Raw genomic sequence first — 576,716 nt, forward strand, 5'->3', positions numbered from 1 at the left:
CTAATTGGCAATTTTAAAGACAGGTAGGGCCAACAAGGTCTCCTGCACAGGGATCAACAGACCTAATACATAAGGGAAAGGGAACTCCGGGGATTAATACTATAATGTATCTATTATCGTATTTTTAAAGGAATATATGTAAAAGAATAAGCCACTTAGAGACTCTCATCTCCTGACTCAAAAAAAGTACAAGCTTTGTTTTAATGTTTGTTTTTTACTTAATATAAAAGAAGTTGGGATTCAGTATATGATGTTATTTTAACCCATTTAAGAACTTTAATGTGAAACTACTCAATAAATTTAAATTCATTGTGTTTATCCAATTTGGGTGTTTTCTTAGACTGAATTAAATTGATTTTTCAGATGTGGGAAGAATTAAATTTATAAGCAGCTTTTTGTAGTGGGATTTCAGTTCCATATCGACTATAAACTAAATGTTTGCCGTTACTGACCAATAATTGATTGTAAAACATGCAGTTGATGCACTCTGATTGCATTCAGAAGCTTAACTCTACTAAGGACTGATAACCTGAGGGGAGAGGGAGCACAAAAAGGAAAATCAAAATCCTCTTACCATGTGGGCGATCAGTAGCAATATACAGAGTTAACATTTCTTATACCTCAATCTATACAGCTTGGCTGTTCCGGTAGCATATCTGCCAAAAAATTCCATAGCCTGAACATTCAAATGCCTAAAAGAAATCATAGAATAGGTTAGATAATACACGTTTTCTGGACCTACTCTGGCCTATCAAAGGATTTGAGTAGATCCCTTTTTCATAGAAAACTCTTGGGAGATAATTATAAAAGAAAAGGTGTCCTTTCCAACACCTGACACCATCTTTTGCTTGAGGGGAAAATTTGGGGTCAGGATACATTTTTGTTTGCATAAAACACTTCAAATTTTAAAAATACATTGTAAATCTATGTAAACTTCCATTAGTGATGAGCATAAGCTTCGTTTTGTAGAAAAAGTGAAGGTAACTTCAAATGTAGTTTATACACAAAGTATTTAATCAGAGCAAAGTGTCTGAGGAAAAATATACATACATTACACACTATGTTTTCTTTGGGCTTATTTCTGTAAGTGAGATTTTTAAAATTGATTTAATTTTCATATTTTGAAGGTATGAGTCACATTAATTTGCAGAGCCACATTTTATCTATTCAAGATCTAGAAAATAAATTACTTTGTGCATTCAGCACTCTGCTTTCCACTATCATTTACTTCTCACCATCTAATTGTGCAACATGATGATCTGCTTTAAGGTTAGCAAAGTTAAAGTGGAAACTGACCTATTTGTAACATAACTAAGTTGCTGGTTAAAATGATGTTTGGAGAAAATTGCAATTATGAAATATTTTAATATTTTCCATCTTTAAAAATCTTCAAGGAGTTCACGGTTAATCTAGAAAGTTCAGCAGTTGAGATGCTTACAACTGAATGGGAAAATCTTTAAAGATTTTTCTGAGTTCTTGAATCTATAAAACCTTAGGAGTAAGAGACAACTATGAATTTCTCACAAGTGCTTGAAATTGTACAACAAAACTCCTACACTTCTTAGAACACCCAAATTGGGTTCGTCCTGGCTTGGAACACAGCCACCGTCTCTCCAAAGGATGAATAGTAAATTATCATTTTAGGAGTTATGATACTCTCTATACACCAAATATGAAAATAGTTGCTAGAGAATGGGAAAGATGGATACAGTTGCCATCCTGAAGATGTACAGATACTGGAAGAGGACTAATAAGCACCTATTTTCAGCTTTGCTCCAAAAAGCAAAGAGCTATACAAAAAGATAAAAGAAACATGTAGTACAATAACCAACTTTTCTGTTTATACAAATGTATCCGCAAGTGTTCTTCCAATGTGCATTACACACAGAGAGGGAGACATGTACAAAAGGTAGACTTAGATATTCTCAGTCATGAAGAGGAGTTGGCCAAATTAAAACTGATTTTTTCCCATACATCGTCATATTTTCTGAATACTGAAAATTGAGTGGCTATCATTTTTGTAATTAGAAAAACAATTCTTTTTTTTAAAGTATCAGGTGGCTTTTCTTACATGAGAAACTCAAAGTATAAATAAAAAGAACAAAATAAAAATGCATAATAGGAAACCAGGATACAGATCTTTCTCCAATGGGAAGGAGATCAAGAGACTGAAAGAAGGGGAAGGGAAGAGAGGAGAAGGGAAAGTAAAAAGAATTAAGATGTGACATGCACATGTAGCACCTCTCCAGACAAATGTAATCATTATGTACTACAAAAATGTGCCAATAAAACTTTATTCAAAAGATAAGGACAAATTCGGGGTTTTTTTCTTCCAAATGTAGAATTTGACGATATCCAGACAATGCAAAAAAGCATAGTACTTTGACATCAGGGTCTAATAAGAAGAATAAATCCTGCTCCTACCCAGAAACTTGGCATGCAATCATTGCCAGTATGCCACTGAAGCCTCTCAGTGGGGTAAGTCCTCCAGAAAAGTCCTAAGATTCTTGCCTATAAGGTAGTGAGAAGAGCAGTATCTATCTTACAGTGAAAATTAAATGAAAATTAAATGGCAGTCCAACTGCTTAACTGTATTTAGCACACAGTAGGAGCTAAACTAATTGAGCTAGTCTATGTCGGCTCTCCAGTGTTTATGCCTATTTGTCTTCTCCTTCCGCTGACTGAGGTCTTCTGTCGTCATGCTTGGAAAACAACTGGGACACGTTTCCTAACAGGTGTGATAAGATTGTGCATTACAGCTGTCAGCAGAGAAGCAGGGCGTGCATTCCTTTTCCATAAAAGTTATACTAGGAGCAGGTATATTTCCTTTCGTCCTTAACTTCTGCGATGGTTATCAGTTACAAATCACTGCTTATTTGCTTTTGTCTGGACACATAGAAAGGCCCCTTCTGGTAAATCAGTAGAAAGGAGATATTTTTCTTTAAAGTATTAATAATTTCTTAGTAAAAAAAAAAGATGACATTTCAGAAACTCTAACTATAAGGCAGTACAAATGATGCTATTCTTTGACATTTCAGCAGTAAATTGCCTAGTTCTATTCACACATACATAATCAGCTACCCTAGGGATATCTGTGCCAGCAACTCAATATGGTAAATAAGGTCCCCAAAATCAAATGAAAAGGTGCCAAATTATAAAACTTAACTAACTGTGCCCAATTTTAAGAGATTGTATACATAGACATGGGCTATATTTTTTTCTTTCTTTCTTCTTTTTTTGTCTTTATTTTTATTTTAAAGATGGTAAGATTAAACAGAACAAAACATCATAAGAAAACAATTTAAGAAACACAAATTTCAAAGCAAGGGCACTGGAGATCTTCACTGTCAATCATATTCTCTTGTTTTCTTCCAAATAGTTGGCCATATCTTCACACACAGTGAATTCATATCGAACAAAATAGTACTAAACTGATCAGAACAGGATGATGAAGGCATTTTAGGTCTTCAAGACCGGACAATAGGGAAGTCAACAATAACTGCCATAATGTCTCTCATTCTCTTCCAAATAACTGTCCATATCTTTACGTATGTTGAAATTAAACAAAAGAAAATAGACTAATATCACTCTGAACAGTAAATAATAGTTTTGCCAGATTTTATATCATGACACTATGGAATTAGCATGGGTATCTTAGTGTCTCTTTTTCTTCAGAGTGTCTGTTCATTACAGCATGCATTATATGATCTACTCTCGTAAATTGTTTAAAAGTTCTACACATTCGTGAATCTCTACATGTATACCTATCCTTTCTGTATTAGAAGGAAAAACAAATCAAAACACAATAAATTCCTAGAAAAACATGAAATGAAAAAGACATATACAACCACAGTACTAGGTGATCTATAGTGGTTACTATGATGTCTCTTGTTATTTTCAATAGAATTGTCTATATCATCAGGCATAACATAATTGAACATAGCGTCAATATTAATTAAAAAATTGGAGACATTATAGAACTTCAAAAGCAGTTAATAATCAAACCAGAATGGGTATCCTATTGCATCTTGTTGTCTTCAGAGTAGTTGCCACTACTCTTAGACTTTATTCAAATAAGATCAGTCATAGTAAGACAGTGAAGTAATACAGGGCTTCAGGTTAAGTTAATAGGAAATTAAGGCTAGCTACCTAGTATATCCTGCTATTTTGGGGACAGCTGTCTGTGCCCTCAAATGTAATACAAGCAGACAGACTAGAACAGAATAAAAATCAAACTAAATAGAGTAACAAGACTAATGTGGCTTTTAAATCCTGATACACTATTAACAATGTCTTCTGCCTTCCTTTTTAGACAATTCCTCCCCTTTCCCTTTCTCAGGGTGTTTGTACATTTTGGGTCCCACTAACTCCTTTAGTTTTTAGATTAGGGAGGTAACCCGCTATCTACCCTAAGTGGTTCTGAACCTTTTTACTCCTGAGCTTGATCTTGAGCTGTATTCTTTTACGCACTAAAGCCTCAAGGTTTTCCTCCTTATAACTGAGTAGTTCTCCACTGCACAAAAGTGTCATGACTTTCCAACCTATCTGCAGCTGGATAAGCTGTCCCTATTTCTCTCGGGTTCCCTGTCACATGGAGCATTGTTTTCTCATCTTTGACTTTTGGTTCATTAACCCTCTTTCAGGTAGATTATATTTCCTATTCAGAGCATCTCGATGGACCCTGTCTCCTGATCTACTCTGCCTGTGTTTCTTTCTATTAGTGTATCAAGGCCATCTGTGTTAGACATTATAGCCAGTCTTCTCTGCCTCATCTCTGCTATGCTATTTTTCTGCTGTTGGTTGTCTACTTTTCTCCTTTATTCCACTGTCTGCCCCACTCATTGAAGCCTCTCTGCCACTGTTGCTGGAATCCTGGTGACTTTTTTCTCTCTCTCTAGAATGTCCTTCAGTATTTTTTGTAGGGTTGGATTAGTGGTCACAAACTCCCACAGTTCTTCTTTGCCATGGAAATATCTTGTTTCTCCATTAATTTTGAAAGACAGTTTTTCAGGGTACATCACTCTGGGTTGGAGGTTATTTTCTTTTAGGGCATAGAATACTTTGCTCCAAGCTCTTCTTGATTTGATGGTTTGTATCAAGAAGTCTGTCATGATTTTGATGGGTTTTCCTTTATAGATGATCTGTCTCTTTTCTCTGACCACTTTTAATATTCTATTCTTGTGATGAACTTCTGGGATCTTGGTTATTATGTCTGGGGATATTATATGTCTGTTTTAGTTATAGCTGGCTGGAGTTCTGTATGCCTCATATATCTGAATATCATTTCCTTTTCCTATGCTTGGGAAGTTTCCTTAATTATTTCTGTGAATAGCCTTTGTATTTCATCTGTGTTTACTCCTGCTTCTTCACTCATGTTTTTTATTCTTATGTTATAGATCCTCTTGTCATCTTCTAGCCTTTGTACTGTTACTTCCTGGTTCCTTGTTATTTTTAAGAAATCTTTCCTTTCGTGATTACACATCTATCTTCAAGTTTTGAAAGTCTAACTTTAGTTTCTATCAAGGAATTTTGCCAGCTTTCAATGGAGTTTTTAATTTCCTGGTATTCTCTTTGGATCTGTTTCATATATTCTAGATTTTGTTTATATTCTTCATCAAAAGTTTCTCTCCTTTTTCTGGGTTCCTCCATTCTTCCATCTGTGTCTTTTTGAGAGGTGCTTAGCATTTCTTTTATTAATATTTTTATATCTTGCTTCACTTGAATTAGAATTTCAGTTTTAAATTCATCTATAAGCTCATGAAGGTATTTCTTTATGTCTGGTATGCCGTGTCTGATATTGCATGTTTGCTGCCCTCAATCTCTCCTGGATTTATTTTCTCTGGGTCAGCAGCTGGAGGCTAGAAAAACAATTCTTAAAATATAAAATAATCTTAAACTGGACATTAAAATGTTTTTGTGTTTTTAAAAATTCATTTGTCATCAAAGGATTAGAAATCAATTTCTAATCTAAAAATCAAATAGAAAATATAACTAGTACGATAAATCCTGCATTTTTTCATATATTATCTGCTCTATGTTTTTAACATAATTAAAGAAGAATAGAAGGTAATGTTACAATTTGTATTCTGGTCTAAAATATTTCTTGGCTTCTAAACACTATGGTGGTAAGTATTTTAAAGGCATGAATGAATAAAAATTTTACATAAAATCACAAGTGCTGCTATCACAAATACAGCTGGCTGTGTTTAGAATTTATGTCTCAATATTTTCAAAAACCAACAAATTTAAATGTACCATGGAAGTTAATTACTTCCACGGCATATTTCCTGTGACCAAAAACAAGAAAAAAGTTGCAAATAAGGGCAGTTTGCTTACTCTCACTGTCTTACTGAACAGTATTTGTTAACTTCAAGTTACTATGCTGAACATTAGGTGTTCAAAAACTAAAACGATTAATTAACAAGAAAAGATAGTCTTATATTTTAAATGTGTGAGATATTTGAAAAAACCTTTGCAAAATGTATCCAGGTGGACAACAAGCACAAGAATAGGGTTTGACATCATTCTATATCAGACAAATGCAAATTAAAACTATATAACATATCTACTTAAATGAGTAAAATTAGAAGGCTGGTCATACCGAGCATTGGTAGAACTGTGGAGCAATTTTAATGCTCACTAATGACAGCATAACATGAAGTGACCACTTCAGAAAACTATTAAAAGGTTTTGTTTTATCGAGTTTTTGGTGCTAGGGATCTAACCCAGGGCCCCATACATGGTAGGCAAATGCCATATCATGAGCTATATTGCCAAATCCCATTAGATTGTTTCTAATAAACTAAAACATATGCCTAGCCTATGACTCAGAAACTTCACTTTTAGGTACATACTGGGAAGGAATGAATGCATAAATCTCCAGAAAGACACATATGATAATATTAATATTAGCATTACTCACAATAGGTCAAAACTGGAAACAAATATTTACCAATAGAAGTATAATATGAACATACAATGCAACACTAAATTACCATAAAAAGCAACCAGCTGGTACACACAGATGAGCACTGAAAATAGCATGTGGAATGAAAAAGAACACATTCAGAGTGATTCCATTCAAGAACAGACAAAATTAATACGTGCAGCAGAAGTTAAGATAGTGCTTACTTGGAGCAGACGCTGAAGTATTTGTGGCTACTGAGTGAGGAGCACAGGGAAATTTGTGAGATGATTGAAATGTTCTGTGTCTTGATCTAACTAGTGGCATTAGAGGTTTATGTACAAGTAAAAAGTAACTGAGCTATTGACTTGTAGTTTGTGCATTTTACGAATGATGATTATAATTCACTTAAAACATAGATGTCTCAAGAAGTAATAACAAAAATAGCAGCACAACTTAAAATAGCTACATCTTGCAAGTGGCCTCCGCACCCTGGCCTGTATGCCCATCAAGAGATGCATGGACAAAGAAAATGTGGTGTTTATATACAATACAGTACTACTCTGCCACAAAGGATAAACTTGAGTCATTTATAAGGAAAAGGATGCACCTTGAGACCATAATGTTAAATGAAATAAATCAGACACATAAACTTGATTATATCATGACTGCTGTTATATAAGAAATCCAAAACATAAAGAACAAAATGAAAGATGATAGGAAACAGGGAGCTAGACCTTCTGCAAAAGGGAAGGGGACCAAGAGAACAAGAGAGGAAAAGAGAGGGGGTGAAAATGAATTAGCACGTGTTATGCCCATGGACCAACTCCCCATTATGAATTTAATCACTGTATTCTGATAACCTGTACTAATAAAAATAAAAAATAAAAAAACCAAGGTATAACAGGATTGAACTATTATTTAAGTGGTAAGCACAATAATACACTCAGTGAACAGTGTCCACAGATCTCAGAGAATGAGTCAAGAATTCTGCCTGGGAATCCCGGTTCAAGCATACCAAAATCAGAGGTGGAACTCATGCAGTTATGGCCTCGGCCATCCCTGGTGAAACCCTGGTGCACAGGTAGGGTACTGGGAGGTGGTGTGGAGACTTCAAGAGACAGAGAGCTCTTCGGGTTAACTGGAGCATGCTTTTGCAAAGGACTCTGGGACACCAATCACTATCTAGCCTGCGGCCTGGAGATGTGATCTCTGTCTCCCACATACGTGTCCCATGTTCTGTGGCACAGCCAAGCAGGACCCTCTTCAGAGTCCATGCCATGAAGTTTCAACCTTCAAAACTGTGAACTAAATGAACTTCTTCATAAAATTAGCCTGTTTCAGGTATTTTATTGTAGTAATAAAAAGTAGACTAATACATTCCATCTCTTCTTCACTTCTACTGACACCACCTAATACTAGTTCTCATTTGTTTTTTTATTAGTACATAATTATCATATTCATTATGGGGAATTTGTACCGATACATAATATTTCTTAACTTTTTTCCATTCTCCTTAATGCCCTTCAAACTTCTTTTCCTCTCTATTTACAAAAACTTTGTTTTCCACTTTTTCTTCCATTTTCTTGTTTTTAATCCCTTTTCCCTTCCTTACCTTCCTCTTCTCCCCTTCCCATTTGAACAAGTTCTTCTTACTTCCCATTATCTAGCCTTCATTTTGTTTTTGCTTATTCTTTGGGTTTCACACACAAGAGAAACAATACAATATTTAAACTTGTGCATCTGATTTATTTCACTTAAAATTGTGATATCAAGATACATCCATTTACTTAAAAAGTCTCAAGTTTAACCTTCTTATGGCAGAGCAGTACTCCGTTGTATATAAATACCACATTTTCTTTATCCATACATTTGTTGATAAGCACATGGGCTGTTTCCAAGATTTAACTGTTGTAAATTGTGTACTATCAATGTGGTATGCATATATTACTATGGTATGATGGTTTTAACTCTTTTGGGAAGATCGCTAGAAATGGGGTTAAATGAAACCTCTAGTTTTAGTTTTTGAGAGCTCTCCATACAAATTTCCACAATAGTTATACCAATTTACACTCCCACCAACAATAAAATAGGGTTCTTTTCCCCTATAGCCTCTCCTGAATTTGTTACTAGTTGATTTCTTGATGGTAGCCATTCTTTCTGGAGTAAGATAGAATCTCTTAATTTATATTTCTCAAATGAGCGGTGATGCTGTACATTTTTCATGCATTTATTTTCTCCATATTTTTTATCTGTGAGTGTCTACTTACTTCAGATACACATTTTTGGATTGGCACTTATGTCTGTAACATTTGGGCAAATGCTTTCCCAGCCCCAACTGCACCAGACTCAACTACTCTCGTCAGGCGTTTTTGATGCTTTGGAACCCTTCAGCGATTCCTCCTCAGTGCCTGTTATATTAAGAGTCATTTTCAGCAAGATTTACCAAGTCTAGTGTAATCTGGTTCCTCCAATACTACTCCAGAAAGAGAAATAGCTACTAAGTGACGGTAGTGCTAAAGTGATACAGGAGCACTGCAATGCTTAGCTTAACTGTCCTTTAAGAGTTTTTCATGGTATGCTTCCAATTGATTTTAAAAATTTTATAACAACCCCGGTACCGATAAAAAGGAAAAAGACAAAGAAAAATTTTATAACAGCTCTAAATATGTTACCTTCAGGGTTATTTCTATGTAGAAATCTACTGTGGTCTTGGGGGCTGGGAATTTAGCTCAGCGGCATAAGTGCCTACCTTGCAAGCAGGCAGTCGTGAGTTCAATCCTTGGTACTGATAAAAAGGAAAAAGACAAAAAAGAAAAGAAAAAAGAAATCTACTGTGGTCTGAATGTGCTTATTCATTTATTCAAAAGCCATTTACTAATCATCTTTTCTGTGCTCCATATAAGAGGAAATACAGAAACTTGCACTTTACCTTCAAAGGAGACATCAAAGCCTGAAATGTACAGACATGGAGATTTCTGGGTTTTTTAACTACATAAAAGCCTTCTCACCCACTGGAACAAGCACAACAGCCCTGTCAATAGGTCCTGGGATACAGACATAATTCCCACAGGGAACACATGAGTTTTGCTAGAAAAAGTCCTGAAGCAGAATTCCTTGGCATTATTAAAAAAATAATAATAATAAAGGCAAAACCTTGAAAGATGAACCTGGTACTCCCTCCTGTTACAGCCATTTAGAAAATACTTTCCCTCTCTTTTTATCTCACGTTTTATTAGCACTATACATATCCTCTGCTATAAGTATCAAATTATTTTTATAAGTCTAACAGCATTATTTTAAAATAAGGCTTTGACCTTTAGGTAGAAACAAGCCCTTACTTAAATGTCTGTATCTTTAAAATTAATTTTATTTCCTTCTAGCTAAAAATCACCACCCAGTGACTTTTTAAAGCACCTAAGGTCAGTAGTGCTGTCTACTGAAGAAATAAAACAGTACCAGGTTAGCTTTCCCATCATAAAGGCCGATCCCTTCGAAACATCCATTGTCCACGTTTTGTATCATTTTTTTCTTTTTTCATTACAATCTCAGCCTTTTGGTAATATTTCAAAGATATTTCAAGCATAATTTGATATGCACAAACCATCAACTTTTCCAAAGATTTATAATCTACAATTTTAGAATTTGGTTCTTCTACCTTTGCTTTTTAAAAAAAACTACACTAATCCCTTGACAGATTTCCAATCTGTGACAGTGAGAAATTTATTTAAATAATCAATTTAGTAGAGCATTCTTGTTTATGTTGAGTATTTTGCACTAATACTTAGAATGGTTTTAAAATGTCATCCAGTGAATATAAAATTAAGTGCACTGTCTCTTCTCTAAGGAGACACAGAAGCTCCAGCAGACTTCACTGAGATGTGTGGTATGCAGTGGCATCCCTTCACTGCAACAAGCAACACTGAATGCAAATGACAGAGGGCTTTGCATTTTACCTCTGCGCTTACTACCTGAGTGTACAACCTTTCCTTGCCTCCCACTTGTGCAAGGTCTCTTGCCCATACCATCACTGATCATACTAAGACTTAATCTTTCTAAAAATTCCACTGTGGTATATGCCGAATATATCAGCGGTCCCCACATCTTTGGCACCCAGGAACAGATCCCTGGAAAAACATTTTTTGCCAAGGATGGGGCAGAAGAATATAGGGGAGGGGGTGCTTGGGATGATTCAAGTGCATAACATTGATTATGTACCTTATCTCTATTATTATGACATTGTAATGTATGCTGAAACAATTATGTAACTCATCGTAATGCCGAATTTGTTTTCCTGAACTACATGGTTCTGGTTAGGGGTGATTGGTAACACTGATACCCAAAAGGTGTTGCTTATGTCCCGTCTACTCCATAATCCCATTTTGTTTGCTGTCATTGCAGAAAACCTTGCTTCACAATGATGAGATGTTGGAAGCAGAAGCAAATTTTTCAGTGTTTTTGTGGTAATCTCAGGATATTCTACCTTGACTTCAATCCAGACAGACCTCAAGTTGTCCCAAATATACTTTTCAGGTATCATTTGTTATCTCAAGCAATTTATCCTCTTCTAGCACTGATGGAATCAATTCATCTGGCTTACTCACAAACCCACTCCTTCCCAGTTTGGGGGTCTTGTGGTTAGGAAGTAACGTGCAACTCTTGAAAAGTGAGTTAGGTCAGCTGGGAGAAGAAAAGTCCTATCTCAGTGCCTTTCAAATTTTCTGCCAATGTTTTAAATGTTAAAAATATCAATATTCCCTTGTCACCCCATAATTTTAGTTTGGCTTTGATGCATCCACTTTATCTGCTGACTGGGACAAAGTTATCATCTCCCCTGAAGTGACATTAAGTTTGCTGAGCAAGTTGAGTATATAACATGACTAAGCAAATTTTGCCAGTCATCGATAGCACTGAGGAATGCTGTCAGTGATGACTGTTTTTCTGTAGCAGCTCTCACAACTCAAAAACTCTTGCCAGTGACCTGCCTTTAAAAAGCTATCTTACTTTTGCATATAAGAGAAGATGTGCATGTTCTGCCTCCTTATCACAGAATTTTGTGAACAAACATAAGTTAAGGACATGTATTTTAATGTGGTTGATAATACTAATCACATCCTGGGAAACACTGTTAAGTTCAGGTGACATTTTTCAGCATTTTTAGCCTGCATTTCTCTGTGAATGACACAGAGTATAGATTCACATTCAGAATCTATTTCTTTGACCCAGGTAATTTAAACAGAAAGCATCCTGCATGGCAACTACTCTGTCCATGTATATACTGACATGCAATGACCAATTCAGTTCTTCTAATACATAATCATTCAAAGTCTTAAATGGTTCTGTAGCTGTGATATTGGTTGGCAACAAATGTGGACACTACATATCATCCTGCTAAAAAACATTCTGCAAAAACAAGCATTGTTGCGTTGGTGTCAACATTGGCAAACTTGGGCAATCAGGATTTCATACCATCATGACTCATTAATCTTCTTTAATATTTGTACCTCAGTAGTCTTTGCTATTTTATTAATTTGCCTGGGCTATGTACTAACTAAAAGAGGAGCAGGTGCAACTTTTTGAATTGCAACCTATAATGGTTGATACACTGTGTCAACTAAGAAGTTTAGAAGTTTAATGAAGCATCCTAGCAGGGGGCCAGAGTCCTCACTTTGTAAACATCTCATCCCATGCAAGAGGAGGGGACTGAGATGGTGTGAGTGTTACACCCACCCCAAGGGAGGTAGATTGCTTACAAAATAAAGAAGGAAAACAGGCTTGCTCTCCCCCATTTTGCCCTTGGTGCTTTTGCTGCCTCTGCCACCTGAATTGTTACCCCTCACCAGTGCCTCCCTTCTTTGAAGGCAACTGATTATGGACTGAAACCTCCATAAACTGTGAGCTAAATAAATCTTTCCTCTCTTAATTTTGAGTGTCAGGTATTTTGTCTCAGCAATGAGAGAAAAGTATCCAAGACACAGCCTTTCCTAAAAGTTCATGAAAAATCTCCTTAACCTTAGTAGCAAGCAGGATTAGAAATGAGCTTAGCCACCAAGAACAATAGTCTCAGTACGGACATATTTGATGAAGTGTTGCTCTTCAATAATTGCCTTTGTTTTATGTTTTCAATTTTCACTTTTAAAAAGTTCTAAAGATGACGAAGAGGGAAGATGGTGGGTCAGTAAGCAGCAAAATATGGGAGCCTCTCTGAGAGAAACAGTTCAGATGCTGTCATAAAACATCCTGGAGAAGACCAGACAAAGGAGATGGATCCTCTCAACCTAGGAAGAAACTAAAGAGAAAGAAAAAAAATCATGAAGGAAGGCTGTAGCCAGACTCGCTCTCACCGAAATTAGTCCCACTGTGCACAAAATGCCACTGCACTTCGGAGAGGCAGGTCGCAGTGAAGTCGGAGGTTGGCAAGCCTGAGGGCCTCGGTGGGAGGAAGCAGTTGCAGAGGGGAGGTGGAACAGAGAGCAGCGCTAGGCTCTGAGATCTGGCTCAGAGATCCATACTGGCTCGCAGTGAGTGCATGGGAATCAGGGCTCCCGTGGGAGAGGGTGAGGGAGCCAGGTGGCATTTTGGAGTTGGGCAGGGTAAACCCAGAACCAGAACTGCAGCGGCTTCAGTCAGCCACTCCTAGCTCAGAGCAGATTGGTGAAAATTGCTCAGGCTGAGTCCTATCTCTGTGCATGATCCAATAGCAAAAGACAAGGTCTCCCTGAAACTACTCTTGACCAACCCAGTCTGCACAGCACACCCTAATGTGGTGAAGACTCCCAGAGTTTAACCAGCTCAGAAGGGAGGGTCCAGCCCACCCTGCCCCTGCTTGTATTTCAGTGGCCATCAGCAGACTGGGGAGGGCAGCAATCCCTAGCCAGCACTCTTCAGAGTAATCATGGCCAATACAGGATGTGCCAGGGACCCCCACTGTCCACTTGTCTGGAGAAAACCAGAAACATGACAAGAGGAAGAAACAAAAGAAAAATCTCCAGCCCCCAACACAAACACTACTGGCCTTGGGCAGGTAAACACAAAAGAGTTCAGGTTTGCACACCTGTGCTGTCAGAAAAAGCAGCATCTGACATAACGATTATCTTTATGATACTATAAAATATGTAAAAACAGAAATTCTAATACAAGTAAAGAAAGAAATACCAAAAATAATAAAAGAAATGCTATGTACCTCTCAAGAAGACACAGATGGGAGAATGGAGGGACACATAAAGAAGAGAGAAACATTCAATGAAGAATGTAAAAAAAAGTCTAGAGTACATGAAACAGATTCAAAGAGACACCAGGAAATTAAAAACTCCATTGAAAGCTGGAAAAACTGCTTGAAAGAAACTAAAAATAGACTATCAAACCTTGAAGACAGGTTTGCAATGTGTGATCACAATAGGAAATATCTCTTAAAAATAACCACAAACCAGGAAGTAACAATATAAAGCTTAGATGATGACAAGAGGATCTATAACTTAATAAAAAATGTGAGTGAAGAAGCAGGAGTACATACAAATGAAATACAAATGCTATTCACAGAAATAATTAAGGAAAGCTTCCCAAGCATAGGAAAAGAAAATGTTATCCAGATAAATGAGGCATACAGAACTCCAGCCAGCTATAACCAAAATAGATCTACATCCAGACATATAATAATCAAGATCCCAGAAATACAACACAAGAACAGCATATTAAAAGCTGTCAGAGAAAAGAAACAGATCACCTATAAAGGAAAACCCATCAGAATCATGACAGACTTCGCAACACAAACCATCAAATCAAGAAGAGCTTAGAGTGAAGTATTCCAAGCCCACAAAGAAAATAACTGCCAACCTACATTGATGTGCTCTGCACAACTAGCTCTCAAAATCAATGAAGAAACAAGATGCTTCCATGACAAAAAGGAACTGGGGGAGTTCATGACTACCAAACCAACCCTACAAAAAGTACTGAAGGACATTTGAGAGACAGAGAGAGAAAGATTTCGAGAACAGTGACAGAGGAGGCGCAGTGAACAGAGCAGTCAGTGGGATGAAGGGGAAAAGCAGACAACCAACAGCAGAAAAATAGCACGGCAGAGATGAAGCAGAGAAGATCGGCCATAATGTTAACATGCATGGCCTTGATACACTAATAAACAGAAACACAGACAGAGTGGATCACGAGGTAGGGTCCATCAAGATGCTCTATGTAAGAAACATATTTAACCTGAAAGAAGGTTTATGGACGGAAAGATGAGAAAATAATGCCATATGTGACAGGGAACCAGAAAAAAGTAGGGGTAGCTCACCCATTAGCTACAGACAGACTGGTTGGAAAGACATAACACTTTTATACAGTGGAAAACTGCTCAGCTATAAAGAAGGAAAACCTTGAGGCTCTTGCAGGTGATACAAAATGTACAATGCACCCTGTGAAAGTGAACGGGGAAATTAGGATATATATATATATAGTAACTCTTTTTGATTTCCTATTAACTTGTTTTGAAGTCCTGTAATACTCCCACGATCTTGTTTTGACTGATCAAACTCTGTTCCATTCTGTATGATAGTATCAAGTTTGAAGACATAGGCAACTACTTTGAAGGCAATAAGATTCACTAAGATGCCCATTCTGGTTTGACTATTGTCTTCTTTGGAAGTCCTGTAATGTTTACAATGCCTAAGTTTTATTGGTCTTGTTCTCTACTGTTTTGTCCAACTTTATAATATCTAATGAGATAGACAATTCTTTTTAAGGAAACAAGAGACAACGTTAATAACCATTGTTGATAACCTTGTGCTCTGTTCTACACCATGTGCTATGTCTATCCTTAGTTTTGACTGACAGCTTTGTTTTGCCATATTTGACTTTATTCTCCCCCCCCCAAAAAAGTAATAAGCACTAAGGAGTAATAAAATCCAAAATGTGTAAATTTTGTTGTAAAAAAGAGAGGGGAAAAAAATAAAAAGAGCTCTAACGGTTATAACAGCAAGTGTGTTTAGGGGTGTTAAATAGCTGACTATATCAATGTTTTTGGATCATTGAACACAGCTGTTTGCAGTCTCCCTGTTTGAATGTCCATCTTGTATTCTTTGATACTGTGATTTGAGCAACTATTTTCAAGATGATAATATGTAATCTATTAACAGGTGATTTCTTACTGTTATGTTTTTTTTTTTGTAGTTCTGTATTACATGTACCCTTACACCGCTTTGTTTTGTTTTGTGTTTTTCTCTTTTTCCTCTTAAATAAAATAAAAAAAGAAAGAAAGTGAAAGGGGAGGAGCTGTCTAAATAGGGAAGGCAGAGGAAGGACATTGTTAATCTTGTATCATAATTTGAAACCCATATTGTTTTCATCACTCTGTGTAGTTTGGTTATATTCTGTTCTAGTCTGTCTACTTGTACTAGACTTGATGGCATAGACAGCTATTCCAAAGACTGCAGGATATACTACGGTAACCATTTTTAATTTCCTATTAACTTAATCTGAAACTCGGTATTGCTCTCACTGTCTTGTTTTGACTGATTCTATTTGAATCTGTCTTGTTCGATCACCATCATGTCTTGACTGATTTTATTTGAATCTGTTATATTTGATAGCATCAAATCTGAGACTATAGGCAACTACTCTGAAGACAATAAAATTCACTATGATACCCATTCTTACTTGACTATTACCCTCTTTTGAAGTTCTATAATGTCTTCAATGCTTTGTTTTTATTGATTTTATTCCATAATGCTATGTTCAGTTTTATTGTACCTGGTGATATGGGCAATTCTATTGAAGATAATAAGAGACATCATGGTAACCATTGTAGATCATCTTGTATTGTGGTTTTAAATTATGTACTATGTCCATCCTTTTGTTGTGAATGACCCCATTTTGTTTTGTTTTGTTTTCTCATTTGGTTTTATTCTTTTCAAAATTAAAAAAAAAGCTCTAAAAACTTGTCTTTTAATGCAAGGTAGTTGTTCTCCATGTGATAAGCAATTCCAAAGGTTTCATGGCTTTATTGGATAGCCAGTTGCCACTTATTATACAAGTTGAACCAGAGAATGTCATTTGTTTATTGCAATGAACCTATCCTTGGTTAAAGGATATTGAGAGGTAGGGCAGGGATGGGTCAGCTCATGGGTTGGAAGTATAGGCCCTTACTTTGGGCTCTAAGTTCATTTTCATGGAAGGTTTTCTTACCATGAAATAAGAGATCGGGACCTCAGCCAATCACACCCACAAGAAGCATATGTTAGGGTGATATGAATCTTTTTCAACGATTTGTCCCCATTTTAAAAATCACAGAGTTATCTTTTGTCTTATATATTTTTGCTTCCCCCATACTTATTGAAAACTTTCATGAATGCCCAGTACAGATGTAAATTACTCTCTCTCTCTAATTCCATTGCCTTCATCAAATCCAACAATGACTCATTATGGTTGAAATGTTTATTGAGAATGGATGAAAAATTACAGCTGGTTGAACAACCAGAGGGCCTTTTATATTATAATGAGAAATAAACATTGAATTTTGGTGGTAGCAAGCCATGTACTGCCTTTGAACAGATAGTGCATGAATCTGGCTCCAGGAAAATCTGAAGCACTTATTCAGGTTAAAGTGAACCAGAAATGTTAACAGCTCAGGTCTGTGTTTAATTTTAGATTCAGTGTCCTCATTATAGGGTAAAAATAGAAATATCTAGATAAAATTACTGTCTTGTTCTGAAATAAAGCTGGGAAATAAGGATCTGTGATTCCAGTGTGCTGGAAAGCCTTTCTCAAAACAAGATCTTTATGAATTATTAAGCATACAAAATGATGAATAAGGATGATGTTAAATTGTATAATATGTTGGAAAAATAAACATGGTTTTGGGATTTTACAAAAAAAAGTGCTGGAAAAATGGGTTTGAGCCTTTGAGAAGGAAAATAGTCTGACATCTTTCTATCAGAATTCCAAAAGTAAATCATCAGGACTTCTGCAAATAATTGGGTTATTTTAAAATTTTTGCATTTGTATTTTCATACCTATCTTGCCATGCCCCAAAATTATTTTCTTTTTTACTTTTACAATGGTAAAGTAAAAATATTTACATATGAAAATGTTATTCTTAAAAACTAAAGCTGATCAAAAAGAAACCTGATCTTTTTTTCTCTCTCCTGACAATGAGAGAGAAATGTTTTTTGAAGAATAAAGGTTAAATAAATTTACTGGTCTACCTTTACCTTTTGACCAAAGTGTTTCTAATATTGTATGTCCAGTTGCTTTGCTTCATTATTTGATGTTTCAAATAGGCCAGAGTGAAATCTAAGCCAAATGTGCCCCTTACCTCCACATCCCAAATCTTAAGCTCACATAGCAGACAGTATATTAACATGGAAGACTGCTATCCTTTATTTCTTGTATCTATAATTACTTAAAGAGACAATGACTAGCCTCCATTTCTGATGGACAGGAGGTCTGTTTAAAAACACCTCCAATCACAATCAGCTGAGAAAAAGAGAGACCCAAGAAGGCCCCCGTGCAAGGCCTGGCCTCTCCAAACTCCCTCAATCACAGCTGTTGGATATGGCGGGGGAGAGGAGGGCTAGAATCTTAGAATCTCGCCTCTGTGTGGGACAAAACCAAAAGAATTAATCCTGCTTGAAATAAAAGTCAGTAGAAACTATTTTAACTCACCTCAAAGAATGACAAGGGTCAAACATGAATAAATACATATTTGTGTTTCTAATTGTTAAAGCCAGATAAATGAAATGTTAGAACTAGAGAAGTGGTTTTGAAAAACTTTAAATGCTGGTAACAGAGGAGTAATATACTGTTACTACTGTAAGAATATGACTACAAAGATAATTCAAAAGGCAGAAGCTAGTCAGATAGAAGAAAGCACAGATGTGATGTTTGTTTTCTCACTCTTCGAGGATTCTTAGGTATTGAAGTCAGAGTTTATACAGAGAACAGTTACATACAAGACACATAATTCAACTTATTATTTTATAATACTCATCCAAAGAGTTATATACAAGAAGAGCAGGAAATCTTTCCACACACTAAGATCCAAGGAATCCAGTTGAGAACCTGGATCTCAAAGTAATATCTCATATAAGTCAGTTTCACAGATCTACACTGGGAAGGCCAAGAGATCAGCGGTCGAAGCTAGAAAGTCTGTGCCAGCAGGGTGAAGGATCTGTGCAGCAGGCTGAGAGTCTTGCACTGGAGCCATGAAGTGATGTTCAAAATAAGGGCCAGAGCTCCTGCAAAAAGTACTACAGCCATCCTCGGCAACAACAAAAGCTTGAGCTCCTCCAGTGATGAGTTCATGTCAGGAAGCCAGCGTGCCAAGCTTTCCTGGAGATTGAACAGCACACATCTTCTCCTCAGGAGCCAGAAAGCGCTAAAGAGCCAAGCTCCCGCAAAGTGAACTGCAGTCCTTCTCAGGGACAACAAGCTCCCGAGCTCCTTTGAATAAGAACAACCAAGTTCATAGAAGGAAAGAAGCTCAACAAGCTCCTACAAGAAAATCAACAGCAACAGGAGAACCAGCAACAGGAAACTCTTCCTTTCCAGTTCTCTTTATCTTGGCAACAATTCTCAGGTGGGCCTTCCATGCCCAGCACCATGCTGATTCGGTTCAGCTGGTGTTATAAGTTGACCACCAGTTATGAATGCACCACAGGTATGTTTATGATATATGGAACACATGCCAGCACTACAGACAGAGGTGATGTTATAGCCTAGACTATTTCATGGGAGTGAGCTTTGACAAAGATGCCAGACTATACTTCTCTCCCCTGAGAGCAAATCCCTTCACCACCCCTCCCATACTCACCATCTTCTCCCTTACTAAAACAACCAGCATGCCATAATAAACATAACATTGGTCAAGAGAAGACAGAGTTTTGTATACTATCTTTAGGAAAGTCTCATTTGTGGAGCTGACCTATCTTTTCTGAGCACTTGAGATGTCTGAGGTAGGAAAGTCTATAATTAATCAGCATTTGAAAGCCTCCATCAGAATGTCATCACCAAGGATACCACCTAGAGGCAAGTGCCCTCAAAGGCCAGTACTGAATCATCAAAGATGGGACAAAAGCAAGATCACATAGTCTTGGGAAGAAAAAAATAGCTCTAGCCACACAAGATAGTCTAGGTCCTCCGAGTCTGTGAAAATAATCAAAATATAATTCTTGTTAGGTGACATGAGATATGAGATAAGAGAACTCAGGAAAAGCCATTGATACAGATTTGAATAAAATGACTGACCACCTACCTCCACAGTGCATGTCTCACCCCTAAGCCTTGTGTCTTAGTCACTTTCGCTGGGAGAAAGTGGGAGTCACTGGGAGACAATACCAGACACCCACGACTTTTTTAGCTGATGGTCTCAGGGCGCGGCTGGCTGGCTCCAGACCAGAAATGGCATGGTAGAAAAACATGGATGGAGGAAAGCTGCTTACATCATGGTGGGCAAGAAGCAGACAGGGAAGGGAAGGGCCGGGAACAGAGATCCTGCTCCATGCCAGACCATGCTCCCAGTGACCCAGTAGTCTTCTAACAATACTCTAGCTCCTAACAGCAAGTCAGCTATAGTGTCCCCATTATGAAGTCACCTTCCAAATACATCAGGCTGTTGGGGCCATTTTAGACCCACACCCTAAAACCTTGATACATGGTGCCTCCCTCTCTCTTAAAGTTTCCTCAATAGCAATTTTTCCTCTTGTTTTATGCCCAGCCCAAAGACCACCTTCCTGTAAGGGTCACTGTTGGATATAACATCTATCTGAAATTTCTTTCCGGAACTCTTTGCTGCAATTGTTGGTCATATGCACTTTCAGTCTCCAAGAGTCCTGTTTGCTAGCAATTTAGTGTTACAAGTAGAATACAGGTAAGTGTTGATGATATAGCCTGTTACCACTATGTAGAAAGTCCAGGTCCGGGCTTTACAGAGAAATCACATCTAGGATAATGCCTTCCCTACTGACTTGCAAAACAGCCTGGGGCCAAGCAAGTAGGGGGAAATCTAAATATTTGAAATCAGGCCTGCCTTCCAAATATGTCATATAACTTCTAATTCATTTATGTAAAATTACCATATATACCAATATGTTAAACATGGGTTGCAGATATTTTCAAAGCAGTGGAATATAGTCTCAAGCCCTAAACAGAAAACTAAGCCTGATATTTTATTTCAGATGACACAAGAGAAATTCTAAAACGTTACAGTATCTCCAGGTCATCTTCATGGAAACTACATGGGAGGGTGGCTGGCAGTACCCTGAGTCCTATCATCTACTTTTAATTACTTAACTTTATATACCTGAATGTGAAAAGTGAAAGTTTCAGAATGATCTAAGATACTGTGTGATGATGTACAATAAGTCAAAGGACAGAAATCTCAGTTAGCCCTAATGAAATTATCCAGTCTCAACTGCAGTTTAAACCAATCTAAACTTACGTAATATAAAATACGCCCAAACCAAAATTTTTAAAAACTAACTATACAGCTGAAATCTGGTGTGAGTTGGTATTTCGAACTGAATTACTATATGTGTTTCCCCAACCAAATTCGTATGCCTTAAGTTCACTTTCTCAAAATATGACTGTATTTGGAAATAGAGTCCTGAAAAGAGGTAATTAAGGCTAAGTGAGGGTGGATACTAACCCAATGACTGCTATCTTTATAGAGAGAGAATATTACCATAGAATCAGACACAATGAAAAGGCCACTTGAAAACATGGAGAGATGGCTATTTACAAGCCAAGGAGAGGGCGTGGAAGAAACCAACCCTGCCAACACTGTAACCTCAGGCTTTCATACTCCAGGACTGTGAGAAAACAAATTCCTATTGTTTAAGCCCCCTAGTCTTTGGTATTTTATTGAGCAAGCTAATACCGTTGGCTCAAGGACATCAGTAAACATAAGTAAATATAAATACCAAGTCTAAAAAGCACAGTTGAGCTCTGATGAAATGGGAACTCCTGAGATGTCACTAGTCACACCTTCTCCACAGGCATTAAAAAGTGCTGTGAGGACATCAAGCTCTATACAAAAGACCCAGAATGAGTGTCACAGCCAAGTCAGCCTCCACTGCATTAACTGTGTTCTGTAAGGAGAAAAGTTAAAATGCCACCCTATCTACCAACATAAAAAATTAAAATCACACAATAGATGAATGTTTACAATAGCCTCTCAAGAAACATGAGTGTATTCACAAGGAGTAGGAGACCTCTGTGTGCAGTTACCAAATATGCCATCCACACAAAGGGACTGGGCTCACACGGAACCTGATTCATTTTGTGAACTAACTACTTTATATAATTTTCCTCCTTTGAATGACAATTTCATTTTTCTTGGGACAACAGCATTTATTAAGGCAAATAAGTCCTGCTCAGTAGGATTCTCATCCTTTGACGCCTCATTGTATTATATTTTATACTTCTAAGGACACTAAATTTTACACTATAGAGGGAAAATGTGTATGTTTGCTTTGCCTCGACTAGTGAGCAAGAGCTATGTGTATTTTGTCCAATCAATATTCAATAATATTCATTAATTAAAATTTAGTTAAATTATTCCTCAATAAGCCTCCAAAGTATAATTTTGCATTTTAGGTCACAGTTTAATGCAGGCCTTTATGAGAAACTTGGGAAAGCTGGAGTTCACACTGGGAAAGTCGTGAGAAATGAGTTTGGAAGAATTACATAAATAGGCAGAGAGCCTTAGCATTTAAGGGACTTGGATTACACTCCGAGGATGATGGGATGAATTTGTAGCATTTTTCACATTTTTTTTTTAAATTAGTCTGGGTTTCCTTTGAAAGATGGATTCTAGAGTTGTGACTAAGAGAGGAAGCTGGGGAAGGGGTGAATTCGAGGAGTCACAAGTCTGCGTTTTGCAGTCTTTGTAACTGTGGGACCCGCAGAATCTCTGCCAAAATAAGGTGTGTGCCAAACGGTGTGAAACGAGGTAAGGTGTGAGGTGAAGGTGGCAAATTTGGTTTTTCTTTTTTTAATTAAAGTATTAAAATAATGTAATGTAAAGCAGTTTATTTTAAAATGTATGGCTTGATATACTAATACAATTTCCACCCAGATCAAAATAGCATTTCCAGATCTTCTTATGCTCTTAGACAAGAAAATAGGAATTTTAGAGTGAGGATCAGCCGGATACCACCTTAACCAAGCTATCAAAGTTAACATCAAGGTTAAAAACGACACAGGTGGACCCCGTGCACATCTGATGATGCACTCAGAGGGCAAAGATGGCCTCATACTCTTTAATGTTTTCCATGCAGCGTTGTGGCATGTGTCTCCTACCAAAGGCATGCTATTTGGCTGTTCTAATCAGGAAAGAAATGATGCTCTGCCGATTTCTGGGTCCAGGCCTTAAGCAGATGACACATCTTTCTTTGTTCAGAAATATTTGTTTATGGAACCCAATCACCATGCTACAAGAAGCCCTTGCTATATGGACAGCCTACCTGGTGACACTTTGATCCAACAGTCTAGATCCTGCCCTAAGAAAGGGCTGTCATGAGCCCTCAGATGACACAAACTCCAGATTCAGGTACATGAGAGATCCAGGGAGAAACTACCCAATTCAGTAATGAATTGTTGTTTTAAGTTACATGGTTTTGTATGGAGCAGCAGATAACTGCAAGCAGCTAACACTAAAACTGCAAGTGCCACAAGACTTGAGACTTCTTATCTTCTGTGTTATATCCTCAGTTTCCAGGCAAGTGTGTAGCACATAATAAACAGATCAATAAATATCTGTGATTGATGAGTAATCAGCAACATTATTAGCTTGATAAAGTGACTTGAAAAGCTACTTCTCTTTTTAACAAAATATTAAGTAAAAATATTTGTCTTCTTTGTGCTTAATGAGTTACTAGGACAAGCAGAGAAAGAAAAAAATCACAGTAGTAATCATATCTACATTCAGAAGTGGGTCACACATTTGCCCCAATTAGAAGTGGATCTCTTAAAAAAGAAAATATAGTAACCTAGATTTTTTTTTTTTTTTGGTCTTTTTCCTTTTTATCGGTACCGGGGATCAAACTCACGACCGTCTGCTTGCAAGGCAGGTGCTTATGCCACTGAGCTAAATCCCCAGCCCCAGTAACCTAGATATTTAAAACCTAATGAAAGATGTTTTTTTGTAGTTTTAGAATATCTGGTTTGTCTTTTTAAATTTTTCTTTTGTTACTAACTTTAGCTATTTCAATAGAAGCATCAGGGCCAATGACAAAACCAAAATATATAACAAAATACCCCAGGAAGAAGAAAGACAACTTTTTGTTTTGGCAATGCTGCAGCACTTGTTTAATATTTATAAGGCAGAATTTCTTTCTCTTCTTCCCCATATTCTTCTCCCCCTTTTTTCCCACAAGACTTTTTTGTACTAGGAATTGAATTCAGACCCTCACACTTGTCAGGCAGGCTCTGTGGCACTGAGCTAAATCCCTGGCTCACACGAGGTATTTTTAAAATGGCATTTCCACCTCTAAGCTCTTTATCTGCAGCGATAGTATTAGTTATAGACAATCTGACAGGAAAATAATTGAATATGTAATGGCAAGTAGCCTAAGAATCAAGAATAGATTAAGAGTTTGTGACTCTACACAAGAGTTTCTCAACACTAACAGTAATCTAAACATGTTTCTCATATGGGTAAAAAAAAGTATCTGTTCATAAATATATGTCAAACTTTCATGATACATACCATATGTCAAAAACAAGTTAATTTCTAAAAAGTAAAATTAAAATGTTATACTAATGTGTAACAAGAATCACTGAAAAATAAAATTACCCATTAGTCAATTGACAGGCACCTAGGTTGTTTCCATAACTTAGCTATTGTGAATTATGCCACAAGAAGCATGTTTATTCAGTAAAGAAAATGTGATAAATACATATATACATACACATATCAATACATACAGTCATAATTTCAAATGATAAAATTATGTCAATTTCAGGAAAATAAGTGGAACTAGAGATGATCTTGTTACACAAAATAAGCCAGACTCAGAAAAACATCTCATATTTTCTCTCATGTGTGGAATTAAAGAGAGAAAGAGAGAGAGGAGGAAAGAACATAAAAATAGAAAGATTATGCCGGGCGTGGTGGCTCATGCCTGTAATCCCAGCATTCGGGAGGCTGAGGCAGGAGGATCGTTGCAAGTTCAAGACCAGCCTGGGCTACAAAGTGAGCTCAAGGCCAGCCTGAACTGCACAGCAAGACCCTGTCTCAAAAAGATAAAAAAAAAAAAAAAGTAGAAAGATTAACCAGGAATAAACAATTCAAAGGCCACACAATGACTATGAAGAAGCAAAATTTAAGAATAATAAATGTTAGCGAAAAAGCAGGGGTCAACACAAATGAGATACAAAGGTTATTTACAGAAATAATTACAGAAAACTTTCCAAGCATAGGAAGAGGAAATGGCATACAGAACTCCAGCTAACCATAACCAAAACAAATCTACACCCAGACATATAATAATCAAGATCCCAGAAATTCAACACAAGAAAAGAATATTAAAAGCTGTCAGAAAAAAGAAACAGATCATCTATAAAGGAAAACCCATCAGAATCACGACAGACTTCTCAACACAAATCATCAAATCCAGAAGAGCTTGGAGTAAAGTATTTGAGGTTCTGAAAGAAAATAACTTTCAACCCAGATTGATGTGCCCTGCAAAACTATCTTTCAAAATTAATGGAGAAACAAGATACTTCCATGACAAAGAACAGATGAAGGAATTCATGACCACCAAATCAACCCTACAAAAAATACTGAACGACATTCTAGAGAGAAGAAAAAAAAAAAAAGACCATGGTTTCAGGAACAGCGGCAGAGGGGGCTCACTGAGTGGGGCAGATAATGGAATGAAGGGAAAAAGTAGGCAACCAACAGCAGGAAAATAGCATGGCAGGGATGAGGCAGAGAGTGTTCACTAATAATCACTAATATAGATGGCCTCAATTCACCAATAAAATGAAACACAGAGTGGATCAGGAGACGGGGTCCATCAATATGCTTTACACAAGAAATATACTTAATCTGAAAGAGAGTTTATAGACTGAAAGTCAAAGGTGAGAAAACAATGCTCTATGTGCCAGGGAACCAGAAAAAAGTGGGAGTAGCTCGCCCATCGCTGCAGACTGGTTAGAAAGCCATGACACTTTTATACAATGGAAAATTACTCAGCTATTAAGAAAGATAACCCTGAGGCTCTTGCAGGTAAATGGATACAGCTTGAGATCATGCTCAGGGGTAAAAAGGTTCAGAGTCACACAGGTGAATAGCAAGTTGCCTCCCTAATCTATAAACTAAAGGACTTAGTGGGATCCAAAATGTACAATGTACCCTGTGAAAGTGAAAGGGGAGGAACTGTCTAAAAGGGAAGGCAGTGGTCATTGTTAATCTATTATCGTGATTTGAAACCCATATTGTTTTCTTTGTTCCATTTGGTCTTATTCTGTTTCACTTTGTCTAATCATATTATATTTGATGGCATGGACAGTTATTTCAAAGATAACAAAATATATTATGGTAACATTTTTTATTTCCTATTAGCTTGATTTGAAGTCCCACATTGCTTTCACTGTTTTGTTTGGACTGATTTTATTCTATCCTATTTTGTTTGATAGTATCAAGTCTGGGAGTTAAGCAACTACTTTGAAGACAATAAGATTCACTACGATACCCATTCTGGTTGGACTATTATCTTCTTTTGAAGTCCTACAATGTCTCCATTTTAGGATTCCATTGTTTTGTTTTTATTGGTTTTATTTTGTTTGCTTTTATTATGCCTGATGGTGTGAACAATTCTTTTGAAGGTAACAAAAGGCATTATGGTAGCCACTGCTGATCTCCTTATATTTTGTTTTTAAGTCATGTACCATATTCATCCTTTTGTTCTGATTGACTCTGTTCTGTTTTGTTTCATTTGGTGTTATTCTCTTCAAAATTAAAGAAAAAATTGAAAAAGCATAAAGACTATTCAACAAGAAGAAAAATAATCTTTGTATAGTTCATTTAAATTATTGAGTGATTTATATTATGCTTAAGAAGGAGAAAGGAAAGAAAAAATTGGCTATATTTCCTATACAATATGCCAAAGAATATGCTAAAATTTCTCAAATATCATTAATTCACAGTGGAATTTTTACTACCAAACATAAAGGTATTAAAGTTAATATTTATTCTTCTGTAAACAGAAGACTTGAGGCTTATTTTAGAAATATATTTGTCCTCAGTGGTCCTCTGTGTTGCCACATGAGGACGTCAATAATCCCACACAGCTGGGGATTTAGCTCAGCGGCATAAGCACCTGCCTGCAAGCAGGCGGTCGTGAGCTCGATCCCCGGTACCGATAAAAAATAAAAAAATCCCACACAAAATCCTCTTATTAGTTTATTCACTTCAGAAGCACAAAGACAAGTCATTGTTAGCCTTGTTAGCCGCCTTTCCTCTTTCAAAATTACATACCTTTCCAGAAGTTTGTTCTTCCACGCAACCAAGCCATTTTCCTGCTCACTAAGGCCGTTCCCTTTTCCTTTCACCTCAACTTTCTAGAACCGGCTTAATTTCCATTTGGAATAATTTTTTTCTTAAATTAACTCGTCTTTAGAATGACTTCTCTATGGCCTTTCTTGTCACAGCAAGCAGAAGAGGAAGAAATTTGGTGTTACCTTATATTCACTTGAGAACATAGATTAGTTTTAAAACTGTGTAACTTTGGGCTGGGGATTTAGCTCAGCGGCATAAGCACCTGCCTGTCAAGCACACGGTTATGAGTTCAGTACCAAAAAAATAAAAATGTATAACTTTAATTTTGCACTGAATTCTGTGCTATTGAGCTTTTCTACTACAACTTGATTTATATATGCCACCTTGCTATCTAATCACAGTATATGAGAACTGGCCCCAACGTACCATGAGACTAGAGAAAACAGGCAGGTAAATCCAAATTGCAAAGAGTATAATTTACTCAGAACTTATAGCAGAAGCATGGCCTTGGATGGCAGCAAGTTCAGATGGATTCCCACCAATTAGGTCAGAAAGATGGGGCTTACAACATAGTCAAAGAAAGAGAGACTTCACCTAGGAAAAAATGTACCTGGTTCATTTCAAGCCAGTATCAAAGAGTTAAGCATATGCCAGGGATCAGTGTCTGATCCTAAAGCTTCATATACTGCTCCAACGGCTTTGATGATTCATAGTACACTAGAAAACTATTCATGGAAAACCAACCAGGGCTACTCAGGGCAATCATGATGGTTATCACCGAAGATGGCTGTGGCTGGGTCAGGTTGAATCCACATACTCTATTCCTTATGACTGGATCTTATGATCTTACATCGCCTCTGTCCTGGCATGTGCTGAGTCTGTGAGGAGCTCTAACATTGGAAAGATGCTATCAGTAAGACTACTCGTCTGCCTTGTAGGCAGAGTCCCTAGCAACAGTGTAGACACGAAGAGACAGAGAATAATTATGCAAATTACAACAACAATCAATTTTTTGCACCAGGCCTCCCAGAAACTAAATCAGCAACCTAGTATGCCTCTGAAGGATAGGGTCAGACGAGACATTAATTTGAGTTTTCCTTTATGTGACTGACATTAGGGATGTATACAAAACTGTTTGGTAATAGCACAGATTCCAAGGAAAATAGAAAAAGCTATAACTATAAACAGAAAAATAAATGTTTGGTAGAGATCTGTAAAAGTAAATATGCATTACCCAGTAAAACAATACTAGTAGTCATTTCTGTTCCACAACACTCCAGCAGCAGCTGGGGACTGATGTGGTACAGCGTACCATACAATGGCCCCCAGGACACCGTCCATAAGTGAAATAGCATCTCAGACCAAGAGGCCAAGTGTAACAGTCCGAGGTGTTTCCTATAGCCTACTCAGGGCAAAAGCCATAACCACAGGTCAGAGTTAAGCAAGGTCAACAGAGACCAAATTAGGGAGGCCAGAGACTTCCATACCTTGGCAAGAAATAGGTGACTCATTCATGGAAGCAGCAGCCACCAGAGCAGTGGTGGTGGACCTGGGGCATCCAGCCTGCAGCAATCGGTTTGGGTCACTGAAAGCTCTAGAAGATTTGCCATGAAGCACTAGAGCATCCCCGCTGAACTGTTCCCTCCCCGGGGTTTAATGTTGGTGGTATGTGAAATAGCAGTACCTTTTGCACACCAACTCTGGCAGTGCAACATCTGGATATTATACTGCCTGACCAGAACCCGGGAACTCCTAAGGCGGAGGCTACCGGCCTGATGGTTTACCTCCATTAGCACTTCTCCAGTGACTTCAATTCGCCGGACCAAGCTGCGGTTGCTTAATACCGTCTGTATCTATGGCTTTAACAAGCCATTTTCTCTCCATCAGTCCTTCTGTTTAGGGGTTATACGGCAGATGGAAGTGTTATGTTGGGGACCCAATCCTAGACAGCGGGTCTTATGAAGCAAGTGTCATGTGGTGTGAGTATCTATGCATCACATTTAAGTTTCAACACCTTTGATTGTGGCAGTGTAATCAGCTAAGAAAGGCTTCTAAAAGGCCAGTGGACGACTGATTGTTCCACTTGTCATTGTGTCACAGTACACACTGTCCAACTGTCACTGTGAACAACTACCACCCATGGTTCGTGATGGTTATTACCGCCCAAAACACCCACAATCTTGCCTGTTGGCTGCACTGTTTTGTTTCAAACCAGATAGCATCCACAGCACATTGCACTGTAGCCGCAGTCCAGCCACTCGGGTTCCCCCTGCTGGCCAATCTATGTACCAAGCAATTTCAGGTATGAGGGAAACCTTGTGCACTCTGAGATTACAGGCAGGCACTGGTGTGGCTGCCTGGGGGGGGGGGGGGAGACAGTTTCACAGTTAACCCAGCCCAACACTCTTTGTAGACTGCAAGTTAATAAACTACAGGAGAAGATATCACACTGTTGTAAAATATGTGAGCCACTTATGTAGAGTAGGGCTTTGCACTACGGTGCACACAGATTGGGGAAGAAGTATGATCCCCCACCTCCTTACAGGCAGGCTAGACCAATAAAATCGTGGTCGCTGGCTCGACCTGTACCAGGACATTGTCCTCTCCTAGAATCTGCTGTTCTACAGGGATTAATCTAGTTTCAATTCCCTTCCAAAACTGTGACCAAAACTCAGAGACTTTTATCTTTGTCATTCTTGCCAGAAAGCCCAACTCACACCATCTGCTACACTCTTGACATCTAATTGCTTTGGCATGCCTCATAGAGAGGTGCCCACAGCCTTTCCTTAAGCTGTCAAAATCTGCCTTTTCAAATGTGTTCTGCTAAGGAGCTGTCAGTGTCTCCTGACTCCCCTCTTAATCAGCAGACATAGAAGACACAAACTAGACAAGGAACACAACGGGGCCAGTAACTCAGGAGCCCCCCCAGAAAGCCTATACCTGCTTTTCTGCACAGGAACAGGAAAGGTTCGCACTTTAGCACTCATTACACCTGCAGTCCAATAGGTCTTACCCGAGCAGACCACTCTGAGGGACTTCATGGTGGTCAGGGCCCAATCCTTGGAGTTGACAGCCATCTCCTGTCGTCTAAGGGAGAATAATCTTCACCAGTCAGATTGCTATCATCAGTATAATGAACTCAGATGAACAGTGAGGTCCTGAGCTCCGTAAGGACTGTGTAGATACCTGAGGACCATCCTCCCTCTCCCCTCTCAGGTGAAGACAGACTGGCTCTGCAAGTGTGCTGTGAGAAACGGTAGAAAGGCATTAGCTAAGTTCAAGCAGCAGCAGAGTGCAGGGAGGATCTGATGTTTTCCAGTACCCCTGAGTAATGTTAGCACCACAGCATGAGTAGCAGGTATCATTTTATTTAGCTCCCCAGAGCTAGCAGTCAATTCTGTAAGCTCCATTTGGCGGGACAAGTTACTGAAGTGTTACGGAAAGGGATAGGTTATTGAAGGCACTGCGGGCAGATAGCACAATCACAATCTGCTCCAATTCTTTTTTGGACTCTTTGCTCTCCGCACGCACATCTGACAGGTATCTATTACCCGCCTAGGGGCAGGCAGGCTAATGGGGTCCCAATTTGCTTCCCCACTTAACACTGCCTTTGCTATCTGAACTTTGGGTTGAAATTCCCCCAGAGAGCTACAATTTTCCTAACAGAATACCCACCCCCAGACTGTTTAAAGGCACTGGGAGGGTAATAACAAATAAACCGTTGGAATTCCCTTAGTTCTTAGATGTAACAAGGCCTGTTTCTCCAATGGTCTTACCCTTATATCCACAGTGACTGCCCAGGGCCCCAGAGAACGTTCTGGGCTGCCATCAGTCAGTGTACATTTGGCATCTCTCTCCACCACAACAATCATCTTCCCTTTGTTCTTGGAAAAACCTTGAGTTCCACATGAGGCCTCTCCTTGCCCCTATGGGGTCTCCATCCCACCTTCCCAAGAGGGAAGACTGCATTAGGCTGCTTATCTTTTCTCTGAGGATGACACACAGAATGAGCCAAGTGATACCACATCTGCTTTCTTGGTAGCTTAGCTGGCTCTCATTTCTCTTATCTTTTTTCTCTTTTTCTGTCAGGCTTTGTGACAAGGTACACCTTGTTCTGACCACAGTCCTTCCTAGCCTTGCACACATTATTAAAAATCCTGCCTGACAATCAAGCTGAAAATAAACAGAAAGAGGCTCACACAATTCTCTGACATCTTATGACAGCTTATTTTTCATTTTGGCCATAAAATTGCTTTATCTAGTCCTTGAAACACCCTGGCATAAATGGCTTGTTGAATGCCCAACCCCCACAGAATGCTGAGGGTGTAAATGGAAAGATCCCCTCAGCTGGCCACACTTCCTATCCAACCTATAAGGGAAGGTTTCTTTGTATCTGCAGGCCTTACGTAGACACTGCCTAAGGGCTGGAGAGGTAGCAATCCTATTTTCTCAGCTCTTTCCATGCCACAGAAATGCCACCCCTTTCCACGGCCCAGTCACCCTCTAAGTTAGACTCTCATAGAATATTTGTTTTACAGTTTTTCATTGGTTTGGTGGCACAAGCCTGTAAACTCAGCACTCAGGGTCTCACTCTGTAGACCAAACTGGCCTTGCACTCACTCTGTACCCGCCCTAGGCAAGCTGAGAACTCATGATTCTCCTGCCTTAGTTACCTACCCTCAAACAATGAAAGGAAGGAGGGAGGGAACGGAGGGGAAAGAAAAGAAAAAGAGAGGTTGCAGTATTCAGCAGCGCAGCAGTGACAATGTGGCTTCTGCAGTAGGACGGCTCCCTCTTGTGCCTTTGAATACTCTGCCTTTGACTTGTATTGCATTAACAGCCAAGTGGAAATGCAACCCGCACAGGCAGCAGGGCTGGGGGAGAGGAGAAGGGTTCCAATCTCCATTCTTCCCTAGGATTCCAGTTCTTTGCATCCCATCCTAATCTTAAATCATAGCTGACACTTGATTTCTCTTCCAGGTCTTTTCTTGTAGGTTTCTAAGCTTAGTGTCTCGGTTTTTCCATTTTCTCAACCAATTCAGTTATACATAATCTGTAAACTGAAACGCTTTCTCTAGTATCTTTAATGCTCTTGTTGCAGCCTGATGGGAATGAACTGCCCAAAACAGTGGCCATCTCACTGTAGCAACAGTCCCCCAGTGGCACAGTGGCATTCAGTCAACAGCTGCTCCAACCCAGCAAGTTTAGGATACATCCATAATCACTGGTGACTCAAAGGATGTAATGCAGGCACCCTCCCAGATGTGGTGGGCGGCTAATTCAAGAATGTCTGCTAATGCTTCTTCCCCTGGGCCACTGCCTTATTCCCCTGGCTGGCTCAGTAATGGTTTTGGTGGATGGGAACTAGCCCCAAAATGTATGCCACTGAAGCAAGAGGCAGGTAGATCCAGAACTGCAGAGTATCATGTATTAGGGATACACGAATAGAAGCATGGTCCAGATAGTAGCCAGACCAAGTGGTCAAGGCAAAAGTGACTTTATTTGGGCCAGAAGGTACCTGGTCCAGGTAAAGCCAATGTCCAAGTCATACACATTCTGGAACTAGGCACCAGGGTGTGGATATGAAGTTCCACCACCAGTATACTGGTCTCAACTACATATAGAAGTCTGGGAAACCATGCAGGGAAAACCAACCAGGGATATTCAGAGGCAATCACAGTGGTTAGAACTAAAGATGGCTATAGTCTTGGTTAGTCTTCCCTCAATGTTGAGACAATAGCTAACACCCCAAATTAGGGAAGGAACAGTTTATTAGCTCCTAGTTCGTGGAGGTTTCAGTCTGTAATCATCTGGCTGCAAGGCAGGATGAGGGGCAACAGTTTAAGTCAGAACACAGCAAAAGCAGCAAAAGCGGTGGTTGGACGAGGGGACAAGCCTCTTTTCCTCCCTTATATTGTAAGCGGGCTACCCTCCCCTGAGCGTAGCACTCAGACCATCTCCATGCCCCCCTCCTACACCAGCTCTGGGTGTTTACTAAGTGAGGCCTCTGACCCCTGCTGAGTCACTCAGTTAAACCTTTCAAACTGACACAATGAACAACCTAGAGGGCAGGGGCATGTCCTCTACACACTAGGTTGTACAACTGCTGAGTTACTTGGTTAAGCTTCCAGACTTCTCAACTGACACACGTATCAACCATTACAAGCTACAGTCAGGTGAGGCTGAATCTGAACCCCGTTCTATTGCTGGGGAACTGACAATGGCAAAATGTATCATGAATTAGTGACCCAAATGTTCCGGATTTAAAGCTTTGGATTTCTGTTTTTCATAGAGAATTAGACCAAATACATGTTTCTGATATTTTATTCCGCCTAGTAAACAATCCACTTATTCCTAAAGCAGAGGACATGCAATTTACAATGGACAGATCTTTGTCTTGAATTGTTTCATGGACAATGGTCTTTACCAGGACAAAGACAGTAACTCCCAAGCAATGAGTGATGCCTAGTTGAGATGCGTGGAACCGTGTAAGTGCTTTAGATTTGCTCATTTCCTTACATTTTCAACTGTTAGCCATAAGCCATCTTTATGCACACCCCCAAACCCCAAACTTTGACCCACCTTAGTTCTGTCCTTCCAAATATACAGAAGCTCCCCCGAACTCCTTTCCTATTTAAATGTCTAAGGGCATTGAATACATATGGGAAAAGGATGTCTGTGCTCAAATGTTTGTAGGCCGAAAAATATCCTCTACTGTATAGTGTATTCCTTTAAACAAAGGGTATCTAAGTGATGGTGACATGCCAGATGGTGACGCAGCTGAGGCAAGATAGTTATATCCAGGTCCCCAAATGGCCTTCAGGACTGCTAACAGAGCCTTCTGACTGGGATGCACGTACCTTCTATGGGGAGGCTGCCAACTCCACCGCTGTGCTGCAGTGATCCCTTTCTTCTGCGGTAACTTTTTTCTTTATCAGCCACCTGGATCCTAGTTCTGGCAGCCTTCTTTCATCTTCTCCTGATCTTTGCTAACCCAAATATTACCTCAAATAATTTTTTCTTCTTCCCTTCCTCACCACTCAGAAAATTTCCTTCTTTCAAATTTCTTCAAGATTACTATTCCATCTGTCCCCTGCTCACCCTGCTTCACAATAAAATTTGGTGGAAGTCCACTTGCACATATGATTAGCTAGCTCACACTCCAAAAGTCGCTGGTTATATTTTTAAGGCATTCCTAGAACAGTCTCACCCACCCAGTCACCAAGCTTTAATCAGCAAGCACTGAAAAGTAGTCCTCTTTCAGGAAATCTGTATCTTGCTCTTATGAACCTACAAAGGCAATGCAGTGTAGCACCCAGCAGCACAAGGCTCTGACAGCAATCTACCAGAGTTTAAATCCAGGGTGTAACACTACATAATCTTTGAAGTTACTGAAGCTCCTTGTTCCAATTCTCACTGTAAAATGTATTTTCCTCATAACAGTGGCAAATATTAATCAAATGCATGTGTAAAGCACCTTAATGCCTAGTAGTTACTCCTAAAATGCTTTCATTTATTATTACTTATTTTGCAGGTAAGGACAATTCTATGATCACATAGTAGTGGTGCTAAGACCAAGGTTCCCCAGGTTTCCTAAATGGAAACTCCACATCACTACCCAATTACTGTCCTGTTCGTAATATACAATCATAAATAAAACTAAACAGCAGTGCAGCAAGCTAAAGAGTGACATGGGAAGTACTTTGTGTGATACCAAGTAATAGAAGCTGTATTTACAGGTACCTAATCACACAATGTAGATGGCTCAGAAACAGCAGTACTAGTGATTCAACTACTAATCTTTACATAAAGCAAAATGGTTTGAAGTGACTTGCAGTTTTAAAATATAAATTTACACTAATTAAAGTTCTCTTGTTGTTATAAAAGAACTATGCTATTGAACTAAAAATCATGTGACTCTTCATTTAACATTTAAACTGTTACCATATTCCCAAAATAATACATTACTTCTCTTTATAACAAATTTGTACATATGATTAGTCATACTGACACAGGAACGATGCCTAAACAAAACTAAAAGATTTAAAAAATACTTTCTATAAACAATCTGAAAAGGCAACAGAGCTCAATAAATAGTACATTCTCAAACAGTATGCTCTCAACATTATATACTCAGTGATTTCCATAATATGTTAAAAATGAGGAAATGGACAAGGGAATGAGATGTTCACATAAGCAAAATAATTTCATGATTTGCTTCATTTTGACTCTATTATGTTCTTGTTTTCAGGAGAAAAGTTCTTGACTTCAAAAGTAACAAAATACTTGAGAAGGGAATTTACATCTTCCAGTTTTAAATGGTATTCTTGTGCTATTTTCTCAGCAGTCCACGTTTCTGGATAAAGTTTATGATTATTGAGAAGTGTCACAGCCTCTACAATGGAAATTTTGCCCATGGGAATGTTCTTAATGTCCATGCCGAAGTGATGGCCTTTTGGTAGTCTGAATTCCTTTGGCTCTTGCTGTGTTGCAGCATCTTTTACCTAATATCAAAAAAAAAAAAGACTTTTAGGATAAGACTTGGCATCTTTTTACTTTGAAAAAACTTGTATTTGCACACCTGTGCAGAACCTACTGATTACATTTTTATGGGGAGCTGGCACATGTCTACCCCACATCTTAATTCTCTCTCCTGCCGCTCCTCTCCAGCCTCTCCATTCCTAGACCCCTCTCCCACTTGCAAAAAAGCTACCTCCCTCATGTCTGTCATCTATCCTTTATTTTGTCCTTTAAGTTATTTATACTTTGGGTTTCTGTTTTCACATTTCTCAAATCAAATCTACACTATTTCTCTTCCAAAAATTATAGCACACGGTTCCCAAAACTGTGTTTTCCCATTACAATGAGCTACAGTTTGGCAACACTTTTTCCATATTCTCTTTCCATTATTCTAATTCTACCATCACTAGGCAATTTAGGTAGTTCTGGAAAAATAAATACCATCTTAATAAATACCATTCACATTATTTCACACATAGACTGACTATTGCTAATATACAAATCTGAAATCCAAAATGCTCTAAAATTTTGAGTGCCAACATGACACTCTTAAGTAGAAAATTCCACACCTACTCCCTATGACAATCACAGTCATAAAGCAGGCATACCAAAAATACTGTATAGAATTACCCTTAAGTTATAGTAAGCATATAAGTTGCATATGAAACAAATGAATTTTGTGTCCTATCCTCCAAAATACATCATTATGCATATGCAACTGAAATAAGCCTGACCTCAAACATTTTAGACAAGGTAAACTCAAACAATACACTGAAAGAACAACAAGAATGCTTAGGTTAAAAACTGCACTTGCTTTAGAAAGGCAGAATTCTGAAGCTGTCCCAGTAGCTTACTTGATCTACTCCATTCTGTCTGAATGCATTTCATATTCAATGCCCCAAACTCCTTGAATACATTCAAATACTGCTAGGGATCTCGTTTCTTCTGAGAAAACAAACTTAGTCTCCCTCTAATGTAATTTACACACACTCTCCCCCGCCCCCGTCTCTCTGACTCACACTCCATCTCTGCATCTGTGCTCCCTGTTCCACTCCTATTACCCAGCCACTCCAATCAGGTTCCTGTTCTTTCGCTTTCACTGTACCTGGTATACTACTGCTTCTTGGAAAACACTACTACATTTTTAAAACCCCAAACTCACTCCTTTGTTTATAAGGAGTTTTTCTCCCTTAGGTTAAGGTTTAAAAGACAATATTCGTCACAGTTAATGACTTCCCAGTTGCTTAATTCAGAGGCATTTTCAGACCTTATGACTCACTACAGCATCTAGTACATCTGATATTGCGGACCACAACAATTTGGAACCTGTAACTAACTTCCCTTTGGTTTCCATAATGTACCTCTTAATTTTCCATCTGTTCTTTAGTGCTTCTTCCATTTTTTGAGTGTGATTAACTCAATCAAAAGATGTTACTTCCACTTCAATTAACCTATAAATTCTAAATCAATTACACACAAAACTCAAACAGGGCTTTGCTACTCCTTAAATTGTAATATGCTGAAATTCTGGCCAGATTAGGGTTTTACAGTTTATTTTCAATTGTATTATTTTGTATAACATATCAGAAATAATCCTGGAAATATTACTCAGTATTAGCTTAAAAATATGACACACAATGCTCTCAGTCTTCCTGTGTCATTAAGCAAAAATGCCTGACATACTGGACAGAATTTTGAACAGCAGTAAGTCAAAAAGTCAGAAAGCACATCATTCACTATATGACAGGGACATTACCACCCATGTCTAAAGACATCACAAATCATTAAGAAAACTATGAACTGCTCAAAACAAAAACGGGGCAAAGAACTTGGGCAATTCAGTTTTTCATTAGCACCAAGGAGTCATTTTAGACTTTCTAATGCTTCCTGTGCAATTTTGATACCACTGTACACTTCTTTATATACTATATGTATGTGTGTTTTATATATTGAAAGTTTATTTTTTCACTCCCCAAGAGCCAATTTTCAATTGTATTATTTCGTATAACATATCAGAAACAATACTGGAAATATTACTCAGTATTAGCTTAAAAATAATTTTTACAAATGTACATCAATCCCTGTACTTTTTATGATAACTGAACCATTCCAATTACCAATCGTCTTATGTTTGTTTTTTATGGTGCTGTGGATCGAACCCTTGATCTTGTGCATTCAAGGCAAAAACTATACTACTGAGTCACATCCCCAGCCCCTATCTTCTTTGCTTCTATGAAAATTGTATTAATAATTATGTGCATACAACTTATGCCTATGCATAGCTAGTACCAAAAAACTTTAGAATGGAAAAAAAAATATGGAAGTTGTCAGCACTTCCTTTTCCTTTACTCAAACTGTTCATCTTACCTAGAACCACCCCTCTACAAACTTCGATCCATCTTTCAGTGTCACTTATAGATGACAGAAGGTATCTGTCATCCTCCAATTTCAAACAGGCCCTTTTGATACATTCTTACACTGCTTATAATTATTTGTGTATGACTGTTCATCTATTTAATTATTGTGTCCCACATATCACAAGCCTCGTGGGAATTAAGCTCTAAGATTGTTTTTCATCACTATAACAAAGCATTTGTAGATGGTACTTAATTACATAAGGACTTGCATATATTATGTGGATGAACACAAATATTATATGGATTACTATTGCTCATGTATTCTTTGATGCTCCTAATTTTACATATCCTATCTGAATACACCTTAATAAACTAGTTATTTGCATCCCACAAACCCAACACTAGCAGAGTCTTTAAGATCAAACTATATTTCAATACACAGAATTTTAAAAATTATACTTAAGTCTACCTTACTTAATCCTACAAATTCTGAAATAATACCAATAACCTACATAGATGTATTCAAGCAGTACTTCCATATACCTTTAGAATTTTAGTAAATACCCAACAATCAAGGCTGGTGTCCTGTCTGGACCACTATGCTTAAACTTTTGCCAAAGCATTGAACTCTGGCCATAACTACTCCAACATTTTTACACTTGCAAAGAATTCACTTTTACCACTTGCCATATTTCTCTTAATCATTTCCCCAGTGCCCCAAAATAAGCTATTTATTTACTTAAAAACCCATTACCACCTGGGATGATACAGGATCTTTGGAATCAACATATACATCTTTTAGTAAAGACAGCAGCTTTTCATTTTTCCTCGCAATTTCTCTCTCAATTTCTGCATGGTCTAAGGACAAAAAAACAAAGCAAAAAAAACAAGTCACAATATTAAAAAAGGAAAAATTTCCCCTAAGTTCCTGCACACTTAACACAAAGGCCACTTTCTTTTAAATAATCCTCAGGACAGCTCGGAAAGCACTTTAGATATCCTTCTCCGAAGACTCCTGAGAAAACTTGGGCTGCACACGAGCTGATTATCTTAACCCGTTCCAATCTTCTCGCCACGTATTAAGTGCAACAGCAGGAGCAGCGGAGCAGCAGGAGCGAGGCGCGGGCGCCCACCTTCCGCGGCGCTGCAAAGGACGACCTCAATGTCACTGGTTTAGCGCTCCCGCCCGGTCTCCGGGCCGAGACCGAGGTCGCCCCGCCCTGCGCCCCTCGCCAGCGGCTCCTTGCACAGCTCACCGCTCTTTTGCTCCCGCAGGACGCTCTGGGTGGACGGGTGCCTCGGGGCCATGGACGGCTTCACCTTGCTGATTTCCCGCTCCGCTCGGTTCTCTAAGTTGAAATTCCTCACCGCCCGACTCACCCGAGCTCCCATACTCCCTACAACATGATGCACCCAGATTCCCGACGCACGTGGGTGACCTTTGGGCGCACCCGCACCGCTGCGGTCAAGCGGGGCCGCGCGCTGGAAAACAGTGGCGAAATGTGCGCGCGTTGCCCCCTGCCGGCCAGGAGGCCATATAGCGCGTCCCTGCCCTTCATTACCGAGGCGCGCTTCCTTCCGGGGCCGAGCACGCTCTGCCGTAGGGGCGGGCTCTAGTGGGAGAGGCGGGGCCGGGGCCTCGGGCGGGCCGCAGTTCTGTGCGCTGCCCAACCAGGAGTCGTGGTTGGCTCGGAGGCGTGTCCACGTCCGGCCCCGCCCCGCTCCCCGGGAGCGAAGCTGGAGGGGTACAGCTGCTGGGCTACAGGTTGCTGAGGACGCCTCGCAGCGACGGGGCACGTTGATGTCCAAGTCGGCTCGCAGGTCATTGCCGAAGATCAGACAAGCGTCTAAAATTCCCCTTTCCTGCTCTTGTGAAAGGAAGATGAGGGAAGGATGAACATTCTCGATGAATATTTGTTCTCAGTCGCTTTGTTTCTATGCCCCTTGTTTTCTTGAGTTCTTGTCTGATGTATTTCTCAGCCACCTTTTTCTCTTTTCCCATTTTCTTATATTTTCCTTTTCCAACTTATTTAACCGAATTGTATTCATTTTAGTTACACTTCCCTGCCACCTCTCTGTTTTTATTACTAATGTGATTTACTTCTGTATACTGTTGAGCACCAAGTCATCCTGTTTGGCTTTCTCCTATGGTCTTTTTTTAATTTGTAAACTTGAAAGGTAGTTTAACTGACTGACAGAAAGTCAGTACATTCTGGAAAAAGCACATCTTACTCGTTCTCTGCCCTTCTCCCTGGCCTCCACCTCTTCTCTCCATTTCTGATGGTTTCTTTGATGCTTAAACTTCTTTATAGAAATCCTGTGACCAATACAGAATAAAAGAAACCCACCCGGACTGACTTTTCCACAAAGTCTGCTTTTAGTTGTTCTCGGCTCTGCTTAGTAAACTAAAATACACTGGTTGTTTTTCACTGGTTTATAGTGAAAAAGAAATCAATATACAGATCAAATTGAAATTTAAAAATTGAGGCAAAGGGACGGGTTTTAGAAAAGTCGAGTTGTTAAATGTAACGCTGAATCATAGCGGAAGCAAGGAATATAGTTTTCGCTACTGATTATCATGGCATGTTTTTACAAGGTTTGGTGTTTGAAAATTCTGTTCGTTCTCTGACGGAGTTAATTTGGAAGTTATCCTGAAGGTGGCAGGCTGCTCCAGGATATCCGTTTTCTAGACAAGCATGGATGTCCATGAAGTTTCCTCAATGTCTCTTATGCACTCTGACAATTATGGTAGCAATTCATTCACAGCCTGTTACAATATTTTAAAAGTGGTGATTTTGTTTTCTTAGAAATCCCACCAAACTTCAAACTGCATAAAAACAGTATTGGAAGTTACACTGCGTAAGTGATCACAAAATGAAGGAATTCTTTAAATTCCCATGTTTAGCAGGGAGGTTGAATTTTGCATCCTTAAAGAATCATCTAAATGTGAGCCAGCTGCTTCACCCGGCTCCGGTCCGGTGCTACTCTAACCATGTGGTATTCTGTCTCTCAAGGAGCAAAATAGAAGGCAGATGTGTGTCACCAATGTACATTTCAGTTCACCCTTTGAGAATCATCATAGAAATAAAATCTGAACCATAAATGCACAATTAACAAGAAGTCTATACTTAAACCCTTGGACTTAGGTGAAAGGGCTGAAATACCTGGATTCCTCCAGGAAGTATAACTAGACTGATGCTCAAAATTAAGTTTCCACCAGATTAACTTGCACAAAGTTGACTTCTGGCAGCAGCTTGTTCAGGCAGACACAACCTGCCGAAGGCCTGCGTTCAGCTTGGGGATCCTACTTGTCTTTCTGTTCATTTGACATTTATTCAGTACCTACTGTGTATTACAGTATGCTAGATACAACTGGAAACAAAACAGATAAAAATCCCTGTTCTTAATAAATTCGTATTCTATTCTGTTGGCAAGACCCTGGGTTCCTTTCATTAATATCTTAAGATACTCATTCCACTCAGATAAAAGCTTAATTGATTGTCTAGTTGTTGGTCTGTTTGTTTGTTTTAAGATAAGGTCTCTCTTGTAGCCCAGGCAGGCCTCAAACTCACAGGAGTCCTTCTGCCAGGGTTGCAGGTGTTTGCCACCATGCCCTGCTTAGCTCATGTCATTTGTGCTACTTTCCATTTTCTAAACAACTAAAACTGTGCTGAGGGCCAGGGATACAGCTTAGTGGTACAGAGCCTATCTGGAAAACATGAGGTCCTGAGTCTTATTCCCAATATTAAAAAAAAGTGGGGCGAAAAAAGGCAAGAAAACAAAAACTATGCCAAAACCCTGTAGATGAATGAAAGAGATAAAATAACTGAATGACTAAAAATAGACTCTTCCAAGATTTTATAAACATAGAAATATTCTAAATTCAATTTTTGATGGCCGATTAGCATTCCTGGCAGTAATGGATTCCTTGAGGTTGGTGTGTGGATGAGAATCACTTGCCTAGACTCTGACCATTGGATGCTCCTTCCTTCAGTAGCATTCTGTGTCTTCAGTGGATTGCAGATGCTAAACCTAGGAGACAGGTGACTGAAGGAGCCCAGGGCAGACTCCAGAGGTTCACTAACCAAGTCCCAAACCTCTAGGAATAGCACAACAGGATTATGGAGGAATGACAGCCTGCAGAGGTACAGGTGTTCACAGAGACAGAGACATCCTCTGAATAAGACCTCTGGGCCAGGACTTCAGTGCAGGAGAAGAGTCCAATTTATGCAATTTACAAGGTTCCCAAGCTTTCATAGTGATGTTTGTGAAACCTAGGAGGAGGTTGGGGCCGAACAAATGTGGCCTTATACAAATCTAATGCTCAAACAGAGAAACACTAGATCTCATAAAATTACCAAGCAGTATTTATGCTCAGAAGTCTGTTTTGTGTTAGTTTCCCATTGCTGCTAATAACTTGCATAACACAATCTATTATCTCTCAGTTCCAGAGGTAAAAATTACCATAGGTCTGGAGAGGATAAAATCAAGGTGTCAGCAGACTTGTCTTCCTCCCAGAAGCTCTAGGGAAAATCTCTTTGCTTGCTTTTCTGTTTCTAGAAGCTTCCTGTACATCTTGGTAGCCAAAACTTACATCATTGTGTTGTCTCATATCCTCCTCTATGATTAACTTGCCTCCCTCTTTCTCTTTTAATGCAAATTACATTGTACCTATGTGGATAATCCAGGATAACATCTTCATCTCAGTATCCCTTATCAAATGTATAAAGAACCCTTTGCCGGGTATGGGCGCATGCACAGGTTAGGGGGTTAAGAGATGAACATGCCTGGGAAGCCACTGTTCTACCAGCCATCACTGGAGGATATCCAGATCTGCCAGAATCCCTGACCAAATCAGTGAAGTACAAAGATGGAGTCTTGGAGAGAATGCCTGGTACACTTCATTCAGCCCCACAGAGCTAATGTTACAGTGAAGCCATGTGATCACTGAAAGAATAAAACTGACTTAATTTACCACCACGTTAGTTCTGAACACTGCACGGAGATCTAGTTCTTACAGCCCAAATCTCTCAGATCCTCTGGAGAATTTGCATCTGTCAATCAGCAAGCGTATGAAACTCCCTGTATGTAAAACAGTGTTAATAATTATGGGATCTTAGAGACTCCAGGAGTCTATTGCTCTCCATTATTTTTCTCACAGCTTCCCCGTCTTTCCTTTTTCTTTGCATTCCTTTTCCTCCTTTTCTTTCCTGGCATCCACTTGTGGAATGTGGGCAGTCCTGGAGAAGCCATTTGGGAGGGAGTTTATCAATTTTCTGGACTAGAAAAAGACAGCTATATAAAAAAGAGGAGAGAGGAAATAGAGCAACAGCTGCTGGAAAAAATGGGAGATGGAAACGGAAAGGAACAAGAGAGCTGAACTGTGGCTGTGCAAATCCACATCCCACCACAGAGCTGAGGCTCTACACTCAGCTCCTGTTCTTGAAGCTTCTTTCACCAACTGGTTTCTTCAAACTATTTAGAAGTTCTTTGAAAAAATATTTATCAATCCACTACCAGAGGAAAATACATGGTGTCTGCGTATGCGCATTAAATATATTCATTAGGAAACCGGAAAGAAGGAAATTAAGTAAGTTTGAAGTAAACATTGAAGTCAAAACACAAGAAAGAGAATATTGACACAACTCCAAAAACTGTAAAGGGCTGAAGAGAATGAAGCAGTTAATTATATAGAAAACAAATCCAGTTGATTGAGACTATAACATCCATCATCATTACGGAATCAGTAAGAGACCGTGGAATTTTTTAGAAAAAATATATGAACACAAAATTAGTGAAATATTTTAAAGTTAAATAAAACATATATGCAACTTCCTATACCACTAAAATGTATAGTCTTTTCTTGTGTGACTTGCTTTTATAGAACAGAATGTGATAAATATGAACAGAACAGAATAGGGCATTGATACAGAGGACAGACTAGAACAAGACCATCCTGTGTTTACCTACATTGTGAAAAACTTCACTTAGGAGACAGGAATGTGAGATTCTCATGCTGGTCTTCAAGAAGCAAGCTGCCATGTTGCTAAGCATCTTGCCATGTTGCTAACCTATAAAGAAGTCACATGCAAACAATTTCTAGTGACTTTAGGAAGTAACAGGAACCCATAAGGGACAGCCAGCAAGAAACAGGTATCACAGTACTATGACCATAAGGAACTAAATTTTGCCAAGAACCCTGAGAGCCTACACACTCCTGAAATTAGTGTAGCCCTGTTAATACTATATAGTCATTTCAAATGACTCCCAGTATAGTGTATGTTTTGTTTAACCAAATTCAACCTATTATCACTAATAAATTTAGCCAGCTGGGAAGTAAAGGAAACTTTTTTTACTTGATAAAGGTTATAATTTAATTTACAAAATAACATTTGATTATTATATCGAGTAATGGAACATTATCACAAGCCCAATAAACCCAATATCCTCCATAATTGGTTATATTCAAGATTGAAGGTCCTAGCTAATAAACAAGGAAAATAAGAATTATAAATATTATATTACTTGTTCATTTGCAAAATCAGTGCATCTATCTCTGTAAACTAATGAAAGGATCATTCAAAAAACTGTTAGATGTAATAAATGAATTCAGTAACACAGCCAAATAGCTAGCTGCCCCTTATCGAAGTTGTATAATATAATGGCCAAAAATATCATTGATGATAGCACAAAAACTACTACACATCTAGAAGTAAATTTTCTAAAAAGTGCAAAGCTCAAACCATAAAATCTATGAAAGAACATAAAGAAACACACATATGGCTAGACATAGTGAGTTCCTTGTGATATAAAGTTTCAATAGTGTAAAAAAATGTCAGTTTTTTCCAGGAATTAATCCATATATTCTATACACTTAAAAGAAAATTAGGTTGAAACTAAAATTCATCTGAGAGAAAAGATTTTTTAAATAACCAATAAATTTTCTAAAAATTACTAAAAACTTGTAAGGCATTAGAAGATAATGTAAAGCTTCATAGCATGTTACTGATAGTTAGACAGAACAGACTAAAATAGGGCCCAGATAAGTCACTAGGTATAACAGCAACAAGACCAATTAAATATATACAAGATAATGATTAAAATGGCCCAATGGAGTGGGCATAGTGATGGATGTCTGTAATCCCAGCACTTGGGAAACTGAGGCAGAAAACCTGAGTTACTTAGCCTGACTTCTCGGAAAACAAACAAACAAACAAACTAAAACTATTTCATAGGGATCTAAAATAGTTTTCTATAAATGGCCCGCTGCATTTCCAGTATTTAACATGTTCCTTTACTTCCCATTCCTTTTGTAACTGGGCTATATTCTTTCTCATTCCAGTTTTCCCTGCATTGGACAGTTTTCATAATATATCTGTCCCTCCACATTCTTATAGACTTGCTTTTTATAGAACTAAAAGGTGTCTTATCATAGTGATTTTGGTCTGATTCAATGAAGTAATTTTAGCCCTCTGGAGCTATTTAATCAATACCATAATTCCTCTTTTTCTTGACTATAGAAACTATCATTGAAAATTTGACTAGTGGGAAAAAATGTGAAAAAATATATAAAACAAACAAAACCCAAGAATTAATTTTCATTTGAAAGATTAGAAAACTAGGGAATGTGAAACAGGGGATTCCAGAAGGCCTTCAGAAACATCGGAAAAGCCAAGTTGCAACAAGAGCTATTTATCTCGGCGGATGCACCCACCTCAGAAACTCCGGAGCTAGGGCGGTCTGCCTACCTGCAGGGCTGTTACTCTCCCTGTTTCCTTAGCAGCCATGGTCTGAATATTACAGTCATCACAAACAGAATGGCCCCAGAGAGACCTACACCCAACTGTTGGTTTTCACACTTCCTGACTACATGATTTTGCAGTAATCTCTTAGGAGACAAGGGCAGCTCTGGGGATCTCAGCAACAGGAAAGGACTCAAATCTGGCTGGCTTCTGCTGCTAGATTTTTTTTTTTAAATCTGGCCCAAAATTAAATTCCCAAGCAAGATAAATACTAATTGATGTGGCTTAGGTCATGGGTATATCCTTTGGTAGAAATGGAAAATTAGCTGTCTCTACCAAAACTGCATAGAGGTGAGGACAATACAGACAGAGATGGCACACCGTGAAAATGTTCCTGTCAACTGCTGAAATTAACTGCAACAGCTGTGCCCTATGATTTCATGTGTGTGATGAAGACTTATTTTTGGACCTCTGTTTCTGGCTTTATTGGCTTAGTTTTTAGATTCAACAGTGTTGTATAAGTGGTCTTGATTTTAGTTCTGGGCTATGCTTTGCAACCCATCTTATCTCACTGTTTTAGAGAAAACAAATCTGCTGCCCTGATCATGTTGTGCTGGGTCACTGTGTAACTGAGGCCGCCCTATGATGAACAAGCCAGGCAGAAACACACCCAGGAGGGACAGGGGTGTCTTAACTACCCATATTTAGGGATAGGCTTAGCATTAGAATCCAGTGCTCTTTCCTACCGTGGTAGTTGTTTTTCCATCCTGCTATGGTAATTGTTTTTAGTCTAGTATTTGGGAAGTAACTAATAAACAACAGACAGAATTAGTGACGGGATACTAGCACACGCAGAAGAGTTGGGAAGTGTGTGTTTTTTGTGTTCAAAAATTATGATTTGGATGCATTAAAGACTGAAAAATAAAATGTCAATAGTGATGGTCTGCTGGAATTGCAGAATTAAGATATTTAAGAGTTTTCAAGTGGAAGACTTTAACTTTACGTTTTTCCACAAATGACAGGCAGGAAAGAAGAACTAGCAGAAAGAGGATGAGAAATATGTACCAGGTCTTCATAGACAAGCTATACTTTGTTTGGGTATGAGCCAGTATCCTTAACTGGAGCTCTACTCTAACATGCCACTTCTAGTTCTGTGGCAGCAGACTCTCACCCTGGGAATGAAGTCTATATTTTGAACAAAGAAATAATTTACCTATGTGCCTATACCATTTTCACTATTGATTTTCCCACTATGTTCTGTGCACCTTACCACGGTCTCCTTCATTTAGAACCACGGAATGACAACTGAGAAGCCTCACTCCCAGGACCTCACTATTGCAATTCTTCCCTGCTAAGTGAAGGAAAGGAGAATCATCCAACAGAAAATAATGCAAGAAATAGCCACAATCTACCTTGCTCTAACTGAATCAGAGAGATTACTCAAAGGAGAAATACCCAAAGATGCGTTTATATGATAGAGTGGAACACTGATTTCTTTATTCGTAAGACTGAATATTTACACTGTTTTAGATAAGTATTTTTTATGAGCAGTCTAACTTGTGTTATTTATTTCCACTTATTCGCGCTCCATTTCTAAGTACATTGGAAGACCTATGGGGCTGCAGCATAATCACTTGTCTCTATATTTCTATAGCACTTTATATGGTGAATTGCAAAGAGTACATGATTAAAACATGTTACTGATAATAAAATGCAAGTTTATAATTTTTGTTTATTTTTAAAATCAACTGCAGCCTAATGGAAGTTACTGATTTACTCCTCAATTTTTGCTGCAGATAATCCCTTAAGCCTTTTAGGTAAATCCTCAGTATTAATGGAAATATGATTTTAATCTGGATTATCATGAGGCAATTAGCTTTGACACACAGTTTGTTGATAAAATCACAGAACCATAAAACTAGAAAGAGACTCAAGCAGATGCTGTCCTGGATAAATAATTGTTGGTTTTACTGTAAATACTACTAGTTACTAAAACTATTAATTCTAGGTGAATGTGTATTATAAAATGAATTAGCGAACTGATAAATAATATCATGAGATGAAGCTATATTTTAAATCTTTTCCAAGCTTATGCTTTGTGTATCAAGTGCTTGGGCATTCCGCATTCATTTTTGAGGGCAGCTGTGACCAACTACCATAAACTTAGTGATTTAAACAACAGAAATTTATTGTCTTACCATTCTAGAGGGGAGGCTTCGGAGATCAGAGTGTCAGAAGGCTGCTTCCACCGAAGGCTTGAGGGAGAAACTGCTCCATGCCTGTCTCAAGACAGTTTGCTTAGGCTTTCAGTCTGCTATAACAAAACACCATGGCTTGGTGGTATATAAATAGTGAAATTTTATTTTTCAGTTCTAAAGAGTTAAAGTGTAAGATCAAGATGTCAGCATAATCCAGTTCTAGTGAGGGCCTTCTTTCTGTGTTGCAGACTGCCAGCTTCTTATATTCTTACATGATAGAGAGAGGAAGAGTTCTCTGCTGTTCCTTTCATGAGGGCACAGATCCATTCACAAAGACTCCACCTTCATGATTTAATTACCTCTCAAGTATTCTACCTTCCAATGCCATCACATTGGAGGTTGGAATTTCAACATGATTTGGCAGGAACACATTCAGTCCATAACACTGCATCTTACCTAGTTTTTTGGCATTTGCCGGCAATCTTTGATGTTCCTTGGTTTTTGGAATCACCTTTCCTTTGTCTTCATCTTCACCTACAGTTCTCCTTGTGCACATGCTTATTTTACCTTTTCAAAGAATACTAGTCATACTTATTCCAGAGCCTCTTACTCTAGTATGACCTCATCCAAACCAACTAAATAAATAACTAACTAAATAAGTAAATAAATAATAGGGTCTAGAATGACCCTATTTCCAAATACATGCACATTTCAGAGTCCTAACTGGGGGTTAGGATTTGAACATATGGATTTTTGAGCATATTTTTTAACTTCCACAGAGCAGGAAAAATGACTAAGGTAACCTGATAAACATTCACTGGGCCCCATTCTGCTGGATGACATTACAATCCCTTAAAGCCAGATGCAGACCTAGACCTGCTCTCACTGTCACTCCTTGTCCGCAGACCTGGAGAAGCCTGGTCATGACTGACAAAGAAAGCAGGCCTCAGTCAATTCAGTGCTCAGCCAAGAAGCAGCTGGGCAATTTCCCTTCACAATGCACCCATTTCCTGCAGAGTTATGGAGGGTGTATTACCATCTGTTGTTGGGGCAAAATACCCAACACCCACAGTTTAAAAGAGGACAGTTGGCTTTGGTTTATAGTTTCAGAAGTCTCCAAGTTTTTTTTTTATGGTCAACCAACTTCAAGGCAGAAATATCATGGAGGAAAGGCGTGACAGGGGAAAGCCACTCACCAGATAGCATCCAGGAAGCAGAAATTAAAGGGAGGAGCAGGGATGTGCGTGAGTCCTTCCAGATTGCCCTCAGGGAGGTGTCTTCTGCCCAGGCCCATGATCAGTCACTTTCCAAAAGCCCTATTCTGAATCCATGAGACTTTCAGGGAATATTTTAGGTCTAATCCTGAGAGGACATAGAAAGACAATAGGCAGTTAGGACACGGACCCAAGTGAACTGAGGTCAACCTTGGAAACTGACATGCAAGAGACAAAGGCTTAACAAAATCTATCCCTTCGTATCAGTGACCTTGCACATAGCTTCCATTTTTGTACCCTGCACTACCAGAATCCACTACAAAATTTTAAAAATGGCATCCACTAGTGGCATACAGCCTCATTTCACACTCCCACCACCACCAAATTTCCCATCAAGATCTGCATATAAACCCTTACACTTAGGTGTTTGCAGAGTCCTTCCTTGGAGCCCCTTCCAGTTAGCGAGAGTTTTTTTTTGTTCAGGCTAGTAAACTACACTCAGTTCATTCCTAGTGGTATGGACTTCATCAGAGCTCTCTCATAAGCCTTCACTAAGAGTTAATCTCCTGGTTGGGACTTTTATGTCCGTCCACCAGAAGGGCTGACATTCTCTTCTTCAGATGCATCTTGATAGATTTCCAAGGCTAGGGATGAAAGGGTTTTGGCCCAGACAGGACACTGTAGCCAGGAAAGCCTCAACCGGAAGCAGGAGCCCCTATCTCCCCTGCCCCTAGGAAGTTACCTGTGACGCCATCTTCCTGCCCCTGGAAATTTACATATGGCGCCAAACCTAGGACCAATGGGCTACCTGTGCATCCCTAATGCCTGCCTTAGGTGCCACCCCAAACGGAGGCTATTTACATGCCCCCACGCCACGTGTCTGCCGGAGAGATCGCTGGACGCCAGTGGTGAGGGTGCCGGTCATCTCTCTCCGTGTTCTCAGAATAAAGGCTGCTTTTTATTTTATACTTCTCATCTTTTGGAAATATTTTTCACCTTTTGGAAATAATCCTAGCAAGGGACAACTCAGGACTCTGGACCCTTTGACCCCCAAGGACCACCCATCCAAGCATCCATGGTACTAGGACTTAGCAAATAGTCCCCTGGACTCCCTGAGGAAGATTTCTTATCCAGTCAGCTCTGAACATCAGGATAAAGCTGCAGAGGTTAGCCTTGGGATCAGAGCATCCTCGGGACAATTTGCAGAGACTAACTATCACAATCTTTTCAACCAGGATCAAGAGAAGGTGAACAAGCAGGACCAAAGATATAGGAAGAGGACAGTCTTTTTAGTGGTCACCTTATAAGGTCACTCATCCAGTGGCTCCCTAGAACCTTTCACAGGCAGATACTACAAATCTGAGAACTCAGGACACTTCAAAAAAGAATATAATCACCCTTCCCCCGAAGCTTATCCTGATTGCCAAGGGGACCATTGGAAGGCTGTTATTTCCCAGGGAAAAAGGTTCCAGGAGCCAAACAGGTCTGACATAATGGGCCAGCAGGACTGAAAGGGCCTACGACCTGCCTTTGTGGCTCCTAGGACACTATTGCCCTCCAGGAGGCCTGAATAACCTTAACTGTAGAGGTTTCAGAAGTCAACTTTCTTCTCAACACTGGCACTGCTTTATGTGTCCTTTGTCTGGCTCCCTTTCTCCTGCTATCAAGGCCTTGAGACGGGTATCAGGAAAGACAGTTAGTCATAATTTTCATTTTTTACATTCTCCTTAAATTCCAGCTGGGGAGCTCTTCTACTTACTCATTCTTTTTTGGTTATGCCAGAGAGTTCCCTCTTTTGCTAAGATAAGATCTAGTTTGAATGGAAGCCACTATCCTAATAGCTCCAGGATACATTTTTCTGTTCCTGGAAGAGATTGAGATTAACCTGAAAGTATGAACATCAACAGGAAAAATCACCTGGGTCTTGACTATTCAACTAGACTATTCAAATCCATCTTACAGACTCAGTCTCCTTTCCACTCCACAGAAAATGCACTCTAAGGCCAAAGGCCAGAGAAGGGCTAATAAATACCACCAAAATTTAAATCCCAGAGTCTTCTGATGTCCTGCAGTGTCCTTTGCAATTCCTCGATCTTGAGAGTCCAAAGGACCATTGAAGAGTTGGAGGCTACTACAAGACCTCCAACTTATTAATGGAGCTGTGATTCCCATATATCCTGCAGGTCTTAAACCCTATTCACTACTGGCCCAGATCCTTGGGAGGCCCAAATGGTTGACAGTGTTAGATCTAAAAGGTACCATTTTTGCATTTCTCTACACTCAGACTCCTGGTTCACATTTGCATTCAAGGATCCCTCAGACCTATCCTAGAGAAAATTGGCAGATAGATTTTTACCCACCTTCCTAGAGTAAAGGGGATTCAGTTCCTCCTGGTCTTGGCAGACATTCACTGGGTTGGTAGAGGCATTTACCTGCAAGATTGAAAGATCAGCTGAGGTGGTCCAAGCTCTAATCAAGGGGACCATCCTTTGATTTGGCCTGCCTCAGGGGCTCCAAAGTGACAGTCCCACCCTTCAGTGCCACAGGTACTCAGGGAGTCTCAACAGCCCTAGAAATACAATCCCAACTACACTGTGCTGAAGAGCCCAGTTGGTAAAGAGGGCTGTACTTAAAAATCTGTCTTTGCCATTTAAACCAAGAGACTAGGCTTCCTCAGAACACCTTCATACCCATCCATCTCCTTAGGACAAGGAAACCCCCTCAGCTAGAGGGCCTCAGTCCACTGAGACACAGTTGAGAGATCCTTTCTTATCAGATACTTCTTACTAGATTCAGAGGTAACTGCCCAAATTAAACACATCATTCTTTTGTCTCACTTTTAGAGGCCCTTCATGGGAGCACAGGTTCAGTCCAGAGAGAACAAGACCCCTCTTTTTAACTGAGGGGACCTGGTCTTAGTGAAATCTTTACCTACCTTACCTCTTCCCTGCTCCAGTGTGGGAGGGCCCATAGGGTAATTCTTTCCACCGTGTCAGCAGCTAATGTCTCCGGTAAGATTCCTAGAGCTATCATTCTCACCTGAAGCTGTGATTAGTGGGCCAAGAAAGAGTCACATTGAACCAACAGGAGAGGAACTGCTTGTCAGACACTTCTGTGAACCAGTGGAAGACTTGAAATCACTCTGCAAAAAGACATCATCTCCTTCTCTAAAAGGACTGGCAGGGATGCTCTGACTCATCCCTGTTCCAGCATCTGGGCATCTGATTTTCCTCTGGTGTCTCTTAACCTTCCTGGAGGGTGGAGTCACTTTTGCTGATTAGTAAAATAGGTTTCTTCCCTTTAGTTAGAAAAATTAGCCCCATACTGAGAATAGATGATCCAAAGCTGATCTCAGGGTTTCACTTCTCTCTCCTATTCCCTTTTCCTCCAGTTTACCTTTCACCTCCTCTCTGATCTACAGTGGCAACCCCTCCCCGTCTAGCTCTGCCATACCAATAGACACCTTTGTATTTCTCATACATGAAATATGGTCCAGGGACCTTCTTCATCCACCCAAACCTCCTCCTTTCATCTTCGCATTTACTGTAAACTCACCAACTCCATCTACCATCTCCATGCTGCCTGGGATAGAATACTTTTATCACACGCTCAGTTTTACTCATCACCTGCTTAATCAGTCTAATCCTACATAAGCAAAAAGCTGCTGGCTATGCGTCTTTCTCTACTGCTCAGTCCCACCATGTGATTCATTTGCCAGCCTCCATCCAGCCCCAGATAAAGGCAAATCTGCCACCCACACAGTCAGTTGCAATTCTCAAAGACTGTGCCTGGAGTCCATGACCTTGCTCACAGCTCACCTCTCAGCTTAACAACTTCAAACCTTCTGCCACTCTTTCACAGGATCCCTGTTTATATACAATAATATCCTAATAGCCACCTGTTTCACTTGATCTCTTGAATAGAGACTAAAGGCATCTTCTCCCTCTGTGAGAACTCAGCATATTTTGCCTGCCTATTAACTAGACAGGTACCTACACTTTAGGATATTTGCCTCCCCAAGTAGACCTTCTTGAGGGTTCCCAGCTGATTCCAGTTCTGATCAAAGTGATGAGCACCCAAAATTGAGAAAGGGCAATCCAACTTGTCCTCTGATTCATAGGACTTTGGATAACAGCCAGGCCAGGTATAGGGTGAGCAGGGCTCACCACATCATTTACTTACTTCAAGCAACTCTCTTTTGACCTTGCTGAAAGTTTACAACAGATGGCACAGAGCCTAACAAATAGATTCACTAGCAGCTGTGGCTCTACAAAACCAGAGGGGACTAAACCTCCTGAATACTTTAAAAGGGAAACTATACCAGTTGCTAGAGGAGAAATGTGGCTTTTATGCTAATCAGTCTGGAGTAATAAAAGACACAGTATGATAGCTAGATGACTGTGCCTCTAAGATTCACCAGGAATTATCTGAGTCAGAGGCACTCTGGTCAGGTATCCGGAATTGGGTATCTTGATTGCTTCCCTCAGCAGAGCTATTGCTCATAGCCTTACTGTTTGGGCTATGCATTCACGATTTCAGTCAAATCGGATTCTTCTCATTTGACAGCCTTACAGCTACAAATGATGGTAAAGATGGACCCACCAATTGGCATTTCTCTTGGTTGCTACTTGGGGCCTTAGATAGACCTCATAGGGGTGGACCCTCACTGCCACCTTGCGATTGCCCCCTGTTAGCTGAAAGCAGTCAGAATGACTGGTGACCCTGCATCCCTAGTGGCAGTTAAGTGGCACTTAAGGATTGACTAAGAGCAGAAGATAGAGTTGGCACTTAAGACAAGGTCCTGAATAAACTGAGAGAAGTCCTGGGAAAGTGACATGCAGGAGGCCAAGGCTTGAGTCGGCCCCCTTGATGTCAGAGACCTACTAGTGGTTTCAGCCGCATAATTGCATTTTCATATACAGGTCACCAAAATTGCCTGCCCATGACAAACTGCTTCCTTTCATGTGTCCACCAAAATCGCCCACCAAAATCTGCATACAGAACTTCAGACTTAAGTGCTTCCATGACATCCTCCTTTAGAGCCTCTCCCAGTTAGGGGGAGCTTTTCTTTGTTTATTCTAATAACTTTACTCAGTTTGCTCCCCACTACTGTGTCCATGGACTTCATTCTTCATCATCTCCAAGACAAGAACCCAGAAGGAAGAGAAAATTGGTATCAATCCCAAATAGAGGGAATTCAGACTCTGCAAGTACTAGAGTTTCAGGTCCTAAGCCCCACATTAATCAGTCATACTGCATTGAAGAGGGGAGAGTTTTATTAGGGTATCTTCTACCATTGATGACCAAAGCATGTTTCAGGTTGGTCTTTCTTTCAACTATTAATGAGAGTATACATTCCGAGTTTGGAAGCTGAACAGGCAGACTCAGGTAAGACAACACCAAATGCTGTTCAGTCTTCATTCTGAGCTCTGTGTTGAAATTCACTTTTGTCATTAAAGTTCCTGCATGAGGTTTCTTGGGCACTTGATCAATTGTTAGAAAAGCTGACTTCTTGTTTTCCTGTGGTTCTTATTTTTTTCTTTTATGCAGCCATGATACAGGCAACTTAGTATCACGTTCGTTCAGTCAGCTGGCATCTTCTATTTTTCTTCCACTGTACTTCATTGCTGGAAAGAAGTAAATGCCTCTCTATCACTCAGCCAGATGCCCATCTGTTCACTCAGTGGAGCCATGCTTCCTTCTCTCATCAGCCACGCTGCAGAATTCCTGACCTCCATTGATGGCTTCACGTAGCCTCTTCTCTTCTGTCCATTTGCCATTATTTGGTGGGTACTTCCTACAAGTAGGATTGTTTTACTTTAGATTTCTAGTTACCTTTCAGCTCTAGACACTGCTCTGTCACCATGTTCTGTGCAGCTGTCAGGCTAGCCCTCCATCTCTTTAAGCTGTAGAAGAGGGTGATGAGTACATGCACACTCTGCTTTGGACTTGTATGCTGAGTTCTTTCTGCCAGGAAGAAATGGATGATGGGGAAGCCATACCTACACTCTCCAAAATGATGTTGCCTGGCTTCCCGCACTTTCAGTTCATATGACAAAATGGCAGGTAAAACCACCAAAACACTCTTGCAAAGGGTCATTTGCTACACAACTGTTATCCTCCCATTCTGAGAGATGACATCAGCTGTTTACAATAGTTTCCAACGGTGTTATTAACAATGTAAGTGAAAATTATAGCATCTGGTACCAAGTCTCCTCTTATTTTAAAGTTTTTGGCAATGCCGTGATAGAAAATCTACCAATTTCTTCAATTTACTAAACATCAAAAAATTATCTTTCTGAGAAGGGTGTGTGTGTGTGTGTGTGTGAATAAAAATTGATCACTATCTCTATCAGCCTCATCTTTCTTTTTTTAAAATTCTATTTAAAAGGAAAAAGAGAAAAAACAAAACAAAACAAAGCAGTGTAAGGGTACAAGTAATACAGAACTACAAAAAAAAAAAAAACCCAAAAAAACAAAACAAAACAAAAAAACAGTAAGAAATCACCAGTTAATAGATTACACATTATCGTCTTAGAGATAGTTGCTCAAGTCACAGTATTAAAGCATACAAAGTGAACATTCAAACAGAGAGACTGCAAACAGTTGTGTTCAATGATCCAACCAAAAACATTAATATGGTCAGCCATTTAACACCCCTAAACACACGTGCAGTTGTATCCTTTAGCGCACTGTTTTTCCCTCTCTTTTTTACAACAAAATTTACACATTTTGGGTTTTATTACTCCTTAGTTCTTATTACTTTTTTTTGGAAGAGAATAAAGTCAAATATGGCAAAACAAAGCTATCAGTCAAAACCAAGTATAGACATAGTATATGATGTAAGAACAGAGTACAAGGTTATCAACAATGGTTACTATAATGTCTCTTGTTTCCTTAAAAAGAATTGTCTATCTCATTAGGTATTATAAAGTTGAACTAAACAGTAGAGAACAAGACCAATAAAACTTAAACATTGTAAACATTACAGGACTTCCAAAAGTCTCATCTTTCTTTGACAAGGGTAATATTTTGTGTGACAGGGAGGGAATAGAAGGGAATTCCTGTTATGTTCATAAAAACCATTTATATATTTAAAAATGACATCATTAGATCACTAGACTTATAATCAAAATTCCCTGCCATACAATACTGTGGCTCTTATCCTATGTATCCCCCCATCACACCTAGAAAAGGATGCTTCCAGGCAGTTTCTTTCACACCCCATAGAAAGACAGTCCTGGTACATGATGCTTACAACTCTGCCAGACTGCTACACTTGGCTTTCAAGTCAGAGTCAGAGTCTCTCTACAGTCTTTGTTATTGTTTGTACCAAAATATTCCCCAAAGCCTTTTGGACTTTTTGGAGTGGCTGGATGGTGGGAGTGTGTCCTCGTTTATGTTGGTGGCCCCCAGGCCTCATGCGCTTGCATTGTGCATTTGTGATTGATTCATTGTCTAGCTCTTGGACTGATGGTGTCAGTGCTACACCCACCTAGGGTTGGAACCAGGATGCAATTTAATGGCAGGAAGAAGCTGCGTCTCTCTCTTGCTGGTTCCCATCTTGCTGTTTTGCAACCGCCATGCACTGTGGCCCTGCCATGCCACCCTGCCTTGGAGCCAACTGAGTACGGACTGAAACTTCCAAAAACTGTAAGAAATAAACCTTTCCTTTTCCAGCTTTGGGAATCAGGTGTTTTGTCTCAGTGACCAATAAAGATTAACTAGGACAGTGTGATACTTAAGAGCATGTGTTAACTGGCTTAGTCTATTTCTTGGGTTGCATAGTTCTAGGGTGGCTGAGTGGATTTACTGAAGATGGATGCCCCACCATGGGTTGGGTGGTGCCTGAGTGGAACCAAAGGGAGAGGAAATGCAGGCTTGCTGCCTGATGCCTGCCTTGCCATAGACTGTTGCTCCTCTGCCATGATGCCTTGCCTTGTAGCCAGCTGACTATGCAGTGAAACCGCTACAAACTCTGAGCCAAAATAAACCTTTTTCTCCTTTACCTTGTGGTTGTTGATATTTTGCCCTGGTAGCAAAAAAGTAACTGTAGCACAATACACATCTACTCAGGAAAATTGAAGCTCTTCAAAATAGTTTGTTCCTCTTTCACTTCATTATTCCATCCAGCTGGAAGCCTACTGGTGCGTCCTGCATTTGAGTAGGTCTTCATGTGTCAGTTTGCTGGCCCTCATGTGGGTCATCTGTAGACACACCTAGAACTATGCTTCACTCACTTTGGCACGTTGTGATTAACGGTCACACTGCCTAAGCTCTTTCACCTTCTCCCCACAGCTTTCACATGTCTTCAGTATCTTTACTTACAATGATTATCAACAAGTTGTCTATATATATATTTTAGTTCTATTATTACTTAGTCATTTTCCTAACAGCATTTAAACACAGTCAAGTGTCCTCTGGTTTAAAAACAAATAAAGTTTTCTTGCTACTGCCTTATGCCCTGTATATCTTTCGTCATAATTTTATTTCCTTGAAAGAAGTGTTTGCACTTCACTTCCCTGCCTTCCATCACTGCGCACTCCATGGAAAGCAGGCTTTGATCTCTATCACACCAACAAAAGTGTTTCTATGTACTCCCAAACTCCAAGACTACTAAATCCAGTAAGCACTTTTTTGTTCTTCTCTATTTGGTGACTTAGCAGTATTTGGCACTGTTGCCTGAGTCTTTATTTTTGAAATTTTCTTTTCTCAAATGCCTCTCTAGTCCATCCTACATTTCTTTGAGACGCCTTCTCCTCTATTTGCTGCTCACACATGGATTTCCCCAGTGCTTTGCCCGAGGCTGTTGCATTGCCTCCTTCTATGCTCTCTTTAAGGGAATCTCATCCTTTTGTGGGTTTCAGTTTTCTTCCTTATCTTGATCTCAAAATACGTCCCCTCGTATCAATCCCATTGAGTCACCTGCCCTCTAGACACTTCCTCCCGAGTCACCAAGGCCTTCAGAGGCAACATTTGAACCTGAACTCATCATCTTCTCCCTGCAGACCTGCCCTTACTCCCGTGTCTCCCAGCTCAGCGATGGTCATGAGTGTACTCCAGGTGCCCAAGGCAGAAACCCAGGTAGCAACCTCCATTCCACCTCCTTTTCACCCCCTGCATCACTCAGGGTACGTTGCTCTCATCTCTTTCTGGATTACATCCTCCACACTGACTTTCTTCCTTGGTTTCCATACTGATTCTGCACTGACCCTTTACAAATAAGCCAATTTGCTTATCATCCTAATTAACAACCAAACAAATGAACCATGCTTACCGGCTTCTACATTTCATTTCATCACCTTTTACTTGCATCTCCAGTCAATCAGTTTCCTCTTTTTCTGAAGCCCACTGGGACTACCCTCTATTGTTCCTTGTGCTGGAACTTTCTTCTCTCCATTAACCCTTAAAACAGACTAACTCTTGCTGTCTCCTCCTACCCCTCACTGTGGGTTATGGTTTAGATCTAAAATGGCCTCCAAAGCCTCCTGTGCTTGGAAGGAGCTGCATTTATGGAGTATCATAGCTGACTTGCTGTGAGGAGCTTGGGGCTCTTAGAAGAGGTGGGTCACTGTGGGCTTGCCCTGGAAGCACGGATCTCCTTTCCTGGCTCCTCCCTTGGCTCTCTGCTCCCTGGCTGTCATGAGTAGGGCAGCTTGTCTTCTGCCCACATCCTTTCAGCATGCCACCAACTATGACAAGACTGAAACTTGTAGAATGTGAGCCAAACTTCTGCTCCTTTAAGTTGTGGGTATCAGGCATTTTGTCCCAGGGGTGATAAAAGTGGCTAAGACATCGTGAAACCTTGCACAAGCTAACTTCACTGTGCTCCTGTCTTCTTTTCTGTAAAGAAGAGTTAATAATTCTATATCTGCCTCATGGATGTTAGAAGAGCTAAGTAAAATAGAATATTTCTAAGGGTTGAGGACTTAGACTGAAGCATGGAAGATAATAAGTATTATTACTATTATATTACAAGACTCAGAATATTTGTCACTATATCTAGGACTCCTTGCCTTTTGAGAAATCTCAATAAGGAGCCTCTTCTGAGTACTCCATATGCCATTACCCCAGAATTGTATTTGCCTGTTTGCCTGTCTCTTTTATCCCTCGTTACAATACACACACACACACACACACACACACACACAGACACACACACCACCACCACCACCACCACCACCAAAACTACCATCATCATCTCTAAGGTAGCTTGACAGCCCTGTAAGAACAAAAACCGTAACTATCATTTTACTACAGTATTGTTTTCCTAGAAGCTCAAAAATCTTTGGTGACTGAGTGATATGGGTGCCCTACATTAACATAAGCAGGTAGCCATAGAATACATCATGTGATAGCAATAATACATTGAAATCATATGAAATCTGTCTGCTTCTGCTAATCTCCCTTTCTAAGTGAGCTCTGAAGTTTTTAAAATGTGGATTGTGGCTATCTATAATTTTGATAGAATTAGAAAATGCTGATAACAAACTGTCGTCTTCTGACATGCCCTCATATTTAGGTACGTCATAATTCTGCTTGTCCTTGGCCACACCCCAGCAACTCTGAAATAGACTCCTGCATATTCTCCTGGAGGTTAGAGGCTACTCATACAAAATTATGATGTATTTGGCCTTGTAATTTGTCAAAAGTCCCAGAACTGTGAGTTCTAGCTTGCAGCTTGGTGCTATTAAATTTGTACCTACTCAGTGGTGTACAGCTAAACATTTAATATGTTGTTCTCTGCCAAGGAAAAGAACCCTAATTTGCGTCATTTGTTCATTTTCATAGGGTAAAATAGTCTTACCTTGGCTGATGTCAACCTGATGTTGCCAAATGCCTGAAAATTTACCAGTAACCTTTTGCAACTGATACAAGGTGGCTGCAGCATATCACAGTCTGAATGAGTCAGTGAAAGAATTATATGCAATTTTTATTTTTAGTTTCCATGAAGAACTATATCAGAGGATATAGAGGATATCAGAGTTAGCTGTCCAGAACTGGAGAAGAATTCTGAGACAAAGTGGTAATTTTGAGAGTCACTTGAGTCAGATTATCTCTAGCTTTCCTTGGCATAGTTGTACCTCAGCTACTGGGGCTCTCACCATAGAAATCAAGCCTGATACTGTCTCCTCCACCATCAAGGCAGGCAGATGTCCATGTCCCAACCTGCAATCCATGAGAACATTAACTTACACAGAAAAGTAGAATGATGGTTACAGATGGAATTACAGTTGCTACTCAGCAGACTTTAAAATAGATAATCCTGGACCAGGGATATAGCTCAGCAGCACAAATGCCTGTCTGGCAAGCACAAGGTCTGGAGTTCAATTCCGGGTACCAATAAGTAAATAAATATAAAATAAAATGTATTATCTTGGGCTCTCTAGAAGAGCTCAATATAATCAGAAGGGTCCTTAAAAATAGGAGAAAAAGAAAAGCAAAAAGATGGCAACATAAAAAGGATTTGGTCCCATTTTTGGCTTTGAAAATGAAGGAAGGGACCATGAGCAAAAGAAGGGAGAACCCATGAACAAAAGAATATGGACAACCTCTGGACACTAGAAGGTGACACAAAAAGATTCTGTTTTACAGCCTCCACAAATAAGGCTTATCCACTAAGATTTGAGTAGTATTCCGGGGAGACTCATGTAGGAATTCTAAGCTACAGAGATGTAATATAAGAAGTTTGTGTTGCTGTAAGCTTCTGTATTTGTGATAATTTGTTATGCCAGCAATAAGGAAATAATACAGATTGCACATTGCCAAGAACCCCCTGTACTTTCAAGAATTTACTTAATTTTAACTCCTTGTCTAGTGGGCTCCAAGGCATTGACTCTGTTACTTTAGCTATGATAATTACCCGATCTTCATTTCTCCCACATATTTACCTTCCCACAATTCATTGCCTTTCCTTTGTTTTGTCACTTTCCCACAACTTGTCACTCTTCGTAAGTCTTAGTGGTAGCATTGAATGCTGCTTGCATTTGAAATCTGATTTTCCCAAACAGACTGTGGTTTGTCTGCCTCCCCACATCACTGCCCACTTATAAGGTACCCAACCAAGTTGTCCCATGTCATATCTCACAAGAGGACTTTATCAGTATTAGCTTTAGAGCTATTCCTTGGATATACATGTCCACAGCCCTCACCATGTCCACATTCCTGATGCTTAAACCGTACATCATTACAATGGCCTTCCTAAGGCCCATTAGGAAAGTATGAATGTCACCCATTGAATAAAAAACACCTTGAATTGATAATCATAGCTTCCCATAGCACTGCCTGACTCTGTTTCTGAAGGCATTTCCTCTTATTTATCTACTTAAGCTTGTAACTCAATTGTAATGACATATACAGCTACTTTGCAAATCTCTGCTTCCTATTTCTATTCATTTTTAAATCCACCCATCTTCTAACAAATATTTTTTGGGTAGTTACTGCTTTTGAATATCTATATTGGCCATGTTAAAGGTACAAAAAATGGGCAAAACAATGAATTTCCACTGAAGTGCTTACAGTCTAGTAGAGGACACAGAGAAGTTCAGTAAAATCTAGCAACAGGTGACAGTGATACATGTCTGGTGACCTGGAAGCTCAGTCGAAGAAGTGATAGGGCTTTTATTCTTGATAATTTTATTCGCAGCTTGAAAGCATTTGTGTCTTAGGGGAAAGGTAACTGAGCTTGGGGGCTGGAAACCTGGGTTTCAGCCCAAACAGTACAATAATTTCCTGATTAATTAGGTGAATTATTGAGTCTCTATTCATGAAAAAAGGATATATAGCTACAATCGAATCATATCAAGAATTAATGTTCTGTAATCTGAAAAGAACTCGGTATATATCTTCCCAAGTTTACTTTTGGAGAGGATCATGCAATTTTGACATATAATTTATTTGGTACTGAAGATAACTCAAAGCAGCAAATACAGAAAGAATACTTTGCCTTCCTCTTTTCTATCTAAAAACCCAACATAAATTTAGCTTTGTGAAGGGAATGCCACATCCATAACAGGAAGAAAACGACCCTTATCATTGGAGACAGAAAGTCAGCAGTGAGATTGGTCTACACAAACAAACCTTCCTAAAATTACCCGATCTTCATTTCTCCCACATATTTACCTTCCCACAATCCATTGCCTTTCCTTTGTTTTGTCACTTTCCCACAACTTGTCACTCTTCGTAAAAATGATATATATGTGTTTGGATGCAACCACTTCCTTGATTCTTCAAGGATGGCCTCTGAACACATAAAAATTAAAATGTTAACATCAAATAAAATGTGTATGGCTTTTCTCCTAATAACTTCCCTCTGGTCAGTTTTCTTATGGTTCATTATACTATATTGCCTTATTAAATTGTAAGGTTTTAAAGACTGGTATATTAGTCAAAATTCTTATGTAGGGAATGATCAAACTCAAATTAATCAGAAAATGACAAGTTTGCTGCATGTAATAACAAATCATGGAAAGCTTAGGGATGGCAGTGGACTTAGGATAAATCTGGAGGCAAGAACTGAACTCTCTTACCCTCCTGTCTACTTCTCTTGGCTTCCTCTCTACTCCATTCAGAGTGACTTTATGTCATAAGACGGTTTTTCCTAGAGAACTGGAGGCTCCCAATTGATGATCTACAATGTTTCTGTTTATGAGTTTTGAGTTCACTATGGTGTGCAAGTGGTAGTAATTCAATTAATATGATACTTTGAATTTGATCATTTCCTGGGCTAGTGATATACATTACTATAGTTTTGAAATGCTGGGTACCAGAAGAGTGCTACAACACCTCATGAACTTCTGGACCACAACAGCAGACAAGGGATATTTTACAGTGAATTGCATTATTAAGTGTTGATGTTCATAGGTTTTATGTATTAAGTATATTTTTGGATTATGATATTTTAACTGAGTTGGGTTTATTGGGATGCAACCCTATCATAATTCAAAAAGCATCTCTACTTTTTAGCCTTCAGAACAGACAAAGGAGTTTCTTTCTCCATCTTGAATTAAAAATATTCTTTGGGAAGGTCTAGTTTCTAGTTGACTTGAGTTACACGTCAAACCCTGGGATCATGGTAGTGAATTCTGGTACTAGAAGAAGGATGCAGCCAGAGAGAGATTCTGGTAACAGAATACAATAGCCATGACAGAGGCACTAGTTCTGTGCAATGCCTCAATCACTATGACCTCTGTAGAGGACACATCCTGTCTTATATCCTCTAGAACCCAGAAGGAAACCTAGCAAGGTGTCTTGGTGTTCATCATATCTGGGTTTATCAGGAAGACTGTTGGATGTATTCTTCTCTGTAACAGGGACCAATTCCTATGATGTGCTTAAGAGTTTTCAGGGAGAAAAACATCAGCCTAAAGGAGGAGAATTTTTGTTTAAAAATATCAGGGGACTGAGGTGATTTTTGAGGCCAGAACATCTGTTATTCACATTATCCCTGAGCCAGCTTTCTGAGACTCAGGTCTGGGTCCAGAGGAGCTGTCAACTGCAGCATATTGAGAGGCGTGGTGGATTAACCAGCGATCAATTTGGAACAGTTGACCTGAATTAGTGTGGTCCTGGAGTGGGGCGGTGGAAGCCTATCTGAAGATTGTTGCCAACAGCAGAAAAGCTGAACTGGAGAGAGAAGACGATGCCGTTGATTCTCCAGAAGTTTGTCATGCTGGCTTTCCTGATAGGAACTCAAGTATTCTCATGGTTGGAGGAACTTGGATCCTTGCTGTCGCTGAGGATTGATGCTGTTTTCTTCGGGAGAGCTCTGGTCCTTACCTTAAGCATCGCTTCCTGGCTCCAGTGTAGATTCCTCAGCCTGCTGGCACAGATCCTTCAACCTACTGGTGCAGACTTTCCAACTTCTACCACTGATCTGTGGGCCTTCCCAGTGCAAATCCTTAATGCAGACTTCCATGAGACATTGCTGTGGGCTATAGGCCTCCAGCTGGACTTGTGGAGGACATTGCAATGGGCTCTAGGTCTTCATCTGGACTCGTGCAGAACATCATGGAATCCAGGCCCTCAGCTGAATTTTTTGGGTCTCTAGTGCCTGGACAGTTTTCCTGCACTCCCCTGCATTCAACTCTTTGGGTGAACACTATGAACTAATCCTACAAGTTATACATCCTGTATTAAATTTGTTCCCCTTGTTATAACCCTGGTTACAACAAGAGGTGAGACCAGAGAATTCACTGTTGGGACTGTCCAGTACATTGTAGAATGTCAGCTGCATCCAGGATTTGCCCTCTGAATGCCAGTAGTAGTCTCCTTTTCACTTTGGCAAAACAATAATGACTACAAACATATGCCCCCCTGAAGGATAAGCTCACATTTTTGCTGAGAACTATTGCCCAGAAAGAAGAAGAAAGAAAAAGAAAAAGAAAAAGAAAAAGAAAAAGAGAGGGCTGGGGATTTAGCTCAGTGGAGTAAGTGCCTGCTTGGGAAGTGTGAGGTCATGAGGTCTAACCTGGTGACAAAAACAAAAAGAGGAAACAAAAACAACAACAACAACAAAAAAAAAAAAAAAAAAAAGAAAGAAAGAAAGAAAAAGAAAAAAAAAAAAAAAAAAGGAAGCTGATGTTCAGCGCTTCCATGGAGTCTCATTGACAGCATCTGCAGCAAAAGGACCGTTTCTTCTTCTCTCCAGAATGCACTGACTCAATGAGCTCATTGATAAAACTCCTTTATGACAACTTGAAATAAAAATTGGGCCTGGGATGCTGGTTTTTGCTGAGAGACATTTGGAACCTGTAGAAATACTCTTGTGTTACTTTTAACAGTTGTTATGATCTATTTTCATCTCCAAACTGACGTGACCTGGGAAGTATTAGTCAAATTTTAATGAATGGGTGATTTTAATGAATGAAGTTAATAATAACAATTTTTTTCTCAATGTCATGTTTAAATTCATTCATTACTATAGTGAGATAAGAATTTTAGAACCATCAGGTATATTAATCTACATTATACTGTAAAACGGTGATGAACTTTCTGTGAAAATTGATCCCACACAGATAGTTCTAAGATTAGAAACTAAAATTTTAAAATGCATCACTGAATATTCAGTTTTAATTCCATGATTGGTGGCCTAAATATAGGAGAGAAAAATTTTAAAATAGAGTCCAGGAGATAGCTTTGCATTCAGTGGATCATTCATCATTTTTTAAAAATTGTTATGCCATTAAAGAAATATTAATTATTTTAAAATCACAATTTTGATTCTACCTGAAATAAGTTTTAAATCTGTAATTGGGAACAAGAAGGGATAATAAAATGAAGTAATTAAAAGAAATAAAATTCCCTCCAATTAATGATTCCTTTAAAACACAGACAAAGTTAATAGCTATGTTTTGCCTGTGCCTCGTCCCTGGCCCCTTATTGCAGTGAGAAGAGCTCACCGCTTACTTTGGGAAGCACTTGTCCATCCCACAAGGGCCTGCTCCTCCCTCCCCTCACCCCAAGCTCAGTATTCATGAGTGCCAGGGGCCAGTGAGGGAGACTCTCCTGGGAACTTGAATCTCAGATGGAGTGAAGTTACGTGGGTTCTCCGTCCTGCTGAAAGCTGAAGTTTGTAGGTTTTGCTTTCCAGTCATTCACTTGTATGAGTCATCGAGGACCTCTCTTTTGTTTTTGTTTTTGTTTTTTTGAATTTTATTTAAAGAAAGACTAAGCAAAACAGAAAATGGGTAGAAATAATACATACTTTCAAAGAAAAAATAAACAGTAAGAAATCACTAGTTACAGATTGTCCTCTTACAAATACTTATTCAAGATACTAAAGTGGAGCATATAAAGTGGGGATTCAAACAGTGAGATTGCAACCAGTTCTGTTCAACTATCCAACAATAATGCAGAAATATGGTTATCAATCCTATACACTTAAACATACATGCAGTTATCCATATCTTCAATTATGTTGACATTGAATAAACCCAAGCAGGCTAATATCACTCTGAACAAAGAATGATACTATTGCTGGGTGTCACATTATGATCCTCCTGGATCAGAACTGGCTATTTTAGTGTCTCTTTTTCTTCAAAGTATCTGTTCATTTCATCATGTGTCATAAGATCAGTTCTCATAAATTGTTTATAGATTCTACACATGCATGAGTCTTAACATGTATTTCTATCCTTTCTATATTGGAGGGAAAAACAAAACAAAGCAAGACAAAACAAAATATATTCCTATAAACACATGAAATGAAAAAGATATATAAGACCATTGTACAAGGAGTTCTATCATAGTTCCTGTGTTGTCTCTTGTTATCTTCAATAGAATTGGCTATATCAGACATAGTATAACTGAATATGTCTGTACATAACAGTATTAATAAAAACACAACTTTGTAGATAGTATAGAACTTCAAAAACCAGCAGTTTTCAAGCCAGAATGTGTATCGTAGAGTCTTGTTATCTTCAGTGTAGTTGCCTATGCTCTCACACTTGATACTATCAATCATATCAGTTTTGAATAAAATCTGTCAATACCAAACAGCAATCAAACAAATCAGATTTAACTAAGATCAGTCATGATAAAACAGTATCAGTCACACAGGACTCCAGATTAAGTTAACAGGAAATTAAAGATGATTACTGTGCTATATCCTGATGGTTTTGGGATAGCTGTCTGTGCCCTCAAATCTAATGCAACTACACAAACTTGATACAGAATAAAAATCTATCTAAGCAGAGCGGTGCGAATAATGTGGGTTTTAAATCCTGATACACTATTAACAATATCTTCTGCCATCTTAAGACTCTCCCTCCCCTTTCACTTCCCCAGGGTACACTGTGCATTTTTGGGTCTGAACAAGACCCTTGGTTTTAAATCGGGGGGGGGGGGGTCTGCTATTTACCTAAGTGGTTCTGAACCCTCTCTCTCCTGGACTTGATCTTTAATCATATTCCTTTACCTATTAAAGCCTGTCTTTCCAACCTATTCACAAATACTGGTCTAGTTGCCCCTATTACTCTCTGGTTCTCTGTCACATAGAGCATTTTTCTGTCATATTTGATTTTCAGTCCATGTACTCTTTTTCATGTTAATTATATTTCCTATAAATAGCATCTCGGTGGACCCTACCTCCTGATCTACTCTGCATGTGGTACTTTTTTTTTTAATTTAGTGTATCAAGGCCATCTATGTTAGAGATGATAACCAACCTTCTCTGCCTCAATTCTGTTATGTTCTTTTTTTGCCATCAGTTGTCTGCTTGTCTTCTTCATTCTGTTTTCTGCTTCATTCATTGAGGCCTCTCTGCCACTGTTCCTGGAATCCTAGTACTTTTCTCTAGAATGCCATGCAGTATTCTCTGTAGAGTTGGATTGGTGGTCGCGAATTTCCCAAGTTCCTCTTTGTTTGGAAGCATCTTGTTTCTCCATTAATTTCTAGAGACAGATTTGCAGGGTGTATCAATCTGGTATATCAATCTCTTCTTGACTTGATTGTGTTGAGAAGTCTGCCATTATTCTGATGGGCCTTCCTTTATAGGTTATCTGTTTCTTGTCTCTAACAGCTTTTAATATTCTGTTCTTATATTGAATTTCTGGGATCTTGATTATTATATGCCTGGGTGTTGCTCTGTTTTGGTTGTAGGTGGTTATAGTTCTGTATGCCTCATACATCTGCATATCATTTCCTTTTCCTATGTTTGGGAAGTTTTCCTCAATTATTTCTGTGAAAAGCCTTTGTACTTCCTTTGTTTGTACCCCTGCTTCTTCATTCACATTCTTTATTCTCAACTTATAGATGCTCTTGTTGTCCTCTAGCCTTTGTATTATTAGTGCTTGTTTCCTTGTTATTTTTAAAAAGATTTTCCTTTCATAATCCCACATTGCAAACCTGTCCTCCAGTTTGGATAATCTATCTTTAGTTTCTTTCAAGCAGTTTTGCCATCTTTCCATAGAGTTTTTAATTTCCTGGTAATCTCTTTGAATCTGCTTCATGTATTCTATATTTTCTTTATATTCTTCATCAAATTGTTCTCTCCTTTGAGTTCCTCCATTCTTCCATCTGTGTCTATTTGAGGGGTGCTTAGTATCTCTTTTATTAATCTTCTTATATCTTGCTTTACTTGGCTAAATATTTCACTTTTGAACTCATCTATGAGGTCCTGAAAGATATCTCTTTATGTCCACTGGTGCCATGTCTGAAATTGCATGTTTGCTATTCTCATTCTCCTTTGTATTTACCTGTCCTGGGTCAATGTTCTCAGGGTTGGGACCTGGGGACTTTTTCTTGTTACTTCCTTTTCCATCTTTTTTGTTTCTTCCAGGAGACCCCAGTTTCTTTCTTTATTGGTTACAATTCTTCTGAAGCATGCTGGCTAGGTGACCCTTCCCTGCAGTCTGCTAGTGAGTTGCAAACAGGGGCAGTGTATGGTGCCCTCTGGATCAGTCAACCTGCTGAGGCCTTCACTGTATTAGTGTGCACTGCCTCCCCTCCAGGTCAGTCAACCTGCTGAGGCCTTCACTGTGTTAGTATGCACCACCGCATAGGGAATTGATTTCAGATAATTTATTTGGTCTCAGCCAGGTCACGTGATCCAGGCCAAGCTCACTCCACCAATCCCATTTCGGAAGGGAACAACTGACTAAAGTCACTGCTGCCTGTTCCTGCCAGTCCTGCTTGGTCCCAGAATGTTGTCTGTTGGAGGCCCCTTTTCTGGAATGGTTTTATTTTAGTCACTCACCACAGGTCAATGCAGGCTCCCTGCTAGCTCAGCTCTCTGTTTGGCTCACTAACCCCTGACCTCAATGTGACTTCATTTCCAGTGAGTCAAAGTGGGGGGGATTTCCAATGGCTTGGTAAGTCGCTGCCACTTGGGTTTAGGCACTGCAGTGGGTGCACTAACCATTTATCTGTTCCAATAGTAGCCGTGGGACTGTATGTTTGATTGGTTCTTCTCACCTTAGTTTCTTCTTGGGATGAGAGAATTCATCTCCCTCTGTTCAGGACTCCCCTCATTGTATTATGTTGAATTCTAAGTTGACTATCTCAGGGAGCCTCTGTAGCCAGCTGTTATCTATCCGCCATCTTTGCTCCTCCCTGTCCTTTCAATGAAATATTTTTTGCTTATGAAAAATTAGTTTCATTTCTTAAAATGGAGCCAAAGAACTTTAACTGATATCAGATACACAACTCTGGCCAAAACGTATTATGACTTAGTACTATAGCTAAAGAGAAAGGAGGAGGTTCTGGAAAAAAAATGGAATGAGAACTAAAATATGAGTATCTTGGGACTTAGTTGATTTAAATGTTGCAAGTGTGGGCTCTATTTACATGAGGTTCCTTTCTTAAAAATTTTTCTACCAATTATATATAGGTATAGTTATTTACCAATGTGATCTGGTTAATTTCAGGACTCCTAAAATGTTTAAGCAATTTTTTTCTCTTCTTCTTCACCCTCTGTGCTTCCCCCTCCTCACACACCCCTGCTCTTCCTTTTCTTTCTTCTTCTTCCCATGCTGGGGACGAACTCTGGGACTCTAGGCAAGTGGTATACCACTGAGCTACATTTACTAAACGATTTTTTTCGGTGATGCTTACTATTTTTCAGTAATGCAAGTCAGTGTTATCATACCCATTTTCATAGGTTGACTCTAACAAGTGGAACATTTTATTTACTAATGAATTTAAATATTATAAATGATATTCATGATTATCATAAAGATTATAAAAGGTACCTAATGGTATAAGTGGAAAATGAAAGATTCATGGCATGCTCTTGGCTTGAGAAAATAGTTTCTTACCTAGAATACTTATAGACATAACTTAAAATGCTTTTAGTTTTTTGTGTTTCTTAGTACTCTGACCTGTTGCCCAGTCAATCAAGGAAGCCTTCATATAATAATAGTTAGTGGGGACAGGTCAAGGAAATAAGCAAGCAAGCAGTGATACGAACAAACCGGATTTGTTTGTGGACTTGAGTTTCAGAAGGCCACGCCTCCAGGGTAAAGCAGAGGTTTACATGTCCAGAAGAAGAAAGGATTTATGGGAAAAACATGATGAGGAAAGCAAAACTCATCAACTGGGAAAACTGGAGAGGTTTCCATGGGTGTGATGATGAAAGTGTTACTGGGTGGGGTATGGACTAGCACTGTCTCCCGTGTTCTTATTGTCTCATTAAATGAATTAAGACAATTGGTGAATGTAAAAACAGCTGCTTTCATGCAGAAATAAGAAAAAGAAAAGAAGAACAAAAGAAGTTCTCAGGATAAAAAAGGGTGCTTTAAAGGAAAAAGAGAAGATATTTCTTGTAAGCAGAACAGAGCCCTGCAGGAAAAAAGGGCAGTGGCGGCAGTCAGTTGCTTTTTTATCCTCTTTGATGGCTGGTCCAGGCGGTCCCACTCCATTTCTGCTGGAAGATGGATACCAAGTGCCAGGTTCACATGTTCTTGTATCAGAAGATTGATACCATGTTCAGGGTTTGGCTTGATCTCAGGAGTCGCTGCTCTGTGCTCATGATTAATAGGCCTCTTCAGTAGGCAAGTTGTGCCCAATAGCTCCAGCCATGTTGCTGTGCCCTAGCCTCTTATCAGTAGCTAGTGTCAACTTAATAAAGAAGTATGATCCTCAAGGCCAGGATAATGGGCCTGGTTAGGAAGAAGAATCCTGGGCCAGGGGTACAATTAGCAGTAGAAATACCATTCTCTACCACTGTCCCCCAGAACCTTCTGACTTCGTCTTCATTAAGCTGAGCTCAGCACTGTGTCCCACCACAGTAAAACATTCAGCAGGGGAAGGGACCCATCCTGACCCTTTTGATGGCTAGGATCTGTGAATCCCTTGGGTCAGAGAGTGGCAGAGTGTCAGTGACAGTGGTATGACAGGGTAGGTCCCAGAATCTTTATGTATGTGAGATTGGAGCCTGAAATGAACTCATTTCCTCTTGAACCAGTAAGATGGAAAACAGTTACACACACAACTCTCTCTTTTCCTCCCTTCATATTTTACCCAAACTAGATCAGATTATACCAACTGACTTTCAATTTGCTGTTTAAGAAAACTGATATACCTTTGATGTCACAATGTGAAAATCAGCAGTTAAAAAAACAGCTACTTAGTATCCTCATATTTTGACTGGCCCCTGATAATACTTCTGTAGTTTTGTCTCTGTCACTCTGTCCTCCTATTTTTTCTTCTCCTTGGATATTACTAAGATTTTGGCAGATTTGTACGTGTATATAACATAGCTTGGTTGTTTCCCCACATCAGCTCCTTCGCCCATCCTGCTCCGTAGTTTCACGTTTTGCAGGGTTTCAGGGCATATAGTACACTTCGATCCTATTTGTCTTTCCTATTACTTTCCCCTCATCCTTATTCTTTTCATTTTGCTTAATAAGTCTCCCTTCTACTTTCTGGTCATATTTTTTAGATTATACAAACATATTAGGGAAAATATTCTATATTTGTCTGAGTCAGGCTTATTTTTCTTAACATGGTGATTTTTTTATGAATGACAAAATTTTGTGTTTTTTATTGCTGAGTAATACTGTATATGTACAATATTTTCTATTTTGAGTCATCCATTGATGGGCGTTTAGGGTAGTTCCATGTCTTGGTTATTGAACATGGTGCCACAATAAACTGATATGCAGGTATCACCATGACATGCTGACTTTAAATCCTTCAAATATATAGCAAATATTGGCTTACCTGAATCAAATGATAGCTCTATTTTTGAGAATTTGAGAATTTTCATATTGATTTCTGTGGTAGCTACACTAATTTACATTCCCATCAGCAGTGTAAAAAGGTTCCTTCGCCCTCTGCATTGACAATCTTTTTATGTAAGATTTTGAACTTTTATTTGAAGTACACCTAATTTTTAGAGGCTGAGGTGGAACAAAAGATACATAGAGTTTTAAAAAATGTAAATATTGACAAGCTGTCCTCCAAAATGTTCACTTTCACTCTCATTCGCATTTACCCACCTTCTTTCTAATATTAGGTATTATATTGTTTTGTATTTTTGACAATTGGATACATGAAAAAGTATGATTGATTTTAACATTGCCTTACCCTAACAAGAGCCCATTTTCTATTTTGTCTGTACCTCTTTAGTAATGCATTTAGTCATGTAATTAAAATATTTATAGGTAGGGATTATTTTCTATTCACTACAGTAAATTTTACTAAGTTCCTATTACATGTCTAGTTGAATAGAATGAATTAGACTGAAAATATCATTTGGTACCACAGAATGTAGCAGGAAAAATGTAAATTTCTAACATTTTAACATTAAACATTTTCACAATGATATATGTGCATCCATGTTTATAGCAGTACAAGTTGTAATAACTAGATTTTGGAAACAACCTGAATGCCCATCAACTGAGGAATGGATAAAAAAGATGTGGTATTTTTGTACAACAGAGAACTACTCAGCTATAAAGAATGATCACATTGAGATTTTTATAAGTAAGTAGATGTAACTTGAGACCATACTCATAAGTGAAATCATCAAACTCACACGTGTAAATACCATACTATCTCCCTAGTGTAAGAAATGGTAAGAGTAATAAGATACAAAAGTCTCAATAAATACAGTGAAAGGCTAAGAATCTGCTCAAGGGGGGGGGGATAATATCTCGGGGAGAAGGAGGAAAAAGAAAAAGGAAGGGAAAAGAAAAAATATCTAAATTTGTATAGACACACGAAAGATAGCTAAGATGATTATGCTACAAATTCCATTAAGTTCATAGAACAAAGCAGTTAATAGTCATAGGATTAAAACAATTTTGCATGTTTGTGTCAGGTGACCTGAGGAACACTTGAAGATCACTATGTAAAAATATCAAACTTAGTTCTGTCCCTACTACTGTGTTTTGAAAGTCTGCCTATATCATTATTGTTTTGGGCTCTTTGCTATCGTCATTTGTCTTTTTTGTTTCTTATTTTTCCAGTAATGTTTGTTTTGTTTTTCCCTCTAAAACAGAAAGGATAGGAATACATGTAGAGGCCTATACATGCATAGAACTTCTCCTAAACAGTTCATGAGAATAGGTTATATTATGTGTGATGGAAAAAACAGCTACTTTGAAGAAAAACAGACTTATGGTATGCATTGATGATTCCATATCATTATGTGTGAAATCCATGAATGCTTCTATTTTGTTCAGAGTGGTTTTAGGCTGTTTTGTATTGTTTAATTTCAACATACATAAAGGTATGGACAGCTATTTTGAAAAGAACCAGAGACATTATGGTAGCCCATTGTTAATTTTCATGTTGTGTGGTTTTGAAGGCCTGTAATGCCTTCATTACTCTGTTTTTATCAGCTTTATACTATTTTGTTTTGGATGAATTCATGGTCTGTGACGATATAGACAACCATTTAAAAGAAAACAAGAGACATTGTGGTAGTCACTGTAGCTCTCCTGCTGTGCTTTGAAATCTGTGTCATACTGTTTTCTTCTGATCTGCTTTGTTCTGTTTTGTTCTGTTTAGTTTTACCCTTTTTAAACATAAAATTAAAAAAAAAAAAACTTTCCCTTGGCACAATTAGGTTTGAGTGATGCTGATTCCTATTGAATAGGATGAAAAAGCTACAGCACACACCCATGAGTAGTTGAATAAACTGAATTATTTAATTTAAACACATCTTAACTCAATAAATTAGCTAGAGTTATTTGTGTTTTCTACTTGAAAACTGGAGAGTATCTGCCAGAAATCAATTTTCATTTTTGGATAATACTGATCTGTTTTCTCTGTTAGTATAGTAATTAAAAATACGGCTCAGTGACTCTTAATGTGATAGAAACCCTCAATACCGGCCTTAGGAATGACACTGAACTTCCTCACTTGCTATGGGAAAAGGCTGCCATGAGAGGGGTTTGCTCTGAAGTAGAATAAGGAACTGGGATATAGTCATTAGATCATACAAAGCTTGTAACACTAGATTTGTTCTGTGCTTTTATGTCTTTGTCCATGGACAAGCTCACGATACATGAAAACAACAACAAAAATGCCACAAAAGCTATGATGTTCCAAAACATTTCCCAGAAAAAGATAAAAGTAAGTGTTCCATACTCAACCAAAGACTAGTGAAAGAAATTTCCTTAGTGTGAGAACTCAAGAGTCTACAATACCCCATTGTTACAGGGGTCCTGCTAAACGAATTTCCCTAACTGATTTAACCTGGTACCGTATTTCCTGTTGGGAAGGTATTTTCCAGCTGCTCGCTGTTCATTTTTCTTTCTTGAATCTCACATAGCGCTGTAATCAGTGTCCTACCCTAGCCAACTTGACTGGCTGAGATGCCAAGTTAGGAAAACTGCAAGAGGGAATCTGGATTGGGAATACAGTGTAAAGAGCAATAGATGGGGTTCATTTATCCCAGCAAGAGTCCACTCATGACATTCCTGCCCTAATTATCTCGTTTTACTGCTTTCCTGCCCTCTGAAGTTACCGTAACTCCTGATGACTTCCCAGCCTGGTCATCTAGGCAGGCCTCCATCCAGTCTGTCTCTACTCTTCTACTAATTTCCTTTTGTTTAAATTGAGTGAAGCAGTCTTCTGTTGTCTGCCACCAAAGGACCCACACCATTTATTTTCTTCTTCAGTTTATCTCTTAGTATGACGACTGAAACAGAGACAGTATCTTCTTATTAACAACTAAAAGCCCTAACCTAACAACATTGCCCACCACATTCTAAGGACTAACTTTAAAAAAAAAAAAGGGTTAAGCAAGTAATCACTAAAGAACAGCTTTTAGGAAGCATCGTTTTTAAAAGTTATTTTCTTGAGGAGAAAGAACCTATTTAATGGTACACGAGATAGAAAGTATCTTAAATCTCTTGTAAGGGAGCAAACTGAGAAATGTCTGGGCTGAGGGCCTGGAATTTAATGGTAGGGTACTGCGGTTGTCGGTGGTTTTAGTGCTGACTACGCTACTGTGGAACCAAATAAAATTACCCTTTCTCATTCCACAGGTTCAGGGCTTCTGTCCAGCGCTGAGGGGTTTGACCCCTGACATTTCTTAGTCCCCCTGAGTTTGTTCCCAACGTTACCGTGAAACAGATTATCCTAAGGCCTTCGGGGCACTAGGCGCAGAGGCAACTTGAACTTCACGAGTCAGCGGGTCGGGGGAGGGAAGCCGAGGGCCACCACTCCCCGCACACCAGGCTGGGGTCACTACGCAGTTGGCACAAACCGCTCGATGGCCCTGGCGAGGGAGTCCGAGGCGCGCTCTGCGCTCCACCGCGTCCGCCTCGGCAGGCTCCGCAGCTGCAGCAGCCGCCCGGACGCAGCGGCCAGCAGCGGGTCTGCAGCTCGGCCGGCCGGGGGAGGGGCACTTCCGGGAGCGCGGGCGCGCGCGGCGGGGGCGGGGCGGGCGGGAGCGCGCGCCCGGCGGGGGCGGGGCGGGAGGGGCGTTCCGTGCGCCGCCCGGCGGCCGTCTCGGTGCGTCTCGGCTGACGCTGCGGCCGGGCTGGGAGCCGGCCGGGCCAGCTGCGGGGCTGCGCTCTGGTGCTTTTTCTTTACTAGAGGACGCTCCTTCCCTGCGAGGGAGGCGGGGGCGCGCAGCGGCGCGCGCACTCTGCATATACACGCACAGACACACGCGCACACACACACGCACGCACACACACATCCCGACAAGAACGCTAGCACGCGGGTCTCCGCTACCGCAGCCCAACCGGCCGAGCGAAGCTGCTGCATTTATCTTAACCCGGTCTTCGTGGGGCGAAGCAGAGTCATTGTGCATCGGGGAGAGCCCGGTGCTGCGCTGCTGCAGACTGCTCACCCCATCGGGTAAGCCAGACCCTCTCCTTGAAATCAGTTTGGGGTTAGTGCCTGCAGACCCGGGGAGAAGGCGGGAGGCTGCTGGTGTGCAGAGTGTGAGGGACGTGGAGTTGGAATTTCAGGAGCTGCAGCCTCTACCAGCGGCCTCTACCAGCGTCGTCTAGTGGGAGCAATTACTACTCGGGTTACTTGTTTGCCAACCCTGGAGTTGCTCCCTCTTTCTCTCTTCCTCTAGCCCAGTACGCACTATGTTCCTTGGTTGCCAAGGAGACCTGCTTAAACATCAGTCTTGGGACATCAATTGAAAGAACTGGTCTCTTAAACGATGCTGTTATGTATTTTGATTTTTAAAATAAGATAGACACGGAGGACCTCGTGGCAGTTTGACATTCATTAATTTGCATTTAGGCTATGTTTTCATTCAACATCAGGAAAAGCTATAATTGCACTATATGACATGCTTTTAAAAGGATTCATCAGATGAATTTTTCAACAGATCGTGTCTTGAATCATAAATTATCCTGTTCTGGTGATCTTATAAAGAATGCTGATTCCAATTTAAATCCCGTTTCCCTCGATTTCTAGTTCTGATTTGCAGGTGGCTTAAGCATGATTACCTTAATAATTAAAATAGATGATTTGCGATTCCCCACACCAGGTTGATTTTCAGCTGTAAATTGACCAGAACAGGAGTAGGCATCTGTGAATTCCTCAGGAACAAGTTAGCATTCATGACGTGCATCTGTGTTAACATTCTATATGTACTGTCTTGTTACTAAATTTTCCCCACCTTTGCTCATTTCTGAGAATATTTTCTTTCAAACCTTCTGTTGACTTGTTGAGATATATTGATATAGATATAAAACAATTATTGATAGAGATATATTGATAGAGATAGATATAAAACAAGTACAGTGGCTTCACACTCCATTCTAAGCTTTCAGAGCTCATATTAAATGTGCATTTTTTTTGATGTATTGGATCCTTTACTAAAACACTAACAGAGCCCACAATAAGATAGAGACCTTATTTCATAGGATCCTCTAACATCCGGGCCGCTAATTCTGTTTTGAGGCCTTCCATGCTAGTGGGTAAACTTGTAACACAGCTCTTGAAGTCTTCAGCAGTCCAATAACTAATTACACTTTGCACTGATTTTATACTTCACAAATACAAATGACTTAGTAAAGATTCACTGCCATTAAAGAGTTCATTTTGTTTCTCTGTGATATCTGTTCATCTTTTCTACCTTTTGATAATGCAAAGGACGTAGTATTTTTTAATTTAGATTTTAAACTGTCATATGGGATGTAATAGTATGAGGAACAAGGAAGCCAAGTAATAACTGAGGTAGGAAAGGAGGATTTATGCAACTCACAGAGTGCTGTGAGATAAACAGAATGATAGGTATTTTACATTATAGTTTATGTATCACTTTTCATTTATTTCTTTTTTAAATCCTCATAATAACCATGAAGTCAAGGAATTATCCTCAGTATAAAGCTCAGGGATCCAAGACTTAAACCTTTTGGAAGGTCAGAAAGCTAGTGTTGAGGAAGCTTAAAAAATGTGTCTGCATAGAAAATGTGTGCAGGGGTTTGACAAGTGAGACAGAGGAGCTGAGCAACCTGGTGAAGGGGCAGGGAAGGTGAGTGTGGGCTGCAGACTCTCCAGCAGGCGAACCTCCGGAAGGAGGGCAGTTCCTACTGTACTGGAGTTGTTGCCCAGGTCTAAAACCATGTTTTTCAGGAAAAACAGAAGGTTTGAATTCTTTTATGTGAAGTGTTCTTAATTTTAAATGTTTGTCTGAGCTACATGTGGCCTGTGTGTGATCTGCTGGTTTGCAATCCATAACTACTGAGGTGTCACCCAATGTAAGCTATTATTCTCTAATAAAATACTGGAGTGTCTCAGTACATCCATCATTATAACAGTGATCAGGAGTTTTCTGGTTTTAATATTAAAGTCTAATAAATGTTCTACATTGTTCTTCAATAAAAAGGTCCACATTTCTTTCTGAGGTATCCTGCATCTCTTTGTTATAGTTCAAAAAAAGACAACAAAGCATGAAGAGCTCCAAAATAGGAATTTTGAATCTGATGAAACCAAACCATTTGTAATTTAATACTTCTTAAGCTCCTGGATTAAATTTTTCTTGGCACAGAGTCAGGATGTATAGAAAAGTTCAGCTGAACATAGTTGTCCCTTTGTATCTATTAAGTTCTGTCAATCATTTGCAGATCAAAAGTATTTGGACTTGAGATCTTAGCCAAGGGGACATAAGGCACAATGGCTACTTTTATTTTCTATATATAGTAGGAGTATATCTTACAGAGGAAAGACCAGAACAGACTCATTAGGAGAGATAGAGAAGTCATTGACTTTTTCTGGTGATCTTGAATGGGAGAGATCTGTTTCAGGCTCATAATTCCTACAGACTTTCATCAGCCAACCAAAGCATCATAACAAAAAGTCATGTATGAAGAATTAGGTCTGCTTATTCAGATTCCTAAAAGGCTGTAAAAAAATAAAGGAAGAAGACATATTTTTCATGAATCCTTAACGCAGAAGAAGGACCAGTGAACAGAGAGCCTACAACGAAAGGTTTTTAGCGCTTTAGAAGCAAAAGAAATCGCTGAACTAGAAAGATCTTAATTGGACTAGGATGCAGGTGAATTCCTGTTCCACTGGAGATTAGTGACCAGCAAAATCTCCCAAATATTTTTCAAATCTAACAGAAAAACTTCAGTCACGTAGGACAGATATACAGCTGACTGGGAGCTGTCTATGGATCCATCCAGCCATCAACACGTACATACCCACATGTATATGTTATTACTCATTATTTTTTTCTGTTTATTGAGTTTGGTGTTTATATTTGTTATTTCATTCTAACTTATTTTTTCTTTGTAGGCTTTAAACAATATCATAGGTTATACAAGTTTTATTTATTTTAAAAATATATAATTTTAAGAAGTATACATTTTCTTCTGACTACAGATAATATTACATATCATAGGTTTAGATATGAGGTATTCTCTTTGTTACCTGTAAAATAATTTGTATGTCCAGGTTTGATTTTTCTTCTGATTTTTAACCTATAGATGTTAATTTGTGAATGATGAGTATTCTCTTTAAAAAGCACTTTGAAAAAATGTATATGGAATACTTTATTATTATTCATAAACTATGACAATTATTACATTGCATCGACATCTTATGAGGCATTGTAAATGATCTAGAGATGATTTAAAATGTATAGTAGGATATGTATATACTATATACAAAGATTTTGCCATATTACATAAGATACGTGAGTATCTATGAATTTTGATGTCTGGTGGAGTCCTAGAACAGTCCCCCAAAGATGACTGAAACACAGCTGTACTTTATTGTAAGAAGAGGCAGAAGAAAAAGTTGATTAGAAAAAGGAGCATCCTGAGCTGTTTCAATGAATACCTCTTATTAAGGCATTAAGTAATTGGTTAGGACCCACCACAAAATATTGAAGACACCATAGGAACAAAAACCATGGACTGAAAGGGAACATTCAGTTCTAGTACTCTGGCCTAGAAGATGCTGTTCACTCCTTTAAGCCATCTGATAGTGAAACAAGTACCATTTGAAAAGCTGCCGAGTTCTCATGTTTTTACAGAAGCTACAGAGATACCAGGGGACTTCACTGCAGCAGGAAGTCTGGAAAGAGTATTGTTTTATTTATATTGTTTCTTTTGTGGATTCAGAGACATGTAATTTGAGAGGGGGCCAAAAGATGTGAACACTGACCTCTAATGGTTCACTTGTTCTAAAATCACCCTCTAGGAGGATGCTTTAGTAGTAAACGAAAGTATTTCAGTTTTCATTTCATGTGTTCACTCATAGTAAACAGCTAGGTAGGTGTTAGTAACAAGCAAGCCTGATACAGTCTCTGCCTTTCAAGGATTCATACTGCTCCTGGTGGAGCCTTGTTGACCCCCTTTTGTACTAGATTGTTTCCCCCAATTTCCTGTTGAATGCGCAATGCCCTTATATAATAGGTATTTTTTCCATTTTACTGATGAAGCCGACACTATGTAAAGTTAAACTGGACAAATGAAATAAAACTAAATAATTAGTCTCTCTTTACATCACACATCTTCTCTGCCCATTACTCGATGGATAGTGTAGATACACACATAGATGAGATTTTGAGGGAGTCAGGTGTTCTACAATAGAAATGTGATTTCATTGAAGCACAAATACAGGGAAAATAAATATTCTGACTCTGGAGATCAGTTAAATCCTTTGAAAGAGGCAGATTAGTGCTGGGTTTGATGATTGGGTCTGATTATGTTAAATGAATATTTTTCTTAGCTGTTGAAAGATGGGAGCCTCCGCCAGACAGTCAGGTTGGACATGTGAGCTGAGAGGATGATGCTGGTGCTCACTGACACTGATGAGCTGATTCTGGCTGAAGGGATGCTGACAGCTGTGGGAAGTAGTACGATCTTCACAGGGGAGTGTGGCAACAAGACAGAACAGGGGGTGAGTGGAAAAGATTAGAAGAAGGTAAATTAGAGACACAGAGAAGCCTTGCAGACACAGAGGAGAATCTGGAGAGTGTAGTACAGTTCTGAGCGATCTGAAGACAAGGGTAAGGGACAAGTCATAGATGTGGCACCCAGGAAACAGTACCCATGACCTGTTATGGTGTATGTGAATTTTTAACACTCAGTGGCTGTCACATAATTGGTTTCATGAGATCACTTTTGTTTCAGAAGAGCATGGAGAGTTATTTTATGTGAATTCAGTCATAGTGGACAAATATGTACATTTTCAGAAACAGGAAAAGAGATTTTGGAAAATTAGATGATAAAAGAGGTGATCATTTTCTACAGATGGAGCGGCCATACTTTGTGTCGAGACAAGTCAGGAAAAATGTGAACTGTCTTTTTAGCTGTTTGCAAAACTATACTTTCTTGAGAGAAAAGCCTTTGATAGCAGGTAAATATCTGCTGTTGACCCTTGTAAGGTCAACATTCTTGTTGGTCACCAGAATAGAGGTGAAAAATAATAAGCAAGTGAAGTTAGACTTGGATTTAAGCAATAGATCTGCAACGAGGGTCATGGAGCCTCCTTTGAGAATGATGGCACATAAAACAGAAGATGTTAGTGCTGAAGTATAAAACTAGAAAATTTGACGTAAGAATTCACTTTAAAATTGGAATGATTTTAATTCCCATAAAGTAAAATATAAGCCAAAATGATGGTTTGCCCGTGAGAGACACACTTGATAACTAATAGAAAATACTATGGCACCTTGGCTGGTGGAGTAGAAATAAACTTGGCTGGGTCCTGGTTTCCCTCCATTCTCATTGTTTCAGATGTCTTCTGGTTTGCCGAGTTGATTTTTGGAATTTACTCTAGAATATCTTGTTTTCCCTCTTACTAAAAATTAATAGGCAGAATTAATTTTGCCTTTTTCCTGGCCCTAATAAGTCTGATTGGGTCCTTATTGCCGGACCCATCTTGCCAAGATCTTTACTAAGAGGTGCTGAGGAGGAGGAAGTGCTTACCTTTCTTTGTATTTGATTTCTTTTTGCCCTGTTTCATATGTGCATTGCAGTGCATTGATGCATTTAATTTAATTTGGCTTAGACATATGGTACTATCAATTTTGTGAAAAATTTAAAAGGCATTATGCATAAAAATAATAGTTTTGTGAACTTCACTTGAGTCAGATTAGTTTTGATATAGGGGAATGAAACTCCCGACCTACTGTGTTTGGTACGAGTTAGTGTTCTCTAAAATCGAAGAATGAATTTTAGGGACAACAGAGGTTAAGAGCAGAATATATTTATCGAGAGAAAGTTTCTGTCTGAGAGAGAGTCAGAAGGGGTCCCGAGCGGGTTGCCAAGGAGTGTCTTTTTTTAGGAACTTTTATAAATCATGAGGTTAGATTGATCAAAGGTGGGAAAAAATGGGAATTTGCAAGGTGGGCATAAGGCGGGACAAGACTGTGGTCAACCAATAAGATTCATTGCTCAGGTAAATTGATTAAATTAGGAGCCAATGGGGGAGTGAGTCACCTACTAAGTGGGCATGCTTAACAGCAGTGACTCTTTCTGTAGGGGGATGGGATGCTGACTCCTGACTTCCTCAGGGTGATAGAGAACTATTTGGACTTGGATCCTTAGGATGTGGTTGTATTTGCTTTGCCTTTTGTTATGAGATCTGGCCCACAGCAGGTGATTGTCTCTTCCAAGGCTGCAGGGACCCTGAATTTCTGCTCTGGCTCCTTTGAAGGCCCAACCCTGCCTGCCTGCCTATAATATTTCTAACTCAGCTGCCTGTAACAGTTTCACATATGGCAAAAACATTGAAAGCTGTAAATTTATCTAAAATAGCTTTTTCCCTTTGCAAGGTTGAAATCACAAACCTGATAAGATGATTTTTAAATGAAGAAGGAAAATCTTTGGCAGTTTTTGTGGACTTCTGACAACGTTCTCTTGCATACTTTGAGGCATAATATATTTATTTTCCATGCCAGATAAGCCAGTTCCAGGTATTTTGAAGCAAGGCCACTTATTCCCTACACCTGGCAGACACACAGGGCATTGATAGAATAATCACATCCGGGCTGAGTGCTTCAGTAAGAACAGGTTTGATGTTAATGGCACAGACAATAAGAGCAGTGGAGGAGGCATTTTGTAGTTTTTTTGTGACACAAATTTTGAAACTTCATTTTAAATCTTTACTTAGAAGCCTTGATATTTATGGTTTTAGTTCTACAATTGAAAGCATACCAGAAGAATATAAGCCTGGCTCTAAGCATTAAATCTGGTTTTATAAATCTGTTAAATTTTGGCTCTGTGATTTGCAGCTCAGTGACCCAGGTCTCATTTTCCTCATCTTTAAATGAGAAATCTGTCACCTGAATTGGATGGTGCCAGTCCATTTTCTGTTACTATAACTGAGCACAGCAGAGTCAGCAATTTGTAAGAAATAGAGGTTTATTTAACTTGTGATTCTTGAAGACAGAGGTTGAAGAACATGGTGCCAACATCTAAGGAGGGTCTTCCTGCTGCGTCCTAACTGGACAGAGGGAATCACATAGCAAGACAGAGCAAAACCTTGCTAACGCCAATCTCCCTTCCTTTAATATGAAGTCAATTAGTACAGTCATGGGGCTCCCACCTTCAGGATCCCACCTCACCCTAATTGTCACCCAATTGTAATCACTTCCAAATATCAATGCCGTTTGGGGGATAATTCTGGGGGACACACCCAGACCATAGCCTAGCGCTATTCTCAGATTGTGCTACATCATAGAAACATCTGGCACAATGCCTGATGCATAGTAAAATCTCAGCACTAATTCCTTCCCTTCACCATTCCTGCTACCCCTCGGCTTTGCCTGCCTCAGAGTGATGGTGGAATTCATTTAGACTTCAGGCACCATATAAAATGTCTAAATCCAGGGAAAGCCAGCCTTAGGAATCCGCTCGCCCCTTTGTGTTACAGAGCTTTGAGGGACACAGCACCCTGCTCGGGTGGGCTTTCCCAGGAAAAGCATTGCATAATCTTGGAGCTAATGGTGTCTTTCCTGTTTGATAAGCATGTTCTTTCCTGCACCTCCTGGAGGTCCTGTCTAGCCCTGGAGAAAAGAGGGGAGCTCAGTTTCCTTCTACCTAGGCAGCTCTCAAGGTTGTATTACAGGATTTCTTTAGGGGTTCTCGTGTCCTCTGTGCAGTTAATAATAGCACCAAATACCCAGCGGGTACAAGCTTCCTAGCCTCTTTGCAAGGTCAGTTTTTAGTTGTCTACATCTTTCTAGACAACTAGGGGTTTCCTTTCTTGATGAATTATGTAAATTTTGTGAAAAGGTCAAAAGCTCACCAGGCTCAAAGAAAAAACGTCTTTACATTCTCTTTCAAGTCAGATAGGATTATTTTTCTTCCCAAAGAGAATACTTTCTAGTTAAATCTTTTTCCCCCTTTGCTTTTCTCCCCCAGCCCCTGCTCAGCAATTTCTCTTCTTTGAAAGTAGCAGAGTAACTTCTCTGCATTTTAAATATCATTTGAATCTCTGATGATGTAGGAAATAAGCCAGGTTAGCATGTATGCCTCGACTTATTTCAAGATCACCCCCGATTATGAGTTTAGCAGTCATCCAGACAGCAGTGGGATCTGTTAGCAGCTCACCATATTGGTGGCTTTTATAGTACTGATAACGAACATTTGTAAGAAGTTAACCTGAGCAGTATATTTTAGGAACCCATAGACCTGGCTAAGTTCTATTTTTATCATCCAATGGACTACAAACTTAGGTTTTTATGAAAAAGGCTATTTCTTGTGCCAAATGTGCTCTGCTTATTCCTGGAATGCATGTATGCATGGATTTATTTCAGTCCTTAAAATATGTTGCAGTTTCTTAATTCTTGCGTGGTTTTGTTAACATATTCATTGTTTTTTGGTAATGCGTTTATTCAGTAACATTATATAGCAAAAATAAGACAGACATAGTAGGATATTATTAATGATAAGAATCATTATTTGCCATAGACAGGACATCTGTTACTGGTATCATGACTCCAAAAAAATGGTTAAAAATATTATATAATATATATTAATTTTGGTAAGATACAGATTCAGGAATGAAAAATAAGGTAGTCAAAACAGTATCACTGCTAGGTTCTGCTTCTACACAGCATTCACAGGCCAGTAAAATTACAAAATCATGTTGCTAAGAAAGAAAACCGTATCTAAATGTGAGCGTACTGGGTTTAATCTCAACTGTTAGACGAGTGACAGCTGCATTTATTATTTTGGAAGTTTAGGTTCAAGATTGAGGTAGATATCTGATTGGAATAGATTTATTCTGATAGACTCTTTCTTTGGCTTGCTTCCTCATTTACTCTGACATTCCCTAAAAGGAGACTTTTAAAAAAAAATCCTGATCCTGTGATAGGCAACTGTTATGGCTGATTGGCTTTTTAGAGAATTCAAATCCTAAAGAATTCTGAAATCAAGGACTTGTGGATTTTTTATTTCTATGTAAACATTAACCTACAATCTGATTTAATTTGGGCACAGCTTATCTTCTTTAACTTAGGATCAAAGTGATTTATTTCCTGGAGATATGTAATGTTGTCTACAGATAGAGTTTCCTAATTGATCAAATGTCATTCGAGAAACTCATGCACAGGCCTTTCAACACAGCATTTAACATTGTATTTTTTTCATGTTTTAATTTGGAAATCTTGGTGTCTTGGAGATTTTAATTATTAAATATATCTTCTCTGATCTTATACTCTTTCACAAAGTTGTCAATTTTTAATTTTTATTTCATTTTGTCCTCTCACTATTAGTCAGCAAATGTCTGCAGTTAATTTGTTTTTGGAGCTTGAGGCTTCTAAATCACAGTGCTGGAGTAAGAAAGGCCTTTCTGAAGGTAGCTCCTGCTTACTGTTGCTTGGGGCCTGGGCAGTACTGAAAACCCCCACTGGTGGTGTTTTTGTGGAGTGAGCGGAGATGGGCTGGACACAGTGAGGTGGACGGAAGATCAAGGACACCTGAAGACATTTCTTGTGCATTTACTGCTCTGGGAAGCTTGGCATGAACTCCGTGCCTAAGTCTCCTTCTCTGTAAATTAGGATGACATGAAGAATCTTATTTTTCTCACACCATTGTGTGTGAGAATAAAATTCTACACATTTAAAAATTCTCCTTGTATTAAAAGTGCTCCGTCATTGTTTCATATTGGCTTCCCTTGGAGTAGAGAATCATGTTCATCAGTGTTCTGCAAGTAAGTCCTTTGCAAAAATTTGAAACCAAACTGATCACCAGAATGATCAGGAATTGTTTTTAAAATATTGACTCCTGGATCCTCTGTGGTTACTGTTTTGGAGTCTGCTTTGATGCTGAGCCATTTGTGCAAAAAACCATCCTCAAGACATTCTGACAATACAGTAGGTCTCACTTGGGAGCTGCTGTCTAAGATCACAGTGACCTGCTCACACGGTTTCTTGTTCTTTTCTCCCAAGGTGCAGTCATGCTACCTGGCTCAGCTTTCTAGTCATTTATACTTAATAACAAACAGCAAGTGAAGTCAATCAAGGGCACGTAGCTCCCCAGATACCAAGTAGACATTAAAACATTTCAGGCAGTTCTATACTAGCCAGGTGCCATGCCTGAATAGAAGTCAAAAATATGAGATGAATTTCTTCACTGCTGAAGCAGAGGTTATGATTTTCCATTGTTATTTGTGTACAACTGAGCAGGCAGGTTGCTGCAGAGAGCATCTTTATAGGTGTCACCGTGGTGTCCACTTTGTAGATTGATTTTTTAGGTGTACTTTTCAGTAGTACATAAAATCAGATGACTTTATCTTCTACCTTTTTAGGCTTATACCATTGATAATGATTGTATGTTCATAAGCCCACTGAAGAATGTTATTTCTACTGTGGATGAATCTGTTGAGTCATTAACAAGTTGGTAGTGAACTGCTACAGAGTAATTTAGATATATATGGCAGGATTGTAGGAGCAGAGACACTGTAATTTCAAATTGTGATTTAGTTCTTATGTTTTGGGAAGATTCAAAATGTGTTTTTGGTATAATAGGCATTTTGAGGAGATCTGTCATTGTTTCCCATTGGTATATAGATAAGACTTTAGACTGCTTGTGAAAATACATATGAATTGTATCTATAAAAATAACGAAGTTTATGCATGTTGATCTATTGCTTGACCATAACTTTAAGAAGATTCATTTTGTGGACTGTAAATTTATGAGATAAGGGCACCCATCCTAGGTTTGTCTGTCTGTGGTACTTGAATTATTATCACAGTTCTGCTGTCTTCCCTAACATTGAGTTAGAGTCAAACCAGTTTAATTCCTATTGCAGAAGTTTTTTAATACTTACTTATATATTTGAGTTGAAGAAAAAAATCTGGGGAGAGAGAGAGAGAGAAGAATTATGAACCTGCACTTAACCATTCAGCCAATTTTGAGCCTGCAGTAAGTCTCATTAGGTGATTAGCATTTGACTGTTCTGCCAAAATCATCTTTGTGGCCATCTGGGCCAAATTATAGGCGGTAATAGCCTTGGGCACAGCTGTTGAGTCTAATGTGTATTTCTAACTCTTGTATTAATCCTAATGACCACATAGAGAAGTTTGAAGGACATATGTGCAGAATAAATGAAAGAACCAAACACACACACATATACATGAATGAGGAGAATCTGTATTTTACATCATAAAATAACATTATTTAAATCCATAGGCAAGAAGATGACTTTTTTTTTTTTTTTTGCCACTGAGCTAAATCCCTGGCCCAAAGATGACTTTTTCTGCCTTTTTAGCTCTTCATAATAGCTTTGCTCCGAGGAAAAATGAATCTCAAAAGAGACTGACCTTCAATATTGGTACTTCTTTAGGTTGCTTCTTGAGTTTTGAGTCTTGTTACAAGAAGTGGATTTCATTAATACTAGCTTTGGTTGAGACTTTTTCAGTTTCAGTGAGAATCATTCCGGGATGAGTGACCGCCTTTTGATGTTGCTGCATTTTTTATTGGTGAGCTTGAACTGTAGGTATGTAAGAACTTTCAGACAGATTAAGCCTAATGTCAGTAGAAATAGAAGTTACAACAAAGCAAGCTATTGAGCAATCCTATCATTAGGGATAAAAGAAGGCTAAGAATCAACATGTTAAGTAGGTATTTGTACATTTCCATGGTCACTCATTTCTCTAAAAAGATTTTATGAATGTATTGGAAAGATATTCTGTAGCTAAGGTGTGGTCTTTAAAAGAGAGTCACCAAAATTATTTGAAGTGATTTAAGCATGTGTAACTAGTAGCAGAGTTCATATATGTACTTTAAAACTGTTTTTTCTTCCAAACCTGCCTCATCCAGAGCCTCCTCATCTTGCTTTGGAACCTTGGAATTACCTTTAACTTTTTCATTGCACAATTTAAACTTAAGTGCAAGCTCTGCCTTCAGGGTGCACCCAGAATCTGACTCTTTCTCGTCACTTTCACTTCTGTTCTTGCCCCAGATAACATCACTTTTTGCTTAAATGGGAGCTCTCACTTGCTTCCCTTAGATTCTTCCCGACAGTCACCAGAGTGATCAGAGTTTTCCACCTCTGAGTTAGGTTATGTGATTTCTTTACTCAAAACTCAGTGACTTCTAGCCCAAGCACCAGCACTCCCCGCACCTCCCGTTTCTCTCTCGTATCTTGTGTCCACCTCCTGCTCAGCCCTCCTCTGTCCATTCCTTGCCTTGCCCACTGGCCTCCTTTCTGCCGTAGACCCTGTGCATCCCAGGTCATAGTTCCCTCTGCTGGGACGCTTTCCCTGTGGCCACTCCTTGGCTCGCTGCCTCCCTTCCCTTAGGTGGCACTTCCCGGTGTGCCTGTGTGTCACCCTGTGTAAAACTGCAGCCGACTCACCTCCTCCATCACCTCCCTTGCACTGCACCTCGCCCTGTGTTACTTTTCCTCACAGTTCTTAATCACTTTTTAAAACAGCTTTTTTTCCCAGGGGAAATTTATTAAAGCTCACTGATTGTGAACTATATGATGCAGGTGCCATTTGGTAAGTGCTGATACTAATCCTACAGGTATATGGTTCGGGCAGAATTAAATCTGAGCTTTCTATGAGTTGGTCGCGTAAAGAAATCAAATAGATATCATTATATGCTCAATATTTTTGGTAAATATATAAAGGTGTGCAGCTATTACTATGATCCATCTTTGAAAGGACATTTCTGTCACTCTCCAAATTTCCCTTCTGCCTATTTGCAGTTATCATCCTCATATCCAGCCCCATTTTGGGGAACCTCTGTTCTGCTTCAGTGTCTATAGGTTTGCTTCTTCAAGATTCTTGAAGATTTCTTCTATTTGACTTTGTATCATCAGTGCTTACCTAGCACAGTCCTCAGCAAATGTGAGTTGAACTGATGTGGAAGCTGCATATATGTATAAAATTTAGATCTTACCATACTCTGGGGTCTTCTGAACTTCTTTTTAGATAACTGCAGTCTTAGAAAGGGTGGACTTTCCTGTCACCTTCTGAGTGAGTCTTTGCATGGCTGCAGTGTCCCTAGGAAGGTGATCTGTGTCTTCACACCTTCGCTATTTGGGAATGGTTGGTCCTATGATTTCCTCACTTGGTTCCACGTGAGGTTGTGATCCTGGGGTCGGGGTTTACTCTTGCCTCAGTCTTAAGTCACCAGGGTCTGTCTGTCTCCTTCCTGCTGTCTCCTGAGTCCCTTTCTGCCCTCTGTTCTCATGGGCGGACTGACTCAAGTCCTCATCACTTCGGCTCCCTTACTGTTCTCTGGCCATTTTCCATCCCTCTCTTCTGCTGAAGTGCTGTCAGTAGTCTGGAAACGTGGCTTCCATCATCTCATTCTCCTTTATAGAAACCACCAGTGACACTCAAAGACCCTTGCATTAGTCTCAGAAGACATTTCCCATTTGATTTCTAGTTTTTCCTACTGTGAACCGTCCTCCTTTCTCACACTTAGTAAAAAAAACACCTTCAGGAAATAGTTTCTAGATAACTTATGGTGTCAAGTTGTCTGATTCCTAAGTCTCTGTGTAGTAATAAGCAGTTTGCTTAACAGAAAGAACAAATGCAATGTGTCTCAAACACAATGATGCACAACAACAAACCTTTAAAATCTGTAGGAGCTGACTATTTGAAGGAATCTACTGAGTTATCAACCCTACACGCTGTTCTCCCAAGCTGGGAAGTTTTGGAATGTAGAAGCTCTGAGTTTGTTTTATATTTCCTGCGGGTTTACTGGGCCACCAGTGTACTGAAGGAGAGTGATGGGACAACCCCACAGTGGAAACTGCACGTGTCTGGCCAAGCCACGGCTACACCTGGCCCTTTGGTCCATTGTTGTTCTCTCCCAGGGTCTGGGGTCCCTGGCTAATACTCTCAGTATTGGTATTGTAAGCCAGCTGAACCCCAAGTGGAAACCTCTCTTGGGCTTGTGTCTTCTCAGGTGTTTTTTAGATGCTCCAGATACCACATCCAATCTGTGTTGTGCTGCCATTACTGCGTTTGGCTGCTTTGCCCTACCTTGATGACCAAGCAGGATCAGATTGTATTTGGGCTGGACACACCTCTTTCACAGCCAATGGGCTTTACTTTTCTTGAATTTCAGACCTTGCTTGCCAGATAGGCGCTTGTGCTACAGAGCTGCATGATGGAAGCTTAATTTGCATGAGTTGTGATGTGACCCATAAAACTGTGTGTTTAGGGCAGTACTGGATTTGAGCTTTCTTTAAAATGTTCATATGAAGATATCAAACAAATTATTATGTCTGAAGTTCATTGAAGACTAGGCCTCTGGTATACATTTGACTGGGATTAAAATTGCCCAAGGACAGCATAGACAATTAAATTGAATCTGAAGGAGCTATAGTACCAGGACATAATGATTAAGTAGAGAGGAATGAGCAGAAAGGATCAAGAACTTGTGTAGCTAGAGACAAAGGAAAACCAAGAGAGTGTAGGATTATAGAAGCCAACATAGTGGTGTGACTCGGAGAGAACATTTAGTGATGCGGCAGGCTGCCGATATCTGAAAATGACAGTCAGATTGAATGACAGTGAGGCTGAGACATTCACACATGACTTGGAGTTGAGGGGCAACCGGGCCACCGCCTGAATCTCAGAACCATGCTATCATCCTACTGGAGCAGCTCAAAGGTGGCAGAGCTTTCTGTCTGATAGAGTAGAAATGAAGCTGAAAATTTCAGAAAACAGAGATAAGCCCTTACTTGTACATCAGACTTTGTAGTAAGATTCATACTTAATCTCCAAATGCCATATACATATACTCATTCATTTAGCAGCTTTATTAAATTCTCTGTATGGAAGATAGATGAGAGGTGTTCCTTGCTCTGAATACACTCAAAACAGCAGAGAGGAAAGACAACACAATAATATATATATATATATATATATATATATATATATATAACTGTCATCTAAGCATAGTGTAGGCACCACCAACACAGGCACAAATTGTTGATATTCAGAAAAAGGAAACCTTAGATGATGTGGAATTCACAATCAAAAATAGAAATGTGAAATGCACAATCAAAAATTGAGCACACTTTGGTGCAAGAAGCCTCTTAAAAATATGAGATAGAAATAATTAATCCCCTAGGGTTTAAAGTGGCACTAATAGATGACTAGTTTTTCTTAGTAATTTCCCCCTTTGTACTTTGCAAACAAGTTTTAAAGTCTTTCTCAAAATTTTTCTTACAAAGTTGAGATTTCAAAAAATAAGTTTCTGAAAGTATTTTTAAAGATACAGATTTTATGAGTCACATATTTAGGTAATGAACTGAAGGATCAAAAAAGCTGTACTTTGGGAGAAAATAAAAATATGATTAAAAGGTATATTTTCTTCCTTCAACCTGGTTGACACTTACCAGGTCCTGACCTAGATCCCTGATCTCCCAAATGAGTATGCGGTGGAGGTTTAAATAAAAAGAGACAAATTGTGTGGTTTTAGGGCTCCAAAGAGGATCAAAACCCTTTAGTTGAGCTTGAGATTCTGAGGGCTAAGACAAAGACTTCTCTGGATCAGCCCACTTTTATTAGGACCAAGGACAAAAGTCAGGGAAACTGAGGAAAGTGTGGGAAATGAGCAGGACCTTGGGAGTCATTTCAAAGACTTCTCCAAATAGTAAATTATGCCAATTTAGGAGAACTGTCCTATCTAGATGACATCTACGGTAGGAGTGAGACGGCAGGAGTAAAATTCCTTCAGCTGCAGTCTCTATTTACTTAATTAATGGTGGAGCCAAGGTGTCTTCAGCTGTGGCCTTCTCTTACCTTTGAGGTATCTCCGGCCTCACAGGCCACTACAGGCTTCAGCCAGGACCAGTGAGTCATAGAGGTTCATTTACTATGAATTAGCTCCCATCACCAAGCCAGGTGCCAAGGCATAGGGCAGACTCACAGATAAACATAGAAGGCCAGTTAGTGAAATTTAAATCCTGCTCAGAGCCGCTTCGTAGCGGTCTCCAATAGACACTAGTTTTGAAGATACTTTAGAGCAATATTGTGGCCAAATAATTATTCTACTTAGGAAGCAGTGAAACATGGATTTTGATACTGGACTTAAGGACTAATTATGATTCTTACGTGCATTTTTTCAGTCTGTTGGTATCTTTAAGGATTAGCCATACTTAACCTGATTTATTATTTAAATATGTTTCTTTAGTGACTTAGATATGATTTTGTCAAACGATGGTTCTGAGAAGCATTGGTTTTTTTAAGTACAAAGAGGTTTGATAGAAGGTGATAATCATGAAGCATTCTGTTGAAGACTGGATATTGTGCCTAGGCCTTTAATAATATGCAAAATGCAGGTGTGTATATGAGTTTGGAAAAAGAGTGGCATGTGAGAGTGAAGATACACATGCACAAGCGTGCACACATACATGCACCAACACACACACACACACACACACACACACACACACACACACACACAATCTGTTTATAGGTGCCAGGTTAAAGTCTTCTCTGAACTGTGCTAGAACCACATTCCACTGAAGTTTTCCCCAGCCAGTCAGCCAGTGGTGACTCTACAGTCACTGTAAGCTCAGGCTCCACTGCCTCTTGCAGTCCAAGGCCAGCTGGCTACATTCATTCTGGCCAGCCTGATCCGGCATTGTTCGTGCCCTGTGCTGGCCCGACTGCCCTTGCCAGCCACATCTGCTGCCACCCAAAAGCCTGATCCCCTGAACACACACTCATTTCCTTCTTAGTCTAAAATCTGTGCATCCAGGTTTAACCCAATACCCATTTCCTCTATGAAACCATTTCTGCTTAATCTTATGACAAGGTTTTTTTTCTCATCAACTATGCCCCCTTGGTACGTAAAGTTGCCTTTTGTTGTTGTCTAGTCAGCTCATGTGCGTTTCCTTAATTTGAAAGTATGTTCACAGTAAAAGCTATGTCCTAAACTTTTGAGCTGGAAAGGACCTTAGCTTCTAGATCCTCAGTATTTTATTCCATCTCAGCCAATCAGTTGCAGCTGTGATTAGTGTGTATGTGTGACAGAGAGAGAGAGAGAGAGAGAGAGAGAGAGACAGAGACAGAGACAGAAACAGAGAGTGTTAAGATTATTCCCTGAGGGTCATATTATAATCTTCAGAGGAAGAGATAGGGGAGAAACTCTAGAGAGACTGGGGTGATTCTATAGAAGTCATCTGTCCGACTCTGTCTTGCCCACATGTCTTGGTTAAAAATTAAATACTTAGTGCCAGAGATTTAGAGGAAGGATAGTAGCCAAAAATAGAAAAGAGAGAAATGAGATAGATTGTCCATGTCCCTTATATACACTCCTGCCTATTTATGTACACATAAGCATACATGCATATATTTTCTACACATACCTGTACAGACACATACATACAGGTATATATGCATATATAGTAGTTATACACATATTAGCGTATATAATACATTCTTACATATACACACATATAACAGCTACTTATACATACATGTATATACATAAACAGATGCATACATATGCATATACACATTCTCATTCTGGGGTACAGGTCTGTAATGGGTTTTTTGTTTTCCTCAGAATGAATTATCTTATTGTAAATACAGAGTCCATTCTCCTCTAGAACAGATCATAAAGCACCAGCTTTCTTGGTGTCATTCATGAAGGATCAGTGTGGCTATATGATTTTTACTTATATGCAAAGGAAGAGAAGAGTTGTTACTGTTCTGCCAAGACCTCCTGCACACACAGACTGACACCTGTTTTACCTGCTTCTGCCGACTCCTGATATTGGACAGCTTCACACTGGATATAAAGAATTCTCCTCCATACGGACTTACTTGGTTCCCTCTACTTTCTACAAGGGAAGTAAACGCCCCGGGAGACGTCAGCAGAGGTGGGACTGAGCACCCAGGCCACCTGAGAGTTTTGCCTTCGTTGCTTGCTCTTCCTAGGTTTTATGGCCTTATACAGACGCAGCTTGTAAGCCTCATTTTTTCTTTTGACAGTTAAGTGCTTTGCATTTCCTGCCTTTCTCCCTTGCCATATGTTTAGATACTTGCCCCAGCCATCTGGGGAAGACAAAAGTATCTGGCAAGGGAATGGAAATGCAGATGCACTCTTTTTATAATTACGCAAGAAGGTTGTTGAAGGTATGATTTATTTAGGCTTCTCCTTCAGATCTAGACTCAAAAGCCATTCTCATGTTCAGAAAATATTTTACTTTGTACAGAACTCTCAGGACATTAATTCCTTTCAATCCATGAATTAATTTTCAGCGTGTGCTCCGACTTTAGTAGCTCAGTGAAAACAAGCACGCCACCAGCATTAATTTGACCCCCTGGCTGTCTTCGTTCCCTGTCAGTTCCTGTCCTCCAGGCTGTTGCTCATGGTTATATCAAAGATGGGAGCAGCTGGAATCAGATGCCTGTGATTATTAAGACAGTAATTACTGATCATGCCGACACCAACAATATTAACTGGTGCTTAAATAATTGAAAATGTTACCTCTGAAGCATGCATGAATTGAAGGGGTCAGAATAAAAGACATTTTCCAGAACAGCGTAGGAAATATAAAAAAAATTTTGCTATGATTTTATTCAGATAGTCCAGCTAAAAATGCTACTTGGGAATGATGAAGTACTTGGAGTTTAGACAATTTTTTTAAACTTCTTGACAAAATAGAATTATATAATAAGTTCTTAAGGAGTGCCATTTAGGGGGAATACGTTAAGTTTCTTAAATTCTTTAAATTATAAAGAGAACTTAATAACAGTACTTACTTCTGTGGTCATAGCAGTTATAGTAGTAGAGAGAATTTGATGATACTATATATTAATATGGTAACTCATAGTTTAGGCTATGCTTTTCAGTCTTATAATTTCATTTCTTTTTTTATTTTAAGGAGAAAAATAGAAATAAAACAGTTTCACGTCAAGCTAACAGGAGATTAACAATAATTAATATATTGTGTATTGTTATTTTCATCATAGTTATTCAGAATATAAGATACAGGCATGAAATATTGTCCAAACAATATTAGCACAATCTATTTTTGAGAGGTAGTTTCATCTCTTTTTAAATGATTTGCGCAAGTTACATGAGTAATAAGTCAAAACACTAGTTTTAGAGCACGAGCTGTTTCTATAATTTTGATTTTGTTGTTGTTGTTGAGATGTAGTCTCACTATGTAGACTTGAAATTACTGTGTAGCGCAGGCTGTCCTCAAACCCAAAGCAATCCTCCTGCCTCAGCCTTTCAAGTTGTGGAATTACAGGCATGTACCACCAAGCCTGGTGATTCTGTGGCATTTTAGATATCTTCGAAGTAGCAAAAAACTCTATAACATTCCCTTGCTATATTGGGGCAAGTATACAAAATCTCTTTACTTTGATAGAATACTCTAAATCTCCTCTTCATCAGAGGAATAAACCATTATAAGAAGGAAAACCACTTTTAATGGACTTCTAGAAGTTTCTTCATTGAAAGAATATTCATCTTTTAGATTTATAACAAAGAATATAACACTTCTTTGACATCACTTTCCATTATACTCGATTAAAATGTGTCACTTCTGTCCTATATTGGACAATTCCAGTGTTCCTGTATTGAATTTGTAGAACTCTTACATTGAGGTACTTTAAATATTTTAATTTGGTATCTCCTTGAGAGGTTGGATTCAGCTCTGTGGTAGATTAAAAACTGGTGGTCGGGGCTGGGGATTTAACTCAGCAGCATAAGCGCCTGCCTTGCAAGCAGGCAGTTGTGAGTTCGATCCCCAGTACTGATAAAAAAGAAAAAGACAAACAAACAAACAAACAAAAAACTGGTGGTCACCTTAAACACCAGCTGAACTGGATCCGCATGGTGCTGAGTGTAGATGACCCATCTGAGGAAAGTTGCCAGCGTAAAAAGGAGACCTGGAGAGGAAGAATAGCCTTGTGGGTTCTCTTAAGTGAGTGATGTTTGGAGCTGTTGGCTTTCCTGGAGGAGCTTGTCATGCTGGTTTCCCTGATATGAACTCAGCTGTTATCACTGGAGGAGCTTGTCACCGTGTTGCTGAGAATGACTGTGGTTCACTTTGGGGGAGCTTTGGTCTTTACTTTGAGAATTGCTTCCAGGCTCCGGAGGGGATGATGTGTGCTGTTCAATTTCTAGAAGTTTCTTGATACGAACTGTGCTGTTCTCCCATGGAGGAGCTCAGGTCCTTGCTGTCACTGAGGATGGCTGTGGTACTTTTTGGAGGAGCCATAGTCCTTATTTTGAGTGTCACTTTTTGGCTCCGTTGCAGAATCCTCCACCTACTGGCACAGATTCTTCATGCCACTGGCATAGACTTTCTAGCTTCTACTGCTGACCTTTGGGCCTTCCCAGTGCAGATCTTTGAAATAAACTTGCATGAATCATTGTCGTGGGCTCTGGATTTTGAGCTGAACTCATGCAGGTTATTGCCATGGGATCCAAGCCCTTGACTGGGTTTTCTAGATCTTTAGTGTTGTGGACAGATTTCCTGCAATTTCTTTGTATTTGACCCCTTGGTGACCATTATAAATAGTATATTGTCCTGTATGTAATTGTTCTCCTTGCAACCGCTTCCATGGCTTCAGTTTTATTTGATGTGCTCGCTCGCTCTGTGTGTGTGTGTGTGTGTGTGTGTGTGTGTGTGTGTGTGGTGTGTATGTGTGTGTTTTCACATAACCTCTGTATCTCAGCACATGGCTATGCCAGTTCTTCCTGGTAGTTGTGGACTGTGCATAGTAAGGCTAATTATGACACTTTCCATCGCTAATTATGACTCCTCATGCTGCCACGTAACTCATAACTATGGTTCGCTTTTAAAGCACTGGAAGCACATCCCAGCAGACCTCCCAGTAGGTACCCTAAGGTTAAGGCATGTCTAGAGAGCTTGTGAGGCAGGCCATTTCAGAGATCACAGACCTTGTGGCAAGAATATAGGCTTAGAGGCTTGGTTTTACTCCAGTGGCCTGATGTCAGAGCCGAAGCGTAATTCCAAGCATGGTACACCATCTGCAAGCCAGCTTGTCCCTTGGCACAGATACACTGTGAGTCAGTTTGAAGGCCTAGGGAAAGGGAGTTGCTTTAAAAAGCACAAAGCTTTTTTTAATGCATTGTTTTACCAAAGCTTCTGTTGGATCCTAAGTGCATAATAGCATTGATAACTTGGACAGCACTGACACACTTATTTTTGATTGCTTTAGGAAAAGGCATTCTTGGGCAGTGTCTCAGAGACACTTTGTGGCTTCTTTACTGCACCGGCAGTGCTTTCTACATGAGTGTGAACCCTTACGTGTACACAGTGTAGATTCAGCAGGAGGCATTGTTGCAGGGTAAGGTGGGCAGACGAGAGTGGAAGCTTGGCGGGTCCCTGAGACAAATCCTGTACTGAGGTCTGGGCCAGCCCTGAGTAGTGAAGCTCATGCAGTTAGAAGAGTAAGACTCAAGGGTAGACAAAGAATGTTCTATAAAAGTTTCTGAAATCATAGTTTTTACTTAAATGGTCTGGGACATAAGAGTTTACAGAAATGATAAATTGTGATTTATTTTATTTTGTTAAAAAAGTTCACTTTCCCAAAAAAAGTATTAATAAATTTAGTAAAGTTTTAAGAATTTAACATATAAATTTAGAACACAGTTATTTTTAAAATTTTGTTTTAAGTGGTATACTTAAATCTAGCCAAAGACAATGATTTGATCTTTATTTTCAGCTACTTATAAAAATTATACTGGGCTTGCTTCAGCAGCACATATGCTAAAAGAAAGTCATTTTTTACATGATTCTTAATCCAGTTCCAGTTTACCTTGATCAGTGTTTTCAGAGAACTTATCACCTCCTCCCATACCATGTGCTTCATAGTCTTCCATTTTTATTGCTTATCTGTCTTCTTATAAAAAAAAAATTAAGCCCCTAGTGCAGGCGTTTGTCTGCTCCATTCACCTGTGTTGTCCCTAAAACATAGAAGAATGCCTGGATATGGTGGCCGTGCAGTAAATACAGAATGAGTCTTAAAGTTTTCACCTCTTTGCCTACAAGGTTGAATAGAGGAAAGTTTCCCTGAGGAAAGAGCTGTCGAATTCTTTTGTTACTGATTACTGGGCAGAATCAAGTGTAGAGGAGAGAAAGGTCGTGGCAGACCGCTTCTGAATTGCAGCTGTCATTCTGTATTTTTGCCCTACCTGCCAACCCTGCTCTTACTGTACACTGAGGTGGGTTCCAGGGAGATAACAGCCGGTGGCATCCTTTCCAGGCCCATTCTTCTGGATGAACTTGTTCTTTCGTACCGTGGTAATTTAAGGGGAAAAAAGTGTCAAGAAAAAACACCTGAAAAGTGACTGTTAAGTGGCAAAGAAAGGGAATGCCAAGATGAATAATGATGCGGCTTAGATCCAGTATGGCCCTGAAACTCTCACTTTCCGAAGTGGGACCTGATCACAAGGTACATGTCTCCGGGCTGTGACCTGCAGGGATGTAGTCTCATTCCTGACCACTCCTTTCTGTCTCCCTCGTCCTGGGTACACGGCTTTGAATTTCCATTTTGAGCCATTCTGCCTTGTAATTTTGGCCTTGGAGCCAACTGACAATGGACTGAACACACTGAAACTGTGAGCCAAAATAAAGCTTTCCTACTTTAAATTGTAGGTGTTGGGCCTTTTGTCTAATGATAGGAAAGTGACAATGACAAATACCAATGAAAAGTGCATCATATTCACTTCTGTGTACTTGAGTGGGAGCGCATTTAATGCTGGAGTTTCTTAGAGTCGTTTAAAACAAGCCTGAGTAGTTGCCTCATTTAAAGCATTTACAAAGCATAAAAGAAATTTAATTGGTAAGTTAGTAGATTGAGATGGTTCCAATGTCTTGGGTTCCTATGTAAGCAAACTGAAGTCCAACGTAGACAGTAAAATGAACCTTGAGTTTATCAATGAGAAACTGGTAAATAATTTCTAAGTAGGGACTTTCCTCCACGTCATACCCATATAAGGCAAATGCTTGCTGTAGTCAGTCAGGTAATTTGATTTTACTTTGCACCTGTGTTTCTAGTCTGTACAAGCCTGTTGCTCATGCTGCAGAGCTGAGTTCTCTGAACCTTTCTGGTTCCCAATGCTGCCTGATTCATGGGTCATTCTGTGCTCAGATAAACTGTGTTACATTTATTTGTCTACAGTTTTAATTTTTAACAAGAATAATCCAAAAATAAATGTTCAGGAACAATTCATGTCTCTATATTAGGGTCAGAAAGAATCCCTTTTAAGGATTCTTATGAAAGACACTGCATAATGAATGTCACTAGCTGTGTCTTCTAAGTATCTTTACAAGATGATCACTTACTTCTCAGAGGCTGTAACTGATACTATACCTCAGTATATAGAGTGATGGCCCTTCAGGATACAGATGGGGAAGTAAGATAAGGCCAAGCTACATGGCTTTTTTTATTCTGGTATATGATGAGGATAGCTAAACTTCCCGGGATTTTATGTTCTGTATTGTTCTTAGTATTTTGCACATATAGACTCATTAGTATCTATATTTTGCACATACAGACTTTTAATCATGTAGATAATGCTATTAGCCTTGTTTTATAGAATGAGGAAGTTGAGGAAGAGGTTGCCAAAAGTTATGCTACTACTGGGTTATGATTTAAAATTACATAGTTTGATATACAAATTGGCACTTTTAGCCTTTTACTAGAGCCTTTCTTCAATCCTGGGCTAGATTTTAGAAAATCCAGAAGAGAAATGACTATGCCAAACATTTTTCAGAAAATTTTCTGTTCTTGATATAAGCTGGGCAAGTATTGAGTAAGTTATGATGGTAGCTTTGCTTTTTGGAAAAGTCATAGATCCCGGAGATGGTGTTTTTGATGATGGGTGTGAACATATCAGACTCCCCTAAATGCTAGACCTGGCTCTGCTGCTTACTAGCTTGGTGGTCTTGAGAAGCTTATTTGACATTGTGCCTCAAATTTAAGGTTAGGTTCATATTCTGTGCTTGCTAGATCACCATAGTTGGTGTTTGTAGGAATTTCTATAGCGGGACCCACGTTTTTGTTTTTAATAACATTTGGATAAAAATACTCAGCCCAGTAATCAGCTAGTTCCTGAAGCTTACAGAAAAGTTTTTACTGTAGGCGTGTCCTTTATGTGGAACCAATCTATTTTTCTATAATATTGAAAGCATAGGACATACTTTGAATGTGCTCTTCATGAAATAATCATTATAGTTTTGTTTTCAGTAGAAATACTTAGTGTTATGTATAAGATACTACAAAGGACAATATCTTGGTTAGAGAATAAACGTTCTTTAAAAAAAGCAATACAGTATTATATGATCATAGTTTTTGTGCATTGGAAAAATTAAGATTGATGACGGAAGGATTCTACTCAGTCATTGTGAAATACCACGTGTGATGGATTTGACACCCTTTTATCCCCTCGAGCTGTCCCGCACTACTCCTTGAGATTCAGCCTCCCCCATGTCAGGTTTACCCAAGCCTATCCACAAAACCAAGAAAACAGACTCCACTCTCCTCCTCCTCTTCCTCTGACTTGTGCCAAAAGTCATGTGGTGATTCAAAGCATTTCTCAAATTACAAAACATAATGTGGATAACTTTCTTAACTTCTGATTTTGGGTTATTCTTTATTTAGTATTTTGACATTGGCACGAATGTTGTTTTAGATTAACTTGATTTCTCCAGAGGCTTTCTCTGACCACTCAAATTCAATTCCCTTGATTCAGCCATACCACGTAATTCTGTTTTGTTCACAGTATTGCCCGGTGTTATTCAGTGTTTCCCTATATATTGGTTTGCTGATGTTTTCCCCCTAGAGAGTAAATCTTACGAGAATAGGAACATTGTTATGTCTTAAACCATGTGTTTTAGAATGGCACATCACAAGAATTAATGAGTATTTTTGAAAGGATAAATATGCCCCCAGTCAGCCTGCATCTCCTGTCCCTTGAGTGTGGTCATCATAGCTCCAGCCCTGACACCCCCCTTTAGTCTTCTGTCTCTGCAGTTCTCTGTGCCGCCCTTCACATCTGTTCACACTTGTCACTGCTCATTCACCCAGACCCAGACCCTTGGGGGCGAAGCCTGTTGTTGCCACCATGATCTCCTATAACACTGAGCACTTGGCAACTTCCTTTTACTTTTCTGTAATTATTGATATTTTTTACTTGACTGAATCATAGCAGGGATGCACAAAATTTTAATGGCATCTCATTTAATTTCATAAAATAATATCTGAGAACTTTTCTGGTGAGATTATTGATTTTGTATTTATCAGTATTCAGAGTGTAATTTGTATTGCCAGTTGGGAAGTACAACTATCCTATTTTTCTTCTTACGTTTGATTATTTCTTAAAGATATTTAATAGGATTATTTAGAAATAAGGAAAAGAAACTCAGTATGCAAATAGTTTGGCACTGATTTCTACATTTAAATATATTAGCCTTAAAATTGGTTGTTTACATCGATTCTTTGTTGTCTATGGTCATTGTGAAACTATGATTTGAGCATTTTAAGTGCTCATATTTTTAAAAAGTACCTCATTTTGCTGTTCGGCTATTCTGTAACAAGCCACACGATATAATATTGTCTTAAAACTGGAATTTAGTCAAAGGCAAGGTTTTAAAGAGATGTTAATTTTAAAATGAAAATGAAATGTATATTTCTTCTTAGTCTCAATGTCTTGAAATGTTAGGGTTATGTGACTATGCCATGTGAGGTTTACAGCGCAGTTTTACTGATGGAGTAAAGTGCTTTTGGAGGTGTATGAAACTTTTGCATTTGTGGTAAAAAGCCCAATTAACTACCTATGCAAGAACAATTTATAAGCAGCAGGTTTTTAGTAAGTCTTCTAGGAACCAAGCTCATTTTAGCGCAAAGCTGGGTGGGACTTTGTGCCTGCTCCTATAATTCATAGCTGCAATGTCAGGTAACGTGTAGTTCAACCTGGCAGTGTAAGGAACTCAACCTCATGCCCACGTCCTTTCTTCTACTTTACACCTTTTTATTAAAAGTAAAATGATAGCTTTTATCAGTTGTCATGTTAAAAAGCCCGACACTTTGCTTTACAGTCATTGTAACAGTACTCCTTCACGTGAACTCCTAGAATACGTGAAAGCTATTGAAATGTTGAATAAATATGTGAATGATGAGTACATTCTCTTATTTCAGCCAAGTTAGATTAGTTTTCATGGAAAATCAAATATTGTGTCTGCAACAATTCATGTTTCTTACATGCGGCATAAATTAACAGGAGTCATTGAGTTGTATTGTCCCCTTCACTGCAGACGGTACATCTGAGCAGTGTCTCAAGATGAAAGTCAGAGGAACAGAAGAGAAAGAACTTTACCTTGGCTTAGATCAAAGGATGCTAAACTTTTCCAGCAAACAGCTAATTGGAAAGTATATTAGCTTTGCTTGTCAGATGCTTTGTGTGCAGCTGCTCAAGTCTGTGATGATGTGAAGGCTGCCGTAGACACAGCTTGAACAGATCGGTTTGTATTCCAGTAAAATTTCACTCACCAAAATAATCAGCGAGCTCCATGTGTTCCATGTACTGTTGATCAGCCTAGATGAAGAATTGATCTTTAAATCTCAGATTTCTCAGTCCTCACTGTACACAGTTATAAGTGTGTTTCAGGTAAAATACAGTGCTTATCTAGAAGTCTTCAGAGGTGTGTGAACATGGATTTACTGTCCAGGATATACACACACACATTAATACATGTACCAAAAGCTGATATGTGCTTTGGATCACCTCATAAATTGCATTAATTCTAATGTAGCTAATTCAATTGTATACCTTGTAAGATAACCTATATTTTTAAATTTAGTTTTTATTTTACTAGAATCCATAAAAGAATAGTTTTTATTTTACTAGAATCCATAAAATCCATTAAAGTCAAATAATTCACAAAGCTGATTATGTAGAAATATCAAAGAAGCAATAGCTTTCAGTTATTTTTGCTGTTTCTTTAGATATTTACTTTGATACTTCTCAATAATGTACTTGTGTTACTAGTTCTTGATTTCTGAGTTTCAGTTCAATGAGTATTGATTTCTCATGATGGAAGGTTGAAATTTAATCATCTTCATCCAACTCAACACACATTTATACATTTGTCAAACCTTCATGCTCTCAACTTACTTAAATTGATATTTTTGTTGTATATTTTGCTTTCCATCAGCAAGCATGGTTGGTTTTCCTTTCCTGTCAGTTCAGCCTTCTGGGAAAAGCCTCTCTGAGCCTTTCTCAACTACTCCAGTCTGGATGTTCATAATTTTAGTGTTTTGGATTTTCCTTCATCGTTACCGTGGGATTCCCTGCCTCCCTCCCTCCCTCCCTCCCTCTCTCTCTCTCTCTCTCTCTCTCTCTCTCTCTCTCTCTCTCTCTCTCTTTTGGTGTGTGTGTGTGTGTTGAATCCTGGATTTTCTGATGCATGACTTCCTTTTTCTCAGTTTACTCCCTTGTTTAGGTGGAAAAATCTTATAGCAATTTCCTGGGAAACAGTGCTTGGAGAAAATTGCTTGTACTTTGTAAATCAGAAAATACCTTGATTCTACCTTGACATTAAAACAATTGACTGTTTGGATATGGAATACTACATTTTTCAGTGCTGGTAATTGAACTTTAACCAAGAGTATTACCTATCCCAGTGTTGGGACCAGAGGTTTAGCTCAGAGGTGTAAGTGCCTGCTTGGTAGCTTGGTAGACATGAGGTCATGAGTTCAATCCCTGGCACCAAAAAAAAAAAAAGCCAAATGTCTACTATAATTTTTCATAACCCAGAAAAAATAATGAACTATTTTCACTGCTGTTCGTTTGTTTTGATGGTTCTCTCGTGTTCTTTACAAACTTGGTGATCCTTGCATAATCACTTGTGCAAGGAAAAGAGGCTGGCCGGGAGGAGGCTCTCAGAACATGGGTAAGCTTGTGCTATTTTATAATGTGATCAGATTGAGCTATTTATTAGGGGGCCTATCATGTCTGACCTTTAGGTTTTCCTGTTGGCTTAGTTATATTTCCCAGGGAATAAACTTCTGATTTCTCTGGGTGGTCCAAGCTTAGCTGCTGGCATTCTGAAAGTTAAGTGTGACCTGAAAGCTTAATCTCCAGATTTCACTTTGTCTCTTTGTTTTCTAAGTGGCACCTTCAGCCTTCACTGTGCCCGTGTTGCCCACACTAGAGATACTTTTATTCTCCCCAAAGGGCCAATATCCAGTCTGCTACTGGGCGATTCAGGACCAGAAGCCATAGAGTGTAGACAAAAATAGGCAGTTTAGGAGTCTGTTTCCCTTGGTTTGTCTGTTGTCCATGGTTTTATTCTGTTTGGGCTGCTATAATATTATCATACACCCAGTGACTTGAACAAAGACATTTTTCACAATTCTGGGGGTTGAGAGGCCCACAGGAAGGTGCTGGCAGGTCTGGTGTCTGTGGCAGACTCCTTTTCTGGTTTGCCTGTGGCTGTCTTCCTGTTGTGTTCTCACATGGAGGGGAATAGTCAGAAAGAAATCCCTCCTATCTCTTATTTTCGTATTAATCCCATTATGAAGATTCCACTCTCATGACCTAATTAACTTCTAGTTTAGAATGAACAAACTGTATTTTTCCTCTGTTCCCAGGTTAAAATCAGCACAGAGGGCCTCAGTGACCCAAGATTTCTCTCAGTCAGCAATCAGGCAATCGTCCAGCAATACACACCAGCCAAGTTCCCTCTAAATTCACCTGGATTCTGACACTGTCTACCTAGAACTGGCATCAGCAGAAAGCTTGGTCCCAGGACTGCCCTTTTCCACTTTAGATGCCAGGCTCAAGCCTCAGCTTGTTTAACCTTGTTCTGACCAACCAGCAGTAAATTGGTGTTCCTACCACTTCTTGGCTTCTAGTAGTTTGTTCAAGCAGCTTGCAGATAAGCAGCAAGGCCTGTCTACTTCAGGATTCTTTTTTATCATTCTGGGAAGCATCCCTTCTTTCAGGGCATGAAGTATTACCCCTTTAGAATGAGTAGAGTCTTAAATGATGTATTATCAGACAGGGTTAAATCACAGAACATTTTTTTGTGGCTAGCTCCAAGACTAGGGCTGGAGATTAGAGCTTCAGTGACTTGTGTTGGGGAAGAGAAATTGTAGTTTCTGTAGCCTGCCCTGAGGAAGGAGTTACGAGCCAAGAACTACGGACAGGATATCATAAAATTTTGCCATCAAAGACTCAACCTCCAGAAACTTTTGCATTATGTATTAGCCTTTGTCATATTCATTTTGGGAGGATACATTTTAGTCCATAAAGTCAACCTGACATTGGCACTGTCAGTTTCTGATATATTCATTGATACAGATTGGATTTTTCTTCACATTCCCACTGTCAGCTGAGAATTCCTTTTTCCTGGCGTTACTGCAGCCATTATTGTGTGTCCATCTCTTCTCTAGCTTCAGCAAATTTTGTGGCTTTTATACTTTCTCTTGTTCTTTTGACTTTCACTCCTGGAATGAAATGCCTGCAGCTGCAGTCTGTATCCTGTTAATCGGGTTGGAGCCAGATGTCCTCAGTGGGGGCTTTATCTTGCCCTTGAGGCATCTCTTTGTTCTCGGGTCAGCCATGCCCTGGCCAGGCCTCGACCCTGCATGTGTGTTCAGATTCCATCTTCAACAGCTCCCAACATTTCTCTGTTTGAAAATGGAGTTTAGATTGCATCTAGATCATAAGTTTGGGAACTCTACTTCATATATCATCTATGTGGTGGCAGGTAACCATTAATCAAAGGGTTATTCATGTCTGATTAAGGACTTCATACAGAGTTTTCTAATGAAATAATTATGTATATATGTAGTGTATTTTAGTATGTGTAATGACTTTTCCGTGTTGTACAGTAATATGTTGTTGAGCATACAAATGATTTATACAGGTATTAGAAAAATGTTTAAGATCTATGTTATATCATCTATAAATATGCTGGAAAATAATTCATTTAGTTTTAAGTAGTATGAGAGCTATTATAAATTCTTAATAATTTCATAGCAACATTTTTAAAAAGGACCCCAGGATGTGATAATTACAGGCTGCATTATTTTGACAAGACTGTGTAACTGATGTAAGCATTTTATTTCTATTCGTAGAGCAGTAATGGCGGTAAAAATTAAAGTGCTGAAAAGGGATTTGCTAATATACCTGAAAAAAACTGACTCAAATATTGTATGCTAATTTGGTTCTCAAGATCTCCAGCTATATGAATTAGATTAGCCAGATACTCAATTCTTTGTCTTTTATAAATAAAGCTGTGATAAGTGATGTGGAATTTTATTCTTTCAAGGAATGAGTTTCATAATTTAAACTGAAATGTAATGTTTATGCAAATGATGTGTCTTTAAGATCTCACGCTCTTTTTCTAAAATGGAAATATATTTCTGGTCTTGAGGGTTTGTGACAATAATACTAGTCAAAAACAGTTCTAAGCAGGAAAGAAAGCAGTTATCAGTATGAAGGGATATAACAGTAAAAGTATAATTCGCATATTACCTATGTGAATATGTTATTCATGTCTGATTAAAGACTTCATACAAACTTTTCTAATGAAATAACTGCATATATATGTAGTGAATGTAATTTTTCCATGTTATACAGTAATATGTTGTTGATCATACAAATAATTTATATATGTGAATAAGAAATAATTTATAACTTCTTTAATTTATAAATACCTGTCTGAACTGGGCATGTGTCTGACTCTACATCACTTAGGGTAATGTATTTTTCCTTGGTAGGCCATCTACCAATTTATCTTTCATGGATAATACCACCAATCCATCACATAAGACCAAAAATGTATGAACCTCTTACAATGCAGTCTGCAATTATCACATCCTGAGGTGCTTTTTAAAAATGTTGCTATGAAAATTATTAAAGAATTTATAAATTATTTCACATATAAATATCTCTGTGAATAAGATAGGCGTTAATATTGCCCATATAAACAGATTGACGGATTAATTTATTATCTGGGGGAAAAAACAAATAAGGATATGATTAGTAACTACACTGGGACATTAGGCAAAAGTGTGGCCATCTCACAATCAGTGCTGACCCGATTTAAGAACTTAGAGTCCATGGATGGGATTATGAGTAGACATGAAGACAAAGCAGTAGATCCTGCTTCCAAACAAACAATTATATACCACAGAGTGCCAGTCATGCTGTTGAGTGTGGATGTGTAAGTGCCCCTAGAGCACACAGAAGAGTAAATAACCTTGACCTGGGAGGATCATTGAAGGTTTCCATGAAGAGGTAGCATCTGAGACTGCGTGATCAATAGAAGCTAACCAGACAGAAGGGAGGGATGGAAAGTTCTAAGCAGGAAAGAGAGCAGTTACCAGTGCTACGAAGGGATATAAAAATTCAGCATGGACAAAGAAGTCCAGTGGACTGTGACTAGAACCAGGGGTTCAAGTGACAAAATACAAGACTGGAAGGTTTGGCAGAGGTAACATTTTGAGGAGTTTGACTTTACCACAACAGTTTTTAAACAAGTCAGTAAGATGATCAAATGGGATAAGGGCTTTTGCCTCTATCCGCCTGACTCCCATGTACTTGACTGGAACCAGGTCTCTACATTCCTCTAGATTGAACTGGGTGGTGCTTCCCATTCCCTCTGAACAGATCCAGCAGCAGGACTGCATTGTAAGAGGTTCATACATTTTTGGTCTTTTGTGATGGACTAGAGGTATTATCCATGAAAGACAGCTTGGTAGATGGCCTACCAAGGAAAAATACATTACCCTAAGTGATGCAGAAGCCAGGCACATGCACAGTTCAGCCTTAGAAATGACTATCAGGAGGCAGTAGGTACTTCAGGCACATGGCTTGGCTGGGGATGGGAATAAATAGCACAGTAAGAGTATTGCCTCAAACATAGAAAAATAATTTATAAATAATGTAAAATAATGTTGAGCTAAATACTACACATTACCTGGTGCATGAATACAATACTCTTTAAACGTGATTTTAAAATGAGTGAATCAATCTGTATTTGAACATGAAGGGTGAAAATGCCAACTAAACTGACATACATCTGAGCTCTTTAAAAATCTTTTATTAGTGATGATAAGAACAGGTCAACTCTCGGTACTCAGCCTACTCTGCTTGGGCCCCTGGTTCATGTGAAACCTGGGATGCAGAAAGCTCTGGTGAAGCAGACATACTGTGTAAGAATCTAAGAAACTTTCTGGAAGAAATTTTCTTGAAAAATAGTGGGGTTTAAACCAGGCATGGTGGCACATGCCTGTAAACCCAGCACTTGGCAGACTAAGCTCGGAGGACTATTGTGAGTTCAAGGTCAGCCTGAACTGCAGACTGAACTTGTCTCAAAAACACAAACAGAAAACCCCAAATTTCCTCATATTGCATGAATACTGCCTTAGTTCTTCCTGCTTACCTCCAGGGGCCTGAAGGTGTTTAGCATGAAGAAACCTGAGGCTTCTTTAGGACTTTGTGGTGTAACTGTTTCCTGGAATATGTTCCTTTGTCAGCGTTAGCTGTATTTGGGAGTAATCTGCTGAGCTTGAAAGCTAGCCTCACCATTTACAATTTGCATGACTTTCACGAATTAGTCCTTGTATGTCTGATGTTCTATGTCTATGAATTCAACCAACCTAAGAGCAAAGATATTTAATGAACATGGCACATTTTTTATTGAGTCTTTTATTTTGGAGGGGTGTAATTTTTGTAGTTCTTTATATGTCCTAGGTATTAAAATGGCTATCATGCAGAAAAATAATAACAAATGCTGGTGAGACTACAGAGAAAAAGAGACCCATTAGTTCAACCTCTAGTTTATAGAAATCAATATGGAGATTCTTCAAAAATACCCTAAAACTAGAGCTAGAGATTTAGCTCAGTGGCTCAAGCGCTTGCCGGGTAAGTGCAAGGTCGTGAGTTCAATCCTTGGTGGTGGTGGGGGTACCCTAAAACTAGAAATCCCATTTGACTTGGCTGTTCCCCTTCTAGGTTTCTTCCTGAAACAGTTAAAGATATTCCATTACAGGGATACATGCATATCCATGTTTATATCGACACAACTAATAATCGCTGAATCTGTAAAGCAGGCTATATGACCTTCACCAGATGAATGGATAAAACAAATAGGGTATTTATACACAACGGAGTGCTACTTTGTCCTAAAGAAGGATAAATGAGTCATTTGTAGGCAAATGGATGCACCTTGAAAACATGATGTTAAATGAAATAAAGACAAGTTTAATGTAAGCTTAAATGTAACATGGTTTCTCTTACATGAAAAACCTAAAATATAAAGAACCAAATATAAGATAGTTAATGGGAAAATAGGGATACATATTTTCTAAATGGGAAGGGGACCGAGTGATGGAGGAGGCAGAAAGAGGAGGGGAAGGGGATGAAATAAAGAATTAAGATGTGACATTCATATATACCAACTTCCCTCAATGAATGTATTCATTATGTACCGCAAACATATACTAATAAAAGAAAATTACAAATAAAACACTAAAACATAAAAAACTAAACCAGTGCAGACTTTTTTCTTAGTATTCCCTAAGCAATATAGTATACGGTATAACAATTATCTATGAAGCTTTTACATAGTGTTGCTTAAGATATCGTAATAAGATATTGTAATACAGGATAAAAAACCAAAAAGAAAAAAGCCATCCAGGAGTAAAGTATGTGGAAAGATGTAGCAGATCATATGCAGATGCTATGCCATTTTATAGAAGGCCCTGGAGCATCCATGGATTTTGGTATCCAGGGAGGGTGCTGGACCCAATCTTGCATGAACACCTAGGAATGACCGTCCTTTCTTTACACTTTCATGTCCGGTTCCATGAAAAGGGAACAGAGGTGCCCCTGATAAATAACATGCCAAAGTGCAAGTTAGCATTGTGCTAACGCGGGACACTTGTTAAGTTGCCTGTACACCTAATAAAGGTTGTCCTCCTCTCTATTGCCATCGCCGTCGTCTCGCTTTAACAGGATACAGGGAGAGTCCTGCCCTGCCACACACACGACCAGCTGTGCAGGCAGAGGACTAGCATTTCCCAGCGCGTTCTCAGTATGCCCTAACGGCTGCAGCCTTTGGTTTTTATAGTGCTCTGTGGGATTGTCTTTTATCAGATGTCCTGTGAGCTGGAGCAGCTGATGTTGTGGAGTATAGTACTCTTCATTTTTAGAGTGCTTTTGCTTTTAGTTTTATTTTTCTGTTGTTCTTGGGGGTTATAATTGATTATTTTAGCCATTTTGTATATAAGAAAGTAAATTCAGGAATTAGCCAACTGCCTATAATTAGATGGCTGGTAAATGCTAGAGTTAGTATGGAGATTGAGTTTTTTAATCCTTGTTTTGAATTACACATATACGGAGTATATATTTATTGTAGACATTAGAAGACACAGACAATCAAATTTATAATGTTCCCAAGAAGATACTCATGTATTCGTATAACAGTGATTTTATATTGTACAATGTATTTTGATTTATTTCTCGGTTTTCTTTTAAATCTTGTAAACATTGTTTCAAGTCTGTGCCTGGCTCACCATCTTACTATTTGTTTAGTTTGCTTGTTCATTGAAAGACATACATTATTTAACTCATCCCCTCAAATAGTGCTTTTATTGTTTGCTTATTTAGACAGTAGTGTTGCAAAACTGATATGTATACACTTACCTGATTTTTTTTTGTGCGTGTGTGCCAGGCATTGAACTCAGGACCTTGCACTTACTTGCCAGCTGGGCACTTATGCCACTGATCTATATCACCAGCATTACCAAATTATTTCTAGATACAGAATTTTTGGGTTAAAGGTTCTCACATTTTAAGGTCTATGGTACATATGAACAAATTGCCCTTTACCAACTAAACTCCTGCCTGAATGTTCGAGAGGTCCATTCCCTTGCTCCCATTGGGTGGAGCTGTCATCTAATTATTGATTAACTTGGAATTATCATTACTAAGCAGGTTGAACAATATGTGATTATTTCCTTATATTTTTACTTTTATGACCCACCTGTTTATGTTCTTTCCTCACGTTTTCTGTGAGTGATCTATCTTGTTCTTATTCATGTGTAATACTTGATATACTGAGATTATTAGTGAATTCTGTATAAGGCTCTTTTCACAGATCCTTGTAATTATATACATTCCTAGGAATTTGGTGTTTCTATTCTATTTTGTGTGGCTGTTAAGCTATACTTCCTCCATTTGAATAGTGTGGAAAAAATGAAATACATAGCCATTTCTTGAGCCCTGTTAACTTCATCTTACCAAATTTTCCCAGGGGCTGACCGAGCCATTCAACGTGTTCGGTTTCTCTCCCAGCTTTCTGTGTTGAGTACGTTATTGACAAGCGTGCCTCGATATTTTCATCCAGCTGAATGGAAAGAAGATTGTTCTTTTGTTATTTTAAATACCTATTATCTGATATTGTTGGGGTGTAGCAACATAAACTGGTTATCTGTATGTTCTTGCAGTCTTTGCAGAGTCTGTCTTCAAGAAGATATTTAACACTTTGCTCTTGACTTTTTCTGTAGGCTTACAGAAATACTTAGTATATTAGAATACACATATTTGTGTTTTTATGTTAAGAACTTGCTGACTATATCACTTCTAAAATTTTTGTATAATCTACACGTTTCTGTTATGTGTTTCTTTGAAAGTAATAGTTTTGTGGTTTTTTTGAAATTTGGAATTAGAGTAGAATATTTAAGAATACAGATAGTCCTGACCTGCTGAGATGGTTCATATTGTAATTTTTAAAAATATTTAGTATGGCAAGAAAGCAATAAAAATTCAAGTAGAGACCATAGTTTCAATTTTGATATTTTTCCAGACTGGTGGTATTGGTACCGTACTTTCTCATGATGCAGGGCGCATGCAGTGAACCACAGCCCCTGGCCAGCCGTGTGCCCGCAGGAGTAAGCAGTGATTATCCTATAATTGCTAAATTATGACATTTGATAGCTTAGGTGTTTTAAATGGATTTTAAAATTTTTTAGATTCATTTTTGACATGTATTTTCAGTTTATGATGGATTTGAATAACATCTATACATAAGCCAGGTTTTGATTCCTAACACTACCAATTCTTAGACCTGTGACTTTTGGTGAATTCTTTACCCCCAGAGTTTCACCTACAAAGTGAAAATCATATTGGTTTCTGCGTCAAGTTCTGAGAGTCAAATGAGATTCATGTAAGCGTTACTTAATATAGTAAGAGTCCAAAAAAGCATTTGGTTCATAAAAGTAGGAAAATGGTTATTATTTCAAATGTTTTAAATTTAAATTTACAATAGTTTTAAATAGAATGGTGTCAACTCTACATTCTCAAGAAGGATGTCCTGAATATTCAGTTTTTTATATATTAAAGGAGTTGTAAAGTTTTATTAAACTGGGGCAGTTTTGTTCTTTTGACCTAAATTTCTATTCAGGTGGCAAACTGTGCTTTTGATCACACATTGGACTTTTCCTGAAAGTCAAGCCTTGTGAGTTCTTTTTTTAGTTAGAGGAAGAATTTAAGTATTTTCAGTCTTTGAAATGGAAAACACCCTCATTGCTCTCCAGGAATGCAGAGTCTGCATAGGGAGATGTGCCAGTGCGGTCCCACTGGATATGTGTTGTTCTGACTAAAAGCCATCTACTATGATTTAACGGCAACCATATGATGGTGTACTGTTGTTAAAAATTACATGACTTCATGTGATAATCAGAAATCCTAGAATTAAAGATAAATCACTGTACATGAAACATAAATAAAACAGTAACTGGGATCATTGCCTGCTCACCAATTCATTTTATGCCTAAAAGCAACATTTCGTTTCAATATGTATTAATTTGATATAGCATTGGAATCAGCAAGCCCTTGAGTATAAAAAATTATCTAATTATCTAGTCTAGTTTTTCACAGTTAAAACCTATCCACATAATTCATAATAGGTATAAAAGTCTCTGGACTTTTTCCTAGTATACTACTTCTGTGTGTTTTGCATTTACTTTTATTTTCTTAATGTCGGGGTGCAGTTCCCTTTACTAGAAATTGCTGATATCAGGAATAAATAATACTTCAAAAATCATCAGTTGTTGCTAGGAATGTAATACTAAAACATTACTAAGCAAGGGCATAATAACAAGAATAAATTGGTTTCTTATATGTTGGTGAGATTGGGATGCATCCACAGAATTAAGATGGTATATTTTTTAGTAGCAGTGTTTGTAGCAGTAATGTTTGTTGTACTATTTAGTAGTAGTGATTGTTTTAGCAAGTAGTAGCAGTATTTGTTATAGTATTTAGTAATAGTATTTGTTATCTTAACCTTGTTAGCTTTTTTGTTGCTGTTTTCTTTTTATTGAGAAACAAAGATTTTTTTCTTTTTTAAAAGATTTTTACCTATGTAAAATTTATTTTTTCTTACGTTCTAACATGGAATTCACATTTCGAGTCCATTGTACTAAAATTATCCTTTTTCTTAGCTTTATAATTATTACTATAAGCCTGTTTTACTACTTTGTAAATGTTAAACAGTCCCTATTGGAGTTTGTTTTGGGATGGAAGGGATTTCCTTCATCTCAATCACATTGTCAGCCCATAATTATAGAAAACATAATGGTGTGTTCGTCACGGACAGCTGGTGCACATACGTGACCTTCCTCAGCCCTTTCAGCCCTGTCCCCGCTTTCCCCTCCTTGCATCTCTTGGACCTTCTTGCTGTGTTTTGGGTACAAGTTTGTGCTACATGGTGACCGCATTCCTCTCACGGCTGTGCTGCGTGGACACAGCGCTTCACAACCTCGTCCTTTTCACAGTCTCGATCCCTCCTCCTTTGTCTCCCTTTCTTCCGTTTCCACCCCGTGTACTAAACAAATCCGTCTACTTCCCACAGTCTTTTGTTGGCACTTTATTTATGTATTGGGCTTCTCATAGAGGAGAAGCCATGTGGTATTGAGGCTCGTGTGTCTGATTTACTTCGCTTAACATTATGGACTCAAGGTGCACCCATTTTCTGACAGATGATTCAAGTTTATGCTTATGGTGGAGTAGTGCTCCATTCTAAGTACCATATTTTTGTTATCTGTTCATCTGTTGATAGACATTTAAGCTGTTTCCAAGATTTAGCTATTATAAATCATATTGCTATGAACTTGAAAACATACTGGTTATTTTCTTTTTCCTTCCTTTCTGACTATCATGGTTTTAGTAAGATTGCAAAGATTAGTACTTGTTAACTACATTAGCAAAAGGTAAAACAAAAGTAAAAATTCACCTCTGCATCTGTCAGCTGAACAAATCGCTATGTAATTCATATCTGTATTTATAGTAAGAAAAGAGCATACATTGGTGTTTCCTGAGACCCTGTGACATATCACCCCTTTGTAAATGCTAATTTCTTTATGAAAGGAAAGCTTGATGTTTAGGTTTTAGAGCTTTTCCTACATCTTTTCATTTTCCGTGGCTTTAGGTCAGAATAGTGATCGTCCTTGAGGGCTGTGTTCTGCCCTGATGTAGTCTGGTGCTCTTCCTTGCCTTGTTATGATACAGAGGAAAATCCTTGCCTCCCTGCTAAATTCGCTGAGCTGAGAAGCTGACTGAATCGTGCTGAGAACTTTAGCACATGCTTCTTAACTACTTGGTATTTGTTGTCTTTAGAGTATAGTGATGTTAGTTCACATGCTCGGCTCACCAAAGTAGTACTTACATCTGTTCAGTAGTTGGCCAAAAGCTCTTGAGGACATGCCCAAGGGCCTTACATGAAAACAGAGCTCAGAGGAGCCCACTAGAGCTGGGTGAAGGGCAGAATCTTTGTCCTGCTAGTGGATTCAGAAAGTTGCACATGGCCTTAGTTCAGAGACCTGCAAGCTGCTCATGTGCAGTTCACAGAAAAAGAGCCCCCGTCTGTGCTCCTGCCCACTGAGCCATCCCTTCAGGGTTTGTCCTCAGTAGCTGCATCTCTGATGGGGCAGGAGCAGCCCTGAGAGCCGAAGCCCTGGGGAGAAGCTCCAGGCTTTGTGCGGGTCTCCTCCTTGGGTCCTAACGTTCCACCACACTGGCCCAGCTTTGAGCCCCTTTGTGAATTCCAGAAGGAGAAAGACAGGAGGTTGGCCGGGAGCTCCTGGAGCTCCTGAGAAGGGTGAAGAGCTCTGGTCAGGATTTGCATTTGTGGCCTGGAGGCCAGTAGTGGGAGGGCAGGTCTGGCTGGAGCTTTTGGGTACCTGTACTGGACACTGTACTCACTGTCATGGGAACTTTTTATAAAAGTCATATTTGCTCACAAATTTAATTTTAGTTGAATATGCAAATATTTATGTATTTAGTAAATAATAGGTATAAAATAGTAAAGGATAAATAACAAGGAAACATTATCCATGGTGATACATCCTTGTCTTATTTTTGACTCTTCCTAAAAATGATGACCATTTCACTAAACTTGGTAGGTAACAGATTATCATTAGATGATTTTCAAGAAAAACTATTTTAGTAGTTGGTCTCCAAACAATAATTGACTCTGGAAGGGACTTTAATTCATTTTGTAACTTCTGGTCATTCTGTTTAAAATGCCTGAAAAATATCATGTTAGATGTGGCCTTTAGTTATGAATTACTTTAATTTTTAGATTTCTTATTCTCCAGTCACTTGATCATTGGAAGCATTCTGAAAACATTGGACTTTCTGAAAGATTAAAAATTTTCACATGCCTGTAATGGAAAGGTTTGCGGTTTTAATGTTCAGGTGTCTGTTGTAGTTAGTGTCAGTGCTAGATCAGCCTGGAGTTTATAACCCAGATTCTGAAAAGAAAACTGTAGCAACAACGGGTTGCTAAGCAAGTCTCTTAGCTAATTAAACAATGTGGATAGAATTATTCTGGCCACCTATGCTGCTCTGTCATAGTGACCAATTAAAAATGACTCTCACATTTAAGTTTGTCAAAATTTACATTAGAAATAAGTGATATTCCACTTTCAATAATTTTAAAAAGAACTAAGATAAAATTATACCAAAAATGATTGAAACAACCTAGTATTCAATGACAGTGGAATTATAACAAAGTTATGATATATTACATGAACTATTGTACAATCACACCAATTAAAAATTTGTATACAATGTAGCAAATGCTCCTTTTTATTCAGATTACCACCTACAGCTCCTTTTAATACAAGTCAGCAGAAATAGGCGCAATTTAGCGTATTTTTTTCGTAAGCATTTCACACTGTTATCATTTTTGAAAATAAAAAACTCAGAAGGGACCTTGTTTAACTTACCCAGATTGTAATTAACTTTATTACTTGGAAGTGTTAGCATATAAGAGCCACACCCTCTGGTGAGAGTGGTCAGGTGTAGTCGTGGGTCAGGTCCCAGACTGCCCAGATTTCTTCTTTTTGTTTAGTTATAAGGCAGGCGTTGGGAGCAGGGTGAAATGAGTGAGTTATGATCAGCCAAGGAGCAGTTTCAAACGTGAGGAGACGTCCTGCTGTATACTTCAGTTATGCTAATCCTGAACTCTGAAAGAATCCAGTTTCTATGTCCTGCTAATTGTCATCTATGTTTTTTTCATCTAGTTTTCAGAAATCTGTTTTAAATAAAAAATCATCTTTCTGTAGACAATTAGCCAAGAGGTACTTGATTGTAACTTGATTTTACTAATAATGTTTGGAAAGAAAATAAAATCTCTATTGTGATTTAGATCATTATAGTTTCATCATATTTTTATTTTTCCCTTTGGCCATCACATGTTTTATTTTTTGTTTTAATTTAATTAGCTATTGTTGACTCTTAAATACACTTTACTTCTGAGTCCTGATTCTCCAACAATATGGAAAAACTGGAATTTTAAAGATACTTAGAATCACTGCATATTAAAACAGCATAGTATTAGAACGTTTCATGTCAACAACAAATGCTCCATTATGCCTCTTCTAAAACTTCAGCATCATAAAGACCCGAATTTGTGTATTTTTCTTCTTGTGTTTTGCTGAATATGTTCCTTTGTCTTATCTTTCTTTAATCAGCTGGCATGTTTGCTGATCCCTCTGTAAACTTCTGAGACCCAGTGCCTGAAGACCCCAGCTGGAGAATGCCATCTGAACGTTGCCTCAGGTATGCTCAGGGGGATGATTTCTTTGCTTGGCATGTTTCAGTGAGCCTTGAGCTAGTACCCTGCACACTTCAGGATCAAGTGTAGAGTAGAGGAAGAATGCATATTTGAAGGAATAAATAAACAAATTAGAGCTTTTGTGATTTTGTTGTGGCGACACAAAGAATAACTGCTAAAATATAGTTCTTGGTCAAATCTAGAGAAGTTTCATGATACAACTTTTTTTATGCTTATTTGAGATGCTTATCTGTCTTTAACAAAAGATATATACATATATACATATATATGGTATAGGATTAAAAGAGGAATCAGAAAACTACACATATAGAAATATTGCTTCCTTTAAAGAAATGATGTGGACAGTAAGTGCTTATTCTCAGAATTTCGGTAGCATTTTCTTTCAGTGGTTCACTCATTTAATAAATACTTATTGAGCCAAGTACTCCACTTGATGCAAAAAGATCCAGCTTTTAATAAACAGCTCAAGCTCTCCCTTCGTAGAGTAGGTATTCTTTAGGAGAAATAGACAAAACAATCCACTCCTGCCCTACTGCCATCTGTCCTCCTCAGCATAATCATCTCGGGGATGACCTTCCCTGCCCGCCTTAACCCAGGCCCGCCCTTCCCCACCCCCAGATCTTCTCCATCCCACTTGGAACTCTCGCAACATGACTGTGCTCTTCTGTGTCATCTTTCTCAGTCCAGCGTCACTGGGCCCCATCTTCCCCTGAGGACCGCTTCTCCTGTAGCTCTCTCATGTGGTATCTGTGGATTTCAGGGACAAGCATCTCTACCTATGCCTGTTGGGTTGTCATCCTCCTGGGACATAACATTTTTCATAGGTCATTGCTTCTTAGGTTATTTGAGAAAGCTGCAGCAAGACATGCTCTTCCAAAGGTAGATGTCTAGCCCAGATGTCCTGCATGAATGGACTTTATTCTCTGCCGCTCAGTATTTCCTGGGCCAGGCAGCCTCTCCTTGTCCTCGGGCCTCTGGCCATTAACCTTCTGCAGCCACTGTGTCAGGGTCGTGCCCCGTTCTGCCCCAGGGCCGGAGTGTTCACTGTGCTCCTGCGTGAGAAGCTCCTCTCCTCTTTACCAGGGTAACTTGCACTGTCCGTTAGCTGTATCCCAAGTGTAACTTCTGTAGGGAGGCCGGATTACTTGACTATTGTGTAGCTATTCTGCTAAACTGAGTGTTCCATAAGGGCCAAGAGCACATCTGCTTTACACAGTTTTTTCCCAGTACTGTCCTAGCATAATAAGACTGATAATTATTTGTTGGGTGAATAAATGAGAGAAAGAAGGCTATAAAATTATTCATTTGTAATTATGTTATTTTCTGCATAGTCATTATTTCTGAATGATCCTTTTTGCTTATTATTATTGCCATTACTATTGTTAGCATTCTATTTGAAGACTTTATAAAATGTAAAGTGTTGTATAAAATAGAATTAAGTCCCATTATAGGATCTTTTAACAGCCTTTCCACTTAAATACAATTTTAAAGATATATTTACATGAATTTAATTTGCATAATATATTTGACTATGTTATTGAGATGATTGGGGCACTTGGTAATCAATAGGCTGAATTAAGATAATCAGACATGATTATATTACCATTTAGAATTTTTGCCCATTCTTTTTCTTTCTTGTATAATCTGTTTAAGAAATGAGGCTCAATAACTGAGGCTTTTTGTGCTACTTGATATGGAGGAATGTAATACTTTATTGGTATCCTTACTTAGAAGTACTTGTATATTTTTTAAGTATTAGGTAAATACACAAATTCATTTAAGTTTTAAAATTTGAAATGTAGGTATTTAGCACCATATTGTCATTTTGGAATTTACATCCTAAAAACTGAACTCAGTCAAATTTGATTCTGTAAATTGAGACCTTATGGGATTTCTATGGTCAAAAATGTTAACTCTGTGAACTTAAAGTAGCAATTTGCAGGGAAGCAGCGGCCCCCTCTCAGTATGGGGGGTACAATGCCATGAGCATCATGTTCTGCATCTGATTTATTAGTTTGTTCCGTCAGCTCCAGAATGAAAGTTAGAGGCTCAAAGTCATGAATACTCCTATTCCCCAAGACCTTGCTTATTAATCTCCCCATTGCTGGACACTGACATGCAGCTTATCAAGTGGTTACTCCCTGGCATTCCTAAAAAGCAATCTGCTGCTTGGGGACTCTGGGGCTTCCCATGGATGGACCAGGGTTTAGGCTTGGCCCCGTGAGGGTCAGAAATAGCAGCAGTCCATGATTGGGGTCACCTGAAGCCCTCCCATACAGGGTTCGAATGAAAAGAAATAAAAAGATATATATTTGCCTGGGAAGTTGTAGACTTTCCAGTAGAAGCAGAATTGGAAGCATCCGTAATTTAAAGCAGCCATATTAAAAAAAAGAAAAATTAATTTTAACAGTGTGTTTTATATAACCTAAAGCCCCCCAGATAGCTTGTTTAAACCTGTAATCAATATAAAAATGCTAATGCAGTATTTTGCATTCTCTTTTCCCTAGAGTCTTTGCTGCCAGTGTGCGTTTTACCCCCATGGCACATCTCAGTTTGGAGTGCTCGGTGTTTGATGTGCTTACAGGCCACACATCATTACAGCTTCTGTATTGGCCAGTGTAACTTTGGACACCCTCATTTAAAAAGGTTGCTCTGGGGAAGGCAACATGCCTTCTGCATTGCCTGTGAATTTTGAGATGACAACATTTTTTCATACTTATATTTTCCAAATAATTTAGGAAGTTTTAAAGTAGTTTTTTTTTTGTTTCCCAAGTAGTGATGGGAATTCTTCTAAATTGGGAGATATTACTTGCTAATTTGATGTATGTTACAGATGCCACAGGAGCTGATCACTAGTATGTATCTCCCTTTTCTTTAGCTAACCTAGCTACCCTGAGATCTCTGATTCTTTTCTTCCTGGTTGATGGTTATTGCTCAGTAGAGTGGGTGCGTAACCTCCCAGCTGTGGGCCATGGCCCGTGTGCCTTCACTTTCAGAGGGCTGAAGTCTTCGGCAGATTTATATCTGAGTGTTCAATGAGAAGTTGCTTTTAATTTTAGAATACAATAATGACTCACTGATTAATAGGCCTCTATTTCTTGCCAAATCTTGGAGTGTGTGTTTTTGTTTTTAAGGAATACCAACACATTGGTTTCAAAATATTTAGGATTTTGTGCCAAGTGCTGTGGTAAATATTTAGCATGCTATTTTCTTTAAGCTTGAATATTTCAAGCCAAACTGAAAGACATTGTGAAATTGTGTAGCATCACTATTATAAAACTGAGCCCTTTATTCTTTGCCAAATTTCAGTTTACAGCTGCTCTTTCCCAGGAAAGGTTTATCACTCTCCAGAGACAGCTGAAATGCAGATCCCAAGGCTTGATGATAAGGGTGTGAATTGTGGCCCTGTATCTGGAACATGAGTCAGGAGACACTTTAAGGCAATTATCTCAATATGCTCTTTTGTTCCATTACAAATGAAATTTCAAAATGCACTTATTTACCGTTTAAGGTTATAAAAAAGGAGAAAAATTATGAAAGTGTGAAGTATATTTTCTAAAGTTATGCTAATAAAATTTATAGTATTCTGAAACTTTTGTCACAGTATAACATAAATATTTTTGAACAATTTCTTACTGTACTCATTTATCATGTTCATGTATATTATTGTATAAGGCTGACTTCAACATTAATGATACATGATGTAAGCATAAAATCAATAGAGTCATCTGATATTTTTGTCCCTTAAGCATAAATTTTGGAGATCTTCCTTATAGATTATCTTTTTTTAAAGTAGAAAGAGGAATTATATTATTGTATTTCTGATATGTTTTCAAAATGTCTGATCTGAGACTTTCAGTTTTCTTATCTGTAAAATAGATAATAAAAGCACCTGCCTCTAGGGATTATTAAGAAGATTAAATGAGTTAATAATTGAACATGGTAAGCAGTATGAGTTTGTTAAATATATAAAATCTCTCTCCCTTTTAGGAAAGATTTTTCAAAGATTATTCTAAAGCTATACTTAGATGATATAGTATTTCTTTTATTATTATTCCATTTCTTTGAGTAATACTAATTAATCTCTTCGAGGCTTTACTAGCCTGAATGTATCTGAATGTGATATTCAATTACTTGTTTTAAAAACTTTTGATAGCTATAGCCACCAGGTGAATATTACTGACAATAACCATTTCAAAGTCAATGTCACATTCCACCTGAAAATAATTCACCTTCCTATGACAGCCTCCTGTATCATCATCTCCTGCCAAATTGTTTTCTTTCTATAGTTCTGACATTCAAAAATGTCCAATAAAGCTTACTGACTGAACTCTAACATTTCTTGGGAAGCATTTGGTTAATTTTAAAATGATGATTTGTGCTTAACTCTAGTTCACTATTCGACAGCGCACTGGCCAGGCACAGCCTGTCAAACCCACCAGGCTAACAAGGGTCACCATGATGCTGGTGCCTTTGAGGAACTTCCTCATGCTCAGAGAAGGGACGCAGGATGCAGGAATGACCAGTGTGTGGGAAGGGTGGGGATTAGCTTTGAGAAAATCAGCGTTGAGAACATCAGCTGTCTAGAAGCAGGCTTTGAGAGCCCCCCTCCCCCTTTTTCTCTTTTCTTCTCACAGTAACTTCTCACCAGCATACCTTCTCATCTCAGCGCAGGACATATTCTGAGATTTAAAGTGGGGTGAGAAGTGTGTCGATCTGAACTGGAATTGTCCATTACTCTTTGCGTTTTAGGAAATTGTAAATTTTCACCCAGGAGTTTTGAAAGGACATAAAGGTGGTACATTAGTAGAGGGGTGTCATGAGGGACAAGTTTAGCAGTCCCACAAAATAAAGCAAGTGTTTTATAATGACCACGTGTAGACATCGAAGACTGATAATATACTTTCAACTCTAAGTTTTTAACTTGCAAAGGTATTTATTTTGATGTTCTCCTTGTGGTACATAGTGTTGCTTATAGTTCTTTCCCCCTTAACCAATATTTGCTCAATTTTCTTATATTCATTGATGGAATATCTTGTCCTGAGGGAAGATCTGGTAAGAAACAAAGCTGGAGAAAGCATAGGAGCTCAGAGAGGGACAAAGTGGTAAGACTCCTCTCCCTCTCTCTCTCTGTCTCTCCTCCTCTCTCTCCTTCTCTCCCCCTCTCTCTCTCTCTTGCTCTCTCTCTCTCTGTCTCTCTTTCTCTCTCTGTCTCTGTCTCTCTTCTGTCTCTCTGTCTCTGTCTCTCTGTCTCTCTCTCTCTCTGTGTCTCTCTCTCTCTCTCTCTCTCTCTCTCTCTGTCTGTCTGTCTCTCTGTCTCTCTGTCTCTCTGTCTCTCTCTCTGTCTCCCCCCCCACACACACCCTGCAGGTGTTACACCCGAGGCTGTACCCGCATGGCAGCCAGGAGTCTAGCAGCACTCTCACAGGTCTGCAAATAGGACCAATGTGAAGACACAGATAGGTGCACACACACAAACTCAGAAAGAGGGACACTAGTGAGAGAGAGAAAGAGACCTAGTGAGAGCAAGGAAACGAATCAGAAAAAATAGAACCAAAAACTAGCAGAGGAAAAACAACATGGAAACTTGAAGGTTAAACTCAGTGTGCAGGAAGCCGAGTTCCCTCAGTTGATGTGAAAAGGCTGAGAAGGCCTCCAGGAAGCAGGGCTGGTGAAGGAAGAAAGTCCACCAAGCCTGGGCAGCTTGGTATCTTAGCAAGACCCTGCCTCAAGAGTAAAAGAGAGAGAGAGAAAGACAGAGACAAGGGATGTAACTCAGAGCGAAGGCCCTGGTTCAGTCCCCAGTTTAGTCAGTCAATCAATCAATTACATTTAAGTTGACTCAATCAATTGCTCTCCTTCATAGTATTCAAGAAATGCTGACAGGGCAGAGGCTCTGCCACTCCGAATCTCACAATGACAGTGTCCTGGCAGCGCTGAATCAGCAGAGGAGTGACGGCATCCTCTGTGATGTCACCCTGATTGCTGAGGAACAGAAATTCCATGCTCACAAGGCAGTCCTAGCAGCGTGCAGCGACTATTTCCGGGTAAGTTGAGGCATCTTGTTTGTTTGTTTCTTTAGGATATCAATAAGCAGAGAGTCATGGTGTTTCCTGGACTGTGATTCGGTCCTGTGCCAATTAAGTAGTCATTGCCGGAACCGACTGAATCATTTCCAGGAGTCATTTCTGGAATCTGAATGCTGGGGTGTGGGTCTTTCCTGAGCAAAATTAGACCTGGTGATCTTTCTGATATAAATGCTCCATTAAACAATTGATGACAATAAAATTATTCCTGAATATGTGTTGTATTTCTGATTTTTTATTTTCTTAATGCTTTCAAATTTTTTGCTCCTAGTACAGAGATGCAGCTGACCCCAAAGTTTTTGACATATAAGGTTGAAAACAGCATGTTGTCTTCTTTAGTGGAGCTTGATTTCCAGCAGCTAATTATATGTGGCGATATGATTGCCATTATTTTGAAAATGAAAGTGTACAGTATGTTTATGGCTGATTACGTGAAATGTATTTAGCATTTCCTGAGATTCTGGTGGACAAAGGACGTTATGGGACGATCTCATTTAATCTTCAGTTTACAAGCATATACATACCATTAAAATCACTGATTTCCATGTAACGAAACAGTCTCAGAGGTCAAGTAATTTGCTATGATTCAGAAGTTAAATAACTAGTCACAGGGTTCCTAAATGGCAGATCTGGAACTAATATCTGTGTCTAACTCAAAATACTGGTCTTCTCAGCTTCCTGATGTAAAAGACAATGATTAGCCAGAAATTCTTTGAAAGTAATTTCTGATTATACATTGAAAAATTCATACTTAATTTTTCAATATTACTGCAGCTAATGCTTATATATATATATATATATATATATATAAAACAGTAATGTAGGTAATATTTATATATATAACAGTATGCATCTCTATATGGACAGGAAAATAACTGTGATATTTAAAAAATTTTCTCACCCAGCTGTGTAAAGTATACAGAAACCAATGAAGGCCATGGACAATCCATTCTGAGTGTTTACAGTAACTTCCTTTTTCTTGTTTTGATTTTGTGTACATTATGTTATACCCGTTTTGTCTTCTTGTAGATCACAATTTAGCTTTCTTCATGGTTAATTTAAGTTTTTACCTTTTAGGCTTTGAATTTAATTTTTGGAAATGGCTCGGTTTTATGCATGTGTGTGTAACAGCATGAGCAAATACATTTACTTGTTGGCACTTCTCAGTGACACGTGCTGCCCGCAGTTTGTCACCTCCTCCACCACAGCGCTCCTCATCTCTGGTAGAGTACGCCCAGAGAGGGCCTCCTTTGTAACCTTACATTGGGAGCTAGGGATGTAACTCAGCGGTAGAGTCTTTGCCCACGTTTGATGCCCTGGCTTTCTGACTGACTAAATGCTAGCAGCATTAGTGCCAACCATAATATACAGGTATTTTCTAAACTGCAGATTGTGTTCCATTGGCCAAGCAAATCAGAAGGGTATTCTAGAATCAGGCTAAGAAGATCTGAGAAAGAGAAGGGGTAAAGGAAGTAGGAGAATTTGTTGCCATTTTTGCAACTGAAAGCAGTCAAAAACTATCAAGGATATGATATTTTATCCTACCACAGTTTTAGATGTTGGTAGGAAACACAGGGCTAAGTCAGAAACCAAGGATAGCTTATTATTTACAGAGACAACAGTATCTGATTATTCTGTTTTCTGAGCCCAGATTCTCACTGGATGACACAAAGAGAAGTTGTATTACTGCACAAAAAGTGTAATCTTTTATAATGAGCAGTAAACACATCTGCCCTTTGCTCTGGAGGGACACATTCTTATGTTGGACAGTAAGCATTCTTTCTCTTTACACTACCAAGAGACACATTGTATATCTTCCAGGATTGTAAGCAAAGCTACCCTTTGCTCCAAGGCTGTTTGCTATAGAGACATTCTGAAAGAGAGAATTCAAGGCAAAGGACGGTCATTGTTTCATTCTCAGTATGTGCAGAAATGCAAGAGACCCAAGGAGAATTGGCTCCCAGCAGCCAATGCCCTGAACTAGAACTACATTGTCTTTGTCTTGTCTTCTACCACTGAAACTCATGGAAACAGTGTCCTGTCTCAGTGATTTTTGTATCTCTCCCAATTACGTTATCTTGTGCTTTGTAAGTGCTTAATAACTATTAAGTGCAAAAGGTTTTCCAGTTGTCATAGAATTCTAAGTATATTTTAATTCTTAGTAATCTGAATGTTAAAGATAAGCAAATTATTCATGGGTTTTACCTTCTAATGTAATCCTTTCAAGTTAACTAAGAAGTGCAACATAAACTAGAGTTTTATAGATATAATTTCATCTGGATAATTTTGGAGCTAAAGTCCTTGTTGTGATTCAGGAGAGGTGGGACCAGAAGAATGAGAAACCTCCAACTTTGATGTAAGCTGTTTCTTTTTGTTGGCCTAAGAGTTAACATTTGCTTTCCTTGCTTAAAATATGAATAATGAACAAGCAGTTGGCTGATGTGATTTCTCTTGATCATCATCATTTTAAAAAAGAAACTATAAAACCACATCTTTGACTCAAAAAATGATTTTTTAAAAAATAAACATTGAGGCTTAATTTCATGATACTGAAACAGCGCAGCTTTAGTCAGATGCTGTAACTGGGGTGGAGCAGGGCTTCTTTCATAAGAAGGTGCAGCAATGGCCGAGTGTGAATCCTGCGGTACGGAGTGTGTGTGTTCACCACTGTTTCTCACAGTGCCTGGACAACAGTAGGTTTCCCTTCAGTGTTTGCTGAGGTGTTAATTCTCTCCACCATCTGTGCTGTCAACATAAGAGGTCAGTTTTTCCTGGTCTTAGTTACTTTCTAGTTGGTGGGCCAAACCACCTGACACCTGTAAGCTGAAGGAGAAGAGGTTTATTTTGGCTCCCAGTTTGTAAGCATTTCAGTCCATAGTCAGCTCATTCCGAGGCAGGGTGGCCTAGCAGCAGGGCATGGCGGAGGAGAACCAGTCCGTGGCATGGCAGGAAGGGAGCAGAGCAGGTCAGGGGAAGAGGAAATACACACACACACACACACACACACACACACACACACACACACACACACACACAGACACACACATACCCTTCGTTCCAGGCTGTGCTCACAGGCTTCACTTCCCAAAATTGCCCCTAGCTATAAATGCCTCACTGGACCAATCCAGTATCACACCCACGATCCTGTGACCTCCTAAAAGCCTCACCAACGAGGATGTGTATTGATTGTCATCAGTGTTTAGAATATGAAATAAGGTGACTAATACACTAGGCATAGTACCTGACACACACTAGACCTTCAATAAACATTAGTCTTTACTCCTAACTTACGATTTGGCCATGTGCTGCATGGGTGTTGGGGAAGAAAGCTGTGTCCATCTGCTAGGTCACCTGGTTGCTGATCACTTTTCATGGGTTAGAACACCTTTTGGGCTTATGCTTTTACATCATTTAATTTTCAGAATCTGACGCTGTCTCATACTCAGAGCTTTTTAGTAGCTATCTACTTTTTTCTCTTGCCCTGGCTGTTTTTTCTCCTGTCAGGGAGGATTGTGTGGTTGACTTGTACTCTCTGCTCATGTAAATGCCTACATATTCTGGGCAAAGAGGCAAATGTCTTGACCATTCAACCTACTTTCATATATGTGTTGGTGAAGTGATTCACATCACCACGTGGCTGCTGGATTCCTGGGGGGGCCTTCACTTCACCCCATCATCGCTCGCTCACCCCTGGGCTCCTCTGTGTGTGTGTTCACAGTTGCTGCAGCTCCTGCTCCATCCAGGTGCATGCTGTTCCCCTCAGGGACTTCCCATGTTTTGACTGTGCACCTGTCACGACCTCCGTGCCACCTGGTCTAACGTCTCTATCACCCAAGGTTTGTCACAGCCGAAGACGAGAGTGATGAACCTCATGGAGCCTGGTCTTTGCCACCCCCTGTCAAGTCTCTAAATGCGTATCCAAGGTGTCTCTTTCCTGAACTCTGAACATTTCAGCCTGCCTGCTCGAGGAATTAAAGATCACATGACGCCTGTTAGGCTTCCCTCATCGAAACATCCTAGGATGGGACTATCCTGAAGAGCTAGCGAGGTCTTTACAGTCTGATTAAACACAGTCCAGTTGGGAATTATTGAATCAGAGGCAGCGAGAGAAGCTAGGAGCCCACATTCTGGATTTGTGTGAGAGAGAGGAGAACATATTTACTTTTTATCCTCTAGGCTTGGAAGCCCTCAGACTCAGGGAACACCTAACTCAGGGCCCCACGGTGGGCGACCCGCGCCTGTGGGCCACTCTTTAGTTCTGTAGGCTGCTGTTGAACATTTGCTATCTCCATCTTAAATCTCCACAAACACCTACAATTTCTGGCCCTGAAGCAGATGTCTTGACTGTCTAACATAGTTTCATGTATGTGTTGGTAAAGTGATTCAAATATGACATTTTGGAAAGCTAAATATTTTAGCATCTTTTTTGTTAGAGTCCAAGTGTAATTTTTAGAGCGAAAACAAGGACAGAAAGCCTATGATATAAAAAAGCTATATTCCATGCATTTTTATAATTATATCCTGAAGTAATTATTTGGTTAAAGTGGCATAAAAGGCTATTAATGAGTGTATAATTATAAATTTATTTTCAATTCAGCAAGAATTTCTTCCTGATGTTTTCTTCTTCTGACGTTTTCTAGACCCTGAATGAATTCAAAGTCTGGTAGGAGATTGAGACAAGTGAAAAAGTAACCCAGCATCGTGTGCTCACACTGTGTGTTTGGGGTGGAGAGTGGCTGAAGACTTGTTTTAATCTCTTGTTCGCTCTTTGTCATTGTCAGTCACTAACAGTAACAGTAATAATGACTGTTAATTGAGCACTTCTTATGCTGCAGACACACTTGTTGGTTTATATTGACCAGCTCACAACGTCCCCTAAAGAGAACTATAAGATGAGTATTGACATTATCATGATCACTTTAAAAGTAAGGGAGAAGGTTTGACCTTAAGCAGTTCATCCTGGGGACCTAGAGAGTTGTTAGGAGCTGATGGCGGCCTGTGCTGAGTGTGGACAGGTGGCTGGAGAGAAGAGGCAGAGTGGACAGGACGTGTGTTAGCAGTGAGGGGAGGAAAAGACTTACGGCCTCTGCTTGAGGGTCGGAGAGAGAGGGAGCCAGGGGTGTGCGTGCCCATCACAGGGCTGAGGTGTGGGAAGAGCTGAGGACCGAGAACAGCCCGAGGCATTTTGAAGGAAGCTACCATTGAGGGAGCCATGAGAAAGGCTGTGTACACGAAGATGTGGAAGTCCTGGGGAGCGAATATCCTCTTGCCTATTTGATCTTTGCATCCTGATCCTGCTGCAGTGCCTGGTATGAGACAGACTTTCCATCTTCCTTCTCCGTGTTGCTCTCTGATTGGAGCAGTGCCTTGCTGTGTGTGCTGATGGGCACAATCCCCTCTTCACAGTTACCTGCACCCCTCCAAGGCCACAGTTATCATGAATGTATTTTTTTTTCTCTAAGACATCAGCTTGTCTTGTTTCTTGAAAAAATATCCTATGAAAACTTGAAGGTAATAGCACTGCTGACATAAAACGTAAATAGAATCATTGTTGGATTCATGCTGCCTGCTCTTCAGAGATTTTATAGATGCTTCATTAAAATTGCTGATACTCAGAAATCACAGAGACACAGTGTTCCTTACTTTAAGGATAAGAAGCAGCACCAAATGAACAGTTATTTGCTTTCAACCCATAAGACTTCAGCCTTCTGCCTTTATCCCTACAGCCTGCTCCTCACCCTCCATCCATTTTATGAACTCCCAATATATTTTTGGTAAATTACCTCTTAGCTTAATGATAAAATGAATAATAAAAATGACTGTGACATTAATTTGTCCCTTACAACCTGTCAAATGCTGGGTAATATTAAAGGACATTAAATGGATAGTTTCTGTCTGTTCAGTCATTTGAGCACTGCATTCTTCTGGCCACATGCTGAGCAGTTAGTGGACTCCAGGCTGTAATTAGGATTCACTCATTTGTTTTCTAGGCGTGTTGTCACAGTCTGATTAAGACAGTCCTCAAAAATTAAATTTTGGCTGAGACAGTGAATTTCCTTTGCATAAAAAATAAATACAAATAGTAGTAAAATCATCCAAAGACTTTTAATACATATAGTAATTTTAGTTTATCATTTTGATGGTTACTATAAGCATATCAATACCTACTGTCACCTTATAAGTAGCAAGCATTACTCTATAGTTACTTAGTTGGTGTGTGAATGTCATCCAGATTAAACCCCATGATTATTAATATTTTCCATAGTTTTGCACTAGCCTATGCTGTGATTACTTACCTTGCTTGAGGCCAAACAAGCACTCCTGAGTTCTTCGTGATGAAACATTGGTGCTGAAACAATAGCCAGGCTAATTCTTGCACAGTAGCACACTGCTGTGTGTTCCTCTCTTCTGACATGTGAATGTCCCCTGTTGAAAACAGAGGTCCCAGAGTGTGGCTCTTATGGGTTAAACTGCGCATTATATACTACACTGATCCATGTTTTTCATCAAATGAATAATTCTTGTTAACATCCAGTTTTATAAACTCCACTTACAGAATTCATTCAGAAAAATAATGTCTGTTGGAAATTAGCGTATTACTAGAGAACAAGATCTTATTCCTCTTGAAAATATGAAGATTTGAAGAAGGAAAGAAGTAATTTCAGAAACTTAAGAAATTTTATGGTAGGTATATTAACTAAAAATTCTGGTAGCAAAGACATCAAAGGAATAATTTGCAGATTGTAGTCATTATTTTCATTATTTGATAGAATTTTGAAATGAGCAAATGCCTAATAATAGAAAAAAATTTAAGTAGTAAGATCATATAGTCTCTTCTTGATGGAAATATATGATTTATATTTCATTCTGCACAACTGTGGAGTAACTTACCTCTAATACTTTTGTTCCAAATGTTTTTCCAAGTATTTGCATTTTAATTTTTATAGATTTTACTTGGTATTTAATATTTCACTTTTAATACATTAACTTTTCCTACTTCCTGAATAAATGTGCTTCTTCTTACACTTCTTTATGTGGTAAGAACAAATAAGCTGTGCGGCAGATACTAGTGCCACGTGATCCAGGTAATCTACCGTCGTGTCCACCCCACATTCATTCAGAGAGCATCTGTGGTCTGTGAGAGCATCTGAGCTGAATGCTGCGTGGTTACGGACATGGTACTACTCCGACTTCTTTCCAGACCTGCTTGCTAACATCAGGCACGTAAGAGGTTGCGTGGTGGGGGAGGAAGAAACAGTAGAAACGTCCTTGCAGAACCTAAATGATGCTTTTACTTGGGGGGCAGAAGCAGATCAAGAACCAGGAAGGTAGTGTAAGGGACAAGAAGAGTCAGGACGTGTGAACACATCAGAGCGTATGTGCATTTTAACTGCAGTTAGAAAACATTTCAAGAGATTGTCATATTCCATAGAAGACCAGGGAGAGAGCCCAACAAGGTGGTTTCCCTAGATTGTTGGAAGAGGCAGCCAAACTCTACGTGGTGATATGCAGGATACTTGTTAACTCTCCGTGCTGACGAGCTATGGGATATAAGTCAGGTGTGCTGCAGCACCTGGGTTAATTCAGTGGACACTTTTCTGTGGGAAATCTTTATTAAAGAAGCATTTAGTGTGCTTTTCTGTGCTTGGCCTCTAGGGTGGTGCTGTTGGGAATGTTGGGAGCTTTGAGAGGTGGGGCCTGAGGAAGGTCTTCAGTCACTGTAGGGGTCCCTGGAAGGGGACAGCACAGCCCCTGTCCCTCTTCTCTTTTGGTCTCTGGCTCATGTTATAAGAGTTTTGATGCATCTTACACTATCACCATGATGCGCTGCCTCAAAGCAGTGAAACCAACCGATTATTGACTAAAGCCTTTAAAAGTATAAGCCAAAATAAACACTTTATAAATTGATTATCACAAGTATTTATTACAGTAATAGAAAACTGACTGAACCCTTTTTTTTTTTATCTCATCTTGGATACTTAAGAAGTAGTTCATCAACAGACTATCTTGAAGAGTGATGATATAAATAATATACAGTCTAGATAAGTAAATAATTCTGTTTTGTAGATATATTTTGTAACTTCATTGTTAGGTAATATACAATATAATGTCTGCTGAAGATACTTTTGCCATTTTTTTATATCTCAAGGAAACTTGCAAGGTTTGTTTTCTTTCTTTTTTTTTTTTTTTTTGTCTTTTTCGTTTTTATTGGTACCAGGGATCGAACTCATGACTGGCTGCTTGCAAGGCAGGTGCTTACGCCGCTGAGCTAAATCCCCAGCCCCTGTTTTCTTTCTTGTGAGTAGCATTTTGGAATGTATACATCACTATATTTCTTTTCACTCTGCTCACTTGGAAACATTTTCTAAGAAATCTTGCACATCATTTGCAAAATATGGATCTCCCACTATGGCCTTCAAAGGCTGAACAGGTAAAGTGTGGTACAGTATATTCCTACAGTGGAATATAGTGAAAATAATCTATTCACTAAGGGAGTTATCAATCCATGGGAGGACATGAGAGAAACTTGAGTTCATATCACTAACTGAAAAAAACCAATCTGAAAAGAGTGTGCGGGTGAGTCTGTGTATATGGCACGATGGAAAAGGCACATCCGTGGGGACTGTAAGAGATCAGTGGTTGCCAGGGGCTGGCGGGAAGGAGGATAGATACACACCAGGCATTTCAGGGCAGCGAGACTGTCCTGTAATACTGTGATTTGTGAAAATCCATAAAGTGTTAATACCAGGAATGACCCTAATGTGAATTAGGAACTTAAGGTGATGATGATTCGTAAATGTTGGTGCATTGATTCTGCTACCCTCTTGGGCTGTGCTGCGGGAGGGGACAGCTGTGCGACAGGAGGGTCAGGGGCCGAACAGAACCAGGTCACTGTAGTTTCTGCTCCATTTCGCCATGAACTTAAAATTGGCCTGAACAATAACAGACGTGAATTAAGTGTTTTAAAGTGAAAATCCAAATATTGCAGTTAACTTTGCAGCTTTCTAAGAACTGTTTTATTGTTTTTGGAAAAGGTGAACTTCCAGTGATGGATTTAAAAAAAATCATTGAGCAATAAGGTTGTGAAAATGAAATATATCCCTTTGGGAGCCAACAGCTTTAGTACAGTGCATCATCGTCAGTCAGCTCAAAGTGGAGAAACTCAATAATGGGAGCGGATGTTTTCAGACAGAGAAAACAGAGAACAGCACTTTGGGAATGATCTGATTGGCCTTTTCATTAAAGGGCGTTAGTATCTGTGCACACTGCACACTGCACAGGGAGTGCTGGCGCGAGCAGCCTACTGTACTGATGCTTTCACAGGCCAGAAACATAAACAGGACGCTGGATTGGTCGGAGTTAAATATAGACACAAAATCAATACAATAGCCAGTGGCAGAAGTAGCTTCCAGAGTCTAATCCCAAAGACAGACGACCAATGTCCCTGTGTAACACAGGAAAGATACTGCTTAAATAAGCTGTTACTTTATTCAGACCTTCAGCCAACTGCATGAGACCCGGAGCAGCCTCTACGAAGGGAGCACCCTGCTACCCTCCGCCTCCAGCTCACTGTTAATCTCATCCAGATACAGCCTCACGGACACAGCCAGGAATAATGATCCGTGCAGCTACTTCTGCACAGCTCGTGTTAGCTTAGGCATAAAAATCATTTGTCCCTCATCTGTCCTCAGTTTTGTATGTGTAATAAACTACAAAAAATTGGTTCTAAATTATCTTTTTGTTCTAATGTTGAAAAACATATCCAAATGACCCCAAACATTGGTGACTGACCCCAAATAATTGATAAACAATTATTTATCAATCTATTAAGGAACCTAGAAGAATAAAACATATCCTATTATATTTCTTATTGAGCTTTTTCCTAAGTGGCAAAGCAGTGGCTAGTTTCAGTAAGTCTTTTGAACAGGAAACTATATATTTGAAGGACCAAGTGACCATCGTTTACTGGAGTCCAGTGACGCCAAGCAAATATTGGAGGATGTGTAGAAGTATTTTCAGGACCATGACACTTCATAATTCTTGGTCTTTATTTCTACTTGGTGAATGAGAGATTCACAGCGCCTCATTAGTGTATCACAGGTGAGGATGGGAAGAGGGACAGTGTGATGACACAATGTATTCATCATATAAGCCAGAATTTTATTGCTATGTCATTCATCTTTGTATAGTCAGTTCATAGTAAATTCTAGTAGCTCAGCCATGGAAATAATATAATTGCTAGGCCAGGCATGGTGACACACCCTGGAATCTCAGCATTCTGGAGGCTGAGACAGGAGGATCGCTGCAAACTCACGGCAGCCTGGGCTGCTAAGCCTGAACTGCAAAGTGAAACCTGGTCTCAACAAGACAATAATAATAATAATGTGTTTTAAACTTTTATTATTACATGCGTGTAGTACATGATTACTCCTTGGGTGGAGCTGGTGCATGTATGTAACACATCTCAATTCCTCCTTCATCCCCTTCTCCCCCTTCCCCTCCTGCCCTGTCTCTTGATCCCTCTCCTAGTTTTTCTTTTTCTGTACATGCTGGCAGGTTCCGTTGTGTGGAGTGGTGCGTTCCAGAACACACCCCCATTCCTCGGTTTCACCCCTGTCCTTTCCCTCCCGCCCACTCCTCCACTTCTTGATCCCCTCCCCTTTGAAAATTCTACTGTCCTACTTCCTATTATCTCTTACTTATTATTTATCTTCACTCTGTGTTTCTCATATGAGAGAAATCAGGCAGTGTTTAAGCTCGTGTGTCTGATTTATTTCACTTTGCATTATGGTCTCAAGAGCGGTCTGTTTTCCTACTCAGGACTCTGGAATGTCTATGAAAGATGTGTGTCACTACCTCTTTTTTATTCATTCATCTGTTGCTGACATATATAGGTTGCTTCCAAGGTTTAGTTCTTATGAATGGTGCTCAGAAAGGGAGACATGTTCTACTGTGAGTGCTATACGAGATGGCTGCTCAAAGTAATAATGGGAATTATATCTTCTTCTAGGCAGAGTCAGTTTCAGAAAGCTTTTTGATAAAACTCCTGGAAGTACCAGTCAGAATGAGGAAAGCTTTCTAACTGGACTGGTAGTTATTAATTACTGTAGTGAAGTAGATGTGTGTTGAAGCAAATCTCAAAACTAATAAAAAGAAATTTGTGCCTTTTAACATAATAAATGAACAAAATCACTTTAAAAAGACAAAGAAAAACTCAAAAAACAAAAAGTTGAATTTCCTTGCCATGGTCTTTAAAAATTCCATAAACTTATCTAAAACACCACTCAGTGAAAGGTACAAAAATAGATATATATTCAGACTCTTAAAAACACTGAATCGGTTATTATAAACTAATTGCATGGTTTTGTAGATGTTAAAATCATTCGGAACGTCTTTGTGGAATAGAATATTGGTGGAGCAACAATAGACCAGAAAATAAATGTGTTTCTTACTAAGCAAATAGTGATTTTTATTCAAACTGCGAAGGGAAGGAAATTTGACATTTTAAAAACATCTTGGACTTTTAGCCTCCTTACGAAGTATGTTCACATTCCTTATTCTGTTCAGTCCCCCAAGTATCCTTAGATGTAGGTATTGCAGCTTTCTAGAGGATACAGTTGAGGTTGCTAAACACTGAGTTGTTTAAAAATCGCACAACTGCTGAATGCCAGAGTCCAAACCCCACCCAACTCCACCTGCCTCCAACTCCCCTGAATTTTTCTTTATTCCTAGCAGTGTGGAACTCGCCCTTTAAGGTTGCCATCAGCTATTCAGCACTGTGAGCAGAATAATTTCCCCCTAAAGCTGTTTGTGTCCTGATCCCTGGAGCCTGTGATTAAGGAAAGGACCTCGCTATGGAGAGATGATCCTGGATTATACATCTGGGCACAGCACAGTCACAAGTTACTAGATGAGGGAGGAAGTCGGGGCAGCTAGAGATGTGATGGTGGGAGCAGAGGTTAAAGCAACGTGATTTCCGACTTTGAAGTCAGACACAGAAAGCAGGTGACTTCTTGAAGCCAAAAAGGGCATAAAGATAGAGGCCCCCTGGCAGCTGTAGCAGGGATGCAGCCCTCCTAACACCTTGATTTTACCCCCAGTGAAACCCATTTTAAACCCTAGCCACCAGCACTGTGAGGTAACACATTTGTTTTATGCTAAGCCCCTAAATCGGTGGCATTGTCATAGCAGCAAGGAAACTATACAGCCACCGTGGCAGTGGCTGCCCAAAGTGAACTTTTCTTTGTACATCTGTGAATTTTCAGGTGTGGCTTTGTTCACTATAATTTTTGTGTGCCTTGTAGATGCCACCTGAAAATGTAGATAAGAAGCCAGCTGTAAGTCTCAGATGTGAAGAGCAATTACATATAGTACAGAGATTATTAGTATAGAGATTATAACATAAGAAGCAAGTGGGTTCGTTTATCTAAAACAAAATATCAGGACAAAGCCAGAAGGGTTTGACATATTTAGTGTAGAAAATTTTATTTTAAGGTTATGGCAAATTTTGGGGGCTTTTTTTCTTCAGTACCATATTTCCAAAGGATCCCCCTTTCTTTAATAATTCAGCTTTGGAGTCTTAAGAACAGACATCCGTGTGCACCTGAAAAGTACTTGGTCAGTGAATTTTAATAATTAAGGCAGAACTGCTGTCTTGTAACTTTATGAGAAAAAGTGCTTACTCCCCTCTGTGTTCAGTAAGTGAAATATAGCAAATACATTAAAAATACATTTCCTTATGGAGAAGGACACTCTTAGTACTTTATGAGGAAAAGATTTATAAAGTTGCTTGTTACAGAATATATAAATTTTAATATCCAATATATTTCAGTACTTTGATATCAGGAAAATATACTGAACTAGTGCTAGCCAATTTCTTTAGTAAAATCTTCTCTCTGTTCTAAATTTGCCACATTGTCTGGCAACTTACTTTATTTTCCGAGGCTTAGTTTCTCTGTTCGTAAAGAGGAGATGATGTCTGCCTGTTAACAGTTTTTAAAAAAATCTAGAGACAGTGTAAGTGGCAGTTGTTAAATGGGAATAAAAAGTTACACTTATGCTTAGTGATGGTTTTGTGATTTTTAAAAAGTCCTTGAACTGAGTTTGTGACACAGTCCTAGAATCCCAGCACCCTGGGAGGCTCGAGGCTGGAGGATCATAAGTTCAAGCTCACCCTGGACAATTTAGTGCTTAGCAAAACCCTGTCTCAGAATTTAAATGTGGTCTGGAGGTGTAGATCAGTGTAAAGACCCAGAGTTCGATCCCCAGTACCATACATGCAAAGAAATACCTGAGGTCCTGTCTTCAGTGTGTGCATACATGGACTTCAGGTCCTACAGTGGAAGACCTAGTTAAGATTTTTGATTACATGGTGAAAGAATACAGTGCTCTTTAGTACCCAAGCTAAGTTTTTATTGGAAAGTTACTCAGTGTTTCGAAATAAGATTTCCAAATACCTTCAATCAGAATGTGTATTAATTTCTTAGCGTTCCCAGGCCTTAAATATTTATTACCTACTGAGGAAGAGGAGGAAAAAGCATTCTATAGAAATCAAGCCAACTTTGCAACTTACTGAATTAGACTATTTCCCCTTTAATGCAAGACAACAGTTATCAAAATGGGTAAAAGATTGTTTTATAAATCTGTTGTCATCAAGTTAAAAAGTGAAAACATTACTGTAATAGCCTTTGAAGTAGGGATTTGTGCAGCGTTATACAGATGAACCCTGCAATATAGGAGAAAATTTACTATCTGTAAATTTCTATGTTAAAATTTTATTTCTGCTTTGGAGTTTATTTTATCTTGCACATGACACATATATGCTATACTATATTGTATATAGTATATGGTACATTGTATATTTGCATAATTGTATATTTGTATAATTTATAAACATATAAATAATAGGACCACTGCTCAAAAACATGTTAATGGATATTTGCACAATCAAAAATGTTCAGAGAGCACAAGTGTGAACTAAGACATACAGTGTGATATAAAAAATTTTAGCTTTTCTTTGCACTAATTGAGACTAGTGAGAAATGTGTTTTGGCTCACAGCCTTTTTAAAAAAAAAATAGCCAGAAGTCACAAACCAGTTATAGGAAATGATAAATCATAGCAATGACATTAAAAATGTATTATGATAAGGGAAAAAGCTCCATATTGTAAATAAGTCTACTTATCAGGGCAGAGATCTTGATAAGTTTGCATTACCTCTAACAGAGCAAAATACATTGAAGTCACTGAACAATTAATTACTGGCAGAAGATACAAATTTGTTGATATTATGTACCAAGAAGCAGGGTGACATTTTTCTTACAATTGTAAAATAGTTTTGCAGCACACCATAAAATAGCTCAGGGTAGAGTTGTTGTTATTGAAAGCTTTGGGCTGGGAATTTAGCTCAGCGGCATAAGCAGTGGTGAGTTTGATCCCAGGTACAAAAAAAAGGACAGCTTTGCTCTTTCTTCCCTTTCCTTTGCTGTCCGTTCCCAAGGTGTGAGCACATCTCTCTGTCCACAGACTTTCTGCAGGTCCGTTTGCTGGTTCACTCACTGTAACTTGCCATCTGGATCCATTTATGTACCTGTATTTCTGTTTTACTCTCATTCATTCCTTGTTTTCTTCTTTGTCTTTTTAAACTGATTTTTCTCTTCAAATGCCTCTCTAAATTATAAATATCAACTTTGTCTTTCTTTTGAATAAACTTTGAATCACATATCGATAACTTATAAAGTGGAAAAATGGAACCTTTTTGTTTTTCTCAGACCAAACCCCCCACAGTATTAACCTTTAATGTGGCTTTTGGATTTTTTGGCAAGAAAACTGTCTCTGTATCTTTACTTTGTCACCTACTTTAGTGTAGGAGAAATAATCTTCATTCCTAATTTTCATAAAAATACTTAGATTTATATTTTTATCTTGGTTCTTCCAGATAATTAATTTAAATATTACAGTTTTCATAGTGGCTGAGGAAATTTTAATTAAGAGAAATATGCTATTCTAAATTATTTTGTTCAAATTATATACATAATATAGTAAGCATAACACATTAACTGTAATAAAGTATATATGAATTATTATATAATTATATATTACATGTATATGAATTATAAATACTAAACATATACATAATTAATCATGTATAATGCTAAAAGCAATGAAAGTTAATCTTTCTTTGAGATTCAAAACCCATTTGAATACCTGCCTTTGTCACTTACGTTGCTATGAGGAAAAAATATTTTGAACTTTTGGATTATAGAGAAATAAAAAGTAACTTTTGTGGTGAAGATACGAACATTACTGTAAGTAGTTTATGAGGATTTAAAATGAAATTTAAAGTTAATGGAAGCATATAACCAAACTGCTAAGTCTGATAGAAACTCAAGTATGTAATTGATAGGAGGTGAACAATTTGTAAGCCCTGTGTATCAGGAACTAAAATAAGAAATTGAGTAGAGAATGATGTTTATTATTAATAAAGTGCTGATACATAAATGCACAGAATAAGGTCATAAACATTAATTCGACATTTTTACTAGAATTATGAATATTCTAGATAAAATTATAAATACAACGAAGTTACTAATATGACTTTATAGGCACTGTTACTAAAACTTGAAGGAAAAGAATTTACCGACTTTGGCAGGTTCTGAGTAAATGTCTCCTGTGAGCCAAGTAATATGCATTTTGTCATCGAATCTGTGCGCTGGTTCCCTGGGGCAGTGCCTTCCCTTTTGTGCTCTGGAAGGTAAAGTAACCTGGTCAAGGTCACATAACAAATAAGGTGCGTCCAAGGTCCAGCCCCATTTCTGTTGGACTCCACAGCGCATGTTCTCAGCTCCAGCGTCACCTGTGTGAATAGTTCTTTACACAGCAAAGACTGCAGTTGCTGTGTAAAGTTATTAATGACTGGACTCTGGGCAGCAAAGTAGCATGACATCTTACAGTTGTTAATTTTGAAATAATCCCAGGCATGTCTTGATGAGTACATCATCCATTATGCTGGAGACTTAGGAGTTTAACAAGGACAACCAGAGTGCTGTGTGTGTAACCAGTTTTATTTGAGGAGAGAGAGAGCACGCACAAGAGCCAGAGAGCGAGAGCGAGAGCGAGAGCGAGAGAGAGAGAGAGAGAGAGAGCAAATATAATTTCAATAAGAGGCTTTTGTCCATGACTGATAGATTAAGATTTGCTAGTAGATTCTATTCTGCAGAAGAATTGAAGCGACGGGTAATGCCAAATATGTAATAGACTGAGACCCATGTAGGGACTAAGTGGGAAAGAGCATGGGACGTAAAGCAATGAATTGTGCCGTGCAGCAGAGCCAGGGGAATAAACTATCAAGTAATTCAGAAAACTGTAGAGACTAGAAGGAGCAGAGGTAGCCAGCTAGCTTAGGCTGCCCTTCAGAGGTGGTCAATTCAAAAGGTCTACTTGTCCAAGAATTTTATTTCCAGGCACCACTTGCATCTGTGTGTGTCCTGGACTAGTTCTTGCAGAAGAATCTGAATAAAGATTGGAGTTACCTGTGGGATGTAATAGTTTATACAGCAGATGCATCAGTTCTACAGGCTCCCTTTCCTCTGTCTGCAAGCCATATGGAGTGTAAAGACAGAGGACCTCAGGTAAGAGGAGAGCTCTGTGGGGAAGGGAGCCTGGCTCCTAGATGACCAAGCTGGAAGGTTGATCAGCTGGGAATACATGCACACTGGGCCATGCCTTGAGTGAGCGGGCAGCTGGGAGCTTTATCTGTTCTAAAGCTACCTAAGATGATATCACATCACCTTAACTGGACTCATCAAGTGAGTGAACTGTGACAGTGAGGAAAATGGTTATGATGTATCCAGGAAGGATGTAGTAAGTATACTTAATCCAGAGTTAAGGAGACAGTTTCACTGCTCCATTATAGCACTGACCTGGATCCCCGATCTCCCACATGAGTGTATGGTGGAGGTTTAAATGAATTGAGACAAGTGATATGATTTCAGGGCTCCTGGAGGGTCAAAACCCTTTAGCTGAGCTTGAGACTCTTAGGGCTACGACAAAGACTTCCCTGGACCGCCCACTTTATTTATTAGGTCCAGTGAGGGGCGGGGAAACTGAGGAAAGCACAGGCAATGAGCAGAACCTTGGGAGTCATCTCAAGGACGTCTCCAAGTAATGAATCATGTCAATTTAGTAGAACTGTCTTATCATGAAGACATGGTAGGAGCAAGACTGCAGGGGTAATTCCTGCAACTGCAGTCTCCATCTACTTAACTGATGTTTGGGCCAAGTGTCCGCAAATGTGGCCTTATCTTGCCCTTTGAGGTATCTCTGGCCTCACAGACCACTACAGGCCTCAGCCAGGACAAGGGATTCATAGAGGTTCACTTACTATGAACCACCTCCTGTCGTCAGGCGAGGGGCCAAGGCCTAGGACAGACTCACAGATAAACAGAAAGCCAATTAGTTAATTTTATTTATTTTTTATTTTTATTTTTATTTTTTTTATTTAAGAGGAAAAAGAGAAAAACACAAAACAAAACAAAGCAGTGTAAGGTTACACATAATACAGAACTACAAAAAAAAACATAACAGTAAGAAATCACCTGTTAATAGATTACATATTATCATCTTGGAAATAGTTGCTCAAATCACAGTATCAAAGAATACAAAGTAGACATTCAAACAGAGAGACTGCAAACAGCTGTGTTCAATGATCCAAAATTAGTTAATTTTAAATCCTGCTCACAACCGCTGGGTAGTGGTCTCCAACACTACATACGTCTGAGGAGAAAAAAAGAAAAAAGCATGAAAAATAATAACATGATATGGCAATATTTGGTTATCACAAAATATGTTAACTGATCAGGGGTATCCCTTGAGAGATCCAAACTCTGATTTATCAAAATGTAAATCTTTGTTAAAAATGTACCTCCAGAAATATATGTCAAACACTAATAAAAATACATGTATAACAATATTAATATGCCATAAACTCTAATGTAAAATGAACAGAATTATAAAGCACAGAAAATGAAATTCTACACTGACCAAAGTAATACTTCATCAAAAAGATAACATTTCTGAATCTACTCCATAAACAAATCTTCAGATATCATAAGGAGAAAACAACATATCTCAGATTGGGAAATTTTTAAACACTCTTTTTTTCTGAAGCTGATGCATCATGTAGATTAAAAAAAAGAAAACTGTAGGTAAAGAGTATGACTAGCATGTGTTCTAAGATAAAACAGTGATAAAACTGTTAAACTGATTGTTTTGATCACATGATAGGTAGGCCATAAAGAATTCATTAAAACCAAGCATCAACAAAAAGTTGATAATCTCCCATCGTACTACTTTTTTAAAAAAGCATTCAATAATTCATGAGGTAAAGGAGAAAGACAAAGTTTGGTGAGAAGCGCGCTTCCACCCCGCGCCTGGTGCACCGGGAGGCAAAGACGGCAGGACTGAGCAGGATGAGTTGGGGGTTTTGTTGTTGTTGTTGTTGTTTGGAACTGGGAACTGGTACGAAGGCTTTTACACTAAGCTACATCCTCAGCCGTATTTTCATTTTTTATTTTGAGACAGGACCTCTAATGCACACGTAGCCTACTTTTGCTGGAGGCTTCCCAGAGTGCCGAGATTACAGGCAGGCACAATTATGGCAGTACTGTAAGTTGAACTCTAATGCAAACCCTGTAGCAGCAGCTCAGTGGGCTTCCCAGGGAAGACTGCAGCGAAAACACCCTCCAGAGCGGCCGTGCTGACTGGGTTTTGTATTCTCCCGCAGATGATTTGTTGATGTGTGCTGTCCTGGGAGAAGCTGTGAGCTTGGGCCAGACACTTTTAGCATCTGAGTCAATCCCTGCAGAAGTCTCCTTGCCCGCATTTTTCTCAGCAGCTGTAATAACAAATCTTCATAGAGGTGAATTAGGTGGCATATTGCAGTCTCTTCCAAACCTCCTGCACTTACTTAACAACAAGAAACATCCAGAGAGACCTGTGCTTTCAGTCTAACAGAGTAGCTGGCGGGAGATCGGATAGAACCAGGCACACCATCCTGCTTACCTGGAAATACCAAAAAAGTTCAGTGTTGATCAGTATTTTTCTACTGTTTTAAAAAATGAGTCATTTAGGTAAACTTGGATAAAATTATTTAAGAATTGCAAAATAAAAATACATTTGAAGAAAGTAAAAAGGTAACGTTTAGACTTGAAGAAAACTGCCCATCAAAACTACCATAGAAACTTTATACCAATAAAATTCTAAGCCTTGCTTGACAAGGTTATAGGAAAATATGAATTACCAAAATTGGGCCAAAGAAAAGAGTAAACTGTAAGAACTGAGAGGATTAGTGAAAGCAGTCATATACCTCCTAGAAAAGCAGCTGGCCCAGATGTTTCACGTGCTAATAGTACTAACGCTTTCCTTAATAGACATTTCCTATAATAATCTGGAAGAAGATGGAAAGCCACCACCTCATTTTATAAGAGTAGCATAATTCTATTACCAATATACTGTAAGCGTAGCCCAAAAAACGAGAGCTGCATCTCACTTAGTATTATACATACAAACATTATAAATAAAAGATAGCTAATCCAGTAATCAGTTTCCAATACTCATTTTTCTCTATTTATGAGCATCTCGATACTTCCTAATTTAAAAATCGCAGAATTTCCTCTTACTCTCTAGCTGCTCCTCAACTTTTGTGAGTTTTGCCTCATCTCTGCGTCTTCTTAAAACTGGAGTGGGCCAGGCTTGGTCTGCATGCTTTCCTTTATATCAGCTAACATTGGATTCATTTGTGACCCTCATTCCCTCTCTCTCATCCTCTGTGATCACATATTACGGCTGTCCAAAGAACCACCAGTAAAATGAACTACACGTTCATATCAAACCTCTGAGTCATCTTATAAAATTGCTTACTGCACACTTTTCTTCCATTTCAATTCATGGTAAATCTGCAATTCTTTCCTCTCCAAATAGCTATGTCATCTGTGATTCTTTTGAGTGCAAACTGCCAGCAAACCCCATGGCTGTATCCTTCAAAATACATCCAGACACAAACCACTTTTACCACTACCACGTGACGCCAGCCTCATCATATTTTCCCCTGGAATTTGCAGTGTGTTGCTGCTGTTTCCTATTTCAATTCTTACTCTTCAAGGTCTGTGTCATTACTGAAACCTCAGTAATTCCATGACCAGCACGATGCAGATTGTATCACTTCTTCTGGACATGTTATGACGGCATCTACGCGCAGGGTGAAAACGGTTCCTCCTTCCGCTCTTGCCTTCGCTCTGGACAGGCACCCTGCCGCCTTCTGACGGTTCCTCCGACTTGCCTGGTGCGCTGTCACTGAGCGTCTTTGCACAGCCCTGCCAGGATTGCTCTTCTGGATAGATGTATGATTTACACTTACCCCTTCTGCAGGTCTTTGTGCACAAATGACCTTTTCAGCAAATAGAACTTTAATTTTAATTGTGATAACGTATCTATTAAAGAATCCTGTATTCATAACTAAAATAATAAGTCCAAAAGGCCACCAGTTCTGTATTCTAAAAATGAAAGTTTTGAGGACATAGCCCTGGTCAGAGTTAGATTAAGATCTTTTGAGATTCTGAAGGTTTATTTAGCAATTGACAGGCTTCTTGGATCTATAGATACGTCTATAAATTTATCTACATCTATAAATTTACATCTATAAACTTAATACCACAGGTTTATTTTAAGTTTCATAAGTAAAAATGATTTTCATTATGGATAATTTTTTTTATCTGTACACATTACAGAATTAGTGTGGAGATGGGAGCAGAAGAGCTTTGAGATACTACCGCACTATTTCTGTTCATTTTCTGCTTGTGAAGACATGACTTAGCTGTTGATTTGACTGAATTTAAATTTTACTGATTTCCCAACATAAAACTTTGCAGATTCCTATTGAATACATGCTGCTTTTAAGGAAATTTAAATGATGAGTTCCAAAGACCTACAATCCAGAGACATTCTGTTGGTGTTTTGTTTTGTTTTGCTTGTTTGTTTTTTGACTCCAGTGACCCTAATTTGACATGGATTGTGTAAGCCAGTAGATGGTTAGGAGCAGGGAAAACTGGCCACTGAGCCACTTTAAAACATTAGCACAATTAATTGGTTGAGGAGCTAACGTCATAGCTTGTGTTCTCTTCCCATCGACTGTGGATGTACCAAATTCCAGTTCAGAGGATGGAACTAACGTGCTGCAAAAGCCTTGTTTTGTTTTGTTTTTTAAGTCAATCCTGACTTTTAAAAAATGTCCTTGAAAAATTATCTAAGGATTATACAAATTGACCCAAAAAATCATCCACAGTTGAAAATATGTTCTTTGGCTGAGGATTTAGCTCAGTGGCATAAGCGCCTGCCTGGTAAGCATGAGGTTGTGAGTTTGATCCCTGGTACCAAAAAAAAAAAAGTTCCTTGTTTGTGAGTAGCATTTTGCAACTTGTATTTGGTAACTAATCAGTGTCTACTAAGAAGGGTCTTCAAGCAGTAGCTTGTAAATTTAGCCAGAAAAATAGCACCATTAATGATGGCTTTAACATTCAGCAAAGCCAAATTAGCCAGTCAGTCTGACATTTTAGACAGCCGTTACAGAACCTCACACTTGATGGACCTTCAAATAAACATTAATTGCCTGTTGACAGAAGAGTGACACATCTGCAGCCATCAGAGCAGCACAGAGAGGATAACTGGGAGGAAGCTGCCTTCAGATGTGTCTGGGACAGGACTTTATGAACACCAAGACGAGTGTGGGTATTTTTTAAATTCAAATAACTTTATAATTTCCTCTTAAAACTGAGCACATTCACTAAAAATAGAAATTGTTTTGCAATTCAGTTTTAAGTACCAGTTAATAACAGTCAAATATTATTTCCTGTTTAATAGGAAGTGGAGAACAATCATCTCATTTCTTTTTTAGTTATTTGAATCAGTGCCAGAGGCAGATGACTCTCATTTTCATTATTATGCTTATAGTGAACAGAGCATAATGGATTGTGCACTGTGGTCTATGTTTTCTCCTTTTTTGAAATGAATTTCTATTGACTATAAGTGCAATGAAGATTGAAAAATATTTATAAAGCAATCATAATAGTTAACATTTTGTACTATTTACACCATGCCAGTCATTGTGCTAAGGTCTATGTATTTACTCCAAGTGTGTGATGAGAGATTATTTCATTTTTCTTTCATACCTTTTCAATATTTTAAATATTATACCTTTTATGCTGCTTTATTTAAAATGAAATTTTCACTCATGCTTATTTAACCCCATGTCTATAGTTAATCTCAGCTTCATCTAAAAGAACATATTTGGAGATAATAAAGCTGATAAAATTTCAAACCTTTAAAATTGAGTACTGAGAGAAGGCAGATGTTTTATAAAAGAAGGGCAAGAATCTGCTCGTGTGAACCCAACAGATAGTCATTGGGATCTGTAGGTATGCCACGCTTCTGCGGATCGCCTTCGTTAAAAGCTGATTCGGAATGAATTGTCCATATTGTGGGACGATCATCTGTTTGTTGAATCAGTGCTTTTACCTAGCCCATCCGATGTTGATTGGATTCTGGTATGTATGCCTGAGTCCTGAAAGGCTGAATTACCAATCTTCTTCTCATTTAGAGAGATTCGACTAAAATGATAGAGACTTTGATATCAAATCACTCATCACATTGTGATCACAATACATCTTTTAGATCTTCCTAATCCTGTTACAGACCCATGGAATTTGGTCAACCTCATGTTAGATTCTAATAATAGGTAACAGGGAAGCAGGGCCAGGGTAGCAATGAGTAGACATCCTTCCAGGATCCACTGTGAATAGGAGCAGAGGGGAAGTAGGGAGGATCTACCGTGAATACAGACAGACACCATTTTAGGATAATCTAATGTCCGCACTTATTTTTCTTTGCTTTGAAGAACCTACTACTTTCCTACTGTAGTCAGGTGCTCTTGGGAGAGAGGTTCCGAAGAATGTGGTAAAGTGTGTGGATTCAAGTCCTGATTCTCATCGACCAGCTGTGTCACGTCACGCCAGGTGATAAACTCCACGGCTCCCAGCCTCTTGTGTTTAAATGGAATAATAGTAACTATTTCTGTGCTGTGAGGATAAATTTAATTCGGGTAGGTCTCTGACAGCAGGGCCTGGCATGGCAAAAACTAGAGGAGGGAAATGATGAGTTACTTGTTTTCATTGTTAAAAACTAAAATACAACTCCAGTGTAGCCCTGAAGCCAAAAGTTATTTATTTTTCCTATTTGGCAAAGCTCATTTCACTTCAAAAGGAAGATCAAGAAGGATGATGGATGTATGCACATTTATAATATTTATAAAATATAAAATATTTATAAAATATTTATTTCTATTTGAGTTTTGAGGACTGTTATACATATATTTAAGAATTTAACTCTGCCATACTTACTTTTTTAAAACTTATATGGATTATTCTCCAACTTTTTTATTTTCATTTTGTCAAATATACACACATTGCCTTACCTGGCATGGACAAGACATCTAGTATGTTTGCAGAAAAAGGAATTTGAACATTTGGGAAGAAGCAAACACTTCATATTTGTGGAGTTGGCCTGTTCTGCCTTAGATTAGGAGGGTACCAGTGAAATGGTTGCTTAGCAACTAATGGAATTAGATGAAGCAGTCTGTTAGCTGGGCTCGTGTCTGTGTGTGCGCCTGATAACTAGGAGAGTGACTCCAGTGTGTGTCGCCTTGCTTGAAGCAGTGAAACCACTGTGACGAGTAAGATGAAAGACTGAAGAGAGATGCCACCATTGGAGTTCAGACCTGTATGTATTTTCTTATTTTATGCTCTAATTGTTAAAGAAAAAGATATTGAAAAGAAAACATTGAAAATAAGGAAGATACTGTTGAAATTTTGGAGTAAAATTTCAAATGATCATGCAGTTACATACATTGGATTTTAAGAAAATAAATAATACATGATAATTGAAGAAATTCCTTTCTGTTCTCATCATTTCCTCCAAAAAATTATGTGGTCAGGGATAATAGGTTTTATGAATGACGTTGTGAACAGAGATGGTGTTTTAGTGCTCAGTTGCTATTGGTCCCTGTTTATGACCAGCCTTGTGACTAGACACTGACCACTTGAACTGTTGTGGTCTCGCAGTCCTCAGTGGACATCAGGAAGCCATTGTCAATACTAGAATGGACAGGTTCATTTCTTATAGAAAACTGAAAGTTCTTTTAGGTTCTATTTTCTGAAGTTGAAAGGAATGCTCTGGGTGATTTGTGTCAGGAAGAAAGCAGTTCCAATGTGATCACAGGAAATTCCTCGTCATGAAAATATGATAAGAAGGACACAGGTCAGAGAAAATTAGCTCAAGCAGTTAGCAAAAAGGAGGTAATAGAGTCTCCCAAAGCCCCTTACTATTGCTACCATTGAAGAACAAGATAATTACTTTGAAAGACCGGGTCTTTGGAACCATTATATCCCTGTCTATATCTTTTATTTCCTGAGTTATATTTGCTCTGCCCCTCTGAATCTAGGTTTCAATCCTCCCCTTGCTAAAATTTGGACTTGAATCTTTTCTGTAGGCTATACAGGATTTCTAGCATTGATTTCAAGCTGTAGCATTTTGTGACTCAGAACTTGAAGTTGATGCTCTTTCCAGTAGGAACCTGAAGAGCTGTTACCAGATAGGGGTGTTAAGCTGAAAAGAGAATAAACATATTGGCTTTCCTCTCAGGAAGAAGGAAAAAATTGTGAATAGGGTAATCGTGCTATAATATTCTGAAGGCTTACTAGTACTTCTCTAGCAAGAGACAGCCTGATATTGTAAATTATCAGGTGTCCCGTCACTTCAAATACGTGCATATAAAGAGTGCTGCCAGGTGTGGGAGACTGACTATACCTGTGCCTTACATAGTTATGCACACGCAGTTCACTGGAGCTCTCATTAAAACATACTTTCCCAGTGGATGAGAGGGTGTGATCTAAGATCTAAGATGTCTAACAAATTCCTTAGTGATGCCAATATTGCTGGTCTTGGGACTGTATCTTGAGTCACAAGGAAAAGAATCAGTGATCTCTCAACCTGATAGTTTGAAAACTCCAAAATTGCATTTCTAGGACCGACACTATAATTGTGATTCTTAAAATCTATGCAGTGCAACTTTAACAGACTGCAGGAACCGCTCACCTCTGTGTTACTTGCGGATTCTCTCTGAATTCCTGTCCTGGTCTCCCCCGTGTAGGATCTCTCACGCTGCCTTGTCGCTTGCTCCATGTCTTTCTTACCCAGTGGTTCAGCATTTTCTGATACTAGTTTTTCTTCATACTTACTTTGCCTGGTTCGTGAGTAACGCGATTCACACCTGCTCAGCGACTCCTTTAGACAGAAGCAGAAAAGCTGTTCCATTCTTCGAACAGCTGTAAAATGCAGGTTGTGCCCCACTCAAGAGTACTCTTTTATGTGTTGATTGTACCCTGGCTACCGTACAAAAACAACTTCACTGGCTCTATTCCAACTTTTAGTCTGAAAAGAAAGATTCTTTTATTCAACCAAATATATTTAATAATGAAGAGTAATAGTATCATCCCTAAATATCTAGAAGAGGCAAATTTGTGACTGGTGAGAGAACAGACTCCTTTGCATGGTGGCAGGAAAGTCTGCACTCCCATATTGATGTAACAGAGCACAGGTTGGAAGGCAGAAAACCACTAGAGTAGTGATGATGGATCTTTTAGAGACAAAGTGCCCAAACTGCAACCAAATCCACTTATTTATCATCAAGTGTCAACCGTGTAAATAAAGCTGAATGCTTAGCTCCTGGGGCCATGCTGGGGCAGCGTGGCTCCAGGGCTGATAGAGGCTCAGTGTGCCTATTTTGGCTTATGTGCTATAGGTTTGCCACCACTGCACAAGGGAATAAGCAGAACCCAGACACCTGGGAGGGTGATGCGTGGCTGTTCTGCCCCCTAGCATGCATAGCTGCTGACACAGATTAGTGTCTTTGGAGGGTCACCCAACTTTGTGGTTGGCGGCAATTTTTGATCTCCACATTTGCCATAGCTTTAGCTAAGAAAAAAACAACTTATGTTCTTTTTCCATTCCGTTCCTTTCTACTCCAGAAGACCATGGTAGTTGAAACAAGCCACATCCAGGAGGACAATTCTAAGGAGATGGAAGATAAACCATAATGGTATTTGTTTTGAAGGCTCATTATCATTGCAGCTAATTTAGGTGGCAACTGTGCCAAAATCAATGTGAAATACAGCTAGGCCTTTGAATAAAAAAGTTACATACTTGAGGCTGCTATCAAAACCAATATGCAGCACAGCTTTTAGCCTAAAAACAAGACTTTAATTTATGTTGTTAAGATAAGGGGAAACTGGTATTTTAGCAATACTAATTTTTGATGCCTAATTATATTAGTATAACTTTACTGTTTTAGTTTGCGTTGTGATGTTTTATTCCCTGAAAGTATTACTATACTGTTTAAGGAACAACAAGACAGTTATAACTATACAGGAGTAAAAGTCTCTATCAACTAGATGTCCCCATTCTTCCAGCCCATTAAGCTCCTTAGATTAATTGGCTTACTTTTGTGTTTATGAAAGGAGGTAAGCAGACCAGCTTAACTGTGACCAAAACCCTTCTTTTTCCAATAAAAAGGAAAGGTATATAATGAGCAGTCTCATTATCTGAGACTTATTACCTATTTTGTGTATGAACTATAGCCAAAATTGCAATACCATTAATGTTAAACAAAATGTTGTTTCAGAAGTTAGTACATAGCTCTGTAATGCCTCTTGCCATTGTAACCATCACTATTATATAACATTCTACATATGAAAGATAGAAGGAGCTAGCAGAATCTGCCGGGTCCTTTTTTTTTCAATGAATTCCTAAAGATGTCTGTGTACTTTTATGATTGAAATGACTAAGCTATCATTAAAGATGAAGATTGAATGTGCCCCTGAACAATTCACTTATTTTATCTATAAGATTATTTGGATTCTTAATGAAAGGAATTCATAGTACATCTTGCTCACAAAGTGTTAATGCCAAAGCTATACTTATGTTATCAAGAAGCATCATAATTGAATGACTCTGAGTGCTTAAAAATGTCTATTGTTTGTCATTGTACTTATAACTGAAAATATAGTAGAATTTCTGTTGGTCAGTTTTGTAGGCTGTTGTATAACTAAAATATAATTATAGCTCATTCTGTGACTGACTAATGTGGTGACCCAAGAAAACATAATTCACATACTATAAGTTTAGGACTCAATCTGAGTCATTTCTATGTGCAATAAATAAGAAATAATGTATTTAAATACACAGCTCCCTTTGTGGTAGACACTTAAAGTGGATATTCTTACAAACTGAGTTTTCAATTAGGAAGATTTGTGGTGGTGGCAGCATATTATCAGCAAAGAGTAAGCTGTGATGATTGTAAATTTCAGTCTGGCCAAGGCTCTCTTGAAGACAAAACACTGTGAACCAGTCAGAGTCTGTGCTGTGATTCAGCATTTCAGAGCAGAGCCTTGTCCAAGCATTGGCAGAATGTTGTGGCTTGATAGCGAAGATTGCCATATGTTCTCCCCACCCCCGCTGTCTAGCTTTGAACTCACTTGTGTTTCTGAAGTATTTAGTTTATGATGGATACTCTTCTCTTTGACCACAATTTTTATATTGTATGCCTTGCATACAGAAATACTTTCTTATATAGAATTCTGTTTTATGATACTGTAGAAAGGCAGGACATTATCTACAGAGGAGTTTTTGAAGAGTATGTTGGTGGGTTCATTCAATCCCCTAAATTGCTTACATGTTGCAGTGCTAGCGGCCACTGTGGTAAGGAAGCCAGGGTACTCGCCTTCGCAGAGCCTACAGTTTGCCTTTTAAAGAAAGCTGGTGCTGAGATACAGCACCACTGTGCTTATTACATCTCCTGCCGCTGACAGAGACTTTGTCCTTCTCTGTGGGCTTTTGAACATTTCCAGAGGTTGGGTCACAAGCTCAGACATCCTCGGCAGCTGGGTCTTCACTGTGCCAAAGATCAGGTCTGTCTGGACACTTTGCCATAGCCAAGATATAGCATCTGACACCTGTGATTTACAGGAGGAGAGGTATATTTTGGCTCACAGTCATAGTCCCTGGTTGGCTGGCTCTAAGACAGAAACAGCATGTTAAAAAAAAAGTAAAGGAGAGGAAAGATGCTTATGTCATGGTAGCCAAGAAGCAGAGGGAGAGTACAGAGAAGCTAGAGGGCGATACACCCTTTCAGGTAAGTGACCCAGTGACCCTCTCTAAGCAGACCCCACCTCCTAACCGCAAGTCAGCTGTGAACCCATTAGTAGACTAAGCCACGGAACAGTATAGCACCCTCATGGTCCTTCCAAAGACAAAGGCATGAAGCTTCCGGAGATACCATAGATCTAAACTATAACATTTTGCTGCTGACCTGAGAAGACTTGTATCTATTGCTTTATGAAATATATTTAGTGCATCTTTAAGAGTTACCAAAATTTTAACAATTCAAGGATTGATTTTAAGTCCAAGTCCCAAGTCTTCTTTGAAACTCAAGTACAATTCCTAACTGTGAGCCCCTGTAAAAATCAAAAAGAAAGTTAATCACTGCTGACATAGAGCCACACGGTGTAAACAACCCCATTCCAACAGAGAGGAATGCGATGAAAAGAATGGAATCCAAGGAAGACTAAAACCCAGACGGAAGGCCAGCGCCCAGGGTGGGTTGTGGCGAGATAGAAACACTCACGGCTTGGGAGGCCCACCCCTGGGGCATTGCAGGGTATAACTCTTACAGCTTCTCTCTCTGGTTGGCTTGGTTCGCTCTCTGTGACTTTTCTCTGAATATATCACACGTTCCTGCCACCCCTAACTTCCTAGGTTGCCGTTTTACTTCCAACATCACCTTCTTGCTTCAGGCACTGCCTTCCCTGATCAAATGCCTGGACTCCAAGGCCTTCTGAAGTATGGGGGCAAGTTTTCCTGACCCCAAAACTCCTGCCTTCTCCATATCAGTAAAACCAGCATCACATGAATGCTGCCAAGATCTACTGTTAGCTCAGTCAGTACCCGGGCCCTGGTACCTGGATTATGATGTTGAGACTTTCAAGCACCTGGATGGCAGAGTTCTGTGAGCTAAATGCTAGGTAACCAGTTTCCTACAGAGTGCTTCTAAAGCACGATGACCTAGGGCACTCTTCTCAAGGGGAAATTTTTATCTTTTGCACCTTAAAGTCTATAAAAGGTGAGGTGTTGCTGATTCCTGAGATGTATTCAAAGCATCTTTCCTACTGAAAAGTATTTGCTCTCTTTCAAATACTAGTCTTTTTAGCAACCACACTGTCTAAGACACCAACTTTGCAGGCTCTTCCTTTCTGGTAAAACTGAAAAATTTAAAAATCATTTATCTCTGCCATTTGCTCCTGATTTTTACTGTAGATTTTGCTAAAAGCATCGAGCAGGACCTACATGTTGCATGTTGAGGTGCCTTGAAATTTCCTCTGACATGTTAATTAGTTGGCCACACTTAGTCTCAATTTTCTACAAAGTCTTAGGACAGGGTGAAAGGTAGACAGATTTTCTGCCAGTGTGCAATACATATTCTGGTCCAGCTGCCAGTGGAGTTCTTGTTCCCAGACCTCTGAGCTTTAACTTTACTGTTTATCTTTCTTGTCTGCATTCTGGTTTTCTGAACTCTGACCACACTCTTCCATCAAACTTGGCTTAAAGTATTCTAGGGCTTCTGTAGGTAGCATCTGCAAAGTTTCCTAAACTCCACCCAAGAATCAGTTCTAAAAGTTCCTAAACCACACGATCAGTTATGGTCATGGCAAAGGCCCTACTCCCAATACCAAAATCTGTCTTAATCACTGTCCTATTACGGAGATACAGTAGCCAATTCTTCCGGAAAAGAGTTTTATTTTGGCTTATAGTTGCTGTTGGTTGGTTGACTCGTGGGCAGAAAGCACAGAAGAAAGATGTAAAAGGCACCCAGGAAGCAGAGAGATGCAGGAGGAGCTGGGGAAGGAAATACTGTGTACCCTTCCAGGTCACATCCCCTCCAACACACCTCTGACCAAACCCTAATGGCAAATCAGCCATCTGTGAACTCATTCACTGTGCCCTCATGATCCAAGCACCTTCCAAACATGAGACGAACCCGAAATTTAAGCCATAACAACCCCTTCCTCACTTTGGTAGTATCCAGTGAAGCTTTTCCTAATTGAGATGTCTTGTAAATTTATTAAACCCAAGACATTAATCTTGATTTAATAATTACATATTATATCTTTGAGTTAACTAATGGTATAATCTTTAAAAAGCATAAAAAGTTTATAACATTAAAGTTTTAAGAAATATGACATGCTATTAAAATGAAAGTTTCATGTTTACAGATATGGTGGTCATGATTTTTATGATGGAATTACTTCATAAAGTAGGGGTGTAGGGGTATGTGGCAAGAGTGAAGTCCTAAAAACAGATAGAGAACTGTAAGATTGTCATTAGGAAAATATTTGAAAGCAATGGATTCAGACAGTGGTTGGGTAAATGAGCTCTTTCTCTGCTCTCATTTCAATTGGATTCTAGGGAGACATGAAGGAGCAGGACAGCCATGCTGGTTATAATAATAATTTCTGTTTACTGATATCTACTGTGTGCCAGCTACAATGCTAGAGATTAACCATAATTATATATATACCTGAAAACAACTCTGCAGGAATCAGAGGTCAACAAATTAGCCAGTGGTCATATGTACAGCTACACTATCTGCAGGGCCAGGAGGTAATAGAACAAAAATTTGAATCAGATGTTTCTTATTGCACAGTTCTGAACTTTAAAGGTAAAACAAAATTTTTAAAAATCACATATTTGAAATATGCTAATATGTAAGAAATGCATATTTAGTGTAATAATTGAGATAGTATTTCTGTAAATGGGATAAAATTACAATTAAGGCTTCTCTCCACAGTCATACCTGTATAATATATCTATAGAAACATTATTTAATTATATTCATATAAAAAGTATCAATTTGCTTATGCAAATGCGCAGATACAGATGTATATTGTTTAAGGAATTATGTCTTCCTTCATTATTTAAAGAATTTTTCCCGAGTTCTGCTGAGCTGGGCTTCAAGTGGGTGGTGTATAATTTTTAATTGAAGATCCCAGTTCCATGCCAGTATTACCCTGATTACTTTTGCAAGATCCAGAAAAGCAGGTTTTTAAAACTCTCATGGCTTGTTTTGTTTTCTTTAACATTTGCTGTCAGGAAGAGCATTTCATTAACTCAGATAATTCTACCTTTTAAGCTATTTCTGTCCTGCTGTCCATATTGGATAAATGGAAAGCAGTTGGCCACCATATCAGATGTAATTACCAATATGAAGATCTGAAAAAAGAAATTAGTATAGGGAATATTAAAATGTAGCCTCCATGTGATAAAAAAACCAACATCGAGAATGACTGAAATTTCCTTGAGTTTCTTTTCAAAGTGGTTATTAGAAATGTAGAAACAAATGTGTAATTACACAAATCAGATGATTTTAAAAGTTGTAACTTCCGTTTTTTTACTTTGGAATTTTGAACTATCCTCTACAAGTGCGTAAGCAGAATGCATTTCACTCTTAAATCAGTTACTTGTCAGCATTTTTAAATCTATAGCCACACTTGATTTCCAAAGAGTACATAAGAGATACTTAACTCCATTTCATGGTTGTTACAAAATATAAACTTTTAGTAAGAGCCTACCATATGTCAGACACTACCACTGAATGTTTTATGTGTGCTATCAGGTAATTGTCAAATAAATTTATGAAATGGGTACAATTTTAGCCCTGTTTTGCAGATAAGAAAGCTAACTCAGAGAATTAAGTGCTTGGCTAACACTGTTTTCCAGTATCCTAACCCTGATCTATTTAGTTATAAGCTTGGTCTTACTGTGCCCCACTGTGCTCGGGATTATGTGACTTCAAATCCAAAGTTTTTTCTTTTCCATTGTATTATTACATAATTGACAAGATTATGTATCGGTTTCAAGTTTGAGGTTTTCATGTATATATAAAGTGAAATAATCACAGGCTAATTAACATATTCAGCACCACACATAATTGTTGTTTTCTTTTCCTTTTTCCCTTGAAGTATACAAGACAGTATTGATCACATTGCTGTACATGAGGTCTCCAGAACTCTCTTTCTCCCCCAACTCCCTAGCTAGGACCATTTTGTCCTCTGCATCTGAGTTTAACTATTGTAGGTTGAAATTTTGAATGAGATTGTTCAGTATTCATATTTCTGGGTCTGGCTTATTTTACTTAGGGTGATATTCCCTGAGTTCATCCATGTTAACAAATACAAGATTTCCTTTTTTTAAATCTAGGCTGAATAATTTGCCTTTGTATGTATATGTATGTTTGTATGTGTATACTTTATCCAGTTTCTTTATCCTCACATATAATGAATATTTGTATTACTTCCTTATCTTGACTACTGTAGATAATGCTACAGTGAACGTGAGTGTCAGTTTGTCTTTGGGATACTAATTTCATTTCATTTGTATACAAATGATTCCTTCCCTGCCTTTGAACAATATATTCTAGGACCCCTTGTATATGCCTAGTACCCAGTAGTACCAAACTCTCTATGCTGTATTTTTTCCTATATGTACATACCTATGATAAAGTTTAGTTTATAAATTTGTACAGTATGTTAATAACCAATATAATAGAAAAATTATAAAAATTTGATAAATTTAATGTGATCTGTCTTTCAGTATATCTTACTGTACTTCATTCATCCCTGTGTTAATATGAGACGATGCAATGTCTGTGTCGTGGGATGAATGAGGTGAATGCCAAGGTTAGACTACTGTGTAGGGTTTAATGAACACAGCATTGTAGTTCTTTCTGGGTTGGTCTGATGACTGAAATGGCTATCAAGGGTGAACGGGTAGAGTAAAATACATAGCACAGATACACTGGAAAAAGGGATGATGCTGGAGAGACCAAGTGGGCAGTGCTGAGATTTTATCATGCTACTCAGAACAGCACACAGTTGAAAACTTACGACTTGTTGATTTCTGTAATTTTGCATTTAGTATTTTTGCCTTGTAGTTGATATTGGTAATGGCAGCAGCAGCAAGTGAAACTATGAATAAGAATCTATGAGATATACCCAGAAGTGGGATTGCTGCATCACAAAGGCAAAGCAATCAGGAAATGCAGGCCCACTTTTCATATGCTATTAACCAGGATGTTTAAGATTGCACTAAGTAGCAGTGAGATCCTGGGGTGGAGAGAGGGAGTTTAGGGACCCTGGGCATAGTCGCCTCAGCTGGGATTCTGTGTGAGGAATGTGGTACCATGTGCATTGCTACAGCCTCTGTGAGGAGATCTGAATAATTTGCACTGGCTTAAGTGAATGCATCTTTGAAGGCGCATTTCAGAAATCAAAATCAATCTTTAATCTGTAAAGCTCTTTCCTGGTCTTTCTAGGACATTATCTTACCTCCTTGCTTTTTAAATTCCATAATTCATTCTTTCTTCCCCCACCTCAGGCAATGTTCAGCCTTTGTATGGTGGAAAGCGGAGCTGATGAAGTGAATTTACATGGTGTGACCAGTCTTGGTTTAAAGCAGGCTCTGGAATTTGCCTACACAGGACAGGTATGGCAACAAATGTGACCTAAGAGGCTTTACATTTTCACTGGACTTACACAGAGAAGATTATCCTGTAGGTATGAGATTTAGTTATTTTTTTATTACTTGTTTTAGTGTTTAAAAAGTTTTACATCTACTTTACAATTAAAGTGGTACAAAGATAAGTGCAGAAATCTGATTTCTAATAGAATCCTGTGAACATAATATTTTAATTTTAACTCCATGCTCACTAGAGTAATTTTTATGCTCTCCTAATAAGAATCTGAGTACTTTCTTGGGTTCTCTGTTGTCACCTAAGCTCAGCCACTCAATCATGGTTTTATTGTCTTAAAAACAAGCCTAAATCAGGGTTGGGAATGTAACTCAGTGGTATAGCACTGCCTAGGATGTACTAGGCCCTGGGTTTTATCATCAACATTGCAAAACAAAAACAAAACTCAAAAAAAAAACCCCATAAGATCAAGACAATTTTAAAGCTTCAAGAAACTATACCAAGCATCTAGATAATGACCCTGTTCTCTTATCTCAGAGTCAGTATTTAAGACCTTTAGACTGGAGTGTGATAGTTAGAAATCCCCAACTCCCAAAATCCTAATTTTTTTTAAAAAAACTGAAATTGTTAAAGGATTAACAAAAATCTTTAAAGCACGTCCATTTATATTTGGTAACTACTGTGGTTAGTGAAATCAATCCAGGTTCAGGCTAAGTGTCTATCTTTTTACAAAATGCTGTCCTTTAATTCTATTTCATCTAACTTGAGCTAAGTATCTTCTGTTGTAAAATAACCTCTTGACAGACTCAGACACGGGTGAAATTGACAAGCAAATCATAGCTACAGGTTTTCATTGGGTGGCAACATAACAAACGCCAGCAGGGTACAAAACAAAGGGTGGGGAAGGAAGGATGGTCACCTGGGACCCCCAGTGCAGAACATCTCGGAGAAGACGGTATTTGATCATGAATGTGTGCAATTTCACCTTTCTTTGAATTTTCTCTGGAAGTCCATGAAAATGTATATTGTTCTCATTTCTTTTCTGGAGTTAGTAGTGTTTGAGATATGTGTAACAGAGATAAGGCAACTGTGGAATAAAAATAGCAAGAAAAGAGAAAAGCCATGTGTCATGAGAAGATACAAAGAGAAAGAGGAAGGTGATGGACCAGTACAGAACCATCCCAGCTATATCTCATGCCTTGGGATATGAAGACTGGCAGTTCTTGTTCACAAACTTGCCAAACATTTTCTTGGTGTATTTCCTAAGTGATGTGTCCTATGGTTTTTATTTAAGATATAAAGATACGTAGCATCTCTAAATTTTTCCTTCTGTGTATTTCTCTCTTCATCCCCGAACACCAGTCACACCTGCACTTGTCCACCTCTGAAATGCGACTGACAGCAGCGCTCACACTCCACTGGTGTGCAGTGGCGGTGAAATAGAAAATACTCTTTTTGATAAAACTACTTAAGTAGTTTCTTTCTTAACTACATCAACGACTAAGTGATTTAAACTTAGAGATTGTAGATTCTAGGACATATCTAAATTACTAGTAAACACCAGTCATAAAAGGACTTGAGAAGGCTGAATTAAAGTACACACGTGAATATCAAAGGCTGCCTTATGGCTTATCTTGATTGCTTCATGGTTTCCTTCAGACTCCAGCTAGCTAACTAGCTAGCTACATGCCTGCCTGCCTACCCCTGGTCATTAAAGAGCTCTGAAGTATGAACTGAGAGTAGCAGAGGGGAACTGAATTTCAGAAGGGTAAGAAAATTGCTTAGGAAGAGGGAAGACATTCGAGTTTGCCAGGAGAGCCCCGTCTCCTTACCCAACCTCCATTCTCAGGTACTGCTTTGTAGAGAAAAGGTAAAGGAGAGGCCTAGAGCTGCAGTTAATCTTTCTAGAGACCAGAGACCCATCGATGACTGGGCATTCACAAAGAAATGCTGAGCTTGCAGCTGGTAAAATGTGTCTCTTTATGGCAGGAAGGTGCATCACATCAGATAGGATACTTTGTAAAAGCCAGGACTCAATACTAGGCACATGATATGGGAGCTTAATTTAATTTTTAAAACAGCTCTGAGAGGTATGGTAATCTGTTTAGTCTGTTTTCTATTATTTGATTTCAATTTGTGTGAAGATATGGACAGATACTTTGAAGAGAACAAGAGACATTATGGTAGCCATCGTTGATTTCCTGTTGTCTGGTTTTGAAGGTCTGTAATGCTTTCATTCTTTTGTTTTGATTGGGTTAATACTATTTTTTTGTTCTGTTTGAATTTATTGTATGTGAACATATAGGCAACTATTTTGAAGAAAGCGAGACATTGTGGTAGCCACTGTTGATTTCGTATTGTCTCGTTTGAAGTCCTGTGTTGTTTGTATTGTTCTGTTCTGATCTGCTTTGTTCTATTTTGTTCTATTATCTTTAAAATAAAAGTAAAAAAAGAAAAAGAAAACTCCCTGGTCAGGGAGGTGCAGTGACTTCCCTGAGGTCGTTCTCCGAGTGTCTTTTAAACCAAGTTAATCCCTGTTCTCCTAGTTCCAAGCCTACTGTCTTTTTTTGAATATGTAATTAAGAAGCATTAAGTTGTGTTTGTTACATTTGTTAAAGGAGACACAGAGGCGTTTGGAGATGTTGGATTATGACTGTTTTGATGGTTTTCTTCCCTGAAAGCTGTGTTTGCACCCTCGCTTTACAGAGGCTCGGAGTTGCTACACTTTTACCCTAGCTTTATAACCCTGCTGCTTCAGGTTGCAAAATTATAGAGTCCTTTTAAGACAACATCCAAGTTCAGTTTCTTAAAGCTCAAAATAACTGCATAATACATGCATTTTCCCTTCGAGAGTGGGACGTAGATGATGAAAAAACAGTGCACTGTCGTACGTTTGTGAAATGTGAGTAGCTGCTTTTTCTTACTGTGGAGTTGAAATGAACATTAAGCAAAAATTTCAGAATATGGAAGCATGAATGGAAACACCATTTTTCAATGCCTTAATTATTATTTTCTACTCTAAACATTCACTGAGAGATATTATGGTCCTTAGGCATGTTACATAAATCGATTTGCAAAAATGCAGAGTTAACACTGAATTAATCTACCTAAAGATATTTCTAGTGGCAGTTGATTATATGTTTAGTCAGTTATAGTAAGCATAGTATAAAATGTAAGTATTTTAAGGCTCTGAAAAATCACTGCTATCTTGGAGAGAAGGTGAAGTATAGAGTGGGAGTGATGAATGAACACTCAGTGTCATGAGGCAGCACGCTCATCCTACACACAGCTTTAAAGCATAGCGCTGTTAAAGTTGTCCCAGAGAGTTAATTCAGGGAAGTTTAAAGAAAAGGTAGACATTTCCCCTAAAGAAGCATGCACTTTTCCTATCCCGTAGCAAACCCTGGGCCACACAAGCACAAATTCTGGCTTGGTACTCTTGGGAGAGCTGTGCTTTATCTGGATGCATCTTGCTCTTAGCACTGCTTGAGCAGAGCTCAGACTGCAGCCTTCATGACTGTCCTTGCTCAGCTGAGAAGTGTTGCTGCGATTATAGTAAAACCACAAATGGAGGGAAAAGAGCCGGGCTCTCCTTGTGTAGCTAGCGGGGTCAGAAGAAGATGGTGTGATGGAAACTCTACATCGGGGAGTAAAAAGTGAATTTAAGGAGACACACATAACATACCCCAGTGGGCACAAGGTCACTGGCATCACAGCCTTCGTCACTGTCCTCAGTTCCCAGCATTGGCGAAGAATTCCTTATGTTTCAGACCAGTCCACAATAGAGCAGAGACGTGAAAAAGAAGAGGAGAAAAAACTCGGACAGAGACGTTACCTGGCATAAGAACTCTGAGTCTTTACTAGAGAAGACGTCAGCCACCTAGGAACAAGTGGGTGTTCTTTAACCTGCCCAGACTATGAGAAACAGATAACACAGACCTTTTTATAAAGAGAAAAGCCCTATTTGGAAGGTAGAAAGACTTCCAGCCCCAAAGGCCTTGTTGTAAACCTCTAGGAATTTTGAGGAGCCTGGTACAAAATGGAAGCCAACAGGACCGGGCAAGTGTAGTATGGTTACTATTTAGCACTTGGGCATGATGATGTCAGGAAGCACAGACTGTATGCTGAGCACTGAGATGGACATCTTACACATGGTGGAGCACACTGTGAACCTTCCTTGTACTTTCTAGAGAACTGTCCTCCTTTCCCATGCCTTGGAGCCTGATGGAGATATTTTTAAAAAACAGAAATCGTGTGTCAGATGATAGCACTATTTGTACTCTGCTTTAAAATGTCCCCTCTTCCAGATAATATTAACTTTTCAACCACTAACCAGTTATTCAGCATCTGGAGAAAAAAATATTCTGTGGTATGTATGTTTCCTTTTCACTTTTTTGGCAAAACACTGTGTTGCAATAGCAACAAAATCAGTAACAATAATAGAGTCAACGGCAGACTTGTATTGACATACCGTAAGAACCAGTAATGTTCCCTTAACCACAGAACAGAGATCTGTGTTAGCATAAAGAGGTCTGTGATAGGATAAACACAGCTCAAATACTGCAGTACTATAAATATCTACTAAATGCAAGAACTGTACCTCTACTAATAATAGAATTCAATAATAATAGCAAACAATATCTAAAGGTTAATATCACTTAATGGTTATAGCAGTAAAGTTACACGAGTAAGAATGCGAAAATGAAAGAACTAAAAATTGGAAAATAAATACGAGAAGAAAGAGAGAAAAGTGAGATATTCTCCTATTAAGGAGTAAAAGGAAATTAATAAAATTAGATTAACAGAAAAGATCAGTCAAGAAAAATGAAAGTACAGAACAATATCAAATAGAGGAAAAACTAACAGAAAAAACTCCAAAGCACAAAGGACCAGCAGGGGGAAAAATGAGAAAAAATGAAATGATCCCAAAACAACTGTGTATGTGAATGTGTCTTTCCTTTCTAGGATCTCTGTCTTGGAACCCAGCAGATGTGGGGATAGATGTGGAGTCACTGCTAGACCTTTCTGCACTCAGGTGGTTTTGTGTGTGAACGCTGGGTGTGCCACGGATGGTCAGTGGTATCATCCCAAAGGCACTAGTCGCTCTAAAGCTCCCACTTTCTGGATCTCTCTGTTGATCTCAAGTCACAGTTTCCTTGCCTAGCTCTATGGCCTGTGAATTTGTGGGGAGCCCCCTGTTCCAGAGGTCCCCTCAACCTTATACCCCAGGCTGTGGCAGTCATACCACACTGAGGCATGGTTTTGCTCACATTGGTAGATGGAGAAAGCAAAAAATGGACCAATCTCTATGCCTGATTCTGACAGCAGGCCAGAGGTCCAAACAGATCACTGGCCTTAATACCCAGCCTGGGCTGCCTCTGGAAGGCACACACACTGGGCCCCCTTCTCTCCACAGAAGGTGGGGCTCCCGGGCCTTCTTAATGAACTTAAAACTTGCAGAGGCTCTGTGTCAGGCTGCTTCTGTTTTGTGGCTGTCTCCTGTGGCTGTCCTGCGCAGTGCTGTATCAGAGCCATGTGGAAGCCTTGCAGTACAGCTGCTCAGTAGCTCCTGAGTCCCGAACAACTCCTTCCCAAAGTGGCTCCCACTTTAACCCTCTCAGATTTGGTGGGTGCCACACAGGACCTCCTCCCCAACTCTAGCCTGCCTTGTGGAAGGAGTGACTTTCAGAGTAAAACCCCCACTATTTTTATGGCTTCTAATTGCTGTGGGTTTCTCCTGGTGCCAGCACTGTCGGCTTGGTCTGTGGCCTCTCCCTGGAGCCACCATCCTTCTCCTAGCTTACCCTGTGTCAGTGAGGCGTGTCACCCCTCCACCCAGTGCAGGAGTTGTGAGGAGCCTTGCGGACTGATCTGTTTCTTTGAACTGTTCTCCATTTTCCCAGTGTCACCTCAGCTTCCAGTCTTGCAGTCAGCCCGCTACTAATTCTGAGATTCACTCCTTTCCATCTCTTCACTAAATTGTTGTCTCCCAGTGTCCTGATTCCAGGACCAGAGAGGCTGCACGTTGCTGCATCTTACCACATACCTCCCTGCTTTCCTCTCTGGTTTTGTTTTTGATCTTAATGACCACATGACTCACTTACAGAAAAATGCTGTAGGCTATTGTAGTGTGCATGCTGTAGGTGGGGTAATTCTTTGTAGTTGATGACTGTCCTGTATATCGCATGTCATCTGGTGTCTCTCGCCGCTTGCCCAATAAATGCCATATTGCCCCTCATTCCAGAATTACTAAAAAGATCCACTTTAAGTTTCCAAATTATCTCCTATAAAGTGACATTGACTCCCCAGCAAAGACTGATTGGGCATTCTAAACTTTATACCTAGATCAAGCCAGAAAATGAAATTCTGGATTTTAAATAATCTCTTTATTAACCTTTCCTATGTGATGCTCTATAAAATGTGCTTTTGATTATATTGAAAGTACCATTAAATAGATCATTCAAAAACCCTCTTAATGTGTAATGTCAAGTCATTCTAGGTATCTTCATTAATTAAAAGGAATCCACATGGACTAATGTCTTAATGTCTAAGTTTTCTGTCAGACATTAGGGTCTGGAGAAACTAGAATTGTGTTTATTATTTTTACCATTTGATCTTGGATTAGGTTACATATCTTCTTTACTTTCGTGGCCCATGTACAACGGTTATAAAGCTGGAGATTATTCACTCACTGACATATACACATGCTTATGTCCTCTTATGACCCCATACTATTTTCGTTTACTGAGTTACTTAATTGTGCAATCACAAAGTGGCTTTTGTGTTGTAGATATTGAGTGATGCTACCGCCTACTAGTTCTGTGAAAATTTCAAATGTATGCCATAGACCATTCCACTTACCTCATACAATTTTTTCATCTTTATTTCAGCAGGAAAAATAAGAAACATGCAAATTATTAAAAAGTTATTCTCTATTGTTTTTGAAAATGGAAAAAATTGACCAAAGATGTATACAACTCTAAATAAGAAAAAGATGGAAAATAGTTTTGCCCAAATTCTCATTAAGCTGCTTATTATGTTCTTTCTGAATTTCATCTATAGGCCATGCAAATTTATAAAGTTTTTTTATATAGTTTACTTCCTTTTCATTTATCATAAATATAGAGTATAAAATAATGTTCCCTTCTTATTATTTAGCTTTCTGTTCCATGTGGATTATTTTTAATTAATGAAGATACCTAGAATAACTTGATCAGAGGTGCCACATATTTTTAAGGAAATTGCCTTCTGAGAGTTTTATAGTAACTACTAATAACTAGTGTGCTTCTTAAACTCTTCTGCAAATGGAATTCTTGAGCCCTCTGCTGGAAACATTTAGTACTAGAAGTGCATTGGAGTTTTAAAATTCTAAGTGAAAAGATTTTAAAGACAGTAAACTGATCTCAAATATGGTCTTGTGATTAAATATCCAAATAAACCACTGACCAAATAGAACTTCAAAAACATTTGTATTGAAGGTGGATATACCATTTGAATATAATATACTAAGAACATTCAAATGAAGAAACAATTTGAATGGATTGGTGAATATTCTGTTAATATGTGAATATTTTATTCTTCATAAATATGCTTCATAAATAGTACCCTTTATATTCTTGAAGTGAGATTTATTAATGTAGCATATATTTAAGGTGTACCTGCTATGTATTAAGGCTATATTGATGGAAAAAATGCATATTGAATACTCTTTCAGAGTCGGTTAGACTGTGATTGGAAATGCGAGATCAATACGTTAAGAAGTTGGTACCAGGGATCTGATTTTGTGGAGCATAGATAAATACTTGTGTGTTCCATATTCCCCAAGTTTCACAATTTTAGATGGAAGAATGAATAATTGACCCATAATACTTTATAGTGCAGCTGAAAAATAAGTGGTTAATCTGTAGTGTGTACTGCAAAGAAAAAAATAGCTGTTAGTTTTATGGCAAGTCAATAATAAAGCTCTTGAAAAACTGCTGATAGCTATTCATCTTTATATTAGAATATATCCCTCAGGGTAGAAAAAGGGTTGTACAGCCAATTAGGAATCCAATCCTGGTTAAAGACTGTTGCAGTTTCAGAAAATTACTGTTAAGAAGCAATTCTTGTCGGGTGTGGTGGTGCACGCCTTTAATCTCAGCACTCAGGAGGCTGAGACAGGAGGGTTGTTGCAAGTTCAAGACCATCCTGAGCTACGAAGTGAGCCCAAGGCCAGCTTGAACACATAGAGAGACTCTGTCTCAAAACACAAGCAAACAAACAAACAGAAGAATCAATTCTTGTTGATTGTTAATGAGAAACTCATTGTTTTTAATTCAAATCCGTGATCCTAAATCTCAGATGGATACTCTTCCTTGCAAGCAATGCTAATCTGTTTTTGTAGTAAGTTTGCGTTTTCTTCTTCCTGTTGAATTTCTCATTTCTTCTCCTCTTTTCGTAAAGACTGCCCCCTAGTGCCCTACCTATGATAGACAATAAGGAAAACTTGTCTTTATTGAGAAAATAGAAGCAGACAAGAAGATTGCATTTCCCTATATCAAATCCTCAGACTTCCCTGTTTCTGTGAACTTATTCTATGTATTGCCATCTTTTACAGTGGAAGAGACATCGCTGAGTGGTCAGAGATTTGTCTTCCTAATTAAGCCAGATTTCACTCCCGCTCACCTCTCTGCTGTCAGACCACTGAAGCTCACTTCTCTCTCTCCTATGCTGTACCATTTTCACAGCATTCAATTGTGCTCTATTGGGTATCTTTAAGAAATCCTTTCTTGGTCTTACATAAATCCCTCCCTTAGAGGTGGGGATTTGGCTTGCTGGTAGAGCACTTGTCTAGTATGTGCAAGGCCCTAGGTTCAGTCCTTGGCACCACACACACAAAGTAAATGCCTTTCTTGTTCCTATACTCCTCATAGCTACCATCTATTTCTCTGTGTCTTTCACAGATGAGCATACGAAGTGCTTTATGCGTATTTATTTTTCCTCATCTTTTACTTGTTTTTACTCATCTTTCTCTTGTTTTTCCATTCCTCAGTCTGGAGAGTTCCATCTTCAACATTCCAGGGAAACTGTTCTTAACAGAAACAAATGTTGCCAAACCCAGTTCAGCACTGTCAGCCTTGTTGATTATGGCCAACCTTATGCTCCACAGAGGTTTTTTCTGACTTGATTTTCGTAACACCTCTCTCCTTGGATCTTTTGTGTCCCCCTAGGCAGCTCCTCATTTCTTTCCAGATGTCTCTCTTTGCCCTGCTCCTAATCCTGTGTGCTTCAGGACTGAGCATTTAGTCAAATTAGCTTCCCTGGTGATATGGTCTAGACCCTGCTTATTTGGTACAGTATAAGTCTGTTGACTTCAAATCTCTACCTATACTATAGACCAAGACCAGCAACCCTTTTGTATAAGGGGCCAGATAATACATAATTTAGATTTTGCAGGCCATAATAAAATCTGTATCACAAGTACTTAATTGTGCTGTTTAACTTGAAAACTACCAAAGGCAGATAAATGAAAGAATCTACTGAAATTTGAATTTTATATAATTTTTACATGTAACAGAATTATAACCTTTTAAATTATTACTATTTAAAATGTTAAATTATTCTTAAAAATTAATGTCCCAAAATGAAATATTTTGACATACTTTGAATTAATGCTGCTATAAACATCTACAATTTTGCATAGACATTCATTTTTAACTTTAGTGGTTAAATACCAAGGAGCATGATTTCTGTACTATATGATGGGAGACTTACAAATTCTTTTCTCAAGGGGCTGTGCTGCTTTTCATTCCCATCAGCAATGAAAGAGAGTTGCTGCTGTCTACATCCTACAGCACTCTGATGAGAAAGAAAGATGAAAAAAAAATGAATGGATGTTCCATATTCATGGATATTGTCAAGATAGCAATTATTTCCAATTTGATCTATAGAGTCAATAAATCCCAATCAAAATTTCAGAAAATCATTTTACAAATATAAGAAAATTGATCGTATTATTGATAAAGAGAAGCAAGAGGACCCAGAATAGCCAGCATAATAGAGAAGAGCAAAATAGGAGGATTGACAATTCCTGACTTAAAGACTTCCTTAAAAGCTATCGTATTCAGGACCATGTGATAGTGGCCAAAAAAGTAGACAAATATATGAATGGAACAAAACAGAGCTGAGAAATACATCTTTGACAAAGGAGCATTTTCTTGAAATGGTGCTAGATAAACTGAATATCCACATGCAATAAGCAAACCAAAACAAAGAAACAAATCTAATCATAGAATTGACACTTTCATGAAAACTAACTCAAATAGACCTAATAGTAAAACCTCAAACTAAAACTTCCAAAAGTTAAGATCAAAGGAAATGTAATGACTTAAGGTATAACAAAGACTATGTAAAGGACTAATTGATAATCTAGACCTCACTAAAATTTAAAACGTCTTTTGTACAAAAAGCAGTATCGAGAGGATGAGAAGACAAATGATATACTAGAGAAAATACTTGCAAAAGATACATCTGATAAAGAAATTTTATCCCAATCTTCTTTCAATACGGGAAACTGGGCTGCCAGAGGTGAGTTCCTACCCACCAGCTCGGGCCCCAGGAGAGTTTAAGATCATCGCTCCCAGTGGTCAAGGACCTGCCGAGCCTCCAGCCACACTAACCTTGGCTCTGCAGGTTTCCAGCCTGGCTGAGCCAGCCCAGTGACCTTCTTTCAATCTGGGAAACTGGGGCTGCCCAAGCTGAATTCAAGCACACCAGCACAGGCCTAGGGAGAATTTAAGATCATCACTCCCAACGATTAAGTGACCGTCCAGCTTCCAGCAACACTAGATTAGGCTTGGGAGGTTTTGCAACTAGACTAGACCACGCCCAGCAACCTTCAGTCAGGGGAGCTGAGGGCACATGAAGTGAGTTCCAGTGCATTGGTGCTTGCCAGGGGAGAGCTTTGGACCATCATCCACAGTGGTTAGGTGCCAGCCCAACTTCCTAGAACACTGGAGGTGGCACAGGAGGTCCTGTGGGCCTGACTGGACCATGCTCAGCAACCTCCATTCAGACCCAGGAGCTGAGGGCATAGGAGATGATTTCCAACATGCCCAGTGGAAGCTTTGGAACATCACTGGAAACATGGAAATATAGAAAAAATGACAAAATGAAAGATCAAAATGCAATCTCAAACTCCAGCCCATCCCAAGAAAGCTTAGGAGCCATGTACATAGAAGAAAATATATGCCATACACCTGAAATAATAGCAACTGAAATAAAGAAGCAACTCCAGGAAGCTTTAAAGAAACTCAAATTAGAAATAATCTTCCAGGTAAAAGAAGAAATGATAAAAGTAATGAAAGATGCTGAACACATCCAAAGAAGACAGTTAAAAATAAGAGGAACAAAATGAAATGATAGAATCCATGGTTGAACAATATAAGAAACAAACAATACATGAAGCAGACTCAAAGACATATGCAGTAAATCAAAAATTCCATTGAAAGTTGTCAAAACTGCCTCAACAAAAGTGAAGGTAGGATTTCAGACCCTGAAGACAAGATTGCAGCTAGTGAACAGGAAAGATCTTTTAAAAATAACAAGGAATCAGGGAATAACAATTCAACAGCTGCAATACGATGCAAAGAAAAACCACATAAGATTGATAGGGATAACTGAAAAAGAAGGGGACAACACAAATGATATCAAAAAGCTACTTACAGAAGTAATAGCTGAAAATTTCCCAAACATGAGAATGGAAAATGACATACAGATTAGTGAAGCATATAGAACTCCAAATAGCCATAACCAAAATAAAACTCCACCCAGACATATAATAATCACCATCCCAGAAATCCAACAAAAGAATAGAATATTAAAACCTGTCAGAAAAGACAGATCACCTATAAAGGAAAATCTATCAGAATCACAGCAGACTTCTCAACACAAACAATGAAGTCAAGAAGAGCATGAAGTGAAGTATTTCAGATCCTAAATGAAAACAACTTCCAGACTAGACTGATGTACCCAGCAAAACTACCCTTCAAAAAGGATGGAGAAATAAGATACTTCCATGACAAAGAACAGCTGAAGAACTTCATGATCAGCAAACCAACCTTGCAAAGAATACTGAAAGACATTCTTAATAGACATAGGAAAAGACCATTAAGCAAGGCAGACGATTAAACATGCAAAGATAAAGATACAACAGCAAAAAGATAACATGTCAACAGTAAACCAATATATAACAGTTAATGTAAATGTTAATGTAAATGTAATATATAACAGTTAATGTAATGTATAACCATTAATGTAAATGGTTTCAATTCACCAATTAAAAGAAACAGACTGGCAAAATGGATCAAGAATAAAATCCAACCATATGCTGCCTACAAGAAACCCATCTAACTTGAAAGGAAACTCACAAACTGAAAGTTAAAGGATGGAAAACAATACTTTATGCAACAGGAACCACTCCCCCAAAAAACGGGGGGGGGGGTAGCTATTCTGTTTGTAGACAATGTGAACTTCAAACCAAGAATGATCCGAAGGGGTAAAGAAGGTCACTGCATACTAGTGAGGGGAAAACTTCAAGAGGAAGAGATAACAATCTTAAATATATATGCACCAAATTCCAGAGCACCCAGTTATATAAAGCAAGTATTAACAGAAATGAACAATCAAACAATAACACAATTATAACAGGAGACTGTAACACACTATTGACACCAAGGGACAGATCAACCAAACAGAAAATCAGCAAAGAAATAACAGAACTGAATCACACTTGTGAACAAATGGACTTGATAAATATATACAGAGTGTTCCATGTAACAACATTAGAATATACATTCTCAGCAGTATATGGGACATTCTCTTAAATAGACCATATAATAGCCCACAGGACATACTTAAGTAAATGCAAAGGAACTGAAATTATCACATACATGTTATCGGATCATAGTGCCATGAAACTATAAATTAATGATAAAAGAAACTGCAAAAACTCCAAAAACAAATAGAAATTGAATAATACACTCTCGAGCAATCAATGGGTCACAAGAGAAATTAAAGAAAAAAACAATACCTACAAGCAAACAAAAATACAAATACAACTTACCAGAATCTGTGGGATGCAATGAAAGCAGTCCACAGAGGAAAATTTATTGCACTGAGTTCCCACAACAGGAAAACAGAATGAATGAATACAAATAAACAACCTGCTGCTACACTTCCAACATCTAGAAAGGAAGAGCAAGTGAAGCCCAAAGCCAAAAGAAGGGAGGAAATTATAAAAATCAGAGCAGAAATTAATGCAATAGAGACTAAGATACAATCCAAAGAATCAATGAATCAAAGAGTTGGTTCTTTGAAAGAATAAATAAAATTGATAAGCTCCTAGCCAACCTTATTTTAAGAAGGGAAGAAAAATCTCAAATTCATGCAATAAGGAATGAAAAAGGCAAAATCACTACAGATTCTGTGGAAATACAGAAGATCATCAACACCTATATGAAAAACCTCTACTCTTATAGGTTAGATAACACAGAAGAAATGGACAGATTCCTAAAAACAGATGAAGTACCAAAGCTAGGTCAAGAAGATGTAAAACTGCTGAATAATCCAATTTCTATTAATGAAATTGAAAATGTAATTAAGTCCTTACCTACAAAGAAGAGCACAGGCCCAGATAGATTCACTGCAGAATTCTACAAGAAATACAAAGAAGACTTAATGCCAACATTCTTCAAACTCTTCAATGAAATCAAAAGGGAAGCAGTCCTTCCTAAGTCATTCCTGGAAGCAAATATTACTCTAGTACCAAAACCTGAGAAAGGCACAACTGAAAAAGAGAACTACAGGCCAGTCTCCCTAATGAACACAGATGCAAAAATTCTCAATAAAATATTGGCAAACAAGTTGCAGGATATCATCAAGAATATTACACACCACAACCAAGTGAGATTCATCCCAGACATGCAGGGATTATTCAACATATGTAAATCAATAAATGTAATCCACTATATCAATAAAGCCAAAAGTAAGAATCACATGATCATTTCTATAGATACAGAAAAAGCTTTTGATAAGGTCCAACACTCATTCATGATAACCTTATAGAAAATTGGAATAGATGGTCTTTACAGCAATGTGATAAGAGCCATCTATGACAAACTAACAGCCAGCATCATATTAAATGGCCAAACACTGAAGGCCTTTACCTTAAAATCAGGCACAAGAGAAGGACCGCTCCTATTCAGCATAGTACTATAAATACTAGCCAGAGCAGTTAGACAAGAGAGAGAAATAAAAGGGGTAAAGATAGGAAAAGAGGAAGATAAATTATCATTATTCGCAGATGATATGATGCTCTACGTGTAAGACCCCTAAAACTCCATTGAAAGACTCCTAGTTATAATAAATTCAGCAAGGTAGCTGGGTACAAAATCAATACTCAGAAATCAGTAGCATTTCTATACACTATCAATAAAATCACTGAGAGAGGAAAAAGAGAAGCCACTTCCTTCACTCTAGCATCCAAAAAAATGAAATACTTAGAAATTAATCTAATGAAAGAAGTAAAGATCTATACAGGTAAAATTATAATACCCTGAAAAAAGAAATGTAAGAGGGCCTCAGAAAATGGAGAGACATCCCTTGTTCATGGATAGGAAGAATAAATATTGTGATAATGGCCATTCTTCCAAAACTGTTGTATAGACTGAATGCAAGCCCAATGAAAATACTATCAGCATACCTCATAGATCTAGAGAAATCACTCCTAAAATTCATCTGGAACCAGAAGAGACCTAGAATAGCAAAGACAGTTCTAAGCAGCAAAGGTAAGGCAGCAGATATCATGGTCCCTGACTTGAAGTTATACTAACAAGGCAACTGTAGTAAAACCAACATGGTACTGGAATCAAAACAGACCTGAAGATCAGTGGAAGAGATTAGAAGATACAACCACAACTACAAACACACTCAACCACCTTATCTTTGATAAAGGGCCAAACATGTTCATTGGAAGAGTGACAGTCTGTTTAATAAATTGTGCTGAAAAACTGGCTCTCCATGAACCGAAAACTAAAACTAAACCCATGCCTATAACCATGTACTAAGCTGAAATCTAAATGGATCAAAGATCTGAATATCAAAACACAAACACTAAATCTGTTGGATGACAAATCAGGTAAAAATCTTGAAGGCATAGGGGTGGGAAGAAAATTCATGAACAGGAATCAAACTGGATGGGAAATACTTCCCAGAATCACTAACTGGGATCATGTCTTAAGAGTTTCTGCATGTCAAAAGAAATCTCCCGCATAGTGAAAACCCACAAACCAGGAAAAAAATCTTAGTGAACTGTACTTCAAAGAACTTCTGTCTAAAACATATAAAGAATTTTAAAAAATCAAACCCCCCAAATTCAAAGACCCAATCCAAAAATGGGCATCTGAGATGAATACACAGTTTTCAGATGAAGAAATACAAAAGGGAAATAAATACATGAAAAATGTTCATCATCATTAGTCGTTAGAGAAATGCAAATTAAAACCACACTGAGATTCCATCTCCAGAAAGAATGGCCAGGATCAAGAAAACCACCAGCAAATGCTGGAGAGGCTGTGGGGAAAAGGAACTCTCCTGTACTGTTGGTGGGAGTATAGACTGGTGCAACGATTGTGGAGGTCAGTCTGGAGATTCCTCAAAAAGCTGGGATTGGAAGTCCCAGTTAATCCGAATATTCCACTTCTGGGCATATTCCCAGAAGAACTGAAAACATCATACCACAGTGATATATGTGCACCCATGTTTATAGCAGCACAATTTGTAATAGCCAGATCTTGGAAACAACCTAAGTGTTCATCACCTGAGGAATGGATAAAAAAGTTGTGGTGTTTTTATACAATGGAGTACTACTCAGCTGTAAATAATTATCACATTGAGATATTTATAAATGGATGCAACTTGAGACCATACTCATAGGCAAAATAAATCAAACTCACATGTATAAATACCATATAATCTCCCTAGTATAAGAAATGGTAAGAGTACATAAGAGTTCATGGTAATCATGATTCCCCATTACATTGCTTTGAAGGCTTATAATATTTTCATTAATAAGTTGGAATGGTTTTATTTTGGTTTGTTTGATTTTATTATCTGTGATGGTATGAACAGCTATTTTGAAGAAAACAAGACATTATAATAGCCAGTGCTGATTTAGTATCATTTTGCTTTGAAGTCCTACACGCTTTTGTTCTTCTGTTTCCATTGGTTCTATCATGTTGTATCTTATTGGATTTTATTATATGTGATAGTATAAATAAATATTTTGTGGACAATGAGGTAACATGGTAGCCATTGTTCATTTTCTGTTACTTGGTTCTGAGTGCCCTGTAATACTTGCATTCTATTGAATGGTTTTATTGTATTTTGTTATGTTTGATATTATTATATATAAAGCTATGCTCAACTATTTCAAAGAAAGAGACATTATGGTAGCTACTGTTACATCGGGTTGTCTTGTGGTGAAACACTGTGTTGCTTATGTTGTTCTGTTCTGTTCTCCTTTGTTATGTCTGCTTTTGTCTTAATCTCTTTAAAATAAAAAAATTTTTTAGAAAGAAATATTATTCCAAGTACACAGATAACCCTGAAATTCCAGGAGTATAAAAATGAACAATCTGACTTTCAAAATGGGCAAAAGGCCTGAATGCCACATTATCAGAGAAGATGTACATATAGCAAATAAGCACGTGAAATAAGCCCTGTCATTTCACAGTACAAATTAGAGTAACAGTGAGATAGTTCTGTCTGTCTACCAGCGCCTAGCACCAACACCCAGACCTCTGCTGGCAGGAATGTAGAGCAGACTACAGAGCAGAGAAGACTGGCTTAGCCACTTGAGAAGACACTTTGGAAGTTTCTTCCAAAATTAAATGCATTCTTACCATATGATCAAAGAATAATGCTCCTTGGTATTTAACCAATGAAGCTAAAAATGTATGTGTATAAAAACGTGGAGACAGTAAAAGATCAAGCCATCTCTGTTGGTGCATACCTGTAATTAGGGAGGCTGAGCATTTGGGAGGCTGAGGCAGGAGAATTGATAGGAGTTCAAGACCAGCCTGGGTTCCATTATGAGTTCAAGGGAAGTCTAAACTACGTAGCAAGATTCTGCCTCAAAAAAAAAAAAAAAAAATCAGTTGTTGCCAGGGGTTAGAGAGGACCAGTGAATGAACAGTCCAAGCTCAGAGCAGTTGAACTGTTCTGTATGTTATAATGGTGAACATGCATCAAAACCCATAGAATATACAGCAACAGGAATGAGCCATAAGGCAGACTGAGCCCTTTGAGAGAAAATAACGTGTTAACGCAGGATCATCAGTCATAGCTTGTTTGCAGTTCTGTTGATGTGGGGAGAACATGCATACACAGGGCCAGGAGAACTATTAGTACTTCAGGCTGTTTTGCTGCAAATGTGATACTGCTCTAAAAATTAGTTGTTTAAAGTTTTAAAAACACAAGCTATATTTAAGCAATGCTTACTTTATAGACTATGCAAAAGCACATGACAGATTCAGCAGGTAGTTTATAATTTGTCCGTTAGATTTTTAAATTTCTGCCTACTTGATAACTCTAGATAGGTGACTGGTAGGTATCAAAGACTAAGAAAATGAAACTCTTTGATTTCCCACCAAATAAGCTACTTCATTCATTTTACTTTTGTAAGCTGAGGCTTTCAGTCTGGCCAGTTAGCTAACACCTACATTCTTAATACCATGGCACAATGAAGTGTGATCATCTGGATCATACACATCATTCATCTGGTTCTGAGCTTAGACAGGTGCCTGGAGCATTAGGCTTAGAAAAGATCATTATTATTTGATCTTTCTGAGACAGAGTTTTGCTATGCAGTTCAGGCTGGCCTTGAACTCAGTTTGTAGCGCATGTTGGGCTCAAGCTCACAGTGATCTTCCTGCCTCAGCTTCCCAAGTGCTGGGACTACAGGTGTGTGCCACCATGCTTGGCAGAAAAGACTTTTTAACTAAGTTCAATGTCCTCATCTGCCATATTAACATCTTTACTTCAAGGGAGTGAAGCAGGAAAGGGGATAAGAAGGAGAAATAAAATAAGTGAAATGCCAGTATAAGACCTTATATGTCTCATAGGCAGGGTGTAAATACTACGTGTAAAAGTAAAAGTTGGAGCCATTGTGAAGTAGATTTTTAAAATTAACAGCAATAGTAACTCCAGTTTTCTTAACCTATAAAATGTGTCAGGCATTCTAATCATTTTATCTGGATTATCTCATTTTATTAAAACACAAGTGCTATGAAGATAGGTAGCAGTTATCTATTAGTTTTTAAGATGATGCTAAACACAGATGTGCCAATGCCCTTCTTAGGTTTCTGCAGCAGAATCCAGAGCCATACTTTCTCAACCACTCCTCATAAAGTAAATGCAGAAAATCCCCAAATGAATATGAAATTGTATATTAACATCATGTTTTAAATCAAGATTTATTTCAATGAAATTATCACAACCCAGTGTCCTTTAATATCCTGTGCCCACTAATGCTAACTATGGAGCACTGATTACACTACAGCCTGACATGTCCACTTGGCCTCTTTTCCCTTCTCTTCTCAAACATCTGACAATGACAGAGTTAAGTAGACCCGGTAAATGAACCCTGACATCAGCCCTATGTAATCCTTCAGAGAACTTCCATCTTTTGATATTGGTGTTTTAGTTAGTGTTTCCTCTTTGGTCATACAAGCATTGTGCAAAAAACTTACTGTGCTTTGGAGAAGCGCAGCCTCATTAATAAAGCTCGATGGAATGAAACTTACTCCCTTCATTACACTTGAAAGAGCACTGGTTATAAAAGTAAATTTTAATAATTAATTTGGCTTTTCTTTTAACCTGTAATGACCTTCATGTTTCATTATATTTTAATTGCTGAAACTGCTTCCTTCTCTTAGAGTCAAAAGCTATCAAAATTGTGTTCTGCTTTTTCAAATAATTAGCCACATTTTAAGGTAATGTAAGTATGCATAATTTATCTTTACATTTGTTAAATTATGTATTTTATTAATTTAAACATAATGAGGAAAAGTATGTTGGAAAGAACTAACTGACAGAACTATTAATCTCAGAGCTTTGAAATGCCAGAATCATATTAATGAAGAAGAAATCCAAAAGAAAAGGGATTTTGCTCATGGGATAGGAAAGGATTAAAGTTTTTTTTTAAATTTAAGGTTAAAAAGAAACAGAAAAGAAAAACAAAAAGCAATACAGACAAACAACATGAAATCAAATACAATAACAGTGCAGGTTTACAAAACAAGATGATAGGAATTTGACAGTGGTTGTAAGATTGCATATTGTTACCTTCAAGAGGTTGCTTACATTAACAAAGACATGTAAAATGGATCTAAACATATGAGAATTAACTTTTTATCCAATAGCTAATACAATTAGTAGTATAGTCAGTTTAGCTATCATAGATACGCATTATATATATATACACACACACACAAATTTATATCTTTTTCCTTTTTCTTCTTTCTTCCTTTCCCTTATTCCAATTCTTTTCCTCTTTGAACAGTTTCTTACTGTTACACAATATTTAGTGTAGATTTTGGAACATACATAGTTTTTCAGTTTCTTCCTCTAGGGAGACAATGCAGTGTTTACACATATGAGTTTGATTTATTTGACTTATCAGTATGGTCTCAAGTTGCATCCATTTACTTATAGAAGTCTCAATGCAATCTTTCTTTATAGCTGAGTAGTACCCCAGTATATAAAAATACCACATCTTTTTTATCCATTCCTTGATTGATGGGTACTTGGGCTGTTTCCAAAATTTGGCTATTACAACTTGTGCTGCTATAAACATGAGTACACATGTATCACTGTGTATGATGTTTTCAGTTCTTCTGGGAAAAACGCCCAGAAGCAGGAGAGCTGGGTCAAATGGAATCTCTAATCCCAGCTTTTTGAGGAATCTCCTCACTGATTTCCACAGTGGTTGCACCAGTCTACACTCCCACCAACAGTGGAAAAGAGTTCCTTTTTCCCTACAGCTCCTCCAGCATTTGTTACGGGTTGATTTATTGATTGTGGCCATTCTTTCTGGGGTGAGATGGAACTTCAGTATTGTTTTAATTTGCATTTCCTGAATGACCATTGATGTTGAACATTATTTCCTATATTTGTTTGCTATTTGTATTTCTTCATCTGAGAAGTGTGTGTTCATCTCACATGACCATTTTTCTATTGGGTCCTTGAGTTTTAGGGCCTGATTTTTAAAAATACTTCCAAATAGAAGTCCTTTGTGAGAGGGACAGTGGACTAAGATACTTTCCCAATTCATGGGTTTTCTTTTCACTGTGTTGGAGATTTCCTTTAACATGCAAAAACTTTTTAATAAGACGAGATCTCAGTTGTTGAGTTTGGGAAGTACTTCCTGTGCAGTTTGATTTTTGTTCATGAACTCCTTGTCTACTCTTATGTCGTCAAGATTTCTACCTACCTTGTCTCCCAGTAGATTTAGTGTTCATGGTTTAATATTTAGATCTTTGATCCATTTTGACTTTAGTTTAGTGCATAGTGATAGACATGGATCTAGTTTTAGTTTTCAGCTATGGAGAGCCACTTTTTCCAGCACTGCTTATTAAAGAGGCTTTCTTCCAGTGTATATGTTTGGCCCCACTGTCAAAGATGAGGTGTCTGAGTGCATTTATAGTTGTTGTGCCTGTATCTTTTAATCTATTCTGTTGATCTTCAGGACTGTTTTATTCTGATGCCATGCTGATTTTATTACAGGTGCTTTGTAATATAATTCCAAATCAGGGATTGTGAGTCCTCCTCCCTTGCCTTTGTTGCCTAGAATTGCCTTTACTATTCTCGGTCTCTTCTGGTTCCAGATGAATTTTAAGAATGCTTTCCCTAGATCTGTGAGGTATACAAATGGTATTTTGATTGGAATTGCATTGAATCTGTATGATAATTTTGGAAGAATGGCCATTTTCACAATGTTTGTTCTACCTATCCATGAACAGGGAATGGTTTTCCATTTTCTGAAATCTTTGATTTTCTTTTTCAGAGTAATGTAGTTTTCATTTTATAGATCTTTTATATCCTTTGTTAGATTGATTCCTAAGTATTTCATGTTTTTTGGATGCTATGGTGAAGGGTGTGGTTTCTCTTATTTCTGTCTCAGTGAGTTTGTTGTTTGTGTACAAGAATACTATTGATTTTTGAGTGTTGACCTTGTATCATTACTGAAGCTACATTACTGAATTTGGTTATTATCTCTAGGGGTCTTGCCATGGAGTTTTGGTGGTCTTCTATGTAGAGTATCATGTCATCTGCAAATAATGATAATTTAACTTCTTCTTTTCCTATTCTTATTCTTTTTATTTCTCTTCCTTGTCTAATTACTCTGGCTAATGCTTCCAGAATTATATTGAATAGGAGTGTGATCATGGACATCCTTGTCTTGTTCCTAATTTTAGGTTGGAAATTTTCAGTTTTTGTCCATTTAGTAAGATGTTGACTATTGGTTTATCATATATGGCTTTTATCAGGTTGAGATAGAGACCATCTATTCTAATTTTCTGTAGGGTTTTTTTTTTTATCATGAATGAATGTTGGATTTTGTCAGAAGCTTTTTCTGCATCTATTGATGCATCTGTTGTTATGGTGTATTATGTTTATTGATTTGGGTATGTTGAACCATCCCTGCATTGCTGGGACGAATCCTACTTGATAATGTTGTATAATCTTCTTGGTGACTGCATTCTATTTGCCCATATCTTACTGAGGATTTTTGCAGTTTGTATGTTAGAGAGATTGACCTATACTTTTTTTGGTAGGGTTTTTCTCTGCTTTTGGTTTTAGGGTAATACTTGATTCCAGGAATGAGTTAGGGAGAATTGCTTCCCCTTCAGTTTCATTGAAGAGTTCAAGGAATGTTGGAATTAAATCTTCCTTAAATGTCTTGCAGAATTCAGCAGTGAATCCATCAGGACTTTGGCTTTTCTTTGTTGGTAGGGTTCTAATTACATTTTCAGTTTCATTAACTGAGATTGAGTCATTCAACAGTTTTACTTTTGATTCAGCTTTGGTAATTCATATATTTCTAGGAATCTGTCTATTTCTTCTGTGTTATCGAACCAATGAGAGTAAATGTTTTCAAAGTAGGTAAAAGTAGGTATTGATGATCTCCTATATTTCTGCAGGGTCGGTAGTGATTTTACCCTTTCATTTCTTATTGCGTGGATTTGAGCTTTTCTTTCCTCTTTTTTATAAGATTGACTAGGGGTGGATCGATTTTATTTATTCTTTCAAAGAACCAACTCTTCGATTCATTAATTCTTTGCATCATTTTCTTAGTTTCAGTTGCATTAATTTCTGTTCTGAGCTTTATAGTTTCCTGTCTTCTTTGGACTTTGGCCTTGAGTTGCTCTTCTCTTTCTAGATGGGTGAGGTTCAGCATTAAGTTGTTTATGTGTGTTCTTTCCATTTTCCTAATGTGGGAGTTTAGTGCTATAAATTTCCCTCTGAGGCCTGCTGCCATTGTGTCCCACAGGTTCCAGTAATTTGTGTTTGCATTTTGTCCCATTGTAGATACTGTTTAATTTCTTCTTTAATTTCTTCTGGGATCTACTGGTTGTTTAGGACAGTATTTTTTAGTTTCCATGTGTTTATGGGGTTCCTGTTGGTTTTTTGTCATTAATCTCCAATTTTATTGTGTTGTAGTCAGATAATGTGCATGGAATTATTCAGTTCCTTAGCATTTACTTAAGCATGGTCGATGAGTTAGTATGTGATCTATTTTAGAGAATGATTTGTGTGCAGCTGCGAAGAATATTGTTGAGTAAAATACTCTTTACACCTCTGTTATGTCCATTTTTTCACAAGTGATTTAGTTCTGTTATTTCTTTGCTGATTGTTTGTTTAGTTGATCTGTCTCTATGACAATGGGGTGCTAAGGTCCCCTGTTATAACTGTATTATTGTTTATTTGGTTTTTCATGTCTGTTAAAATTTGCCTTACATAGTTGGGCACTCCACATATATATCACTTGATTGTAATCTCTCGCTATTGAATTTTTCCCCTAACAAGTATGTGGTGTCCTTCTTTGTCTCTTTTCATCATTCGTGGTTTGAAGTTCATGTTGTCTGCAAAGAAAATAGCTACCCCTGCTTTTTTTGGGTTCCTACTGCATGGAGTATTGTTTTCCATCCTTTGACTTTTGGTCTGTGAATTTCCTTTGGAGTTAAATGTGTTTCTTGTACATAGCATATTGTTGAATTTCATTTCTTAATCCACTCTGCCAGTCTATTTCTTTGTATTGGTTGAGTTGAGACCGTTTACATTGATGGATATAACTGATAAGTACTATCTTATCACTATCATGTTATCTTCTGTTGTTGGTTTTCTACTTTTTCTGCTTAATTGTTTGCCCTGCTTAGTGGTTTCCTTTTGTTATTGTTCTTGGGATTGTAGTTATCTTTGTGACTTACTAGAGTGTCTTTTAGGACTCTTTGTAATGTTGGTGGCCATGAATTTCTTCAGTTGTTCTTTGTCATGGAAGTATCTTATTTCTCCATCTATGTTCAAAGATAGTTTTGCAGAATACATCAATCTGAGTTGAAAGTTATTTTCTTCAGAACCTGAAATACTTCACTCCAAGTTCTTCTTGACTTGAAGGATTGTATCGAGAAGTCTGCTGTGATTCTGATAGGCTTTTCTTCATAGTTAATCTGTTTCTTTTCTCTGATAGCTTTTAATATTCTTTTCTTGTGCTGAATTTATGATATCCTAATTGTTATATGTCTGGGTGAAGATTTATTTTGGTTATGGTTAATTGGCATTCTGTATGCCTCACTTTATATCAGATTCTTTTCCCATGTTTGGAAATTTTTCTGTTATTGTTTCTGCAAATAATCTTTGCAGGTCATTTGTGTTGACCCCTGCTTCTTCACTGACACCTGTCAATCTTACATTGATTCTCTTTGCATCAGCTTGCAGCTGTTGAATTGGTATTTCCCAGTTCCTTGTTATTTTTAAGACATCTTTTCTTTCGTGGTCATAATCTTCCATCCTGTCTTCAAGGTCTGAGTGTCTGTTTTCAGCTTCATTCAAGCTGTTTTGCCAGCTTTCAATGGAATTTTTAATTTCTTGAATATCCCCATGAATCTTTCATGCATTCTAATTCTGTCTTATATTGTCCTTTCAAGGTTTCCATCATTTTCTCATGTTCCTCTATGTTTTTTATCTAGATCTTCTTTAGAGAAGAATACACACAGCATATCTTTCATAATGTTTGTCATTTCATTTTTTTATCTGAGAGAGTATTTCTGACTGAATTCCTCTATAACTTCATGGAATTGTTTCTGTATTTCATTTGCTATCATTTCATAAAGTTCAATTGTGTGATTTCCAGTGTCTTCCATTTCAGTGTCTATTGGATTTGTTCTCAGTGGGCTGGAGGACTGAGACTGGCTCTAGCTCTTTTGTTTTGTCATTTTCCTCTGGGACCCATGTGGCTGGTCAGGCACCCTCATGAAGGATTGCACTGGAGCATTGCACTGGGCAGGGTTTCAATCCTCTGATATCCCTGTGGCTAGCTGGGGTGCACCCCCAACCTATGGCACTGGATCCATGTGCTCTGGGGCTTTGAGGCTGGCTGGGTGTTCCCCTGATGTACTGCCCTGGGTTGCTCTGGGATGCTGTGCTGGGCATAGCTTGGATCCACCTGCTGTGTGTCACCAGGGCCTAGTGCCTAGCTGGGTGGTGTTCAAAACCTTCAGGTCCCAAGCAGCTAGGCAGAACACTAGCCCAGTGTGGCACTGCCTGGACTTTGCCTCTGACTGGGAGGAGTTCAGAGCCTCTGGAGCGTGAAGCTAGCCAGAACATTCCTGCCGTACAGTGCCAGTGCCAGGGCCTTGCTCCTGGATGGCATAGTTTGGAACCTCAGGGACTCTTCATGTGGCTAAATAGGCTACATGTTTTAACTATGGAGCTGGGCCCCTGTGTTCTATGGGCAGAGCTCAAATTCTCCAAGACCTGTCATCGCTCCCTGATGAGTGACTCTGGGCTGGGCTGGGCTCCATACCTTTGTGATCAGTGAGGCTGGCCAGGTGTTCCCCCAATTGAGCTGGGTCACTGAGCTGGGTCACTGAGCTGGGCAGAGTTTGGATTCTCTGTGCAGCTAGTGAGGACATACCCCTGGATTGCAGTGCGGAGGCCTTATGCCTCTCTGGGTGGAGTTCAGAACCTCCAGGACCCAGGCAGCTAGGTGGAATATGGCCCAAGAGTGGCACCGCCTGGACCTTGCTTCTGGCTGGGACTATTAAAGTTTTTTTCATCTGAAGAATTATTTGACAAGTTTCAGTCAAATCAGGTATCACCACCAAGCAGTTCCATGGCATCCTGTGTCCACTATAATCTTATCGTTAATTGTACTATAACTTAGTAATTCTATTTGGATCATTGCTTCTCTTCCAATTCAAAGTACTGAGCTGAAATATTTATTCCATCCTTCTTACATAGGTCCTAAAATAGTAAGGATACACATACATTTTTGTAAGGAAGTATGCTGTCTTTTGATATATTGGTAGAAATGAGAACATTAAGGCACATAGACTTTTAGTTTTTGCAGCAAACGTAAGAGCCATGCATAATACAAAGTCAGGAAGACCTGGAGCCCACACCTGGAGCTTAGTTCACCAGGAAACTGTGGCAGATCGGAATCCTGGGAGACTGATGCCAGCTGGTGCTTGGGATGAAGAAAGACGCTCTGTGTTTTGTAAAGGAAGTGGAGCAACAGCTGGGACTTGAAGAACAGGCAGGATTTTCACACATGTGGAGTGAAGCAGGAAGGCGGTGGGAGTGCAAGATGATGTAAAAAGCCATCGTGTTCGAATGGAGAACAGAAAGCCGCTGGTTTCATCCAAGGGACCACAAGGTCTCAGAATTGGCAGTAAGTTTTTCACAGCAGGTGTCAGCCACATCGTGAGGGTGTCCTGGTACAAAGGCAGAATTATCAAATTACCTGATTTTTAGCAGAACAGACTTCAAATTGGTATTGCCCAAATAAAATGCATCTACAAGATACTTTCTGTGTACATTTCTCAGCATAGCAGAGAAGCTTAGAAAGTGTAATTCATTGTTGTTACTATCTTTGTTTGAATGACTGTTTTCTTAAAACTAAATTTAAGGTGTCAGTTCTAGAGGTGTGGTACATTAATAATTTAGATAAACTTTTTGCTTTAAATGGGTGCCACCTTGTGGATAAAGAGTCTTTATGGTTTTGAAATAAAAACTACATTGCAGGCACTTTCTATATCTTATGTTTCAAATATTGCATTTTATATTTCATGTTCCATCTATTAAATTCTCTGTTATAGAAAAAATTAATGCCAAAGGCTTTATGTGTCTCTTATATCTTTTTTTGTACATCAATCCTTTATGATACTGATCTGGAAAAAAGATTCAGGATACTGAGGTTCAAAATTAGTGTTGGGACCATGTGGCAAGGCCAAGCAACTGGAACAAGATTCAGAAATCAGACTCGATGAAAGATGTACTTGGACAAGATCAAGAAGCATTCACTGCCACAAAACAAGACAAAGCCACCCGAAAATACATAGCAGGATGCACCCTGTCCCCACAGAGGCCAAAGATCGTACCTCCTGTTGGTGTGAAGACTGGCTTATTTTCTGGTAACCACACAGGAAACCCCAGTCGGTTGTTTATTTAGTAAAACACACACACACAGACACACACACACACACACACACACACGCACGCGCACACACACACACGCACGCGCACACACACACACGCAATTTGTTTTTGTAAAAGTAAGTAACACATAAACTTAATGCAGGACTGACCCCTACCTTTTGGAGCCACCTCCTTTATGGGCAACTAGAAGACAGGTTGTTTTATTTTTGTTTTAAGTCACCTGCACTAAATCATCTTCCACTGGACTCAGTCAGGATCCCAGGGGGTGACCCGACTGCAGAAGAGTGCGGGGCTGCCTCTTAGGAACACAAGCGGCTCTCTCTGCATTTTCCTTATGGTCATGCCTTGGCACGGTTCCCGCTCCCTTCTCAGTCAAGTCCTTAGTAAGGAAGCAGGAGCACTAGGAAAAACTGGAATTACTTCCTCTCAACTCTTCTGGATTAATAAAATAGCCATTCTGGACTTGGATTGAGGATTTGTGCCTCTGACGTGCTTTTCTAGCTAGATTCTGTGAAAGGAAGAAACACAAGAAATAAAATGCTAAAACGAAAGTGGGAGCAACTAGTCTCTATCTGCTGCCACAACATGGGTACCCCGAATGCCGTCAGTGTGACAGGTGCAGTGAGGCGTGCGGAGGAATGAAGGAGGGGAGGTGGCCTTTGCGGTCTTAGTCTGCCTGTTTCCTTCACTTCTTGGGTAGCTGTGGCATCTGTGGCTTCATGTGTGTGCTCTTCACCCAAGGAACTGCCGGGGGCTTGACAGACCTAGGCAACAGCGGTACCAGTTGGCAGGTTTAGCTCCATGATGGCCTCTTCAGAAAGACCTCCAGTGTTTTGACTCTGCACCCAAAGATGTTGTGGGGGCTGCAGGCAGGACCTGTTTCCCCTCCTTGATCTGGAGAGCAATTTATTCACTCCAGAAGGGCAGAGTTCTGGCAGCAGTGTCCTGCAGACTCACCGAAGGTAGCTGATCTGGCTGTGGAAGGGATGACTGGGTTGCTTTGACTGTGGCGGGACATCAGAGGAGCGCCTCTAGATTGTTAGTGTTTGGCTTCCCCTGCTTGGCAGTGGTTTGTGCTTTATTGGGGCCACACTGATCCCCATACTGTCACTCACTAAGGTTCCAAGTCCTCAGGCTGGTAACCACACCTGGTCAGTGGCATCTAGCACTATCTAGAGGTCTGGATTTTGTGTGTGTGTGTGTGTGTGAGACAGTCTTGCTTATGTAGTTCAGATTACCTTGAACTTGCTATGTATCCTAGGCTGGCCTCAGCCTCTGCTTCCCAAGTGCTGGGATTCCAGATGTGCACCATCATGCCCAGCTCTGGGTTGCTCGTTTCTCTACTGAGGTGAAGCAGAGCTCAAATTCACACCAGTGTTTTGTAGCATCTGCTTGCTGTGCTTTGCCGCCTCGTGACCCCAGGACCGTGGTAGCATCTTGGGGATGCTGAAGAGCTTCTCCAAGTTCCAGGCATCCTTGCATGCTAGAGCAGCATGGCGGATAGCTGCTGTTGCTGTGGGCTGGGATGCAGCATCCTCGGGGCTTGCTAGGGTGTGGGTTGTGGGCCGGGCTCTGCTGTGGTTTCTCCTCCCTGAATATCTTTAAAGCTATTTATACTTCTAAAACTTCAATTACATGACTTACAAATTCAAAATTGTGATAATTGATAATTTGCCATTTTGCTAAAGTGTATGAAAAGTGTATTAATTCCTAAGAAATAATTCCAGCATAAAAGGGGGAATGTGCTTATCTTTATACTTGGTATTAAACCACATCTAATTTTCATTTGCGTGACAGCCTGTGCTTACACATGATTATGTTCATGCGTATACATACACATAGTAAAGTGAACTTAGTTGTCCAGCCTTAACACATACACAGTGGGACCACAGCTCATATGTCTCACTGCCTGGCCACTTGATCTCCTGGTGCCACAAGCATGACTGTCCCCTTGGGTGGCTTTATATTAATTTTATTATTAAAAAGACCAATAGTGGTGATTAAATCCTTTTGTACTGCTAGTGGAATGTATGGGTACACATCATGTATGTATCTTTGGTGGCTCAAGTTGGCAGGAATGTATTATTGTGTTCAAATCTTAAGCAAGTCAAAAGTTTCCTAAAGCAAGCAATAAGGAAGACAGCTTTGAAGACACAACATTTTCTGAAGATACAAACTCTTCACAGCTGAAAAAAAAAAAAGGTCACAATAAGACTTGTCCTGACTATTAATGACACAGCTCCACCAGCAGCCAGTCCAGCACCTGGTGATGTGGGAAGATGAGCTGCAGAAGGGGTGGTACGCATGGATGCTGTGGCGTCTGTCTGTGGTCCGTGCTTCTGCCTGTCAGACACCGTTCTACCCTCCCAGAACCTAACCCAGGGTTCAGATTACACTATCTGCAGAATCTCACCCCAGGTCTCACACTTCTCTCTCACAAGTTTCTGGCCCCATATAGTGCCTACAGATATTGTGGGACCAAGATCCAGTATTTTTTTTTTTTCTAGTTTAGAGGGTTTTTGGTTAGAGACTATGCAAATTCAGCTGTCTACTTCCAACTCTTCCTGAATTGATGAGCAGAGATCATGTTTAGATGAGCTCTGAAGAGTACCTCTGTAGTTGGAGCATCAGTATACTGAATTCCACCTGGTGTTGCACTTTTGGGTAGATAATCTGTTACTTTGTTATGTTGCCTAGAATCACCATAACCACAGTCCCTGGCCAATTCTAACCCCTCTTGATCAAAATGAGCATATTTGGGGTGAGGTCAGCTAAAGACCTCTCTCAGTTCATGTAATCTTACTCACCAGAGGTACCAGAAAGGTTACTGGGCCTGACCCAAATAATGAGAGTATCACTTCCTTGATATGAAATGTCCTTTTTCAAGCACACACCCTGCTTCTGCCACCTGGAAGTCAGTTGCAGATGGATCATGGACAGAAAAATGCTCTATAAAAATGGCCCTGTAGACAAGAGAGATTCACTCTCCATCTAAACTTGTTCTTTGTTGCATGAAAATTTGTTTGCAGTTGAGAGGTCCCAGATCTGCCTTTATCCAAGCAGGTGAGCATCACTGAAAAAAGAGACTTGCCCAGCCCACTGAACTTTGACTTTTCTGAGGCTTTTACCTTTCACACTGCATTCTAGGCTACCTGGTCTTTTGCATCTTGCATTTTCTTCCTCTTTATCTTGACCACTAGTTGTGCTCCTGCAGTAAGCTGTTTCAGACTGCTGAGTGATTGGAGTGCCAAGTGACTCCTGTTAGCTCCCCCTCCGTCAGCTTTCAGGGGACAGCCCTCCCTTCCTGCAGGTCGTCCCCAGTTGACCAACTAAATCTGCAGATTGAATCTTTGTCTTTATTACTGCTCAAGTGCAGATTCTCTGAGAATGTAAACTAGAAAAACCAGTCACTAAAGAGCAATAGAGCTGAATTTAAAACACTGCTACAAGTGAGGTTTGCAAATGTTGATTCTGTTTCCATGAGAAGCAGCTGTTCTGGTTGAGTTTCTTTCTGCAAACCTCTAAAAGCTCTTACGGATTTTCTGTGCTAATGTGTGCTTTTTTAAAAAAGAAACATAACAAAGACAAACTATAGAGCAAAAATAAGAACAAGAACAGTGCAGTATGGCTTTGCTGTGTGAGGGTTTCTCACAGCGAGCCAGTTGGATGTGTGTGACACATGCTGTGGAATATTCATCTTGTCTCTCTGTGATGCTTCTCTTTGTGTCTCTTTGGCGTCACTGAGCCTTAGAGGTTACCGTGAACGCCAGTCGTGTGAAAGGAGCACAGCTGACGGGATTTAAAGTTCGGACCAGCCTTTCTAAGCCATCTAGTCCCTGTTTCCGCCTTAGGCCGTGCCCCCTTTTCAGCACTGTACACCACCCTTGCTCCTCTGGGAGCGGCATTCATTCCTGAATGTCAGTCGAAGCTTCCCTTCTTGAGGAGCAAGAGGAATCCCAGCTTCTCCTCCTGACTACATGGAAAAGAGCTATGCAGAATTTTCAAAATAAGATGCTTGTTAGTATTTTTGCCAGCTGTGCCTAACTTTTTCATTTGTTTCATTAAATTCGTAGGGTTTTTTTCCTTTACCATTTATGTTAGCTTAACAAAATTCATTATGAATTCAGCATTTGTGCACAGATCACTTAATTATCAGAACTTTTAATTAAGGAAGTCCATCAATGTGAGTAGTAGCTGTGTGCCAGGCATTGTTTTAAATGCTGGGGGTTCAAAATAAGACCAAATGACTACTGTCCTGGAGCTCATATCCTAGTGAACAGAGAAACAAATGTGTAATGCACCCAGAGAGGTTAAGTGCTATGAAACAAAGTTAGGAACTAAATAAAGAACAGTAGCTGTTGGGGAATGAGGTTCCCATGGGATGGTGACTAAAATCCTCTCACAGAAGGTTATTTCTGCACAGAATCTGAAGGATATGAGGAGGGAACCATGCTGACAGTTTGAGGAAGTTTGATCCAGGCAGAAAAGTTGAGTTTGGTTTGTAGTACTTTTCAAAGATAGTGCAAGAGGGCGAAGGGGGAAGTAATGCCACCAGGGAGGAGGTTTCTGTAGTTAAACCTGTGAGAACAGATGGCCTTGGACTAGAGCAATGCTAATGACAGCAGAGGGCAGTGGTGGGCTGCTGGGCCTGTGTGACAGCCCACGGGGAGACAGTCGGGAACCCCGGGAGGCTCTGGCCCAAACAGTTGATGGCTGCTGTTCCCGGGACGGCAGAGTTGGACTAGGATCCTGTTTGGCGAGTGTGGAAAGGACTGGGACTTCAGTTTGGCGCTGCTCATTGTGAGCTGCGTGCTAGATGTGTGAGCAGCTATGCTGAGGAGGCAGTTGAGCACAACAGGCTGAAATTCAAGAGATAATATTGGGGCAGCAGAATCAAAATCCAGCGTCCTTGGTGTATAGAAGGGGCTTAGCCAGGAGAGCACGTGGGACTCTCCTGCACGGAGTGGAGAGAGGACAGGAGATTTGAGAACTGAGCTCTGGTCATCTCCAAAGCAGCAGTTGGGGAGGAAGAAATGATCAGGGAAATAGAAGAAAGCCAGGAAAGAATGTTATCCTAAAAGCAAAAGAAGCAATCAGCCTAAAAAGGAGCACAGTCTCCTTTATTAACTACTCTAGAGGCTAGAGGAAAATTGAAACTAGTAAGCGACCATTGAATTTGAACACAGGCACACCCCAGGCAGCCGTAAGTCATTCTTTGTGGAACAGTGAAAGGAACATCAAAGGAATGGGCACGAGAGAAAGCGGAGCTGACCAAATGGCCATTGTACACGGAATGTACAGATACCGTTCCAGAGCCGGTTTGTAATGAAGGGCAAGTGGAGGCCTGGAGCGGTGATGCAAACCTTCTAGAGCTCTCAGGGATACAAGCAGCCCACTGTAGCACACATGCCGAACGTTTGCCACCACCGGCCTAGAGATGCCGTGGAATGAAAGGAGGGCGTCTCTGTTTCTCAAACTAAAAGTGGTAACAGTGTACAGTATTTGTGTGGATGGGAACTATTAATTAGTAGAAAGACAAGATATAATGAAGCAAGAACAAGGCCACAGGCAGAAAGGGGTAGAATCAAGAGCGTATGTGAAATATGGGGAAAGAAAAATGTGCTGTTACAGATCCAGGCAGGGTTTTGGTAGGTTTATGGTGAAAATGGAAAGGCAGAAGACTTGGAGGCTTGAGGAAGGAGCTATGTAATGTTACAGAGTGGAAGAGTGAATTAATGACAACAGTGGTGCTCGTGTCGCCCTCCTCTAGGATCACGTGGCTAGGAGAATTACACTTCTTTTCCTACAAAACCTGTGAAGGGTCCTGTTTCTATAATCTACAAAAGAGCAAAATTCTGAAATATTCTTTGAAAACCTAAAACTTAGTTCTTTTGTATTTTGCACAATACGACACGAACTGAATTTTAAGAGGCACAAATTCTTCTGCAAAAATTATGTGTCTTTAGTACACAGTTTCACACATAAGAAATGAATATTGGTCCATGCATAAAGGAGAGAACTCAGCTGTTAGGGTGAAGCCCACTATGTACTAATCTGAAAAAACCTGATTTCCATAATCAAGAATGGTATCAGTTCAGCACATATGCATGATACATTTTAAACAAATATGGTATATTTGTGCATTAAGCAGTACTGTATTAATTTTTTAATGTAGCTGATGGCTTTCTTTTTGTAAAAACAAAACAGATTTTGTTGGAGCCAGGTGTGATCCAGGATGTGTTAGCAGCTGGCAGTCACCTACAGCTGTTGGAGCTCCTCAATTTATGTTCCCACTATCTCATCCAGGTATGTGAGCCTGCATCCTGCTAACAAGCCCTTTACCTCCCATCCCCTGAAGTCCTCTGAATGGCATGTAAATTGTGTGTGTCTGTGTGTGTGTGTGTGTTCTGTAGTGGTAGAATTTCTCCAGCATACAAGCTAAAGACTTGTAGCACAGCTGCAATTCTGGTGCCCTGTCATGGATGTGAGCGTCTTCCCTTACCCTCTCTGCCTACTCCAGCCCCCCAATACCCTCTGGTAGAAGATTAACTCAACATCTATTCACAGGCCTCCCTCTAGGGTCCTGGGGAGTTGACACTGGAAAGGTTCATGGTCTTAAGTAGTGTTATCTGACTGTGTAAATAGACACAAATGCAAGGAACATCATATAGTCACTGAAGATTTCAGTAAAAATCACTAATAATCACAGACACTACTGTGTGAACTTCTCAGTCAGTAGACACTGGAAAAGGAACAAATGAGCTGTGCATTCGTCTCCTTATTTTCTGGATGCTCAAGACAGTTCCATGAAAGGGAGGAAGAGAAAGCTCCTGTGCGCTCAGCACCTGCTGTGTGTTCATGTGTGTTTCACATTCAGTCTGCACAGTTTCTTTACACATGAAACATGACAGATCAGAAACTTGAAATTGCCCAGCTTATTTGAGGTGGTGTGGCTGGTAAGTGGTATGTCTTTCTGACTCCAAAGATCATTTTTACTCCTGGACAAAGACTCTTTGATACATAGTAAACAATGCGACATGTCAGGCAGGCTTATAGTTTTGAGGCTCTTTTATTTTAGAGTTAAGATAAATTTTCTATTTGGGGATTGTCCCATTTCTCCCACTAATCTGACTTTTACTTGGATTTATTATAGCATTATAAAAACAAAATTAATTTAAAAATAATCAACCTGGACAATTTAATTGTTATCTTTGTACATAGGACAGAATATTCGTGCGCAGAAAATTTGTTTTCCCGCCCACTTTATCTTCCTTCAGAATCATTTTGTGTAATTTTAAACGTGTCCTTTCTCACTGACTTCTGTCACCCATTAGGTAGTTTGCAAAGCTCTTGCTTATAGTGAATCTTGTTGCATCTTCCCAGCAGCCCTAGGAGATAGGAACCAGCGCCTCCCCAGGAGGTGGTGTGAGGAGGGTCAGCTCTGTTCACCTAAGGTTTGTACCTCAGATACAGTTAATGAAATTTTAGCATTATCACAGCACACTTAATCTGTCGGTAAATGTTTAACTTTTATTTTCCTCTGTCGGTATTGTTGGTAGGTATTGAAAAGTTGTTTCTATTTTTTTTTCTCCCAGTAGCAAATAAGAATCATACAGAAAGGCTACAAGACCTATACACAAAAGTGTATATTCGACTTGTGAAATTGAAATTACTTCTACTTAACATTTCCACATCAAATACTGCAACTAGTGCTTTAAGCAGGTTCAGTTTTCTCATGGCACTTAATGCATGATGACCATAGTTTGGTGTTAAGTACCATGATGCACATTATAAATTCTGTGTACACACAGAGGCGTGTGTGTCTTACACCTGTAATTATCTGTAAAAGAGAATTCCAGGTAAACATTGGAAATTCATGTGTAATTTTCCCTACTCAATCAGGTGAACTTTTGAGATGTTAAGTGACTGTATACTTTGAAATTTAACTCTCAAATTTCATTATATTGCTGGACAAAAGTGCAACTTGCTTAGAGATGTATTTGTGTACAGTTATTATTCAGGATTATTGAACAGTGGTTGAAACATTCACTTTCTTCTGATAAGTTTTCATTTAACTGTCTTATGTAACTTTTTATCTTTCTGCTGTGTTTTTTGAATTTTTTTATCTTTGATTATTGCAAGATTGTAGACTTACACAGGGAACTTTGGACTCATACAGTCCAAACCATGTATATGTAGAAATTGTCATTGCTTCAGCTTTTAAATATATGTATCCTGCTTGTCAACTGCCAGATCAAGTCAGGTTGCTTTGTATTTTCACACTGTTCCATAGGTACACATGTGTACCTTTTTGGCAATGTGCTTGACTGATTTTTAAATTTCATGTAACATCTTTTAATTGAGTATTGAACTAAATTTTATAAGCTGAAAAATTCCTAGTGCTTAAAATGTGCCTAGAAATTGTGTCTTATTAATTGATGCTAATATAGTTTTCATCCATGTTTGGTACTTTGTCCAACTGGGAGATTTTTAAATCATCTTCCTCACTGAGAAACCTGATATATATTATTTTGTTGTCATCAAATTTTTACTCTTTCTTTGATTTTCATGCTAAAGAAGTATAAAGGGTGGACCTGGCACCCAGAGGCCCTCTGCTTCAGGGCTCACTCAGAAGCCTGTTGAGGAGAATCCCTGGACAGGGGCTTCCCAAGCCCAATCCTCACCTCACTGTCAGCTCTTACCGTGGCCTGAAGCTCCTCTCAGGAATATAAATGCTGTTGATCCAAAATGAAAAGGACGCCTTGGGGCCATTCTGGGCTTTTGCTCCTTCTTTTTCCTTGGGTAGACTGCTGAGAGCAAGGACCCCAAACCCTGAGCAGGAACAGTGGGCTGTGTCAAGGGCAGTATTACATTACCCCCAAGACTGAGGCCTTCGCTCAGGCTCTCAAAGCATGTTTGTGGGAACAAGGGAGAACCTGGAAACCATGTTCATCACCAAGGGTGGCCATAAATATAGCCGTCAAGTCCAGAGGATTTATAAACACTTCAAGTTTGTAGCTTTCTCAGCCGATTTTCAGTAACATTCCGTAGTACTCTGTCCTAGGTAGCCTGCCATGTTGGTGTATTATTAAGGATGACCTGTCTTTGATTTGCTATTTGAAACCCATGGGCTCGATCCAGTACCAAGTAAAATGTGACTGTGTCCTTCAGCCTTCCTTGTTTATTGATCTTTCCTAAACGGTTTCACCAGGAATATGTTCCAATTCATTAATTGGAACAATTGTCCAATTCAGCAGTTGTCTTTAAAATGGATCTGACAAAATGGATAAATGATGTTACCTTTAGAGTATATGTGTTTGCATACATCTCATTCACTGTTTCATATATTTTATATATTGTAAAGAAAACCCTGAGATACCACCTTCCAGAGTGACAGGACACCTCTCAGTGCTACAAACAGCCTGCTATGGCACACTTGCCAATGGTTTGCCACCACAGTAGTAAAGAGATTCCTGCATGTCTGCTGGTTTACTGTGGTCTTCATATAACTATTACAAACCTTTGGAATCCCATCTGGTTTCCAAACTCTTGAGTTTTTCCAGATGGTTTCTGACTATTGAACGTCTGTAATACAGCTAAATATCACATGGGCAATTCAAACTTCATAGATTAAAACCTTCTCTACTGATAGTACCATTGATCTACTTGTTATCTAGAAATTCGAATACAGTTTTAGATGCCTTCATCATCAACACATCCAGTGAATCACCAAATTAGAATTTACTTCACAAATATCTCTCATCCCTAATCCTTGTCTCCAGCACTAATGTTACTACCTTTTCAAAGACCCTTAGTACTCTTGCTTAAATGTTCTAATTACAGTTCATAATCTCCTCCTGAGTGGCTAACTTGTTTATACCTTCCATGCCAAACTATAATCCCTTGAGCACTATTATCTTTCCCAGGGAAGGGAGCCAACATTTATCAGGGAGCTATCAGCACTGAATGCTTTGCAAGGATTCACAGTTCCACTCTGCTAAGTAATCCGTTAAGACAAGTGGGTATAGTTTTCTTTTTACAAGTGGAGGAGTTCAGATTTAGAAGAAGAATGTTAATCTGGTTTGGAAACTTCTACCAGCTAACCTGAGGGATCATTAAAGTGCATTATATCACCTACAAATATCTTTAACTTCATCCTCACAGTCAGGCCTCCTCCTCCCTGACTTCAGCTCCACTCAATGCTTTTCAGGGCCCACTTTATTCCAAGCTCTAAGGCAGACCTCTCAAGGCTTGCCTTCGGGGGAAAGGACCAGGGGAGGAGACCCTCAGTGACCAGCAGAGGCATCTAGCCTTCCTTAGACTGCACTGAGGAGCAGGAGCTGGGGAAACACAGACACACGAGTGTACACACATATACACATGCGTGGATGCACACGTGCACCATCTCCCTTGCTGACGCACAGTGTCCTAAAGTCTGGGGTATTAGCCACTAGACTTCGTGTTGTATCTCCTAAAAGTTATGTCTTAGGAGCCACATGCCTTGCTAAATACAGGGTTTTTTTTTTTTTTTTTTGATACCTACCTTTCTTAAAAGTTTTATTCCTTTTGTATTTTGTACTACTTCCTCTAGAGAGTATGTTCTGTTGTTTAACAGCTTTTCTTTTGTTCAACAAGTATTACAATGGTACACAGCTTAAATGTATTAACAAATCAGAGCATCGTATAGACTTTCAGTAAAACCATCAAAGGAGTGAATATATAAACTCCTTTTGATTGGAATGTATTTCTACTATCTATTCTGTGCAGCAGGTGGCAGTGTGAATCCACCAGAATTGAGTAGTTAATTTAAAGCAAAAATCAGAAAAAATGAAAAGAAAAATTATTTATTTTGCTGCATATTAGTCTTCTGACCTAATCAGTAAAAAAGTCATCATTCACACCACACTAAGCAATATGCATTGTAATTTTTAACAAATAATAGGAAACTGTTAATGTGTTCACAGGAAATACAGTTTTGTCTTGGGCTTCTGTGGTCATTTATCACTGCACTTTGTGAAATCAGTCATTTGTTCTAATTTGAATGTAAATGACTCTAAGGTTTTACAAATAAGGTGACAGACTCACATAAATGTAATTGCAGGGTTCATCTCCCTCTTTTTATATATCACTCATTAGGTTATGAATTAAATACATCGTATTAAACCAGGGGCATGTCCAATGGTGATATTGTAATGGCAAATTACTCTGTGCTATTAGAGGTGTATTTTTTATTCATGGACATTAATTTGTCATTAAGCGGCATTAGTTTAGCACTTTTATGAGAGAGACGTGACCTGTAAGAGGAGACGTGCTGCTGGGATATGAGAGGACTGGGATGAAGGGTGTAGGTAGAGCATTTTATCACGGTAGGGAAAACGGAGAGGTGTTTGTTTTGTTTTCTGCTTTTACAAGCCTGAAAGATCATTCCCCCAGATTGAAGGCACTGCTCTGTTTACATCGTGTACACTGGATCATTTAGTAAAGCAAAGCCCACATTTCATAGTATTCGTCATCTGAAAGCCAAGAAGGAACATAAGGGAAGCGTTTAGGGTGGGAAGCAGCTGGATCTCCTTTGTGGCTGATGCTTATTTAGCATCTCTTGTCTTCATTTAGTTCCTCACTCGGTGGCTGCAGGGAGAATTGTCATTTGCACTCTTCAACGAAAGTACAAAGGGTTAGAGAATGTGCTTCTCTCATGAGGATACTGATGAGACTTCTGGGTAATTTCGCTCCTTTTTCATTATAAAAGACTGTTGTAGTGACTTTAACTAAAAAGATATCTTTCTACTTTGAACTTTGAGAAGCGCTGGATCCTTGAACCACCTCTACCCAAGCAGCGAGTAACAGAGTGATGCTTTTGCATCGCTGTGTGCAAGGCTCAGTGTGATTGGGTGATGTCTCACCACCCCAGAGACACTTCAGAGCTTTGGAAGACTGAGAGCTCGCCACATACAGACTTTAAGTCTTATCCCTTCCCTGCCTTCACATTGCGTGAGCTCAGCTTACTTAGGGAATGAAAGCTGCCTCTATTTGATAATTTTTCTCTGCTTATTATTGAAGAAATATATTAGTGGCTTCCCATTAGCTTTTCCCATTGAAAATACATTTTTTAAGCTGGAAATACTTTCTATGGCAATTGAATGTGTCACTGTGGAGCTGACATATTGTACAGTATTATAATAGATTTATCATTTTAAAACTAAGTAATACTGCAATGACTTATAGGAGGTTATGCTTCTAAACAATATATTATTACAGTTTTAATTATTAAATTAATCATATCACCAAATATGTAATATATAGTGGGTGTTCTGAATAGAATAATTTATACTCAAGGTTGGGAAGTTATAATTCATGCTCATTTTTCTTCCACATGAAGCCATTTTTTTCTACATTAGAGAAGACAAATGATTTTATCAACATATATATTTAATAAGCCCCTAATCAAAGACACTAATGGTGTGCCATTGTATAGTTCACAAGCACTAATACTCTTGTATTTGGAGAAAGTTTGAGAATGATATTGAGAAAATATATTACAAATGGACTAATCTTTTAGATTTTTTCATAATAGAAAATAGAAAGGATAGAAATGTATCAGATCTATTAAGCCATGGCCAACTACTAATTATTTGTTCTAATCAAGAGTATCTTGTCTGGCATGAATAATCCAGAATATCATTTTTGCCAACTATTATTCATATTTGGCTCTGAAATGTATCATAGGATCATTAATAGCTATTACGTTGGTTTTTATTCCCACACCAAAGGATGCCAGTAAGTGACAGCCCAGAGGCTTTCTGGCTGACTGAGACAGCCATCTTGGCATTTTAATGTGTTATGTGGGTAGTTGAGGATTAATGTTTTTTCTTTGTGTTTTTAAAGGAAGGAAAAGAAACCTTGATGAATTTTTCTAATATTGGTAATTTCTATTTTAATGTCACGATTGGTGAGCAATTTAAAAATAATTTTTAGTATGAAATTTTCTTCCTCAATATAAAATGTTCCTGATGTCATATAAATACTACAGTTCAGAATCACTTAATTCTATTATTGATACTTAGAAACAGGGGCTAGGAATTTAGCTCAGCGGCATAAGCGCCTGCCTTGTAAGCAGGCAGTCGTGAGTTCGATCTCCGGTACCGCTAAAAAGGAAAAAGACAAAAAAAAAAAAAAGAAAGAAAAGAAAAGAAAATAGAGGTGGTTAAAAAGACCTCTACTTGTTGTGAGATATTCATTCTCCCACCATGCTTGACCTGCAAATATTTCTCCTCATAGGGAAATGTCTGCCCTCTTCTCGGAGGCCGAGCCACCTTTCAGGTTCTTGTTCTATAGTTACCTGTTTTCTGTGGTCTCGATCTCTCCTCTGCTGGCAGCATCCTTTCAATGGGCAAATAGAATCAAGGAGGTGGGAGAAATGTTTTCTCCTCTGTCATTGCCACAAGACTCTCCTTCCCTTGACTAATGACCACACGCTAGCACTGTCTGCATTCCCTTCCCTTCTGTTCATCCTCCAGCCCATAGTCAGCTGGATCTCATGCCTCATTACTCCTCAGCAGCTTCCAGCAAAGGCCACCAGAACCTACTAACTGTCCCCTTCGAGCCTCCCATAGGATCTTCATGTGGGTGCTACAACACCCTGATACTGTTAGCTCCATTATTTCCTGCACCTCTCCCGGTTCTCTTCCTACTTCTCGGTTCCTGTACAAACGGATTCTCTCGTTAGTGCCTCCAGGATTCTGTAGGGCCTGCTGTGTCAGTGCCCGTGCTTTCTGCTCTCGCCCGCTCTCCTCTGTCTCGGGAGGTCGTTCATCCCAGCCCTCTCTCTGACTCCAGCTGCGTGTGTTCAGGCAGCATTCCCCCTGGATGGCCTCATACATTCCAAGCTTGTCTTTACTCAATTGCACGCACCTGTTCTTCTCCCTATTTTTGTTAAGGCGCCATCATCTTTTTGGTCACCCAAGCCAGAAATGTCATTTGCAGGTCTAGATACAGGTATTTCCCTACACGTAAGCCTCTTTGTGTGAAGTCTCCTATAGGGATCATGTCCTTTTAGTCACCTAAACCAGCAATCTTACACTGCACTAAGATTTCATGAATTCATTGGTTCAGTCTCTTAGCAGGACTCAAATGTGCTCCTACTTTTTCTTCTCCTTGCCTCTGACATCATTTAGATTTGGATTATTTTTATGGACTTCTCTGGAATGATACAAGTGTGCTCCCTGCCTGTAGTCTAATGCTAAACATATTGCGCAGTCTAAATTATTTTTCTGAGCCACAAAATAGTTTATTTTCCTAAAATCCACGATGTTTCCTCATCTCCTGGTTGCAGACTAGTTTTGCACTGGCTTTTCTCATCTCATTCTTCTGTCCTTGTGCTCTTCCTCTACTATAAGGATATTTAAATATCTTCAATCAAACAGCTGCTCAGCACTTTTTTGTTTGTTTGTTTGTTTGGTGGTGCTGGGGATCGAACCCAGGGCTTTGTGCATGCAAGGCCAGAGCTCACACTGAGCCACATCGCCAGCCCCACTCAGCACATTCTGCTGGATATTCCACACACTTGACCTTTTTCAGTGGACCAATCCACAAACTGAAGTGTCATCCTGGAGTCTCCCTCTCCCTGTGCCCCATACCTGCTGTCACCCCTAACTTTATAAGCCTCTCATTCTATTTTTATTACCTTTGACTTAACTCAGACCCTCGTTACTTATTTTCTGGGCTAAAGAAACTTTCTGCAACTGATGAAGCTGCCTCCACTCCAGTTTATCCTCCAAAATTCTGTTTGATTGATTTTGAAAAGTATTTTTCAAACCCATGAAAAATTCTGTTTGAGTGATTCAAAAAACCAACCTGATTATGCACACTCTTGCTTAAAATCATTCATTATTCAGTGGCTTCATATAGCCTTTAGGATTGGTTTTATTCCTTAGTTTGGTACACAAAACCTGTCTTTATTTAATGTAACTTTAACTATTTATATTTTTTGATAATTTGCTACTTGTGCCATGGCACAGTCATTGTGGACTTTGTACATTGTCTTACACCTAAACCTTCTACCTTCTTTGGATTATTTTCCCCACATTTTGTCATCATCTGAATTCTTGCAAATACTTATCTTACATATTATTTCAACCCCCTAGGTGCTTGAAAAGTTTATCATTTGAAACTGGATTGCTCTTGTTTCTTTAGTTACGGGAATTCTTTTAGGAGGCTGATTTTAGTCAAGATGATTAATTTAGTTATTGGTCTCTGCATAATATAAGCTCACATCTCAAGATTATGTGACCTTGGACAAGTTACTTAACCTATTTGGCCCTCTCTCCTCATCTGTGAAATACAAGTGTGGTACTCTTTATGCAATCTACCTCTTAGGGATGTTGAAAGGTTGACATAGTGCATATAGAGTTTTCCTAAAACACGCTGACTGGCACTAACAGGTCCCCTAAAAATCAGAACCAATATAATGAGATGCTTCTCTTGTGCTAATGTGCTGAGTCAGCTCTGATAAACTTTGAAACAGCATTTGGCAGCATATGGTGATGGGGCCAGACTTACTCATTGTTGATGATGGCTGTGTTTCTGTGCTTCCTTCCTGCTAGGTTTCCACTTACTAAAGACTTTCCCAAAGAACAATATAAAATTATTCATGAGCCTTGATATTATGCATACAATTGACTGTGAAAACATACCAGTAACCTAATTGTGCAATCACTCTGTTACACAGCACAAATATATTTAAATAGTCCTCTAAAATATACTCAAAAAAGATTTTCAAAACTTCCAAAGAATTAGAGCATTCTGCAATTTTTCTTGTGTTTGTCAAATTGATGCTAGAATTTTGTTTTCATTTAATTAAATGATCATATATTTATATTTGATGTATGAATGTATACAGTTATCCAGATAAATTTACATGTTTGTACACATATATACCTATTTGTATATTTATGCATGTAAAATATCTATTTTAACCTATTATAGATGACCTGGTTTGGATTGTCAATAAACTGCTTGTTTTTTCTCCCATAAAAACTAGATTTAACAGATGAATGGATAAAGAAAATGTGGTATTTACACACAGTGGAATACTACTTTGCCATAAAGATAAACTTGTGTCATTTATAGGAAAATGGATGAACCTTGAGACCATAATGTTAGTAAAAAAGTCACATACACAAGCTTAAACACTATATCATTTCACTTACATGAGAAAATTATAAATAAAGAGAAAGTAAAAGGTAATAGAAAGTAAAGATATAGGTCATTCTCAAATGGAAAGGAGAGCATGAAAGACACATCAGGGCTACGGATACAGCTCAGCAGCACAGTGCCTGCCTGGCGAGCATGAGGGTGTGAGTTTGATCCCTGGTACAAAAAAAAGAAGAAAGAGGAGGAGGAGAGAGAAAAGGAGTGGGGGGAGGAGAAGGTAGATCTTTCTCAAATGGCAATAGGATCGAGAAATAGAAGGGGAGGAGAGGAAGGTAGGAGAAAGGAGATGGAAAAGGAATTGGGATGTGTCCTGTGCATGCACCAACTCCACTCACGGAATGTAAACGTGTACTACACACAGACAGTAATAAAACTCAAAATAATAAAGAAAAAAAAAACAAAAATAGACATTGCTCTATTGACCACATGATAGTGTTGAGAAAATCCACAATCTCTTTGCATTCATAGTAAATATGATAAATTATTTTCTTCCTATATGGTATCCCAAGGCTATTAAAAGATTCAAGTTTTATTTATTTGTGGTTTCAACCCAATCCAAAGGGCTAGCCTCTTACAGTGCATTCACACCAACACCCTTTATGTTGCTTATTCAACAACTGGCACCCAGTCCTTTCCTGCAGCACCAGGTTGGGTAGTCATGCAGTACCTTGATTTATAAATAGGCTGTAATCCAAATAGAAAACAGGTGGAATCACAACTGGGTATGTTGCCTTGGATATTAATGGCTTGGCTCAGCGGTGGAATTTCTAAAGCTGTATACAATTTTTGTCTTAATTATGCATTCATTAAAAGCTTTTATACCCAACAGAATAAAGTAAATATTTTTTGATCTCCATAGTGTACTCCCAGACTATAGATTTGCACAGCAGGGTCTTGATAATCTGAATAAATTGTATTTCCCCAAGGAGCTTATCTTTCAAATAAGGTCATAAAGAAATGCAGCTCCTCCACCCTTAGATTTGGCTGTGTGCCTTTTCTGCTATGAGTAATACCGAGGTTGGGAACCAGTGTATTTTATAGTAAAACACATTTGCTGATAGCCCAATAGAATGTCTCATTCTGTTTTCCTTGTTTATCTCTGGTGAAGTATTCGTGAAATAGAGAAGAAATAAATGACTGATGATTGAAGAAATAAATGGCAGATATGATTTTTACTGAGACATAGGAAAACAAACTTTATGTTCAACAGTTAGTATTTCCTTCTTTTCATTCAATCAGTGAATAAGAACGATGAAATGACGAAACTAGAGTTTAAGCACTGTTGGCATCATTTTAAAGGAGAAAAAGAACTATGATAGCTGTTGTGTGCTGATTATATACTACATAGAGGGAACTTTTGTACTTTTTTTGCAATCTTTATCACATATCTAGATAACAGATCACTTTTCCCAATTTTCAAATGAAAAAATTAGATTGGGAAAGGTTGCTGAGACTATCCAGATAGGCCACACTCAAATCTTGTGCTTTTCCTACTATTCCAAACTGAAGATGCCACCTAAAATATGCAAGCCAGTGAAGGAAATAAAGAAGAATAAAATTCTAGACCCAAATAGTTGTATGCAATCTTTAATTTATAATTTTTGAGAAATAAGATGGAAATGCACCTGATATAGAATGGTGGTATTAAAATAGCCTATAAGTGTACAACTTCCTGCCAATGGATTTTTCTTCATTCCAGGCTTGCCATATTTATCTTCAGCATAGCTAATATTGAAGCATGTACCTTTATCTAATTATTTAAATTTTAAAATATTATATAATTAATTTACTATTTAATAAATGTTTAAAATACTAACAATATTTCAGTGATTTTGGAGGAGTAGGAGAATCTGTTTCACTGTAAACTAAGAAAATGAGTAATAACAGCTGAATTTTTAAAGGGATGACCTTTTTCCTTTCCTTTCCATGTGTTGTGGCTTGTGTTTGGATGTCCCCCTAAGCCATCACAAGTGGGGCTTTTTCAGAGGTGGCTGAATCTGGAGTGTATGATTGACTCATGGTGCCATGCTAGGATTAAGTGTTCTAGAATTAAGGGTGGGTGATTACTAAACCAGCTCACTAATTGGTAATCCTGTTAGCCTGGATGGTGGACAAGGATAGAAGGAGGCTTGTCTTCCCTCTTGCTTGCTTGTTCTTGATGTCTTTTTGTTGTGAATTGATTCCCCCCTGCAATCTCCCTTAGTCAAGCCACCTTGTCTTGAAGCCAGTTGCTTATGGACTGAAATTTCTACAAGTTGTGAGCTAAATAAACATTTTCTCCTTTAATTTTGGGTGTCAGGTATGTTGTCCCAGCAGTGAAAGAAAAAAATTAGGACAGAATTTAATACCAGAGAGTGGGGTCATTGCTATAACTGTACCTGACCATGTAATAGGAGCTTTGGTACTGGCTTGTGGGAAAAGTTTGGAAAGGCTTGGAGATGCCAACTGAAAAAGTAGAGCTGGAATGCCCTAGGCTATTGATGGGAAGTGCTGGTCAGAGCTCAGACCAGAAGGCTGATAGGAATCCTGACAGTAATGACCAGGCTTGGGAGGTTCAACTGGGAAGAAGAACTTCATTGACTGTAGGACTCCAGAAAATGTGTATTATGCCTTTTCAGAAAGTTTGTCTGCATTTTGTTTGTGCCCAGAGACTTTTCCTGAGCCTAAGATTAAGGGTGGCAGACTAAGTATTAATCTTTTAGAAGAAATTTCAAGGCAGTCTAATGTTGAGGCAGTGGCATGATTACTGCTGAAGGCTTTTATCCAGGTTTATATTGAGAATCAAGAGCAAAGAGCCCAGCAAATGATTCAGAATATTGTGTGTTCAGAAAGGAAGCTCCAGTACAGTTGCAACCTACAAAGTGAAACAGGAGAAATTGGTCACTGAAGAGACTAGAAGAAAAGGATATTTCAGAAGGATACAACAGAAAAGATGGCCTAAAGACATCATGAGAACCAACAGAACTATAGCTCCTGTAGCCTCAGAGTCGCAATGGGTGAAAAACTTGGCTTTCAGAAGACAGTCCCAGAGTACCACGTTCCAGCATAGCACCAGCATAGGGAAGTTGTGCTTTGGGATTTGGTTCAGAGGCACTGGATCCCTACAGCCAAGAGAGAAGGAAGCCTGATTACTGCTTCAGCTGGCAGACTTTGCATCTACAAGACACTGCTTTTAGGGATATACAAAATGCAAGAGATGTGGGATCAGGAAGGCTTCCACCCAGATTTCTGAAAAAGGTGGCGTGCCCCTGAGAAGGGAGGGTGTGAAGCTGTGAGTGTGAAGCTGAAGGCGCAGTGGAGACCCCAGAAATTTGGAAAAGCCAGGAATGTGGATCATCTGAGGAAAGGAGGATCATCCAGAAATGAGGGAGCAGAGCAGGCTCAACAGCAAAACCATGGAGGCTACCATTACCAGAAGCTATGTAGAAGAAGGGCCACCCAAACCCTTTGGAGTTCACATTTGGCCACAGACTGCCTCAGATGCTGCACATGGAACTACAGGACTTAATGTTTGCCTTGCTAAATTTTGGCCTTAGTTTGATCCCATTCCTTTGTATCCCCCTGTGTGTAACTTTTTCAAGGGATGTGTCACTGAATGTTGGAAGTGTTTAACTTTTCATTTTTACAGGGGCTTGAAGCTAAGATTTTGCCTTAAACTTGGACTTTTCAGCAGTGCTAAAATTGTTAGGACTTCAGCAACTCTTACAGAGAAACTAAATGCCTTTTACATAAAGGGATGTGCATGAACATTTGGGGACGGGTTGGAAAGAATGTTATAGTTTATGTCTAGATATCCCCGTAGAGTCTCATGCAGTCATGGAGGGTTTTTTTCAGAAGGACCAAATATAGAGTGTGTGATTGATTAGTGGTGCAATGCTAGGATTAAAGGTGCTAGAATTAATTGTGGGTGATTACTAAATCAGCCCATGATTGGATTGGTATCACCCTAATCCTGGTATCCTGGATATAATATGAGACAGAAAGAGGCTTATATTCCTCCTGACTTGCTTGGTCTTGATGTCTTTTGCTTGCCATGAACTGGTTCTCCTCTGCAGTCTCCCCCAGCCAAGTCTCCCTGCCTCAGAGGCAGCCAGTTATAGACTGAAACCTATAAACTGCAGGCTAAATAAACCTTTCCCCTTTAACTTTGAGTGTCAGGTATTTTGTCTCAGCAATGAGAGAAAAGTAACTAAGACACCATTTTACATCAATCAACACTGACCAAGTAGATATTTATGAAGACAGAAAGAAGGATCTAAGGAATCTTTATGCACAGCTGAGGAGAAAAGGGTCAAACAAATAAAACAAGCAGCTAATGCTGTCCCAGGAAATGGCATCTGATTTACATTAGCCCCAGGAAGAGAAAAGTATGTATGTTATATCACTTCCCTTTTAAGCCTTTTAGGCTGTTGGATTAAATAGTTTTTAATGTTTCATAAATAACAACTATTTGAAACAAAGCACTCTGAATAATCTAAAAAAAATTGTGGGACAATACAATTCCACTTGGAAATGTTTGAATTATTTTTGGCAAACAATATGCAGAATAGATTTTTGTACTCATTATTAAATGCCCAGAGAAGTAAAGTTCTTTTGAACCTTCTGGGAAGGGAGAAAAATCTAATTTAGAGAAATCAGAAGACCCAAGATTCACTGTAGAAGCCAGTCCTCATGTACCACGCTTACAATTGGGCATTCTGAAATATCTACCAACTGTTTGGAAAATCTTTATTCCTAGATTGCATTGTGAGGGAAATTCCTGAGCTCAGATCAAATTCTTTCAGAGCCTCTTAGTAAACTTTGGGAGATGTGATCATTTTGCCTAGTTGTAAAGTTGTTTCTGTAGCTGAGCTGTCATTTCCTCTTTCCATGTTAAATCTTGTATATGCCTCACAACTTGGTAGTTTTTTTCATTCATAACCGAACAAATATTTTTCAATTATAATCTATGAGAAAGGCATTATGAGTAGTGTTTTGCAGAGTCCATAAATCCCAAGATACAAAAACTGTTTTTTTTAACTGAAGATGGCTTCCAGCTAATGGTTAACTTATCATTTTTCAACTTTACAATGGTTCAGAAGTGATACACATTCAGTAGAAACAATACTTCATATTTTGATCTTTTCCTTGGGCTCTCCATAGAGTATTCTCTAGTATGCTGGACAACGGTAGCAAACTACAGGTCTCAGTCAAAGGAAAATTACTAGTATTCTACAAGGTAATATGTTGCTGGTAGTTTAGGTATAAATGCATTTTCAATTTATGATGGATTTATCAAACTATCATAAATCAATAAGCATGAGTAACTTACTGATGAACATGTTTAATAGTTGGCAGATAAACTAGTGATGTTATTTGGTGTGTTATAGAAGAGACATTAGAGCTCAGTCAATAGCAAAGTGCCCTAGTTCCATACCTCTTTTGGTACTTGGTCCCAATAAGCAGTGTTCTAGTCTCACTTTGAGTTAATGTTGCTAAATTCAAACTACTGATTTTTATACAGAGCAGGCTTATTGGAGTATTTAGAATAATTTTTTGAGTGATTTCTAAAAGAAAATATCCTGATTTCATAGCAAAAGTGACCTTTCCTCAAGAAGAATCCTTAAAATTTTGATGTAATGTCAACATGTTATTTTAGAACTTCAGGTTTCATGCTGTACCATGAAACTACAGGTCTGCTGGTAATCTTTATCTATAGGAAAGCATTATTATGGGGGTAATTGGGGTAGCATTTTGAAGGAGGGATGTCTAAGTGAAGGTCATCAATAATTAGAAATGAAAGGTCATAATTACAGTGCTGAAACTAGCACTGTTAAAATAGTCACATCTTTTGGATTGCTATTACCCAGAAAAATCTGAAACATACTCAGTGTGGTCATTTGAGGCACACATTTCAGGAAATCAAAGTGGTATTGCTGTTATTTTAACCTTGAGAGACATGTATTATTATCTTCAACCTAAAGTCATAGTTTTCCATTGATAGTACCTGTTGTTGATGCTTATTTTTCTTTTCAGTGACATTCTCAGAACTAGATGAGACAACAAGAAAAATAGCTGTTATTAAGCCTGTGTTTTGCACAGGTGTTCTTAGTATTAAGTCAAAGCATCTCCATCAGATATCTGTATCTTGGCACATTAACAAGGACTCTTAGGTTTGAAGCAGTGTGCTTGGTGGTGCAGATATTGGGGAAAAACTACAGTAGATGCAACCACACGATGACAGATATTTCCTGTGTTCTGTATAATTCCTATGCCAGGGGCATGATTAAACTGCAGTGCTGGGTGGGCAAGGAGGCAGACCACAGAGACATGGGTGTAGTCAAAAGTAAGACAGACTGCATTTTAGAAACATAGATCATTGACGCTCAGCCTGACTCCCTGTTAACAGCACAGGTCACGTGAGCTGTGATGTGGATGATGTGCAGTGAATATGCAGACCCCAGTTCTGAGGCTCCCTCCCCAACAAAGCATAGTAGAATGCAAATGAATCTAGATGACATTATTTCAGGGGTAGGTTTAAAGCTACTCTAAATTATAAAACAAAGTCGTTCTATGAACTTAGCTCATTTGACCCCTTATTAAGTGATAGTCGGTAGCTTTGTGACACTTAAGTCCCAGGAAGGGATATCACGAAGGCCAAAGCCTGTCATCTTCCTGCAGCTGTTCCTAGTTTGAGAAGAGTGGAAGAAGGGTCACAGGGTCCATTTTTAGCTCTACTTCCTCCCCCTCCCATCTCAATACCGGGTCATAATCTGCTCCAAGAATGCAACTGCATTTGCATATAACCCAAAATAAGACAGTATTTACCTTCTTTTGTGTTCCTTACCATATTCACTTGTTAACCTGGTGATAACTCATTTAAGGATCTCATTAGGTGAATACATCATAAAAGGAGTGAATAGGGGATACATAAGGTTTAAGAATTATTGGATTTGGAAAACTGATGTTTATTTTATAGCTGGTTCTTCTGTTATTTATCATGTCATTCACACACTAAGAAACAAATAGAAAAGGAGAAGCCAAGTAGCCTTAAACTAATGGAAAATAAATATTCTTTTAAAATATTCAGAGAAACAGTATATGCAACATAATTCTGAACAGAAACTAAATTTATACTGGAAAGCCGTGTGACAGAAATGAAAGGTTTTTAAGAAGAAACGAGACTTTCTTTTACTAAAAAGAGTTTTTGTTACAGAGTTATAATTTCTATTCCAAACCCCTGCCTCTACTGGGTACTTGAATTTTTCAAGTTATGGATGGAAGAGATCTAGATAAACTCATAACTAGGACAAATGACATTTGGAATGATATTAACATACTTTAAGTAACCTGTTGATAGAGGAAACGATTTCCTTTTGGATTTTAAAGGAAATTTTAAGTGGATTGGAACATTTTTTCTCACAGAAGAATGACTATGGCCTACTTGTCCATGAAACACTTTCAACTCATCATTATCAACAGTTTTGGAAAACCGAATGATCACGGCCTTTGCCTTTGTGTATGTATAGGAAGCTCACAAAGGAAAAGGGAAGATGAAGAAAGCCAGTGAAATACGAAAAACTGCTCAGTCTGGACCAGATTGAACACACTGGACGTGTTGGAAAGGCATGGAAAGTTAAACAAATACACAGAAGAATCTTCTGGACACTCTTTCATCGAACACACATGATTTAGCATCTGTTCCTTCCAGATTCCAAGGACACATGAAGAGTGATACATAATCCTTGCTACCAAGGAACTTAGATTTGGAAGAGGACATGAATCTGAGGCAAAGGGTGCTTCAAGTACTTGTTAGAAATCCATAGAGGGCAGAGTGTATGCTCAGAGATGTCAGTTTGACTGAGCCAAAGAAAGGATGAAATGTGTTCATTCATTCAAGCTGTGTGGCTTTAGCTCCTACGGTGTACCCAGCACTGCTCAAGGCCTTTGGAATATGTGTGACAGTAAACAAGGCAGACGGGTCCTTTCTTCACAGAACTAACTTACCTGGAGCTGGGGAAGGCGGACATTGTAAACATACTCAAGTGCAGAAGCTAATTACGGATGGTGATGAATGCTGAGAGCAGATGAAGTGGAGTAAAGAAGCCGGCTGACAAGGCAGGGGGGTGACTAGATACGACGATCAGACAGAACAGTGCAGACCGCGTTCCTCATTCACGGCATTGCTCATGCAACTCTTTCTGTTCAGCAGTCTTCCTGCAGTGTCACCACCATTTTGTTTTAAAATGTAGGCTTTATTATTCAGTTATGATGAAGCCCATAGGGCAAGAGACAGTTGTTATTTCAGAGACAGTTTTCAGTGCCTCGGAAGGGGGAGCCAGCCACACCATGCAGGCCATGTGGCAAAGCCCGGGGGTTCCTCAGAGTCACAGGGAATGGGGGGGGGGGGGATGACCAAGAGCCTTTTTGTGGTTTCTCCAGTAAGGACAGGGAGAGGCAGGCTAGGCAGGCTTATGAATGGCTGGTTTGAGTGGTTTCCATGGGTTCTGCCATAGAGAGGCTCTCTATAGTTGTCTGGTTTTTAGCCTTGGATTATAAGGACAGAGAAGTAGTATCTTCTAAAGTATAGGAGGCAGATTGAGGAAATAATTCAAAATATTGTTTCTGGTGGCTGGTTTGCCTGTGAAAGCTGTTTCTTATTTCTAAGAATTGCCATCCCTGGGAGCAGGAGTCTCTCCCAAGTCAATGAGATCTCAGGTGATAAAGCATCAAAAATACAGAACTAAAAAATATAATTATACATACCACCCTGAGCTCTACCAGATTAATATCTAGTCTTGTTTTTTTGGTTCTGTATAACTTCTCAGTTAAACCTTTAGTAACTTTCATTCTTGATCTAATTCCCTATTATGAGGATTCACATATTCATATATCTACTACTCTTTGTAATCTTTACCTCAGTTATAAGTTTTAATTTTTAAGTTGTTAAAAATTTTTTTATCATTTTGGCTCCCTATTCCAGGATATTGTTCATAATACAAGGCCTGGGGCTCAAGTATTTTGTTTGCTAGGTATTGCCAATTCCTGCCATCATTCAAACACCTGATGTGATGTGGAGGTAGCTGTCATAGCTGGAGACAGTCCAGAGTGCACAGGACTGTAACGCCGCAGGGTGAGATCAACAGACGTGGAAGGGTATGCAGTGTCGTGAATCTTGACTTTGTCTTGTAAGCAAGACAAAGATTCTCAATATTAAGAAAGAGAAAGAATTGAGAATATGAAACTAGAGAGAGAAATAGTAACTTATGGCACTGTTGCAGGGGGTCTAGACAAGAGTTATTGAGGAACAAAATAAATAAAACAGTAAGAGGGGAGCAGGCAGGGAGATTGACCAGATACGAGAGACTAGTGTGAGTCAGCTGTGGAGTTCAGGTGTGCATGGCTGGTGTGGTAATTCTCTAAGAGAGAGTTCGCGTCAAATAGGTTCACTGTGGACCTGAGGAGTGTAGCTGTGGGCATTTCCAAAGACACGCTCTTGCAGTTGGGAAAATGAATTCAGCATTTAGAAGAAAGGCTTGCGTTGGCAATGCAGATGTGGGAAGTATCAGCGAGCAATTAATTTTTCACTAAATTCTATAGTTTTTGCTTTGGTCATCTTTTTCCCCGACTTAATGGTGCACCTTGTTTAGAACTTGGATATCTAGAGGGATCACATTCTTCATTTTGGTCTCCTGCATCCGTGATGAATCCTGGTTTATGGATAGAAACAGCAGTCACATACACTTTACTATTTCCCTCTACTGAAATCTGCTGTATCCTTTCCGCGTGACAAAATGCCGTGTAAGTTCTTTTCACATGTTAGCCCCATGATGACTTTTGGAGTTGGTTGAGTTTTCCGTTTTACACGTGGAGAATAATGAGATTCAATGGTTGACCCAAGATTTGTGCAACAGTAAGTGTCAGAGCTGGATTTGACAAAGTCTGCTTGACTCCGTGGACCTTGCTCTTTGCTCCCAGCCTGAGCTGCTTCCAGTGCCTGTGGTGGCTGCTAGTTTGTTCTGCCTGGAACACAATTGTTCTTTCTTTGACATAAAAAAAGACTTTTTTTTTTAAAGTCTAGAAGTACATATACAACAACATTAATAGTGATTATCTCTGCATGGTAAAATTATGAATGATTTTTGTTTTCTATTCTTCGTATGTCCTGAATTTTATGAAATGAACGTTTATTACTTTTTATAACCAGAAACATAATGGCACTCTTTAACAAAGCAGCGATGTTTTTTTCTTCATCCCACAGTGCTGCAGTATTGTAGGCGTTTATTGCAATTTTGCCATTGCTTCCCATTCTCATCACATTAATGGACATCCTTAAAAGTAGCTTTATCAGTGCTTATTTTGTTTACACACGTCCTTAGCCGACAGGACAAAGTGCTGAAGATTTTGCTAAAGCTCCGAGAGCCCTCGTCTTCCTCGTCTCAGGAAGAGGATTGTGCGCTGTGGTGTCACAGCCTGCAGGCGGGGGCTCGTCCCCCTCAGCTCACTCACTGATACAGTTTAACTGTGAGTGGCGAAGGGCCCCTGACATCTCTAGGAAGAACTGGAGGTTGGGGAACTCTCTGCTTTTAAAGAGGAAAATAGAGAAATGAAAAAGGGTGGATTGGGCGCATTCTTACCTTAGAACTGATGTTTCTTCCAACATAAAGCAGCGTCAGATCCTTCCTCATTGCTATGCAGGTGGCCCCGGGCGTGTGTTCTCTGAGCTTCCCAGTTCTCAGCTCACGTGCTTCATTAGAGTGGACTTGGGGTTACAGATACGACATTCCGAGAAAATGAAGAGAACGTGCAAAGTTTTAAAGTGTAATTTTCAAAAGCAACATAGGAAGACCCCCATCTAAATAATTTTGGTTTTCTGTAATTCTGAACTGACCTGCATTTAAGTTGTAAACTTGTAATTGGAAGAGACCCAGAATCTCCACATAGATATAAAAGAAGCTCAGTAAAATGTAATTACTACAGTATAGTTCACTCCATTCTTGTAATTGTATGTGCCCTTGTTTCCCTATTTCCCCATGCCCAACACTTTTGCTGTGCAGTGTTTAGAGCTTTTGTCTGCTCACAGCCACCTCCGCAGCCCAGGCCCTGCACGCTGCATCAGATCCCTGGGCGCCCCTTGAGCAATCTCCGTAGCACCCCCAAGGCGCTGGCTCCCCACCCAGTTTCTGGGGAACTGCAGAATGAGTTAGTGGTGTACCAGAGCAGCAGTCAGGGCACTTGCTTCATAGACGTATTTGCCAGAAACAACATAGCCATCCCAAGGAGATGGAGCTTGGGGTACACAGGGAAGCCCATGTGAGGAATTAGTCATTTTTGCTTCCTGTGGTAGAATTTACTAAGCATAAGATTTGGTAAAGTTTAAACACTGAGAAATTAGTATTGGAGTCAACTTCTGTACTTCTTTGATAAAATCTAATGAATGATAAGCCAAGCTATCTTAACTGAATACCTATGAGTGGATCCCTGTACATTTCAATTGCAGTGTATTTAGTGTCTATATGTTACAAACTTTATTTTATCATAGTTATTTATTACTTTTTTAGTTGTTTTAGCACATAGAGCAACTAAGTACCAAAATATTAGGTTGTTTTCCAAAGTCTTCTATCTTGACTCCTATTCGGAATATAATTAGAGGGGAGACAGCTTAGTGGCATAGCACCTGCCTGGAAAGCACAAGGTCCTGAGTTCAATTCCTGGTTTCAAAAATATAGATAGATAGATAGACAGACAGATAGATAGGGATAGAGATATTGAGTTTCATCTCCCACCAAGAGATCTAAAATCTGAAAAAGAAAATTGTAATCAATTACAATATAGTAATACTGCTGTATAATATGGTAATGTTATACAATATAGTAATACTATAGTAATACTGCTGCTGAGTTGTTTTTGTAATTTTTGTTATGAATTTCATTGTTTAGAACACACTCAACATCCAACAGAAATATAGTGGAAATCATACATGTAGTTTAAAAATTTTCCTTAAAAATAAAAAGGTGAAATTAATGATGATAAATTTAATTCATTATAACCAGAATAGTTATTTAAACATATGATTAGTACAAAAATTATTGAGATATGTTTCATTTTATTTTTCTTATTCTTTTCACTTAATGTATGTTTTATATTTATAGCACATTTCATTTTGAGTAGCCATATTTCAAATGCACCCATGGCTAGGGGCTGCCTATGGAGCACCATAGGTTTAGAACATGTTTAAAGTCTCCTATATTACAAGTATATATTAAGATAGAATTAAGATATTTTTATAGAGAGTCCCATTTAAAAATTTTTATTAGTGTATATTTATCATGCATAATGAGTACATTCAGAGTGGGATATTGGTATGAATACATACCGTATCTTGATCCTTTTTTCTGCCCAATCCTCCTTCCTGTCTTTCCCCACTCGTAGGTACTCTTAGACAACTAGGAAATAAGGAAAATAGCTTGAAATTACTTAAACAGGTCAGTAGAGTAAAATAGCTATCTGGCAGCATCTTGCATTCCTTATATTGTTGTGACATATTGCTCATATATTAATAATTATAAGGGAAAAATGAGGTGAAACTAGGGTGTAGCCTGTTCCCATTCTACTTAAAGTAGGCAACATTTCTGTTACTATTACTATCTTAGAGCCCTGACTATGACTTTGGGAACTTGGGAGACAGGTAAAATCCCCCCAAATGGAGCTACTGCTATAGAAATTGTTAGAAACGATGAAAGAGAATGCCACTGGTGATACCAGCCCTTGAGGCTAACAGAGAGAGACACAGACAGACAGACAGACAGACAGGGGAGGAGGAGGGGGAACAGGAGGGGGAGGGGGAAGGAGGGGACGCAGGGGAGAGGAGATGAGAACCAAGAATAATTACAAATCATCTACTTTAGGTGGATTTAATATGGACGTATTCAGGACAGTAGTTTGTGTGTGTGTGTGTGTGTGTGTGTGTGTGTGTGAAATTTCTCTATTTCCCAAAGCTTTACATGTGAAAATCTGTGTTTTAATTTCATTGAGTCAGGATGGGTTATTTTACTTAAAACCAGACTTCGTCTGAAATTGTAGAAAAAGAGTGAAATTGGTCTCTCTTCATATAGCTCTGTCATTTACTCATGAGTTCCAGTTAACTGCCCTTACATTAATAGAAAAAGAGAGTTGCAGAATATGGCGAGCATGGAAAAGTCAGTTGTCTTCATTGGTAAAACACTTCTACAAGGTTGCAAAGTAACATTTTAGCTGTTTCAGTAAGTCCGCTTTTTTTTTTTTTTTTTTTTTTGGTCTTTTTGAGACAAGTTCTCGCTATGCAGTTCGGGCTGGCCTTGAGCTCACTTTGAGCCCAGGCTGGTCTCGAACTCACAACGATCCTCCTGCTTCAGCCTCCCGAGTGCTGGGATTACAGGCGTGAGCTACCATGCCCGGCTCATTAAATCCTCTTTTAACAATATCTAAATATATGGATTTCAGGAAGGGAAAAGTGAAGAAAATTTGTGAATTCTAGAATAGCAGTTCTCTGTGCTGGAATGTATAACTGACATTCTTGTAAAAGAATATATATCAACAGCCACATTCTTCCACCCCTGTCATGAAAATGTTATTGAGTCCATCTGAATTTGTTGCCTGCTCTTTCTTGGATTGATTTCTAAGAGATCTTTTCTTTTACATTTTTCCATTTGTTTTAAATCCAGGAATTAAACAGCTTTAATTACTTGGACCTGTACAGACTTGCTGACCTCTTTAACCTCACTTTGTTGGAGAAGGCGGTGGTGGATTTCTTAGTGAAACATCTCTCTGAACTCCTGAAAAGCCGCCCTGAAGATGTGCTGACGCTTCCTTACTGTCTGCTGCAGGAGGTCCTGAAGAGTGACCGGCTCACCTCGCTGAGTGAGGCGCAGATCTGGCAGGTGAGGGGCTCCACCCAGGTCCTCTGTTGACCCCCAGGAGGCCTGAGGAAATTGGATGCTAAGAGTGGAGGAACAGTGGCATTATTTTACCTGTGGTTGACGTTTTAGGAGCCCTGGTAGCTTCACTGGTACATGACTTGAAAATGCCAGCTGTTGGACTTCCAAACAAAATGATAGGAAATCAGCAGTGGCTACCATGATGTTGGTTTTGACTGGTTTTAGTCTGTTTTCAGGTATTTGATTTCAATATGTGTGAAAGTATGGAAAACTATTTTGAAGAAAACAAGAGACAATATGATAGCCATTATTGATTTCTTATTGTCTGGTTTTGAAGACCCATAAGGCTCTCATTCTTGTGTTTTGATTGCTTTTATTCTATTTTATTTCATATTAACTTGTGTGTAAAGATATGGACAACTATGTCAAAGAAAAAAAGGACATTATGGTAGCCACTGTTGATTTCCTGTTTTCTTGATGCCCTGTGTTATTTGCATTGCTTTACTCTGATCTGTTTTGGTTTGCTTTGTTTTGTTTTGTTTTATTCTTTTAAAATAAAAAAAAAAAAAAGAAGAAGAAAAAGCCAGCTAGAATGGCCTCGGCTGACTGTGCCTCGAACTCAGGAGACAGCAGGTGAGTTTACCTGCTGGCTGCCAAAGCTCTGACCTGGTCACATCGGGAAATGTGAAGAGAGTGCTTTCCTTGGAAAATAATCATTTCTTAAATAATACCAGGAAACAATGAATTTTACAGTGATGTTTATGCATATTTGGTTTGAGTGGAATCAGAATAAATTCTGGGTTTTACTGGAAACAATTCAGAAACATTTCTTGATGGCAGTAGAGACCAACTTGGACCTTGACTAAAATAATGCTTGTCTTGCACTGTGGTGGGGAAAATGTCCCTTCCCAGGTCATTTTGCATTCGTCGCTGTTTTCCTAAGCCCTGCCTTTTTGCCTTGCATTGCATTCTTTTGCATTGTGTCACTGCTTTATCTAGGGACAGGAGGATGATTTGTGTTTGAAGTTGATTATTCAGTTTAGGTGCCCTCTGCTCATCCCCAGTGACCAGCCTTGAATTATGTTCCTGATGTCTTCGGGAAATAATCAGAAACCGTCCTCCTGCCTCTGCGCTGTTGGTCGCGCTGTCTGAAGCAGTCACCAGCCATTTTGTTACCTCTGCGGTGCTCTGCCTTCTGGATTTTATGATCATTTGAACAATAGCTATATGCAGAATATAAACAGAAATTTCAAGTGCTCTGTTGGTAAATGAGACAGTAAATTTCTGATGTTCAGTATATTCAGAAAACACTGTAATTTTGGCCCCAACTCGATCATATATGTTAACTGTCTGGCTCCTGACTCTAGAGATGGATAATCCTTCGTCCTCCCCTTTCTTGTTCCTTCCTTCCTCCTCTCCCTTCCCTTCCCCCTCTCCAGCTCCCTCTCTTCTTCAGTGTGAAACCTGTCTTTGTTTGTGAGAATAATAAGGCCTACCTGATGCCTAAGATCCTTCTAGGCACAGGCTCTTTGAAACTGTAGTAACCTGGTACACAACAGCCCCCGCTCCATGACTTAGCATCACCATTTGCAGATGAACAAAATAAGGTGTCCGTGGCTGACTGAGAATTACAGAAGCAAACCAGCCTTCAATCCCATGACTGTAAGCACCTGGCCCATTCCCCCACTTAGTGTGATTTGTTTTTTAAAAAGTCATAATTTTTTTTCTCAAGTTTTTCTGGAAATGCATTGAAGAAGTTGAAAATACATACTGGCGATGAGGTAATTGTGGGAGGCATTTCAATGATGCCCACCTCTCCTTTATGACATAATTTATCAGTTTACTCTGGCATCAATTCAAAGTGGCAAGTAGAAAAATTTTCTTTGCTATCCAGTAGAAAAAGAAAGACTTGCGATAGATTCTGCTCTTAGTTTTTTTCTAAATTGTTTTGAGGCCACCCCTCCATGTGGCATTTTTCTCTTACTGTGGTGTGGTTGAAGGCATTGCCAGCAATCCACAAGTAAGGTGCAGATGTCTGAGTGTCAAGGAAATTCTGTACTGTCCACTTAAGAGTTATCATAATTGCCTCTTTAAAGGTTACTAGTGTTATAATGTAGAATTTTAAAAACTGGCTTCTGCTGCAGGCGGTAGCTTTTTTTTTTTTTTTTTTAAAGACCTGGTCCTCAAGAAAGAATTAAAACACTCACATACGTATTATCAATTTAGGCATTCAGCTGGCTATAAGAAACTGTTTTTGCTTTATCTTAGTAAATAAGTAATTCCCTCATACTCAACTCAATAGAGAAAAATCAAATCAGACCAGCTATATTGCCTCAAGTATAGTGAAGTTCATCATTTTTGCTGAGGTTATACTACTAATGCAATATACCATGGAAGAATCTAATATTCAGCCCAGGGTGAAGATTGGGTATGCCAGAGGATTAGTGTCAGGGTGCTTTATAGAAGTGAAACTTGATGGACAGGCTGGAGACAGATCTACAGAATCTCATTAAATTGCTGAATTGTTCATTACAGAACGTTCTCACTGTAATAAAGTGCTCATTGACTTTGACAAATCCCCATCCCATGTCTTAAAGAAGAACAGTGAAGCAAGGGCTGTTGGGGAGGAGAAAGGAAATTGGCACAAAGTAGGACAGGTAATGGAAAGCGGGTGGCAGAGTGGTGCCATTTGATTAATATGTGCAACCCTCACTTGGGTGAGAGCACAGTGAATGTGCACACACGTTTACCCAGGTGGCTGTTCTACTCTGTACTGATAATGTAATCTGAGACAATACCTTTTTTGGTGAAAGGTCTAATTTTCATTACTCACCAGACTTCACACAGTCTGGCTCTGAAGAGCTGTCATAAGAACCTTCAAATTATCCTTTCAGGACAAACTCTTTTTATCTTTTCCTGCTAGTTGTTACCCAGTCCCTTTCCTTGAAAAATGTGCTACCAGCCACGTAACCATTCTGAGATCTGTGAAATCCTGCCAAGATCATAGCTTATGCCTGCTCTTTTTTATTTAACCTTTTTAAACTTTGTCTCTTGTCTGACAGTGGGCTTCTTGGTCCCTCCCAGATATCCCCCCCGCCACTCTTTTTCCATTACCTGAAACCGCTTGGTCTGTTGATAAACTTTTACTCTGTATTCAGAGGTAACATAGAGATTTATGCCACAATCACATATCTGATGTATAATGAGATTTTTATTCTCTCAAAAATAGTGTTTTTTAGATGACTATGGTAGTACATGCCTATAATCCCAGCACTATGGGAGGCTGAGGCAGAGGAATCACAAGTTCTAGGCTAGCATTGGCATACTAGTGCCTTAGTGAGACCCCGTCTCAAAGTAAAATAATTTTAAAAGGAGGAGGAGGCCCACAAAATTGTTTGTTCTTAAATTCAGTTCAGTGCAGCTCAACACCTGAGTCTTATGTTTCAAGGCCAGTGGTTTCTCAGGTTCCAAACACCATACTGGCTTCTGGATTCAAAGAAAGAGGACAGGAGAATCAGCAAATTAGTCAGAGAAGTAGTATGGTGCATGAGATCCTCATCTTTGTGACCTAGAAGATTTCCTCCACTTTAATATGCTTTCAAGGTTAGCTATAACTTTGCACTTTATTTTAATAGGGTCTTACTAAATATCTTCTGTTAGACTCAACATCTAATTTTTTAGACTATGGAGCCAGGGTCCTGCTGTAAGGGACCAGAGAATGGGAGAAAGAGGAGATAATGGCCAGAGGGCACAGAACATTCAGTTATGAGATGCACAAGCCCTGGGGTACTGGAGTAGTACTAAATATGTTAATTAATTTGACTGTGATAATCATTACACAGTGTGTGTGTGTATCAATTCACGTATCATGTTGTACACCTGGAATACATACAATCCTGATTTGTCAATTAGGTAGTCTAAAATAAATTCAAAACATGACAATTTTTCATTTTAAAAAAAACTTGCAATAAGATAATTAAATAATTCAATACCACCCCAATATACTAGACCTGTTTTCAGCGAGATTCCTGTTCCATGAGTATATAGTTTGTAGAAAAAAGTCTGAATACAACAGAAATCGTTAGATAAACTAACCTAGGAGAAGGTCTTCCCATCAGCATCTCTCAAGGACCAACTAAGATGCCCTAAGCCAGGATGGAGTAGAAGGCAGAGGACGAGTTTGCTAACTCCAGTGTTCTCTCCCAGGCTTCACTGTGGGTTTAAATCACTACTGCAATTCTATGAATTGTTAGTTCATCTCTGAAATAGCAAAAGCAAAAAACTATTTTAATGGACAAGGATGGCTTATGAAAACAAAAGTGAATATTTCTCAAGTACCTGTTATGTCCTTGGCATTGCGGTGGTAGCCCACTCCCTAAAAAGCTCTACAAAAGTATCAAGTATTGAGTTAGAGAGATTTATTTCACTTTCATTTCTGAATATAGAATTGTTTCTGTTTTTCTTTTAACTATTGCTTTATGGTTTCCAGTTTTGGTGAGGAGGACTTACTATATTTGTGAGGACTGTATTTTCTTTGTTAACCTTGAGATTATACCAATGCTTTTTATTGCCTTCCTTTTTTGAGGGTTTCTCCTAATTATATTTTGAGCCTATATTTGGCCGAACTTAAATGAATACTAAGAACAAACAATTAATTGGTCACATTAATGTGAGTATGTCAAACAAGGACAGACTGAGCAGAGAGTTTACTGTATCGTAGTAATGTCTCAGTGTGATGTGGCAAGGAGGAACCGTGTCATTTTGCAACTATGAGATAATCCTGTTTCCTTTTATCTTTGATTATATTCTCCCAAAGGCAGAGGCTAAGCCTATTTTTTGTGTGTCATATACTACTATATATTGTTTTCTTGCACTCCATAAATAATAAATAAAAAGAATAAAGTTTTCAGATTAAGATGTACTGAATGGGTAATAAAATACACTGTTATTTCTGCATAAGATTGTACTTATTCTAGGAACAGTACAAAATGAGTTTGGTTTTTTAAGGACTGCCTTTTCCTTATATTTTTGATGGAAATTTTCCTTCATAAATTATATTGTTAATAATATACTCACTTTATATCTTTGCAAGTCACAGTCAGCAACCTCAAATGCAATGGTTTTTCTAACAAGCTTCTCTAGGGCTTCTGTCTACACCACAAAATCAGCCACATTACAGTTCAATCTTCTTCCACAAAAGGAATCCTAGAAGGTAAATCCAAACAAAAAGCTACTTTCTCTTTATAGCTGGAACATAGAGGACATTAGTGATGCACTCAGCTTTCATCTTTTATCTCTTAGATGGTAATTTGATCCAATTGTACCTCTGGGCAGGGAGCAGCAAGGGCATCAAACAGTGTTAAATGTCAAATAATATTATTGTAATACTTCTGATTTGAATATCACATCAGAGTTTTGAGAATGCTTCTGCACTTATTTTTGCTTTCTTCTCCAATAACATAAATGCGGAAACTGAGATAACAAAGCTAGAAATGAAATTCGTAGCTTCTAATTCTTAGGTTCTCTCCGCTTTGGTCCATCGCTTTTCAGTTCACTGAAGAGTGATGATGCAAAGTGCATCAAATTAAACCTGTGTCTCTAAAGAAATTCGGAAGTACTCGATCATTGCATTTACCTGGGATACTTTGCACAAATTGAAAGGATATTGTCACTCTCACTGTCTCCGTTTCTGGGCCATCTTGATAATTCTGTGTTGTATGTCAGATGCCTCATTCATTCATTACGAATAGTTACATGCGCCTCCTCTGCCCAGACATAGTTTTTGAATATTGTTGCCTGCTATAGTGTGGGTACTGGCAGTCACAGATGGAGAGGCCTAACAGGTCTACTTCGAGTGCTTCTTTAAAGGTCTGACGTGTAGTTTTATTGTTGCTATGTTGCCGTGATGCCTGATACCCTCCAAGTAGGTCCTGACTTGTGCCAAACAGTGTGATGATTTCTTTGCCAATTTCAGACAGGTTGAAATGATGTGACAGTGGAAAACAAAGTGTTTATCTGGGCATTTCCATCCCACCAGTGACGCTTTGACTCTTCTTTACTGCCTTGCTCATTGTGAGCTCTCATTCATGTATGTACCTTCTAAGTAACTTTGCATCACTGTGTCAATCCATGTGACATAGTGCAAGTCATAAAAATCAAACCGGATGATTATTTGACTAAGAAATTTTATGGATAGTGTTCACATTTTTAATACTACATGGAAGTTGACAACTAGAAATGGAATAAAATATTATGGACTAAGAACTGATCCATAAACAAAATTTTAATCTTTCATCAAGTTTGTGCTTTTCTTCAATTTTACTTCATATATGCATTGTGGCATCTTTATTATATTTTTTCCTGATAGACACTTTCAGGGCATCTTTATGATATCTCATTCTGTTTATTTTTAACTTATCATATAGTAAACTAATCAAATGTGTAACTTTTGCTCAATTTTCTCCCTGAAACTTCTAAAGTTCCTTACAGCTCTACACAGTTTTTTGTACAAACGTGATGAGAATATGTGCATTTCCTTCTGATTAGATATTAGTGAAGAGAATAAACAGTGGCTCCTTTGCATCCCAAAATAGTGCTTCCCTGAGGATGTTTTGTATTCGGAGGGCCCCAGCTGGATGCTGAGTAATGCTGCCATTTCAGGGGCTGCTGCATGAAGCTGCCAGAGTATGTATTCAGTCACACCCAGCTCTGTTCAGCCAGTTCCTCTTTGAGGATTCATCCTGAGTAGCTTGACTAGTGGCTTTGTTGTTGTTTGTCTGGCCTCTGTGCCTTTGTGAGACAAAAGACACATTCATTTCAGAGAGACTTTGCTCCAGCTAATCCTCAGCACTAGAGCTATGTGCTGTCAAGCAGCTCTGAGGGGCAGTGATTATCAGAAATTACAGGAGACCCAACGCGTATTCATGTGCTGCTGTTCCCATGAGTTAATGGTTTCTTTTTCTTTTTAAAGAACAAGCACAACAGAACAAGGTGATTTATGAGATATGACATATTTATGTTCTCTGCTTCTAATTTTCATTGTGATTCATGTTGTTTCCAGACTGATATTTTTGTTGTTGCTGCTGTGAGAAGGAAAAAGATGACTGGAGAATATTACTTATGCATTGGTGGCCTGCAGTAATAGAGCTGCTACCTGGGTTATCTGAGACTTAAAAATAAAACCCAACCATAAGCTGTATGTGAGCAGAAACCCTGAGGCGAGGCACAGAAGTCTATCAATAATAACAGCAATAATAATTCTTTATAAGCCTAGAGAGCTTCGTATTTTAAAACATTTTTTCCACGTACTTCATTTGAGTCTCTCATCAGCCTTGTCAGGGTTGATGAGGGAAGTTTTACCCAAACTTTATTGGGAAAACTGTAGTTCACAGAACGACCATGGCTGATCCACTTCACAATACAGAGCTCAGTGAAGCTCACTGTGTTCTCTTGAAATCCCTAAAATCCCTAAAAAAAAAAAAACGAGGACTTCAGAGTACCTTATACATCTTCTAAGCTATAAGTTTTTATATATTACTCCACCATGAGTGAATCAGCAGTAGACATTTTTAATATATTGCCAGTTTTCATTTTTCATCTACTATATAACATTATGTGAAGCTGCAAAAATGACCCCAATAAAAGTACCACAAGAAAGTGTTACTGAGGGTCTGTTTTGATCAGAGCTTAGAAGACTGGAGCTCCAGGTGGACAGAAGAAGACGAATGGATAGAGAATTCTAGCAGAGGGAGGAAGCAATCTTCATTCCTACTGAGTACAAGGTGGTGAGTGTGTTTATTTCTGTGGCAATGGTACAGTGTGGAAATTGCAGGCTGCTGTTCCTATCTGGAGCTAGAAATTGAATGAAAGGAATGGAAATAATTAATCATTACATCTTCATCTTATGCCCAGGATACTGAAAATTTAGAAATTCATATAGCAGAAATGGGTAGTTAGATGATGGCTTAGATACAGTAAGTAAGAGAAAGGGAGAAAAATATTAACTTATTGACACTGAAAAATGTTGGCCTTTTTCTGCTACAAATGAACTTGCAGGCCAGCTGATTGACCATAGTGTCCATGTTACTTGACCATATCTAACCATAGATTTCCTGGTCCAGCTATGCTAACAGAGAAGATCTGAACTTCTTATGGTGTGGTCCAGAGGTTCTAGAATTACTTATGTTCAAAAGGGCCATCTGGAGAAGCCTTAGCACTTAATGTTGAATACTCATATCCTTTCATTTGCTTCTTTTTCTCTGCCTTCAAGGCTTTGTTTACAAGTAATAACCAACGTTTGAACTCAACACACCCAGGAAAGTGGTTACTCTTAGGATACTAAGTGGTGGCAGCGCTCATCAATAAAGATAGTTCTTAAGATTTGCTTTTGCCTATAATATAGTGTGCGTCCTCTGCAGTAAACTCTGTGCCCTAGTCGGCCACCTCCTTCTTGTCACGTGGGAGGCATAGGGAAAGACTGCAAGTGGATGTGATACTCTGGAAGAGAAAGCGTAGCCGAGAAGATAAATCTTTTCTAGGACACAAAAAGATTTTGATGCATTCTAAAGGTAGATAGTAAAGATTTCTAACATCATTCTGCTTTGTTTATGAAAAATACTACAAGTCAGCTTTGCTGAGTGTGAAGATGTTACCTGTGCTTCAAAGACAGTAGCCAAAAAAGCTCTGCATGCTGGAAGCCAAATGGAGACATCTTCTTTGAGTTCTTGTTGATGAGAAAGGCCCATGCACTACTTCCTCTGACCACACAAGAAAATCAAGTAATTAAAGAAGTGATGGTGGTATGCTAAAATTTAAATGTTTTAGGAAGACTTATCTGATTTACACTTTAAAGCAAGTGAACATAATGTCATTAATTTTGAGTAATTCATTTGCTCTTAATATAGCTTTTAATTTGTAATTATTTGTGAATTACAATGTAATTTGGCATTAATTATACTAAATTGACTATAAGTTAGCCAGCCACAATGGGAAATTACTAACAGCTCAAAGTAAAACTAAAGCTTTCTGCCCAGAAAGAATGATGCTTAGTTAAGAGGTAGACACACTGAAACATCCCTTTCTTTGGCTGTGAGATTGACATTGGATCTAAGGACTCTAAGGCTGTCTTTATTTTGCTCATTTTAGGGACTTTGATCTCTTTGGATTAAAGCCTCATATAAATCCAATAAAGGGTAAACAATAAAGTAAACAAAGATTGACCCACTAGGCTTGCCAGGTCCCTGAAGAATATTTTTGCTCTTTTCATCCTGTAGGATTTAGGTAATGTGGAGGTCTATGTCAGGCTGTAGAATGATCAATCCCATGCTTCTCTGGTATTGATGTTAGAGTGGGACTTACACCCAAACTGGCCTTTAACTTTATACTCTGAACGAACTGGGAAATTCTGTTGTAAACCTGAATGCAGTCAATATCCCCAAGATCTCCCTATTTGATCTGTACACAAACTGCCACTGGGTAGAAGTCACACTTTAAAAGCCATCGTTATACTGAGAGAACTACTCAGGAGCTGATGGAGTAGGTGTCACTGGGAAACCTTGCTGGAGGTGTCTGTGGGTGTGCAGGAGGGAAGCTGGCCGGTCAGAGACATCTCTACACTTGAGAAAGGGGAGAGAGCAACGCTGGATTTGGAATATGTGCTCAAACCAGTTGTCAGCTGTCTTTCTCTGAAAATTGTCATCAAACAAAACTTTGAGATGTTACAAAAAGTCCTACGACAGATGTGGCAACGTTCTACTCAAAATCTATCTAAATACATAGTAGAACTTTGAGAACTTTATACATTCCAAGCACATTAGTAGTGAAAAATTGACCCACAAACTGAGGTTTAGTTCTCAGAGAATGAATTTGCTAACTATTCCATGGAAAGTTCAGTCTGTTTTAAAGAATAAAGTTCTTTTCACTTTGTTGATTATGTAACCTAATCTTATTTCAATACACAATTTAGCACATCAAATGCCCTAAGTTTTATGTAAAATGTTCATGAGGAGAGGCTAAATCCTGAATCCTGAGCCATCAGTCACCCTCTAGTCTGCTTTACACTGATTCTGATCATAATCCCAAAAGACACAATCCTGAGTATTGAAATCAGAAAGATCAAAATCCCTAAAATCTGAAGTCCCCGCGGCTGTCATATTCTCGTTCCCCTCCTCTACCTCTCTGTCTCTGTCTCTGTCTGACTGTCAGATTAAGTACATATTAATATTTGCAGTGAAAAGGCTTTCCTTTGTTTGATGTACTCACTTAAGTCACACTGTTCCCATGATTGACTAGTTGACTTTAAAATTCAAAAAGAAAATGGAAGTTAGATGCTTATTTTTGCCACTACAGTACATGTATATATTCCATTCATCACAAAATTTTTTACGGATATTAGTAACTATAGTTTGTTGACAAAAACAGCCATGTAAATGGAATTCTGTGCTGTTTCAATTTTATCAAAATCCTTGTTATGCCACATTTAGCCTGCCCTGTCTCTCCCCGTAAATATTGGTTTAAATGTCAGCCTTGAGTTAGTGGTTGTATCCTACCTGCAGTCTCCAGTGCAGCCTTAGCTTCCTAACCTAAATCAGCTCTCCATTTGGCACACTCCCACTGATGAATAAACTCCTTTGATTTTTTAATGTTCTTATTTTTCTTCAAGAACTGTAAGAATCTGGGCAGAGGAACTAATATTGAAGTAAACAGAGCACCGGGACTGAGAGGAAACATTCACGGGACACCCCGCCCCCAGGTTTCATCTTGTCATTGAAATGCCAGCGGAATAAACGGGTCGCTAATCAAACAGCACGGAGAGGTTAGGTCATTGGCAGCCTTTTTAGTCATTTTTGTGCCTTTCAAGAGTGAATTTGTTAGAATTATGCTGAATACCCACTTAAAGCCTCAGCTGATAAGCCTACCTGTGTTTTATAACTCTGCACTGTCAGAACTCATAACAAGTCAAACATTCTTTCAGTGGTGCTCATAAGGGAGGAAAAAAACCCCACAAATTTAAGAGTAATTTCAGATTGTAAATGAAAAGGAGAGGCACGACTGTTCATTTGCACCAATCATGCCTGCCTTTCATCTGCTCTGATTAGGCCGGGTGCCGTTTCATCAGACTCCTCCATCACCGAGCTGTCACTCCAGCCGTCTGTTGATTGAAAACAATCAAGGCTCTGATGGCACAATTATTCTGACCCTTTAACTAGAGGCTGCTGTGATAATGAAAGGTTGATTATGATAGTTTGTGCCTGTTTCAGTTTGCCAAGAAGGTTAATTTGGGCATCAGACGGATGTTTAATGGGCGCTTGCTGGCTACACTGAGGTAAATGAGAACGTGCAGTCTTGGATATTGCACGGATATAGTTTGGCTGTCAATCATTGTCATTTGGAGTTTGTGCCTCACACTCTGGAAATCACATTTTATTTTTTCCTTGGGATTTAATTTATTCTGTGCCCTGAGGAAGTTCTTTCACTCGGTGACCTTCACAGCAGTTCCCTCTGCCTTTTTTTTCTTTTTTTCACATGGAGCTCAAAGGCACAACACATCTAGAGAGCATTTTTCTTTCATTTTCACTTAAAAATGGAAACTTAAAAAATCCATCCTTATCACTGCCTTCCAATAGAGCAAATGTTTCCGTTCCGATTGTGCAGTGGGGAGGTATAAACGACAGGGATACTTTGGCCAGTTTGCTAATACAGCAGCTCGCACAGCTCTGTACATTTCCTGTGCTATCCAGCAAATGTAGTAAATGCAGAACAGGCACATAGCTGGGCGGCTGGCCCCATTGCTTCCCATTTCTCTACCAGCCCGCTCGGAGCAGTGTGTCACGTTTCTGCTTCCCAGCACAGCATCTTCTTGCCTTCCTGGGAAGCGTGTTGGGGAGGCTGCAGTAATGGAGACAGGTATTTGTCTCTAGAAGTACAAAGGTCATGAAGAAGTGTAGATTTCACTTTGTATGAATTCAGCACCTGCTCTGGTAACTGTTTGAAGTATAGCATAGAAATGATCTGGGCCCTAATAATGCTTTTTACCACATGTAACCAATATGCTAATGAGTTTTATCCGTCTTATATGTGTAGCTTTATATGTGGGGTCTTTATTTCTGTCTCCAGGCTGTGCGTGTAATGTCTCATGTATTCAGTGTCTGAGAGCTACAGTCAGTGTGCTGCTTTTTTGTTGTCTTATCTTTATTTCCTCTCATTTCAGGGGCATATTCTACTTAGCTGTGAACATTTTTTCATGTACCAATTGTAAAACAATTAGGTGACTAGATGTTCAAATGACAGCACAATACTGATTATAGTTTTGCTTCAAGTGTTCTGTTTTCACATTATTTACTTCTTGCTCTTAAAAAAAACTATTTGTTTTTGAATAGTAAAGAAAGTCATTAGGTGCTAATTCAGACTCACCTGAAAAGGCTCCAGAAGTGAATTAAAGCCTTGAATCTGGCTACTGTTTTCATTTAGGCCTCATTTATGCAGAAATGCTGTTTCAAATGTTTATTTTAAAGTGAATGAGAATAGGATTGTTGCATTGGTTCTTTACCATGCTGACCACTGAAGATTATCTGTGTCCAGCTCATTTGAAAATATGGATATAATCACCCTTAAGGATGGGTCATCACGTTATGTGAGTTATGTCTTATTCTTAAGCAGTGGAAAATATAAATATACTTAGGAGAGAAACATGTCAGTCAAATCAGCCAATAGTTTTTTGGTATTTAGAAAAATAGTGTAATGTTTAATTTTATTATTATCTATGGTATCAGTGACAATGAATGATTTTACTTTATCAATCTATTATGTTTGTAAATTAATGGAACTTCAGCAAATTCATTCCTTTTTTAAGGCAAATTATATGATGATTTCAAATTAGTGTTGGTCTCATTCTGACTGGCTTCTTCCTCCAACCTGTGTGGTCTTTATGTAGAAGTTTGAGAAAAACTTAAGTCCAAGATAGATGACTTGCTTTGTTCTCCCAGCCCTCCGTGACATGTCCCCCGCTGTGCTGTCACAGGGACTCAGTCCACCAAGACCAGGCCCCCTCCACAAGAGTGCACCCTCCTGGGTCCCTCTGAGCAGATTGCTTTGCATGGCCGGCCTATGCTGGAAATTACTGTTTCTAGGGCTGGGTCCAGTCCTTGGGTCTGGTTATCTCCTCCTCCGTCCTTTCATCTCTCACTTCAAAAGTCCACGTGCTCTTCCTCCTAACATTGTGAAGGATCAGATCTGTGATTTCTCCAGGTGTGCCTCACTGAGCAGGCACTCAGGGTTTGTCCCCTGAGGTTAAAACAGGTCCTTCCCTCACCTGTCACACAGATGAACTCTGTGACAGCCACTGTTTCTGCATGTTCCCTCACTACTGCAGCCCGCTTTCTTCAAATCTTCTCTGATCGTGGAGCCACTAGTTCTCCATCTTGGAGCCACCTTCCTCTTACCCATCTTCCTCAGACGGAGGCCACAGACGGAGGCCTCTAGGCCACACTGTCATCAAGACTGAACCTTTTCCAGGATTTTCTGACGTTTTCATTCGTACATACTTGATTTCTGTTTGGAGACTCACCTGACATTGACTTACTTTTAATGGCCCATTTATGCTTCACACTATTTTTTTAAGACTATTTAGGGGCTTCAGTCTCCCTGAAATGTCTATCTAGCCTCAAAAACTATGAAAATTGTAATGAGAAGTATCTTTTGTGAATAAAGATAGTTTGTGTACTCAAAGGTATTGCAGCGTGGGACTAGAGTATTCATTCTTCCCCAGTTGGTTTACTATGATAAAATGAAGTTAGAGAACATAGTGTGAGATATGCTTTTAACAGCCCAGTCGCCAGACTGAAATTCACATGGCAGAGGTGGTCCTTGGTGAGGATCCCAATCCTTGGCAGCATACACCGAGCCCACCTTCCCCGGCCGGCTCTGCGCTCCATCCGTCCCCTTAGCGGGCTGTCTGGCCCCGGTGGTGTTCATACACTGCTTCATTTGTCAGATTCCCCTCTCCAGTCTCTGCACCGCATACATCCCAGTGTTTCAAGTGAGCGTCTTTTCTTTTTATTTGGAGGCGGCCAACATTAAATTCTTGAATGTAGCTGAGGTATTTCCTGGACACCCAGATTCATCATGGTACCACTTATTTGAGGATTTGATCCTCTTTGTCAGTGGCCTGGGGCAGCTGCTTGGGCCTGTGAGGTCCGTTTGGTCATCCTGTTAAGGGTTTTATTTCAGGTAGGAGCACATGGGCCCAGTATTGGCTCAGTATTTGTAAATCAGTTCACAAAGAAATATTCAAAGGCTTGGTGCTCTCAGGATGCTCTAGGGCATGTTTACAAATTAATCAGCTCTTTTAAAACTGTAAAATTTTTTAATGTGCCCACATCATTGAAAACACCAATGCAATGACAATGTGGGAAAAAAAAAGGTCTTGCATGTGCCTGAAACTATCTACAAAAAATGGAAACTTCCAAGTTTATAGGATTTTTCACCCCTGAATTCAAAATTCCTGTATATGATTTATAGGGAAATATCAGGATTCTTGAGAGCAAGAATAAACCTTGAGTTTTATAGTCTTAACAGAGCTTGCAGTTGAATGGCAAATAAGAAAGAGTGTGTCTGTACTGATTAAAATATTCTTTCTCATCAGTTAAATTCCTGGCACTTGGTGAATACTCAAAAAATTGAGTATTGAATAAAAAAACTGAAAGAAAAGATTCATGGTAACAATAATTTTCCTACAGAAGAAAAAACCAAGAATATAACGAATCCACTCAATAATCATTATTTTAATTTTCTAAAACCACATATATGTGAACATACATACATACATAAATACAGAACCTGCCAAAAATGTATATACACTCCAGGAAAAGAAATATATACAATAAATATTTTAATGCTACATTTATTGAGACATCATAAAAATTAATAGATGCTCCTTTTAGCCTCTGTAATTGCAAAAGGTGCTCAGAGTGGTGGGCATTAGCCTGCAGACATTTATAAGTACACTGAACTGCTGTTTGGGTAACTGTGGTCACTTAGATCTGTACACATGCATTTTTAATTTCTTCTCTAAGACACAGCAGTGTAAGTGGGTTTTCTGCAATACATGACATCTTCCAGGGTTCCTATTCAGGGGTAACACCATCTACTGAAAGGAATCATACCACTGTATTTTTCTTTTCCTGAAGTGTGTGCACATTTTTGGGTGGCATATATATATATGTTGAGTTGAGATCTTGAGATTTAAGGGAACTCGTATGGACACATATTCATATTTTCAGTGGGAGACTCAAAGAAAGACAGTGTGTACTGAGCATTATGCAGGAGCAGCTACATTTAAGTTTATGCTTTTTATTCAATCATTTGTGATCTTACTTGAGATTTCCCAAAGCCACAGAATGTAAATTACTGGGTTAGAATTCTTTAATTCATTTTTGTGAATTCTTTAATTCATTTTTGTCAAAGTTGTGAAAGTTGGTACTTTATTGTGCTACCATGCTTTTATTATCACCCTACAATGTGTGAAGTATTTAATACTGTGTAATATTTTTCATAATCTACATTTTTTATAATTTACATTATTTATTAATCTACAATGTTAACCTCAAAATTTATTTCAATTTTATGTGATATTGTTTTATATAAAAAGTCTGAACGTGATGACATAGTAATGAAAGGATCATTGATTGAATTGAGGAACTGCTCCATCTCTTGGTGGTATATTTCCAGGTATTGTCTGTCATAGTTTCATAAGCAATTTCATATATATTGTCTCACCCATTCTCTTAGTGAACCCTGTGATGTGGGAAATATCTTTTTTGTTTTATAAATGATGGAAAGGTAGTTTCAATGTAGTTACCTACATTGAAAGGTAGTTACAGTATGATATTTCTGTAATTGTTTATGTGTTTGATCAAATGTGAGGTAACCAAGAATGACTTTCATTTCTCCTGCAACATCATTGGTTAGGGTGATATTGTTTGTGTTTTATTGTCCTGTTGGCCATTCTTACTATTTAAAAAGTTTTGTATACACTATAGTGGGTATCACATATTTAAAGACAGTCCAGACATAAAATTTGAATCAACAGAATACTACATATTTATACTTACATATAAGAACATAATTTGGGATTTTAAATAGTACCTGAAAGCAGTTACCATAGAAATTTGAAATGTATGCTTTTTGTTTCGAGATTGTTTTATTTTTACAAGGGATGTTTATAGTTAGATTAGATAACAGAATTTGGTCTCAGTTATTCAGAAAGAAAGAAGCTGGTGTAACCTGTTCTCAGCATGGGATCCCATACACACAGATCTTTACATGCATACATGTGAATATACTTTTGCTGAGTACAACAAAAACCTTCCTTTGTTTCTTTGGAAAAAAATTATTCATGCTATTGAAACCTTGGCTTGAATGCTCGTTTACAGTGATTGATTTTAGTTGCTCTGCCCCTAGGAACTTGGGAGGATTTTACTTTGGAATATTTTGGGTGGTTCCTTAGGTTACATACATTCTAGAGGAGGTAGAAGAGACTCATCAAACTCACAACTAATTCATTTAGCAGCTGAATGTCTAGCCAAATGCCATCCATATCTTTATGCTGCTCTTTTTTTTTTTTTTTTTAAACTGGCTTTTTGAACATCAGCTCAGTTTGAAAGGATAGCTGTCATAAGATACTAACCTGACCGCTTTTCCTATCTTTCTTTTCATCTGGATATATAACTTACCTTTAAAAAAATCTTCTTGTGTTATGAGATGGAACCAAAGTAAAACAGGTCAATTTTTTACCTTCCTAAATATCTGGAAATTAAATGTGACAGGTCTTAGAGTGCTTTGCATGTAGTTCCTTTAGTCATGTGTTTTTATTTTCATCTGTGGGTAAGACGTGTTCAATATCAAGGATTTTGCTTTTAGAGCCCTGCAGTATGTATAAAAATGATTATCAGTGCATAACTTTTATGTAAAAGGTGAAAATCAGAGCACTTATCAATTAACTTCATGAAAGTTTAATCAGTAGAAAGACCATATCATATTATCACACCTGGTAGGCTGAATACTGTTTATAAAATGTCAGCTTTTTTTTTTTGAGAATATATGATCTTGAACCTCATCAGACTTGATTCTGTTGAAATAGTCTTCTTTAAGGAAAAAATGCACTATTTCTGTAGTCAGCCATAATGGTTAATGTGCAACCTCCCTTGAAAAATCTGTTTTACAGGCAAAATGTTAACACAGTTTTAATTATAGCACGTAAGTGAGCACTGTTGTAATTTGTAATGTTCCTCCATGGTAACATTTTCATTGTCTGGTAGAAGAAAATACTCCAACCCTGCATCCTCGCTTTCTGGTGCTTTTGCATTTAATGCGAATGCTATCTTAAAAATGAGAATGTGACTACAAGATTTTGTGCATTTATTTATTAGTACAAGCATTCTTTTCTGTGGCAGTCATTATTCTGGTTTAATAGGTCACTCTTTGTTACCTTACATAATTCATATTAAAGAGGTGAGCTGGGTATAGCATGGCAAATCTTAATACCTGCTCACTTACATTAAACAAAGTTCTCACTTGTACAGTCTAAAAAACTATTAATCTTAGGAGGATATTATGTGAAAGTTTTGTTTATTAGAACTCAGGGCATTTTAAAATAGTATAAAGTAGAGTACCTTGATCTGTATACAACAAACGTTGACCTTCCCTTTGAGGATATGGGATTATAGAGCGCATGTTGGTAGTCTATTTAGAAAGGAAAAACTCTGCCTGTGCACCATTACTCCTGTTCCAGCGTGCTGCCCATCTTCCCACTCCGTGGTGCCCAGATGTGGCTAACATTCCTGCTCTTTGGTGGAGGCTCAGGAACATCCGTACTGACTTACTCCCATGGCCTTTGTCCATTTCTGAAATTCCACACGTATGGGGTGTATGCTGCTTTTTGGGCGTTGAGGGAAGACTTGTGCCCTGGTTCCTCTGAAGGGTATGTCACAGCTGGCAGGGACATAGAAACATGTCCCTGCAGAGAGGAGGGCTCAGTTTGCACTTTCAACAAAGCTGTCTACAACCAAAATTTAGAAAGGTGAATAACAATAGCTGCCCTTGGCTGAACGGCCTGAATAAGGGTATGAACAAAAGTACTGCTCATTGTTTACTCAGCTCTGGTGGACATATTCTGTGATAAGAGCATTCTTTTCTGTGAAAACAGAGTATCTGTGGGCCAAGATAAAGAAGTAGTCATCACTTTTGTCATATAGGTTTTATGTTTTGTTAGTGTTGCTCCAAAAAATTTGATCTTATCTGGTGAGAGCCTGCTTTGTAAGGACACATGCAGTACATATTTACAAGGTATAAAGGCACTTCTGTAGAGGAGAGTGTATTCTGGGATTTGGGATAACTTCATAATTAGCATACTCTCTGGAAATCCATGAGAGTAAGATTTCTTATTATTTTAAAATTGCTTCGAGTTTTATATGCACACATATGGACATAAACAAGCAGAGTTAGACCTCAAAACATCTGCTTCTTTAAAAGAATCGGTCTTGTTAGATTTCAAAACAGCAGCTTGAGTGTGTTGGACATGAACAGTAAATGATCACGTATCAATGATTTGATATTTTTGTAAATGTAGCATTTATCCATATTATTGATGTATTTTTAAAATATGTATGAGTACTTTGTGTATGTTAGTTTTTCTTTTCTTATGGTTGTGGGGCTCAAACCCAGGTCTTTGCTTGTGTTAGGCAAGCCCACTATCATGGTGGAGCGACATTTCTGGCCCAAATACATATGTTAATTGAATTAGAGCAACATTTATAGAATTTAGGATTATATACTATTATAGTTAGTATTATATTCCCTAAGAATGCAAAAAGTAGAGATGTTTTACAAAACTAAAAGAAAATGTTGTCTTTTCCATATTATTTTGGGCTAGCTTTAGTTGACAAGGAATAACCTGGGATTAAAATACATATTCCCATAAAAAGTGAAATAATAATTTGACTTGAAATATGTTCTTTTTCTAAAATAATTTTTAATTACAAACTCAAGTATTACCATTAAATATTTGTTGTATATTTCTGAAGTAATCTTTAAGATTCATTGAAAAATATTGTCAACCTATCTGGTAACAAAGTATTCCCATTTAAAAAATAGACTTTATATTTTTAAATCAGGAAACATTGAACTTATATTGAACTTGAGTATATTTGTCTGGATTCTACCTTAAAATAATTATTGATGGAAAAGTAGTGACAAGATGATATGGTAGAAAATACATTGTTTAATTTAAAAACTGGGTTCCTAGTTACAGCTTTTTTTTTTTTTTTGCTAATTACTTACATGACTTGGGTGAAGTCATCTATCTCAAATGGATTTTATTTCATCTGTAAAACTGAGAATCTTGAGCAAAGTACAATTTAAAGTTTCTTTTGTATTGGAAGTTTTATTATTTATTTGAAAGCTGAAAAGACTGCAGTGTTCATTGGGCTGTCAAGAATCTCAAATAGAAGTGGCAGGCACCAACAGTGTGAAGGAGGGAGAAGGGTTTACACCTCTAAATTCAGGGCACTGGATGTGGCATTGTAGGTTTTAGAGAGCTTATAAAGGTCTCTTGATAAAGAAGCCCATAAAGACAAGATAAAATAGGGAACTGAAGCCTGTGGTAGATAAACAAGTCCACAAAACAATTTGTATTGTTTGTTCAAGAGAAAGTAAAGAAATAGTCCAAGAGCAGTTGTGAAGTTTTTTTTCCATTTATGCTACAAATATTTAGAGCTATTTATGGCAAGGACTGTCATATTGAAGATGAGACAGGTGAATTGAGTTTGGATGAAGCTCTAGCTAATGTTCTGTTTATAAAGAAACAATTCTCTGTTGGGCTCAAATGAATTGAGTTAGGCAAGTACATGAGCAAACTCCTGCTCTTCTTAGACAGGACAATCCTCTGTGTTTCAAATGGTGTAGGGAAATCTTGCCTAAATACTGTGTTTTCTAAGTATTCTTTACTGTATCTTCCCAAACTGAATCAATATTTTCCTTTCCAGTCTTGCCGGCTTTACCAAAAAAGTGGGAGGTAAGATTTTCACATGCTTCATTTCCTCCCTGCATTACAGGAAGGGAGCAGGACAGCAATGTCACAATGAATAGGAGAGAACAGGATTTCATCCTCTGCTGAGGTGCCCTTTCTCCTTGTAGTGACATCATTGTAAAGCTGCCAGTTTGCAGAATAATCTTTTTCAAGCATAATTGTCAAAACAAGCTCAGAGTTAACTGTGGGTTCCGTGGCGCCTCGGTGAGGAATCAGTCTTCTGACTTTTTAAAATCTAAGACCCTCCAGTCACTACTGAGATTCCTCTGTACAGCCTTCCAACAATTCAGCGTAGCAGTGCATAGTGTCCTGATTGAGTTCAAACCATAGTTAATATTTTGAAGTGGTCTGTTATTTTGAAAATTTTTTTTGCTATTTATTTCATTTTTGACTGAATCAGAATTATTCTTGTTTTCAGTGGGGTTTTTTTGTAAAAGTAAAAAGAGAGCATAGTAATATCTTTACATTTATTTATTATTGCAAAAGCAGAAGTGTGAAGTGTTTATATATATTTGACTTACTTTATGTGACTGCTAACATAAGTCAGTCGGTTATAATTTATCAACCTCATGGAACCAGGCTCTCAAAACATATCACTTATAAAATTAAGTTAATGAAGTATCATATATATTAATTACATATTAATTTAATCATCTCTATGCCTTCATTGGAAACAGTATGCTTAACTCTAGTAAGACAGAAATTTACCCTAGTGGATGGAATAATGTAGTTTTCTGAAGGAAATATATGATACAGGAACACTTTTTTATGAACAAAAATTCATCTAAAATTTTTGTATTTAACAATGCAAGGCCATTGGCATTTATATCAGGTAGGAGTTGTGCACTCCAAATCCCTCATTCTGGCTACAAGATACAAACCTGCATTTTGTCCAAAAGCGCCAAGTAATTCATATATATACAAGTAAGGTCAGACAGTGGGAGAATAGTTTATTGCAAATTGCACACACCTTTGATATACAGAAAAGATAAAGCCACCAAGTGTAGATAAATAGTCTGAAAATGTTAGTAAATTATAGAAGTGTGAAAATTATGTAAGATCTGTAAGAAGTTAGAAATGCTGGAAAGAAATAAGACAAAAATCACCTGAGAACATGCAAAAATTGTAATACCTAGTATGTAGGAAGTTGAATGTGGAACATGTCATCATCCAGGTCACATGAAGTGGCAGACAGAAAGCCAGAAGCTGTTCAGTAATAGGTCGCAATGGTCACCATTTCACTGCCAGTTAGAGATTTCTTTAAAAGCAGACCATGGTTGAGGCTTGTATACTTCTCAAGCAGTTAATGACACCATTTGCTAGGAAGATAAACATTAACTGGGATGGAAGATTGATTATGACATAGGAAGAACTGATTTATTATGAGAGAGAAAAATAATTAAATGGGCAACACTATACTATAAAAAGATGCTGTAGTGACATGGATATTTGTCTGAGGGTTCTCCAGTGCTGTTTTCGATAATATTCTACAGTGTATGAAAAATGCAGAGGTATAAGGATGTAAGGGTGCTGAGAAATTGCTTATAGAGCAAAACAGTATCAACTGGAATTGCTCAGTTAGGGGCAATATCAAAGTTTACGTTTCAGAAAATTGTACCTAGTGCATAAGAAATGACCTTGAATAGCATGACTTTATCCCTGGAACTTTAGAAGGATCTGCAGGCAAAGAATGAAAATTCATTCATTAAGTTGTTGAAGTATCTCTCTAGAGAAATAATTGGAACCCCTCCCTTGAAACTGCAGTTGGGGGACCAGCGGGGAAAGACTGTGGTGCCACATGTGAAAACCCTCTCTACCTCTGGCAGATACCTCATGATTCATGAGTTACATTCTTCTTTTACAACAACTTTGATTATTGCTGATGTTACCATACTTAGATTTTTTTTTCCTGTTAGGTTGATATCTTATTTAAATTTAAAAATATCATCTTCTATAAAACATCTAAAGTATCATTCATCTTTCTCCCATAGGGCTTCCACACTGTTAACTAGGGGCATTCTTTTTTTTTGTTTCTTTTCACTCAATAATAATTAAGAGAGTCACTTCACTGCATAGTAGAAGTGAATTTACTTCATGTTGAAGCTAAAAAGTAAGCACAAAATGGACCTCGCCATTTGAAGCCATTCTTCAAGTGAATGCAGAAACTCTGACAGTCAGGAATCATCCAGTGCCTCAGAAAACCTAATGATTTGTACTAGAAGAAAATCCAGATGATTTTGCTGAGGGACAATGATGTGAGAATACATTTCCTGATCCTTCCTCCTGTAGACCAGGCATGATCTAAACAGAGAGGCCCAGAGCCTGAATGCCATGAGTTAGAGAGCACGTAAAACACAGTAAAAATTACTTAATATGCAAATTCATTGCTTTTTCTTGCTAACTCTTCCAGATCCACTTCAGAAGTTCTAGTTGAATTAGGTATTGCTAAGAATAATTTGTATATATTGACTAGAAACATTAGGCATACTTTTTTATGTTAGTCTATGGGAGTATTTAGCAAACTTAAATATTGTCACATTAATTAAATGACTTCATTGTTTCATAAATGTATTTTTTGATGGCATTCTAAAATTAATGTTTAATTTTATTATTTTTGACTTAGTGAACTTGCTTTAGTTTTAGGAAATTCTCTTTGGCTATAACCAAAAGTTCTTTTGTTCTTGAAAAAGATCTGTAAGGGAAATTAAAAGGGTATATTATATTCTGATATCTTGTCCATAATACAAAGATAAACTCTTCTGTATCCTATTTGTGAAAATGATCTTAAAATTGTCAGTATCTTACATGTGCAGGTAACAACTGTCTTCAAGGTGAAAACTGAAAGAAACAAATAAAATTGATAAGCCGTAATCTTATTTTTTTTTTCTCTTCTGCTTCCTGTTAGACCTACCAAAGGGGTGCGGGAAAGTCATTTTTCTTTCTAAATCATTCTAGTAGCGTCGCATTGATTTTCTCTCAAGTACACCCTGTGGTCTCAGATGATCGCGTATTTTCTTACGTATTCCTATTGTGATACAGCACTTGGCTCACAAGTTGACACATGTTACTTGAGCTGTGACGGCACTGCTCATTGTTGACATTTCCTAGTGGTGGGTACACAAGCCTCTCATGCATGAAACGTAAGAAAACAGGCTGTTTCACAACAGTATTTTCATAATTTGAAAAGTTATTACTGTTCACCCTAAATATCATTAGCCGCCATCAGTGTTGCTTAACATTGCTCCTACCTTCTAGAACAATGTCTTGAGTTATTTTGTGTCTCTGCTGATATAGAAAGTCCTTTCCTTAAGTGTCAAAATGTTTTACTGCCATAGTGGTTTGTAGCAAAAATTGTATTAATTGTCTGAAAGAATAGACGGGGACTTGCCTGTGTGCCACTGTGGCTGGGCTTTCCTCTTTGCTCCTTTCCTCTCATCTCTCTGCCCTCTGTTTCAGCTAGCTGTGAGGTGGCTGGAACATAACTGCCATTACCAGTACATGGATGAGCTCCTGCAGTGCATCCGCTTTGGCCTCATGGATGTGGATACTCTCCATACAGTCGCCCTGTCGCACCCGCTGGTCCAGGCAAGTGAGACTGCAACAGCCCTTGTCAACGAGGCCCTGGAATACCACCAGAGCATCTATGCACAGCCCGTGTGGCAGACCTGCAGGACCAAACCACGCTTCCAGTCGGACACTCTCTATATTATTGGTGGGAAAAAACGTGAGGTCTGTAAAGTCAAGGAACTTCGATACTTTAATCCCGTTGACCAGGAGAATGCCCTCATAGCCGCCGTTGCCAACTGGAGTGAGCTGGCTCCCATGCCAGTGGGAAGGAGCCACCACTGTGTGGCTGTCATGGGGGACTTTCTGTTCGTGGCAGGAGGAGAAGTGGAGCATGCCAGTGGCAGAACCTGTGCTGTGAGAACTGCCTGTCGCTATGACCCCCGGAGTAATTCCTGGGCAGAGATAGAACCCATGAAAAACTGCCGGGAGCACTTCGTCCTGGGTGCCATGGATGAATACCTCTATGCAGTCGGGGGCAGAAATGAGCTGCGGCAGGTTCTGCCAACAGTTGAGCGGTACTGCCCCAAGAAGAACAAATGGACTTTCGTGCAGTCCTTTGACCGGTCCCTTTCGTGTCATGCTGGATATGTGGCTGATGGTCTTCTGTGGATATCAGGTAGAATGTACCTTATATGTTGGATTTATCAAGAATTCTTTCACTGTGGCATAAATTTAAAAGTCAAGCTTTGGTAGTATAGCCATCTATCGTTGAACAATTGAGCCAGCCATGGCACTTCTAGTTCATAATCATTTTCTGAGCAACTGCTCGAAAGAGAACGGTGTAACTAAAAGTACTTGTGACTTTCTGAGTAATTAGTGATATAGAAATTCAAGATGTAAATTAACGGCTCATCATACCTGTTTTTCATCTATTGTTTACATTATTAGCTTTTGATGATTCTGTGGTTTACCTGGGTCCTTTCCTTTTTCTTTTACTCTTCAGTCCCTGCCTTTTCCTAGTTACAGTTTTGCATGTAACTGTCTGTGAGGCATCTACTATAAATATCACAAAATGAACCTGTGCTTTCAATTCTACTGTGGATAAATACCTCGAGTGCTGTGCTGTCCTTGGAAAGGTTTGGCCATTAGGGAACAAAGTTGCATCTTCTCTTAATTCGGAGGGTAAATCCCCATATTGCAACTCACAAGTGTACTTGCATTTTGGGTTTATTCAGGACAAAGAGGAATAGGAAGACAAGTATCTTAAGTATTATTGGTAGCTATGCTATTTGTACTTGGGAGAAATAATCAGCTTTACGAGGTAGACGTTTCTCAGCTTTATTCAATAATCATCTCCAGTTTTTTTTCACAGCTGTTTTGACAAAATTCTCCCTTGCTTTAAATTTGTTTGCACTCTGTTTACTTTTGTTTTTGTGCTGTCCTCATTAATGGAGAGACAGTGGCAGGCTCGGCTTTTCTGGGTGATTCCTCAATTATTGATAATTCACTAACTTTCATTGTTGTAACCTAGGTTTAAGTGCTTGATAAATTAATAAGGAAATTAATGAATGCAGTTAAGATACAAGTAAGGGATGGGATAAATAATAGCCCAATAATTGCTGGTCCCGTATACCAAATGAACATTAACAATGAATGTGCACGTTAGTGTATGTAGATATATTTAAATAAAAGCCTTATTTATCTGCTGGCATCTTCCTTGTTCTTTAAATATGTGCCTCAGCAGTTAAGAAAACAGCCACCAGGACTATACCCTGTTGTTTTGACTAAAGAAACTTCAAGGTGGCTACAAATAAGTTTTTGATAATAAAGCCAGATTTGTACTTTTTGGACAATAGAAAAATGATGGATTTATGAAATCAGTGTAATTTATGTTTTCTCTCAATTTACATTCCTTCTATTGACCTATATGATTTTATACTTAAATTTTTCATGAGTTTATCATTAATATTACAATAAACATTCCTTGTTTTGAAATGTAAAATTAGCTTTGTAAAAAATGGGAGTTTCCTGTACATAGTCCTAGTAATACCTTTCTAGAGAAGCTTAAGAAGGCACAGAAGCTCATCTCAGACTGGCTAGATTGATCATCCTGGAATCAAGCTGACTGTCCTTTCAGTATGGACCTATATGTTTCTTTGTCCATTTTATTAAATCTATCAACATATTATATATCTTTTACTATCTCACTTTGCTTCTGTGAATGGAAGTACATTTTCTTTGTTCTTATTTTGCACTAAAGTATGCAGCCTGTGTTAACTATACTTAATGAAAACAATATTAATTTTCTCAGGTTTGTTTCTCCCTACTGTGTACTTGAGATGAGAAACACACTTTCCTGTGTGCAGTACAATAGCTGTAATTGGAAAGAAGAGGAAATCACCAGTGACTTTTCTAGTACCTTCAATCATCTTCCTCTTTCCTCAGGCCCAGCTTATAATAAATCAATTGTAAATCTAAACATGAATAGGGAGGGGTGACCAGATTCAGCCATAGGCCCCTTTAAAAAGGCAGGTATATTTTATTACCCCTATTTCCGATTTAGAAATGTTCACCTGATTTATTGGAGCGCAAGAACATATTTGACACTATTTTTATCTTTGACCAAATACTCAAGTATTTCCAATTTAATTGGTGGGGAATTGAATCATCATATCCTTCTGGTATCTGGCAAGCACTGCCTGAGGTAGCAGTATATAGATTACAGAATGTGGATTTTAGAGGCTTAGTTCTGTCCTGTAGAACACATGATGAGTGTTTCTTTAGAGACTCAAAATTTCCAACATGCTCACTCTCTCTCTTCCCTTTTTTTGTTCATTTTGGGGGCAAGGGAACCTGAAAAAATTTCTTTAGTTTTTAAAGTGTGACAAGTAGGGAGAAATTCAGAAAAATCAGTGTATGGCTATCCCCATTAACATCTCATTTAAGATGTTAGAGATGGTCAAAATTTACAGGCTTCTATAGCATTTGACATTGTGACCCAATTCACAAATGAGTCCCATCCCATTTCAATTTGAAATTCACAGTATTGGAGTAAATATTAAATATAAGTAAGTATTAAATATCCTGAAGTTGTGTTTTAAAATACATGGTCTCTGTTGAACTGCTAAAAAGATCCTTTTGTTGTGAGGAAAATTGAATCCTAAGATCATTTTATAAGCACAACTTTTATTTTTATCAAATGGCAGCAAGATAATGAGAAGCTAGCTACAAAATTAGCATTCTGAAATGATAAAAATAAGACAAATGCTATTGCTTTACCAAAAAACAATATATTTAATGCTTTCCAGATGTTTTGGTAAGTGCTATATCCTTATGTAATGCGTATAAATAAAAGACTAATTTTGCAAACACTTCCTACCCTCTAGAAGCTGACATTCAAAGTTTTTCAGTTATTCCAATGAAAGAACATGTGTTAAAGCTTCTTTAACTTCCTAGAAGCCTGCTTGTTTCTATCTTTATTAAATTTCTATAACACTTGTGTTGTTTTCATTTAAAATAACTTCATTCAAATCCACTAAAGCGACTTTGGATTTTCTAGTGTCAATTAAAGTTAGGACAATGTAAAATTTCATTAACATTTAACAAGTATTACAGTTTTAGCTTTCTGTGTGCAGACATTATTCTTCTAGCACCTAAATTTTCAATAGAAAATACCAGAACGAATTTCATGGAGGTTGAGTTATGGTGTGCTAAGACAACAGAATATAGTTGCACACACCTGTGAAATTTCTCTCCTTCCTGCCAATCTTGAGATTCTATGCAAAGGGCAGAAAGGTGGGAAACACTGGCAAGGAGGATTTTGGGTGTAATACTGAGGAAGAAATCAGAAAAGACAAATGGACAAAGTCATTTGGTTACAGGGACCAAAACCAGAACAGAAAGTGCAATGCATGAGACCTGTTCAATATCACACAGACATTGGGATCCAAAATATGTCCACTGTGTTTGTAAATCAGAAGAATTTCCATGAAAGCAATTTCCGGGGAGTGGAAGGAGGTGGAAACTAGAACAATGTAGTTGAAGGTGTGACTGGAATATTAAGAGGGTAGACGACGGACACAAGCTACAAGGCAAACTACACTACACAGATAAAGCTACACTACTTTGGGATAAGTTGTCTTGACCTAAAATCATGGGCAGTATCATCTTATCAAGAAGTTTTCCAATTATTGTCTGGCTCATTGTGGACTCCTGTCTACAGGAATAGAATGGGGTTTTTCTAGGTACACATATATTTCAGTCCCCAAGAGACCCACAGGTTTTTCTTAAAAATATATTTTGGCTTTAGGAGAAGAAAAGGAGAGTAGAAGATTAAAATCCTTCTACTTAGATGGAGAAGTTTAGCTGAGGAAAGAGCATAATTTAAAAAATAATTTACAGATGAGGGAAAAAGTAAAATTGAGATGGATGGATGAGGGGCTTCCATTTGGTTGGTAGACGTTGAGAGGGTCTCTGAGGAGCCAAGAATAGTGATACATCCTGGGGTGCAATACTGACAAGTGACACAGAGTCCTCAGCAGGGAGTTGGTGGAAAGATGGATCTCATACAGAGGAAAGAGACTCCACCCAAGCCTGGAGGAAAGGAGCTGATGATGGTGTGTGCCTGGGTACCACAACTGAGGGTCAGGAACTTGAGCAGGTTCCTTGTGAAAGACAGAGTGATCTTTTGAGATTGTTCAGTGCTAAAACTAGGTAGAACCTGACCTTGGAAAACACCTCCAGAATATAAAACAGAGGCAGACAACAGATTTTGAAAATTAATTTTTCAAGATCATACTAAGATTGGAAGCCAAAAAGTTATGGTGGTCCTGTTTGAAAATTTCATTTCTACATTTTGGTGATGCACTACAGAGAATTGGAAAAGGAAATGCTTGGATTCACTTAGGATAGAAGATTACTAGGCAAAAGCCCGGAGGAGCCTACTGGAGGGACTTTGGTAAGCTGGGTGGTTTGCTTGCAGGAGAACAATTTGTGTGGTGAGAATGCTTGTTGCCTCAATAGGCAACTGTCACATGAAAAATGCACCAGCCTGGTAGATGTTTGCAGCTTCATCATTGACACGTCTACTTAAAAGTTTCTAGTGAATTAAGATGTCCATTAAGAATTAAAACATTGTTTTAACAGTCTAGTAACCGGCTGCCCCAGTAATCACTTGATTCTTCCCTTGTACCCAACCTTTACTGCCCCCCACATCTGAAAAAGAAGAAAAGAAAGCCACACTGTGGAAGCTGAATGGAAATTAACTATGCTACAGTGCTTTTAAGAGATCTAAGTGGTTGACAGGAAGAATGCAGATCATCTGCATTTTTCAAAAATTCTCGTCCTACACTAACTTACCTGTGTCCCCAAATGTAGTACTTGGTTTCCCCTCATGTTTCTATCTAGGAAATTAAGCTTTAAAAAGTTAAATGACTCTCTAGACCACAGAGTGAACATTTCACAATTAGAATTTGATTTCTATGTCTCTGAGTTTCTAAACCATGATTTTATCTTTAAACCACTCAGGTATCAGTTATTTATTACTACAGCTAAAGTCTGAAGAACACATGCTTAAGGAGTACTTTCAATTGACATACAGTTGAAAGTAAATTTTGCACAGAAAAATACCTGATGTGTTTAAAATGAATAATTTGATTGTAATTGCTTAACTTGCCTTTTTCTTAAGACAGAGTTAAGACAGATCTTCCTTTTCAGGGTCCTCTACTTAAGCTTCTAAAAAGTAAACAGTAATATAATGTTAAAATGTTAAAAGAGACTTACTGATAAGGAACTATGCTAAAATGCATTGTTTGGACTAGAAAATCTTTTGGAAAGAATTACATAGTAATTAAAAGCCTTTAAAACTGGTAGTTTTAAACTGTTTTTTTTTTTTTTTAAAGTTCAAAGCATTGAATCCAGAATCTATGATAGTAATTGTCTTTATAAGATGATCTATTTGTGTGTATTTACTTGGGCCTGGAAAAAGGGAGTAGAATAAAGGGTTAAGCTAGATTGCATTACCTAAGAATATATGGAATATATATGTATTTTATTCCCAAGAGAAGATGGCTAAAGCTACCATCTCATGTAATTAGGAAATGGTTGAAGAATCTGGTTATTAGCAGGAGGAAGATAAAAGATTCCCTAAAAAGTTAGCAAAGCCATTGGAGATATGCCAAGGTGAACTTGAGAGTTTAACCTTCCTAGGAATGTTCAGAAATCTTTGGAGGCAGGATGCTGACATTCTACACAGTGAGAAATGAAAGTCAGAGTAACATTTTATGGAGATTTTGAAGTGCAAGTATCCCTAGTTGACTTTAGCATTCTGCTAGCTTTACCATGTTACTTATTTAAAACAACATGGGGCACATACTTCACCTACTTCTGATTTATAAATTGTACCAGCTCACTGTAGATGACATAAATATAATTTTATGTTTTTCAAGTACAGTTTTACTTTATAAATATTTTGTAAATTTGAGACATTCTTTGCAGGTGGAGTATATTGATTACGCATCCATTTGTGATTCCCTCAAGTATGACAGAAATAATATCGATAATAGTTTTAATTTAATGCATGGATTAAATATGATTAAAGAGGCTAATTTAGTACAAAGATTCTTGGACTTAATTGTTTATAGAGCATAATAAACAATGCTAAAATATGGACAGCTTAACTTCATTTAAAAAGATAAGTATTTTTACATTTATTGTATTTAGGGTGTTGTATTTATGGTGTTGTAATAGTGACTTTAGCTCTATAAAAATGACTCATGAACTGAATGCTAGGTCATTCTTGAGGAACTGTAGTGCAAAGTTTTAGCTTTTTGAGAATTGAGAAAGTTTACAGAGAAAAAAATATAAACTAAGAAGGAAAATACTCTAGGACATTCAAACTGTTTAGTGTTTTCAGTTATTATAAAAAAGAACTATACATTCCTGACTATACAATTTGTTTATTAATTCAATATTCCACATAATTTTTGAATTTTATGGAAATGATAAAAAAAACTTTGATAAAATGGCAACAGTACTGTAGTAAAGTTCCCTTCATGGATTGCCTATGTGCTATGCACTGATTTACCTAAAGCTTATGCAGAGTCATCTCCATGCAGCATATGAGCAACTTGACATTGGCTATGGTAAATGCACCCTTAGGGACATAGTGATAAAGAGCTCATGTTAATGTCACAGCCTGTCCTGAAACTCTTCCTCTAGACCATCAGAAAGTGTGAACTGCAAACCTCCATGAGAGTTGTGAAAAATTTAAGATGATTTCTCTCCATCCAGAATTTCTGACAAAATTCTAATTTGGAGTAGTCTGCAACCTAAGAGCATAGAAGTGATGGGTCACTTTTGTTGTACCCTGCTCTGTCTTAGCTATGCATTAGCACTGCATTGGGAACCATGGGCTTCTACTGTTGGAGTTTAGTGTAAGACTGTTTACTAACAAGGTATTTTTTTGTCTTTGAAAAACAAATCGACAGAGCCATCAGACTCGACCCATTTTGACCACAGTATAATGAGAGCAGTTTTCCTAATCACCCTGTTTTTATAGATACTGTCAGTGCTTTTAAAAACTGTGAGAATTAGTGATATTGGTAGCAGAGACAAAGATTGCTTGTTTGGCAGTTACTCATCAGCATCTCCCTGGTATGTAGTCATCTATTTGTCTCAGCATTTTGTAGGGAACGGTACAGGAAAGATTAAGAAAAATGTTTCGCTCTTGTCTTGATGACAGAAAGCATTTCTCACTACTAGTAGCATAGTGGTAACTTTTCATTCCTTCTGGCAGTTTTTAAAGACTTGACTTTGGGGGAACCTGCAGTATATCTCTAAGTAACAGTTCAAACGTATAACACAAGGCTGCTCATTTTCAATTTTGGCTGAAAAGTCTTAACTTTGTAGCACTTCAAAGTTAGAGAAAACTTGGTTTTAAAAATGGATGCTGATATGAGATGGCATATTTAATGACAGATATATCTATAGAAAGCTGTTAAGATGCAGATTATCCCCCCTGGGGTGGGGGAGGGAGATCAAAACTGCCAATCTATAAAATATACTCGATAGAGGAAGGCATGGAATCTATCTTTGCAAGTGCTTTGATTGCAGGGGACAGTATAGCAGCATGTGGCATCATAACCCAGAGCAGACAAATCAGCTTGATGACTTTCAAAGCCAGGAACACTGCTGCAGGCAAGGGTACTCCAGTGTAGGAGAAATTAAAACATATAGAGACTGTTATTAATTCCATATCTATTTTTGTATAGTCAAATCTGTATGCAAATCCTTAGCATCTCATTTCAGCAGATTAATCTAAAAGTGAAGAAGAGTGTTATGTGAAGGGAATGTAATGCCAAAGCTCTGCAAGTGAGTAACACTGTAAAAGAAATGTAGGCTAAAACTTGGGTTTTCTAAAAAGTTATTTTTTGTGCTGAGAGTATTTTAATTTGTATGTTGATTTTTAAATTACCTCAAAGGAGAAAGCAACAGAACTAATTTCCAAGATTTTCCTTTACAGTCCTGACATGCAAAAGTTACAGCACTGTTTGTTAGCCCTCCTGTTGTCCTACATTTTAGAGGTAATGAACAAAATAACTAAATAGGACTTATAATTTTTACTCCCAACTTGTAATCTAATATCTCATTTCTAAACATTGTCATGTGAGTGAAAATTTGTATGTAAGGATAAAGAATCTAATTACGGATTACAGATTTATAAAAAAATGTATTCAGATGCATCTGGGGAAGCTAGTAAAAAGTAATTCTGAAAAGCGTAGTGATAAACTTATGTGCTCTGTTTGGGAGAGGAAATATAACAGCCTCATTCAAATCTATTGGTTATATGTTTAGTCTGTGATGAGGATAGTCTGATACATACAATAGTACAGTATTTTTAAATAGTGTCACAAAGCAGATAGTTTACTGCAGTTGGTATTAATTTAGTTACATATTTTTAAAACATAGAGAAACTTTCAAAGTTTTAAAAGGTAAAAATTTTACTCTACTCTCTCAACTGGAAAAATCGATTATAAGTGAGCTGGACATTAATCTAGTGGTTAATGGCCCAGATCTAAAACTCTGGCAATCATTTAAACCTTGAACACTCATGTGGTTTCAGTAGATTTATTTGTGTTTATGCTGAGCAAGAATTATTGAATATTCCATTTTTAATCAGAAAAAAGATTGGGAATAAAACCAAACATACTTCTTTATTTTGACATATCTTCACTCTAGGTATTTCATCCTCAGCTTTCTTAACTGTGTTTTCTTTTTTTAAAAATGAAACATTGAATTAAGAATCCAGAGAAAACTTTTTTTTTTTGAGGTTAGGCATTTCAGATTTTGTTATGTGGGTGTTCTCTGCAGCCAAAGCTTTTGATTTTTTTATCTTAAAAATGGCCAAGAGCCTCATAATTAAAGAAAATACAGCCCTAGTGATAGCCATAGTCAGTTAAAGATATAATTTCATTACTAGGGTTTAGTGAGAGGAATGATTGGCATGGTAGGTTTCTGCTGTTTATGTACCCATCAGTATTTTTTTTTCAGCTTGAGAATTAGGCACTGATCCTCTTGACTTTGGTTGACTTGATTCTTGGTCATGGAGTTGATGGCAGAGACCTATATGAACATATGAACTGTCAAAACAAAAATTGCACTGGAAGAGTTAAATAGACAAGGAAGATTTCATTCAAAACTATTTCAGCAGAGAAGGGATGAGATGAAGTTTGGAATCAATTCCTTTGAAACAAGAAGTTTTAAGAAGGTGGTTGATCAAAATAAATTTTCCGTTTTTGCTAATTTGTGCCAATCAGAATTAGACTACTATTCTACCACAGTAACTAGGAGATAGAGCACTGTCTTCTTGATAATTACCTTTTCAAAGGGATGGCTCCTAACCCCTTGAAGATGTTTGAGGGTTAAAAGTGGTGAGTGGTCTTTTAAAAACATGATTTACATCACTTACATGTCAAAAACGTAGAGAAAAAATTTATAATTAAGCTTTTGTAATCAGCCTATAAAAGGAGCTCAGGGCTTAGTGGCAGGAAGAGACTAAAACTGGGTGCGGGGGGATGTTAAAGCCTTTATTGTCTGTGTACTACTACATATATTTTTTAATTCAAAAATTTTCTTATTTCTTACCCTGCTTATTTCAGATCTTTATTAAAAAATTACCTGGTTCCATTGTGATACTTATCAAAGTAAGAATGTTACTCATTTCACAGTAGTGTCTACAACTATGTGTAAGGCAGTATTTTTGTTCCTTATATTCCCGTTTTCACCTAATTTTTTTTCACTGTAGTGTTTCATTCTTCAGAAGTTTTCCATTTGCTGATAAAAATTAAGTGTTTAAAAATTCTGGTTTTGTAGGACTCACTGTACACAACATGCATGAAAAGAAGTTATCTCTTAGCTGAAATGCTTAGGACTAGAAGTGTTTGGATTTGGAATTAGTTCAGATCCTGTAATATTTGTTTATACATGAGACATTTTAGAGATGGAAGTCTACATACAAAATTAATTCATTTCATACACAACTTATACATACAGCTTAAGGTAATTTTATAAAATACTTCTAGTGTGTGTTTCTCAATTTATGACCCATCACGCCAGGACAGATATCTATTATATGTGGTAGCATATTGGTTCCTTTTGTGGGTTTTTATTAAGCACACTTGGACCTAAATATTATCAAGTTTTGTTTGACTACAACACTGGAATGGAGAACTTCACATTTGTGCTAATTTGTTAGTCACTAGCCACAGATGTATTATTGAGTATTTGAAATACGGCCAATTTGTGTTATACCAGGTATGTGGGGCCAGTGAAATACATTACTGACAGATGGGAGAAAGTACTCAGAGATGACTGAGAGATAAAATTTACTTAAGGATTAAAAGGAAAAGGTAAAGTTGAGCCTTCATAGCAGAAATAGTCCGGTGGACAAGAAAGTTATCAGAACATACCAATAGTGTCTAGGAGAAACAAGCTGGACTAGTTAATTGTCAGAAGGTCCTAGGCAGCTGAGCAGGCAGGAAGTTGCTAGTGACTTGTGGTAGTGGGCTAGAAGGGAAGTCACCATGGACTGAGGCCCAGACAAGAAAACAGCTAGAGAGAGCTCGAAGTACAAAGGACTGTAGCACTCAGAGGGCCCGTTCTGCACTTAGTTATTACAGGGAAGGAATTTTATAGACTACATAGCAGTGACATCACTACCTTGCTATGCTCCATTGTATGCCCAACATTACAAGCAACAGCTGATTTAGCAGATGGGCAGGAAGGCAGTTTCTATAAGTAACTCTAGCTTCCTGTTTCCAGTCTCTCAGATTATACCATTTAGACGTTCCAGTTCCTGGTGGATTGCTAAGACCCCTTGACTTGGCAAAAGTCTTGGGAACACAAAAGGAGTGTACCAGGGACATGATGCTAAACGCTGCCCCCCATCTTTTCTGGGATGATACAAAGACACTCTGGATTTGGGGAACTTAGTACAAAAAAAGAATATAAAAGATCTCAGTAATTTTTTGGTTGATTTCATATTGGAATGATAATATTTTGGATATACTGAGGTAAATAAAATTATTGCATGTAACTTATATGGTTCTTGTTATATTCTGTTGGATAGCATCAGCTCTAGATCCCTTCTGATGAGTAATGCCTGTTGCTATATAGTTCATCCATATATAAGGATTTCTTTTTTGTGAATTACGTTAAGTTGGAGCTTTAAATTTGCCAATCTAGCTGAGGACAAGAATTTCCCATATAGCTGTGACCCTAACATAATTATGTAGATTTCTCTTTGTGCTCACCTCTTTCTCCCTATATTTTGCAAATTGTTCTAGTCACACAGAGCAGTGTGTCAGAATTGGGAACCTCTTGGTAATGTCAGTGTACTTTCAGTTAGCTCTCAACTGGACTGCTAAAGAATTTCTTTAAACTACTTCAACAATAAGCTTCCTAACTATAAGACAGGTTCACCTGTGAAAGGTATATAGCCTCTTAACAGTACTTAATTTTCCTTTATTGTATCTTGTTCTTATGTTGAAATATCCTATTTCTTATTCATGAAAAGCTCTAATATGTTAATCCGTTACAGGTGGAGTAACTAACACAGCACAGTATCAAAACAGATTAATGGTGTATGAACCTAACCAGGTAAGAATCACATATAAAGAGCTTATTACCTTAATTAAAATGAATTTTAAAAGATTTCCACAGGACTGAGAAATTGGAAGGCCAACCATATATACATATACATGCTTATGCGGAGGGAAGCATCTGAGTAAACGGCCTCTCAGTTTCTATTGTTAGAAAACTTACACTCCAGTCTTATGCACAATGTCTTACCACTTCAGTTTTGCATAACACAGGAAGGATTTTGATTGTTCTATATCTGTCCTGGAAGGGATGCTATTTTAGGTGGGCAACATGCTTGTACTTTAATTTTCAAATCAAATATTAAGTTAAAACAACCAAAGTACTCTATAATAATACCTGGAAGATATCTGAAGTACCTGAAAGTTTGTTTCCCATTTAACAGCTAGGGACTAAATTAGACACATTGTGATGGTGCCAGCCCTTTCTTCTATCCACTTCTCATGCATATTTAATGGTTTCTTCCTCAAAAGAAGAAATATTTTTATTTTTTTTCTACCAAAATATATGGCTTTGGCAGATGTCAGCAAATTTTTCCATTTCTATGATTTGGAAAATGAAACTTTTAAAAATTACGACAATATCCTTATTAATTTGGAGGTTTAATAGTCATCAGCTGAAGGTAAGAGTATTGGAATATGAGACAGGTTGACTTTGGCAGTCTGAGTCAGGACTGGCTACCAAAGTGTGTTGAGAGTGCGCTCAGTGTATTTGGTATCTATTTTAATAATTACTTGATTCTAAACACGAGATTCCTTTCACAAAATGATTCCTGATGTTGTTTTGATAAATTTCATAAAACAAATGTCCAGTAGTCATTGATCTCAAAAGGAATAATTACAGCGTCTTGAGTTTGGTGCATACATGGTTAAAAAGGAGGATGTTAACAGTGCTCAAATGAGCTCTGTTTCATGTTTGTACACACATGCTCTTTTTAAAAATTCTGCTGGCATATTGTTTACGGTGGGTACTGGCAAACATCACATCTGCTTGCATCTTGCTCGGAATCTCAATAACTCTATCACTCAGCCCCAGTGCTTATTTCTCTTCTAGGCTGTGTGGAGAGTTGATAATGCCTGCCATCTGCCACAGAGCACACAGCTACCTGCCAACAGGCAGACGGGGTGACCTCTGCTTCCCCACCACTGATTAGTATTCACATGCTAGCTTATTAGGAGTGACCCTATCAGGCCTCTCTGTTTCTTTGCCTTTGCAGTAGTTGGTGGCTCACCTGGCAGGCACTGCAGTAAAGGAAGCTAAAGATATAATCAGGGGATATAGGCAGGCCTTGCAAACCAGATGGCATCTAGAGTCCATGCAGGGGACTAGACTGCTAATGTAAACTTGATTCCTAATACCTAGTGGGTTGTCTCCAAGACAGCACCTAAGAAAAGCATCATCAAAGTTTTAAAATTTACTCAAGTATACTACATTAAAGATGTTTGTTAGCAAAATACCTGAAAATAAAAGCTTGACCATTTTATTAAGAAGAGACTTACAACAGAGAATAATGTTCAAACTCTACACCTTTTCTTTTCCTGGAGTACATCTTTAAATGAGATATTAGAAAGATGCTGTAGATATGCCTGTAGTAAATGTATGCCTATACTGTGCACGCCAATGTTTATAAAACAGGTTTACTGTTTGCTTCTCTCCTCGCAGCTTTGTGAACTGGTGAAATTCTATGTATTCAAAACATCATAAGATTTTTCTGGTCAAAATCCAAATTTTTCTTGGCAAAAAGGAAACTGAATTCTTCCCGTATGTTTAGTGTTTATGGAAAAGGAAAATGTTTAGGTTTATTTACCTGTCCATTTCTTTGTTTACTTACCTGAAAATTACTTAGTTCAGATATATAGCTTTGATTTTTGTCTAATTTTGTAATTCATATTACACTTAAAACAGAAGGGTTACTTTAAAAGGGCCCGAGCATACCCTTCTCCTTATAGAAGGTGACCTAGAACCAAATATTAAGAGATAAATATTAAATAATATGAATATTATCATTATTCTCTAAAATTCTCATACAAAATTTGGTTTTATACTAATAGATGGGTGCCTGGAACTAACTTTTCCCAGTTGGGCAGATGCAATTATGGTGAATATTAAATTATGAATTTTAAATATGAAATAGAAGCTAATAAAAAGAAAACATGGGAGGTTTGTTACTGAATCAAATCTTAACTCAGTCACAGATCTCAGGTGAATTTGCAAAGTACAGCAGCAAAGTCACCCTCACCTAAATTTATCTAGGAGCCCTAGGCACCCAATGATTATTATTACAGTATTTTTTAAAAAGTGAACGTGTTGGACATTTGTTATGCACTAGCCATTTTAAAAATTCTTTGTGTATTAGCTTATTTAATCTTTACAACAGACTTTCAGATATGTATTATCCTCATTTTACATATAGAAATAAAGCAGAGGTGGAAGAAAATAGCTCAGGGTCAGATAACTCAGTCATTCTGGATCCGGAGTCTGTTTTCTTAAACATTGCATTAATATTCACAGTGTAACAAGCCAAGCACTGTCACTCTTAATTTCCACGAATAAATTCTCTGAATTGGGTAAGAGAACAGTCTTGAAAAATTTTAATGTTATCCCTGGTAAAATTTTAATGTTTTCATTATGAAATGCAAAACAGAATGTAGTTGATAAACATTAGGGTTCCTGCTACTAATGAGCCACCCACTGCTATTTTCTACCAAGCAGGTCTCCTATTAACAGAATGCACTTGAATTTTATTTTTCAGAATAAGTGGATAAGCCGTAGCCCCATGCTGCAGAGAAGGGTCTATCATTCCATGGCTGCTGTCCAAAGGAAGCTTTATGTCCTTGGAGGCAATGACCTTGACTACAATAATGACCGGATCCTTGTACGTCAAATAGATTCTTACAATATTGACACTGACCAGTGGACACGTTGTAATTTCAATCTGCTAACTGGCAAGTATCTTTGATTAATTAAATGAAAAATAAGAGTAAATTCAAGAAGTTTCCAAACCTATTTTCTTAGTGTTAATGCATCTCTAAATTTGCAAAATGGGTAGAGCTGCTAGCTTTTATTAAGCAGAAAGGTGTGTATCATTGCCTCATAACAAGTGGCTGGGCACCTACTTACTCAGGACCTGAATTACTTTTGTGCATATTCTCATGTGGCTAGGAAGGCATGTCATAATCAGCCAATATTTACTTCAGAATTTTGATACATGCAGGAGTAACAAGGTACAGAAAGAGTTACTCTTTACAGAAGCAATTTAGTTTTTCTTTCTTTAGTCCCCATCTATTCTTATGAGTTTAGAGGAAAGGTCTTCATTATTTGTCACTATTCATTTGGTATAGTCTCCTTGAAATTAAACCTTACCGTTTTGTTCAGAGGAGTTTGGCTATGCCTATAGCCACACATCCTCATGTAAGCATTTCCACAGGGCAATCCTAGGTATGGCCTAATTTTGTACCAGATAAATGAAAAAGAAGCAGTAAAAAACATATTCCTGGTGTTTCTATATGGAATTGGTAACTTTTTCTCTCTCATCACCTTGCATTATCAACAACCACAAATGATCAGAATCCTTCCAGTGCTGCTCAAATAGAAAAATCACAAACGGCTTAGATTAGTTCCTGAAGACATTTTAATATGCAGAGTGGGTACTCAATCATTCACAGTTCCTACTGGGGGAAACCACGTTGAGAGCATAACCAGACATGCATTTAGACATGTATTTTTGAAAACCATTGTAAGTATTCAGCTGTCAGTTTTAGAGGTAGCTCAGATCCTTGATCCCAAATCTGTGATTCTGCCTGCTATAGGACCCAGGTTATTTATTACCCTAGCCAATGTTGTGCCAGCTCATCAATAAAAACTCTTTCACTCTGATGGCCTCCAGGGAAGAATATGTGGTAGAGTCATTAGGTCCTCTTTTTTGAAATGGGAGGAGAAACCTTTCATCATTTTGGCATGTTAGTACCTAGGGATTATCTAGGCTTGTTCTAGCTCAAGAACTTTAAAATAATCTTAAACCTGTTGTATATGTAAAGAAAGGGAAGGTAGCAACTTTATCCTTTTTTTCCTGCCATCTGTCTTCATTTGGGGCACACTGGGAGCATGGCTCCCCTTTATTGTGTTCTCAGGGTTGCAGCTGTTGCTTTACAGGTGTAAACACTTGCCTTAAAAATTCTGTGGCTATTAGAGATTGTTTTGCATTTCTAAAACATCTTATTGCTGCCACTATAAATTAATGGCATATAACATATTATAGAACTCTTCAGTTACATATAGCTTACTCTTGCTGTATAGTTTGCTGAGTAATTAGTGTTTTGATCTGGTTATAACCTAACAGATTCATTCTCTAGGAAATAGTGACATATTTTCCCAAGTACTAGAGTCAGTGATTTGTTGCTGCAAAAATCTCTTGCAGTATAAAAATGTGCCACAGGGATAAAGTCTATCCCCTAGTAGCAAAAGGATTAATTAAAACATGTGAGAGATGGATTTTTGTCTTTTTACTCAACTCTCCTTACTTTAGGCCAGAATGAATCTGGAGTTGCTGTCCATAATGGGAGAATATATTTAGTTGGTGGATATTCAATTTGGACAAATGAGCCTCTGGCTTGTATCCAGGTGAGTGGTTGAAGTTCCTTTTGAAGTTTGCTCAAGTGGTTCAGTAAGGTTACGTTTTGTAATGCAGCTGCTGAAGGATGTATTTACATGTAGAAAGAGGCTTCAGGTCCTTTGCTTTTCATGCTCCTGCCTTATTTTCTGTATCACAAATTGTTCATTTCCGTAAGTGGTACCTGCAGGTGTGTTTTTCCTTCCTAGTGGAGCTGTGAACAAATGTTTCTTGCTGATCTGTAAAGAACACCCCCCCCCCCCCGCCCCCATAACCGTGGCATGTTGGTCTATGAGCAGCCCAGGCCTGGCAAGTTGTTAGCCAGGTGTTTCAGAAGAGCAATGGCATGTATGATATATATAGATATGTATGATATATATTTATTCTCAGTATAATTTACCATAGTTCTGTTTCCTAAAAAAAAATATTGACATGTAATAGGCCAGATCTGTCTCCTGACATCTAGAAAAATATATGCTTATAGCTATACATATCATCTAATTTCATCTTTATGGGAGATCTTAAACAACTGTGTCAGTATCTTTAACAGTTCCAAGACTGAATTCTTTTACATTCAGTCATATCTTCTAAGGTATACATTTTAAAGAAAAATTTCTACATTGTCTATGGTTTTAAAGTTGTTAGTATATAGTTGTGTGTTGTCCTTAAATTGTCCATTTACATTCATAATACTGTTTTTTTTCCTCCTGTTTTGTCAGAGGTCTGTCTGGAGATTTTAACATATTTCTGAGTCATACATATTAGGGGCAAAAAAATCAAGAGTAAGGATAGATGTGAAAACCATAACTCACCAGTTTAGCCAAATGGGTAAGTTCTACATTGAAGAGTTAGAGTGTATTTTTCTTAGTACACATTCAACATTTACACAAGAGGTAAGATTAAGAAAAATTTAGTTGTTAAAGTATTATATAGTGTTATGTTAACTAATACAATGCAATTAACTTTGAATTTAACGAACAGTTAAGATATTTATCTATAAGTAAAACATTAATCCAAAATTGACCTACAAACTATTAACTGCTACATAATTTCTGAGCTAAAGTTACAGAAACTAGAAATCTCCCAGAACTGTGGGAGTGTAATGAAGGCATTACATACCAATGCTTATAGAATAAATATAGCTTAGTAAGTTAGAAGATGAATGAGAAAGTCAGAAGTTATATATAATAAGAGAAAATTAATGAAGCAGGAAATACAGAAGAAAAATTACCCAAGCTATGCGCGCACACACACACACACTTTCAGGTGCCTAAGATTTTGAGTTAACTAACCGGGGTCTCATACACGACCTGTCTTGTCTTTTGACTAAAAAATGAGTGAAGGGTTTGCTCCCACAGAATGCGTCTAGTCTTCATCTAAGCATGTATCCAGCAGCTTTGTTTTTTTAGGTGTCTCTTAATTTTTACTTTTCAGAATTGATAAACCATTGAACTGGCTACCTTACACTTGAACAATGAAAGTAGCTTTGGGTTTAGCATGAAGCAAATTTGTAAATTTTAAATACATTTCTAATTTCAGAATCAACCTAGTTCAAGGAATAGAAAACAAATTGAAGCCATGATATGAGAGAATAAAGACAGTATGCATACATATAATGTTCAGGATACCAGAGTGCTGCCATAGTTCAGAAATGTTCCATACCTGTTCTGGAAGTCTTAAATAGCAAAACAAAACTTCATAGTCATATCACTGGTTTCTGTTCCCAAAGAACTTTTAACATCATCACTTACTTTACATGCTAATTTACTGCTAATTATATCTGGCTTTTCCCAACCAGGTAACCTATCCTCAAGAGAAGAGGGGTACAAGTGTGTATGTTAAATCACTGAGGATATTCACAGGTGAATAAATGGAGTAAAAATGTTTCAACGACTGTATTACTGGATTAAATGTCACCTGAGAGTGCATTAATAGAATATTCCAGTATAAAATGTTTTTTTTTTAAGTCAGCATATGGGTAATGTTCTACACCAGTTAACCATTTTGATGAACAGAATAAATATTTTTGCAAATTTTATTTCCTTGGCTGGCATACTGTCCTACAAAGCAGAAATAAATCTGACACATATTTTAAAGAAGTGACTTCTTACTGTTAAAAGATAATGTGCCCATATTGGCATTACTGTCATTTAATATTTATGGTAAAAAGTCATAGATTATAGACTTACCATTTACCTTGTATCTTTTTTTTCCCTTTTTATCGGTACCGGAGATCGAACTCACGACTGCCTGCTTGCAAGGCAGGTGCTTTATGCCGCTGAGCTAAATCCCCAGCCCCCTTAGCTTGTATCTTGCATTTAGTTACTGACAACTACTTAGTTGTACTTTTTATGAATTAACTCAAATATTTTATTTATTTACTGCTTTGGTGCACTTAACAGTAATACACTAATGGTTGGGGAGACTAGCTAGGTAGTCTTCAAAAGCAGGCCACTTCTTTACTGTTTACTGGGAGAGAATCAACAAAAAAGGACATTAATGGAAGACTGGAATAATGTTTATGCGTAAATGTCTAGACAGTAGAAATTCCTAAGTACAAGACAGTAGATTGAAAAGTGCAGGGTGGTGGTATTGAAAACTGTATGCACATAACATCAAATGTATATTTTTATGCTTTAAAATAATTCTCAATCCATGATTGAGCTACAAATTATTAACCTGAGAGCATAGCTAAAGACCATACTCAAACGTTTCAGAGATTGTCTCATTAACATCCAGAAAGATTAAACTCATTTTTTGCTTTTAAAAATACCAGCCAGTAATCTGTCTAATTAGCATGCTCCTGGACCCTAATCCAAGATCATGTCACAAGCACTTGCAGAAATCAGTCACCTGGAAAGATATATGTGAGATGTTAAGAAAGTACAATACTTCCTGGCATTGCTGATTTAGTGTACTTTAATTCATCACCAGGATGATCCAAACAAGAGAAAAGCTGAAATGTTCTCAAATTAGTACTTGTTTAAAGAATGAGATTTGGCCTTGTTAATAAAGACTCATGGGAAATCGGGGAAATAAGATTCCTGAAAAAGTGAAGGTGCCCTACTTCATCCTGTGGACACATAGGCAATGTCTGGTACCAAAGTTTGACTCTAATCTGGTGTGCCATGGGTGACAAGGGGACATGAGGGAGCAGCTGCTGCAGTGTGTAAGTGATTAGTCTGTTCCCAGGATCACTTCTACTGTTTTCTTCATTTACTATTATTTCCTTTTGGAGGGTGCCAATCTGGCACTGCCTTCTTCCAAATGCTTCTTTCTGCCAGTTTACAGGGGAGTATTTTGGAGAAAAACTGCCAATGCTTCCTTTTTCCTTCTCAGATTAAATACATTACATCTGCTTAACATACGCAGTCTCTGTCGGCCCAGGGTACCAGACAAAAGCTCCCTCGATGACTATCTCGGTTATTTTGCTTCCTGAAAATATATTCATTTGGGGGAGGGATATAATGAAGGCATTGAAACCTTGTTTTTTTCTGGGTTGTTTCCTTGGGCTCAAATACTGGGCTCCTCCAACTATTACTAGCCAAATTGCTTGCTTTCCTGTAAATGAAGACAATAGTGAATCCCAGTTCTGAGAAGTATGAAATGATTTCTCCTTTTCTTATTTAAATATATACTAATGAAAAATCCCAGAAGAATTTTTTTTTATTTACATGGAATGGATAAGTGATACTTGTAAAACTGAACTTAAAATTTTGAAAATACTTAACTTATTTAAAACAACTGTTATGCCTAAGTTGTATAAGTTAATGAGAAGATGAAAGTTTATATTTAGCATGTAAGGAACACTTTAAATTGGTAGTGATACCTAAATGTTATTCAACAAATAGCCTGTGGCAGGTAAATGTCCATTTAAGAAAAAAAAAAAAACAGCTAAGAATTTTTGATTCCGGAACTTAGTAATTCTCCTTTTGTGAGCTTGGATGCCCAAATTTGAAGGACTTTTTCCATCTAAAATAAAATGAATTACTAGAATCAGAGGCTGAGTTAACTGTGCAGGTGATGATGAAGGCATGAGAGCAGACAAAATTATTGAAGGATACCAAGAAGTTTGTGGTTGGAATAGGGGGCCAAAACCTATATTTAGGATGCAGATGAGGAAATGGACCCAAAGGTGGATCACAAAAAGGCAATGTCAACAGCCAGTTTTTACTGACTGTTAAATTATGCAATCCAAGGAAGGCAAGGCATTAAATAAGGTTAAAAGAAAGTCAAATGAAGAGAGATTAAGATAACTGAGGGCTAGAAAGAACCTGATGAGTCTGACAAGTGAAAGGGCAAGTAACCTGAAGGAAGAATTTTTCCAGACCACACCAGATTCAGTTAGGTGGCAGCAGGCACAGACTAACAAAGAAGCCATGCCATACATGAGTCAGAACTCCAGCTCGAAGAGGAAATTTCTAGAACTGACTGATCTAATTTGGAACCTGCTACAAAGCTGTGTTATAACAACCTACTTTATACCAGGTGCTAAGTTAGATGTCATTTCACAGTAAAGCTGCAAGGTCGTTTTCTTCATTTCACAGATGAAGATTTGCAAACCGGTATCATGATATGACCTAAAATTACAAGTAGTTTGAATGTAACTTAACCAAAGAGAGTTGCATATTACCCACCTTACCACTGTTCTGAATATTAAACGACTATAAGCATATAGATGTATATATGGACACACAGTCCAGCACTTAGTGGGGACTTAAATCTTTCTTGGATGGAAAACAACCACAAACAGCAATCCCTAAGGTACAGTAACGGTGACACAACTGAGTTTGAATTAAGGTTTGCTTTTACACGTCTACAGCTTTACTTGAGTAATCAGCCTTTCTTTTTTGTAGGTATTAGATGTCAGCAGGGAAGGCAAAGAAGAAGTCTTCTATGGACCTACACTTCCTTTTGCTTCCAATGGAATAGCAGCATGCTTCCTTCCAGCCCCATATTTCACATGCCCGAACCTTCAAACTCTTCAAGTGCCTCATCACAGGATCGGCACCATCTGAAAAGCAACTGCTCTGTTAATACCCTTATGAACAGGGGAAAAGCAAAGGCCTGACTTTCGGATTCTGGGGATGAAAAGCCTGAGTGCTTAATGCATCCTTATCTTGCTTTATATATCTTATATTCAGATAAATATTAGCAAAAAATGAACAATTTTCTAAAATATATTATTGAGAACCCACATCACCCTTCTCAGTGTCTGTCAGCATACGATATGTATGACTTGTACTGTGGTATAGCTTAGTGCCAACTTAATGGTACATTATTGTTTCACAAGTGTTTGAAGCATTCTTTGTACACACTTTCTAACCAGCGCTATTTAGGACAACCTGACACTGTTCTTAAGATAAATTATTTCACCCAATGGCATCAATGATCTTAAAATCTTGTATGTACCCTTCCTACTTAAACATGGGCTTATAATTTTTCTTTTAAAAATTTAACGTTATGCAGTCTAGCTCAGTAGATTCAGCATTATGACATCATAAATTTTTAAGTGCCACATTTTATTCAAGGTGACAGAAATAACAGAAGTACACCAGAACAGCAGTTGGAATACCCATATTTTTGCCTTGATTATTCTGACCTTGAGCCAGAACTTTAACTTCATAGTGCTTCAGTTTTTTCACCTTTTCAGGAGGATAATTATTGATTTCCATACTAATTCAAAAGACCATCATAAGGATTAGTGTGCTGACTGCCTAATTTTTAAAAAAGCCACTAGATTATGAGGTATTTTACTGTTTCAAGAACCCTATTACTGAAGTAGAAGATTACTTTTAAGTTTAGAAATTACTAGTTTAGAAAACATGCTATGGTATTCCGAAAAGCATGTGAAAAAGTCATGCCTTTTCTAAGCAGGAAAAGGACGTTTGCCAACATCACAGACACCTGAACTACAGCTTATTTTAAATCATTTAGTGAAAAATGAAATTTTAAAACTTTAAAATGTTGTACTAATTATGGTAACATAAAGTGCTTAGACATAAATTTGAACCTAGAATTGGCAGTTCTAATAAGTTTCCCACTTCATTAAAGGTTATGTCAAATCTTGAGTATTTGTGGGATTCTTCACCACCAGCAATATATATTAGTTACTTTTAATAACATATAAAAATATTTTTAGGCTAGGTTTTTGGGTTTGCTTCATCCAAAACACTAAAAACAACTTCTTAATTACATTTGAACATACATTTGTTAAGTGTAACATAGGTTTCTTTTCTCCAGGCTCACCAGGAGTTATCTTTTTTTTTTTTTTTTTTTTTTTGGTCTTTTTCCTTTTTATTGGTACCAGGGATCGAACTCACGACTACCTGCTTGCAAGGCAGGCGCTTATGCCGCTGAGCTAAATCCTCAGCCCTGGTTATCTTTATTAAAAGGAAATTTAGTTTGACTTTTTTTTCTATCAGCAGTTTAATCCTTCAGGAACCTCACCCTAATAGGAAACTGTCATTTTACGCAATGTAACCATTTTTAGTGTGGTTAGTGAATGAAATGAATAGTGAATGAAATTAAATATTTTTAAGTACAAAATTTACTAACTTTTAAATTTACTTTTTCAGATTAAAGAAGAGGAGGGGTGAGCTGGGAATATAGTTCAGTGTCATAAACACCTGCTTGGCAAGCAACAGTTCCTGAGTTTGATTCCCAGTACCAAAACAAAATGAAAACAAAAACAAAAAAATTAAGTTCACAAAAATGAAGAGGAGAGGGTACTAAAGATAAGGAAAGGTAGATTTTAAAAGGAACAAAATGTAGACAAAAACCTTTAAGAGCTAAACAGTGAAAAATGGTAACTGATATTCAGAATGATACCTGCTTCTCTAAAAGGTAGATAAGTCACCTGAATTTTAAAATATCTTAAAATGAACAAGAAAATGAACACAAGCTTATTTCTTGCCATTTTATCTTATAAAACCATTAAAATCTATTTGTACTCACCCTACATTCAATGAGTGAAAGCAAAATGGTCTAAAAATAAGCCTGCGTGATTGTTAATGGAAAGATAGCCTGAGACTACCCTTGATTATTTCTGTGTAGACTTCTGACTATTCATATAAAACAGATCAGCATAATTATCCACCACCCTTACTAATCTTGATAATGTATTATTCATTTATGTTATAGAATTGAGCTCATAGTTTTAGGAAGTTTTGCATAGAATTCAAACACATCCTTTATAGCTATGGCAAAAGAGCAGCATCATAAGTATGATGTTCCTTTCCTAAAACGAACAAAACTCAGATGACAGAATTAGAACGTTTTCCTCAAAATTATTAAAGAAAAAAAACTCACAGACTACAACTGGTCATGAGTCAAATTTCATTAAAACTATTCAAGTAGTGCATGTTTTCTATTTAAGTGAAATACACATTTTAATTTCTATAGAAAACCTTATGATTCCAACAATTCTTACGATTTAATTTAGCACTTCAAGATCTTTTTAAAAAGAAGAAAAAACGTAGTTCCATGTGGACCTCAGTATTCTTGCTATAGGAGGGAAGAAAATCTGTTAACACATTACTCTAAACTAATATATTATAAAATGCAACAAAATTCCTTACATATTTTTTTAAAATGCTATTTCGATTATGATTACGGTATTTTTTGTGCTTTTTTTCTTCATGTTTTCCTCATATGTCAAGTGAATATATATTCATTTCAGTCTCAGCAACAGCTGAGACATTCTATTGTTTACTACAAAGTATAAAAGCATCACATTATGGGGTGGTGTTTTGGGGGAGCTGTTTCATTGGTTGTTTTGTTTTTCACTAATAAATCTTTTATAAAAAGGAAGTTGAGTAACTATGAGCAAGATGTTACGTTTTTCTTTGTATGCATATACGTAAGTATATATATACAAATATGTTTAGTTTTTATTCTATATACAAATAACTTTATAAACACTACATATAAAATAAGAATGCCCAGAATACCTCTCTAGAAGCACAATTCACAGATGCAATAAATTGGGTATAATTTTAAGTACATCTGAAGTTCTAATATGCAGAAACAAGCCAATTACAATCATTTGGCAATGCTTTTGGTAAACTTGCCATACAGGTTACCATAATGTAAAAATGCGACTTTCATATCTAACTATGTGAAAGGATATGTTGCTTTGGTAGCGCCCCAAGTTTTAACCAAATAAAGCATGTTATACTGGCATACTGTACTGTCATGTGACAAGGCAGTATTTTTAACTGTAGGATGGGTAGGCAAGAAATGTTTTTGGAACATGTAGATTTATATTTTTAAAAAAACCTTACCAGTCAAACAGCAGTGGCTTAGTTCAACAATTCAATTTTTGGTGAAGTTCTATGGTATTTACCTTTTATCTTTGAAACACAAGTGCTTATTTCAGATAGGATTTTGAGAAGTTAGATTTCCTAAAGGTCTTTCCAAAATGTAGAAACTCCAATTTTTATATAGTATATAATTTTAATTGTTAAATATTCTGTGAGAGTACATACCAACAGAACCGCATGATTGTTAGGTAAACATCTCAGGCTAAATTTACAGAATAGAGTATAAATCAGTGTGGCCTCTTGATACTCAAGAGATGTGGGTAATCATTAGCCGTATGAGGCTGTTGCCAGTGTAAAATACATACTGTTTTAGAGTAAATTTGTTTTAAGAGCATTTTAAAAGGAGAAAAAGGTATAGTAAATACATAAATCAGTAACATACTTATTACTATTAAACTATACATAATTGTATTTGCTATACTTTAAAACTGGTGGTACAGATTTGTTTTTGCTAGTAGCATCACTACACACCAATAATGTTTGGCTGTGACAATACAAAAGCCATGCCACTTTTTAACTCCATTACAATCTTATGAGATCACCTTGGAATACATGTGGTCCATCACTGCCTGAAATGCCATTATACAGCATATGACTATATGATTAAAAAAAGAAACTACAGTGGAGATAAAGACAAAGCTTTAAACTACAGAATTCTTCTAATGTTAGATGAACTCAATACTTAACAATTTTGGCATAGGCTCTGCTTTTTTTCTTCCCCCATGGAGACCTTCTAATTGTTACAGTAAAATTTAAATCATTAATGTCTAATAAAGTGTTTTTCATCATCCTGTTGTCCTTTAATAATTTTTTATACTCAAATTTCATAGATTCTGTTTGACTGGAATGCTCACAAGTACAGAATGTTACTTTTTCTACTCAAATATTTTCAAGTTTGTAAACAAATGAAGTGTATCTTACTTTAATTTTTGTATAAAGAGATGGTATTCCCCTCTGACAAAGTGAATGAAGCTGAAAACAGAATAAATGTGGCAGTCAGAGAAAGCAGCTGAGTCTTTTGTTTGGAAAGTTAAATTTGAAAAGGTCAGTCACAGTGCAGGTCTCCAGACTGCCGAGTATGAACATCTGCTTATAAACAATGAGTTGCTGGAGGTGCTTCAGAAAAGTTATAGGAGGGAAAGAGTATTTCAGGAATGCTAACTTCTGAACTGTAAGGTAAACTGTACAAAGGAGGCCAGAGGTAGAGAGAGATTTTAGTGCCTGAGAGCGAACAAAACAAGACAAAACCCTCTCCATTTCCTTTTAAGAGATTTCCTTCTCAGAAAGATTTATCTTCCTACTTCCTGTTCTCTTTTGCGCCTTCCTATTCTCTTTTATTTTGCTCTTTATACTTACTCTGAGTTTTTATGTAACACAAACAGGGTAATATTTAAGCTTGTGTGTCTGATTTACTTCACTTAACATTATGGTCTCAAGGTGTATCTATTTTCCTACAGATTTAGCTTATTCTTCTTTATGGAAAAGTAGTATTGCATAGAGAGGGGAGGGACAGTGGATGATTAAAAACATGAATTGGGATGTGTTATGTATATGTCCTATTCCATATAAATAATGTAAACATGTACTAGAAATGTGTACCCTTCCCCCCCAAAAAAGTAAAGTAGGGGATCTACAAGTAGAGTGGAGGGGGAAAGAGGCTAAAAAAAGGAGCTTGTTTTACACATATCAATTTACACTGCAAGGAATGTAAATGTTATGTATTACACGCATATACTAACAGACTAAAATTAAACAAATTTGGATGCAAGGGGATAAGAAAGAAAAGGAAAGAAAGAAAGGAAAGGAGGTGAGAGAAGAGGGAGAGGTGAGAGGAGGTGGGGAAGAGAGGGAGAAGGGAGACTGGGAGGGGACAGGGAGCGGCACACATGTGCTGTCCATGCACTGAGGTGGGGAAGGATGAGGGATCTTGATGCCTCCAAGTTCCAAGTATAAGTAATGAAAAACCCAGTGTCCCCTGGGTAGAGTGGGCAAGCAAGCGTTAGTCTAGAATAGAAAGTGACCCAAGCAGCTGAACAGGCTGCCTAATACTAGTTTACAAAAAAACTAGTATTAGACATAGATCTGAATGACAAAATTATGAGCCAGTGTTGTCAGCTTAATACTAAAGGAATGTGAGACACAGCAGTTGAAGGGCCATATCTTACTACCAGGGGCAAGAAACAAGACAATGCTCTCAAAATACAGTGTAAATAGAGGGAGAGACAGAAAGACAAGAGAAAGATGCCACAGAGCTTAAGAAATGAAACTGTTATCTCAGATTTGACCAAAGGCAAGCAACTTACCTTACAATTGTAGAAGAAATTACAGAGTATTTAGGGAAAAGTGAATATAGAAGAAAGGGGTAACAAGGGAAAGTTCAGAAATGGAAGAAGACAAGATTAATAAAATTAGTGAAGAATTTTCCAGAAAAAGACCAAACCATAAGTTTTCTTCAGCTGAGAAAAGCTTTAAAAAATTTTTAATTATATGTAACTATTAAAAAATGTATTGTTACACACTTTTTGCTGTTTTAGGTTTTACATACAAGCTCTAATTACTCTCAGCATCCACAGACATATGCCCTAATGCATGAGATAGAAGCAGCTTTTCCTATTCCTTAAATATTTCATATTCTGAGGGACAAGAAGCCAGATTGTGAAACACATCTTTAAAAATCTTCCTTGGAGGACAACATATACCTCTTTTAGGCAATACCTTAAAGAGATAAAACTTTAACTGCTAAAACATTCAAGGCATATATTATTATTCAGTAAGTTCAATAAGTCATTAGTATAGTAGAATAAAATTTCATTGTTAGGAAGTCTTTAAGCAGCCTTAGAAATCTTTTATTTGTGGAAATGGCAGTTGATTTTAGGGCTACACAGGCCATTTTTAGTCATGAAAATAACAGGTATACCTTGAGATTCTCTAGTTACAGTAACTAGAGAACACCCATTGAATTTTATTTATTTATTTGATGTGATTTTTTTGTCATTACCATTTGCCATTCTCAGGATCAAGTCCAGGGCATGTACATATTAGGCAAGTACTCTAGCACTGCGCTCTATTCTCAGCCTCTATTTCACTTTTAAAGACAATTTTTGAGCCAGAAACAGGCTGATTTTTTTTTTTTTTTTGGTGATGCTGGAGATTGTGGGCCTTGGGCACACCAGGCAAAGCTTCACCACTGAGCTACCTGTCCAATCCTAAAATGTTTCCTTGAAAGAATGACAGAAGATTATAATCCCAAGAAGGGAAAAAAATATTTTAAGTTAAAACATGATATGTATGAAAAACTAAAAAAAGGGGTCATTCACCTAGGATGCATCATTAAAGAAAAAATATTTGAGAGGTATTCTTTACTTTTATCTCATGAATAAACAATATAAACCAATACTTTCACCTATATTACTCAAAACTGATTCATTGTGAAATTTTTAAAAAATGATTTTTTTTTCTCCATTAAGGAAATAGGCTCACAAAAGGCAAGTAACTTGCTCAAGATCATAAAACAGGGCTATGCTTACAACATATGTGGGTTCCAAGCACTAGAACGCAAGGTCTTTCTACCATATAATGGTTATCACCAAAAGCAGTCAGGCCTAACTGGAAAAATGTGAGAACAGCGGCAAAGTAGTTATAGGTTCTCCGTAAACATACAAGATGCCAAGTTCTAAGAGCAAGGAAATGAATCTGCTGACCTCTCAGGCTTCTCTTACTAGCAATCATAACTTTTCAGAATATTATTTATTCTCTTAAAGGCTCTGTAGTTCTTCCTCCTGATATGCTTCTTGATGACAACTCCTATAGAAAAGATAAGAAAAACATCTTGCAATTCTTAGAAACTAAACATAAATACTACTGGCATGTTTAAAACTTTTTAAAGATATCATCTGTATAATCCTTTAGTGGGGTTCTGATTGCTGAGAATATAAGTAAGCTTTGGAAGGGTTTGGTTCATTAATTTCTCTCACACAGTAACAAAAGAAAATAACTATGGTTTCATCTTCTGACATCCCTCTGGCTCTCCGCAAAAGGCAGCAACAAAACCCCAGACAAGTGCCAGGTATTCTGAAAAAGTACCATAGGACAACAGAAACTTTAAAACAAACAACCCAGCAAACCAATCTGCAGACAAAGTTAGATTACAGTGACAAGTCCATGGATGGACCAGTACATACTCATATGCAGAGATCACTTTTACTGAGAAAAGCTTTAACTAAAGTCTTTTCAAAATATACTGCAATTCTATAAAGTCCCAGGGACCCTATTACATAATTACTAATTAAAACCTTCATTTTCTTATTTGTATATTTATACTTACAGCCATATAGGGAAAAAATCCTAGAAATTATTTTTAATACAAATAAATACAATTAATTAAAGTAGAAATTGGAGCAGTACAAAGTGGTTTTAGTCAGCAATAATAATAGAATAAATCATAAAATATATTATGTAATGTCATTTTCCAGTCTCTGTATTTCATGTTGTCCGGCCTGTCCTAGGTGAGATAAAAGTTTTCTATAGGTTTCCCTGTTTAAGAAAAAAAGGAAAGAATGCATATTTAGTACAACACTTAAAAAATGCTTTACATATATATATCATGAGTAAACCTAGGCATTAAAATTTATTCAGCTTTAAATGTATATACACAGAAAAGTGGATTAAAATTTATTATTTGAACTAACAATGGTCATAGATTATAAAATATGTTCACGGAATATTGCTTAAGGTCAGTGATGGTATGATTACAATGGGAAAGCTTGTTCACAAGATGAAAAATTTGTAATTATAAAGAAGATCTATAAAATAATGTTAGCATGTACCTTCATTTTATTCACAGAAGTAACAAAGTTTGAAAATAAAATACTGCTTTTCCTATTAGATTGTGTAGCTTTTTCCTACAGTTCAGATGCATTTATTTTGTCCTATAGTTACTTTGTTATTCTAAATGATGTATTCAGAATTATTAAAACCAACCCTTTCTTGGGCTTGTGTGGCTGCACAAAACAGGACCACAGCAGGGTATTTGTCCCCAAAACATACAAAGTTAGGATGGCTCACACAGTCTCTCCGGTCTTTTCATTCATTCCTATCTGAACACTGCTTGGAAGTTAGATGTTAGTGAGCATTCTGTACGAGACTGCTTATTGACATGACATCTTTCCTCTTTAGCAAAGTGCAAGAGGCAGCCAAATTATTGTGTAAGAATAAAAGAGATGCTCTACACTGCCACAGAAAGGTTATGTAAGGGTGGTCTCTGGTGTTTCCATTTTAAGGATTTTCATTTACTGTACTACAAGATAGGATTCTTTAGTTCATAAAGGCTCTAATCAATATAGGCATAACGCTAAGATTTCAAATATACAGTCAAAAAACTTCAACTAAAATACAGGTATTTATTAGATTATGTATCTATAGATACACTCATATATACATGTGATTAATGTCTGATTCATTAAAAAATTCTACTATATAAGAATCCTACTGTGAAACTGACTCCTATAAAATAATCTCTTTTGGAACTACAGACTTATAATACTCAGTTTCTTAGCCCAGCATTATTTTGGTTGGGTCATAGGTTTACAGGAAAAAAAGTGCATATTTGTGACCAAAACACTTGGGTCAGTTGGGTCCTCATCTCATTAACTGGATATACATGATACTGTTGACTGAATAAATCAAGAAGCCCTCAAAAGGTTACAATTTTTCACTGTATTTTATAAAAGAAGACACTGGAAGCTCTGGAGACCTCTTCTCAATGATGAACACTAAATGTGGTTTAAGACAGCAGCATCACTGAAATACGTAGCTTTCTAAGATCATTTAGAAAGGAACAATGTGACCAGGTGTGTGAACTGTGATAAATTTGTTACTGAGCCATGGCGGTTTCCAATCACAAAACTGGCAATAGAGCGCTAAAATATTTTCAACACAAAAGGACATACAAAGTTTTTGAATGGGAAAATAGGCCATTTCCACACTACGAAATACAAATTTCATAATCACTGCCCAAAACAATGTAGTATCATCAAACATACCTTTGTTCAGTATTCTTGCCAAGACCCCACTTCAGTTCCGAATCCTTCAGAGACTGAGTGAGGGTAGAAATCAAGTGGATGACAATGTGCTGGTTCAGAGTTGCCACTACCTCTAAAACGCTGTAAACTTGATAACTATATTGTATTCCATAATCTTGGATAAACTGCCTGAAAATTAAACACAGTACTTAAGATTCTGGGGGCCAAAAGACAGAAGGAGGGGTGAGGCTAGAGTAGGAAAAAGGGCTTAAAAAGGATAAAAAACTGTTATATACAAATACCAGCTCCCTACAATGAATATGATCATTATGTACAGTCAACATGTGCTAATAAAAATTCAGGGAACAGAAAGATTCTGGGAAAACTTCCCTGGGTTGGTATTTATGCTGCAATAAGCTATAACCTGATAAAAGAAATATGACTTTAAGAGTAACTGCTATAAAACTATATGCACTATGAAGACTCCTGGTGACACTAACTAGCGAATACAAAATCTTATTTCAGTGAGAGGCAAGACAGAGTGATGACACTGGAAGCAGGCAGGAAAAGTCTGGATCTTAAAGACAGAATTAAGGGAAAAAATCTAATCCCAGTGCCTTTTTACTGTACTCACTGCATCAAAATCCAAGTGAGAAATGTGTAGACAGGAAAAAAGTTAGACTTCCTGGTTATTTTTTAGTTTTTCATATCTCTGGGTAGATCAAACATATTCTTATGGGTGAAACCACGTTATTTATGTATTTATGTTCTTCAGCTTAACAAGCGATATCATACACACGGGAAGTCTGCACAAGCCTGAGGCAGGAGGAGTGCTCCAGTTCCAGGCCAGCCTGGACTGCACAATGAGATCATGTTTCCCCTGACTTCCCAAAAAAGTCTGACAAATAAAAGTAATATATTTTAAGCCTAAAATTTCCATATCTTTCAGTCAACAAAAAGAACCATTTAGCTCAACAGATTTTAAATTTAAAAAATTGATCTCTGTGATCACATAAAATTCTTTTTCCCTTTCCTAGGGTTTTATATAACTTAAACTCACTATTATTAAGTGATCACAATTTAAATAAATTATAAATGTTGGGTGAATGCAAACTTCATAAGAGAAAAGCTGAGGAATCCAAAATCCAACTTGAAGAGAACAGACTCCAAATTATTTATTAAAGTACCAGTCTGCTTGAGTTATTTATGTATAATGAAGGTAAACTTAGGAACCTTGAGAAATACTAATAGAAACAACAACAACAAAAAAAATCTGTCCCAACAGAAGGCACCAGACTCTAAAAGAAACAAAGCAGGAAAGAGAAGAAAATAATGTTCACCTTGCATTGTTATCCTCAAGAACAAAAGATCAACTCCTATAGAGCCTGTGCTTTCCAAAGTAAACATAAGGGGATCTTCTGAGGCTGCAGCATCGAAAACGAATCAGAAAACCAAGGATTTTTACACTAGGTCCTGAGTAATACATACAAGAAGCTGAAGGCCTGTGCACCTGCTGTCATGACACATTTCCTCCTTCTCCAAAACAGGTGAGTCTTCCTCACTGAATTCACAAGTAATTTTAAGACAACCTCCTGTCCTTCCCCTGGGAGCTTTCATTTTTCAGAACCATAGGACAATGGTAACAAAACTATTTTCAGAAATACAAGGACTGAATTATTATAAACAAGTAGTAACACAACATATTTTGGATAGTTATTTAACAAACAATGCTGGCTGTCAAATGGCTGGCATTCGTCTGTTTGCCAATTGGCATATTTTCCAGTTACCTAAACACGGAAGTCAGCTGGGTGGCAGGTTCTCCTTCTGACCCCACTTGGCAGGATTTCACCATATACTGCAGGTTCTCTGTGGCCAGCCTTTTAACTAGGAGAAAAAATTATAGCATCACACAGTGTCTCAACTGACCATCTGGATTCTCACTTTTAGCACTCTTGATTTAGAAAAATATGTTGTTTTCTTGAAATATGTACATGCTTTTGTGTGTTAATTTTAAAAATGAGATAGTTATGAGTTTTGTTGTGTTCTAAAGTACACCTAAAAAGTTTGTCTATTTTTGAGTCTTGAAACCGAAACCACACATGTAAAGAAGAGTTCTCTTAGAAATATGTCCATGTTCAAAAATACTACAGTGTCCTAATCTATAAGCAGTATTACATCCTGACAAAAGAAAGTCTTTAAAAACTCAGCAGATTTAGAATTAAACAGGTTGATTATTTTTAAATTTGCAAGTATATTTCTCCCACTCATAACAAGCATATAACAAGCCTGATACTACGAAGAATTTATTTTCACTTAACATTAGCCAAACATATACTGTATATTAAAATGAAAACTATTTGTGAATTCTTCCTTTTAAAGTATAGCAAAGTATAGAAAGAACATTTGTAGTCTTTAACTACAGAACAAGTCTTTTAAAACTGTGCTTCTGCACCTAAACATACAAAAATGTTGGATCTCAAATGTTCTGTAAAGGCCCATACACCAAACACACCGTCAGCCTGCGGGCTGCGCGAAGGCGGCGGCACATCTCAAAGGGAGGCCCAGGGCGGGAAATGAAGTCCGCACGGCTGAGCTCCGCAGGGGAGCTTGGCCCTCAACCTTTCTTGTGCCCGCTGCTTCTGCTGCGCACGGGTGGCGGCCTCCTCTAACCCTCCACCAGAATGCTCCGCCTCACCCCGGGCCCAGCGGCACGGGGACGCGGGACTCAGGCTGAGACCTTCAAACCACAGTGCAAGACGAGGCTTCCCTCTTCTTCAGTGTATGTGCTGCTCAAGTGAACACAAAACGTCCCTCAGGTTGGTTTTATCAGGAATTCTGTGACAGTGACATAAGCTGAATAGTGCAGCTATCCAGAAAAAAAGCACAGAAAACCTGATATGGTTTGAATGCTACTAAAGTCTTGTTATGATGTTTTTGGCAGATTAAATAGTAAATAGTCAAGAAAAAGTGTTTCACGAATAAGGAAATTCCCTGAAATGAATACATTATTACACAACCACAAAACACCAAAAACATGAATTTAAATGAATAGAAATTAGTGGACATTTTTGGTGACATGGAGCTAGTGGATAAAGTACAGCACACTGTCTCTACACAGTTTCATAACTTCTATCAAGTGCAATACTAGAACCAGTACAACTTGTTCTTTAAAAAGATGTCGTCTTGAAAAACAAGCAAAAAGTTCACTGAAGAAAGTCCCAGAGCACTAGGAAGTGGCCTTGTAGATTGCTGAACACTGGCTTTTAAAATAACAGCTTGATTGAGGTACAAGTACACAGTGCTAACGTGATAGCATTCAATGGTTTGTAGTGTGCTCAAAGTTGTGACGTCATCACCATCAGAACATTTTCATTACTCCTGAAAAAAACCTTACGCTTATTTCTTTCTTAAGAGCAGAACACCTTTATTGAGAGAAAGAAAGCTCCTGTCGGGAAGAGATACAGAAGGGGTTCCGAGTGGGGTGGTGAGGATCCTGCCTTTACCAGGGGTTTTTAGGTGAGGCGCGTCCATTGTGGGGAAAAATGGGAACTCAGAAGGCAGGTGAACATGAGGCGGGACAGAACTATGGTCAACCAACAAAATTATGAGTGTAACTGCTCAGGTAAAATTGATTAAATCAGGGAGGAAGAGAGCAGCAAGCTGGCATGAATACAGAATAGGGCCTTTGGTGTAGGGGGTTGTGTTGGTGACTGCTGGGCTCCTCGACGCGACTGGTACCTATTGAGAACATCAATCCTTGATGTTTATACAGTCTTAGGGTATGGTTGCACTTGTTTTGCCTTTTGTCTTGAGATCTGGCCCACAGCAGAGGTGTCCGTCTCCTTCAAGGCTGCAATGTATCTGGTCTTCTGCACTGGCTCCTTCCAGGACCCATCCTTGTTTGACTGCCTGTAATATTTCTATCTAACTCAGCTGCCTGTAACATTCCCAGAAGTCCTTCTCTGTATTTTTGCCCTGTTAGACAATCATTAATCTGCTGCCTGCACGTACAGATTTACCTATTTCGGAAATCTGATATATACAGAATCATACAATGCGCTTTTTGCAACTGTCTTCTTTCTTTAGCTTTGTATAATGTTTTAAGGTTTATTTACATTATCGAATGCATCAGTATTTCATCCCTTTTTCTGGCTACTATTCTGTTGGATGGTTTTACAGCATATTGTTGAACAATTCATCGATGAACAGTTGGACTGTTTCCAATTTTTTTTTGGCCATTATACATAAAGCTATTTTAAATGTTAATGTACACATTTAAAAATCTTATGATTTTTTCTTCAACTGAACGGAGCTATCTTTTTAAAACTGGGTAGTATTTTTTAATAGCTGTATTGTCATGTAATTTACATACTATATGATCATGCATTTAAAAGTGTTTATAGTTAAAGGGTTTTCAATATTTTCAGAGTCATGCAACCATCACCCCAGTCAATTTTAGAGTATTTTCATCATCCAAAAAAGGAAATCCAGTATCCTTTGGCTAACCTGACTCCTCCTAACCACTATTCTACTGTCTCCATACAGATCTAACAATCATAAATACTTTATGTAAATAAGTAGTTTTTAGTGACTAAATTCTTCCACACGCCATCTATGTTTCCCAGTTCACCCATGCTGTAGCATGTATCAGAGTCTCATTCTCTTTTGTGGGCCAAATAATACTCCATTGAAAGAGCATATCGACATTTTAAAATCTATGTACTGAACCTTTTCCTGCAGGACTTACTACTGTTATAAACTTTAATGCAGAAGCTTCTACATCAGTCTGTTTTCATGTTTTGGAGATACACACACATGGAGGAGTAGAATTGCCAGTTCATATGGTAAACATTTTAACCATAGGGTAATCATTCTTAACCATCTGAGGAAGCAGCAGACTGATTTCAATTTGGCTATACTTGTTAATAACCCCAACAGTGATAATGAGGGTTCTCATTTCTCCACATCTTTTCCTGTTTTTGTTATTATATGAAGTTCTCCTACAGCCACCTAGTCAGTATGAAGTGCTATTTCACTGTAGATGTGATTTGTATTTCCTTGATGACTAATTATGTCTAAAACCTTTTTCAGATGTTTACTGGGCATTTATGTTTTTTGAAAAAAATATCAATTGAGATCTACTGCTCATTCTATTTTTAATTCAGTTATTTTTTTCTTACTAAGAGTTCTTTATATAATGTAGATACAAGTTCTTTATCAGGTAGGATTTACAAATATTAATACTGTTCTCTGAAAAATAAAAAGTTTTTAATTTTGACTAAGTCTTATTTATTCCCCTCTTTTGTGGCTATGCTATTGGTATTACATATGAGATTTCACTGCCAAATGCCAGGTCACAAAGATACATCCTTATGCTTTCTTCCAAAAATGTTATAGACTTTTCTCTAACATTTAGCTTTTTTTGTTTTTGAGACAGGATCCCACTTTGTAATTCAGGTTGGCCTTAAACTCACAACAATCCTCCTGCCTCAGCTGCTCCAGCGCTGAGATTATAGGTTTGCACCACCATACCCAGTTCTAATATTTAGGTTTATGATTCCTTTTGTTAAATTTTGAATACACTGTGAAGTAAGAGTTCAATTGAATTCTTTTGCACACTGCTCTCCATTTGACCTACCATAATTAGTCATCAAGGAAACACAAATCACATCTACAATGTTATCTTTCACTCACTAAATTGTTCTGGCTCCCTTGTGTAAAACAAAACAAACAAACAAAAAAAAGTTGCCCATAAACAAAATTAGTTTATTTCTGAGCTATCAACTCTATTCCACTGATCTGTATGTCTATCCTTAATGCTGTTACTGTTCTCTTGATTGCTACTGCTTTGTATTAAGCTTTGAAGTCAAGCACTGTAAATCTATTACATCACTGATGGCGGGGCCCACTGCAAGACGGTAAGTTAGTGCTCTGTGACCCTCCATTGCACTGCAGAGGGCAGGTCAGCAGGAAGACAGTGAGTTTGTATTCTCGGCCTCGTTCATTACCGTCCTCCACATGGTGGGGCCGACTGAAAGAATGAAAGAATGTGAGACCAAAGGGAACCCCAAGGCCCAGGTGCACAGATACACACATGCCTTTGGAGGGAGAAGTAATCAGCGAGGCCATGTTAAGAGTCTGAATGAGGCAGCAGGGAAGAGACAGCAGTTGGACTCTGGAGAACTCCACCAACAGAAGACCAGTCCCAGCCCCCACATCCAGAAGCTAAGATTGGCTTCATACCCAGCATATCTCTGGGACGTAAACACCAATAAGACATAGATTCTTGGGATAGCTACAAAGAAACAACTACATCTGGAGGACATCCCTGAGGAACAATACCTCCTTGCCTCCTTAAAGAGAGGCCTCAATGCTAGTGAGAGAGCTATGTATCATGGGAAGCCTGTGAGCATCAAGACAAAAGACAAAATAAAAGAAAAAAAGAAGGTAAAGAATGGCAAGATGCAGAGGTAGGGTGTGGCCTAGACCTCCAGCTCACCAGGACAGGTCTGGAACTCAATGAGATGGATTAAGTTAGAAGTCAAACCCAGGAACTTTCTGAAATGATTAAAACAGATGTGAGAAAACAAGTGGAAAAGACTACCAAGAAAATGACCTCTCATGTACAAAAAGCAATGATGCTTAAAATAAAAGATAACAGAGAAGACACGAATAAAAGAATAGAGGGTCAGGGATATAGCTCAGTGGCATAAACATGTTCTTATATATATTACATCAGTAGCACTTTTATACATATTACATCTACAAATGTTACAAACAATTATACATGCTGTTTATTTTTCTTTTTATTTTATTACTTTCAAAGAAGCTAAGCAAGAAAACTATGTATCTTAAATTTTTGCTATACTGAACAACTAATTTCTAGGTCTCTTTGTTAATTAGTATTTTAGTTAAATAATTCTCCATTTGCTGGATACTTTTAATACCATTCTCACAGAATTGCCAGAAGGAAGAAAATGTGTCCTTTAAGTGATTTTTACCATTTTTGCTGTCGAGCAGCTTAAAGAGCTCCTCATATTGTCAAGCCAGAAGTGGAACTCTCCAAACTATGTAAGGGGGGTTGATGGACATAGTATTAATACTTTTAGGCATACCCCTAGAGATAGAAATTGGTGATTCCCGTGGCAGCTTTAGATTCCTATGCTTTTACAAAGTGTGCTTTTTTTTTTTGGTCTTTTTCATTTTTATCGGTACCAGGGATCGAACTCGCAACTGCCTGCTTGCAAGGCAGGCGCTTATGCCGCTGAGCTAAATCCCCAGCCCCACAAAGTGTGCTTTTAAACACGGAGAACATCAGGAGCCATAGAAAAATTTCTCTAAGCCACCATATATGTTTTCTATTATTCTTTTGGCTAGAAAGATAGCAATTCAGAGATGGAGAATTTTGTCTTCCATCTATGCTGAACATGTTATGTATTCACTAGGTAGATGTAAGAAACAAAATGTGTCTTCTGAACTAGGGTCTCTTCCATGAGAAAATGTTGCGATCACCAAAACTACAGAGTATTTTATGGTTAAGTAGTAGTACGCTCCTTATACTCAGAGGATATGTTCCAAAACTCCCAGTGGGTGCCCAAAACTGTGATAAAACCAAGAATTACATAAGCTATTTTTTCCTTCATATATGTGTGTGTGTGTGAGAGAGAGATAAATTTTGTTGTGTATATGTATATGTGTGTATATACTTACCTACAACAAAATTTAATTTCTAAAGTACTCAGAGTAAGATACTAGTAATAATTATATAACCCCAATCCTGTAATAATCCTGTGATCTTATTGTACTTGCAGCACTTTATGGCTTCTTTGTGTTTCAGCATGTCTCATCTGTCAGCATCCCTGTTCTTGCACTTTGGAGCCATTAGTAAGTAAAATGAGCATTGGCCGAACACAAGGACTGTAATGTCTGTTTTATAACTGAGCAAACTACTAAGTGACTCACAGGTGAGTAGCACATACTGTGTGGATACACTGGACAAAGGGATTATCTGTGAGATTTCAGCATAATATGCAGAATGGCCTATCTAACATCTATTACCTCTAGATGTCCCCAGAGAGCCTCATGCACACATGCACCTTTTTTGGAAGGTGATTTGATTATGGCAGTTCATAGCTGAGTTGCTACTGCAAGATAGGGTCACTGAGGTTGTATCACAGAAGGGTTTGATCTCCCTCCCAGTTCTTTCCTTGATTATTCTCTATGTTCTAGATCCTATGACTCGAGCGGTTCTCCTCTGCCATGCCATTCTGCTTTGAAGACACCTAATTAAAGACTGACACCTCCTCAAACAAACATCTAAATGGTACAATGTAAAGCTTAGGAATTATTTACTTCTGGAATTTTATGTTTTTTACTTTTAAATAATATTGACAGCAGGTACCTACACCCACATAAAGCAAAATTGTGGATAAAGGGGAACTACTGTATTAACTGTTCTGTCAGCAGGTGTGTTATCAGTATAACAGGCTTTATTAAAGTTCAAAGTATGGTAAGTTTTCAATGAGGGCAAAGTTTCTAAATGTCTTGTGGTTGCTTCTGAATATGCTCCAGTAAACACGTCATTACTAAACATTAACCATTTAAACATAAGTGCATTTCATATAAACATGATGCTTTTGGTAAACACCTAAGGTTAGAAGCAGGATAAACATTTTAAATGCTGAAATAAACATGGGTTAAAAATATGCATGTCTGAGATAAAAAAGAACATTTTGAAGCGTTATTTGAGCTTTCCACTACCACTTTGGGCACTGTCCTCAGCTTCTTCAGGGTATACATTTTATTCATTTATCTTAATATTTACAGCATTTGTGTGGAAACATTTTGAGACGCCTTGCCTTGAACAATCACATTATAATGATGAACACACATAGAATACTCTATTTCATTCAAAATTCTTTCAGGATAGAACTATGAGTATAAGTCTGCATATTCTTACAGTAGAGATTAAATGAGTGCTATTTTAAAACAATCAGCACAAGTAAAGGTGATGACACCAAAACAAAGGGACCAGAATCAAGTTTCCCCCAAATCAGCTCACCTACTCAGAAACTTATATAGAAGAAAATCACGATCTCTCAGCATTTGATATTTAATAAATTGCATTTCATACTGGCATTAGACTGAACAAATATTCTTTGAGAACTTAAGGCTAATGAAAGGAAGTAGTATATAACTATTTAAATACATAACTATTAAAGTAGGGATTAGAAGAAAAACTAGAAGTTTCATTTATTAATTTGCTTAAAACAAGTTAAAGACTAAACTAAGAAAATAGAACTTCATATTGTATATCTTTATATATGTCAGCTTTAAACCACTTTATCAAACTTAACCTCAGATACTGGTTTGTGTTTACTGAGTAACCAGCACACAGTAGAGCAACAGATATAAAATAATGACATACTTTTATAACCACTAATTTAATTGATGGAACACAGTAGATTCCTAACTTATAAACCAAATATGATGACAAATTAAGTTTATAAACAAACTAACCTTGGGGTTCACTGATCAACACTAAACATTTTAAGATGCCAGGCAGGAGTAGTTCAATCTCACAAAAATCTATATTAGTTTCCTTGAAGAGCTGGACAATGAAGGCCAAAATGGATGCCAAGCGAGGAATGGGTGCAGACCCTTTATACTCAAAGTAGGATTTCCTGAAAAGAAGTAGCATTGTCACTCAAATTAATAAACTATATTTTTAAAGTAAGTATGTGTATTTTATCATGCTATTTTCAAACAAGATTTTAGGAACTATGGTATCTTTTTGGTGTGCTACTACATGCTAGAACAACACAGATATAAACTAAATTAAGTTACATAAATTTATGGTGAATTTAAATCTGAATTTTCCTTTTCTAATATAAGTCTGATCTCTTCAATCATGTTCTCAATGCTTCAACATTTTCTCTATTGCCAAATTTGCACACATAGATATCCTCACATAGGAAGGGTTTTATCTTTTCAAAGAAATAAAGAAGTATCCTAGGAATGACTCCCATTCTAGTTGTATCTCTTTTCTTACTTCAATTGGTAATTGCATCAGAGAACTAAATGAGGAGTTAGTATCATCTCTCAAGGCAACACAAATTTTAGTATTATAACTCAAGAGAGATTATACGGATAATAGTTTATCTGACTTACCGTTTTGGTCCCACCATTTAAAGTCCTAGCTAAAAGATGGTGCTCAGTGACATTTGTTAAGTAAATAAAGAAAGTGAGAATTACTCAGTTTCTAAAAAAGTCTAGACAATATGAAAATTTGTGAGATACTGCTAAGTCCAAACTGTACATTTACATACACTTGAAAAGAGCTTATGGTTTGTCCTAGCAGGGCAAGAAATCTTTAAGGATTATAAGCTTCTTTAAGGGTCGGGGTTATGTTTAAGTAATCATTTATCTTCCTTAGAGTAATTCCCAACAAATCTATGCATTAGTTTTATTCATTCTTTGAGGGTAGGGTTTGGCTATTTCATTCACTGCTGAGTTTCTAATGCCTAAAACAAATATTTGGTGGGCACCAACAGTGTACAGGGTACAAGTCTAAGAAAAAGAATATAAAACACAGTCTCTGAAGGCAAGGAACTGATTACTTTGGTGGTGAAGTTAAAGCAAAAAACCGAAGATGCAGGAATTGTTAATTTTGGGTCCTTAGTTAGAAATCATGAAGACAACTCCCCCCCCCCCCACACACACTAAGTAAGTAGGAGAGTCAACTAATACAGTTAGGATGCTAACAACGGGGATTCAAACATCTGTGGATTTTATGTAAATATTTGTCAATTTTATTTATATTGAAATTACTTATGTAATAATAACTCATGGACAGTGCTAGATTATTGCAGTGTTGCTGAAGAACATACAACTTTAGAAGTAAAGAACTATCATAGTATATTTAGACACGTATTACGTGTACCTTTCACAAAGAAAAAGTAGAATTTTGCTCAGCAGGATGATATTTTAATGAAAATCATTTGAGCAAATTTGCAATGTAGGAAAGTATAAAGCATTTTGGAGGGCCAATAAATAAACCAAACTTACTAGGTTTTGTGTATGACATCACATGTAATACACTGGGAAAAGTTAAGTGACAGATAATAACTAAAGAGTGCGGAGTTTATTACACAGGCAAAAAGAAGCCAATGAAAGTTGGGGACAGAGAAGTGTCAAAACGGAACAGTATTTTAGGAAAAGTAATCCTGGGGCATTTGTTATGCTGAACAGAAATAAAAGACTAGACATGTGAACGTACTAGGAGACTGGTCATTTGTTACACATGGTGTGATGTGAAAAGAAGGTAAAGAAGCAATTATTTGTCAAGGTGAAGGGAACAGAAATGATACAGCTTTGAAACAGGAACTAAACTACAATACAAAAAAATAGTAAGGAAAAGGAAAAGGGTGTTAGGCAAAGAACTCTGCAATGAGAGGTGACAGATATTATCTGGTCATTAAAATTATCAGGTCATTGAAAAACAAAGAAAATTAATACAAGATAAGCATAATATGTTTACCATAAAATCTTAAATTTAAAAGCTAATGTCAAATACATTAAATAAATATAAATACTAAATATTGCATGGAGACAAAGAAAAGATCATTTGTGTTACTGAACTGTCTAATGTTTCAGCTAAAGGATGTGGGGTTTAGAAGAAAAACTAGGAAAAAAAAAAAGAAAAACTAGGAGTTTCATTTATTAATTTGCTTAATAAGAGTTACGATAAAGAGTAAACTAAGAAAATAGAACTTCATATAGTATATTTTTATACATTAGCATTAGTCTACACTTTATCTTTTATAAAAAGTAAGTATTATATTTCACACAATATAAAATATAACTGAAAAGTCTGAAAATCAAAAGTAGAATTTCAGGATTTCATACATAAGGAAATAACAGCTAAGCAGAGAAATAAAAAGTGATTTAGAATACTGTCTCAGGCAGCTATTAGTAAATGTCATTTTAATAAATTTTTAGTATTTCTCAGGAAAAAAAGTTTCTAAATTACCAGTATCCCAGTGTTTTTTGAAGTAGATATATACCTTCTTAGTATAGATTAGTATTTTGTGTATGTTTCGATTTTTCACTCATGCATGTGCCTTATGACCCATATGATGCATTTCTTCAGAGATGATACATATATACCCTTCTAGTCCAGAGTAATAATTTGTACATATGTCTGTTTTTCACACACACATGTACCTTATAACCTGTACGATGCATTTCTTCAGAGGTGATATCCATGGAACAGTGGCTGAGTTTCTCAGTGCCAACAAAACAGGATGCTGTCCAAGACCAGCAACGTATGGTGCAGCTGGAAGAAACCGCCCGATGTACTGCTGGACAACATTGCCTAGTAACTGATTCAAGTAGGCATTTGCATTTTGAGAGCATACAATACACATGCCCTGCAAAAAGAAAAGAAAGAAACAGTAAGAGGCAAAGTTTCAAAAAGTACTCATTTTCAATTAATAAACAGTAGTTAGAAACTTCTAATACATTCTCTAAGACTAATATTCATGTCAGCATTTATAACTTATCAATAGATACATACATATCTTTGAAGTTGAGCTTGGGTAATGCATATGCTATTGTATCCAACCAAACACGTATTTTGGGAGCATGGACATAGGAAATAGGGGAAAGATCAAGGGGAAAAGGAGCGATGCTTTCTCATCCTCAGAAAACCTTGACTTCCTCGTTCATTGAAATAGTTACCAAACACAGTATAATTAGTCATTTTATGTAGGATACTGATCATTTTGTCTAGATACACAAGAATTATAGCAAAAATTTCCATATTATATGTGATAAATGTTATTTATTTTAATGGGAATAAAATTAAAAAAATAAAATGGAACAAACAAAACAATGAGAATAATATTGGATTTTAAGTGTGATAAATTTTTAAAAAATAAGGAGAAAAGAAAGCAGATTAAGACCCAGAATAATAATTATTTATTTAGAGGTTTTTCTAAGTTTCTCAAAAGAATCACATTCAGTTAATATTACTCTAGCTTTATTTTTCAGCTAAAAAAACTGAAGTTACAGAGTTGAGAGTTTTATTGCATAGCAGTAAACATTACATTCATACAGATTATAATAAAATTACAAATCATTAGCCCCCAGACATGAATACCTTGAGAAAAGCACATATATACTCTGAAAAAAAAAAAAAATGTTTTTCACTACTGTTGCTGGTTAAGTATGCATTTTAGCTATAAATGGATATTTACCTAATAAATTCTGAAAGCATATTTGTAATGAAAAAAAGCTGTTAAAACAGTAGCAAATAAACAATTGAAACAAATAAAAATGGAAACCTACCAGCTTTGATTTTTGGATGTGCTAATGAAAACCACAAATAATCAGAAGATGAAGCAGAACACACAAATACTTTTGAAGAACTCTAAAAAGCAGAACTAGGTACCTTTAAGAAACTAATGATGTCTGTTCTCTCAAAGGGATACCTGAGTCTCTGCAATTTACCACAAACCGTTTTAAAGAATTTCTGTTACAGGAGTTACTTGGTTTAAGGCAACCACATAGAACACTCTAAAGACTCTTCTGCTACTCACAAGTCCCTTCCATTCACCTGCTACTCTGTGAGATCAGCCTTCCTGTGCCTGCCTCCTTTCTTTCTGTTAGATTATACAATAAACTTTAAATACTACCATGAATAAATATAACATACAAAGTTAACTTAAAACCACTCCAAAATTTAAAACTGCTTAAAAAATACATCCACGAAAGACAGCACTTGTTACCTAATTAAAATCTATTTTCTCTTTCTTCCTTAGGTTTGTTGGACTTCAAAATAAAAAGTATTTTTTTCAATAGTAGACAGTAGTGAATGACAGATCAATATTACCAAGTGGACATTACTACCAAGACATTCCACATCACACAAACGGAAGTTGCTCAAAAACTAGCTGGGCATGGCGGTACATGCCTGTAATCTCAGCTGCTGGGAGGATGAGGCAGGAGGACTGCCACAAGTTTGATACTAACATGGACTATGTAGTGAGTTCAAGGCCAGCCTACACTACATAGCAAGGCCTTATCTCCAAAAAAGAAAAAAGAAAGAAAGAAAGAGAAAAAAAAAAAAAAAAAAAAAAACCTCGAAATCAAAACTTCAAACAAACCAATTGTTATCTTTATCCTTGCACCTCCAGAAATTCCATTTCAATCAGCAGCACTATTACCTGCATAGACAGTCACTCTGGACCCTAAAAAGTATTTCATTTCTGTTCTCCACATTGCACATTTTTAATCAGAGCAGTATATAAATCTTTCCATTATAAGGGTCCTCCCATATGAATTTCTAGTCACAACAGATCAAACTGCAGTGGTAACTTGGCTCACAAACTTGCTTCTTTCTACAATTCTGCTCGCAAATCACGTTAGACAAGAACTGAATTGAATCAGTGGCTAGGTTCAATGTTGACCTTACGGAGAAATTTTATTTGGTTCTCAACCAGTTCGGTTTGCTTTTCACCAGTTTGTCATATTTTCCTTAAATCTCTTGCTCTTGTACATATTTGCTCCTTCAGAGAGCAAAGTCCTCTCCTCCAATCTGTTCTTCTCTTTTATACCTCAATGTCATCCACAGCATCTTCCAAATCTGGCTGGAAAGGAAAATACTAACCACAGCTGCTAAGCGTTCTGTAATTTGCCACTTCTCCACGTCAGCTGACAGACTTAATTTGCCTTTCTCCATGAGGTAGGGAATTTGCCTTTACAAATCTTTTCAAAGTCAAACACAATCAAGAAATTTAAAACTTCTTTAGTGGATGTGCTATATATATTTATATATCCTTGAGTTTACACTGCCCAGTTTTAATATCTGCATAAACTATACTTTGAGCAAAGATTCTATTTCGAAATTTGTAAGCAGTCATACTTAGTATACCTGGAGATATAGAGGAAGGCTCTTCTGGATCGCAGTGAGCATAGCTGCAGGCAATTCCTTCTCTTGCTGTAACACTGTATGTGGCAGCAATAAACAATCTATGATTCGAAACAGCAATTTTTGGGCTTTAGAGGTGGCAAAGATTTGTGCCCATGATTTAACAAGAATTCCTAATAAAGAAGAAAAGCAACAGCAGTTACAGTTATTTTCTAAGAACATTTTATTTCATGAAAATAAAGTGTACTTAAAGCACATAGGACCAACTTAAACTAGGTAGAACGAAGAAACACAGTAGGAGTCAAAAGACGCATATTTCACTGTAGTAAATTTCTCTGTTATAGGTCAAGAAAAACAAGTTTTCTAAGCAATTTTCACTTATAATGATGTACATAGCTCTACATTTATTTTCTTGATACTTCTTATATTTTTACTTAACATAATTTTATAGGCTTATTTTCTTGAAACTTCTATGTTATATTTTTATTTAGCATAATTTTATAGGCTGCCTAAATCTGATTTGCAACAAGGAGAGGTACAACTAAATTTCATTGTTAAAACAGGAAAATTAGATTAGCCTTAACACTATGGAATGATCATTCAATGTTACTGAATCTCAGTTTTCATACCTTTCAGTTATTCAAAATAAACAAATTTTGATTCCTAAAGAGAAACACAGCACGGGCATGATGGCACACACCGATAATCCCAGCAATTGGGAGGCCAGTGCAAGAGGAGCACCAGAGGTCAGCCGACGCTACACAGTGAGTTCAAGGCCAGTCTGAAGTACACAGAGCAGATCTCAAAACCAAATCAACCAAACCAAACGAAACCAAACCATACAAAAAAGGGAGAAACAGATTTCTTCCTTATTGAAAAAGTATTTATAATTTCCTTGATGCTAGAAGTCTGTCAGCTGCCATATTTGGTGACAGTGAAACTGAACAAATGAATACCTTTTATTTAAAAATGTAAATAAAACAGATATATTACTGCTACTGAAGCCTCATTCATTAAAAAGTGAGATTAAATGCTTGTCTAAACAGCACAGTGATACAGTGGCTGCATAAACTTCTATATTTTATTCTGTTTTAGAAACCAAAAAAGATGCTAACACTCAAAATTGTTTCCCTCAAACAGAAATTTTTAAAATTCAAGCTCAGAAGGAAAACAAACAGGCTTATAAAAGTATACAGATGTTTAAAAAAACCAGTAATCACTTCTAAAAACAAATAGCAACATTAATCTTCTGTAAAAAGGAAGTACAATAATCAATCATAAAGAAACACAATGCTCATTTAGCAATGTTTTAAATAGTTAACTTATTCCTTGTGTTTTCAGTAGGTGGGAAACTTAGGTTTGACAGCAATATGAGAACTCATATTGTAATCTACATTGGTATATTCATAAAGGAGCTGCTATGATCACCAACATTTGGAATGATTCACACCATCCGTAGGTGTCACACAGTGTACATTAGTTATATAGTATGAACCTGCCAACCAAAAATGCATGAGCTGTCTTTGTATTTTATCTTTTGCAATAGTTAACATCTTTTGCTGAAGATCTTATGTTTTATGAGTTTACAGAAGGCAAAGGTAATATGTATTTCCCTGCTGTTTTAAACTTTTTAAATTTTCAGCAAAAAATATTTTTGTACCTATGTGTATTTATGTCTGCCTGTGATAGATGAAGAAAAACAGAAAGTTTTAAGTCAAAAACTTTGGGAAAAGTTTACTTGTAGTTTTATTTTAAATAAGCTCTCTTTTTCTGATTATAAATTTTAACTTATTGATAAAACTGAAATAAAGAAAAACATTAATACATAGACAATCTCCCCATTCAAAGATAATTATTATAAAAACTCTATGCATTACTCTCTACATATAGAGTTAGAATCATTAAGATGTGCTTTAAAAACTTATTTCAGAAAATAATCTTGCTCATTTATAAACATTTAAAAGCCGGGGGTGGTGGTTAGCTAAAGGGCATAAGTGAGTGCCTGTCTGGCAGGTGTGAGATCCTGAGTTTGATCCCTGTTACCAAAAAAAAAAAAAAAAATGTGTACACACACACGCACACACGCATATATATACCTATTATGTAATACTGCTTGTTTTATACAATTATTAAGTTTCAGAAATATTTATTTAATATCTGCTATTTCCTTCACTGAAGTTCTTAAATCAGTTCCCAATCCAGTGCCTGATACATACTTAGTAAATATTCCTTTGTGTTCAAATATAACATGATAGGAATGGAACGTCAGAAAGATACTGCCATCAGCTGAGTAAGTGAGTAGGGGGTGCCAAGTAAACAATTACAACAAATGATAAGCTATAGAAAAAAGTTACAAAGGGGACATAAATCAAGGAAACCAAGTCTCCTTGAGAATGTAAAAAAGGAAAGGAACAACTGGGTGGGCAAATAGGGTCACAGATAGAATCTTCAGTAACAACAACAAAACAGGAAGAATTACCAAAGACAGAGACGATCAAAGGAAAAGGCACAGAAACAGTCTGAGATGGAGAATGGGAAAGCCAAAGCAAATCCAAGCAAAACAACACTCACTCTTCCTAAATCCTTCACAAAAAAGGACATAAATGGGGTCGCTGAGAATGTTACTTATGGACCAATCCTGCCTTTATAAATTACTGAATTATAATCAGGATCTAGATGCTTCCCTTCACACAGATTGTGATTTTTTAATGCAAGTTTTGTGCCTTTCACTAGCAGCCCTGCAGTGAACAGCAGACATCCCTAGTTAGGAAATGGCAAGACACATAATTACAAAGTTTCAGCGATTAACTCTTTCCTTCAGCTGGTTGTGGTACCCCAACCACGACACTTCAAACCAGATTCTGCTTCTGCACTATCTTTTTTTCAGAAAATAAGTTATCTATTCCTGATTTCTAATGACTACTGTGACACTGTAACTGTATGTTTATTCCCAGTCTTTAAGACCTAGACAAAAGAGAGAAGACACATCTGTTTGCATTAGATTGAAAATCACCAAGGCAGCAGGACAGGGCAAGAAAGCCCTTAATTCTTCATACACAAAGTTGAGCCCTAGTTCCACACCAATGAAAATACGATCTTATAGTTGCTGATAACACAATCATCTGTTCTTAAGTGTAAAGACACACCCTAAATCACACATGTAATTTGGCAAAATGTAAACCTGGAAGCATTAGAAAATATTTGTAAAGATTAATACATTATAAGCCTAAATGCTGAAATATTTACTAATCTAGATTTTACTCTGTTAAATTTATAATAAATTTCCACTTACATCTCAAAAATTAAGATGTCTGAATTGCAGCTACTGCTTTCACTATATTCTACATCATCCATATTTATACATTTTTCACGTTCTCCTTTATCTTTCACAACAAAGATAAAAGGTTCAGACAACCTAAATCAGGTTTATTTATACATTCACAAGATTAAAGGGAATAGATATAAGGTTTTGGTCACAGAGAAATAAAAAAAAAGCCCCAAATCTTAAAATTCCATATTAAAAACTTCTAAGAAAATCTTTCTCATGTACCTTTATCCAGTTCCTATTTTGGTTAGCAACATGGTTTTAGTGAACAAAGGTATTCAAATTACTGATTTCCTAAAGAAAAATGAACCCTATTGTCACTGAACAGTCACAGAAAAGAAAAGATTTCTTTTTGAAGAGACAATACTGTATGACACAGGATTTAAAACATAAATGTCTTAATGCTGTTTCAAATCTTCCCCTGACCCCCTTCACACAGAACGGAGTATAAAAATAAATGGAAGTAATAGTTTTTTGATGTTTTAATTCTGACAAACCATAAATAAACATTAATAAATGATCTGTTTTATTTAGGTATTCACAATGTGAGGCACAGCAAACTACTGCTAATAACTGGTTTTTGTATATTTTCTGTATTCATCATAATTTTAACAAAATATAACAAACATTTGTACGTTGACATGAATTATTTTAAATTTAATCATTGTATTTCAGATTATTCTTATACTTGTATGGAAGATAAATGATTTTATCATTATAGTGCTATCTGTCTTGATACTATAGGCTCAAACCAACCTAAGGAAATGTTACTATCAAAATAATGTTAGAAATACATACCCATCATCCCATAAGTCAGCTGGAGCCCTGCACTGAAAATTCTTTTCCCCAAGTAAGGTTTTATGTATTTTAATACTTCACCAAGGTACTCTAGGGACTTTGTGACCATGGCAGATTTATCAGAAAGCGTCTGAAGATTCCTGTAAGTTATACCAACAGCCTATAAATAAAGGAAACATTATTTAACTTTCCAAGTTTTATACAGCACAAACTGCGAAAAGTTTCTTTTCTTTACAGACACACACACACACACACACACACACACACACACACACACACACACCCCTACCTTACACGTAGGCCTTCATTCTTAACTTTCCCATTAAAGGATCACCGCAATTAAAATTCAAGTGAAAAGAATTAAGTCTTGCCTTTTATAATTAAAGGTTAAAGGAACAAAAAAAAATCAATTCACCAATACTTATTTACACAAAGTCTGACTCAGCAAATTAACACACATGAAATTGTAGTAAAAAAAGCTTATAAACTAATTGCACCAAGACTTAAACAAGTTGGCTCATCATATTTCCAGTCTGGCTCAGATTTCAAAATCCCCAAATTTCTACAAGGAAAGTGCACACTGAAGTCTTACAAATAAAACCCGTATAAAGTTCAGCTTTATGATAGAACCGATGATCCCCACTCATAATTTTTTTTATAAGCCATCAGCTGCTAGCTTAACTTTCTCAGTAGGGGAAAAAAAAGAAAAGAAAAAAAAAACGTGGCACAGGTAGAGATGGCAAACTGGAGAGGTGGAAAAAGAGGAAGGGAAATGAACACAAGCATTAACTCAGCAAGGTGAAAATAAGCAAGAATTAACATCGTGAAAGGAACAAAAGAAGGCTGTCTGGAAGGAGTTTAGGTAAGCCACGGACAGAAAGCAGCTGGCTGCACTGACCCAACACAGAGGGCGGTCTGACCAAGAGACAAAAGATGCCAGACAACAGGGTGCTGCTGAGAGGGTCTGGAATGAGGTCTAAGTGGTCTAACTAAGGTAAAGGGAACAAGAGTGACCTTGAGAGATGATACTTTAACAAAAGAGAATGGAAAGTCATACTGTGACTATTCATGAACTGCAGGGCAGGTAGGTGATGGTAGTCAAAAGACTTGCAGATATTTCACATCATCGTTCAGGGTTTAGTCACACAAGTGAGTGAAGTAGACCAAAAGCAAAGACTACTGAAAATTGTAGGAGATGTTCTCAAATAAGAGTTTAAGACAAGTTATCTATGGGAACGTTAAAATTTGCCATGCTGATAATAAAATGTGGAATGAAGAAAAAGGAATCAAATTGACTAGGATAAAAGCAAATGAGAAGAGCTATGTCTAACCAATCCTTTTTTTTTTTTTTTTTTTTGGTTTTGTTTTAATAAGACAAAAGTGAACAGAACAAAACAAATGAGAACAGGACAAAAGCAAACAACATAGCACTTCACAACAAGACAACTGGACAACAGTAGCTACCATAAGGTCTCTCTTCTTTAAAATCGTTGAGCATACCTTCACACACAATAATATCAAACATAATAAAAAGTATAAAACTATTCAAAAGAATGAAATCATTACAAGACTTCAAAACCAAATAACAGGAAATAAACATTGGCTGCTATAATATCTCATTTTCCTCAAAAAAGTTCTCTATACCATCACACATAATAAAGTCAAATAAACCACAACAGGATAGAACCAGTTAAAACAGAAGAACAGCATGGTTGGACTTTAAAACAAGATGATAGTAAATCAGCAATGGCTACCATAATGTCTTGTTTTCTTCAAAATATGAATTCCTTCAGTTGTCCTTTATCATGGAATTATCTTGTTTTTCCATCAATTTTGAAAGATAATTTTTCTGGTTAGATCAATCTGGGTTGGAAATTGTTTTCTTTCAGAGTTTGAAACACCTCACTCCAAACTCTTCTTGACTTGATGGTTTGTGTTGATAAGTCTGCTGTGATTTTGATGGGTTTCCCTTTACAGGTGATCTGGTTTTTTCTCTAATAGCTTTTAATATTCTGTTCTTGTGCTGAATTTCTGGGATCTTGATTATTTTATGTCTGGATGCAAATTTACTTTGGTTATGACTAGCTGGAGTTCTATATGCCTCACTTATCTGCATGCCAGATCCATTTCTCATGTTTGGGGAGTTTTCTTCTATTATTTCTGTGAATATCCTTTTATTTGTGTTGACCCCTACTTCTTCACTGATACCTATCCCTCTTAAATTATGCTTCTTTGCCTCATCTTGCAGCTACTGAGTTGTTGTATCCTGATTCCGTGTTGTTTTTTAAATTTTATTTTAAAAATTTAAAAGAGAAATTTTAAAGAAAAAAAATAGAAAAAGGGTAGAAATAATACATAATTAAAAAAACAGTAAGAAATCACTAGTTGATAAATTACATATTGTCGTCTTAGAGATAGTTGTTTAAGTTACAAAAGTATACAAAGTAGACATTCAAACAGCGAGACTGAAAACAGTTCTGTTCAACAATCCAACAAAAATGGTTATATATCCTACACACTTAAACATACATGCAGTTATATTCTTTAGAGTACTTTCCTTTCCTCTCTTTTTTACAACAGCAATTACACATTTTGGGTTTCATTACTCCTACAGTTCTTATTATTTTTTACACTACAGACATAATGTGATATTTATAAATGATTCTTATTAGATATTATATCTAATGATATTTATAAATAATCGTATTTATAAATACGATTGATTATAGCGAAATATATTTATTTCACTAATGTGGATAGTCCCAAGTTGTCCCCATTTACCTATGAAGGCCTCAAGATCATCCTTTTTATAGCTGAGTAATATTCCATTGTATAAAAATACCATGTCTTTTTCATCCACTATGCGCTTGATCAGCATCTTGGTTGTTTTCAAGATTTAGCTATTACAAATTATGCTGCTATGAACATGGGTGCACATATATAATTGTGATATGACCTTTTCAGTTTTTCTGGGAAAATACCCAGGAGGAGAATAGCTGGATTAAATGGAACTTCCAATCCTAGTCTTCTGAGAAATTTCCATACTGATTTCCATAGTGGCTGCGAAGTCTACACTCCCACAAACATTGGAGCAGGGTTCCTTTTTCCCCTTGAAGCCTCACCAACATGTTATCAGTTGATTTCTTGATGGAAGCTATTCTTTCTGGAGTGAGATGAAATCTCAATGCTGTTTTAATTTGCACTTCTTAAATGACCAGTGATGGTGAACATTTCTTCATGTATTTATTTGCCATTTATACATCTTCAGCTGAAAACTGTGTGTTCATCTCAGATGCCCATTTTTGGAGAGGGTCTTTGAATTTGGGAGGCTTCATATATTTCAGTTCTTTATATGTTCTGGATATAAGTCCTTTGTCTGAAGACTTGTCTCAGTCCTTTGTCTGCTAAAACTCTTTCCCATTCTGTGGGTTTTCTTTTTACTCTGTTGATGATTTCTTTTGAAGTGGAGAAACTTTTCAATAATATGAGATCCCAGTTGTTGATTCTTTGAAGTGTTTCCGTGTTATTTTTAAGAGATCTTTCCTTTCATGAACCCTAGCTGCAATCCTATCTTCGAGTTTTGAAAGTCTATCTTCAGTCTCTTTCAAGCGGTTTTGCCAGCTTTTGATTGAATTTTTAATTTCCTGCATCTCTCTTTGAATGTTTCATGCATTGTACTTCCTTTCTACATCCATTCAAGGTTTCCATCATTTTTTATGCTCCTCTTTTTTGTCTGTGTCTTCTTTAGGCCTGCTGAACAATTCTTTCAGTATGTTTGTGATCTCTTCTTTTACCTGAGACATTGTTTCTGATTTGGCTGCTTTTACAATCTCATGAAGTTGTTTCCTTACTTCAGTTGCTAGCCTCTCAGAGATTTCAGATGTGTGACTTTATTCTGTGTGGGCTGGGGCTCTGAGTTTGCCTTTTGCTCCTTTGTCTTGACATTCTCCTGGTTTCCTCCCAACAAGTTGATTGATGGCCCCAAGGATTTCCCATATTGGCTACTGCTAGGCAGTGTAGGGGGATGGGACAGGCATCTGGGTTCTTCTAATTCTAGATTTACAGGGAGTGGCAGGACATGAAGCGGGCTTCTCCAGATCTATGTAGCTACACTGTCACTTTGCTGATGATCAGGGGTGCGTGGAGGCAGGACTGCTTCTTTCCACCTGTGTCTACACTGGGACTGCCATGGTGCTGGCAGACATACAGGGTGTGTTTGTCTGATTTTGTTAGTGGGTGATAGCTTCCAAGGGGAACCAAGGGCCTTCAGTGGAGGCCTACAGATGCACATGGCTGTGTGTCCCTGCTCCTGCTGTCTGCCTGCAGAAAAGAGCCTTCCGGTGGCAGCTTCCTGAAGGTGAAGGTGGATCTGCTGGTTCTCTCTGCCCATTCTAGCCTCACGCAGGACGTGGCCTTTTGATGGCGGCGCCCGACAGGCAGAGGTGGATCTTCAGATCTTCTTCTGGCTCTCTGCCCACACTGGACATGCAGAGGAAAGGGCTGATTCTTTTTTCTCTATTTAGCTCTTTGCCTTTTGTTTTTTAACCATGCTCTCCCTTGATTAGAAGTCCTCAAACTTTTTAATATCAGTTTCCCTTCATACACTGAAACAATGAAACTCTTGACAAGCTTTTTTTATTATTAAGTTGTATCTTTTGATGTATGCCATACCAGAATTTTGTGTAGGTAATAGAATATAGTTAGATTCTATTTCTGCATACACTTCATATACTACAGATGAAGAAAATCTAGCTTCAAAAACACATAGAGCTACAGGTTTGCCTCAGTCCACAGAGTAGCTGGGACTACACGTGTGTCCTCCCATGCCAGGCAGAACTGTGTGTCTGTATCTGTCCCATGCCTACCCAAACCTTTCTTTATCTCAGTAGGACTAGGAATTAAACCAAAGGCCTTCCATATGCTAGATACGTACTCTACAACTCTGAGCTGGAAGAAATTTTCACAGATTTCTCAATACTGTGGAAATTTCTCTCTGTTTTTATAACATAGCTTGACAAGCTGTATTTTCTGGAGCCTATTCAAAGCTAAATCATGGAATCTGAGGCAGCATGGAACCTGAAACTAATGTCAATGAACATTTTGTACTCTGCTATATTCAAAGGATTTCAAGTATCTTATACTTCGAGTCAACTGTTTACTCATGAATGCCCCTTAAAAAGCCTCTATCAGTTCTTTGGAAAATTGTGATTTACCTTGTTTACCAGTGCTGATGCTTCATTATCCATTTTGGAAAAAAAATCATATGCCGTAATACCATTTATAACAGAAAATTCTTTAAGCTCACAATGAAAAATAAAAGTTTTCCAAAATTTTAATTTTCTTAAAAGTGCTAATTACATTACTAGCGACATACACTATTAGCTCTCTTTGAAGTGATAGGTTTATTTTCTTCATTCATTTTTGAAAAAAATGTCTGCCATATATCCCAGCCTGAGTAATCATATTGTGTCAGTTGTTCTTTCAAGATAAAAGTAATTACTTTAACTTTCAGTCAAAAATCAGAAACTATGATGCTTTGAAATGCAGCAAAGGCGCTTCAAGTGTACTTCGTACGCTCATTCACCAAATACCAAACGTATACACACTGAAGGATCAAAATATAATAAAGTTAAATTTTACTGCTTCTTTATTGATGTCCTTAACTGGTTCCCCTGTCCTGTGATTGCATAAAAGTGTAAACTACAAGGGATACAATACACAATACTGATCTTTACTACAGTTTCTCATTTGAGCAAAAGTTGGTATAGTTTTGAGCTCGTGGAACCTCTTGAAAAGGTACCATTAACTCCCAGGAATCTATGAATCATACTTTTGAACATCAGCATTCTAAACATATACATTTCTCTTTGTTTAGTTTTGATCTTCTGAGACTAAAGGATGTGCCTTCTTTTCTCTTTTGGCAAGCACTGCAAGTTGAACCCAGAACCTCCCACTGAGCTGCATTCTCAGCCTTTTTTAAAGAACAATTTTCATTTTCAGACAGTCTCATGAAACGGCTTCAAACTTGCCATCCTCTTGCCTCATCCTCCCAAGTAGCTGGACTGCAGGTATGGATAACTATGCTTGGTTAAAGGCATGTATTTCTTAGTACTTAATTACAACTACTCACACACATACTACATTTTTGTGAAGAATGTGTTAAAATAGCAGGTCCTATACTGATACCCTTAAAAAGTTCTGTTAGCTGGTATTTGGGGCCTTTAAATTTGACAGGCTTCTCACTATTCTCTTAAGAATGGCTCATTGTACCTAAAACATCTGTGTAGACAATATAGTTTATGGCAAATACCTGCTTTCCTTTTGTAATTCTGCAAGGACAAGGCAAGGTGGGGTGTACACATCAGCTTCCACTAAATAAAAACCAGGGACACTGAGTTGCTAACGAGCTTGTCTGACAGGCAGTCCTTCATCTCTCTGTTGCAGTCCCTTGTTGGAAGAGATAAGTACCTCCTGTGTAACTTTACTGGGAAAAATCTCTCAGAAACTAGGTTGGGGTTCTCTAGACTTCATGTACCTTTTGCCTTTGTTCATGTTTTGACAGCTTTGAGTACAACTATACACTAAGTTCCATGAGCTTTCCTAGTGACTCACAGAACCTAGACATGATCTTAAAGATCCCTGATTACAAAGGAACTCCTCACCTCCTTCTGCTCTACTCTAAACCATCATGTTTTCATTTTTACTATGGCACCAATCACTTTTCTAGTTAAATGCAGTATTTATTTCATATCTGTCTGGAAATCCTACCATCACTCAGTCTGAATGTTTTCTGAACCTAATACTTTTACATTAATATTATTAATTTTCGGCTGGTCCGATGGCAGTGGGTTATCAGAACTTATTAACATTAGTGTCACTAAAGTTGGTATACCACCCCCCACTGCTAAATTTGACTGGCTTATAAAAAAAATTATTAATTTTCATTAAAAGGCATTTGAGCAAATCATATTCATTTAAAAATCTTCATGAGATAAATTCTAAACATTCTTTACCTACAAAGTGATCTATCAACAAATTAGTACTCTGCATGTAATGCCTTGTATTATTGTTTTAACTTTAGCATATGACTTGTATTCTCTGACAAGTAAAAGTTCTGCAACATAGCTGATATTTAAAATCTTTTACAATCCTACATAATGTGATCTAGTTTTTAGGGGCACAATGGTGGTGGTATTAGGAAGGGAGCTGTTGTCTGTTTTGTGATAAAAAGAAATTTGGCTGTGTAATGGATAGTCCCTTGAACTTCTATTTAGTGAAAAAAGAAAACTTAACTTAGTCTGGATTAAAATAGGGAAGACTGAAAACCACCAATGGAAAGCTGGACTTCTACCTCCTTTTCTGATCTAGAACAGCTCTCAGTACATTGTAAGTTTTTGACGGAGACTTGGAGTCAGTGAACAATTAAAGTGTTCAACAGAAATGTGTGCTTTATACCTGCAAATTCTTTTATTAAATACTGTTAGGGTTTAGAGGACATCTCTAATTGTTTTTTATGTATGTACATAAAATGGAAACCAATGGAAGACTTAATGCTTATGAAAAGAGCTTATTATGTATATTTATTTTCAGTGTATTTAATACAGACTATTCTGTAGAAAAATAAACCAAATTTTACTGTAGATATCTTACAAAGGAACTATCCAAAAATATTAAGAATTTGACTGGGCTTAAAAAACAAATACTATTACACAAAGTATATTTCTTTTGAGTTAATAATTAAAAATGAAATTTTGAGTGAAATTATTTATTATGGAGAAACAAAAAAAGATAAAACAAAACAGACGGACTAGATTTTAAAGTTCCAATCAAACTATATATGCAGTAGTTGGTATGTATGATTACCATGCATGGCACAGAATGGTTATAGAACTATTATGGACCCTATATGTATAAATCTAATCCCCAAGTACCTGAAGAACATGCTTATCTAAAATTTCAGCAATACAATATTCTCACAGTTTTGATTGACTTTGGGTAAGGCTTTTTCTTTTTTTTTTTTTTGGTTCTGGGGCTCAAACTCATGACCTTGCACTTGCCAGGCAGACGCTTCTACCTCTGAGTTAAATCCCCAGCCCTTATGTAGTACTTTTTAATTTTATTATTCTGCACTAAATATAAACTTTCTGCTGTTTGTAAGAATATTTTGTAATATACTTTAGATTCATACTTTTCTTTCAGAATTTCAGAATAACAGGTGAGCAATAATATAATCCAATTTAAAACAATTTATTTTCTGAAAAGTAATTATAACTAATCTGGACAATTAATAAATGAAAAATACCTCAAGGAAATGAATCAGTGCTTTTTTAGGATCTTCTGGGGTAGGTAAACATTCAACTTGAGCCTTTGAGAAAATATTCTTTACTTCTGAGAGTTTAAATATTAACCTTGTCAGTTCAGTCAACTGTTCCATGTAGTCTTTTTCTGTTAAAATAATACATTGGTGTCTCTTAGATAAACTTATATAGTAACATTTTATATACATTGTATGTAATATATGCAAACAATGTAGCATTCCTCATTTAGGATATCCTCTCCTTTAAAATTCAAATTGCCACAAAATTAAGGACTGAAGTAAGTCGCTCTCACTTAGGAACATCATAGCTCTAAAGTTATTCATGTAAAGTCAACAGATGTAACAAGGAACAAAGAAAATTTAGAGCATTTTTTAGGCCAGACTTTGTCAAATTTATAAATGGCTATGTACAACAGTTTTAAGAAAAGATATACTACAGAAGACAGAACTGTATAGAGTATTTTTTAAAAGTATCACTCAATGACTAGTAATACGGCATAAGTCAGGTAAAATATCTACTAAAAATGAGAGAAAATCATTCATAATTAGGTATTCTCATTTTAGGGTATTTACATGATATTTCGTTATTTAGATTTCCACTTTTTTGTACAATTTTTTTTTAAAAAATCAATTGTCACCCGAGGAGCAAGTTTTTCTTCTGGCTTCCAAGGAAAGAAGTTCTTTTATCTTTATAGAAGAGAAAATTTGTCACATGTAGTAACAACATATCAAGAAAAAGAAGTAGGGTACAAAAGGAAATAAATTTTATTTATATTCATAATTGTTTCTTTAATTTACATAATAAATAATCCAGAAAGCAAAAAGCTTTCAACAGATTATCAACCTCCCATTCTCCAATGAAAAGAAAGTTTGTACTACTTACTTACCAACTGCCTGTTCAGGATTTATATCAATGAGCAATTCATCTGGACCAGAGAGGTTTTTTATATACATTTGCAAAACACACCGGATCCATGATCTTATAGTTGAGGATTGAAAAGATACATTGCTTGAATGACAAAGTGTTTCACATAATGTGCTGTGAAAACAAGTTGATGAGTGTTAAAGTAAAAACTAAAATGGCAATATATTCCTTGAAAGAAAAATTAAGTAAAGAAACAAATTTTAACATCTCTCACAAACCCTTCTACCTCACTTATTTTTAGAAGATTACATTAATGAAGGGCATGCACTGCTGAAAATGAGTACTATAGATTTATACAAAAAAGAACTTAAAATGCTCTTGTTTTCTTTTGCAATATCCTAACTTTTAACTTTCCTTATTCCATTGATAGCATACTTATAGACTAATGCCACAGGAAATGTCAAAGAAACACCACCAATGAAATATGAGAAAAGCTGGGGCTTATAACCAGCTAGGTGGCATAAAATGAAGGAGGTGGGAACTAAAACAAACCAGTGGCTCTCGGAGTAACTGAACAGAGAAGGAGTCATGACCATTTCACAAAAAACATTAAAGACAGAATATATTTCTTCTTGCATTCCTGATCAATCCCATCCCCATGCCCTCCTCTTCTGCTTCTGCAATCTGCGTGCAACAAAGATTACCTCACACAGTATTCCAAAATAATCTCTTCCAGAAATCTGAGGAACAACTTTTTTCTATGAAGCCAATGACCTAGCTAAACTTACTTTCTAAAAAAGGGAAAAGAGGACAGGGATGATTTTAACCTAACAATAAAGTACACGTAAATTTAAAAAAAATAGGTATAAATCACCTGTATTTGTAACTGAACACCTCATGATATCTGAATCTTGGAAATAGCCTCTACGTCCATCAACAGATAAGTGGATAAAGAAAATGTGGAATGTATATGCAACGGAGTACTACTCTAACATAAAAGATACATTTGAGTCATTTGTGGGAAAACTGATACATTTTGAGACTATAGTGCTAAGTGAGATAAATCAGGCATACAAGGCTAAATGTCATAGTTTGCTCTTATATCAGAAACCCAAAGTATAAACAACTTAAAGATCAAAATAAAAGAGGAATGGTAAGAAACAGGGAGGTAGACTGTAGAAATGGGAAGGTACTTTAAAGATGGGGAAGTACAAAGAAGGACAGGAGAAAAGGAAGTGAAAAGGACCAAGATTTGGTAAATGTACATAGCAATTCCCCACAACAAATACATTTATCACGCACCACAAACCTATACTAACTATGTATATCTACATATATCACACCTCTAAAAATGCTTTGAAATATCCAAAACAGAAGTTTGTCTTTTATGAGTACATAATATAGAAGACTAGAGATGGGTTATTTTTTACCTATATAACTTCCCCCAAGTTATTTAATACTTTTTGGTTCAGTTTCTTCAACTATTATTAATAAACCAATATTATTTTAAAAATAAAAATTATTTCAAATTGCAACATGTTTATAGCTAATATAAATGTTCATTATTACTGCAGAATTCTCAAGCTAGAAGGGATCTAGAAATAAATTTTATTGAAATTTTTAATTCCCTTATTTTACAATTAAAAGTCCAACAAGACAGTACATGCTTAATGACCGTGGTTAATGAACCTCTTAAAAAAAGAATTACCTTACTAACTTCACCTCTTCATTTTCACTGACTGGCACTTAGGCAAGAACTACAGGGGCCTCTGAGGTCTGCATGGTTATCTCCTTTCCCCTCATTCTGACGTTCGTGTTTAAGTCTCCTGATCACTCTAGGACAGGAGGCTGCGGCATGGCAAAGCTGGCTGAGGAAGCAGGCGTGCCCTGTTCATTACGAAGACCCAGGCACATGCACACAACAGTTCTCAAAGCCCTGCATGTGGTTCCATTCAGCTGGGGCCAGTTTTCAGGACACCCTAGACGGGACATCAGTCTGAGGCGGGATGCCAGCACCGGCTTTCCTTGAGATGCGGACAGCCTAAGAGGAAAGGTGGCCCAGACAGCCTCATCACCGTAACTCCCCATGACGGCCCGCGCTGCGTTTCCCGATGCAGCATGTACTTTTATTTTTACTTCTCCATCTTTTTCGCTTCACTTGGCTCAATCTCACTCTGCAGAGCCAATTTCTGCCCTCTTCACTTTAATTTGTCAAATAAATTTTCAGTTTCTTTTTTTTTCTCATTTCATCCATTTGTTTGAGGTGAGAAGAATCTAGAATCTAACTTGAGATGGCAGCAGCTCAGAACCTGGAAACATTTAGTTGGTGAACCTCTGTTAAGATCCAAGCTACCCAATAATGACTCCACAACTTCTACTGTAACTGTAATTGTACCTTGGCCACTGGCCATTGGTTCTGGGGTACACAAGTACAAAAACAAGGATTCCTGGATGGTTTCGGCTGCTGTTATGGCTTATGTTTAGATGTCTTTCCAAAAGCCTCACGTGGTCGTAGGTGGAGCCTTTGTAGAGGGTGCCACTCACCTGGGTAAAATGTAAAGGACAAAGAGAAGACCAGGGTGGCTGCTTCTCGCTCGCTGGTGGCTACTTTACTGCCAGCTCCCTTCTGCTTGCCCTGCTTTGGCCTGGATGGTTTTCCTCTGTGATGCTACTCTACCAAGCCTTAAAGCCAGCTGACTATGGATGATAACCTATACAAACTGTGAGCTAAATAAACTTTTCCTCCTTGAAACTTTGGGTGTCAAGTATTTTGTCTCAGCAAAGAGAAAAGTAACTGAGACAGCTGGAAAGTGTAGTGAGTCACAAGGCAATGGACAAGTTCTGTTTGCGCATGGAATACCAATCAAACACGTATCAGGACAGAACTTTTATGTCAAAATGTGTCAAACACCAAATTTGGGTAGTTTCAAAGCAGTAGAATACCAAGGTATGATGTTATATCAAGACGTTCACAATGGCAAGTGTAGCAAAGTCATGTTATGATCACAGTAACAGAGGTCTTATAAAAACAGTTTTGAAAGCAGATTAACCAAAAAACAAAAACAAAAGAAGTTACAAAGCACAAGTTAGCTTTCCTATGACTACAGTCAAAAGATAATCTGAAAGTAAAAAAACTGCCAAAGTGAGAGCACGTATATGTTAATGATCAGTCTTCGCTTACAAAAATTCTTAACCTTCTCAGGGTACAGATCTATCAGGATTTATGTTATTGTGTAGCTCTGAAATAAAGGCACATACCTATTTTGTAGTACATGATTTAAATATCTTGCTGCAACTTGGGGCCAGATGATATCATCCCAACCAAAAAGCTGAATTATTGATATAACTGGTTGAGGCTGAAGATCTGAAGGGGCCGTGCTTGGCATGTCCACTGCTAGCAAAGTAAAATCTAGATTTAAAATGAGAGAAAACTATGGTAAGAAAAAATTTCAAAATTATCTTCCCAAAATTATATCAATAGTGATAAAAATACCAAGTTACAAAATGTCATGTTTAGAAATACAGAACAAATAAAAAGTTAAAACTGAATTAAATCCATACTATCTTAAGAAATTTCTGTTAACACCATCTTATTTTCCAAGAAATGGTATAGAGAAGCATCTATCTCATACTGTCAGCTTGTATCTATAATGGCTCCTTCAAATAGAGCCTAAAGTTTCTGCTAACGTGCTGTCCTAATTCGAAGATCTTTTAAAAATAGCTCCAGCACCTACACTTCTCCAATTAAGTTAATTTAGTTGCTACTCACCACAGGTAAGACACGCACTCTCACCGTAGGCACTGGACATGCTCTCCTGCAGTCAGGGATACCCTGCTTCCTTCTGAGCTCAGGTTAGGAACTACTATTCTTTATACACTTTATTTTGTGATTCCCAGGAACCCAACCACTCAATATATACTGTGTTGACGTAGGCTTCTCAATCAGTCATTTTTAAAGTACTGCCTCCCGTGCAGCTTTCTCAGTTGTGATTTACTCTCCCCCTCTCATACCACTGACACATAGACTGCTGCTCTAGAACACCGTTCCTTCCTTCTCCCTCTGAAATTCCCAGCCTTGCATCCCATGTTTACCATTAATTTCACCAGCAGTGATCTCTGCTTGTTGCCCTCACTAGTCTCCTACTTCACCTCTTTCCTTGTCTTTATAGACTGAGCTCACTGTTATTCTCTTCCAAAGCAAGCCTGTCATAAGCCCCTGTGACTTTTCTTTTAGCAGATTAACTCTAGATTTCTTAGGAATCCTCTTTTCCAATGACTCTGATCTTCCATTCTGCTTTATCCACTCCCTCCCACGATGGTGCTACCCAGTAACCCTGACATTACTAATAAAATCCCTCTACAGTGACTTTTATGTAGCCCACTTTTGGGGTGGGGGGCATTGGGACTCGCACTCAGGACTTTGTGTTTGCCAGGCAGGTGCTGTGCCATTGAGCTGTATCTCTGGCCCTTGCCCCATTTTTTGATGATGTTTGCTTTGCCCCACTCAGCAAGTCTTTGATTTCATCAGGACCTACAACCTACAGATCCTACATATTTTCCCTTATGCCTTCCTGTGTCTGTTTAGGCAGTCCATTACTATGCTTATGGTGTAAACCACCAATTCCCTTGCTCCTTTTGTTGTGGGGGCCGGGGGGGCACGCGCGCTGGAAATCGAACTCAGGACCTTGTGCTTGCCAAGCAGGGGCTGTGCTGCTGAGCTATATTCCCAGCCCTTTTGCTCTTTTCTTGATTCACTGTACTTTCACTTATTTAATTCTAATTCTTGGCTTTTTCCCCACTTGCACCAAATGATGGAGAACAAAAATGTGAATAGTCACATTTATGAGTACAAACTTCAAATAGCCCATTAAAACTGGCCACCATTGATAGTACATTCCTTAGTCCATTCTCCAAGGAGACTACTGCATACAGCCTTTCTTCATCAACTGCTGGCACATCCTCCCCTTCTTCATGTTCAGTTAACAACTTTAGATAGCACTTTACAGCCACCCCTCACCCCAACCACCCCCTTAGCTGCACTGTTTTATGAGGAAATGAGAAGAACAAAAACTCCCACAAGCTGCAGCGTATTTACCCAGCAGCCTGCGGCCCGTTCACTCGGTCATCTCTTCTGCCACTACCGTGATCTGAGGCCTCGTCCTCTACGGGATCCCATCTTGTCTTTCAGAAAACACTAAAGTAACTTTCTCACATCATCAAATTTTGCTTCACCACAGAACATTTTCATCAATCATTATAAATATGCTGAAATTTCTCCCACATTATTTAAAATAAAAAACAAACCCTTCTCTCGGACTCTACTTCTTTTTCTGGCTATTTTTCTTATAGAGTGACATTAAAGAAGATTTACTAATATTTGTTGGCTGCAATCCTTTTCACATATTCTCTTGAATCATCTTCCATCATCCCGCGAATTCTCTACTACCCCAAAACTGCTCTTCAAGGTCACCAGTGATGCTCTTCTTCTTAAATCCAACAACCAGTTCCCAGGCCTCATCTCGGATCAGCAGCATCTGTGTTGCTGATCATATACCCTTCTTGATTTCCAGGTCACCACACGTTCTTAACTTTTGTGTTTTTTTCTTTCTTTCTTACCAATACTCCTTTCTTCTCTCCTTATCTTACAAATCTCAACATAAAAATACAGCACAGACAGTCCTCAAGCATGTCTTTTAATCTGTATTTGTGCTAATGGTGATTCTATCCAGGTTCATGACTTTAAAGACTACATACACACCCAAGGACAGTTCCTCAATATACATCTCCAGCTTAGACCTCTTCTCTGAACCCTAGACTTAGTATTCAGGCTCCTGCTTAACATATCTATTGAGATTATACTTGAAATCTAAAAAGAATCCAAATACACAAATTAGCCTCCTCATAAAATGTGCTCTTGCCGCAGTCTTCTCTGTCTCACCAAGTGGCTAGGTACTCTTGGCTCCCATAATTAACTGCTTTACCTTACCTTACCTATTTGGCAAATTCTGTCAGCTCTACCTTCAAAACACTTTACTTTTAGATGGAAAATCTTGACTACTTCTCAGCAGCTCTACTGCAACCACCTGAGCCCAAGATACTTATTTCATGGTTGCCGCAATATTTCCATAACTAGGCTCCCCACTTCTCACTTGCCCTCTCATTCACTGTAACTAACCAGCCCAAAATATATCTGAAAACTTAGCAACAGTTTCTGCTTTCAGCCCCAAAGGAAGAATTTTATGTCCCTTTGCAAGGCAGAATACAGACTGCTCTCCACTGCTTCTCAGTCACGTCTCTGACTTCTCTTGCCCTTTCTTATTCCACACGAGCCTTTTCTGCTTCCTTATGGTTTTCAAACACACCAGACATGCTCTTGCCCGTGGTCTTCTGCTAGCATGACCTCTCACCTCTTCTAGGTTTTTGTTCAAATGTTATTTATGTGGGCCTTCTGACCACTATATTTAAAATTAAATGTTTTCGCCATCCCTATCCCCTTCTGTACTTTCATTTCTTTCCACAGAATTAGCACTACCTCAAATATTATAAATTTAAAATTTATTCACTTTTGGTCCACTCCTTCAACAGTCTATCATCTTTGTAACAATAGGTAGCCTTTTTCTGCTTATTTCATTGGTACATACCTAAGTCTTATAAAAACAGGTATTCGATGTCTTTGATTTAAGTGAAGGAAAACATTCTCTCCTAAACTACCAACTCTTTATTTCAAATCATTCCAAAACCTATGCGTTTTACTTTGTAAAATGATGCAATATTTTGTGGTTGACGGATTGGCAGATGGGATGATGAATATGAGAGAGGTAAGTCATGCTGGCTATTAATGACTGTTTTGCTTCAACTTACTGAATATTAATGCTTACTTTCACAGATATTACAGTAGGTAGAAACCACTGTCCTGTCACAATGCTTCAGTCTGTCATCATAGAGTCTTAAAAATATTAAGTGCTACCAGAATTCTAGACTTGCCTACATTTATAGTATTTACTCTTTTATAGTCTATCATTGTTAGACTCAGCTTTCCTCATTCATACCAGGGTAACATGAATATCTGCTTAGATAGATTTTTAAAATACATAAAATTGTTAATCTTTCCTTCAATACATGCTATATCCATACTGATTCCACTACTTCCTGACCTATTTTGGGCAAAATATTCCTTTGAATATTTCTTCAGAAAACTACATATAAGCACATGTATTCAAAATCTTGCCTATAATTTCACAGGAGTTAGAGTGTCCTAAATCTTAAGCACATGACCTTAGGACAATAATCAAATTAAGTAGAAATTATTCTAAAACAGAATCTGGCAGAAATAAGAACAACATTCTATATATCAATGCCATTCTGATCTCAGACTCTTGGTGATGAAAGTATTTCACATCTAGATAGGTGCCTGTAAAATCTGAAAATAAACTACTTGAACTACACATAATCAAAAGTTACAATTTCTTTCCAAATAAAATTAATTCACTTTATCTTTCTGGCTGTGAAAATGTTTATTATCCTGTTATAAAGCAGAAGTCTTTTTATGCAGAAAATGGAGGAAAATACTGACAAACATCCTGCAAAAAGAAAAAGGAATTAGCAAAAGAACACTTAATGCTGACCTGCAGCAGCATCTGCAAGTTGTGAGACAGGCACAATCTCTGCTATTCTCTGACTTTTCAAAAACGAAAAGAAGTGTCTCCAAAGTGCACTGACAACTGCAGCAAGGTGGCGCTCTTTAGCCAATAATGAGGACTGCACAGCTAGGTCTACCTTCTTTTGAAGCTCTTGACTCGATTGTTGATGAAAGCTCCTATAAAGAAATGAAAATACAGCTAATATCCAAAGATTACAGAAATCTTTTAAAATACGTTTTTAGCTTTTTCATTTATATCATATGAAAACTGAAGGACCATTTTATATAATTAAAACCTTTATGTCAAGACATAATGCATTTCTGGTTATGTGATGGATGAATGATGGCATATTAAGCACCATAAAGTTAATGTTAATTACTAATGTCAACCATTAATTATATGCTTTTTAATATGTCAGATCCAAATGAGAATCAGGCAGCTTCAGAATGAAGGTCTGCATTTTGCAACTCATGTATGACAAGTGATTTTACTTATAATCTAGACATGAAAACAAAATTTTAAAGCATTTTCTATCGAGGGCTGTAGGACACAGATACATTAGGAGGAAAGTAAGTTCATCTGACTTATATGTGGAACTTTAAATGTAACAAAAATGTTTAATAAAAACAGAGCCCTTCTGTTTGTATTAAAAACTGTGTTGTATTACAGTTTTAGTACCTTTGACCCCCCAAATCAGTCATTTTCACAGTAGAAAAAAAATAAACAATAAAAAGCTACCCTTCATTAAATATAACACAACTCAATACAGCCTTAAATATCAAATCATCATCTAATCTCTATTCTTGCTTAATGAAGATGTGAATCTAGACATCTTTATGTCTTAAGAAGAGAATTGAAATTACCAAAGTACAATACTAAGATTTCCTTATTGATCTGCATGAGAAAGCATTTACACTATGCACCTAAGCAATTAATCACCTGTATTAAATGTATAACAATGCTGTTATTCCTGTTTCTATCACTACCAGTCAACTGAGAGTAGACTTAACTGCATGAATGTCATCATTCCATTTGCCTTCTTTAATTATATAGAGAACAGTAAGAGAAAACCAATGTAAATAAAGTAGAAAACTTCCTTTGACAGAAATGCCATTAAGAAAACCAATCAAAACTTCAAAAAAAAAGAAACATTGTATTAATACCAAAAGTATTCATGATGTTTTAGAACAGTTTATCTTAACTGGGGATGGTGGTGCATGCTTATAATCCCAACACTCTGGAGGCTGAGGCAGATGGATCACTGTGAGTTTGAGGCCAGCAAAGGCTACATAGTGAGTTCAAGACTAGCATGAAATACACAATGAAAGCCTATCTCAAAATAAATCAATAAATAAATAGGAGAAAAGGACAGTGCATTAAACTAGTGTATGTACCTAAAGTAATTAAAAAAAATAATCAAACTGGTTTTAAGACCACATCTTAAAAATGTCATAGAACTACATACAAGGGAGTAAACTTAAGTATAAATCATATAACATTAGGATCTTATGCCCTGTTATATTAGAATTATGCATAATTGTGTGTCACTACTTATTTTTACTTGAACTGTTGAAAACAATATAAAAATGCTTGGAGAAAGAGTAGATAGCAAGCAATCCTGAGGGCAGACCAAGTATATGCTATGTATTCTTTGTGTAAAAAGCTGCGTGAAATGTTTCCAACTTGAATTAGTGGCTAGAGACCATTCAGAGCCGTTAGATTTTAATAAAAAAAATAAACTACAAAAACTTACTTGGGAATTCATTCAACTGCCTACATCATTAGAGGCATGGTAGATTCCTCTACACTGAGATCCAAGTAGAATGTCACCATTTTTACTACCTTGAGAGATTTTTCAAAATGTACTGGCTTCAAAGTAAATAAATAAATAATAAATAAATAAATAATCCATTTCAATCACTAAAACCTATTTCCTAGAAAGGAGTACCATTTATAATCATCCTCTAGAACACAGAAATTTTTTAAATTAAAAATCAGATCCCTAGTTCTCAGTACTAACAAAAATCAACTCATAATGGATTAAAAACTTATATGTAAAGCCTGGAGATTAGCTCGGTGACATAAGTGCCTGCTTGGCAAGCACAAGGTCATGAGTTTGATCCCTGGTACAAAAAAACACCACACACACAAAGAAATCTTATATGTAAGATTTAAAATTACTAAAAGAAACAGAGGAAATACTTCACGGTATTGAAATGAACCAGGAACTTCTACATAACAGAGCACAGGAACATAGGAACACAGGAAGATGGGAAACAGAAGTAAAATAGGAAAATGGGATTATATCAAACTAAAAAGATTTTGCACAACAAAGGAAACAAACATCATTGTGAAGTACCATTAGAACGGGAGAAAGTAGTTTTTGTAAACTAGACATCAAAACAAGGGTTTAATATCCAAAATATATAAAGAACTCAAAAAACTCAACAGTAAAACAAGTAAAAGCAAACCAATTAAAAATGGGCAACAGATTCCAACAGATATTTCTCAAAACAAAAAACACAAATGACAGCCAGTATACAAAAACATGCTATCAATGTTAGGAAATGCAAGTCAAAACCACAATGAGATATCACTCCATCCTAATGAGAATGTCTATTAAAAAAAAAAAAAAGACTAGAGATAACAAGTATTAGTATATGGAGAAAAGAGAACCCTTAAATACCGTTTTTGAGAATATAAATTAGTACAGCTATTATGAGAAACAGTTTGGAGTTTCCTCAAATGATAAATCACAAAATATCTCTCTATCTCATTGCCAAAGGAAATGAAATAAACACATCAGATACAATTACATTCTCATGTTCACTGCACCACTACACATAATAGCCAAGAAATATAAACCTCCTAAGCACCCATCAACTGATGAATGGATAAAGAAAATGTGGTGCATACACACAATGAAATACTATTCAGCCATAAAAAGAATGAAACTGGACATCACCATGTTAAGAGACACAAGCCAGGCACAGAAAGACAAGTATTATGTTTCTTATATGCAAAATATCAAACAGTTGATTTCATTTTAGTTGAGGCAGAATAATGTTAGGTTGATTACCAGAGGCTAGAAAGAGTGGAAGACAGGAAAGTTTGGGGACAATGATCAAACGAATATAGCTATGGTTAGGAGTAAGAAGTCATGGTGTACAAACGTACAGCAGGACTAGTATGGATAACAATTGTACATTTTTAAATGCTAGAAACATTATTCTGAAAGTTTTCACAATAAGAAACATTTAAGATAGATCTACATGACACAATGTGTACATTTTATCAAAACATTGTTATATAATTAGTAAAATTTTTGTTTTTATGTATCAGTTAAATAAAAAAATCAGAACTTTATGAGATGACTCATTAATACTCTGTATAGAGGAAAACTCGTACTTTGAATGTTAAAAAACCTGCTCAACAGTCACATAGTTAAGGAGGAATGATCCATAACTCAAACCTAAATCTCACTCTGTAGCCCATGCCCTTTCTTAAACACCAAGATTCATATTAGTTTTAAAGGATTAAGCATTGATAAACTTTCTTTTCTCTTTACTTGGGTTGAAGCAATTTCAGAAAGCTTAAGAAAAGGAGCTGCTAGTAGCTTGCTTTTTTAAAAAGCCACAGGCGATACCAGAATTATATAATGGGAAAACTCTAGGAGACACCAGGAAAAATGAATTCAATGTAGAATTGAGAAAGGACCACCTTTGATTCTCAGAACAAAATGTTGCAAGTACTAGTGAGTACAGCCAGTTACTGCAGGGATATTATTCAGAGTTCTGAATATGTAGATTAAAAACTACAAGGACCCAACAAATGAACAAATCACTAGGCAAAGATTTAAAGGTAACACCTTTATATCTTTCAAAGTAGAGCATAAGTTCCTATTAAATATAAGACTGGCTCTAAACCAAATTTATTTCAGAAATGTACACTCATTGAGTGCTTTGAATCTGAAAAGAAGCTGTATACCCTTGGAATATGCACAATATTTTCTGTTGTTTGTTTGAATATTCAAGCTGTATTACACTGGATAAGAAAAACGATTTGCTATGTCAACATAAAAAAAGCTTTACAATAATTTGTCTATTCATAAGCCACAGGGACAAATGCAGGAAATATCCAGGCTGTACCATAATAAGAGTTGAGAGAAGAATCACATTTCTGCACTGTAGCCAAATGGTTAAAAAGACTCCAGCAGTCACACATAATCAGCTTATTTGAACCAGAGAACTAACCAAAAAAGATCACTGAAAAATAAATTCATCATATTAGATGTAACCACTGCACATCTACTGAAGGCCATTTATAAAAACGCAAATATTAAAAGATGTTCCATCCCTACTGTAAGTATCTAAGCAAAAGAAAATATAAAAATGAAATACTGTAAGAAATATAGTACAATTCTAGATGCTGTATTTTATGAACTATTATCTGCTTTTTTGTTTTCAACAAGCAGTACAAAGGTATGAAAGTAGATTAATTACTCAAAAGGTAAAATGTGATTTCTGGTCATGAACTTTTAAAAGATAAAACAAAAAAGATATAAACTTCCCTAACATTCAGCATTTGTTGTGAGTAAAGATAGATTTTACATGGGTTAAAAACATTTTGGAAATAACACACCTGTGGAAATACACAAGTAACTAGCACACTTCATACTGTAAAATTTGAAATACAATAGGAAATAAATGCAGGATGTCATATTATTCAAATTGTAGCTCTGAAACAATAGCAACATTTCTCATTTATTGGTATCTAATGAGACTAACTCCATGCAAAGTGTTTTATAAGCCTTATTTTTCATTCTATGAGTTAAAACAATTATTCTTAAAAATAAGACTAAAGGAATGTTGGGTAACACAGCTGGATATTAGCAAAGCAACCCTGAGCTATGTGACCTTGGAAAAAAAGGACCTGCTAATATAAAGTTGTATGACTTTGAAAAAAGGCATCTCTTAAATTCTAGTTTCTCAAGAGTGAATAAGAACAGCTATTGCTATACCCGCCTAACAATGTTACTATGAAACCACATGAAATAATGTCCTGAAAATGTTTATAAGCCCATTATTAAACCCACACCTCTACACACTCAGTTATCTACCAGTCTCCTGTTTTCGCTGTTTCCTGATTCCTTCATCTGTCTGCTCTTAAGTCTGACTTCTCAAGATATTCCTGTCTGCCTGTTATTTCTTACCTTGATTTCTCGTATTCACCTGCCAATTTCACCTTAACCTCCACCCTCCCACGTAGACATACATTATCGCAACCATCTGCAGAGCTTTCTAAAAGTAGCAATATCTAGATCACTAAACCTGTTTCTGAATGTTCAGTGTTCAGATCTATAGTTTGGAGGATTCCCATAAAAAAGGTCTATGCTGTAAAGGCTTGGTCTCCAGCAAGGTGCTAGGGGGAGGTAACAGACCTTGTAAGAGATGGGGCCTGAGAAGAGGTCCCTAGGTCATCAGGGGCATCCCTTTAAAGGAAACAGCACGATCCCAGCCCCTCTTTTCTTCTTTTTTCACTTTTTGGCCATGAAGTGGGTAGTTTTGCTCCTGCCATGATATGCTGCTTTGCCTACAGCATTGAGACCAACTGAACATGAAACCTCCAAAACTCTACCAAAACAAAACTTTTCCTTTTATTTATTATCTCAGGTACTTGTTACATTAATGGAAAAGCAGGCGATACAGGGCCTGAGTACACCATTTGTTTTAAAATTCTCACTCAGCAGGTGTGGTAAAGGAGTCTGAGAATTCATATTCACAGATGCTTTTAGCCCACATACCTGGCTTTTCTCATTTATAAAATGTAAACAGTAACAATGCATGAAGGATTAAAATTCGTTAATAAAGACCAAACATATTATAAAAATATATGTAATAATTAATTTTCTGATCAATAATTATTTCACTTATTAAAAATGTCCTGTTTTATTATTACACCAAATAAGAAAATCGTCTTGCAACTAGTAGCCTATGAATCACATTAAGGAATAAGACTGTACATAATTCTCTACTGGAGGAAGGCTGAGAACCTGTCTTCTATTCTGTACCTGTTAAAACAAACTAAAGGTTTGTTTTTACAAATAATGAGAAGAAAGATCATAAAAGGGAAGGGCAGATAAAAAACGGGTAAAAAGGAGGAAAGTAAACATACAAAAAGGTATACAAAATCTATCACTTACTCTCTAACCCAGTAAGTATTATGTATTATGCAGTAGGGACCAAAGTAAACAGAAGAGAGGAAGCTTCTGACCTCCCTGAGCTTGTATGCTGAATGACAGGGGCTAATACCGCCGCTAAGACGATGAGGAAACATCTCTCGAGAAGGCACTATCGGCAAAGATCTAAAAAAGGCAGACAGTCATATATATAAATATGAGGAACATTTCGGAGAAAAGCAAGTGCAGAAGTGCCAAGGTTGGTACAGTTTCACAGGCTCAGTGACAAAGAGCAGGAGACTGAATGGCTAAGGCGCACTGGGTGACCGAGGAACAACAGATGAATGTGAAAAGGTAACCGGTTCCAGAGCATTAAGGTTTTGTAGGACTTCGTGTAAAGTCAAAGCGGACAGTAAGCCACAAAAGCAGAAGTATAAAATAATGTAAATTACACGTTTAAGTATAAAATAAAGTAAATTACATATTGAAAAGGAACATTTAAAAAAGCAAGGTGTTTGGAGGATTAAAAGAAAGTCATCATTCTGACTAAAATGGGAAGTTTCTTTATAATACAATAAAACAAACAGACATGAGTCCCCATTTATTCAGTCAAATGATTTCTTCACTAAGCTAATGCCATTTCTTGTCTAATACTAGAGATACAAACTTGTATCTAATACTAGAGATACAAACTTGTATCTCTAGTATTAGACAAGAAAACTGGAAACCCAGATCCTGATATTATTCTAAAAGTAGTAAGGAATCAAATGTGTGGTTCTGAATTAAAGAATGATATCATAAAACAGTACTTCAGGAAAAAATTAATCTGGTAATGGGGGAAAATTTACCAGACAAATGGACACCAGTGAGGAAAGCTTCTGTGGACATCTAGGTAAGAACTAACAGGCAGTATGAGCTACTTTATGAAGGAAAAGCAGACCAACAGTAATTATTTGGCATTTTGTAAGGAAGAAGATAGAACAGCCTGGATTATGCCATGTTTTAAGGAAATGGAACTAAAAGTTAAGAAAGATACAGTGTAATTTGATTTGAATACAGGAAATTCAAGTAACAACATCAAAAGCCTTTTTGGCAATCTGAACTTAAGAGTAAAAGGGCACATTCATACTCAACTCTGCTCACTAGTTCAGATCATTATAATGAACATGTCAGTGTTATTTTACATGAGGCACTTTATTAGATAGTATCAAATAAAGGTCTCATTCTCAGAATATACAGTTAAGGACTGAGACAAAGGTAAACACAAAAGTATTGGAATGCACAAAAAAATGAACTGGAGGTCAATGAAGGATTCGTGGAGGAGACACTATTTTCATTATGAAAGTTGTATTAGCTAATTGAAAAGCAGAAATAATTTTGAGAAGCTCATATTCTATGAATAAAGCATAGTGACATTAAACTACATAGTATAAGAAAGCAATCACAAACAATTTGGTATTTCTGGAGAGTGAACATTAAAGGCAAATGATAGAAAATATTAACTAGAATATTCACAAGGTTGAGGTCAGTGGACGGCCAGACCATCCAAAAACTTAGAGCCCCCAGTAGACAATTCCTAAAGGTTGAAAATCATCAATCAAAACAAACCTATTTATATACTTTAAGAAAACACTTAATTTAATGAATATATTCATGTGTGACTTGAACATACATAAATATAGAAAACTAGTCATCACACTATTCTCTTTCTCTCATGCTTGAGTGCTATGTTACATTTTCATCTAAAAAAAAAAAAAAAAAAAAAGTGAGGTTGGCAGCCCAAAATAAGCAAGTTTGCATTATTAGTAAAATGTACTGCACTCTCAACAAATGGATATTCTACTGTGCTATCCTAAATTCAATGTTTATTTTGTTGCATTCTCTATGCCTTCCATTGATTCTGTCTTTGGGGAGGCAGTTTAACCTATGATCAACAGTCATAACCCTGAACACAGGGAATTAAAGAAGAAGGACCATGTTAGATGTTAAGGTTTATCTGCCTGCTACCAGAATATCATATGGGTAAGATTATGAATTAAGATCTAGGACTTTGGCCTGGAAGTTAGACTCAGTCAAAAGTGAGACCATTTCTGTAAAGAATCTAATAACAAAATGCATGTCTTTCATAAAATAATTAAAATTGTCCAAAAAATATTTTTTGAACGTCAAATATGGTTCTCCTTGTCAACTATAAATTGATGGAGTGTAACTGAGCAAACATACATGTAATGAATCTTATCTAGAATGTTACTATATACAATTTTCATACAAGAAAAAGAAATGGGGAAACCCTTAGGAATCATGGCCAGAAAAAGAATATATTTAGTCACAATACAGACCAGCAATAATGTGAACAAAGTACGTACGGAATATATCCTCATCCTGGAACAGAATCCACTAATCTACCTTTGCGGTACTGTAGCCAGTAACTGCTTATGATACTGAACACACCCGTCTTTAACATCATTCCTCTTCTTAATTTTTCCGCCTTCCTTGCCCTCTCTGTGTCTTGCTTTGGCCACTCCATCATTTCTTGAATACTGAGTAATTTTTGAAACATGGTCATGAATGTGAGAGATAGTGTGACTGCTTTGACTAACGCAGTACAAGAGGTACGAGATATGACATTAAGTGACTCCAAGGTTTGGTTACACAGGGGAAAAAAAAGGAAAAAAGAAAGGCCACAATGTCCCTGCACTCTTTACTTGGAAAATTCACATTCAGAATATTGAATGTTGACTTAAAAGATGAAGTCAAATTACTTTCAGAATATTCTTTTAGAAGCCACAGGTAGCACGCAGGTCAAGTAATGGTTCAGCTTGTTCTTTGGCAATTCTAGCTCCGATGCCAGACACATGAAGAAGCCAACTAGAAACTGCATTCTATAACCGTAGCTGTATTAGTTTCACTCTTTTGAGCTACCCCTCAGACACTGCCAGGCCCCAGACACAGAAGAATACATTAATAGCCATCATTGGCTTTTCGAATCCAGACATTCAGAATCTCTAAGAAAGAACTATTGTTTTGGCATAGTTTATCATGTGCTAAAGAACAGGTAGCACTGCCTACTAAGCACTGTGTAGAAATTAGGGACTTAAAGGCAAAAAAAAAAAAAAAAAAAAAAAAGATGCAGATGTGACCTCAAACTATTCACACTTGGGATTAAGATAAGGAGAAACAAAGAATCTTTTTAGAAACATAGCCATAGAGGTAGTTTCTGCAATGAAACAAAGACAGGCTTAGACAAAACAGCTATTTTAAATGTCCTAGATACCATCCAAAAGAATCCCAGAAATCAGGACTTGTTTTAGGATAAACGAACTGCAAAGACAAGGACTATATTTTTCTGCATATTCAGAACAGGATACCTATATCAAATGTATGTTGAGCCATTTTAGGTATAGTACCATATTTATTTTAAATACGTTTTACTAAGCTTTTATTGATTTCCCTTTTAATATATAATTAGCTCTTTTAAAAAATTTTATTTAAAGAAAGACAAAACAGTATGGGCAGAAATAGTACATACTTTCAAAGAAAAGAAACAAACAGTAATAAATCACTAGTTGATGTATACATATCGTCCCCCTACAAATAATTGTTCAAGATACAAAATTGGAACATATAAATGGGAATTCAACCAGGGAGATTTCAAACAGTTCTGTTCAACTATCCAACAAAAACTAAGTAATGTGGCTATCAATCCTATACACTTAGACATGTACGCATTTATCCATCTCTTCACTTATGTTGAGACCAAACAAAACATAGCTGATTAAAATCATTCTGAACAAAGATTAATAGTATTGCAGGATTTCACATCACGACATTCCAGAATCAGTGCTCCTTTCTTTTCTTCAAAGTATTTGTTCATTTCATCACGTGTCGTAAGATCAGTTCTCATATACTGTTTATAGGTTTTTCAGCAGCTCTTTTTAAAAATAAATTTTAATAGATGTAAGGTATTATGCTTAAGAATGTTTGCAGTAAATCTCTGAAAACTAATTAATAAAACTACATTCCAAAAACTAGCTTAGCCCTTACCTTCCCAGCAGTTTTTGGTTTTTTTTTTCTCTTTTCTTTTCTTTCTTTCTTTTTTTTTTTTTTTTGGTACCAGGGATCAAACTCAAGACCTCAGGCTTGGTAGGCAGGCGCTTATGCTGCTGCTTATGCCCCAGCAGTCTTTTCTAAAATCAGCAATACATACTAGTGAGCCATTCTCTAACTGCAGCTTTAATCATTCTACATTCTCCACACGTATTTAGTTGCTCTGTTATGTGGGGGAAATACTTTGTTTCAAAAAATTTAGCAATCATCTTATTAAAGATGAAGAGCCAAACATTTGTGAGGTCAAATATTCCACAAGTTAGGTCTAAATTCCATTTGTGAGCATTCTTCCTAATTGGTGGTAATAAATTCCTGTTAAAAAAGGGTCTAATGGTAATGTTGACTGATTCTTAACTGCATCAACTCAAATGTTCTTGTCACAATAAAATTTGCTCTATAATTTACTTTTATGGACTAGGTGTATCAATAAATACAGAAAATGTCCAGTCTCTTTTTCCCTCCATTTAAATCAAATTCAATTCAATGTCAACAGATTGTACTGTTATATAATTACAATAGCTAATGCACTGGGGAAAGTAGTGTTTTTTTTATTAAAATAAAAACCTCTTAAGCATTCTGCATCTTCCATATTTCTTTCACATCCAAGAAATGCAGTAAATTACACAACCAGACAAAACTGACCATTGCCAACTGTATTAATGGATTTACAACATCATTTTCAACTCCAGTAGTGGCTTTTTTTTTTTTTACGCTAAAACTCAGTCATGCAAAATAGTCCAAAAAATACCTGGGGATGTTTTAAAAAGAAATTTTTTCATCAAAATATAACCAAACTCTAACAGCTATCTTAGTTTAGTCACTATAATAAAATGCTGAACCCAGGGTATATAAATAAGCATTATACGTCTGTAAACTCCTTGAAATTATGTGTTAAGTTTTATGTATACATAAATGAACATAGATCTCATTCCTTTTCTTTTACTTTCCGCAGCCCTTTATAAGCACCTTCAAAGTACAAGACAAATGTTTTGTACTGATTTCTCAGCCTAAACCCTCTTTTCCCTCATTCTTATCTCCCTACTCTGAGCCTCAACAGTGTCCAAAAACTCAAGTATAAATACCATGTATCAAATATATTAATTTAGATAGAACAAGTTGTGACTAATCAATGAACAAGAGCAATCAACAAAATCATCAAAAAGAAAAAAATGTAAACTTGTTTAGAAAAAAATGCGTATTTAACAGTAAATAAACTCCTTAGTTTTAGAAGATGGTTATTTTAGGTACTTAAACACACATATCTCTAGAGATACTACTTAGCTCTTTTACTACATTTTTTTAAGTTGAAGAAAAAACAGTGAGGGAAAAGGTTTTCATAAAAGATTATTCATTAAGTCAATGATTTTTTAATATTAAAAAATTAAAATATTTAAAATGTTTAAAAATCTTAAAATATTAAAAAAAACTATTAAAATATTTTAAAAACTCTTTTATTAGGCCTTAGAGCCTCATAGACTTTTATTATACCACTGATTTGATTTTGTAAGGCTTTAGCAAATAAGCCAATGTATCTAGTTCTACATGCTCACGTCTTGATACACGCTACTTGTATATGATAGGTTTCATATGGATAGCACCACTGAGAGTGTTTATCTGCACAACAAAAATCCTATCTCCTGATGTTAAAAAAAGTTCATACACATTCTAGGGTAAGAAATGTGGTGAGTAAAATATCAGTGATATTTAATAAAATGAAACAAACTATAAGAAAATACCAACTGAGTATGAACGTACAATGACGCTATAGAAAATAGTATGTCAAAAAAGGGAAGAACTACAAAGATTCTTGATTCCACTGATAAAGCAGTACAATTTTGTTAGGATCTTATGAATCAACTACATAAAATAATTTAGCTACAAACAAAAAATGAAGCTGTGTAAAGTTCCACGGCTAAAGCAGAAATACTTCAAATTAAATTTTAAAATAATGCCCACTGTTTACAAGAGGCAGCAGGAAAATTAACCCCTGAAATATACTCCTTGGGAAAAAATGTTTAGATTAAATGTTTCTGTGGTCCACAAGCAAAAACTTTTGAAAGGCCAGGCACACTGGCACACACCTATAACCCCAGCTACTCAGCAAGGCGAAGGCAGGAAGATTGAGAGCCGCAGGCCACTCTGGGCAATATAATGAGCTCCCACCTCAAAACAAAATAAAACAAAGCAAAAGCAACTCTGAAGGATAACTGGTGTGTGTGTGCAAAAGATCAAAGTATGTTATATGCATGTGCAAATATGCCAAAACGTAATGCACCATTCCACAGAGCTAATATGCACTAAATAAAACTTTTGATACAGTACTAAAAATAAAGTAATTCTGGGATTTCGTTTTAGAAATAACAATCAGTTTAAAAGCATCTATACATGATTCTGAAAGTAGGGCAGAGCCTACATATTTGAGCAACAAGGTAATAAAGTATTTTAAAATATCCAACTTGGTATTTTGTAAGACAGACCTTGGAGAAAAATTCCCACTCCTTTTCTTTGTACATTGAATCAAGCAGTTTGTTCTCTATCATTCTTCTTGCAGAACATGAGGTTGCATTAGGAGCCAATCACCCCCTACTCTTACTCCTCCCAACATTTAATAATACAGACAGTACAGCTAATTTTCTGTCATTCAGGAAGAACTGTTGGATTGCTAAACTTGTATCATCATCACCTCTGAAAAAGCAAAATTCACTGTTGGAACTACTGGTTTATTAAATCGAACCTACCATCAACAATGTCAACTCTGCCTGGTGGTGTTAACAAGAATATGTTTTATGAGTTCCACCAGTGAGTATCAATTTAACTTCCAGCACCAGATATGCTGTAAAACTGTGAACATAATTTATATGGTGACCTGCGTGTGTGGGAAGCAATATCTAGGTGAAACTTCTCGCAGTCTGACAAAATGCTTTGATTTGCACCATTCAGATGACTGAGCAAAAGGAGTTTAAACAATCACTACCAAGGCCTTTATCTTCAAATACACTAAAAATTTATTGCTCTATGAGTGCAACCTAGTGCTTCAGAGCCTAGCTTGATAGAATAGAAATGATTGGGTAAATATTACATTTTCAACTAGTACACATCTTGTCCATTAGGTTTAAATATTGGACAAGCTACATGTTTTAAGACAAATATCAGTCTTAGCTGATTCCATCACACAGTACATTTAAGCCTCCAAATGTTTCCATAGTAACATTTTTGAGCCTACATATAGCTGAGGATACATGTTCTTTTCCAATTAGTAGAAAGTAAACCAGAGACCACAGTAAACTTCTTAAACAATGTACCTTTGTCTTTTACTTAGCACTATAACATACTTCATTGTATTTACCATCTATTGGTATGGAAGCAACTGAGTAACCACTCAAATTCAAAGAGACATAAATAGAAATCATCTATTTAGTCTAATAACTTCTTATTATTTAAATCTTTCTATACATTTTAAACTACAGATTGAGTATTCTTTAACAAAAATACTTGGGATCAATAGTGCTTTAGACCTCAGAGTTTGGAGAATTTCTATATACATAATGAGATATTATAAAGATGGAGCCTAAGCCAAAACATGAAATTCATTTCTTTCATACATACCTTGTACATAAAGCCTGAATGTTTTTTTAAACCACATTTTAAAATTTTAAAGTGTCCGTGTTTTTACTGCAACATATCTGCCATCTGAAGTAAGGCATGTAATATTGTCATGCCAGAACCCCAAAAGGTTTGGACTTTGGAATACTTTGAATGTTCAGATTAGTAAAGCTTCACTCTATAGTTATGCATTAATGTATGGAAACTTAACTAGTAAATTATCCGCTTGCTGTGAACACATCTTTGAAGATGACAATGGATGATTCTGATCTCTAGTTATAGAGTAGCTCCCATGATTACTACAATGCAACTTGTAAATATATTTTCTAGCATCATAGTAGAGATTCCAAGCATATTATTATCCATGATTTTGGGTTTGTGAGTAACTACAGTGGCTTTGACTAACCTGATTAATTACTTTTAATTACTTTTTAGTATTTTTAAATTTGGTTTGATTAAATTAAATTAGTGTTATTTTTGCTATTTTTTTCAGTTTATTTCAAGAAAGACTAAACAAAACAGAAAATGGGTAGAAATAATACATACGTTCAGAGAAAAAATAAAGGGTAAGAAATCACTAGTTGATGATTACAGATTGTCCTCTTACAAATAGTTGTTCAAGATACGAAAGTAAAATATACAGAGTGAGGATTCAAACAGTGAGACTGCAAACAGTTCAACTATCCAACAAAAACTTAGTAACATGGTTATCAACCCTATACACTTAAACATACATGTAGTTATCCATATCTTCATTTATGTTGAGATTAAACAAACCAATCTTCTGCTATTTTCTAATTTAGTTGGGTTAGATAATGCAAGGTGAATAGTATTATTTCCAGTTTTGTTTTAACTTTATAAAGAAAAAGAGGTTTATTTGAAGTTCACAATTTGGTTCAGCAAACTGGCCGGTTAAGAAACAGATGGGGAAATCATAACTCAGGTATGTCAGACTTCAAAGTATTTTCTACTGTAAAGGCATCATTATTCAAAATCAGATTATGTTAAAATCTTGCACATGAAGTTTTAAAAATAAGCAACTAGTAAAATAACAAAATAGGACAAAAGTATACATAGGATTATTTATAAAGGCTTATCTACATAATAGTCCTAACCACCAACTTTTATTCATTAAAAAACATTCAATGAATCAAGGGATCATCAGTTTAAGGTTGACAATTTTTCCTTAAGGAAGGTTTTAGACTTACTTTCATGCATTTTTTGCTGCGTCAAAAAAAATTGCTTTGTGCAAAATGGACACAAAGCAAAAACTTACCATACAGAAATAAGTCATCCCATATTCTATATAGAAAGTCATTTGTTATAGCACTACTAGAAGTCTTAAGCACTTAACTTGAAACACCTAGCATGATCTTCTAAGCTGTTTTCCTTATCTTGTTCTTCAGAATTTGAAACTAGAAAATCCCACTTTAAAAAAAAAAAAGGTTTCTAGGGTTAACAGAAGCTTTTTGTAAGATTTTAGGTAAGATTAACCTTTTGTTCACAATAGGACTGGTTATTGGTTCTTTTTTTTTTTCCCCCACCATCTTTAACTTAGGTAAAAATCAATACAGAGTGAGACAAAGGGCTCCAGAGGGTCTGGCTACACCAGCTTTTGGTTTGGCTCCTACACAATTCTACAACATGCTGAGGCTGGGGAGGATTAGCCTGCTTGTGTTGAGTAAACCGATGATACTCAATAAACAGTTTCTGTTGTAAACCCCTTAGGAAGTGCAAAGCCACACTAGTTGGCAATAGACCAGATAAGCAGCAGAACCAGCTGTAATCTCATTTAGACCTGAGCTGATCCTCCTGTCCTTTCATTCCACAGGATCAAAGAAGACTACTGAGGAGGCAGCTGTATTATAGCAGCTCTGCTTGCTGGATGCAGCAAACATTTCATAAATTCCACTCCTTGAAGCAAGTCTCTACTTAATCTACCCAGAGCTGGGAAAATCAATGAATTTCTGACTTCATTAGACTGATTATTACAGGGTCACTATTTTCTGTTCGGAGAAATGTGATCATTGTATGCCAATGTATCTATTATACCTGACCACTGTTTTTTCTGGAAGGGTAAAATTTCTGTGGCATTATCGAATAAAAATGGTTAAAACTATTTACTCATTACACTTATTGCATATTAACAATTAACAACCGCTCAACTGCTGCCAAAGAGCCCACAGGTACGTGGTCCATGCTTCACACAAGGAGACTGAGGTAGGAGAAGCACAAGTTTAAGCCCATCTTGAGCAAATTAAGTAGGAATAAAACCCTGTCAAAAAATAAAAAGAGTAGGGGGATACGGCTCAGTGTGAAGGTTCCAAGTTCAATCCCCATCAGTTTTTGTTAATGTTTTTGATGCTGTGTTTTTGGTGGTTTGTCATCCCCTGCTCTGCATTGAAGAAAAGAAAAAAAAAGAAAAAAGAAGTTTTACTTGCCAATATTTTCTAGTCCAAACTACTCTTTTTATAGCTCTCAAGAACATGAGATGCTCTGAACAGCTAGGCAGCAAGTGTCAGCTTCAGAATTCATATCCAGTAAGCTTCATTTTAATATTTCTCTACTGCCTCCTAACATTTATTTGCTTCTATAGGACAATGATGTGAAAACTCTACTGTAGACCAGAAAAACTTGAAAAATGTAAGCAAAACTGCTTGGAACATGTCAATGTAAACAGTGTACCAAAGTGACCACACACTCCCTGATTCTTTTAATCTGCTACATTTATGACTTACCTCCTAGCTATCCACTCTTCAGACATAAAAGGGTCTCATTTAACATAATCACATAATAACAGCAAAAGTAAGAAATATATCAAAATCTTAACTTTTCTAATATTTGCAGTATCCAAACCTTTGTAATAATACCATGACAGGAAACTGTAAAACTATGCAATTATACTTTAATTGTATTGTGAGGCATGCATTAATCACAAAGTTTAAGTACCAAGGATGGAATTGTAATGATTCTGTAAAACAAATTTAAGCTAGCTAAGTAGGTCAGAACCACTAACATGCAACAGGAGACCTCTGGGAATTTATCAGTTAATGGCTATTTATGTGCAAATGAGTGCCCTCCAACCTTCCAAAATCCCATGTAGCTGAAGGGTATTTCTGTTAACCAGGAGCACTGCTTAACTGCAGAGGCATAGATTAAACTATTTTATTGGAATGATTTTTAATTCTTCTACTTTCCTTTTCTACATTCCCCCCATCATTCTAGAAGCACAATTTACAGTACATATTTAATAACAATAACAAAAAATATTGCTAGAAAGTTTTCAAAACTGGTTACTCCTGAACCCCACCATGAACATGCTAGAACTTCAGTAGAATGAAAGGAAAACTTCATTTATACTTCTGATCTCCCAAACAGGACTTTATATTGTTAAGAAACTTTAAAGTTTTCGCACAAGCACTACATTAACACCCTTTTTGCAACAAACTATAAAATAAAATTATTTTATGTCCTTACATTACTATAAAATTACTATAAAATTACATTACTATAAAATTATTTTATGTCCTTACATTACATTCCCCGTTTACATAAGACGGGGAAATACAATAGTTTGTAACTATCAAAAGTTTATCACAACAAACTACTTACTTATCAAAGGTACTTTTTGTGAGGAGGGGACTATTTAAAAAAACCCAACGTGCCTGATTTCTATTTTTCCTTTAAAAAAAAACAAAACAGGAAACCTATGTTTCATGAAGGGGTAATAAAAACTAAGAACAAAAATTTTCACTATGCTACACTGTATGTATGGCTCAAAGAGACCACTAAACCTCCATTAGAAGGGCCAAGCAAATTTCATACAAAGGCAGTGTAAAACTCGTTACTGTCTAACTTTTAGACTTTAGACGGAATAACATGATCTAAAATTACTACTTATAAAATTAATAGTGCTTATCGGTAAGTTTTAAATTGGGCTAACATTACCTTGATATCCTTTCTTTTCTGTCATTACCTGAAATATGAAGTGTAACACAAAGTTAAGGACAAGTAAAGATGAAAATAAGTCATACAAACTCTTTAAAATTTTATTTAATACAGTGAAACCTCTGTACATCAAGCACAAGTTAAAAAATAAAATATGTAAACTGTTGTGTTAAACATCCAGGCAATACAAATTTATGGTAAATTTCTACAAAAAGGGGAAAAGAATTGTTCTACTCATCTTTCTGTAACAGAATTTCCCAGTTAAGTAAATAACTGTAGAGCAAATGATATCAAATTTGCTTCTGATCAGTATGCAAACTAACATCACTCCTGCATTCAGAGGAAAACTGTGGGAAGATATTGCACTAAACAATATTTGTATATAAAATAGAAAACAGAAGCCTCTGACTTAATGCCATGTGTTACACTTAAATGTGTCACATATTTGAGAATTAAGAAGCATTTCTGGCATGAAAATATAATATCTTTATAGTTGTTTGCTTTTAACATTTTATTTATGTTTAATAGAAAAAATAAATCATCACACATATGTAACCATTTGTTAAAGGCCATCACTCTGTTTCAAATTGGAACTCCCTGAAGCTTATAGTAAGGGCTTACTCAAAGCTCTCCTCACTCTGGCTAGGGGCAAAGCAATGGTCACCATAGTTTTCCAATCACAAGCAAATGCTCAGTCAGATCTCAGCTCAGTCAGATCTCAGCATACCAAACACTGCCCTAAGGCTTAATTAACCCTACTCAAAATAAACAGGACCTTCTATTACAAAAAAGACAGCAACTATACAGTCAGCTTGATGAAGGAATACCAGAATAAAGAGGTAAGTTTCAGACAGCCTAATATTACATAAGGGAGAAAACTGAGATATGTGAAAGTCACTGAAAAAAGTACCAACCTCTGCATTTGTATGGATGAAATAGTAAACTGAGTATTAATGTGTCCTGACATCCTTAAGACACATAAGGAAGCCTAAAACACCAGTAAGAGAAATACTAGAAAATAGTGAATTAGGTTTAAGTCATAATTGCTAAAATTTTCCTAACTGCATAAGTATTGCCTGATTTTACAGCATCAGACTGGGCCATCAGATTATCCTTTTTCTTCATTCTATTTATCATTCAGCCCAGTCACAACTTCAATCTCTACTATTTTTAAAAATTATTCTATTATTTTAAAAAATTACTTAGCATTAAAAGACAGGATCTCGCTTATATAGTTCAGGCTGATGCTGAACTATGCAGCCTAGGCTAATCTTGAATTCATGGCGATCCTCTTGCCTCAGTCTGCCAAGTGCTGGGATCACAGGCGTGTGCCACCATACCCACTAAAACAGATTTTTGTATTACTACCGTTTATTACTGTAATGGATTTTTATGTAAATTATTTGTCCATGCACATTCCTTCCAGAGCAATCTACATACATCATTATCATAAATTCATTCATTCAAGATTATTTATTAAGCAATATCCAATGGTGTAAAACAAATTCCCTACCTTCAAAAATATTCAGTGTAATGCCAGAAATGAACAAGGACAGATGATAGATATTTCTTTTTTTTTTTTTTTTTTTGTCTTTTTCGTTTTTATTGGTACCAGGGATCGAACTCACGACTGCCTGCTTGCAAAGCAGGCGCTTATGCCGCTGAGCTAAATCCCCAGCCCCTGATGATAGATATTTCAAGTGATAAATATTCTGGGTGCTACAAACATAGAGTGAAGAAGTGAAAATGATACTGGCTTTCTTTGGGAAGGCTAGAAACCGCTCAGGCGGGAAACTGTTTTCCTTATACCTGAAACGATCATCTGAAGTCTTTTAAAGATCACATGATTCACTGTGGGAAGAACACACAACACGTTTAAAAGAACAACTGTCATCATGTTGTCCTGTTAGTCAAAACCTACAGTCCTTGATTTCCTTCTCACCCAACTTTAAACACTTCCCCACCAGCCTGAATGCCAGAGAGGTACAGGCATAACTGTCTGACGGGGTGCCCTGAACCACCACTGGTAAAAAGGAATCTCATCACTTTTATTGGTTCTTTTGGTAATAAAAAGCCACCCAAGTCATGCATGTACCTCTGGTGTTTCAAGTCACCCAGCCACGAGACACACAGATGGATTACAACTCCATCATGACTATGTTATGTTCTTGTCTTAATATCAAATCCCTTCATAGTCTTGCCCCATTGTCTACTAAAGCATGTATCGTCTTTCATCGGATTATACCCTTCTCAAAATATTAACCCATTTCAACTTTCACCTCTTTAGTCATTCTCCTGTTGCATCATTTTTTAAACTTTTCATTCAACAAGTTATACAATCACATTACATATATTCCAACTCCTTCAAGAGGACTTCCTAATGCCTCCTTTATTACAGTATAAATTTTACTCTTTAGCAACTCAGTTCAAATATTATCTATTTAAAAATCTTTCCTAATACTGTTTCATCTTTTTTCTTCTTTCTATTAATAAATTCTTAACATTACTAAAATATGTCCTGCAGAATCTAATCACTATTTTTGTACAAAACTAAGAAGTAGCTTGCAGTAGTAGAGCTCAATAAGTTTTACCAAATTGCTATAGTAATTTCATCCCATTTATAATTCTATTTTATATTGCAGGTAATGTCATAAAATCTCCAACGAGACAATATCTGGTGCTTTGTCATGTCCTGGCTATCAGCATGCAAGAGTGTAAGACCCCACAAAGTTTACAGATAATATTTTAGGCCTTGTATCCCCTTCATCTACCCCAACTACATACTTTATCTGCAATTGTTTCTTCAAATTTCTTCACACAGAATAAATGAAGATGTGAACTCCAACTGCCTATGTACGGGACACAGAAGAAGCTCAACTAAATACAGTGATTTGTAATGAATTATAGCTTACTAATATGCCTCTAAAAATATTCTGTAAAAGTAGTCACCTTGATATTTCTTAAGAAAATCACTTTTTTATGAATAGCTAAACATCACCAACTACTGACTAAAGTAAAAATGTTTGACATTGTATTAGGAGCATTACAATTCAGTGTTTAAGAAGTCTTTCCTACATGTCATTCATCTTTTTATTTACTTTATAGCTGCTAAATAAAATTTGAAAAACAGTTCCACATAAGCAGAAGACAATTTACATTTTTTAAAATGTGTGACTGAGAAAAAATATTTAATTTTATTTCATTTAAATTAATTTTTATGTCATTTTTAGTAGCCAGAACAGGCATAAAAAAGTAAATAAATTGCTCATAATGTCCCAAAGGTAATGAGAGGACAGCAAAGATTTGATCCAGGAACTTAAATATCTAAGTCCATTTATTAATCCTAAAATTACCAATCAAGAGCCACTAACATCCAGGAGGCTTTGGTCAGGTACTGACAATTTAAATTTAACTTGTAAAATTTAGTTCCACACTAAACAGCGTGAAAGATAGTAAGAGAAAGGATGTATATATGTGTGTGAATATTTAATGACTCCTCTGTTCCAACCACTATTACAATGAGAATAAATATATACACCTGTCCAAATGAGTTTATATATGTAAATGACACAAGTTTCTGGTGTCTACCACATAGTACTATTCTAGATGCTAAATTTGGCAGAGTGTGCCAAAAGATGAAACCTAACTGTATCAATCTATATGAAAATAATGAAAGATTGAACCATATTTAATATTTATATAAGACAAAAAAAAAAGTTGCCTCTGGGAAAGCAGGAATATCACAGTTACAACCATCACAAAACTTACTCTTAGAATGGGTGGACCATTAGTTGGAGCTGTGTGTTGAATTTTTCATATTTTAGTGACCACATGTAACTCTCAATGAGTGGTCTGTCTTTGTAACGTAAAAAATTCTGTATTAATTAATGATCCGAGTGTTTTAGAATTGAAAAAAGAACGACAATACAGACACAAATATTTGGAGACATTAAGTAAGTGCTTTCTCCAAAGCTCTACTAGTACAAGAAACATTCATGTAAATCAGAATACTAACAATTTCTATAAAGTACTCAAGGAATACTTACTGATTAACACTTTATTATGTGTGTGAGTGTAATTTCTTAATACTATGAAATTTATATACATAAACCCATAAAATTTTTGTGTATCAAAAATATGAAATGCAAAGTTCAAATTGGGGTCACTGTATGTGAAACATACATGTATATATTTAATACAGATACTGTGAAAACTAATATTAAAATGTAGACTAGTTAGTGAGAAGTCATCAGAATAATTCTGGGTTATAGGTTTGTCAAAGCAAAATAATTTGATAATGTGACTGTTTTATTCTCCCTGGAATTAGAAAAGAAGTTTTTCCTTCTGTACTGTTTCCTGAAGGTTTTCCTCACACCTGCCATCACTCTGTTTCAATCTGGAAAGTGGCTGCCTGGGTCACGCATACAACTGTCTTCCTGTCTTTACATTGCTATTCCCCGGATTCTCCTGAACTCAGAATATGTCTTACTATTAGGAAAAATTTAATTCTTCATTTCCCTGATTCCTCTAGGACTGTGACAACAGAAACTTTTAGAGTTTCAATGGTACGAACAGCCTTCTGTGGCACACATGCCACAGGTTTGCCCCCACTGTTTTAGGGTATATCACAAAATAAAATAATAAAGCAAGTTATATACTTCATACATCATTTTGGCCCAGTAAAATTTATATTAGCTATTTAAAATGTACAAAGCAATACTACATCGGATTCTATTTTTTAATTAAAATATAAAATTATATACTCAAAACAGCAAGAATTTACAGCATCTTTTTAATGTGAAAAAAGGAAAACACTAAAATAACAGAGAAAAGATACAGATATCAGAAAAAAGAAATGCAGAAAAGCATATCAATAGCAAAGTGCAGTAGTAACAATTTACTTAAAACTTTACATACAGGTACAAATAACTAAGTAAGTTATTTTATTATTAATGGAATGAAATGTCAAAATCAATTTTTAACATGAGTTGGTATTTATCTAAGCACTAGTTTCTAAAGACTTATAATACCAGTCCTCCAATGTGCTGCCCATCAGCTATGAGATATAGTAGTAATTATTGTCACATAATTACATGCTATATTTTGTTCACAGTGATCTCAGAAAAAAACACCTATGTACAAAGTTTTAAGAATGATCTCTACATTTGTCTATTATTCTATCATTTACTTGTTTGTCTCTGGCACTACCTTGAAAACTCAAGACAGGTACAAGAACCAAGTAACTTAAAATAATCTCTAGTTTCTAAATGTTCACTGTAAGTCAACTGAAGTTTATACAATGAGATACTATATGTAGTTTTACACAATGTATCTGCAAGTGTAGCACAATGTCTTGTTGGGGGGGGGGGATAAGAAGTTGTTGAAATTTCCAGAGTATCATCCTAATTCTGTTCATTTCTTTTCCTTCAAAATAATTAAGGGGTAAATATGGCAGATAACTAAAAGGAGAAACAAAAACAGATTAAATAGTCTCCAAAATGACAACAGTGGTTCCCTTTGATAGGGAGGTATAGGAGAATGATTTTTATTTTTTTACCACATATGCTTGTTTGAATGTCTAAGACTTTCTGCTGAATAAATTTTTTCTTTGTGGGCCAGATAGTTAGTTACCTAAGGATATGTGTATGTATAAACCTTGAATATAATCTCAATCATTTTTTTAGAATTATATCAGGATTTTGTGTTTTAAATCAAATCACTAAAACATTTACATTTAATCAAACAATTTTGTAAAAATCAAAGTCTTATTTACAGTTTTATAAATGGCATGGGGAAGTCATACACCAATCAAACAATACCTAAGAGCCTGCCAAGACACATAAGTATATTCACCGAAAACTGAACAAAGCATTACATTTCCACAAATAAGAAATAATCAAGTAAACTGTGGCATATCCATATAATGGAATATTAGAAGACACCAAAATTAATGTAAATGTCATTGAAATGGAAAATAACCGGTTAACAATATAGTTAGTGAAAAAAAGTAGACCACTACATAGCATTTAATCCTATTTTGTGTTTAAAAATTTACATAAATGGAAAAAGTATGGAAAGATATAACAAAATACTAATGAGTGGTTCACTTAGGATAAGTAACTTAAGAACTCATGCACATTTCTACATTTAACACCATACAAACAAGTCTAATGCTGTATCATTTTATTTCTACTTGTAATTTATAAAATGAAACAAAGAGACCTTACATGACAGAATTTGCCTGACTTATTTTTCAAATCATTTTGTAGAAGAAATATCTGTTTCTATACAGTCCCCTCACTAAGAGATTCTTAAAGCATTAGCTACCTAATCAAGAACTTTTCTACTCTCTCAGGTACATTTCAAATTGTACTAATACTCTGGTTGGTAGAATGTGGCTAAATGTTTGAAGATTAGTTAGTAAAGTACTGTTAGTTAACCAAGAGATCAGCCCATTCACCTGAGGCCCCTGAAGGAACAATCTTCCTGCTCGGATGTGCAGGAGTTGAGTAATCTCACCTTATAAATGGATTGATCTGTATTTCTGTACAAAACAACGGAACAGTCAACAGCCCTATCTTAACGTCTTTTACCAAATTTCCTGTTCAGTATACTCTGAAATACCCTCCTCCTTTGCATTTTCCCACTAGCCGCTTTTCACCACAAAGCACCCCAGAATCCTGCAGACAAGAGAGGAAGCTCTTTTCCTCAGTACACTTTACTGGTCTCCAGGAAAACTGCCAGTAGGAGGCAGCAACGACTGGCGGTGGCAACAGCAGCAACTCCACTTTGCACAGTAGTAGTTAGCTGCTGCTTCATTCTTCTGTCATTATATAAGCAAGATGACACTGTTCTCTAATCCGGCCAAAGCTGATAAGTACCATCAACCTGTCACTTCCTACATTTCGAATTCTAACATCACAGCATCAAAGAGTTTTTACATTTCGATTTCTTTTGCTGGCAGCAGCCGGTAGCCTCTCATTCTCCCACGGTGTTCTAATGCTGCATTTGCACACCGGGGTTACTCCCAGACTGAATAGCAGGTCATCCCCTGCTCACTGAGCTCATCTGTGGCCCATGTGCTAGGCAATTTAGATCCAATCAGCCCTTATTTAGCTCAAGAGTAATGAGCAGCATAGTGACACAGACTTAAGCCTGACCCTCAGGACACTGCTCATCAAGCAGTAAAACTGTGACAAAATCATTCATCTTCCACCCGCTGGCAAGAAATAATACTCGCACTCACTGTATTACTTTTCAAGATAAAAAAAAAAAAAAGCCCTGAATTTTCATGATGTGAGACATTAATTTGCAGAAAGCTGAATTCCCTTAAACCCCCCTGTTGCTATGAGCTCACCAGGGGGAAATAGGCCTTAGGAGACTGAAATGGAATAAAGAAAATTGCTCTGGCTTTCTTTTCATTTTAAATAAGCCTTAAATCTGACAAGAGATATCCTAAAGAGAGAAAAATACGTATCTTGTAAGGTAGAGAAGAAACAATTGAAATTAAGAGTTTCAAATGCAACTTCCACTCCATATTTGTTCTCAATTTTGTTAAAATACAAATAAATAAAATTTGAAAAACAGCAATTACTCACCCTTCTCCACGAGGCAGATAGGGAAAGGTGAGGCTATTCCTCATAAACAGTGCGGGGCTAAACGTGAATTTCTATCATAAAACAAAACACTACGGTGTTTCCTACGAAACAAATGTTGAAGACACTAGTTTTGGGTAATCTCAGAAGATAGTGAGAATAGACAGTAATATTTTAAAACCATAATAAGTTTACTCTTTTCATAATTTATAGCACCTTTTGTGGTTTTATTAATCAATAAGTAATTATTTATGAGCATAATTAAGACACTAGTTTTTTCCCTCACTGAGATCACATCATTTAAAAAAAAATGTATCTAGAAGTATATTGTATTATTACATTTATTGGAAGAAGATGCTTAAATTTTACTTGTTTCCTCTTAATACCTCTTTTTGTATAACCAAAGACAGGATGCCAGTTTATCTCATTGAGTTTCTTTAGATTTTGTCCATGTACTGAAGTCACAATTTCAGGTGTTTTTACCTTTTTCATAGTTGTACAAGTCTTAACTTTAGCAAACTTGTCACGAGTTACCAGTCTTCAATATATTTATTATGACAACATGTCTTTGGTTTAAGAAACATTGCTCTGTGTGGTGCCACGAAAGAGCACAGTAGTGATGCCTTTCTACAAGCTTACTGATGAATTTCATCTGAAGCCTCGAAGATCTGGGTGGTCTAAATCCTAGAGTGTGTCTTAGGGTTCGGGCAAGGAACCACGGTGACATAAATAAGACGGGGAAAGTAGCTTTCACCTCACCTCAACATCTTTTGATTTGTTACCATTTGCTGAAGAGAAATATTCCAGTTCTTGGTACAGAAAATAATCACAGTGCTTCTATTCCCTGAACAGCTCAGCTGATTCACTTTCACAAGAATGAAATGGCTTCTTTACAAAGTATGTATCTTTATTCCTGCCCTATCCCCAAGTTTATCCCAGTTTCTCTTTCACAAAGTCCTTTCTTCACACTTTCTTCCTCCACTGTCCTCTGCAATCATTTCAAGGCAAATTTTCTAGGTTCTATCTCAGAAAAATCAGATTGTTGGTAACATCAGCTTTGATAAGAATTATGAAGCAGAAATCATGAAGGTATATTCTTCTACTTCTAGATAGAATTGTGAAGAAAATACACAGTATAAAATTCCATTCATCTACCGCTTTTTTCAAAATTTAAAATTATTAGGAACTAGAATCAAATATTAAATGTGATCTAGAATATAAGTAGACAATGCAAGACTTGAGCACAGCAAATACAAAAACAAAACTGAGGATTAGTCAGAAAAAGAAGAAAAATGCATGCAAGCCATTCAGTATTCTGAATCTCACATAAAGGCCCTGCTGTGAGTTTATTTTCTTAAACTGTGCTGCAGGCAATAGAACTTTCACTGCAAAATCTTTAGTCAGTTCTGGGAAACTTTCTTAAATTATTTTATTGGTTATTTCCTTTACTCTATTTTCTCAGTTTCCTCTTTTAAATACTTTGCTTCAAATCCAATCTCAATACAGATAATCTCCACTTTTATATTCAAACCATACACCTGACCTCAACAGACTTGTACTCAAATCTTCCAAAAGAAAGGAAAAGCCCAAAAGTCCACCTGCTCTGCCTGCTTCCATATTTCACTAGGAGATTAGTTGAGGGTAACTAGTGAATTGGAGATGCAATTTAAAAGTCATAAAAATTTGAAATAAAAGAGACACAAAGAATTTTGCTTTTCAGTGACACCAAAAACTTTTCAATTGGAAAGAATAAACCTTCTGATGTCCCCAGGTAATCCTCTTTGCTCATGGATGTTTTGGTAGACATTAAACATAGAAACAAAAGTTAGATTGTACATTAAAGTCATACCAAGATTTCACAGACACTGTTATATATTTTCATGTGTAGGTACTCTGAAGAACAGTCACATAAGTGTAAACTTTGGAAGTATATATCATTATGAAGAATGCTAATAACTAAAATAGTAAAATATGAAGTGGTTTTAAAAAATTAACAGCAGGGAAGAATGCTATTTACATAAAAATAAAAAACAGAAAGAAAATCAGCATACATTAAGAGTTTATTATTGTACATGTTCCAGATTGGTGTAAATTAGTATGGTCTAATAGTCTTTCTGCTAATCACAATAGTAGCCACTAATTAACTAGGTGTACCTATTGGGGCTCCATACTACTAGTTAATGTAATATGTAACACACAAATATATACACACAATTTTTTTGTAATTATCACACATAGGTACATAGCTACACAGGAACATACTAAACTGCAGAAATCTAAGCATACTCTAAGAATATCTGGTGGATATTATTTTACAAAGCTGCAACTGAAACTTAGAAAAGGTTAAATAACTTCCTAAGATTACATTCCTAGTGAGTCAGGCTTCACTGTTCCCAAAGTCCTTACTCTTTACATCATTCATCAATAGCAAACTTGCTGTGCAAAGAAGTATACTGCCTGGACTCACTCACAATGCTTGCGTACTAACACCAACCCTCACCTGCTTATTACTGTCTTCTAAAATCATCTTTCCACTCCTCTCAAATCCCTTCAGTATTTTTTCTCTTTTCCTACACTCTGCCATCTCTATCAGTCTGAATCTTTCACCAGTTTGACAAGATCTCATTGTGTAGCCCAGATACACCTTAAACTCACAAGGATCCTGCCTTGGCCTCCCAAGTGCTGAGGTTACAGGTGGGTCCCACCATACCTGGCCAAAACTCATTGTTTCTATAAAATTTACATTGTACATATTTCTAAAATACTAACATTTATGCTTCATCCCATTATAGATATCAATGCTTCCTCTAAAAGTTCAGGGCAGATGGTCACTCTTAAACTCTACTTGGTTTTTCAAATAAAAAGCGGTAATATATATTTTACATAGAGCTTACATTCCATGAACTATTAGAACACTGCCCCAAAGTATAAGTAAAGGTAAGAAATGATTTGGAGAATTTTTGAAAACTAACTCTTCAGTCTGACCAATGTAAAGAAAGAATCACAAGAAAGAGGTACAGATAAAATTAGATTATAGGTAGTTTTGAAGACTATGAGAAAAAATGCATTATTTTTTCTATGTACATTAAGATGTCACTAAAGTGTTAAAATCCAGGATAAATGTGTTTACAATACTGCACATAAAATACTAGCTGAGTTTTAAAAGTACTAACTGAGCATAACCATAAAACAATATAAACAGAGCATTATAAAAATTTAAAATTTTTGTGCTACAAAAAGTAGCCAAAAAGTGAATAATCAAAATGGAATAACTGCAATCATGGATCTGCTATGGGACAGGTATTTAAAATAAAGAACTCATAATAACTCAGTAACAAAAGGCTAACCCAATTCAAAAACACACAAAATCTGAATAGATATTTCACTAAAGACGATTCAATAGTCAACAAGTATAGGAAAATATGCCCAGTGTTATAAGCCACAAAGAACATCCAAAGCACAATACACACACCAGGATCCCGTCAGGTAAAATACAAACAAACAAACAAACATTTAGCAATATTATAAAATGGTACAGGTTTTTCAAAACATTTTTGCATTCCCTCAAAAAAGTAAACAGTCACTATATAATCTAGTAACTCCACTCTGAAGGATACATCCAAGAGATGTAAAAATATATTTCCCCACAAAATTTGTGCCTGAATTTTCATTGTAATATTACTCAGTAAATGAAAAAGTGGAAACAACTCCAGTGTCATTCCATCTATGCACAGATAAATAAAAGGTGGCACATCAACATGCTAAAATATTATTTGGTGATAAAAAGGGCAGAATGTTGATATATGCTATAGATATAGAAGAACCTTGAAAACACTGTTCTACATGAAAGAAGTTGTATTATATGATTCCATTTACATGGAAGGTACAGAACAGTAAATCTATAGAGCAGATGATTGGTTGTTAGGGATGTGGTGTTAGGTGGAGAAAAATGGGGAGTTACTGCTAAGGGTTACATCATTTTGGGGATGCTGAAATGTTCTAGAATTGTGATTACTGTACAACTCTGTGAATATATTAAAATCCAAAGAATCGTATGTCATTTGAATCATACTTCAGTAAAGTTACTACATAAATTTTAAGATCTGTAACTTTTATGTCAGTAGAGCTGTTGAATAAAATAAGATGGCCTAGGAAGGGAGGACACTGGAGGCACAGACATTAGACAGCTTCATTAATGCTTTCAATATAGAAGTAATGACAGCTTTGAGAATAAGGAGGATGACAGAATGGAGCCCCAAGAAGACACTGGAGGAGGGCAAGAGAAAAGTTGACTAGTTCTAAAACAAGAAGAAAGCACACACAAAAGGTACTACAAAGAAATGATTATAGATGGGTTTTTGAATAAAAATAGGATAATGACACCGTTATCAAACACTTACCGAATATTTATCACCTCACATTCATTATCGCATCTAATTTTCAAACTAACTTAGTTGAGGCAGATGCTATTCTCATTTTACCAATAAAGAAGCCAAGATTTAAATACTCAAGTATTCTCATGGCATTTTAAACAAATCACTATACTTACACAAGAAGAATTTATATCTATGTAGCAGATCTAGCCAGAGAAAAGAAGAAATAACTCACATACTAATTCCTAGAGATGAAATTTTTAGCAAAATACCCAAAAAAGTAAACAAATACTACTAAGCTAACATAGTGAGTAGTTTGGATTATTGCATAAATGTATAAAATATGTATAAGAAATAACGCCATGCAAAATTCAAGCTGGGTAAGGATTACCTATTGTCAAAATACAAATTTATAGAATACATGTAAATACTCTCATTTGAAAGATACACAAAACCTTTAATAACCAAACACTCCTTTTTTTTTTTTTTTTTTTTCCTGTTTTTGAGCAAGATCTCATTGTGTAGCCCAGATACACCTCAAACTCACAGTGATCTTACCTTGTGCTGAGGTTACAGGTGTGTTCCACCATACCTGGCCAAAACTCATTGTTTCTATAAAATTTACATTGTATATATATCTAAAATACTAACATTTATGTCATCTCATTATAGATATCAATGCTTTCTCTAAAGCTTCATAGCAGATGGTCACTCTTAAACTATCTCTATTTGGTTTCTCAAATAAAAAGCGGTAATATACATTTTACATAGAGCTTACATTACATGAATTATTAGAACACTGTCCCCAAGTTTGCATCGATTTTTATATAAAGAAACAACATAGGCATTTTGGCAAACTAGATACACAAAGCTGATTACAGAAACCATTTTATTATTTTAAAAATCATAGCTTTAACATTCTTACAGCAAGCTGTTTTTAATAATTAAGATACAACCCATTCATAAAAAAGAGCTTGCCTGCTATCAAGTATCTTTTCTGCTTTTCCTAAAATATCTCATAAATTATTTGACATACAGCAGATCCTCAACAGCTCCTCTTGTACTATCTCCTAGGCTATTTCCAATTCTCCCAGTGAAGAAAAGGAAAAAAAAAATTGTTTAGAATATGTGATATCAAATCAAAGTATTATATATGCTTTGAAGGGAATAAAAGATTCTCTCCTTTTTCTCTTCCTCACACAGCCCCACACACCCTATCAAGTACCAAAAGAGATAAATAACAAATAGATGATCCTGTATTCTCATATGAAGGGGAAAAAAGAATTTTAAAATATGTATATTTTACCATATATTTTGAAGCCAAAAAAAAAAAGAGGCCTTGCAAGGAGCTGTACTTTAACACATAGCATTTCAAATGAAGGAAATCATGTCTTTTGAAGTACTTCTTAATCTTGAAAATTTAGCATTATAGGCAAGTTTTGAAGTACCTTTAGATTTCTTTAAAACTAATCTGTTATTTAACACAAAATAGGATGTCTAATGATCAATATCCACTTGGCTTAAATTCATAAGTCCACAACTTCCCTTAAGTGTTCGAACAAACAGGCACAAAGCCTGAAAATTTATTGTTTCTTTTTAAACTCCAAATGATATTTGCAGATGCCAAAAGGCATTTTGAAATCACTCACCCTTACATCAGTAAAAATGAAAAAGGAAAGTGGGAAGGAGGGAGAATCTCATGAGGCTTTATATGTCAAGTTTTTGCCCAGAGCTAATTTTCATAGTTATGTTATAAAACCCCCAAAATAAGAGATTTATAATGGAAATGCTGATAGACCCTTAACTATAGCAGTAAGAGTGGATATAATTTAAAAAAAGCTTTTGGCTACACCTAACTCCACAAAGGAAAGACTTTTTATATTAACCTGAAATAAGAGCAATTGAGAACTAGAAATGTGATTCCAGAAAGGTAATGTGAAATGTTAGAGATGACTGCTAAAATTATTTGACATTCGAAGTTTTAAACACTGAGGCATTTATTTAACATAACCAAGTCAGTATTTTCATAATGTAACTTAATCAGCAACAAAGAATGCTCTGGTGAGCCATCAGCTCCTGTTAGCAGAAAGTGGCATATGAAGTTATTATTTCTTAACAGCCTAGAGGAAGCTGCTTCCCTCTCTAATCAGTGATTTTAGTTCCTTCCCACCTATAATTTCTCTGTCATACAGTTATAAAACTATTACCCAGTTCAACACACACACACACACACACACACACACACACACACACACACACACACATCCTGCATCCACATTTATGCAAGGACTGGTACTTTATTCCCTGCTGAATTTGAAAACAGAAGAGATTGTTAAGGGATAGTATTTCATTCTTTCCCATGGCAGGGATACTGCCAGGAATAAATATCATCAATCTATGCAATCTATCTTTCCTATCTAAACCAAAATTCAAAGAATTTAACTGTTCTCAACATCAAAGAAATAAAAGTCTATGCTTTAATTTTCAACTACTGTCTAAAAGTATTTTTTCTTTTTAATAGTATTAATAATATATACAGCACACACATAAAAAGATGAGTACAAATGGATCTTAAATGCAGTTCTAGATTTTGGATTAAGAAATTATGAACACATCTACATGAGTAAATTCCTAAAGGACTTTTCTTGTTTGTTTCCTCTTCTCCCTCCCATCCTTCTTTGCAAAAGAAACAATTCCCCATGGTCCCTGGTATTTGACACAAAGGACCATAAATGAATCCCTAGTCTGCCTCCGTCTAGTTCATCTTCAAAGTGCTAAAAGTTGATGGGATAAAATGAAACTCTCCAAGCCACAGCCCCTCTTAAGTACTATAATCAGCCTTATAACCTATAATCAGCCTTACTGAAGATATGTTTGGAAATTACTGTGCAGTCTTTAAAAATTTAAACGATGGTAATGCCTAAAGTATGACACCATTAACAAAGACCTGGACGCTGCTACACTGTTATTCATACCCTGATCTCACACTCGTCATACTCATTAAATAGGCTGTGTAATGTTGGCAGAGAAGTTGTGCATGGCTTGACATTTATAGCAATTGTTTTTAATCATAGTTTAACAGTAAAAAAACAAAGCCAAAAATACACATTTACAAAATAAACCAAATTTATTAACATTAATGTCTATGGCTTTTTTTCATAGTCTAGTCATGAAGATGAACATTACACACTCCAATTTCCTTTTTTCAAAGGACAGCAAGCTACAAACTCGGGAAGGTTTTTTTTTTTTTTTTTGGTACCGGGGATTGAACTCACGACTTCGTACTTGCCAGGCAGGCACTTATACCACTGAGCTAAATCCCTGACCCTTGCAAGCTACAAACTCAATCCATGTACAGTTAAGAGAAATTTCTAACATAAATGTAAAATTACTTTCACCTTACATAATGTATACTCTTCATGATTGGCTATTGATTTCTACCTCCCATTTCTGAGTAATCCTATTAATTAACAGAGACACATTGTAACTTTCACAGTACTTGCAAGCATTATTTTTTTAACATTTTAAAAACAGCTTTGTTTTAATGCTAAAATATTTCTACAAGTATGCATGTAAGATGTGAGATTTAGATAGATGAAACAGTGCTAATAAATCAAATAATTACAAATAAAATGCGATTTACTTGTTTCCATCCCTCTCAATTTATATTCTCCTAAACTGAATCATTAAACAATGGAACTTGAAAAATTATAGAACAGAGTAACGAAAACTTCCCCAAGGAACTTTTTTAGTAGCGTTAAAAAAAATTAAGAATACTCACAAGTACATGAACAATTTCAGGTTTGCAAACAGAGTACAGATCTTATTCTCATAATTACTACCAAATTATAAAAACTGCAGCAATGTGGCAAGGTTGGGCTTACTTACTTGTGAACTAAATATAAAGATAATATAAACGAACAGTGATATAGGTGGTTAGAACCTGAACGTTAATTCTGAAATTCAAGTGTATTATTTTAGAAAAGCTACAAAACACTTCCATGTTTACATTTTTCAAATATAGATACGAACAGCAGTTAGTAAAAAAAATAAAGAGTATACTACTTATAACCCTTAACTCAAGAATACTAGAATTATTCTTATTTCTAGTTATTACTTTTGGAGAATTACCAAGAAAATTCTTTAGTAAGACCTTCAAGAAAAATAAAAGTTAGTGAATAAACATGAAAGAAAAAAATCTGCTATCTTGGAATAGCATCTAGCATATTTGTGTTTAAAGGATTCAAACACTATTGATCACAAATACATCAAAAGGTTCACAAAACCTTACAGCTTTCCGAATTACATCTCCTTTATCCTGTTTGCCCCACAAACATCTTCTTAAAACTCCTCAACATTAATCCTTCACTCATAGAAGATCTCCAACAGAGTTGACCCCATCTAATAATTATTTTACCTATCGCACTAGAGGCAAACCTACGGCACATGTGCCAAAGCAGGGTCATTGTATCACTGAAAGCTCTAAAGGTTTGCCATCCCATCACTGATCTGTTATTATTTCTATCTTCCTCTTTCTATATAATCCCTCTCTCTCCAGTGCTCCTTCTTTTCCTTTTTCTGCCCCATCCATATCACAAAGTAATTGGTAACAATAATGTAAAGAGTAAAGGGTACAATAAAGGGTAAAAAAGTAATAAAACATTTAATGCTTCAAGTGAGGTATAATTGAATTTCTTGATGCTGCAGAAATTCTCTCCCACAACCCAGTGTCAAGGTTCAACTCATTTAAAATGAATAGTTGAAGGGATGAATCTTCACAAATAAAGCCATGAAAACAGAATCCAGTTTTTAAAAATTCCTCATGTCAACAACAATCTCTGTTTACTTTATTTGACCTCAATCTCCAGCACCAAAAAAAAAAAAAAAAAAAAAAAAAAAACAAAAAACAAAACCCCAACCCCCTACCCCACAAAGGAACAACAGAAAAAATGCCCTAGCTCTCCCAAAGAAGATCCAAGGGGATCATTGATGGAGATTCTCTGCTATCAATGGAGAAGAATGCAAACACCAGGTAGCAGAAAGGTATAAAATGATTAAGAAAGAGATAAAGAAACTTACTAAATTCAAAAAGGACATGACCCAAAAGAGTGGAACTAGCAAACAAACTAACCAGTGTGTTTATAGAAGAAACAAAAACTTGAAGAGCTGACAAAAATGGTTCAAAACACAAATGACAAATTTACCAAAAACACAGATTCCACAAGAAGGTGTCAGAAAGAAATACTGGAGACAAAAAATTGCATAGAATTCATAAATTCTATGAATTCACAAGGTTTCTGAAATTCACGACAAAAGAATGAATCATGACAAATTAGAGAAGTCTTAATGATCGTAAAATTCAACCAATAGCTACCAAATTACAGTAAGTTTTAAGAATAATCTAAGGCTAACTGGAGTTAGAAATTAAAAGACAATATAAGTGGAATAAAACAATCTGCTTACATAAATCATAATAGAAAACTTTCCCAGTATGAAAAAAAGATTTCAAAATACAAGTAAGCCAGGCCTACAGAGCAGCAACTAAATAAGAAAAAAGCTCACCATAATATATTTTAAAATTCCAGATGTTCAACAAAAACACCAAATCTTAAAAGTTGCCAGAAAAAAGAAAATAAAAGCATGTTCAATATAAAGGTAAACCCATCAGGATCATAGTAAATACAAACTTTAAAGGCCAGAAGAGCTTGGAGTAAAGTGTTTCAAGCTCTGCAAGGAAATAACTTCCAACTCAGACTAAAACATCCTGCAAAAGTGTTTTTGAAAACTGATGGACAAATAAGGCCATTCCATGACAAAGAATACCTTGAAAGTTACATGAGCACACAACTAGGACTTCAAAAGATATTAAAGAATATCTTAGAGACAACAAAAGTAACAAAGCCAAAAAAATCAGATGAAATGAATACATTAACCAAGGCAAGTAGTTAAACAAAAAAGGAAAATTAAGAGTCATCACCACAAAAAGAAAGCAATGATAAGAATAAATTATTAACTTCCAGTAATAATTCTCAGTGTACATGTCCTCAAGTTCCCTGTTAAAAAGACACAGATTGGGAGACTGGACCAAAAGACAGAATCCAACAGTCTGTTGCATTCAAGAAACTCATCTAATACAAAAAGAACTGCATAGACTAAAAAAATAAAATAAAATAAAATAAAATAATACATAACTATTTCAGTTACCAGGACTCTATAAGCAATCAGGGACAACAATCTTATTCTCAGACAAAATAAACTTAAGCTAAAACTGATCAGAAGAGTCAAGGTTCCTACATATTAGTTAAGGGAATGATCTAACAGGAAGTGGTTAACAATTGTAAATTATATGTACATATATATATGTATACACATACATATATGGAATAATAGAGCACTTAAACTTCATAGAATAAATGCGGCTGGACATAAAAGATCACCAATACAGTCGATAAGCACCAATACAGTCACCGTGGGTGACCTCAATACTCTGAAAGCCATCAACTAAACAAAAAAATCAATAAAGAAACATCAGAGCTTCAAACAAATGGACCTAACAGATATCTAGTGTCCTACCTTACAACAACAAAATATGCATTCTTCTTAGCAGCACCTGAAACGTTCGCCAAAATACACATACTAGCTCACAATGCCTGATTAAATAAATACAAAAGAACTGAAGTCACTCCATGTATGCTATCAGATCAAACAATCCAAACTCAAACTTAGTTTCAGGAAGGAAATTACAAAGATCAGAATGGAAATTAACGAAACTTAGACTTAAAAAAATACAAAGAATTAACAAACTGAAGCGCTAGTTGTTAAAATGAAAAAATAGATGACTTAGCCAAATTTACCAAAAGCAGGAGCGAAAATACATCACGGCAATTAGAAATGAAAATGGCAAAATCATAATGTATATTATCACATAGAGGTAATAACTGCTATGAAAATTATATGCCAATAAATAGGAAAAATCTGAAAAAATGGACAGAGTGCTAGACACTAATGAATTTATCAAAACTAAACCAAAGAAAACAAAAGAATTCTAAACAATTCAATAATGAAATTGGGGAAATAATAAAAGACATACCAACTAAGAAAAGAACCTGATAGAATCAGTGCTGAACTCCACAAGACCTTAAAGGAGGTTGGTTAGAACACCAATACTACTCAAACTCCTCAATGAAATTCAAAGGGAAGGAGTGCTTCTAAACTCATTCCTAGAAGCCAGCATTACTCTTACCCAAAAACTGGACAAAAAAACAACGAAGAAAGAAAACAGAGGCCAATCTCCTTAATGAACATAGATGCAAAAATTCTTAGTAAGATATTGGCAAATAGAATACAATGAATCATCAGAAAGATCAAATATCCTGACCACGTATGTTCCATCCCAGGGATGCAACAATGGTTCAACAAATGCAAATCAATAAATATAATATACCACAAAAACAGAACCAAGGTCAAAAATCACAAAATTGTATCAATAGATAAGAAAAAAGCTTTCAACAAAATCCAACACCCATTCATGATAAAAATCTTATCATGGAAAATAGGTAGACAAGGACCTTACCCCAATCTGATCAAGTCCATTTACAAATCATATTAAATAGGGGAAAGCAAAAAGTGTTCCCTAAATCAATTAAGAACAGGATAAGGATGTACAGTATCACCACTCCTATTCAGTATAATACTTGAAAACTAAGAGTAATCAGACAAGAAAAGGAGATACTAGAGGCATATACAGGAAATTAAATCTAATTATCATTATTTGAATATATTATTCTTTGCAAATAATACAAAAAATTCTACCAAAAAACTTCTAGAATTAGTAACAAAAGTAGCAATGTAGCAGGATATGAAATCAACACATGAAAATCAGTATTGTTTCTGTATACCAATAATAGACTTAACAAGAAAGAATTTAGGAAAATAATACTATTCTGGATAGTACCAAGAAAAATTAAATAGTGTACTTAGGAATTAATCTAACCTAATTAACAAAAGAAGTCCTCTACAATGAAAGCTATAAAACTTTCTAAAAGGAGCTCAAATAGATGATCAGAAAATGTAAAGATGACCTGTATCATGGATAGGTAGATGAAACATTGTCAAAATGGTCATACCTCCAAAACTATTATCAAGATTTAATGCAATCTGAATCAAAATATCATAACATTCCTCAGAGAACTAGAGTCAACAATCCTAAAATTCATATGGAACCAGAAGAGACCCAAAATAGCAAAAGCAATCCTATTACAGCAACACAGGAGGCATCACAATACCTGACTTCAAGTTATACCACAAAGCCAAAGTGATAAAAATAAAATGGCACTGGCTCAAAACACATATGTACATCAACAGAACAGAAAAGAAGATGCAGACACAACCCCAGAAATATTCATCCGATCAAAGAACCAAAAACATACGCCAGAGGAAAGATGACATCTCTAGCAAATGGTGCTGCAAAAACTGGCTACTCACGTGTGAAAGTTGAAGATAGACTCCATTATTTCTCACCCTGTACTAAAATAAAACTGGATCAAAGATCTAAATATTAAAACAAAAACAGAACCTGCAGGAGGGTAAAGTAGATAAAATTCTGGAAGTCACAGGCATAGAAAAGGACTTTCTGAACAGAACTCCAATTGCACAAAAAAATAACAGTAAGAAACAAGAAATGGGATTATATCAAATTAAAAGGCTTCTGAACAGCAAGAGCAACAACCAACAGAGTGAAGAGACAATCTACAGTGTAGGCTGCTGGATATACATGGATAGAGGACTAATAACTAGAATGTACAAAGAACTCAAATTAGAATCCCCAAAATAAAAGTCCCCATCAAAAAACTGGAAACTAAAATGAGTAAGACACGTCTCTGAAGAAGTTCAAATAGGCAATGATACATGACAAAAAGTTCAACATGGCTGGCCATTAGAGAAATGCAAATTAAAACAACACCAAGATTTCATCTGCACCCGAGAGGGACAATCATCAAGAAGTCAAATAACAGCAAGTGTTGGTGAGTCTGCAGGGAAAAAACAAACCTCTCTATTGCTATTGGTGTGAGAGTGTAAACTAGTACAATCATTATAAAATCAGTATTGAGATTCCTTAAAAACTAAAAATAAAAATCCTGTCCAGACCAGCTATTCCCCTTCTAGGTATCTTCCCAAAAGAGTTATCATATTAGAGCAGTACATGCATGCCAATGTTTATAATACCACAATTAATAGCTAAATCTTGGAAGCAGCTTTTATGTCCATCAACTGACAAATGGATAAAGAGAACTACACATAATAGAATGTAACTCAGCTACAAGGATAAATTTGAGTCATTTGTAACAAAATGGATGCAACAGGAAAATATAGTGGCAAGTGAAATAAATCAGACCCACAATCTTAACTACTGCATGATTTCCATCATGTGATAAATCCCAGGTGTAATGAGCAAAACAAAAGACATGAAAGGAAACGGGGTTATATCTTTCATAAATGGGAAAGGGAATCAAAAGATGGAGAGTGGGGAAGGGTGAGGGAAAGGAGACCTAAAAAGAATTAATTATACCACAGGGATTAGAATCACTACCCGTTGCAAACATGAACTGAAAAAAAAAAGAAACAAAAATGTAGGAACAGGATCCAGAGGAGGAAAATAGAAGGGGAGGGGAGAGGAGAGAAGGGGAAGGAAGGAGAACAAGAATCAAGACATGTTAAGTACATATATATATATATGCACTCCTTAAGATGAATTTAAACAATATATCCTGCAAACATGTACTAATAAGAAATGGAAAAAAATAAAATGCACACTTAGGAATTAATCTACAGTTACGCTTTCACAAGTACACACAGATGCCTATGTAAAAATGACAAATAAAAAGTGTGTTTTATTGACTTGAAACAACAAACAAAAATTTCCATTAATTATTAAACAAAGTTTAATACATCTATAGGATGGAATATTACATATTCACTAAAAAGGACTAGGTAGGTCTCCATGTACTAACATAAAAAGCTATCCAGGAAATATTAAGCAAAAAAATGATTTAGCAGAACAAAGATCATGTTTGTTTCAAACATATAAATAAGGAAAATGCAAGGGTTTACAGAAAGTATTTTATGTCCATGGTGTAGAATTAGAGGGATGTATCTCAACCTTAGCACTGCTAAATGACAGATAATTCTTTGTTATGGAAGTATGTGAAGCACCTGTAGGGTAGCAGCATTCCTGTCCTCCTCTACTAACTAGATGCCTGTGGCAAACTTCTACTCAAGACAACTGCCAAACGTCCCCTGAGGGACAAATTCATCTCCAACTGAGACCATCCAACTGTAGAATAAAGAAGTGAGATGAATGAAAACACTGTCACCTTATATCTCTTTTTATTTAACCATTTTTAGTATGACAATGTAGTATACAGACACAATGTAAATTTAAAAGAGACTGCCTGAAATTCTTAACTAAAAAATTAAAGTATTGGTAGGATATGAATCTTTGTTTAATACAACTAAGAAGGCACATAATTGTTAAGGATTAAAAGGGACTTAATCCATCTTCAATGAGAAAGGTAAAAAGGGTTAAAAAACAAAGAAACAGATTCTATCAGTACATTTCCATAACTTCTCAAGGTGTCCTGACTTTTCCTTCCTCTGTTATTCCTGGGCACTTTAATCATTTAGAGGCTCTAGTTTCTCAGCTTCAGAAACGTTTTGGTAAGTTCCCTCTGCTTTCTTGTTTTGTACAGTAGACAAATATATTTTGAGAAACCAATATTGGGGGGAAATGTAAAAACTTCTAATTTCTCAAAAGCAAAGGAGGGGCCAGGAATTTAGTGTAGCACCATAAGCGCCTGCCTGGCAAGCTTGAGGTTGTGAGTTTGATCCCCGGTACCAAAAAAAAAAAGAAGAAGAAGAAGAAAGAAAGAAAGAAAGAAAGAAAGAAAGAAAGAAAGAAAGAAAGAAAGAAAGAAAGAAAGAAAGAAAGAAAGAAAGAAAAATAAAAAGGAAAATACTGCTTACTATTTATGAAAAAATAAATAAATAGTATAAAGTTAGCATTAGGGTAAAGTATAAAATACACTAATAAATCCTTCTTGACTAAATATATAGTTTATACAGAAGATCCAGATTCAGTTTTTTATGAAACTGTCTAGTAATTTACTTATCCATCTTATATATCTACACATGCATAAATCTAAAGGGCTTATTTCTTGCCTTAATATTTTTATAATGGAGAAGGGAAAATGACTGATCAAAACCTCTTGCTAAGCCTTTGTAACTTAAGCTGATATGAGAACATAAATTTAAAAATTATATTAAACCCTATGAGTAGTAACACTGTAGATAACTCTGGATAAAGTAAGTTACTAATAAATAAATTTGATAATGAATAAATTTCAAAAAATTGAAAATGCTGCCAAGCTCTGTATCTCAGAGAAACAAGCACTACTTTTGTAATACTATGTTAGAAAAAAGAAACCAGTCTCTTCATTTACTTATGGCATGATTTCAAGTAAAATCATATTGCTACATACAACTTTCATGCAACTTTTTAGCAACAGTGACTAACAACCCTGAGTAGTAACGTTTAATTTAATAAGAATACATACTTCAACAGTAAGGCTATCATGTGCAAAAGCCTGAAAAAGGCAATAAATATCAAAACTGTTATTCTTATCATCACTGTTGAGTCCAAGCATATCTGTATATTTAATGTAGCTATGTAATTTAAGTAGATCTGAAAACAGTAAGTTATGTATAGGTGACTGGTATCAGAATATCCTAAGCTAATTTTGGAATAAACTGATTTAGCAAAAAGTATTTAATATAATTGATGCTACAAATTCACAGGAAAAATGTAAAAAATCTTAAAAATGGTACAGTGTGGCCCAAAAGCACCTTATGGTCACAAAACTGCATGTTTCAGTAAATTTCACCTCAGAATTGGGCTCACAGTTTTGCATAAAAAATTCAAGTCTTGATATAATCTTTCTTAAGGAGGTTCTTAGATTGTACCAGATATGAAGCTCTGGAATTGAATGCATTAGGACAGGTCAGAGTTTAGTTTTGCTGCTTGCATCTGCACATAAGCTTTCTTCTGAATACTACTCGAAAGAACTGTTTCAAAACTAATGTTTTGTGCCCACTAAGCAAGAAAACGAACTCTTCTTTTTATATTTTGGTTTTATCAGTATATCAAAGGATAATTTTAACATAAAGTCAACAGATTGATATGAAAGAAATAAATCAGTTAGCACACTGCTGGAAGACATACCTGATTCTGGCCAGGACAGCTTGTAGAAAGTTCAACACTGCCCTAAGTTCAGATTCTCGACAGGCTCGAAGAAGCATACTAAATCCATCATTAAGCAGTTTCTCATGGGAAGGATATAAGCAGTAGCTGGTCTCAAACACTTCTTGAACACCATCAATGTAGATGGAGAGAAGTGTCCAAAGAGAATGTCTTTGTATCATTTCTTCTTTCTTAGATACCAAGAATTCCTTTGCTTTCTCTTGGAACTCAAATGAAAATTTCTCAGCCAAAACCCCAATGTCTAGATTTTTCTGGGCATACATCAAGAGGAATGCCATCTGACCTTTCCAAATGAGGGGTCTCTGAGACGATATAAAAGCAGGCTTGAGGAAATTCAGAAGGTTTAAAACATGACTTGCCACATCTTCCACTTCTGCAACAGCTGCTAACAGGAGAAAAAGACTGAAAAAGTTCTGCAGTCCGATTGCAGTTAGTTCTTCCATTCTTTTTTGATGGAATTTAGAATATATCCTATAAAACAACAAGCAAACAAAAAAACACTTCAATAAAATTGTCATTCACAAAATTCATCCTTTAAAAGAATCCTTTATTACCTTTGACTCATTATTATACACTTTTAGCTAATTTTTTAATTTTGAGGTTCACATGTCACTTTTTCTGCTTAGAGAATAAACTCGTAAAATACGCTACTTTCAAACTTCCCAGATATGCAGCAAGTCATTACAAGAGAACCAAAGGAGCCAGCAGGTTTCTTTGAAGGACAACAGAAATGTTTTTATCATAAAAAACATGGCAATTTCTTGTAGTTGGAATGTTGACTACTTTTCTTTTATTGTTAGCAAGTAAGAATGAATATGTTATAGTTGCAGCATTATAGTTTCAGGGATCTGAAATGTTCCCCAAAAGTTCCCATGACTTGGTCAAAAGCATGGCACTTTTAGAAAGTAGGCAGTAAAACCTTTAAGAGGTGAAGGCCTGCTGAGTACCTTTAACAAAGACTGACGACTCAGCACCCTCCACATGTTTTTTCTCTCTGGCTATGGTATGAGTGGTTTGGCTCTGCCATGATGTACTGCCTTATCTGAAGCAATGGGACCAACAAAGCTTGGACTGAAACCTATAAAACTGTGAGTCAAACCTTTCTTCTTTATCTGTTGATTACCTCAGGTATTTATCATAGTAACAGAAAACTAACAAATTTTGTAATCATTTAGGTTCAACTTCATGTGCTTTTATAGAAATTATGAGTATTATTAATAATTTTCCTTAAGCCTCACCTCCCTCCATCCCCCTCAAACACCTGCATTTGCTTTGCTTATACCCTAAGGCAATTAAAATCATTAAAGGAATCATTTTTCCAAACCCGCAAAGAAAAACTGTTAATGTTCAAATGTTCAAAAATAGCCATTAAAACATTAGTTACTACTTAAAATACCTTAATAGCTGTAATTTCCTTTCATCAATTAAGGGCTTAGAATTGGAAACAATTCACCTTAGATGCCCACTTTTTATTAAGTTTCTAAAAATTTATGACTGGGGCCAGGGATTTAGCTCTGTGGCACAAGCACCTACCTGGCAAGCTCAAGGTCATGAGTTTGATCCCCAGTACCAAATAAAATAAAATTTAAAAAAATTTATAACTAGATTATTCAGGGCAATAAATCCTGAATGAATATTTCTCCAAATAAGCATCTATTTCATTATCTTTGCATTGACTATCATCCCTATTATAGTGCTTGAAATAAAACATTTATCTAATAAGTAGACTTGCTACTAAATGAACTTCAATAATTTATTTTCATAAAATTACCAAATATTAAAAACCAGACATGAAAAGAGAACAATGATGACAAGACCCTGGGGACTGGGATGTAGCCAAGTGGTGAGGGAGGATGCTCAGCTTCCCAATAAAACTGATGTTTGGAATCCCTAATTATTAAAGGTCTAAAAAAGAAGCTACCTTTTTACAAAAAAGTATATTCCACCACCATCACCTTACTCACTATGGGAATAAAATAGGAGCGTGGTTCATAAGAAGTCTCTGCTTAGAATAAGAAGCATCATGCTGAGAGGCCCCAACAAATAAGATGAACAAGTGATAGAAATGGTGTGCTACGTAAGGAGGAATAACAGGCAAGGAAGCAAACAGGAGAAAAATTAAAGACTTATGTATTTTACCACACCAGAAATGGAAAGAGAGCACATTTCCAGATGAAAACATCAGGGTTATCTGGTCTTAACTACATTTCGGTCAGCTCTCACTCAAGATAGCCAGGGCTTACGAATTGCTAAGTCTCAAATAACACACACACAAAAAAAATATTAGTTGCCAATTAAAATATGGAGATTTTTTATTTCCATCAGTTTTAATAAGATGTAATGCAATCACTACAAGTAAGTTTGGCAAAAGACAAAAATAAATAAAAAACCTTAATCCTTTTTTAATAGTCCTATATTTAATATATAAAAATACAATCTAAGTGTGGTACTGCACAACCATAATCCCAGCACTCCTGAAGGCTAAGGCAAAAGGACAGCTACTTTAAGCCCAAACTGAGCAACTTAGCCATTTAATGAGACCCTGTTTCAAAACCAAAATTTAAAAAGGGATGGGGATACAGTTCAGTGTTCAGCACTGCAAAAAGAAAATAAATATAATCTTCAATAGTGATAAGATGACTAAGAAACTGAAACCCTCTATACACTCTATGTCTTACTATCCTGCATGAAGAAATACATTTTAAATGTATAAAGACTTTGTAACTAAAAGTAAACTTAGTGTCCTATAAATAGTTCAGCTTTCCCAAACATCAGTGACCATTCATGATAACATTCACTCATACCCACCTTCCTTTGACTTGTTTCCAAGGATGAGAACCATTGTTCTTCATGGCTTTCTTAACAGTCATTGCCAGAATGCAAAGAAAAATAGTGTAACTACTATAGGATTTAGATAGGTCATGATCTTGTTTATCACAACAGCAAGTCTTCACCATTTCAAGCATAGACAAAGGAGACTTGATATTAATAAGATCTTTCAAAGGAAGCCAAGAAACAGTGAAGGAACTATTCTACAAGTAAAAAAAGTAGACAATCAGTATTAGTTTCTTAGTAAATAAAATGGAAAGCTGCAAATCTCAGTTAACTTATTAAAAGAGTAAATAATCTTAACGACAAAAATTGTATTACCACATTATCACTGTAATATATCACCCAAAATAGTTCCATAAAAACACATTACAAATAAAGGTAAGTTCGAAATTTGGGCTACTCCCAAAATGTATTTTTAACAGCTGGTTTGTCCAAATTAGGACACAAACAAGACCCACACAGCATTTGGATGATATATTCCTTAAGGCTCTTTTGATTAGTTTCCCAGTGTTTTATAAAACCATTCTTTATTTATATCAGATCATTTGTTGCATAACATTTCCCACTCAAGGCCCATCATGCAGAACAATTAACATGACAGCAAGAGACTGTGCTTTTCAATAGCTCCGTGCATTTGTCCATACTGTTCCTTTAGCCTACATGCTTTCTGTTCTGAAATTGGAAAATATCCCTGATCAAGGCCACATTAAAACATTATGACCCATATTAAGTTTTCTACAACCTACACACTGGGTTAGATAGGTCTCCCCAGCACTGCATGGTATCTTGGCTTTGCCCCCACAATACGTATATACCTGCCTCCTGAACTAAATCTACTCAGGCGTCAAGATGGTGCCATATGCTGATACCTGTGCCCACACACGGTGTCCTAAGGAATCAATACTAATTAGAAAACACTTATAAATGAGGGTTAAAAAGAACTTCCTATTACAATTTTGGCTACTTTGTTTATATTTTTTCTCAAGAGAAAAAAGGATACCAGTGCAGTTCACCCCAGTCTACCTTCAACCAAAACTAACTTGCCAAGAAAAATTCACGGCTACTAGTAATTAAATCATAAAGAAATTCTGCACATCAAGCACAAATTCTTCAAATTTCTGGAGTAAATTTATACTCTATTTACTCACCAGGTTTTTACTGTAATAGTCCCACAGAATGTTGACAATTGTAATGTTTGGTTCCCAAAACTCACAAACTGTCAAACAACAGTGAAGATATATTCGTAATTGTTCTTCTAGTACACCTTCCTAAAAAATAAACTGAAGTTATGAAGGAATAAACAGGCTCTGTCTACATGAATATTATCATTTTACACTGTACAACTTATAGTACTATTTGCTGAAATAGCAAAGGGTAGAGAAGAACATAGAGACCACTAACATATTTTGAGAATAAAAAATATATAACCCAATGACTTTTAATTCTATTACTTAATAGGTGTAAATGTTTCATAGTTAGATGGTGTTCAAAACTCAAAGAATAGAAAAGAAATCCAAATCTAAGTGGCCAAATGATCTAATAATTAGGACATACACAAATTGAGCAGGCAGAACATGGGGAGAATACACAGGGCATCCAAGTATAGCTGTGAAGTGGACAATGTGACATATGGGTCTACAGTTCAGGGAAAAAAGTGAGAGTTGTTAATGCAAGTCTTGATATTAACAGAATATTATTAATTATTTCTAAAACTAAAAGAGTAGATATGACTATTCACGAATATTCATAAATCAAAAATGGGAAAAGGATCCATTGTAATATTCTCACATTTACATAGTGCGCAGATGCAGAACAGTCTATAAACAAAAGTAAATAGCCAATTGAGGAAGAAAACCAGATATCCTGGAAGCAAAGAGAAATATTTCTGAAAGAAACAATGGTAAATAGGGTTGAATACTGCTAAGAAGTTAAAAAATTAGAAATAAAAACTTAAGAGATTTAACCACATAAAAATTATTAACCATAGCAAGAACAATTTGGGGCATAATGAAGATAAGCACGAATATGTACGGCTAAGGAGTATTAGGAAACAAGGGAATAGAGATATTTAAATAAAGATGTTCAAGAATTTTGTTTTGCCTCTAAGAGGTAAAATTACAAAATAAAGAAATTAGTTCTTGATAGAAACAGTAACCCAGTATAAATGAAAAGCAGCCTACGAAGTTGAGTAAAAGACGACAAGTTCAGCAATTTAAATATGAAGACAAAAGAGTTCTCATCTCACTGTTTTGTCTTCTCAATAATTAGGAGGCTAAATGTTGAACTGAGCGTACTGAGGGAGATCATGAATTGTATGCTAAAGAGAATTTTTAAAATAAGTCATTCTGGAGAGAAAAAAGCAAACATTCTTAAGTTGACTGCTGCTTGAGGTTACCATCAAAAATTTAAAGCCAGACAAGCAGTAATATTTCACTGTGGATAAGAGCGGGAGGTAGGACAGAAACAAGGCTTTTCAGGTTTAAAACAGATTAAGGGTTGGGGGATGAAGATATTTGTGATGTACTGACGGACTGTGTAACCTACGCTGTGTAAGGAGTGAAGTTAGGATGTGGAAGATGGCAGAAGAATGAAAAAGTCAGTGAAAAGTCACTCTGACGGGCAGATGAAGAAAAGAAAAAAAATGAAAAACTCCATGGGAAATAGGTGAGGCAAGTAAAAGAAAATCTGATTAGAAGTAAAACTAGTAAGCAACAGAGAGGGCAGGTAGATTATATAGAGTAACACTGCAGTTACTAACGAAGTTGAATACAGGCTTAGAAAAAGACAGTGACCAAGATATTAAACCTTTCGATGAATGCGTTACCCAACCTTGGGTAAAGGACAGCAATGAGCAGATTTTTCTTGGATAAGGCCTTCAATTTCTTAAGCATTCATCCTTTAAAATGTATTTCAAACTCCAAGTCCTCTACAGGAAACTTTCTAGCTCCCACACCACACCACCTTCTTTCTGGTCCTACAGTGTGTACACCACAAATACCTACATTGTAACACTCACCCGGTTTAACTTAACATTTGCCTGCTTTCAAGCATCTATGAATTCTGAGGGCTGAGACAATGTCCCCAGAGCATAGTGCTATGCCTGGTTCACCAAAGTGTCCCCAATAAAGATTTTATAAACAAAACAGACTAAGTTCTGGTGCTTTTTTTCACCAAGTATTGGTATGATTCAGGGAGAGATTTTAGATTCTGTAATAGTCAATTGTACTCATTTAGTCAAAGATGACAAAGTTCTATCACAAATGTGATTTTATATATATTTAGATACAGAAATACTTATATATTTATATTTATTTAGATATAAATATAAATCTGTGTCTGGGCTTATTAAGTTCCATGGGGCACTACTGAATTCAGTGATGGCAAACTAATTTTAATTATACAAGGTAAAAATTACAAAGAAAAGAATAACCCTTCAATTTGAGGGGCTGTATTTGAGATCTGCAACTAATTTATTATATAAAATATACAAATGTGCAAGCTTTACATCATATTAAGCCATAAAAAGGAACCAAAGCAGGAGGATCAGGAGTTTGAGCCAGTCTGGGCAACTTAGTGACTCAGCAAGACTATCTCAAAAAAAAAAAAAAGGTGTTTTTCTTTAAAGGACTGAGGATGCAGTTTAGTTAAAAAGCTCTGGGATTATTCCTACCACCACAATGAGTCAGTGAGTCAATCAAAAAAAATGAAAGTAACTGAAGACTGGAGAAAGTGAGTAACAACTATTTTTGGTACAATATGTTGTTTTGTATCAAGTGTACATTATACCATCCTAATATTTATCTTTGTTTTATGATAATGAAGGTTGGGGTACAGAATCCATATATATATATATCATCCATGTCCACTTGGTCATAAGCAAGGACTTATAAAGTCTCCAAAAGTCTGTCATAAAGGGGTGAAAAAGAAATAAACATTTAGTGCATACCACAAGTATCCAGATCAAGATTTGAATTTGTAGGTTTAAAAAAAGCATTTTAGTTCGTTTTTTCTTTTTGTTTTGAAACAGAAATAAATTTTCCTTATTTCATAATTATTACAGATGAAAATGAAAAGAAATGGCTTTAAAATATTATTTTCCACAGTTCTGGTAGGTTTCCTTTAGCCTATAGTCAGTCTATCACAGATATCTGTTAAATACTTTACATTTTTATGTTCTTTCATAGTCAATTATTGCTTTGTTTAGAACCATTTCTATCATTTTTTTAGGATTCTCTTTACAGTTAGTAGGGCATGGTTGCAAATATCTGTAATTTCAGAACTTTGCAAATTTGAGCCCACCCTTGGCAATTTAGAGACCCTGTCTCAAAAGAAAAATAAAAGAATACAAATATAGTTCAGTACGGAAAACTTGAGTTCAATCCCCAGGATTGAAAAACAAAACAAAAATTCAAGAGAACACACACATACACTTTCTTTAACAGATTTGTGTGTTTGTGCACAATACATCCATTAAAGAGAAAAATAACTAACTCATCTTTCAAGTCCAGATAGCTAAAACAAGAATACATAATAGGGATATAGGAGGGAACAGACATATTAGTGCAAATTCCTAAGAAAATAACACAGAGCTAAAATATAGTGGGGAAGAATATCAGAGAACACTGGGTTACACTAATTTACATTCTCCCAGTACATAGTTTTAAAGAGGGAAACAACACCATTGTTATGGTTTATATGTAGATGACCTCCCAAGGCCACATGTGGTCAGAGGTGGAGTTTTGGGGCAGTGACTGGATGGATTATGTAGGTACGATGCACTGGTGTTCACAACTGACTTGCTTTTAGGAGGTGGTCACTGAGAGTGTGATCTGAAAGGGTTCATCTCTTCTCCATTCCCCTCTTGACTCTGCATCCTGCTGTCATGCCATGAGCTGCTTCTCCTCTGCCACGCTGCCCTGCCTTAGAGCCACTTGACAATGGACTGAAACTGAGCTAAAATACACATTTCCTCCTTGTAGTGCCTCCTGGGGTACTATGTCTCAGCAATAAAAAGGTAACAAAGATAAACATCTTTACATTTAAAAAAAGATGTTTCTCACGAATACAACCAAAAAAGATCTAGAAACCAAAATGTATGATTAGTCAAATATGAAGTGATCTCCCTTGTATGCCAATACCTAGATTGTCTGGGAGTCATAAACAACACTATAGTCCTGTAACCAAAGCACTTGGGTGCTAAGCCAAATATACGCAACAATCTTTCATCCCTAATAAACTGAAGAGGCAGGAACCTGGAAAAAGACTCTAAGCTGGCTACACCTAGAAGACATCTCTGAGAAGCAGTCATTTCCTAAACAGGTCTCAAAATGAGTAAAAAGGCTGTCTACAGTAAGTAATGCACAAGGGTCAACCCTGAAAACAAATACACACACATACACAAAATAGAAAATGAGGAAACATGGAAGTAAGATGTAACCCATAATTCTCAACTTACCCAAGAGCAAATCAAAAGTGACTCAGCTAAATTTTATCAAATTGGTAGCAGCAAAAGTAATGAAACATACAAGTGTCTTGTTAAAATCAAACCAGAGCAAAGAAATCACTATAATGAAGAAAATGATTAGTGACTCTAGAGTAGACCCAGATTTTAAAAAATAGAGAAGCTTAAGAAAGGCATAGAAACCATGAACACACAACACAGAAAACAACTAGACTCTATAAATCAAACTCACAGAAAGCCAGGTGACAAAAAATTCTGAAAATGTATGCAGCACTCAAACAATGTGAAATTAGAATATGAGATCTAGATTCAGGATTGTTGTGGTGATAAACAACTGAATGACCTCTTAAAAATAGCAGAAAAAAAGCAATCCAACAGCTGATAATGCAAACAAGACTAAAACAAGATTAATTAGAATTAATGAAGAACAGAAGATAGGACAAAGGGCATAAAAAACTAGTTTACAGAAGTAAAAGCAGAAAAATTTCTAAGCAAGGAAAAAGAAACTGAATAGATACATGAGGCATATAACTCTAAATAGTTTTGATTAGGAAAAAACTACATCAAACCATATGAAAGTCAACATTCCAGAAATTCAACACAAGAACAGAATACTAAAAACTATTAGAGAAAAGGAACAAATCATTTATAAAGGAAAGCCCACTAGAATCACAGCAGACTTCTTACCACAAACCCTTAAATCAAAGGGAGTTTGAAGTATTTCAAGCCCCCAAAGAAAACAATTCACAACCCAGACTGATGTACCCCACAAAATCTTTCAAAATTGAAGAACTGATACTTCCACGATAAAGATCACCTGAAGAAATTTGTGATAAATTTCTTCCACGATAAAGAACACCTGAAGAAACTCAAGAACTCCAAAAGTTCTGAAGGATATTCTAAAAAAAGACAACACAGACAGTTCCAAGAATCCCAATAGAATGAATCCACCAAACAAGGTAAGCAATTAAACAGAAGGGAAAAAGGAGGTTTAGGGAATATAGCTCAGTGGTATAGCGCAAAGTTCTGACTTTGATCCCTGGCACAAAAATAAATAAATAAATAAAACCAATTAATAGGAAAATAGTCGATAAGTCAATACATACCAATTATAACCATCATATGAATAGTCTCAATTCACTAATCAAAAGAAACATGAATCAAGAAACAAGATCTAACAATTTATTGCATTAAGGAATACATTTAATTAAAAAAAGAAATTCATAGACTAAAAAGTCAAGGGATGGCAAGTAATATTTCAGGCAACAGTTATCCAGAAAAAAGCATGGATTAGCTATTCTATTTGCAAAGTGGATTTCAAGCCTAGACTTACCAGAAGAGACAAAGAAAGTCACTATACACTTGTTAAGTAAACAAGCCAAGACAAAGAGATAACACTCTACACATGCACCAAATATTGGTGCACCTAACTATATAAATGGTAATGGATATGAAAAATCAGATAAATACTAATTTAAGTGAAATGGGAGATCTCAATGCCCCACAGTCTCAAATAGATCTGGACAAAAAAACCAACAAAGAAGTACCAGAGCTAACCCAAACCTTTGAATAAATGGACTCAGTAGATATCTATAGCATTCTACCCAACAACAGAATATATTCTTCTCAGCAGCACACAGGATTTTTCCCAAAATAGACTATAGATTGGCTCATATACCATGCGTAAATAAAGGCAAAGGAACTTACAATATCCCGTACATATTATCTATTAATGGCAAAAGAAACCCCCCAAATTACATAAACATATGGAAATGAAATAAAACCCTTCTGAACAAGAGGTGGGTCACAGATGAAATTAAAGAGTAAATTACAGTGTCAATAATTAAATGATATTGCCAAAATGACATAATGGAACTTAAGAGATACAACGAAGAAGTCCTACAAGGGAAATTTGTAGTGGTGAATTCTCACATCAGAAAAACAGTGAACTCAAATAATTTAATGTTGAGCCTCAAGTTTCTAGAAAAAAAAAAAAAAGAGCAAGTCCAAAGTACATATAAGTGAGGAAATTAAAAAGATCAGAGCAGAAATGAATGCAATTGAGACTAAGAAAACAATACAAAGAATCAATGAATTGAAAAGTTGGTTCTTTGAAAGATTTAATAAAATAAATGAACCCCTCGTCAATTTCACTGAAGAAAAGTATAAAGGCTCAAATCCATACAATTAGGAATGAAAAGTAACAATGCCAGGAGTGGCATGTTATAGCTATGTGTAGAGGTCTTCCCAAAGCCTCATGCCATCAAGGTAAGGTTCTTTAGAGGTGGTTGGATCTAGAGTATGAGGTTGGGATAGAAAGTGTATAATTACTAAATTAGTCCAGATTGGTTTGGCATAGTTCTGGGTAAGAGTAAGGGTGCTCCACAGTGGCTAGGATAAAATATAAGGGACAAAAAGAGGCCTGGTATGGTCACTTGTTACTTAATGCTGCTGTTTCGTTGCTACTTTGCCATCCACCACGAAGTTTCCCATCTGCAATGCCCCTCTGCCAACCACCCCTAGCTAAATATGAACTGAAACCATGAGCTAAACCATGTGCTAAGTAAACCTTTTCTCCTTTAACCTTGGTGTCAGATATTTTGTCTCTGCACTGAGGAAAGTAACCAAGACACCAATTTTATTTTAAAAAGAACCTGAATTCACACAAATATAAATGAAAAGGAAAAAATCACAACAGATCTTGCAGAAATTTAGGAAATCATCAGTACCTACTTTGAGACTTTTACTCAAATAAGATGGATAGGCTGGGGATGTAGCTCAGTGGTAGAGCACATTCTTAACATGTACATGGCCCTGAGTTCAATCCCCAGTAGTACATCAAACAAGATAGAAAATTCAGAAAGACAGATTCCTAGATACATATGAATTACCAAACTTGATCAAGAAGACATAAAACTTCTAAAAACCCAGTATCAGTCAATGAAATTAAAGATCTAATGCCATTACCCCTCAAATGTTTTAGTGAAACTGAAAGAGGATTAATACTCCTGCAAGCAAGCATTACCCTGATACCAAAACCAGAGAAGGGTCTAACCAGAAAGGAGAACTACAGGCCAGTCACTGTACTAAACATAGCTGCAAAAATCCTCAGTAAGTTTCTAACAAACAAAATGTAGTAAATCGAGAATATTATACACTATGACCAAATAGGATTCATCACAGGGATGCAAGGATATGCAAACCAATAAATATCAAACACCACATTAACACAAGGACCAAAAACACGTGATCATGTCAATAGATGTAGAAAAAGCATTTGACAATGTCCAAATACCCATTCATCAAAACACACACACATAGACACACAAAATCAAAAAAAAAAAAAAAAAAAAAAAAAAACACTACAGAAAACTGGAAATGGGCCTGTATCTTAATCTGACAAAAGCCTTCCCTGACAAACCAACAGCCAATGTCATATTAAATGATCAAAAACTGAAAGCTTTCCTTCACAAATCAGGAACAACACAAGGATGCTCACTATCACACCTCCCATACAATATAATTCTGGAAACATTAGCCAGAACAATTTGACAAGAGAAAGGAAAAACAGATAATATGGCTGGGAAAGGAAGAAGTTAAATTATCATTATTTGCTGATAACATGATACTCTATATAGAAGACACCAGTAACTCCATCAAAAAACTCCTTGAGGGGCTGGGGATTTAGCTCAGCGGCATAAGTGCCTGCCTTGCAAGCAGGCAGTGGTGAGTTCGATCTCTGGTACCGATAAAAAGGAAAAAGACAAAAAAAAAAAAAAAAACAAAAACAAACAAACAAAAAAACTTCTTGAATTAAAAGCCAAGTTTGGCAACACAAAGCAGGATACAAAGTTAACACTCAAAAATCAATAGCGTACCCATACATGAATACCATACTCACTGAGAGACAGACTAGGGAAACAACACCTTTTACAACAGGATCAAGAAACATGAAATCCTTAGGAATCAATTTAACAAAAAAGTCAAAGACATACATATTAAAAACAACAGTTCTCTGAAAAAGGACATTGAAGACGATGTAAGAAAATGGAAAGGGATCCCATTCTTAAGATAAGTAGAACCAAAGTAGTAAAATGGTCATACTTCCAAAATTTACAAACATAAGATTTAATGCAATGCTAGTCAAAACACCAAGAGCACACATCACAGAACTAGAAAAAAAAATCTTAAAATTCACATGGAACCAGAAGGGACCTAGAATAACAAAAGCAGCTCTGGACAACAAAGGCAAGGCAGGGCAGTGGGCATCACAATCCTGATTTGAAATTATACTACAAAGCTCTTATGATTAAAGCAAAACAAAACAAAACCAAAAACTGTGGTACTAGCACAAAACAAACAAACAAACAAGATCCAAGCATCAATGGAACAAAATGGAAGATGCAGAACCAACTTCAAGCACACCTAGTTATCTCTGATCAGCACCCAAACACTTTCACTGGAAGAAAGTCTCTTTAAAAATGTTTCTGCCAACAATGGCTTTCCATGTGCCAAAAACTGACCCCAGACCCATATCTTTCACCATGCAATGAAAATCAAAATAGAGTAAACATCTAAACATTAAAACAGAAACACTTTATCTACTGCAAGACAGAATAGGCAAAACTCTTGAACACATTAAGTGCAGGCAAAGATTTTATGAACAAAACACCAATAATATATGAAATATTATGAAGAATCAACAACTGGGATTACAACAATGAAAACGATTTTATACAGGAAATCACTAGGAAAGAGACAATTTATAGAATGAGAAAAAATTTTAAGTTATTCTTCAGATAAAGGAGTAAGACCTAGAACATAAAAGTACTAAAAAAAAAAAAAAACCAGATCTTCCCCAAATGTGCATCTGATACGTATACACATTTCTCAGATGAAGAAGCACAAACAGCAAATAATTACATGAAAATACGCTCAACACCACTACGTCATTTAAGAAAAGCAAATTCAAACAATGCTAAGGGCTGGGGATTTAGTTCAGTGGCACAAGTGCCTGCCTGGCAAGTATGAGGTTGTAAGTTCAATTCCCAGTACAAAAAAAAGAGAGAGAGATTCCATTTTTCACCAGAAAGAATAGCTATCATTAAGAAATCAACCAATAACAAATGTTGACAAGGTTGTGGAGAAAAAGGAACACTTCTCCATTACTAGTGGAAGTGTAACTGATAAAACCCCTATGCAAATCAGCATGGACATTCCTCATAAAACTAAAACTAGAGAGGTTCTATTTGATCCAGCTATTCTCCGTGGCATTTTCCTGAGACTTAACATGGTGATAACACCCATGTTTATAGCAGCACAATTTATAATAGCTAAATCCTGGAAACTGCCCACATGCCTATCAACAGACAGATGAATAAGTGGTATTCATGTGCAATGAAGTACTACTCTGCCATAAGGAGGATACATTGGAGTCATTTACAGGAAAACAGATGCACCTGTAAACCATAACCAAAGTGAAATAAATCAGCACAAGTTCAAATATTACATTGTTTTTCTTGTGTGAGAAACCCAAACGCTAAATAAGGAAAACAATGGAAGATAAGACATTGGGAAGTAGAAAAAACATATTCAAAGTAAAGGGAAACAAGTGAGATGAGAAAGAAGGAAAACAGAAAAAAAAAAAAAAATAAAAAAAGACTAGAAAAAAAACCAGAAACACAGCTTTTGTAAATGAGGAGGGAAGAGTTGAAGGACAAGCAATGAAATAGGAGAAAAAAAAGATCAAAATATATTATATACAGGTACAAATTCCCTATGATGACCGATTAGACTAACAAATATATACTAATAAAATTAAAAATTAAAAAATTTCAAAAACAGATTGGTGTTTTCGTCCTTTATAAAACTAGAAAATTACCCTTTATAAAAATAAAAAAAGTATTTTCTGTTCTCAGAAAAGATTGAGGCTTTAAAAAGTGACATTAAAAAAATCTTTATTTTTCATATAAAAACAATGACAGCACCAATGTTTAAAGTTACCATTAACAAATGTTAAGGAGGATTATCTCTGTAAATCTTTTTAAAGCACTTCGCTATTAAATTAAACAATATATGCTTTCCTTACTAATCTAATTTCAGTGTTTGTTTCGGGAAGATCATCTTTATATAGCAAGAGATTTCAACTTTTGCTTAATTAGAACTACAGCAAAATGTCCGCAAATTTTACTTGCATTTAACTACATATTATTAGGAAGATTGTTTTTTGGTTTTGGTTTGTTTAACAAATTAGCATCCCATACCAAATGGTTTTTTTCACTGTGGCAGATTAAGTATATGGGTACTGTCAGGTCTTAATTCACCTCAAAAGGGGTAAAATAGACGTAGTCTAACTGGCAGCTCTATTCCAAACATATTATTTATTCTTTATGATCACTTACTATAGCCCCAAACCTGTTTTCAAGACCCCCAGCAAGTATCCCCTGTCCTATTATGAAACATATTTGATGCAATTAAGATATAATAAAACAAAGAATATCAGAGAGAACCTTAGGACTACTTTTTCCTAACTAGTAGAATGAACCCTTTTGGTACAGGATTAGTACTCTGACCTCATACAAGACATACACTGATAATGTTTCACAGATTAATGTTTCTTGGACTAGCGATAGTATCTTTACTTTATCCTGTTTTCCACCATGATTTTGTTTTGATACAGAAACGTCAAGCCAGTTGATTACCTGACTTCTAAGGATTATATATTTATTTTCAAAGTGACCTCAATTACTACCATTAAAATACTAATTACATTGTAAAATAACACTATGCAGTGTTCAAAGTTTTACTGCACTGCACCCTAAGAAATTTTTTCAAGCATACACAAATAAAATTCAACGTGGATATCTGGTTCATTAGAAACTATGAAAAGCATGTGCTTAGTAAGTACAAGGCCTGGATTCAACCCCCAGTTTCTTTCTCTCTTTCTCTCTCCCTCTCCCTCTCCTTCTTCTCCTTTCTCTCTCCCTGCCTCCCTCTCTCTCTCTCCCACCAAGGGGAAAAAAGCCCTACTATTTTTTTGCAAGACATTTGAAAGCATTTAAAGAGCACTCTTGGTATCTTAGTCAAAAGAAAATTTCTCTATGGAATAGACGACAGACTCTCCTATTTTCTTTGACCAGTACGGTTCTGTGTATTTTTCCATATAACCTTTCAGAATCAATTAAGAAATAGCCTATAACTTAAAAATTTAGCTAAATAAAACCATAAATAAATATACTATTAGTGTTAAAAGAAAGTTTAAAATTATATATGTGACAGAAATGAAGTCCAGAAGGAAATTTGAAGGACACAGAGTTAAGACTTGATATGGAACTTAAAACTCTTCATGACTTAGATGGAGTAACTATCAAGAAAAAAATAATACTATCTGCATTTTACTGAAAATATTTTTAATTGTTATTTACTGAGCTATGCCAAGGTATTAAAACTGAGTGAATAACTGCTGTAAATAACAATGACTACTATAACACACACATTTTACTAGTCAACAACCACTTTTTAATGATTTCCTACATTTCTGAAATAAAAAGACACACAAGCAAATTTTCTGAGTTACTAAGTCAGTCTCAAAAAGAGTGAGGGAGAAGGCTAATTAGGTGATGCAGGAAAAAACATAAAGAACCAAAAGATCTTTTCAATGGACAAGGAAAAAATCCTCAAAGGTCTGCTGTCTGTGATTTGACATATATATGCAACATTCTTGGAACTCTAAGTTCATAATTTATAAGATTAATAAATATTATAACTAACCATGTTTCACACACCAAAAGTTAATGCAAACACACAAAACATTTCAAGAAAACACAAAGCAATCAACCTATTTTTTATTCCTCTTTAAGACTTAAACAATCATCCTTAACCAAAACTATTTTCCAAATTAAAAATATTCTTAATATAGTTTTCCATAAGCTTTTACATAAATGATATAATACAAAACTTTACAGAGGTCTAATAAAACATGTTTAAAAATGTGATGAACAGCAAATTTTCAACTATTTCCAAAGGAGGTCAAGTCTGACCTCTGGGCCATGCAGCACTACATTAATAGCTCTGCAGAAAGAAAAATGATAAGGTATGAAATGCGTGCTTGGAAGCTAGGACCTTATCAGTTAGAATATGATTCAAGCCTGTAAGACAAACTGCTCAGCAAGGCAAGTCACCTTCCTGCTGTGATAAGGATAGAGCTGAATTTCCAATGCCATTGACTATCTCCTTCATCGTTGTCTCCTAGTTTGATATCATACAGTCAAGGAATGGCTGATAGTTCTGAAGCATCTACCACTTATTTTGAAAACATTTTGTCAAAGTCACCTAGTAGGATAATTATCTTTGCCCATTAACGGACAACTTCAGAGTATAAATAAAAATCTTTAAAGGACAGTCACTAACTAATAAGAATCCCTGTGCATTGACCCTTCAAAGAATAATTCTATCTCAGGTTTAGTAAGTAAAATGTTCCTTAAATCTCTTTAATAGTTTGTTTGGTTTGTATACGTAATATTTATAATATAAAAAGTACAAATTCTATAAACTGTCTCACTTTAATCGCATACCTGAACACTGATGGACTGTTTCAGCAGTTCTTCCACAAAGTTCCAATTTGATTCTATCCGTCTCTAGAAAGGGAGAAAATATTCTTGCATATCAATTATGGCTCTTGATTACACATATATTTACAATTATGGTGCACCAAAATCAATGAAGTACATTTTCTCTGTCATTAGAAAGCACTGCAATTTCATGAATTGGTAATGCTTTGAGGTAAAGAATTAGTTTTTAGACTTGGAAGAAAAAGATTCACAACTATCTCAACTCAAAATAAACCTTATCAATTATCTGATTAAAAGTGATGCTCCTATAGGATTGTAAGTTGTTTAATGAACTTTTAGTTTTGTTGTCAGACATAGTCTAAAAAAATTATATATTATGTATTTTTTGGAGTTCTTCAGGCCAGGTAGTCTTTAGTATCTTCTATTTTTTTTTTTTTCGTCTTTTTCATTTTTATCGGTACCAGGGATCAAACTCACGACTGCCTGCTTGCAAGGCAGGTGCTTATGCCACTTGCTAAGTCCCCAGCTCCCAGTATCTTCTATTTTACTCATTAAATTTTTCCTTTATTTTGTTCAAAATAGTCCTAAGACAGTGTATTTTATTAAGCAACATAGCTAAAAATTTTGTTAAGAAAATAAAATTACACTTTACATAGTGCTACCTGCCAAGAGTTTACTATCTGATGACATCAATCATATGAAATATTCTCCATAATAAAGAAGAAAGCTAAACTTTTATACAGGCTAGAAATTGAAACAATTCCACTTTTCCAACAGTACAACTTGGAAAATGTTTTCACAGGATATCTGGTTCTTAAATGCTTAGCTATGTAGAAACTGGTCAAAACTGGAAGCAAACAAACAAACAAACAAAAATCTCCAAGATGAAGCAAGGAACATTTCCAATGGAAGAAAAAAAGTGTGAAAAGCATGTAAGATTTCCAAAAGCCAAGTCAGAGGCCTTAAACAATAAAGACATAGACTCTCACTATACCATATGATGCTCGTAATCAACTCCAATGATTGCTAATCCCACTACACTAAACAGCTGAACAAATAAGTACCTTAATAAAGATGTAAAGCAACTGTAGTAGCCAGCCTCTAAGATAACCTCCCAGGACCTCAGCCTCATATACTCACTTTATGCAATAACCCCCCACATGGGACCTGGGTTGATCTTGTCACTAACAGACATTCCATATAGATAATAACAAGATGTCACTATAAAAGTAGTTATAAAATACTGAAGGTTGACAAAACTCTTTTTGATTTGATCCTGGAAACACCAAACTGTGAGGAGTACTGAAGGGAGTACATGACGGGTAACTGAACTGTTCTGCCAACATATGAGGCTGGGAGCTAATCCTCCAGCCCCAGTTAATCTTAAGACTATAAGCTCTTAAAAGATACTGAGCCACAATCACCTACTTAAATTGGTCCTAAATGCCTGATTCAGAAACAGATTGTTAGATGTGTGATGACTTTTTGAAATGTATTGTTTGTACAAGTAAAGTGAATATGAAAACATTTTTCTGGAGAAAATATGGAGTAGAAAATATAGCTCTGCTCCAGGAATAAATCTGGGCTTTGCCCTTAGTTTCTGGGAGGTATCTGAGCCCTCAGAATGTTAAAGCCCAGATAGGAGCATCTTGTTTTCGAGCCATGATCATCCTGGGCAGTCTAAGAATGTATCGAAAACATATGCCATACCCATACGGGCTTAGAGTAGGGCCTAAAAGACTAACACAGTGATTTAGACTAGCCCTTTTGGATTAGTTGACTTAAGAGACTGAGGAAAAAATAATTGTGTGTAGCTAATAGATCATGCTTACGTAATGCAGATCCAATAAAAACCATGAACACTGAAAACTGGGACAGCAACCATAGTTCGCAATATTCAAACACTCCCATACACTGATGGTAGGTGCTTAATGTGTCCTGATCCCACAGGGAGAAGACAAAAGAAGGTCCACATTTGGTACTTGGTTTGGATTCTGTTTTATGTACTTCTTTTCTTCTGTGATTCTAATCTATTTCCTTTCTCTGTAATAAACATGAATCTAACAGTTTTCAAGAGTTCTGCATATCCTAGACCTGAGAACAGTTCTAGGAATTTCCAAGTTTGCAATTAGTGTCAGAAGTGAGGGCAGTCTTACGGATTGAGCCCTGAACTTTAGTAGTTGGCTCTCAAAAAGGAGACCATTTTGCTCTAACAATACTATATTGGAATACTGGTAGGTTCTTTATATATTAATTCCTAAAAAAAACTCTTACTATTTTGCAAAAAACACAATGAAGTCTCAGAAAGGCCACATATGTATGAATCAGAGAATGGATTCAAATCCAAGTTGGTCTGGCTCCAAAGTCAGTGTTCTTTCTATTGTATCATGTATTAGGAACCAATTTTTTTTCTCTAAAAAGCGTATCTTTAGACTTTATCAACTTATTTTTACACTATTCTTTTTATTAACATACTGTCACCAACTAGGGCTGAGTTAAGTATATGTCAGGGTTTATGTAATAAGGCAAATGAATCATAAGCACTAAACAGTATAATTCTGATCCAAAATATTTCAATATGGTTCAAGATTGTAGTTATAATTTAAATAAATTGTACATTAAAGAAAAAAACCGAAACTATAAAATGTCTAAAACAAATACAAGAGTAGGTATCGAAGAGATACAGATTTGTCTCCCATATGAAAATTTAAAGTTGAGCAACTTCAGCATATTTTCCTACATACAAAATCACCGAATTATATAATCTCATTTCAAAAAGCCAAGTTAATACCAAGTAGGAAGTTATCAGTGATGTTTTGTATTTTTTATCCTACCATTAAAACTAAGAAACACACTTATGTACTGCATAGGGTGTAATTGCATGGCATTATGAAACAGAAACTCTTGCGCCTATCATTTTAAGGTCACATTTCACATTTTTTATCTGCTGGCATTTCAGATGTTTCAAACCAAGCATCAACTACCAATTGCTCTACTACATTCTTGCAGAGAAAGTACCTCACAGTGTTGGTGGGGGGATCATTTAGAGGACTTCTTCAAGTACTTCTTATTGCCTGTGTCTAGATGTTCAGCCAAAGCCTCATGCAGTCATGGGGGAATAAGCTTTTCAGACATGGCTGAATCTAGTGTGCGATGCTGGAATTCAGGGTGTGTGATAGTTCGTTCACTGTTGGTTTGGCACCACCCTAGTTCCAACATCCTCGATAGAGTATGAAAGGGACACCGTGAAGGTTGGCTGCTGATTCTGCTGTCTTTTCCCACCATGAACTGTTCTCTGCCATGCCACTCTATCCTGGAGCCAGTCAGCAATTGGCTGAAACCTCTACAAACTGTCAGGTAAGTAAACCTTTCCTGCTTTAACTTCAGATGTCAAGTATCTTGTGTCAGCAATGAGTGAAAAGTAACTAAGACACCTTCCATTTTCATAAGGCTCCCTCAAAGGATGTTCAGAATAAAGAGCTGAGTCTGTCCAATATTTAGAGAACAAAATATGTTAAGTCCATCAAAGAATGTTTCATAATAACATTCAAAGCCAGAGTTCCCATACATCATATAAAGAATAAACAACACAAAAATTATCTAAAATTAAAGATTCCCAAATTCCAAACTAGATTATTAAACAGGGATCTCCAGCATTGAGAACTACAAATTTGAATTTTTAAAAACTCACATAGGTCTGATGATGCATCAGGTCTGTGAATCACTCCCACAAAAAAGACCAATTTTAACAATATAAATAAATTGGATTTAAAATTCTATAGGTTTATGTGCTGGAACTGATAATCTGAGAGAATTCTATTCATTTCTGAATGTGGAAGAAATTAAAATTACATACAAATTAGGGCCTCAAATAAGTACATTTACCAGCTGGTTTTATTCATAGAGCTTCTTAAGAAACACTCCAATACCACATTAATATAGTAGTTCAAATCTGTGTCTTCCAATTGAAAGCAAACTTCATGTTTGTTTAATGGATTAAAAATACCTTTGGGAAAAGCATTTCTAAAAATATTACTCTAAAGATATTTAAAAAATTATCCACAAGGACAAGTAATTCATTGCTGGAGTCACATGCATTCCTTTGCCAGTCTTACAGGTTTTAACACTAGCAAATTTTAGAATAATTCAAATCCTTGGTTTTTCAGTGAGGGAAAAAGAGGATAAGAAGGGCTTCATTTACATAAAGTGACACAACTAATTAGAAGCAAAGGCAGGAATGAATACCAAGTTTTCCATAAAATGCATTTATAGAATCAAATAATAGAAACATAAACTTTAGTTTTTCCAGATGCTTACAGAAACATTATATACAATTTTGTTACTTCTCATCTTAAAAAAAAAAATGAATCTAGAATATAAGAAGGTTTAAAAAAATAAGATCTTGGGACTGGGGATTTAGCTCAGCAAGGTAAACGCTTGCCTAGGAAGTACACGGTCGTGAATTCAAACCCCGGCACCAAGAAAAAAAAAAGATCTTACCATTTCATCTGGTACTCCATGCCGATCAAACTGGTAATATGATGCTACACGAGCAATAATCCACCAGCTAAAACCCAATGGATCTCTGGAATGGATCTCTGGCATTGAAGATCTTTGTTCATTTGACGTTTCAAAGAGTGTTTTAAGTATTTTATTCAACCAGTTCCAAAATGACTATAAAAATAGAGGTAACATAATTTAAAGACACTGTTTCAGACTGAAGGTTTTCCTCCATTTTCTAATGAAGTATACGTACAAAAGAGAACATAAAACATTAACACAAAGCAAGAAGGGTAATTTTTTTAAATACCCAAGAAGAATTAGAGCATAACTGGTACTTTGGAAATATTCTATGGGTCCCCAAGGTAACATCATCTTGTCTTATCCAGTGTTAACAATTACAACTTTCACGATGAATCAGTCCCTTGGTTTTAAAGGTTTGCCACAGTTATATAAGCTGCAAGCCTATATTACATACTGTTCAGATTTCTGTGCTTTTCTTAATGTAAGCTTGTAATCTTAAGTGGTTTGTTTCTGTTCTTCAATAACTTAATCTTTTTGCTCAAAATCATGTTTTTGATCTCATTCACATTAATGAGTATCACCATAGTTCACTGGAATATTTCAATGTATAACTATGTGGCATACCATTCAACCAATCTAATACTGTTGAGTATCAGTGAGTATTAGTGAGTTTCTGGGTCTTACATGTAAATATGAAAGCTATTAGGTATAAAATGGTTAGCAAGTTCTCTTAGCTTTTAATTTCTATACATTTTGAAGTCATGCTCTAATTTTAGTACTGATACATTCTTTTCCTAAGCATTAATTCTTTTTGTAATCAAGACTGGTCAATACTTCCTATTATTTTTCTGGTTTTTTTTGAGACAGGGTCTTGCTATCTAGCAGAGGCTGGCCTCAAACTCAGCGTGATCTTCCTGCCTCAGCCTCCTGAGTGCTAGGATTATAGGCATGTGCCTCCACACCTGGATTAACTGTGTTGATGTTCATCACTGCTTCATTTATTTCCTTCCTTTTAGTTTCTTCAGGTTAAAAGGATTATTTTAATACTCTGATAAATTCACAAACTTTTAATCTTTATTTCCTCTAACATCTGCATTGAAAGTTATGAATTTCCCTCTAAAAGATTTAACTTGTACTTAGTTATCATTTACGTCAACAGATTTTGTAATTTCTATTAGTTTTTCTTTTACCTACAAATTATTTAGAAATACTCCAATCATTATATATATATTTCTATTTCAAGTTCCATCAGCTTGTTTTCTATATTTAACATGTTACTGTCTGCATTAGAAATTATCATACTGATTTTATCAATATAAAATTAAAATTTTGTTTTAAAGCTTATTTTTTCCAATATAGTTTAATACATCATTTTTATATCTATCAGTTATGAATCTTGATGTACTTTGTTTTAAATAGGTCTTTCGTACATAACTTTTAAATACAGCTTTTAGTAGTTCATTTACTACTTTAATTTAGTTTTAAATCTACTGTCTTATGCTATATTTTTATTTCTATATCTATTGTATCCATCAACAACTTGAGTTGAATATTTTACCCCCTCAGTAGCTTGATAGAGCCTCCTCTTCTTTCAGTGCAGATGACCTTAGAAACAACTGTATAATAATACATCCTTGTGGAGTCACCGTTCAGTTCCTGGCCTTAGTCATTCAGAATTTTTCCACAGAACCTAACGAATAATTGTTCTCAGAAACCCTGCAATATCACAGAAACCACAAATACCCTTCACAGTTGTTTTTTTGGCCGGAGGTTTGCAAGAAGCCAATCAGAGAGTGTTACTCAGTTCTCCTTGCTGCTGACTGGCTACTGCCCTGCAAACCATTTCTGGCAGATGCACCAGCATTCCTGCATCTTAACCGGTTGTTGTATAGGCTACAGCTACCTCCAGTGTTCTTAGTTCAATTTTTCTTAAAACTCTAAGATCTCTAAGATGCCACCAAAACATCCTGTACCTTCTAAGACTTTTTAAATACAGTATTAAACTAAATTATAACTGCAGGAGACATACTATAAAAATACTTGTAGTACTTATAGGCAATTTTCTGGCTGTGTCTGAAATTCATGGTTCTTCAAACTTCACAGGTGCTCCAGAAATGTAACTCCTAAGAATTTCAGGTGTTCAAGAGTCTTTCTGACATTTTGTTTTAGTATGATGAAGACAGCATTCCACTCTTCTCCAAAGCTATTGTAAAATCACCTGTCCATCTAATTTTCATTCAAAGTTTTTCTCTCTGATGAACTGAATGTTTGTCTTTAATATTTTATAATTTCAAATGCATCCCCACATATTTTTCCTTTACAAATAAATGTTAAATGGCTCACTGTGTTTCTCAATCTGATTAACTTTTATTTTGTTTAATATATTTATTCTGTTCCACTCCTTTCCTCCTTGTACTTGCAAGTAGATGCACATTTATCAGATACCTTCCCTAAACTTCATAACTTTTTTCATGCCTAACTTTCCGTGCCATTTAACCACTTAATAGTTTCTATCTTTGTCTCTCTTTACTATATTGCACATAATGACATTATCAAAAAGCATTATCAAAATTTCCCTCCTACACCATTATGAGGCATTTAGAGGCTGAATTTAACTGCCCTGTGCTTCTTTTAATGTTAATATGGAACAGTTTCTCAGATTTTACCATTTATAACCTTGACACTTTTTAAGAGCAAACGTTATTCATATTTGACTACTAATATTTATTATTAAGCATTTTGTCAAGAAAGTCACAAAAATATTTTTATTCTTTTAATTCATCATATTGGGGATATATGATATCAATTTGTCCTTAACTGATTTTTTTACTTCATTATGGTGGTATCTGTCAGATTTTCTAGCTCTTTAAAGTTGTCTTACTTAAATATTTATCTGCTTTATAGCTCTTACTGGGAAAGAGGGTTTTATCAGCTGGATTAATTCTGTTTTTAGTTTTCTTCTACTTATTTTGTACAAGCTTAGTCAGCTTTACTCTTTTCATTTTGTAAATGTAAACTAGTTTAAAAGACTCCTGGATCAGAGCCACTCTCTTCTGCAAGGTACTAAAGGAGTATTCTTTTCTTAGATTTTCTTTTTTCGTTTCTTTAAGTGGTGGTGGTCGTGGTGGGAAAGTCAGTACAAATTGCTTGAGATACTTTTGTTTTTGTGGTAGTGGTACTTTGTTTTACAAAATCTAAATTTTTAAAAATTAATTAAGTGTATTAGTATATTTTAGGTACACATAATGATCACATCCACTATAGGGAATCTGTACCTGTACATAATTTACCTTCTTTAAACCTAAATTTTTGCTTCTTGATGCCATCACTTTCCAATCACCAAATGTTACCACTAGTTCTTTTCTGCCTTTTCTCCCTCCAAACCTCTCTCTTCAAACACTTGCTCTTCATGCATAATCGTATCTTGTTTCTATAATCAGCTCTCGGATCTACAAAAACACTTCCTCAGTATTGTCTCATATTGGCAATTGCTTTAGACCAATTTTATGATCACAGTTAGCTCTCTTCTGTCAGCCCAATCCTGCTTGTTTAGAAAAGAGTTGCAGTAGGTGCTTTGGTGATTTTTGCTTTTTGAAATTTACAGCTCTGACCAGTTCTATTTTCTATTATGTAATCAGTGTTTGGTGGAAGTTTTAAATCTTGTTTTATATTTTCTCAGAAAGTTATGTGGACAAACATGAGTTTAGATATCCACTCATTATCTCTGGCTACTTAGAAATAAATGGGTTGATCTTTTAAATAAAATACAGGTAATATGAATGCAGGCTATAAACCTGCATAAATTCTGGATAACAGTATATAAAAACGATTTTAACCCTTTGCAAAATACAATAGTTATAGACAGACAATATTCCTTAAAAGTCAAATTTCTAGTTCATTTTTTGGGTATCCAGCTTTGAGGGCACCTGGTAATTCAAGTTAACACTGAGCTTTTTCTTCTACTCATGTATGCTATAATGCATAAAAGAAAATTAGACAGATCAGCAGCTTCTAAGGCTATAAAGCAGCTATCTTGTTCAGATGACTGAGACCTCACCTACATTTAATACTTACTCTCTGTAATTTTACTTTCTACTGGCTTAATGGCACATTTAATAATTTGTTATATGATATCTAACATGATTAGACTATTTCTTGCAAGAAGTTCAAACTAACTTTCAGGAATGGAAATTGCTATATTAAGTATCAAAATAAAACAGCCTCCCAAATCTTCCAATAATATAATTTATTTAGTTGTAATATAAAAAATGAAATGACCTTAAGACTTTCACTATTTTAAAAAACTTCTAATTACCAAATAAAATGAAAAGTATGTAAGTCATTTAAATGATACATTTCACTGTGTAAATTTCTGCAACTTAACATTTCATATAGAGCCTATTTTTCTGTTTAAATGTTAAAAAAAAAGCTACTGGCAACAAGATGAACCTAATCACACTAGCTATATGTTGTTTACATCTCAAGTTTGAACTTTTAAAATAATAATGCTAAAGAAGCATAAAATTCTGATAAAGTAATAGTTTATAGAAAATGGAAATATGTATGTCTACCATGTCAAATGAATTTTTTAAAAACCTATCAAATAATTAAAAGCAAAAAAGACTCTTAAGACTTTGTAATACCTAAATTTCACTTAGAAAACTATAGTCTACTCTGACAGACCAAAGTGCAAGGAGCAAAAAAAATCTTATCAAAAAAAAAAAAAAATAAACATTGTAGTTAGGTATCTGGTGTTAACTCAAAATGAATATAGAACTTGTCAATCTGCAAAGGAGTTGTAATTAAAAATTAGAGATCTATATTCATGTTTTTGTATCAAAGTACAAGTTTCCTATGAATAAATATAGGTATACATATACGCACAAAATAAATAAAGTTAGATAACAAATCCAACTCTATGAAATATATAATCCAAAACTTCATGAAAAAAATTCAAAATCCTTTTTTGTATACTATAAATGATTTTTAGTACCATTTCTCAGTGGATTTTTTTGGTATGTTTTGTCCTACATATATCACTTTTTCAATTATTTATAGCACTTAAACTCCTGTTCTGAAGGTCTAATTCAAAATGAGGTGAAAGAAATTTTTCCATTTTCCTTTTGTGTTTCTCTTTTCCCCTCAGTGAATTATGTTTGCTATATTGCATAATAGAAGTCTGTATCTTCCTTCACCTGAAATCTTCTAAGTCTGCCACATCTTCTAAAATTTTTTCTGTGTTACTAAAAGGTACTAAATATTTTAACCTAAAACATTCCTGATAAAACAAAAAAAGAACCTGAGAAATAAGAGTCAAATTTTGAACTTCAATACTTTTCTTATTAAGTTTTAGATTAAAAATAAAGTAGCTGGTACTCACTCAATGTTTGGTGGTTGTTACTGTCTTCCTATAAAGAAGAATTTAAAGATTTTCTTGGCCAAGGCATTGAATGAATTCAACATATGAGTCAATTAGTTATTACTAAACATTAATTTTTCAACTTACTTCTGAGTGAGACCATTTGTGTCTGTGGTCAACAATATGTATGAGTAGAATCCATAATTCTTTTATGCATGAACACGGACAATGATCACTCAGTAATGCTTCAGAAGGACTAACCTGTAGAAAAGCATCAAAAGAAATTATTTGTAAGTAATTAACCAAATTTTACATACCATATATCTCACTTTTAAAACAATTACTTTGAAGAAAAACTAATTACATGAACTTTTTATGAAAACTTCATTTCATTAACTTCTAAAATCAATTTCTTTTTTAAAATAAAAAGTATAGAATTTGATTTTTGACTTAAGAAAGAAGACAAAACTTCTGCTTTATACATTAAGTCCAATGTTCAACAAATTGTCTTATAAATATTATGTGAACAAATAGTAAATATTTAAGATGACAGTACAATGGCAACCATAGACAACAGGGCTTTGTTCCCGTAAAAACTTTATCTATAAAAACAGGAGGTAAACTAGACTAAACCTGAGGGACATTGTTCTGGGTTACTTACTAAAAGATATTAAAAATTTTAACCTAAAACATCCCTGAAAGAACAAAAAAAGAACCTAAGAAATAAAAGAGTCAAATTTTGGACTAATTTAGTTCTAACTCATTTAGTTCCCCCTACCCTAAGTACAAAATCTAATGAAAAGATTACAAAATAAATTGCCATTCAATGTAAAAAAGAAAACAATTTTACAAAGTATAGTAAGAGTAATTCAGTGTTAAGCAATTCCCAAATTGTTTGTCATTTCTGCAACAAAATATTCTGAACTTCTATAGCTAATATTTCCACATACAGATGAATAAAATTCATGAAGTATTTAATATTTCACCTGTTATGTATACATTTCTAACAAAACACACTGTAAAAAAACCTGTTTAAGACATTACTAGAAATCTGGGGCTGGGGATTTAGCTCAGGGGCATAAGTACCTACCTTGAAAGCAGGCAGTCATGAGTTTGATCCCCAGTAGCGGGGAGGCGGGGGGGGGGGCATTACTAGAAATCCTAGTTAGAGCAATTAGTCAAGAGAAAGAAATAAAACACATCCATCCCCAATTTGCAAAGAGGAAGTTAAACTGTTTTCATTTCTAGATGATGCGCTCTTATAGAAAACCCTTAAAAATCCTTCAAAATATTTTAGAAGAAACAAATACAGTAAAAATAAAAGATACAAATCAACATACTTAGTTTCAATATACTCATAGCAAAGCATCCAAGAAAGAAATCAATAAAATGATAATAATTTCAAATAGCTAACAAGCATAAATATTTAGGAATAAATGTAACCAATGAGCTAAGAATTTACATGCTGGAAACTATAAACTGTTGATGAAAGAAACTAAAGAAGACACCAATAAACGCGAAGATATCCTGTGATCATGGAGTGGAAGAAATATTGTTAAAAATGTCCAATTTTCAAAAGTGTTTAACAAATTTAATACAATCCCTATGAAAATAAGATTTTTTTCCACAAAAACGGGGAAAAAACCCACAATTGAATATTTGCACAGAACCACAAAAAACCCTGAATAGCCAAGGCATTCTGGAGTAAACAACAAAAACTAATAGTATTGAACTCTTTGATTTTAAAATACACTACAAAAATACAGTAATCAAACTATATGTATTGACATAAAAAGAAGAACTGAACAGAATCCCCAGAAATCAGCTTACACGTTTACAGTCAATTTATGTAGGATAAAGATAAAAGAACACACCATGGGGGAAAAATAATTTCCTCAATAAATACTGTTAGGAAAATTTATGCAGGTGCAGAAGAACAACTTTGATGTTTTTTTAACACCATCTACAACAATCAATTCAGAATGGACTAAGGACTTTTTAAGAGATGAAACTATAAAATTACTATTAAGTAAATATAGAAGAAAAAGCTCTCTAACACTGGTGTGGGCAATGATTGCCATAATACCACGTTAATAGCACAGATGACAGAAGTGAAAACAGACACACTGAATTATGTTAAACTAAAAAGTCAACAATCTGCTCAGACAAGAAAATAAAGTGAAGATAAAAACCTATGGAACAGTGGAAAATATGTGCAAGCTTGTATCTGAGAAGGTAAATCACAAATAAATCCCTCAATAGCATGAAAATAACCAGGTTAAAAAATGAGCAAAGGACCCAAATAGAAATTTCTCAAGAGATAAAAATGACCAAGAAGTATATTTGAAGAAAACACTCTCATCACTAGTCATCACAGAAATGTGAAATAAAAGTGGATAAGACTTAATGTCACATATATAGGAATGTAAATAGCCAGAGTGGAATACAGTATAGAAATTTCTCAAAAATTAAAAACAGAGGTATCATATGATCCAGCAATCCTACTTCTGAGTATCTATCTAAAGGAAACAAAATCAGCATGCCAAAGAAGTATCTGTACTTCTATGTTCATTGTAGGCATAGTCAAGAAAAAAAGTCAGCCTAATTATGTATTAGAGGATGAATGAATAAAGAAAGTGTGGGATATATAGACAAAAAAAATACTGTTCAGGTTTCTAAACAGGAAATCCTGCTATTTGCACTATCATAGATGGAAAAGGTTGGGGCACTTTATGTGAAGTAAAATAAGCAAAGCACAGAAAAACAAATACCACACAATCTCTCTGACACGTGAAATCTACAAAGATTGAAATTATAGAAACAGTGATTAGAACATTGGTTCTCACGGGCTACAGATGAAAACAGGATATTCCTCAAAGGTACTGAATTTCCATTAGGTAAAAGAAGTAAGTTCAAGAAATCTATGATACAAAATGGTGACTTCAGTGAATAATAATATATTGCATTCATGTTCTACCAGAAAAAAATGATTTAAATACATGAATGTACATATTGATTATATAAATCGAGCCATTCCATAACATATACGTTTAAAATACCATGTTGCAGATGATAAATATATATACTTTATCTAACTACATAAAATAAATAGGTTGCATTAAAATAACATTATTATATTGTACCTGGCTAACTTACTGGTTAAATTATTATACCACAAGTATTAAAATAACATTACTGTATTGTACCTGGTTAACTTACTGGTTAAATTATTATACCATAAATAGAGTTCACACTTGTAAACTGAAATAAGAGATAATAATTGACAAATTTCCACTTCTTAAAAAGGAACATATCACGCTGCACTTTATTTGCTATTAGTCTGATGGTCCCAGGAGGTGGCATGAGCTAGACCCATCAGATGGTACAAGTGGCCTGACAGGACACTCACGCATGCACAGACCCATTGTGAACATGTTGAATCAGTATCTCCATTAAATAATAAATCTCCATTAAGTAATAAATGTAGTTATGTAACTACAGAAGTCACCTACATCCACACCAATGTTTATGGCAGCCAATGTGTGCATCATAGATGAATGGATTTTTTAAAATGTAGTATCTATACATAAAGGAGTACTATCAAGCTACAAAGAATAATACAGATGAAGAAAATGCAAGTGCCTGGAAAATACAATGTTCAGTAAAATAAATTAGATGCCTAAAGTTAAATATCACTTGTCATCTCTCATTTGAATAAGGCAACGTACAAATAAAGAGCAAAATAAAAGATGAATAGAAGGAAATATGAAGACATATTTGCAAATGGAAAAGGCTTCAGGACAACTGAAGACAGGGGAAGAGAAAGAAGGAAAAGGAAAAAAAGATTAAAATGTTTCATGTACAGCAACCACATACCTACAATGGATGCAAACACTGTATGTTATAAACACAAACTGAAAATAGGAATACAAAGGAAAATATCAACAAGAAATATAGAGATGAAAAGAAGAGGGTGGGTGGTAAAGGACAGGGATTTCAAAACAATTGAGCTGTATAATATGTATGTACCTACTTGCTATGGTGGATGTAAATTTTCTGCACTGCAAACACATACTAATAAAAAAAAAAAACTCACATAAATTATCCATGAGTCAAGACCATAAATGAAAATAGAACTTTCATTTACCAACAGATTTGCTTATTTTATTATTACATTAATAGTAATCAAACAGATTAAAGGGCTAGTCACTCCTAATTGAGTCAATGTTGAGCTTTAAGTTGCTCTCATTTATTTATTGATTGGATAAAAAAAGTAACTTAGTTTTAAAAAAATCTCAGAAGTGGGCTCTCTCATCCTCTTCTCCCCCAACTCCTGTCTCCTTTTCACTACCACTTCTTCCAGTAAATATTATATAAGATTCTTCTCTTATATCATTCATTCAAGAAAAGTGAATTTAACCCTTACTAAATGCTAGGCAGCGGGAAGAGAAGAAAAAAAAAAAAAAAAAAAACCAGTAGTAGGTAGGGAGTGAACCACCAGTGCCCAAAGGAAACTCAGATGTATGAAACAGAATAGCGACTTGGGGAAACAATCCAAGGATACTAAGAAATCTTATCTTTGACAAAGAGTGTAATGACAAAGAAAAGTAACCAAGACAGCATTTTGTACAGTGGAGTGGAGTCATTGCTGTGACTATACCTGATCATGTGATTCAAGAGCCTTTGTGAATAGTTTGTGGGAAGAGTTTGGAAAGGTTCAGAGACATCACCTAAATAGAGCTGTAATGCCTTAGGCTGTTCTGCATTGGAAACTGGTCAGGAGACCAGAAGGCTAATAGAAAGACTGCTGGAAAAGAACAGGCACGGAGGTTTCCGCTGGAAAGGACTGCGTTGGCTGTTGGGCTCTGGGTGATGTATGTTATGGCCTGGCAGAAAGTTTGTCTGAGTTTTGCTCGTGTCTAGAGACTTTGCCTGAGACTAAGATTAAGGGCAACGGACTGACTAATCTGGCGGAAGAAATCTAAAGGCAACTAAATGCTGAGACTGTCACATGGCTATTGTTGGGGGCTTTTAAACAGATTTATATTGGGAACCAAGGGCAAAGAGCCTAGCAGGATGATTTAAAGCATTGAGAGTTTGATGAGAAAGCTATAGATTGTAAAGATAAATCTGAGATCTCAATCACTGAGAAGGAAGAGAAATACAAAAGACAGCCTGCAGGCATCACAGGAAGAGGCAGTGGGTCTCTACCCTTTGCAGTCTTAAAACTTCAAGTGAAAGACTTAGCCTGGAGGAGAAAGTTGCAGAGCACTATGCTCCAGAATAGTGGTGGCAGTTACACCAGGTTCCAGAATGGTGGCGACACTGAAAATTTGTTCCTTACAATCAAGTTCAGAGTGCTCAGCAATTCAGGGACTCGACTTCTACAACGGAGAAAGGAAACCCTGGCTACTGCTCCAGCTGGCAGCAGACCTTGGCAGCATCCTCTTGGCGCTGGTTTTAGGCACATGGAAAATGCACGAGTTCTAAGGTTAAAAAGCTTTCACCCAATATCAGAGGGGCTGAGAGGTCAGGCAGTGTGCCTGAGAGGGCAATGTGTGAAGCTGTGAATGTGAAGCCAAAGATACAGTAGAGAGCCCAAAAGTTTGCAGAAGCCATGAACATGGATCATTTAAGGGCAGCTGCAAGAAGAGAACACGGCCACCCCAAGGAAGAAGCTATGGTAGTTATAACCACTGAAACTGCCATAGGGACGGAGTCACATAAGCCTTTTGGAGATCACAATGTGCCATTGATCCTTCAGATGCTGGATATGGAACTTCAGGACTTAATGTTTGCCCTGTTGGATTTTGGACATTCTTTTGTCCCAATCCTTCATATCCCTTCTGTTGGTAACTTTCGGAATGAAACCATTTAGGTTGTGTCATTGCATGTTGGAAGTGTTTAACTTTGTTTTCATTTGTACAGGGGTTGGCAGCTAAGAGTTTACCTTCCATTTTGCAGTAGACTTGGGATTTGAACTTTTCAGCAATGCTGAAATTGTTAGGACTTTGGCAACTCTTGCAGATGGACTAAATGCCTTTTGCCTAAAAGGATGTACATGGGTCTTGGGGGACCAAGGACACAATGTTATGTTTCTAATGTAACATAATATTGATAAATTTAATGCTGGTTCTTAAGGATTCTTAAACTGTGTAATAATATTTAAGTTGCAAAATGTTAAGAATAAGCATGCCTTTGTATCTAGAAGCTGGTTTTAAGGAATGTCTGGTTTCCAAATTGATATGAGATGGATTGTTATGATAGATACACTGTGTCAACTTGAGAAATTTAGAAGTTTAATTGAGACACTCAGCAGGGAGCCAGGATCTTTACTTTATAAATATTCTCATCCTGTGCAACAGGAGGGTACAGAGATTTTGTGAGTGCTACATCTTCCCTAGGGGATAGAAAAGGGCTGTTTACAATATAAAGAAAAGGCTTGTTTTCTGCTATTTTGCTCTGGCTGTTCCTTTGAAGTGTTGTCCCAGTGCCATGCCACCCTGCCTTGCAGCTGATTATAGACTGAAACATCCAAAAACTGTAAGCTAAATAAACCTTTCTTCCTTAATTTGGGGTGTTGGGTATTTTGTCCAGCAATGAGAGAAAAGTAACCAAAACAGACCTTTTGAGCAGAATACCAATTTTCCAAGAAATAACACAAAGAATCAACAAATGAGATTGTATTAAATTAAAAAGTTTCTTCACAGCAAATCACACTGCCAACAGATTAAAGAGTCAGCTGATGAAATGGGAAAATGATGTTCCCAGTTACTTCTCAGACATAAGACTAATACCTTAAAAAAAAAAAAAAAAAAAAAAAAAAAAAAAAAAAGGGAGAAAAGACCTAATCCAAAAAATGGGCAAACGAAGAGACACTTCTTCAATGAAGTACAACTGGCGGAGAAAAGCATTTGAAAAAGTTCAGCAATTCTTGCTATTACAGAAATGCAAATTAAATCAAAACAGATTCTATCTTACTTGGCCATCATCAAAAATCAAATAATGACAAATGTTGGCAAGGCTGCAGGGAAAAGGGAATATTTCTTTCTTTTTTTTTTTTTTTTAAATTTTAAAGAGACTACAACTAAACATAACAAAACAGAACAAAGATCAGAAGAAAACAATGTAAATAACACAAATTTCAAAGCAAGACAACAGGAGATCATCACTGGCTGTCATATTGTCTCCTGTTTTCTTCTAAGTAGTTGTCCGTATCTTCACACACAATGAGTTCATACATAACAAAATAGTACTAAACTGATCAGAACAGAATGATGAAGGCATTATAGGCCTTCAAAACCAGACAACAGGGAAATCATCAATGGCTGCCGGGCCAGGGATTTGGCTCAATGGCCTTTAGGCCTGCCTGGCAAGCACAAGATTGTGAGTTCAATACCTGGTACAAAAAAAAAAAAAAAAAAAAAAAAAAAGGCTGTTATAATGTCTCTCATTCTCTTCAAAATAGCTATTCATGTTGAAATTAAACAATACAAACAGACTAAAATCACTCTAAACAAAGAATAATAGTATTGCTGGATTTTACAGCATGACACTACGAAATCAGCACTGGAAACTGTAGTGTCTCTTTTTCTTAAAAGTAGCTGTTCATTTCATCATGCATTATATAACTGATTCTTATAAACTGTTTAGGAGAAGTTATACGCTGTAGTAGAGGGAAAAACAAAACAAAAGAAATTCCTAGAAAAACACAAAACAAAAAAGACAAAGAGCAATAGCAAAGAGCCCAAACAAAACACTACAATATAGGCCTTCTAAACAAGGTGGTAGGAGCATGACTAGGATTATTTTACATAATGACCTTCAAGAGTTCCTCAGATCACCATACAATAATATGCACAATTGTTCCAATCCTATGAATGTTAACTTTTTGTTCCAAGAACTAGAATTTGTAGCACAATCATCTTAGCTTTCCGAAGTGTGTTTATATAATTTTACGTATTTTTTTCTTTTCTCTCCCTTTCTCTTTTTCCCCATTTTCTCTGGGATATTATTTTTTCAAAAGGGAACATTTCTATATTCTACTAGTGGAAATGTAAACTAACCCACCAGTATGGAAATCAGGATGAAGAGTCCTCAAAAATCTAAAACTAGAAATTCCATTTGACCCAGATATTTCCCTTCTAGATACCTTTCCAAAAAGAGTTAAAGACATCGCATTCCAATAATATACACACATTCATGACTATAGCAGGATAATTCATAGTAGCTAAATCTTGGAAGTAGCCTAAATATCCATCAACAAATTCATGGATAAAGAAAATGTGGTATTTATAATCAATAAAGTACTACTGCATCATAATAATAAACGAGTTATTTGTAGCTTAAGACCATAGCATCAGCTAGATAACAGCTGGCTAAAGAGGATCCATGAGATAGTCAACTTAGAACTCAACATAATACAACTTGGGGAGCCCCGAACAGAGGGAGAGGAATTCTCTCATCCCAAGAAGAAACTAAGATGAAAAGAACGAATCAAACATACACTCCTGGCTGTCTGCGCCACCGTGCAGCCCTGAGCGTCTCTGGGCCGCCGGTGAGATAGGCCATCCCTGCACCACCACCTCCAGCTGCCGCCTCCAACTCTGTGGCCAGAGGCCCAACAGAGGCTGGGAGTGAAACAATTCAGTGCCCACCGGCTGTCCCCACCCCCGCCACCTCTGCCGCCTCCCTGGATCTGGGCCGCATCCTGAAGGGCATGAGGAAGGCGGCAAGTTGTGGCCCTGCAGGCTTGGGACTGCACTGCTGGGACGCATTGCCACCTTTGCACTCGCTGCTCGTGCAAGGACCCAAGCCCACAGCACCAGCATTGAATGGGCCCTGCTGCCAGAGCTCCCCCAAGGTACTTGGGTGGGTGTGTGTTCGCCACTGCCAGGCCACACAACCGGAGTGCCACGGAGCAGTGGCTGCCACCACCACCACCACCTCCACTGCAGCGGCCAACTCCCCTGATCTGGGACCCGTCCCAGAGGGCATGAGGAGAAGGGTGTGTTGTGGCGTCACAGGCACAGAACCTGACCTGCTGGGAGGCATCCTCACCTTCACACTCGCCACTTGCCTGAGGATCCAAGCCATGGCACCAGTGCTGAGCAAGCCCCCACTGCCAGAGCTCCCCCAAGGTCCCTGGGCGGGTTAGTATGTCTTCACTGCCGCCAGGCCCATGCGACCAGAGACCCACAGAGCCGCTGCCACGAACAGGGCCCAGAGAAGCTGCTTCTAAAAACACCTCTTCGGACAATAATTAAAAATATTGAACCAGAACTTTCTGGTTTTCTGCCGTGATCAACCAGCTTCGGGGAACTGGGCCTGCCTGCATGCACCCTGAACTCTGAACTGGGCAGCCAGGGGTGAGTGTCCCAACACCATCCCAAGCCCCTTGGAGGGAGTTTAAAGTATCTCAGATAACAGCAATTTGGGGAGGGCAGCAAAACCCCAGTCAGCACTCTTGGGAAAGACCCTAAGCAATACAGAGAAGGCCAGAGACCCCCAGGACACACAAATCTGAAGGAAACCAGAAACATGACAAGGGATAGAAATTAAAAAAAAAAAAAACCCTCCAGCCACTGACCCTGGAAAAATAAGCTCAGGAGAGATAAATACAGTAGAGAAATAGTGCAGGAATCATGCAAGGTTAGATACAGCTTCAGCGGACATGATCAAATATCTTCATAACCTTATAGATGAATTTAAAATTGTACTTCTGATCCAAGTGAGGCAAGATATAAAAAGATTGATTAAAGAAATGATAAGCCCCTCCCAAGAGAATACAGGTGGAATAAAGGAGGAACTCAGAAAAGGAAGAGAAACCTTTCATGAAGAATATAAACAAAATCTAGAATACATGAAACAGATCCAAAGAGATTACCAGAAAACTAAAAATTCCACTGACAGCTGGCAAAATGCCTTGACAGAAACTAAAGTTAGCCTTTTGAAACTTGAGGAGAGATTTATGGTGTGTGATTGGGAAACAAAAGATCTCTTAAAAGTAACAAGGAACCAGAAACAAATAATACAAAAGCTAGAAGATGACAAGAGGATTTATAATTTAAGAATAAAAAATGTGAGCGAAGAAGCAGGAGTAACTACAAATGAACTACAAAGAATATTCACAGATGTAATTAAGGAAAACTTCCCAAGCATAGGAAAAAGAAATGATATCCAGATAAATGAGACATACAGAACTCCAGTCACCTACAACCAAAACAGATCTACACCCAAACAGATAATAATCAAGATTCTAGAAATCTACCACAAGAATAGAATATTAAAAGCAGCCAGAGAAAAGAAGCAGATTCCTACAAGGAAAAATGATCAAAATAACAACAGACTTATCAACACAAACTCGCAAATCAAGAAGAACCTGGGGGGAAATAGTCCAAACCCTGAAAGAAAATAACCTCCAACCAAGACTGATGTACCCAGAAAACTCTCTCTAAAAATTAATGGAGAAGTAAGATATTTCCAAGACAAGGAGGAACTGTGGGAGTTCATGGCCACCAACCCAACCCTACAAAAAACACTGAAGGACATTCCAGAGAGAGAAAAAAATACCAGGATTCCAGCAACAGTGACAGAAAGGCCTCAGTGAATGGGGCAGACAGTGGAATGAAGGAGTAAAGTGGGAAAATAATGACAAGAATAAAATAGCAGAAATGAGGCAGAGATGGCAAGCTATAATTTTAATATAGATAGCCTTGATACACTAACAAAAAAAGAAACACAGGCAGAGTAGACTAGGAGGCAGGATCCATCGAGATGCTCTGAATAGGAAATAAATTCAACCTGAAAGAAGGTTAATAAACTGAGAGCCAAAAATGAGAAAACAATGCTATATGTGACAGTAAACAAGAAAGAAATAGGGACAACTCGTCCAGCAGCCGCAGACAGACTGGAAAGCTATGACAATTTTGGGCAGTGTAGAACTACACACTGGAAGGAAGGAAAACCTTGTGGCTTTAGTAAGTAAAGAAGTGCAGCTCAAGATCAAGTTCAGGGGTAAAAAGGGTTAGCAACACGCAGATAGATAACAGGTTGGTCCTCTAATCTAAAAACTAAAAGAGCTAGTGGGAACCAAAATATACAAAGCACCCTGAGAAAGGGAAAGGGAAGGAATTGTATTAAAAAAAAAAAAAAAAGGAAGGCAGAAGACATTATTAATAGTATAACAGTATTTAAAAGTCACTGTCTTATCGCTGTTTAGTTTGATTATATTTTGTTCTGATCTGTCTACCCATATTAGATTTGGGCACAGACAGCTAACCCAAAAATAGCAGGTTATACCATGGTAACTATCCTTAATTTCCTATTACTTAAACTGAAACCGTGTATTACTTACATTGTCTTACTATGACTGATCTTATTTGAAGCTGGTTCGTTAGACCGCTTTTAGCCTTGACTGATTTCATTCGAATATGGTATCCTTGATAGTATTAAGCCTGGGAGTGGAGACAATTACTCTGAAGATGATAAGATGTAAAAGATATCCATTCTGGTTTTGATTATTAACTGCTTTCAAGTCCTACAACATCTTCAAAGTTGTGTTTTTAATAAAATAGCTATGTAATGTTATGTTCAATTATATTATGCCTGATGATGTGGACAATTCTATTGAAAATAACAAGAGAAAGTGTAGTAACTACTGTAGATCACCTAATATTGTGGGCCTATATGTCTTTTTCATGTTTTTCTAGGTATTTTGTATCTTGTTTTGATCTGTTTTTCCATATGATACAGAAAGGACAGATATACATGTAGAGAGTCACACATGGGAAGAATTTCTAAACTATTTAGGGGAACAGATTATATAACACACGATGTAATGAACGGATGCTCTTAAGGAGAAGAGACACTAAGAAACTCAGTGCTAATTCTGTAGTGTTATGATATGAAATCTAGCAATACTATCATTCACTGTTCAGAGTGATATTAGTCTAGTCTCTTATGTTCAGTTTCAGCATATGTAAAGATAAAGACAGCTACTACAAAGAGACTGAGAAACATTATGGTAGACATTATTGATTTCCCCAAAATCAGGTCTTGAAGACCTCAAAAGCCTTCATCATCCTGTAATGATCTGATTAGTTCTATAATGTCCAGTATATATTCAATGTGTGTGAAGCTGGGGACCACTATTTCGAAGAAAACTAGAGACAATAAGATAGACAGTGAAGATCTTCAGTGGACTTGCTTTGAAATCTACGTTTCTTTAAATTGTTTCCTTATAAACTATTTTGTTCTGTTTTGCTATGTTTAATCTTACCCTCTTTAAGATAAAAAACAAGTGTGTAGGACTGCTAATCACACTACTAAGTCCTTGTTGGATCGTTGAGCAGATCTGTTTGTAGTGTCATTGTTTGACTATCACTTTGTATGCTTTAATTTTGTAACTCAAGCAACAATTTCTAATATAACAGTATGAAACTTATCGACTGGTGATTTATTTTTCTGAAATTCTGTATTGTTTCTACCCTTTTTATGTTTTTCTTTAAATAAAAAAAGACCATAGCATTAATAAAATAAATCAGATACAAGTTTAAATATGGCAAGATTTCTCTCATGAGAAATCCAAAATATAAAGAACAAATATAGTAGGAAAATGGGAGATAGATCTTTTTGCAAAAGAAAAGGAGACAGCCAGGTGTGATGGTGCTCTTGGCAGGCTGAAGCAGGAGGAACACTGCTAGTTCAAGGCCAGTCTGAACTGCTTAGTGAGACCCTGTGTAGAAAAGAAAAAATGAAAAAGAAAAAATATTAAACAGAGAGGGAGACCAAGAGATAGAAGGAGGGGAGAGTGAAGGGGATGAAAAAGGTGTTCTGTACATGCACAAGCTTCTCAAAAGGAGTACAATCAGGATATACTATAAATACGTACTGATAAAAGAACTGGAAAGGAAGAAAGAAACTCCCTCAAAAATGCTCAAATATAATCCAATTTAAAAACTGGCAACAGACCTATTTTCCAAAAAAAGATATACAAATCGTCAAATGGAATATGAAAAGTATTCAATATCATTACTCATCAGGGAAATGTAAATTGAAACTACAGTGAGATACACCTATCACCTCACTCCAGTAATATTGGCTATTATCAAAAAGACTAAAGAGGGCTAGGGATGTAGCTGAGTGACAGGGTACTGCCAAGTCACGTGAGGTCCTGAATTTGATTCTCAGCACTAAAAAAGAGTAAAGACAAAAGGTGCTAACAAAAGATGCAGGAATGCAGAGAAAAGGGAACACTTATATCCTGTTAGTGGAAATGAATATTATTACAGCTATTATTGAAATCAGTATGGGAATTCATAAAAAATTAAGCTACCATATGATCCAGCAATCCCACTACTGGGTATATAAACAAAGGAAATGAAAACAGTATGTTGCAGAGACATCTGCACTTCACTTCCACTGTGGACTATTCACAGTGGTCAAGATATACAACCTAAGTGTCCACGAATCAATGAGTGATATATGTACTCAATAAATCTTATTCAACCTTGAAAAAGAATACAACTTTGTCCTTAGTGATGATATGGATAGAACTGGGGATCATTATGTTAAGTCAAAAATGCCAAACACAGAAGAGCAATACTGAACACTCTCTCTGTGTTACATCTAAAACAACTGCTCTCATGGATGCTAACAGTTATTGGAGTGGTTACTGGAGGCTGGGGAGAAAGGATGAAGAGTGAGACGGGGAGACGTTAATCAGTGGATACAAGTAAGAAGTTGTGGGTGGTACTGCACAGATGGGGTGCCTATATACAATAATAATTTACTCTACATTTCAAAAACTTAGCCTAGAAAAAAATTTGAAAGTTTTCACCATAAACAAATGATAAATATTTGAGAAACAGACAGGCATAGTCTCATTACAATGCTACACAATATACACATGTGTTGAAACATCAACTTTTACACCTTAAAATATTTATAATTTTTGCTTCTGTGTACTACTTAAAAAGTAAATTTAATTCTAGCTTGTTGTAAATGTTTAAGCCAAAATTGTTTGTTTTCTGATAACAGCAACTAATAGAAAATTAAAAGAACTAACAACTAAAACATCTTAAATTCTTAAGATTAAATCATATAAAATAAGAACTCACTGAGTTTCAAAAACAAAAGTAACTTTTAAAGCATTACCTTGTCATACCTCTTAAGCGACAGGCTTATTAAATCACATAAAAGATTTTCACAGTGTTCTTCAAATAGGCTGACATTGGATAAACTGTCACCTGCCAGACTGATAAACTGATGACCATATACAGCTTGTTCTGAAAATGTAATGAAATGCATTCTACTTAAAAATAAATGACATTTTACTTAAATTCAGAAGAAGGGAAAAATGAATGCCGACCTTTAATTGTGATAAAAGTGAAATATACAGTTTAAAAAATATTTTTACAAATAGAAGTTGAATTTGAGCAATCAATTTATATGAGCCCTGAAATGCGAAAACTTCCAATCTCTTATTTCCAATCCAATAAACTTATCTTGAAGTTCTGTTTAATTTTCACTAGTAAGTATCTTTGAAAATCAATAGTTAAAGCACTTCAAAATAAGACAGAAAATACTAGGAAATTTTCACCTACAATTCTAACCAACAAAACCTTTAAACCATTATTCTTTTGATAAACTAACTACAGGTAAATGTTCTAAACAAAGGTAATAAGCAAAATTTGTACCTGTATCAGTTAAATCTTCTCTTAAGTATTGTTTTTAGAAAATACTACATAAAAAGTAGTCACAATGAGAGCAAATTATAAATCTATATATATCTTTGCATATTTAAGAGTATATAAATTTACACACATATATGTATGTGTGCACTTTTAAAGTTTGTTAAGAAAGCTTGTTTCGGCTCCACATATACTAAAATTTATTAAGAAACTGAAAAGCAGGTCTTAAGGTAATACATGTTTTCACAACCTAAGCAGTTTGATAAAGGAACATAAAGATGCCAAACAGCAAGGTAAAGACATACAAAGGCAGCCGGGTGTGTGGCACATGCTGGTAATCCCAGCACTTGGAGGCTGAGAGAAGGATCCTTGTGAGTTGGAGGCTGTCTGAGTTACAAGGTGAGCTCAAGGCCAGCCTGAACCACACAGTGAGACCCTGTCTCAGAAAGACAAAAAACAAACACCAAAAAAAGTACAAAAGCAACACATGAAATAAAGGATTGCTAGGCACAGCATAAAATCCCACTTAAAAATAATAATTTTAAAAACATAAACAATAATTTTAAAAACATAATGAGCCACCATGCCCGGCAAAAACATTATTTGTAATAGTAAAAAAAGGAAATCTTCATTAAATACATGTGGCGAAATGAACTTTTCCAGATTCATAAAGTGCAGCTCTTAAATGAATAAACTAGAGCAACATATACTAATATGAAAACAGCTTTAAAAACTGAAACATCACACTAAATGGTACAGCATTTAGTTAGAAAGAAAAATAAAACTCCAACTAAGTATCTATACATATGTACTAAGAGATAATAAAACAAATAGAGCAAGCTATTCCTGAAAACATGGAGTAAAATTTATTAATTCAGTCTTAATTTTTAAAAAAAATCAGAAGTATTTATGATTTGTGTAATTTTAAAAAGTAATTAGATTTTTAAAAAAGGACAAAATGAGAAATCCATAAACTTACTCAATTTTTCTCCCAGCACATGAAGAATTTCTAGTATCAGCCAATGGATATCTAAATGCAGATGTAGTAAATGCCAGGATGGTGGGAAAAGCTGTGAACAAAATTTTCAACTATGATTCAGAATTCATAATATTTTAGTAAGTATGTTTTAACATATCACAAAATTCTCCCAAAAACATGAGGATAAAGAACCATTTGACCTACATCTTCTTAGCATATCACAAAACTCTTCCACAAAAACAAGGATAAAGAATCATTTCACTTACCACTATTAAAAAGCCCAGAGAAGATCTTGGCTTGTTCATTAGGATTTTTTTCACTGAAGATAAAAAAACACTTTTTTTCATGATTGTTTTAGAATTTAACTGCCAAAAGTTTTTAATGTAAAAGGCTTCCAGGAACTGCTAAAAATATTTTTAAAATGGAATAGTCTATCACATAGACATGTTAGTCTATAAACTATCATGTACACATGCTTTAATACATGCAAACTAAAAGAGGTGAACTGCATTGCTTAATTTATGTGTTGGGACTCAAATCTATCTAACTGAAAAGTCAGAGCTTTTAACTGCTGTGCTATACTAGACTACCAATAACCTTCCTTTAGTCAACATTGAGTATCACCATAAAACAAATACAGTGACAACTGTTCCATTAAAACACTAAGGAAAATGTGAAAAGGAACTTGCCTCATCAGATATACATAAAAGCCATGAGAACTGGTTTTTTTTCTTTTGGTTAACTTTCACAGAAATTATAATAAACAATCATACCTTACATGTTGTTAAACACATGTTCAAAAATGTATTATTTAAATGGCTAAAGTCAAATATAACAGAGGGGATTAATAGGGGGTTAATAGTTCAGGAAATCTGATTGTGAATCATCTTAATTTGTTATTCACGTGTACCCATTTTTCATATGAAGGACTTGTTACTTGTCAATAAGCTTAGCCACACTAACAATATCCAAAAGGTCCCAAAAGTAAAAATATAAATTGTGATATAGTTTTAGAAGTATTTTAAATAAGTTGATCTTCTTGAATCTTACTATAATATATAAATGATGATTTGTCCAAATCTTTACAATAAGGAAGATGATACAACTTCTAGAAGATAAGTCATTTTATTGCTTTGAAGCTCTTAAACATTTAAAACTGTGATAAACACAAAGTAACTGATATAGATGCACTGTTTTAATTCTTTAGATATTAATTCTTCCAATACTTTATGAAGTTATACAAAGTGTACACATTGGGAGACTGAAGCAGGAGACATTTTATTTGCTTAAAAATAGAAAATTAATAAAGAATGGCCACAATTTCAACTCAGGCAGTGTCTGGTACCAAAGTACCACTCCTGACTTATTTTTCTCAGTTTTGAACAAATATTCCTTGTGAGGAAAAAGAGCTGGTAATTTAAAAACTAAATGAAGCAGTCAGACCTTATTTTGGTTTTGATTTACAAATGCTCCTGGACTGGTACTGGAAAGTTCATATAGATGTCCAATATACAAAAGTAATCCATGAAGTTCATCAACCAACACTGAGGGAAGTTGAGCCTCCAAAGTCTTATAGGGATGGACAGGAATGTGACTCTCAGCATCCTGTACTTTCAGGTATCTAAAAAGTGATTAGATACAATAAACAACCATAGTCTGGATAAATACACCCATAGAAACTCATACAATACTCAAAATACTCCTGTTATCCTACCTGAAGATGAAAACTTTAATATAATGGAGAAATATTATACACTGCTGTCTAATATTGTTTGCTTTGTAGTGTAGGGTTGATATTTTCCCTGAAATCAAAATAGACAATGTTAATCATAGTTTAAGTAATTATCACTAGATAGTAAACAAAAATTGTGTAGGCCAGATCAGCAGTAATTCTCTACCTTATGAGTTTTTTTTATTGATTCCTATGTAATACTGTACCCCACCACTCCTCAAAACTGATCCTTAGTATAGTCACCAATGCTATTACCCAGTCTAGCAGGTACCTAGCCTCTAGGAACTCGCCTTGAAAGTAGCACTGGCTATAACTAGTTCCACGGTAGCCACCACACGCTATTCTTTTAAAATTTGTATCCTGTCTCCTACCTCTTTGTACTGGCTCTTCCTCCTCAATATCTTAAACTTTTATTTATTTATTTATTTATTTTTGATGCTGATGAACCCAGAGGCTTGCATACAGGCAAGCAAACTATTAACATAAGATCTCCTCGGGCTTCAGTGCAGTTTGTTCCTCTATGTACACTTCTGTCTACACGTATGATAGCTCATCAGTTCCTTTACTGATTAATGACATCAACTCCCAGTGCTTTATCTGTACCCATACCTTTGCTTTGTACTTCCGACCTTACATGCCAAACTGCCTAATACTACTATTTAGGCAGCACTATCTGACAGAATGTTCACCCACTGATTGCTTCAAAAGCTCCCGCTGTCTACATTCTCTCTCCTTCATCAAATGATATACATCATCAGTGGTCTATAATGTTCTTCAGTCTTCCTTTTCTTTTAACCTAATATCTAGTCAATCAGAGTCCTATTATATTGATAAACAAATGTATTTTGGTATTATGTACTTTTCCTACAATCATCTTTTTGCTTATTCATTGTTACAGGACACCTAAGGAATTTTGTCACATACTCCTTTGCCTCTCTATCATTTAAGTACAGAATCTGCTTAACATATATATCAACTCCCTGTTGCTCCCAAGTCAAAGGCCAAAAAGGTGACTGTATTTAGAATAAAATTCAAACTAATTACTTACAAAGCTTCAAATGATCTTTGATTATTTCTTGGTTTTCTACCAGTCTTACCCCATGCCACCTTTCCCTTACTTACTTTAATATTTACATCAAGAATTATCTATATGTCTATGATGTTTAAAATGCTGAAAACCACTGTAAGTGTCAATCACTAAACAAAAGCAGAGAAACCAAGAAAATTACAGGCAAGAAATTCTCTCCCATATTAAACATACAATGAAACTTATTTCTAAGTCTGAATTCAAATGAAAAACATAGCTATTACTTTGGTATAACCAACAGAAATACAAAGTTATTGTTCAAATAGCTGCATAATAAAACGTATCTAATTTCATTAGTAAAATGTCATGATGATTCCTTCTATGGTTTAAATATGTTTTGTCCCTTCCAAGACTCAAACGTGACTATCAACGGGGTGGTGATAGGTAAGGGACTTTATGAGTGATTAAATCAGTAAAAGGGTTTAAAACCATGCTGCAAATTAAGTTCTTGCTATCAGAAGACTGGTTTAGTTACCAGGACCATGAGCTGCTATGAAGCCAGTTCTCATGTTTTTTTCTTCTTTACATATGCCCATGATGCTATAATGCAGCATGAGGCCCTAACCAAATGTAGCTGCGTGAGTATGAATTCCCCAGTCTCTAGAACATAATACCTTAATAAGCCTCACTTCTTTAGAAATTATGTAATCTCAGGTATTTGGGCTAATTTGAGCTATAAAATTGTCCTTCAAAATTGTCAGCTGAAAGAAGTATTCACTAGACCTACTGCTGAGCACTTCTGGCAAGGTGGAATAAAAGGATGGGATTTATACATCTTGCATCTTAAACTTAAAAACCCGAAAAACAATATAAATTGTGTTTTGAGGACTTGGACACAAAGTAAAACTGTTACCCCAGAGAGGCTACCCCTATAGTTCTATCAATTTCCCTTCTAAAAACTAGTGCAAGAAACAGAGATCAGTGTTCAACTCAATCATTTGAGGAGACATACCAGTTTAGGAAAAATGTAAACTTACAGTGCAAATGTATCAAGGGGGAAAGAAACTACATATATAGCAAAGAGCCCTTGCAAATATGGAGAATGTCTCCCTTGAGTCTTTGACTGAGTACTGACTTGTTCAAAAATGAGAAAAATCACTTAAAATTCAGCAAAACATAAGAAAACAATTCCCTATAAAGCTTACACAAGCCAAGGAATAGTTCAAGTTTCCACCAGGCAAAATGAAAAAATTTTGTAATACACTACACACCACAAGAATCCTGAAAAGCCATGCCAGGCTAATTTAATAGGATATATTAGCATTAAACTAAAGGCATGGTGGTGCATGCCTGCAATCCCAGCACTCAGAACTAAGGCAAAAGGACCACTGTGAGTTCAAAACCAGCGTTGGTTACACAGTGAACTCAAAGCCAGCCTGAACTACACAGTGAAAGCCTGTCTCAAAAAAAGAAAGCACTAGCAGAAGTATAAACCAAGGTCTCATAAGAACCAGTGGCAGTTGTGACAGAACTATAATTCCAGCACTCTGGGAAGCTGAGAGCAGACTGCAAGTTCATGTTCAATTTGGACAATTTAGCAAGATCTAGTCTCAAAAAATAGAAATGTCTGGGTTTGTAGCTTTGTGGAGGATTGGCAACATAAAATCTGTAACACACATCATCCAATAAAACATTACTAGTAAAAGAAATAGCAGATTACATTACAGAACTAGAGGAAAAAACAATGAATACAAATAGACCTAAAAATGACTGCAATAAAGAACCAGTAGTCAGCTAAGCTACAAAGAGAAATTAAGACAAATACTCCATATATTTTAGATAAAAATTAACATAAGGACAAAAATAAAAAAAAATTCAAATGCATTATTTAGCTGCTACCCACACAAATGCAATACCCAAGAGAAAAAGGAACACCCAGAACCAAATTCAAGGACAGATAAACAGAACATACACTATCCTGATGTTATTCTGCCCCTACTAGAGGGCAACCTGGGAACAAATAGCAGGGGAACTATATGCACTTAGCATAAGTGATCCCACACAAGGGCTTTTTCAGAAGGGTTGAGGGCCTTGGCAAATTACATAAATTTATTAACAAAGCTGCAACATAACTATGGCAAGAACAAGGTGGTTTATGGATCATCTTGATATACTTAACCAGTCCAACAGACCTGCCATTAAAAATGTTTTTAAGCAATAAAAATAACCAAGACATTAGTGTAATAATGTTAACAGACACAGTCATCTTTGGTTATTTGTGCAGGATTGCTCCTAGGATCCTCCTCAGCTCTCAAACTATGTGGGTGCTGAAGGCCCCTATATAGAATACTGGAGGAGTACATTCTCCATCCCCGCAGATGAGGAACCTGAAGATACAGAGGCCACTGGTTTCTGTTTAGTCACTGCGATAATAACACTATTTCATAAATCCCTTCCATAAGCCTAACTTACTCAAGTCATTGTAGGTAATACTTGGTTTTTTCACTATAACCTCAAGGTTTTTTTTTTCTATTTATATGCACATGTGTGTATGCATGCATGTGCATGGTAATAGGGTTTGGACCCAGAGCCACTGCACTGAACTATACCCCCAGCCTTTTTTTTTTACTTTTTTTTTTTTTTAGATAGGGTCTTGCTAAGTCACTAAGTTGCCCAAGGTAGGCTTGCACTTACTTCTGCCTCACCATCATAGAATGCTGAGATTACAGGCATGTGCTTCTAGTCTGGCTTTCACTGTAAGCTTTTAGAGACTTCTTAGGGGTTTCAAAATAAAAGTCAGAGTTCTGTAGCATGTGTCAAAAACCAACTGTGATTTCATCCTTCTGAATTCATCAATATATATATATATATATATTTATATTTATGCCTGCACATTTTGCTATGCCATGCCCTTCCTTCAAATCTTTTGCCTGGTGAATTCCTTACCCTCCTTGAAAAACCAGATGTAGCACCATTAAGTGTCAAGCACATACCATAGATAAAACCCTGGACTTCCACAAAGGTTTGTGTCTCTATTACTACAATTTGTCATTTACCATGCTGTCGTGTTTGTGTGTCTGCCCAACACAGCTGAAAGCTCTAAAGTATATTTTTCCTCCCTGTTTCATTAGTACTTCCATGCTATCTGACATGAAACAAGGACTTAAAAGATGATGAAACAATAATATGTAACATTTACTGTCACAGACTATAAAAACAAAACAAAACTTAAACAAACCTTACAATTTATAGCTAATAGCCAAGCCTCAATACTCTTAGATAACAGCTAAGCCTTTATAAATAAGACAGGTGCTTTGTGACTATGATGAAACAAGACGAAAAAGTAATCATGTCCAAACACAAAAATAAGGCATCACACATCATATAAACAAGAAAAAGGCCAAAAAATTTCCTCTTTTAGCTATAAAGACTCATTTGGTTATTAAACACAAACCTCCTGAATCTCCCTTTATTTACTCTCCTAGGTAAAAATCAAATTGCCTGGACATCATCAGACTGTCTCTTTCTGAACAGCACCCAATTCAGAATAAAGCTTTATTTCCCTTAAGCCTCAATCAAAATCAGCCAGCAAAATCCAAATACTATCATGAATTCTATTCCCTCTTACTGAGAAACCCCAACTGCTCTTTGTAATATGAACTTTCCCCTTGCTCCAATAAGCTAATAAATCTGCCTGCACAAAAGTATATTCCAGGTGATCTTTGGGCATTACGAATGACATACACTGGGCTAAGCACTTAACATCCACTAAGGCATTTAGTCCTCACAAAAATTCAGTGAGGCAGGAAACATTGCTTAATGTGAGATCTCCAACTGTGGAGCCCAAGTTATTATCCTAAATTCTACACTGTTCTAAAATTACTGAAAAGCAACAAGGAGTCTACAATAAGATGTGCTATCTTTCAATATCCTTCACTCCGTTAACTATACCAATCCCCCTAATGTCAATAATCCATTAAATACATAGAGAAACAAACAAAAAAGCAGAAAGCATACAAGATCAAGAAAGTAGCATGAGATCTGGGACTTACATACTGCATCCCACTGCCCACCTCTACTTCACTTGAGAAGTTTAGCTTCCCTAAGTCAGTTTTTACCGTTAAGACTCACATATTTGAAAAAATGTTATAAATCTCAGCTATAACAAAATTTTATTTATCTTTTAAAGAAAAAAAGATGAAAATAGTTAAGTTTAAAAACGTTAGAAAGATAGTTACAATAATAATTGTTGTGGTTGTCTTTGTAGTTGTTCAGAGTACAAGATAAAGGCATGTATCTTGCCCAAATAGTACTAGCACAAACCTTTCTTTTCAATGAGCTAAGAGAAGCCAGCTATATACTTAACTATCTCGTATATACATATTTTTTTTTCCCTTCCTTCTTTTCTGCTTTCCCCCAGCACAGTTTACCTTTTCTTTTGAATATTTTCTTCCCAATTCACAATATCTATTATATGTTTTGGATCTTACTTGTTCAGTTTCTCACACTACTGTGACAATACAATATTTATATGTATGGGTCTGATTTATTTCACTTTTAAGTACAGTCTCTAGCTGCATCCATTTACATATAAAAGCCACCGTTCTATCCTTCTTCGTGGTTGAGTAGTGCTCCATAATATTAAAACCCCATGCCTCTTTCATCCATTCCTCTGCTGATGGGCATTAGTTACTACAAACTGTGCTGCTGTAAACACTATAAACACATATATTGCCATGTTATGACATTTTTAACTCTTTTGGAAAGATACTCGGAAGGGGAATAGCTAGTTCAAATGGGACCCGTAATCCTAGTTTTTTGAGGAATTGCTACACTGATTTCCAGTGTGGTTTTACCAGTCTATACTCCTAACAACAGTGGAGAAAGATTCCCTTTTCCCTACAGCCCTGCCAGCATTTATGTGACAAAATTTTAATTTAATTTAATTTAATTATGCTATCCTAATTATACTACCATGGGCCATGTGCAATTCATTATACGGGAGTGGCATTCTTTTTTCCTATTAAATACACCCTAAACTTACCAAAATCACAGCTGACCTGTAATAAGGACTCCAAATTGTATAGTTGTTGCCTAGTTTAAAAAAATGTGAGAGTTAGTTTTAGCATATTTTAAAGCATATTAACAATTATATGGATGTTTCCAAGTTTACTACACTTTAGTCTATAAGATACTGTTTATGTTTTTATAAAGTTTAAGATGCATAAAATGTTACAGATTAACAGTTACAGAAATACTTTATTGTATTAAGTTATACAGTGCTTCAGAAAAGAAACAGCATTTGTAGACTAGACTTATCGTGAAAAGCTATCCCAATTCCTTGTAATAATTTTGTCACCACATTCAAAATGCCTTCAAACTCTTTAAAGATTGGCCCATATTTATGACATACATCCTGCACAGACTCATTAACTAGAACGTTTTAGAGAATCATTCAGCCTGCTCTCCCAATAAAATATAACATAGCACAAATAAAGTGATATCTTTTATAAGATTTCATGGGATAAGGGTGGTAGAATACCTAACATCTCTCCATTTTCATTTAAGTGTATTGAAAGTATATTTTTAATGTATTTTGGGGCAATCTGCCTTAAACTACTGACTCTGATTCAAAATCGTCTAAACTCGAACATGGACCATGTTTTAAATGGTAATAAAGAACTATTTACTATTATCAACTGTGCTAATGACATGGTTTTTACTTTCTAAAAACCATTATTTTAATGACATATATTTCAAAGTACTAAAGACAAGACGACACGATGTCTGGTTATTTGTTTATAAAATACTAAATGCAAAAGAACAAGAACAAGACAGACAAAAAATAGGGTAAAATGTTGATGCATACTATAATCAAAATCTCCAGAGCTTGATAATACTATTATTTCTACTTTTGTGGATGTTGGAAAATTTTCATTATTTTCTAAAATGCTGCTCACAGAGATTTAATCACATTTTTATGACATATTTTTTATCAAATATTTCTGAAAGCCTGAGCTTATGATCACTGAAAGACTATGGCTATTAAGTAATGAAATATTTTGACTTTCTTTCAAAATTATAGTTGAAAATTTTAGTTATCTGTCTTCTTTAATACTTAAAACCTAATGTCCAATATCAACTATAAAGACTATGAAAATCAGTAAAAAGAAACATTAAAAAAACATTACTTTTTCAGTCATTACTGCTTGTTTATTGTTACTATCATACAATCAAATGAACTACCACAATTTCCCTGGTCTTTTTCTATTCGGTTATTAGAAAGCACTCAGCAAAGTAACTTACAAAAGTGAACATTTGTATTTACAGAGTCAAAAAAAACCACAGACATACCTGAATAAATGGAAAAGCTCTCTAGACGAATTCACTAAGGCTGTTTCTGTAACCCAATTAATGCCAAATATTTCTACTGTATCTTCTTCAAAATTAGTTGGTAAAGGATCAAGATTTAAAATTAGCCTGAAATGAAAATCCTGATTTAATCTCGTAAAATGTATGTTAAGTGTCATAAAACAGGGTATCTTTTTCTACAGTATTTGAATCTATATCACATGTATAGAAAATCAGAAAATGCCTTGATAACTTATTCAGAATTATTATGGCCAGATTGTATTAAAATTTCATTCCTACATGGTGATTAAAAAAACAAAAAGGAAAGCTAAAGGGTAATGTAACTCCGGAGGAGTAGGTTTCAGCTCCAATGGTTCATTCTTTGATGGGACATCTATCAGCTAACAGCTAAAAATCATTCTGAGTTATGCTTAATGACTTGCATAATCGAGTTGGGTAATCTGTATTAAGTTGTCTAACAAAGTACAAGTATGAAATTAACCAGAATAATTTAATTTGACTCTCCCAGTATTAACAAAATATTTTAAGAACAGTAGTTTTACTACATTAAATGCATACCTGACTGATGTAACTCTACGACTTCTATATGTATAAATACACAGAATTAAAAGAACAAGGAAGATAAAATTTAAGTATGACTTACTTAAAAATGATTGAAAAGCTCTGGAGAATTAATAATAACCTTTAAAAGAGAATATCATTTTAAGTAAGACCCATTCAGATTTCTCTTTGGTAAATTAGTGTTCAACTCCCTACCCTAACGCTGCGACAGTAATAAGATTAAGGAATATCAGTTACCAAATAACTTCTCTTTAATACTTAATATGTATACATCAACCAGGAAATCAACAACAGAATTAATAACAATGTTTACTTTCATGATATACTATGATGATTCACAAAACAGGGCTTGGTGAACACCAAAGTTTAATAATAAACAAAAATGGTAAATTCCTAAGAAACATGAATAACCAGATGACCGAAAAAAGTTCACTTTTTAAAACGTACCGCTTAAGAGCTCCACTAGCAAGGTAGGATTCTCCAGAAAAGTTTTTGCCTCCTCTGTTATCAAAAGCACAAGAAAAGCAAGGGGGATTACACCATTCTGTCTTCAGCTCCAGCTCCAAACTGTCGGTCAGGAACGTCGATCCAACAGAACAGTCGTTCATTATTTACTTCATGTCCTGAAATGTTTGTGGTTCGCTATGATTTTTATGAAAACACCAACGAAGCTGCAAAGGGATTGCTGGAAGTGGAATAGGCCAAAGGAACTCAAAGTCCCCGCAAGTCCTTCCCCCACAAATGAAACTGAGTGTGGGAGAGATGGAGACAGGGGCAATCCTCCACCGCAACTTTCCAGGGTCCTGCCCGCCCCCATCTCGATCAAGGCCGTGGGAACTTCGACCAAGTGCTCCCCCAACCGGCTGTGGCAGAGACTCAAATCTGCCCTCCAGGGCGACTCTGCAGCCTGGGTCAGGGCTAAAGAAACTTCTGCAGAACCGTGCTAGCTTCCGCGGGGAACACTGCCCTCCCGGCCGCCTGTACCCCGCTCTCACACGTGGTGAGAGCTCCCTGGCACTCTGGGTGACAAGCAGGAGAGCCACGCTGGACGCCAAACTCCAGTCCCAGCACAAGGACTAGACTCACCCGCAGCACTCGGGCGGAGGGTGAGGGTCCCACTCACCAGGCTACCGCCTGGGCCCTGGGGCGTCCCTTGGCCGCGATAAGCGCCTTACCTGCGCGCACGCCGAGCCCCTAGATTTGAGTCCAACAGACCAAAACACCGCCGTGGAGTCCTTGGGCCCTAAGCCGGAAGCACGCGAACTTCCCGCCAAGGCGCACCCGCGCGCTGGGGGGCGGGGCCACGGCGCACCCCGCCCCGGGCGTACGAAGGTCTCGTTCAGTTTTCACAGTCCCAACAGGCACTTTTGAGTTCTCGCGAGAGTCCCCCGGCCAGGATGCGGTACGCAAATAGTTTTTTGTTTTCGAAACCTTTAATTGGTGCTTCGGATGGAAGGTGTGGCATGCTTGGAAAAGAAAGCTAGCCAGAGAAGCGGCGGCCAGAAAGGTATTGGAATCGCTGGGTTACGTTCTTACCTCCTTGAGAACTCTGTCACGCAAGTGAAAGCAAAGCATTCTTCTGTCACAACCTTGAGCGGGCCAGGCCCTCTTTCAGTCTTTTGTTTGGGGTGACCGCGCCTTTTGCTCATATATTAATTGTGGCGCCGTGGCTTCCAGAGAGACGTTAATCCCGTGTTTGGAAACAGTATGTCAGGTGGTCCTTTCTTTGCACACGTCAGGGCAAGGTTAGTATTTTTTAAAAAACGATATCAAAGTTTTATTAAAGGTGGGAAAAGGTACAGGCTCTGAAGAGAGAATTTGGGCCAAGCAAAAGTATAAAAAAATTGCCAGCGGGCCTCCATCTAAGAGAACACAATGGCCGAGTTAGCACTTTTGTAAAAGTGTAGTTCATTTTAGCGTTTTGCACATCTTTTAAAAATACACTCTAAAGTTGACTCCTCAGAAGGCTTTTCTGTGTAACTCAGATAACACATTACAGTATTATTATCAGTGGGAGATTTATGAAAAACACAAAATTTCTAATTCAAATGCCTTTTGTATTCTGAGTATTTGGCATTGCCTCATTCCTCCACAGTACAAGTTGTCTTGTATTCAATTCCAGCAGAGGGAACCTATCATAACTCTCCTCTGTTTAAATCAAATGCAACACATTTTCTGCTAAATGGGATGAAGTGAGAAAAAACACAATATGATCTCTCCAGCACAGTTTAAGACTACTGATGTGGGTGTTAGACTTGTTCTGCTCAACTGAACTCCAGGACTCCAGTAATCCTGTCTCAGCCTCTGGAGTAGCTGGGATTTTAGGCAATCACCACCATGTGTTGCAGTTAACAATTTTAGAAAGTTCAATATCTTTCTCTTTAACTGATGAAACAAGTAGACTGGAAATTCACTATAAAACACCTGTCTAGCACTACCATCCAAATTAACCTAATTGACGTTCATGTGACTCAATCCAACAATAGCAGAATTCACCCACTTGGTAAGTATGCGTGGAACAGTCATAAAGATGGACCATATTCTGAGCCATAAAGGTCTCTGTTTTGAAAAAAGGGCTGGGTTATAGTTCAGTGATAGACCACTTGCATATCATGTTCAAGACCATAGGTTCAAACCACAGCACCACACAATATAATAAAAGCATTGAATTGTATAAAGTGTATTGTCTAGCCACAAGGTAATTTAAAATTCTTTGTACTAGAAAACGAGGAAATGTTCCATAATTTAAACATCTGTTTTAAAAACTAAGGAAAACCCCAGTAAACTAAAACTAAAGGCAACAAAATAATAAGTAAATGGAATGAAACTGAAAGAGTTGCTGGCCCAGACCGGACACTTTAAGCTGGAAAAGCCGCAGCCAAGTTAGGGGGCTCCTGCCTCCCCCGCCCCTATAGATTTACCTGTAACCCTGTACCCCATCCCTAAGAACCTGTTTCTGGCGCCAAACGTGTGCCAATGAAATACCTGTACATCCCTAATGCCCCTTGGGGTCCGCCCCAGACAGAGGCTACTTATGGGCCCCACTCCACGTGGAAAAAAAGAAGAAGAAGAAGGAGAAAGGGAGAGTGTGTTCCAGAGAGAGACCATCGGCCTGGGGGGGGGGTGTCTCTCCCCGCATTCCCGAAATAAAGCCACCGCCGCCCACTCCTTTCACTGCCGTCCACTCCACGCCTTCCACGGACTTCTTTCCCTTCTTTCCCCTCTTCTTCCTCTACCCTTCTCAGACCTAACAGAAACAAAAAGAAAACAAGTGACACAGAAAGTTATTTTTAAAAACCAACAAAATTCTCTAGAAAGACTGATAAAACAAATTAACAATATTTGGAATTAAAAAAGCAGTATCACTTGAGATTTTACAGACATTAAAAGGATAAGGATATTTAGAGACTATCAAGAACATTTTATACCAATGAACAAAGTTAAAATGAACAAAATTCCTTTGAGAGACACAAACTACAAACACAAAGATGGCAAAGATAACATAGATCTATAATCTGTGGTTAAATACCTCCCCCTCCACAGGTACTGCACACTTTTTAGAAGAAAACTCCAGTACTGAATGACTTTAATGCAGAATTCGCCCAGCTATTTAATACAAGAATAATACCAGTACTATATAAACTCTGCCAGAAAATAGAATTGACTGCTTCAAAACTCATTTTATGAGGCTGTCATTATCAGTGTAATGATAACAGTGATACCAAATCTGACAAAGAAAAAAAATTGTAAATCAGTATCACACACCAACATAAAGGGAGAAATTTTAGCAAGTAAAATTAATAGTATATGTAAATAAAATAAGGAAATTAGGTTTATTTTAGGACTGCAACATGGCTTTAAATTTGAAAAGCTATCGATGTACTCTATTATCAACACACTATACAGGAAAAAACCACGTCATTATTACAATGAAGAAAAATTAAGATGATAACTCCTTTTTTTACTTCTTTTAACATTTTTTTTTTTGGTGGTACAAGGCATGAGAAAGAATAAAAGTCAGATAAGATTTGAAGGAAATAAATCTTCATTTTTAGATGACATGAGTCATCTAGATTATCCTAAAAAGTTTCATAGTTACTAAAACTAACAGTGAATTCTGCAAGATAGCAGTGTTCAATGTTAATTAATTAAGATTAATTATATTTTTATAGTCAAGAAATGAACATCTGAAAACTATAATTTAAAAATAATTCCATGCAATTGTATCAGAAATACCTAAATTTACCAAAAGATTCACTTGACTTTGTATGCTAAGGATAACAAAACATTCCTGAGAAAAATTTAAGAGTATTCTACTAAATTGAATGATACTAAGTAGCATAACCCTAAATTGGAAGACTCAATTTTACAGACATTTCACCCAAAATTTGCCTATATTCAAAAGATTGCCCATCAAAATTCCACTGGTCTTTTTTTCCATATAAATTGACAAATGCATCCTAAATTGATACAGAAATGCAAAGAACCTTAAATAACCAAAGTAATTGTTAAATTTAGAATAGCATTGTAAGATTCACAGTATCTGGCTCCAGAACTTCTTATGAATTATAGTAATTAAAATATGGTATCGCTCTAAGGACAGAGAGTTGAACAGAGTAGATATTCCAGGAATAGATTCCCTATATATTCAGTTGATTTTTGGCAAAGGTAGATCAATAATGAAAGGGTAATATTTTTCAGTAGTGTTAGAACTATTGAATACTGATACACTTAAAAATAAACTTTGACTTTTACACTCTTAACAAAATTTAACTCATTATCGGTCATTGACTAAAATGTAAACAAAAATGTTCAAACTTTTAGATATTCAGAAGGCCAATGAACAAGAAAATGCTAGTAAATTAGGTATAGAAGTAAGGTTAGTTCTCAACAGAAAAATCACATATATGAATTTTGTGTGGTGTCTTTCATGCAATCCAAAAGATGTATTTTATGATAGAATAGGTAATCTGAGTCAAATGCTACTCGTAGGTGGAACATTAAGAGGAAACAAACTGGGTATGGTGACACATGCATGTAATTCTGCACCTTGTAAGGCTGTGGCAGTAGGATTGCAAGTTCGAGGCTACGTAGTGACTTACAGAAATCCTGTTTCAAAATAACCCAAAATGGCTGGGGATGTACTTCAGTGTGTAAGCCCTGGTTTTAGTGCTCTCTACAGAGAGAGAGAGAGATAGAGAGAGAGACCTTTTAAAGAAAAAGAAGTAAGATCTGTGTTATTAATGTTGATAAGAGACATTTTGGTTGGGTAGTAGTACATCTTATAGAAGTGAGTTGGAAAGAAAATACGAGATGAGTCAGCAAATATATAAACTTAAGGAATTTAGTGTAAAATAAAGTAAAAAACATAACAATGAGATACAGGATATAGAGATGGTATTTTGAAATAAAAGATGCTAGAATATGTGAATTTATGACAATAAAAATGCAGAGAAAAGATCACGATGTAGAAGAGAAGGGAATGATCACAAGAATATAGGTACTGAGAAGATGGAGTGGTATTTGATATAGATGTTGTATCTGGCTCTGATAAGATTGACAATTTTTCATTGTAATAGAGTAAAATGTATGCAGATAATCATGTCTTAAGTTCTTAAAATGGGTGATAGGAAGTCAAATTAGTTCTTGTTTTATTTGATTTATTTTCCCTATGAGAGATCAACTGTAAGAAGAAAGAATATCCCTTAGGAGATACAAGGAGAGAAAAAGTGTGAAATGATGATATTGGTGAGTAGAGAAGTATATTTTCTAGAGAAGTATAGTAGGAATGTCTGAGAATGTTGAGTAAATATTTGAGATCTATAATAAAAAATTATTCATTCAACATGACTTTGTCACTCTCTCCAGCAACACTCTCTACTTGATAAAGGAGGGGAGGATGTAAAATAAAAGTTCAATGCTGTATTATTGCTACTGAAAACATTCTAACATTACTTCCTTTTACATCTATTTATAAACTCTCTACTTGATTATTTATTCTTATATTTTTAAGTATCAGGGAAACTTGCACAAATTCACCCAAAATAATATATTACAATAGTTAAATAAAATCACAATTCTGTAAAGTTTATCACACTTTTAATTCAAATCTTATTTAAAGTTTAAAGCCATTCTTCTAGTCCTTAAAAAAAAACATGGATTATTTTGTCATATTATAATAACAACGCGTAAGGCTAGAATTGGATTCAGCATATTAGTAAAATCTGGCTTAAATTAAGTCCAGTTGTAATGATCTTAGTATACAAATGGCCACCACCAAGGATACACCAAGATAACTAAACTCAGTTGTGGCTTTTAGTCTTGTACTACTGGAAAATGGACCACAACTTCTCATCTCCCACAAACCAAAGAGGTGAGATTTTCCAAGATACTCAAAACCCAAAAATTAGCTACACCTGGAAGATACTTCAGAGAAGTAATCATTACCTAAGAGTCATAACTACTACCAATAAAGCAGCTTACCATAGGCAAATTACAAGCATCACCCCAGGAATTAAACTAAAAAAAGGAAAAGAAATGAAAAGACAGACAAAATGCAACCTCAGACATCCAGTTCACCAAAGGGAAACCCAGTGGACAATGAGGTAGAACAATCCAAAATCCCCCACCAGATCTTTCTGGAGTGGAAACAAAAAAGCAATTGAATGAGGCTCTGGAAAAAATGAAACCAAAAATAATTGTTCAAATAACTACAGAGATTACCAAAATACACACCAAGCTTCATGATGTTCGAGCAGACACAAAAAAACAGATGAGCTTAAGCAATTTATGGAAGCACAGCATAGGAAAGAAATGGAATCCTAAAGCAGATTCAAGCAGATATAGAGGAGAATAAAAAGTATTCAAAGCAGAAAGTATTGAAAGTATTCAAAGCAGATTAGGGCAGTGTGAAGACAGGATCTCAGATATTGAAGACAGGCTTGCAGTTAGTGACCAGGAAAAGAAAGAATTCTCAAAAGAAGCAAGGGATCATGAGCAAACAACTCAGCAGGTGCTAGATGAGACAAAGAATAATTTAAGATTAATTTGAGTCAATGAACAAACAGGAGATATCACAAATCACATTAAAAGAAATGTTCACAGACATGACAAAAACTTTCCTGGTAAAGAAAAACAACTTGACATACAAATAGGTGAGGCATACACCAATTAGCAAAAAAAAAAAAAAAAAAAAAAAAAAATCTATATTCAAGCATATGATAATTAAGATTCCAGAAATTCAAAATAAGAATAGAATGTTAAAAGCTGTTAGGGAAAAGAAGCAAATCACCTACAAAGGAAAACCCATCACAATCACACCTGACTTCTCAGCCTCTCAAATCAAGGAGAGCTTGGAGTGCAGTACTCCAAGTTTTAAAGGAAAATAACTTTCAGCCCAGATTGATGTATCCCACGAAACTATCTTTCAAAAGTGATAGAGAAATAAAGTTCTGTGACAACATCTTAGGAAATTTCTGATAACCAAACCAGAACTCCAAGATGTTCTGATGGACATTCTATAAAGAGACAAGAAGGACTACGGCTCCATAAACTCCAACAGAAGACATCTTTCATGGAAGGCAAACAATTAGAGGGAAGGAGAAAAGGGGGCATCGACAGTAGGAAAATAACCCAACAAGGACAAGTCAATACATATCAGTTATAACCATCGATGTTAATGGTCTCAATTTGCCAGTCAAGAGACACAAACTGGCAGAATGGATAAAAAAGCAAGATCCAAGCATGTGTTACATACAAGAAACACATTTAATTAAAAAAGAAATTCATAGACTGCAAGTCAAAGAATGGAAAACAATACCCATGGAGCAGAAACCCAGAAAAAAGCAGGGGTAGCTATTCTATTTGCAGACAAAGTGAATTTCAAGCCAAGACTTACTAAGAGAGATAAAGAAGTTTACTACATTGTTGCAATTGGAACAATCCAAGAGGAACAGATAACAATCATAAACATGTATGCAACAGCTACCAGTGTACCCCACTTTATACAGCAATTACTAACATGAAAAGTCAAGCCCCAATACAATTGTATTGGAAGACCTCAATATCCCATTGTCAAGATAGATCAGCTAGACAAAAATCAATATTGAAATATTACAACTAAATCAAACTTTTGAGCAAATTACTTAGATGTCTATGAAATGTTCCACCCTACAACATCAGAATACACATTCTTCTCAGTTGCGTATGGAACATTCTCCATAATGGACCACATACTGACTCATAGAACAAGCTTAAGTAAATGCAAACGAGTTGAAATTATCCCATGCATCCTATCAGACCACAGTGCAATTAAATTGGTAATCCATGCCAAAGGAAGCCATAAGAACTTCATAAGGACATGGAAATTAAATAGCACCCTATGGAACAAACGCTGGATCACAGATGAAATTAAAGACATTAAAAAATTAGTTTTTTACAGTTGAATGATAATGACAAAAACATACAACATATTGGAACTGTGTGATACAAGAAAGCAGTCCTAAGAGGTAAATACCCATATCAGGAAAACAGCAAGAATATAAACAACTTAATGCTAAACTTCAAACTTCTAGAAAAAGAACAGCAGCCTAAACCAAAAGATTATACAAAGAAGGAAATTACAAAGATCGGAGCAGAAATTAACACATTGGAGAATAAAAAAAAATACAAAGAATCAATGAGTTGAAGAGTTGGTTCTTTGAAATATTAAATAAAATTGACAAACCCTTAGCCAACCTTATTTTAAAAAGGGAAGAAAAGACTCAAATCCATGCAGTTAGGAGTGAAAGGGGTAAAATCACAACAGACCCTGAAGAAATCCAAAACACCATCTTTTATGTACTTTGAAAACTTCTAACAAGGTGGAAATACAGAAGAAATAAATGGACAGATTCCTAGATACATATGAATTATCAAAGCTGAATCAAGCAGTTATAAAAATCCTAAATAACCCAACATCAAATAAAATAAAGATGTAACTAAAAACTTATCAACAAAGAAAAGTCCAGATCAATTCACTGCTGAATTCTACAAAAAATTTAGTAAAGACCTAACACTACTACTTCTCAAACTCTTTAATGAAATTGAAAAAGAAGCAATACTCCCAAATTCATTCCTGGAAGCAAGCTTTGATTCCAAAACCAGAGAAGGACCCAACTAAAAAAGAGAATTACAGGTCAGTCTCCATAATGAACATTGATGCAAAAATCCTCAGTAAGACACTGGCAAACAGACTGCAGCAAAGCATCAAGAAGACTACACCATAATCAAGTGGAATTCACCTCAAGGATGCAGGGATGGTTCAACATGCATAAATCCATATTTAATACAGCATATTAACAGAGCCAAGGATAAAAGTCTTATGATCATCTCATAGATGCAGAAAAATTTTTTGACAAAGTACAGCACACATTCATGACAAAAACTCTATAGAAAACTCGAATAGATGGTCTTTATCTCAATCTCATAAAAGCCATCTGTGACAAATGAGCAGCCAACATCATACTAAATGGACAAAAACTGAAAGCTTTCACTCTTAAATTAGGAAAAGACAAGGATGTCCACTATCTCAACTCTTATTCAAGATAGTCCTGGAAACTTTAGCTGGAACAATTAGACAAGAGAAAGAAATAAAAAGAACAAAGATAGGAAAGGAAGAAGTTAAACTATTGTTGTTTGCAGGTGACATGATACTCTACTTAGAAGACCCAAAAAACTCCACCAAAATACTTCTAGATTTAATAAGCCAATTCAATAATTTAGCTGGTTACAAAGTCAGTGCTTCAAAAATCAATAGCCTTACTGTACAAGAATAACAAACTTACTGAGAGAGGAATCAGGGGAACAGTACCTTTTACAATAGCATCCAAAAAGTGAAATACTTAGGAATCAATCTAACAAAGGATGGAAAAGACCTCTATATTGAAAACTACAATACTCTGAAAAAGGAGATTGAAAAACGATATTAGAAAATGGAGAGATCTCCCATGCTCCTGGTTAGCAAGAACCAATATAGTGAAAATGGCTATACTTCCCAAACTGTTAGGCAAATTAAATGCAATTCCAATCAAAATTCTAATAACATATCTCACAGAGTTAGAGAAAGTAATATTAAAATTCATCTGGAGCAAGAAGAGACCAGAATAGGAAAGGTAATCCTGGCAACAAAGACAAAACAGGGCATCACAATCCCTGACTTGAAGTTATACTATAAAGCTAACTGTGATTTTTAAAAAAAAACAGTGTGGTACTGGAAACAAAAGACCCAAAAATCAATGGAATGCATTAGAAGATACAAAAACAACTGCAGACATATTAAGATGCCTTTAAAAAAATTTTTTTGTTTGCATTATTCTCTGTTTTTTAAAATTTTATTTAAAAGAAAAAAGAGAAAAAAAAAACAAAACAAAGCAGTGTAAGGGTACAATTAATACAGAACTACAAAAAAAAAGTAAGAAATCACCAGTTAATATATTACAATTATCATCCTAGAGACAGTTGCTCAAGCCACAGTATCAAAGCATACAAAGTGGACATTCAAACAGTGAGACTGCAAACAGTTGTGTTCAATGATCCAAACAAAAACATTAATATGGGCATCTATTTAACACCTCTAAACACACTTGCAGTTGTATACTTTAGAACACTTTTTTTCCTTTCTTTTTTACAACAAAATTTACACATTTTGGGTTTTATTTTTCCTTAGTTCTTATTACTTTTTTTTTTTGGAAGAGAATAAAGTCAAATATGGCAAAACAAAGGTGTCAGTCAAAACCAAGGATAGACATAGCACATGATGTAAAAACAGAGTACAAGGTTATTGACAATGGTTACCATAATGCCTCTTGCTTCCTTAAAAAGAATTGTCTGTCTCATTAGGTATTATAAAGTTGAACAAAACAGTAGAGAACGAGACCAATAAAGCTTAAACCTTGTAAACACTACAGGACTTCCAAAGAAGATAATAGTTAAACCAGAATGGGCATCATAGTGAATCTTATTGCCTTCACAGTAGTTGCCTATACCTTCAAAATTGATACTATCATACAGAACGAAACAGAGTCTAATCAGTCAAAACAAGTTAGTGGGAAAATTACAGGACTTCAAATCAAGTGAATAGGAAATCAAATAAGTTACTATAATATATCCTGCTAATTTTTTTGATTTTTCCCCTTAATTAAAAAATCATAAAAAAATAACTAAATATTTTTTTTAATGAATAAGGAAGAGATTGAGATAAAAGAGGACATAACATCATAACAGTACAGATCAAAGCATGACAGTTTCAGCAACCTAATGCTTCATTACCAAATAACCCGGTTTAATAGTAGTTACCATAGTGTCTTTTTCCTTGAAATATTTGAATATAACTTCATATACTATAGCTTCAAACATATCAAGTCAGTGAAAACCCTACAAAAAAATTTTTAAGAGGGTAAAACTAAACATAATAAAACAAAACAAACCAGATCAGAAGAAAACAATATAAGTGGCACAAATTTCAAAGCAACACAACAGGAAATCTACAATGATTACTATAACGTCTTTTGTTTTCTTCTAAATAGTTGTCCATATCGTCACACACTGAATTCATACAAAAACAAAATAGTATGAAGCTGATCAGAACTGAGTGATGAAGGCATTATAGGCCTTCAAAACCAGACATTTGGAAAATCAGCAATGGGTGCCATAATGTCTCTTGTACTCTTCAAATTAGCTGTCAATAACTCCATATGTGTTGAAATTAAACAATACAAAACAGACTAAAATCACTCTGAACAAAGAATAATGGCATTACTGGATTCCACAGCATGACAATATGGAATCAGCAATGGATACCATAGTGTGTCTTTCTTCAAAGTAGCTGTTCATTTCATCATGCAAAATATAATCAGTTCTCATAAACTGCTTAGGAGAAGTTCTAAACATGTATAAGCCTCTACATGAATACCTATCCTTTCTGTATTAGAGGGAAAAACAAACCAAAACAAAACAAATTGCTAAAAGAAACATGAAACAAAAAGACAACAATAGCAATGAGCCCAAAACAATGCTGATTTAGGCCTTCAAAACAAGGTGGTATGAGCATAGCTAGGGTTGTTATTTTACATAATGATCTTCAAGAGTTCCTCAGATCACCAGACACTAACATGCAAAATTTTTCCAATCCTATAAATGTTAACTGTTTTGTTCCAAGAACTTATAGAATTTGTAGCACAATCATCTTAACTATTCTAAGTATGTTTATACAATTTTAGATATTTTGTTTTCTCTTCCTGTTCCTTTTTCCTGAGCTACTGTTTTTTCCCTTTTGAGCAGATTCTTATCCTTTTGTTGTATTTATTAAGGATTTTGTATCTTTTGTACTCTGTTTTTTTATACTAGGGAGACAATATGGTATTTACAGATGTGACTGATTTATTTCGCTTATGAATGTGGTCTCAAATTATATCCATTTATTTATAAATACCTCAATGTGATCATTCTTTATAGCTGAGTAGTACTCTATTATATAAAAATACCATATCTTTTTTATCTATTCCTCAGTTGATGGACACTTAAGATCTGGCTATTAAAAAATCTGCTGCTATAAATATGGGTGCACATATATCACTGTGATATGATGTTTTCGATTCTTCTGGGAATATGCCCAGAAGTGGAATAGCTGGGTCAAATGGGACTTCCAATCCCAGATTTTTGAGGAACCTTCAGACTGACCTCCATAGTGGTTGCACAAGTCTACACTCCCATCAACAGTACAGAAGGGTTCCTTTTTCCCTGAAGCCTCTCCAGCATTTGTTATGGTAGTTTTTTTGATCCTGGCCATTCTTTCTGGAGTGAGATGGAATCTCAGTGTGGTTTTAATTTGCATTTCTCTAGTGACCAATGATGCTGAACATTTTTTCCATGCAGTTTTGGCCATTTGTATTTCTTCATCTAAGAACTGTGTATTCCTCTCAGATGCCCATTTTTTGATTGGGTCTTTGAATTTCACGGTTCTAATTTTTTAAAATTCATTATATGTTCTAGACAGAAGTCCTTTGTCTGAAGGATAGTTCACTAAGATTTTTTCCCAGTTTGTGGGGTTTTTTTCACTATGCTAGAGATTTCTTTTGACATTCAAAAACACTTTAAAAACACGTGATCCTAATTATTGATTCTGGGAGGTATCTCCTGTGTGGTTTGATTTTTGTTTAGGAATTCTCTACCTACCCCTATATCTTCAAGATTTCTATATACTTTGTCTTCTTACAAATTTAGTGTTTCTGTTTTAATATTTAGATTTTAATCCACTTAAACTTTAGTTTAGTACATGGTGATAGGCATGGAGCTTGTTTTAGTTTTCGGCACATGGAGAGCCAATTTTTCCGCCCCATTTATTAAAGAGACTGTCTTTCTTCCAATGAACATGTTTTGTGCCTTTATCAAAGATAAGGAGGCTGAGTGTATTTGTAGTTGTACTTGTGTCTTCTAATCTATTCCATTGATCTTCAGGTCTGTTTTTGTTTCAGTACCATGCTGATTTTATTACAGTAGCTTTGTAGTATAACTTCAAGTCAGGGGTTGTGATGGCTCCTGCCATTGTTGCTTAGAATTACCTTTGCTATTCTAGGTCTCTTCTTGTTCCAGCTGAATTTCAGGAGTGATTTCTCTAGATCTGTGAGGTATGCTAGTGGTGTTTTTATTGGAATTGCATTAAATCTGTATAACAATTTTGGGAGAATAGCCATTTTCACAATATTTGTTCTTCCTATCCATGAACAAGGAATGTCCTTCTATTTTCTGAGGTCCTCTTTGATTTGGTATTATAATTTGATATGGTATTATAATTTTCCCTGAAGAGATTTTTTACTTTTTTTGTTAGATTGATTCGCAAGTATTTTTTGGGATGCTATGGCTCTTATTTCTATCTCAGTGATTTTGTTGTTTGTGTATAGAAATGCTATTGATTTTCAGTATTGACTTTGTATTCAGCTACATTACTGAATTTATTTATTATACCTAGGAGTCTTTCAATGAAGTTTTGGGGGTCTTCTATGTAGAATATCATGTCATCTGCAAATAATGATAATTTAACTTCTTTTTCTATCCTTATTCCTTTTTTTTTCATTATCTAATTTATCTGGCTACTATTTCCAACACTGTATTGAATAGGAGTAGTGATAAAGGACATCCTTGTCTTATTCCTGATTTTAGGATAAAGGCTTTCAGTTTTTGGCCATTTAATATGATGCTTGCTGTTGGTTTATCACAGATGGTGAAAGGATTTTGCTTTAGTATGATATTACAGCAGTGGGAGGTGGAACCAAGGAATATTTACCTTGAGGTCACTTCTCTCTTCCTCTATGATAACTTTCTTTTTCCTTTTACCAGTGGCACAAAAAAAAGTCCCACTCAGCTGCTTGCGTGTCACCAATGCCCACACTAAGCACAACCGCAGTCAGAGGTTATATATATATATATATATCCCATACCCCATCCTCCCATCAGAATAGGCCCAGTTGACTTTGGTCGTTGGGCTTTTCTCCTTGGAATAATGGATAATCTTTCTTTATATTTTTTCTCTCCTCACACCAAAAACCTTATCATTTTCTTCCCTGACCAGGAAGGCAGCATGAGTGACTTCTGGGGACCTCCCCGCTTGAGTCCCCCTGCTGAATCATGGACCAGACGGTATCTTGGATTAATTCCTCATTTCTCAACATGCAGGAGCTGCTCAACTTGTTGTCACCAGCCTGCAAACAGCACTGACCTATCTCATTTACTCCAGGTGAGCCAGTTTCCATCCAGGGTTTTCTGTTACCATGGGCCTGGCCCACACTTGATTACCCATTCTGTCCCTGGACTAAGGTAGCAGTTCTAACGTGTCTTGGATGGTCTGAGGCAGAGCTGTTACTCTGGTTCTCTGGGATCTAGACTCATGCCTTTTGGTGACAGCCAATGCGTTTGCGTTGGAGCCATTTTAATCATGCTTCCAAAATAAGTGATGATCTCTTTTGTTAAGTGTGAACTGGGACAATTTTCATGATCCTTGGGGAAGAGTGAGAGCTCTCCCACCTTGAAACAAAATTGTTCTTTTTGGCGTACTTTTAATTTGGTCATGGGAAATACTATTTCCTGTCACCCAAAAAACACACCTCTGGGGTGCCCGGTTCGTAACCTCAGTACCATTGGCCTAAAGAAAACTATAAGAATTAAACAGTTAATCTTTTACTGCCAGGAGGCATGGCCGACCTACGAGCTTAATGGCAGCACATGGCCTAAAGAGGGGATGTTTGACCCCTATATTCTCAAAAATTTATGTGACTTTTTGTTACACTGGTGACAAGTTAGCAGAAATTCCATACGTACAGGCTTTCCTTACCCTCACGACATGCTCTTCTCTCATTAAATCATATATGGCAGCTCAAATATTTTTAGCTAACTCTACTGTACTAAAAACTCTCCCCTTTTCCCCTCAAGACCCCTTAGATGATGTGCCCTTATCTCTACTCCCCCTCTTCGCTAACCCCAAGATCAAACTCCACAGCTTTCTCAGCCAAAGGTTTCTATACCCTCTGCACTGTCCTCTCTTCCTCCCTCACCCATAGTGGCCTCTAAACCTTCCCTTATTGTCTCTCCCCACTCTTCAACTTCTCAATCCCCCCACCTGAGCCATTTGTTCTGTCTGAGGGTTCTTTGTCACCTCCCACTGTGTCACTATTTTCTCCCCTGCTCGCCATATGCATTCTCAGGCGTTCCAGCCTTCTGGCAGGCTGCATGATTGCCAGCAGCCATTTGCTGCAGCTTTTGTGGAGGACAGCCACCATCCTGTGGCCCTCTGCCACATGACAGGGCACCACCATTTTGCGACAGGTCTCAAGTTAATGGCCACCCCCTTGTGGCTCCTCGTGTGATCAACAGCAGGCATCCTGTTTTGGGTCACATGAGGACCAGCCGCCATCTTATGCTCACTTTCTGTGTTACTGGCAGCAGCTAGGTTGCTTTGGGTCACATGGTGACCTACCGGCAGCCTGTGTCCCCTTGTCACATGGTGAAGAGTAGCTGTTTTATAGCCAATCATCAGGTAATTGCCCCCACATACCTGATTATAGCCTTCTCAGCCTCAGTCACTGCTCTCACTTCAGGAACAGGCTGGTCCCATTCCCGAGGGATTAGCTAACATTTATGTTCCTTTTTTCCTTTCTGAGGTATCTCAGATTAGCCATAAATTAGGTTCCTTTTCTGGTATTCTTATTTCAAGAGATCTCTATTAATTGATCTACAAAAAGGTTCACACTAGTCTATTTATTATAGTTCAAATTGGCCAAATATATTTGAGTGCACTCTGATTTTATAAGATGATTGTCAGTCTATATATCTGTTGTCTGTTTGTCCATTTGCCTGTTCTGTCTATAAACAGCTGTTTCTTTTTATTTGAGCTCAACCATTTTTCCTCCTCTTTTATGTTTTCAAATCATTTAATTAATATTTATTTGGGTTATAGATTTAAAATACCTGCTTCCACCTAGTTGCCAGCTGGTGAAAATGATGCTAAAATTGGTTAAACAAAATCCCTTGGGGTGAGGAGATGTTGGACAGGACTTGAATTGATAAACAGGAAAGTGGCCACCTGGTAACTTTAACCAGCTCTTGTTCATTAATTGGAGGCTCCAATAATCTCCATTGCCTTATGGGAGATACCTCAATTAAATTTCATATGACTAAGACAACTCATTGTTGCTGATCTGATGGTATATTCATGCCTTCAAATATAAAATTGGGATTGTTTATGATAACAAGTGTTTTCTTTCAGATCCAGACATCTGCCTTTTTCTTGTGCTCCAGCCAGGAGATTCAGGTCAGAACAACACAAGGGCACCAGTGAAATGGTAATTTTTAAACAGAAATTTATGTAATGTATGTGTTATATTTAGAAATGCTTAAATAGTGAGCAGTCCAAACAATGTCACAAGTTTCTTTAGTGCTCAAATGTTAAAATATTAATGGTTAATAGAAAATAATAGTTCCATTTAATGTTCTATGTTAAGCTTCCTGCCTCTACAGCACTGTACTATTATCAATCTTCTGGATTTTCAACAACTAAAATTAAGAGATAATTATAAATTCCTTTTGGATTCCTTTTGCTGGGATCCACCAGATCTTTTCCAGAGAAAAAGTTGTATGATGCATATTGGGGTCATAATTAACTATTCTCAACTGGTGTTAAATGATACCTCAGCTCATCTCTCTCCTAAATAAAAAGGTAAAATTAGTAAAACAGGCCATCCTCCAAAAATCAGATAGCATTAGACATTCTAACAGCACAAGAAGTATTTATACAATTATAAAACCTAAATAGTATGTGTGACAAATGAATGACATGTCACTTTCTAAAATTCCCCCGACCTTACCCTTGTCCTCCTTATGGGAAGCCATTACTAAAATTACAATCATAAATACCCTTTGCCTTTGTCTCCTTTAGACTTAAAGCTGTACACCTACCCAAGATAAAAACCAGATGTCTTGTGATTGTGGAAAAGACAGATACCTTCCACTGCGGGCCAGATCCTAAGACAAAAAGCTAAACTTGGCCTCACACTCCACAGAGAGACCTTCTTAATATGGCTTTTCATGTTCTCAAAAACAGAGATAAAAATTAAAAAAACCCAATCTGATATTTTAGCAGTGACACTTGGAGCTCTGAGACAGGTAAACTGAGGCAAGATGGAGCTGCCAAATCCTCTCCTGGACCATGCTTCAAGTGCAACAGAAAGGACATTGGGCAAGAGAGTGCCCCAACCCTGGTGTTTCTCTGGGGCCTTGTCCCTGTTGCAATCTCAAGGGACATTGGAAGAGTGACTGTCCTAGGTGCCAGAGAATGGGTAAGCCATCCTATAACTTTTTGCCTTCATCGGAGATCTCATCACCACTGGATTCATGGCTGACTGATCTACTTGGACTTGCTGCTGAGGATTGATGGGGCTCAGGGCCCACAGCCCTCCATTAAGATATCCTTCTCAGAGCCCCAAGTCCCACTGGAGGTCTCAGGTGAGATAGTCTCGTTACTTGTGGACATAGAGGCCATATATAGTGTTCTTCCCAATTTTTCAGGTTGCTATATTAAGTCCTCAGTCTCTATAGTGGGTTTTGATGGCCAACCTATGTAGCCTTTGCAGACAGGGCCTATCCCATGCAAGTTCAAGACTTTCTTCTTTACCCATAGCCTCCTAATAATTCCAACATGTCCCATACCACTTTTAGGTAGAGATCTCCTTCAAAAGCTTAACTTCTCCTTTACCTTCTCCCTCCCCACAGCTCTAGTCCTCCAAACATCCTCACAGTTGTCGCAAAGTTATCCCTTTCCCTTCCTTCTTCACTGGTCAATCACATAGTTTGAGATACCTCCAATCCCACCTGCCATGCCTATTTTAACTCATCTCAGATCCTTCAATTTTTCCTTGTATTCCCCAATATCCCATAGCTCCCAAATATTTATAGGGACTTAAACCTATAATTAAGCACCTTTTAGACAATGGTTTTCTTAAACCTACCCATTCACCCTATAATCCTTCCATTTTCCTGGTACTGAAGCCTGATGGGTCTTATCATCTAGTGCAAGATCTTGCAGTAATCAATAATGACATACCCCAAGCCACCCAGTAGTGCCAAACCCATGCTCTGTCATATCCTTCCCTCCACCACGTACTTTACAGTCATAGATCTTTAAAATGCTTTTTTTATTTCTTTGTGTTTATGCAGAGTGACTCAGACACTCTGAGGTTCCAACAACTTACAACACCTTTTATCTCTAGTAAAACCTCTCCTCAGAGACACATAGCACCCCCTTCCTTTCTTACTCATCAATTTCTTGGACACACCCCTGGTCAGGACTGGCAGATAGATTTTTATACACATGCCCCGCCACAAAACTCTCAAATATCTTCGCACCTCTGTTTGTACTTTTTCGGAATGGATAGAAGCCTTTCCCACAACCAGGGAGACTGCTGATGTAGATATTAAAGTCCTGTTACAGGAAATCATCCCAAGGTTTGGTCTACCTCAGAGTATTTAGTCAGATAATGGTCCGGCTTTTATTTCTCAGATCACTCAACAGGTATCCTCAAGCTTACACATCACCTGGTGCCTGCACATTCCATACCATCCACAATCCTCAGGAAAAATAAAAAAGGCAAATGGCCTCATAAAAACACACCTTAAAAAAACTCATTTTAGAACTGCACCAACCTTGGCCTCAACTTCTGCCCCTAGCCTTAGCCAAGCTCAGGACACTTCCCTGGGCTCCTGCATTTTTAAGTCCTTTTTTTTTTCTATTTTTTGGTCTTTTTTCCTTTTTATCAGTACCAGGAATCAAACTCATGACTGCCTGCTTGCAAGGTGATTCCAATCCTCTCCTTCTTCTGACACTTGTTATGACAACATGCTGATTTCTGCCTTCCCCAACCCTCTGAAGGGACCAAACCAGATCCTCCCATATTCCCAGGAGTTCTAATTTATCTCAAATGTTCTAAATCCACAGGACTACAACCAAGGTCTTCTTGGCTGTCTGGTCTTCTTAGCAACCCCAACAGCAGGCAAAGTTGCTAAACTGCCATGCTGGTTCCACATCACTCAAGCTAAGTGGTGCCCTCCCAGCCCTAAATCTAACCATCTTGAATGGTCATCTAATCTTCTACTGCCCACCTGTTCTGTCTCACCAAGTCCTCACAGCCACAACTCTCAGGCTAAGTCATGGTTTGTTATCCAATTTGATTCCTAATTGCTTACATTCTATTAATTATCTTTTTTACAGCAGCACTCTTAATAGTCTTTCCAAAGACTCTCACATCATGTATAAGATCATCTTCATGTTGTTCTATATGACAACTGGCCCACAGGGTAGAGGGTAGAGGGTAGAGTTCTCTCTCCCATCAGCTATTTAGTCAAACATGAGATCCCAAAAGGCCTAGGCTCTTATGTCCCTTATAGTGACATAGCCTCAGCCCTCCCCACCCTCCTTATTCTTTCCAGCTCAACTCCTGGACCAGAGAAAAGTCCTACATATCTACCCTTTTAACTTTATACCCTTTAGGAAAAAAATAATCACCTCTCATAACTTCATTCCTCCTAACCCCACACTTACTTTTCAGAATTCTACCTCACTGTGGTAATGATTCTACCTCACTGTGGTCCTGATAAAATGGCATATTTAAATCAAAGGCTCCTTTCCTTCTACCTTACCTGGGTCCTTAAATATGATAGTGGCCTTTTTCTGCATAAATGCTTGTCTCTTTGTTTTTCCAGTCTAACATGCATTTACCAATGATAAAGTTTTCCTGGCTAAAACACCTGGCACCAGCTTCTACATGGGCATTAACCATCATCCTGTCAACCTTCCTAAACCCCAATAGGATGCCCCCCTTTCAGCAGGAAATAGTAAGATAGAGACTTTGCCCTTTTCATAACAATAAAAAGATTGGAATGAAAGGATTTTGCCCAAGACATGATATTATGGCAGTGGGAGGTGAGACCAAGAGATGTTTACCCTAAGGTCACTTCTCCTTTTCCCTATGACAACTTGTTTTTTCCTTTTACCAGTGGTGCAAAAAATTCTTCATCTGCTGCTCATGTGTCACCAATGCCTGCCTTAAGCACAACCCCCAGTCAGAGGTTATATATATATCCATCCATCCCATACCCTACATCATGATCAGAAGAGGCCCAGCCGTCTTTTGTCATTGGCTCTTCTCCACGTCCTTGAAATAAAGGCTACTGTTTGTTTATATTTTTTTCTTTTTCCTTGCAACAAAAACCCTATCAGATGGTGTCTTAGTTACTTTATGCTCATCGCTGAGACAAAATACCTGATGCCCAAGTTGGGAAAGGAAAGGTTTATTTCTTACAGTTTTTGGAGGTTTCAGTCCACACTCAGTTGACTCCAAGGCAGGTGGGCATGCCTGGGCTGCCTTTCATGGTGGCTGCAAAAAGCAAACAGGAACTGGCAAAGAGCAAGACACACCTTCTTCCTGCCATTACATCACATCCTGGCTCCACCCCTTTGTGGGTGTAGCACTAACATGATCAATCCAAGCACTAGATAATGAACAAATAACAAATGTACAATGCAAACTCATGAGGCCTGGGGGACACAGATATAAATCATGACATTCTACCCCTGGCCCCCAGGACTCATGTACACCCTTTATACAAAAGACATTTAGTCCACCTCCAAGAGTTGACAAAGTCCTAAGTTTCAGCATTGCTGAACAGTCCAAGTCCCTAGTCTCCTCCAAGATCTATGGCAAACTCTTAATTGTAAGCCCTGTACAAATGAAACAAGGTGAAACATTTTTGAAATACAAAGGCACAAGATACACATTACCATTCCAAAAGTTACAAACAGGGGAATAGAAAGCATTGGAAACAAAGCAAGTCCAACATCCAGCAAGATGAACATTAAGTCCTAGAGTTCCATGCTCAGCACCCGAAGCAATCTGCTGGCAAGCTCCAAAAGGCTTGGGTGATTCCACCCCCAGGGCACTTCCAGCGATTTTAACTCCCACAGCTTTTCTCTTAAATCTTCTCTGCTCACTTTTTGCAGCTTCCTTTGCATCATCCACATTCCTGGCTTTTCCAAACTTCTGGGGTCTCCATTGCACCTTCAGCTTCACACTTACATCTTCACAAATTGCCCTCTCAGGGGCACACTGCTTGGCCTCCCAGGCCCTTTGCATTCGAAGTGGAAGCCGTCTTACCCTCAGAATTTGTGCATTTTTCTTGCACCTAAAATCAGCACCTTGTGGATGCCGCCAAGGTTTGCTGCTAGCTGAAGCAGTAGCCAGGCTTTTCTCTCTTGGCTGTAGGGGTCAGTTGCCTGGATTGTAGGGCTCTGTTTACCTGATTGTGAGAAAAAGTTTCTCTACATTGCCGCCATTCTGCAATCTCATGTGGCCACTGTCGCCATTCTGGAACATGGTTCTCTACAGCTTTTCCCTCTAAGCAAATTTTTTCACCTTTGCTGTGAGGCTGCACAGGGTGGGGACCCACTTCCTGAGATGCCCCGGGGCCATCTTTCTTCTCTCTGTTTCGCATCAACAATCAAAATCTCAACTCTGTCTTTACAGTCCATAGCCTTCCTGAATTTTCCTTCTGGCCAAACTCACAGCATTTTAAATTATCCTGCTGGGCTCTTTGCTCCTGATTTGAAACATAGCTGGCTGAAAGCCCCCAACAATAGCCATGCCACAGCCTCAATGTTTGTTTGCTTTTTAATTTCTTTTTCAAGATTAATCAGTCCATTGCCCTTTGTGTCAGTCTCAGGCAAAGTCTCTGGGCAGGAGCAAAATGCAGACAAACTTTCTGCCAAGCCATAACACACATCATATGGAGTCCAATGACCAATGCAGTCATTCCCAGCAGAAACCTCCCAAGCCTGGTCTTTACCATCAAGCTTCCTATCAGCCTTCTGGTCTCTTAAGCTCTGACCAGAATCTCCTCTACAGAACAGCTTAAGCTGCTCTAGTTCTATGCATCCAGGTGACGTGTCCGAACCTTTTCAAACTCCGCCCACAAGCCATTTCCAAAGCCTCTCAAAAAACATGGTCAGATATAGTCACAGCAAACGACTCCACTCCTCGGTGTTATAACTTGGGCCCCGGTATAAAGTCCACAGAAACAAGAGTCCAAAACTTAAGTGGCAAAGGCTTTATTGAGCCAGTCCTGGCGGCACAGTCTCTCCTGGATCAAACCAAAGACTGCGCGCCCAAGACTGGGGAAAGGGGTTTTTAAAAGTAAGGGAAAGTGGGGAGAAAACCTGTAAGGCCATTAAACCTGTTGACCCGCATCTGGAAACTGTATTGCTGTCCACTTAGCTCTGACAGTCCTGGGAGTTCCTGGTGTTGCTCAAATTACTCCCATCCTGCAGACTGGCATTATCTCAGAGTGTCACGTCTGCAGCAATATTTGGAGAAGAAAGTGGAGAGTTAATTATCCCAGGACAGCTTGTCTTCGCCAGTGAGTGCGAAGGGGTCACGAGTTATGAGATGCTGGAACTTAAGTTTTACAAAGATCTGATATCTAACCCATTGATACATACAGAACAAAAGGAAAGCACCGATCGGGGTTTGGGCCACAGTATTTCCCGGTAATTTCTCTGAAGCTAAACAGTTCTTAAAATTGGGGCAGGCTCATTTTATGACAGATCATCACCAGGTCGGGGAGAGGTCACCAGAAACCCAAATTCTTTATGGCCCAGATAGGTGGGTGGGGGGAGGCAATAAGGCGCGCTACAGAACAGGAAAACGGCGAGTATCTATCTTGTGGGAAGAGTAACTAAGGTTAGGTAAAAAGGTTAAACTCATGGGCAAATCTCCCTGCATATAAACACACTACTTCAAACAATGTGTAAATTAGTGGGCCTTCTTGTCTTCTTTAGTTCTTTAGCGAAGACTAGAGGCGCCTACCCGTGATTAACAGCCCTTGTTAGCTTGTTTTAGCACCACTCTTCTTGTTTGTAGAGGGCCGCTCCGTGATTAACATTTCAATTAAGTGAAATTCTTGCAATTCTTTACAGGGGAGAGTATTGCTCAACATATCAATTGGGTCACTTAACATATCAGTTAAGAAAAGAAAACATTTAGTAAGCCGCGGTACAGGTTTGCTATAATACACAAAATGATGAAGCTACTTTCTTAGAGTACAACATTCCCCTCTGATGTTGTGACTTCTGGGCCAAATCCTTGGCCGTACTTAAGGTCTGCTGGGGACAAGCTCATACGCTTGTTGCCTGACCATCATTAATTTTATACTTTGTACCTGACGCTTGACATATGCAGTCAGCCTATTTACTATGCAGGGGCCCAAAGTAGCTAGCACTAGAATCACAATGATAGGACCGGCTACGGTCGCTATTATGTTGGTTATCCACGGTGGGAAGGAGAACATTTGCTCTGCCCACCCTAGAGCTCCTCGTCTTAGTCTCTCTCTTTCTTGTATGCCTCTTTGGAGTTCCGCTAAGTTTTGTCTAACTACCCCGGACTTATTGGCGTACAAGCAGCATTGCTCTCCCAGGGCCAAGCACAGTCCTCCTTTTTTAGCTAGCAAGAGGTCTAGTCCTCTGCGATTTTGGAGAGCTACTTTAGCTAATGAGTCCATTGAACTCTCTAAGGCCTCAATAGCATTTTGGACTCTTTTTATTTCTTTATCTACCTGCTGGGATAGCATATTGTATTGGTGTATGCTAACTCCCATGGACGCAGCACTCATCCCGAGGGCTGAGAATACACTGATCCCAGCCATAATAGGGAGGGCTGGACTTCTCTTATTGATCTGGTGACCGGCTGGGATGAGAACCCGGTTTCCTTCTTCCTCGGAGTGCCAGTAGATTCTAGGCAGAACCTGGGTTAGTACACACACCTCATCCTGGTCAACAACAAACTTTTCTGAAATCATACAAGGGAACCATCCTGAAGTACAAGCCCACCAATGGCTGGCCGGGGCTATTAGGGGAGTAGCGTCACCAGCTCCTGTGATGCGATAAGAGTGAGAAAGGTCGCAATACTCAGGGGCTGTGTGGCTAAAATGATATATGCAGGTACCAGTTATCCCCTCTAAACTGGTGCCTTTCCATAGCGATTGGGGAAGGAGCATTTTGCATCTAGAGGGATCGGAGGCTAGTTTATCAGTGACCGTGATGTAGCCCTCATAGAAGGGGGGCTCTGGGGACATGCACAGCCAGCATGGGATTTTTAAATCGCTATCAAGGGAACTGTTAAGTAGCTCAGCTGCTACTTCCAAAGGTTGGAATATTTCCGCTATCATTGAAGGTGGGGCGGAGGCTTTGGGCTCAGTCTGTGCCCGTCTAGACCTTCTCAAACCAGTTTTTGTAGCCCTTGTTGAAGGTTGCATCGAGGTTGGATCGAGGCTAGGCACTCTAATCTCTATCCAGTATGGGATGCCCCCTTCCCCCCTCCATTTACACAGCTTTATCTGGGGCTGGTCTGTGTGGTAAATGCTCCCGTTGCATGTGGCCTCAGTCACTTTAGTCGTTGGAGTGTGCCTCCGGGGTCGACTGAGTGGGAAATTAATGGGTGCCTTCTGAGTGGGGTCTGTCACTGGGCGGCGTCCTCTCCTGTAAATGACTACAGGAGGCTTTCTAGGTGGCTTGTATAAGATATTGATACTAATTCCAGGATCATGTCCAGATTTATAAATTTTAACAGCGTAAGTAAGTCCCTGCCCCAGCCACCTAAAATCCGTTGGATTTAGAAAGGTCAGCTGGACTGGGTTACAAGTATAAACACCATAACAGTTTTTGTTTCTTATGTACTTGACAGCGAGGTACTTTTCAGAGTTATAGTATCCATCTAGGCCTCCTGTGACACATGACCACGAATAACAATATTGATGTTTTGGATCGGAGGCACAGTACACATTATAATTGGGGTCAGGCTGGTTTTTAGGACATACATACAGGGATGCCTGCTTGAGTTGAAACATAACTTGCAGAGCTTTAGGCCCACGGCCCGAGCAGAGGTTACGGTGGACCGACCCACCTACCCTGCCAGTTGGGCTGTCATCATTAATTATTATCCCATTGAAAAGTATACATAGGTCAATGGTGACTTGATTTATCGTGCCTTTAGCTCTCCCTAGTTCCCTTTTAGTTTTCTCGTCTGAAACAATCCAGTCCCCATTCCCGGGGTTTACAATTATAATCGAGCACCAAGCCAAATACCATAGTACAGACATAATTTTATGGCTGAGAGTCCTTTACAAACTTTAACTTTAATGGGTTACCAGTCCGTTGTACTGTCCATCGGGGACCCTTTTCGTCGTCTGTAGCTTCTAGTGGCTTGACTTGTGTGTGGTGGATCCACGCAGTCTTTCCTGCTACCTTGACGGAGGTGGGAGTGCTGAGCACCACGGTGAACGGTCCCTCCCAGCGCGGCTCAAGCGAATCCCGGTGGTGTCGTCGCACCAGGACCGACGTTCCTGGCTCAATTGACGCTTGGGGCAGCGTTCCCAAGGGGGGGTTCGGATGTTTTTGTCTGAACAGCCGGTGAATTGAGGTCAGTACAGGCTGGAGACTCTGTAAGGACTTAATGAGATCTTGGTTAGTTACTTCGGCTAATTTGTCTTCTGACAACTTAGGAACTATAGGTGGGGGTCTCCCGAACATAGCCTCAAAGGGGGAGATCCCAGAAATATATGGGGTGCATCTGGCCCTCAGCAATGCAAAGGGAAGAAGGCTCACCCAATTGTCACCAGTTTCTAAAGACAGCTTAGTCAAAGCGTCCTTAATGGTCCGGTTCATGCGCTCTACTTGTCCCGAGCTTTGTGGCCGATAGGCACAATGGAGTTTCCAACTGATTTTTAATACTTGGGCTAACTTTTGGGTAACTTGGGCTATAAAAGCCGGGCCATTGTCGGACCCCATTGATAATGGGAGGCCAAATCGGGGTATAATCTCATGTAGTAGCTTTTTAACTATAACTAGGGCTGACTCAGACTTAGTGGGGAAGGCCTCTACCCAGCCAGTGAATGTGTCTACCATCACCAGGAGATAGCGGTGTCCCTGTAAGCCAGGTTTTACCATATCCGTGAAGTCCACTTCCCAGTGTTCTCCTGGGGAGGTTCCTCGATACCGGGTGGTTTCCAGTGGAGGTTTCCTGGTTGGGTTGACCAACAAACACTGTGGACATCTAGAGCTCAGAGAGGCAGTTAGTTTGGAGAGCTTTGGAATGAAAAATCGATCTCTGAACAATTCTGCTAGTTTAGTTCCTCCTAAATGAGTAGCCTGATGAGCTTGCTGCAAAAGCTCTCGTCCTAGTGCTTCGGGTAACAGCACTCGCTTGTCGGGCAGCTGATACCAGCCCCCTGGAGTGCGGGGTTTGGCTCCAAGTTGAGATGCTAGCTGTAAATCTGTCTTCGAATAAACAGGCTCTGACAAGGCTTGAGGGACTAGCATCAGGGCAGTCATTTCCTCTGCAGGCCCCTCTGATGTGGTTGCTATTTTTCGGGCAGCCTGATCGGCCAAATTGTTTCCTATGATGATGGGGTCATCTCCCACTTGGTGTGCCTTGCAATGAATAATAGCGACTTGCTGAGGTAGCCAGACAGCTGCTAGCAAGTCTAGGATCTGTGGGGCATTTTTAATCTTAGTCCCGGCCGAGGTCAAGAGACCGCGTTCATGGTAAATAGCTCCATGTACATGTACAGTAGCAAAAGCATATCTGCTGTCTGTGTAGATGTTTACCCTCTTTCCTGAGGCTAGCTTTAATGCCTCTGTCAGAGCAATGAGCTCTGCCTTTTGGGCAGAAGTGCCAGGCTCTAACTGCTTAGCCCAGAGTACCTCTTTCTCGGTGGTCACTGCTGCGCCGGCCACTCGCCTCCCGTCCTGAATGAAACTGCTTCCGTCGGTGAAATAATTGTAAGCGTCCTTAAAAGGCTGGTCGGTTAGATCAGCTCGCAAGTTCTGCTGTAACTCGAGAATGTCAGCACACTCATGGAGAGGCATCTGTTGGTTTTCTGGGTTATCGTCGGGCATGAGAGTGGCTGGGTTTAGAGCTGAGGAGGTCTTGAAAACTACTGATTCTGGGTCTAGAAGCAAGGCCTGATAGTGTAGAATTCTGGCATTTGAAAGCCATTTTTCTGGGGGGGTTTTAATAAGAGTCTCTAGGCTGTGGGAGGTTACCACAGAAATCTTTTGTCCAAAAGTGAGCTTTTTAGCCTCTTTGAGTAGCATTGCCACAGCGGCCAAAATTCTCAGGCACGGAGGCCACCCTCCTGCCACTGGGTCGAGTCTTTTAGAAAGATAGGCTATAGGTCTCTTCCAAGGGCCAATATCTTGAGTTAGAACCCCTTTTGCTATGCCTCTGAGTTCATCTACGAACAAGGTGAAGGGTTTAGTAACATCAGGGAGCCCCAGGGCTGGAGCCTCAGTTAGAGCTCGCTTGAGCTGTTGGAAAGCCTGCTCGCACTCATCTGTCCAGTCGAGCGACTTTTGAGTCTCTCCCTTTAAAGAGTCATACAATGGGCGAGCGATTTCAGTAAAGTTTAGAATCCATAGTCTGCAGTATCCGACAGCTCCCAGAAACTCCCGCACCTGTTTCTTAGTTTCTGGGGATGGGATTTGTAATATGGCCTGGATTCTTTCTTTTGATAAAGTCCTCTTTCCTTCTTGTAATTTATAGCCCAGGTAAGTCACGGCCTGGCGACACAGTTGAGCCTTTTTAGCCGAGACTTTATAGCCTAATCGTCCCAAAGTCTTTAACAACTCCTCAGTTGCCTCTTGACATGTTTCTAGGGACGTTGAGGCTATCAACAAATCATCTACATATTGAAGGAGCACTATCTCGGGGTGTTCCTCTCTAAATCCTAAGAGATCTTTTGCTAACGCCTCGTCAAAAAGGGTGGGAGAGTTTTTGTAGCCCTGAGGTAAACGTGTCCAGGTCAGCTGTTCCTTTACCCCTGTATCTGGGTCAGTCCACTCGAAGGCAAATAGGGGTTGACTCACCGGAGCAAGAGGCAGGGTGAAGAAGGCATCCTTCAGGTCCAGGACAGAGTACCAGGTGTTCTCCGGATTAAGGAGGCTGAGCAGGGTGTAAGGATTTGGCACTGTTGGGTGTAGAGTCAGCACTCGTCTATTAACCTCTCGGAGATCCTGTACAGGGCGATAGTCATTCGTCCCCGGTTTCTGAACTGGGAGTAAGGGCGAGTTCCAGGGAGAGACACAAGGAATGAGAATATCATTGTCTCTTAGTCTCTGTATGTGGACTTTAATTCCTTTCCGGGCTTGCAGGCTTATTGGGTATTGCCTTAAGCAGATGGGGCGTGCCTGAGGCAAGAGTTCCACCACATGGGGGACTTGGTTGACTGCTAGCCCTGGAGGGTTGTTTTCTGCCCAGACTTCTGGAATCTCCTGTTTCCATTTGTTTAGCAGTTCTAATTCTAAGTCAGTCCGTGACAACTCGGGTGCACCAGACAAATTTCCCAGCAGGCGGTAACTTTCTCCTTCTGGGACAAGAGCCAACACTCTAATACCCTCTGATTTTGAGGGGGTATCAGTCCCTAGCTTCAGTCTAGGTTCATTCGTAACAAAGTCAATTTGCACCTGTAATTTATGTAGAAGGTCCCGCCCTAAAAGGGGGTCCGGGCACTCAGGGACCCAGAGAAAATCATGTTGGACCAGTCTATGTCCAGGTCGAGCCAGACTAGCTGTCACCTTTGGGTACGATTTTCGGCCCCCTGTAGCTCCTATCACATTGACAGATTGCTTGGTCAGTTTTCCTAATGGTTGAGTCAGCACAGAATAGGTAGCTCCTGTATCGACTAGGAAGTCCACCGGTTGCCCCCCCACTTGGAGAGTTATCCGGGGCTCGGGGGGTGGCGGCGAGCCCTGACCTCCTCATTTCTGAGACAACAGGGCCTTAGTCTCTCGTTCTGTCTTAGGCTTTAACTTTGGACAATCCTTACGCCAATGTCCCATCTCCTTACAGTACGCACATTGCTCTTTGTCTAGAGGAGGTTGCTTACCTCGAGCTTCTTTTTTCCTAGGGCTAGCTGACCTCTTGGCTTCTTTTTCGCAAAGTAATTCCAGTACTTTAGTCATCCTTTTGGTTGTTGTTTCTTGCAAGGTTTCCCTATTGTTGAAAACCTTTTGTGCGACCTCGACCAACTGGCTGAGAGGCATTCCCTCGAATCCCTCAAGCTTTTGTAACTTTCTCCTAATATCAGGGGCCGACTGGGACACGAAAGCAATATTAATTGCTCGTGCGTTCTCGGGTGCCATCGGATTGATTGGAGTATATAATCTATAGGTCTCTAAAAGGCGCTCTAAGAACACCGCTGGAGACTCATCGGCTAACTGCTGCACTGCACTCACTCGGGAAAGGTTGGTGGGCTTCTTAGCAGCCGCACGAAGTGCATCTAAGAGCCTCAGGCGATACTCATCGAGAGCCTTCTTACCTGCATCCGTGTTAGGGTCCCACTCGGGTCGGGAGGAGGGGAACAAGTGCTCAATTCGTTGCCGATCAGTGGATGGAGATCCATCCGGTTCTCGGACTCCCTTTTGCCCCAAAGCGCAGATTCGCATCCTTTCCTCAGCCGTGAAAAGGATGCGTAAGATCTGCTGGCAGTCATCCCAAGTGGGAAGGTGGGTGGAGAAAACAGACTCTATAAGGCTAATCAGAGATTCTGGGTCCTTCGAGAAAGGGGGGTTCTGACTTTTCCAGTTATAGAGGTCAGAGAAAGAAAAGGGGGTGTACACAAACATGGAGCCCCCACTCGGGGCTGGGACCTCCCGCAGAGGACACAGTGGCGCTGCCTCGTGGCCCTGTTCCAGAGGTCCCTCTGGTCGAGCGTGGCGGCGGGTTCGAATGGGCCGAGGCGGGGAGGGCGAGGTGGAGTCAGGTTGTGGCTCAGGGGCAGGATACGGGGGAGGGGGTAAGGGAAGGATGTCTAGCGGGTCGGAGAAGTCTTCGCTCGGAGGTAAGACTGGAGGTGCGTTGGGCTTGGAGGTCTCCTCTTCAGCCTTGGATTTCGGTTTGAGGGCTGCTAGGACTCCATTCGGAAGTGGCTCAATCCAAGGGGGAGCATCATAGATTGTATCTATCCAAGCCTGGATATAGACAATCTGATCGGGGTGAGCGGGGGGCCCAAATACATACTGGCGGACCGCTCGAGCTGTCTCCATATCAAAGGACCCAAAAGGGGGCCAGACTCCTTGGGTCCCCAGGGGCCACTCCTGTGTGACAAAGGTTGTTAGTCTGGCTTTGCGAACCCTTTCCCCATATCTCCCACCTCGCCTCTGGAATTCTTTAAAGTGGTCAATGACAAGGCTAAGGGGAGTGCTGGGAACAGATTCGTTCCGACCCATAATGGACTCGTTCTGACCCATAGCTGGTGGTGTCGCTGGTTTTGCTGGAAAAAAACTTAAAAGGCAAAGTTAGGGTTAAACAGAAAAACTACAGAGACTAGGCAAACGGTCGGAATCACCTTTGCCCACTCCGAATTCCAGGAAGGAGCTCCTAAGAAAGAAGGCTCTGTTAGAGTTAGGTGACCAAAAAGGGGAACAATTAGAACAAATGAACACACAGACCGACACACAAGACGAGACAAGACAAGACAAGCTGCAGCAGAATGGCCTTTGCTCAAAAATTAGTCAAATTTTGGGATCTGGAGGAATTAACAAATTTAACTAATGAAGTGGTTCCCCACCCAGGCGGAGTCACAAATGGCAAAAACCAATTGACTTCGTCCTCGGGGGCTTCACTTCCCAAATTAAGGGCGTCCCCTTCCGAACGGAGTGGTTCCTCACCCGGGGCAGATTTACAGATGGACAGAATTTGTCCGACAAACCAACTGACTCTGTCCTCGGGTGGTTCCCACTCCCAAATTGAGGGCGTCCCCTCAAAATTACAAATTGACCGCGGCCCAAACAAAACCTCCAGAGCACTTACTTTCAGATGTTCGGAAATGAGTCTGGAGTCTTGCTTCCATCCCGGACGAGCCCCCAAATGTTATAACTTGGGCCCCGGTATAAAGTCCACAGAAACAAGAGTCCAAAACTTAAGTGGCAAAGGCTTTATTGAGCCAGTCCTGGCGGCACAGTCTCTCCTGGATCAAACCAAAGACTGCGCGCCCAAGACTGGGGAAAGGGGTTTTTAAAAGTAAGGGAAAGTGGGGAGAAAACCTGTAAGGCCATTAAACCTGTTGACCCGCATCTGGAAACTGTATTGCTGTCCACTTAGCTCTGACAGTCCTGGGAGTTCCTGGTGTTGCTCAAATTACTCCCATCCTGCAGACTGGCATTATCTCAGAGTGTCACGTCTGCAGCAATATTTGGAGAAGAAAGTGGAGAGTTAATTATCCCAGGACAGCTTGTCTTCGCCAGTGAGTGCGAAGGGGTCACGAGTTATGAGATGCTGGAACTTAAGTTTTACAAAGACCTGATATCTAACCCATTGATACATACAGAACAAAAGGAAAGCACCGATCGGGGTTTGGGCCACAGTATTTCCCGGTAATTTCTCTGAAGCTAAACAGTTCTTAAAATTGGGGCAGGCTCATTTTATGACAGATCATCACCAGGTCGGGGAGAGGTCACCAGAAACCCAAATTCTTTATGGCCCAGATAGGTGGGTGGGGGGAGGCAATAAGGCGCGCTACAGAACAGGAAAACGGCGAGTATCTATCTTGTGGGAAGAGTAACTAAGGTTAGGTAAAAAGGTTAAACTCATGGGCAAATCTCCCTGCATATAAACACACTACTTCAAACAATGTGTAAATTAGTGGGCCTTCTTGTCTTCTTTAGTTCTTTAGCGAAGACTAGAGGCGCCTACCCGTGATTAACAGCCCTTGTTAGCTTGTTTTAGCACCACTCTTCTTGTTTGTAGAGGGCCGCTCCGTGATTAACATTTCAATTAAGTGAAATTCTTGCAATTCTTTACAGGGGAGAGTATTGCTCAACATATCAATTGGGTCACTTAACATATCAGTTAAGAAAAGAAAACATTTAGTAAGCCGCGGTACAGGTTTGCTATAATACACAAAATGATGAAGCTACTTTCTTAGAGTACAACACTCGGTACCAAATTTCTGTCTTAGTTACTTTATGCTCATCGCTGAGACAAAATACCTGATGCCCAAATTGGGAAAGGAAAGGTTTATTTCTTACAGTTTTTGGAGGTTTCAGTCCACACTCAGTTAACTCCAAGGCAGGCGGGCATGGCTGGGCTACATTTCATGGTGGCTGCAAAAAGCAAACAGGAACTGGCAAAGAGCAAGACACACCTTCTTCCTGCCATTACATCACATCCTGGCTCCACCCTTTTGTGGTGTCGCACTAACACCATCAATCCAAGCACTAGATAATGAACAAATAACAAATGTACAATGCAAACTCATGAGGCCTGGGGGACACAGATATAAACCATGACAGATGGCTTTTATCATATTGAGGTAAGGACCATCTATTCCAATTTTCTGTAAGGTTCTTATCATAAGTAAGTGTTGGACCTTATCAAAAGCTTTTTCTGTATCTGTAGAAATGATCATTTGATTCTTATGTTTGACTCTATTGATATGGTGGGTTACATTTATTGATTTTTGTATGTTGAACCATCCCTGCATTCCTGGGATGAATCCCACTTGGTCATGGTGTATAATATTCTTGATTTGCTTCATTCTGTTTACCAATATTTTATTGAAAATTTTTGCACCTATGTTCATTAGGAAGATTGGCCTGTAGTTCTCTTTTTTTGGTTGCATCTTTCTCAGGTTTTGGTATTAGAGTAATTTTTGCTTCCAGGAATTAGTCAGGGAGAATTACTACCTTCTTAATTTTATTGAAGAGTTTGAGGAGTGCCAGCATTAAGTCTTCTTTGAATTTCTTGTAGAATTCCACAGTAAATGCATCTGGACCTGGGCTTTTCTTTGTTGGTAAGGATTTAATTAAATTTTCAATTTTGTTCATTGAAATTGGGTTTTCAGCAGTTTTACATCTTCTTGACCCAGTTTTGGTAATTCATATGTTTCTAGGAATCTGTCCATTTTCTCTGTGTTATCAAGCCTATGAGAGTAGAGGTTTTTGAAATAAGTATTGATGATCTTCTATATTGCCACAGGATCTGAGGTGATTTTACCCTTTTCATCCCTTATTGCATGAATTTGAGTTTTTATTTCCTTTTTAAAATAAGATTTGCTAGGGGCTTGTCAATTTTATTTATTCTTTCAAAGAACCAACTCTTTGATTAGTTGACTCTTTGTATTGTTTCCTTAGACTGTATTGCATTGATTTCTTCTCTAATCTCTATAATTTCCTCCCTTCTTTTGGCTTTGGGCTTGACTTGCTCTTCTTTTTCTAGATGTTTGAGGTATAGCATCAGGTTGCTTATTTGTGTTCATTCTGTTTTCCTCTTATGGGAATTCACCACAATAAATTTTCCTCTGAGAACTGCTTTCATTGTGTCCCGCAGGTTCTGGTAAGTAGTATTTATATTTTCATTTGCTTGTAGATATTGTTTATTTCCTCTATAATTTCCTGTGTGACCCACTGATTACTCAGGAGTATATTATTCAATTTCTCTTTGTTTTGGGGGTTTTTGCAGTTTCTTTTGTCATTAATTTTTAGTTTCATGGTGCTATGATATGATAACATGCATGGGATAATTTTAATTCTTTTGCATTTACTTACACATGTTCTATGGGCTAGCATATGATCTATTTTAGAGAATGTCCCATGTGCTGCTGAGAAGAATGTATATAAGCCATCTTATCTTTGACAAATGTGCCAAGCACATTCACTGGAAGAAAGATAGACTCTTTAATAATTAGTGCTGGAAAAACTGACTCTACACATGCAAAAGATTACAATTTGACCCATATCTTTCTAAAATCAGAGTGCAGTTAAGATCTTAATTTTAAAAGAGACATTGAATCTGCTGGAAGTTAGAGTAGGTAAAACTGTTGAAAACTTTGGTGTAGGCATAGACTTTATGAACAAAACCCTGATTGCACAGAAACTATCACAAAGAATCAACAACTGGGATCTCATTCTACTGAAAAGCTTTTTATCAGCAAGAGAAACTACCAATAGAATGAAGAGACAACTCACAATGTGGGAGAAAATGTCAGCTGTTCCTTAGATAAAAGATTACTATTGAGAATATATAAAGAACTTAAAAAAAATCAGTCCTGCCAGATTTAAAGACCCAATCCAAAAATGGTCATCTGAGATGAATACATTCTTCTCAGATGAAGAAATACAAACATCAAATAAATATGGGAAAATGTTCAACAACACTAGTTATTTAAGAGATGCAAGTTAAAACAACACTGAGATTTCATCTCAATCCAGAAAGAATGGCTATTATCAAGAAATCAATAACAAATGCTGGAGGAGCTGTGGAAAAAAAGGAGCATTTCTTGCAGACTGGTGCAGTCTCTGTGGAAATCAGTGTGGAGACTCCTCAGAAAACTAGGATTAGCAGTCCAATTCAACCCAGCTATTCCCCTTCTGTGTATCTTCCCAAAAGAATTAAAAACATCATACTACAGTGATTTTTGTGCACCAGTGTTTATAGCAGCATAGTTTATAATAGCCAGAACTTGAAAACAACGTGTATACACATCGACAGAGTAATGGATCCAAAGATGTGATATTTTTATACAGTGGAGTCATTCTCAGCCATAAATAAGGATGCATACTCGTTAGTGAAATAAATAAGATATGTAAAAATCATATTGTTTCATTAGTGAAACAAGCTGAAAGAAACATTATATATACATGTATATGTACATTAAACTAGTTAAGATAGTTATACTGCTGATTTCTTTGAATGTGCTGAAGAGAAAGATTTGAGCTGGTTTTGTTTCGACAGTTGAATGTGGATGTCATGTGCTCTGGGTAAATGATGCTGGGATGACAACAGGCAATGTATGTACCATTGTTACCCCCTGATTGATGTGTTTTGAAATTCTGTTGTAGTTCTTCCTCCTCCTCCCTCTTCTTTTTCCCTTTTATCCTTGAATAAAATGGATTTGAAAAAAATTAAAATTTATTACAGTCAAAGACACATTGTCACTTATCTTCCTCAAAATAGTCCCCCTCTCTTTATCTCTATTTTTTCCCATAGTTCCTCCATTTTCTGAAGCAATTCTGGAAGTTCCTTTTTGTGATTGTCTTTATAAACTATGATCAAAACTAAGATTAAAGCTGTTGCCTAGTGCCATCCTGTAAAAGTCAAGCTTGTAAAAACATTATAGTGTGTTCTTATCCACCTTATTCAGTAGATCAGGTAATTTATGGATCTTTCTCAGAGTCAATAATCATCAAAGGTAATCATTCTGAATTGACTTAATTGACTTTCTGTTGACCACAACAGTGCAAATAAAGACACTCATAATAAAGGCTTCTAGAACGACTTCAGAACATGGCAGGAATGATGGCAAGAAAGTGGCAAAAAAGTTGTTCCAAGGAAGGAAGCGTACACAGGGAGGATAAATGGCAATGTAACTTTTACTGTGATATTTTTGATTTAATATTCCATTGGATTTTTCAATCATAGTGAGTAATTGTTAAGTCCTTGGAATGTTCTGTAAGGTAAGAGTATCTCTTTTGCCTGATACATATGGTCACACTCCATGTCCTAATGATACAATTTGGGCCTAAAGTTCACAGTGTCTAGAAGATCAGCAAGGTAATTTAGGGTGTTTGCGTGTCAGTTAATCTGGAGATTGAGATGAATTACGTAATTGGGTAATCATTCCATCTTGTCTGTATGACAAAGCCCTACTAAAAACTATGAATACCGAGACTTGGACAAGTTTTTCTGTTTAGCAGTTTATTTTGTGTATAGTATTATACAAGACATTATGAAAGTAGTTCATCCTGACTGCACTGACAAAAGAGAGCAGAATTCCCACCAAACATAAGTTTTGTACTTCCTCAGATTCTATACTATGGTCCCCCCCCCCAGACCTATACTTTCCTCCTAATTAATTGCATCAGTGAATTTAATAAACTTTTAGCCAGTTCTATGAGGTTTATTTTTTACTTTTTAAGCAAATTATCAAAGCTAAGGGTGATTTTGAAAACTTTGAAAATATGACACCTGATGGGAGCAATGACAGGGAAGAAAAACAAAACTAACCTTGGTTAGAATATCTAGTCATGTTGATTCTCAGTCTAATCAAAAGGTAATAAATTACTATCAAGTGTTAGTTTATATTTTAACTGACCAGCCTATTCACAACCACTGTCTTAATACCTCCATGTCCTGGAAAATAAATTCTCTCATCTGTATAAATGTGTTGTCAGTCACCTTTAACTTGCCAAAGAAAATAAGGCTGGAATGTATATGTTTACCCCTTAATAGTAGTTTCCTCTGCTCATCCTCTAGGAGAAGGGTATGATGGCAAACTGCTTTTGGCTCTGCTTCCAACAGCAACATCTTGCACATTTTCCTCAGTTATGTACTTAATGTGGTTCCCTTTACACTACTCATGCTGCGATCCACTTGGCCCTTGGGATTTCTTGGTTGAAGGACTGTAAGAAGATGAGAAACCAAAGAAGAGACAAAGCTGGGATCAGGTGGAGCCCTTACTCTCTGGATGGGAGGAAAGGAACTGCCCTCTCAATACAAGGGCATTTATTTATACATTTTAGCAACTTAATGTCATATGACACCCTGTTGTCCTAGCAACCCACTGTTTGAATTGTTTGGAGGCTAGGTGTTTTTTGGGATGAAGCAGGTGCTTGTGCTGCTGAGATACATCCTTGACCTCTGAGTAAGGATTTCTTTAGCCAGTATGTGTGGAAGGTTTCAGTATTCCCCTTCTAAGTGGGAACTTGAGAGGACCACTTAGCACAACTGATATGTATCCCCTGGTATTTTAGCACAAAGGAATTGATCCATCTTTTAATACTGAACAATCTTAAGGCAAAGGTTTGCTTTAGTGGCTTGTGATGGAAGGATAACAAGAGAATAATATGGAAAGAGCAGCTGACCGCCTTCCCTCACCTGGAGGGCACACTGCAGCTGCCCAGCCTGGAGGAGGGAGCTGGGCCAAGCCACAGGACCGCGCTTTGGTCTTGCCTCTGGAGGGCACACTGCAGCTGCCCCGCCTGGAGGAGGGAGCTGAGCTGAGCCACAGGAACCTGCTCCGGCCTTGCCTGTGACCTTCTTTCAGCCTGGATAGCATCCGGAGGGAGCAGACCTACTGAGGAAGTTTGAGGCCTACCTAGGCATAGGAGGACCTTCTATCAGCCTGGGGAGCTTTGCCATCCAAAGAGGTGGATGGTTACACAACATCCAATCCCTGGAAGAGTATGAGATCCTTGCTTTAGGGGATTGGGGGCCTGCTGGGCTTGCTGCCACACTAGATTGGGCTTAGTGGGCTTTGGGCCTGCCTGGACCACACCAGGTGGCCTTCTTTTCATCAGGGGAGCTTTGCTGCCAGAGCAGGGAGCTGTGTAGCTTGAGGAGGCTTTAGGTCTACCTGAGAGGAGCTTGGCAACCCTCTTTTAGTCCGGGGGCCTCACTGCCCAAGGAGAGAACTATGCTACCAGAGGAGTCCCAGGAGTCCAGGACATAGGAGACAATTTCCAACATGCTGAGGGGAAGCTTTGGAACAACACTTGAAACACGGAAATACAGGAAAATGACAAAACGAAAGACCAAAATGCAATCTCAAACATCCAGTCCATTCCAAGAAAGCCTAGGAGCCATGTACATAGAAGAAAACACATGGCTATGCCTGAAATACCTGAAATAATAGTAACCAAAATAAAGAAGCAACTCTGGGAAGCTTTAAAGGAATTCAAAACTAGAAATAAAAGAAGAAATGATAAAAGAAATGAAGGAGATGCTGAACATATCTCAAGAAGGCACAGTTAAGAAATTGGAGGAACTAAACAAAAAGGTAGAATCCCTGGATAAAAATATAAGAGACAAACAGAATACTTAAAGCAGATGCAAATAAATATACAGGAAATCAAAAATTCCATTGAAAGTTGTAAAAATCACCTCAATGAATGTGAAGATAGAATTTCAGACCTCGAAGACAAGATTGCAGCCAGTGAACAGGAAAGGAAAGATCTTTTAAAAATAACAAGGGATCAGGAAATAACAATTCAACAACTGCAAGGTGATGCAAAGAGGAACAACATAAAGTTGACAGGGATAAATGAAAAAGAAGGGGACAACATAAAGGATGTCAAGAGGAAATTTAGAGAAGTAATAGTTGAAAATTTCCCAAACATGAGATTGGAAACTGATATCAGGATCAGTGAAGCATACAGAACTCCAAATAGCCATAACCAAAATAAAACTACACCTAGACATATAATAATCACCATCCCAGAAATCCAACGAAAGAATAGGATATTAAAAGCTGTCAGAGAGAAAAGACAGATCACCTGTAAAGGAAAACAGAATCACAGCAGACTTCTCAGCACAAACAATAAAGTCAAGAAGAGCATGGAGTGAAGTATTTCAGATCCTAAAGGAAAATGATTTCCAACCTAGACTGATGTACCCAGAAAAACTGTCCTTCAAAATGGATGGAGAAATAAGATACTTCCATGACAAAGAACAGCTGAACAGCTTCATGATCACCAAGCCAACCCTGCAAAGAATACTGAAAGACAGTTTAGATAGGGAAAAAAAAACCACCAAACAAAGCAGACAATTAAACAGAACAGAAAGATAAAGATGCAACAGCAGAAAGATAACATGTCAACAATAAACCAACATATAACAGCTATAACCATTAATGTAAATGGTTTCAATGCACCAATTAAGAGAATAATATGGAAACAGTAAGCCATACTGTCCCTGGGGTAGGGAAACAGCATGTAGATCTCAAGGGAAAGAGCTTGAAGTGTGTTGGAAGAAACTTTGTCCAAAAGGATTTCCTGCATGTGTCAGATGGCAGTAACAAAAAGAACAAGTAATGGAAACGGATTTGAGAACAATCACTTGCAACTGGCCAGGGGAGAGGGTGGTGTATAAGTTAGATCAAACCCACTTCCTTACTTAAACTTGCTGGCTTGAAATTCTGCAGGGACCTTCTCTTTTGGTGAAAGTGAAATTCGATCTTTGTACTTATGAGAGATGACCGCTTCTCATATCTACAGTCATCCAGTAAGCAGTTATCAAAGCCTTTGCTACTCTTTGGTTCTATTTCACACATGTGCACCCTGGGTGTGAGCCAGGGAGTTGTGTTGATTCTTACATGAAAGAAGGTTAATCTCTTCTTGCTCTGCCCTCATTAGGATTTCTCCACAGTCCTTGACTCTTATGGATTCTTTTCTGCAGCTCTACTGGATAGAAAAAAGGACTTTTCTTAGGTGGTATTCCATGTAATAGAAATACGATAAGACCCTTCTCCAGAAAAAGCAATGAAAATGCAGAGAAAAAGATTACAAAGGCTTTCCTCCCCAGCACACATACACACACTGTTTACCCATCAGAATCACAACAAAAGTATGTTTTCCTATTTTTTTCTTTTCCAAGATTTGGGGTGTCTCTGAGTTTTAGGTACTCTCCTCACTTCTATTAATTAATTAATATAGCTCCCTGATTTTGATAGGTCATGGGGAAGGCCTGGGAAAAAAAAGAAAAGACTTTCTCCCAACACTATCTAGCTAAACAAATACCCCTTTTTCTGATCCGCTAGCAAATCATCTGGCTTTTTGCAGTGCATGCCCATTATAGAGTTTTCTAATTCAGTTCACCTTTGGGCCAAAGCTAGGAAGAAACTCATTACATTAGTCAGCTTTCCATTACCACAGTGAAATACCTGGAAAGGCTCCTCAATGAAGGAAAAGAGGTTTATTTAACTCACAATTTTAGAGGTTCAAAATTCAAACTGTGTGGCCAGTGCAACTATTTGGCTGCATCATCTCACAGAAGACGGCCATGGAAAGAATGCGCATAGGAGCAAACATTACATCTTGAGCCAAGGATCTGAAAGAGAATGAAAGAGTTCAGACTTACTCCTTTTAATAGCAATGCTTTCCTGAAGATTCAAGGTGTTATTGTAGAACTACCTCACACCCCAGTGATCTAAGGACTTCTTTCTTGGCCTCATGTCTTTTTCCAACGTCCCAGATCTAATTATTTCTACACTGAAGATGACTAAGTTTGACTACTTTTACACTATTTGGCACCAAATAGTTGGACACAATCCATATACAGAAAAAAAAAAAATCAATGGAACTCAATATAAATGCTGAAGTGTGTATATTGCCAGTAGCTCTTCAGTTAAGGTATATTTTTATTTAATATAAACCCAAATTATTCTGTGAAAAATTTCTTTCCTGCATGAAAAGTAATAGCTTTGCCAGAGTTACTGTCATTTCAAGCAGCTGTTCCTCCCACCTTAAAACCTGTAGCTTCACAGTACTCCTTTCCAGTAGCTTAGGTCTATGCAAAATAAAATAAAGTGAAATAAAATAATAAAATAAAGAGACTTAACTGACAAGAAATGAAAACTATACACGCATTCCTAAAATGAATGATTTTGATTATTGTGTCTCTATTCTAGAAGGAGGTATCACAAAAGTACTCTCCGGTAAAAGCTGTTCTAAAGAAATTCAAATAGCTGTTGTGCTGAATTTCATTTCAGAAGGGGACACCATCCCAGAAGCCATAGACCTTTCTGACAATCTTAATGAATGGCTTCAGATAATCGACCCACAGGAGTTATAACCCTACAACATTTACCTCACCATGGAAAATTCGAAGTTCTTGGAAATGTTTCTTTGGCAGTGATCTTCCTTCTGCCTTTCTTTGATCATTTTTAGTTTTATATGTTTGTGCCCAGATACTTATTACACAACTGTTACATATCCTATAGAATTCATACTCTCTAAGAATGTATTAGGAAATAGGCACTTTTCAAAGAAATATCAAAGAAAAATAAATCACTAAATTACCATGATTTTTGATATGTACAAGTAAAGGTGTGTAAAGTGGTGATACTTGTTGCGATCATACGATCATACGACCATTATTTAATGAAAAGGCAAGAAAGGGATGAAGGTACAGCATGCATTGTCTATCTTACTGCCCCTCCTCTGACTATAAATTTGTGTTACTACCACGAACTATTGGAGGCAGCTCTCTTTACAAGAAAAGGGGTTTATTTGCTCATATTTCTTCAAGCCCAAACTGCATAGAACAAGCTCTCGCAAGGACCTTATGGTTGACGATGGAATGCATGCATAAGGAAGGAATCAAATTATCAAGTAGGAAGCAACAGAGCAATTCCAGGGTTGGAGTCAGGCCTTCCTAACTCATTTTTTTTTTTTTTGTCTTTTTCTTTTTTTATCGGTACCCAAGATCAAACTCACGACTGCCTGCTTGCAAGGCAGGCGCTTATGCCGCTGAGCTAAATCCCCAGCCCCCCTAATGCATTTTTGAGATTACTTAGTCCAGAAGACTGTGTTCCTTCTAAGACTAGTGCCTTCAATATCCTGAGTCCCACCTCTGAAAGGTTCTATCCACTGTCTTATCACTGTTCTGGGCATGAAGCTTTCAACACGTGAAATGGTGGGGGTCCAGGTGAGGCTCATACTTCAACCAAAGTATTGTATTCAAGCAAAACATTTTGTCCCTGACCCCTCAAGAGTCAAGATCTTATTGTTTAAATGGGTACATTCAGCAGGAAATTGGAAACAGGCTTTTATACAGGGCAAGAGTAGGGTCTAAATAGAGACAATACATTTGAGAATTACCTGAACTGATGGTATGTAAAGTGGTAATACTTGTTGCAATCATACTGGAAGACAATAACTGGGGAAGAGTTAAGCCACCTGGTGAGCCAACAAATGAAGATATCTGGTCCTGAGATATCAGCCTCCAAAATCTGAGCTAAATAAATTTCATTTTTTAAAAAGTCTAACATCCGATATTTTGTTATAGCAACAGAAAACAATATCATACATCTTTATTTTCACATTTGTCCTTTTCTGATTCATGGAACAGTTGTCTACCCAGAACCTGGCCCTACTTGACCAGATAACTCTCTCAATTTCAACGTATTGCCAGCTTTCTCAAACACCTCCCTGAATCTGGCATCTGTTTAATAATCAGAGCACTCTGTGCTTTTCTTTAAAATGTTTAATAGTGTTTGTAATCACAGTAATTTATTTTTATGATTTTAGTATTTTCACTACTATGCTTGCACTAAGGAAACAGGATATGGAATAAGACTGTCAAATATATATCCTGGTCATGCATACTCATTGCATGAACTTGGGCAAGTCAGTTTTATCTTCTGAAATATTGCAGTGAAAATAATATTTGCCTCCTATAATTTTTTCAGCACAATACATGTGAAGAATCTAAAGACTAATACCTAGCATTTAAACCTTAAAATATTTATCCTGTACATTAAGGCATATGTTTAACTATAAACATATTGATAAAGTATAAAGTACACATTTAAAAACATGTGTCCAAAATAAACTAGAGATATCTGTTATTTTGTGCCTACTTTTTCCTTCCATCTACCCTAACCTAGCTGTACTGTGTATGTGGATATATATATATATATATATATATATATATATATATATATATCACAATTCTTTTTTTCGCCTTCACTATATCTCACCTGGCTGAGGTTGTGTTTCTCTACATTTCTTCACTATATAATTACTGTCCCACTCCAAGCCCCTTTTACCTTCCACTAGGGAAGTAATTATGAGCTGCTCACACCTAACGAGTTGTGTATTATGCTTAGTATCTCCTGAAGGAGGATTATCAACATAAACCACTTCGGGTTCTTCTGCAAGAAAGTTATGTCTCTTCCATTTTTCTTCTTTTTATTTCAAGTTCTGTACTGCAAGTTGAATGCAGAGCCTTGTGCATCCCAATTTATTTTCCATGAGTGTGGATTCATGGATATTTATATGGTACTTTGAGTTATAATCCTATACTACTTTGGTATTTTGTTACTTAACTTACTCCAGTGTTACCTATTGGAAACTAATTAAATGGTTTCTGTGTCCCTTAGACATATCTCTATCAATACAAGTTTTATTCCAGCTTTTGAGTTCTTCTCATTTTTATCACTACAAAATGCTCTGGGCTTACATTTGATATTTCTTGCTTCAATTCTAGAATCTTTCATTCAGATATCCCAAATTTCTTTTATTAGAAACCAAGATCTGCAGGGTATTGAGCAGCATCGTACATGCCAATAATAGCCTTCCTCCTGTAGTCACAAAAATTAACACTGTCTATAGATATTAGGAAGTGCCTCTTCCCCTTTAGGGGATGGCCCCAAGTTGTAAACCACTTCTATATAGAGAGAAACCTATGAAAGACTGAAGTAAAATAATATGACTGAGAGCAGAGCAATGTAACAAAAGCCACTGAGTGTCTGCAAACACTGGGGAAGGAAGGGTTGACAGATGAGGTTTGCCAGAGTGCAATTGGAACTGAAAACTAGTTTTTAATTGGTTTTATTGAGCAATTATCATGACCCAGACAAATGACGAAGGTTATTCTGATTACCTCATTCAATTTGAAACATTCAGTTGTTATTGTCATTTCATATCTGAAAAAGCTGATGCTCACAGGGACAAAGTAATCAACTTAGGGTGCCCGAGTAAGTTTTAAAGGATCTAGTTAGCCAAGTGGTTGGAGAGCCTTGAAGGTACTGATATCTACCCATGCTGCTCAAATCGGGACTAGTTTGACCATTTCACTTGTGAAAGTACAGTATGCAACTACCAAATTCATTTTAATGAATTTGTTGAATTCCAGGTTCTTGAGAGCAGGAATCATGCAGTGTTCATTTTATGGCTCCTTCCTAGTATAGTGCTCTATGATAGTCACTTGACAAATGTTTGATATGAGAGTGAACAGTAGTCTGCCATCAAATTTGACATTCAGAGATTATGGAATGAATTCATACTTTTTTCTGGGAAAATTGCTATTCTATCAGTACCTCTGGTGGAGTACTAGTTGCTGAGCACATTAATCAATCTGCAGTCCTCTTTTAGTCTCTATGCTTCGTTGTTTTTTTTCAGTACCCCAAAAGGTAAAGCTGGCTGGTGTCCTGACATTCCTAAACTGTGTATGACCAGTAGCGTTTTGTCATGGGTTAGAGGAGTTCTCTGAGGAAGGACAAAAACATTCTCCACTTGTAATATTAAAATGTTACAAAGTATTGCTATAAATTTCCATATACAATATCAATTCTGTTGGTAATTTCTTTGTCTAATATGATTCATATATCAATTTAAGGGGAAAATTTTACAAAGCCCATAAGAAGTTGGATTTTTGTTTTCTCTTTCAATTCCTTCCTTTTCTCATCCTAATTACTATTTATGTATTTATTTATTTGGTGGTGGCATTGTCTTTTTGTTACTAAAAATAGGGAGAAATACAATGTATCTTGTTCTTTTTCTCTTTACTACAACTTCTGGATTTACTATTTACAGTTGCTATGAAATTTTAAAAGTCCATTGAATTAGAAGTTGCTCTCTCTTCCCAAGACTCACTTTCTTCCTTTCCTTGCTAAAATTCTAGTCTAATTAAAAAAACAGTAGATCATAGTTAAATAAAACTGTACCCAGGATAACCCTAATTTCCATATGCAGATTTATCTGCACTGACAGCCACCCCCTTACACACTCCCTCCCTCCCTTTCTCCCTCTCCTTCTCCTTTCCCTCTTTCTCATTTCCCTATTACATTGTGTCTGACTGATTTTCAGAGCACCTTCGCTGATTCCCCCCTCATTCCTTTTCTGCAAAATATCTAGACAGAAAGGAGGTGGCTGCAGAGGCTGAACAAATAATCTCATATTCTGCCTGCAATGTCATCGTTTCTTTCTCCCATTTTAAGGGGCTGAAGTTACCCAGGAAGGGATGCAGAGGAACAGGAAAGGAAGGGGGGAGCTCTCCAGAGGCAGCTGCGGTCAGGGGCAGGAATTGCCACCAGATGTGCCTGCCTTTCTGGGCTTTGATTCGAAAGGGGCAGCAGGAGGAAATATTGGGAGACAAAAGCCCCGGTTTAAATGATCATTTTCTTTATTTAACATGGCAGCAGACACTCTCTGCGTAGGATCATCATGCCGAGCATAAACTGGACTTTCCTACTTGCCTGACAGGAGTCAGACAGAGCCTTGTTTCTAAATGAGCATCTGAGGTAAGATCCACTGTTTTACATACTTGATTCTTTTTCTAATCAATTAATTTTCTTAAATCTATGTTTCAGCCTCAATCACAAACAGTAGAGTAGGGGCAAATTTGTGTTAATCTGCATCTAAAGAGCCAAGAAAAAGCAAAGACATAATACATTTGACTGAATTTGTGGAGGTTAGTTACTTTGTCAATTCTGTGTATGCTGTTTGCTTTTTAGGAAAAATGTTTGGTTAAAGAACAGATTAGTGTCATAATCCACCACTGGTGATGATACTGATATTCAGACTCTTAAAAAAACTTTGCAAAAGACAGTGAGCTATAGATGCATGTGCTGTATTTTTAGCTCACATACAAATATTAGAACTCTTTTTAAAATGATAGGTTTTTTTTTAAGCAGGGAAGAAATGAATGCTGCATAATTAAGTACAGTATTTAATTTGGCTGTTGTGAAGCAAAAGAATACGGTAATAATTTTTATTGTACTAATCAGTCTCAAGATGTTCTCTGTGTTAATTGGGTTAAAAATTGCAGTACTTATTATAAATTCTAATTTCACAATGCAGCACTGACAATAAGCTCAGCCAGTGAATTATTCACATCTTTAATTTGCTCACTTAATGACAGTGTTCTGTAATCAGAGTGCAGAGACTGCTGCCTATGCATTATGTATGATGCTCAGGACTTAAATGCAGGACATTATAAAGCTCTCAGTGGTTCAGTAATTAGTTTTCCACAAGACAGGATTTAGATATTCACAGATAAAAGTCCACAGTTGGATAATGCTAGGGTTGCAACACAAAATAACAAAGAAAAGGAAGCTCAAAGTTTAGACTGAAACTTTGTCTCTAGGGCCTGTCCACTTGTGGAAACAGAATCGTGCCACCTGAAATAGTTGCCTAGCTCTGATCACATGTTTGAAAACTGTTTTTGAACAAAGTTGTAGCAGGCAAGGCATTTGAACAACTTTAGTGGACCAGAGGGGAAAGATAAAACCTTTTTAATTAGTGTTCACAGAAGTCCTGCAATATATCCTCCTAACAAGTCTGTAGTATGCATAGCAGGCATTCTCAGTGTGCTTTGTAACTTACTTAGTGCAAATGCAAATTAGGTTACAATAGTGTTTGGCTGTAATTGTGTTTGTAAAAGGGTTACATGTCCAAATGCAGATTGAGCTTGCTCAAGGTTTTGTTCCAATTGCTAGTGCGAGAAGGTTTGAAAATCAAATGAGATATTAAGTGAATCTGGGCATGAAAGGAAGTAGATCTGAATTGTCAGTGCAACCTTGAAATTTCTTATACTTGTCAGTTTGGAGTTGTTAGTTTTTCCTTAATGATACTAAGGTCCTGTCATAAATTATATAACTTCACTGAATGATTCAGAAGCATTAGAAATTCGTTAAAAATATATCCTAACTTTGGGAATTTTTTCACAGTATAACTTCTAAAGTTTAATGACTAGCTCAAAATTTTTAAAGTAACCTTTTAAAAAAAGACTATAGTGCTTGGGAAATTAATGTAGTATTTTTAGGAATTTAAGTAATAATCTGTCTTAATAAAAAGTGATTGCTCTTATCAGTGTAACATTTGAGCTCATTTCAAAAGCTGAAACATTAAAATCCTTAACAAAAATCAATATCCATAATTGAAATGTACAGTAATACTTTTTAAAAACTGCATTTTCTATTTTAAAATATTTTTGAACAGTGAACTGTTAACCTTGTAAGCATGCATCATTTTTAGTGAAAGTATGAAAGTATCGAATTTTTAAAACTTACATTTTACCATGTATTTGAAAAATTGTAAATGAAAAAAATGTTGTCAGTTGCACAGTGGTTGATGCCACTTAGGGTGGTGCCAGTGTTGGCGGGTGGATTTTGAGGGCAGTTAGTTGCCTTCTAACGTCTTTAACTACAACATGACTTTAACAAAATAAAAAAAGTTTTCACAAATGCTTAGGAAACTACTGGTTTTGTCATACTTAGAACACTTTTTTTTGAGGAAAGGATGCTTCATTATGGACAGAATCTGCATATTAATTGAGCAACTGAGCAGGTGATCTTGCCTCCACTTGTGTTTGATTCAAATTAACATCCATGGATAGATAATATGTGGTAATTAGGTGCTGGCAGTGGTTTATTCCACAAAATTAGGAAAGGTAAGTTCTAGAACCTCCTCTGCTGCAAAGCAATGATGAAGTTGCTATAGGTATTAAATAAGGTCAAAGAAATAAAGTTTTTTGAAAATATCAAAGCACTGGAAAAAATAAGAGAGTTATTTTAAAGATTAATAAAACAAATTGTATTTTGTTGCGTTTGTATCATTCACTACTACAGGGATTCTTGTCCAGATTTTTAATGTTCTATGAAGCTCAAATGTCAAAATATTCATAAGCAAGTCAAGTTCAATTTAATTACATGAAAATAAGCCATGAAAAATATTCTTTTTAGATATTTGGGGAGAATTAGAAAGTTTCAGGATCTTATAAATATTAATTTGATGTTGCCATTCCAAAAAGGTTAGCAGTTCAGTTCTTCACCCATCACTTATATGTGCATATTTATACTCTAAGAAGTCTTGTACATGAAATGCCTACCAATTAAAAAGATTTCAATTAAAAAGATAACATCACTAGAATTTCAGACCTCTGTTCTTCACCAAGATTAATCAATATATCAATCAATTAATTTATTTAAATACTCATGAAGCACTTAGAGTCCTGGCACTCTTTGTTCCTGTAAGACAGCATCTCCATATTCCAGAGGAGAAACTGAAGCCTAAAGAAATAGCAGATAGTACAGTGCAATATGACCTTTAATCCCAGCACCCTGGAAACTGAGGTAGGAGGATTGCATATATATATATATAATTATTCTACACAGCTGGTGAGTGTCAGAGTTAGAATTGAATTCAATTAGTCTTGTTTCCAGTGTGTCTAAAGTAGGGCCAGTATACCTGATTCTTCTATGGATTCTAGTTTTCCTCTCATTTTGATGTCCTTTTGGAACAGATAAAAGGACTTCTGTTTTTGTTTACTGACTTACGCCCTTTGCTACCCTGAGTCCCAACCTACAGCTAGGACACTGATCACTTTTTTAGGTATGGTTAGACCTTCTGTGAATCAGATTCTGTGCTCCTAATAAATAACCGGTAGTATCCCCTCTGTTGTGACATCAGCCTTCTTGAGGATTTTCTCTCCTTTTTTGGGTCAGAATTATCTGTGAAACTTAAGAAAAACTTACAAACTTTTTCAGGCTTATTCTCAGTCTAATTCTGGGGTTGGTTCTTAGAAATAATTTTTTTTTTGTTTAACTAAGCTTTCTAGTTGATTCTAACAGGTTGAAAACAACTTTTCTGGAGGCCCTTGTATGCTTTGATCTTCTAAGCACTCTTTGGAAAGTGATGCTGGCATGGCTTAGGTTCAATTTCTGTATCCACTGCGAATATTTCTCTATTCTTCTGCATTAGCAATGGGAGCACAATGTAAGAATGAAGACTTTTGCTAAGCTACTGTAGTTTTAGGAAGTCTTTGATGAATGATTGGCATTTGAATTGGATAGCCAGTGAATGAAGGGTTTGCCTCACCACTCTAGGCTGAAGGAATAGTGTTTGCAATGCATATAAAAAATAGGGATCTTAAATAGATATACATCCTGAAAAAAATGTTAAACACACTGAAGGGAGGAATAGGACATAATAATATATAGCTATGTTAGAACCTCACTTTTAGGATCTGACATGCTAAACCAAAGAATTTGCACATTAATTATAGACTGTGAAAGTTATCAGAGGTTAAGATGGAAAGCATAGTGATTAGAAGTGTTTCAAAAGATATCCTTAGCATTGAGCAAGATAAATTGAGTGGGTCAAGACTGAAGGCAAAGAGACTAATTAGATTCCTATGGTGATATAATATGAATTGGGAGAAATGCTTTCTTCATACCACATGTGTGGGCCCTAGGCCCAACTTCCTATTTTAGACACTAAGGATGATCTCTTTTACACTTAAATTTTAAAACAATGGCCTACAATTTAGATACAGTAAATGACATGGCCTTGAACATTCATGGGACTCAAAGATTTTCTGTGCTATCACCTGTTTTCAATGCTTAAGCTGCTAGTTGTAGGGTTCTTCCCTCAGAAGCTATTTAGAGCTTTTAAAGTAATTATTTGGGAGCAAAATCTACAATGGCCTACAAAAAACCCCCACAAAACCCTGAAGACAGCTAATGAGTAGTAATGGGAATGTCAGTGATTGGGAAAATTGTGTCTAGACCTGGTGGGTGTTCTATTTTTGCAATAGGTTTCACTTAGGTTGATTTTTTTAGGTTGTGCCTCCACAAGATTTGTGTCTCCTGGGGCATGGGACAAGTGTCGATGTGCACTAGAGGTGTAATTGCTGTCCCTTCATGGGGCTTGACAAGTTGATTGTTAGGGTTTTTAAAATTCAAAAAGTACTTTGTATATTAACAGTTTAAAGGACTGAAAAATTCTATTTAGGGCTTAAATTAGTTATTGCTAATGATATTTTAGATTAATTGTTGTTTTATTTAATAGATTTCAAATCCCATTTAAAATATATTTTGATTCTGAATTTCAGATTCTTGTGGTAAAATAGTTTCTGTTAATGACCATGTGTGTGCTGTAGGGTACAAACTGGCTAATACTGAGCAGAACCCCTAGTTTTTTCCTTTCTCAAAAATCCTACTTCATTTTCTGAGTGTATTTTTCTACACACACACACACACACACACACACACACACACAGAGTCTACTTAAAATCCATAGTAGAATTAGTGTCTAAAGTGGAAACTTGCTATGAGAATTAAATGGAATTAAATGAGGGTATAGCTCAAAGAATTTTGTCAACTCTTGCTATATAATGTAAATAATTGTTATCTTGTTCTACTTACAAATTTATGAGCTTCTTGAAAATATGAATATATAATTTCTTTGAATCCACAAGGATCTTACAAGATTTATTGAATTACTACATAAAACCTAGAAAATCAGACAGGAGCAAAAAAATAACAAATTGGTGAAAGGAAAATAAGGAATTAAATTTGGAAGTTCTTTTTGGTAGGTCACCTGATATTTGTCTCAGAAATACTTCTTGATCTCTGTATTTGAGTCCATACCCCCAACCTATGAAGAGCTGACATGTGACTCTGAACTTTCTCTCAGATGAGCCTGTGTCAGTTAATTCTGATTATCCAACTGGGATTGGCATGTAAACACTGCTTTTTTCTGTATTAGTTCCCTATTGCTACCTTAACAGATTACCATTAATTTGTGGATTGAAATAGGACAGATTTTTAAATTTATTGTCCCTTAGGTGAAAAGTCTTGTGTGTTTTCATCAGGCTAATATCAAGGTGTCGAGCAGTTACTTTCTGGAAGGTCTAGAGAAGAATTAGTGTCTTGCTCCTTTGAGTTGCTGGCAAAATTCAGCTTGTAGTGGCAGTTGGGCTGAGATCCATGTTTTTTTGCTTTTTTTGTTGTCCAAGGGCCATGTTTAGCTTCTAAAGTCATCTACATTCTTTGGCACATGGATTCTTTCCTCCGTTTTCAGAACCTATAGTGGCAAGTTGAATCCCTCTCACCCTTTAGATCTTTCTGATTTATTCTTCTGCCTTGGTTTGAATTTCAAGGATTCATGCATTTTGATTACACTGAGGTCATCTGGTTAATCTACAACAATCTACATAGCTAACGATATTTAAGTTAATCATACCTGCAAAATTCCTTTGCCTTTGAGGTGTTGTACAGAGAGACTCCTGGAAAGCAGAAGTGGGTATATACTTAAGGAGCTATTATGCTGCCTTCCACAGTTTTTTGACAGCATTTGGCTATGTTATAATTGTTCCAAATTTTGTATTCTTATTTGTTGAATGTTATTTCAGTCTTTTACTATCACTGTCACTCAGTCTTAGAACTCTGTTAGCATCTGGTTCAACTTCTTTGTCAAGTTCTAATTCTTTTACAAGATAAAGTCATTTCTTTCCAATTTGTTTCAATTCAGTTAGATTCAATTTAATTCAATACAAATTTATTGTTTACTGAAAACATTTATGGCATGATAAGGTAAGTTACACAGTTTGTAACCTGCTTATAGAGATAAGACATACTTATATGAGATGGAAAAAATGTGGGACAAAATACAATCATATACCATTTATGCATAGTTAGAGAAGCAGGCTAGAAAAATGTGTTGGTGGAATTAGAAAAACAAGGTTATGATTTTTCTTGGCTATAATTTAAAGGATATCGAAAAGGTCTTTCTCTACATAGTTTAAAATTTGTCACTTTACTTCGTCACTATTAGATTATATCATGTAGTTTATAAAGCAACCTCTTTAATGAACCTATCTTATAGAACTCTTGATCAGAATGCATATTTTGTTAACTGTTTATTAAACTATTGTATACTTTAATTTGAATCAACTTTCTACAGATCTTTAAAGAATATTGCTCCTCTAAATTTTTATGTCCTAGTAACTTGATAGGATGTCTGGCACCAGGCGTTTGGTACCTCGTGTTTAATTGTAGTAAGTCATAACTGCCTAGGGTTAAGGTTTGGAAACTAACCTTAGCCATGATACAGTTTGTCTCATGATACCTGAGTTGAGATTAATTTGGTATCAGAGCTGACTTTCATGTAGTGTGACCAGGCTCCATATACTAATGTACATGGGAAAGTAGTTTAAGGTTGAGACAAACTACCATTAACGTTACAGAAATTCTTAAATGACAAACCATAAAAGCCTTGGACAGGATAATTATAGTTAGGTAGTGGCAGCTTGTTTCTGAGAGACCAGATCCAGATAGAACCAGAAATCTGGCTTATGTCTGAAGTTGTACAAATGTAAGCATTAGCCCCATTAATGATAGCCAGTAAGAAACAGAATGATTTTTGAATTCTAGGCAACATACTAGAGTTGAAAAGGGGCCTAGAAAATAAGGTAGAAATCTCTGCTGAAACTGAGAATGGAGTAGGAGAGAGAATGCAGCTTACGACCTATGAACACAGGCACTGTGAGGACATGGGCTTTAGGTAGCAGGACACATTTCAGATGTTTTGGGCAATGGTACTAATAGTTAGTTAGGCCTTGTTCTCATTGGCTCAAACAAGATGGAGCTTACTGAATGCTGTTCTTTATGATCTGTAAATTGGTGAGCTAGTATTAACACTGAAAGGAATAGAAGAGCATAGCTAGTCTCTGCTAGGGCTCCGATGGTAGGGATTTCATACAAATTGGTCCCAGCAGTATTATGTAGTTTGTGTAATGTCACATGATTCCAGGATTCATTGATTTAAAGTAACAGGTTGTTTGCCCATTTTAAATTGTTACATTAAATCTAGATATTGGTCATTAACTATATTATTTGCTCCTTTTGTTATTTTTCTAAGCTAAATTTAGGTTTATATTTTGGCTTCATGCAAGAAAGAAATTCAAATAAGCAAAGGTCTCTGAATGAGGGTTCTCTGAAACTTGAATTTAAATACTCATTGAATGACCACTTGACAAATGTGATTTTTAGGGAAATTAAATATATGACATTAAAAGGCCTCTTTAATCCTAAAAAAATCTAGATCAGGATAATATAAAAATATCTAGACATAATAGACATTTATTTTTAATTAAACATCTAGCTTCTTTTAAGTTTTAGGAAAATACTTATTAATAGAAGATATATTAAAATGAGATAATTTTCATTAAGCAAACTTGGTCATTTTAAATTACTTCCTTTAATTTAAAATCATTTAATACACGGATTAGTTATTAGATAAACCAGTAATCTTCTATGATTTGCAGTAAAATGAAAATTATTGCATAAACATTTAAATGTTTTAGATAGACATATCCACATATTTTTTTCAGTTTTTATTAGTACATTTTTATTAGTACATTTACAGTATGTGATGATTACATTCATTGTGGGAAATTGGTACATGTATATAACACATCTTAATTCATTTTATGTTCCCTTCCTTTCCTGTCCTCTCCATACTCTCCATCAGTCCTCTCCTTTTTTTTAAAGCATAAAATCTGTTGTGGTATATCTTATTGCAAAGTTGTTTGTTTTAATAATGGAAAAAAATCCATAGTCTCTCTCCTAGGTGCCCTGAATTTTAGTGGTCTTGTATGAATACAGGTAAACTTATAGTTTTAAAAGTTTTTGAACAGTTTGTTTGTATTTAAGATGTGTATTATCCTACGTAAATGTTGCCACCTAAACAATTCAGCTATGTCAGGTAGTCTGTGAAAAAAGAAGTCCACAAAATGGTGTTTTATTTGGGTGTTGGTGACTAAAACCAAGAATAATACTGAGCGAGAAAGGACATACAATTTAGGTTTGGTGCCTTTGGTTCAAGCCTAGAATCACAGCATTCAGGTGTTTCAAAGGTCATTAGTGATAACTCTTGTTTTTCATATTATAGATAAGGGAACTGAATCATAGTGAAATTAAGTGGCTTGCTATTCATCTGTTTTACTTAACAGTACTACCAAGTTCTTTATGTTCAATCTTATCCTGAAAATGTGTTCATATGTTACTCTTCTTTTAAAGAAAACGGGTTAAGCGACCTCGACAAGATCATACTTAGTGGATAATATTCCTGCTCCTTTTTCTGGTGATGCTGGACTATAGCTTTGTACAGTACTTTCATTTTTATTTCCGTAATGACTACAGAGTAATGATATAAACATTATTTATCTGAGAGTAGGTAAAGTAAAGCTGGGATCTAGAGTACTAAATTTCATATTCATTCATTGCAAAATAGTGTCTGTAAGATTTGAGAGTGTTAAAGATAGTTTTTTTCCCTAAGGTGTTTATCAGACTTTGTCATACACAGCATATTTTTCATAAATCATATTAGATGTCAATCATATGTATTATCATATGTATTATAATATGTTTGCATATTTTAAGATAATTTGCATTTTTACTTATTGCTTTGTGATCATTAGTATTAATGAATATTGTCATAGGTAATTACAACATTTAGAGTAGAAACTCTAATTTTCAGCTCAAAAATTATTTCTAGAACTTTAACTTCATAATATTACAAATTATAAATAATGAAATTTATCTCTTTTAGTCTCTATGTGCTGATTTTTGAAAATGTTCTTAACCACTTGCATAAAGCTGGAGGGCATTTTGACTATAGCTTCTTAAATCTGTATCCTAAGAAGTTGCAAAGAAAGATCATGTTTCTTTCTTTCCCTTAAACACAGATATGAGGCTTCTGCAATTTTTCTACTGTCATCACAAGACCTCTCTAGGATCAGAAAGGTGCTTCGAACTCTTTCACTTGGCCTTCATGACTCTAAATAGATTCACTGATAAAGTACTTCATTATAGGCCAGTTTTCTAATCATATGAAATTCTGCAAACTGAAGCATTTTTTTGTAATTGTCATTCCACAAATGGGAAACTGAGAAACTGTGAGATCCAAAATTCATTCATTTATCCTTTCTACCATATGAAATTTTTTTGTTTCTTGCTTCTTGCCAAAAGAAAAAAATGAAATAAAATATGATTAATTAAGGTGTGTTACAAATATACAACACTTTAGAAATTTCATTTCCTAGTCCATTGTGTATTGTATTTATTGCAAATGTTCCTCAGAGGACTAATGTGATAATCATAATGGTAATATTTGTGAAAAACTTGCTATATGGCAGGCACTAAATGCTTCATATACATTACCGCATTTCATCCTCATAGCAATCCTGGGAAGTAGAAATTATTATCTCAATTTTTAAAATGAGAAAATGTATCTTAGAAATTTTAAATAGCTTGCCCAAGGCCACTGGTGACTAACAAAAACAATCTAATTGCAAGTTTCTACTCTGCTCTTCTGCTTACTCTGCACTGATGTCTCTTTTTTCATTTGTTTTCCTGTAGTGTTTCTTCTTGTTAGCAAAGGATTACTTAAATGACTTCTGCACTAGCACTGTCCTAATAAGACCTACTGGTACAGACTACATGCTGTCAAACTAGGGTATGCAAAAAAATATGTGTTTTTGGTATTGCAAGTGGTTATAGGCATTTTTGAAATTTTCATATTAATTATTATAAAATGTAAATAAATTAGAGTTACTTAATGGGTAAAAGATTATAACTTAAAATTGTCCATTACTACACAATTTGATGTTTCTAGGTTTACTTTTAACACAAAATCAAAAAAAAATTTACCTTTTATTCCTTTAAGAAATCTGTGCAGTACCTTATCTATAATTCATACAATTGTGAGATATAATCAAAAAGCTTCTTTATTTTTGTTTCTCTGTTCTTTTAAATTTCATCAGCAGTACTAGCTCATGGACAAATGTGTGATATTTCTGGTCTATACCTTAGTGTTCTATAGTACTTGTAGCTTACTGTCATGGTTTATGTAGGTGGCCCCCAGGCCTCATGCATTTGTGCTATGCATTTTTGATTGGTTCATTGTCTAGAGCTTGGATTGATGGCATCAGTGCTGCACCCATGTAGGGGTGGAGCCAGGATGTAATGTAATGGCAGGAAGAAGGTGTGTCTTTCTCTTGCTGGTTTCTGCCTTGCTGTTTGCAGCCATCGTGAACTGTGGCCTTGCCATGCCACCCTGTCTTGGAGCCAACTGAGTATGGACTGAAACCTCCAAAAACTGTAAGAAATAAACCTTTCCTTTCCCAACTTTTGGCATCAGGTATTTTGTCTCAGCAATGAGTAAAAAGTAACTAAGACAGAATTTGGTACCAAGGAATGAGGTCATTGGTGTGACTATATCTGATTATGTCTTTTGAGAGGCTTTGTAAATGGCTTGTGGGCAGAGTTTGGAAAGGTTTGAACATGTCACCTGGATGCATAGAACTGCAGCAATTTAGGCTGTTCTGTAGAGGAGATTCTGTTCAGAGCTTAGGAGACCACAAGGCTGATAGAAAGCCTGATGGTAAAGACCAGGTTTGGGAGGTTTCTGCTGGGAAGAAGGACTGAATTGGTTGTTGGACTCCCCATGATATGTGTTATGGCTTGGCAGAAAATTTGTCTGCATTTTGCTCATGCCCAGAGACTTTGCCTGAGGCTGAGACAAAGGGCACTGGACTAATCAATCTGGTAAAGGAAATTTCAAGGCAGTCAAATGTTTAGGCTGTGGCATGGCTATTGTTGGGGGCTTTTAGCCATCTTTATGTTGCAAATCAAGAGCAAAGAGCCCAGTAGTATAATTTACAATGCTGTGAGTTTGGCCAGGAGGAAAACTCCAGTAAAACTATGGATTGTAAAGACAGAGTTGAGACTTTGATTGCTGAGAAGAAACAAAGAGATAAGAAAGATGGCAATGGGGCATCCCAGGAAACAGCAAGTCTCCACCCTTTGCAGTCTCAAAACTGCAAAAGTAAAAGAATTTGCTCAGAAGAGAGAGCTGCAGAGCACCATCCTCCAGAATGGCGATGGAGGCCACATAGGATTCCAGAATGGTGCAGCATAGTGAAGCTTTTCTTTACAATCAGATTCACAGAGCCCAGCAAGCCAGGCAACTGACCCCTGCAGCCAAGAGGGAGAAAAGCCTGGCTATTGCTCCAACTGTCAGCAAACTTTGGTGGCATCCACAATGCTCATTTTGGGTGCAAGGAAAATGCACAAATTCTGAGCGTAAGATGGCTTCTACCTCAATTGCAAAGGGCCTGGGGGGGGGGGCAACCAGTGTGCCCCTGAGAGGGCAATTTGTAAAGATGTAAAGGTGAAGCCAAAGGTGCAATGGAGACCCCAAAAGTTTGGAAAAGCCAGGAACATGGATCATCCGAGGAAAGGTACAAAAAGTGAGCAGAGAGAGTTTAAGAGAGAAGCTGCCACAGCTGAAATCCCTGGAAGTATCATGGGGGTAGAATCACCCAAGCCTTTTGGAGCTTGCACCCAGATTGCTTCAGATGCTGAGCATGGAAGTCTAGGACTTAATATTTGTCCTGCTGGATATTGGACTTGCCTTGTTTCCAATGCTTTATATTCCCTGCTTGTAAATTTTGGAGTGGTAATTTTTATCTTGTGCCTTTGCATTTCAGAAATATTTAACCTTGTTTCATTTGTACAGGTGGTTATATTTAAGAATTTGCCACAGATATCACAGGAGATCTCGGACTTGGACTGCTTGGCAATGCTGAAAATGTTAGGACTTTGCCAATTCTTGGAGGTGGACTAAATGTTTTTGTATAAAAGATGTACATGAGTCCTGGGGGCCAGGGGTGGAATGCCATGGCTCCCGGGCCTCATGCATTTGTGTTATGCATTTGTGATGGTTCATTGTCTAGTGCTTGGATTGATGGTGTCAGTGCTACACCCACATGGGGGTGGAGCCAGGATGTGATGTGATGGCAGGAAGAAGGTGTGTCTTTCTCTTGCTGGTTTCTGCCTGGCTGTTTGCAGCTGCCATAGGCTGTGGCCTTGCCTTGCCACCCTGCCTTGGAGCCAACTGAGTGTGGACTGAGACCTCCAAAACTGTAAGAAATAAACCTTTCCTTTCCCAACTTTTGGCTTCAGGTATTTTGACTCAGTGATGAATTAAAAAGTAACTAAGACACTTACCTAGTTTAAATTCAATAATGAAAACTGTGCACCCCTATGAATTGACAAATGCCTTTGTTTTTGTTTAGAATTCCAATTACTTTTCTATCCCAACTGAAGGTTTTTGAATATGGGAATCCAGGTAGGCACTGTTGATTTTCAAAAGTAATTCTGTATTTCAGTAGTTTTAAAAATCACTAGCATCAGTGGAGAAGTTTTAGGAATGTGAGACCTTGGGTCCTATTCAGACTTACTGAATCAGAAACTCCTGGGATGGGAAAGCAGTATGTTTTAACAAGTACTTAGGGTGACTGATATTTTAAAATTTGAAAATCACAGACCTGTTTGACAATTAGTTCACTACTCATCTTTCCTGATAACATAGTTGCTGTGGGTTAAGGCAAAGGAGGAAGCTTGTGAATAGAAAAGAGATCATAAAAGGTATTTCTGTAGCATTTCTATAAGGTGGTTCCTTGTTTTAGGACCTGGGACTTTTTAAGATGTTTTCTGTGTGGCTGCTTCTTCAAAGGCTTTGTTGAGCACATCTAACACTAGCCTCTCTCTTCTCTGCACTTTCTCCTCTTCCTTCCTTCTCCACGTGACAGTCTTTCTGCTGACTTTTTGTTATCCTTACATAGCCTAATCTGCATGACCCCAGGAGTGCTTTTATGTATTTGATGTTTTTTTAAACAGGGTTGAAAGTTGTAAAATAAATGAATGCTTAAACCTGCATCTTTTGTGAGCAAGATTATTTTTTCTCCCACTGACACTTTGATGTTTTTCAAGTTAAAGGATGTATGAATTGATATGGAGTGTCCTTGATAGTCCAAGAAACACTTAAGATTTTAAGGTCTTTAAGTCCATCAAGTAAGATTGCAAGTGAATACCGTTGTATTTATCTGTGTTTACAAGTAGTGAGAGGAGGGGGAAAAATGGCAGCTTGCTAGGAACCTGGATAGAGAACCTCTCCGGAGAAAACAGCCCAGATGCTAGAATCTGACAACATGGAGAGGGCCAGATGATTGGAGAATGAGTCTCACTAACCCAAGAGGAAACTGAAAAAAAAAATAAATAAATAAAATTAGGAAGAGAACAGAAAAGCATGGGTGGAGGGCCAAAAACCAACACGCTCACTGAGACCCATTCCGTTCTGTACTGGGTGCACTGTGGAGTCGGACAATTCAAGGTCGTGCTGCAGCTGCCCATAACGGTAGTTGGTGAGTCCCAGGCCCTTGGCAGGAGGATGTGACACAGTGTGGAGTGGAGCCAACTAGAGAGCTTTATTGGCTCTTGGTGAGTGCTAGAAATTGGGTCCCACAGCGTGGAAGGCTGGCTGGAAGACAACTTGGAGTAAGGCAGAGCCAGGCACCATGGTGGCATCAGTCAACCACTCCTGGCCAGAGAGGACTGGTGGGAGCAGCTTGGGCTGAACCACGCTGCTGGTCGGGAACCAATAGCCAGGGATGAAACTGGTCTGACACTGTGATGTCCACCACAGCACAGTATAAAGTGCTGAAGGCACTTGCAGGTTGACTGCCTCAGAGGGGAGAGGCCAACCCGCAGTGTCCCTGTGCACCACCTCAGATATTAGCAAACTGGAGAGAGCAGCAAGCCCCAGCCAACACGCTCTGTAAGTAATACAGCAATGGCTTGAGACTTCCTCTACACACCATTCTGAAAGTTACCAGAAACATGACAAGAGCAAAAGATAAGACAAAACCTCCAGCCACTGACCCTGGGAAAATAAGCCCAGGAGAGGTAAATACAGAAGAGAACCAGTCCAGCAAGCACGCAATGTTAGCCACAGCTTCAGGAGACATAAAGAAATACATTTGTGACTTCATAGATGAACTTAAAACTGAAATTCTAACCCAAGTAAGACAAGAAATAAAAAGGTTAATTAAAGAAATGCTAAGCCCCTCTCAAGAAAACAGAGGGAAGAAGGGAGGAATCCAGAAAAGGAAGAGAAGCCTTTGGTGAGAAATATAAACAAAATCTAGAATACATGAAAGGGATCCAAAGAGACTACCAGGAAACTAAAAACTCCCTTGAAAGCTGGCAAAATGCCTTGACCGAAACAAAAGTTAGCCTTTAAAAACTTGAAGAGAGATTTACAAGGTGTGATCATGAAAGAAAAGACCTATTAAAAATAACAAGGAACCAAGAAATAACAATTCAAAGGCTAGAAGACGACAAGAGGATCTGTAACTTAAGAATAAAAAATGTAAACAGAAAGCAGGAGTAACCACAAATGAATTACAAAGACTATTCATAGAAATAATGAAGAATACCTTCCCAAGCATAGGAAAAAGAAATGATATCCAGATAAATGGGGCATACAGAACTCCAGCCATCTACAACCAAAACAGATCTACACCCAGACATACAACAATCAAGATTCCAGAAATTCACCACAAGAATAGAATATTAAAAGCATCCAGAGAAAAGAAACAGATCACCTACAAAGGACAAACCATCAAAATAATGACAGACTTATTAACACAAACTATTAAATCAAGAAGAGCCTGGGGGAAGTTGTCCAAGCCCTGAAAGAAAATATACCTTGAAAATGTCTCTCTCAAAATAAATGGAGAAACAAGATGTTTCCAAGACAAAAAGGAACTGTGGGAGTTCATGGCTACCAATCCAACCCTACAGAAAATACTGAAGGACATTCTAGTGAGAGAGAGATAAAAATACCAAGATTCCAGCAACAGTAGCAAAGAGGCCTCAATGAACAAGGAGGACAGTGGAATGAGGGAGAAAAATGGACAAATAATAGCAGAAAAATAGAATAGCACAGTTGAGGCAGAAAAGGTGGGCTATAATTTTTAACATAGATAATCTAGATACACCAATAAAAAGAAGCAGGCAGAATGGATTAGGAGGCAGTATCCATCGAGATGCTCTGAATAGAAAATATACTCAACCTGAAAAGGTTAATAAACTGAAAATCAAAGATGAGAAAACAAAGCTGTAAGTGACAGGGTACCAGAGAGAAAAAGGGCCAACTCATCCAGCAGCCGCAGATAGGTTGGAAAGTTATGACACTTTTGTGCAGTGTACAACTACACAGCTAGAAGGAAGGAAAACCTTGTGGCTTTAGTAAGTAAAAGAGTACAGCTCAAGATCAAGCTCAGGGGTAAAAAGGTTCAACACCACTCAGATAGATAACGGGTTGCCCCTTAATCTAAGAACTAAAGGAATTAGTGGGACCCAAAATATACAAAGCACCCTGAGAAAGGGAAAGGTGAGGAACTGCCTAAAATAGGAAGGCAGAGGACATTGTTAATAGTGTATCAGGATTTAAAAGCCACAGTGATCTTATTGCTCTGCTTAATTTGATTTTATTTTGTTCAGGTCAGTCTACTCATACTAGATTTGAGGGCACAGAGAGCTATCCCCAATATAGCAATCTATACCACGGTAACTATCCTTAATTTCCTATTATGTAAACTGAAGCCCTGTATTACTTACATTGTCTTACTGTGACTGATCTTATTTGAAGCTGGTTTGTTAAACTGCTGTTTTTCCTTGACTGGTTTTATTCAAATTTGGTATGCTTGATAATATTGAGTCTAAGAGTAGAGGCAACCACTCTTAACATGACAAGATATAATAACATACCCATTCTGGTTTGATTATTAACTGTTTTTGAAGTGCTACAATATCTCCAAAGTTGTGTTTTTATTAAAATAGCTATGTAATGCTATGTTCAATTGTTATATGTCTGATGATGTGGACAACTCTATTGAAAATAATAGTATCTACTATAGATCACCTAATGATGTGGTTTGATATATCGTTTTCATTTCATATTTTTCTAAGAACTTGTTTTTTTTGTCTTGTTATGATCTGTTTTTCCCTATAATACAGAAAGTATAGATATACATGTAGAGATTCACATATGGGGAGAATTTCTAAACAGCTTACAGGAACACATTATATAATGCACAATATAACAAACAGATACTCTGAAGAAGAGACACTAAGAAACCCAGTGCTAATTCTGTAACATTATGATATAAAATGTAGCAAAACTGTTATTCACTGTTCAGAGTGATGTTAGTCTAATATATTATGTTCAATTTCAGCTTACGTAAAGATAAGGACAGCTACTATTAAGAGAATGAGGGACATTATGGCAATCACTATTGACTCCCCCAATGTCAGGTCTTGAAGACCTAAAAAGCCTTTATCACCCTGTTATGATCAGATTAGCTCTATAATGTTCAGTATGTATTCACTGTGTGTGAAGATGGAGACAACTATTTGGAAGAAAACTAGAGACAAGAAGACAGGCTGTGAAGATCTCCAGTGGACTTGCTTTGAAATCAGTGTTTCTTAAATTTTTTTCCTTATGATCTGTTTTGGTATGTTCAATCTTACCCTCTTTAAAATATGGGCACTTCTTTTGAAGATAGCAAGAGGCATTATAGTAGCCATTGTTGATAACGTTTTATTTTGTTTTTACATCATATACTATGTTTATTCTTTTTTTAACTGACTCTATTTTGCTTTGTCACATTTGGTTTTATTCTCTCGAAACAAAGTAATAAGAACTAGAGGAGTGATAAATCGTAAAATGTGTAATTGTTATTATAAAAAAGAGAGGAAAAGAAAGTGCTCTAAAGGATATAACTGCATGTGTGCTTAATTGTGTAAAACAGATAACCATATTACTAAGTTTTTGTTGGATCATTGAACAGAACTGTTTGCAGTCTCACTGTTTCCCATCCAAATACCAACCAGGCCTGACCCTGCTTAGCTTCCGAGATCAGACAAGATTGGGGTCATTCTGGGTGGTATGGCCGTAGACTGCAGTCTCACTGTTTTAATGTCCACTTTGTATGCTTTAATTTTGTGACTTAAACAGCGACCTCTAAGATGACAATATATAATCTATCAACTAGTGATTTCTTACTGTTGTTTTGAAATTCTGTTACTTCTACCCTTTTTTCTGTTTTGCCTTTTTTCTCTTTAAATAAAATCCTTTATAAAAAAAAATAGTGATGTACCAAAGAGATGACTTACAGTTAGTTTTAACTTAAAACAAAGTATTGTTACCAAAATTCAGGGGCTTTTTTTTGGGATAACAGTGATGTCAATGTCCCCTTTACCTGTCCTCATACTCACAGGAGAAATTATAACAACTCATTGGTATTCTGACCTTCAGAAACTCCTGTAACACAATAAGTTAATCTAGTGGTTCCTAAAAACTGCCTATGGGTTAATTTCTCAAAATCATTGAGGTCCGAACGGTTCAAATTAGAAAACTTGAAAGGAATTGATGCATTTTGGACACATAATGACTTAGGAAAATTGAACCATGAGGATATAAAAAGCCTGAATAGACCAATAAGAGCTAAGAAATCTAATCAGTAACATCTCCCAACAAACATAAACCTGAGAATGGGTGGCTTCTTTACTGGTGAATTTCACCAGCCTTTTGAAGAACAAATAATAATATAATTCCTTTCAAACTAGTCTAATGAACTGAAAGGAAGAAAATCATTCCAAACTTGTCCTATAGGCCAGCACTATCCTGACTGACATCACAACTATAACAGGATACAACTAAAACAGAAAACTATAGACCAATATTTCTGAGAATCATAGATGCAAAAATCCCCAGCAACTGAGTCTAACAGAACATCAGAAAGATTAGCCAGGCGTGGTGCCCCATGCCTGTAACCTTAGCTCTTTTGAAGGTTGAGTCATAAGGATAACCACCCATTCAAAGTCAGCGTGGGCTATTCAGTTGAAGGCCAGCCTTAGTGACATAGTAAGACCCTGTATCAAAACACAAAACAAAACTAAAACAAAAAACAGAAACAAAACAAAACAAGTGTTCAGTCACCATGATCAAATTGTATTTCTCCTAGGGATATAAAGATGGTGCAACATAGGCAAATCAAATGTGATACAGCATGTCAACAGAATGAGGTACAAAAATCATCTCACTAGACAAAGGAAAAGCTATTGACAAAATTTCCCATTTTTCAGGACAAACGTTCAAAAATTAGGAATAGAAGGATTGTACCCTAGCATAATGAAAGGTTATGTATTAAAAACTCATAGCCAATCTCACATTGACTGTGGAATACTTGAAAGCATTTTCTCTGAGATCTGAAACAAGACAGGGTTGTCTACTCTTACTCATTTTACTCAATATTCTGTAATGCTGTGAATTTTAGAGCAACTAGTCAAGAAAAATAAATAAAAAGACATAAATAGGAAAGGAAGAAGCAAAATTATCTGTTTATGTGATATGATTCTGTATATGTACATTTCCAAAAGAACTTATAAACAAATTAGAACTTATAAACAAATTCAGTAAAGTTGCAGCTTATAAAGTCAATATATAAAAATCAGAAGTATTTTATATACCAAATAGTGAATTTGCTGAGAATAAAATATAAAATTACGAGTGCAGTTCCATTTACAATACCTTCAAAAACTAAATAAAACATTTTGGAGAAAGAAATTTAATCAAGTAATTGAAAGACATCAAATTGAAAATACAAAAAAAAAAAAAGGAATATCGTTCTGTGGCACAAGTGCTTGCCTGGCAAGTGCAGTGTCCTGAGTTTACTTCCTGGACCAAAAAAGAAAGAGAAAGAGAAAAAAGACCTCTATGTTCATAAGTTGGAACAGTTAATACTATCAAAATGTCCGTAATATCTAAAATAACATACATTTAATGCAATTTCTGTCTAAAAACAAATCATATTTTTTAAAGTACTAGAAAAAAGTAATCCTAAAAATTCTTATGAAAATTCATGAACTCAGATAGCCAAAACAATCTTGGACAAGATAAATAAGGTTTTAGCCATCCCAATACTTGATTTCATTGCTTACAATAGAGCAATGTTACTAGGTATAAAAACAGAAACATAAATGTAACATGAAAGAGATAGCAGAAGTAAATTGACACACCTATGGTCAACTGATTCTGAATAAAGTTGTAAAAACCATACAATGGACTGGGAAACCTGGAAGATTGGAACTTTACCACCATTTCTCCCCCTGTACTAATTTCAACTCAAAATGCATTAAAGACCTGAAATTTACCAGGTAGCAATGATGTTATATTGAACTAGAAAAATTGTATACAGCAAAGGAAAGAATCTACAGAGTGAAGAGACAAACTCCAAAATGGGAGAAAATATTTGCTAGCTATTCATCTGATAAATGATTGATGACCCGAGTATGTAAGAAACTGAAAAAGTTTAACAACAAAAATAAAAACAAAAATAATCCACTTTTAAAAATGGGGAGATGAATAGACATTTCTCAAAATAAGAAATACATTTCTCCAACAAATATATGAAAGATGCTCCGTATCATTACCCGTCAGGAAAATGCAAACCAAACCTATAAGGAGAATCATCTCATACAAATTAGAATGGCTATAATTAAAAAATCAACAAAAACCAAAACAAATGAACAACAATAAATAAATGCTGAATATGGATATGGAGGTGAAGATTGAGAGAGGATATGGAGAAAAAGAACTGATACACTGTTGGTGGCAAAGTAAATTTGTCATCCATTATGATGAACGGTTTGGGGAGTCCTTAAAAGACTAGCAATAGTGCTATCATATGATCTAGTTATTGCACTTCTGGAACTTATCTAGGGGAAATGAAGTTAGCATACTGAAGAGATACCTACACTTTTACGTTTATTGCAGCACTATAGTACCTGAGATTTGAAATCAATCTAGGTGCCTGTTATTAGGTGATGAATGGATGGAAACAATGTGATATGTATACAGTATACAGTCTTTTCCTTTCATGAGGAAGAATGAAGTTCTGTCATTTGCAAAACCATAGCAACTAAACTAAACTAACCTAACCTAGACTAAACTAAACTGAGGGAACTAGAAAACATATTGTTAATTGAAATAAGCCAGGCAAATATCATGTGATCTTACCCATATATGAAAGCTAAAAAAGCCAAGCTTACTGTAGAATAGTAGTGACTAGAGATTGGTGAGTATTGCAGGAGGTTGCAGAAAAGGAGATTTGATAATGGTACCAAACAGAGAAAGAATAGGCTGTGATGTCTGATAGCTAATAAGGGTGACTATAGTTCACAGTAACTTACATGTTTTGTGAAGAGCCAGAAGAGAGGAGTTGCTAAATGTAAAGAACTTACAAGGAATTTACCTTATAAAGAAATTATAAGATAATGCAGTTATCCAGATTTGATCAGTATGTACTGTATGTATATGTGAAAATACCATAATAAACCCATTTTGTATATAATTAATACATGTTAATAAAAATAAATATTTCTTTAAAGATATGTATCAAGGCATCAGCACAGATAGCTGTCTTGTATATTACATGTGACAGAACTAACTACAAAAATTAAATTCCCGAAGAACCTTGTTTAAACATACATGTCTTTGAAGTCTAGCTCTAGAAATTTGGCGTGAGTCTTAGCTTTGGACAGCCTCAAGCCAGCCTTGTATTGCTGTATAACAGCTGATGGTTCAACTGTGTTCCCAACTCCAGGTTGAGTAATTTCATATTGGTAACTTGAAATACACTGCTGCAGGATATTTATGCAATGAAAATTGGCACATATTACAAATTCAAGACCCTTCTCTGTAGCTGGTTGTAACATACTTAGTATCACTGCATTTGGGCCAGTGACCCAGGTCAACCAGCCACACAGGAAAGGAATGCTTTTGCTCTTGCACTTTAGCAATATTATTTTTTAATTTCTGATTTAACATAAACTTTGAATATGAATATTACTGTGAAAATTATTTTAGTAAAAATCCCAATTTGACTTGTTATTGCAATTAATGTCAATGACATACTCTTAGGCACCTTATGTGGCTTTCTAAAGAAAAAAATAGTCTGCCTGAATATTACCTCCACATGATACAGTTTTACAAAATCAAAATCTTTAGCTGGCCTGGTTTAATCATAGTTTTGGGGATAACTTTTAACAGAAGCTTCTCCAGAAGATTATAATTTAATGAACTATTTTTATGTTAAAGTGTTATCATGGCATAATTTCATCTGGAATTTGGAGATGGGAGAAGCAGCCCTTTTGAAAGATTGTCTTTGTGCCCTTTCTGTTGCAATAAGAGAATATCACAATTATAAATTAATTATAAACAGCATATACTATTAATTATGAACAGTATATACTTGTGTGGCTCATACTTATGAAGGCTGAGAAGTTTAAAAGCACTTTGTTTTTAACATGAGTGGAAATGTTAAATTGGTTAATATTGTGTAGTATTTTAGATATTGAATCAGGTGTTAGAAATAAATATATTCTGGCTTCTGCATTATCATTTTCTATTCAAGTACTGTGGGTCAAATCATATATTTCTTGATTTCTTATGCTCAAGATTGAAATTTTTTATTGATATTACTAGTTTACTCTCAGGCTCTAATGTGATAAGTATGAGTACTTGAATACTCACATTATTTTCAAGTGCAAGAAAGCATTGACATAAACTTTTATTTCAAAGATTTAGAAAGAATTTTTTTTACTGGGAATTGAACTCAGGACTTTGCACTTGCTAGGAAGGTGCTTGCACCTCTGAACTATATTCCAGGTGCAGAATATTATTTCTTACTAAGTATGATTTAATCTAAACTTATAAGTATATGATATATCTACTGGTGATGAATTCCTCAATAGAACTTTAAATGAATAAATTTAAATTTGCCATCTTATGGATAGGTACCTTCCTCTGAATATTACCTTGATGATGAACTGTTTTTCAAAAACTATAAGTTTCTCAATGGATATAGACATTATTTTTATAATATTTTATGCAAGAATTATTGTGATGCATAAGATATTCCTATTTTATATCTTATAAGGATAATAGCTAGCATTATGGTGTTTTTACCAGAAAAGAGGAACTATGTTATAAACAAAGTAAATATTAGTATTCCATTTTTAAATGGTAAAAACTAAAATTTAAAAAGAATAATACATTTCTTCAAATCTAACAGCTAATACATGATAAAACTAGATCTCAGAAATTATTGTACCTAAAATTTAAGCTCAAACTCTGAACCAAAATGTGAATACTGCCTTTAACATTATTCTTATTTGCTTTATTTTTACCTTACCATTATGTTGTTTGCTATATAAGACACACACACATATATAATAGATATATGTATTATATAATTATTCCTATGTAACAGTGGCTGCAAACTACCGGGTATCCTTTTAATTTGTTTCTCAATCATATTTGCAGTAATTGATAACTGTAGTGGTATTATTTTTTCAGTGAAATCTAGAGATGTAAATTAAGTATAAATTTTCCTCAAAGAACACTGGTTTAATAGAGGAAGTAATAAAAAACATTTTTTATTATTTTGAATGTTTAGGCATTTTTTATATTTATAATCCTCACAAAAGTCATCAATATTAAAATCCTCATTTTTGGTGTAAGCAACTGAGAAGGACAAAACCTCAACTGAGGATCATCCAGTTGTCAAGTACAGAGCTGGAATCAGACTGGCCCAACAGATCCCAAGCCCATCATTTTCATGCCCACAATACAAGGCATGCCATTTATGGAGCATGGATGATCCTTCTGTTTGAGTTGGTTATCTCTGTGTCCAATGATTCCAAAATTTTGTTGAGGTAGAAACTTTAAGTACTTTATATGCAATCTATATTTTCCTGAAAATAAGACCAGATCTTATATTACTTCTTTGCTCCAAAACATGCAGTAGAGCTCATTGTTAAGGAATGTCTTATTTTTTCATGTACAACAATCTACATTTCTTCATGCCTGAAATCTACATTTATTTAAATAAAGTCATGTCATATTCTGGAACATCATCATAAACTCCAAATTTTGTCTGAATTTCTTGTGACTTCATTTTCTGTGGACTCATTGGCCCTACTCTCTCATGTCCTGTGAAAGAGCTCTTCTTAAAAGAGCACTTCCTGGCCATGTGAGCTCCTGCAGTGGATTGACAGCACAGCCCTCAGTGATTTTATCCCATGAAGTCTTCATCCAAGCCAAGACCTCTTGTAGGCCAGGCCTCACCAAATTTCCATTAAATCAAGTGTTAACTGAAGTCTTAGGACAGGGAGGTGGCAACAAAAGTCATAACAGTTAAGAATAATGATTCACACAAAAGCAGCAAAACACTGCAGCACCAAAGTTCAGAAAATGTTTCTTTATTTCACTTGAGTGCATTACGTATGTCCATTATAAAACACTATATATTGAGCTATTAAGATTCATGTTAGATACAATATACTTTTGAAGTGTGCACATCATTTGTGGCTTGTGTCTATACTAGTTGGTCATTCAACAGTAAGTTGTGATTCATCTGTTTATATAAAATTAAATACTTAATTGTAACATTTAAGTATTAATGTTAGTAATATTATGTAATTACATTAATATTATTTTATAATTTAACATCTCCATTGTGTATTGCAATGGACATACTATGTGCATCCACCTGAAAATTTTAACTGGGGCTTATTTTCGGAGTAGGGCTTATATTACAAGCATTCTGAAAAAAATCATGCTATGGTTTATTTGTGGTTAGGTCTTATTTTAGGGGAAATATGGTATTCATGGTTAATTAACAAATTGAGAGCAGAACTGTGGTAGTCATTCTTAAAATAATATATTTTGGTTCCAAAACCAAGTACCTTTGAGGGAATGAATATTCTAAATCATTCTAGTGGAATTGTAATTGACATATAAGTCACTTATTAAAATTTTGCTATTATTCAAAATTGTGTTGGTGTAATTTGGGGGATTTCTATCAGCTGAAATTTGAGTGGTAAACACTGACAAGGTCAGTAGTGTTTTGAAAATTGTAAAATATTAATTTTTGTTTGAAAAAAAGCAACCTTAGTGCAGAGGGGTAAATTGGAGAAGCAATGTTATGTTCTTTTTGGTCATTAAGTAAGGTATATCATGGAAGGCTCAAAAATGATGTGTAAGTCATTGATTAGAATAAGCAGATTTTGTTACTAAAAGCAGAGGACAATATATCTCTCATAAAGAGCTAGTCAGGTCTTCATGTCCATTGGTGTATTTGGGTTTTTTACCTAACAATTGAAACAAATATTATTTTTTACTTTAAAGAAACATGAAGAAAATGCAGCAATTAAAATATTGATTAAGCAATGTTTAAAAAATGACCTTGTGTTTCTTAGTGTATCAAATCTTTATATAACCATCCTTGAGGGAATTTTATTAGTGTGCATGTAGTGAAAACTTTCTCACCTTACATGCTGACTAGCAGTATTCTTTCAAATACTTGAAGCTAATGTTACTTCATGAGACAATTTTTTCAGAAATTAAGAGCAAATGACTGTAATCACATGGGTTGAGAATGCTTAGATCATAAATAAAACTACTATATTATGTTTTAACATGATATTTACATAAAAGATTTTGTAAGTTTAAAAAATAATAAGCAAACATTGCTACTGTTATAAGTCCATAGTATGAGCCAGCCATTGCTAGGTGCAGTGAAAGATTTAGAAAGATATGTTTTGAATACTAGCTTTAAATACTCAAATGATACATAGTTGTAAAGGCACAAAAAGGTATATAGTGAAAATACTATGAAAAGTATCACTTCATTTATGTTCCCACCCCTAGAGGCAACAAATAGTCCCTGTTGCTTGTGCATGTTTTCACAGATATTTTACACAGATAAAGCAAAGCAGGGCTTATTCTCCCTGCACCCCTACCTGTGGCCCCTTCTTTACACACATGGTAGTGCATTCTATACATCATTTTGAATCTTGTTTTTTTCACACATGTATGTTGGAGTTTATTTCAAAGCCCAAGTAATGAGTTTATGCATTTTTTGAGGACTAAAAACAACTTCTTTTTGTAGATATGTTGTAAGGTGTTTAACCAGTCACTCATTATGAACGTTTGAGTTGTTTCTGTTGTGCTGTTATAAACAGTAAGTAATTCAGTGAGTAACATTTCATATAGACCTTTTGTCTATAAATAATTGTATCTCTAAGAGAAATTCCTTGAAATGAAGTGGTTGGATTTAAAATATGTTGCTCTGTAATATTGAAGGATACTATCTAATTGCCACTTTGACTGGAATATGAAAACATCTGCCTTCCCCTGCCTGGCCAAACTGTGTCATTAGTCTTCTGTACATTTGCCCATCTCCTAGATAAATAATGGCATATTAGTGTAGTTTTAATTTTCATCATTCTTTTTCTCTTATTCATGTGTTTGAGTTATTTATGTTTTATTTTCTGCCAAGTGTCCGTGCATATTATTTGCCTATTTTTCTATTGGATCGTTTATAATCAAAAGTAGATATTCTTTACTGTTTATTGGTTTGGGATGTGAGTTGCAAATATTTATTTTAGTGTATGATTTATCTTTTGCCATTGCTTATTGTGGTTGTGCTATAAAAATTGTTTTAAATTCTTTTTGGGGTTGTAGAATTTATGTCTTCTGATTTATAGCTTCTGTATCATATTTAAATGGGTTTTCCTATGCCAAGTTTATAAAGGCATTTCTTCTTGGTTTCTTTTAATATTTTTATGCTTTTGCTTTTACAATTACAATTTTGATCTATTTAGAATTTATTCTAATATGGCATATGAGATGTAGCTCTAATTTTTTTTCTTGATGACTCCCCAATGGCATTTATTGAATAATCCATTTTTTAACTTTTTTGTGATAGTGCTTTGCTGTCTTTCTTATGTTAATAATTATGCTATACACCCTATGAATTAAACATTGTGGTGGATACTTTGGGAATGTTAAAAGTATAAGATAGTCTGTGTAGTCAGAAGTTGTCTTCTAATTATGATGACAAAACCAGTACTCATACAGAAACTAGTGGTTTGATTTTAATACTTTGCGGGTAGATGAGGTTTTACGCAGGAGGGGGCATTAATTTTTTCTTGAGAATTGTTTATAAAATCAAAGATTTAAAATACATAAAAAAGAAATAGAGAAAAAGTCCTCTCAAACTCATCAAACTGATAGGGCTAGAGGGAGAATGAATGTTGAATAACAAATGTTCAACATGGACTCATTTTCTGTAAGGGAAATTCTTTTACTTTGAGAAATATATCTATGATATCTAAGGATGAAAACATTGTTAGTAGAATGCTATTATTTTAAAAATTCATCTTTTTGAGTTTAAATGAGGAAATAAAGATACATGTAGAAAATGGCTTCAATCTCAGTGGTCACTATTAGGGCATCTTTTAATTTGACTTTGAATTATTTGGGTGTATCTTAATTGATTCCCATTATATTTTTTCTCATCTGTTTAATATTGAAACTCCTGTGTGCAATTACTACACTTGACTATATTACTCTAACTCTAAATTTTTAACAACAAAATACTGTAAAACCTTCATTTGCAAGCATAATTCATTCTGGAAATATGCATTCCAAAGCACTTGTATATCAAAATGAATTTCCCTATAAGAAATAATAAAAACTCAGATGATTTGTTCTACAACCCAAAAATATTCATATAGAATAATTATCATATTATAATATAATCCAAAATTTAAAAATACAAAATATTAAGAAAAATAAAATTAACTTGTACTTACCTTTGAAAACCTTTGTGATGGGTATGGAGAAGTCAAGAAAAAGGGTTATTGTGTAAGATGACTTTTCACTATCACTAATGCTATCTGTTGGAATATTTTTTCTAATTATGCAGCTTTAATGAAGAACCTATTCAATGACACTTGCTTTCCCCTCCTTTTGCAAAAATGACTGCACTGTCATAAAAGAGATTCATTCCTCACACTGCTACAGCCTTATTCGAGTAGTGCTTTTCTATAAAATACTGCGCCATTTCCCACAGTTGACGCATTTGCCTAAGCTCATTTGAAGTGAGGGATTCCTCTACCTTCCCTGCTGCCCTGCAGAAAGGCAGAGGAAATCTCCTTTGGCTTAATGTACTACTTGTTACTACAAGACCTTGCTTATCTTGTGGAACACTTGAAGAACAAATTACTCGCAATCCAAGGTTTTACTGTACTTAGAAACATTCAGGATGACACAAGTATATATTCTTTTTTGTTGTTTTGCAAATTTAATCTTTTAAAAATTAAAAAAGTGTCTGTATCTTGATTCCTTATATTAGTCTAAAAATCAATCTGTAAATGCTTTTGTAATTTTGCACATCTTCTTTTTCAAATGTAAATCAGAAGTTATGGTTTATATCTAGAATGCCCACCAATGTATGCCCACCAATGCATTCATAGATGTGGCTTTGGAAAGTGATTGGATTATGGAGGGATCTAGCTGCATGGAGGAGGGATCTTGGTGAAAGAGGTGGATCACTAGGGATATGGCCTGAGTTTATCTCTTCCTTGCTCCTTCCTTGGACTGTCTACTTTACCCTACCATGCCATGAGCTTCTTATCTTTGGCTGTACCTATTTGATATGTTTCTCTATTGGACCCAGCCTACTATGGGCTGAAATATGAACAAAAATATGCCAAATAAACCTTTCCTCATTTAACTTGTGAGTGTCAGATATTTTATCTCAGCAATGAGAAAAGTAACTCAGACATCCGATAAAGATTTTTTCTTATAAGTCATCAATGGTTCCCCATTTCCTTCCTAGCACACAAGATTCATGCATCTGACTGCTTACTCCATTATTCATACCATCTTCCAACAGATCCTAACCCTTGTAGTTTCCAGCTGTTACATGTGTGTTCATAGCCATGCCTTTGATCTGTTTCTTCCAGCCTGTTGTGTAAGTATGCAGCCCATTTAAGTTTTTTAAATTTTTACTGTAGTTACTTGCAGAACGTTATGATTACATTCATGGGGGGTTAGTACATGTACATATAGTAGTACATTTTAATTCTGTTTACATCTCCTTTACCCACCCCACTCTGATCTTTTGATTCTTTTCCTTTTTAAAAAATATCTATCTTCCTGTACTCTCAATGCATTATTATTCTTATTATTTATAACAATGATTAAGGAATAAATGAGTGGACTCTGTATTATAGAATATTCTCAATGTGTATTCTAATTGGCTTTAGATTAAGCCTTATTATTCCTTTAAGGATTTCATTCCTTTGAAGTCTTTTTGGACCATATATATGCACATTTTTCTCTGCTTACTCTATTACTCTGATCTGGTATATACATTTATTGTAATATTTGTTTTTTTGTTTTGGTACCAGGGATTGAACTCATGACCTCATGCTTGCCAGGCAGGTGCTTATGCTGCTGAGCTAAATCCTCAGCCCTTACTGTAATATTTCTTATGCTGTAATTATAACTGTTCATGTACATATACTTTTGTTACTTCTAAGATTTAAGAATTGGGAATGTTTTTTGGCTTGTGACCATACATCTAGCAAAACATCTGATGTGGAAACTTACAAATTATATGTAGTATGTGAAGGAAATAGGAAAGCTGCAAAACACTGTGCAATGTTCCTCTGTAAATAAAGGAGGTGGAAAAATGTTTTGACATCACTCCTGCTCTATGTGGGGCCGGTGCTGGAGAAGGTGATCTGCACACTCTGGGGATTACACACGGATTCTATTGTGCTACAACAAGGTTTGGTCCTCTTTGGTTAGGTTCCCCCCCAAAAAAAAATATGGCCAGGCTCAGGTGAACAATGTAATAGTGCTGGAAAACCCTTCACCGTTCTATAACCATTCAGTTAGACAACACCATCCAGTGTGTAGATCTTTATGAAAACTTGGAATGGAAAACTACATGGGCTTTGCAAAAAGTGAAGAATATGATCAAATTTTAGACACTTAGTAGCTTTTGTCCCTATAAGCAGGCATATGTTTATATTTCAACCTTGTTCACTGTAGTAATCATCTTTCACTATAGTAGTCAGGACACAATACCTAAAACTGCAATTTAATGAAGGAGAGGTTTATTTTGGCTCATGGTTTTGGCTGGCTTCACGGCAGAAAGGGCCTGAAAGTTGGACATTGTGGAGGAAAGCTGCCCACCGATGGCAGCCAGGAAGCTGGGAGAGAAGAGCAAAAGCAAGAGATACATTCTCTAAAGGCATGTTACCAGGGACTGGCCTCGCTAAGTGGGCCCCAGCTCTTCCAGCACGTTCAGCAAGGAATTCATGAACCAATTAATTCATTGATGAGTATAGTGTCTACTCATCCAATCCAATCACATTTTGAAAGCCTCACATCTAAACACATGAGACTTTTAGTATCCATTTTACATTTAACTGACTTATTCCAGAAGTAGATGCAATAGCTTTATAAATTGCACTAATTATACCTATGGAGGTTGAGGATTTAGTAGAGTTAGCTATTATGTAAATAAATAAACTGAGACAGAATTAGAGGAAAATCTGCCCATAAACAAGGCTTTTCTAAGCTTCAGGGAAATGTTTTGGCATCGAATCCAGGCTCGCATTACGTGGGAAGATGAGGTATAAAATGGAAGATGCAGAGAGCACTAATCCAAATCTAGTTATTTCTTTCAACAGATGCATGATCTTCAGAGTCAAAATGATGGTCCATATGTTCAGAAAATTCACTGTCATGTTCGATTCAAACAGTAACTGAATGTCACCACCTGACATCCCTTTATTACAAATTAAACTGTTAAAACCATAAAACTATTTCCCTGAAATTTCATGAATACATAGCCAAGACACAACTTGAAGAACTTGTTAGTTCAAAATTTCTTGCAAAAAGTTTGTAAGAAAACTACTATTTGAGCAAATTGTGGACTGTAAATATAATAATTTTTTTTTTGGTCTTTCTCGTTTTTATCGGTACCAGGTACTCATGACTGTCTGCTTGCAAGGCAGGCGCTTATGCCGCTGAGCTAAATCCCCAGCCCCCAAGTATAATAATTTTAAGAAATTTTTTCTGTAATGTGTTATTTGTTCTGAAATCAATCTGATTAAAGCATGTGTATGATTTCCTCTCATGTATAATAAACACATTTATTAAAAAGTACTTTAACTAGATCAGATTATGAAGATGTCTTAGTCTGTTGGACAGCAGTCTTTGAACTACCTGGTCTTTAAAGAACAAAGTTCACTTCAACTCACTGTTTCTTCCCTGGAAGACGTAAATGTGGTTTTAATTTAAGGGAAAAAAATTCCATTCACTAACGAAAAAGATTTTCTATAAAAGGGAGTTTGAACTCAGTTATACGCTACCAAGAACTTTAGGGTTCTGTTCTTCCAGGTCACCCTAAAGCCTCTTCTGTCTGCTAGCAACATTTGGCGTGGTTTAAAAGACAGTAACAAATACAGCTAAATGGGTTCTTCAGCTGTGCTTTTTATTCTTATACAGTTTATAACATCAAAGCACATGAATTATCAATCATTGTTTTTTGGTGATTTCTAAGTTAAATAACAGGAAATTATAGTGGCTCAAATCTACTCATTAGATTTATAAAAATATCATGAACTTTGAAATCATTTTGAGAGAGAGCATCCATTGTTGGCATGTATTTATATAAGAACAGTGGATTTAGAAAATTGAATTGAATTTATCATAATAGATAAGTTGTTATTTTGAAAGTGCGTATATCTTTACATCTGCAGTCTTCTTACTCATACGTTTGGTGTATTTGTGGCTGAAATATTCTAGATAGATTTTCCAGATGTCAAATTTTTTGAAAAGCAGTCTTGGAAAGGAATTCATTCACTAAATTGGTCAAAAGGTTATTTTTCTTTGAACAAGCTGGGTACACAGTTTCTTATATTCCACTAAATTAAGTATAGAATATTTTCACTTAACTTTTTATACTAAGTAGGGTGGTCATATGATGCAGGGTATTCAATGTTTTGATGTCTAAAAGTTTTATACTATACTTTTTAAAGCTTTTATTTTGAGGAAGGAAAGGACATTTGTTTAAATATAGATTTAAGTTTATATATGTCTTTTTCTTGTCATTCTAGAAACATGAATTTGTGAAGTAAAGTTTTGATGCTAGACTTTGGCATTTTATACACTAGATAATTAGAATATTTTCCATTAACTAGTTCATAGATTTTAAAAGTCAAGTACTCCTGCTAAACCACATGAAGAAAATCTCCTTTTTTAGCTTAATTTAAAATAAAAGGATGGGCTGGAAAGAAGAGGAAAGAAATTACCCAGTACCCGTCTGTGCCAGCAGCTACCCTGCTGGCTGGTGAGAACCAGGAAAGAGTCCATGCCCCCCCACCCCCGCCAACCGTTGGTATGCAGCATGGGAGAGGTGAAACTCCCCTCCATCCAAGCAATCAGCTGATTCAGAGGAGCACAGGATGAGGTGATAACAGTGAAGTAAAGAAGCAACTTAACACTTATAATTGTTTGATTGACATTTCAGGCCTAAAGCCGATAGTCTAAGCAACTATTTAGAGGATGACAACATGCAATATAGTAACTATTGCAGATTTAAAAAATGTTGAAATGTTAAAATAAAAATAAAACACTTTCCACCAACGAGCCCAGTGGTTAATCTAGCAAGAACAAGATATGAACTTATTAGAAATTAAATACAGTGTAACTTGCCAAAAGTTTTAGGTATATAAGTATCAGTCTTTCCTTGTTGCTAGGACCAAATACTTGAGAAGCATGATCTAAAGGAAGAGACATTTCATTTTGGTTCATGGTTCTTTGAAGATTCAGTCCACAGTTGGCTGCCTCCATTGCAGAGTCACATGGTTGGAAGGGCCTAAGGGAGGAAGGTGTCTATTATGGCAACCAGAAGTAGAGAAAAAAGGGAGTAGGGTCACAGGCAAGAACACACCCTTCTGGATACCTCACAGGTACTTGGTGGTAAAAACCAAACCAAACAACCCAGATATATTCAATCACAAAATAGAGTCTCAATCATTAGAAAGTGTTGGGCAGAGTTTAAGTTCATCGCTCCCAGTGGTCAAGGAACCGCCCAGCTTCCAGCCACAATTTGTCCAGCTCCACAGGATTTGGGCCTGCCTGAGCCACCCCCAGTGACCTTCTCTCAATCTAGGGAACTGGGTGGCCAGAGGTGAGTGTCTGTGCACCATCCCGAGCTCTGGGAGTTTAAGATCATCACTCCCAGGGGTCAAGGAACTGCCCAGCTTCCAGCCACTTAGACTAAACTAGGTATTTGGGAGGTTTTGTGGCCCAACTAGATTATGCCCAGCGACCTTCTCAATCAGTGGAGTTGAGGGCAGGTGAAGGGAGTTCCAGAGCATTGGTCCTTGCCCAGGGAGGGCTTTGGACAATCACCCACAGTGGTTAAGTGCCCGCCCAGCTTCGTGGAACACTGGAGGTGGCACAGGAGGTCCTGTGGGTCTGACTGGACCATGCTCAGCAACCTCCATTCAGTCCCAAGAGCTGAGGGCATAGAAGATGATTTCCAACAGGTTCAGGGGAAGAAGCCTTGCAACAACACTTGAAACAGGGAAATATAGGAAAATGACAAAATGAAAAATCAAAATGCAATTTCAAATCTCCAGCCCATCTTAAGAGAGCATAGGAACTATGAACATAGAAGAAAATATATGTCATATACCTGAAATACCTGAAATAAAGAAGCAACTCTGGGAAACTTTAAAGGAATTCAAACTAGAATTAATCTCATGAAATAAGTGAAACATCTATACAGGGAAAAATAAATCTAAGAGGATCTCAGAAAATGGAAAAGCATCCCTTGTTCATGGATAGGAAGAATAGATATTGTGGAAATGCCCATTCTCCCAAAACTGTTATACAGATTCAGTGCAATCCCAATAAAAATATCGTCAACATACCTCATAGATCTAGGGAAATAACTCCTAAAATTCATCTGGATCCAGAAGAGATCTAGAATAGCAAAGAAAATTCTAAGCAGCAAAGGCAAGGCACGAGGTATCACAGGCCCTGACTTGAAGTTATACTACAAAGCAACTATAGTAAAATCAACATGGTACTGGAATAAAAACAGAGCCGAAGATCAATGGAATAGATTAGAAGATCCAACCACAACTACAAACACACTCAATCACCTTATTTTTGATAAAGGGGCCAAACATGTTCACTGGATGAACAACAGTCTCTTTAATAAATGGTGCTGGAAAAACTGGCTCCCCATTTGCCGAAAACTAAAACTAGACCCATTCCTATCACCATGTACTAAATTAAAATCTATATGGATCAAAGATATGAATATTAAAACAGAAACACTAAATCTGTTGGAAGACAAATTGGTAAAAATGTTGAAGATGTAGGGGTAGGTAGAAAATTCATGAACAGGAATCAAATTGTATGGGAAATACTTCCCAGAATCAGTAACTGGGATTAGGTCTTATTAAAAAGTTTCTGCACATCAAAAGAAATTGCCAGCTTTATTCTGGGCTGCTTGATATGGAAATATTTGAAGCTATAGTATATAAAGTTATATTCAAATATTTCAAGGAAAAAGACAGACACTATGGTAACTACTATTAAGTCGGGTTATTTGGTGGTGAAGCACTATGTTGCTGAAACAGACAGGCTTTGACCTGTATTGTTATGTTGTTATGTCCTCTTTTATCTCAATCTCTCCCTTATTCATTAAAAAATTATTTAGTTATTTTTATGATTTTTTAATTAAGGGGAAAAATTTAAAAATTAGCAGGATATATTATAATAACTTTTTTCATTTCCTATTAACTTGATTTGAAGTCCTGTAATACTCCCACTATCTTGTTTTGACTGATTAGACTCTGTTCCATTCTGTAGGATAGTATCAAGTTTGAGGGCTACTTAGAAGGCAATAAGATTCAGTAAGATGCCCATTCTGGTTTGACTATTTTCTCCTTTGGAAGTCCTGTAATGCTTACAATGTTTAGGTTTTATTGGTCTTATTCTCTACTGTTTAGTTCAATGTTATAATACCTAATGAGATAGACAATTCTTTTTAAGGAAGCAAGAGGCATTATAGTAACCATTGTTGATAACCTTGTACTCTGTTTTTACATCATGTGCTATGTCTGTCCTTGGTTTTGACTGACAGCTTTGTTTTGCCATATTTGACTTTATTCTCTTCCAAAAAAAAGTAATAAGAACTAAGGAGTAATAAAACCCAAAGTGTATGAATTTTCTTGTAAAAAAGAGAGGGGAAAAAAGTGCTCTAAAGGATACAACTGCAAATGTCTTTAGGGGTGTTAAATAGATGACCATATTAATGTTTTTGGTTGGATCATTGAACACAACTGTTTGCAGTCTCACTGTTTGAATGTCCACTTTGTATGTTTTGATACTGTGACTTGAGCAACTATCTCTATGATGATAATGTGTAATCTGTTAACTGGTGATTTCTTATTGTTTTTTTTTTTTTTTTTTTTTTTTTTTGTAGTTCTGTATTACTTGTACCCTTACATCGCTTTGTTTTGTTTTGTTTTTTCTCTTTTTCCTTTTAAATAAAATTAAAAAAAGAAAAGAAATCACCAGCATAGCGAAAAGAAAACCTACAAACTGGAAAAAAGTCTTAGTGAACTCTTCTCAGACAAAGGACTTCTGTCTAAAATATATAAAGAATTTTAAAAAGTCAGTCCCCCAAAATCAAAGATCCAGTCCAAAAATAGGCATCTGAGATGAATACACAGTTCTTAGATGAAGAAATACAAATGGCAAATAAATACATGAAAAAATGTTCATCATCTTTAGACATTAGAGAAATGCAAATTAAAGCCACACTGAGATTCCATCTCACTCCTGAAAAAATGGCTAGGATCAAGAAAATCAACAACAAATAGAGTGGCTGTGGGGAAAAAGGAACTCTCCTGCACTGTTGGTAGGTGTGTAGACTGGTGCAACCACTGTGGAGATCAATCTGCAGATTCCTCAAAAAGCTGGGATTGGAAGTCCCATTCAACCCGGTTATTCCACTTCTAGGCCTATTCCCAGAAGAAATTAAAAACATCATACCACAGTAATATATGTGCACCCATGTTTATAGCAGCACAATTTATAATACACAGATCTTGGAAACAACCTAAGTTTACATCAACTGAGGAATGCATAAAAAATTGTGGTATTTTTTTTAAAATTGTGGTATTTTTATACAATGGTGTACTACTCAGCTATAAAGAATGATCACATTGAATATTTAAGTGGATGCATCTTTGAGCCCATGCTCATAAGCAAAATAAATCAAACTCACATGTATAAATACCATATAGCCTTCATAGTGTAAGAAATGGTAAGAATACATAAAAGTATATGGTAATCATGATTCCTCATTATATTGCTTTGAAGTCATGTTTTCATTCATTAGTTGAAATGGTTTTATCCTGGGTTGTTTGATTTTATTGTCTGTGATGGTATGAACAGCTACTTTGAAGAAAACAAGACATTATAATAGCCAGTGCTGATTTAATATTATCTTGTTTTGAAGTCCTACCATGCTTTTTTGTTCTTTTGTCTCCATCAGTTCTATCATATTGTATCTTACTGGATTTTATTATGTGTGATAATATAAACAAATTTTTTATGAACAAGGAGATAATATAGTAACCATTGTTCATTTTTTGTTATTTGGTTCTGAATGCCCTGCAATACTTTCATTCTCTTGAATGGTTTTATACTATTTTGTTATGTTTGATAGTATAGTGTATGAAGGTATACTGAAATATTTCAAGGAAAGAGACATTATGGTAGCTACTGTTATGTTAGGTTGTCTTGTGGTAAAATACTATGTTGCTTAAATTGTTCTGTTCTGATTTGTTTTGTTATGTACTCTTTTATCTTAATCTTTTTACAATAAATTTAAAAATTAGGAACTATTTTCTAAACTATATAAATAATTTTGATTTTCTTCATTTTGGAATTAATGCTTGATTCCCTATGGTAATATTTTTTGTTCTAAACTTTTGTTTAAAGCTTTGTTCTTTATTTTTCTCATTTATTTTTCTTTTTTCCTACAGTAATATAACTTCTGAGAAGCAAAAGACATGCTCAGTCCTTTGGATACTTGTAGTGTTGGATAATTACTGAGTGGAATGTTGGGCTCCATAAGCTCTGTTTAGTTGTTTTCCTTGCAACTGAGGTCAAGAAATAAAGAGAAAAAAAGGCAAATTGACAGAACGTAGTAATAGTGATCTTAACATCTGCATTAATGAAGGTAGCAGATGATGGATGTTGGTATATTCTAAATTCTGTTTTATTACAAGGCTTCCCAGATCATCTCTTCTATTGTTTGAAAGCTGTTGTTCACGCTATCATGATTATAATGGCATTTTATTTGTAGCTGATAAAGCTATACAATTTAAAAGCTTCCATGTTGTCCTTTAAAAGAAAAGGAATTTGATCTGGAAAAACACTTAGTAGCTGAGCCTGGTGTTGCACCCCTGTAACCCCAACACTTGTGAGGCTGAGGCAAAAGGATTCCTATGAGTTTTAGCCCAGCCTGAACCACATAGCAAGATCCTGTCTCAGAAAAACCAAACCAAACAAATAAACAGACAAAAACTCACTTAGAACCGCACATATGTTATAGATTGAATGTTTATATTCCTACAAAATTTGAATATTGAAACTTTGTCCTCTATGGTGATGATATTGGGAGGTAGGATTTTTGAAAGGTAGCTAAACTTAGATGAGACCTTGATGGCAGAGTGCCTTTAAGAGTACCAAGAGAACTTCTTTCCTATAATTCTTTGCCATGTGAAGATAACTGAAAAGTTAGCAATCTGTATCCCAGAAGAGAGCTGTCACCAGAATCAGACCATGCTAGCAACTGATCTTAGACTTCCAACCTGCGGAAGTATGTAAAATAAATTTCTGGTTTTTATTAGCCACTCATTTTTTTATTATGGCTTTTCAAACTTATAGGGACAATTTCTGTTAAAAAAATCTTTCATTTTCTTGAAGAAAAAAAACACAAAGTGAACATTTTAACATCCTAGTGGGGTTAAGATCGAGTGTAACTAGGTGCATAAATAGGTAACCAATACTCTTTTGGGAAGTCCTGATAGAAAATTAATTTTCCAATATAACTGAAAGAAATATTGTTACATTACAGCATTTTGATATGCTGAATTTATCTGCAATGTTTATATCTCATGTTTTATAGAAGTAAGGGCTTTAGTATCTGTTTATCACATTACAAATTGCCTCTAAGAGTGTTCATTCTGTTTCCTAAACTTTATCACTGATTATAGATACAAGGCACTTCTATCACTTATTTTAAAGACTGTTTATTAACTTGTCTTTAGGCTAGCTCAGATTGCATATTGCTCAGAAATTAAGTGCTTTGGACAATTGGTAATTTGCATAATTATTGTTTTAGAGGTGATTCTGTAGGGAATAGTCTGCATCTATGAATATTTATAAACTGTCTGATTTATGAGCATAAAAATCGAGTATAAGGTATTGCTATCTAGTTGTTTGAAAGGTAATAAAATATCTATAGAGAACCTTTGGTATAGCTCAAATAACTTTATCACTAATTGTATAATAGAAAAGAAAGGGAAATTTTTTATTACTTAGATTGGTCTTTTGCTTTTAGAACATAGTCTCTGAAATACTCAGCATAACACTTTGTGTTTGAAGCTCTCTATGTGTACTGATACATATGTAACCTATATGAATGATATATGAGGTATGCCTGAAAAATACAGTGAATGCTTAAATTAAAAAGATACAATAAGAGACTTATCGTCTGTATTCTCAAAATGCTTTCCCCTTGCCTTGCTTTACACAAACTTACCCCATTATTCTTGCCACTTTCTGGAGCAGTTCTGGAAGTCATTTTTCATGAGTATTTTTAGTAAGACTGTCATCACTGCCTTGATGTCTTAAATCAATTCAAAGTGTTTACCTTTCATGATTATTTTGAGTTGGAGAAAGAACCAGAAATCAAATGGTGCCACAGAGGGTGCATAAGGTGGATAATGATACACCTTAATGTTTTGACAAACCTGCTTTTCCACTGGATGGCACTCTACAGCAGCGTTCCCCATATTTTTTCATTCACGTCATAAAGACACAAAAGATGACTTCCAGAACTGCCTCAGAAAGTGGCAAGAATAAGGGTATAAGTTATTTAAGGGAGAGGATTATTTTGAGGGGCATTAATGGTGATACACTGTTCAAAAATTTTTTACAAAAATTTAAACATTCACGTATATGTTGATTATGCCTTGAATGTCATGTATTTTTATTATCAAAGTTAATCTGGATCATGATCTTAATAATTAAATAATTAAAATTTAATCTGGACCGCGGTTTATTTTAATGAACAAGGTTTTATTAAACCATAGCAGTGTGTATTTATTTGCCTGTTAACCTGTGGTTACTTTCATGCTATTATATCAGAGTCAAGCATTCAAAGCCATGTTCTTCATGGAGAAATTCTGTGATTGATATTAACTATAGGATAATAAATAGGACAATGAAAAAATAAATGTTGATATAGTCATTCAGTACATCACTATTCAGAAATAGAAAGGAGCATATTACTGAAACATATAACAACAGGATGAATCAAAAATTTTGTACTGAATAACAGAAAGCAGACATGTGTTAATTTATGTAAAGCTCAAGGAAAGGTAAAACTTGAAAGCTGCCAGCAGTCTAAATGTCCACCAACGGACAAAGAAAGAAAATGTGGCATTTCATGCAATGGAGTATTATTCAGTTTAAAAAGAAGAATAAATACTTGACACAATTTATCCAACTGATCCAACATGTAAAATGTTATGCCAAGTGAAAGAATTAGACATAAAAGACCACTAATGGCCTCATTATATATATATATATATATATATATATATATATATATATATATATATATAAAATTTCCAAAGAAGGCAGATCTATAATGATAGAAAGTGGATTGATGGCTGATGGGGTTGGAGGTGGGAGTGAAAGCTGATCACAGTTGGGTATGTTAGCGAAATGTGAACCAGACCATGGTAATATCTTCAGGACTCTATAAAGATACTAAAAATCCTTTAATTATATATGAGCAATGGGTGAGCCATTTGATTTAAATATAAACAAAGCTAATACATGATGTTTAAATAAGAACATGGCTGTCTCTACGTGAGGGCGTAAGTCTTCAGGGGCAAGGAGAAGTGAGAAGTTTTTTGGCTGGTGGAAATACTGCTGTGTCTTGGCTGGGCTACTGCTATACATGCATGGCTGTAAGTGTCAGGTTTTGTGGATTCTACAGCTGTGCAATTTTTCAATATGCATATTTTTAATACATATAAATTATATCTTGAGAGAAAAGTCACCACAATTTTAGACATTGTTGGCCTGGAAGAAATAGTGAGACTTGCCATATTAAATTTTGTGTAACTTTGAAGGATGAAGGAAATAGTTATGGTGGAGGATGCTGATTATATTGATTATTATCTTATGTGAAATAATTTCTTCAACAGAAAAACATTCGTGAACTTTAGGAGAGAGACGTAGTGTTGACATAGAATGTGTTTGATTAGTAAAATGATGTCATATTTTTTAGATAACATATTTCTGTCCCAGGAACAATTGTCATTTTTTAAAATACCAAAATCCCTAAAAGTTTCTTCAGCATATAGTGCACTTCTTAGTGTACTTAGAATAATGTGTCAATCTATTGGTGAATTAATCAATTGATGAATAGTAGATTAATCTGATGATGATGTTAGAGCCTTCATGATTCAGTAACCTCTCAAATATCCATTTCTGAACGCTTATATTGAAAGCCATGCCTTTAACATGGGAACCGTGGGAGAAATATCATACCCAAATCATAACAATCCCATGACGTTTACTACAATGTAAAGTAAATAATTCTGGGGATTTATTTTGTGATGAAAGTTTAAGTACATGTTCAGTTATATATTTTAAATTTTTTTGTTTGGAAAAAATACCCTATTTTTGTGAATGAAATGTCAGCATATTTTTTCAAGTCATATGCCTACTTGATTTTGGATTTAGAAACATATTTCTATGAATTTTTGTGAGATATATATGAATGTAAAATATATTTAAACTTTCAAGTAATAAATATTGAGGAGTGGAACTGGCATGCTTTGGAACATAAAAGGGCTGTTATTCCTAAATATCATGTACAGAATCTCAAGTTAGATTTGATGGATAAAAGTTTCATTTGCTTTAATACTTCATTTCCTTTTGTCCTACTCAGACAATTTTCTCTTTTACTTTAATTTTTTACAGATACCATTTCTTATTCTTCTTTTGCATATTTTGTTGAGGAATAGTTAGACTTCTCAGGAAACTTATTCTTGTCATCTAAACTATTAAGTTTATTAATTATTATCTATCATTTTTCATTTTATTATTTGTGGAATCAATCAAGTGGAAATATGTCTATGTGTGCAAGACATAAATAATAAAAAGTTGAAATGTGTAATGGTCTTTTATTGCTATCACCATTTGTTAAATGCCTCTCTGATAGTAATTTTTTTATTTTAAAGAGAATAAAATAAAAGAGAACAGAACAAAACAAATCAGAACAGGACAATGCAAACAACACAGCTCTTCACGACAAGACAACCAAACATCAATAGTAGCTATCATAATGTCTCTTTTCTTTGAAATAGTTGAGCATACCTTCATACACAATAATATCAAACATAACAAAATAGTATAAAATCATTCAAAAGAATGAAAGCATTACAGAACTTCAACACCAAATAATAGGAAGTGAACAATGGCTACTATAATGTCTCACTTTCCTCAAAGAAGTTGTCTATACCATCACACATAGTAAAATCAAATAAAACACAACAGGATAGAACCAATCAAAGCAGAAGAACAAAAACGTGGTAGAACTTCAACATAAAATGATATTAAATCAGCAATGGCTACTGTAATGTTTGTTTTCTTCAAAATAGCTGTTCATGCCATCACACATAATAGTATCAGAGGAAACAGAATAAAAGCAATCAAACCAATGAATGAAAGCATTATAAAACTTCAAAGCAATATAATAAAACTTCAAAGCAATAATGATTACCATAATATATCTCATTATATTCAAAATAACCACACATACTATCTGCCAGCATAAAATCTAACAAGACAGAATAAAGCCAAACCTAACAAAATTGTGTAAACAAATGCAAGAGTTCAAGATAAGACAATAAGAAATTGACAGTAGTTTCCACCTTTTCCTTCCAGGTGTTTCCTGCCCTTTTCTCTTACTATTTTTCTTAACTATTTTGCTTTTGGATCTCATTAACTCCTTCTGTTTATTATGCTAGGGTTCATGCATGTATGTTTGAACTGCTTCAGCCATGAACATGATCTCCATTTGTGTCCATTTACCCACAGAGGCTTCTGTAGCTGGGTAGCTTTCCACTGCATGAGAATACCATCTTTCTTATCCATACTGTGGTTGATGGGCAAGTTACTCTTTCTTTTTTTTTTTGGTCTCCTGCCACATGAAACAATTGTTTTCTCTTCTTTGATTTTCAGTCTATGAATTTCCTTTCCAGTTAAATGTATTTGTTGTATACAGTATATTTATAGATCTTGTTTCTTGATCCATTCTTCCTCTGTTTCTTTTTACTGCAGACCTGAGGCCCATCTACGTTACTGGTTAAAACCAGCATATATTGATTTTTCTCTGCCGTGGTATCCTCTTGTTGTTGGCCCTCCACTTTTACCCTTCATTCAGTTGCCTGTCTTGTTTGGTGATCTTTCTATGCTGCTGTTTGGTAATCATATTCAGCTTTATCTCTCTCTCTAGAATATCCTTTAGCACTCTGTAGAGTTGGTTTGGTAGTCATGAATTCCATCATTTGTTCTTTATCATGAAAGTATCTTATTTTTCCATCAATTTTGAAAGATAGTTTTGCTGGGTAGATCAATCTGGATTGGAAGTTGTTTTCTTTCAGGGTTTGAAACACTTCACTCCAAACTCTTCTTTTTTTTTTTTTATTTAGTAGCAGGGATCAAATTCATGACCACACACTTGCAAGGCAGATGCTTATGCTGCTGAGCTAAATCCTCAACCCCCTCCAATCTCTTCTTGACTTGATGGTTTTTGTTGGAAAGTCTTCTATAATTCTGATTGGTTTTCCTCTATAGATGATCTGTCTGTTTTGTCTAACAGCTTTTAATATTCTGTTCTTGTGCTGAATTTCTGGGATCTTGATTTTTTTACGTCTGGGTGTAGATTTACTTTGGTTGTGGCTAGTTGGAGTCCTGTGTGCCTCACTTACCTGTATGCCAGCTACATTTCCCATGTTTGGGAAGTTTTCTTCTATTACTTCTCTGAATATCCTTTTAATTTCATTGTTTGACCTCTACTTCTTCACCAATACCTGTCACTCTTAAATGCTTCTTTGCCTCAACTTGCAGCCATTGACTTGTTATTTCTTGACTCATTATTTTAAGAGGTCTTTCCTTTCGCAATCACTAGCTGCAATCCTATCTTCAAGGTTTGAAAGTCTATCTTCAGGGGAGATCCAGAGAACATGGCAGACAGATAGATCCAGAGAACATGGCGGACAGCTACGCAGGCTTTCTCCAAGACCCAGCTTAGAATCCAGGAATGGTGCAGAGGGAGGAATCCTAACCAAGAGGAGATATACCCTGCTGACCCAAGAACGAACTGGGCTGAGAGATACCAACTGGGAATGCAATCCTGGTGCTATAACAGGAACAGATAAAGCCTGAGTGTGGAAGCTGGAGCCCGTGACACTGAAAGCCGTGATTTGGGTTTCCTGCCGCTGCGGCTGCATCTGACTCGGCTCAGCAGGGAGAGAGACGCACGAAAGCGCTGAGAACAGGAATCAGTGAACGGAGTCAAGAGCTGGGTGGGCGGGGAGCCATGTGTCAACCTCTGGTGAGTGAGAGAAACTGGGACTCTCCCACAGTCTAGGAGGTGCCAACAGAGGACATTCTGGGACCGGGCAGACTTGCTAGAATAGGGAGTGGTAGTGCCTTTAGTCACATATCCCCCTCTCAGGTGGGATTGGTGAGCAGTGCCTAGGCTATGTGACGCTGCTGGCTGAGACCCAGTAGGCTAGCACAACCCAGATCCCAGTGCCTGAAGGTGCACCCTAGCGGTAGCTTGACCTGGAGGGGTGGGCCCTGCATAGACTGCCTGGTCCATAACTCCTGGTGTGCTGCAGTGGGCAGAAACACCTAGCTGGTGCAATTCAATCAGACGGTGGCTGACAGGGAAGGAAGCTGGGCCTCCTATATATGCTTGCATATATAAGGAACAAAGAATATGGGAAGAGGGAGCAAAAGAAAGGCTCCTCGGCCCCCAATCCTGAGAAACAGGTAATAGCAGACATGTCACCAATAGACATAAAAGGCTATCTCCAGAGCCTCATAGACAAGTTCAGGAAGGAAGTTATTAATGACCTGAAGCAAGACATAAACAGAATAGTCAGAGAAATGCTAAGCACCACCCAAGAAAAAGCAGATGGTGGAATGGAAGAACAGAAAAAGAGGGGAGAATTATTTGATGGAGAAAATAGAGAATACATAGAATATGTGAAGCAGGTTCAAAGAGATTGCCAGGAAACTAAAAACTCTATTGAAAACTGGCATAACAGCTTGAAAGAAACTAAGGACAGATTATCTGAACTGGAGGGAAGATTTGTAATATGGGAGCATAAAATGAAAAACTTCTTAAAAATAACAAAAATCAAACAGCAATAATACAAAAACTAGAAGATTATAAGAGGATCTATAACTTAAGAATTAAGAACATAAGAGAAGAAGTGGGGACACAAACAAATGGACTACAAAAGCTATTCACAGAAATAATCCAAGAGAATTTCCCTAATTCAGCAAACAGTAAAGATAGTCAGATATATGAGGCATACAGGACTCCAGCTACCTACAACCCAAATAGAGCTTCACCCAGGCATATAATAATCAAAATTCTAGAAATCCCATATAAGAACAGAATATTAAAAGCTTTCAGAGACAAGAAACAAATCACTTACAAGGGAACACCCATCAGAATTTTAGCAGATTTCTCAGCACAAACCATCAAATCACGAAGAGCGTGGGGGGAAGTAATTCAAGCTTTGAAAGATAATAACCTCCAGCTAAGATTGAGATATCCTGCACAACTATCCCTGCAAATTGATGGAAAAACAAGGTGCTTCCAGGATAAAGAGGAACTAGGGGAATATGCAACCACCAATTCAACTCTACAGAGAATACTGCAGGATATTCTAAAAAAGAAAAAATACGAAGAATCCAGAAATAGTGGCAGAGAGGCCACATGAATGGAGCAAAAAACAAAATGAAGAAGACAAACTGACAACTAATGACAGAAAAAGAGCTCAAGAGAAATGAAGCAGAGAAGACTGGGTGATAGGAACAGCTATCTTGGAGAAAACGACGTCATAATAGGTAGTGCTGATTTGATATCATCTTATTTTGAAGTCCCATCAAGCTTTTTGTTTTTCTGTCTCCATAGGTCTTAACCTGTTGTATCTTATTTGATTTTATTATATGTGATAGTATAAACAAAAACTTTTATAGACAAGGAGATTATATAGAAACCATAGTTCATTATCTGTTAGTTGATTCTAAATACCCTGTAATACTATCATTCTCTTGAATGGTTATACATTGTGTTGATATACTTGATGCTACAATATACAAAGTTATACTCAAAGATCTCAAGGAAAGAGACAATATGGTAAATACTTTTATGTCAGGATTATCTTGTGGTGAAACACTAATTTGCTTAAATGATTATGTATTGATCTGCACTGTTTAGTTGTTATGCCCTCTTTTATCTCAATCTCCATTTTATTATTTACTTTTTTATTTTTATCCTTTTAATTAAAGGAAAAATACATTTAAAAAGCAGGATATATTATAGTAACCCACTTTGATACTCTATTAACTTGATTTGAAGCCCTGTATTGCTCTCACCATCTTGTTTTGACTGATGTTCCTCTATTCTGCTTTGCTTGATAGTACCAGGATCGAAAGTTTAGGCAACAGCTGTGAAGATAGTGGGATTCATTATGATACCCATACTCGTTGACTATTATCTACTTTTGAAGACCTGTAATGTCTCCAAAGTTTTGGTTTTGTTGGTTTTGTTCTTTACTGTTTTGTTCAATATTATTATAACTGATGATATAGGCAATTCTATTAGAGATAGCGGGAGGCATTATGGTAACCATTGTTGATCACCTTGTATTATGTTTTTACATTATCTATTATGTCCACCCTTTTGATTTAACCGATTCTGTTCTGTTAAGTCACATTTGGTTTTACTCTCTTCCAAAAAAAAGCAATAAGAACTGTGGGAGCAATAAAACCCAAAATGTGTAATAGTCATTGTACAAAAGAGAGGAAAAGAAAGTGCTCTAAATGGTAGAACTGCATGTATATTTAAGTGTATAATATAGACAATGATATTACTGAGTTTTGTTGGATCATTGAACAGAACTGTTTGCAGTCTCACTGTTTGAATGTCCACTTTATATGCTTTAATCTTGTAACTTGAACAAATATTCCTAAGATGACAATATGTAATCCATTAACTAGTGATTTCCTACTGTTTATTTTTTTTCTGAAATTCTGTATAACTTGTACCCTTTTTCTCCCTTTTTCTGCTTAAATAAAAAAAGTCTATCTTCAGTCTCTTTCAAGCAGTTTTGCCAGCTTTCAATTGAATTTTTAATTTCCTGCATCTCTCTTTGAATCTGTTTCATGCATGATAATTCCTTTCTGCATCCATTCAATGTTTCCATCATTTTCTATGCTCCTCTTTTTTGTCTGTGTCTTCTTTAAGCCTGCTGAACAATTCTTTCAGTATGTTTGATTTCTTCTTTTACCTGAGACATTATTTCTCATTTGACTGCTTTTACAATTTCATGAAGTTGTTTCCTTACTTGAGTTGTTAGCCTCTCAGAGATTTCAGGTATGTGACTTGTTTTCTTCCATGACTGTTTCTCCTAGACTTGTTCTGTGTGGGCTGGAGCTCTGAGATAGCCTTTTCCTCTTTTGTCTTGACATTCTCCTGGGTTCCTCTCAACAAGCTGGTTGTGGGGCCCTAGAAGCTTCCCACGTTGGCTACCCTTCCATGGTGTAGGAGGATGGGACAGGCATCTGGGTTCCTCTAATTCCAGATTTGCAGGGAGATAACAGGGCATGGAGCAGGCTTCTCCAGACCTGTGCAGCTACACTGTGGCTTTGCTGATGATCAGGGGTGCGTGGAGGTGGGGCTGCTTCTCTCAGTCTGTGTGTCTATACTGGGACTGCCACGATGGTGGCAGACACACAGAGGTGTAGTTGTCTGATTCTCCTAATGGGCAATGGCTACCCGAGAGAACCAAGGGCCTCCAGTGGAGGCCTACTGATGCACAAGCCTTACCTGGCTGTGTGTCCCTACTCCTGCTGGCTGCCTACAGAAAGGAGCCTTCTGGTGGCAGCTCCCTGAAGGTAGAGATGGATCTGCTGGTTGTCTCTGCCCACACTGGCCACTGGCACCACATAGCCTTTGGTGGCGGCGGACAGCAGGCTGAGGTGGATCTGTTTTTCTGCCTGCGCTGAGTGCGCAGAGGATAGGGCTTTCTAGTGGCGGCACCTGGCAGGCAGAGGTGGTCTTTGGTTCTCTCTGCACATGCTGGGCACTTGGAGGATAGGCTGTGATGTTTATGAAGAGCCATAGTAAAAGAGCTGCTTCTCTTCCACCTTTGAAAAACTATTAGAACTCTTCATCCTGATGAGTAAGTTTGATTGATTACCAGGTATCCTCAAATTATTACTTAACCTTTATCAAATGTCTCCATATGTTTTTGTGATCAAGCCAGATGAAAAAAATTGAAATTTATTTTAAATTTGACTTTATTTTTGCATTCCTAATACTCTGTTTTTAGATTTTTCCTTCTGTTCAAAAATTCCCCAGTATCCTAATGCTGCCTTTCCATTTTTGGACTACGTTTTGTGTTAATAATAGTGTTCAGTAATTTCATCTTTCAGTGGCCCACTCTCTCACATTAGAACCTTTCCCCCGACCTCTGAATCCCTTAGCTTCACTAGATGTTAAAATTTTCATACAGACTTTATAGAGGGAACTACTTCTCTTAGTCCTTCCCAACCATGAACTTCAGGGATCCAGCAAATACCACGACACCACGTGGATTTTCAAGCCTATTTTTTATTTTATCTTGCTTTTCAATTGCATGAACTTTGCGTTACTCTACCCCTGTTGAGCCTGCTTAGATATCGCTTTATGCAACTTAATTTGCTTCATAAAGCCCTACTCTGTTTTTACTTCCACTTCATATTTCTTGTCTTCTTTCATCTGGATTTAAATTTTTCCTTAGTGTGTTTGTGATATATAATGAATACATTCACCATGGAGAGTTGGTAAATGTATATATTTTAACTCTTTTTATTTTTCGTTCCCTGCCCCATCCTGTTCCTCTATTTCTAGAATGCTGCCTTATTTGTAAATATTTGAACTTCATGTCTCCTATTTCCTACTTTATATTTTGCTCTTTAAATTATTATTACTTATATGAGAAACCATGCAATCTTTAATCTCCTGTATCTGATTTGCTTCACTTAGCATTACTGTCTCAAAATTCATCTGTTTTTTGACGAATGAAAAATGTATCCTTGTTTATATCTATGTAGGACTCTAGTACGCCACTGTATATATAGTCCAAATTTTCTTTATCCATTCATCTGTTGATGTGCCACTATAAATATGGGTGTGCATGTATTAATGTAGTATGATGTCTTTAACACTTTTGGAAGCATACTTTGAAGGGGAATAGCTGGATCAAATGAACTAATTTTAGTTTTTTAAAGGAATTTTCATACTAATTTCCTTGGTGATTGTACTGAGTTACATACCTTCCAAAAATGTAGAAGTGTTTCATTTCCCTGCAGTCTTGTCAGCATTTGTTATTGTTTGATTTCTTGATTATAGCTATTCATTATGGAGTAAGATGGAATCTCAGTTTTGTTTTAATTTGCATTTCTTTAATAGCCAAAGATATTGAACATTTTGTCATGTACTTTTTGACCATTTGTAGTTCATTTTCTTCCAAGAAGTGTCTGTTCATTTCAACTGGTTTGGTCTTTTATTTAATGGGGTCTAATTCTTTTGACCTCTTTATATTCTAGATATAAAGACTGCAGCACTTTCTTGAGGAATCTTTGTTATGGAAGATCCTAATTTTCCCATCAGTTTTGAGTGATTGTTTTTGCATGGTTTATTATTCTGGGTTGAAAGTTGTTTAACTTCCCTCCAAGATCTCCTGGCCTGTAAAGTTTGTGTTGAGAAATCTTTAGTAATTCTAACAGATTACCTTTATAGGTGAAGCATTGTTTTCCTCTAACAATTTTTAAAATTCTGTCCTTATGTTGGGCTTCTGGGCCTTTTACTCTGAGGATAAATACATCAGAATTTCCTTTCTATTTGTACTTATTGGGATTCTATATGCCTTGATTACCTGTGTTTCTGAATTCTTTCTCTATATTTCTCTAAATATTTTTCTATGATTTTTATCAACAGATTTTTATGCCACTGGGATTATTGTGTTTATTCTTAATTTATTAATTTGTTGTATGATATGGTGCCTGTTGGATTCATTTCCCTTTATTTCTTGCTGTTTTAAAATGTCTCTGACTATATGATCACCTGTATCAGTTCTATCTTCTAATTCTGACACTGATCACTTCTGCTGCTCATATTGTTGACAGAAGTTGTTATCTCCTGATTATGTTTCGTTCTTTTTCATGGACTAATTCATGTTTATCATTCTCATTTTATATCATTTGGATCAGCTCAGCTAGCTTATTTGTATCTTCTTTAAGGCTGATCATTTTGTTACTTAAATTCATTATTTACTTAGTTACATCATCTTCAAACTTGCTGAGTACCTTATTGGTATGCTTTTTGTTCTTTCTTTAATCATTTTGCACAAATCAGCAGTTTGATTTTTTTATTTCTTCCCCATTGTACATTTTAGATCAGCTTTGGTGGAGGTGTGTTTGGAGATATTTTGTTGCCTTGTTTCCTCACGTTTCTGGTTGTGTGTGTGTGTGTGTATGTATGTGTGTGTATATGTGTATTGTGTGCATGCATGTGTGTTATAGGTTGGCACCAATTAGTAGATGGCTCTGTTGCTAGTATAGAGATCTTTTTAGTTAGTGTCTGCTTCTCAATCTTGTGATCTTTGGTTGCTTTTTGATATTTATATATCTTTTCCACCTACTCAATTTAATAGGATCAGGTATAGTCTTACAAGGAAAGACTGCCAACCAGTCATATCAATACCACCAGGACCAATCATATATTACTCATGTGTACGGAAACTTGTTTTAGAGATGGGCGTGTTAGTGCACACCTGTAATCCCAGTACTTGGAAGACTGAACAAGAGGACCACCATGTGTTAGAAGTCAGTTTGGACTGAATAGTGAGTTCAAGGCCAACTTGAACTATACAGTGAGATCCTGTCTCAAAAAAAAAAAACCCAAATCAAACCAAACCAAAACAATACATGAACAAATAATCTAATTTTGGTGATTTCACCTTTTATCAGTGACCTATCCATATCATAATATATGACTACTGACACAGTCAGTAGAAAATTGGGATGTCATTGGTAGGAGAATGGAAAAACAAAGAGAAATAGGAAGGTTGCAAATCAGTAAGAAGATAGGGAAAGAAGAAAATGTCGGGAGATGGAAAACAGGACTCCGGAGTCTTTCTTTATACCTGTAGAATTTTCTTTATACCTGTAGTAAAGAGTAGTGTTGAGGGGGTTTGAAAGGGTATATTTTGGAGAGGGAAGTATGATTGGAAATTGAGGGAAACTCTGAAAATTTTGGATACTGTTAACATGTTGATTAGTTTATATTTGGATTCTCTATACACAATTTTGGTTGAATTATCCAAGAAACGTACTATTTAGATGATAATACCAGTTAATTATTATTCTCCTTTGTGGATATATAAAGAATATATATATATATATATATATATATATATATTTTAGGAAAGGAAGGGGGTACGATAAAGGAATAGAAAGAGGAAGAGGGAAGAAAAAAGATGAAAGAGAAAAAAACCCTGCACTCCCACAAAAAAACCAGGCAGTTGCAAAAACACAAAATTGAAGCATATTCGCAGTTTTGTTCATGTTACAACTGGAGTGTAACTAATGAACTCTTTCCTCCATTTACATGTGAGAAAGGTTTGATCAGGAAAGAAGGTTTGCTGGCTGGATTTCTGGCGCTGGTTCTTTACCCCTCCTCCAGCTTCACCTGAGCGCACTCTGGTCACAGGTTGTTTCTCCTCTTCACCCTTTTCAGCCCACACTGTACCGCCTGCTACCACAGATGTGTGCGCTGGTCCTTGCCATGTCTGCTCTACTGCATGCCTGTGAGCGAGGAGACGTGGAGATTCGGATAACCTACTGGGCCTGCGTCCCTGCTGTGAGCTGTGCGCTGGGCATGAATAATGGGAGGGCTTTCCCCTCGTCTTGGTACCAGACATCCTTAGTTAATTGAGGGGAGTGTGCCGCGTAACTGGCCTAGTACTCACTTTTCTTCTAACTTTCCTCTCACTCTCTGCTCCTGTTCTGCTTGGAAAATTCTGCAGCTTCTTGTTTCCCTCTGCAGTGTGAAGCTCTGCCGGAGGCGCTCTGGCTAGGGTGCCATGGTCCAGTTCTTTGCCGTTAGCATTTCCTGGGTCACTCTCCAGCCCATGAACTTCCGTGAAATCTCATGGTCTGCTGCATTTGGCAATCTAGTAGCAGTGAGTGGTGGATGTTCCTGTTCCAGTGCCTGATGGTGGCTGGTGGGTTGTGAGCAGGATGTCCTAAAGGTATAAGACTCCCAGCATTTGGGGGAAGAACTGATGAGTACTTATTCTTGGGCCAGTCTGGCCTCTTTACTCTCTAAGGTCTTGCTTTGAGACGTTGCCTGCTCACATGGCTTGAGATACTTTTTTTACAGTATTCAGGTCTGTGCCTGTATCAGAATTGTGTACCTGTTTCCAGCTTTCCCAAGGGCCTGATGCTCTCCGAGAAACTGTTCACTGGTTTTCAGTTTCTCTGATGCCTTTCTTTGAGAATATCTCATTGGCTGTGTTCCTTTTCCCAGTGGGTAGGGTAGACAGGTTAGAAAACCTATTCTGGAGGCATGGCTGACACTGATATCATGTAGATTCCATTCATGGGAGCATCATATCCTGTCTAAGGTGTGTGTGTGTGTGTGTGTGTGTGTGTGTGTGTCTGTGTCTGTGTGTGTCTGTGTGTGTGTGTGTGTGTGTGTGTGTGTGTGTGTGTGTGTGTTTATGGGTTTGTGCTAGATCAAGTTACTACATTTCCTGCTGCTATAGCACAAATCATGTTGTAGTGTTCCAGGCACAAAATTTAGACTATTTTTTTAACTTGGAATTTTTTCTTCCTTTAGTAAAAAAGATACTTCCTTTATCTGCTTCCATAACCGATTCTCACATTTTCATTTCTTATTTAACTTTATTTTTAAATAAACCTATGCTCCAAATTTGGGACCCTAATTAAGTTCTAGCAACTTAATTATACTCCCTTATCTCTTGAGAAACAAGATTAAGAGGAAAAATGTGAACTGGAGTGATGAATTCCAAACCATGCATTTAACAAAAAGACTGAGTGCCATACCAAAGTTTAATCTATTTGAAAAAAAAAGTGTTTCCTGGCTCCCAAGATGAATTCTTAACTCCTCCAGGGCTGGATTTCTGCACACTTCACATGACACTGACCCTTTGCTGTGTAAGCCTAGTGTCCACCATGGATTTAGGTTTCCAGACATACATGGTTCTAAATGCTTGATACTTTTTAGTAATCTTTATTCCCAATTACATATTTACTGTTGAGTTATCATCATATTAGAGCATGTCCAGTGTAGGAAAATTGCCCTTAAACTGAGACACGTGTCACTTTACAGCCTACCACTGTGGTACAGTCTGCCAAGGCACATAAACTTAGGAGAAATTCTTAAGGCAAAGATTCTCTACACATTATTATTAGTTGGGATCTGAATGTCAAAGTTGATGAAACTGATTGGATTACATGTAATGCATCAGAATTGTATTTTCCTTTCAATTTGAACACTATGCACTCTATTCTCATAGGCTCATTTGTTGATCTGATTCCTTGATTCTTATTAAATTTTAAAACAGTGTACAGAATGGAATCCAAGAGTAATAGTCCCTCAGTCAGAGAAAAAGAGTTGACCTTAGCCCTCTCTTCCATGTCTTCTTTCTGAAGTTCATCCAAATCTATTATACCTTACAGCCTTTAAGGGCTGGAGAAATATAAAGATCAATGAGCATATGGAGTTAAATAGTTTTTGGTGCAGAGATAATAAATTAGTTTTAGATATTAACATCTTTCTAAAATTCTAGTAAGTGTTTTACTTACTGGAATCTGCTACTAAAGCTAGGAGAGAAGTGAGGACTAAAAAAAGATATAGAAGTCATCTACCGAAAGTGTTTAGGGCTTGAGTGGACTAGTGATTAGCAAATGAGAATTAGTGTGCATTTTAGAACAGAATGCCTAAGTCTAGTTTTAGCTGTCATATTGTGTTCTGTGCAAATGTTCTAGTTTCTGTAATCTTCAGTTTTATAATTTCTCTAAGACTTTGCTTTAAGTTATCTTTAAGTTTCATTCTGGTTTCAAAATTCTGTCATGAAAAATTATTAAAGGGGAAAGAATAGACATAAAATATAGAGAACCTGTGAGTACCCAATTTAATTGAAATTTAAAGCAAATTTCAAATCTCAAAGCAAGTTAAGAATGCGCATGTTTGAATAAGATTTTTTTCTTTCATTGAAAATCTTTATTATATTTTATGAAAATTTTATTTTTAATAGTACATGTTTGCAATACATAATGATTATTTTATTAATGGGGAATTGGTACTTGTATATAAACACATTCTAATTACGGTTTTTAAAATCTACTTCCCCTACTTTTCCTCCTGACAAATTGTTTACTGGTTAACACATGAAATTTTTTTTCCTCCTTGGCTTCAATTTTTTAAATTTTATTTAAAAGGAAAAAGAGAAAAAAAAAACAAAACAAAGCAGTGTAAGGGTACAAGTAATACAGAGCTACAAAAAAAAAAAAACAGTAAGAAATCACCTGTTAATAGATTACACATTATCATCTAAGAGATAGTTGCTCAAGTCACAGTATCAAAGCATACAAAGTGGACATTCAAACAGTGAGACTGCAAACAGTTGTGTTCAATGATCCAAACAAAAACATTAATATGGTCATCTATTTAACACCTCTAAACACACATGCAGTTGTATCCTTTAGAGCACTTTTTTTCTCTCTCTTTTTTACAACAAAATTTACACATTTTGGGTTTTATTACTCCTTAGTTCTTATTACATTTTTTTGGAAGAGAATAAAGTCAAATATGGCAAAACAAAGCTGTCAGTCCAAACCAAGGATAGATACAGCACATGATGTAAAAACAGAGTACAAGGTTATCAACAATGGTTACCATAATGCCTCTTGCTTCCTTAAAAATAATTGTCTATCTCATTAGGTATTTTAAAGTTGAACAAAACTGTAGAGAACAAGACCAATAAAACCTAAACTTTGTAAACATTACAGGACTTCCAAAGGAGATAATAGTCAAACCAGAATGGGCATCATAGTGAATCTTATTGCTTTCAAAGTAGTTGCCTATACCCTCAAACTTGATACTATCATACAGAACAGAGTCTAATCAGTCAAAACAAGATAGTGGGAGTATTACAGGACTGAAAATCAAGTTAATAGGAAATCAAAAAAGTTACTATAATATATCCTGCTAATTTTTTTTGATTTTTCCCCTTAATTAAAATAATCATAAAAATAACTAAATAATTTTTTAATGAATAAAGGAGACATTGAGATAAAAGAGGACATAATAACATAACAATACAGGTCAAAGCATGACAGTTTCAGCAACCTAGTGCTTCACCACCAAATAACCTGACTTAACAGTAGTTACCAGTGTCTTTTTCCTTGAAATATTTAAATATAACTTCATATACTATAGCTTCAAATATATCAAGTCAGTGTAAAACCATTCAAGTGGATGAAAGCATTGTAGGGTATATAGAACCAGCTAACAGAAAACGAACAATGGTTTCTATATTGTCTCTTTGCCTATAACAATTTTTGTTTATACTATCACATATAATAAAATCCAGCAAGATACATCATGATAAAACCAATGGAGACAGAAGAGCCATAGTTTGGTAGGGCTTCAAGACAAGATGATAGTAAATCAGCACTAGCTATTATGATGACTTATTTTCTTCAAAATAGCTGTTCAATTCATCACAAGCAATAATAACAAGCAGCCCAGAATAAAGCCATTCAATTAATAAGTGAAAATTGTATAAGGCTTCAAGGCCACATAATGGGGAATCATGATTATCACATACTTTTATATATTTGAATCATCACTTACATTAGGGAAACTATTCGGTATCACACATGCGAGATTGATTTAGTTCACATATGAGTATGGTTTCAAGCTACGCCCATTTATTGATAAATATCTCAATGTGATCCTTCTTTATAGCTGAGTAATACTCCATTGTATAGAAATACCACAACTTTTTTATCCATTCTTCAGTTGATGGACACTTGGGTTGTTTCCAAGATCTGGAGATTACAAATTGTGCTGCTATAAACATAGGTGCACATATATCACTGTGGTATGATGCTTTCAGTACTTCTGGGAATATGCCTAGAAGTGGAATAGCTAGAACAAATGGGACTTCCAATCCCAGATTTTTGAGAAATCTCCAGACTGACCTCCATAAAGGTTGTATCTTACACTCCCACCAACAGTGTAGGAGTGTTCCTTTCTCCCCACAGCCTCTCCAGCATTTGTTGTTGTTGGTTTTCTTGATCCTGGCCATTCTTTCAGGAGTGAGATGGTATCTCAGTGTGGTTTTAATTTGCATTTCTCTAATGAGTAATGATGATGAACAGTTTTTCATGTATTATTTGCCATTTGTATTTCTTCATCTGAGAATTGCATATTCATCTCAGATGCCCATTTTTGGATTGGATCTTTGAATTTTGGGGGTCTGAATTTTTTTAATTCTTTATATGTTTTAGACAAGAGTCCCTTGTCTGAGGGGGAGTTCACTAAGATCTTTTCCAAGTTCGTGGTTTTCATTTCACTATGCTGGAGATTTCTTTTGACATGCAGAAACTTTTTAATAAGAGGTGGTCCCAATTATTGATTCTGGGAAGTATTTCCCGTGCGGTTTGAGTCCTGTTCATGAAATCTCTACCTACCCCTATGTCTTCAAGGTTTCTACCCAATTTGTCTTCCAATAGATTTAGTGTTTCTGTTTTAATATTCAGATCTTTGATTTAGATTTTATTAGATCTTTTATTACATTTTAATTTAGTACATGGTGATAGGCATGGGTCTAGCTTTAGTTTTCGGCAATTGGAGAGCCAGTTTTTCCAACACCATTTATTAAAGAGACTGTCGTTCTTCCAATGAACCTGCTTGGCTCCTTTATCAAAGATAAGGTGGTTGAGTGTGTTTGTAGTTGTGGTTGGATCTTCTAATCTATTCCATTGATCTTCGGCTCTGTTTTGATTCCAGTACAATGTTGATTTTACTACTGCTGCTTTGCAGTATAACTTCAAGTCAGGGATTGTGATGCCTCCTGCCTTGCCTTTGCTGCTTAGAATTGCCTTTGCTATTCTAGGTCTTTTCTGGTTCCAGATGAATTTTAGGAGTGATTTCTCTAGATTTATAAGGTATGTAGATGGTATTTTTATTGGGATTGCATTGAATCTGTACAATAGTTTTGGGAGAATGGCCATTTTCACAATGTTTGTTCTTCCTATCCATGAGCATGGGATGTCTTTCCATTTTCTGAGATCATCTTCAATTTCTTTTTTCAGTGTATTATAATCTTCCCTGCTTAGGTCTTTCACTTCTTTCATAAGAGTAATTCCTAAATATTTCATTTTTTTTTTGCTTACTAGTGTGAAAAGTGTGGTTTCTCTTATTTCCCTCTCTGTGATTTTGTTGTTAGTGTATAGGAATGCTATTGATTTCTGAATATTGATTTTGTATCCAGCTACATTACTGAATTTATTTATTATATCTAAGAGTCTTTCAATGGAGTTTAGGGGGTCTTCTATGTAGAGTATCATGTCATCTGCAAACAATGATAATTTAACTTCTTCTTTTCCTATCTTTACCCCTTTTATTTCTCTCTCTTGTCTAATTTCTCTGGCTAGTACTTCCAGTACTATATTAAATAGGAGTGGTGGTAAATGAAATCCTTTTCTTGGGCCTGATTTTAAAGTAAAGGTTTTCAATTTTTGGCCATTTAGTATGATGCTGGCTATTGGTTTGTCATAAATGACCTTTATTATATTGAGGTAAAGACCATCTATTCCAATTTTCTGTAAAGTTCTTATCATGAATGAATGTTGGACCTTATTGAAGGCTTTTTCTGCATCTGTAGAAGTGATCATGTGATTCTTACTTTTGGTTTTATTGATATGGTGGATTACATTTATTGATTTACATATGTTGTACCATCCCTGCATGCCTGGGATGAATCTCACTTGGTCATGGTGTATAATCTTTTTGATGATTTCCTGCATCCTATTTGCCAATATTTTATTGAGGATTTTTGCATCTGTGTTCATTAGGGAGATTGGTCTGTAGTTATCTTTTTTAGTTGGGTCTTTCTCAGGTTTTGGTACTAGAGTAATATTTGCTTCCAGGAATGACTTAGGAAAGATTGCTTCCCTTTCAGTTTCATTGAATAGTTTGAGGAGTGTCGGCATTAGGTCTTCTTTGTATTTCTTGTAGAATTCTGCAGTGAATCCATCTTGGCCTGGGGTCTTCTTTGTAGGTAAGGACTTAATTACATTTTCAATTTCATTAATAGAGATTGGGTTTTACATCCTCTTGATCTAGCTTTGGTACTTCATATATTTCTAGGAATCTATTTCTTCTGTGTTATCAAACCTTTGAGAGTAGAGGTTTTTGAAATAAGTGTTGATCTTCTGTATTTCTGTAGAGTCTGTAGTGATTTCACCTTTTACATTTCTTATTGCATGAATTTGAGCTTTTTCTTCCCTTTTTTAAAATAAGGTTGGCTAGGGGCTTATCGATTTTTTTTTCTTTTTTCCAGTACCAGGGATCGAACTCATGACTGCCTGCTTGCAAGGCTGGTGCTTATGCTGCTGAGCTAAATCCCCAGCCCCTGGCTTTAATTTTTATTAAGGTTTTATCTTTCACCATGCACTAAAGAAAATTTTAAATGGATCAAAGATCTAAATATTAAGATAAAAACATTAAATCTGCTGGAAGATAGAACAGATAAAACTATTGATGACATTTGTATAGGCAAAGACTTTCCTCAGTCACACCAGAACTATCACACAGAATCGACCACTGGGTCTCATCTTACTAAAAATCTTTTTGCACAGGAAGAGAGACCATTAACAAAGTGAAGAGAAAATCCACTATCTGGGAAAAAACGTCATCCAACTGTTCCTCAGACAAAGGATTACTAGTGTGAACATTTAAAGAACTCAAAAAAAAAATCTGTCCTCCGAAATTTAAAGGACCAATCCAAAAATAGGCAACTGAAATGAATACACATTTCTCAGATGAAGAAACATATCAGCAAATAAATATAACTAGAGATATTCAACATCACCAAACATTCGAGGATGCAAATACAAACAACACTGAGATTCTACTTAACCCGAATGATATATGTTCACCTATTTTATAGCACCACAATTTGTGTTAGCTAAATCAACTCAAATGCCCATCAACCAAGGAATAGATAAAAAAATCTGATTTTTTTAATCAGTGGAATACTATTCAGCTATAAAGAAGGATAAACTTGAGGCTTTTATAAGTAAGTGGATACAATTTGAGTCTATATTTGTAAGTAAGATAAATCAGACTTACAAGTGTAAACATTGTATTGTCTCCCAAGTATGAGATACTGAAAGAATAAAGTTCAAAATGTACCACAGATATTGTGAAATGGGAAGAAATTGTTTAAAAGGAAAGAAACTGGAATGAGGAAAGGGAGAAAATAAGGAAGGGAAAAGGAAAAATACATACATAAGTTACTTAAGGTTGTTATAGTACTAATTTATTATACCTCATTTGAAAAGAAAGGTTTGTGCTAATATTGATTAGACAATTAGGCAAAAATGCCTATATTTTTTACTCTAATTTCAAGATAACAGTATACAATGTATTAACCATTCTTACTCTCCTATTATCTAGCTTTGAAATTTTATTTTTTCTCTTTAGAATGAAATTTAAAAAAATATCTTGACAAGGTCAAAGGCAGTGCTTTATTATGATTAGAGAAAAGAGATGGTTGTCATTTAAGCATCAAAAATTAGAATAAAATGAGTGAATTTTAAATGTTATATTTTTACAACAAAATTGCAGCTGATTACAACCTGAATGTGATATGAAAGAAGCAATCAATTCACTTCATTATTACATCCCTATGAAATATTATAATTGAAGATATGGCCTACAGGAAAATGAAAATTAAGGATTCATAATCTTATGTGTGTCTTTATGGGGGGTCAAAACCCTTCGAGACATCTAATTAATCCTTATGTCTTTTTAAAATTTTTTTAAAATTTTAAGGAGAAAAAGAAAAAAAAGCAGAAAAAGGGTACAAGTTATACAGAATTTCAGAAAAAAATAAACAGTAGGAAATCACTAGTTAATGGATTACATATTGTCATATTAGAAATATTTGTTCAAGTTACAAAATTAAAGCGTTATAAAGTAGACATTCAAACAGTGAGACTGCAAACAGTTCTGTTCAATGATCAAACAAAACTCAGTAATATTATTGTCTATCTTATACACTTGAATATACATGCAGTTATATCATTTGGAGCATTTTCTTTTCCTCTCTTTTGTACAATGACTATTACACATTTTGGGTTTTATTGCTCCCACTGTTCTTATTACTTTTTTTGGAAGAGAGTAAAACCAAATGTGACATAACAGAGCAGAGTCGGTCAAAACAAAAGGGTGGACATAATAGATAATGTAAAAACATAATACAAGGTGATCAACAATGGTTACCATAATGCCTCCCGCTATCTCTAATAGAATTGCCTATATCATAAGTTATAATAAAATTGAACAAAACAGTAAAGAATGAACCCAACAAAACCAAAACTTTGGAGACATTATAGGTCTTCGAAAGTAGATAATAGTCAACCAGAATGGGTGTCATAACGAATCCCACTGTCTTCACAGCTGTTGCCTAAACTTTCGAACCTGGTACTATCAAGCAAAACAGAATAGAGGAACATCAGTTAAAACAAGATGGTGAGAGCAATACAGGGCTTCAAATCAAGTTAATAGAAAATCAAAGTGGGTTACTATAACATATCCTGCTATTTTTTATTTATTCCCTTAAATAAAAGGATAAAAACAAAAAAGTAAATAATAAAATGGAGATTGAAATAAAAGAAGGCATAACAACAAAACAGTGCAGATCAAAACATAACCATTTAAGCCAAATAATGTTTCACCACAAGATAATCCCAACATAAAAGTAGATACCATATTGTCTCTTTCCTTGAAATCTTTGAGTCTAACTTTATATACTGTAGCATCAATATATCAAAACAATGTAAAACCATTCAAAAGAAATGACAGTATTACAGGGTATTTAGAATCAACTAACAGAAAATGAACAATGGTTTCTGTATAATCTCCTTGTCTATTAAAGTTTTTTGTTTATACTATCACATATAATAAAATCCAATAAAATACAACATGTTAAGACCTATGTAGACAGAAGAATAAAAGCTTGATGAGACTTCAGAACAAGATGATACCAAATCAGCACTACCTATCATGACGTCCTTTTCTCCAAAATAGCTGCTCCTATCATCCAATCTTCTCTGCCTCATTTCTGTTGAGCTCTTTTTCTGTCATTAGTTGTCAGTTTGTCGTCTTCATTTTGTTTTCTGCTCCATGTGGCTTCTCTGCCACTATTTCTGGATTCCTCGTATTTTTCTTTTTTAGAATATCCTGCAGTATTCTCTGTAGAGTTGAATTGGTGGTTGCATATTCCCTTAGTTCCTCTTTATCCTGGAAGCACTTTGTTTTTCCATCAATTTCCAGGGATAGTTGTGCAGGATATATCAATCTTGGCTGGAGGTTATTATCTTTCAAAGCTTGAATTATTTCCCCCCACATTCTTCGTGATTTGATGATTTGTGCCGAGCAGTCTGCTGTAATTCTGATGGGTGTTCCCTTGTAAGTGATCTGTTTTTTGTCTCTGATGGCTTTTAATATTCTGTTCTTATATTGGATTTCTGGCATTTTGATTATTATATGCCTGGGTGTAGCTCTGTTTGGGTTGTAGGTGGCAGGGGTCCTGTATGCTTCATACATCTGAGTATCTTTACCTTTTGCTAAATTAGGAAAATTCTCCTGGATTATTTCTGTGAGTGGCTTTTGTAGTTCATTTGTCCGTGTCCCTATCTCTTCTTTTATGTTCTTAATTCTTAGGTTATAGATCCTCTTATCATCTTCTAGTTTTTGTATTATTGCTGTTTGTTTCTTTGTTATTTTTAAGAAGTTTTTCATTTCATGCTCCCATATTACAAATCTGCCCTCCAGTTCTGATAATCAATCCTTAGTTTCTTTCAAGCCGTTATGCCAATTTTCGATAGAGATTTTAGTTTCCTGGTAATCTCTTTGAACCTGCTTCATGTATTCTATGTTTTCTCTATTTCTCCATCAAACAGTTCTCCCCTCTTTTTCTGTTCTTCCATTCCACCATCTTTTTTTCTTGAGTGGTACTTAGCATTTCTCTAACTGTTCTGCTTATGTTTAGCTTCAGGTCATTGATAACTTCATTCTTGAACTTGTCTATGAGGCTCTGGAGACAGCGCTTTATGTCTATTGGTGCCGTGTCTGTTATTGCCTGTTTCTCAGGATTGTGGGCCGAGGAGCCTTTCTTGTTGCTCCCTCTTCCCATACTCTTTGTTCCTTATATATGGAAGCATATATATGGAGGCCCAGCTTCCTTCCTTGTCAGCCACAGTCTGATTGAATTGCACCAGCTAGGTGTTCCCGCCCACAGCAGCGCACCAGGGAGTTATGGACCAGGCAGCCTATGCAGGGCCCACCCCTCCAGGTCAAGCTACCCAATGCTTCACCGCTAGGGTGCACCTTCAGGTGCTGGGACCTGGGTTGTGCTAGCCTACTGGGTCTCAGCCAGCAGCATCACATAGGCTAGGCACTGCTCACCAATCCTGCTTGAGAGGCGGATATGTGACTGAAGTCACTACAGTGCCCTGTTCTGGGAAGTCTGCCTGGTCCCAGAATGTCTTCTGTTGGAGCCTCCTAGACCGTGGAAGAGTCCCAGTTTCACTCACCGCAGGTCGATGCATGGCTCCCCGCCCATCCTGCTCTCAACTCCGTTCACCGCTTCTCATTCTCAGAGCTTTCATGCATCTCTCTCCCTGCCGAGCTGATTCAGATGCAGCAGCTGCAGCAGGAAACCCAAATCGTGTCTTCCAATGGCACGGGCTCCAGCTTCCATGTTGAGGCTTTATCTGTTCCTGTTATAGCACCAGGATTGCATTCCCACTTGGTTTCTCTCAGCCCAGTTCATTCTTAGGTCAGCAGGGCATATCTCCTCTTGCTTAGGATTCCTCACTCTGCACCATTCCTGGATTCCAAGCTGGGTCTCTCAGAGAGCCTGCATAGCTGCTGCTATCTGTCCGCCATGTTCTGTCAGAAGTCCTGTTCCCATATATTTTTTTAGGATACTGGTACAAATGACTATCAAATATTGATCCTTGTTTTAGTTCTTTAGGTCTTCATTCTCCCCCTTGTCTATTTGACATGATCATCTTTCTCTTCTTAGATTTCTTGAAAAAAAATTTTCCACTTCTTTAACTTGCTGATTATGCCATATTCTTCCATTGCGATGCTGGAGGTTTTCCTGAGGATGCTTTGCAGGCCTCAGTAGGAAGTCACTGATACTAGACGTGCACTCAGCTCCCGGCTTTCAGCACCAAACTCATAGTTAGTAATCCTTATGTCTTTAACAGAGAGGTTATAGAAAAAATACTATTTTCAATTAGACTCTGATGGCCAGTATTTACGGAGTAGGCACATGGCATCTACAGAAATAGTTCAATGTCATCACTGTGAAGCCTGTGTACTGCCATCAAATAGCCTGAGCTCCACCTACCAGTTTTATGTTCTTAAGTGAGTGGTTTATTTGGGCTTCAGTGTTTTGCTATGCCATGGTTTACATCTGTGGCCCCCAGGCTTTATTAGTTTGCATTGTGCATTTGTGATGGTTCATTGTCTAGTGCTTGGATTGATGGTGTCAGTGCTCCACCCACATAGGAATGGAGCCAGGATGAGATGTAATGGCAGGAAGAAGGTGTGTCTTGTTCTTTGCTGGCTCCTGCTTGCTGTTTGCAGCCACCATGAAATGCGGCCCAGCTATGCCCGCCTGCCTTGGAGCCAAGTGAGTGTGAACTGAAAGCTCCAAAATCTGTAAGAAATAAACCTTTCCTTTCCCAACTTGGGCTTCAGGTATTTTGTCTCAGCGACCAGTGAGAAGTAACTAGCCTACAAAATGGGAATAATAACCACTGTTAATGTTTTTTCAGGTTAAATAAGATGTTAAAGGTATTTCTAGTGATGTCTGCTACATGGTAAATAGGGATAATGTTACTATTATTGCTACAATGACTACCTGTTTGGTACACATAAAAGAGAATCAATGTTTCTTCATTCTCTAAGTGTAATCTAGGGACAGCTTGTACCTTCATTATCTTAATGATGTTGTTACAGTGTCTTGGCTTTTTGAATGCAAACTTATTTGTAACCTTTCACTAAAGACATATATATTTTATTTTTTTACCTGTATTTTAATAAAATCTTTTTCTTTCCTCATTAATTTCGTTTCATTAGTGGGTAGTGGTATCAGAAATTGGAATAGAAGCTTGGTTTGTTGAATAGTATTAGTCCTCATGAAAGGAATTAATGAAAAGTAAAACTTTGGAGATTTTGTGCAAGATACAAAATTAGTGATAGTGTAAATAGTACAGATGAGCAAAGAGCAAAAGCCTGTTATGCATCTTTTTGATTCTATATCCACTCCTCAATAGTTAGAATTTATTTGTACTCCATCCTTTTAGTTAAGCCTTCTGCCTTATGAAAAACTCTTCAGCTTATTAATCCATATCTTCTAGATCCCTTAACAAAATATATGATTTAACATTAATATTGCCCCCCATGCATATCTCACAGCAAAACACCTCAGCATACACTTACTGTTTATTTATACAAATGCATTGTTTGTAATGCTTTAATTTTAACTAATTTATATATTTCTTGGAAAAGCCTATTTTTAGTCTGTGTATATGGCATACATAATAAGTACTATTGAAAGTTTCTTAATGTTAGGCTCTGTATCTTCTGTGTCTATTCCTCTCTCTGGGGTATAATAATGCTTAAAAGCATTTATTAAGCACTCACTGATGTTTAATAAATGTTATTGACTGACAAGATTTTCATACACTTTAGATAGCACCAAGACATTTGAGAGATTTCTTGAAATAAACAGAGGCAAAAAGTATATGGGTTTGATTTTTACATGAGTATGAGAGTATTTGCATCAGACAAAAGTTCTAATTTTTCTTGAACTTTTTTGTGCATTTAAGCACTTCATGTCTTTAAGCAATTTCAATTCCTTTTGCAGTGACTTACAAATTTTGTATGTCTTGCTCTCTAAGAAAAGTAACCCTTTTTGAAAGGTGAAAGAAAATTGTAATTTACATATTATGTTTTTAAATATTCTCTAATTATGAGACGCATTAAGATTATCCCTATTAGCAAACTATATTATGTACTGTGGTTTAAAAATGAAGTGGTTTTACCATTTTATCTTTATGTGAGAGTCATCAGATTGCCAACAGTGTATGCACCTACTACATAGAAACCTCAAACAAATTACACAGGCTTTAAAAAGCATGGAGTATGGTTAAATCACAAATTAAAGCACAAATATCATTTGATATATATCTTTAATGTGGAAACCATGTTTGGAGTCAATTGTCATAAAAGAAACCAAAACAAGTATTTTCCCCTTTTAAATTTTCTTTAACTAGGGCTATAAGTGCCAGCAGAAGAGAGACAATGTAATAAGCAGTGAGATGTATGCTGAAGATACGTTCTTACTAGGAGACCCTGGTGCATAATTGATGAGTATTTCTTGTCTATGAAATGTAGTTGAATGAACTTCCCTTCAGACAAATTATATGAGTCACAAGTTAGGTATAATTATAACATAAATATTCATGCACAGTGTAACATTTCATACAATATGTATGTATGTGCATGTAATATGTGTGAAAACACATGCTTGTAATAAATCTTCATTAAAATGTATTATGTAAATGCACGAAAGCCTTTAAGAAAGGCAATAATTATCGTGAAAAGGAATCTGAGGGAAAAATAAAAAATAATTGTAAGAAATTCTGAAGTTTACATAACATAATATTTTAAAACATAACTATAAATTGTTATAAATGCTTTCACTCAGACAATATAGTATAAGTAAACAAAATAGAATAGAATTTCAGTAAAAAGGCCATAGACATAAACAACTATTTGTAGTTATCAATTATAGTTCATTTTGAGAGGAATATGTATTAGCAAACTGTGTCCTATATTACAATTTAAAAATGAAGTGGTTTTACCATTTTTATCTTTGTGTGACAGTCATCACATTGTCAACAGTGTTTGACTGTGAAGATCACTTGTAGTATGAGATAGGCTACTGAAAAAGAAAATAGAAAGCTTTTTAAATTGAAACATTTGGGGGATATGGCTCAGCAGAATGCCACCTCTTGGAAAGTGAGAGGTTGTGTGTTCAATCCCTGCTACAAAAAAAAAAAAAAAAAAAAAAAAAAAAAAAAAAAAAGGAAAGGAAAGGAAAGGAAAAATTGAAATATATATATTTAGTATTTTATAGAAAAGCTAATACAGGTACACCTGCTTTTAGGTCTACTGGTATATTCAAGTTGAATGCAGAGGAAAATTAGTGTCTTTTTTTTTCTCTCTTCATGAATGTATTATATGTAGTTCTATCAAATGATGACCAGTATGTTACACAAGTCTGTGTAAATGAAAAGCTAACTAGTGAAAATATTGATAAAATATTTTTATTGGGGGCTGGGGATTTAGCTCAGTGGCATAAGCGCCTGCCTTGCAAGCAGGCAGTCGTGAGTTCAATCCCCGGTACCAGTAAAAAGGAAAAAAAGACAAAAAAAATTTTTTTTATTGACCCTAGTTTCTGATTCTCAGCCTGGAATCTAGCAAATGCATAAGTAGCTTCATCAGGCAAGTTAAAGGAAGAGGAAAAGATTTGCTTAACTCTCAAGCCCATACTGATAATAGCTGATGTTTGAAATGGTTGTGATTTATTACTGCTATATATTATTTTCATAGCAAAAGGGAAATGGGGGAAACATTTTGAGATTTTACCTAATATATGGTTTTGGAGTGTTTCTTCGGAGTCATGTGGAGACAAAAAAAAAAACCACAAATCACTTGAACAGTTCCAAGTGTCAATGGGTGTCCACCTGAAAAGAACATGTATATTAAAATATAAAGATTGGATATATATACCCCCCAACACTAATTCATAAACTCATAAAAGTTTTTAAAACTGTGTTGTATTTCAGTATTTCTCAGAAGTAATGCTCGAACTGCAAACCTGTACACTTCAAATAAACCTGAAAGCCCACAATTCAACTTCGTATCAGATAACACTTTTCTTAAAAATTTCATTGCTATTTCTGATTGTAAGGAATTTTTATTGCTTGTTTTACTCAAGTTTGACCTTTCATGTTGCTATCCTTCTTTGGTTTCTCCTTTAAACTCGATTGTATGTTTTCCTACAATATTTTTACTTCTAAATCTTCAAATAACTATTTAGTCCTTTGTTACATATTTGGTTCAATTATGCTTTGCTTAAAAGTTTTCTGCTACTAAGTTGTCAAACATGATAATTTGCTAAACAAAAATGATTCTTGCCTCAAAGAGGAATTTTGGAAGTCATTTGCATGGTAATTTTTCTCTCCATTGCACAGTATTAGCATAAGCAATTGTATTATTATGATCTAAATGTTGCTTTTTATTGTACCTCTTTAGAATAAATATCAAGCTGTTGAATATTAAAGTCTCCAAGTTTTAGTGAACATGAGAATAGACTGTAGTTTGCTAAGGTATGAATCTTTGTGAGAGATTTTGGCTTAGTAACTTAGTAATATAAATTTTAACAAGAATCCGAGATGATTCCGATAGAGATGGCCTGTATATTATGTGGCAATACAGACATACTAGACTTTACTGCTTCTATGTATCCATTCTTATGCCTGCTGGTTAAAGATTCACTAAATCTTCAGTCATTTAGTTTGGGTGAGATTTACTCCATTTTAGATCTAGAGATGCTTTCTCTTTGCAAAGCAGCAGAATGCATTGCACTGACAGTTGTGATTAGTTTGGCAGTGAGTATATAAACCAATCAGAGTCACCCAACTGAATAAAATGTTTCCAGTGGTTACTAGAAAAGTGGACAGCTATTTTCATTTTTCTTTTAACCTTGGCAAGTGTGATGCTTGGGACAATCACAACTGTGTTGTGTGCAGACGTGAGCAAAAAAGAGGAAACAGTGACATGGCCAATTTTTCTATGGGCTGGAGTTACATTAATGCATCTGTTTTTGCTTAATTTGAACGTGAGAACATAAATGTGAGACTTTGAAGAGTACCGTTGGATGACCTGAACCAAAGAGATGTGCAGTTAGGAGGCTCCTTGTGCTATTACCATCAGTGTTTCCAGTTCTTATATGGTGGTGAAACAAATAGTCCAATAAACGTCAAAACTTGAGACACTATGTCTGTAGTGTTTGCTGAAATGAAGAACAGATAGAAAAAATTAAGGATGGTAGAGCATATTAACTTTGAAGTCCTCATGAAGTTCATAGCATCGTTAAGGCTGAAATTAGCCTTTCTAGTGCAAAGAGGAATAGAATATGGATTTTAAAAGGAAAGCTCTTTCTGCTAGGGGCTTATAATCCAAGAGGATTAATCTGACATGGGCACATATAAAAAAGCCAAATGGTCATTTCTAGCCCAGATTAGCACTAGTGAAGGCAAGAAGATAAGAGTCTTCTCTATCTTCTTTCAGGAAATATGATTGGAGCCTAGGAAAAGGGAGGGAATGTGCCTGGATAGATAGAATAGTCACTGTCCTGAGGATCGAGCCAATGGAATGAGCTAATACACACACCACACTTCGTGCAAGCACATCCTCAGAGTCTGTGATTCAAAGATTTTGTGGCTTAAAGGAGTACTAGATTAAAATGTGCATTTCAATAAGATGTCAGGTCATTCTTATGTAGTGGACTCTTCACACAGTGCTCATGCTGGTTTAGAGTCAAGGTTTTTAAACTGGAGCTTGCATCAAAATACTTCAAAGACTATAAAACATACATTGTGTGATTTCATCCTCCAGTTTTGGTAAATCTTGGTTGGGTCCAACAATTTACTTTGGTAAATCTGGTTTGGTAAATCGTGGTTGGGTCCAGCAATTTACTTCTGCCATGTTTACTGCTATTGGCAAGCCACACGCTTTTGGCCATTAGTTTATTTCAGTTGATTATTAATTATGTGTGAGTTTGTCCCATAGAAGACATTTGTCCATGTTTGGGAATACTTCTGGTTGTCACAAAGAGAGGTACCACTGACATCTCATGGCTACAAGGTAAAGACACCAGTGAAGATCTGATAATGCCAGGACATCACTCCTGGCAACTTTCCACAGTTTGGAGGTACACGACACCAGCGTCAGTGCTGCTGAGGTTGAGAATCACTGGTTTAGTGGTATTTTCAAGGGGAGAAAGTGGAGGGTGAGATAATCTCATGACAATGGGCACACACAGTTCATATATGTAAAGAAAGGGAGTTTGCCTTGCAAAGAGTGAATATAAAAAAGGATACCCTCTAAGGTCTCGCTAAGTGATATTTGCCAAAGAGATTTTATAAAAGAAAGTTCCACACTTTTAAAGAGCCACTCATTTCCTACCTTACTCTCCTCCCTACAGAACTTATCTGAATCAAACGATCGTTTTGAAATCAGTGGAGACTAATCTGGAGAGGAGAAAGGGTGTAAAGAAATAGCTATGTTAAGTTCTGATTTAAGGATAATCATTCCTTTTAATTAAATTGCTGCACTGCCCAAATAGGTAAGTAAAATAATGAAATTGAGTACCAGAAATGATACAAATAAATGATTCTGAAAAATAACACATAATGGTAGGTGAAATTTAGTGAATTAAATAATTTTTAGAAAATCTTCTTTGTAAGACTGCACACAGACATTTAGACACTTGTAGTCAGCAATCTGACACTTGCTGCCTAACCTATACACTGAAATAAACGCCTTTTTTAGTTTCAGCTGTATCCACAGCAATCAAATAACTGTGATAACTGCAGTGCTGGCAAAATGTTATTAAAAGGTAGGAATCTGACAGGTGAGATTTTTATCAGAGGGGAGAAAATATTGAGTTACATTAAGTTACTGAAAAAAGAAGGATAAATCCATTTTTTAACAAGGGCTCTGTGTTATAGTTTAGGTCTAAAATATGCCCCCAAAACTCAAGAATGCAGAGGTGGATTTGGAAGGCGACTGGGTGACAGGGGCACTATACCCATCAGTGGGTACATCCATCCATCCAGTGAGTGGAGAGCTGTTGATACTTGAATGTGTGGTTAGGAGGTCAGGCCTGGTTAGATGCAGCATGGAACTGGTATGCTTTTGGAGGTTTCTCATCTAGGTTCCTCCCTTGACTTGCTCTGCCTGGCTGCCTGAGATGAGCAGTTCTGCTCTGTCGTGCACATCCACCATTCCTGCCCTGGAGCCAAGCGACCTTGCGCAGGCTGAAACCATGAGCCAAAACGAACCTCTCCTTTAAATTGTGAATAGCGAATATTTTGTCTCAGTAACAACAAAATGACTAATACACACTATGGAAAATAGGCCACATTTTACAGAGGCATCTACAAAGCACGGATGATAGAGATGGACATTAGCTAAAATAACATATTCAGGAAAACTGACATACACACTTAGATACCAAGCACTTCAGTATAGGAACAACGTATATACTTAGGTACCTAAGCAGCTTAATATAGGACTGATCACTTGTTATTTTGCCAAAGGTCCCCTAACATCTTCTAAAAGGCAGAACTGTAGAATACACTTCGATATTTATTCTCCTGCCCTCAGCACTCAGTAGAAACACTTGGGGCATGAAAGTCTTGGAGAGGAAGAAAGGCAGCCAGAACAAACTCTCGGACAGGAGCTCTATTTAGTTCCCAGTTGTTTCTATCATATTTTCTGTCTTCATCCATTCCAATTCAGTTATATATCTTTAGTAAAGGTTTAACAATATCTTTAGCAATTTTAGATAATAAAAATATTTTGGTAGGTAAAGATATCAACACCATCATTATCATATCAATAATTTTTATGATATAAACCTCTTTTACTTTTGTGGCTTTAGTTTCCCACATCTGTAAAATGTTTTAAAATACTTTTCCTGTATGAAATATTTTGTCAAAAAATCATATTAAGCAATTTTAACATGTAAGTAAAATCTGATGAGCTTATCTGATTAAATTCTATTTACAACCAAAGGGTGGGAGTCAAGGCCCATTCATTGGTCTTCATGGTGGCTCAAGGAAGATGTCATAAAGCTTTTAGACAGCACAGGTGTCAGTTTAAAAATCAGTGGCCCAAACTTCTAGATTCCTCTAAAGTCTCTTTGGTTGTTTGTTGACTTCAGAAAGGCATTTACTGTGACTTATAAACCACATTTTCATTTAAAATTAAGATAAAAACAAATTTAGAAAATTTGAGAAATTAATTGCAACAAAATATAAAACAGAGAGAGCAATAAGTCATCTGGCTCTCTGTACAAAGAGTAAATTGATTCATATTTGAATCTTTTTAAGGAAGACTAAACATAAGCTTTATAAAAAATATATTCAACTGTGACTTGATAAAATATTCAGTTGCACATACTCAGCCTTGATCACTAGTGAAAGAAAATGCCATGTAGCACTGAATTTTGAGTTTCAAAAACATTCAGTATTTGTGAGAGAAGGGTAACCTAAAAATGTTCCTTTCTTGTAACATAGCTTTTCATATAATAATTATGTTTTATATGTCCATTAAATGAAAGTCATTTTCAAGTATTAATCATTTTAACCTTCAATTCAAGATCAAATTTAGTTTTGTATAAAACTAATGAGGTGGAGATACTCTATGTTGTGGTTTAAAGGATGATAACTACTTAGTGTCTGACAGAACGGGTTTTACACCATCACCAAATCAAGGGAAACTGATCTGTCTCAGTGGTGCATGGGTACCTGGGTACAGAGGTTTGCATAGGGACTCCTGACCTTGGGGCCATGTTTTCACTTTAAAGAAACTGTTTTTGGTATTTATACCTGGACACTTACTCAACAGAGCACCTTTCAGAGAAATCATAGATTTCAAAAAAACAGTTTTAACCTTAACTAAATTTAAGGATCACCTTATATAATATCTGGTGTTAACTGTCATGATCCTCATGTATCCTTCAAGTATGTTTGTATGTGAAATGACTGAGAAATTTGGCTTGATAAATTAATTCAAAGGATTTTAAATTCCATTTAAAAAATAGTATGTGCGATTTTTTTTAATTTTTTTTGGAAACTGGGATCAAACTCATGACCTTGCACTTACCAGGCAAGCTAAATCTGAGCTAAATCTGCAGCCAGTGTGTGCAATTTTTATAGTTAATAGTTATTACTTAGTTCTCTCCCTCTCCTGCACTTTTTGTTGATATGGTGATAATGTCTTTTTTCTGTTTTTACTTTTTATTAGTCCATGTTTGCAGTATATAATATTGTTCTTTGTGGGGAGTTGGTAGATGTGCGTAATACATCTGAATTTTTTTCATACCCTTGCTTCTACTCCCTCTCTCCTCCCTCCATGTCTTAGTTCCCTTCGCAATTGCAAAATATGTATTTCCTTATTTTATATTATCTTGTATTTTGGTTTTTGCTAACATGTTTGGCTTCTCATATAAGATAAACCATGCAATTATCTAAGCTTATGTGCCTGATTTAATTCACTTACCATTATGGTCTCAGAATGCCTCCACTTCCCTAAAACTGATTCATTTATCATTCTTTATGACTGAGTACTACTCTATTGTTCGTGCATTCTTTATGCATTCATGTGTTGCTGGATATATAGTCCACTTCCAAGATTTAGCTACATGAGTTTTGAACATGAGTATGCATGTATCACTGTAATATGATGTTTTTACTTTTTGAGGGGAGAGAAATAGAGGGAGAATAACTGGGTCAAGTGGAGTTTTTACTTCTGGTTTTTGAGGGCTCTCCACTGATCCCCACAGTACTACTTGCACTAGTTTATCTTCCCACCACCAGTGTAGAAGTGTTGGTTGCATTTTCCCTGTAGTCTCGTCAGCATTTGTTATAGTTTGATTTCTTCATTATGGGCATTATTCCTGGAGTGAAATGTAATCTCAGGATTGTACTTACTTAATGGCCAGAAATTCTGAACACTTCCTTATGTATTTATGGGTCATTTGTACTTCCCTGGAGACAGGTTTATTCATTTCAGTTGCCCATTTTTTGATTAGGTCTTTTATTTGGAGGAGTAATTATTTTATATATTCTAGGAATTAGTCCTCTGTTTGTGGGATAGTTAGCAAAATTTGTTTCCCATTCTATAAAAATGTCTCTTTACCTTATTGGTTATTTACTTTCCTGTGTAGAAGATTTTTAACTTGATTCCCATTTGTTGATTCTCAGTATTATTTCTTGAGCCATTGGGTTACTGTTTAGAAAATCCTTGTCTACTCTTCCAGCAGGTTAAATGTTTCTGTTTTAATATTTAGATTTTTAATACAATTTGATTCTAGTTAGGTGAAAGGCATAGGTCTAGACTCAGTCTTTGGCAGGTGGAGAGCCAGTTTGTCTAGCACCATTTATTAAAGGGGCTATCTTTCCTCTTTGTTTTAGTTCCTTTATTAAAGATTACATAGAATGTGCCTGGGGTTGTTTTTGTACCTGTTCTGTTCCTTGACCAACATGTCTGTTTTTATGCCACTACCAAGATTTTTTTTTTTTTTTTTTTATTTAAGAGGAAAAAGAGAAAAACACAAAACAAACCAAAGCGGTGTAAGGGTACACGTAATACAGAACTACAAAACAAAACAAAACAAAAACAAAGCAAACAAACAAACAAACAAAAAAAAACATAACAGTAAGAAATCACCTGTTAGTATATTACATATTATCATCTTGAAAATAGTTCCTCAAATCACAGCATCAAAGAATACAAGGTGGACATTCAAACAGGTAGACTGCAAACAGCTGTGTTCAATGATCCACAAACATTGATACAGTCAGCTATTTAACACCCCTAAACACACTTGCTGTTATATCCGTTAGAGCTCTTTTTTTTTTTTTTCTTCCCCTCTCTTTTTTACAACAAAATTCACACACTTTGGATTTCATTACTCCTTAGTGCTTATTACTTTTGGGGAGGGGGGGGAGAATACAGTCAAATATGGCAAAACAAAGCTGTCAGTCAATACCAAGGATAGACATAGCACATGGTGTAGAACACAGTACAAGTTTATCAACTATGGTTATCAACGTTGTCCCTTGTTTCCTTAAAAAGAATTGTCTATCTCATTAGATATTATAAAGTTGGACAAAACAGTAGAGAACAAGACCAATACAACTTAGGCATTGTAAACATTACAGGACTTCCAAAGAAGACAATAGTCAAACCAGAATGGGTATCTTAGTGAATCTTATTGTCTTCAAAGTAGTTGCCTATGTCTTCAAACTTGATACTACCATATAGAATGGAACAGAGTCTAATCAGTCAAAACAAGATCGTGGGAGTACTACAGGACTTCAAAACAAGTTAATAGGAAATCAAAAAGAGTTATTATTTATATATCCTAATTATTTGAATTTTTTCTTTAATTAAGACAAACATAAGAAATGACTAATTTTTTTAAAACAATAAGGGGGAGATTGAGATAAAACAGGACATAACAATATAACAATAGAGGTCACAGCATGACTGTTTCAACAACCTAGTACTTCACCACCATATAACCTGACTTAATAGTAGTTACCATAGTGTCTTTTTCCTTGAAATATTTGGATAAAACTTCATATACTCTAGCTTCAAATATTTTCAAATCAAGAAGCCCAGAATAAAGCCTTTCTAATTAATGAGTGAAAACTTTATAAGGCTCCAAGGCCACCTAATGGGGAATCATGATTACCACATATTTTTATATATTTGAATCATTACTTACATTAGGGAAACTATTCGGTATTCACACATGCGAGATTGATTTATTTCACTTATGAGTATGGTCTCAAGCTGCGCCCATTTATTGATAAATATCTCAATGTGATCCTTCTTTATAGCTGAATAATACTCCATTGTATAGAAATTAATAACTGTTTCTTAGCAATGTAACTTGAATTCCACAATTACATTACTTCCTGCTTGCTACGTAATGCTATCTTAGAAAATTTGGAATATAAAATAAGTAGAAAAGAAGAAAATAAAATGCTCTGCAATGCCAAAATCTAGTGATGATTATTTATACTATAAACTTTCTTTCCATTCGTTTTCCTATGCAAATAATTTTAACTCCTGATATAGCAAAAATTAATATAAATAGTAAATTATTTTAAATGTCTAACATTAGGAAAGCATTATTCCATTACATTGGCCACTTGTGTACAATATTACTTTTTTTGTTCTATCATATTGATAATATTATTCTGAATGCTTTATATAGCACTCCATTGTATGAATACACTGAATTTAATTTTTATTGTTGAAAATTCAGGTGGCCCCCAATGTTTAACATTCTGGTGAAAACTATTTTAATTTAGTTATTGTGCATATTCAAGTCAGAATTTTTAAAAAGACTAATTGTCAAAGTTTTTGTTTTACAACAGCATTTAGAAGGTATTAGAATATCCCTCATATGTCTTAATTCACATACACATTGTCCTCCCTACTAACGACATCCTTCCTGAGACTGGTCTAATTGATAAAACTGATCATTCCACATTGGCACAACAGTATCATCCAAAGCCCATTAAGCTTCACTTCTGGTGTTCACACTATATGGATGTGAAAAAGTGTAGAGTGGCATATATCCACAATTACATGATTATAGTATCATTAACAATATTTTTAGGCCCTACAAATCTTCTGTACTCTTCTATTAACTATTTCTCATTATAATACTCCCATTTTGCAGTAATGATTATTTTACTCTAATTATAAAGATGAATTATAATTTTATAGAAAATTACAGATTATTGTGAAAAGGAAACAAAAATCAGCCTTACTTTTAACAGCAAAAAATTAACATTTAGAACATCAAAATAGAGAAATCTGTAAAGGGTAAAATGTTATTTATTTTCTCAATTCTCTAATGCACCCACCATTGTAATATTGTCTTTTATTCTATAAGGTTTTACTTAGCTCAAGTTGGATAGATAGACCTTGTGATTCATGATATTCTACTCTAGTAAAAGAATTTTGTAATGTTATGAAGAAACAAATTAAATATTTTGTGAAATAATTTTCATTACTTGGTCACTAGTATTTTATTATACAGGTAATGTATATTGTTTTATATGTAAATATTATGTACTCTACTGCCTTAAATACATTAATATATTTTTAAATGCATATTTGATTATTTCCACGAGATTCTTCAAAATGTTATGAACTTTATTTCAGCATTTAAAAAAATGTTCCTAGTTAATTCATACTGATAGATTCAGGTCACCAGCATAAAAAGGATTAATCATCTTCCAGTCTTAGGAAAGGTAAATGTAATTTCCAAGTTTAATAAGTGATTTCTCTATAAATGAAAAGAGAATCAAGAAAAACTATAATATTTGTAGATATTTATTTTCTTTTTTGTTTTTGTGTCTTAAACTTTTTGTGTATTTTCTTAAATATTTTTAAGTTATGAAAATATATGAGACAATATATGTTTTAGTGATTTTTATGTCAGTTTTTTAAAGCTCCTGTGTACCTTATATTTACTGAAGATCCAGCCTTATATACCTTATCTTTCTAAGGCCTGGGTTTATTCTAACTTTTTTCTTCTCACTATATTTAATTCCACAGAAAATAGAGTGACTGGGAAGTTTTAAGCAGATTAATTCATTTAATAAATATTTATTGTACACTCTTTGCATAGAGTTGAGTACTGGCAACAAGAGAGAAATAAGACATGATGTCACTGTGCAGAAGTTCATGATTTAGTAAGGGACAGTGGATCAACACATTAGTTGAATTCAGAATGAGATAAATGCAACATCATAGTGTGCTTCTTGTTCAGGGGATCCAGGTCTGAGAAGTGAGCTCTTTGTAGGGGGAAATAGTCGTAGAAAATGTTGAAATTTGGAAGGGATGTAGGAGTTGGGTTATGAGACAATGGAAGGCAATGGGGAAACTGCTGATTTGTTTTTGAGATAAAAGGAAAGGTTGAAAATTTTAGGAGATGGCATTAACTTTGATGAAATCAGCAAAGCTTAAATGGGTCAATTAGAAAGTGGTTTTATGAAATTAAGCTTAACATGAGATAGCTTTTTGAGGCTATGCTTTTATTTTTTGTTTTGTTATATGTTTGCTATACATAACAATTACATTCATTATGGAAAATTAGTACATAAGCCTTAACTAAAGTTTTGATCCTTTTCTTTCTTCTCCCAGTTTCCCTTCTCTTCTCCTCTGTTATGGATAGATGTCCCCTCAAAGCCCCATTGGTGGGCTTTTTCGGAGGTAGCTGGATCTTCAGTGTGTGATGCTGGGATTGATTCATGATGCAAAGCTATAAAGTTAAGGGCACTAGCCTTAAGGATGTGGAACTAAGTATCCCGGATGTGGTCAACCCTTGCTTGCTTGCTTGATTTTGCTGTTTCCTGCTTGCCGTGAACTGGCTCTGTTCTGTGATGCCCCTCTGACAAGGCAACTCCCTGAGAGCCACTCAGTTGTGGATTGAAGCCTCTAGGAATTGTGAACTAACTAAAGCTTTCCTACTTTAACTTTGGGTGTCACATATTTTGTTTTAGGAACGAGAGAAAAGCAGCTAACACTCCATCCACTTCCCATATCTAGAAAGTGCACTTCCATGTCTCCTACCATTTGTCTTCTATTTTGCTCTTTAAATTACTTGTGCGTTTGTTTGTTCTTATAAGAGAAACCATGTGATATTTAGCCTTCTGTGTCTGGCCAATGATGCCAAACTTTTCTTTCATGTACTTATTTGCCACGTGTCATTTTTCCTTTGAAAAGTTTTGATTACAATTGTTCATATTTTGATTGGGTGATTTACATTTGGGGATCCAATTTTTTCGAGCTTGTATACTTTATGTTTTTCTGTCTGATGAGTAGTTGGAAAAAAGTTTTCCTATTCCATAGATTGTCTCTTAACTGTTGTTTCCTTTGCTGTGCAGAAACTAAAATTTAACATTTCATGTGTTGATTCTTGACTTTATTTCTGGCTTAATTTGGGCTCTGCTCAGAAATTCCTTGTCTATGCCTTCAAGAGTTTTATCATCCACCCTGACTCCCAGCAGATTAAGTTTCTGTCGGCTGCATTTGATTTTTAGTGCAGGGTAAAAGATATGGGTCTAGTCTAGATTCATTTTTCTACATGTGGATTTACAATTTTCCCAGAACCATATGTTAAGAGGCTGTCTTTGTCCATTTTATGTTTTGGTTCCCTTGTCAAAATTAGTTGGATTGGGGTTATTTCTGGATCCTCAATTACATTCTATTGGTCACCATGTCTGTTTTTGTCTCAGGACTACAATGTTATTATTATTATAATTGTAGCATAATTTGAAATCTAGGATTTTAATGTTTCCTGCTTTAGTCTTTTTGTTCATTATTGCTTTGGCTATTCTGGGTCTCTTATGCTTCCACATACATTTTAAAATTGTTTCTAGGTCTGTGAAGAATGCTGTTCGGTTTTGATTGGAGTTGCATTAAATCTGTCAATTTTGGTGATATGGCCATTTTGACACTATTGGTTCTGCTTATTCAGGAGCATAGAGTATCTTTTTATTTTGGAAAGCCATCTCCAATCTTTTTTCAGAGTAATATAGTTTTTTTAAAAAAGGTTTTTTTCTTTCATTGATTAGATTAATTCTTAGTTATTTGATAATTTTGAAGCTGTTGTGAACGTAATTGTTTTCCTATTAGGTGAGTTCATTGCTCTATGGGAATGCTGTTGAATTTTGTGTGAGTGTTGCTTTTATATTTAGCCAGATTTCTGAATTTGTTTATTTGTTCTAAGAATCTGTCTTCCAGTGGTGGCTCTGAGGTATCCTATACAAAGGATCATGCCACCTGCAAATAAGTGTAAGTATGCTTGGTCTTAATATCCTTTTTTCTTTCTCTTTTTTGATTGCCCTAACTAAAGTTTTGAATACTATATCGAACAGGAATGGTCATCTTTGTTTTCTCCTTAATTTTAGAGGAAATGCTTTAATTTTTTTCTCCACTTAGTGTTATGTTGGCAATGGGTTTATCACATATGGTTTCTAACAGTTTGCAGTAAGACCATACTATACTTATTTTATCAGGTTTTTGTAATAGAAAAATGCTGGATTTGTCAGAGACTTTGTCTGCATCTTTTGAAATGACTATGTGATTTTATGTTTACTTGTGTTTATGTGTTGTATTCCATATACTGATTTATAAATGTTGACTCATATATATGTTGACTTATATCACTGGGATGAAGCTGACTTAGTCATGATGCGTGATCTTTTCAATGCATTTTGTTTTTAGGGATTTTGTTTAAGAGTTTTGCATCCATATTCACTAAAGACACTGGCCCATGGTTTTCTTTTTTCTTTTCTTTTGAATTATTGTCTGTTTTCGATATTATAGCAAGGATAGTTTAGGGCTATGGAAGTTTCTCTTTCTTTTTAGTTACCGATCTTAGTTTTTCCCTGTAAACTTAAGTGGTAGATTCACTGGATCCTGGGCTTTTCTTACTGTGTGTGTGTGTGTGTGTGTGTGTGTGTGTGTGTGTGAGTTTTATTGCCTCTATTTAATTGCCTGTTTCTGGTTTATTTAGGGGACTTTCACCTTCTTGTTTTATTTTTGCTAATTCTTATGTGTCTAGAAATTTGTAAGTTTCTTCTAGGTTTTATAACTTTTTGGAGTATAGGTTTTTAAAGAAGTTGCTTTTACTTCTCTGAATTTGGGGGCATATTATTTGGATTTTATCTTTTTTTATAATTTAATTAATTAATTGGTAAGTTTGTGAAAGTTAATCAATTTTATTTATTCTTTCAAAAATCCAGCTCTTTGATTTATTAATTCTTTGCATTATTTTTGTAGTTCAATTTCATTAATTTCCTCTCTGATATTTATTATTTATTTCCTTAAAATTTTTGGCTATGGGAGTGATTCAACAAGAAAAGATAATTGTAAATATATATGAGATATTGGATGAAGGGAGAGAAGGGAATGTAAAAAGAGTTAAGATATGTCATGTACACGTGCTTATTCCTCAAAAGTAGACTACAGTTTAGGCCATGAAGCATGCTTAAATAAATGCAAAACAATTGAAATAATCTTTCCTACTATCAAATCAAATCATAGCTGAATGAAATTAGAAATCAACAACAAAAGAAAACAAAGAAACTGTGCAAACACATGGAAACTGAATAATAAACTTGAATAATCAATGGATCATAGAAGAAATCAGAAAAAAATCTGAAATTTCCTAGAATCAAATGACAATAGCAATAATACCCAAAACAAGGAACACAATGGAAGCAGCTTTAGGAGGGAAGTATGTAGCTACGAATGCTTGCATTAAGAAAATAGATAAATCTCAATCGAATAACCTAATGATAGATCTCATCATCCTAGAAAAAAATGAGTAATATGTGTAGTTGTGTGTTAAGCTCAACTAGTAGATATTTTAACATTACAATAAAGTAAAATGAATCCTTTTTTCAGTAGTTACTTTTTTTTGTATTTATATATGTCCTTTCCAAATTGTTAAAATGTGAAAATTAAGGAAAATAAATCGAGGCATGAAACCTCTGTTACTGTTTTAATGGTCATGCTATAGAAATCTTTCCTCATTTTTCAATAACAATTACACATTTTGGGTTTTATTACTCCTACAGTTTTTATTACTTTTTTTTGAAAAGAATAAAACCAAATATGAAAAAACAACATAAGAGTCAGGCAAAACAGAAGGATGGACATAGTACAGGATGTAAAAACAAAATACAAGGTGATCAAAAATGATTGCTATCTTCAAAAGAATTGCCCATGTCATCAGGTATAATAAAACTGAACAAAACAGTACATAACAAAACCAATAAAAATGAAACATTGGTGACATTACAGGACTTCAAAGGAAGATAATAGTCAAACCAGAATGGGTATCATAGTTAATCTTATTATCTTCAAAGTAGTTGCCTATACCCTCGGATTTGATACTATCAAACAATAGAGAGTAGAGTAAAATCAGTCAAAACAAGACAATGAAAGCAATACAGGGCTTCAAATCAACTTAATAGAAAAAAAAAAGTTACCATAATATATTCTGCTATCTTTGGAATAGCTGTACATTCCATCAAATCTAATACAAGAAGACAATTTGGAACAAAATAAAACCAAACTAAACACAATGATGAAAACAATATGGGTTTCAAATCATGATAAAAGATTAACAGTGGCCACTGCTTTCCCTTTTTAGACAATTCCTCCCCTTTCACTTTCAGCTTTTAATATTCTGTTCTCGTGTTGAATTTATGGGATTTTGATTATTATATGCCTGAGTGTACATCTATTTTGGTTATATCTGGCAGGAGTTCTGTATGCCTCGTATATTTGGATATCATTTCCTTTTCCTATGCTTGGAAAGTTCTCTTTGATTATTTCTGTAAATAGCCTTTGTATTTCATTTGTGTTTACTGCTGCTTCTTCACTCACATTTTTTATTCTTAAGTTATAGATCCTCTTGTCATCTTCTAGCCTTTGTATTGCTACTTTCTGTTTCCTTGTTATTTTTAAGAGATCTTTCCTTTTGTGATAGCAAGCTGCAACCCTGTCTTCAAAGTTTGATAGTTTATTTTTAGTGTCTTTCAAGCACTTTTGCCAGCTTTCAATGGAGTTTTTAATTTCCTGGTAATCTCTTTGAATCTCTTTCATGTGTTCTAAATTTTTTTATATTCTTCATTGAAAGTTTCCCTCCTTTTTCTATGCTCCTCTATTCTTTCATCTGTGTCTTCTTTAGAGGTGCTCATCAATTCTTTTATTATATTTATCAAATCATATCTTTTACCTATAATAATATTTCTGTTTTAAGTTCTTTTGTAGCTTCATGGAGTTGTTTCTTTATTTTAGTTGCTGTTGCTTCAAAAACTGCAGGTTTGCAACCCCCAATATCTTCTGTGTTATCTCCTGGACCAGTACTGCTTGGGTTGGAGGCCAGAGACTGCCTTTTGCTTCTTCCTCTTGTCATGTTTGGGTTTCTTCTGGATAAGTGGGTAGTGGTGTCCCTGGCACTTCCTGTATTGGTTATAATTACTGTGAAGTGTGTTGGCTAGATATTCCTGCTGTTTGCTGCTTTCCCCAGTCTGCTGGTAGCTACTGGAGTGTAAGCCAGGGTGGGGCAGGCTGCCCCCTCCCTTCTGAGCTAGTTAACTACAGGAAGTCTTCACCACTGTTAGTGTTTTCTGGGCAGGTGGGGTTGGTTAGTGATAGCTTTAGGGGAACCTGGGCAGTGGCTATTGGACCACGCAGAGGGGCAGGACTCAGTCCAAGCAATTCCCACAGTCTGCTCTGAGTAAGCAGTGGCTGAACTAAGCTGGCTGCAGTTCTGTCTCCAGGCTTATCCTACCCAACTCCAAAATGGCACCCAGCCAATCTCCCACTCCCATAGGAGAACTGAGTCCCTCCCAGAGAACCAGCCAGTGAAGTTCTCTGATCTTCTGCTCCCCTCTGCCATCATGTCTCCCTGCCAAGGCCTTTGGGCTTGCTAGTTGCCAGTTTCTCTGTGCCCATGCATCTCCAGGTTCCAACAACACTTCTGGCACAGTGGTTCCAGCTCCAGTGAAAGTGTTGCCAGGTACCGCCTTCTTCTGTTTAAGCTTTTCTTTCTTCCTTTCTTTTTTCTTTCTTTCTTTCTTTCTTTCTTTCTTTCTTTCTTTCTTTCTTTCTTTCTTTTAATTCTCTCAGTGGGCTTCAATTCTCACTTTAGTTTCTTCTTGGGTCGGGGGAATCCACTTCTTTCCTTTTTGTCTTCTCCAGAATGCTATATTCTAGCATCTGGACTCTTTCTCTTACAGAGGCTATTTACTCTGCTGCTTACTGTTCTGCCATCTTCCCAGACCTAAAAAAAGTGCAATGTTTCTAAAATATATTTTATATAAGCATATAGTATTCATTGTATAGATGTGCTATAATTTTTTTAATTAACCTGTTTGTACATTTGAGTTTGTTTTCAATATTTTCCCTTGGAAATAATGCTTTAATAAAGTTTTCATAATCATCTTTGCTTACTTTATTTCCTTGGGTGGAATTCTTGACCTTAAATTTATATTTCTAGTACTTCCAAGTTGGCCTACCAGGAATTTATATCATTTTAAATATTTTTATTAAGCAGTATAAAAGCATGTAACCAAATCTTATTGTGACTTAAACTATTTTTCTTATCAAAGTTGCTTATAGGAAAAATAAAATAATTAACATAAATTTACATTAAGTAGACTTGTGATGAAATTGAAAACTAAGAAGAGATCATGATCATTGTGCTTCTGAATCACCTCAAAGAATATTAAATTAAAATAAAATCTACAAAATTGAATGTGAGTAAATTGAAAGTAAAATAATTTATATATTTATCAAATAGTGAATGAATTAATTTGAATAGTGAAATGGATTAATAAAAATTTTATTTGTTTCTTTTTACTGGTAATATCTTTATACAAAGAAAAATAATGTTTTCATTTGTCTTCCCTTATTGAATAATAAGATCACCAAGATTGTTACTGTTCTTTATACTCAAAGAAATTCACAGATAAAATTTTGCAAACTAAGTTGATTTTCCCTTCCAATAGAATAAAGTACTACTTAATTCACTGTGCTAAATTAACCCTTAGTAATGTCAAAGAACCAAGATGATTTTGTGGTGTCTACTTTGTCACTCAAGTGTTTCAACCTATGCAACAAAATGAAAAAGAAACATAGGTTTCTAGGTACTTGCATTATTATTGTTACTCAGTTTTAAAAACTATATCAGCTCTCTAAGATTTAAAGCACTCAATGCTGTTCTAATTTACCAGTTTGTTATAATTTCTGTGCATCAATAGCTTTGGTGTTGAGATTTCTTGGCAAATGAGTCATTTTGGTTAGATATTTTCTAAATAATAAAAAATTCCCCTAAAAATTAAAACTGAGGTTTATCTTTTATACTTCCTTGTTTTATTTAACTAAGTGTTAAATAGCAATTATACACTGTCATATTGCATTGCCCTCAGTCAGGGTCACTGAATTTTATTTTTGCTTGTGCTAATTAATCTCATATCACTGTGCAAAGATTCCTGAGCTTGCTTTATATTTTGAGTAATTTCATGCCACTTGTCAATTGTCACAATTTTTTCTGTTTGCATACTTAGTACCTCTATTTTTAATTTGCTGGTGCTATCCTGGTATAAATAAGTATGCTTGTCACCATAGTACAAAACAAGAGTAGATGAGAGCTGAGAAAGAAAGGACAGCTTCTTGAGCAAAGTGCAAGCACTTTCCTTTACGTATATACTTGATTAATATTCCAAATGCCCAGATATCTGCATCATTGACTTATGATTCTGGCTAAATTTTGAATAAGCAAATTATTTTTCTTCCTGTAAGTGTTTCTCTTAATCAAAACTATCAAGCAAAAGTGAGAACAAGCATCACACGTTTTGCCTGCAGTACCATCAGAGGAAGGTACAACTTCCCCTCAGATCGCACAGCTTAGTCTCTGTGTCAGGTTTCCTTCCTTCTGGCTCTTTCAGCTGCACTCTGCTTATGAGATGAGATGGGTCTATGAATATCAGCTCTTGCTTCACCACACCTTTCCCTCTGCTCTTGTCTGTTTTTTTAATAATAAAAAAGGAGTTAATTTCAGGGTGTTTAAACACTTTTTTTAAGCAACTCATGCAATGTAGAAAGAATTTGCCATATTGTGGGTCAGCAGAAATAGGCTTGCCATGTATTTGGGCAGATTTTTTTTTCTCAGTTAGTGGTTTAAACTGGAGTTGAACCTTTCATTTGAATTTGAGTTCAGAATGCTCTGAAATCTTTGCTTGATAACAAGCTATGAGAGACTGGGCGATGTACTTAGAGACCAGAAAAATTATTTAGAGAAGTTATTAATCATGGGCATATAGCTTTAAAAATTCAGAAAGCATCTCTAATGATATGAAAGGAAAAAATAAAAATCTAATCTAATCAGTGTTTAAAATTGATTCAAGTTTTGGTTGCCTAATTTAGGGAACATAATTATGAAACAAAAATAATTGTTTTAGAGAGCATTAATGTCTTAGTGGTTCTTTCATTGCTAGGACTAAATATATGACAGCCACAAATTAAAGGAGGAAAGGTTTATTTTAGGTCACAGTTTGAAGAGGTTTCAGACCATAGGCAGCTGGTTCCATGGCAAAAGAGAAGGAGCTCATGACATGGCAGGCAGGAAGCAGGATAGGATCAAGGCAGGAGGGGAGATATATACTATTCAAGGTCATTCCCAGTGACCTACCTTTCCCCCCAGGCTTCAACTCCCAACATCATATTCAGCTATGAACCATTAGTGCACTAATCCGGTCCTACACACCCATGGTCCAGAAATCTCTCAATACCTCCACCTATGAGCATATTAGGCTTTTGAGAGACATCTAGATTCAAGATGAAACAATTATAAATTATATGTAGATACTGTGCATGGCTTCTCAGCACCTATGCTTTTTGTTACCCTTTTATTTAAAGATATGTGAGCTGAAGTCGGGAGTGGAATATGTGTTGATATGTATGAAGTTGTTTGTTATTATAAAACTTTTGACTACTGTGTTACCATTTGTACTAGTAGGCTAAATTACATGTAATCTATACATTTCTCTTATAGAATGTATTTGAGGAATAGGTCCATATGGGGCAGGGGAAATCTGTAGAATTCATGATTCTATTTTTAAATGACCAACAAAAGAAGGAAGCATATACCAGCATTTTATTATTTAGATGATACATCTAGAGGAAGATCTACCAGAATTCTAGATTAAGGATGTGCATTATTTCTTCCCTTCAGCATCACTGCTGACCTCGAGGTCTCTCCTTCCCAGTATCTGCAGATACATCACTTTTTCATTTCTGAAAGAAGTGCTTGACATATTACATAAAACTGCCTAGAGTTTGCAGTTATTATTTAAAAAATATTATATACATACTCATGAAGTTTTGGAGAATAATTCTATTTAAATTTTTCTGTGATTTTTAGAAATTGCAGCATGAATGCTTACTTACTTGGAAGTATGTAAGATATAAATCCTTTCAATGGGAAGAAGACTGATGTTCATATTTTCATCATTCTTCTTATTGTTCCTGGCCATTTATATATCTTTGGCAAAGCATATGCTAGTTTAATTTTAGTATAAATAAATTATACATTGTATAAATATTTATTTTATAAATATTGCTAAATCAGAATCAGTGTTTATAAATATTTATGCTTACTATCTTTGAATAATTCTCAGGTTGCTTATATGAAAGTGGTCACTTAAAAGATTATCAGCAAAATACTTTGAAATGTATAAAAATTGTTAGATTAATTATAATGCAAAAAATTAATTCTAAGTCTTCAAATTAGTGTCTGTTCATTGTTATTAGAAAACTTCTGACTACTGTGTTACCATTTGTACTAGTATCAGGCTAAATTACGTGTAATCTATACATTCCTGTTCTAGAATATATTTGAGAAATAGACCCATATGGGGTAGGGGAAACCTATGAACCTCATGATTCTATTTTTAAAGACCAACTAAAGAAGAATGTCGTATTGTATTGATATGCTCATATCATATCATATCAATACAGTATGCAAAATATCTATACCAAACCTAAGTTACTATGACAGTGAATTGCATTTGTGGCAGAAAAGCTTAGTGGCAAAGAGCAGAATTCAGAGCCAGTCTGAAATCTTATGTCTTACATTAGTTTCTCCATTAGTAAAATGGGGGTCAATAATAGTAGTTTCTGTGCAGTATTGTTGAGAAGATTTAATCCTATTATTTGAGAGTAGGAAGGTACTTTTTCAAATATAATGAATAATTAATGTCAGAGAAATCATTAATCTGATGAATAGTGTCATTTTTACTGTATTTTTAAAGTTATCTGTTAATACAGAAATGATTGTAAGAAAATTATTGTTACCTAATACACTTACATATATTTCTTTTTTCTCCCAAATTCCAACTATTGCACTGCTGTATTTTTTTAATTGAGTCATACCAGAAGCTAATCTTCCTTTTTACTTTTGGTTAGTATTTAATATTGAAGGAAGGTTGCGATTGTTTAGTATACAGAATTGTGCATATAAATACAGATAGCTTATAAATACATTTAATATAATATAAATAGCTTAATCAACTTTCTGTGAAACATCAGTAAAATTTTTAAACCTTACAAAAATAATCTTTTTCCAAAATGCACGGATTCTTTACACAGTCTTGTAGAAGATTCAAATGCTATAGAAAAGTATCAAGAATATATTAAAATATGCTCTTAAACTTACCTCTGAGAAGCAGCCACCATAAATATTTTGATCAAATGTTTTCAGACATTTTATGTTCCTCAAATTGTATATACACAGACATACAGAAATTTATACAAATAGAATTGTACTTTATAACCTCTAAATTGTCCAGTTCATCATGCACATTTATACAGGGATTATTTTTATTTGTTGAACAACACTTTTGGATTTCTTCTTTTTTATTTTATTTGTAGGTGTTGCAGTACATGAAGTTTGATTCATCTTGGAGAGCAGGTACATTCTTTTACAATCCCCTTCCCACACCTCACTTCCTGCATCTCTAAATTCCCCTACTCATTTTCATTCTTATTGCTATTATTTTTAGCCCATGTTTATAACATGCAATGTTTACATTCATTGTGGGTAAGTCGTACAGGTACATGACACATGGTAAATCACTTTACTTCCCTTCTGTGCCCCTGGTCCTCAGTTTCCTAGACTCTTCCCACTTGTAAAAGATCTATCTCTCTGTTTCCTTCTATTGATCCTTTATTTAAGTGAGAACTACTATATGATATTTAAGCTTGTTTGACTTATTCCACTTAACATTCTATTTTTCAGATGTATGTATTTTTTTACAAATGTCTTAAATTTATCTTTTTTAGTTAAGTAGTATTCTGATATATAACTGTAGATAATACATTTTTTAAAAAATCGCTTTGTCTATTGATTGGCATTCAGGCTGCTTCCAAGATTTAGCTATTATGAATTTACTTATTAGGAAAAGCAAAGTACATTGCTTTACATGTATTGCTATATCTTTAGTTCTTTAGGAAAGATACCTAGAAGAGGAATAGATGGGGCAAATAGAATCGCTAACTTTAATTCTCTGAGAAATCTCCATACTGATTTCCAAAAGGCTGTGCTAGTTTACATACCTATCACTAATTTTGGAAGGTTCCTATTTTGCCACAGCAACACTGGCATTTGTTACTCTTTTTGGTCCTCTTCTGCCTTTCTGTCAGGAGTACTCAGTTACAAAATAGGAATGAAAGCAGAACAGGTATTAAGAGTTCAGAAACCTGCACATGGTGGTGCATGTCTGTAATTCCAGCACTTGAGACATGGAGGTAAGAGGGTGGCCACAAGTTTGAGACAAGCCTGGGATATATAGTGAGACTCTGTCTCAAAAGAAAAAAAAAAAAACTTTGATGAAACCAGCCAGTGCCATCTGTCCCAGAGGCTGGGAAGCCTGGGGTGAGTGTCCCTGCACCATCCCCTGAGCCCAGTGAGATTGGGATCCTCGCCTGGGCCCTGGCCTGAGAACTTCACTGCTTCCTGCTGCACTGGACCAGCTCAGCGGGTCTGGAGCCAGCTTGTGCCAGTGTCCCCACTTCCTATTGTTCTTGGTGAACTCTGGGGATTTAGGTCTGCCTACACACTAAATTCTGGAAACTGGGTGGCCTGATGTGAGTGTCCCTCCACCATCCTGAACCAGGGAGTTTGGGATCATTGCTCCCACCAGCCAAGGAAATTCACAGCTTCCTGCCACTCTCAACCTGCCCTGCAGGGCTTGGGCCTGCCTGCCCCACCACCGCCTGTGACCCTCTTGCAATCCTGGGAACTGGGCAGCCAGACCCCCAGGAGCTGAAGGCATAGAAGAGGACATCCAACAGTCCCTGGGGAAGCCTTGAAATAACACTTGAAACGTAGAAATACAGGAAAATGACAAACCGTAGACCAAAATATAATCTCAAAACTCCAGCCCATCCCAAGAAACCTTAGGAGCTATGTACATAGAAGGAAATATATGCCATACACCTGAAATACCTGATATAATGGCAACTAAAATAAAAAAGCAATTACCATAAGCTTTAAAGGAATTCAAACTAGAAATAATCTTCCAGGTAAAAGAAAAAATGATAAAAGAAGAGATGCTGAAAATATCTAAAGAAGACACAGTTAAAAAAATGGAGGAATAAACAAAAAGGTAGAATCCCTGGATGAACAATATAAGAAACAAACAGAATACATAAAACAGAGGCAAAGAGATATACAGGAAATCAAAAATTACACTGAAAGTTGTAAAAACTGCCTCAATGAAAGTGAAGATAGAATTTCAGACCTTGAAGACAAGATTGCAGAGAGTGAACAGGAAAGGAAAGATCTTTTAAAAAATAACAAGGAATCAGGAAATAACAGTGCAACAGCTGCAAGGTGATGCAAAGAAAAACAACATACAATTGATAGGAATAAATGAAAAAGAAGGGGACAACATAAAGGATGTCAAGAGGATATTTAGAGAAGTAATAGCTGAAAATTTCCCAACCATGAGAGTGGAAACTGACATTAGGATCAGTGAAGCATATAGAACTCCAAATAGCTATACCCAAAATAAAACTACACCCAGACATATAATATTCACCATCTGAGGAATCCAACATAAGAATAGAATGTTGAAAGCTGTCAGAGAGAAAAGACAGTTCACCTATAAAGGAAAACTGGTAGAATCACAGCAGACTTCTTAGCACAAACAAAGAAGTCAAGAAGAGCACGGAGTGAAGTATTTCAGATCCTAAAGGAAAATTATTTCCAACCTAGACTGATGTACCCTGAAAAACTGTCCTTCAAAATGGATGGAGACATAAGATACTTCCCTGACAAAGAACAGCTGAACAGCTTCATGATCACCAAGCCAACCCTGCAAAGAATACTGAAAGACAGTTTAGATACACTTAGGAAAAAAACCACTAAGCAAAGCAGAGAATTAAACAGAACAGAAAGATAAAGATGCAACAGCAGAAAGATAACATGTGAACAATAAACCAACATATAATAGTTATAACTATTAATGTAAATGGTCTCAATGCACCAATTAAATGAAACAGACTGGCAGAATGGGTCAAGAAACAACATCCAACCGTATGCTGTCTACAAGAAACCCATCTAACCCAGAAGGATACTCACAGACTGAAATCAAAGGATGGAAAACAATACTTCATGCAACAGGAACCCTCAAAAAAGTGGGGGTAGCTATTCTGTTTGCAGACAATGTGAACTTCAAACCAATAATGATCAAAAGAGATAAAGAAGGACATTACATACTAGTTAGGGGAAAACTTCAAGAGGAAGAGATAAATATATTAAATATATATTTAAGCACCCAGTTATATAAAACAAGTATTAACAGAAATGAAAAACCAAATTAGCAGTAACACAATTATGGCAGGAGACCTTAACACACCATTGACACCAAGGGACAGATCAAACAGACAGAAAATCAGCAAATAAATAACAGAACTAAATCACACCTGTGAACAAATGGACTTGATAGACATATATAGAGTGTTCCATCCAACAACATCAGACTACACATTCTTCTCAGCAGTACATGAGACATTCTCTAAAATAGACCATATATTAGCTCACAGAACATATTTAAATAAATGCAAAAGAGTTGAAATTATCCCTTTCATGTTGTCGGATCATAGTGCCATGAAACTAGAAATTAATGATAAAAGATGCTGCAAAAATCCCACAAATACATGGAAACTGAATAACACACTCTTGAGTAATCAGTGGGTCACAGGGGAAATTAAAGAAAAAATTAAACAGTACCTACAAACAAATAAAATGACAAATACAACTTACCGGAATCTGTGGGATGCAATGAAAGCTGTCCTCAGAGAAAAATTTATTGCACTGAATTCCCACATCAGGAAAACAGAATGAATACAAATAAAAAACCTGATGCTACACCTTAAACATCTAGAAAAAGAAGAGCAAATCAAGCCCAAAGCCAAAAGAAGGGAGGAAATTATAAAAATCAGAGCAGAAATTAATGCAATAGAGACTAAGAAAACAATCCTAAAAAACCAATGAATCAAAGAGTTGGTTCTTTCAAAGAGTAAATAAAATTGATAAGCTCCTAGCCAACCTTATTTTTAAAAGGGAAGAAAAAAGTCAAATTCAGGCAATAAGGAATGAAAGAGGCAAAGTCACTACAAACTCTATAGAAATACAGAAGTTCATAAAAACCTATTTTGAAAACCTCTACTCACATAGGTTTGATAACACAGAAGAAATAGACAGATTCTTAGAAACATACAAAGTACCAAAGCTGGGTCAAGAAAATGTAAAAAAACTGCTGAATAATCCAATTTCTCTTAATGAAACTGAAAATGTAATGAGGTCCTTTCCTACTAAGAAGAGCCCAGACCCAGACAGATTCACTGCAGAATTCTCTAAGAAGTACAATGAAGACTTAATGCCGACACTCCTCAAACTCTTCAATGAAATTGAAAAGGAAGCAATCCTTTCTAAGTCATCCCTGGAAGCAAATATTACTCTAGTACCAAAACCTAAGAAAGACCCAACTAAAAAAGAGAACTACAGACCAATCTCCCTAATGAATACAAATGCAAAAATCGTCAATAAAATATTGGCAAATAGGATGCAGAAAATCATCAAGAAGATTATACACCATACCAAGTGGGATTCATCCCAGGCATGCAGGGATGTTTCTACATTTGTGAATCAATCAATGTAATCCACCATATCAATAAAACCAAAAGTAAGAATCACACGATCATTTCTATAGATGCAAAAAACCTTTTGATAAGGTCCAACATTCATTTATAAGAACTTTACAGAAAATTGCAATAGATTTTCTTTACTTCAATATGATCAAGGTCATCCATGAGAAACCAACAGCCAATATCATACTAAATGGCCAAAAATTGAAAGCCTTTACGTTAAAATCAGGCACAAGACAAGGATGTCCATTATCAGCATTCCTAGTTCTTATAGTACTGGAAATACTATCCAGAGCAATTAGACAAAAGAGGGAAATAAAAGGGGTAAATATGGGGCAAAAAAGAAGTTAAATTATCATTATTTGCAGATGACATAGAAGACCCCCAAAACTCCATTGTAAGACTTTTAGAGATAATAAATTCAGCAATGTAGCTGGATACAAAATCAATACTCAAAAATCAGTAGAATTCCTGTACACTAACAACAAAATCATAGACAGAGAAATAAAAGAATCCACGCCCTTCCCAATAGCAACCAAAGAAAAGAAATATTTAAGAATTATTCTCATGAAAGAAGTGAAAGACCTATACAGGGTAAATTATAATACACTGAAAAAAAATTGAAGAGGATCTCAGAAAGTGGAAAGATATCCCTTGCTCATGAATATGAAGAATAAATATTGTAAAAATGGCCATTCTCCCAAAACTGTTATACAGATTCAATGCAACCCCAATAAAAATACCATCAACATACCTCATAGATCTAGAGAAATCACTCCTAAAATATATCTGGAGTGAGAAGAGACCTAGAATAGCAAAGAAAGTTCTAAGCAGCAAAGGCAAGGTAGGAGGCATCACAATCCCTGACTTGAAGTTATACTGCAAAGCAACTGTAGTAAAATCAACATGGTACTGGAATCAAAACAGAGCCGAAGACCAATGGAATAGATTAGAAGATACAACCACAACTACAAACACACTCAACCACCTTATCCTTGATAAAGGAGCCAAAAAAGTTTCACTGGAAGAACGAGAGTCTCTTTAATAAATGGTGTTGGAAAAACTGACTCTCCATGTACCAAAATCTAAAACTAGACCCATGCCTATCACCATGTACTAAATTAAAATCTAAATGGATCAAAGATCTGAATATTAAAACAGAAACATTAAATCTATTGGAAGACAAATTGGGTAAAAACCTTAAGACGTAGGGGTAGAGAATTCATGAACAGGTATCAAACTGCCTGAGAAATACTTCTCAGAATCAATAACTGGGTTCACCTCTTATTAAAAAGTTTCTGCATGTCAAAAGAAATCTCCAACATAGTGAAAAGAAAACCCACAAATTGGGAAAAAAATTCCTCATAAAGGGCTTCTGTCTAAAACATAAAGAATTAAAAATAATCAGACACCCCAAATTCAAAGATCCAATCCAAAAATGGGCATCTGAGACGAATACACAATTGTTAGCTGAAGAAATACAAATGGCAAATAAATATGGGGAAAAATGTTCATCATCATTACTCACTAGAGAAATGCAAATTAAAATCACACTGAGATCTCACTCCTGAAAGAATGGCCAGGATCAAGAAAACCAAGAACCACAAATGCTGGAGAGGCTGTGGGGAAAAAGGAACTCTTCTGCACTATTGGTGGGAGTGTAGACTGATGCAACTATTGTGGAGGTCAGTTTGGAAATTTCTCCAAAAGCTGGGATTGGATGTCCCATTTGTTCCAGGTGTTCCACTTCTAGGTATATTCCCAGAAGAACTGAAAACATTATACCACAGTGATGTAAGTGTACCCATATTTATAGCAGCACAATTTGTAATAGCCAGATCTTAGAAACAACTTAAATGACCATCAACTGAGGAATGGATAAAAAAAAGTTGTGGTATTTTTATACAATGCAGTACTACTCAGCTATACAGAATGATCACACTAAGATATTGATAAATATGCGCAGTTTGAGACCATACTCATAAGCAAAATAAATCAAAGTCACATGTATAAATACGGAATAGTTTCCCTAGTCTAGAAATGGTAAGAATACATAAACTTTTGTAGTAATCATGATTCCCCATTATTGCTTTGAAGCCTTATAATGTTTTCATTCATTAATTGGAATGGTTTTATTCTGGGTTGTTTGATTTTATTGTCTGTGATGGCATGAACAGTTCTTCTAACGAAAATGAGACATCATAATAGCTAGTGCTTATTTAATATCATCTTGTTTTGAAGTCCCATCAAGCTTTTGTTCTGTCTCCATCGGTTTTATCATGTTGCATCTTATTTTATTTTATTGTATTATATATGTATTATATCTTATTGTATTGTATATGTGATAGTTTAAACAAAATTTTTTATAGACAAGGAGATAGTATAGAAAATATAGACAAGGAGATAATATAGACAAGGAGATAACATAGAAACCCTTGTTCATTTTCTGTTAGTTGGTTCTAAATACCCTGTAATACATTCATTCTTTTGAATGATTTTATAGTGTCTTGATATGTTTGATGCTACAGTATACGAAGTTATACTCAAATATTTCAAGGAAAGAGACTCTATGGCAACTACTGTTATGTCAGGTTATCTTGTGACGAAACAGTATCTTGCTTAAATTACTCTGTTCTGATCGATGTTGTTATGTTGCTCTGTCCTCTTTTATCTTAATCTCTTACTTTTTTTAAATAAAAAAACAACAAAAAGTTAAAATAACATAAAATACTATATTTGTGGTAATGAAGAAGTAGCAACAGTTTTTATTTGTTCCCTTAAAAATTTTCAAATGTTTACTTTTAGCTTTTCACAGTTTTATGAAACAAAAACATAATGTTAAAGAAATGAAAGTCACATATGTAATTTTTTATATTGCAAACACAAGTTGAGTAAGGAGAACATAATTTTTTGTTTTTATTTTATAAAATGTCAGTAACTCCATATCACAGAATAATGAGCACATTAGTAATTGGACTAAATAGTATTTATTATCTAATGATGAGAGCAGATGATTATATATGTATATGAAACAATGTTTAGATTTAAATTGTAAACCAAGAAAAATGCCTTCCTTATAAAATGAAATTATATATTCACAAAATATCTAGAAGAGATATTGTCAAGGTCAACACTATTGAATGAAGAAGTATTTATGGCCATGCTTCATTACATATGTGGGATTTGTGAAGAAGTATGATAAAAAGAACAGTGTAATGAGAAAATAGGTCTAATTGTTACAATGGATCCTTAGAACTACTTTATTAGGAGGATGTTTAATGTGCCAATAGGAAATATGTCACTCACTTTAATTTTATGTCGTAGTGACAATATCTATTCAGAAAATAGTTTTTAAATGCACTTATTTTTTGGTACCAGGAATCGAAGTCAGGACCTTGCACTTGCCAAGCAGATATTTGTGCCCCTGAGCTATATCCTCAGCCCTGAAAATAGTTTTGATGATGATTTTACATGACTTTTTTGAAGACTTGTTTTTACATTTAACACTTGAGAGTCCTTGTGCAATGTTTACAAACATTTAAAATGTTTAAAGTATTTAAAACAAGGCTTTTATAGTTTTATTTTTATGAAGCAATTAGGCTATACACAGAAAAACACATATTTTTAGTTGAACTTTTGGAAACTGTTTTGAACATTTTGTTAAAATATAAAAACTGTCATTACAAAAGAACAGAATTCAAAGGCTAATATTTACTGAATATTATATTACCACTTTTACACCCTGAATTATCTCATAAATGGCTCTACTTACAGCAGAGTGATGATGTTACAGTTCCTAAGAATAGTTCTGTAACAGGGTTATAATAATAACAATGTGTTTGCATTTATTAAAAATGATAACATGGCTGTTTTGTGAGTTCTGTGAAGTGCTCAGTTAGGAAGTAATCTGTTAAATCTTGGCCATCGGCTGGTTATGTTCCAGATTGCTGAATGGTTATGAGGAACAGTGAATAAATTGGTACATACATATATTTATTCTCCTGGTAAATTTTTAGTTGCCACCCAGTATTTTTCAGAAACTATTCTGAGAATAGGTAATTAACTGTTAAAGGAAAATATTTTCATGTATATCCTAGCAACAATTTTTAAGAGTAATACCTTTGAACATTTATAATAAAGAAAAGCAATCTACACATTTATTTCAAACTTTTGACCATGCTGTTGCTTACAGGTTTTTGTATTTACACCACCAGTGAGTGACCAGAAATTCTTTTCTGATTGTTAATTCATTCAACAAATTTTACAAAGCACTATTAGTGTACCCTTAAGTTTATATATTGATTTATTTATCTTATTCTTTATGATTTTTTCCATTATTTTTAAACATGATAAAACCTTTTTCTTTCAGGCTTCTGGTAATTATTTGTATGTATTATCTTCTAAAGTTTTAAAATTTCTCTCACATTTAACTGTCATTTCCTAGAATATGTTTGAAATATGTGTCTAACTGGATAATGATGCAACCCGAATGGTGTTTAAAAATGTAAAGAAATATGTACACTGCGTGTTTCTGAATTCACCTTTCTCATTTCCCATAGCCAACTGGGGAATACACTTGATCAGGATCCCAGAAAGTAAAAACCTAACCTCAGAGGGACACAGTATCTGATTCCACAGCATTTACTGTAAGGCAAGAAAAAGACCTACAAACAAATGACTATAGTATAACCTTGTCTGGCAGAACAGGAGGACTGAGAACTCTTCAAAGGGAGTGATTCTTATGTTGCTGCCTGAAAAATGAATCAAAGTATATGAAGTAAACAGGAGGGAAATGACTTTCCAGAAAGAATGTACTCGACACAGTCTGCTGTGTTCAGGGACTTCTGAGAAGTACAGCAGGATGTTGATATGAATGCCGGGAGGTAGAGGATGCAAAGAAGACCCAGACTAGATAATAAAAGATCTAGATTTTGATCAAGTACTTTGTATGTATATTAATGTACTAGTATTATTATTCAGAGTTTTCTCCCAGTGCTTGGTCTTGCTCAGTGGTAGGCAAATGCTCTACCCTTTAACTATATTCCAAATGCATTCAAAGATTTTAATTCTGCCATATCTACAGCAAATTTTTGTATCTGAATTATTAACAGTCCACAATACTCCAAGTTAGAAAAATCAATTGAATTATTCAGTTTCTAATCTGCTCAGATCATATAGGTTAGAAAAAATTGCTGAGTTTCCTTATTGATCTATGAGTCAGTTTTACTTAAATATTTGGAGAGATTTTGTAACGTGTTCATATAATAACAGTAGTACTTTGGAACATGGGACCCTGCTATACCAATTCTCTTTGTCCCAATACAGGAGACTATAACAAATTATATGAAAGCCATTTTTTTACTCACAGCCTTTATAAAGATATTTGGTATCCTGAGTATTTAATCAACATGTTTGTCCAACCAGAAACTTTATCAACAATACTAAATCTCCAAGGTATTACCTGGCATATATAATGTTTTGTATCATATCTAATTTATCCCTGTTTATGGATGGAGTATAGGAGGGATAATAAGAATATGTGAATGTTTACATTGAATGTTATTACAGTAAAAGGCACATAGTCATTAATACACTTCACAAAACTCCTCCTTACTTCAACATGTTTAGCCTGTTGTTCTTGCTATTTTGTGAACCAGTTCTCATCTTTCATAAGTGACTTTTTGAAAAAAATTAGTATATGTTTGCTGTGCAAAACAAATATTTTCTTTGTGTAATTAGTACATATGCCTATATGATTTTATCTTTTTATTTGCCCTTACTCTCCCCTTCTCCCTATCTCTCCTTATCCCCAGGATCCTTTCCTGTCTTCACAAAGCCCATGTCCCTGTTTTCAATCACCTTTTATTTTTTCTTTAAATTGTTTATATTTTGGTTTTTTTAATATAAGAGAAATCATTTGATATTTAACATTTCGTATTTGACTTATTTGAGTTTATTATGGTTTCAAGATCCATCATTTTCCTACAAATGACTAACATTTCTCCCTCTTTATGGCTGAACAGTGTTCCCTTTTGTGTACATGCTGAATTTTCCTTCTTCATGCATCTGTTGGTGGGCATATATGCTACTTCCAAGATTTTGCTTTGATGTAAACATAGGTATGTATGTATGAATGTAGTTTGCTGTGCTATTGTGGCTAGCTCAGGGTCCCAGATCTATTCAAGACATTTACCTTTCTTGGTTAATTTGAGTTTGGGAAAGAGGGACCTAAAGTCTTATGTTCTGTCTCTGTTATGGTTTGGGTCTAAAAAGTCCCTCAAAATTCTCTTAGGTGGAAGATGATGGTTTCATGCGGAAGCTAAACTCTTTGGTAGATTTACTCACTTATGTGTTTTCTAGCTAAATATGTTGTTAGAAAGTGAAGCCTGGTTGGCAGTGAATCACTGGGATGACTTAGAAAGGTGTGTTACTGTCTCTGGCTCCTCCCTCTCTCTCTGCTTCTTAGCTTGCATGGATTGAACACCTTTTACTCTGCCATGTCTATCTACCATTCTGTTTCTGTGTTGGAGCCTGCAAACTATGGGGGCTAAAATTCCTGCAACTTAACCTCCAAATTCCAAGTTAACCTCCCCTTCTTTAAGTTGTGGATGTTGGGTTCTTGTCTAAGATGCCTAAGACAGTGCCTGAAGCAGTGAATAAATTGGTTGAACACGTACCATTATATTTTTATGAGCCTGCCTTTGGGTGGTACTTGGTACCTACATTCATTGATGTTTGTATCATACTGTGAAAAGACACAAAAGCATCCTGAACTGCTTCAGAAAGTGGCAAGAACAATGGAGTACATGTGCTCAAAGTGAGAATGAGAGAATATTTTAAGGTGAATTAATTTGTCTTACTGTAATACAGACATTCATTTTTTAATGACCATGTTAGAATCCTGTTACTGTAATTCAATGAATTAGCTATTAAGTGAGGAATTTTGTATAGTATGTATGTTACAATATTTAGAACAAAGAAATGGTCAGAGGAAACTCTAACTTTATGATTTTGCTTTTATTTGCATAACTTTTACATGTAGTACTATAATGTATAACAGAACATAAAACTATAGTATTGTACTATACAATAAAGTCAACAAAATTACAGTACCTTTTAAACAAATTGTATTGTACAAAAAAGACACCAAGGGACTATAAACAAGATGTACAGATCTTTATAAAACAAAAAAGATGGATCATAACTCTGAGTGGTGGGTTGTTAATACTGAACAGCTCAGCTTTGTTGTAAATCTGAACAGCTGTTAAACAGGTAGGACTTAAATGAGAATATCTGTAAAATTTGTTATTTGAACATGTACTATATTTTCTGATTAGACTTTGTTTTTATGGTTTCTAACCATTGAATACTTTCACATTCACATAAAAACACACACACACACTGTCGGTGTTGCTCCCGGCCGGCAGGAAGAACACGCAACAATATCTGGCGGTGGTCAGGCTTTTCTTTATTCTCTCTCCGTACAGTCTGCCCCGAAGCCTCTACTGGTCCGCTCTCCGCGGCTCCTTCCGTGCTTCTTCTCTACAGTCTGTCCCGAAGCCTCTACCAGTCCGCTCTCCGCGGCTCCTTCCGTGCTTCTTCTCTACAGTCTGTCCCGAAGCCTCTACCGGTCCGCTCTCCGCGGCTCCTTCCGTGCTTCTTCTTTACAGTCTGTCCCGAAGCCTCTACCGGTCCGCTCTCCGCGGCTCCTTCCGTGCTTCTTCTTTACAGTCTGTCCCGAAGCCTCTACCGGTCCGCTCTCCGCGGCTCCTTCCGTGCTTCTTCTCTCATGGCGGGAGAGGCACTCACTTTTATAGGGTTACAGTGGCCAATCAGTTCAAAGCGCGCAATGCGGGCTGATTGGCTAACATCAGTTGTTGCTAGGCAGACTATCTTACAGGGCGGGTTGTTTACCAAGCAGGAAGCAGGAGACAAGCGCCACCTTAGCACACTCGATGGGAGGGGTAATCTAGCTCAGGCTTTGCTCCTTCCTACAGGCCTCACGTCCGCCAAGTAAGGCGACCGGGCTCGGCCGCGGCTCCCATCATCTCCCCCTATTTTATTTTACAAGAACGAGTGCATCGCAGCCCGTCCTGGATCGAGCGTAGAGGCCTACGCCCTGTATCTGAGGCCCACCGCAGGCCTTTGGGTTGGAACCCGGGCGGCCGTCCCAGGGTCCACCAAGGCCTTGAGGCCCTCGTCCTTTTTTCCAGGGCCAGGAACGAACTGGACGGAACCTGGATGCACATAGGCATGCGCTCATGCCACTCCGTGTGATCCCCTCGGAGAGGCATCTAGACTCTGGGCAGAATCTAGCAATCCAGCGGCTTTCGTGCGATGTGGGGTAGGGCCTGGCTTAGGTCGAGTCATGCTGGGGAGGCACGCTCTTACCCGTCATTGACTCACCCACCCTGCTACATGTTGTTGTCTAGGGAGGAGAATGTGGGAAGCCTGTCACTTTTAAACGAGGTCTTAGGCCATGCGAGCGAGCCATGCGTATGCCTGGGGGTCGTTTTGCCCGTTCTGGACCGCTGCCAGAGCAGCATGGGCAACCATGCGGACCTGACGTCGGGCCGCCGCAAGGCGTCCATTAATAAACAATGTGACCTATCTGAGCAAGAATGGTCCTATAAGTAAAAGCAGAAGCAGGGAGCAGATAGTACTCCCAGTGTCTTCAGCCGATGGACTTGTCGCACGTGTCAGTCTCTCTGGGACCCACAGTGGTTCCCGTCCCGGTTCCTGCGGAAAAACACAAACCGCACCTCGGTTCCAGCTGATTACCGGATCCGGGCCCATCCATTGTCCTGTTAGGACATCTTTCCATTTCACCCATCCCTTATTGCTAGGGGATGGACTAGAATGCTCCATAGCTGGTGAGCGGTTATTATTGTTTAAAAAATTGTATGTGAACAGTGCCATAGATAACCGTGCCTTTGGAGGCAGGCCTTGGCTTACTCCTCCTCTTTGTTTATATAAAACTTCTTTGAGGCTTTTATGAGCTCTCTCAATAATTCCTTGACCTTGAGGATTGTATGGGATACCATGCTTTAATTGTCTGCCATTGATCTTAAGCAAAAGCATGGGCCTCTTGTCAAGAGTCATGTGGAGTACTGGAACCTCTTATGGAGGCTGGGGAGCAGCAGGAGCTGTGCTATCCTGTCCCCCTCATTAATTACCATAGTACCTACAAGAGTTTGAACCATAATCTGAATATTTCCTGTATAATCTGAGTCTATGACCCCAGGGATCACGGTGAGACCCCGAAGGGCCGTGGAGGACCTTCCGATTACTAGGCCAACTGTATTTTCAGGCAGCGGTCCCTTGAAGGTGGTTTCGACCACCTGAAAACCCATGTCGGGCGCTGCGCCGCGCGGCCTCTGAACCCCCGACCGGCAGGGGAACTGACTCACACGACACACCAGAATGCAGAGACAGAGGTCGCCTTTATTGACTCTCCACACAGGTCGTCCCCGGAACGTTCCTCCCTGATCGGACTCTCCAGTGGGGCTCTCTCTGTTGAGTAACCCCGCGTAGTCCTCCACTCTCTATGGTCTGCGTGTCTTCTCTTCTTCTCTACCTCCTGCTCTGTCCTTATATCTATAGTCCTGTCCTATAGGGTAACAAGGCGTGGCAAAGTCTGATTGGGGGACATCAGCTGTAGCTAGGCAGAAGCTGTGGGTAAGAATACGGAAGTAGGAAACGGGCGCCATCTTGGCATCATTCGATGGGAGGGGTAATCTACTGAAGGCTTCGCTCTTTCCTACAGGCCCCATCTGCTTAGGCAGGTCCTCTGGCTCGGCTACCGACATCTCCCCCTTTTTTCTTAATTAAAGGCGGTGGATCTAAGGGTCCCTCCAAGGTATGATGTTGTTAGATACCTGGGAGTGGGCCTACTTTGTAGGCCACGGCATGAGAGAATGTAGAGGTCTATACCCCGCTGTGCATCACCTCATTTCGATGCATATCCTCGCGCTAGGACCATGCTTGAGGTGAGTGGTTCATTTTTTCGCAGGGCCAGGCTTTTGTGAACCGAACCTGGATGCATATAGACATTCATTCCTGCCTTCCCCCCAGCTTTGGGGCGGGTGGCACTGCAGTACCCTTGGTCTCGCATCTCAATGCCAACAACTTAGCTCCATGAGAGGACCCTAATAGAGTGGGGTCTGTCTTAGGTTGGTCAGGAGAGCCCCTCCTGCCTTACCCGTCATTGACTCCATCACTCATCTCCTCGGGGAAGAAGGATGCCATCCAGAGGCACCTGTCTTTCTCGGTCCCCAACTGATGCCTTCCTCAGTAAACATGATCCAGTTGGGCAGCGAGGAAGCATTTGGGGGCTTAAAGGTGGAGAAAACCACCATATCATTAGAGAGGGGCACAGTGATATTGAACTCATGGGAAGTAATCGGGGCATCAGGAAGGCATGGCAATCTAGCTGTACAGTTGTGGGCATAGGTTTGCGGGAGGGTTGGAGATGTAACTGAAACAATGGACAGGGCTGGGGGATGTAGCCCCCCATACTATTTCAGCATAAGCACCGTTAATCAGCAGTAGTACCGCCAGGCATATTTTATGCCAGTTGACAGGGCGCGGTGCATGAGCAAACAAGAAGGCGCTCCGTCCCAGGCAGACCCCAAAGAGGAATACCAGAGTATACATTACCACACCCAGCAGTAGGTGGTTCGGTGCCTCAGCTAGGGTGTCATTGTTCTCCTTCTGCGTTGTCAAGTTGGTCCTTAGCATTATGGTCCCCTTCTCCTTTTTCTTCCTTTGTGGGGCTTGGAGTCTTTCTTATCAATCGCTCCGGTACCCACAGTGGTTCCTTTTCCTGTGGGGACACACAAACCGCGCCTCGGTTCCAGCTGACCACTGGATCCGGGCCCATCCACTGTCCCGTTAGGACATCCTTCCACTTTACCCATCCTTTGTTGGCGGGAGAAGGGCTACAATGCTCCATCGCCGGGGAGCGATCATTGCAGTTTTGATTCAAAAAATTATATGTAAACAGTGCCATGGATAGTCTTGCTTTTGGGGTCAGGCTGTGGCCTATTCCCCCTTTTTGTTTTGTTAAGATGTTTTTGAGGGTTTTATGGGCTCTCTCAATGATGCCCTGTCCTTGTGGGTTATAGGGGATTCCATGTTTTAACTGGACTTGCATGGTTTCACAAAATTTTGCAAAAGATTTCCCAGTGTATGCTGGGCCATTGTCTGTTTTGAGATGTCTGGGTTTTCCCCAGGCTGCCCATGCTGCCAGGCAGTGGTTAATCACATTAGACACCTTTTCCCCTGTTTCCGCTGACGCAAAGATTATATGAGAGCAGGTGTCTATGGAGACATGAACATACTTTAGAGAACCAAACTCTGCCACATGAGTGACATCCATCTGCCAAATGTCGCCGGGGGTCAACCCCCTAGGGTTAACTCCGACTGACACTACAGGCGAATGGGTGTCACATGAGCCACAGAGTCGCACAGTGTCGCGTGCATCTGCTCTGGGGATATGGAATGTATTGGCAAGAGTCCTGGCATTAACATGAAATTTGTCATGAAATTGACGGGCTTGTTCCAGTGGGGACAGTATATTGAGAATCCATAGCGGGCGAGTAGCCGCATCCGCGGCCGCATTGCTCTGCACCATGGGCCCCGGTAGGTGCGTATGTGCTCTTATATGAGTGATAAACACTTTATGGTGTCTACTCGTGAGCAATGCCTGGATAGATAAGAACAAGTTTGTTACTTTAGAGGTTGGCTTGATTGGGCCCGCAGTCTCCAGGACCTGTAGGGCATTAACAACGTATTTCGAATCAGAAACAATATTGAGGGCCTCTGAGAATTTTTGGAGAACTGTTTGTACAATCAACAACTCTACCACCTGTGATTGATCTGGTTCAAACTGTATGGTAACCGGAGACTTGCCTGAGACTACATAGGCCCCTATCCCGGTTTTCGACCCATCAGTATAGATAGTTGTTGCATGAGCAAGAGGTGCGGAGGCGGTGATCTTTGGGAATATCACCGGATGTTGAGTAACAAACTGTAGTATGGGGTCCTTAGGAAATTGATTATCTATATCCCCGGGGAACACGCATCTCAAGATGGCCCAAGTATCCAGGCAGGCGGTCAGGGTCTTTATCTGAGAAGCAGTATAGGGCACCCGAATGGCATAAGGCGGGGAACCAAGATGTTGGATCGCTCTACTGTGCGCCTCCAATGCCAGAGAAGCAACTGATTCCGGGTAGTGTTCAATGACCTTGGCAGGTGAGACCTTAGGGTGCACCCACAGGAGTGGTCCCTTTTGCCAAATCACCGCCGTGGGCTGACATCTGGTCTGCAGCAAGCAGATTTCGAAAGGCTGTCCTGGGTCAATCCTCTGTAAAGTAGCTCTACTTATGGCCTTTTCAACCCTCTCTAAGGCAACCCTGGCCTCTGGGGTGAACTCTCGGGGGGAGGCAATGTCCGGGTCCCCCTTCAAGAGATCAAACAGAGGCTTTAAGTCAGAATTGGAGACATGTAAGTAAGGTCTGACCCAGTTTATATCTCCTAATAACTTCTGCATGTCATTTAAAGTGGTGAGATTATCCGTTCTGATGGTTACCTTCTGCGGAGAAACCAGAGTAGAGGAGAGTTTGGCACCCAAGTAGGTCACCACTTCTCCCCCTTGAATCTTGTCAGGGGCAATGTTCAAGTTAGCCTTTCTCAGGGCCTTGACCAGTTGGCCTAACATATCTTCTAACATTTTTGTTTCCTTTGCACTGATAAGCAGGTCATCCATATAATGAACGCATCTAATCTTGGGGAAGGCTTTTCGTATAGGGGTCAGCAAGGAATCCAAATAGATTTGACACATAGAGGGACTGTTGGCCATACCCTGAGGTAGGACCACCCATTCGTATCTAAGATCAGGGCTCTCCTGGTTAACCGTGGGCAGGGTGAAGGCAAATCGATGGGTGTCTTCCGGATGCAGGGGAATAGAGAAAAAACAATCCTTAAGGTCTATGACATAAACTGACCAATGTCTTGGGATCGCTGAGAGTGCCGGTAGCCCCCTTTGAACTGCCCCTAAGGGTTGCATCTGCGCATTGATCGCTCTCAAATCATGGAGCAGCCTCCATTTGCCTGATTTCTTCCTGATGACAAAAATGGGGGTATTCCATGGGGAAGTCGACGGCTTTAAGTGTCCAGCTTGAAGCTGGGTTTTTATTATTTTTGTTAGTGCTGAGAGCTTCTCCTTGGGCAGGGGCCACTGAGGTACCCAAACTGGACTTGGGGACTTCCAAGTGATTTTAATCGGGGTGGGTAGGAGAACTTCTTCAGTGGCCCCTAGAAAAAACCCAGGCCATGTCTGCCTTCCTTCTTCTCCATAGGTACAGGGGAAGTCTGGCCCTGTAGGGCAGAGCCCAAGCCCTTGCCGGGGATATACCCTTGATTCTTAAGCATGCCCTTGGCCTGAGGAGAACAATTGGATGTAAGGGTGACGTCCATCTGGGTAAGGATGTCTCTCCCCCACAGAGACACTGGCAGTTGTAGGACAAAAGGCTGGAAATGACCCTGGTGGCCTTCCTCATCACACCAAGGCAGGGTTATGGCGCTAACCTGAGGAGCTGTCACCATCCCTAACCCTTGAAGTGTGTTGTCTGCTGTATTTGTGGGCCAACTAGAGGGCCAGTCCTTCTTAGAGATGATAGACCGATCGGCCCCAGTGTCCAAAAGCCCTGTAATTTTTCTCCCATTTATTCTCAATGATAACATGGGTCTTTTGTCAAGTGTCAAATGCAGCCCTTCGAAAATCCCCGACCCCGCGCCTGGTCCCCTACCGCCCCTGATCCTCTGCTGAGAGGGGAATTTTCCGTGAAGGCTGGGGAGCAACAAAAGCTGCGCTATCTTATCTCCCTCGTTAATGACCAGAGTTCCGTTAGGGGATCGGACCAGAATTTTTATGCGGCCTGTGTAGTCAGAATCAATGACTCCGGGGACAACAATGAGACCTTGCAGGGCAGCTGAAGCTCTACCCAACACCAGTCCAACTGTCCCCTCAGGCAGCGGTCCACAACACGGGGTTTCTACGATTTGGGTACCCAATTCAGGCATTAGTATAAGTCTGGTGGTGGCACAGAGGTCCAGTCCTCCCGAGCCGAGCGTGGCTCTTGTGAGGTTTGGCTGTCTCGAGGGGACATTCTCAGGGTCCGGGGGCCCACTCCTTGGAGGGGCCCCCTCTGGCCGTTTTTTGTCTCTGATAGCTGTCTGCCACTCAAGCGGTTTCCGTCACTATCAAAGATGGAACGACAGTCCTCAGCACGGTGAGCTCCTTTCCGGCAGCGCCTGCAAATCTCCCCTCCCCCTTGGACGGATCCGCCGGAGCGATTCCTTTGGGGGCACTCACGCTTCAGATGCCCTAGCTTTCCGCAAGTGAAGCAGGCGCCTCCTTGGGGCCTCTCTCTGGCCTTTATTTTGTTATTGGTAGCCGCTGCGAGCAGGGCGGCCACACCTGCGTTGGAAAGGGGGCCCCCTATCTCCCTGCAAATTCTTATCCAGGTGTTTAAGTCCTTGTTCTTATGTGGTGCGATTGCTGCCCTGCATTCTTTAGTACATTGTTCGAAAATCAGTTGCTTGACCAGTGGTAGAGCTGTCTCCTTACTAGGGAAAATCTTTTCTGCTGCATCTTGCATTCTAGCCACAAAATCTACAAATGGTTCTGCGGTGCCTTGAACTACCTTAGAGAGGCATGCGGATGCGGTCCCAGAGCCGCTTACCTGTTTCCAGGCTCGCATTCCAATAGTATTGATCTGCTCGTAGACTGCACTGGGGTACTGCGTTTGATCTTCAGCATATCGCCCCTCCCCCGTTAACATGTCTCTGCTCCATCCCCTATGACCCCCGGCAGCATTCCTCTCTGCCTGTTCTGCTGCGTACTCAGCATACCAAGCCCTCCAATCCAGATAGCTGCCAGCTGGAAGGCAGGCCTTAGCCAATTGGGCCCAATCCCCAGGCGTAAGGGGAATAGAGCAGAGATTTTCTAGTATTGCCACCGTGTATGGAGCTTCGGGGCCAAAAGTCGTGACCGCGCTTTTCAACTCTTTTATCTGCTTAAGGTCAAAAGGCTCCCACACATTCCTACCCTGGCCTGGGGCAACTTGTATGGGGTACACTCCATAGGGGCCCACGTCTATCCCTGGTTCCGGCATCCTTGGTCCCGCCCACCATTTAGAGCGCCAGAGCGAGCCATGGAAGTATCTTGAACCCCGAGGCGGCTCAGCATAGGACGGTGGCGATGGGCGGGGACCGATAGTAGCCGCCAGTCTCCTAACCTCACTCTGCGCCCCCTGGTGGCACAGTTCCTCACGGCGCACCGCCTCCGGAAATGGGTCCCAAGGTGGGGCCGAAGGTAATTTCTCCTGTCGCCAGCAGGGGTCAGCAGAGGGTTTTTCTCCCTCCGCGTCCCCCATTGAGATGGCGCGGAGCTCGCGTCGGAGACCCCCGTAGATGCTTTTCCTGGACTGTGCTTCTTCATAATAGGAATCAGACGAGTCCGATTCCTCCCCCCTGGGGTCTTCCTCCCGAAGGGAACCTTCCCTAGAGTTTTCAGCTTTCGCCCGTTCGAAGGCTTCTCTCACCTCTTTGATACCTGCACCATGGACAGCGGGCGGGAAACCCTCGTTTTCCTCCTCTAAGCAGGTATGTATCATCTCCCACAAGGGGCGAACGGAAGGGGACAAGTCCCCGCCGAGCTCGGCAGAGGCCAGATCCCCCCCCAACCTCTCCCATGAAGGCAAAGTCAAATGTCCCGTGGGTAGGAACCACGGGGCTATCCGGTCAATCTCGGCAATAAACAGCTCGAGAGTGGCACGACTTACCCCAAGATCTTTTGCTTTTAACAGTCTCTTAAGGGCCTTGGCTAAATCCCCAGCCTCTTTGCTCGGTAATTGGCCCATATTCTATCAAAAGACACCCTCGGGTGGCTAAGATCTGCTCACCTCGATACCTGGCGTATGTACACCAGGGGAGTTAAGAAACTTGCCCTGTAGGTGCGCGCCACCCAGGGCCCAGGCGTACTCCCAACTTACCTGGCCGACGACCTCTGCCGCGTGGTAAGCCAAAAGCGGTCTGTCTCTGCAGTACGGGGGTGATCAGTTCCCCGTACGGGCCCCCAGAATGCGCCGCGCGGCCTCTGAACCCCCGACCGGCAGGGGAACTGACTCACACGACACACCAGAATGCAGAGACAGAGGTCGCCTTTATTGACTCTCCACACAGGTCATCCCCGGAACGTTCCTCCCTGATCGGACTCTCCAGTGGGGCTCTCTCTGTTGAGTAACCCCGCGTAGTCCTCCACTCTCTATGGTCTGCGTGTCTTCTCTTCTTCTCTACCTCCTGCTCTGTCCTTATATCTATAGTCCTGTCCTATAGGGTAACAAGGCGTGGCAAAGTCTGATTGGGGGACATCAGCTGTAGCTAGGCAGAAGCTGTGGGTAAGAATACGGAAGTAGGAAACGGGCGCCATCTTGGCATCATTCGATGGGAGGGGTAATCTACTGAAGGCTTCGCTCTTTCCTACAGGCCCCATCTGCTTAGGCAGGTCCTCTGGCTCGGCTCCCGACAGGGCGCTAATATGAGTCTGGAGGCGACACAGAGGTCCACGCCTGCTGACCCAGGGGTAGCCCTTGTGGAAGGCTGCCACCCTGTGTTGTTCTGTCTCGGGGGTGGGGGCCCGCCGGCGAGGAGGGCCCCCTCTGGCCGTTTTTTGGCTCATTAACATCTCGGCCACAATTTACGATTTCCTTGAGCATCATAGACTGATCTGCAATCCTCTGCCTTATGTGGGCCCTTTCTGCATCTCCCGCAGACGCCATATGATCCCTCGTTTTTGGGGCGAGGCCTGGCGCTTGTGTTATTCGGGCAGTCGCGTTTGATATGCCCTGGGTCCCCACAGCTGAAGCACCCCTTGGCCTTGCGCTCTTTCCTCGGCCCTCGAGGGCCCTTTTGTTGTACTGCTGCAGCTAGGAGGGCCGCAACTCCTGAATGGGAAAGTGGCCCCCCTATTTCTCTGCATATTCTGATCCAGGCGTTAAGGTCCTTATTCTTATGTGGAGCTATTGCTGCTTTACATTCTTTTGTACACTGTTCAAAAATTAACTGCCTGATGAGCGGACGAGCCACATCCTGGTCGGAAAATATTTTATTGGCAGCATCCTGCATCCTGGCCACAAAGTCAACGAATGGCTCCGTGGTGCCTTGAACAATTTTTGAAAGACATAGGGAGGCTGTTCCAGCACCACTTACCTGCTTCCAGGCGCGAAGCCCTATGGCATTAATTTGTTCATAAACAGCGCCGGGAAACTGGGTCTGATCATCTGCGTGTTGGCCTTCTCCCATAAGCATATCCTTATTCCATCCCCGGTTTCCTCGACTGGCATTTCTCTCAGCCTGTTCGGCAGAGAACTCTGCATACCAGGCTCGCCAGTCTAGGTAACTACCCGAGGGCAGGCAGGCTTTTGCCAACTGGACCCAATCCGCGGGGGTAAGGGGCCCGGCGGATAGGTTCTCCAGCATGGCAATGGTATACGGTGCAGTAGGTCCGAAGGTCGTAACAGCGCTTTTAAGTTCTCTAATCTGTTTTATTTCAAAGGGTTCCCACACATTACGTCCCTGGCCTAGGGCCATTTGTACAGGATATATCCCATAGGGGCCGCTATCTATCCCTGGGAACGGGTGGTCTTCATTAGACACACGACCCCCATGCCACAGCTGTCTGTGGAAATAACGTCCCGCCGGTGGCGGAGCATCATAAGATGGCGGCCTGTGCGTTACTTCCTGTACTGACGGAAGAGGGGGGAGTTCCCATGAGGCGGCCTCATGGCGAGGGACCGCTTCCGGGAACGAGTTCCAGGGCGGAGCAGAAGGTTCTGTCTCCCTCCCCTGCCAGGGGGCGCTCAGAAGCTCTCTGCTTTTCCGTAAGCCTAGTTGAGTGGAGCGCAGTTCTCGGCGCAACGCGGCGAAAGAGCCGTGTGCCTCCCTATCACTTGGCTTAGCCTCCCGGCAGTCGGCCCTTCTGGCCTCCCCGTCATTCAAGTCTCCCTCTTCCTCGGAGTCTGACGACTCTGAGGCTTGAGCCCTGTCTTCCTCTTCTGTACCTTTGTCCTCCTTGACGGACCCCTCTCGGGAGCTCCTTGACTGTGCCTGTTCAAACACCTCGCGTACTTCTACAAGTTCTTGAGAGCTCCCCCCGTAACTACCCTCACTCTTAGTGCCGCTACTTGGCATGTTTCCCATTTTTAATATATCTTCTGTTATTTTTACTTCTATGTTTATGTTTTACACTCTTTTATTACCTTAAGTTCTGGTGTTATGTTTCATACTCACCGCGTGAGGCCCAAGAAACCCGCCACTTACGTGTGAGGTTGAGAGGAGTCTAAAAACCCTGTAGGTGCGCGACACCCAGGGCCCAGGTTTATCCTCTACTCACCTGTCCTGCAGCACTGTGTCGGAGACTGCTGTCCACTGCCACGTCTCGGGGCTGATCAGTTCCCCGTACGGGCCACCAGATGTCGGCGTTGCTCCCGGCCGGCAGGAAGAACACGCAACAATATCTGGCGGTGGTCAGGCTTTTCTTTATTCTCTCTCCGTACAGTCTGCCCCTAAAGCCTCTACCGGTCCGCTCTCCACGGCTCCTTCTGTGCTTCTTTCTCTACAGTCTGTCCCGAAGCCTCTACCGGTCCACTCTCCACGGCTCCTTCCGTGCTTCTTCTCTACAGTCTGTCCCGAAGCCTCTACCAGTCCGCTCTCCGCGGCTCCTTCCGTGCTTCTTCTCTACAGTCTGTCCCGAAGCCTCTACCGGTCCGCTCTCCGCGGCTCCTTCCGTGCTTCTTCTCTACAGTCTGTCCCGAAGCCTCTACCGGTCCGCTCTCCGCGGCTCCTTCCGTGCTTCTTCTCTACAGTCTGTCCCGAAGCCTCTACCGGTCCGCTCTCCGCGGCTCCTTCCGTGCTTCTTCTTTACAGTCTGTCCCGAAGCCTCTACCGGTCCGCTCTCCGCGGCTCCTTCCGTGCTTCTTCTCTCGTGGCGGGAGAGGCACTCACTTTTATAGGGTTACAGTGGCCAATCAGTTCAAAGCGCGCAATGCGGGCTGATTGGCTAACATCAGTTGTTGCTAGGCAGACTATCTTACAGGGCGGGTTGTTTACCAAGCAGGAAGCAGGAGACAAGCGCCACCTTAGCACACTCGATGGGAGGGGTAATCTAGCTCAGGCTTTGCTCCTTCCTACAGGCCTCACGTCCGCCAAGTAAGGCGACCGGGCTCGGCCGCGGCTCCCAACAACACACGATACACTGTTCTCTTGAGAGAATAAAGCTGGTTATTCCTCTTCCTTATTAGATTTTCATGGTTTGGTTTCTTGGGCTCTGAAGATATTCCTAGGGAAATAGCTATGACTTTAGATTGGCATAGCTAATGGAGCATTGGGATAGAGAAAATGGGGGAATTTGAATATTAAGGAAGGCCTTCAATACTGAAGGTGATTAAAGCTGAGGGGCTCAGGGAAGAAAGTTTAGGAAAAAATTGCATTGAAACAGAGAAGAGTAGTGCTAGGGATAAAATTCCTACTGTTGCTAATACCTTCTTCAACCCAGCCATTTTTCTTCTTTGGAGGAAAAAGTCTAGAAGGTTGTGAAACTGTACAATCTACAACAGAGCTTTGCACTGTTATAAGCCACCTCTGAAAGAGCCTGTTGTCAGGTGAGAGAAAAACTATTTCATTTCTTATATATTGGTAGAATAATGGTCAGGTTTAAACAGGATATCAGAAGTGGTATGGGTAGCCACCTGCATGGTTTTTGCAATATTTCTGCCTATTCATGTGCTTGTGAAGATTAGATTCAATAATTTTGGGGTATAATAGACAGAATAAGTGTTTGGACATGCAGAGTGTACTCCAGTGACATAGGGGCCTCTAGGTGTTTGAAAGTGGTGGTTTACAATAATTAATTGTAATAAAGGCAAAAATTGAACTTGTCTGACTTGTGACAGATGTTAGAATCTCTGTTGAACTCTTAAATAAATGAACTGAGATTAAATGTATATTTAAGCTATAAAACCTGGTATAATCTGCTGATGACTTGTAACCCCGTGTACATGAGGCTTTGAGATATTTGGGTTCCATACTAATATGACTGTTTTTAGGACAAATGCCAATTACATGTTTAAGTCAGTTATAAACAAACTGGATAAATTAGATGAGGTTTATTTATTGAAAGAAGTGATCCCCAAATACCTTCATATCACAGAATGAATAGAGGATGATATATTTGTTTGGTACATAGGAGTAAATGGAGGAGATCCCAAAAGATACCTTTATGAAGCTTAGTAAAAATTATTTTCTTCATATTTGTATGAATTTGTTTTTGTGTGACTGAGACAATACTCAATATCAACAATTTAAAAGGAGGAGAAGATTAATTTGGTTCATGATGCTGTTATTTTTCATTTGTTGTGGAGACAAAATACCAATGCCCAAAATTAAGGAAGGAAAAGCTGAATCCAAGAGCTGAGGCCACACGAGGTGAGTTCCAGCGCACTGGCCCGGCCCAGGGAGAGTCTAAAATCATCAAGATCATCACTTCCAGCAGTTAAGTGCCTACCTAGCTTCCAGACACACTGGACTAGGATCAGCAGGTTTTGTGAGTCTAACTGAGCCAGGCCCAGCAATCTTCTCTCAATTTGGGGACCTGAGACCATGCGAGGTGTTTCTGTGCACCTAGCGGGCCCTGGGAGAGTTTAAGACCATCACTCCCAGCAGTCAAGTACCTGCCCAGCTTCCAGACACACTGGACGAGACTTAGGAGGTTTTATGGGCTGGACTAGACCATTTCCAGCGACCTTCCTTCAATCAGGGGAGTTGAGGGCATCTGAGGTGAGTTCAAGCACATAGATGGTAGCCCAGGGAGAGCTTTGGACCATTAGCCACAGTGATTAAGAGCTTTCCCAGCATCCTGGAACACCAGAGGTGGCATGGGAGGTCCTGTGGGCCTGACTGGACCACAGTCAGCACACGCAAAGGGGAAGCTTTGGAACATCACTTGAAACATGGAAATATAGGAAAATGACAAGACAAAAGACCAAAATGCATCTCTAACCCTAACTTTCAGCCCATCCCAAGAAAGCCTAGGAGCCACATACATAGAAGAAAATGTAATCCAGACATCTGAAATGCCTGAAATGATGGCAACGGAAATAAAGAAGCAACTCTGGGAAGCTATAAAGGAATTCAAATTAGAAATAATCTCCCAGGTAAAAGAAGAAATAATAAAAATGAAAGAAATGCTAAACACATCTAAAGAAGACACAGTTAAAAAACTAGAGGAACAATGCAAAAAGATAGAATCCCTAGACGAACAGTATAAGAAACAAGAAAAAAATACATGAAACAGATTCAAAGAGATATACAGGAAATCAAAAATTCCATGAAAGTTGTCAAAACCACATCAACAGAAGTGAAGACAGAATTTCAGATGTCAAAGACAAGATTGCTCTAGTGAACAGGAAACATTTTTTAAACATAACAAGGAATCAGGAAATAGTGATTCAAAGCTGCAAGATGTCACAAAGAAAAACAACATAAGATTGATAGGGATCAATGAAAAAGAAGGGGATAACACAAATATCAAGAGGATAGTTAGAGAAATTATAGCTGAAAATTTCCCAACCATGAAAATGGAAACTGACTTCAGGATTAGTGAAGCATAAAGAACTCTGAATAGTCATAACGAAAATAAAACTATACCCAGACATATAATAATCACCATCCCAGAAATACAAACATAAGAATAGAATATTAAAAGCTGTCAGAGAGAAAAAGACAGATTACCTATAAAGGAAAACCTGTCAGAATCACAGCAGACTTCTCAGCACAAACAATGAAGTCAAGAAGAGCATGGAGTGAAGTATTTCAGATCATAAAGGAAAATGATTTCCAAACTAGACTGATGTAACCTGAAAAACTGTCCTTCAAAATGGATGGAGAAATAAGATACTTCCATGACAAAGAACAGTTGAAGAACTTCATGATCACCAAGCCAACCCTGCAAAGAATCATGAAAGACAGTTGAAATACACATAGGAAAAAACCACTAAGCAATGCAGATAATTAAACAGAATGTAAAGATAAAGATAAAACAGCAGAAAGATAGCATGTCAACAATAAACCAATATGTAACAGTTTATAACCATTAATGTAAATGGTCTCAATTCACTAATTAAAAGAAACAGACTGGCAGAATGGATCAAGAAACAACATCCAACTATATGCTGTTTACAAAAAACCCATCTAACCCAAAAGGAAACTCATAGACTGAAATTTAAAGGTTGGAAAACAATACTTCATACAACAGGAACACGCCCCCCCCCCCAAGCGGGTAGCTATTCTGTTTGCAGACAATGTGAACTTCAAACCAGGAATGGTCCAAAGAGAGAAAGAAGGTCACTATATACTAGTTAGGTGATAACTTCAAGAGGAAGGAATAACAATCTTAAATATATATAAACCAAATTCCAGACCACCCAGCTATACAAAACATGTATTTAGAGAAATGAAAAATCAAATAAGCAATGACACAATTACAACAGGAGACCTTAACACACTATTTACACAAAGGAACAGATCAACCAGACAGAAAATCAGCAAAAAAATAACAGAATTGAATCACACCTGTGAACAAATGGCTTTGATAGATGTATACAGAACGTTCCACCAAACAACATCAGAATATACAGTCTTTTCAGCAGTACATGGGACATTCTCCAAAACAGACCATCTACTAGCCCACAGATCATATTTACGTAAATGCAAAAGAGTTGAAATTATCCCATGCATATTATCAGATCATAATGCCATGAAACTAGAAATTAATGATAAAAGAAACTGCAAAACCCCCACAAGGATATGGAAATTAAATAATACACTCTTGAACAATCAGTGAATAACAGAGGAAATTGAAGAAGAAATTAAACAATACCTACAAGCAAATGAAAATACAAATACAACTTACCGGAATCTATGGGATGCAGTGAAAGCTGCCCTCAGAGAAAAAATTATTTCACTGAGTTCCCACATCAGGAAAACAGAAAGAACACAAATAAACAACCTTATGCTATACCTCAAACATCAACAAAAAGAAGAGCAAGTCAATCCCAAAGCCAAATGAAGGGAGGAAATTATAAAAATCAGAGCAGAAATTAATGCAAGAGACTGAGAAAGCAATCCAAAGAATCAATTAATCAAAGAGTTGGTTCTTTGAAAGGATAAATAAAATTTATAATCCCATAGCCAACCTTTGTTTCATTAAAAAAAGGAAAGAAAAAACCCAAATTCATACAATAAGGAATGAAAAGGTGAAACCACTACAGACTCTGTAGAAATACAGAAGATCATCAACACCTATTTGAAAAACCTCTACTCTCACAGCTTCGATAACACAGAAGAAATGGGCAGATTCCTAGAAACAGATGAAGTAACAAAGCTAGGTCAAGAAGTTGTAAAACTGCTGAATAACCCAATTTCTATTAATGAAATTGAAAATACAATTAAGTCCTTAGATACAAAGACGAGCCCTTGCCCAGATGGATTCACTGCAGAGTTCTACAAGAAATGCAAAGAAGACAATGCTGACCCTCCTCAGACTCTTAAATGAAATTGAAAGGGAAGCAATCCTTCCTAAGTCATCCTTGGAAGCAAATACTACTCTAGTATCAAAACGTGAGAAAGACCTAACTAAAAAAGAGAACTGCAGGCCAATCTCCCTAATGAACACAAATGCAAAAACCCTCAATAAAATATTGGCAAACAGGATGCAGCAAATCATGAAGAAGATTATACACCACAACCATGTCAAATTCATTCCAGGCATTCAGGAATTACGTAAATCAATAAATGTCATCCACCGTATCAATAAAGCCAAAAGTAAGAACCACATGATCATTTCTATAGATGCAGAAAAAGCTTTGATAAGATCCAATACTCATTCGTGGTAAAAACCTTACATAAATTGGAATAGATGGTCTTTATCTCAATTATGATATAGGCCATTTATGACAAACCAACAGCCAGCATCACATTAAATGGCCAAAAACTGAAAGCCTTTACCCTAAAATCAGGAACTCAACACTGTCCTTGAAGTATTAGCAAGAACAATTAGACAAGAGAGAGAAATAAAAGGAGTAAAGATAGGAAAAGAGGAAGTTAAATTATCATTATTTGCAGATGACATGATACTCTACATAGAAGACCCCCAAAACTCCACTGAAAGACTCCTAGATATAATAAATAAATTCAGCAATATAGCTAGATACAAAATTAATACTCAAAAATAAATAGCATTCCTGTACACTAACAACAAAATCATTGAGAGAGAAATAAGAGAGCCCACACCCTTTACACTAGCGTCCAAAAAAATGAAATTCTTATTACTCTCCTGAAAGAAGTAAACAGTTCTGTAATATAATTTTCCCATCTATACAGGGAAAATTATAATGTCCTGAAAAGAAATTGAAGAGTATCTCAAAAAATGGAAAGACATCCCTTGCTCATGGATAGGAAGAATAAATATTGTGAAAATGGCCATTCCTCCAAAACTATTATACAGATTCAATGCTATCATAATGAAAATACCACTAGCATACCTCATGGATCCAGAAAAATCACTCCTAAAATTCATCTGGAAGCAGAAGAGACCTAGAATAGCAAAGGGAATTCTAAGCCGCAAAGGCAAGGAACAAGGCATCACAATCCTTGACTTGAACTTGACTTGATTACAAAGCTACCGTAATAAAAATGAATATGGTATTGGGATAAAAACAGACCTGAAAATCAATAGAATAGATCAGACAATACAATCACAATGAGAAACACACTCAACCACCTTATCTTTGATAAAGAGGCCAAACCTGTTCACAGAAGAACGATAGTCTTTTTGATAAATGGTGCTGGAAAAACTGCCTCTCCATATGCTGAAAACTAAAACTAGACCTATGCGTATCACAATGTATTAAACTAAAGTCTAAATGGATCAAAAGTCTAAATATTAAGACAGAAACAGTAAATCTGTTGGAAGACAAATTAGGTAAAAATCTTGAAGACACAGGAGTAGGTAGAGAGTTCATGAACAGATATCAGTTGCATGGGAAATAAGTTCCAGAATCAATAACTGGGATCATGTCATATTAAGGTGTTTCTGTATATTGAAAGAAATCTCCAGCATAGTGAAAAGAAACCCACAAACTGGGAAAAGTCTTAGTGAATTGTCCCTTAGACAAAGGGCTTCTGTCTAAAACATATAACGAATTAAAAAAAATCAGACCCCCAAAATTCAAAGATCCAATCCAAAAATGGTCATCTGAGATGAATACACAGTTCTCAGATGAAGAAATGCAAATGGGAAATAAATACATGAAAATTGTTCATCATCATTAGTCGTTAGAGAAATGCAAATTAAAACCACACTGAGATTCCATCTTACTCCTGCAAGGATGGCCATGATGAAGAAAACTACCAACAACAAATGCTGGACAGGCTGTGGGGAAAAAGGAACTCTCCTGCACTGTTGGTGGGTGTTTAGCCTGGTGCAACCACTGTGGAGGACAGTCTGGAGGTTTCTCAAAAAGCTGGGATTGGAAGTCTCATTTGACTAAACTATTCCACTTCTAGGCATATTCCCAGAAGAACTGAAAACATCATACCACAGTGATATATGTGCACCCATGTTTATAGCAGCACAATTTGTAATAGCCAGATCTTGAAAACAACCTAAATGCCCTCAGTTGAGGAATGGATAAAAAAGTTATGGTATTTTTATACAATGGAGTACTACTCCGCTATAAAGAATGATCACATTAAGATATTTCTAAATAAATGGATGCAGCTTGAGCCCATATTCCTATCAAACTCACATGTATAAATACCTTTTAGTCTTCCTAGTGCAAGAAATGTAAAAGTACATAAGATTTTGTGGTAATCATGGTTTCCCATTATATTGCTTTGAAGCCTTATAATGCTTCCATTCATTAGTTGGAATGGCTTTATTCTGTTTTGTTTGATTTTATTATGTGTGATGGTATGAACAGCTATTTTGAGGAAAACAAGACATCCATTGCTGATTTGGTATCATCTTGCTTTGAAGTCTTACCGTGATTTTGTTCTTCTGTTTCCATTGGTTCTATTATGTTGTGTCTTACTGGATTTTAATATGTGTGATAGTATAAACAAATTTTCTATGGAAAATGAAATAATATAGTAATCATTGTTCATTTTGTGTTATTTGATTCAGAATACCCTGTAATAGTTTCATTCTTTTGAATGGTTTTATACTATTTTTTAATGCTTGATACTATTGTATGTGAAGGTATGATCAACTATTTCAAAGAGACATTATGGTAGCTACTGTTAATATCCAGTTGTCTTGTTGGAAGTGCTATGTTGCTTACATTGTTCTGTACTGATCTGCTTGATTCTGTCCTCTTTTCTCTTAATCTCTTTAAAATAAAAAAAAGAAGGGAAGGTGTATTAGCTCACAGTATGTAGAGGTTTTAGTCCATACTTAGGTGTCTCCAGGACCACATGGCACGGTAGAAGAGTAACAGCTCTTAGCAACGAAAGACAGCAACAGCAATAAAAGCCAAAGAGGGGAACGAAACTTTTCTTCTCTTATATAGTATGCAGGTTACCTGACCTGCTGGGGTGTAACACTAACACCATCTCTGTACCCTGCTGTTGTACAGGCTCGTGATGTTTACAAAGTGAAGATCCTGGCAACCTGCTGGTTCACTTCTGCACTGCTCAAGTTGATACAGTGTATGAACCATTACACCTTATTTCGGGGGATTCAGTCCATAGGTGGCTGGATCCAAGGCAGAAACCTCAGGGAGTGCTAGGCTGAAGTGGAGTAAAGAGGCTCAGGCTATGGCAACAGAGCAGAGCAACAGTGTTGAAGGGAAAAGGACCCAAAGCCACTCTTCCCTCCGTCTCCCAGGAGTGTGCTTTACAATCTTTGTTGTGTTTATTAATCCAGTAAAGTTAACATTACAATTAGTTAACATCACAATGTTATATTATTATAATAAAATAAATGAAAACAAAATATTTAAAAAGACATAAAGTATTGTTTTCAACTGTCAGCTATTTTCCTCCAAAATTTTAATAAACTTGATTTACCTCATTGAACTCATAATTTCTGATCCTGTTTAATGATAAGAACCTCTTCAATACTTGATTGTTAGTTTGTATAAGAAAGTTTGTACCAAAATTTTACTTTTTTCAGCAACTCAAAATCTCAACAATTGTACTGACTCCTACAGCTCTTTTCTTTTAATGTCAAATGTAATGCTAAAATTTTCATTATTTTTTAAATTAGATTTCAATTCCCAATGTATTTTTTTAGATCAAAGATTTCAAAACAACAGTGAAGTTCTAATTGCAGAATGCACGCACAGTTTTGCTTTGTAGCCAGCATTAGTACCTCTATATGGTCTCAACATCCCAGTGACAATTACCAGATATATGGGAAAGCAGAAATTAGCAGTCAGGTTTGGAGCTGTATCCAGGAATTCCCCCACCTTTCTACACATCTGTGGGATATGCTTCGTCGCTCTTGAGGAAGAACTTTCCCATCAAGTCTAGTATTCTAGAGCAAAACTGATGGTGATCTTGTTTGCACCAAGCTGCTAGTGCAGATATCCAGGTAAGAAATTACCTGGCAGGGGAAACTCATTGGTACCACATAGGAACAGTAAGTGTAGCATAGGTAGTTTGTTCTGCATTTACCCATATATATGTGTGCTAAGGTGAGACTGACTTTAATTTATGACCTTTCTCTGAGAAGTCCTGGGAAAAGCTTCTTAAGTCATCTAATGAAGAACTTCACCCACTAGACCTGAATAGATCAGCATTTTCACATATATTTCTAAGCCACTGTTTGTGTATCAGTGAGTTGCAGTTCACTAATTGAGAAGCTGTGATATAAATCTTACAGAGTATTCTAACATATAGTAACCAAGACATAGTAATATTAACAGTAATATCCAGTGAATGTTTGAGGGTTTTGTGGGTTCCCCAAAATACTTCATGAATTGAAGATGATAAGTCTGGGTTAATAAGGGTCAAATCAGAATGTCTGGAAGCTCAGTTGTTGCCCTTATGGTTTCTAAGGCTAAAGAATTCCATAATACAACTTTGCTACAACCTGTGCTGAATGTATCACAACTAGGCTGCAGAACACTTTATCTCAGAATTGCAGAGTAAGATATATAATACAGTGTAATGGGCCCCAGATGATTTCCTTGGCCATGGCCCTCAGCTTCCAGTGGAACCTAGGTTGTACCAAATATAATTATTTCTATGGAATTTGAACAAGTGCAATTATCAAGGTTTCTGGGGTCAGTTTTCATATATCCTAAGACTAGCCAAAGACATGGTTGAGTAACATGATCTGCACAACTTCTGAAAAAAAAGTAAAATATGTAACTATAATTGGTTATCATAAAAACTAATTATAGGAAGTATATGATAAAATTTCCCAGTATTTCAGATATCCTATATTTTCCCTCTCATGTGGACATAATAAGAGGTGATATTCAGATTGGAAGATTATCTTTTTCTTGACATTTTTAAATCAATGCATATTAGTTATACAGAATGAGTTTCATTTTGACACATCTGTACGTGACTTTAACACACTTTGCTGTTTTTTACTGCCTTTTACCTTCTTTGCCTTTCCCATCTCCCTTCTTCTGATCCCCATCCTCTTCTTTCATAGTCTCTCTTCTGCTTTCATGTAGACTCATTTATTTATTGATTGGTGTATTTATTTATGTTAATTCTACATGTGGGAGAAGATGCGTTATTTTTCTTTGAGCCTTGGTTATTTTGCTTAATATGAAGATCTCCAGTCCATCCATACTCCTGCAAATGTCATAATTTTGTTCTTCCTCATAGCTGAATAATAATCATATTATATACATATATATGACTTTTTTATCTGTTCATATGTGAATAGGCACTTAAGATGTTTTCTACAAGTTACTTAATTGTGAATTGTGCCACGATAAATATAGATGTGAAACTATTTCTATATTTTGCTGACTTTAATTATTTTGGTTATATATTGGAGAATTGTATAGGAAAATCAAATAGTTCTATTTTTAATTTTTGAGGATGCCCCATACTGATACTTATAGTAACTGTATTAATTTATACTATCACCAGTATATAAATGTTCTCAGTTTTTCCTATATCCTCACTAGCATTAAAGATTTTTTGGTGTTACTGAGGATATTCATTATAAATGAAGTGAGGGAGAATCTCAGTGTAGTTTTAAATTTAATTTTTTGATGGCTAAATGTTTTGAACACCTTTTATATAATTATTGGCTATTTTTTTTTGAGAAATGTATGTTCCATTCATTGCTTGCTTAAGGACTAGGTTAGTTGCTTTTTGGCATTTAAAATTTTTTTGTATATCCTGAATATTAAACCTCTTTCAGAAGAGTAGCTGGCAAAGAATTTTATCGATTCTGTAGGTGATCTCTTACCCTGTTGTGTAGGCAGAAACTTTTAAATATAGTATTATCCCACTTGACAATTCTTACTGTTTTCTGTGCTACTGGAATCTCATTCAAGAAATTGTAGCTTGTGCCTTTGTGTTAAAGTATCTCCTTTGCATTTTATTCTAACAGTTTTGAAGATTCAGGCCTTATCTTTAGGTATTTGATTCACCTTGAATTTATTTGTGTGCATTTTAGTGTTCTTTCTTTGTTCATTATTCTTGGTGTTTTGACTGTAATTGACTTGGGGAGATTGTTTTCTGGTCATTTTTCTTTGGTGTTCTCAGTAACTCATGTCTGGATGTTGATGTTTTTCTCAGGATTATGGAAATTTTCTGCTATTGTTTCACTGAGCAGATTTTCTATACTTTTAGTCTGTATTTCAGCTCTCTCCTATCTCAAAAATTCATAAGTGCCAAACATATTTTTTGTTTTGCTTATAATGTAATTTCTTATACTTTAAAAATTTCAACTTGATTGTGATAATTCATTTACCTAATCTTAAATCACTGAAATTCTGTCTTATGCTTGATCTAGCCTATGAGTGAGGCTTTCCACTGAGTTTTAAATTTGACTTATTGAGCTTTTTATTCCCAAGACTTATAATTTTTTTCTTCTTTTACTTCCAGGATCTTTATCCCTTTATTAACTTAAAATTTAAATTTTTTATTTTAAAGAGAATAAAACAAATCAAAACAGAACAAAGCAAATGAGAGCAGAGCAATGCAAGCAATACAGGACTTCAGAACAAGACAAAAGGATATCAACAGTGGCTACCATATTGTCTTTTATTTTCTTTGAAAGAGTGGACCATACCTTCACACCCAATAATATCAAACATAGCAAAATAATATAAAACCAGTCAAAAGAATGAAAGCATTACAGAACTTCAAAAACAGATAACAGGAAATGAACAATGGTTACTATAATCTCATTTTCTTCAAAAAAGTTGTCCATGCTATCACACATAATAAAAACAAATAAAACACAACAGAATAGAACCAATCAAAACAAAAGAAAGGCATGATAGGACTTCAAAACAAGATGATAGGAAATCAGCAATAGCTACCATAATGTCTCATTTACTTCAAAATAGCTGTTCATACCATCATACCTAATAAAATCAAACAAAACAAAACAGAATAAAACCAATTAAACAAATGAATGAAAGCATCATAAGATTCAAAATAAGATAATAGGAAGCCAACCATGATTACCATAATACATCCAATTATGTTCAAAATAGCTGCCCATACCATCAGACAAAGTAAGATCCAACAAAACAAGACAGAACAAAGCCAAGCCAAACCAAATTGTGAAAATAATGTGAGAGTTCAAGATAAGACAATAAGAAATTAACAGTAATTATCACCTTCCCCTCCCAGGTTTTTCCCTCCTCTATCACTTTCACAAAAAAAGTATTTTGCTTTTTGGATCCCATTAACTCCTGTTTTTTATGCTAGGGTCCACTTGTATGAGAATTGTATAGGAAAATCAAAACAAAAGAAAGGCATGATAGGACTTCAAAACAAGATGACAGGAAATCAGCAATAGCTACCATAATGACTCATTTACTTCAAAATGTTTCAAACTGTTTTGTCCATGAACATGATCTTCAGTTACATCCATTCACTTATAAGAGCCTCAAGATTGTCCTGCTTTATTGCTGGATAGCTTTCCATTGTATAAAGATAGTGTATCTTTCTTATCCATTCTTCAGCTGATGAGAAAATTACCCTTGTTTTATTCTGGTCTCCTGTCACATGAAACAATTGTTTTCTCTTCTTTGATTTTCAGTCTTTGAATTTCCTTCCCAGTTAAACGTGTTTCTTATGTACAGTATATTGATGGATCTTGTTTCCTGTTCCACTCTCCCTGTGTTTCTATTTGTTGGTCAGTTATAACCATCTACATTAATGGTTATAACTGGCATACATTGGTTTCTCTCTGCCCCGCTATCCTCCTGCTGTTGGCCCTGCCACTTTCCCCCTGCATTCAATTCCCTGTCCTGTTTGGCGATCCTCCTCTGGTGCTGTTCTTGTTATCATGGTCATCTTTATCTCTTTAGGATATTCTTTGTACTTTCTGTAGGGTGGTTTGGTAGTCATGAATTCCTTCAGTTGTTCTTTATCATGGATGTATCTTATTTTTCCATCAATTTTGAAAGATAGTTTTGCAGGGTACATCAATCTGGGTTGGAAGTTGTTTTCTTTCAGGATTTGAAGTACTTCACTCCCAAGTCTTCTTGACTTGATGTTTTGTGAGGACAAGTGTGTCAGGATTCTGATTGGTTTTCCTTTATAGGTGATCAGTTTCTTTTCTGTAACAGCTTTTAATATTCTGCTCTTGTGCTGAATTTATGGGATCCTGATTATTATATATGTCTGGGTGTAGATTTACTTAAATTATGGCTATTTGGATTTCTATATGCCTTATTTATCTTCATGCCAGATTCGTTTCCCATGTTTGGGAGGATTTTTGCTATTACTTCTGTAAATCGCCTTTTAATTTTATTTGTGTTGACCTCTGCTTCTTCACTGATACCTATCACTGTTACATTATGCTTCTCTGCATCATCTTGAAGCCTTTGAATTGTTATTTCCTGAATTCTTGTTATTTTTAAGAGATCTTTTCTTTCATGATCACTAGCTGCAATCCTGTTTCCAAGGTTTGAAAGTCTGCCTTCAGTCTCTTTCAAGCGGTTTTGCCAGCTTTATGTTGACTTTTAGTTTCCTGGGTCTCTCTTTGCATCTGTTTCATGCCTTGTAATTCCTTTCTATATTGTTCATTCAAGGTTGACTTACACTTTATGTCTTGAATTATCTTACTTATTTCTTTATTTACTTGTATCCTTTTTGAGTCCATTGGTCAAGCTTATTATCATTCTTTTGAATTCTTTGCCTGATATTTAATATACTTCGAATCATTAGAATCAATTATGGAAGCATTAACTTTTAAAGGAGTCATACTGCCTTACTTTTTCATATTCTACAGGTTTCTACACTGATTACTTGTATATCTTTTGGGATGGAATTCTCTTGTCCTTTTACATGTCGGCCGTCTCAGGGGACAGGCTTTCATGACTAACGGATATTGGTCTGTTGTATAGTGTTAGGTTAGTTCTAAGTGGATTTTCAAAGAAGGCTTTGTTTGTGATTAGGGGCAACTGACACAGTGTGGACAAGGTCGGAGCCTGAGGGACTGGTTCTCTTTTGCAAGAGTGGTTATTTCTGGTAGTTAAGGCAATTGTACTTTGAGTAGCAGAGCATGCAGATACTTCTCTGTGTATACCTCTCCAATTTTCATAAACATGTCCTGGCTGGAGTCCTTCAAAGTGAAGTGTCTACAACTATGCTATTTTTCTCTTCTTTACATTAGGCATAAATATCTATAAGTAGGACTTTAGTCCTCCTCTAGCCATTCATAGTAGAGCCCAGTTTTGATGGTTGAGCATTTTTATTTCCCCAAGGATCAGATTATGGCTGAAGTATGTTTTCTCTCAGCTGAGTTGAGGTTGTAGTTTGGCATACCCATTGTCCAACACAGTTGTGCCAGACTTGATGCCCAGCAGTGCTCAGAAGAGAGAAAAAACAATTCCAATATATAAGCAAACCAGAGCAAGCAATATGGTGAAAGTCAAACAAACAAACAAACAACAACAACAAAAAAACCCATGAGTACAGTATGCATAACCATAAGAAAAGAATTGGGAAAAGAGAGTATATAAGATACTAAAATGTTTTGATAAATAACGCATAATAAAGCAAAAGGAAAAAGGGAAAGAGTAGCAGAATATAAAAAGGGAGAAAAAAAGAAAAAGACAGGTATAGTAAGTGGAGAAATTGGAAAGAAGAGCAATGTGTGAAAAGCAATTAAATGAGAAGAGAGAAATACAACAATAAAAATAAATTAAAAATGCAAGAAACAAAGATGGGAAAATATAGATGATAGAAAAAGGATAGGTAGCGATAAAGGGGAAATAAAAAGTCTCACAACAAAAAATAAAAGTAAAAATTAAAATTAAATCTGCTCAGAATTTCTCTCAGTTAAGGCATTTGGGTGGGAGAAGCTGAGTCTTTCAGATTTAGATGGGCAGTAGGAAGCTGCTACAATCTATTCCTTCTCAGCTTGCATCAAATTTATGAGGGAAGTATGCAGGCGCCTTGTGTGTTTCTCTCTGGGCAGACTGAGAAAGAACTGAGTGTCCACAGATTGTTCTTAGAAAAGCTTTTGTGTGTGTATCCCAGAGACACAGCAATTCCTAAGTGGCAATAGGTGGCTTCATCTGCAACCTAGTCTTGATGGCACCCAAAATGGGCAGGATGACCACTCGTTTGTTATACCTCTTCAGTCTGAGTGACTAGCAGCATGGTATGTGAAATGGTTGCCATAAACCCTTTCTACTGTTCTTGACTTCACACCCTGTGGAACATGCAGCATGGACATTCAACTTATAACCCAACGTTCTTCGTCTGCATAGTTGGCAGCTAAGCCTGTGTGCATCATACTGAGACTGGGAAATTAATCAGCCCTAATAAATTTTGATGTCATATTTATGGGAAATGGCAGATGGTCAGGTAGCATGTAGCACAGTGACTGTCCCTGAGACATCTCAGAGGGTAAGAAAGAGAAAGGAGAAGAAAGGAGAGAGAGTGAAGCTATTGTGTTTTGTAGTGGAAAGGTGTCCATGAGGATAGAGTGCTCTGTCTTCCTCCCTTGCAAATCTACATTGCTCTCAGGCATACTGCTTTCATTTCTAGTTACTGAGGTCTTGACCAGCCACAATGTCCATAACCCTCTTCATCATAACCTGTCTGGATCACTGCTCAAATGTCCTGATAGGTCTCTATTTTATCCTACCCTCAACAAAGAACTTTTTTCATGGTATTATGTCTCATCAATCCAGGTGGACATCTTCTGGGGGCCCTAATTACGAGCCCTAGAGGGAATTAGTCTCTAATGGTAAGCCTTGTTTACTATTAGGGCTTTTTACTTGTTTACTATAAGAGCTTTTGGGTATAGCCCTCTGAGAGTTTGCTCAGTGTGATGTCAGGCTGTTGCATGGTAGAATCACTTTCAGACCTAATTGCCCAACTACTGTAAAAACTTGTAAGGATGATAGCTTTCCCTTATAGCTAGGACCACTGATCAGTTTTCAATATAGGGAGTTCCTTGCATAACAGTTTACCTTATGTTTGCAATATTGAGTTCCCTATCCCAAGCTTGGCTGAATACCTGTATCTGCATTGCTTTCCCAAATTTCCAGGTTGTTTGGTTCCCTTTCACTTATCTATTGGTTCCCAAAACTCTGTCACTTCACTGAATAGGACACACTTGTTCCTTTGTTGGTCTGCCTCTTCTCAATTACAAAATTACACAAAGGCTACTTCCATTCTTTCATTTTATGGAGGAATCTTTTTTTTTTTCCTCAAAATTAAATGCTTAGATTTAACTGTTTGATTATTAAAATGGAGACCTCATCCAGCTGAATTTAGATGCAGGAGATTATGTTAAAAGTGCATTAGTCTTTCCATGAAAACGTTCCTCATTCCCCAGGGAGACATAAAAATGGATTTAGTATCTGTGTGTGTGTGGGGGGGGCGGCGATTTAATGTAAGGCCCTTCACATGTCAGGCAAGGGTTGTCAAATGTCTTATCTGAATCTGAATGTAGTCAGATTCTGGCAACTGCAAGGTTTTAACATCACTATTCTGTGAAGTTGGCTCATGTCCTAGAACTGAGGCACATTCTGCGATCCTCTGAACTTTCTAAGTTAATTGAAAATTATCATCATCACTGAATCAGGAACTGACATACTATAAAAATGAGTGCTAGCAACAGATTAATTGAAAGGCATAGAGCTATTTAAGAAATCTTAAGTCAAACAGCAGTGTACTTCCTGGACTAGAACCAGTTCACAAGGAATAAGCTATTGACAGATGTTTGCCAGTCTCTGCATTTTGGAAAACTAGAAGTCCATTCTTCTTAAGATCATTTCCTTCTCATAGCACACTTTGTGGGGATTAGTCGTGAAGGAACTATTCCTTGCTTTGTCTTTCTCTCTGCCGGACACAGGCAGTGGTAGATACCACCTGAGAATATAGCAAGTTTTTGCTCTTTATTGTCAAGAGGTTGTTGTTTCGAGTCTTCTTTTGTTCCGATGATTTGAGATTCAGCTCTATTTTTATTAGTGGAGGAAAATTTTAGTTCACTTTTTTCCAAATCAGACACAGATGGAATGATTTTAGTTTTTTTTAAGCCTTGATAATTATGTATTTTGTCATATAATTACACTGTTATAAAGTTATGTTGTTACCTTTAATATTCTTCTTGACATGTCTCAGGTTATTTTTCAGGAACTTAAGAAAGGACAGTATAGTATTGTGAATGCATCAAAAACAACTGCTAAGCACAATGTAATCTCTTTTGATAAAGGAAATTTAGTATAAAAGGCTATAATTCATTGTAATTTCATATTAAGTATTTCTTCTTATGAACTTTTTAATCATTTAAGGTAAAGATAATTGTGCCCCCCACTGTGCTTCAAATCTGATTGTTTCTGCTATAATATTTATTACACTAAACTGCAGTTAACTGTTGTATGATTTGTCTTCTAATTTGATTGTGAATTCCTAATGGACAGTATCTTATTTTTCTTTGTATTCCCAGGGTCTGGCACCCAGATAGGAATAATAAGGGCTCACTAGATGGAAGAAAGAATGAGTAACTAACCTGTCATGAGCCCCAGTGAAATATCGCAGTTACCTAGGTTCTAATGAAAGCATGTTATCAAGGGGTTATGGTTTGAATGTTCTTTCTGAAACCCATGTTGAAATTTCATGCTATTGTGTTAGCATCAGGGTAGAACATTTAAGAGATGATTAAGCCATGAAGGATCTGTCCTCATGGACAGATTAATGCCATTATCAAGCGAAGATGTTTTCCTGATAAAAAGGATGAATTTGCTCTGATTTTCCTCTTTCTCTTGTCCTGCTTGTTTGCTTTTCTGCCACATTATGACACAGTATTAAGGCTCTCGCCAGATGCTTTCTTTTGATTGTAGGCTTCCCAGCTTTTATTTTGATAATTTATCTAGTCTGTGACATTCTGTTATGGCAGCACAAAATGGGTTAAGACACAGGTGTGAAGTCTAAAAATATTGTTTTTGATGTGTTTTGTTTATATTAATTTAAATTCAAAAAAGATATTAGATGCTAAACTTTATTTCCCTCCAACCTTCTACTTGAAATACTGCAATTTTTATGTTATCTTATTTTGGTTGTTAAGTTAGCTTTAGAACTTTGAATGATTCTCTGATATGCAAATCAATGTCTAAGTATACTGTCATTATTGTATTTACATAAGGGGTTTAGATCTTGAGTTTTGATGGTTTACATTTCTAATGTAAAATATATTAAAAGCTAATAATAGGGGCTGGGGATTTAGCTCAGCGACATTAGCGCCTTGCAAGCAGGCAGCCGTGAGTTCGATCCCAGTCCGACAAAAAAAAAAGCTAATAATATCTGCTTTTATGTAATGTGGTAAAAATTATTTCCTGAAGGAGGTACTTAAAAGATTTTAAAAGTTTATACTAAACTGTGCCAAAGCTATATTGCTTTATAATAATTTTAAGATATTATTCATAAACTAAATTTAAAAGTAGAAAGTAATTTGGGTCTTATTCTCTCTCTTACTCTGATATTTTACATAAGATTTTTGAAAGGTATTTAAATTTTTTAAAGAGAAATGCCGAATAGGATTGATCACCAAATCTAGGTATGATATAGGTAAAAACCTTATATTTTATTCAAAAATATTAGTCCTAGAAGACTTCATGCTTCATTTTTCTGACATTATCTATTAACTTATATTCCTTTTGGGTGGGATCATATTAGCTGAATTATATATTCAGATTACAGAATATGGGATGAAGCTAAAAGCATCTATAAATAAAAGCAGTAAAAAAGCAAGATACTAGATAATTTAAAAAAGAAAAATCTTAATCTTCAAAGTACTTTCAAAAACATTTTAGAAATAACATATCTAAGGATGTATGGCAGGTAGGTGAAGGTCATTTGCCACTATTCATCATTTTGATTTCATGTATTAATCACTTTTCTGTTACTATGATGAGGTACCTGAAACTCACAATTTAAAGGGGGAAAGGCTTATTTTGGCTCATGGTGTTAAGGATTCAGTTTGTAGTTGGCTGGCTCCAAGAAAGAAATGGCCTGGCCGGAAGGCTTGAGCAGAGTAAAGCTACTCAAGTCATGGCAACCAGGCAACAGAAACAGAAGACCCAGAGACCAGAGTATACAGTTCCAGGTCACACCTCAGCGACTCACCTCTTGGTGTCAGGCTCCAGCATGTTCAGCTATGAACTCATCAATGAATTAACCCATTGATGAATATGATGCCCCTTTCAGAACCCCACCTCTGAACACCTGAGACTTTTGGGAAAGATTTTACATTTTGTAACCTCAATTTCAGACTAATCTGGAAATTTATTTCTTTTTTAAATTTTTGTTAATGTTAAAATGAAATTGCTGTGGTAGAATCTGGAATATCTTTTTCTTGTTATGATTTACTGTATGTTCTACGTGGTAATGAGGGAATTAGACCTGTAAATTACTAGGTTATGGCTTACTTGAAAGAAACACATCCATTTCTATCAGCATATGTAAAATCCACAGACTGGAGTTCATTGGCATTGATCAACTTATGAGAAATTTTTGAACCAGTCTCAGAAATTTTTCATGAGAGGAATGAGCTGGGTCACTTAACCAGACCCAAGTTGCATGCCTCATTCCTAGAACTGGTAGTTGACTCATTTCTACAGATAGTATATAAATTCATGAAACACTAGTTTATCATTATTCATAGAAAGACCAAAATCAGAATTTTCTGTGATGAAGAAAAGGAACAATACATATTAGAGAGAAAGTATAATGAATATAATCATTTTTGCAAATATAGCACATAAACTCACCAAATACAATACAATATAAGTCAACAAATGTTCAAAATCAAAAGAGAGTGTAGAAGATAAGTTTATGCCAAGAAGTATTCATTTAGAATATCTAGATAGACTATCTTTTAAATGGTAAAGAGACTTAATGGGTGTATTAAATGCTGAATTATGCTTATTCTACTCTTGACATAAACAGTATTGTATATTAGTTTTCTTTTACAGATGACAATCTCAAGTCTAAAGAGGTACGGTAATTTGATAACAATAGTGGTGGGTATTTATTAATACTTCCTGTATGTTAAAAACTCTAATATGGATTTTATTTAGACATAGTTATATAGTATATCAATCATTCAATCCTGTTTTAATGATAAATAAATGAAGGCGTAGCGAGTCCAAATAACTCATCAAGGATGGCATTCTAGTTAGCAGCCTTGTGATCTGAACCTGGAGAGATTGACTCATAAACCAATGGATTAAATCTACACGTCAAACAGTTCTTTTGAGTGACTTACTCAAGGTTATATGGCTAGTATATTATGCAAGTATCTGGAATTCGTGTGCTGACTCATTTGTCTGCTAGGCCTATGATCGTTTTCTCTTATTGTTGCTTATAAAATTTAGATAGAAGTAAACCAAGAAGTAGAATATTTAACTATTGTAATGCTTGGAGTAAATTAATGTTCTGAAAGCAAGTAATCCTCAAAAGAGATACAACTGGAAAGCCAGGAATATATTTTATTTGGCGGATTAATGTCCCATATTGATGAATGAGAATTTCTTTTATAATATATTTATTTCCACATATTTGTAGAACACCTTGTAGAATTCTTTTTTGTTTCTATCAGAATTTGGCACTGCTATATTTTCCTTAGTATAAATTCTCTGATTTTTAAGCCTTTAGCCTTGGACTCTTTGTGAATTCTTGGGGGCATCACTAGATAATCCAATAATCCAACATATAAACCAGGATTCATGAAAATCTGTCTGCTAGAACATATGTATTTTCTTCATAGTGTTAGTTATTATCTATTCAATGACTCTAATTCAAACATTGTGAGAACAATTCTGTGGCATAAGGCAGAGGTGGCAAAACTTTGACATATGTGCCGTAGTGGGTTATATCATTGAAAGGTCTAAAAGGTTTGCCCTCACTCCTAGGGTCTCCTTTAGGTGAAGCTATTAGGCCATGACATTGGATTTTGCAAGGATATTATTGATTCCTTTTATAGATTTTAAAATTATAAACCTCAATATTAGATATAAGTTTGCTTTGCTTCTACTTGAGTCAAAGAACAAAAAATAGCTTGAGAGATTTAGAAAACAAAAATGAGAAATTAGAAAATATAAGCGTTTAAAAGATGGCTTATTTAAGTACTTGGTATACTTAAATTATTTCATTGTGTAATAATTCTATATGTAACTTTTGTTATTGTGAATACAGAACAACTTACTGCTGAATCATATTTTGTTACAAATTAAAATACTGATATTTTCATTTTATAATTTCATTTATTTGTTCACTCATTGATTTGTTTTTAATAGCTGTAGCAAAGAAAATTTAGATGGGCTAAGTCAATTTACAAGATACTGTTCCTGCTTTAAAGCCTTTACAATCCAGTAGAGAATATACCATACACATATAAAAATTAAATTGTAGTGGAAGGGAACTATAAAATTTCAGCAATTATAATTTGGACAAAAAGCAATGAACAAAATCTTTAATCTATTGTCTTTCTCTGGGTTTCCTCAGAGTCCTGTTAGACATTGCTCTCAGAGGTGGAGGTAAGGAAGGTAAAGGAACAGAATTAGCCTTCCGGGTGAAAACTCTTCTTAGACGTCAGTTATAGGAGCTGTACTTTCACCTACTTTATATAAGATTTGATTTGAACAAAGAGTTATAGGATTTCAAAAGGGGTGATACTCACTGACCCAACAGAATTCATAATGTTTTATAGATGAGATATTTGCTTGAAGTCAGCATAGGTTACAGAACTGGCTTGAACTGCTTCTATTAATGTCCTATTATTGCTCTGCTATGCTACTTGTGAATGCAAGCATTTGAGCATCGGCCATAAAATATTGTGTATCTTTTGGTCTTTATTTTTAACATGCTTTATTAAAATGTACTGTACTTCTTTTCATCAAAATAATTGGCATGTAAATTTTCACTATCCTTTCTGGTCTCTTATGTATAAATATCTTAGTAACTTTGTCATTAAGACACAATATGTAGCACCCACGATTTAAGGGAGGAAAGGGTTTATTTTGGCTCACAGTTCAGAGATATTTCTGTCCATAGTCAGGTGGCTCCAAGTCAGTGCTGTATGGCAGAGGAGAATTGCTCATGACATGCCAGGCAGGAAGAAGAGTGTGAGATCAAGGAGGAGGAGGAGGGAGTTATACCACACAGGCCACTAGTGATCCACTTCTTCCAACCACACTCCACTTCCCACCATTACATCCCCTATAAACCCATGAGTGCACTACTGCTCTGATGAATATCTTGCCTCAAAATCCCAAGCCACACCTGTGAGCATGTGAGGCTTTGGGTAGGGAGACTTCTAGATATAAATAATAATAAGTAATTTAATATAATTGTAGTCATAATATAGATATATATTTTGTTTCTGTTTTTAAACTTAGGATAAGTATTTCTTCATTCTACCAATATCTTTGCATTCATATGTTTTCAGTGTACAATATTCTATTGGTTGACACAG

General features: G+C 37.1%; 4 protein-coding genes and 1 long non-coding RNA gene across 19 annotated transcripts; 1 reads left to right on the forward strand and 4 right to left on the reverse strand.

Moving 5' to 3' along the window:
• Positions 1-33,707: 33,707 nt before the first annotated feature.
• On the reverse strand, positions 33,708-39,744 carry Ndufaf4 (NADH:ubiquinone oxidoreductase complex assembly factor 4). Its single transcript, XM_005002626.4, has 3 exons — positions 39,535-39,744; positions 39,036-39,136; positions 33,708-35,905 (listed from the first exon to the last, which is right to left on the reverse strand). The coding sequence occupies exons 1-3, from the start codon at positions 39,668-39,670 to the stop codon at positions 35,621-35,623; spliced, it is 522 nt and encodes a 173-aa protein (XP_005002683.1). The 5' UTR covers positions 39,671-39,744; the 3' UTR covers positions 33,708-35,620.
• A 4,633-nt stretch (positions 39,745-44,377) lies between these two features.
• Positions 44,378-75,721, reverse strand: LOC134472143 (uncharacterized). The gene is made up of 3 exons (XR_010042024.1): positions 75,356-75,721; positions 51,793-51,864; positions 44,378-49,580 (listed from the first exon to the last, which is right to left on the reverse strand). It is a non-coding gene; the product is annotated as an uncharacterized LOC134472143 (long non-coding RNA).
• Positions 75,722-75,849: 128 nt separating this feature from the next.
• Klhl32 (kelch like family member 32) lies at positions 75,850-263,483 on the forward strand. 14 transcript variants are annotated; one of them, XM_063233271.1, is made up of 12 exons: positions 75,854-76,192; positions 117,276-117,363; positions 123,246-123,426; positions 157,059-157,166; positions 190,117-190,215; positions 213,804-214,019; positions 237,556-238,282; positions 249,704-249,762; positions 252,515-252,707; positions 254,288-254,382; positions 256,170-256,233; positions 259,228-263,483. In XM_063233271.1, the coding sequence occupies exons 2-12, from the start codon at positions 117,341-117,343 to the stop codon at positions 259,440-259,442; spliced, it is 1,980 nt and encodes a 659-aa protein (XP_063089341.1). In that variant the 5' UTR covers positions 75,854-76,192; positions 117,276-117,340; the 3' UTR covers positions 259,443-263,483. The 14 variants fall into 14 exon arrangements, 12 of the variants coding, with proteins under 12 accessions (XP_063089347.1, XP_063089348.1, XP_063089342.1 ...); XR_010042025.1 differs by lacking the exon at positions 256,170-256,233 and adding an exon at positions 258,919-259,135 and having other exon boundaries at positions 75,855-76,192; positions 259,228-259,373; XR_010042026.1 differs by having other exon boundaries at positions 75,856-76,192; positions 255,091-256,233; positions 259,228-259,291.
• A 2,036-nt stretch (positions 263,484-265,519) lies between these two features.
• Positions 265,520-400,146, reverse strand: Mms22l (MMS22 like, DNA repair protein). Of its 2 annotated transcripts, none has more exons than XM_003467436.4 (25): positions 399,998-400,146; positions 399,270-399,445; positions 398,244-398,369; positions 396,934-396,983; positions 390,845-390,932; positions 390,574-390,751; positions 389,131-389,221; positions 387,616-387,746; positions 373,606-373,719; positions 368,076-368,249; positions 363,579-363,641; positions 350,693-350,812; positions 349,521-349,744; positions 346,674-347,183; positions 304,578-304,768; positions 300,211-300,361; positions 296,975-297,126; positions 296,073-296,215; positions 287,771-287,930; positions 283,651-283,820; positions 280,941-281,146; positions 278,235-278,398; positions 270,503-270,599; positions 268,737-268,904; positions 265,520-267,228 (listed from the first exon to the last, which is right to left on the reverse strand). In XM_003467436.4, the coding sequence occupies exons 2-25, from the start codon at positions 399,428-399,430 to the stop codon at positions 267,147-267,149; spliced, it is 3,714 nt and encodes a 1,237-aa protein (XP_003467484.1). In that variant the 5' UTR covers positions 399,431-399,445; positions 399,998-400,146; the 3' UTR covers positions 265,520-267,146. The 2 variants fall into 2 exon arrangements, with proteins under 2 accessions (XP_003467484.1, XP_063089340.1); XM_063233270.1 differs by having other exon boundaries at positions 399,270-399,493; positions 399,998-400,116.
• A 23,302-nt stretch (positions 400,147-423,448) lies between these two features.
• Positions 423,449-426,737, reverse strand: LOC134472144 (uncharacterized). The gene is made up of 2 exons (XM_063233280.1): positions 425,395-426,737; positions 423,449-424,899 (listed from the first exon to the last, which is right to left on the reverse strand). Exons 1-2 carry the CDS (start codon positions 426,544-426,546, stop codon positions 424,555-424,557), a joined length of 1,497 nt encoding a protein of 498 aa, XP_063089350.1. The 5' UTR covers positions 426,547-426,737; the 3' UTR covers positions 423,449-424,554.
• Positions 426,738-576,716: the final 149,979 nt, after the last annotated feature.

The sequence above is a fragment of the Cavia porcellus genome, unplaced genomic scaffold (assembly GCF_034190915.1).
Source record: "Cavia porcellus strain 051 isolate PalLab524CR breed Dunkin Hartley unplaced genomic scaffold, mCavPor4.1 scaffold_22, whole genome shotgun sequence".
NCBI lineage: Eukaryota > Metazoa > Chordata > Mammalia > Rodentia > Caviidae > Cavia > Cavia porcellus.

Coding starts and splice junctions, on each gene's coding strand:
- Ndufaf4 (XM_005002626.4), bottom strand. CDS start 39,670: ATGGGAGCTCGGGTGAGTCGGGCGGTGAGGAATTTCAACTTAGAGAAC. Junction 39,137..39,534: donor CCTGCGGGAGCAAAAGAGCG/GTGAGCTGTGCA, acceptor TTTTGTCCTTAG/ACCATGCAGAAATTGAGAGA. Junction 35,906..39,035: donor AAGATCCTGTATCATCCCAG/GTGGTAATGGGT, acceptor TTTTGATATTAG/GTAAAAGATGCTGCAACACA.
- Klhl32 (XM_063233271.1), top strand. CDS start 117,341: ATGCCATCTGAACGTTGCCTCAG. Junction 157,167..190,116: donor AATTTGCCTACACAGGACAG/GTATGGCAACAA, acceptor AAAACAAAACAG/ATTTTGTTGGAGCCAGGTGT. Junction 249,763..252,514: donor TGGTGTATGAACCTAACCAG/GTAAGAATCACA, acceptor TTTATTTTTCAG/AATAAGTGGATAAGCCGTAG.
- Mms22l (XM_003467436.4), bottom strand. CDS start 399,430: ATGAACGACTGTTCTGTTGGATCGACGTTCCTGACCGACAGTTTGGAG. Junction 387,747..389,130: donor TGTGCTGGGAGAAAAATTGA/GTAAGTTTATGG, acceptor TTACATTTTCAG/AACAAGCTGTATATGGTCAT. Junction 300,362..304,577: donor ACTTGCAGATGCTGCTGCAG/GTCAGCATTAAG, acceptor TTTTAAATCTAG/ATTTTACTTTGCTAGCAGTG.
- LOC134472144 (XM_063233280.1), bottom strand. CDS start 426,546: ATGCTACTCAAAGAGGCTAAAAAGCTCACTTTTGGACAAAAGATTTCT. Junction 424,900..425,394: donor AAGTGGACTTCACGGATATG/GTAAAACCTGGC, acceptor GATCTCATTAAG/TCCTTACAGAGTCTCCAGCC.